The sequence below is a fragment of the Acomys minous genome (genome assembly GCF_964271855.1).
Source record: "Acomys minous genome assembly, chromosome: 4".
Taxonomy (NCBI): Eukaryota; Metazoa; Chordata; class Mammalia; order Rodentia; family Muridae; genus Acomys; species Acomys minous.
In genome coordinates this window covers 103,178,350-103,755,065 of record NC_140486.1, presented here as the reverse complement: position 1 = coordinate 103,755,065, position 576,716 = coordinate 103,178,350, and the positions used below count along the sequence as shown (strand labels likewise).

Genomic DNA, 576,716 nt, shown 5'->3' with positions numbered 1-576,716 from the left:
AAAGAATCCAATTTGCAACTCTATCACATTTTCCAAGATGTTGAGTCCTTTCGGAGACTATACCACACGGGTCTCCCATTCGTATTTGGATAACAAAGTGTTTTTCCAAAGATCACATGCATGATAAACCACAGAAGCACATTTTGAGTCCCTCCGAATCATAGACCATCTCCACTGTGTTTCTTTCCACTGTGAGCACGAGTGGAAACTTCGCTGCTACCTTGAGAACCACCCCCTGCCGCCGCTGGTCCACACAGTCTCTCCACAGAAGATTTCCTCTAGTTTTTAAACAAATGAGGCTTGTTAGAAACTAGTTGAATGCACAACATAAAACCAGGAAATAAATAATGATCTGAATTAAAAACAATCTTGCACCTTTCTGTTAGCAGCACGTTTCCTACGTCCATATGCATCTGCAGTGCGTGAATGTACTAGATTTCTACACTTTGATCAGAGGCTCAGGATCTGGGACCAAAACCATGACAGGGCATTTTTTTCTGAACATAGTAAGTTTAATTCCTATCTCAGTGATACCACATTCTGGCCATGTGACCTCTGGCTAGCGATTTTCTATCTCGGAGGCTCAATGTCATGAGGAGAAGAGCATGTGGCTTCTACAGATTATGGTAAAAAGCAATATGAGACACAGTCCAGCATAAAGTAAGCGCTCAATGGATGATCACCATATATTTCCATCAGTAAGTGAGCATTTCTATACTATGCTTCTGGGTGTGGTGATCAGATAAGGGCTTATCTATAGGTTCAGTAGCATGTTTGCCTCTCACAACACAGAACGAGCTAGTCCACCTATTTCATCCAGCTAACTAAACTTCAGGCTGAGTTCTTAGCATCTGCTAGACATAGCCTCATGCCTGTGCTGTAAAAAAATAACAGATATTCAGTTGTTGTCTTCAAGGGGCTGACAGGATAACACATACCTGATATAAGAGCTTGTGCATTTTAATTATCTCTATGAGAAAAAAAAAATCTCAGCACAGTTTTGCCAGCTGCAACATTCAATCTCAGTTCTTGGAGAAGAGGCAGGGGCAGGGAGAGAGGAGAGAGGAGAGAGAGAGAGATCAATTCACTGGGGATCAGTGTGTCTTCTCCATCTCTCAGCTTAGATCATAGAATGAGTAGCCAGTTGGTCACCTTTCCTCTCTTAAGCCACCACTCTCTATGAATTATTGGCCAGTTCCTCTTTCTTCTCCTTCTGCATTAAATGATTCCAATCATTCAACCTTTCTTCCTGGGGTCCTATCTGCCAACCTTCAGTTTAATCATTTTCACTACTGTCTTCTGGGGTTTCTCCAAGTCCTGTATATTTGAATGTGTTGCTTTGTCATTGAAATCAGCCTTCTGAGCAGTTTATCCCTTTATATAGACAAAGGAAAAATGAGAGCAACTTCCAAATAGGAGGATGGTAGGGAGAAGCAAGGACAATGCTCTAAATAAGGAACTCATGGGGAACAGTCACATGCTTAAAGAAAATTAGCACTCAGTGCCACCAGTATCGGGGAGAGGGCTAAAACCAGAACATTTTTTAAATAGTGCCCACCATTCTACCCATAATTATCTAAATTGCTTTTAAGTATATGACTTTTAACAGCAAACTTGAGACTCGCTATGGTTATATTTGAGAGTCTCAGAACAAGACCAACAAAATCCTTATAATACAAAAGTTAAGGAGATCAAACAAGAAGGCTGGTTCCTGCAAAATGCCACTGGCCATCAGGTAGACAGCTGAGCGCTTACAACATGGTTCACGGGCAATGGCTTTGGCCAGTCTTGGCACATGCAAAAGATCTTTCATTTGTGTTCAATCCATCAATATACTTAATATTTCTTGGGCTGAAAGTGCAGCAAATTCTAAATGACTCTCAAGAAGTGATGGATAGAGGTTAATCAAATGGATGCTGATCACAGCATGCCACCAAGACGGGCAACAAGAAGCAAAGACAAAACAGATCTAGCAAAGTATCCCTTCCAGACATAAACCGGTGACTAGCACGGAGTCTCTTTTCATACATCCTACCTGCTTTCTGTTACTGTGCTAATGAGTCTTTCCAGCATTCTGGGAGACAGAAGCACATCTCCATGAATATGTACACACACAGAGGGGGGGGAGGGAGGGAGGGAGGGAGGGAGGCAGGGTGGGTGTCAAATCTTTAAAGAAGCTGTGAGAATTCCTACTAGCTAATAGTCTGCTGTTGAATGCACATCTTTGTTTTGAAACCATGATTTGAATTGTTTCAATTGTTTCCTTCCCCTCCTGAAACAGTTAAAACACATACTTAGAGTAAAAGTCTTGGTTGGGCAGGGGAAGGGGGGATAGAAAGCATTAATCTTCTGGGCTGACCCCAGGCAGACAGAGTGGGCCAGCTCCAGTACTGCTTCTGAACGTACTTGGATCCTCACAAGACCCTGTGTGCCTGAAACTGGTTGGGCTGGCAGGTGTCTGTCAGCAGATAAGTCTAAGTACTAGGCATGAGAGAACAAGATACACACCATGGGACCCTGGTCCTGCCAAGTCCTTCAAAGAACCCTTTGTTCCGGGTTCAGAAGAAAGCCATGGTTTGGTGTTGGTTGTCCCCACAGTACTGTAGTCACACATGTAATCTAGTCTATCAACTAATGCCTTAAACCCTCAGATATACACAGCTAATATTGTGATTCTGAAGTAATCAGAAGCCGAAGACGCCCAAGGACTTATCAAAGAGCCAGAACAGGAAACAGCCTCCTGGATTTGTCTGGCAGTAGAGAAGAAGTCTTATCAACTCTGAACAATGGTTGAGAAAGTGAAGGAGGGTTTTGACAGTGACATGTTCCCAGAGTGCCATGAAGTTAGTGACTTCGGCAAGTAGCTACAACCAATGACTTAACAAATTGTCACTGGTCACAACCCAGCGCTCTCTTCTTTACCCAAATGTATTCTTCTGAGACTTAACGCCAAGTGGCTCCTAGAAGCCAATGATTTGTACCATCCCTCTGCAATCCACCATGCCATAGGAAGACATATTTTATATAGTTTCAACTATATAACTATGGGAAAAACTATGTGGAATAATATTAACATTCTTATATGAAGAGAGCTAAAAGAGAAAGAAACATGAGAAACCAAATAATTCAAAAAACAAAAACAAAACAAAAGATAGAGGGGAAAGAGACAAGACCTTTAAAAAACCTGAGATTGGTTCCTGGTTTATTAAACACAGAGGGGGTGGGGTGGGGGGGATGACACACAAACACATGTATCCATCAAAAGTGAGCAGGGGTCATGTGCTGTAAAGCTTTTTGGGACCTGAAAAAGTAAAATAAAATTCCTGCTGACTTTCAAAAGCCAACCATTTGGGTTATTCCTTTAAACAACAACAACAACAAAAAAAAAAAAAAAAGGGAAAAGGGAAAAAAAGATAGCCAGCAGATTAAAGGAACTCCATTTATAAAAATCAAATGAACCTCTAACAGAGCTTGTTTGGGGACATGAATAAATCATCCATCCATGAATTATTCATTGTTATCAAGAAACAAGTTGGGGATTCCAGGAACCAGGCAGAATCTGGGGAGTGAGCAAATTCCCTGTGTCTCACCCTCCACATGACATGGGTACTGTCATGTAAGGCCAACTGCCAACCACGCCTGTCCTCCATTTATAGTGTACTTCATTACCCTTATACCAAGGGGGAAAAATCAAACAGAGTTTAATCCATAATATGCTCAATAAACAGACAATAAACAAAGCAGAGGCCCCACCTGTCTTTCAGTGTGATATACATAATAAATGTGAGCTATGTGTTAAAGATCAGGGGGTGGAAAGCTTGACTCTGAAGAGGTTGACTAAACTCCTTGATGACAAGCTTTTGACACAGCCTGGCCTTCTCATTCCTGGTGTGTGGTGGGCTTGCTCCTGGGAAGGAACAAGAGAGAGAGGAGAGGGGAGGCTTCTGGATGTAATGCACTAACCAACACGCGCGTGTGTGTGTGTGTGTATTCCAGGTCCAAACTGCTTTGCAGGAACTACGATAATTCCAGCTGGCATTGAAGTGAAAGTGGACGACTGTAACATCTGTCATTGTCACAACGGGGACTGGTGGAAACCAGCTCAGTGTTCAAAGCGCGAATGCCAAGGGAAGCTGACCGTGTAGGACAAATCTCCAACTGGTTACAAGTTCTATGAGGGGATGCTATGGCTTCTACACTGCACACGTTTGACACCCGACAACATGAGCAAACAAGCTCCTGCCAACTACAACAGGGTCACCAGCAAAACCTTCTGGGGTTGACAAAAGTGAATATTTTACGAAGAGGAAACTGCTCTCTCTTTCTCTTGCTATATAAAATATCCATAGCATATAGCTATCTAAACCACTTTTGTATTTTCCAATGCTTGATGGTGACTTGACGAACAAGATTTCTGGGACAAGAAAGAAAGAAAACAGACTTGGACAGGCTCCTTCCCAGATGATGCCTCTGACCTGCCAGTCCGTGTCCCTTGACTTACTCCATTTTTACTCTGCTGTGCATCCTACATTTTTCTCGTGTGTTTTCTACCTTGGGACTCTAAAGGGGTCGGATCTGACTGCACAGTAAAATTTTGTGTTACATCAGAAGTGTTTGATAAAGAAACTTTGACGGGGGGTGGGGAGTATCCTCCCAGATAGGAAAAAAATGGAAGAGTGTCCAAGCCATGGCTCTCTTGGGGCAATTATGTTTGTAGGCCAAGACACAGGGAAGTAAACTGAGTCCTCTGTAGACCAAAGCCAGGAACAGATAGTTTGTCCGATCTGTTGGTGTTCACTGTTGATTCTTACCAACCACACATTTCATACGTAAAACTTTGAAACTGCCAATCAGAAACAAGTAGGTGAGTGAGGAACACCGTGAATTGACTCAAGAACCTGAAGAGACAGGCATTGAAAACTGTAGCGTTTCATCACCAGACTTCTTCATGACGCCAGCATTCAGTTTGGTTCATAATTAAACACACTGCAAAGCCCACCTTGTCACCGGGCAATATAAATACCAGAACCAGGGTGAACAGCCCCACTGTGAATCAATCTTTCTAAACACTTCTGACTTTCAAGATCCAATTTGGCTGAAAGCCAGGCCTATACACAGCAGTTTTTATGGTTCGGGACAGTGTTTGCCATGTTACAGTAACAACCACTCAGCCCTAACTCTAAAATCCAGATTCAGGACACTCTTTCCACCTTAAGTGCTGATGTAAATTAAAGATTAGGGTAGAGTGAGTCTTGCACAATACAATTTCCTTAGTTGAACATTTTTAATGTATATATTAGATACTAAACTATTAAAGAGAACTTTTGAAGAGTCTCAAGGTTGCCCTGGTAATGCTGCTAGTATAATAACGGGAAAAATAATAATAAAAGAAATACACAGGGTATCTGATACCACCTCCAACCAAGTGCAAAATTCACAGTTCTGAGACCACATGGCCTAGTCACTTACTCCACCATCCATCCTAAATCCCCTGGTGCAGATTTGACAGGGTCCTTAGGGAACTTCAAAGTTTTCTTCATCTCCATTCTCGTCCCCCCCCCCCCGCCGTTTTCTGCTCCCACCTCAATCTGGCTTTCAAGTGGCTTCTGTGGAGGACCACACTATACTGACCTTATCCTAATGTCAGTCTCTGACATGTGGGGCCAGATCGGTAGGGGCTCTTCTGCATATTCTTAGGATACTGAGTGGCATTCCTGGATTTAATCCGCAAGGTACCAGGAACAACCATCTAGTTATCTCAACCAAATGTCCCCAGACCTTGCCAAAAGTCCTCAAGGGGTATGGGTAGGGAACAGAACGTTACCTGGTTGAGAAGCTGTATGTATCGTTTCTGCCACATACCATGCTGGGCAGCTCCACTTGCACACACACATGGCTTTGTTGAGCCCCTGAGTCCTTTGGATCATACACAAACATGAACCTTCCCGGGGGAGGGGAGGGGTGTCAATCTCCTCCCTATTAAGTGATGTTTCTAACACCCACTCTCCGGACACCGGTTTTCTTTAGTCTCATAAATTAGTTTTCTCATTTAAAATTGTCAGCCTCCCTGGAAACACCACCTGTCATCAAAGAAAGAGTTGTCATTTCCAAAATTAATGTGCTGATGAGCCAGACCTGACACTTTTACACACACTACGCTTGTGTTATGATACAAATAACCATCCTGGTGCCATCCGAGGAAGAACATCCAGCCGCCTTCCTTTAGAACACCAATTTGCTGCGAGGCTGGTGCCTTTCAGTTGCCACTATGGATACATCATACAGACAGCCATGAATCATTCATGAGAAGTTCTGCATGATTCATGCCTGTACTCAAAAGCAAAGGCGCTCCACACTTCAGCCGTGTCTAGACAGACTTGTACTATACAGCTTTCTTTGCCCTGGGGTTGCCTATTGCCAGTTCCAAAACCCCATACTCTTGGAAAGAAATAATAATAATTACCATTGCTGTAACAAATGACAGGAAAAGTCTAAAACTGAAAAAAAAATCACTAATAGAGCCATGTACCATAGACCCTTATCTATTATTAAGGAGTTACTATGTCCTTATTAGAAATAGAGAGTGTGCAACTTGGAAGCCAAGCTACACAGGTTTTGCATCAAAGTCTGAGCCCGCTGACACTCACAGCAAGGGTTCCCCAGGATCCAGTGCAACAGTTGGCAGTTGGCAGCCGATCAATGCCCTTTGCTACAATTTGAGAAGAGGGAATTTTATCATTGTTTATGCTGGGTTTGGCCTTGCTTTCTTTGGTCTGTTTGTTACGTTTCACTACAGTGTTTCCTTTAATACCCATAAGTACCAGTGTTTTCCCACCTTTAGGGGGAGACCAACCTAATCTGTGACAGGATTTCGCATAAAGGAGTAAACATTTAACAACTTCCTCCTACCCAGGTCACTGAGAAATTCTTTCCAAGTTCTGAACATCAGAGTTCTTCTGGTCTCATCATTTTGTTGTTGTTGTTGTTGTTGTTGTTGTTTCTTTTGAAGGCTTTGATTGCCTCCACGCAATCACCTCTGTGTTACCATTTCTCCTCTGCCTTTGGCTCTGGGCTTTAAATCCAACTATGTTTAAACAAGGGATCAGCATCTGGTTTGTCAGCTGATGCTTGTTAAACTGATTCAGTTTCTAAAATCTTTGAAAAATGGTGTGCCTGAAAACTAGTGAAAGAGAGAGAGATTAAAAAAAAAAACACTAAATACTAAACTGTAAAAAAGGGATTCTAGCAACAATATTTGATGTGTAAAAGAATATATTATTAAAAAATTATTTTGTTAAATATAAAGTGTGTTAACCAATGAACATTGTTTGTGGTATGTTTTGCTTCCCAAGTTTCTCCTTTCTCCAATCCTTCTTGTTCAAAGATGAACTCATGATGGCATCTGTCATCCGACAGCACACAGATCACCACCGCTGTAACAAATTAGACTTAAGCTTTAATTCTAGTATCTGCCTGCGTGAATTTTTCATTTTTCAAACCTTCCTTTACTCTACACTTACTAGGCGCTAAGGTGCCCGAGTGGTCAGGCATGCCACACACAATGCTAGCCCTGGAGACAACAGCTGCATCTTCAGTCTCCACGGTACACCGATGAAGAAGGAATCCTGCCTCTCTTTTACTCTTTTACTACTGAGGACATCAGGATGCAAAGAGACTAATGCTTTCCCTGACCTCACGAGATGGGAAGTGGCCGTGCAGAAATGTATTGTAAAACATTGTAAGCCTTCAGTAAAATAGCATGAGGGTCCTTTGTTTCCTCCTTGTCCTGATCCAGTGGTTACACTAAGTTAACTTACTGTTTTCTATACGTGATATCACACATGTATCCATACACTCCTGAAATGAAATAATCACCTTTTCAAAAGGTGATATTTTCTACAAAATCATATTTGCTATCAAATCTAACAAAATTAGTAATCTTGGGACTGTCAAATATCCAGCCCATTTTCAAAGGATTATTTTGAATATGAGAAGCAAGTTTGATTTTACAATCCAAAATGGCCTTATTGGTGTGCCTTCTTAAACCTAAGGTATAGATTCGAATTTTGCCTACCACAGCTAAAGACTCTCATAAGACTCCTGCATGTGTTGTTATTTGAGAATGTATACTGAGAATATCATTCTCCTAATGCCCATGTTCAACTGTACCAATTGACTCCCAAGAAGCAGTGAAAAGTGGGCCCAGCACAAGCACCAATCCTGGCAACCAGTACCCAGACTACACGCCTGAGTCTTCTTTGTACACAAACTCTCCTTGAGGAGGAAGAATGAAATGTCTTTGCCATGCTCCTTGAGATGAACCCACTGCCTAATGCAAAGTTATGTGGACAATATTTTATAATTGCCGCCACTTTCTACATTACTAGAGAATGTAAAACATATATATATATATATATATATATATATATATATATATATATATATATATATATATATATCCACTAAGAAAACATCAACACGATGTCCCCAAGCACATAACGACACACCTGTATCCCACCTAGGCTTTCAGAAAAACAAAATTAGATTTTCTTGCACTTCAACTTCCCATGCATTACGTTTCTTACTCCCCAAGTCCTCAAAGTTTCATATGGCAGACACCTCAGAAGCACAGGAGCAAACACTGAACCAAGGCACAGATCTGATTTGTTGATGGCATTTGATGTTTCATGGTGAGAACAGTACTCTGCTAAAGAAAAATAACTTCATGACTTTCAAAGGCAATATGTTGTCTCTGAGTCACCAAACTCACCTGTGCTTTCTGACCATATTTTTTTTAGACACATGGGATTGACACCAAAATTGTCCTGTCTTGCTTAAACACTTGAGTCTCCCTGCTCACTTTTATGCACCAAGAAGGCAGACTATTCATGAAAGTTAAATGAATTGAGTTGGGGAATAGGGAGACAGCTCTGTGGGTAAAGTGTTTGCCACATAAGCAGGAGACCCAAGTTCATAACCCCCATCCCCTGGGCATGGTAGCCCTGTGGATAAGGAAGTGAAAACAGGAGCATCTCTGAAGCTTATAGACTGATCGTTCTAAACTGATGGTGAACAGGTGCAATAAAGAAGGGTGTGGGGCAAACAGTAAGGAAGACACCTGAGCCGACTTATGGTTGCAACCTACACAGGGACCTAAATACACCATGCACACACACCAACGCACACACATACACCTACAGCTCCCCTCCACAGGCAATGAATTCTTTTGAATTTCTACCACTGGATTTTAAGGGTTCCATGGCACGATTTTCATTTTGACTTGTCAGAAGGTTGAGCTCATCACTCTTTCCATTTTTGAATGCTAACCATCTCCCATGCTCCGCTACAAACAGGCTTTGAGTAAGCTTACTTTCAAACAGCTACACTGCTACAATTGATTTTAAGTCAAAAAGGTTTCCAATAAAAGACATTTTCTCCAAATAAATGATCACATATGGCAACAGGAGTGGGAGGAGCTGGAATATAAAACTCAGCTACCAGAACTTGAGTTTCTTGGTGTGCCCGACACTATCGGCTGCCACACATAAGACAATGACTTCAATCATCTTCACAGCCATAAAGAAATTATTGAATGGAATTGCCATTTTTCAGACTCTAACACAGAGGCCAGAGAACATTTTGGTCTTCCTAGTCTCACATGTCTAGGCAGAACTGTATTCATATCACAGAGTTGAAATAACGGAAGAGAAGAATAGCACAAAGTTTAAGTAAAATCTAGAAGGTCCTCTTGTAGATCTGCTGCCATTATTAACACTGGAAGAATTGAATCAGAGGTGGTAGTAATCCCAGCACTCTGGGGGGCGGGGGAGAGACAGGCGGATCTTCATGAGTTCAAGGATAGCCTGGCCTAGTTTACAAAGCGAGTGCAGGACAGCCAAGGCTACACAGAGAAACCCTGTCTCAAAAAACAAAACAAAACAAAACAAAACAAAAAGACTTGGAGGAATTAAAAAAGAGATGGATTGAGTGATACTAGATTTGAATATTATATCATAGGTCTTATTTGGGTATATATTTAGAGAAATGTTATTGTGAAACAGAAAAAATGATGCTGTATTTTAGAGGTGACAAGTGATCAGACATGATTCGATTATGAGACTACAGATGCAGACATATACTAAAAGATGCATCTGGGAAGAAAACCCAATTGTCAAGATCTGGAAAACCATACTAAGAACATTGCACTTGCTTTTTTATTGACACTTTGGAGTAATTATAATAATATAAAGAAGGTAGCATGGCTGTATTCGTATTTTATAGACCATGTCGCATGAGAGTGAAGAACGAATTGGAGGCTGGAGAGAGGTTGGGGACACTAATGGGAGACAATTTCAGAAGCCCAGGAAAGAAATGAGTATCTGGTCTAGTATGAGTGAGACTCAAACACAGCAGCTGGTACAACAGCACTTCATTGGGGATCAAATGGGATGTCTGGAATGAGAACAGTCATGTCATTGGCTCATGGGATTGGAAGGATATTGTTACCAATGACAGCAATCCGTGATGGGCATCCTATGCTTTACTTGGAGTGCACCTGATCTCACTCTAGGAAACTGTGCTAAAGTTCCTAATAACTATTAGAACTTCAGGGACCACACCTGTTTGCCAACCTACTTTTCATCTTGACTTGAACAATTGCAACTTGAATAGCCAAACTTCACCTCTGATGAGGTGGACTTTTATATACAGTATTCTTGAAAAGAAGAAAGCCTATATTTCAAAGGTATGAAAACAATTCTTTAATTAGTTTTATTGCAAATGTTAATCTCAAACTACAATACATCTGAATGCTGTGAGACAAAAGTACCTGCGGGCTTCTAGCACTTACCCTGGCATGTGCCCCTTTATAATACAAAAGATTGGCTTTGTTTTCTACATTGTTGTTCACTGAGATTCCTGAAATTCAAATAAATAAATAAATAAATAACCAGACAGACATACAGATAGATAAAAGAATTAGTTAGCTACCCACTGTAGCCATCTGGTTTTGTTTTCCCATGAAACATATAGGGCTAAATGGGTAGTTAGGTCCCAAGAAGACCTTTGAATGTGAGGCCTCCAAGATATCTAACTTTCTACAGGCACAGAGAAGTGTTCATGCATGTTAGTGGGTGTACATACATGCACATGCACACATACACACACACACACACACACACACACACACACACCACATGCACATGGGCTTTTTGTTGTTTCATTTCCTGTTAAATTAATCACAACACTGGGTCAGTGAGACCCATTAACTGCATTTCTCATTTATGGAGAGGCAGTTGCAGATGCAATTTAATTTGTTGACCCATGATCAATAGCAATTAATAGCATCTCTTTAATCTTGTTGAAAGGCCTATCTCCAGCTTCCGGTAGCCATCGTCTCAAGGGGCAGGTATCCACACATGGAAGTTAGCTAGCATCTAGTTTCTCCCAATCACCTACTGTTTGGTGATGGTGTCCCTTTCAGAAGTCACTGTTTACTACGTGTCTTCAACCATCACTCAAGAGTTCATCTAGGCTCTGTTTTAAGGTTCCTCCCCTGATATTCACTGATCCACATACTGCTGAGAAAAAATTATACTTTTTAATCCAGAAAAACTTACAGAACTTTTAAAATTGCACTATATTAATAAAACTGTTAATTACATTACTTAGGAATTTGTGTTAAAATGTGGCCAAGACAAATGCTGCAATTCAGTCTTTGTCTATTTGTCATAATTATTAAAGTTACTCCTTTGCTCCTAAGCAGCTCTTCAGCAGAAAATTAGTCACTGTGGTTGAGCTGAGTGGCAGATTCCTACTCTTAAGGAGCATGCGCTCTGACAAAACAAACCAGGCAAGTTTGTAGTAGCAGAGAGGGAAGTGCCACGCTCTAAGTGTGAACATCGATGACGGCAATATATAGACCAAAGCATGTGGGAAAGCTTCCTGGGACACATTACTTGCTTGAGCTTTAAAAGAAGAATGCACCCACAGATAAAGGATAGAGGGAGTGGGCAGTGTCCTCTTTCAACTTGTAAGGAGGAGTTTCTGCTGACAATGCTTGGGACATGTAACTACCCCATTTTGCTAATAATGAACTCTGTTCAAATCAGTTACCATGCGCCTGGCACAAAGCCAGGGTCTTGAAACAAATCAAAAGATGAAAAAAATGGATCATTTCTCTATTGTCCGAGAATCATTTGTCTTGTCACATCAGCTGTCTTTTTCCACAGCCCTTGACTGACCAGTGGAATTCTCTCTCTCCTCTGACTTCCTTGGGTACCGAGTGCACCGCATTTTCCCATAGTTTGCTTGAACATCTCTATAGCTTACAGTTCTTTTGTTTCAGTGGTATTTTCACTGTTGGTCTCATCAGCAAGTGTCCTATGCAGTATCAGGTTCACTTGTTGGATGGAAGAGATGAGTAGCCTGTTAAAGCCTTAGAAAGGAGTCAGGGTGGCTACCTGCTCTGTGAACTCACAGGATTAGTTTTAAAAATCAATGGTCAATGTATTTCTTGTGTGATAGGTTCGCAAGAAAATAATTTTTTAAATACGTTAGGCAGCATTTTATATATAACTGTTGAGGTTAAGTGGCTATGTAAATATGTGCTATATAATGTGTAAGCTCCAAGTATAAGATATCTTTTGCACATATGTGCATATATATATTTGTATCTGTATAAATAGTAAAAGCCTATATATAGAATTGTAAAAAGCTATGACTATTATGGTGCAGTGATGGTTCTGTCATTAAGGCCAAAAAAAAAAACCTTGGTGTTTCCATCCATCTCCTACAGTATTCTTTCTTTTTTGTGCCTAGCAATTGCAGGCTAGTCTAGCTAACAGTAATTCTTATCTCACCTTTACTTTGCTGTGGAGCATTTCATTAGTTCTGCTTGTTCATAGATTTAATTTCCCATCCCTAATCATTTGTGGCTCCTGTGGTCCATCGATCTCAGAAGGAGGCAGAGAACATGAGCAAAGGAGAGTTACAGAGTTGGGTAAAAGCCAAGCTGTTGGGGGTTGAGGGGGGGGGAGTCTAAAATCGCTGCAGTAACAATGAAATTTACGTATAAAAAAAGAATAAAAGGTGTTTCTTATTAAATGTGCAAACTGCTAAGCATATGGTTGAGAGATATTTTTTTTAATTTTTTTTTGCTTGTCAGTTGGGGTTGCCTTGCCTCCTCATTCAACCAAATAAATATTTGCCCTTGAGAGGGTTTCTTTCCCACTCACCTGTCCTATCTCCTAGTCTGGCGTGGCCTTGCAGGGTGCCATTCTCACAAGATGAGCATTTCCCTGGGCATCCAGATGTGCAGCAAGACTCTTTCACACAGCTGGAAGAGAATCCTCTCCAAGCCACTTGGTTTGTTTATGGAAGGCATTCTTGTATCCTGTTGGTTGGGCTGACAGTAGCTTTCAGATCTCCAGAGACCCCTGAAATGTTCCAGGAGTTTCTCAACACTCAATTGCATGTTTGTTCAGTGTGACGAGTATTCTGCTGTCAGGAATGTTAACTTTAATTGCTTGGTTTTGTCTTGGATCCCTACCTGCACCCTTGAGCTCATGAGTTACTGAGTACATAGCGTACTCTGGATTTACGTAGAAGGAAAAGAGGCCCTTGTGTTACTTGTAAGTGAGTAAAGAGCCACCCAGGGTCCCATTTCCCTCTCCCATTCCTCCAGCAAAATAACTTGTCATGGTAGTCAGACCACTGCCTACCTATACTCTGGAGTTAGAACTGTATGATATCTTTGGAATATCATGACCTGGTGTTCATTTTTCAAAAAACAGCTTGGATTCCAGTTGTCCTCCAAGGAACTGGAAGTCCAGGCTCACAGCAGCAGTGCTGCAAGATGACCAGTTGTAAAAACGTAACTTTAAAAATGGGACAGTGCAAAGAATTATGATATTTCACACCCACCAATGTAGCGTGCAATGATACATTTTCCTCTTTTCACCATACAAATAAAACCAGGGCACACATCTGTGATCGCATGTCCTGCCCCATTGATTTGATCTTTCGGAAGAAAAGCCAGTCATCAAAATCATATGCCTACTGAAACAACGTCAACTCAGAAAACCACTCTCTGTTTACCATGCAATCTACACTTCTGTGCATATAGGCTCAGAGCATTAGCATGTTGCCTAGGACCACACTGCTTATTTCACTGTATTCTAGAGACATGAAAGGACATCGTAGAATTGCATCATGTTTGCACTGATGTACAGTTAGAAAAAATGTTCTCTAGGATCTGGCAAGGTAGCACAGTGGTTAAGAGCAGTTGTTATGCAGCCATGAGGACTTGAGTTCAGATCCACAGTACAAAGGCGAGGGAGACATGGCTTCTCTTGTGCCTATAACCCCAGTGTGTGAAAAGTCAGAGACAGAACGGTCATTGAGCCCTGCTGCCGGCCAATCTAACCAAACAACGTGAGTTTCAAGGTCAGCGAGAGAAACTGCCTGAAAGGAATAAATGAAAAATAATAGGCACTCAGAGCAAGGATAGCAGGCTATCAAGAAGAGACTTGATACCCTATGAGCATATACAGGGGGAGGAAGTCCCCTTCAGTCACAGTCATAGGGGAGGGGAATAAGGGGAAAATGGGAGGGAGGGAAGAATGGGAGGTACAAGGGATGGGATAACCACTGAGATGTAACAAGAATAAATTAATAAAAAACAATAAAAATGTAATAGAAAGAAAAAATAATAGGCCACCCAGTGCCCTCCTCTGACAGCTGCACACTCTCATCCACATACATGCATACACCATACTCACTCACACAAGATTAGAAAAGCAGTTTTTTAACACATTTTTATTGAAAAATAAAATAATTCATATTACATCTCATTTTCTATCCCATCCCATGCATCCTCCGATTCCTCCCTCCCTCCCACTTTCACCCCAATCCCCCTTCCCTATGACTGTGACTGAGGGGGACCTCTTCCCCGTGAATATGGTGCTAGGGCATCAAGTCTCTTCTTGGTAGTCCGCTATCCTTTCTCTGAGTGCCATTGGGCCTCCCCAATAAAGGGACATGGCCAAATATGGGGCACCAGAGATCCTGTGAAAGTCAGTCCCCAGTCTCCACTTAACTGTAGAGAATGTTCTGTCCCTTGGCTAGATCTGGGTAGGGGTTTGATGATGACTGCATGTTTTGTCCTTGGTTGGTGCCTTAGATCAAGCAGAACCCCTGGGCTCAGATCCACCCATCATAATGTTCCTCTTGTAGGTTTCTAGGACCCTCTGGATCCACCTACTTCCCTATCCCCTATATTTTTCTCACCTACAGTCTCAATAGGATGTCCTCACCTCTATCCCATTTTCCTGGTAGGTGCAGACTTTTATGGGACCTGCCTATGGAATACTACTCAGCTATTAAAAACAAGGAATTCCCGAAATTTGTGGACAAATGGATTGAACTAGAAATGATCATAATGAGTGAGCTAACCCAGAAGCAGAGAGACTCAAATGGTATATACTCACTTATAACTAGAAAAGTAGTTTTAAGGGAAAAAAGAGGAAGGAGGAAAGAGAGGGAGAGAGGTACTTTAACCCTCTTCTCAGACACACAATGAAATACAAAGTTTGTAAATTGATTAATTCGAACAATTGTACATTTAATATCATAAGAACTGGGATTAAACTCAATAATCTGGTCAAAAGTAATCTGCATTGAGACACTCCATATTTTGCTTTTATGAGGTAGTTCCCTCTGTAGATACCTTATAAAAACAGGATCACGTGGTGTTATCTTGAGAGACCAGCTGCTTTCACTTAGACTTAGCACAGTGCCCTCAGGGTTCACTTCCACTAGCACATATTGACGCACAGCCTTCCTTTTTGAAAGCTGATTCTTAATCCATTTTATGCACATACCTTTTCTTTATTCATTTATCCACCAACCAACGGACACTTTAGATTGTCTTCCTTTGCCTATTGTATCTCATCCTATAATAAAAATGGGCACCAATGAGCACTTTTAAACTTTTAATTGAATAACATTAATGATACAGAAAACCAAACACTATAAAGCATAGTTATAATGTTGGACATATAATACTTATAATGTTGGACATATAATAGAATGAATGAGTCACAGGTACCCCACATGTCCTCATGTGCTCCTTATCAGTTATTATCATCACTACTATAACAGGCATCTCTACTAGGCATGGCTGAACTAACAGCAGAATGTGTTTTTTGCCTGGCCTGAAACCCTATGGAAATAGACACACACACACACACACACACACACACACACACACACACACACACACATCTTCCAAACTTAGCGTCTTTCATTAAACGTTTTGTTAAAATATCAACCTTATTCCTTTTTTCTCTCATGAGAAATGGGATTTGATTTTATTATCCCTTCATTTCCAAGGTGAAGTGTAATTATTAATATTTAAAAATTGAAATGTCATCCAAAGATCAGAAATTATGAAGAAATCAGGGAAACCTCTGCAACCTAATTCTTTTTCTTTCCAAGGGAATTTTAATGCATATGTTAATGCAGGCATCTGCAGGCCACCTGCCCTGGCAGGGCTCCTGAGCTAAGGTAAGTAAGCGTGGGCCTGCCGCTCTAGCTTTGGAGAGGGCTTATCCTTCACTGTAGTATTTTGAGCTGGATTTGTTCCACATCACTTTCTCAACTTTCTTCTTCAGTAAAGTCTTTTGCTGGCCTGGAAAGAGAAATGAGACTGCCTGACAATTGAGCTCAGAAAGGTCAGATCTGAAAGAGAGAGAGAGAGAGAGAGAGAGAGAGAGAGAGAGAGAGAGAGAGAGAGAGAGAGAGCATCATTACATCCACAGAAGTGTCACCGGAGCCTGAAGGGGTCCAAGAACAGCTTATCCTAGCAGCCAGTGTGAGCCTTGCAGTCTCTGCCTTACCTACCCTGTAGGCAACACCTCTGGCAAGGCCTCCCCAATGGCTCCCTTTTCTGTCCCTGGGTCCTAATTCCTCCGTGGAGAATACTAACCTCACGCCCAGATTGGACCAGATCCCTGCTGATGTTCCCCCACAGTTTTTCTGAACTGTTCTTGAAAAACACATGACACCATAAGAAATTACTCTCAAGGGATAAAAGAGCTCCCTTGCAAAGAACTACAGGTCGACAGGGCCCATAGCAAGGCCCTGGGCACACAGGAGACGGCCAAGAACTAGCTCTTGAATAAGCAGGTTAATGACGAGAAGGAAGTAGATAAATACCCTAGGCATCCTCAAAACACACAATTTTACCTCTGAATCTTTTGACTTTTTCCTTCCTGTTGTTCTTCATTCGGGAGAAATATGTAATTATTTCTAAACTAATCAAAAAAGAACTCTCCAGTGAGCATAAAATTACATTTGAATTTAATAAGCACAATAGATTTCTCATTTCTAGAAATGTGCAGGCTATAGTTTCCTTAAATTAAAGGTCCAGCTTAGTGCTGAGGGTCTGAAACCCAACAAATAAACGGAAGGTCTACAAGGCAGGCACATTTGATCAGAAAGATTTATATTAATACACCCCATGCAAATGAACCAAAGGAGTCTATCAAAATGACATTTTATAAAAATGTGCAGTGTGTGCACTCCCCCTCACATCAAGTACTAATAGGTCCACCTAGGACGAATCATTTGGCAGAGAGAGAGGAGATGAGACAGGTGGTTTTTCGTTTGTTACTTTTATGTTCACCTACTGTTTCTTCCAGGAAGTTAGACTATTTCTGGCTGCGCTTCAGAGAGTCTTAGAGTGATCAAGGGAGAACATTCATTCACAGCATTTTGGCTTTCTTCCTAAGTGACACTAATAGACGTATGATGAGTCCAGTGTTTGCAAATATAGAAGACCACTCAGCATTCTGCAGTCCTTGTTGTTTGTGTCTTTTCTATTCTCCCTCTCTCTCTCTCTCTCTCTCTCTCTCTCTCTCTCTCTCTCTCTCTGCCTCTCTCTGTCTCTGTCTCTGTCTCTGTCTCTGTCTCTCCCTCCCTCCCTCCCTCCCTCCCTTTCTCCCTCCCTCCCTCCCTTTCTCTTTCTCTCTCTCTCTCTCTCTCTCTCTCTGTGTGTGTGTGTGTGCGCGCGTGTGTGTGTGTTCTTTAACCAATGGTCAGTCTCCCCAGCCCAACACATTTTTCTTACAAAGTTTCCTTCTTATGTGAGAGATTCCAAAATTGAAATGGGGTTCACTCTGGAGTCTGTGAACGACTTGATCTGACAGTCATTAGTTATTGGCAATAATCTACACATAAATTTACATGTCTGATACATCAAACATGTTTATAAGTACTTATTACTATGTATGACATCAACAAAACATACGATCCTAGAATTTTACCTGGTTCCCAGAAACTGGTAGCCTCTATCTTGAAATTTTCACTTTGATTTTAGTGTGTCTCCATCAGGAATTTTTAACATGATGATTGTTCTTACTGCCTGTTTTTAATCTACAGTTGACATGGAGAGCATCTCATTAAGAATTCTCTCAAGGTTTTTCATTAATCTACTCAATTATACAAAACTCTCAGCCAAAGGAAAGGGAATGCCATGTAAAACTACTGAACGTATTAATTTAACTCTAAGACAATTTAGCATTCTTAATTATTAACCACATGGAAGGCATTTGGGTTTGATGCTGTAAATCCAAAGGTGAATACAAAATGGACTTTTTCTTTAAAATCTTGTAGTCCGGTGAAGGAGAGACAAAAATTGCCAATAAAATTTCAGTGCATAGAAGTTTGCATGCAATGTGTAAAAACATGAAAGAGCATTTACTATTTCAAATTAGGCTTGAAAGGGGGTTTTCTGGGAACATAAAAGGTGTTGAGTCTTGAAACAGGAGCAAAGGCTAACTTGATGAGGGGATACAGGTGAGAGCGCTTCATGAATAAAGATGTGAGGTGTGAGGCAACACTGCCATTTGTGAAAAGCTTGCAGCACAGACATAGTACCTCAGACTGAGAATGCAAGCGAAGGAGACAGCTGCAGACCAAGTCAGAAAGGACTTTGTGCACCTCTCCAGAAGCAGCGTTTCAGAGCGCAGGTGTTAAGAAATCATCCGGAGTTTTTAGATGGGAGCTATATAAAGAAACGTGTACCTCAGAGAAATTTCTGATCTTCCTCTGGAGATGGGAAAAGAGATACTAAACTAAGAGAGACTATGTGTCAGCTGTATAGGGGAGAAGTGGGGGAGGGAAAGAAAGAAGGGGAAGAGGGGGTATTTACAATAGAACATCATCATATAGGTAAAGTGGACCATTTGAGCTAAATCTCGGCAATGGCGTGAGGACTTGGAGGTTGCCTGAATAAGGCTGCCCTGTGGAAAATATCCTACCAGGAGTGACACCTGCACCATGGTAGTACAGTGAGCTTGGGTTTGTCAGAATACCAAGAGCTAAATGTTAGATAGGCTGGGTCGTGTATTACAAAAATACGTTTCCGCATCTCCCTCTAGTAGCCCACTGATTTATTAATTTTAGGTTCAAGGCTTCACTCAAAATAAGGATAGAGGTTAAAGTTCAGTATGTTAAGTTCACTAATAGATGTCTGAACTGTGAAGCAGGTGAGATCACATAAGAGAAGACTAGACATGCATTAATATTAATAGCGTACAGAAACAAGCCAAATGAAGATATGTTATAACTATGATTGGATGATCATAAATCCTGCATAGTCATCCATATTCCTACATTCTCCTCATGCTAAGACTCTTAGTGTTTCCAATCATAAAAATATTCATTAAATCTTGTACACCTATACTTAAGAGAAGCAAAGCCAAGAACTAATGACGGATTAATGGTGAGCAGAATTTAAGTGGCCTGAACGAAAATTGACTCTCGCTATTTTAGAAATATTCAGCATAATGTCTTTGTGCTATATATTGTAGACAGATACATATATTACTGGATAAAGGGCATATGAGCAGCATATCCTTACACAAATAATTCTTACCTATAGGTGCTGCAATGCTCATTTCTCACTCCATTAGGTTCAATTTAATGCATATAGAACATGTCTGGAATCAATAGGACTTTAAAGGTTCCATTTCCAGTTTTACTCAGATTGAAAAAATGTGTGTAGTGCTTTATATTTCTAGTCCTTGAGCAACTTGAGCAACAGGCCCCACAGGAAACATGACCTTGTAAGTCAAGATGCTATGATACCCAAAGAACCAGTTCTCATTGAATTTTGTGTCTCTCAAATTTGATTGGCACACCCGGAATGTGACAGCAGAAGTGGTACAGTGGGACTAATTTAGGTTGCAGATGTAGAACTCTTGCCATTAAATTTTCCTGAACGTTCACAAAGCCCAAGGTTGGTGTGCTAGCTTCTGAGTCATCTCATAATTTTGTATTGTTCACAAGAAACAAAAGTAAAGAACGTTATTCTTTTCAGGGCAAAAAGGTAACATATATGGGTGATGTGGGTCCCATTTCTACTGACATGGGGAGTACACTCTATGCTCTCTACCTGTGAATTCTGCATCTGTGGATTCGCCTAACAACAGATGGAAAAAAATGTAATGTTATCTATACTGAACATAGACAGAGTTTTATAAATGCCATCATTCCTTAAACAGCACAGTATATCAACTCCGCACCTGCCGTTTACATTGTTAAGCACTATAAGGAATCTAGAAATTACTTGTTCATATAAGTACGAAGGACAGGAATGGGTTATATGCAGGTAAGCGATTTTATGTAAGGAATATGATCAGCCACGCTTACTTATATCCAGGGGAGGTCCCAGAAAAATTCTTCACTAATACCAAAGTATGACTACACTTCCTGAAGAAGGAATAGCATGGATAAAAACACATTTCTTCATGACTACAGTAGTTGTCCACCTACAAAGGTAGCAGACACTGATGCTTTTGTCCAGGTGGCAGACCCCTACATTGATCTTTGTTAGTGATGGGTGTGCATATCCCATCTGTGCTCACCATCAATCTCATGCAACGATTTGCTAAATGTATCTTATGATCATACAATGGTTCACAATTGAAACATGTTTTTAAATATATTTTATTAATTTATTCATATTACATCTCAATGGTTATCCCATCCCTTGTATCCTCCCATTCCTCCCTCCCTCCCATTTTCCCCTTACTCCCCTCCCCTATGACTGTGACTGAGGGGGAATTCCTCCCCCTGTATATGCTCATAGGGAAGAAGAGACTTGAAACATGTTTTCAAATAGGATATTTAATTTATATTTAAGAACTACTGTCCTGGCAGAGCAGTATTATTATTGCATCAGCTTATTGAAGACAGTTTCAAGAGGTTAAGGAATTTGCACAAAATTGCATACTTAGTAAATTGCAGAACTCATCTCAAAGCTAATTGCTTTCTACCTTTTAAGCAAGTGCTAGACTCATCCTATGCTGTGTGTCTTATGAGAAAAACAGAAGCTATGGAGGTCATAAGCTGGGGTTGAGGTCATACTCAGACTAGTGCCTGGTGTTGTAGCAGAACAAATGTTGTCCCTGGTGCTTTACCATTCTCCCAGAACCCTTTGTCTCTCCACAACACTCCACGTCCCAGACTTGGACTCTGCATCCTCAAAATATATCAGTGTCCACTTGATTTTCATCTTCTCCTAGGGGTCAATTTTCTATCACTCTTTCAAGAGACTCAAATGTGACATGTTCGTTGAAGATTCCGCTTAATTTTCATGAACTCACTTATTATTCTCTCCACAAGCTATCAAGACACAGCCTTGTTCCCACACCTACACAGCACCTATTCCATCATGTTGCGGCACCTCATATTATATATCCTTCCTAGGGCAGTGAGCTTCCAAAGACAAGTAGTTGTTTTTCATCTTCGAATCATCTACAGTTTGAAGAAGAGACCGGCATACAATAGACAGCCATTAAATGTTGGGTGAGTAGGTGTGAAAACTCAGCTTATAGTGCTGTTGATAATCTACCCAGGACCAGCAGAGGACAGACGAATGTAGACGTTAGGGTACTTATCAAAGAGTGGCCAGTGCCAGCTGAATATCATTTATCCAAAATGCTCAAGGTTAGACGCATTAAGATTTGAGGTTTGATTGATTGATTGCTTTTGAAGTGTTTGTGTCTCAGGGTTTTATTGCTATGAAGAGACAGCATGACAACGGTTAACTCATATGAAGGAAAAGACTTAATTGGGGCTGGCTTACAGTTCAGAGGTTTAGCACATTATCACCATGGCAGGAAGCATGGCAGCACATAGGCAGAAATAGTGCTGGAGAAGGAGCTGAAAGTTCTACGTCTTGATCCACAGGCAGCAGGAGAGACTGCCACACTGGGCATTGCTTGGGCATCTGACATTTCAAAGCCCACCCCAGTGATCACTTGCTCCAACAATGCCACACCTCCTAATAGTGCCACTCACTACAGACATATGGGGGTCACTTTCAACCAACTACAGTTTGCATATAGAAGGAGAAAGTTTATGGGTGGAACCCAAGCCTAAACACGGAACTCATTTGTATCATACACAGGTCATGCACACAGCCTGAAGGCACTACAATTATACTCAGTTGTCTTGGTGAGTTTATATTTTGACTACACACTGTCCTTGAAGTATTGAATTTTCCAGTTGGAGATTGTGTGTTAGCATTCAACAAAGTTTGGATTTGGAAGAATTCTGCGTTTGGGTTTTTAGATTAAAAATGTTCAGCCTGTACTGACTATAAATTAGTGATTCTTTTACAATGCATAGTAGACAATGTGGTAGCCACGGAGGGAGGAAATCAGGGATGGCAATGTCCCCAGTATTACTTTTCTCACATCATATCACACAGACATCATCCAAAACCAAATCAAATTATTTCAAGAAAATAAATATTTACAGTGATTTACTTTTGGTATTTCAAGACAGGGTTTCCCTGTGTAGCCTTGGCTGTCCTAGACTCACTTTGTAGACAGGCTGGCCTCAAACTCACAGAGATCAGCCTCCCTCTGCCTCTTTGAGTGTTGGAATTACAGGTGTGCTTCACCACAACCAGCTAGTGGATTTAAAAAAAAAAACAAAACAAAACAGGGTCTTGCTAGGTAGTCCTGGATGGGCATAGAACTTACTTTGTAAAGCAGGCTGGCCATGAACTTACAACAATGCCACTGTCTCTGTCTCCTGAAGACTGAGACCACAGGTGCGTTCCACTACGCTGAACCATAGTATGCATTTTAAATACTACAAAGGAATACTTCTTGAGTCCTCTACATCGCCTTGAATTCACCATTTCAGAACATTTTACAATGACAGTTGGTCTCCAGAATCGTAGCCTACTAAAATTACCCATTCCCTTTCTATATCCAATCCATAAGTTTGCTGCTTTCAATTTTATATCAAGCCATATGTCTTATTTCATCACATATATTTTACGTACATATAAAAAAAAATCAGTTGTGAGTACTTGATGATCTATAACAAAGGCCATCTTGATGGTGTAAAATAAAGAAGCACAATGACACTGAGATGTCTTCATGAGAGAGCAGCAACAAATCAGGGCCAATTAGAGATCACTAGGGAAAACTCAGAAGAGCAGATGTGAAATCTGCAAATGGAAGAGTTTAATAGACACTGAGGGCCAGTTGCATATAAGACCCTGCATTGAGTGCTATGGAGAATTCAACATGCATAATTGTATCTGTTGTGGACATTCTAATTAATTAATTTACCACCTCTACCCTCATAATTATTATGTGGGGTGTCATTTTTATCTAGTAGAACTTCCTCAAGAAACACTTTAAAAGCTTTAAGTTAGCAGTCTACTTTGACTTAGCATAACCTTCCCTGACACTCTCATACATAGTGCTGACAGCCTTGATATTATAAAATGGCTAAAGATAAACTTAAACAAAACATCCACTATCTGGAAATAGAGTACTTTAAAAAAAAAGAGGTAAGTGGAGACATTAGACCCCGAATCAATAGACCCCAGAAATGCTCAGAGTATATTTATTCACGAGTGTGTGCTCGTAGTAAAATTTCCCCAGAAATCAGCTGGTGAAAGGCTTCCTACCAGGGCTCTCTCTTCTCCAGTGTCACCATGGGACAAGTGCATAAAGCCACAATGCAAAAGCTGACTCTTTCTAGGTAGGATAAATCATGTTCACAAGATTACGGGAGAAAAGGATGGTCGCAAAGGCACAAAAAGGAACTGCTGCTCAAGGTGAGCTTGCAAAGTGAAGTTTCCAGCATATTAACAATGGCAAAGCTAAGAAAAGAAAGAACAGCCACTGAAATGTCCAAAATAGAAAATTCCCATATCCTCAAAGAAATAAATATCTATAACATTAAAAATACGTAAGTAAAGCAGTCAAATATGAATAAAAATAGGACATGGAGGCAATTGACATTCTGGAAATTAAATTAGATACTAAAATAAAATTTAAAATACATAAATGTTCCACTTTATATAGCCAGAGACAAAATTAATTTTGAAAAAGATATGATATACTCACCCACAAAAAGCACAGAGAAATAAAGCAATAAAGCATAAAGTAGAAGGTACAATATATTCATAAGAATGATTAAAAGAACACATCAAACTTCTTTAGAAAAACTATATAATAAAAACAGAAATTAAAGTCAAGCTTCTAATGCACAAAAGGGAAAAGGGTAGAAAATTCTGTCTGACAAAATCATAACAAGGAATGGAGAGAATTTAAGAAAATAATCTGGTAAATGACTTTGATTAAGTTCTAATAAATCAATAATAAAGACAAAGGTAAGTAGATTAAAATTTTGTAAAAAAAAAAAAAGGCTATAAATATACCCAATACTTATAAAACATGTAAAAATAATAATGATGAAACTTCAACTAAGAAGCTTGAAGACTGTACACTAGGTCAAAATCATATAACACTATGCTTTTATCTGCCATTTTCATAGCACTGACATCCACAGCCAATAGTATTACAAAAACAGCGTTGAGTGGAAATTGCACCAGGAATCATTGACTTCCTCACACTATGTCAGATATAAACAAAGAAGGACACCAGTTAAACTGGTGATAACAGGTTCTATCTAGTAACTACAAAGACAGAATAGAGCTCTGCTAGTCCAACTGGGACAGAGGTAAAGGGAAGAGTGCCGAAGAAGAATGAGGGCACATTCCATGAAGTCAGAGAAAGGAACCACTGCAAAGGTGAGTGCAGCTGTGGCTAGGCTGAAAGTGGAAACTGGCTGTTAAGTTATCCCAATGAGGTCGCCACACTTCCACGGACACTGGGAGGCAGGGATTATCCCTCTTGGCTTCTGTGACTGTGTGGGATGCCCAGACCCTTACAAGAAACTCTTGAGAAGAGCAAGAACTGGAAGTTTACAACTGTGACCTATTCCACGTGTTAAGACAGGGTGTCTCATCAGGCACTCTGAGGAGTAATGGAACCATCCTGAGATGCTGTATTTTTCTGCTAAATGACTTGCTTTTGGACTAGTCTCTTAGTGCAAGAGTTTGCATAGAGTCATCCTGGGTAGATAGTTTTGCCATAATTGCTTACACCCTCACGAAAAATAACACCCACACATACTCCACCTAGCTGGCCTGAGGCGAGTTTGTTTACAAATTATCTTTGTGATATGGGATCATTAATTTCATTCCATCTCAAATCTTGAATATTTGTCTTTTTAATAGTGTGAGAAAATGGAGCCATGAACAAAGGCACTTTCTGCATATGTTGAAGCATTTGAGTTATCTGGAGGAAAAGCCATTGTTCAGGTGTTTAGATTGTGACATGAACTGCTATGCTAATCATGACAAACCATTTAGTCTCAAAAGAATGAGTTCTAGACAAACTCTAGTCATCAGTGTTTGGGTATTGGCGTACATTTTTCTGAAAAACAAATGTAGTAAGTCTGACATGTCGAAGAAAACAACTGACAACTAACAATATCTATTGCCAGTGAGGAAATTCAAGCTTTCAAGTGAAAATTAGAAAATTAGAATTTTGTAAAATTGGTATTCATCACCGTGATCTTGAAAGCTCTGCAATATTTTAAAATTGTTCTAAGAAGATCATGGTTGTATTAATAAATGTGGTTTTTGGCACTACATAATGAAAATTTTTTTCACTTGAAGGATCTGCATAATTCAGTGAACCAGTATTTTTCCAAATGCTTAGTGTTACAAAATCAAACAGAAGTAAAAAAAAAGAAAGTGCGAGAGCAGATGGAGACCATGACAGAAAACCACAACCAACCAAAACGCACGGTTCTAAAGCCAAGTGCAAATGGATAAATGTGATATGCAACACAATTCCTGCACTTATGACTCAGGGATTGTTGTAGAAGACAGGGCAGAAAGATTCTAAGAGTCAGAGGAGCAGGAAGTTTGCCATGAGATTGCATTTCCTAGAAATGTCTGAGAAGCTACACTCATCAAGAATGGATGCCATGGCCTGAACAGAGAGGACACCAATAGACATGCTAAAGTGGAAGAGGTAAATCTCAGGAGGCTCCAACCCTAGATGACAAACTACAAGCAATGAAGGAATTCTGAGGGGACAGGGGTGAGGAGAAACAGCCTTCTCCAGGGAAGAGCACATTAATCAGCTATCCAATATGGCCAGCTCTAAAGACAGATACATACAAGTAAAATTACAGATTTAGCATGTCATGTTTGGTCATATGTATATATTTAGGGAAACACACACATACACACACACACATACACACACATACCACTTGTAACAACTAGAGAATGGACTGTGAACGTGATGGAGAGCAAGAGAGGTTACATGGGAGGAGATAGAGAGAGGACAGGGAAGGAAGGAAATGGTGAATTATATTATAGTCTCAAAAGATGTTTTAAAATTATTTTTAAGAAGGCGCTGCAAGATAAACTATTGGTTTCAGTGTAATAAAGCAGCTGAAAGAGTTTACTGACTTGGTTTCATATGTACCTGGCCACTAACTATCCATAGAAAAACCATGTTTCATTACTCATGTGATTCAACATATCTTTGATATTCCTAGTCTGCATTAAAATGATGAAAAGAAATTATATATTAGCTATGCAAAAATTAAGGCACAACTGTTATGATTTGGCAATTATATGATTATTTACATGGAAAATTCAAGAGGAGAAGGTTCCTCAGTGGGTAAAATGCCTGCAGCATAGTCAAGGCAACTTGAATTCAGATCCCAGTACTCACATAAAAGACAGACACAGTGACCCTCAGCTGTACTCATAGTGCAGGGAGAGGAAATACTTGGATCAGTCTAGCCAACTGATGAGGTCAGTGAGAGACCCTGACTCAACATCCAGGCTATAGAGCAATTGAAGAAGACACCTGATGCCAACCACTAGCCTCCACTAAAACATGTGCACACACATGCATTCCTAGTCACATGCACACGTACATACATCGGCACAAACAGACAACTATGCTGTGCACATACCCACACAAGATACAAACACAAGAAAATGCAGAAGTTGGAAATTCAAGAAAATATCAAGCTGTAAAGATCTCACAAGATCATTCAATCATAAGGCTAGCACACAAAGCGCAGTGGATCATGTATGTGCCACTATGCATGGGTGAAAACTGCAGCCGAAATAAAGTTTCTCATTTATAATAGCAACAAAAAATACACAGTACCTAGGCACAGTGCTCGTGTCTTGAACAACATCCACCCAGGCCTACCACCAAGCCTGACAGCCTGAGTTCAATACTCAAGGCCCACATAGTGGAGGAAAAGAACCAAAGTCCTGCAAGCTGTCCTCTGACTTGGCTGCGTGTGCACATGTGCACACAAACTGCACATGCATCATAAATTAATTGATTGAATATTTAAAATATTCCAAACATATGAGAAATATATCTTGTGCATAAAAAAGAGCTCTTTCAGAAATTAATCTACAAAACTCAACAAGATATTTACCAAAGTGTCTTCAAAATATTATGAAATCTAAGTTGATCTTAAAGTTCATTACAACAAAATGCCCAAAATATTAAGATGCCATCTATAGTGACAAAAAAATAAAAAGGCATCTTATACAAGCTATGACAAAGGAGCTTTGTAAATATTATAAAGGAAAAAATTAATATATAAAGAAATATGATACTTACATGCAGAGGAAAACTTGATAAAGTATCCCCCAAACTAGCATAGAAATGTGATGAAATTCTAAGGTAAAGGTAGATATAGCAATAAGGAACCCTGATATGCTGATTCCAAATTTATTTGTGGAATAACAGGGAATACTAGCATTTTCTGCTAATTAAGCACTTTCATAAGAACTTTTGTTTTTATTTACGTTTAATTATCTTTTAATTCGGTGTCTGTGTATGGTGTGCACATGTGTAGCATAGGTGTTCATATACATATGTGAGAATGTATGTCCAAGTAGGTGCATGTGGAGGGCAGAGGCTGACATGATTGCTTTCCTCGATTTCATCTTCTAGAAACCTTTCTTTTCGTGCAGAGTCTCTCACTGAACCTGACCCTTGCCATTTCAGCTAGACTGGCTGGCCAGAGAGCCTCGACAATTCTTCTCTCTCCACCCACCAATGCTGGAGTCTCAGGCACGCACCAGGGTGCCTGGCTTTACTTGGGTCTTAGGCATCTAAAATTGTGTCTTTGTGCTTATGCAGAAAGCACATTACTGACTGAACCGTCTCCCTAGCTATCTAAGAACTCTAGCTGCATCCCTGCAATACCAACAATAGTCACCTCTCTAAGGTAGGTGAACTATCAGTCACCCCCATTTTATTCAGAGAAAACAGACCACACTACAGGCTAGGCAAATAGTAATAATTAAAAAAAAATCTTCCCCAATTTTCCTCCAGTGCCTATTGCCTCACCACTATACCATACTATTGTTTATGTAATTTATTTTTAATTTATATTTTCACTTTACCAACCTACCCCAACACATCAAGTCACATCAGGACTGACCTCATCTTCATCCACTGAGGCCAGGCAAGGCAGCCCCATTAGAGGGAAGTAATTGAAAAGCAGGTAACAGAGTCCATGTCACAGACACCACCTGCTATACTTACTAGGGGACCCACAGAAGGTCAAGCTGTGCATTGGTTACATACGTGTAGGGAGCCTAGGTCCAGTCCATTCATGCTCTTTGCTTGGTGCTTCTGTCTCTGTATGCCCCCATGGACTTAGTTTAGTTAACTCGTGGTGTTCTTGTCCCCTCTGGATCCTTCTCTTCCACAGGACTCCCTGAGCTCTGCCTAATGCTTGCCTGTGAATCTCAGCATACTAATACTATCTAAACTGCCCAAATTACATGGATTCATTGACCTTCTTCCTCCTCCTCCTCCTCCTCCTCACTGAGCATTTGTTCAAAGGCAGGTTGTGGCTTTGGAAGAAGTCCTTGGAACACTCAAGGACAAACAGGAAGTGTGCCACTCATGTGCATTAGTTCAGTGGTGGGTTCCAAGCATGCTTTGAAATCACCAGTCATTGCCTGAAGGAACCTCCATGGTTTGACCCTCCTCTTTGGCAAAGTGGTACATTTGAGATGTCTTGTGCTGACATTGAAGAGACTGAGTATGTCTTATATGTTGATGATATATGTCCAGTGTGGGGGATGAAGAATGTTCAGGAAGAAGGAATGGTAGTGTTTTTGTGAGGCATGAGGGATGTGTCTCTGAACTTAGAGCTGGACAGTGTTGGGTGGTATTCTGTCTGGCAGTGACAAACTAATTAAGGAATGAACTAATGAGAAGAATACAGAAAACACTATGGATGGCTCAGTTGGCAAGGAGCTGGTGAGTCCCATTCTAGATACCTCTGCCTATGCCATTAATGGAAGGGATTTACGTGGCCTGAAAATCCTGGAAATATTCCTTCATCTCCTGTGTGGGAATCTATTTGGGCTGGTGTCAAAGATGTGGACAGCTGGTTGCTGATTGATTGTGGCCAGTATAAGGTGATTATTGGTGGCAGATGGCCTGGGAAAACATCAATCACTACTGACACGATCATTATCCAGAAACATTTGAGTGATGGGGGCTGACTAAAAGGAGATGGACTGGATCTATGTTGCTATTGGCCAAAGTGATCCACCATGACCCAGTTGGTGAAGTGACTGTATTCCATGGAGAGCACCTCTTTGATACCAGCCATGGCTGCTGGGGCTGCTCTTCTGTACCAAAATCCTTAGTCTGGCTGTTCTATGGGAACTATTAAAGACACAGAGGCCAGCATGCTTGGATCATCTTTGACATCTTTGATGACTTTTCCAAGTAGACTGATGCAGAGGTATCTGTTGCTCTGGCAGTCCCCTAGAGGGGAAGCCTATCTTAGTTGATGTGTTCTGTTTGCAAGAATAACCAAGAGGAAGGATCCTTTTGGTGCAGTCTCTTTAACAGTTTATCAGCCATAGAAACACAGATTGGTGATGTGCTTATTTTCATTACAACAAACGTCATTATCATCACTGATGGACAGATTATAGAAACAGAATCATATTATCAAGGCATCTGCCTTGCCATTATTATTGGCTTGACCATGTCTTCTATCAAAACAGCTGCTAAAATCTGGGCTATGTAGTAGTGATAAGCATCCTGGGCTTATCATAGGAGCTACAGTTTGGATTTGATACTGACGCTGCCACTCAACAACTCTTGAGTGGTGGTGTGTGCCCGAACAGAAGACTTCCAAGGCTACTGGTAAATGAGTGGTTTATATCTATGTAAATCAGATTATCCTGGTGGGATCACAAAGTGAAGTATGTTTTCTTGTCTCCTTTATCAGCCAAAGCCAAGCCCCATAGGACAAAGTTGGGGACGTGAGAAGATATCAGAAGGGCTTCATGCAAATCTGGAAGAGATTGTAGCAAACTTCTTGGCTGCATTTGAAACATAAACAATGGCCTTGTTTCATAATGTCTTCTCCAGTAAAACTTGTTTCTTTGTGAAATAATTACTCCTTTGTTCTTGATGTACAGAACAGTGTTATGGATAAAAGGTCCACAGTGAATGGATAAAAGCAGAGAGAAAGTCAAATGATTCTGAAGAACAACGTGAGCTATAGGGAGGGGTATCTTTAAGCTGGTGTGATATTGATAAATAAATCATTAAACATGCCAATGAAGCCAGCTGAAAAACTTTTAAAGAACATTTGATTTATGAGATATATAACATTTTAGACCAATGCTAAGTGAATGGCATGGTAATACTACTGGCAGAACTGAAGCAAGAACTCTGTTTAGTTTTTGGTCAACTTGATATAAACTAGGGTCATCTGGGCAGAGAGATCCTCAATGGAGAAAATGCCTCCATTAGAATGGACTGTGAGTTCATACACACATGTGCACACACACACACACACACACACACACATCCACACATCGGATTTGTATACTAATCAGGAAATTGAATTTTACTAGTAATATGTCAGAAAGAAGTGGGTTCAATTAAGCTAAAGCCGACTGTATCTAGCTCTTTCCAGGTAAGCACGGTCACTCTCAATGATGTCACGCTTGTGGCATAAAAATATGTACAGTGGGAAGAGTGGTAACTTGAAATTGGCCACAGTGGAAAATTCACACCTCCAAAATGAGCAACTGCTGCAAAGCAGGGTCTTCTTTTGCCTGTGTATTTTCAAACACTGCATTCAATCAAGATAGTGCATACCTGTCGCATTCATGGGAGAGATTTACAAAATCGCAACAGCGGGGACTGGGAGAAGCTCCTTGGGTAAAGTGATTTTTGTACAAGCATAAGGACCTGAGATCAGATTCCCAGAACTCCGATAAAAGCCATATGCAGTGGCATGCGCCTATAAACCCAGTGCTGGAAGACGGAGAAAGGAGGATGCTGGTGGACTCTCTGTCAGGCCAAAACGGAAAGCAACTAAGAGACCCTGCACAAATACATGAATATGTAAATACGTAAATAAAATGGAGAAGCAACTAGGGATACACAGTGACATCCACCTCTGACCTCTAAAAGCAAATGTATGAACACACTCATATGTACAAATATACACATACTCCAATACACACACGTAGCATGCATACACATTTAAATTAACTATCTGAAAACAAAAGCACGGCAGTGAAAAAACGCTAAGCAAAATGTGATGCAATAAGAATTCTCACATCTCTTGATAAGATCACAAAATAATGCATCAGGAGATAATTTGGAAATATCTATGAAATTGACGGGATTGTTTGTCCTAGGACAGCAATTTGACACCACATAGAGAACCTTTCACATATGTGTACTAGGAGTCATGTATGCTCTCGTGACCACCAGGAACCACATAAATATCTATAAGAAAAGAGTATAGGGTCAAGAAAAGATAATTGTGGGGAGAACAAAAATAAGGAAGAATGGATAATCAAAATGAGCTATTTTTATATGGTTGAATATTACATAGCAGTGAAACCTACTAAATTATAACGATGATTATTTAAGTCGATGAACCTCATGGATACATTGAGAAAAGCAAGTTGCAATACAACTTATAAAGCATAATATAATTAGGATATAATATTACATGAAAAGTAATATTTTGTGGATGTAAATGTATATAAATACACGTTCTAAACATAATATCTATATGTATGTATATATGTGCACATATTTTTTTTTGAAGTACAAGAACAATTTTACATAGAGTTTAAAAAAATACTCAGGGAACAGAAGTTGTAAATCTTGTCAGGTGCCCAGGGAAGAAGGAAAAGAAAGAGAAAACGGCTATGCTGCTTGAGTTAAGCCAGCATGGAGGTTAGCCATATATTGGTAGGCAGCCACTTGATAGGATGAGAAGTTTAGAGAAAGAATAAGAAAGCCCAAAGTACCAGGACGGCCCAAAGTGTTAGGGAAGGCATTCTCAGAAAAGAGACAGAAAGAACAACAGGAAAAGTGACACTTTTCTGAGTAATTCCTAGAGCAGGCAGACTTAAGAGGATGCACAGCTGTGGCTCTGTCTGAGTACTCCAGGGAACAGGAATTTGGAGATGGGAAAGTGCATTTTGCATTAAAGAGATAATTATTCTATCTAACTCTTTAGAATGATTTAGGTCAACTTGCCTTCCTAGGAATGGACCTGTCTTCCTAGGACTGGTCCCACTTTCCTGAAGGGTGCTCCTGCAATGGTAGGTCAGAGATTTCATTCTTCTGACCAGGCGTTTTCCCATAATAGGCCTTTAATGCTGCTGTGGTATCCCCCACTCTAAAGACATAGCCCTAATATCATTGGGGGGGATGGGCTGAAGTTAAGGGATGGATATAACTCACTCTCAGCATTTAAAAATAAAAACAATCTGGAGACTGGCTGGCAGATCTGTCCACTGGGAGAGATTATTAATGTCTGAACTGAGCTGGTGTTCCAGCCTGTGGCCTCAGGTATCGCGGAGCATGGTGTTCATTTAGGAGACAGCAAGAAACCACAGCTCCCTTCCGGCTTCCTGGTTAGAAAACCACAGAATTTCAGCCCTGCTGCTGTCCAGGTCCCAGGCCCGATCTGGTGTTCAGCTTCATTTCCTGTTGTACTCACTCATCCCTTTAATGAGGTAAGTCTAACCACCATTAAAGCCACTGGGCCAGTGACAAATCTGGTTTTTCCACAATGAGTTGGAGTACCCCTTCAGTGAACCTATCTAAAAGATCCTCCCCCAAAAAATGCATTTTTAGTTCAATGTGTACAAAGGCATGGGAAGGCAAGGGAGTCCTGCACTGGTGCTTGGCTAGGGAATACACATAATTTTACATTAGACCCAAACCTTCAGATATGATGCTATTGTGCATAGGGAACCACTTATTCTCAAGTAAGCAATCACGCACCACCTGACAGTCAATTTGGTAACACATGATAGAAATATAGACGTCTCTCTCTGTGACCAACCAATCTGACTGCCAGACATATTAGCTTAAGACAAATGTGCATGCACACACAAAGGACAAGCTTACCAGTTCCCACTGTCATACTAGTTTCTGTCACTTTACTCTTACCGGAGGAGAAACATCACAGGATGTTATGGACCAGCAAACCTACTTCTATGTATGTTTATGTGGATATGCCATAAAAAGTTATAGATGACATGACGGTGGCACGTACTTTGCTCATCGAAAGTGACAAAATATCATATTACTCATGGATAAATGCCTACATGGTGATGATATTAAAATATGGACTGAATGGAAACCACATTAAAAGTAGTGCTTTCCTTTGGGGTGGAGGAGAGGAAGTTAGTTATCTGAGGAAGAGTAACTGGATTGTGTGTGATGACGCAATTCCCTTGAGAGAAAAAGATCTGAAGGAAATGTAACATTCATCAAAGTGGGTGGCAAGTACATGGGGCTTTACATCATTACCTTTTGTCTTTATTCCTAACAAGTTTATATTCCCTCTTTAAGAAAAGCGATATATCCCCCTTTCGCCTCTTGAACGCGTTCTGAAGAGAAGGAGAAAAAAAATACCTAACTAATTTGGTGTCAAGCTTTTCTGTTATCTAGCTGCACTGCCATGAACAGGTCTCCTGGGTTTTAAGTTAGACTCCAGCCATTAACCTGGGAAGGGAAGTCCTATATACGTGCCCTGAGTTTGCAAAGACTATCAAGGAATGCACCAGGAAGCAACAGAAATCTACCTCACAGTTCAGGAAGCTCAATCCAGGGCTCGTCCCTTTGGCGAGCAGAGGGAGACATGTGGTTCAGATCTTTCCCTTTGGCTTCCCGTGGCCTGTCTGCTCTCTGTCTCTTAAGATCACCACAACTGGATGCATGGCTCTGCCCCAATTTTCCCTTCTACTAATTACACCTGTGATGTCCATTTAAGGTTTGCCCTAAATGCCTCTTTGAATAACAAAGGTTTCATCTCCAATATATTGGCATTTGGAGGTGCCAGGAATTAGAATTTCAATTTTGGGGAGTGGGGGTGGGACACAATTCACAATCTATAACCTCACCCCTACAGAATAAAGTCAGTACTTAAAATATAAAGAAATAAAATCTCGCCTTTAAGAAAGGTAAGCTCACTCCCAACGAAGTATAATCTTAATTTATTAGACCTGATGAATTGATTAGCAGTCGAGAAGGGACTTGTGAGGATTGGCAGAATGGGGTTATGGATTTCAACTCCTTCCTTTTTAAAGACAATATGACACTTGCTTGTGTGAGTCCTGTGGCTAAAATAAGGCTGGACCTGCCAGCTTCCCACTTGTCACTCTGCATCCATTTTGTTCAGATGGATAGCAGGGGATGCCAGGGACTCTGAGATCCTGCACTCAAGTCCCACCTGAGCTAATTAGCTTCAATCAGCCCGCCAAGAAAAGCCAGTCTTAAGCAGTTGCCTGCTGACCCAGAGAAAAACCAAGGCCAGTCGGAAGCCAGGCACTGCAACCAGAGAGTAAGAGGCAAAGGGAGGCTAACTTCATCCTAGCTCAAAGGAGGCCCTTTTGCGATTCCATACCCCCATAACCAGGTGATTAATACAAAGCCAAATACGAAGTTCTAACTTGGGAAAAAAAAAACATCAACAAGAAACGAGAAAAGTTAGCTGTAAACTCAAATAAAAGACATGAAAATGGCTCAGCCTGTTAGCATAGAACCAGTTTTTCCCACCTAATTAAATATACCCCCACTTAAATGGTTTAATGGTTGCTGACAAATACTCTACCTTCACTTATAAATCTTCCTGGCTCCTTCTCTATAAATATCATTCTGCAGAAAAAAAGAGAGAGATTCTTAGAACTTGTAAGACTATTTCTGGTTTTTCTCTCTTCCTTCTGCTTGTTTTGCTCAAACCACAGTTGTCATTCACAGTGAGACAGGGGAAGAAAGCAGCGATTCTTCAAATCTCGTAGGAAAGCATCCTGAATTTCCAAGTTCTTTCCTCTCTGAAGTGTGCTCCCAGCTCCCTCTTTCCTCAGCGGCTCTTGGACTCTGTGGATAGGCCTTTGAAGAAATCATTAAAACCCACAACATACTGGACTCTGACCCACAGGAATTCAATCAGCAGAACCACTGCCTTTGTAATTTTATGCAAGGATGACAGGAAACTTGTGAGAGGGGACCTCTCTTCGCTACAAGTAACAGCGTCCAATTCAACCCAAGAATTGGAAGTTCCAATCCAGGAATCTGCCAGAGGTACAGCTCAAATCCAGGCATCTGCACTCCACCATCTCTCTGGTGTGTTTTCTGCAGATAACTGGCACACAGCCCAACAAGGACTCTCAAATTGCAACCTACCACATTCTCAAGACCAGAAAACTATAAAACGTAGCTTACCTACAATATGGAGCATGAATTATAGGATTCATCATGATGAGGATCTCACACACACACACACACACACACACACACACACACACACACACACACACACATGGTAGGCCTTCATCCACCAGGAAATGCTAGGAGATGCACCAAGTCTGGTCCATGTAGCTCACAGAGCATAAGAGAGGGATCCCGGATCAGCCATAGACAAATGAAATAGGGCTGCACAGCTTCTCCAGGGGTAATGGAAGAATGGTTATACAGAGATAAATGGGAGACAAAGGCAATAGCTAGGCATGATGGCCCAGACCTTTAATCCCAGCATACTCGAGGCAATCTGGGCTACATAGTGACATCCTGTCTGGAAAACACAAAGCACAACAACATAAGAACAAGGCCACAGACATAGCTCAGTCAGTAAAGTCTGTATTTTGCTCAAAAGCATAAAGACCTGATTCCTATGCCCAGTGCCCACATAAGCATGCTTGTCATCCTGACTCTGAGGAGGGCTAACAGATTGATCCCTGGGGTTTCTTTGCTAGCCAGGCTAGCCTAATTGATCAAATCCCAGGCAATGGCAGACCTTATCACAAAGGAGATAGTGCTCCTGAAAATTACAGCTGAAGTCATCCTGTACACACATAGCACATGTGCACATGAACACACAAAAATATTCACACACTCATGCACATGCATATGCATACACACACATGTACACATTTTTAAAAAGCAATAAACACCTATGGTTGAAAGGCCAGGCTCTCAGCTCAGACACTATTAGTCACAGAGAAAGTAGGTCTTGAAGGCATAGCAAACCCAGCACAAATTCAAATTCAGCCTCGTAGCTGGGAAAAGAAATTAAAAATCCATTTTCCGCTGCTATTGGCGCAGCACTGAATTTTCACATGGACACATAATTATAACAATCCACCATCAGCATTTGAGAGAGGCTCTGAAGGTGTTGAAAAACAGCAAATGAAGACGGACATTGAGAGGCTGTTTAGTTCATCCCTTGCTGCTGATAAAAATCACACCTAAGCCTTCAATTTCAGAAGGCCTACAGGAACGAGGTGCTATAATAATCATTCTATTATAATTAAATTACTAAGGAAAATGATATACTCTGCCTTTTCTAGCCTTCTCCATGCAAGGGAACAGTTCCTTCTGTACACGTAATTCATTAATTTGTTGTAACAATTAGTTTCAGTGCTCTGGTGAGACATGTTAATCTCTCACCAGGATAAAACTGCACACTTAGATCAAAATTGTGCTTTTGAACGGAGGTGTGACTTTCCAAACCTGATAATGACTTTTGGATCAAAGTATACTCGCTCGCCTCGAGGGCCATTCACACGGAGTTCAAAACACCGTGATAGGAAAAACACTCACCAGAGGCACCTGTCTGCTTCGACATTAGAGAAACCACCTGTTTGAAACTTGGCCTGGCTAGATTCCCTAGGCAGCAGGAGAGCCAGCCACCCTAAACCAGCATCTTTGTTCCCACAGGAAAACTCCTCTACTGCAATTAATAACAGTATCATGCTGAACTTAATGTAAATGAATTCTGTTTTTCCAAATGGCCCAGTGCCAGTTGTTTAAGTTTCATATGGAGATTTTTTTTAATGCATTAAATTAGAAGATAAAAAACAGTATTTCGCTGCAGAGAGTTTCCGGCTTTTGAAACCGAGAATTAAATAAATAAGGAGCTTGTCACATGTACAGCCTGGGACACTGCTTGCTGCATTTAACAGGGCCAGATGATCAAGTTTCATTATCTGATACATTTTCAGTTTTTGCAATAGAGTCATAAGGAATTGATGGGAGCAGCAAATTCGTTTTAAAACAGGTTTGTCGCCTCATCAGGTATTCATCTGGGCAGAATCGACAGTGTAACTGGATCTCGTTGGCCCTGTGTGACATGTTTTTCCAAATGGAATGGTAATAAGTACAGAGACATCGTAGTTAAAGCCTTTCCATCTCTACAAGGCACCCGGATATCCAAAGGAAGAAATTGCTTTCATTCTCAAACAGTTGCTCATCAAAGGATCAATGCCCAGCTGTTTTAAGGCCCATAAAGAGAAGCCCAGAGGTGCCATAATCCTTTTGGTTTTCAACAAAAGACATTAGGAAGAAACTATCATGAGAGATTTGGTTTCTGATGGGAAAAATAATAATACATTGAGCATTTTAAGAGTATTCTAGTATGTGGTCTTAGAGCTGCTAAGCCAGATAAAATAAGGAAATAATATGAAACAAAGAAGATGAAATTAAAATTTACAAACAATGTTGTTGATATTAAGCTATCCCACTTATCTAGAGTCTGGTAAGTCATGCACAGGATGCATTCACCAGTCTGTAATCCGTTTGTTCCCACTTCAAGCCATATATGAAGAGTTATATGCTGTGAGTTCTAGTAAAATGTTGCCTATTTAATGCATGGTGTCATAACCTCAGAATCTGCCTCCTCGAAAATATAAGGTTTGATTTTCCAAATGCATACTGATATTCCACTTTGAAAACAGAAAAACACAAATATTACGATTCTGTGCTAGAGGACTTCCTGCCACAAAGAATTCTTAGTCAACAGATTTTCTGGGTTATCACCCTAGAATGCCAGGACTTATACTGGAATGTCGTCACAACATACACTACATGAAATGTCTCCTTAGTTACTGATAATGCTATGTTGAAGGGCACAGCTTACAGATGCTACTTAAAAGTCAGTGATTCCTGAAGGTGTCCCACAGCCTACACCTCTCGAGCTTGACCTGTCCTATAGGTTAGAATCATCTGGAGATATTGTGACATATTCAGTGCCCTAGCCTGCTCAGACAAGGCTTTCCAAGGCACGAGTAATGTTCTAAAGTTCTTCCTGTGTTTTCTGTTGGGACAAACTTAGCACACTGGATCCCTAGGTATGGACCTACAAAAGTACCTCAGCATAGATTGTAAGCCTGGGTGGGGTACCATTTCTAATTCCAGTCCTAGAAAAGGAAGGTAGCTGGGAAGCCAAAGAGATTGTGAGGAGAAGGTACCAGCAGATACCCAGGGACACCCTTCCCCCTCCCCCCACCATACACACAGAGGCAGGTACACATAGAGAGTGTACATAGGACATGGAGGCAGGCACACACATACACACACACACACACACACACACACACACACACACACAGAGGCAGGTACACATAGAGAGTGGTACATAGGACATGGAGGCAGGCGCGCGCACACACACACACACACACACACACACAGGCAGGTACACATAGAGAGTGGTACATAGGACATGGAGGCAGGCGTACACACACACACACACACACAGAGGCAGGTACACATAGAGAGTAGTACATAGGACATGGAGGCAGGCGCACACATACACACACACACACACACACAGAGGCAGGTACACATAGAGAGTGGTACATAGGACACAGAGGCAGGCATTCAGGAACACTGACAGACACACATACACAGAGGTACAGAGGTTAAGGCCTCTGACCCCAAGGTCATATTTACACAAAACTCACAAAATGTCACATCCGTCCAAATATTGCCTAACAGATTACATCACTGTTTACTTTTGGGTTTCTCAGACATCTAATGCCAGCTACTATTAGCTGACTCGTGACACACTGGAGAGCCTGTGTCAGCCATGTTTTAGCTGACTCAGCACCGTGTTATCTAAGGTTAAACTGGCTTGAATGGGCCTCTGGCTTCTTATTCCCTGAGGGAGGTAAAGAGAAGAAGGACAGCACCTCTAGTGATTCGTGGGAGCCTGAGATGGAAGACAGCTGATGGCATGCTTAGAAGAGCCAGTGGGAAAAGCTAGACCGTGTGAGGGCAAACTCCCTGCACATCATCATTCATGGCTAGAGAGACCAAACAGAAGACCTGGGTGCGTAAAAATGGAGGGTTTGAAAAATATGCATTGGGTTGTTTTTTGTTTTTGTTTTTGTTTTTGTTTTTCAAGACAGGGTTTCTCTATGTTATCATGGCTGGCCTGGACTCACTGGGTAGACCAGGCTGGCCTCAAATTCACAGTAATCTTGCCTCTGCCTCCTGAGTGCTAGGACTAAAAGTGTGCGCCACCACGCATGACTAAAAAAAAAAATTCAATTTTAATAGTTTCCTTTTTAAGAAAAAAATAGTATCAATTAGGTATAAAAGAAAAACACCTATTTAGAGAAAATATAAAACCAAATTTAAAGTTCTTCAAGCTAGCAAATATCAAAAAGTACAAAGTAACATAATTGTATTAATCAGTTAACTGGAATACCTTTCTACTAATCTTTTCTTACATTTGTTTCACACAGAATACAATTTGTTTGACTTCTCATAAGCTAGAATTATTCCAGCATTTTTTCTAGAAAAAGAAATGATCATTGAACCTCACTTGACATGATGATTATTTTTTTTATGGACAGTTGAGGAAAGGTATCTACAGGGCTGTAGTTATCTTTATTTGTATATATATATATATATGGTACAAGATTTTAGCATATTCTAAGTATTTCATTGTAGCAATTAATCTTTTTCACTCTTTGAAGAGTCTCTGGCCAGGGCCTTGGAGATGTTCTGTGCAAATGAGAAGTCTTATGTTTTATTCACACCATGCTAAATCCACTTTGCATGAACTTTCAATAAATTAGCTTCTCCAATTGACCTATCAGCTCACCACCAACATAACTCATCCCACTTTGGTGAGAAAGAGATCGTGCACAGAGCCTGGAATGTTAGGAGAAAATTCTTTCCAACTCTTCTCAGTGGAAGACAAATGAAGAAATGAACTGTTCCCCTGCAGGAGGGGTGATCTCTCGTATCTACATATGATGTCATGACGTGGTGACCTGAGCTCATACAACCAGATTCCCTTCCTTCTTCTGACCTGAAACTACGATGGTTTGGCTTCAGAAAGGCCACCTGGTACTAACGTAATGGCAGGTTATAAGATTAGGTAAAGACAGGGATGGAGGCTGAATTCTAAAGCTTTCTCTCCATGTTTTTGGAACTTGATTGTTCAAACACAAAAGACTCAAGGTCCCCACTAGATATAGTCTGAATGAAGGTAATCATTTGGACACAGTTCATAGTGGGTTGGTAATGTGTTTTTCCCTTAAAGAATAAATTCAGTTAATACCAAGGACTAAGGTGAAATAAACACTGATACAGATGGCACCCCTCCTTGCCATGTCTGCTCTCACAAGTGCAGTGGGATTAGTGCCTTCTAAATCCCCAATCACAGCAGCAGCCAGATACATCTTTATAAATACAGTCCCTGGTTGTTAGAATTCCTAGAATTTTTCAAAAGAATGACATCAGTATACTGCAGATACCTGCACTCTCATGCTTATTATACAGTTATTTCTACCATGTGAAATATGTACTCCAAAATGTAGAATCACCCAATGACCAGAGTTTTAATATATAAAGACTATATAATACACACACATTACTATTTCAGCCATTTAAAAAAAATATAAAATCTTGCCTTCTTCTGCCACATAGGTAAACCTGGAGGACATATTAACTGAAATAAGCCAGAGCAAAACTGACAAACACTCCAACAGCCTTCTTTATTTGCAGAATCTAAAAATGTTGATCTCATGAAGCAACAAGTTGTGTAATTGCCAGACTACAAGAAGAAAAACAAGTTGGGATTGTAGAGATTCAATACCAGTCACAAAAGCACAGGCAAGCAGGAGGCATTCTAGTGTCCTCCTGTACAGAAGTGCTACGACAAAAAATAAAATAAAGTAAAACTTTAAAAGCATAAATACATAAATGTCTTGCCTGGTCAGTACTCAGGATAGCTCTGAACATGAACCATATAGATGACAGATAGATAGATAGATAGATAGATAGATAGATAGATAGATAGATATAGATACATATATACATACATGGATACACAAATATGGAGAGAGAGACACGTGTGTGTATGTGTGTGCATTATGAAATCAAGGTTTTTTCACTTTTGTTTACTCAAGAGTAGAGTTCTAGGACAGAGCAAGCACTCTATAAAGTATACAATGAGAGAAAGGATAAAGTTTCTATGTTGTGGAGAACTTGACAGAGTGTGGGAATATCATATAGTGACACAGAATTTAATAAACAGATGTGAAAATGAACATCTGCTGACAAGCCTTTTTAATCAGTATTTGCCTACTTAGTAACAAGCTGATATAGAAGTGGGGAGAGTCGCAGAAGGAGAGAGAAAAGAACAAGGGAGACATAAGCCTTATTTTGGGAACTCAAGAACAGCTGGACAACTAAATGACAAGTCTTTGTGCATCTTGAAGGATGGAATTTGACAGATAGCATATTGCTAGAAGGCACCCACATGGAACAAATCTCATTAGCAAAAGACGCAGAAGTAACAAAGCATGGGCGTGTTTGGAGAAAAGCAGTAATAATTACACCACAATGCAAAAGGGTTGGAGAAGAACTGGGACTGAAAGTTTCAGATTTGGTTTCGACTGAAAAGTATAATTTTTTTTTTTGGTAAGAATGGAGATGACACATACAGTCTGAGCGAGGAGGGGACATGATCAGGATACGCTTTGAGAAATCGAATCTACCAATCAGGATGTGACAAGGAGCAGACCAGAGGGTGACTGCGGATTGACAGGACAAGTTAGGATATTAAAACAATAACTCAAATACAGAAGATCAAATTGTAACTAAAATGGTAGCTCTGAAAATAGAAAGGAGAAGATGAATGGGAGGAACAAAACAAGGGGACATTCTGCCAAATGTCCCCATTGGAACAATGTGTGAACAGATGTAAGTAGGACAGAGAGTACACAGTGGCCAGAGCATCATTCAAGAAAGCTCTGAGCTTGAGATCTGGAATCATTATGGCAAACATGCTTGGACATAAGATTTTCAATCATTGCTTCTGGAGTTGTTGTGCCTAGCAATGTGATGGACACTGAAGAGCCACCCGAGACCAACCCTCAAGCCCCACATAGGGAGCGATGGTGTGGATGTTTTCCTCACCACTGGATACTCGGTGTATAATATAGTGCCTGCTGAGAGTGGTTATTTAAAGAATATTTGTTAGATAAAAGAATAAGAATTATAGTTGAATCAATGGGAAAGATGTAATGAGTATATAAATTTAGGAAATGGATCAAACACGGGACATGCAGTAACATTTATAAATTCGATTCTGCAAAGGGAAGAAAGTCATCTTAGAGCAGCAGGAGAGCTCCGGAAGCGTTGTGCTATAAATATAATAGCTCACGCCGCTTAGAGTTCACTGGAAACAGGAGAAAATTTATACCTACGGTGTCTGCGGATCTTGAGAACAAAAACCATAGCACTAAAATTCATGCTGGTATTTTCTTTTTACAAAGTTATGATTAGGAACTAGGTATGAGCGAGACTGAGTTTCCATGGTGCCTATTCTAAACAGTAACACTTCCTGATGACTCCAGAAGTCAGGATACACAGCCAGCATGATGTTGGAATGGTCTTTTCATTATGTAGGTCAAGACTTGTACTCCAGGCTAAAGACCTTCTTATTATAAGAGAGAAATCCAAGTTGTAACACTGCCCACATTGTCCTACGAAACTTGTCCTCTGCAAGTTTCTCCTGTCCATTTCACAGCCCAGCCTCTTGTAGCCAGGACACCTGAGACATGTCTACCATCTTTCTTTTCCTCAGACAAGCTTTTCAATGCTTAGAAGACCATCTTGGAGACACGCTTTCCCCACCTACACACTTTATTTAGTTAGCATGTGCTCAGTCAGAAGGCCGGCTCAAAGATCACACTTTGCCCACTCTTCACTTTAGTTTAAGTTAGATTTCTTTGTTGAGTTGGCAGAGTTCCACATTGCCTGAGTCACAATTTGTTTGTTTTGTTTTGTTTTGTTTTGTATTTTATAACTAGCCACTGTGCTGGTTTGAAAGAATATGGCCCTATAGGCTCATATACTTGAGTGTTTGCTGTCTGGCTTGTGAAAATGTTTGGGGGAAGGATTTGGAGGTGTGGTCTTGTTGGAGGATGTATGTCACTGAGAGGTGGGCTCTGTGACCTCAAAAGTCCATGCCAGGATCAGTCTCCTATCCGCCTGATGTCACGTCAGCTCTCAGCTTCTGCTCCAGTGCTATGCTTGCCTGCTGCCATGACTTCTGTCCTGGTGGTCTTGGCTCACCGTCTGAAACTGGAAGCAAGCTCCCAATTGGATATTTTCTTTTTTTATAGTTAATTACTATATATGTTGTCTTTATTTATTTAGATGGGGGTAGTGGAGAGATGAGAGCTGTACACAAGCTTTCCTAATATATGGCTTGGCTGAGCCCAGGGCATTTATTTTTCTTTAACATTTTTTATTTTTTACATATAGATTTATATTATTACACGTATATACAATAAACTACCTATAGCAAAAAGAACCATTACACAATCAGGAATTATATAAATGTTACATTCTTAGTGTTTTGGCTATTTGTATTTGAAAGCCTTGAAGAAAACATCTTCCTATCTTGGTGTGTCTAAAATTCTGAATGTAAATCAATCTTCACCACATCTTTTCATTATCAGCTTAAAACATCTATCTAGACCTAAAAACATCTTTCTCTTAAAAGTGGCCTTGGTTATAGTGTCTCTTCACAACAATAGAAAAGTACCTAAGACAGATGTGGCAGACACTAATTTGTCACTCTGCCAGTCTACCATCATCAACATGAGGGTACTTTCAGCTTTGGTTGACTTTTATATGCTGCACAATGAGCAGAGTAACAGGTGCATAATAGTTCTGTATGAGATGGTTTGCCAATATTAACAATAGCAAGGGAATGGCAACCTCCCTCATCTACAGTAAGCATACATTAAATTTTTTAATTACATACATGAGTTGAAGTCAGTGGACTGTAATGTAAACATGTATTTGAAAACTGACAGCCTAAGTTCAAATCTATGCTTTACCACTTATCAACTGTGCAAGCTTGGTAAAATTATTTAATTATCTGGGCCTGAACTTCCCCGTGAAGAAAATGGGAACTGGAGAGATGCCTCAGCAGTTGGGAGTATTTGCTACGCCATCATAAAGATCAGATTTCAGATCTCTGCAGCCATGTAAAAAGCCAGGTGCCTTGCACACACTTGGAGTCCCAGCTGTGAAGAGGATGGAGAAAGAGGAGTTGTTGAGATTCCAATAAAACATGAGCCCCCGGAGGAAATCCTGCCACTGAGAAGTAGGAAGACAGGGAGTAACAGAGGAACACCTGACATACTTGTCCTCTCCGGGAGTACTTAGGCATGCACACCTACTCAAGCACACATACATTTACACACAGAGACATATATGTATATGTTCATATAAACAAACAAGCATATACATAAAAAAAGATTTTTAAGTTACTAGGAGCCGGAAGATGGCTCAGCAGGTAAAGGCAATTGCCACCAAACTAGATAACTTGAGTTTGATCTGCAGAACCCACAAGGTAGAAGAAGAGAACGAAGTCCTGCAAGTGGTGCTCTGACCGCCACACATTTGCCATGGTACACACACACACACACACACACACACACACACACACACACACACACCACAAATAAACAGGTAAATAAATAAATATAAATTTTTTGAGCTACACTACAATGAAGATAGTGTGTGACTAGGTAACAACAAGCACCAGCGATCGCATTGCTGAAGAGGTGGCGGAAAGAATGTAAGAGCCAGAGCATGGCCGGGCGTGGTGGTGCACGCCTTTAATCCCAGCACTCGGGAGGCAGAGGCAGGTGGATCGCTGTGAGTTCCGGACCAGTGTGGTCTACAGAGTGAGTCCAGGACAGCCAGGGCTACACAGAGAGACCCTGTCTCGAAAAAACAAAAAAACAAAACCAAAAAAAAAACAACAAAAAAACAAAACAAAACAAAAAAAGAGTGCTGTGAGAGGCTGTTATGGTTACACACACAAGACTCACACAAAAGCAAAAACAAACAAAACAAAACAAAGAACAAAAAACCCAAGATCATTCAACATTAATGCACATATCACTAATAAACAAGTGTGTGAGTTTTTTTTTTTTATTAAAGGAGAAGACATGAAGATGGGAGGGAGAGAGAGAGAGATATTTAGAGGTGTCTGGAGGAGAGAGGGGGCAATAATTACAATGGGCAATTGGAAGTGATCTGATCAAGATCCATTGTATATATATATGAAATTGTCAGTGAATAAATATGACATATTAAAAACAAGAGCCATAGATTTATGAACCTGCCTGAGCTCCTAAAGTTATAAACAGCGGAGCTGGGAGCAAACATGAGGAACTTGTATCTATTATTAAGCACAAGCTCCCAGAAACTCCCAGAAGCTCCCAGAAGTCCCCTTTATGCTCCACCTGGCCCTTCCTTTTCTTCAAAGCAATAAGTAGTCACAAGGCCTAGACCCATAGGAAAACAGCCCAAGAAAGAAACTCACGCCAAGATAATTTTTACCATCAATGCACAGTATCAAAAATAGAAGAGAAAGACCAACAGTCATGGTGTCCTAGCATGTACGGTGACAATGCTGTCGAATCTGTGCCTTGCTTTCAAAGGGAATATCTCTCTAATAATCATTTCAAACACCGCGTCTCTGAACAAACAGACCAGTGTGCTTTATTTGTTATTTATTGCTTGGTAAACACATGAATGATTACTCAGTGATCCTTCCTAACAGAGCGTTAGTGACTTAGTCCTTTTCCAAACCTAAAGCTCTCTTGCTCCAGAAGCCGGGTGACATGGTGCCAGTTAAACAAATGAAGCACCTGTGCATAAAATTGATAAAGGAAGCTCTCCACGCAGGGATGCATTTGGAAAGAAGACAGGCCCACATAACCACGCCAGCCCTTTAGAAGGCAAAATTTCCATGAAACCTTGAGTCACCTGTGTCCTGACTTAGAAGACTCTTAGAAAGCATGCGGTCATCTCCCAGGAGACCAAGATAAGCCATGCCAATCAAAAAATAGAGATTAAAAGGTGTGGTAAAGCTGGGTAGAAGATGTTTTGAAATATCATCGAATTAGTTTCATGGGAAAGGCTGCTGCTGATCTCTAGACTAGGAAAGATCTGTCCTTGCACTCATTCTCCAGCAGCCTCTTCCGGTTTGTGAGGAGGTCCTGCACGCCCTTGTGTTACCAAGGCAGCTGAAGCAGCCTGCATGTGTTGAACAGCCACCGTCAATCATCATTATCAAGGGTACTATGTTGAACAGGCTGGGCCTCCTCTGTGCCTTCAGTAATTGCGGAGACAAGCCCGTGTCTCTGAAAACATGAAGCTCATGAGGACGTTCACTAATGCTCTCTGTATCCTGGAAACCATAGTAAGCCGTACTGCTGAGGCTCCGGAAGAGAAGCCTTTCAAAAGTACGTCTTTAATCTTCAAAACGGAATGATGTCGGGTTCAAATATTCCCCCATTTATGGGGTTTTTGAAGAACTGAGGCAACCATGTCTGCATGTACCCCACTCAGCGTCCTCAAGAAGAGGGAAATGAAGGATTTGGCGTACTTAAGTGCATGTAGTGCACTGAGTGTGGATTTGCTGCATGAGCCAGGAACAAAATGAGCACTTCTGGTTGTCGCGACGTAGAAGATGGAGAGGTGGATCTTTCCTCATCAAGTTCAAAACAGCGTGTAGTACGCACTCCGGGTGCCCACTGTGCGGTTTCTAGTCTCACTGCAAATCCAGTTGTAAGAATGACTTTCGCGGCGCCTGCGTTTTATGCCACCGCTGTGTGCTCAGTGAATTATGCATGTGGGTGTTTTGGTGGCTTCCCTTCGACACTGTCAGCCTCTATGTCTCATGCCATCCTGAAGATGAAAGTGAAAACTGAGGGTTGGCGCAAGAGGTTTCCTTTTCCAACCTGGGGACCAGCAAGCGTTCCTTTTCAACTTCCCACAGGTAGGGGTCCAAAACACTAACAGAGGAGTTTACATATTAAATTGATAGCACAAGTCTCTGGGAGATGAAAAGCCAGCCAAAAATGCACCCTTGGGGGGATTCTAAGGCATGGAGAAGAGGCTTGCTGCTGTCTAGCTGGAGTATTAATATTAATAGTGAGTTACGTGAGCTTCCTTGGGAAGCGCTCTTCTCCCCTGGGTGTTATCCTAGCACACTCTCAATCTCCCTTGTTCAGACTCTATTTCTCACTTGTAAGCCCAGACACTGGAATAGTAATGTTTTCTCGTAGATTTATTCTTTTCCTTATAGATACCAGATTCCTTCTTCATTTTCAAAAAAAATAAATATACAACTACTTATCTATTATTTAATGGCAACGATGCTGTGGCAAATGCCTTCTCAGCTGATTTCATCACTATTCCCACCTCCCAGGATGCAAATCAAGCTAGACAGTATAGCCTGCCACACATCTAAGCTGTATGTTCTATATTGATAAATATGTATGTCTGTGCTGTCCATACAGCCTATTCATATATGCAAAACATATCTACACATACACATGGCATATAGCATTGCTTCTAGTATCAAAATAAACAAAACAGCGTGAGAGTAAGCCAAACATAAGGGAAAATGAGTCAAGCAAGAGACACAGTTGTTGTGTAACAAGACTTTCTGGAAAGAAGCAACACAAATATCTTGTCACCCCGGATAGGGAGGCCACAGCAGGTCAAAATACAGATACCACCAAAGTCGAATTTGGTGAATCAATGAGTTTTATTGGCATGAATTACAGGGTGAGGGGTCTCCTACAGGAGCAGAAATGACTCAAAGACAGCTACATCACTGAAGCCCACCCCAGCATGGGTGACACGTCAAAAAACCTGGAAGCCTAGAGCACACTGTGCAGCCTGCGGGCGGCTCAGCAGATCAAAGAGTTTCCATTCCAAGTGACTCGGTTGCTCTAAAGCTCTTCCAGGCAGCTGGTCTGGTCTTCGAGTCTCCGTTGCAGCTTGGCTTATCTGAGAGTAACTCTCAGAAACCTTTACTGTTTACTCTAGGAGGGGCCTTATTAAATCTGGTCAATTTCTGGTCAATAGCTGAAGCTATTTTGAGATGTTCATCTTTTATCTTATTTCTGGGAGACAGAACATTTCAATCTAGGAGGAAACTGCTACACAACACTCCATCCCTATTCACACATCATTGAGCACACATAAAGTTAGATAATATAGCTTGCTGCACACCTAAGCTAAATGATATATATGTGTGTGCATATATATTATATATGTTATATATTATATACATATAAACATATTATATGCATATACATATCTATACATATATGTATATTTATATGTGTATATATGTGTGTATATATGTATATATTATATTTTATATGTGTGTTGTATCCAAAATATATGTATACACATATATGTGTATATGTATATACATATATTCAACATGCATGCTGTATACATGGTTTATAACATTGTTTCTAGTGTCATAATTAAACAGCTTGAGAGTAAATCAAGCACAAGATAAAAATGAGTCGATCAAGATACATGGTAAATAGGATACGCATGAGCTACAGCTTAACACTATATGCTGTTTCACAGCAAGCTGGTTTTGAGTAAGTGGGGTATCCTCTAAAATAAAGGGGAAAAAAAACCACAGTATACTAAATACATAAATGACTATTGGTGATTTTTTATTAATGCCAGGAGTTATGTCCTGTCCATAATTCTATGTTTGTGTGATTGTGGTTGAATTCTGCCCTCTGAGTGTGATGTGGCCTGGGCATTGTCTTGAAAACTGAGCAGCTGCAATTACACACACAGAAGACCCTCAAAAAAAATCACGGTCCCTAACATTAACCTCACTGAGGTGGAGGGGATCTCCTTAACCTCATGAGATAGTACATGAAGTGGCTCATTGTGTACAGGTGGTCCCTCTCCTCTCTGAGGGTATTTAAGCATATGACAATTGCTGGGGGGACAGACTCTTCTTCAGTGGTGTAAGCATACATAAGCCTTCGTGATCCCTCTAAATAACCTCTCACCCATGCCCTGCAAGCAACCCTAATTAAACTTGGTTCGGTAGGGTATATATGGGTAGAATTGCTTATTTTCTTGTTTTCTAAACATGATTTATTTATTTGTATTTTATGTGTGTAAACATCTTGCCTGCTTCCATGCCCGGTGCTGGCAGAGGCCATAAGAGAGTACCAGATCTCCAGGAAATGGACTTATACACAGGTGTAAAATGCCATATAAGTCTTCCAAATTGAGTGCAGATCCTCTCAATAGCTCTAAGTCTGAGGGCCGTCTCTCCAGCCCATAGAACTGTTTCTTTAATCTGTAGGCAATGTCTTCTTTGGGTTAAGTAGATCTTTGTTCATGTCTCTCTGGGAGGTCACACAATCCTGCAAACACACCTTTGGTTCCCCTGGAGCACAAGTGAAACAATGTTGAGTTTATAAGATGCTGTATTATAATGTATGGCTAATGGGACATGCGGCGAAGCGAAGCCTTCTAGGAGTTGATCCTGAGAGCCTATCTTTGCCAATGTGTGACACCTTTCTGTGGTAGCAGAATTGGGCTGCCTCTGCTATGTGTGACAACATGTACAACTGAGGCTGCTTCCTCTGAAGGTAGATGGTCCACAGCGGATAGAAATCTGCCTTCCTCTATGTGGTATAGAGTAGCATGTTTCCATGATAAATGACACCTCCATCCCTGTCCATCCCCCCACATACACACACACAAAAAGATGATGGAGCAGAGACCATACTGCAGTCTCTGAAAGTAGAATATGTAGGATGGGAAGACAGGATCACAATCAGACGGTGGCATTAATTGTGGCCTTTGCTGTAAGCGGTAAGACATTCAGCTGAGGCTCCATTGTCTGTCTGGAAAGAACTTGCCCATGTAATGGAGGAATTAAAATGAGAAAAAAAGGCACATAGGTATTATCTCCTAGAGTAGCTTCTGGACCGGCAGGAAGAGTAGGGGAGGGGGTGAGTGAAATAGAGGTGTTGGCTTCCCATTTTGTCATTGCTGGGGGGCAATAAGAGAAAGAGACATGTGCTAAATGGTTTCACATTCAATCAAAAACCTTGGGACTCAAGGGAAGACCTGGACAGTTAAGATGAAGAGAAAGAAAGGTAGAAATAATAGCAGATTGGGACCTTAATAATGGCCCAGTGCTAGCAATAGCCAGAAGTATTCCACATTTGAACTATGTAATTTAGGAAGGCCTTTTAAACAAGAAATGAAAGAGCCTCTCATAGCCAAGACGATGGCACATAGTGGGGGCAGGGGCATTAATCTGAGGGAGAAATTGAGTAATAAAACTCCACATCCCTCTTTGAAATAAATGCTGCATAACCTTAGGCAATATGAGGGAAATCGGTCCTGGTCTAGCTAGCTCAAGTGAGTCATTCAATGCTTGATTGTCGCTTGCTGATGCCTTTATGTGTATCAGAGATTAAAAGAAAGTATAGCACCATTGGGAGTTGCTAAAGAAAACAGGCGTGTGAGAGATGGGGCCTGGTGACCACTTCATTGAGGCTGATAGGATTGTGTTCACAGGCAAGATAACAAATTAATTCAGCAGTGACCTCAGACTTGGTTTGGAGCTCTTCTGGCCTGGATCAGCATCATGGTAGGACATTGACCTTTCTAATAAGACGACCAAGATGTTCCAACATCACAAAATTTAGGAACTTGGACCTTAGAAGACCACAGTGCTAGACATGGTCTGCTCTTGACTGCAACGTTGTCTTCACCATGTGAATGTGCTTAGCTCCACTTTAACTGAATGCGCTCCTTCCTTCTCCCCCCACCAGGAGTTCCCTCTACTCTTTCTGTTCCTGGCTTCATGTTTCAATGACCGTCTCTCAGAGCACACGTGGAACTTCTGTGAAACAACCCACTAGAAGAAAAACTTCACTCCATGATGGTAAGGATTTTCACCCTTATGGGAACAATGTCACATATTACCACTTGTGTTTATTTATGAAGATTCTCGGTGAGCAATTAAAATTATCCACATTTTGCACACTATGAACTTCATCCTAAAGAGCTATTCATATGTGAGTGTAGCCTCAAGCCCATTTGTGGTCATTTGAGGACTGTGAGTGATTGATTCTGTGGCTGAAGCTCTTATATATGGGAGGATAGCATCTGGGCCGAATAGGTGTAATAACTTTTTGTACAGAATAAGAGAACATGCTCACCTTCTCAAGCCTCACCACGGAGATGATTTTAAAAGACACTGGAGAGTCATCTCAATCTATATTCCTCTACCCCACCCCCACCTCTGTGTCTTGTATAGCTGTGCACAAATAAATAATTCACACTATTGGAAAAAGCATGTCTTGATCCACTTAAATCCTAATGCACTAAGAATATCAACCCTGAAGTTGTATTTTCAGGCTTACACTGTCTGATCATTTTTACAAATGGGGAGGAAGATCTTTCAAGAGTGGAGTCGTTTTATAAAAAGAAAAAAAAACACTAGTGCAGAATCAGAGCCCAGCATATAATTATTGAAGACTTGGACATTTAGAATATGATCATACCATTAAATACAATTCTTTGGGCCCATAGTTTTTAGTAAGCAAAGGTTTGTGATTATGAACTGATGGTAACAATGAAGATGGCAAGAAAAGAGAAAGCATAGAGGAGAAAAGCTTATAGAGGAGAGATTTATACAACACGAAGTAGGTGGGGAAGGATAGTTAATGGAACAAGACACAAGCAGACGGTGCTCTCAGTTTTAATACATGGGGAAAATGACAAGAGTCAACGCAATCCCAAAGTATCCAAAGAGAGACCCAGAGAGAAAACCTGCCTGTATGCAGCAAAGGCACAAACGGTTTTCAGGAAAGCTTCTAGACTAAAAGATGAATGGCGAATGGGGCGATTGAGAGCAGTGAGGACATGTGTTCATGTCAGGCAAGCCATGCAACAAGATAGAAAGGAAGCTGACTCACAATGTCGGGGAAAACAGTTGTCATTTTTATCACGAAGGAAAGGGTATACATGAGCATATCCTCAGCAGTCAGATCTCATTTGGAACTAGATATGCTAAAAACACTGGTGAGTGTGTACTGCACACAAATAACTGTTGCAGTTCTTCATGGAATGAGAACAGCCCTTTTTCTCAGAGGGAGTAAGCCTGTTGACAGCGACAAGCGCGTAGACATCGGATGGCATATAAGATACGGACTCTATTAATGCTGCCAGCACCTTCTCGGAGAGCTCAAAGAGAGAATGGCTACCCCACCTCTAGAATCCAAAAAGGATCCCATTAGACCGGAGCCTGGAAAGACAGAATGGGTTCTGAAAATTAAGAAAGCAGGAGAGACCGGGTCTGGGTGCTAGGACAGGGGACTTGTGCTAGGGATGGTGAACTTGGGTGGGAGAAGAAGGACCACTTAGGAGTTGGTGGTTGCCAAGGAAACTGTATTTCCCAGATCACTAAGAGCCTGGAATCCCAGAAGAAGGATGTAATCTATATTTTAAATGCAAAAACAGCATGGAGACATTGTATTTCTGTATTTTAAACCATTTTTTAATTGTTTTGCTTCCAATGAGATGCACTTGTTTTAAGGGATCAGTTCGACTACTCTTCACGAATGTACGTACTTGTGCAATCAGAGTTCTTTCCAAGACAGACGACTGCTACTACTGTTCCAGCCACTCCGGTCCCCATCCCCTCAACTGTCCAGTGGATTATATGATTATAAGTGAGTAGTGTATATTGTTGTTTGGGGCTTTGTTTTCTCAGCACCATGTTTTTGGTTTGGTGTCCTCTGGACTCGGATTTTGTTTTCTACACAGAGTTTGCCAGTTTTACAGCTCCTATACATCAGCCTCTGTCCTGGTGATGTGTTACCATGTAACAAATGACCACTTAATTCAACATTTTAAATATCAATAGAAACATTGTTCTTCTTCTCCTTACACATTTTGAGCAAGACTTGGTGGGAAGGGCTCATCTATGCCCCATACGACATTAGTAGTGCAGTTCACCTTGAGTGAGATATTTGCAAGCAGATGATCAGTGGTGTACAGGGCCAGTCAGTGTTGGCTTCTGTCTGAGACCTGGGCCAAGGGCATCTTTGCTGCCTATACAGGCCTCTCCATAAGGTTGTTTGGGCTTCCCTGTTGTCATGGCTTCTGGATTCTAGGAGCTATGATTCCAAGACACAGAAAGGGAAACCAGAAACCACTGTTTTCTCAGGTCTGGCTCCAGGCTTAGCATAACCTAATCTTGACTGCATTTCATTGGTTAAGAATAATGGTCCCTCACAGTTGAGTGGAGAGTGGGGTCTGACTTTCACATGAACTCTGGCGCCTCATATTTGACCATGTCCCCTGGATGGGGAGGCCTGGTGGCACTCGGAGGAAGGATAGCAGGCTAACAAGAAGAGACTTGATACCCTATGAGCATATACAGGGGGAAGAGGTCCCCCTCAGTGATAGTCATAGGGGAAGGGAATAAGGGGAAAATGATAATGGAGGGAGGAATGGGAGGATATAAGGGATGGGATAACAATTGAGATGTAATATGAATAAATTAATAAAAATATATTTTTTAAAAAAGAATAATGGGCCTTATCCAGGACCAAGAGTTAGAAGCTTGGACACATCCCATTGGAGGGAGAAAGGACCCAAGAATTTGTAGCCATTTAAAGTCTACCATACTTTCCATTCAGGAGAGAATTCTTCAAGGAGAGGTTTGCTTTGTGCTAAAGTAAACCTATACTAGTTACCCATAGAAACCAAGGTTCTCTTGTTGTCTAATATTTGTTGAAAAGTACAAAGAAAAGAATGACCAAAGTGGGTAAACACAATAGTGGCATAGGGGATAGAACATCTACCCATCACTTAAAATATTTTTTCATTCTAGATAAATTCTAATTAAGTAATATCTCCAAAGATAATAGAGAGGCTTATCTACACAGAATAAGCACTGGTTTCTATTTATCTTGAGGGGGGCAGGAGGAGGGAGGCTTGAGAACAATTAAAGTATCTGGAATATATATTTAATTTCCAAACTATAAAACTCACTAGAAAAATTCAATCTTAGAATGGATATGGCTGAAGACCAAGTTAGACATTTGAAAATAGCACAAAATAAATCAGTGTAAATTTAAAGCTTAAAACACAAAACAAGAAACCAGAGAAAAATGAAGGGACACAGAAACTGGATCCAGCAGGTACAACATGTCTATCAAGGATTCTATAAGGAGAATCGAGAGGAAAGAGAAACCCAAGAAAAAATCCCCATTACCCCCACACCCCAAAAAAACATTCTCAGATTGAAAAGCCACCAGTCCTGACAAAAGTAAATGAATGACCAAGTTTCCCATCGATTCACCTTCTCACAAAAAAATTTAAGCATTGAATCTATAAGGATAGCCGAAAGATTTGGGCAGGTTTGGGGAGACAGCTGACAATAAAATACAACCAGATGAGCATCGACTGCAGCATAAGGAATGTCATTTTTTTTTTAGTAAATGCACCAATGTTTCAAGTGACAGTTGGAAATGATTTACAATAATAATTTTATGATTAGCCAAACTGTGGAATGAATGTATTGACAAAGTAGATACTCTTTCTTTCTTTCTTTCTTTCTTTCTTTCTTTTATTTTTATTTTTATTTTTATTTTTTGGACAGATGAGGGAGTCAGGAAACTTATTCTCCCAAAACCCCCTTGGTCAGAAAAGCACTTAAAGTTATTCTAGTGCAGTGGGAAAAAAAAGTTCAAGAAAGAGAAATTAAGATTAAAGAAATGGTGGAACAGAGCCAGGAGTGCCACAAGACTGTCGTCCTGAGTTTCGACATCAAAGCAAGAAATCCAAAACCTTGTGGAGGGTGAGTCAATTACATTACTCAAAGGATGTGGAACAGCTTAATGAGAGTTCCGTAAGATATATTTAACTTCTCGGGGGTGGCAAAGAGCTATACAAGAAACTTATCATTCTGATATGATGCCAACTATCAAGTAAAATAATTTAAATCTCCCTTCATCTTAATATCGAGACATTCTCCTTCAAACGACCCAGGAGCACTGGCAGAGGCCTCTATGTCCTCTCTGTATTACGTCATGAGCATTCGGAATTAGTTCCCTAATGAACAAAGCTTACACAGTCATAATATATTGTGTGCTTTTAATTATTTCAGTTTTTTTTATAGTCAACCTATGGTAAGATCGTTAACAGTCAAGAGTAATGACAAGCTCTCATAAATAGGCATGTGTGGATATACATCAACAGCAATATAACAAAGAAAATAAGTATATGACATGCATGATGCACATAGACAAACACATATGCACACACTTTTTACATACACACATCTCTTCTGTAAAACCAGTGAGATAGTCCAGCAGAAGCGAGAAATAATAGTGGAGAAAATAGGTATATGCGTGTTCTGACTTTTATAGTTTGACGTAGCTTAAAGTGAACATTTGAGGGTGGGTCAGGAAGGAGAGGAGGGAGGGAGCTGCAATCAGGATGTAAAGTGAAATAATAAAAACATGAATAATAACAACAGCAACAACAATAATAATATGAACAGTTCAACACGCAAAGGTTTACATGTGTGATTTGCACTCCTAAAGTTCAAATTAGAAATAAAAAGAAAAATATCACAAATAATATCTAGGAGTGAGAGACAGCAGATAAATTCACATTCCTCCTGTTTGCTAGTGGATGGTATATGGTGCTGTATGAAGTTATTAAGTTCAGTGATGACTCTTGATGTGTTAGTAGTGAAAAAGAGGTCACAGAGACATCAGGTTGTCTCAGTAGGGGGATGTGACCTTTTTGATGTGAGCACTCTCATGTTAAACATGTCCAGGGAGCTTGGACACTGGTGTGCTGGGTTGTGGGGTGTGACACAGTGCCACACCCATTACCATGAATGGCTATCACTGTTCCCCATGCGTCTGAGCTTGTACATTGGGAAGATTCATATCTGGAGGTTGTGTATAGCTTCCCTGTGACTCACAGTAGTAGTGAGACAACTATATTTCACTGGTATGAAAGCTGCTTTTGGTTAGTATTTAAAATAACATGGAACTATTCTCAAATCATTCTGCCCATTAGAAATGTTATTTAATAGATGGTATAAAACTATGAAATGAAAATGCATTGGATGCAACTCTCGAAAACATGACGTAGTCCTCTTGTTTGCAAAAGGAGACTTTCCAAATACTTGGAAGGATCGTCTCTCCTAATTAGAAATTCAGTTAAATTTATCCCATTTCCACTCCATATCATAAAAAGATAATAGTCATATTCAAATGTCCCTTATTTGCCTTTTAAAGCTTAAAATATTTGTGACAATAACCTAATTTAAGTTCTTCATTCAAACCATTGTGCCATGTAACATTTAGGCTTTTTTATATTTTATTAATTTATTCATATTACATCTCAATGGTTATCCCATCCCTTGTATCCTCCCATTCCTCCCTCCCTCCCATTTTCCCCTTACTCCCCTCCCCTATGACTGTGACTGAGGGGGACCTCCTCCCCCTGTATATGCTCATAAGGTATCAAGTCTTCAGTCTAATTTTAAACTGTCTAGAACAAGTGTTTTTTAAGTTTATAATTTATGCTTCCATAACAATAAAAAACAGTTACTATAAAGGAAACTTTTAAGATGTATCAGGTACCATATTTACTACTTGCCCAGATAGCCCATCAACTGCCTTTATCATATGCTTATAAAAAATCAGCAACAAGAGAGCAATTAAACCATATGTTTCAGATTCATAGCTAAACGTCAAATCTGATTAGAACCCAGGTACTTGAGCCCTATGTCTGCACTCTTATTCACAGCTCCATATAAAGCTCACTAGCCTCTTGCTAAAATAACCTGCAATATCATGAGGCATTTGTCACATCTCCTTCCTTGTTTGAATTTAGCATATCTTGAATCTCTGACAATCTGCTGCTATATAATCAGACACTACTACAGAATAAACAAATAATAGAAAGAGGCACTTATATAAGGTATTTTATCAGAGAGATGAATGCAAGGAGCCAAGGAACCATTCCCATGTTTTTACCATGCTTGTATTTACTAACTAGAAAATCAAATATGGCCAGGCAAGTGATACACACCTACAATCCCAGAACTCAGGATGCTGAGGCAGGAGGATTGCAAGTTAGAAGCCAGATTAAGTATATACTCAGACCCCATCCAAAAAAGAAAAAGAAAAAGAAAAAAAAAAGGAAGGAAGGAAGGAAGTGAATTTCTGTCCGTTTCTTACCTGCTCTTTCTATATGCATATTTTCTCTCTGTAACACTGAAAACATTCCCATCTGCGTACAGGAGCAATGAGTGTTTCTTATATTATTAACCATCTTTACTAAATAGTGACTTCATGGTACTCTCGATATAATTTTAATAAGTGCATGTTAGCATATGGGTGAGCTATAAAGTATTTTTTATTAATCCCCAATTGTTGAATGTTTATACTGTTTGTATTTTTTTCTGTTACAAAACAGTATCTTAAGGTTTTCACTTACTCAACAAAAGAAAAGTATAAAAATACTCCCAAGTGGAATGCCTCTCTACATGCTGCACTCATCTTCAAAGGATGGCTTTCCAGCTCAGAGGGCATCGTTTCTCTCACAGTTGTACGAATTGACAATTTCTTTCTACTTTGCGTCTCTTCCCTAGGAACTGTATTAGTTTCTACATCATGACCCTGTATTGTTACTTGTTTATATTATGTGTGGTTCGTTATAAATATGACATTAAAGAATTTCCTAAGAGAGTAGTTCTTATTCTTTCTCATCATGTCTTCACCTTTTCTTTTCCAGTCAACATAGGAAGATACGTGAAGTATTAGTCTGCATCCGTTTGTCCCAGCTAAGGCTGGATTATCATCATCAAACACATTTCCAAGTATAGGTTTTAAAAATTCATGCAAAGTAAAAATGATATTAATGGCTTTGGTTATTTTCTTTCCCTCAGCGGAGGGAGGGAAATGGTTAAGTGATTTAACTTTTTATGTTTTCGCAAATTTAAAAATAAATATATAAATAAAAGTATCCACGGCGATAAATTATTCATTGTGTTGTTTTGTTATAAATCCTCATTGAATTTTTCCTATAATTTCCATATGTAATTTTTTTTCTGTCTCATAATACTTCAGATACCAGCTAATAAATATGTGTGCTTGTGTGTTGAACCCTGGGACTAATCGCATGAATATGTTTATCAAATCCAAGGGACTAATTACTATAAGCTTTCTATTGCATCGTGGAGAATTTTACTGGGAATTGAATATTAAAAACGCAAAAGATCTCTGCGCAAAACATAAACTGATTTCTTCTCATAAGAAAAGACAGTATAAGCTGAAAGAAAATTGGCATAAGGAAGAAAATATATATTCTAATTGGCTTCCTCGAATCCACTTTGACTTTTTCTTTTTAACTTTTTATTGATTCTGAGTTTCACAAGATGTACCTCAGGCCCATTCATCTCTCTGTCCCCTCCTATCTACCCTTCACCCTTGGAACCTCCCCACTCAAAAAACACACAAACAAACAAAAGAGAGAGAGAGAGAGAGAGAGAGAGAGAGAGAGAAGGGATAGAAAACATCTCATCGTTGAAACTGTACTATGTCCCAGTGAGCCCCACAGTATACCTCTCTGCCCACACATCGCTTGCAAATGTTCATTACAATGAGTCCATTGGTTTGGTTCATCAATACTGGATCCTCACTGGGACTCCTCTGGTTATCCTGTTGTTTCTCTGTGTCAGGGAGATCCTGCAGCTTTGCATCAGCCGGACTGGCCCTTTCAGAGAGTATGTAAATTTGGGCTTGAGCCAACTCAAAGCCCTTGGATCTGGGCCTGGGAAATAGCTGAGCTGATGAGCCTGCTGGCTCTCCTTTATCTGCACCACCAGGGCAAACTCTCCAGCATCGCTACAGCTAGGCCATCCATTGCTGCCATTAGCAGGGGGCAGGGTCAGCTCTCCCACAGCTCCCAAGCCCGCAGGCTGGCTGACTTGCACCAGGCCTCCAGAGCCAGCTCCACTGTGCTGCTCAGTCAAGGTGAGGGGCCCACTCTCTCAACTGCTGCAGAGAGTGAGAGCGCAGGGCTTGCTCTCTGAATTTTATGACTCCAGGCCAGCTTTCCTGTCAGAGATAGGGGGTGGGGTGCAGCTTTCCCAACTGCAGAGGTAGAGGGGGCAAGGGAGTGGGAGAGGGCATCACCTCCAATCCAGCATACTGACTAGGCTGACAGAATAGGCAGGGCCAGCTCTCCCACACTAATACCCTCAGGGCCAGTTCACTTGTGTCCCCAGAATCAAGGCCAGCTTCACTGTGTTGTCCTGGTAAGGTGCAGGGAGAAGTGGCATCAGTTCTCCAGTAAGTAGCAGGGCGGGTTCTGCCCAGTCCCTGGATGCCCACATGGTCCCTGGCAGCTGCCCAGACCAGAGACACAAGCACTAGCACCAAAACATAAATACAGATATATTTATGTATCCTTTTAGATTTATTTTTATTTATGTGTATACATGTGTTTGAACATGTATGCGAAGATGCCCACGGAGACCTGTTGCAGGATGTTTATTTGGTCAGACTGTGAACGCAGAGAACCCGTTTCTGGTTGTGGTGTGGCTCAGCCTTAGGACACACCTTTAACCCAAAGTTTTTCTGCTTGAATTAAATAAAATCAACCATAGGTCGAGAGGTAGAGCAAGCAAGCAGTTGACAGGGAGTGAATATAGAGGAAAAACCATAGAGAGTTGGGGGGAAGTCAGGAGGATGGATAGAGAGACACACAGGAAGTAGAAGAGAAGAACACTCAGTTTTGAGGGATTTTCAGACAGCATGAGAAAGGTTTCCTTTTTGCTTCTGGGATATCAGCTGAGGAAAAAGGTCAGCTGGCTGCTTTCTCTGCCTTTCTGAGCTAGCAGGCTTTTGCCCTGGTATCTGGCTCTTTATTGGAAAAATCAAACATTTGAGATTTTCCTTAAAAAACAACAGAGAGCAGAAGTGGCGATGGAGCTACAGGCAGTGTGAGCCATCTGATAAACGTTTTAAGAACTAATTGGGGTCCTCTGCAAGATCAACAAGAATTCTTAACTGCTGAGCCACCTCTTCTGTGTATCTATGTATCTTTTCTTACAGAGACCTTTCCAAAGATACTCATCGTGGCATTAGATGTCTACTTGCAGGGACAAAAACTGATGATAATTGAAAGCGTAAAGTATTATATAGAATTTAAGCCATGTAAATTGCATGTATATGCGTCACTGTATGTAATAAAGTGGCCACAAACAAGCTATGCTATCTATCATCTTGGTTCTTCATTTAAAAAAAAAATCATAATGATCAGCATCTATCTGCAAACTCGTCATGGAGGTTTTAAGTTAATATATGCAAAGCATCTAGAAAGTGCGGATGCTGTAAGCACTTTAAAAGTGTTTGCTCTTACTAGGATAAGTCTGAAAACAACATTGAATTAGAAAAGCAAGCAGCGGAAGCCACCAACCAAGTATAAGCTAGTCTGTCTGTGTTCTGGGCTTATATTTGTTGTCAGAGTTTGCGAACATGAAATTGAAATTCTCAGGAATACTTTTTCATTACTTATGTCCATAAAACCATTTCACATGTTTCCAAAGTACAACATTATGTAGCTACAAGGATAGTAGGTGAAACATTAAAAGTATCATGTCAAAAATTAATAAATATAGGGTTTGTGATTATTCTCCATATTTACTGTGACACAGACATGTTTAAATGGTTAAAACAACTATCTCAACCTGAAATAGCTATTCAATACTATAAAACCTTTTTGTTTTTACACTTATTCAGTGTGTGTGTGTGTGTGTGTGTGTGTGTGTGTGTGTGTGTGTCTGTATATTGGTATATATGTGCTATCATTGCCATGATATGTTTATGGAGATCAGAGGACAATTTTCAGAAGTCAGTTCTCTCCTTTGACAATATAGGCTCCAGGGGTTAAACTCAGGTCATCTACGTTGGCAGCAAGAGTCTTTACCTTCTGAGTCATCTCGTGAACCAACGACATTTTTTCAAAAGGTCATTTAACATAAGAACACCCCCACAAAGTCATTATTAAGTGTAATATAATAAATATCCCACACATAGACATTACTTTTGTTCTGTATCAACACCGACTGAAAAATTTAAAGATATATTTTTATTATGTTGGTGGGGAGCGTTATATGCATGTAAGTGTGGTGCTTGTGGAGGCCAGAAGAGGGCGCTGGATGCCCTGGACCTGGAGTTACAGGTAGTTAAGAACCATCCAACATGGGTGCTCAGAACCGAATTCAAGTCTTTTACAAGAGCATTATTCTCTCTCAGCCAGAATTGTCTGTCCAGCCATGACACTGGTTACATTTTCAAGAGTACAATTGACTTGGACATTGTTGGGTATGTTGTTAAATACAGACTAATTTCTTTTGTTAAAAAAAAAAAGGGAAAACATTTACAAAGCCTTTCTCTGAACAGTAATTTGTGAAACATTCAAATATTGGGAAAATGTCAGCAAATACCATTGAGCAGTGTTTAAATTATGTAGCATTTAAATCTCCTAGCAAGATTAACATCACTACACAGAGCCACATGACAAAACTGTCAATTTAAAAACTTTGCATCTGGTTGCGATTTCTTACCATGCCCCTCAAAAAAATTAGTCTATGCTACACTGTGTATATAAACTTATAAATACGTACTTGGAAATCAGTTAGAAGTGGCAACTGATATGACTGTGATTGTGCACTCAAAATGTAGTCCACAGGGGCAAGCAGGACTGATGAGACTATGGCCACCGCTCTCATACATGTGGCTTTGGTGGCACTGAAAGTGTCCACTTAACTTGCTGCTCAGCATTTTCTATTATCTTCTTGGTAATGGATTATTCCCAGCCAACAGAATTTCTATATTACTCATTGCATTTTAATCCCCATAAGAAAATCATACAGCTTCCCCCTCCCCGCCCCCACCATTTTCTCAATTTCTTACATAGTGTTTCTCAAGGTTTAAGATTTAAAAAAAAAATGTGTACATTTCTCAAGAAATACCCTAATGGAATTCACACATGGAAACCACAATCAACATTATGCAATGTGTGAACTACCGAGAGGCTTACTGTCCTGTGATTTTGCTAAGCAGAAACTACTTTACTTCAGGTCCGGAGTGGGAACAAGGAATCGCCGCCTTTCCTACCACTCCAGAGGACCCGGCAGAAGACGGCACAAAATGAAACCCAGGCAAATGTTAGGCAAATACAAGGAATAAAAGGGAATCTGGGGTCGTGACCAAATTGGGTTAGAAAAATCTCATCTAATATTAGCTCCTTTTCTCAGTGCTATGATAAAATATCTGACAGAAATCAAATTAAGGGATGAGGGGGTTCGTTTGGGCTCATTGGTTCAAGGATACAGTCCACAATGGCGAGAGAGTAGGGCAGCTGCTCCTGAGGCATCCCATAGTCCGGAGCTACGTCAGAGGGGCGTGAACACTGGTGCGCATCTCGCTTTCTTCTTTTCATCCGGCACTGGACGCCAGCCCGTGGAATGGTGCTAATCATATTTAGAGTGATTCACGTCACATCAATTAATGCCACCTTGAGACTCCCTTAGAAACCTTAGAAACCTTATGAAGAGGTCTGTGTCCTAGGCAAGTCTAGATTCTAGGTGCTGGCTGCCAATATTAACCACCACACACCCTAAGCCAAGGAAACGTGGTGCCATAGAAGACGAGTGCCTCTCTCCTGGCGATGTGTGGTTGGAAAGGCCTCCAGTTCTCAAGACAACGACCGTGTCGGTCACTCTCATGACTCGGGAAATAACATAGCTGGAGTGCTGGCTAGCCCTGACAACGATTAGCTAGTCTCAACTGAATGAAGATGGAGGGAAAGGCAAGAAAGAGTAGGCGATAAACATTGCACTGATGGGACAAAACATAAAGACTTTCCAAAGTTTGTCCTACATAAGGAAACCTCCAAGCCATACTCACTCACATTCTTCTTCCATCGTAAAATAAAAAAGCACTCTTCCGACATCATTGTATTGCTTTTGTTTGTTTGTTTGTTTCTCGATAGTTCCCTTTTATATATTTTTTAAATTATAATATTGTTACATCATTTCCTGTTTCCCATGGTTCTTTACTTCAGGTTCAGCCCCCTCAAGCATACCCATGGATAAGTGGAGCTAGCCATCACGCCTCATCAAAGTTACTTCTCTTTTCAATAGATGGAGGTCATCACAGAAAACCGCAACCGATCAAAATGCAGGGAACAAAAGATTGTGGGGGTATGAAGTCCCACCTGCTACAACCACAGCCCAGTTTCTGCACCCATGGCTCAGGGACCATTGTGAAAGACAGGGCAGAAGGACTGTAAGAGGCCAAGGAGCATGACGTTTGCTGCGAAGCTGTGCATCCTAGAAATGTCAGAAACACTACCCTTACGTCTCATCAACGTTGCTGTCTAGACAAAGCCTGTACAGTGAGGACACTGAGGGACAGTACTGTGCTTCTTCTAAAACCTATCCATAGCACTTACCATTTCCTAGTTGCTTTACAATCGCAGACCAAATAATAACTAAGTCATTAGTTTCAAATCTGCATTAAAAACCCATCATGTCAGCTTCTTTCGTTTGCTTTTTGAGTTAAAATTTTAAGATAGCGCATGCATTCACTCATACTTGAGAAATATTTATATTATGATAAATTGATGTATGTTTTATGATATCACTAAGCAGCAAGAAGAAAGCCTTAGGGCTTATGATGGTTAGAAAATCTCCAGATTCCTGAATTATAAGACTAAAATACACTCTTTCTAAAAAATTAAAATTAAAAAATCCAGAGTCCTGATTTAAACACACTCATGCATGTACACACATGTGCGTGCACACACACACACACACACACACACACACACACACACAGGGATGAGAGGTGGCAGACAGTCAAAGTGTGTGCTAAGATCTGGTGTCCTGTGTTCATGTTCTCAGAAAGACCCCGGTTTCTGAATACCATCTCTGACAATAGCCATTAGAAGATTGCTGAATAACCTAAGCTTCTAAAAATCTGATCTAAGGCTGAAATTTCCTTTTACCTCCTTCTGGCTTTTGACTTCTGATGACAAACTGCCAAGGACTTTCCTTCCCAAATGCAACTGACAAAGCTCACTGTCAACTTGACCCAAGGTGCACCACATGGAAACTATCTGAATATTTACCCAAATGCTGATGGGTAAGAGGAATATGATAAGTACAGGGCGTGGGGAAGTCTCAGGCCATAGCTCTGATTGTAGCCTTTGAGCAGGTAGCAACCTATTACCATGGCCTAATGAGACACATCAGCTACAGACACAGACTTTCATTTATAAAGTATAAATTGCTTATAAATTGCCCCCACGGCTTCTATTAGAGGATGGCAACACTAAAAACATTATTTTTTCCTGCTTCTCATTTTACAGGGCTTATAAACAAGACCTTTACCTAGCCCCCTCCCACAATCTGTGTGGCCTTACCCTGACTCTGAGGCAAGTAGACTGAGATACTGGCTGTGGTACCACACTGATGTTCAGCTTCATGAGGCTTCGGCAGCAGAAGTAAGGTAAGAAGAGTTACCAGTGTTCTTTGCTTGGTCCCTGACTTGAACATTCTAAAGTTGATGCTAACCAAGGCTTATTGAAAGGCAAACATGCTTCAACTGCATGTCACTACTGTTGGTGAGATAGATGAAACACTGGCTTCATGACCTTGCCCTCACCATCACCTTTGACTACGTTTGACAGATAACATAGTCTACAATGCAACATTGTAACAGCAGGTTCTGGTGAAGAAAGGGTGGGGCAAAGCCATGTACTGATAATAAATAGTCACTTGGAACCACATCTATTCACAAGAAATGTGCTACAGCGGGAGTGGAAGAAGAGGAAATGTTGATAAAAATTCATGTTAAAAACACTATTTGTTAATCAATTGGCATAGACATAGACTACTTAAGATTAATATTGTAGGTATCAGAGAGAGAGAGAGAGAGAGAGAGAGACTTTGGAGGACTTGGCCTTGAATAGGATGTCTTTATCACACTCCACCCCTCAAGGCTCAGGGATCTATGTAGAAGTGGAGGCAGAAGGAGAGAAGAGCCAGAGGTGGTGCATGGGTCCAAGGAAACAGTGCCATCCAGATACAATAGTCACAGTAGTACTGATGCACAAAACTCACAGAGATTGTGACACAAGACCTGAACAGGTTCCAAGTGGATGAATGCCAGCTCTAAGACGGAGAGGGTGATCGAATCATGGTCATGTCAATTACTAGTCTATTTATATTACAAGAACATACATCCTAGGTGTAACAGATAGATATGATTCTATAGATAGATAAGGTAAAATAGTTAGGTAAGGTCTTCAAAAACCTCAGAGACTTTCAGAATATGACATTTAAAGATGTTTTTACTATTTTAAAGATTCATTGACAAGGAGACAGGTTAACTCCTGGCAACACCCAGTTTACCTCAAAGAAGATGATAAGCATCAGTGAACCTCCTTATGGAGATGGCTTCAAATGTTGCAAACCAGCCACTGGACAAAATGTCCTCGTTTCTGCCACTGACAGAATTCTGCCTAAACATGGGAAAGCTTGCATGCAGGCAGAGTTAATAGCCAAATTCTGCCAAGACAGGGTAAGCAAGTCCTCAATAGTTCCTGCCTCACAAATATGTATGTCAGATATACTGGGCCAGAAGGCTGAAGATGATGCTCCAATTTTATAGAGAATTTGGGGTGACTGTTCAGGAAACAAACTGTCTCTGTCACTTTTTTTTTTTAATTTGGAAGCTGCTAACCTGCACTTCCTGTTTACTCAGGTAATTAATTTTATTCCTCCTCAATTCTCTGATGGCATTGAAGACCAGGTAGTTTAGTTTTACAATGGAGCTTAGTTGTTTAGGGGTTAAGATATATTTAGGTCTAGATAGATGTTTTAAGTTGATAGAGATGAGATATGATAGATATGGATTTACATTCAGAATTTTAGACTCACCAAGACAGGAAAGATGTTTTCTTCAAGGTTTCCAAATACAAATAGCCAAAACACTATGAATGTAACATTAATATAATTCCTGATTTTTTTGTGGTTCTTCTTGCTGTAGGTAGTTTATTTTACATATGTGTAAAAATATAAATGTATATATATAATATTTTTTTTAAAAAAAGAAGGGGAAGTGGATATAAAGTCACAGCCATTATCATCTATTTGCAAGTGATACCTTCTGCAAGGAAATAAGATTTCTGCAGTGGGTAACACTGAGTCTATCAGCCACACTGCAGGGCAAGCCCCATGCCCAGGAGTGACTGGACAATATAAATGTAACTTTAAATTTGTTGTTGCTGTTGCTGCTGCTGAGGGTTTTTGTTTGTTTGTTTCTGTTTTCTCCAGAGAAAGAAATAACATGAAGTTGGGTGATAGGCGGTAGGGAAGGATCTTCGGGGAGTTGGGAGAGAGGAAAGAATATGATCAAAATATATAAAATTCTAAATGACGGATATGGGAAAAGATGGTCTCATAAGGCAGAGTAAGCTGAATTATCATATCATAGTCATATAGATTAAACATCATGGGTGAAAGAGAGAATTTCTATTCTGAGGTACAGTCAGATCTAGCCTCAAAACACTTTGCAGCCCACTCGTTAATCTAGCCGTGTACATTGCATGTCTATAAAGATGTAGGGTTTTTTTTTTTCCAATCTGGAAATACAGACACAGAACAGTGACTGGCGGGCTCTCTGTTCTTACATGCTTAATTCTCCCAAATAAAAAATAACTAAGATGCAAAATACAACACGTCAGTGGGCCAGAGAGAAGTCAATGCAAAGTACTACAAGCATTCAGAGGGAGGAAGAGGAAAGTCTTTCAAAGGAAAGACTTAAGATTAGCTTCCTTGGAGTTAGAGGAGAGTTCTTCATTTTAAGTAAATGATGAGTCGGGGCATGGTACAAGAATGTTCTAGGCTAGGGCATAAACAGGAGCTGAGACAACATATGAGAGACAGAGAGAGAATCTGAGACATATGTCAGTGGAGGTGGGGTTGGCCCACAGGTGTGGAGGGCTTTGAATACTTAGCTAAAGAACCAAGACACTTGTATACTCGGAGAGGTGCCAATGAGTCTTGAACAGCAGACTGCGAATATCTAAGCTGTGCTTCAAGTACCAATAGAAAGCACATTGTAAGCTAGATTAGAAGGGATGATTCCAGGAAGTAATGAAAAAGGTTTATGGAAGTATTCATGGAAATGTACAGAAAGTTTGATTTAATATTGTGTTACATTTGATAGATGAAGCTGGGCATGGTGCCGCACACCTTTAATCCTAGCACTTGGGAGACAGAGGCAGGTGGATCGCTGTGAGTTTGAGGCTAGCCTGGTCTACAAAGTGAGTCCAGGACAGCAAAGGCTACACAGAGAAACCCTGTCTCAAAAACAAAAATGATAGATGAGGAACCAAAACACATGGAGGTTAATAACCAACTTCCATATAAGACTTGCCTTGCCACAGCAAAAAAATTTTGAAAACCATCTATTAGTCTATGCATAAAACGAATATGGTGTATACTTTAAACGGAACATCATTCAACCTTGAAGAGAAGAAGATTCTGCAATACTTAGTAACGTGGATGAATCTGGAAACCATGTTAAGAGAAGTAAGCTAGCCCCAGGGGAACAAAGACTCCATTTTTACAAGGAGCACTCGTAGGGACAGAGAGAAACTGTTCACACACATCACCACAACTTCAATGATACACAATGAAAATTTGTGCACAGCTGTAAAATACCTAGCATTGAGAACATTGTAATGTACATACAATGCACTTTTAAGAGAGCAGTTCTCCTCACAGCCTCATAAATTCAAGCTCAGCAACTTATGCAAAAATCATACAGCTTGGTAAGGACATAACAGTGACTCTCATCTGAGAAACAGAGTTCGGAGTCCATGCTCTTCTTCATGAAGATTTTAGATTAACAGACTGACCTATCCAGCTGTTCTGAAAGCTAATGGCATAGTGACTGCATGACCTTTAAGAAGCAAATATTTAGGCAAAAATGAAAAGAAAAATTACAGTGAGTCAAGCATGAGGCATCAATTTTGGAACATCCAAATACCATGGTCATTGACCTATTAAGAGGTAGGAAGGAGGCACTGGAAGGAGAAATGCGAGGCAGATATGATTGTGACAAATTGTGCACATGTGTAAGATTCTCAAATAATAAGTTTTAGTTTTTTACAAATTGCATCTAATGGAGTGTTTGATAGCATAGAAATGGTTTTATAATCCACTAATGAAAACATCAGATTCCCAAGCACATCTTTATGTGTATAAATGTAGGAATGGTTTATATTAAAATATTTATAGTTGTTCTGGGTTTTGCCATCTTAATTTTTCTGTATATTTTGATCTTAGTACTTGACTTCTCTAATAAAACCGTACAAATGTCTATTGCTTAGTGACTAATTTTCTCAGATTTTGGTTTCCTGTAGTCAGAAGCTCATGACTGATGGCTTCAAAGTTACCTTCTATTGCTCACCTCCAGTGCTGCTATTGTGAGTAAAACAAATAGAATCATGAACCTTTCCGCTTAGTGGAGAACAAATAGATTAAAATGTGGTCACTTTTATCAAATGGAAATTACAGATGTTATATACCCCCAAATAAAAGCTGGCTGTGAAAGAACTTTTAAGGTGAAAAGTAGGCATGGGAGCCTTGAGAGGATTCTGAAACCTTGGATTATTTTTTTTAAAAAACACAGAAATATTGTAAGAATATGTTTTCATTTTAATCCCAAGGGTGGGGCTACGGGGCTGCTTCAGACTATCTGCAGTAGCTAAATATGATGTGCTTCCTGCTCTGGGAGAGGTGTGGGTTTTGCCAGCTACAAATAGTTTTGCAATTGTATCACACTTGGCATTCTGGGAACTTTTCAGAGGGTATATAAATGCTAGAGCCCAAATAGGCATTGTTGGTGGTTGTTGGTCATTCGGGGGGGGGGCGGTCATTCAGGGGGGGTTGGCTGTAGTGTGTTCATAGTCATACTCAAAGAAGAAGCAAGCAGAAAGAAATTAGATTCAAGGATCTCTGTTTTCCTCCCACGCCCTCTCTTCTTTCTCTCCTATCTAGTGTTAGGGGGTGAAACGGGGGGTGGGGGGAGGAGGCAATAAAGGGTAGAAGAACCCACAAAGTAGCAAGGTCCAGCTACCAGGAAAGAAGAAACTAGATGCACAGATCTCTGTCTACCTCTCTCCCCCTCTGTTCTTCTTTCTTTCCTATCTAGTGATGGGGGAATAAAGGATGGGAAAAGGAATCCACAAAGTAATAAAGCCAGTTAGTTGCAGGGTCCAGTGCTAGGGTACAAAGATTTCAAGAAGAAGATTTATTATAGCTCAAGAACACGGAGTGTGGAAAGAGAGGAAAGAAAAAGGTGCGGGATGGCAGTGGGGATGAAGACGGGTGGAGAGGGTTCAAAGGCTTTCAAAGATGGCAGTAACTATGGACTTCATCCTGAAGGGGATGGCAGCTGCTGTCGCATGAAGAGACTGTACTGCCTGAGGTGAGACACATTACAAAGACATGGCTTAGGCTTTAATTTTTTTTTTTTTCTAGAAAGGAGGATGGCTCGAACCATAGTTAAGGAGAGGAGCAAACAGATCCAGAGTATGTGAAAGCTAAAATGAACAGGTCTTGATTGGGTGTGGCTGGTTAGGGGGGGAAGCCTGATGGGCTCCCGGTCTGCTTTGAGCCTCTGGAGAGAACCGATGTGAGACACTAGAAGTGGAGATGAGCAAAGACTGCGATTACTCTTCACCCCTAAAGTCGAAGTGAACTGAATGAAAATCTGAGATAGTTTCTGTCTCCCGGTGAAATCTTTGGCTGGTGTAATAGGCCGCTGCTCTAGAAAGTAATCGTAGAACTGAAAGTGAGCGATTAGCTCTCAGAGAGACAAATGGATCTCCTGACAGCTGGGATTTGAAAAGAAATGCAGGACCCTAACTCCTTAGATAAGCAATGTCCCCATGGAGAACTTGCTACAGAGTGTCACCCCAAAAAAAAAGCAGCAAGTGCCGCTTTCTGTGTTGGTTTTCACTGGAATCTACTTATCGGCTCAAGACAGTAACATGGTAAGCCCTTTGCTTCTCAGGACATGGCAACAGAGTTATTGCCTCAGTCTAGTGTCTTGTTTTTATTTTGTTGGTAGGAAGCTTTAAAGATGCTTTCAAGCCCTTTTCTAATACTCTTCTCAAAATAATCCACATCATGATATCATTGACTTAACGGTTATCCAATGATTGACACCTAGAGGTGTTTCAAGACTTCTGAACATTAAGACAGTAAATGAAAATGCACCCCTAAATGAACATGCTTATAGAAACAAAACATATATATGAATGACTGACATAAGCTAAATATAGGGTAGGGAAGAAACGCAACCACTTACAATGCAGGCATGGTGGTGAACGGTCTATGACAGCTTGCTTCATAGCTGGTAGGGTACTATAGGCTAGGGGAGACTGTAGCATCATGATGTTTAGAGCTTTATCCAATAGCAAAGTAGCTGCTGCCACAAAGAAAAATGGACTTCTGAGTTGACAACCCTTTTCTATGTTTAATCTCTTTCTATTTCATCTTGAAGTGTTATGGTCTCCTAATGTAAGCATATCATCTCAAAATCGTGAAAACCAAATCAAACTTATCACCAGTTGTCAACCTGAGATTACAACTGAAAAAAGAAAAAAAAACTTTGTCAATATTCTATAGCCATATTTCAATTAGGAAGACTGGCCCTCTCGGTTGTGGGTATATTTACTGGGTAAGTCACTCTTGCCCACTCTTGTCAGGAGGACAAGAGCTAAATGACCAGAACATGGAACATACAACACTTTCTAAAAGATTTTGAAATACTTTTGTTATTTTCCTTAATGGAAAATAATCCTTTAATGGGTGAAATCTATTTTATTTCCAAATTATACTTGTTGGGCAATAGCATAAGGCAAGGCAAAAAGACAACCATGGCTCTAGCCCCACAAGCATGCAGTCTGCACAAAGGAGACAAAACATTCTTAAATAAAAATGCCAGCAGGGGCAGAAGCACAGATAATAAAACAGTAGCAGGATTCCTGTCCTCACGCAGTAGCCCGTGTTTCTGATAGTTCAGCAGAATAGTGTCTTGTAGTGCGGGGGACAAACCTGGTATCACAGCTTCTGAGTGCTATGCAGAACTGAGGTGGTGACTAGATGTCCCCTATGCAGCAGCTGGCTGCACACAGCAAGTGAATCTAACTGATTTCCAGAACACAGCCATTGTCCTTCATGGCAGCCTTCTATACTCAGACAATCACCTTGTCCTTTATAGAAAATAAAGGCATTAAATTGCTTTATCTTGTCCAGCTTTGTCTCAATGTCATTTTCAAAAGGATTTTTACTAGTGCTGTTGGATATTCTTTTAAAGACTTTAGTAAAGGTCTAAGAAAAGTTGACAGGACCATGACATGACCGCAATTCTGTTTTTACAAAAATGTGTAGAGGAAACGCAAAAAGGCTGAAAAGAAATAAACCGTTGCGCACCGGCTGTCACCGGGTGGTTATAACATCAAGAAGACTGTTGTTATGGCAGAGATAAAAGCTGATCAAGCTAGAACCACATCTCCTAACCTCTAGGTAGGGAGATTTGGATGACAATGTGGGTGAAAGCAAAGCTATTAGGAAAGGGAATGTGGGGTCACTTTTAAAAAGATACAACAGTTCTAGAAGAGAAATGGATATAGAGTATGGAAAGAAATCAATTCCTAAGGCCTTCGTTCTGAATACTGTGGAGAACCCACCGCCAGGCTGTGGAGACTGGTCTAAGCCAGAAGAGACATCACAAGCAAATGAGTCAGGAGGTTTCTTGAGGAAGAATGTTAAGTTCCTGTAAATACATTCCATGAATTCACCATCCTCTGCTCCTCAGGGGAAATGTGTTAGAGTTTCCATGATTTTTTTCCTGACGCCTTGATAAAGGAGTTGTCTCTTTTCCAGCATAGTAAGGATGTCGGTCTAAGCTAGCAGTTGTACAGCTACAATCAGGACTAGTGTTAAAACTCTATGACCCCTTCCAATTCCAGTCTCTGGGCGTGAGGAGTAATGCCAGGGCCCACTCTAGATCTCAGCCGCAACATAGACCAGGTGACCGTCCAGCTGCTCCTTTCTCACCCTGAGTGTTTTGCTACTTGCTCGCTCTGAAGTGAGAGAAGCTTCTGCATGGTTGGTTGAATCTGACGCCGAAGAGCAGCAAAAGTATTCCTTGAATGTGTCACCTGTAGCTAGGTATTGATTTCTGAAATGAAAGTCCTGAGCCAACTGCTTTTTGGTCTTTTGTTTTGTTTTTTTGTTTTTTTGGGGGGCGGGGTTTTGGTTGTTTGGCTTGGTTTTTGTTTTTTGTTTGTTTTTGTTTTTGTTTTTTGTTTGTTTTTGTTTTTGTTTTGTTTTGTTTTGTTTTTTACAGAAAAGCTTTGAAAAGTGCTCTGAAATCCCTTTCTATATATCTCTGATCACTCCCCCTCAACCCTTTGTTTCAAAGTTCATAGCCTGATTTTGATTATGTTGCTATCTTACATACGATTCTGGACAAACCCTTTTATGATATAACCCAAAGTTGTCCCCTTCAGTGGGACAGATAGCAGCTCCATAAAAAACACATACCTCTGGACAGTTTCTCACCTCATGGTTTCTCATGAAGGACTCGAGTTTACCAAATCCCTTCTAGAACTCCTGTATCCTAGCTTTGCTTTCACCCACATAGTCATCCAAATCTATCTACCCAGCAGTTATGAGAAATGGTTCCAGTTTGATCAGCCTTTATTTCTGTCATAATAACAATCTTGATGTTATGACCACCCAGTGACAGCCAGTGCACAATGGTTTGTTTCTTTTCAGCCTTTTCGTGTTTGCTATACACATTCTTATTAAAAAAAAAAAAAAAAAAAACCAAAATGGCAGCTCCTTCAAGTAGACCTCCAAGAAACCCCTCACCTCACGCAAGTTTCCTATATTCTGCAGAGGATTGAGCACCCTGGGCTGGAAGTGTTAACTGGTTTCTTCACCTTTTGGTGCATGATGCATGTGTGGTCCATACTTGGCCTCAGCATGTGATGTATGATTCTTAGCCCTTACTGATTCTCTGGGCATTGATTAGCTATTGTAAGACACTGCTGTGTTGTTCCATTTTAGAAATTTTTTTCTGGCTTTTTTTTTTACATTTATTGAATTATTTCCATATCAGTGGGGCAGAATAAAGATGGATGCCTTCTTGTGGTGTTGGACATCAATCTCAGGGACATACATATAGCAAGCAAATTCTCTACCAATTAGTCCCTAAGAGTATCTAGTTCTAATTTTGTGGAAACAAGTCAGCTATAGCTGTATATATTTATTCAGCAAAGTGTTTAAGTTCTAGGTATTAGCTAAGTTGATGATGAGATAATTCCCTTGAAATTTGGAGCTATAAAATATCTACAAGGACTCAACGTTTGCCCTATGCACTATAGCAATTCATCTCCTCTTGCATATGCCCATGTGCAGGCCAATTGCTGTGGGCTGGAAAGATGGCTCAGTGGTTAAGAGCATGTTGCTCTCCCAGATTCCATTCCTAGCACCCACATGGTGACTCATGACCATCAGTCCCTGTAGTTCTAGAGGATCTGATGACCTCTTCTGGTCTCCATGGTCAACAAGCACATAGCTGATACACATACACACATGCATTAAAATACCAGTGCATATAAAATAAACAATAAAAATAAATAAATCTAGTTTAAAGAGTCACAGTAATAAGAGTAAAGATTTACTTAGGGAAGAGAAGGCTAAAAGACTGGACAGAAAAGATTTTCAAGAACAGCACATGCAGGCAAAGTAACCATTAGACAAAGACTTTAGTCTAGAAATGTGGTATTAGTGTAGCCAGCAGTTCTCAGAATGATAACTAGGCAATCTAATAAAATCAGCTAAAGGTGACATATTGTGGTGGTTTGAATAGGTGTGGCCCCCATAGGCTCATGTATTGGAATGCTTGGCGCACGGGGAGTGGCAGTAATAGGTGTGACCTTACGGGACTAGGTGTGGCCTTGTTGGAGAAAGTGTGTCACTGTGTGGGTGGGGCCTTGAGATCTCCTAGTGCTCAAGCTCCACCCTGTGTGTTTCACAGTCCCCTTCTGCTGCTTGAGGATCAAGATGTAAAACTCACAGCAGCTCCTCCAGGACCATGTCTGTCTGCATGCTGCCGTGCTTCTCGCCATGGTGATAATGGACTGAACCCCTGAAACTGTAACCCAGCAAATGTTTCCCTTCATAAGAGCTGCCTTGGTCACGTTGTCCCTTCACAGCAATGAAACCCTAACTAAGACACAGATAACAATATGAATGTTATGGGTCCAACCGAGTCTGAGATCACCACCTCGTTGTTCAAGAAGTGCTACTTTATGTTCTGTGTAAATTTAATGTCTAGCTTATGGCTGCTGAGTGGGAAATTTAATATTTGCCATTTTGTGATCGTCTGTTGGCTTGGGTTTTCCCTAATAGTCTCAGAGTAGCCACAAAGGGTAGGTTAGAATGGGTGACTTATATTCTGGTTAGAGCTGGCCAGTCTCCTGCTGTCCTTGATGAAATGGATCCGTAATTGGGGGGGAGGAAACTTACCTACCCATTCTCTGCAAGATCTCATTCATTTCCCTAAATACTACCTTATCTCCACTAATAGATATTGACAGTTTCCTCAGCTAAAACATTAAAATATAGCCCAACGCCAGCCAATGCAAACAAAATCCTCAGAGAGTTGGGGGGGGGGGGTTGACAGTGAAATATGATATAAGGTTCAATATTTATTCCATTGTCTAAAATTTCTAATGCCTTGGTGAACTGCTTTGCCATTTTCTGGCCTAGGGGACAGTCAGATGGATTTAGAGGTAGGGCAAAAAAATGGGGGCTTCCAAGTTCCCCCCAAAATAATATAGTTTTAATGATTAATGATGGCAACTCAGAGAAAATAACTGAGGCCAGTAGAGGCCCAATGAATGAATTATAACCGTTGTGGAAGTAAATAGTGCTTCTGTGGCCAGGGGAAGTTCTGTCTGTCTGTCTGTCTGTCTGTCTGTCTGTCTGTCTGTCTCCCCCCCCCCCTCATTAGGCATTGACCATTCAGCTACCCTAGTGGGATCTAGCCCAGAAACAGTACTGAATACCATTCTTTAACAACACATATTTAATATAAGCCTATAATAGAAAATACCAACTCACAACAGACAATGCATTCATGGCTGGGCACACAGAGATCACATCTACACCAAAATACATGGTAGAGCCAAGTAGTTACCCTAAAGAAAGATAGATAGACTGTTGTGGAATAGACATTCAAGAGGAAGAAATCGAGGAGGTAAGAGATGGGGATTTAGGATGCTTTCTTAGGGACCTGAGTGCTAGACCTCAAGGATCCAGGTGTGCGGAAGCAGGGTAAGGAGGCAGGCAAGGACCAGGCAGCACCAACGGCAAATAGAAAAGGAAGGGATTCAGGCTGGTGAACCAACAAAGAGGGTCTTGAAAATCCACCCAAACACTGTGGCCAAGCTTCCTTCCGTTCCTATCTATCCTTGTTTCCTCATCCTCAAAGGGGTGCAAATATCAGAAGCACACTCTAGAAAACAATGAGAGATAGGGTGGGTCAGGGAAAGGAAGTGGAGATCAGGAAAGATAAAGACTTTGTGGAAATGGTCCACGAAAGCCTGAGCTGGCCCTGTGCCATCTTCATCCTCTTCCTTGAGCACCCCCAGCACCCCCACTGCGGGAAATTCATGGGGTGGGGTGGGGTCAATGTTAGCAGAGAAAGGACAAAGTGACTGAAAAACCCAAAGCTGTAGTAGAGCAAAAGTCAAGGTCAGCTGATAGCTTAAGAGGTGAGAGAAGCATGGGAGAATGGGGAAATAGAAGGATCCAGAGGGTCCTGGAAACCTACAAGAGGAACTGTATGACAGGTGAATCTGGGTCCTGGGGTCCTCCTCAAAGTATGGCACCAGCCAAGGAAAATATAGGCAGTAAACTTCGAACCCCTACCCAGACCTAGCCGACAAAGAGGACATTCTCCACAATTGAGTGGAGAAGGAGATCTGACTTTCACATGAACTCTGGTGCCCCCTTTTCTGACCACGTCCCCTGGATGGGGAGGCCTGGTGGCACTCAGAGGAAGGACAGCAAGTTACCAAGAAGATGCTCGATACCCTAAGAGCATATATAGGGGGAGGAGGTCCCCCTCAGTCACAGACATAGGGGAAGGGAGTAGGGGGGAAGCGGCAGGGAGGGAGGAATGGGAGGATACAAGGGATGGGATAGCAATTGAGATGTAATATGAATAAATTAATAAAAAAATTTTAAAAAAGAGTTGGTGTCCAGGGTGACTAAAAGGGTGCTGTACTCAGAACTCTTTCTTGACCAGGGTCTCTCTGTGTTCTATTTCTCTGTCCCTCCTCCACCCTCCTCTGACCTCCTCACCCCAGTCATAGAATATATACAACAAAGTGGAACTATGATTTAAAAGATAATCTTCAAAGAAAATCACTTGATTACATTTTTCTAGATATAGAAAGTACCATTTACTCACCAAAGAGAAATAACTCAGTAACTTAAAAAAAAAAATCAGAGTTAGATATAACTCTAGAGGTGTACACATTTAACTGATATTAGCCTTTGCAGATAGACTTAGGTATTGCAATAAAAGTCACCAGACTAGTACATTTATTGATAAACTAATATGTATTGCTATATAAACTTTTTCCTTTTGAATGGGGATATAATTCATTAATTATCTGAAATAAATTACTTTCTATGCTTTTTGTGGATTTTTTTTTATGTTGTAATTTAACTACTGTGGCTTTTACATCTCTCAAAGTCATCTCAAGATTAAAATCTACAAAGAAACTAAAGAACTCTGTTTAGCTATCTCCTGGACCCATTATTGTCCCTGCTTTAATTAGCTATAATATGTATATAGGACAATCGCTGTGAGGGAGCTGGCAGCCCTCATCAAACTCCAGGAAGTAAATAGGATCCCCGTTAATCTCACTGCTCAGATTCATAAACGGAGGCATCCAGCAGTTCATAATGAGCCCAAGGTCACCTGGTGCACCTGAGAAGCAGGGCTGGAAATCAAAGCCAGGAGTTTTCAGCCTGAATCTTTTTCGCTGAGGATAGAAATATCTTCTAAAATGTTCAGTTTTGCAAATCTGGACCTGCAAGAGGATCCACTCGACCTCTTAGCCTTATGGGCACTGAATTTAAGGTCCTGAGTGGTTCTGTTTGCCTTCACTGGACAGTGACTAAAGATGATGTTCTATTGTTTGAAATCTAGGCAATATATGAAATTTCCCAAATAATGGCGGGAGGGGAGATGTTAAGGGAGATGTTTTCCTGAATTTTAAAAATGTTAATTAAAGACAAACCCATGGGCAGGAGGGATGGCTCAGAGGTTAAGGGCACTGACTGCTCTTCCAGAGGTCCTGAGTTCAATTCCCAGCACCCACATGGTGGCTCTCAAACATCTATAATGTGATCTAATGCTCTCTTCTATCATGGAGGCAGAGCACTGTATACATAATAAATAAATCTTTTAAAACAACAACAAAACACCGTATTAAGTCAGAAATTAGAGTGTATTGCAAATGAAGAAGTGATAGCTTAATTACTTTTGACTTGATGAAATTGATTTAAAAGTGAATTTCACTTTTTGAAACTCAGGTCTTTTGTCTCAATAAGTTTTTAAATTAAGTTATTAATTCAATGTGTGTTTTATGATTGTTAATTAACTTTACTTGTGACGCTCTGTGTCCAGCTTTAGTACACAGCTTCTATCTTCTATTTTTAAAAGTGGGGGAGGGGGGATTGCACTAGCGGGTGTTTGAAAGATCAAAATAGTAGCAATGTTAATTATCAAAGTATTAATATCAGGTTGCAGAATTTCAGATGGTTGTGTTAGCTTATTATTACCAAGGCTTACTTATTTGTCATTTAGTCTATAATAAATAAGCATTTCTTAGCCATGAAAAAAAAAAGCCTTTCCATCAAATCTGTGATTTTCCCAGTAGATGTGGGAAAATAATCATGTATTGCATTTTAAAAATTACTTCACTTAAGTTGGGCACAAATAAACAAATAAGTAAATAACCTAGCCTCAGGAGTTTGGTGCACTAGCACAAAACATGCTAGAACAGCCTGTTTCTCCAGCTTATCCAAAGACATAATAAACCATCCCATCCATAAAGGATCCCACCCTGCTGGGAACTGCCAGTAACATTTCTGCAGCCTACAAGTGAAAGCTAACTCAGTCACACTCAAAGTGTTCTGCACATCCTCCTTAGAACCCTCAATTTCCCCCCTTTTGTAATAGTGTTAATAGCTGCACACACACACACACACACACACACACACACACACACACACACACACAAAGCCATAAAAACACATGTCGAAAAGTAAAAGCCTGTCTTCACATTCCTCACTTTTCTTCCTTTACCTGAGAGGAACTCCCCATTTGTGGTTGTTTGATATCCTTCCAGATATGTTTACGCCTATCACGTTACATGCACAGAGCTCGGTATGGCTATGCATGCCTGGAGTCCAAGTGCTTAGGAGGACAAGACAAAGGAACTGCTATGAGCTCATGGCTAGCTGGGGTACAGATGTGGTGATGCCAGGGAGGCAGAGACAGGAGAGTCAGGAGTTCAAAATCATCTTTATCAACTCTGCAAGTTCAAAGCAGCCTGGGCTACATAAGATTCATTTTTTTCATTTCTACAGTAATAGTATGATACCATGCACACAAAAAATCTTCAATGTTTTTATATATTTTCATATTTACATGCACTCAACTGCATGGTTTTTTTCTAACTACTTTAATTTATGTCATACTGTGGAGAAACTAAACATATTTCAACATCTTCCCATCAGTGGGCAGATTCATAAATAATATAATAATGATTCATTATCATATATCTTTGTGTGTATCTTTTTAATATTTCTTGAGGTAGATTCTCAAATCTAAATGCAAAAGACTAAACAGTAACAGATTGCATTTAATAGTATTTTAAAAAAAATAATGACTGCTTTGCTTTTTACTGTGTCGCTGGTGCTCAGAATGGCATCTGCTGCATAGAGGATACTAAATAAATATGTGTGAAATGAATGCCAAATGAATGATTGAAAACAAGTCTAGGAAATGCATTAATGCAATTCACCACATGCTCAGATTAAGGCAAAAAAATAAATAGATACATATACAATGATCATTATGGATGTCCCCACTAATTAAGTAAAACCCTGCACCCATGCTTGGTATTTTAAGAAAAATTATGCAACACGAAATAGAAAAACATATATACTGTTATACTGATAAAAAAAAAAAGAGCTCAGCTGAGCTTACCAGCAGAACAGACTTCTAAATATTCATAAAAGAAAGGACACTTTCCACTTTCAAGGTCTCAAGAATGAATAAAAATAAAAGCACACACCTAAGGTAGGAAAGAAGGCAAGAATATTAAAATAAGGCATTAAATATTTAAAAAGACCTACTGTCTTCCACAAAAAAAAAATGTAAAGCCTAATGACACAGCAAAATTATCAGCCACAGAAGAGCAGTGAGGTGATTATGAAGTGCATCACATCAGGGTGGGCTTGGTGGTCCAACTTTAGTATTCTAAAATCCCCATGGTCAGACAAGGAAAGGCACTCTGCTGCCAATGGCTAGGGAAAGTTTGAGGCCACCTTGGTCTAGCGAGCGAGTCTAGGACAGCCAAAGCTACACAGAGAAGTCCTGTCTTAAACACATAAACAAACAAAGCATTAAACACATATTATCAGACACATGTTCATATATATATATATACATATATATACACTTTTTGATTTATTCGGATTACATCCTGATTGCTATGCTCTTGCTTGCATCATCCCTTTCCCACCCTGCCTCCCTCTTACACTCCCTTCCCCTCCCCTAGACCTCTGACAGAAGGGGACCTCGTCCCCCACCATGTGACCACAGTCTGTCAGGTCTAATCCAGCTGCTTCTCCTTCCTCTCTGTGCTGCCAGGTCTTCCCAGCAAGAGGAAGTTATCAAATCGGGAGTACCAGAGTTCATGTCAGAGGCAGTCCCTCCTCTCTCCACAATCGTGGAGAAGAGCTGTCCATTGGCTGGATCTGAACAGGGGGTCTAGGCTTACTGCATGAGTTGTCCTTGGTTGGTACAACAGTTTCTGCAGGCCCCCTGGGTCCACTTCTGCTGGCTTTGGTGGTCTCCTTGTGGGGCTCTGAACCCTCTGGCTCCTTCCGTTCCCCCTATTCTCCCACACCACTCCCAGCACTCCACCTGGGTACAGCAGTGAGTCCCAGCATCTGTCCCGATCCCCTGCTAGGTGGAGTCTCTCAGAGGACATCTATGTTGGGCTAATATTCAATTATAAGTGAGTATATACTATTTGTGTTTTTCCGGGTCTGGGTTATCTCACTCAGGATAATCATTTCTAGTTCCATCCATTTGCCTGAAATTTTCAAGATTTCTTTGTTTTTAATAGCTGAGTAGTGTTCCATTGTATAAATGTACCACAGCTTCTTTATCTATTCTTTGGTTGAGGGACATCTAGGTTGTTTCCAGATTCTGGCTATTACAAATAAAGATGTTTAATCAGATATATAATTTGCAAATATTTCTTTTTATGAATTCTCATGGCAATATATTATATAATGCCTTTTGAAGCAGAATATTTTAAATTTAAAGTAAAATTTATTGAGGCCGGAGAGATGGCTCAGTGGTTAAGAACACTAGTTGTTTTTCCAGAAGGTCTAGGTTCAATTCTTAGCACCCACATGGCAGCTCACAATTATCTGTAACTCCAATTCCAGGGAAGCTGACACAGACATACATGCACATAAAACAAAAATAAATCATTTTTTAAAAAGTAAAGCTTGTCAATCTTTGCTTTCATAACTTTTACTTTTGGTATCATTTCTATAAAACTCTTGTCTAACCCAGAGCATCTGTGTATACCTTTTAAAGCATATAGATACTCATAGAGGAATATGTGCCTTTTTCCTTAAAGAGTCACAGAAAAGTTTATAGCAAAGAACTTTTTAGTGAGAGACAAGGGATAAAAGGAAAAGAGAATAATACCTTCCATTTTATTCATATAGTTTGGATTTATTTTCCATCCATATGGATGATACTTCTATTTTAAAGAATATTTAAGTCTAGCTTAAATACTAATGAATAACTATTGATTGCTGGTCTTTGAGGGACACTAACAAATAGCAACATCTTTTGAGGGGCTGAATTCAGAGTAAAGTGAGATCAGATACAGGAATCAGGGACTGGAAGTCGTGATATCAATCTCTGAAAAGCCATTAGGAGGCAGAGAGAGACTTAGTGCAAGAGTCAAATGTAATTAAAGGCCTGATATGCCCTTTCCATCTGCACCTTGGAACAATCAATACAAGTCAAAGATTGTATATACATGTTCCCAAACTCAGTGCCTAGCACTGTTCTGGAAGAGAAGTCACCAGCAGGAGACAGGATCCTCGATGCCCAAGAACATCCACTGTACTGGTTCCGCCAAACAGAAAGTTGTGGGCCACTCCCATCTACCAGTTTATTGTAACCATTATTCATTCCACAAGAACTTCCAGTTGTGACAAGAAGGAAGGGACACAGCATGCTGGGGCAGGGGGCAGGGGACCTTAATCAACGAAAGAGACATAAGAAATGAGCATTTCTCCCTAACAACTATTATGAAACTTCAAAGACAAGGCAGCTAGATATGTGTGCCTAGATTTATTCTTGTATTTTGACCCTAATAATCCACTATAAAATTGGCACAAGCATACAATGAGAAAAGAACAGCAACTTGAGGCCTTGCCCACCTTAAAAACTCCAAGGCACCTAAACAAGTTACCGGCTTAGCTATATGCCCCCACTTAAACAAGAGATGATGGAGTCTTGTATGAACCAGTAAAAGAAAAAGAGCTTAAGATTTCATCTCACACTTCCATTAAAAAAAAAAATCAGAACAAAATTGGGGCAGGGTAATATATTTTTAAGCACCAGAGTGGAGATGGGAATGGAAGTCCTTCCAAGGGAAGGGTCATCAACAGAGAACCCTGTGTTGGTTTGAATGAAAGTGGTTGCCATAGGTTCATATAGTGAGATAGTTGGACCCCAGTTGGTAGAGATGCTTAGGAAGGATTCCAAGGTGTGGCCTTGCTGGAGTAGCTGTATCCCTAGGAGGTAGGCCTTGAGGTTTCAAAAGCTCAGATTATTCCCAATGTTTCTGTCTCTCACTTCTCTCTACTTCTCCCCTTCCCCCTCCCCTCCACCTCTGCTCTCCCCCTTCCTTCTCTCTGCCTCTTCCCCTTCCTTCCCTCTCTCTCCTTTCCTTCCCTCTCCCTCCCTTCCTCCCTCTCACTTGAAGATCAAGAGTATTTACTCAGCTCTCCTTGCTGCCACACCTTTGCTCCTCCACCGGGGACTCTAACCCTCAGAAACTGTAAGCTCTGGATTAAATGCTTTTGTTTTTACATGTTGCTTTGGCCATGGTGTTTTATCACAACAATAGAAGACCAATAAGACAAACACTTAGGAGCTATTCTCTTTTCACTACGGAGTCCAGCACTGAGTAAGGTCAGAGTTTCCTAAACAGTGCATCATACCTCCTGGTGTCCTTCAGATTCATGTTCTGAACCCTCAGGAAAGCTGCTTAGAATTTGGAACTGTGGGAATCAGCAGGATGTTCGTTTCCTGCCAGATCGGTCTTTTTTATTTCCATGCTGTGTCTCTTAAACATTAAGATTTGCAGCATTTACCTTGGCATGGACCATGTTGGAAAGCACGATGATGTTGATGAAGTAAAGATTAAGAGATGGTCAAGGCACTAATAATGATGCTGTGCTGTGCTGTGCTGTGCTGTGCTTGCAGATAGGAGCCTAGCATAGCTGCCCTGTGAGAGGCTCCATCCAGCAGCTGATTGGAACAGATACTGAGACTCACAGCCAAACATTAGGCAGAGCTTGGGGAGCCTTGTGGAAGAGTTGGGGTGGGAGAAGACAGAAGGACCCACAGGGGACAAGAAGAACTCCACAAGAAGACCAACAGAGTAACTAACCAGGGCCTGGGGGAACTTATGGAGACTGAAGCACCAACCAAGGACCATGTGTGGACTGGACCTAGGCCCCCTACACATATGTAGCCAATGGGCAACTTAGTCTCCATATAGGTCCCCTAGTAAGGGGAATGGGAGCTACCTGATATGGACTTTGTTGCCTGCTTTTGATCACTTCCCCTTGGCAGGGCTGACCTGCCCAGCATCAGTGGAAAAGGATTCTCTCAGTCCTGATGCGACTTGATGTCCTGAGATGAGTTCCGGAGGGTGGGAGCATCCTCCTTTCTGAGGAGTAGAGGGGGCTGAAGGAAGAGGGAGGAAGGATAGGACTGGGAGGAGAGGAGGGAGGGGGCTACAATTAGGATGTAAAGTGAACAACAAAAAGAGAGATGGTCAGGGATTTAGAAGGCTCACAGTTTGCTGAGATAAACAGGTGTATATGCACTAAAACTCAATGCAACATGTGCTGACGTGCTAATAAGCCCAGGGACACCTTTTCTAAGACACAACATAATAGTTTATCAATGTTGAGTAATTACTGAGTTAGAAGCCTACGGCAAGAGATATATATGCATCTCTATTGTACCTAAGAACTCTCATGGGTCAGGGCAGCTTCAATTCTCTTTTCCAGAGTAGAGGATTAAGAACAGAAGCAGGTTAGATAACTAGGTTAGGTAACTGAGCAGAGACAAGTCCAATAACCCAGTCCTGGCCAAGGGAGTTCTCAACTATGACACTCAGAAACACCTCTCAAATGTCCTCTCATCTAACGCTTGGGATATTTGTTTGAGGTTCGTGCTGCCTTAGCAACATCAGTATAAGTGAATACCTTTTAAGGTTCTATATAACCAATTTAAACATTCGAAGGGTCATATACAAGCCTTATTTCATCCCCATGAGGTCAAGGGAGATGTGGTGCATTTCCGGCATGGAATACTTGCCACAGTATCAAGTGCAGGTGAAGAATTGAATACGTGTTAGACAAATGAGATGAATACACATAATAAGAGGCAGATTAAATATTTTGCTCGATGTACAACTGTATATGTATACATATTTGCATTTGTATTTGTATATATATATATATATATGTGATAACTATTAGTTTTAAAAAGCAACTAATTTGAGAGAGAGCGGGAAAGGCTATATGTATATGAGAGGGGTAGGAGGGGGGAAAGGTAGAGGAGAATTGTTGAAGTTTACATTCTCAAAAATAAAAGCAATTTTTTTTTAAATGAGGGGAATGAGACATGGTGACATCCGCCCAGAAAAAAAAAAAGTCCATTTTCTATACTTACATGGCTGTCTAAATTAAAATTATGTTAAAAGACTTCTTTTCTTCTTAAGAAGTCATTTTTTGCCAGTTAGTAATGAAACTTAATTGCAAAAAAAAAATCAATGTTAATTTATGACAATGAAACAATAAAATATTGATGAAACAAAAATCCCTAGGCTTCGGTAAATGAGAACAGACATTTAAATCAATTCCACACGCTGGAAACAAAGCAATCTTTGCAAAAAATACTAACTGGTTTACATTTCTTGCTTTAAAAAACCTCTACTAGTTTTCTGCCATTTGTCAAAAAAAAAAGTCTAAATTAATTAGCAAGAGCAAATATATCCTTGATGGTTGTCTCTCGTTTATTGTTCATTTCCCATTATTTTATGCTATCAAAATAGGAAACCGTTCATGGATCCCAAGTCTGGGTATGGCATCTTATGCTTCTGGTTTCCATGGCTATCATTACAGAGGAATTTCCTAAAAGATCCAGGTCAGGTCTTGCCCATCCCAAGGACATTGTTCTACCATGACTTCCTCAGGCCCCATCGCCCTTCCTTTCTCCTCAGTTACTTCTGCATCTCAACGGTAGTACTACGTTTCTTTTTTACTTGGCTTACAGAACATGCTAAGTTTAATTTCCGGCCACCTAGACTACTCGGTAAATATCTATTAACTACACGACACAAGCATTATTACCCTTTCACACTGCAACAGTAGCCCAAATTCTATTACTTTCATGTTTTATTGCTCAAATTTGATCTTTCTGGTAACCTCACAAAGTGAACAAGATATTTTCATGGCAATAATATATGGCAGCCAATAACTATTAGACTCAGAACTCATGACTTCTCTACCCCTGAATGTTCAGTGATATAGACCATGATCCTCAACCTTCCTGATGCTGCCACCCTTTCATATAGCTCCTCACGCTTTGGTGACCAACCCCTCAACCATAAAAGTATTTTGTTGCTAGTTCATAACTGTAATTTTGCTACTGTTATGAATCATAATGTAAGTATCTTGCATACAGGGTATCTGATATGTGACTCCAAAGGGGTCGCGACCCACAGGTTGAGAACAGCTGGTCTAGACACATACTTGTTTTGATGGCAAACCAGTCACTCTCAGACACTCTTCTGACCAGGTAGCCTAAGACAGAGTCTCTGTGGTATAAATCTGCACAAAAACCATGCTGAGGGAATAGGGCCACACACTAAAGCGCACATCCTCTACAGTTCCATTCCTAGAAAGCTCTAGAATAGCACTTTTATAACTAGGACCAGATTTTCCTCTGAGGGAACATCCCTTCATGTCTGATAACATTCCTCGTTCCTAAAACAGAGGCAGAACTACTCACATCTAATGAATGGAGACAAAGGATGGTGATAAATCGCTGGCAATCGGCAGAACAAGAAATTATCTAGTTACCCAAAGTCAACAGGTTGGGAAGCTCTTCCCTAGAGCATGAAAACTAACCTTATGCTAAAACATGGCTATCAGGAGTTGGTTAGGGATGGAAGGCTGAGGAAGAAAAGGAAGGGAGGATGTTGAAAAGGCATATGGCAAAGTTCCAGTTCCCTTTGCCCATCAGAAGTTCTGATCAACCCAAGTTTACCACAGACTCTGAGAAAGTGATGGTGCCAGGATGGTGTCAACAAATGCAGTCCCTGGAGTTTTCTTATTATTCTTCCCGCAGCTATGTGACTCCATTGGCTGTTCAGAAAATAGCTCAGGGTCTTACATTTCCACTATCAATTACATGTTTATGGAAATTATCCACCATACTGGAAAAAAATACTAGATGACAAAGCTGAACTAGAAAAACAAATAGCTTTATATCTTTCTCATGACTTGTATGTCTTTTTGCCTGCATTTCATTCTTCATTACCTAATAGTATCCTTTCTTCATCACCTTTCTAAATGTTATTCTATACTGGCTTCAGGGTGGCCTTCATAAATGTATAGAAGCTCACCGAGACCTATAGCATTTGGGACTGGACAAGTGTTTAAGATGTTATCGCAATATAGTTGTATGACATGTTTATTTGTGACTCCGTTACAAAAAATAATTATATTAAATGAAAAATAAAAATGTTTATCTTCCAGTCTATCTAAGCAGCTAGTTATTCGACTTTAGTTAATCTTTGTTTTAGAGGAGAAAACTTTTCAACTCTTCCCTAGCATTGAATTTCAGGTACATCTGTCCTAAACCAAAACACTTTTAACTATACTAGGAACAGGGCTGAGTGTGAAGTATATTGTTGTTTTTGTCATCTTAATATGTGAAAGTTAATATATTTTATTTTACCTTGTTTTTAAATGTATACCTCAACTTTAAGTATCATTTTTAAATGACAACATGCAGAGAAGAAATTACACGCTCAGGGAAAATATTTCGTAAGTCATGTAGCTTGAAGTAATAGTCATTTCACTTTGCACCTCAAATCTGACTCAAAGTAAGACTAGTTTTGTTTTGCTTTGTTTTGTTTCATCAACAACTAAATGTTACATGTGTCTGTGGCTAAAAGAAAATAGCCCATGAATTCTTTCCTCCTTTTTCCTCATAGAGCCATCCGTCTCTTCCCATCACCAGGACGTGCTATGCTGTGTGGCCTTACTGCAAATCTGCAGACTCTCCAAGGATCTGGTCCTGGAATTTTTTCCTATCTCACAAACACTTATCAGTTCTGAACGCTTAGAGGTTGTTCTCTTAAAAAGGAACATTACAGAGTAAACAAGGTTGGGCAACCCTCTGGAGCTTGATAAGGAAGAAAAACACAATTGGCAATCAAAGCCTTGGGAAGCATCAAATTTCAGTGTCATACACAATGACCTTTCATTGCAAGGTGCTAAGAATTATTTCACGCCCAGATTCTCATGTGTCTATCAAGGATCTTTACATTATAAAATCTAAGCTTGTGCTTTGTTTTAATAATGTCTTTAGGCTTCCACTGGGAATTCGTTAATACACAAAGATGTTAATTAGCAAGAAGAAAAGGTATTTGGTGGACTTCATGACTCCCAATTATTCTTTGGTAAAGTTGAATTTTTTTCTTAACATATGAAAGAACACATGTGCCTTATCTTGCCAGTAATAACTGCACTGCTACAGCCTTGACTCTGTCAACGTGAGGCTATCGTGCATTTTTTTTTTTAAAGTGAACAAGTTTCTCTTAGTTAGGAGTGATGTCCTGAGACAGCTTAATTAGAAAATAAAAGCAAGACAAAAGCACTTCTCTGCTGAATGCCAGCAGCTAATTTAATGATTTACACAGTAGGTTAAAGAAATGAGAAGAAGAAACTATGAATCTGACGTTTCATTTGTGGAACTTTTTTTTCTTTTACATATACAAAAAAGCAAACATCTCAAGTTTTTCTAACCCAGTGACCAAAGAAGTGTAAGAATATAATTGCCTTTCTTTACAAAAAAAAGCAAAAACAAAAAACAAAAACAATAACCACATATATCACACTGAGACAGCTGAGAAGAGACAGGGTTGCTTACAAAACATGTTGTTTTGGGTAGGTAATTTTTGTGCCTAAAGTTTCTTGCTATAATAAAAACTGGAAAGATACAATTACTGTGCAGTATTAAAAGACCTTTGTGTTGAAAGTTCATTTGTTTATTATCTACTCTGCGATGTGTTTCTATAATTTCTTTGCCTAAAATGGATGATGAATTCATGGCACATGAACACACAGTGTATACAAAGCTCTTAATTGCACTCTTTTTATTGACAAATAACTGCAGAAAATAAACATCTATAAACAAGAAATATTTTAAATAAACTATAGTGTATCTATTCAATGAAATATTGGGCCACTGTTAAAATTATGTTGGTTTACGAATTTTTCATTAAAAATATAGAAAGATGCAGTTTAGTATATACATTACAATTATTAGTGAGACAAAGGGGAAGTAGCTACTTGCATGTAATTTGTATATGCTCAGGCCAACTAAACATAGCTCTGATTGTGAAAAAACTGATAAAGAGAGTAAGAACTTTTGTGGTGTTGTGTTGTCACTGTTTTTCTTTAAAATATTTGAGTGGCTCAGTGGCTAATAGTACTTGGTGTTCTTGCAGACGGCCCAGGTTTGATTCCTGGCATCCTCATGGTAGCTGATAATTGCCTGGAACTCTAGGTCTAGGGAATCCCAACACCCTCTTCTGGTCTCTGTGGACACCACACACACAGTGTGCCCATACATGTAAGAGGCAAACACTCATATGCGTACAATAAAATCTCAAAATAATCTATCAATGTTGATAACTTGGCATATGTATATAATGTTTTAATTTATTCTTAAATGCTGAGAGCTATTAGTTAATATTTGAAGTGTCTTAATCAAGCATGAACTTAATAGCTATTCATAACGAGTAGCACTTGAAAGCTGATCCTCCCATGAACACACAACAGCAGTGGCTATGTGCATAAGATCTGTGTAAAGCAAGGATGTGAAAGTACTGGAGTGTCTGGCTGGAAGGAAGAAGGAGGTCAGCATCAGTGGGAGAGGCAGGAGAGGCTAATGGGGATGAATAGGGTCACAGCACATTGTGGACAGGTGGGAAATGAACACAAAGCTGATCAGTGAGACACGGTGACACAAGACTGTAGTACCAATTACTTGGGTAGCTGAAGCAGGAAGATCTATTTGAAACCACAATGTTAAGACTATCCTGCGCAATATAATGAAACTGTGTGTCAAAAACAAAACAAAACAAAACAGAAAAACACACAACAACAAGGGAAATGCCAATTCAAGATCTACATCCAGGAGTGGAAAGTGGGGTCTAACTTTCACACAAACTCTGGTGCCTCATATTTGACCAAGTCCCCTGAATGGGGAGACCTGGTGGCACTCAGAGGAAGGATAGCAGGCTACCAAGAAGAGACTTGATCCCCTATGAGCATATACAGGGGGAGGAAGTCCCCCTCAGTCATAGTCATAGGGGAGGGGAGTAAGGGGGAAATGGGAGGGAGAGAGGAATGGGAGGATACAAGGGATGGGATAACAATTGAGATGTAACATGCATAAATTAAAATTAAAAAAGAAAAGAAAAGATCTACATCCAGAAGCACACTGATATAATCATATCACTAGGCTTTCTTTTGCATCAATAGCAAAGGTCAGGGTAGCTTTTTTTTTTTACATCAGTCATTTATCCATGTATTTAACAAATACTTAACACAAGATTTTTTTTAACCTTGTAGTAATGGTTTGTTTTAAGGTTTTTTATCTCAATAAGATTGTAATATATGACTTTTGCTTCTAGCCATTAAAGATTAAATAGTGCCTAACTTCCACCCAACACAAACCATGAGGAATGAATCATAATATAAATAAGAATTTGTAGACACCAAAATTTCAGGAATCCCAGAATGGTGTCAGGATGCTCACAAATAGCGTGAGCCAGTATGGTAAGCTCTGAAATGGCCCTAACTTTCTTCACAGAGCTCATTTCCAGAAGGCAGCACAGACAAGGAGAAAGCTGTAAAATACATCCTGAAGTCACTAGTGTATGTCACAGATACTCCCAAAGAGTCAGGCCTTAACATGGAACCAACCTAGGAACTAACATGAAACGAACAAGCCCAAAACAAATATGCCATCCCCATTGCCTGAAAACATAAAATTATAAATTCTAGAAAATTTAAAATTCTAATTCTTGATTATGTCTGGCATACCATTAAAAAAATCAAAGACATACAGAGAAGAAAGAAACTGCAATCAGCCACCAAGAAAACATTAATAAAAGGGGAAATTCATAGAAAGGAAAATATGAGAAAAATGAAGAAAGGCATGGAACTTACAGAAAGGACTAATTAGGAGTTCTGGAAATGAAAAGTGCAGTCTCAAGAATGCCAAATTCTCTGCACGTGTTTAGCATCAAATTACACACCATACAGTTGGGAAGATGTGGTAAAAAGAAGTCATCTCAACTGAATAAATAAGAAAAGGCTGAACAAAACAGACAGACACTTACTTATTGGGCAATGTCAAAATCTTTAGCATACATGGAAATAAAATACTGAAACTCATAAGTGTTGACCATAAATCTTCAAATGTAATAGGAACCACAAACCCGAAGATGCTCAAAATGCTCATGTACTCAGTGACATCATTAACATCAGTGCTTAAAAAAAATGAAAAAGCAATGCTTTCAATGAAAGCAAAATGGAAAATATAGCGACTTTCCACCTGAAATAATCCAAGCCAAAGCCAATAAAATGACAATGATATGTTTAAAGAACAAAACGTCAATCTTTGGGGCTGGAGAGTTGAGTCAGTGACTAAGAACACTTGCCCCTGCAAAAGACCTGGGTTCGATTCCCGGAACCTACTCGGAGTCAAAGCACTCATATGCACAAAATTAAGTAAATAACTCTGAAATTTTATATCCAACAGAAAACCTATTTCCAAAATTAAGGGAGAATAAAAACATTGACAAACAGAATGAGACACAGAAGGGTTGCTAGAGTTCTGTGCAAGTGTAAATGTTTAGTGAAGTTCATCCAGCTCACTTGAAAGACTGCCCCCAAAAGACCAGAACTTACCCCAAGAATGATGAGAGCTTGAAGCGATTATATGGATAATATACAACTTCTACTTTCTATTATCTTGGTTTATTAGATATTTTTAAATCATATGATAATATGATCTGAAAACAATTTAGGAAATATAGCATGAAGAAATAAAATAATCATAAAATACTATTCCTTTATAATAATGGCATGAAGGTTATAAGATATAAGTAGCTCTAATGATAGAAACAGCAAAAGAAACAGAAGAGACAAACAGACGTACATAGCTCTGGAGCTGTATACAAAGGCATGTGATATTTGAAGACTGGAAAACTCTACTGTAAAAACAATGGGCTGAAGAGATGCTTCAGTTTCAAAGCACTTGCTGATCCTGTAGAGGACCCAGGGTCAGTTCCCAGCACCCACAAGATAGCCTCAAAATTACCTCTAACTCCAGATCCAGAGGCTCCAACATCCACTCCTGCCTCTGTGGGCAATGCACACACTTGGAGCACATACATCTAGGCAGGCAAATCACTCATACACACACACACACACACACACACACACACACACACACACACACACAAATAAAAATAAATAAATCTGAAAATAGAATACCCAAAAAAAGGTTTTGAAAGTAAACTAATAAGTTGGATACTAGTGGCAGAGTGAAGCAGTAACAAGTAATTTATAATTTGTCATTACATGAGGAAATGAACAAAAAGTATCTCAGTAAAAGGGAGACTGAGGGGAAAAAAACCAACACACCAAACACTGACCGAAGTCTTATGCTAGTGTCTAGGTTTTTTGGTCGGATGCTATCTGTCAGCTCTGTGATGTGTAGCTTATTGTACTTTCTTTGCTCTTGCTAGATGCATATTCATTTTTGCTAGGTTTACACTCATCATCTTGTATTGCTTTTTTTTTTTACTAAAGACAGCACTCAGAATTATTTATGCTTTAAGTCTCACAAGACCTTTAGACAAGAAATCGCCTGAAGGCTTGTGAGGACTAAGACATGGCCCCTTGTCAAGCTTTCAGAGTATGCTGTGTGATTGTTTTCACGCCTTTTTGCTAATACAAATTTTATATTTGACAAAATGGGGTTTAAGATTGATTTCAATGCGCATGGTAGGAGACTGAAGGGGAGGAGACCAGAGCAGAGGAGCTACCACCACTGGCCCACCAAATTGAACAGGGAGCGACGTAATACACACAGAAAAGGGTGGTTCAAGCAAACTGAAGCAACCGTCTCTGTCCCTTCTCTAACGACAGGGCATTACAAAATAGAATGCAAAATAGGATTTGTTTATTATTTTTTTATTGATTCTTTGTGAATTTCACATCATGTACCCCAATTGCACTCAGCCCCTGTCACTTCATACTTCATATTCACCCTCTGCCCTTGAACCCCCCACAAGGAGAAAAACTTCTTTTTGGAAACTGTAGTGTGTCACAGTATGTCCCAAAGTATACCCTTTTGTCCACACTTCTTTATTTGCTTGCCTTGCGGCACCAAACTGGTTCAAAATAGGATTTTTAACAGAGGACATGGAATAGTAAAATTTATGTCTATGAATTACAGAAACATAGACATATACATGCATAGGATGTACATACATGTTTATATGTGCATATTCATATATACAAGTACATGAACAAAGTCTAATAGTTAAAGCTGTTATTATATGTGTGTGTTATCCATATATTTATAAAAAAAACTATTAGAAAGTATTTATACATGTATATGGGTATGCATATATATTGAATTTTTCAAAACTGAAAATAAAATGTACTAAAGTGGTAACGTCTACATTTTGGGTGCTCTTCCTACCTCAGTCAATCTAATATGGATAGTCCATCACAAACACAGCTAGACATTTGTTTCCATGGTGATTCTAAATTCGTTCAAGTTGTCAATTAAGATTAGCCATCACAGACAAATTGAGGGACTATGGGGTGTAAGCTTTGATCTTTTACAAGCCTGCTTTATTTGGGGTTCTTTAATGCCTATACCTCCCTTCCAACCCACCTACCCTAGACAGGAGAGAAAAGAGATTAACGGGGACAGGAGAAGTAGACCTTTTAGACTCAGATCCTTGGGGCAATTCTACCCTTCGTCATCAGGATTCCAGAAGACCCATTAAAATGCGGAGATTCAACAAAAGTGAATGCACCCTCAGCAGCTGGAACCCAGAACCTCTAAGCGTTCTCCCGAGTGCTTCTCTGTAGGAGCATCTCAAAGGAAAGCAATGAAGCAAAACGAACAAACAAACAAACAACAACAAACAAGCCTTTGGTTTGGGGCTCATACATATCCTCTCAAAATCCGTAAGACGATGTTTATCAGTTGGCAAAGACTCTGCCCTTGAATGAGGCACTTCCTCTTCTAGGGGACAAACATCACACACCCTCTCACAAGTCTGTTTCCAGGGGACAAACACAGCATGCCCTCACACAAGGAGTACATTCCACACTTGGGATCAAAACTAAAACATGTTCCACTACATGTTTTACATCCACTACAATGGATTTTTTTTTCTTCCTTATAGAATTCACTTCTCCGTTACTTGATGAGATGAGAAAACCAACAATCTCCATGATTTCTCAGTACCTGCTCAAGGTACAGGTGCGTGTAAAGGTATATGCTGAAAGAGTCCTGCACGAAGGAGGCACATTAAATGTTTCCGGTGTCTTCACTCAACCCTCAAACATCCGTTCTTGTATATAACAAATCTGAAAGGTATATATTTCTGGAACAATGAGAATTTCCCTTTATTGTCACCCAGAACACAATTCTCACTGCATTCTATTTTAGAATGGCTTCTTTAGAGCAGTATAGGACACCAAACATAAAAAAAAACAAGCAGAAATTTGACATGCTGATTATAATTTTGGGGTTTTCTTTTTCATTTTATTACTTTTATTTATTTGGGTCTTTTTTTCTTGTTGTTGTTTTGTTGTTGTTGTTCATTTTTCGCAAGATACGATGTCTCTGTGTAACAGCTCTGGCTGTCTTGGAATTTGCTTTGTAAACCAGGCTGGCCTTGAAGTCACAAGAAATCTGCCCACCTCTGCCTCTTGGATGTGGGATTAGAGGCTGTATGCCACCACTGCCCAGCTAATTTCATTACTTTTTAAATCTCAAACACAACTGACTCTCTATGCCTATTTCCAGCTTAGAAATCTACCAGGCACACATCCCCCACACAGTTGCCAGGGGCCTTTCATCAGAAGAGATTCTGGGCCCTTAGGTCAGCCAACATCCAAATTCAAGGTGACAGCAAGGCCATTAGGAGAAAATATAGACTAGGTGTGACTTCGCACTCCAGTGTCTTGTTGGTTTCTGGTCTGACAGGTGTAAACAACAGTGAAGGAAGATTCATAACAGAGAGGAGGCGAAACCTCCCTGGAACCCTGCCCATGATTCATTTAACACTTATACCAAAACAACGTTTAAAGCACAGAGCCTTCTGGCTGTGGGTATAAGGAAATATATAATTCAAAAATAGTTTTCTCTTAATGTTAGTCCAAAGATTTGTGTGATTTGGAGGAGAGGGCTTTAATAAAAAGGAGTATTGGATTAATTCCTGCCTTCCAATATTTCCTTGTCTGTGTCTACAAAATCTGAGTGTTGTCGTCATCCCAACTGTTGTCATCAAACCAATTTCAGGAGGATGTTTTCTGTGCATCAAGTGATGGCATAAGTGTGTGAAAGAGCATAGGGGATGCAAGCTGGTGGCCTGTTCTGCCGGTCACTTGGTCCAGGTGGCAGCTCAGCCACCTCCAGGAGGCCCTGTTTTCCTCACACCTCTGTCCCCTCTTTTCTCTCTCTCTTTCCCTTCATCTCTTTTATTTCAAGCACACAGAAATAAGTTAATGTGACAACCGCCTGTAGCCCATGCACTTGCTTTCATGCCATGATCCTTTCTCATCATTCTGTCCTTTCCTGTGCCCCCTCCATTACCTCTAGTCACCTTCAGAGATTTGTGAAATAGACCCCCATATGTAATCTTAAAAAAAATTAGGGGATGTATAAAGCTTTATGCACTCCATAATACTGGATTCAAGTCTCATTTTTAAGTTGTTTTGTGTTGTCTTTTTTAGCATAACATTGGTCTGTAGTCCTAGATGCATGACTGTTTTTCAGCGTACTTGGCCGATGCTGAGGCAGCAAAGCAGTACGTTCATAACGCAGCTTGAGTGCTGAATCTCCTAGAAGTAGTCATGTATCGCACACAAAATCCTCCCTCCAGTCCATCTCCTTGGAAGTCCATGACTGAGTTTCTCACACAGAATGAGATAGTCGTGTCTAAAAGTACATCCAGAATAAATGTCACTAGGCCTGGCATTGCATCTACTAAGAATCTATGTCTAAGTTTTTCATACAACGGAGTGGAGCCAGTGGGCTCTGAGAGTACAGCCTTATTATTGTCACTAAGTCCCCAGGATATTCCCCAGATGACTGCACTTCAGGATTCAGCCCTTCACTGCCTCCCGATCTGAACCGTGTGTGCCTGTTTTGTGACACCTGTACTTCACATTTCCTCTGCATGCTTCTGTACACATCCTTAGCTACGTGTTGCCCCCCCCTCTCTGAGTGACAACAGGTGACATCTTTGAGCGGTTTCCTATTCACTTCATTTCTCATGTGTTAATATGATATTTCCTCTGTAGTCCAGATGTTTAACGTCTTGTCATATACCTTAGTTATATCGCAAATATCTTCCTCTGGTCTCTTGCCACAGCTTTTTATTCCCAACATAATATTTTATTAACTATTTGGGTTAATCACACATCAAAAATCCTCACATACACACATACATACTCACGCTCGCCTCCCAGGCCTCCCATATCCTCTCATCCTGACTTGAGACTTTGCCCCCAGAAAGAAAAAAAAGAATGGGAGGGGCGGTGGTGGGGAGAAAAAAACAAGCCCATTTGTGTTGTCATTTACTCCCAGTGGAAGCTAAGTCCTTCTCCATTTCCTGTCCTGCCAGAAGCCACCAAATATGGCGAGCTATACCCGAGCGTCCCTATCAGATACTTTAAGAGTTCTCTTTGATGGCCACCTTTTTTAGGCTGTTACTTTTTTGTGTGGGTAGGGGTGGGGCTGGGGGTGGGGGTGGGGTGATCTGTTGGGATGAGGTAAGGTTTGTCACAGAAGCCTTCTATGTTCCTCTTTCTCAGCTGTGAGTCTGTAACCATCAATACGAGGAGCAGCTTCTGTACTATTTTACAACCAGTGGGAGCGTGGATTCTGGGTTTCAGCGTGGTTTCTGGCAACAGCACGGACCGTGAACATCTAATGTGATCTCTAGTATGACCACATGACAAGGACCCTGCATGTTTTCCAATGGCAGTATGGGCCGTAAATATCAATGTGGTCCTCTGCCGGCACACGGGCCGCAGGCCAGCATGGCCTCCCAGAGAAGCTCAGACCATGGAGGTTTTTTTAAGGAAGTCCAGTCCAGTAAACAGGCCATCCTTCATCTCAAAATCCTATCAAATGTTCAGAATCAAGTTAATCCCACAGCTGGGCAGCTTGTATCGGAGGTGGAGGCTGAGTCCGAGCAAGCTGCAGGTTGCCGCACACCATCCTGCTGTCCCTACTGTTCCTCCACCAACCACAGCCTTCTCTCACACCCATCACTGTTGTTGTGCCTCCAGCTCCGCAGCACACTCATCACTCCCTCCTCCATCTTTCCCATGCCTCCATCACATATTTGTTTATTGTAGAGGCTTTAGAAGCAGCAGTGTGTCACACAGTATCCCCTTCTGCCTGAACAACTTTACATATGAATGTTCATTGCAATGAGTCTTTGGTCTGGTTTGAGGTCTGTGGCTTCTGCCACACCATCAGTACTAGACCCTCTTGAGACTCCTCTCAGATATCCTGATGTTTGTCCTGAATCATGGAGATTCTGCAGTTCTGGTTCTACAGGAGCAGGCCCCTTCACATGCCCCAGCAGCTCATAAATGGAGTAGATAGCGGGATGGACCAACTCAATGCCCCGGATCAAGGTCTACATGGTAGCTGAGTTGGTCATCCCAGATCACCACCTGCCAGCAGGGCTGGTGAGGTCCAAGCACATCTTAAAACAGTTACGGGAAATTGTTAGGAAGAAAAAACCAAACAAACAAACAAACAGTCAAAAACAACAATGAAACAAACAAAAATACAGTGAAAGTCAGATGCATGAAGATTTTCCTGGTTGGTTTCTCTTGGGGGGCATTTAATTTTTCAGTCTTTCCACCATTCAAGGCCATAAAGAAACACTTTTCCTCTTTTATTTCACGTAGCTTTAAAATCTATCATTGGCATTTAAGACTTTGATTCACCTGTGGTTCATATAACTTTAAGTAAACATTCAACTGCATTTTTCCCCTTCACGAAGGGACAATTTCTCCAACATGTGTTAACCATCTACTCTATGATTTGTTATGCCATCTGCGGATTTGTAATGCCGTGCCTGTCATAGGCCAAATGGCAGGCATGTGACTTCATCCTTGGCCCTTCATGTTGGTCCGTTTCTGGCTCCTTTTCTCACCAGCATTATACTGGTTTTGCTTCTTTGTAATAAACCATAAGGGTTGATATGTCATGCCCTTCTGGAGTTTTCCTTTTTAAAGTCTGCATTTATTGGTAAAAGACTTGCTAATTATTTACCCATATGAGCTTTAGAAGGCCACACAAATATCATGAAAGAGTCTTTCAAGAATTCTAACTAGAATACAATTAAATTTAAAAATTACTTGGGAGATAATTAGTTTTTTTTTTCTTGTGTTAGGTGATCATGTTTTTTTTTTTAATTTAAGTTTATTTTCACATCATGTGTTTTGATTATATACCTTCCCTCCCTACTTCCTCCTCGATCCTCCCTCACCTCCCTACTCACTCTACTTCATGTTCTTTCTCTCCCTCTCTCAAAAGCAAAACGGAAAACAAGTTAAAAGAGAAAAATTACCCAAAAAGTACATACATACACAAAACCAGATACATAAATAAAATAAAAAAAAAGATATAATAAACATGGAGTCCATTGTGCTAGGCATGGGGCCTGCGCTGGAGTATGGTTGATATAACCATTGACATTCCACTGAAGAAAACTGATTTTCTTTTTCTCAGCTGGTATCAATTACAGCTAGAGTCTTGGTTAGGAGTAGAGTTTTGTCTTTAAAATACTTTATCTCTTGACTATTTATATCTTTGTTTCTCCTATATGGTAGTTTTACTACATATAGTAGTACCATAGTTTTATAAATATCTCTCTTTATGTTCTTACATGCTATGTTAAGTTTATTCCCAAACATTTTATATTTTCTATTGCTGTTGGAAAAGTAATTTGTTTTATTCTAGTTTCTACATTGCTACTAATGTGTAGGATGTCACTGATTTTGCATGCTGAGCTTACACTCACTGTTACTTATTTAAATGTTGTTATCTGCCCTTTAATGTTTGGGATTTTTTTTTCTCTCTCTCTTTCTGGGTTTCATACTAAAGAAACGTTGGCATTTCTACTTCTGCCCTTCAGATCTTTTTTGTTGTTGTTGTTCTGTTTTAAATCCATGTCTGGGCTTTCTCAGAGCAGCATTCCCTGACCTGCTGTCTACTTGCTAGTACTTGAACTCATTCTGCAACTCACCCACATATCCAGTTCTTACCCAAACCCAGACTTGATACCACAAGATAGAGGGCAGCCATCTTAGCAAGGTCAACCACAAGCCCTAACCCAAAAGACAGTGAGTTACAGCAAGCGTTCATCTTTAAAGCACCACTGAGTTCAATAGTTTGCTACACAACACCATCAGCAGATGGGGAGAGTGACGTTCCTACATTGAGACAGATGATACAAAACTCAGTTGTGGTTATAAGTAGGAAAATAAAACCAACCTAGAGCTTATTTAATGTAGGGCTATAGAATAAAATAAAAGACCCCTAGACTGACTCCAGTGGGACAACACTGGCTCTCATCACATGAAATTGTTTAGTCTTAACATACAGAAGTGTGATGCTTTCAGAGGAACCTCATCTGTGGGGGCCATTCTGCTGATAGTGCTTCAGCCTTTCTATTAGCTGAAGTAGCTAGCCTTATTATGAATACATCAAAATATGCTTGGGTTGGCTCTTTCTATCCTCAGAGTGATTTTTAAAACACCTTTTTGATATGCTAAGAGCCTCTAATGAGGGCAGAAAACATCAGTTTAAAAAAAAGGGGGGGGCTTCCATAAAGAACAGCTATCTCCATGGCTGTTAGTTAGCAGACTGTCCATAGGGATTGCAGAATGGATTTTTATTCAGCAGCCAACCTTACTAAGGAGGCAACAACTATGACCCTGGAGAACCCAAATATGCATTTGCCTTTAATTTTCCCTGATTTTAGAAAATTCAAATTCCAGGTATCTAAGAGACAGTGTTCAGTGATGGCGTAACAGAAAAGGGTGCTGAGTTTTGATCTGTCAAGTCAAATGGTGCTCCACAAAGGAGCAGAAGACCCATTGGGAAACTGTGGTTGCTTGTTGCTTGTTTCCTACTTAGCCCCAGTTTCCTCATCCATAAGAAGATATTTGCCATCTCTCAGGACCAATGTGAAAAACTGTTTCTAAGTCAGCTGACACAAAAGAACACAGAATAAACAGAACCTGTGAGGTCTACTCTTATCATTAAAAAATAGAGATGAATCTCAGTAATATAGAAAAGCTAAAACACAAGGACCATGAAAATAAAGTGCTGAGGGAGATCCATGATGGCAGCACCAATCACACACTGCATCTGATCAGCAGGAAGTCTATAACTGTGCAGCGACCTGAAGACCAAACTGAGAGCAAGAAAACACCAGTGCTACTGATTGCCAGGTGAAAGGGGTCCACACTGTGTGAAGCACACGTGGAGCTAACACTTGACCACCCAGCTAACCGACAGAAAAGTTCCTGGGGACAAAAGAATATAGCTTCTTTACAAACTTCATGGAACCTTCTCCAAAACTGATCATATACTTGGTCACAAAGCAAACCTCAACAGATACAAAAAAAATTGAAATAATCCCTTATCAGACCACCATGGATTAAAGCTGGAACTCAACAACAATGAAAACAACTAAAAGCCTAAAAACTCATGGAAACTGAAAAACTCCCTGATCAATGACCACTGGGTAAAGAACAAAATAAAAAGAGAAATTAGAAACTTCCAAGAAGCCAATGAAACTGAAGGCACAACATATTCAAGCTTATGGGACACAATGAAAACAATGCTAAAGGAAAGTTCATGGCACTAATTTGTAAAGAAATTGGAGAGATCCCATATCAGCAACTTAACAGCACACATAAAAGCTCTAGAATAAAAAGAAGCAGACACACCCAAGAGTAGACAGCTAGAAATCAGCAAACTCGGGGCTGAAATCAATAAATTAGAAACAAAGAGAACAGTTTAAAGAATCAACAAAACCAAGAGCTGGTTCTTTGGGAAAATCAACAAGATAGACAAACCCTTAGCCAAACTAACTAAAAGGAAGAGGGAGAGTACTCAAATCAACACAATCAGTAATGAAAAGGGACACATAATGACAGACACTGAGGAAATTGAAAGGATCATTAGGTCTAACTTCAAAAGCCTGTATGTCACAAATTTTGAAAACCTAAGAGAAACAGACAATTTTCTTGATCTCTACCAATTATCAAAACTGAATCAAGATCAGGTAAACAAATTGAATAGTTCTATATCCCCTAAGGAAATAGAGCCAATCATCAAAAGTCCCCCCCCCCAAAACAAAAACAAAAACAAAACAAACAAACAAACAAAAAAAACCCGGGCCAGATAGATTCAATGCAGAATTCTACCAGACGTTCAGAGAAGAGCTAATACCAGTTCTCTTCAAAGTATTCTGCAGAATAAAATCAGAATGAATATTGCCAAACTCATTCTATGAGGCCACAGTCACCTTGATACTTCAACCACAGAAAAACTCAAAAAGAGAGAATTTCAGACCAATTTCTTTTATGAACATTCATATGAAAATACTCAATAAAATACTTGCAAACCACATGCAAGAACACATCAAAAATAGCACTCACCATGACCAAGTAGACTTCATCCCAAGCATTCAAGGGTGGTTTAATATACGGAAATCCATCAATGTAATTCATATAAAGAAACTGAAAGAAAAAGTACATTATCATCTCCTTAGATGCCAAAAAAACATTTGACAAAAGTCCAACACCCATTCATGTTAAAAGTCCTGAAGGGAGCAGGGATACAAGGCACATACCTAAACAAAGCAAAGGCAGTATATAGCAAGCCTATAGCCAACATCAAACTAAATGGAGAGAAACTTAATTCAATTCCTCTGAAATCAGGGACAAGACAAGGCTGTCCACTCTCTGTGTATCTCTTCAATATAGTACTTGAAGTCCTAGCTATAGCAATAAGACAACTAAAGGAGATCAAGGGGATACAAATGAGAAAAGAAGTCAAACTATCACTATTTGTGGATGATATGATAGTACACAAAATAATATCCCAAAATATTATCAAGGAACTCCTACAGCTGATAAACACCTTCAGCAAAGTAGCTGGATACAAAATCAACTCAAAAGAATCAGTAGCCTTCCTGTACATAAATGACAAACTGGCTGAGAAAGAAGTTAGGGAAACTACACCATTCACAATAGCCACAAGTAATATAAAGTATCTTGGTGTAACTCTAACCAAGAAAGTGAATGACTTGTATGAAAAAACTTTCTAACTCAGAAAAAAGAAATTGAAAAATATTTCAGAAGATGGAAAGATCTCCCATGCTCATGGATCAGAAGAATCAACATAGTAAAAATGGTCATCTTGCCAAAAACAATCTACAGATTCAATGTAATTCTCGTCAAAATACCTACACAATTCTTTACCCACCTTGAGAGATTAATTTTCAACTTCATATGGAAAAACAAAACCCTAGAATAGCTAAGAAAATTCTATATAATAAAAGATCTTCCAGAGGAATCTCCATCCCAGATCTCAAGCTGTACTATAGAGCAGCAGTAATAAAAAACAGCATGGTACTGGCATAGAAATAGGCTGGTTGATCAGTGGAATTGAATCAAAGACCAAGAAATAAACCCACATACCTATGGACACTTGATTATTGACAAAGAAACCAAATCCATACAATGGAAAAAAGATAGCATCTTCAACAAATGCTGCTGGTCTAACTGGATGGCTACATGTAGAAAAATGCAAATAGATTCATATTTATCACTGTGGACAAAACTAAAGTCGAAGTAGATTAAAGACCTCAACATAAAACCAGACATACTAAATCTGTTAGAAGAAAAATGGGGGAAGAGCCTTGACCTCATTGGCACAAGAGACAACTTCCTAAACAGAACACTAACATCTCAGGCTCTAAGATCAACAATTAATAAATGGGACTGCACGAAACTGAAAAGGTTCTGTAAGGCAAAGGACACTGTCAACAGAACAAAACGACAGCCTACAGACTGGAAAAAGATCTTCACAAACCTTACATCTAGTCAAGCGCTTATATCCAAAATATATATAGAACCCAAGAAATTAAACACCATCAAACCAAATAACCCAATTTAAAAATGGGGTACAGAGCTAAACAGAGAATTATCAACAGAGGAATATCAAATGGCTGAGGAACACTTAAATAAATGCTCAACATCCCTGGTTATTTGGGAAATGCAAATCAAAACTACCCTGAGATTCCATCTTATACCTATCCGAATGGCTAAGATCAAAAACTCAAGAGACAGCACATGCTGGTGAGGATGTGTAGAAAGGGAAACACTCCTTCATTGCAAGTGGGAGTGCAAACTTGTACAGCCACTTTCAAAATCAATCTGGCACTTTCTCAGGAAATTAAGAATAATTCTATCTAAAGACCCAGCCATACCACTCCTGGGTGTATACCAAAAGATGTTCCAGCATACAATAAGGACATTTGCTCAACTATGCTTATAGTAGCTTTATTAGTAATATCCAGAATCGGGGAACAACCTAGACACTCCTCAACTGAAGAATGGATAAAGAAACGGCAGTACATTTACACAATGGAATACTACTCAGCTATTAAAAATAAGGAAATGTTGAAATTTGCAATCAAATGGATAGAACCAGAAAAGATTATCCTGAGTGAGGTAACCCAGACCCAGAAAGACATGAATGGTATATATTCACTCATACGCAGATATTAGCCACATAATGCAGAATAACCACACTACAGTACAGAGACTGATGCACTAACCAAGGACTATATATGATGTGGACATAGACCTTCTGCTTAGATGTAGTAGCTAAGCAGCACAACCTCCTTGGAGGTCTCACAATATAGGGAGTAAACATGGACTCTGGCCTTCCAATGTTGATCACTTCCCCCTGGCATGCAGCCTTACCAGACCACAGAGGAAGAAGACACAGGTAGTACAGATGAGACTTGATAGGCTGAGGTCAGACGTTAGGGGAGGAGGGCTCCTCTTTACGAGGACTAGGGGAGGGAGGGAGAGAGGATCAGGAGGCAAAGAGTGAGGGGGCTACAATTGGGATGTGAATAATTCAAACTGCAGAACAAGTAGGTAACTTATATTGCCAATCCCACTACATGGGAATACCTCTGAGACATGAATGTCAATGCATACACAATGCTTCTTGTTGGTTACAGAATCCCTGTGATTTATTATTAAATGTCATTCTTTATATGACATGAAGGAAGATTTACATATATCTTCCTTCTGCTCATACAAAGAGTGGAGAGCCAGCCTTAATTGTTGTGTGCATCACACATACCTTATTCATTCATAATTTTAGGAGTGTATAATGCTTCTGAGAAATTATGTGTTTTCAGAACAAAAGAGCTGAACACTGACACTGGATCAGACTTGACGTGATTCAATCCTCTCAGCATGCTGGACACTGACATCCTGTATGCTTCATATTCCACCACCAAGTGCTTTAGTTGCTGGTCCTCATCAGAACAGGGCAGCTTCAAAGAAAGCTTCAATTCCAAACTATCCAACATTTCAGACTGTCCCACACAGTCTGACTTTAATTAAGCCTGGAGTTTCTCAGCATTTAGAAACTAGACTACAAATGCTATTCCTAGCTTGTTTGACCATTTTCCCCAATTTTATGTGTGCCCTTACAAAGGGATTATTTATCCCAAATCAGCCACAAGAAACCTTAAGAGAATGATGCCCCATTTACCTTAAGGGTGGTTGGATAGAATGTTGGTTGCTTTCTTGAGCTATAGATGTTTATTTTCTTTGGGAGTTGATTATAAGTTACCATAGGTCTTAATTCAGAGAGAAAACAAGGTTGGACTCAGGCATGTATCTCTATTCCTTTATCTTTCTTTCTTAGGTTTGGAGATAGGGGTTGAAAAGAAAGAAGGGGGAATATAGAGATATATAATGATGATAGGACAAAAAGTAGATTATTGAATCTACTCCTCAACTGAATGCCTTAATTGTCACTCACAAGGTTATTTTTAGTCCAGTGGTATAGAATTTTGTATACTGATGCAAAATAAATTTAAATTTGATACATTGGTATAGAATTCAAATTTAAGATTATTCTTCACCATACATTATATATATATATATATACTCTAATATGAAGTATTGTACCCATACAACTCAATTATAATACAAGGTTTATTTCCAATGCCTAGGATAATTAAGTAATACACGTTACTTGTTAGTTGATCAAATCATGCTCATATCAATTACTAGTCTATTTTTATTACAAAAAAAATATACATCCTAGGGTTAACAAATGGATATGACTTTATAGAAAGATAACATAAAATAGTTAGATAAGGTCTTCAAAAACCTCAGAGTCCTACAGAATATGGCATTTGAAGTTATTTCTATTATTTTAAAGATTATTTGACAATAAGACAGGTTAACTCTTGGCAACACCCAGCCTACCTCAAAGAAGATGAATGAACATCAGTGAATGTCATCAAGAACCTCCTTATGGAGATGGCTTCAAATGTAGCAAAAAAGCCACTGGGGAAAATGTCCTCTTTTAAGCCACAGACAGAATTCTACCTAAATATGGGCAAGCTTGGATGCAGGCAGGATCAACAGCCAACTCTGCCAAGACAGGGTAAGCAAGTCCTCAATAGTTCCTGCCTCACAAATATGTATGTCGGATATATTGGGCCAGAAAGCTGAAGGTGATGCTCCAACATTATAGAGAGTTTTCAGTGACTGCTCAGGCAGCAAACTGTCATCTTCTCCTTTTGGAAGCTGCTAACCTGCACTTCCTGTTTACTCAGGTAATTAATTTTATTCCTTCTCAAGCCTCTGATGGTGTTGAATACCAGATAGTTTAGTTTTACAACTAAGCTTAGTTGTTTAGGGGCTAAGATGTTTTTAGGTCTAGATAAATGTTTTAAGTTGATAATGATGAGATATGATAGATATTGATTTACATTCAGAATTTTAGACTCACCAAATAGGAAAGATTTTTTTTTCAAGGTTGCCAAACACAAATAGCCAAAACACTATGAATGTAACACTTATATAATTCCTGATTGTTTCATGGTTCTTCTTGCTGTAGGTAGTTTATTGTATATATTTGTAATAATATGAGTGTGTATGTAAAAAAATAAAAAGAATAAAGAATAAATAAAAAGAAAGAAAAGAAAGGGCTTTGAAAAGATATCACCCCAAAACTAGCCATGAGAGCTTAATTAGAAAACACACACATACACACACACACACACACACACACAGAGAGAGAGAGAGAGAGAGAGAGAGAGAGAGAGAGAGAGAGAGAAACAAAGTCATGTGGGGCACAGATTATAATCAGTGGAAGCAAGCACTCCAAAGGAGTCAAGACTATGAAGAATTCATGCAGACAGGATGTCATGAACCGTGTTACCCATCCCTCTTGCTATACCATCTTTAAAGAGTAATGTGCCCTAATGTAACAATCAAAATAACAGGAAATGGAGAAATCTCTTGAGGGCATGAAATAGAAATGGCATGGTAGAATGAGGCGATGTCATCAAGAACCTCCTCCGGTGGGCCAATGAGGTGACTCAGCTTTATATAGACTCTTGCTACCCAAGAAACCCAAATAATTAAAGGAGCAAAACTGACTCCCACAAGTTGTTTTCTTACCTTAATTTGTGCTCTGTGGCACATGCACCAGTTGAATACTAAATAAACAAATAAATAGAACATAATAAATAAAAGCATCAATCAATTAAGTAATGTAAAATGCCCCATTAAAGTTTTCCTTGGAGAGGGCACTCAACCTTCAGGAAGAATACTTTGATAAATGAAGCCACACTGTCACTGCTGATGTACAAAACCCCCAGACTCCACACCCTGCGTCATTGAATTCCTGCACCTCAGACTCACCTTGTACTTTTTACTCTCTTTGAAGGACTGCTCTTAAGTGACTGGAACCCAAAACCTGTGCATAGAGAAAGTCTCAGGTATGTGTACCTATAACCCTTGGGCAGGCACTTTCTAGTGCAGAATACTGCAGAGCACACACAGCAGCTTTCTGTCTAGAGTCAGGTACAAACGGTGAGGACTCATTCACTGGATCTTGAAGGAGAGCTAAACCTGTTTTGTAGGATCCTGAACGGTCTTGTGAGAGAACAGGTGAGATTAACCCACTAGAAGACCAACCACTTCGTGCGGGAGCTTGATTGTTGCCAGCTGAAAAGATCCCGTGAACAGACTCTGGGAGGAGATATATAAATGAGCCCAGAACTGCAGGCAGGGCTTTTCAGAGACTTCGAATAATTTTGGCTGTTCATTGCTGCACTACAAGACACTCCTAGAGAGAACCCCTCGAGGGAAGGCTTCGGGGCTCCGGCTCCTGCTGAGGTTTTGGGTTCTGGTTACCCCAGGTTCCAGCAGAAGAAATCCTGCTGATTACGCCAAGAGAATCGTTCCTCGGAACTGATATCCTTACGGTTTTGTTATTGTGTTCCTTAATCCTCTTTTCCTATTGGTTTGGTTAGTTGGGTTATAAGTGACGTATGCTCTGTTAATAAGCTGTTAATAAAATATATTGGATAAGAAAATTGAGCCTACAGGATCTGGTACAGTTTAGTTCATTAGTATACCTCTGTTTGATTCTCCCATTATTCTGTGTTCTGCTTTCTTCATTCCTTTTGTAGTTTCTCATGGGGGTGCCTTAAATAAATCACCTATGTATGTAGGCACCCTCATCTCAGAGTTTCACCTGTGGACTCCTAACAGGACAATGAGCCACTGAAAGGATGAAGGGAAAAGTTCAAGTTCATCAGTCAACTTGACTCATAGAGCCAAGTTCATTAGCAGATTTTGGTTTGGGTGGGCTTAAGAAAGAAAATATAATAGTTACAGGGAAGGGCAAGGTTTTCTTTTGGGGGTGATCTATGTGATATATTAATCACACACACACACACACACACACACACACACACACACACACACAGCACATGCACAACCACATCATCCATAAAGAAGTAAGAATGCTTCTTCCACTGAGGTGCTCACACACCACATGGATTCTTCTAAGGAATTGGACCAAGTGCTGAGTTCTTCATTGGGATGGGCACAATGCATGATTGGAGACACTGGGCTCGTGGTCCGATACAGGAGCAGATCACTAGGACACACTTCACTCTGGGTGCACATAAAGACAAAAGTTCAGCTTGCCATCGATACAGCAGAGTGGGAAAGTGACAGAAATAATACTACCGTAATCTGAATCTATTTGCTCTCTGCTTCCATCATCCCTTTATACAAAATGTTTAAGCCGTTTGTGCCAAGCTCCGCATTCTGTTACACAGAATCTGACATGATTAAAACGTTTCCTTTTTTTTTTTTTTTCCTTTGTTCAGTGATCAGTGCCACCCTCTGTCATCCTGACTCCCTGGTTGCTTTTTTCCCCACCTTTCCTCACTCTCCTTCCTTTGGCTGTCCTCTCATCTTCTCATAAGTGAAGGCTGATGTCATCTGGAAGACACATGCACTGTCTATTTTCAGAGGCTCTGTCATCAACACAGCTGTCTGGCATCCTGTCATTGCCCATCGCTGTCAGTTAATCCAGGAGCACAAGCCTTCAGTGACATTATGCAAATGTGTAACCTTCCCTGGAGACTTTCTGCCTCGATGCCAATGTCTAAGTTGCCCTGAAATAGCGCATTGTCCATGTAGACAGCTGTAACCTACTCTAATGTGTGTCACAAAACAGGGGGGGAAATTATCTTGACCTCATTTGCTAAGGGAATCGGCAATTTCTAGACTGAAGGAGCATTCTGGAAACAAAGCTCTCGCAAGAACAGAAAGATGGCTTTAGAAGTCTATGCTCCATAGCCTTTAGAAGCAGCAGTCAGTAGAAGGAAAATTTCGATCCTGGTTGCTGGCATCTTCACCTCTGCTGCTTCAAAAGGCAGTGTAGGCTTTCCGCAATCCACCCCACACCCACCTGCAAGGACAAGCGGATGTCCCATTTGACCTGATCTGATCTAGTATTCCCCTCCTCTCCTCCCTACCATGTTCTTTCCTGTAGGCTCATCAAGCCAATCTAAGTCCTCCAGATACATTAAAATGCCAAGATGCCAAGTGTACTATGCTCACTACTGAAGCATCCCAGTAGACTTAGGTACACTTGCTCTCCGGGACCATTTTTAGTTTTCAATATCCCTACTGTTTCCTTATGTCCCAACTTTTTTCACTCAACATATGTTTTATACCTATTGACTTCACTCAATCACTTAATAAGTCCTAGGACAAACACAACTTTAACTCGCAAATAGCCTGTTTCTCGACAACCATGGGATCTATGCATGCATGCAGAATCAGTCAGAGACTCTGCATTATCTTGGTGACTAAACGTTTTCAAGAAAAAAGGCAACATTTCTAAGCAAATATGGAACTTGTAGTGATTTCTCTTAGTACAGTTATAACAGTTGTGGCTTAAAAATCTACAACATGTAATGCATTCAAGCTGTAAAGGCCAGAAGCCTAGAGTCTGTCTCAAGAACCATTGGTTCCTTCTGAACCCTTGTCTTCTGCAGTGCAGCCAGGCCCCTTGACGCTCTTAACCTTGTAATGATTTACACTCACATCACCATTTCCAAACCTGCTCTTCTGTCATAGAGAGACCAACTGGGTAATACAGAACAATATCCCCATCCAAGAATCCTTAACTAAATATTAACTACAAAAATCTCCTTTGCTATTTAACATAATCACAGGTTCCAATGTTTAGGGCACAGACATCTTTGGGGGTCAGGCATTATTCAGCCTCTCCACGGAAATATTGCACATGCAGGAAGTTTTCTGATTGAAGTCATGGAAACAAGTGTGTTGACCACTGGGGCATAGTGACAAGGATGCATGCAGGGGACATTGCCAACCTCCACGCCCACAATAGGACAAAACGTAGTAAGGGTGCTGAAAATGTTTAAAGACAAGTAGAAACAATCAAAAATGTAAAGTGAAGATCATTTTCAAATTTTAATACAGCAGTGATATATAGATTAATTTGCGATCAGTCTCACCTTTAAATCTCACAGAGCCCAATGGGTACCATCAAGGAATGCAGTGGTCCAGTGTAGAAAAAACCTGGTCATGGCAGCATAGCAGAAGTCACAAGAGCACTGACTCCATTCTGCTAGGCCAGTACTGGGCAGCCCTGCCCAGGGTGTGGCCACAATGATGTCATGAATCAGATTTCTCAAAGGAAGCTGGAAATGAGCATGTTCTATGCAGCCTAACTTGTAGATATCAATGGCTATTCAACTGAACAAAATAATTATAATATTTAAAAAGTGTACTTCTATGACTCACTAGCTGCCTGTGGCAATTTGTAGCCTCTGGCTTAGAGTATGGCAACCCCAATCAGCAACTTTATCTGTTGCTTTGGGCCAGCATCCGCTCACAGGCACAACTGAGATCAGAATACGCTTATAGATCCAGTCTTTAAGCAGCCTTTTTGTTGATTTCCCTCTGCCAAAATATTCGCCCACATATCATCCAGTTGGGGAAATAAGACAGAGGGAAAAGATAAGTGAGTCCAAACAGTCAGATGTACTCTGTCAGTAAATGTTATACCAACACTGCAGCAGGAACAAAATAGTTCGGCTAAGCTTGCCCGGGCTTCATTCTCCCATAGCCTTTAATTCCACAGATTTGAGTGGTCCACAGAATTTTCAATGCTGTATGGAATATTCTCTTCAGCATATTTGATTCTGTAAGACACTGTATCCATGTTACTGGAGGGAAGCTGGGCTTCTCCTCCATCAGAGTGAGAAATCATCTATATAAGTCTTCTATAGTACAAGCCAATGGTGGCAACTTTGTTCCCCTCCTCAGTGACTGAGTGCCTCATTTGCCTATAGGTTCAGCTCTAACCACTGAACTGTGAAGACAACTCTGTCATGGTGCCTCAGAAAAGTTCTCTGGGCTCTTGCAAAGGGGGAACCCTTTTCAGACACTGGAATTCGTTGTGTAACATCTGCAGTTTGCAGCAGCCACCCTGTGTCCGTGCCAGGGTGAACTGAGAGAAGAACCGACATGTTGAGCATGGTAAGGGCCAAAGGATGACATAAACCAAAAGCTACAGACAGGAGTGCTACAGAAGGCGACGCTTGCTTGACGGCTTCCTGCACAATAAGGAAAGAAATAGTCTGGCTTTTATTTTTCCAGAGAGAGAGAAAAAGAAGAGAGCAAGTAAGTCCAGGGGAGAGTGAAGGAGAGGATGAACGGACCTGACTGCACACATCTGGGGTAACAATCATTTCAGCATCAGTAAGCAGATACCAACCACAGCCGCACAGAAAAGGGTAAGCTACTTTGGTTTCAGAGCCCAGGGCACTCCTAAGAGTATACCCAGCCATGCAGCTCAGCTATCTGGAGGGGGGGCTAGTGCAAAGGAGATTTTTTTTTAAATAAAAGGAAGCACACACTAACTGCTTAGATGATGACTTTAAGCAGTGCCCTGTTGTAGATTAGTTACTCTTCTTGTCACGTACTTGTACTTCAAGAACAACTTGAAGGAAGAATAATTTGCTTTGTTTACAGTTCAAAGGTGTCAGTCTCTTTATATAAGTGAGTAGAGACAAACGGTATATACTCACTTATATCAAGACACTAGTCCAAGGGATATATCCCATTAAACACTTTACTTACCAGGAAGGTGGGTCAGAGGAGAGGACATCCTATTGAGACTTTAGGTGAGAGTAGCATAGAAGAATGGGGAAATAGTAAGATCCACAGCGTCCTGGAAACCTACAAGAAGAACTTTATGACAGGCGGATCTGCGTCCTGGGGTCCTCCTCAAACTAAGGCACCAGCCAAGGAGAATATAGGCAGTAAACTTTGAACCCCTACCAAGACCTAGCCGACGAACAGGATATTCTCCACCTGTGAGTGGAGAGTGAGATCTGACTCTCACACGAACTCTGGTGCCCCTCTTCTGACCACGTCCCCTGGATGGGGAGGCCTGGTGGCACTCAGAGGAAGGATAGCAAGTTACCAACAAGAGACTCAATACTCTAAGAGCACATATAGGGGGAGGAGGTCTCCCTCAATCACAGACATAGGGGAGGGGAGAAGAGGGGAATAGGAGGAAACAAGGGAAGGGCTAACAATTGAGATGTAATATGAATAAATTAATTTAAAAAACAGGGGGAAAAGGTGTCAGTCCATTGGTGGGGAACACTATGGCAGAGATGCACAGGTGCTAGTGGGCAGGAAGCAGACCACAGCCTCAAGAAGAGATCAAAGCAATTTATAGCCCCCAAAGACACAAGCCCAGCCATACCCCACCCTCCACAGTTCTCCTACCTCCCCATTCAAATTCGAAATCTTCAATGGATTAAGCCATTCATTAGGTCAGAGTCCCTGGTAACCATGGAGAAGGGATAGATGAAAGTGCTCTGACTGACCTTCTAGGTACTTGTCAATGCATAATGAAGTCCACCATCAAGACTGACCACTAAACAGTGAAACTCAGCTACTTGCCAGCAATATCTCGAGCTTATTGTGAATAGTCTAGATATTTCTATAACAACTTAAAATCTATCCACTCAAACTTTGAAATAACTATGATTACAGCTGCGACTAATGGCACATGCAGTGACAGATCAAATGGCCACTACAATGTGATGACGCAGGTGTGCTCAGGAGGTAAAAGGGCAAAGATAAGAAGAAGCCATAAAGGTGTTTTAAGAAAGGAACCCTGAGATTGTGGCACTGGTTAAAAAGAATAACTTAGGGGCTGGAGAAAAGGCTCAGAAGTTAAGAATTCTTGCTGCTCTTCCAGAGGCCCTGGATTGAATTCCCAACACCCATATTTGATAACTCACAACTGCTGGTAACTCCAGTTCTGGGGAACCCAGAGAGTGCCCTCTTTTGGCCTCCTCGAGTACCTACACATACACACACACACACACACACACACACACACACACACACACACACACACACTTTAAAAATAATAAGCAGCTATTGTTAGTAAAAATTTTATTGGAATATGCCTGATAGGTCAAGTTCAAATAGCTTAGTCAAACTGTGAAAAGCAAGGCCAAGTGAAGGTAACAAAAGATGCTTATTTGAAAGAGAATGTGAGTGCTCCAGCCACATAATTTTATGCTTGAATCTCAGAGGGAAATGTGGAGACGTTCCCCTCTACTATTTACTGGTAAACGGTTATATGTTGTGTTTTGTGTTTCTCCTGTATAGCGTATAGTTTCTGAATGTGCTGACACTGTCTGAGAGTTCAAGCCGGCTTTGGAAAGTTTCCTGTTTGGGGAAGTAAAGCCACAAACTACGCGCTACAGAAATTTCTTAAGCTTCAGACATAACAATACCACACACTCTGCCCATTTCACAGTGTCTTTTAGTTCTATTGCTACGAAGCGACTCCATGGCCACGGCAACGTTTATAAAAGAAAGCATTTAATTGGGTCTGGCTTACGTTCAGAGGTTTAGTCCATTATCATCATGGCCGGAAGCATGGAGGCAGGCAGGCAGATAAGTAGTGGTGGAGAGGTAGCTCAGATCAGCAGGCAGTAGGAAGAGAAAGACACTGAGGCAGCCTTGAAACCCCAAAGCCCACCCCCAGTGACACACTTCCGCCAATCCCTGTTTTGCATCACCATACCAACAAGCGTTCAAACCTATGAGCCTATGAGCGACACTGTTATTCAAGGCACCACACGCCTGTTAAGGTAGAGTCTGTTTTAATAACTTCCCCTGGCAGAGATCCGAGAATCCCTAAGATGCCTTAGAATCAATCCCTAAGATACCTTAGAGATCCCTAAGATACCTTCTTAGGGAACTTAACCAACATGGGATAACTATCATTGACCTAAACAATGTTTCAGGTGTCTCATAAAAGATAATCTTAAACATGTGTTAGAGTTCCCGAAAATATATTTAAAAAAATATTGCATTTGTATTCCTAGGCATGCATGGTCCCGTCTACGCTAGTGCCTCTTGTTTTGGCTGTAATATATGGAATACAGGATAGATTCCATTCACCTTACCATATTTGTACAGATTTTGCTGAACCCCACCCCACCCCAAAAATAAAAGAAGGAAAAAGAAACTAACTAGGACCTAACACAATTTTTAAATAGTCCCATGAGTGTAATGTAGAAGTAAGATGTATTTTCCTATTTACATGTTCTTTGTACTTAATTTCTTCCTTATTATGAATTTGCCCATTTGGTAAAATTAAGTAGTGAAAAATAATTAAACTTGCAACTTACAGGAATTTAAATGATTTGTAATCCCCGAGGAATTACCAACACATTAATAAGAGCTGCGTTCCAAGGAGAAGGCTTTGAATTATGTACAGCTTCCACCTTGCTAACTAATTACAAGTCAACTTTTTTTTCTCCTAGCTCAGAAAATTGGTGAGAGGGATCACTGGGTCCACCTTACTTTTCACAAAGGGGTAACTCGTTTTATGTATGTGTGTATATATATACATACATATACATATACACAGACACACACACACACACACACACACACATACATACGTCTAGTAGTTTTGTTAGGACTACAGCCTGTTCTTTGGTTTACAGCCTATTTCTTTGCACATATATGTATCGCTTAGTATCATTTTTAACAAGTACTGGCTTATTAAGTGCAAACTAATATGTGTCTACAAAATTAAAAAATTAATCTTATGTGTTTGTATCTACCTGTAAAGAAGTGTTCTGTGTAGTAATTCTGAGTCATTATAAACCATCAATTTGGGGACCGAGGTATATCAATATTTTTTTATTATTTCTTTTCTCCCAGAGTCACTGTGCTCATCCTCCCTGTGGATCGGATTAATGATAATATGAAATGTTATTACAGGGGAAACTGCGTACAAAAATTCATTTTTCATGTGGATCCACTACACACTTTGCTGAGCTCATTATAAAGATAAAAAGTAATTTCTAGGTTTTCTCGTGCCTGCCGACTCACAGTGCCGCCTGAGAAAGCCAGCCCGAGCTGCTGCGGGGAGAGGGAGTGTGCCTGAGGGTTTAGCCATGTCACTTGATGGGCGTCTCTGAGTGAGTCAGTAAGGGCAGGATGCAATCAAGGGAGCCTAAAATTATCTTCATTAGAAACGTTGCAGCCTCAGAGAATTCCCTGCCTTGCCGAAGGCGCGCTTAGATCAATGAATGGTTTGAGACCTCCCCTTCTTCAGTGGAGTGTGAGCTAACAGCAGTCAGACAAGAGTGTGTGAGATGCACGGGGTAGGAGGGTGGGGGGTGTCACACTAAGTGAAATAGAGCCGTCATAGAAGGACAAACTCGACGTGATTCCATTCATGTGGGCCTTGGGGGGGGGGGGGCGGGGTGGACGACAATGTCTTAGAGGCAGAAAGTAGGATGCTTTTGGCCAGAGACTAGGAAAAGAGGAAGTGGGGAGTTGTTTAACTGCTGTGGAGTTGCCCTTGTACAAGATGAAGAGAACCATGCAGGTTGTTCATATAAACAGCGTACTTAATGCTGATGGATGGTGGAAATAAGAAAGCATGGTAATTTTAGGTTATATGCATTTCACCACAATTTTTAAAGGTTTGAACAAACTTCTGAAGGAACTGAAGGTATTTCAATCAGTAGGAAAAGAGAAAAGGGGGAGGGGTCACCATCTGAAAGTAAACACTTTTATTTTGACTTTAAGGAAAACCTAGCAGTGGTCTGAATTAGCTGTTGAGCTACAGATTCCAGCTCAATACACAACAACAACAAAAAAAAAAGTATGTGGAGCGAAGGATGAATACCTGCGGCTCATGTCACTAATGACTCAGATCAAGGATTCTCCTGGACCCAGGCAGTAGCAAGGCGGGAGTTCCTGACAGGAAGTCACAAGTCTTAGATGCAAGTCATTCTTGTCACTTACCAGCCATGTCTGGGTCCAGGTTAATGTTTAACTTCTGCTTGCCAAGTCTACCCTAAAGAAAGTCGATTCTTTTGCCTGTTGCTTTAGCCATGCCCGTACTAGTATAGTACTTGAACTTCACAAGCAGGAAATGAGTAAGTCTAATTTAAAATCAAACAGGCATTTGAGTATTTTTATTTTAACTTCTGTGTGACTAGTATGTAGCCAACAGTCGGCACGAAAAAAATACATTAATATGCCAATACAGCCCTGGAATTTTCTGTTCTTTGAACTGCATCATAATTGTCAAAAATCATCACTTTTTTTTTTTAAAATAACACATTTTAAAGACACAACTTAGCACAACAAAGGTAAAGTTTGTCCTTATTGAGTGAACAGCTTGGTAAGTTCTAATTGTCCACATCATCGCCGTCATCTAACTTTAAAACCTTTCACCACCTTAAAACCTTGCTGTCTATTAACAGCCAGTTCCAGCCTAGCTCCTCCCTCTCCTGTTGTGACCGGTCTGAAGAAACGGCTTCTTACACTTAGCAGGATGCTTTCAAGTTTCTTCTGCATTACAGTATCTTCAGGGACTTCACTCCTTTCTATCGTGGGATGGTTTCCCCAGCGTGCAATATTATGTTTTGTTTTGGCTATTATTAATAACGCCACTATAAATATTTATGCAAAAGTTTTATGTAGGCATGTGCTATCATTTCTCTTGGATTTATACCCAAGAGTTGGGCAAGGGGATGGTAATATTATACTTAGTCATTTTAGGGACTGACTGCCTGGCTGTTTCCCACAGTGGTTGTAGCATGTTTCATTGTCAACAGCTGTGGATGAGGGTGCTCATTTCTCTGCGGCATTCAGAACTATTACCGTCACTTTTACATTCTAGGCATCGTTATAGGTCTGAAGTGGCATTCTGTTATGCTTTTGTGTTTCCCTAATAATTAATGATGCCAAGCACCATCCATTTCCTTACAGTCCACTTGTTTATCTTCTGTGGCGGAATGTCTATTCATTGCCTTTACACATTTTTATTTGGGTTATTCGTCTCTTTATTGTCTAGTTGTACAAGTTCTTTACCTGTCGTGGAGACAAGTTCTCTAACAGATACAATATTTCAGATTTTTCCCCCTTCTCTGAGCTGTTTTCCCACTTTTTTAGTGGCATCCTTTGATGTAAAACCTTTCTAATTTTGATGATATCTAATTCATCTGTTTTTTCTTCCACCCAATATGAATTTGGTATCATTATCTAAGAAACCACTGCTTACCCAAAAGTCATGGAAATTGACTATTTATATCTTTATAAGGTTTTCGTAGGCTTGGGTCTTACAGCTGAATCTATGACATTTGTTTTTGTTTTTTTGGGGGGGGGTTGTTTGTTGTTTGTTTGTTTGTTTGTTGGCTCAAGCCAGGTAGCCTACTTCATTTAGTTTGTTTGAGACAAGATCTTACTATTTTAACAGCTGGGAAGTGTCAGGGAAATCACCATATAATGGCCTGGCCTCTACCTTTCAATTCCCCTGTCTCTACATCCCAAGTACTAGGACTACAGGCATGTGCCTGCTGCTGTTTCAGCATTCTGTTGAGAAGACCATCTGCTTCCTATACTCTCTTATCCTTGACAATATCGATGAACTGCAATCTAATCATATATTCCTGGACTTCCAAATATATTTCTTCCTTAGTCTTTATATGAGTAGGAGGTGCCCCAAATCACACCTTGTTCTGAATTATTGAATTAGGTTTCCTTATGTTAGCCAAGCTGCTCTTAGCCACTGCCTCTCAAGTGCTGGGATTAAAGGTATGAGCCACAGCACCAGACTCCACTCAGATTTTAAACTTCCTTCTTGTATTGGTTTCTCGGGTTTATGTTATTTTAGGAATTTGTACATCTCATGTATGTTAGAAAATCTTAGTCAATACTTGTTCACACTGTTCATTTATCGTCTCTTTTTTTTTTTTGTATCCTCCTTAGTAATGCCTTTGTATTCATTCCTAATTTTAATAGTATACATCTCTTTTTTTCTTAGTCAAAGCAAAAGCTGCCTATTTTGTAAACCCTTTCAAAGAGTCAATTTTTATTTTCATTGTGTTTCTTTGTCATGGCTGTACTTTCTATGCCTCTTATACCGCCTGTGTTTCGTTGTTGCTTCTTTCCCTGCTTGTATTTGGCTATTTGCTTTTTTTTTTAACTCCTTATTTTATAACAGTACGTGGTTAGTATACTGAACCATTGTCTTTTCTTATACGTAGGAAATTATAGCTCTAACCTCTAAGCATTTGGTTTCTTTGTATTGTGCGTGTTTAGTACATTAAAATTTTCATTTTTATTAAAGTCATCATAATTTAATTTGTTTGTGATTTCTTCTTTGACTTGGTGGCTATTCAGAAACATACCTAGTACTGATGTTAAGTTTGTGGTAATAAGGAAAAACAAATGGTAAAAAAAAAATTACTAGTTTATAATAAGAGGTAATGTAAGAGAACACACCCACGTTCACTGTTGGGGGTTGGTCTGGTGCACTGTGTATTCAGATAATGACTTCTGTGGCCTGGGACCTGGGTACAGTGATGCCCGTTGTCATGATCATTGATCAATATTACATTGTAATTCCCTCCTAGTCTACAAAGCGAGTCCAGGACAGCCAAGGCTACACAGAGAAACCCAGTCTAGAAAAACAGAAACAAAAACAAAACAAAAAACATTGCTCCCCAATTACCGTTGATTGATTAATAGAGAGCCTGAGCAGCCTATAGCTGGGCAGAAAAAACAAGGAGGCTGGGCTTCCATTCCCGGTCTAGGGTTCTCAGGAAGGGATCACACGAGGTAGGGAGAAGGAGGAAGAAGAGGGAGAGGAAGGACATAGCCAGGAGGAGCTGGCCACGAGGCCTGCCCTAACAGAGCAGAAGCAGCCCAGGCAGAAACAATATGGCGTGTGGCTGGGAAGTAACCAGACCAGCATAGAGCGTTAGGATAGATGAGTATCTGCCCAGCTCTAGTGCTTTAAAGCTTGTTGAATGACTCTAATAGGTCTCTGTGTCATTATTTGGGTGCTAGCGTGGGTGATTAGAAAAGATCTCCAAATTATACCTTATTTATACGGTTCCCGTTCATCTTTTGCCAAGATTTCTATCATGTTTCCACTGCCTCAATGTTCTTTATTTTTCCTGACTGCTTAGCAACTGGTACAAAAACAGAACTTTTCTCCTTTTCCATACTGAGTGGACAAAGAAAGAAAAACAAAGCAATTCCATAGTTGGACAGTTTAAAATATTCACTTTCAGAATGAGAAAAGGCTCAACAGAGAACTCATAACTTAGTGAGTGAATTGTTTTCCCTGTGCCATTTTAATTAGCTTTAATAATACCGTGTGCTAATTTGTTCCCATTTTCCATATGAGATCCAGGAAAATTAAGTAAGTTTGTATTAAGTCACAATGACAAATGAAGTCCCTGGAGCCGGACTTTGTTCTGGGCAGCGCTGGAACCTGTAATCATTCCACTGACCTTTACTTCCTCAGAGGCCCAGGCCAGGCCCTGCACGACTACAGTTTGGAAGTTTTTATTAAACTTTAGAGATAGCCCAGCCATGCTGGTTGTGCAATATTCTTGACATTCCTAAAGCTCTCGCTGGCTTATTTTGCATTAAACTTTATTTAAATATCCTCCTCAAAGTAATGGGTGTTGAAATGCACTTCATCATCTTTACATGCAATTGTTTTCACTTTCTATTCATCTGTGTTACTACTTCCATGATTCAAATCTTGGAGTAAGTCCTGATAAGTCCTGCAGCATCCTGCTAAAATTCTGTCTCCACTTTGTTTCATACTATGTATGTCCAAGTGTAGCTTGAATGAGAATGGCCCCCATAGGCTCAATATATACACACACACATACATACATACATACATACATACATACACACACACATACATACATACATACATACATACACACACACATACATACATCTATTTCACCGTGTGTGTGTGTGTGTGTGTGTGTGTGTTGTTGTTGTTGTTGTTGTTGTTGTTGGTCTGCAGGTGGTGGAGCAGTTTAGGAAGGACTAGGAGGTGTTATCTTGTTGGAGAAGGTGTGTCACTAGGGGTGGGCTTTGAAGTTTCAAAAGCCCACACTAGTCCTAGTGTCTTCCTTCCTCCCTCCCTCCCTCCCTCCCTCCCTCCCTCCCTCCCTCCCTCCCACTCCCTTCCTCTCTGGCTCTCTCAGCCTGCTGCATCAGATCAGATATGAGCTCTCAGCCATTTCTTCAGCACCATGCCTACCTGCTTCCTGCCCTGATGACCACGAACTAGTCCTCTAAAGCTGTAAGAAAGCCAACTAAATGCTTTCTTTTATAAGAGTTGCCTTGGTCACGGTGTCTCTTCACAGCAATAGAATAGTAAGCAGGATGCCCAATATATTTGAAATTCTGATTATTGTCTCTATCATCTGACCGTGCTATTTTTCTATTCTTACTGTCTTTGCTATACCTGTTGGGCTCCCCAACCTTGTTATCACATGGCCATGTTCTCCGGTTCTGTCATCAGCTTACGGCTTCTGACTTTACTGATTTAGAGGATGGATTCGGAAGCCATAGAGTCAAATTCTTGTTCTGCCACTGAACCCAACTCTAAAGACATGGAAAGCTACTTCATCTGTTAAGCTTGACCTCATGTGGTTACTGTGAGATTCAGCAGTAGACTGTGGGATGCTTAGAAAGTTCTAGCACCAAGTATTCAGGAGCATTGACTATTATTTGTGTTAATATTATTCGTCAGCTATTGTTGATCCATGTATAGCTCATTATGTGTATGCATATTTATTTATGCACACTTTCAATGAATATCATCTGGAATCTAGTATCCTAAAACACACACACACACACACACACACACACACACACACTCACACACACACACACACACACACACACACACACAAATACACTTTTTAAATCTCTGTATATTTAGCCATTAGCTTCCCACAGTCTATTCATATTTTTACCGTTTGAAAACATTTTTAAAAAAATGTTTTTTTCTTCCAGGCATGTCATGGAGAAACTAATCTTTTGATTTGAGGAGGAGTTTTGTAAACTTGACAGGGCCTTATTCCTTAGCAAGCAAGCAATAATCCACCCAAAGATTCCAGTTATATTAACAGGCTTGTGCGTGTATGGTGCCAGGTAGACCCACTCCCGCACCTCTTTCCACTGGCCAACTCCTCAAAACACTTAGATTTTCTTCAAAACTTTTTTCTCAGTACTCTGCATATTCAGAATGTTCTTTGGCAGGGAGATCTTTGTCAGAAAAACAAAGTGTGCACTCTGCAGGACACTGGCTGTCTTCTATTCAGCCTGCAGGTAAAATGGAAGCTGTTTGTGCTCGCCCATGAATATAGCTTGTCTTAGATTGTACAGTGGAGGACTAGAAAAGAAACCTTTTGAAATGAACTCTAAGATTTTGGGGTTGACCCAGTTCACACTTTCTCCTTTGCAATCTTCCAAGAGGCAACAGCTTTCTTAAGCAATTGTACTAGAATTGTAAAATTTAATACCAGTGTCTGACTTTGGTCTCTAAATATCTACATTTAGGGTCATACATAAATACATGCATACATTCATCACCCAAGTTATACATGCTTTGTATCTCTCTTGATATCCTAATCATAAATATTTGACCTAGTGGGTTTAGTCTTCATTTTCAGGTGTCTATCTTGTGGAGATTTCCTTGCCTTATTTCCAACTTTTCTACTTTAAAGTTTTCTTGAAAAACATTAACTTGTAGCCATTTCCCCAATATTATAAATTCCTGTCCATGTATTATGCATGAAATATCTTTGAAATGGGTTCCATTTCAACTGGAGTCAATCTTCTCTCCTACCAGGGATCGAATGCAAGCCATCAGGCTTGGCAGCAGGCACCCATTAAAGCTATCTCCAGAGCCCTGTTAAGCATCTTCTTACAAAGAAGCTTTTACCTCCCTCCTCCTCCACACAGTTACAATTCCCACCCACCCCCCACCCACACACTGAATCATTTGAATGGGGAGTTATATAGAATTAGAGATTGATTTCAAATGCCATATGATCTTGAAATCATTTCTAATACAAAAGCTATTGTGGGCTGAACTAGGTCTTTCCCCATCGGTTCAATTGAAATATTAAAACCCTTATACCTTGTACCTGAGACTGTGACTCTTAGTTGGAAATACCACCTTTAAGGAGATAAAATATAAATTTATATGTATATAAAAGTAACTCATTGTTTTGAATTCTAACCTCAAAAATTAAGTAGAAAGTATTGATGCTTGGGGGAAAAATAGAAAGTTAAAATGTGGTTATTGGTGTTGGCCCCTTTCCAATGTGGTAGGTGTTCTTTAGCTCAAGACACAATTTACAAATATATTGCACAAAATAATAGGTTTCATTAGTACATTTTCACACATATCTATAACACACTTTGATCAAATGAGCCCTCACTTGTCCCCTTTTACAGATATTCCTCAGATGGCCTTGCTTTGACTTTGATGTATATGGGAGATTATGTGGTATTTGTTCTTATAGGAGGTTAGGATATAGGAATGCAAAGAGAAGACCATGTGATAGCATCAAAGATGACATCTGCAAGCCATGGAGAAAGGTCTGGAAGAAAGCAACCTTTACAACACTTTGATCTCAGACTTTTACCCTCAGGAGCTATAAGAAAATAATGTTTTGATGTGTACACTAGCTTCTGGGTGCTATTTTGTTATGAGAGCTCTAGCACACACATCATTAATTCATAAGCTAGCACATTAAGGTGTAACTAGCAACATGGCTGACAGGTGGCAATGGTGACTTACATTCAAGCTTGTGACTTCTGTCCAACACTCTTTTCTACTATGCGATGTCTGCTTTGCTAATGACTCCTTTCTAGAGATTGCATTATTCAAAGGCTCTCTAAGGATAGGCCTTAGGTGTCCATTGCTTACCCCACGCGTTCTGTCAAATTGTTCTGCTGTTGTTAATGCTCCATGGCTAACACTGATTGCTGCTAGTTTTCCTTGAACTCATAGAACAGTTATTTGCTTTCTTGAGGGAATCCTTTCTTCCTTTTTTCTCACAGGCACATTCTTGGATCCTTCCTTTGTTTCTCTAAGGTTTAAGTTCAGAGTGAAAACATGGATTATGAGGTGGCCCAGCACAGGTTAGACAGTTTCTTTACAATAATAAATGTTCAAAGTTAAAGTGGCTTATTGAGACAGAAGCTCACCTAGCCCACATAAAAGAAATCTCAGGGCTGGCAGCTAGAATCTGAGATGGGGATCTAATGTCATAGAAAATGACCTTCCATCTTGCCATTCCATATCTCGGCAGATTCTTGCCTGACAGTTTTCCACTTTGAAGAGGAACGTGAGGGAATAGAAAAAAAGGGCTCTTCCAGACTTGCTTTGAATGACCACTGGCATTTAATCACATCACTAATTGCCACAGACAGCGGGCAGTAGCATAGGCTAGCTCTGTTATGAGCTTATAAGTTCCAACTGGGGAAGGAAGAAATGGAAAATAAGAGGCAATATCTCGAACTCTCTGTTAACTGTGTGTGTAACAATCTCAAAGTTCCTACTGGTCCACAAAATGCAGATAAGCAATAAACAGGAAAAACACTCATGTCCTATCTGCAAACATTTCAAGTTTCAAGCTTTTTCTTCTATTTTTATGTGATGGTGTCAATGGCCTGGCAGCCTTTTTACATCTATATTTTATTTCAAAACTGTGTGACAGATCAAAAGATTTGTTTTAAACATTATGCAATGAGGGATGATGGTAGGAAAAGGCAAGTCATAAGTCCTGACACAATCTGACACAATTTACAGGAGGCTGTGACACTTTCTCACCAGGCATGGCACATCTCCTCCCTGTAGTTGGGTGACAATTGCTGTAAATTTTTGTGTCCTTCCTTCTGTTGAGATGAAACTCTATTTCCTCTCTTAACAACTTAACTGACTTTGTAGCATGGGCAACACCATGTAACCTCCAAGCCTAAGCCTAAAATTTACAGCTTCTTCCTATACTACTTGAAATATGTCTTTTTGAAACCTAGCTGTCATATCCTTAGAGGTCTAATCCAGAGGGAGAGGCCGTGTGGGAAAGAACCAAGATACAGAGAGGACGCATAGGCAATTGCTGGACTCTGCTGGACACAGCACAGTCAAAACTACAAATGTTTTATAATATTTGTTGTCATTTTAAAGCAATAATATTTAGTTGTATTAAGTCATCACAAAATACCAAATTCTCCTCTTGAATCATCTTTGAATTTTTGCTGCCTTGACTAGTAGTAGAACAAGTCATTACATAAATATTTATTGACTGACATGATGTTTTCAAGACATATACATTTATAATGCCAAGAGTAAGTAAGGTGCAAAGCAGGAAGGCTTTTGAATAAGCAGTATAAAAATTTCAATAAAATATTTATGCTTTTGGAAATTATTTTGAACATTTTAAGGGAATGACATTTACAGATAAAATGTTTTCCTTCAATGAAAAAAAAAGCAAGAAAGAGAAAAGCACTTTTGGTAATCTCTCATTTTGTTAGTCATATTGAATTGACCTTTGATTTCTGACTACTTTTCAAAACACATTTCCTGTACCATTGTGTGGTTTTTGCAGGTTTATAAGTTCAGAGCCAAATTTGGAGTCCAAATATTTTTACCACACTGAAAGCAAAACAAAATCCACCTCAGACTATAGACAGCTTGTATGTGTGGTTCTTTATATGTTTACTTTGTGAACTTAATAGTCTATGCCATTTAAAGTCTCTCCTCCTAACTTGTAAGATGACCAGGGACATATGCATGGCTAAACTCTAATGCAAAGATCAATTGTGATTGTAACTCAGGGTTCTCTTATACTCCTGAGAGTGTGATTATCAGGAAATATTGAAGAAAATATTCTCTACATTCCATGAAGGCAGAGTATATTACAAGATTTAAGATAAAGTGAATCTACATCCAAGTTTTTCCTTATTTAAGAATGTGAACAATTTCTCAAGAAACTAATTACTACCATGGAATCAGATGAAAGCATGAGGAACTGTAAATCTGAAGGTAATCAACCCAAGATACTTTGTATGTAACAAAAAATATTCCATAGCTTTTAACAGTTCAAGGAATGTATTAAAGATATTGAATTAACCAACATTTATGGAATACTTGTAACACAGCTTGTGAATATTCTGACAGTAACATTATGATTCTTACGAAGTTTCATATTGGCCTAGTGAGCTTCTAGAATGGCTATCTGCATCCAAGATGTCAGACACCAGAGCAGTGATGCCAAAATCTTTTCCCATTCTCTTAATAGCTGAGAATCGGTCTGCCTCCATCAGGTACCTCTGTCCACTATGGTTGGGTTTTTATGTGGTTTGCTTTGGTCAATTTAGTTAGAATAAGCCCTGAATTTATAATGGGCAGTATGTCAAATCCCTCCTACAGTAGTGGAGGAATCTGGTCATTTTCATGTATGTCATCTCACTTCACCAAAATAACCCTATGTGATTATTTAAAGACCACTAATTGTGAAGGGGGTGGAGAGAAAGAAGATAGGAAGGAATATTCTAGAATTTTTGGACATCAAAATGTAGGAGGGAGACAGCAAAGATGTAGAGGGGGGGAAAAGACCCAAAGGAGTACATCATCCTAGTTATAATACTTATTTTCTGATCACCTTCATCAGTGGAAACTTTAGGGGTACATCTCTGATGGTTTTCTGGGGTACTGGTAGGTAGGATGATTTCCTAATCATGATACTGTAGAAATTTCAGAATATTTCTACAGTAAATGTATATTAATAAGAAAATAATCAGAAAAGCAAGGTAATTTTGGACCGAGAAGATGGCTCAGTCATTAGTAGTTGCTGGGCCAGGATGAGGGTTTGAGTCTGAATTCCAACACAGACACAAAAAGCCAGGCATGGCAGGACCTGCCTATAAGCCCAGCACTGGGGACAGGGAGAGAGGAGGATCCCTTTGTTTGTTTTGTTTCGTTTGCTAAAGACAGGGTTTCTCTGTGTAGCCTTGGCTGTCCTGGACTTGCATTGTAGACTGGGCTGGCCTGGAACTCACAGTGAGCTGCCTGTTTCTGCCTCCCTGTGTGCTGGGATTACAGGCGTGCGCCACCGTATCCATCTGATCCCTTGTTTTTTCTGGTCAGTCAGCCTTGATAAATTGGCAAGTTTTGGGTTCAACAAGAGATGTTATCACAAAACTAGAGTCAGGCATGATAGCACAGGCCTTTCATCTCTACACATCTAATATTTAAATGTAAGTACAAGCAGACAGCTCTCCATGAGTTCCAGACCAACTTTGCTTCATATATATGGTGACCTCCACATATACACACAAACATGTAAGCACAAATACACCACACACACACACACACACACACACACACACACACACATCTTTGGTGAACTCCACATATACACACTATATATCTATATAAGCATGTAAACAAGTCTTTGAAAGGTCTGGCTGAGACCAGGGTGCCTCAGGCTAGAATCTCAAGACACTGGGTTTGAGTGGCTGCTGTGTTAACTCTGCTTCCAACCACACAACACACCTTAGCTTGATAGACTGATAGGAGAACCTGCAACTTCTGTCTTTAAAAGGGAAGTGTAAATTTATTTTATGTTGTATTAGAAAATTCAGAATATTGTAAAGGACAGGAACATAAAGTATGGTTATTGTCATAAAACACCTTTGTAAAACCTGTTTGGCAAGAGCATATATTTCTTTCCCATGTGTCCCGATTCATGTCTACTTAGTTTACTCAGAAAAATAAATATTTTACTACCACCTCCTCTGCTGAACTAATACTTCTACGAAAGGAAAAAAATGCATAATATTCTGCCTCATGAATCAACAATATCGCTGACTAAACTGATTTCTGAGTCAACATCATAGGCAGTGACACACAAGGCAAGAGGAAAACAAAACAATGTTTTCAATGCCGAGCTCTAAATATATAAAATAAATATAAATGTCAGGCAAAACGCAAAATTTGAACTGTCTTTCAGAAATGCTTGAATTTATTCTGATAGAGACAGAAGTGCTTGACATCTCAAAGCCTTGGATGTGGGAATGTGCTCTGAGATGAGTGGCAGTCACAGATCTCATTATCAGGAGACTGAGATTTAATTTAATATATCCTTGACTTTTATGTGGCAGAAATATGTAGCAAAGCTCCAAGAAATTGAGAAACATTGTATGGGCCCAATCATGCCTAGCAGTGATTTGAAATTAGGTAGAGCACAATCCGCCGTAGAGCGCACATCTACATAAATATCAGGGGCGCACGATCAGCTCTTACCTTTATAATGACAAAAACCCAGCAGCTAGAGCCTGCAGCACTCAATCACTGCCACAGGGAAAGGGGCTCCGCTCTGAATGGCAGGGCCCAAGTGTGCCTGTCTTCCTCCAAGGACAACAGCAACCAGAACCTGCCACCTTCAAGGCTTCAGCCTTTAAACTGCTCTCCGAATTTTTGAATGCTTTTTATTAGATGAAACAAATCTTGGACTCTTTTCTGCATTTCTTTACAAAATTTAAACAGGACAGAAAATGCTAATCTTAGAAAATGGCAAAAATAGACTTGAAGAACACACACACACACACACACACACACACACACACACACACACACAAATACATAAACATGCGCACACATTGGTACTAATCCTGAACTGCTGGAAGCATAGCTCGGTGGTGGAGTGTGTGCTTAGCCTTGATGTACCTTTTAGCATTACATACAAAAACCCCTAAAGATCATTGTCTTTTATTAAGATATGTGCCTTCCAAGTGCCAGGATGAATGTTGTGGACCACCACACCCAACTAAGGACTAGCACATTGAAGGTGTGTCATATCCATGTTTTAAAGAAAGGCACAGCCATAAGTTCCCTCTCACCCACCTGTTTCCCAGCATTATAAACTATTCACTGTACACAGTGAACTTGGCGAGCACCATGACATCAACCTTGGGTATCGTCCCACAGGTGATATCCACCTTGGTTTTTTGTTTCTTTGAGACAGAGTCACTCATTTGCCAGACACTCACTTCCGGGCTAAGCTGGCTGGCTAGGGCTGGCCATTTATTTTCACTGTCACTGTGTAGGAATTCCGGGCACGTGCTCCAACATCTCTCTTGACCAACAAAGCAACAGCATGGCTTTGGGGCACCAGACTCAGCTGCTTGTGCTCAAATGGCAAGAAGCTAGCTGGCTTTGAAAATCACTTGCCTGATCCCATCATTTTTATTATTAAATATTATACAATAGGATTCTTTTTCATGTAACTTTTTAAAAAATCATCTTTCTGTTTAGAATGGTCATTCCCTTATTTATCCTAGCCTTAGGAAATGGACTTGAAATAATATTGTATTTGTCTTCATATGAAGCCAACTTAGCCAAAAAAAAAAAAATGACACCAAAATGGTATCGAAATGCATCCAATCATTACACACACACACACACACACACACACACACACACACACACACACACACTGTTAAATTAACCTTAAATCATAGGCCTGGTTAGAACAATAGCGCCTGGACATTTGAAGTCCCAGATTCATTACAGATCAATCATTTGCAAAGCAAATGCCGAGCAAGCCATTAGATTATCTCAGTGTTAAAGGAGGCCTCAAAACAGTTGCTCCAGAAAGGATGCAGTCTGCTGTAGGGAAATGAGTTCCTTATCGTGGTTTCCACACGCCCTAAGCCAATGGCATGTGGCCTGTTATAAACTAGCCAAGAGGATAGCATCAACCACTTTCTAGGTAGTGAATATTCTATGGTTTGTGATTGCTTTTCCCTTACTTGTGGGGCTAGGCTGAGAAAAATTTTCATAAATTTCCATATTAGTTTAATCTAACTCATTTGTGTGGTTCATCCAGGTTAAAGAATTAGGTAATGGGTAATGAATCCCCGTGCAGTCCAACTTCAAGCCAGGCCTTTGCCCTATCCCTCCAACCAACTTAAGATGTGAATATGATGTTTTAATTCTTCCTATGCCATTGCTTTGAAAGGGTCAAGCTGCCATTATCTATCTTAGTTATGTTTATTGTATGTAGAGGATATCACTTCCCATTCCCTCTCCAACGTACTCTGCCTGAACTAATTAGCTGCTGCTGTTCAGGTTTGCTCCTGGCAGTGGGCAACTCTCTACTGCCACAGTGTGTGTGTGTGTGTGTGTGTGTGTGTGTGTGTGTGTGTGTGTGTGTTCTGCTGCTTCTTTGGGTAAATAATACACACGCTTAATCACCACGTACATACACCGCATATGCCGGCCTTTCTTCCCTGCGAATTTTGTCGTCAGTCAACACTTGGCAGATGGGGAGCTCATGTGACTTTCTGGGCAAGAAGACAAAACAACTGTTGGGAGTGGCTGTCAGAGCGCTTTTGCCCTCCTTCCCCCCAGTCAGTCTAAAATGCAGCAGTGATCATTCTGTTCCACTCCTGTACCAACGATGCCCAGTGGAAAGGGAAAACAGTGTGCCACAGCAGACCACCGTCCCACAGACTTCAAGTTACGTAAGAGAAAAAGGAAACCCCTCCACCCTTTAGGCTGTTATCCTCCAGAACACACGTGACCGCTTGACTCCTAACATAGACACCGTGTTATGTGTTGCCCTTTCTATGCCAAGTAAAGGGGTGGGGGTAGCAGGGTGAATCGAAGTCTCACAGAAACAAAAACAAGTAGCAGGCTACAGACCAGTCAGCCGGCCTTCTGTTCCATATGTAAGATGAGGACAGTGGCAGCATCACATGGGAGGGGAAGATCCCAAGAAGTACACCTAGGGACAAAAATTAGCAAGAACGATCTAAGAACAAGATGGAAGGGAAAGGAAAACCCAGGGTAATTCGCCACTTCCTTACACTCCACACCGGCTGGTGATCTCAGCAACAATGATCCCATCTCTTAAATTCCTTGTTCTGCTCCATGGATTCCATCAACAATTATTGTATGATTTTACAATATTCCTAGAGGTAACCACCTGAATGTTATTTCTGTGGGTTATTTATTACTCAAAACAGCTGAAGTGGTTTATTGTTCCTAACTCCCACAACATAGAGATATAATGAAATATAAATGGCTATATTTTCTTAAAGGAACTCACAAAAGCACACACATACACATGAGTAAAGCAAAGAGCTTATCTGATGAATTCCAAAAAATTAGAATCACATCACACAAAGCTATGCGCCCACTGCAGTTTGTCCCGCCGCCTCCTCTTTTGAGGATGAGTTGGCCCTCTGCTTGATGCTGACACTTCATCAGCCTTACCTTTGAGGCCCACCAAACAAATACCTTCCTTTCTTATGTCTTTTAAGTCCCCACCACACCCCTGCATCTGGATGGCATATAATAGCACTTTAGCAGAGCTCTTGTGAATGTGGGCCCCTGTAATTATAAGATTTATAAATCTTTGCATACTAGTACTACCTGAAGGCAAGTGCCTGCCAGGAAACATGAAACAGAAAGGCTTGCTGTTCCCAAGACTGCAAGATGCAGATGCTGGCATCTGTGTATGCAGAATACTTTCAGAGGGAATACCGGCCTTTTCTGGGCAGGAGATGACTTAAGACATTCCAACTCATGGCCTCACGTGTCATTTGGAAAAGAAAAGGTTTGCAAAGTTTTGCAGGCAAGGTGTCCCAAGACCCACGTGACCATTTTGCTTGTTTTTTGCAAATATTACTTTTAAAAGGCTAGGCTGTGCCACTATTCCTAAAGTGACAGTACACTAAAGCACCATTAAATATAGAGAGAAGATAACAATGTGGGGCTTACAGTAAAATGAGTATGGATACCAAAGGCACTGCTTGCTTCTCTAACTGGAAAAACAGATGGCACAATCAACACAGAATATGGCCCCTCAACATAACATACAATGGTTACCTGTTACTTATCTGAAGTGTTCCGCCATATCTGCCAATGGAACCAGCCAAGAAGTTGATTGGCTCATCCCACAAAGCTTCATGCAGAGGGAAGCAACTGCCCTGTGAACTTATTTGAAGCCCAACAGTCCGGCCGGGAGAGTAGAATGAAAATACAGTGCTCATACATGGAATTCTTAAAACATTTTTCTGCACACCAAATATTTACTGATCGCACTCTTTTCTGGTGAAGCTACTTAAGGATAAATCCCAACAAGATACAGATGTAAAGCAGATGGCAGGAAATCCAATAATGAAGAGAAGCAGTGGGCCACCAGGCTCAGGGAAGAGCACGCAGCCCGAAGCACAGGGGAGCACATGCTTTCACAGCAGTCTGCATGGGAGTGGGTCAGAAGGCTTCAGAAGAGACACTGCCAGGAAGAGCTGAATCTTGTATATTTTAGCAACAGGTTTGTCTTGGTGAAAATTTTATACTGTGGAGCTTCTTACAAAGAACTAAAAAATTATGTAAGATTTAGACCCAAGTTTTCTTTTTTCTTTTTAAGACTTATTTATTATTATGTATACAATGGTCTGTCTGCATGTACATCTGCAGGCCAGAAGAGGGCATCAGATCATATTATAGATGGTTTGTGAGCCACCATGTGGTTGTTGGCAATTGAACTCAGGACCTCTGGAAGAGCAGTCAGTGCTCTTAACCTCTGAGCCATCTCTCCAGCCCCTAGACCCAAGTTTTCAAATGTTTATTTTTTAAGTAAGAAAAGTTCAAGGGGCACACAAAAGTGTATCTCCCAAATGACACGCATTCGTTGCAAATAATCCAAAATATAAATGTTTCCATGGTGACCTTGTTAAAAACTCTGTAAAGAGTTAGGAATGACATGTTGGGAAGATGGCTAGAAGGAATCTGAGTTTTCAGACCTTTGTGTACCAGAATGGAAAATCAATGGCCCACTAAAACACAACTCCAGGACAGTCATCCCAGATGGGAAATAAACACCAAAGTAGTTCAGAATGACTGGTCCTGGACAGAGGCTGCAAGAACCCCTCCTTGGTCTAAATCTGTTAGCACCTTTGAACCAATTTCAATGTGCATAAAATAATTTTGCTACAAAAATAAATTCTTCAAATGCCAACATTCTATTAAAAAACACTTTCTGACACTAGAAAAAAGGTAGTCCTCCTCCCATCTGATAGCTATATTTGGATTCATAGAAAGTCAGAATGAATATTTAAAAGATGCAGCTTTAAAAGTTCAGATTCGGTGTATATGAACAGATCTCACTGTTCAAATTATCTTCAGATTAAATTCATTAACTTAGCAAATTAAGCATGGGTACCAAAAAAATTCAATTTATGGTTTCAGCAAATAGCATTTCTCATTTCTGACTTGAATTCCTCTTTAACAAAAGACTAAAACATCATTTCAACAACAACAATAACAACAACAACAATAATAATAATAATAAAAATAAACATTATGTTTCTCTGAATACTTGGACAACTTCTATGGACACAGCCTCCCAAAGCCTCACTGATGACCATTCGTTTGTTTCTAAGGTGCATCTTGGTTCTTTTCTTAAGAGAATCTGATAATGTCTATAGCAAGCACTGGTTAGTTCTTTTACCAATTAAGACACAGTCTGCAAGGGAGATTGTCCTAAGAGCACAATGGGTGTGGGTTTCCAAGGTGCTCCTCCTGCTTAGGACAAGGACCAATACCTAGGCGGTCATGTGGGTCCTCTGGCTCTTTATTAGAATACAAGGAACCCAGAGAAGACGGTGGCCATGACTTAACTTAATGCCTGACACCCAGTGGATGCTCAGTAAATATTCAGTGAATCAATGCATGGATTGTTCATTGAATTAGAGTCAGATTCTTGTATGATTTCCTTTTAAAATGTAAAACCGAGGTCTACATTTTTTGAGGGAAAGGATAAAATGCATATGTATAACCACACGGGAATCTCTGCATTAAGCAAAATCAGAGTACTTACTGAAAGTCAATTACTTGGCCTTCATGCTTTCTGTCATACACGGGCAATGGGCAACAGAAACACTTCTGCACTTTCCTTTCTAGAATCCTTTCAGTAGAAATTAAACAACACATGCTAATCGGCACTCCCATGGCTAGAGAAACAATCTGAATTTACTAGTAGGTTCAGGACTTCAGCAGGGAGAGAAGGGCGATGCTGCCACGAGAATCACAATGGCAGGGACATCAAAGCACAGCATTCTAGTCTACTGCATACTCCACAGAGCGTTGCAAAAGGTGCCTGAATGAAAAACGCAACTTCTAACCTGTGTATCGGGTTACAGGCATTTCCAAAAATAAATGGTGCTAAAGTGGCAACTTCCAACTGTGGAGACTATAGGCACAAATAACACCCGGGGATTTCTTTGTAAACATTCCTTCCCATTCTTTTTGGAAACATTTGGGGGTGTATGTGTGCACATGTGTAGACATTTACCCTGCTACCCCACTTTGAAGTGAGCGAGCCACTTAGAAGTGACTGGAGTCTTGCTTTTTCATTACTGTTATAGTTTTGTTTATTTGCTGCGTGTGTCCATACTTACCATGATGCACATCCAGTGGGAGGCAGGTCCGCTCCTTCCATCGTGTAGAATCTAGAGAGCAAACTCACGTCCTCTGGCTGGCATGACAAATGCTTTTCATCTCTCTAGCTGTTCTGTTGTTGCTTGTTTTGTTTCTGAGACAGGGTCTCAATATGCAAGCCTATCTGGCCTGGAATTTGTGACGTGAGCCTCTGGAACTCCAGAAAGCCACCTATTTCTGTACCCTTAGTGCTGGCATTAAAGGCATGGACCACAAATGGCAGTCAGTGTTTTTAAAGATTTGCTTTTTGTGCGGAGCTTCTGGGACAGGGTTTCTCTGTGTAGCCTTGGCTTTCCAGGACTTACTTTGTAGACCAGGCTGGCCTCAAACTCTGCCTCCCAGAGTACTGGGATTATAGGCGCACACCACCACACTCAGCTGGCATTCTGTTTTTTAAATTAATTTTTATTTCAATGTGAGGGAATCAACAAGCATATCAATGTAAATATGAGTATTTTTAATTATTTAAAAAAGTTTTTTATAGATTTATATGCTGTATGCTGACAATATTCAGCTAAACTACTTCAGTTGTATTGTTTAATTTTGTTTAACTTGGGTTAGCTTAGACCAGTGGTTCTCAACCTATGGGCTATGACGCTTATTGGGGTTGAACACCCTTTCACAGGGGTTGCGTATCAGATACTTACATTACCATTCACAATAGTACCAAAATTACAATTATGAAGTAGCAACAAAAATAATCTTATGGTTGGTTGGAGGATCACCACGACATGGGGACCTGCATTATAGGGCCATAGCGTTAGGAAGGTTGAGAGCCACTGGCTTAGATAAGGTCAAATTCCAGCTAATAAATCAGATGTCTAAAAGAAGAGCTGAGAGATTTTAATAGCAGCTTCGTCTCCACACTGAAGCATGGCGATTAACGCTTGCTGAAGTTACAGTGAACGTGGGATACCATTTCTGCTTCTCACTGCCCCAGCCCAGTCCATTCATCCACAGGAGCCTATCTCCGCCCAGACTCCTATAGCAAATGTGTTTTAATAGACAGCTGTGCAGACCCCGCTCTCAGTGAGTGGCATGGCTTTAGGCAAGCCTCTGGTGTTCCCCTGCTTGCATCCAACCCAAGTTCCACATGAGCAAGGTCACCTCAAATTAGTACCAAAGGCTGAACTCAGCCCCCACATCTGTACCCTGTAAAAGCTGTAATGTCCTGAACCTTCCACCCCAAGTCTAAGCAACTCCTAATGTAGCGATCAATGAGGCTCATTTTGTGCGATGTCCTCTGTAAAGACAATGACTTACTTTGACATACTGAAAACACTTTCTTCATAAGACTTGACCGTAAAATATTGTTAACTACTTTAAAGAAACAGTCCAGATAACCAATAACAGAGACCAGATTAAATAATGATACGGCCTATTGGTAGGGGGTTGTAACCATTTGAAATTATATATGCAATAGCAGAGGAAAAATTATAAAGGCTATTGTCAGTTTTCCATATTTGTGAGTTCTGCATCCACAACTTAACAGATCCAAAATACTTAGAAAAAAACATTCCATCTGCTTTATACATTTTTTTTTTATTCCCCTCCTGTCATTCTTCTCTAAACAGTATTTTCATGGTACTTGCACTATACTGGCATGACGGCTAGTCTGAAGACGATATAAAGCATAGAGGAGCATCCGCGGGCTATATGTAAACACCACATCACTTTCTATGATGCATTTGACCATCTGTAGATTTCAGTTTCTGATGGGGTTCTTGAAACAAATCCCCAAGGATAATGAGGGCAGACTATATGCATGTTTAAAGAAGAAAAAAAAAAAAAGCAGGAAGCAGGAGTGGCAATTGCTGCTCCCAAGGAATGGGTTTATTCATTTCTAAATGCCAACAAAAAGAATAAATAGTGGAGTGGCCAGGACTGTGGTGAGGGGACTATGTATGTGACTACGACGACAGTGACAGGCTATAAAAGCACTATAAAAAGTAACACAAAACAAGTTTATGAATCCTAGGTTTGGGACTTCTTTTTTTTTTTTCACTTAAATTTAATATTTTATTTATTTTCTTATAAATGTTTGCCTAAATATATATGCCTGTGTACCACATGAGCATTGTGTATGCAAGTGCCTGTGGAGAGCAGAAGGCACTGGATCCTGTGGAGTTGCAGTTATAGACAGTTGTAAGCCTCCATGTGGGTACTGGGAATTGTTCCCAGACCCTTTGCAAGAATAGCCAGGGATCTTAACCCATGAGCCATCTCTCCACCCCATCTCCCCTTTTTTTACTTTCAGAATTTCTACAGTAATGTATATTTATAAACAGAGTTTTTGAGAAACCTAAAGCTAAGTTAAAACAACCTTCAGACGCCACTCATAGCAAATCATGTAGGTCACATTATTTTAGCCAGCAGGGAAATGAGCACCCAACCCCCAATGTGTCTCACAAGGTATGAACTAAAGCTAGAGACACACCCCACTTGGGTTTCCTTCACTTATAGATGTATGAGGTGAAGGTAGCTGGGAGCTCAGGCTGAGAAGGCTGTTTGTGGTATCATGCCCAAAGTGGATAAGCCAGACCTTCCTAAGTCCTGCACTGCAGTTTGGATATCAACAATGCTAACATTCAGGGATCACAGTGCAACACAGATGGGAGTCCTTGGCCACTGTGGGTGGGATACAGTGGGACAGGAAGTAGCCAGACATGCTGGGTTCTTGTTGTTAAGCAGAGGACAGCTCGCAGTCAGACTGGGAGGGAAGGAACAGCTGTGTCCATGCCAGTCTGAGACAAGCTATGCTGCCAAAGCTACTTTTTCCTCAGCCGCTTTTAGAGAGAGGTCTCTGAGCCACAAGCTCACACAGGTCCTGAGAGGTGGCCTGAAACTAGCTGCATGCTCACAGCACGTGAGCACATGCAAAGTACAGTACACCTCAACTCTGCAACTGAGGGCTCAGGGAGGCTAGAAAACAAAGGAAAACCAGCCAGTCTAGCTTCCAAGTGTGTAAGGACCCCCCCTAAGGACCACATCTTAGTCAAGAATCCAGAATAATCCAGAGACCTCAATTCTCCCACATTACCATTCAAATGAACTTCCCAATACCCAAAGCTCCCTGTGATGGTTAACATTGCCAATCTGACAGGATCAGAACCATCTAGAAATGCCTCTATGCATGCTTGAGGGGGAGTGTCTACATGATCAACTGCAGTGGGAAGAGCGTTCTCGAATATGGGTGGCATCATTTCATGGGTTGAGGGTCTCAGCTGGAAATGGAGAGGGAGAGAGAGAGAGGGAAAGGGAGAAGGAGGAGGAAAGGGCAGAGGGGAGGAGACAGATAGGAAAGGGATGCTGAGCACCAGTATCCATCTGTTCCTGCTTCTGCCAATGGATGTACCAGATGGTTAAAGCTCTTGCCCCTCAGATTTCCCCACCAGGACGGACTGTGTAATCTCTCCTAAGTTGTCAGTCGGAGAAGAGTACATAGCACAGGCACCTTGTGCTTTACGAAGCCACACAGATGCCACAGCTGAAGACTTCTCCACAGTCATGTTGCGTCTCATTCTTCAATATGGAAATAAATCATTTTTAAAGAAGACACGGATACATGCACTAATAATTTTAATGATTTAGAAGTTTAAATCCACTAAGGGAAAATTAAAATTACAAGCATTTCTATAGAAGGAAGTACAATGTCAAGTGTTAAAGCTTAACGCAAACCAACCCCTGATACTACTTACTGATGGAGCAATGCATGGCTAATGCTGCCTGGAGAGTAATGGCCCCACAGTTACAGTCATGGCTCTACAGTTACGCAGCTACTTCAGAAGTGGATCTACTGCAGTCAGAGGCTCAAAGTCTCTGTACATGGGGAGAAGAGCTTGGGAACCTTGATGCCAATTCTCAGAAGCAAGAAGCAGAGTGGAGAGGAAGCAATACAGGAGCTACAGAAAACAAAAGCCAATAGCGCCAATCTTTGTAAAGGACACTAAGGAGTCATCCCTGGGCACTGAGTGGAAGTGGGTGGCTCAACTGTGCAACTTTAACCCTAAGTTCTACAAATAGGCATGTCTCTCACATGTGCTCAGTCCCCGCTTGAAGCAGCACCCCCCCCCCCCCCACACACAGTGAAGAAGCACCCTACGGACCGCATGACATCTGCGGACTCTTAATCCTACTCAGTAAAGCTATTCACATGACTGGATAAGAGTAACATTACGTTGTTTACGTTCTTTGGACCACACCTTTTTGTCTTTAGAGCTGGTCATTGCGATGGCTTGTTTCCTTTGGCTGTGCTCTCCCTGGCATTCAGAGAAGAGGAAGGGGGAGGGCAACCTGTGCTTTTGCTTATTATTCTGAGAATACATTTCTGTTTCAAACAATTTTTTAAATCAGCATTTAGAGCACTCTAATATAGTAATACTCATAGGATGGGGGCAAGGAGGAAGGGGGTGAAGAAAATGAAACATAAACATGAACCCCAAAGGCACTTTTAAAAACAGAAATTCATGCAAGGAAGAGATATAAACCCCACCGGGAATGAGACAACAGATGCCACAGGAAGTAAGTCAGGGTGGGAATTAAAATCCAACCAACCAGCCAAACAAACAAACAAATCCCCTACACCCCAACCGCCCAGATCTTAAATGGCTTAATCCAGATGTTACCACCGGCCTCCCGATTCACAAGGAATTGTGAGTCAAACACAGGTAAGACCTTAAGACTTTCAGAACTGTTGACTCTGGGGAGCCAGAGTGAGGAAAACATTCTGTTCACATAATATTCACGTTGACATGAAAAAACCTGTAGGTCAAGGGGGTATTTATGCAGTGTGTATTTTCACATGATCAGCAGAACCTTAAACTCTCCTAGTAAGCAGGTCTTGAGATGACTGGTGTTCTAAGCTGGGGCAATTCTACCCGGTGATTGTCAAGCCGCCCAGTTTGGTCCTCACGAGGCTGGTCTTACTGTCAACACCACCTTCTGCAAAGCGCAGTGCTGTAAACACCTCAGCCTCTCAGAAGATTCATCAAAGAACCCTCTTCTGTAAGACCATTTAAAAGTATAGATCCTGTCCACTCACAGTGAGAACCTGCAGAACAGAGTACACTGCTGGTGTGCGCATGCTCAGGTAGTGCCCTCCCTGCTTCTCTGCTTTGGCTATTTCCATAGTAGAAGAAAGTTCTTCTCACTCCTACCTCCAATTTCCTGTTGCGGGCTTTGTGTAGGATATGGTGAATGTTATAAATCTCCAATGTTTGCCTACCCACCAACCTAAAAACTTTATAAAGAAATTAAAACAGGGTGAGTTCAAAGCCAACCTGGCTAACTTAGCAAGACTGCTCCAAAATATATAAAGGTCATGTGCAAGGCCCCCACTTACACCGAGAGAGAGAGAGAGAGAGAGAGAGAGAGAGAGAGAGAGAGAGAGAGAGAGAGAGAGAGAGGTGGAGAGAGGGGGGATGGGAAGGATGGAGAAAGTGGGGGAAGGGAGGATGGAGAGACAGAGTGGGGGAAGGGAGGGAGAGAGGGGGTGGAGTAAGGGAGGGAGGGATGGAGAGAGTGAGAAGGAGGAAAGAGAGAGAGAGAGAGAGAGAGAGAGAGAGAGAGAGAGAGAGAGAGAGCGCAAATGGATTGAGGATATGGTTCTGTAGTAGGTAACTGTCTAGCATGCACAAAATCCCAACTTTCATACCCAGTATCACAAATAAAAAGGAGGTAAGTACAAAGAGGAAAGGATGAAAGAGAAAAAAAGGAATGGGGAGGGGATTAAAGCCTCACAGAGACTTAGTTTAACAATGCCCAGAAAGATTTACCACAAACAGATTGCTCCTGATCTAATGAATTGACATTTGGCAGTTTTGTGAGCTGACAAGGCCTTCTAAGAAATAGTGACACTAAAGTAAGTTACAGAGAACAGAGGTGTGCACGAACACACAGCAGGCAGACAGCATGTGAGCACTTTGAGAGTGTGCACACGAGCATACTGCTGACTTTGCCACTAACATCCAGTGGTTTAAGTCATGATTTCCTAAAGCATACCCCGGACTCTTAAAAAATGAATAAACATGAAGGAAGGCCAAGAAAACATAAGAAACTAAAATACAACATAAGGAAAAGATAACTCCAGATAGACCTTTTTGCCTACAGTGAACATTTATATAAATGCTCTATTGTAACAAAGGCAGAATAAATCATCTGCTCTTCTGTTTACTAAAGGATGCTAAATTAAAGGAAGGCCACGTGCAGACTTCACAAGTAGGTCTGATGCCATCTCACTTATTAATCTTTGACAGATGCTGATAAAACTGAAAAACATGATTGATCAAAAACCACAGGCCACTCATAAAATGAAAACCTCGTTGCAGCCCCCAGTGTGGAAGACTTCACGCATGGTTCAGGAAGATTCTACAACTAAGCTATACCCCACCCCCAAAAGAACAAGAAAAAAAAATCTTAAAAGCAGTTTAGGCATCTAAGTGAGTTCCTAAACCAGCATCAGTTGTTTTATTTTGCAATTTAAAGTGAGGAAATAGTAATGATTGTGCCTATCCATAGAAAGCAAAGGATGAAACGTATCACAATGGCTGTATTCTCACAAACCATGTGTGTTCAACTGAAAGCGTTCACCAGGTATGGCATTCAGCTAGTGTCAAGGGGGAGCAACTCGAAGGCCATCACACAGTTGATAAGCCAGGTAGAAGGAGCCATCCAGACTTTGCCCTGCCGAACCCTTTCTGGCCGACAATTAAACAGATCTTCATAGACAATGTACTGGGTACAGAAGCGCTGATCAGAGTCAGGCTTGGCATGGTAGGCAACTGTGTTGATGGTCTGAGTCACGTCACTGTCTGGCTTGGGCTTTCTCCTGAGGACCTTGCCGCCCGCTGCAGTGATGAGCTTAAGGAGGTCATCCTTTGGATGATGTTTGAAGTTTCCCGCCAAAAAGAAGTGGCATCCATCAAACAGCTTCGGTAACTGAAACAGCAAGGAAACAATTGTTAAAAGCTGACCAAAATATTTTAAACACTGTCTATGAATGAAGGACTTAAAAACAATAGTCGGGGGTCAGTAAGAAGCTTGCTAATGAGGTGCTGGCATAAACTGTACTGTAATCAAACTAACTGGGTCAGAAAGCATACTTATACAAATAAGAATTTTTAATTTTTTTCGTCTAAATTTCAGCCACTCCTCAATTCATTTTTACTGTCTTAAAGTTTCAGATGTGCTCTGTAGTGAAAAAACAAAACAAAAGCAATCTGTAGCCAGGCAGAGCAGTAGACAACTATAGTCCTAACACTTAGCCTGGGCAGGAAAGAGTACCTCAAGTTCGAGGTTAGCCTGAACTATACAGTGAGATCCTGTTCAAAAATTAAAGGAAAAAAAACAAACAAAACAAAACCACCAACACCAACCTCTTCATCAAATTCCCTCCATCTAGGTGCTTGTGCAAACGGGCAGGATTTAAATCTCCTAAGTTTTCAGGCATCTAAAGTAACCATCAGAGACACCGGGCTGGATGTAAACCAAAGAGTAGCATCCCCACAGACAGCTCAGCTCTGTTCCTCTACATTCGGATCCCTACATTGTCACCTAAGGTCTCCCTGGCAGCCATGGTAGGGGCGTGACCTCAGGGTTGCAGAGATGCATTACCAGTATGCAATAGGCAATGAAGTCATGGGTAGGGATCCCATTAGAAAACGCCTTTGTCATTTGTAGTACACTTATATATATCAACAGAATAGTGGAATATTGTCCATTAAAACTGCAGTATGCGGCAATAAGGACATATGGTAACTAAATCCGAGCAGCAGCTGTAAGTCTTCTTTCAAGCTACTTCCTGTATCTGAGACTTACTCCAGATTCTGAGAGCTTTATGGGAATGCTCAAGATGCCAAAAATCCATTAACAGTGTGAAATTATTACCTTCTGGATTTCACTGCACACTGTGATTGTCTTTCAGAATCAAGTGCTTGCAATAAGCACAATTAAAATCTTAGTCAGTCACCTGAACTGGACGGAGGGGCAGAGTTTTCCCGACACTGATAACAAGTGAAGCCATAAGAACAAGCAAGTAGTAGATAGAGAAAAGTACCAGCTGCTCTCGGTTGAGCCTGCTCCTCTGTGCACCTCCAGGGACTTCATACCTTTCTTCTGGTTCATGTGCTTTGCTCTGCAGACACGCTGTCACCCCTGATGAGAAATTAGAACCAATCAAATAAATAGCACATGAGCATAAAGGAAATCCACCTAGTCTCCTCTTTATGGATGCCCTTAGTGCCTCAAGTATTCTGAAATTAAAGCAAATTATACCAAAAGAAAATACAATAAATCCAGGGCTGGAGAGAGAGCTCAACAGGTAAACAGTGTGCTAAGTAAGCATCAGGAAGTGAGTTTGGATTCCCCAAAGGGTGTTGCAGCGAGTATCTGTAAGCTCAGTGCTAGGGTTTCAGACACCAAGCAGATCGCCCAGAGGTCCCTGGCTAGTCTAGCCTAAATCATCAGCTCCAGGGTCCAGGACAAACCCTGCCTCAAAAAAATACAGTGGAGGATGACAAGAGACCCATAGTCAGCCTCTGGCATCAACATAAGAACACACAGGTCAGCGGTACCTACAAATACACACACACATGCAGATACACACACACACACACACACACACACACACACACACACACATACACACACCCCAGTACACCTACAGGTACACACACACTTACAGGTCAGTGCACCTATTGGTACACACACAGTGATACTACATATACACAGGTCAGTTCATCTACAGGTACACATGCAGTGATATCACACACACAGGTAGGTCAGTGCATCTATAGGTTCACACAGTGATAACATACTGACAACATACATACACAGGTTGGTGCACCTACAGGCACACAGGCAGTAATTACACACACACACACACACACACACACACACACACACACACACACACACCCCACATTGGAAAGAGAAAGGAAATATGATAAAGATATCTTTCTAAACTTAAAAAAAAATGCAAGAAATCCTTCTTTCCTATAGAAGATTTTAAGCAATTAGTAAGTTCAGTCCACAGTCTGAACTGAGCATTTATTAAAGGCCTGCTTGTTTCGCAGCTTTATTTATGACTTCCTGTTAGACACCAATGATCCAGAGTTAGGAAAGTGCTCTTGTCTACACACCTCCCTCAGCCTGCCATACAACAGAAGCTCAGCAGGACCTGTTTAAATAATACTGAGTAGAGCCCGTGGCTTGACACCACTCCGGTAGAGAAGTTTGCTTGCTATTCCCTGGAGAAAGGATTCCTCCAATGGATTGGACAATTGTGCCCACAGTTTAAGAATAAAAAGAATGAGCTAGTGCTGTCTAGTGAGTAGGAAAGCCCTAAGCAGGGACATTAGCAGATAGTCACCACCAATGCCTGGCTGCAGTCTAGCTATAATATGCCCAAGACCAATCACACAGGATAAACCTAAGCAGCAACATCTTAGGAGGGAGATGGTGGTGGTGGTGGTGGTGGTGGGGTGTGTGTGTGTGTGTGTGTGTGTGTGTGTGTGTGTGTGTGTGTGTGTGTGTGTGTGTGTGTGTGTGTCACACTGCTAGGTTTATTGCATGCAACTAGATTTGAGATGAAGTCAAATGACTTCGGGCTTTGGTATAATGACATAAACTCATAAGGCTTAGTTTTGCTGCCTATGAAAGAAAACAAAATTAACAATATCACCTGTCTCACGGGTTTTAATGCAGAAAATAAAAAACAAAGTAACCCCAACCCAGAAAGACAAATGCCACAGGTTCTCTCCTGTGCAGTTCCTAGCCTCACCTCTTCAGATGTGAGGACACAGATGGTGTAACCACAGACACCGGGAAAGTGTAGAGACCTTAGGTAAGGGAGGCCCTTGGTCGAGAATAACAGGGTATAAGTGATAGAAGTGGAATATAGAATAATAAGGAGGGAAGTCAATACAGACGGAGGAGTAGGGATGAGGGACAAATAATGCCAAGCTTGTTTGATAAAGCCTCAAAGAGTCATATTATTTTATATTTACTTGAAATTATATAATAACACATATATGTATATGTATACATATATACATGTGTACAGATATAGAAATATATATAATGAAATTATATATATAAGGAAGTTAAGCCACTTGGGCTGATAATGTTCCCTTTGAAACTGAAATAGATGACCAAATCCCCTGTACCAGACACAACTCCTCAAAAGGAAACACCAGACTCTTTTTGAGGAGTTGGTCAGGGTAGTCCAAGTGTCTTCCAAAACAGTATAGATTATTACTGTAGCCCTTGGCTGCCTCTCAAGGGTTGGGCCTCTCCTGCTGAAAACATTGCAGTACAGCCTTCATGGTTCCAACAAATACCATGCAAGCTGCCAAGAGATATAAGCAATTAAACCGCCCTACCGAGCTGCAACACCTATGAACCAGGACAACTGCCAGCGTGGCAAGATATGCACAAAGGTGCCAATCATCAGATGTCTGATTGGACTTAAGGCCCAGGAGGAAAATCATGCCCAGATTGGAAACCTAGCCAGCATTCTGGGGCTAGTGAGGCCATGGGCCTTAGAAGAGAGAATCTTCTACCGCCACTTTGCTAGACCAGCATAATTCCTTAGCGCATCCTAAATTTTATCCTTATATGCACAGAGAGAAGTCTAACTACTATTCCTCCTTCAAATGAGCAAATGAGCAAGTGAGGACCATCACAGAAAAGCACAACTGGACACAACTGGACACAATGAAGAGATCAACAGATCATGGTGAGCCCGCCCACACATCTACAGCACAGCTCTTGCATCTGTGCCTCAGGGAGTATCACAAAAGAAGGGACAGCTGGAATACCACAAGTATGCTGTCAAACAGTCTCTCCTAGAAGCAGGGCAGAACAACAGTCCTATAATGGATATGTTAACATGGGAGAAGTCCCACCCTAAACAAAGAATTACAGCTACAGCCTGCTGGGAGGACTCAGCCCCTCCTAGACCAGCCTCCTTATGGGAAGGGTGGGCCTCAAAACCACATACACACAAACAACAGAAAATGACTCAGTATATACTTCCTTGTGCATGCACATACACGTGTGTATTTAACCAATATAAAAGCAAATGAGATTATTAACTTGAGAGTGGGGACACTGGACAGGTTTGGAGGAGGGTGACAAGGAGGGGCTAGAGAGAGAAAAGGGAGGAGAGGACTGAAATAATTATATTCTGATTAAAGACATTAAGCTGGGCATGATGGCACACACCTTTAATCCCAGCACTCAGGAGGCAGGGGCAGGTGGATGTCTGAGTTTGAGGCCAGCCTGGTCTACAAAGCAAGTTCCAGGACAGCCATGGCTGTTACACAGAGAAACCCTGTCTCAAAAAAACAAAACAAAACAAATCTCAAAATGGATCTTATAATAAGTTATCTTCACTATAAAAACAAAATCTCCAGACAATTTTCTATCTGTCTTTGAGATTATTTCACTTAATGACCTCAGTTTTATTAGAGAAAGCAAAAGGAAAGTAGGAACAATTACAAAAATCAAACTAGAGTTATAGTTCATATTCCTAGATATTTTAAAGCAGTTTTGGATACCAAACACGATATCCTCAATCACTGCTATCTAAAACTTATCCAGAAGAAACTCTTATCTATATAAACATATAGTGAGAATTAGATGGATATGCCAGAAATAAGTTAACATCCTAATAGGTGAAAAATTGCCACTGATTAGACTCCAATAAAGGGTGACACCTTGGTGTGTGACTCTGCAGAGAGCCACAAAAGGCTCATTTCTGAGCAGAATTGGCCCAGAACCAAGTTGTCAACCTGCTGCCAGCACCAGGACTGCCCCAAGTTGTGTTTGAAATAAAGAGAATCTAGTGAAGATGAGAAAAGACAAGCCATGTTGACAGAACAAAGCTGACAATGTAAGACAATCCGTACTTTCCAAGAGTGAGGGACAGCTCACTTCAGCCTGCCTAGATTTTGAGGTGACCATTTTTGAGCTTCTTTTATATTACTCCAAACTAGAATAATGGTAAAAAAACATCTGAGTTAACCTGAAAACATGAAGGAAAACACAAACAACAACAGTAGGATACCCTCCAGCCAGTCACATATGTCACATATGTCGGCAGTCTCTACCGTTGCTTGGCTAATTATGAAGCCCAATAGGATTTGCGTTTCTGTTACGGGATCAGTTGTGGAACTCAGGTCAAGGGGACCGTCGGACACCAGCAGATCCACGCTCTGAGATTCCCTTTTCCCTCTCTTCCAATCTGACTGCAAACCTTCAGAAGAGCAGGTTAGATCTGACCGACAGAGAGGCAATTTAAAGAAAAAAATTTTCATTACATTTTACATTTAGTTCAGATATACTAAAAGCAAAAATAATTGGACTTTTTTTTAAGCAAAAATGTTTGAATGCATACTTATTTCGACAACACAATTCTAGACCAATTTACCTTCATTTTTTTTTAAAATTGCTGCTGAAATATTCTAGAAGCATTAGTGGTTTGTGGTCGTGAAGTGAGATGCAAAATTTGAAGTGAGGTAGGAAATTGCGCACAGCTAGAATTTTAATTCTTTCATCTGTGGGACTAAATAAAAATGAAATATTAAATGTTGAGAGGAAAACTAGAATATCATTAGGGAAATATGAAAAAATGGACGTGCTTCTTGTTACTTGGGTGCAGATGAGTAGAGTATGGTTAGAAGGAATTTGCTGGTGTGCTGCTTCCTTCTTAACACCTGTACCTCTTTTCAAAACACCCTGTTCTCATTCATTTTCATTAGTGGAAAGCCATCACAGCAACATTACCTGATGAAATCTATGGATGCGGTGTAATCCAACAGCCATCCCAGGAGTGGAATGCATAAACGTTGTCTAATAATCTGAAAACATTAATTTCCCACTATTTAAATAATAAAATACTAATGAGCACAAGGCCTAACCAGAAAACGTTAAAAAGAATGTTTCGTGAGGAGATAAAACTATATACTAATGCTTTCTGATGAAACTGCAGGAAGACAAAACATTTGCAAGTATAATTTACTACATTTTTATTTTTAAAATAGCCCAACTTAAGTTTTTAAAATCATTTTAATTGCACATGCATGTGAAGGTCAGAGGACAACTTATAGGGGTTGGTTCTCTCCTACCACAATGGACCCAATGATCAAGCTCAGATCATCTGTCTTGATACCCACTGGGCCAATCCTGATGTCCCTCTAATTCTAACGACCCAGGATACTGGTGCTGTTCCAATGAAAGACCCTGACGATATTAGGGATTGCAGCCACTATCTGTGCTTTCCTGTATGTACCGTTCCCTGTACTTAGCAATGTGGTGGTGGTGGTGGTGGTGGTGGTGGTGGTGGTGGTGGTGGTGTGTGTGTGTGTGTGTGTGTGTGTGTGTGTGTGTGTGTGTGTGTGTGTGTGTTAGTTAGAGGCCCCTGGACTGCAGCCATCATGCTCGAGAAGGAAGCTGCAAACACTGGGTATGGGCTACTCGGGCTTCTGGCTTTGGGTCGAGCGTTTTTGTAAACTGAGGAACACACCCTGTTCTGTGTGTGTTTTCCATTGCCATGGTTCTTCCGCTACACTACTCACTAACAATCATTTCCTCAGTGGACGGCGTGCACCGTGGACTCAGCAGCACAGAGCCATGTGAGGAGCATGTCCTGCACCTCAGGCCCTAAGGGACCCCACATGTCTACAAGGCTTCTAAGTACTGTCTTGGGGATTACAGAATTTCAGCATGCAGAGCAAATTCAAAAATGGAGAATCCACAAACAATAGGATTGACTGTGCATTCTTTCCATTTCAGGAGGAGTGTAAAGCACAAAGTAGTCAGCTGGCTCCGAGCCGTTTAGCTGGGAAGTGTGGCAGAATGGGAATCTGAGCCCACGGCTGCTTAGCTTTCTAAAGCCTATGCATCTTACATACAAAAATACCTCGCTGGTATGCAAGCTAAACCGTGGACTCTAAAAGGCATGATTGTGAATATGTCATATGATTTTAAGCTGCTTTGAATATTCCAAGATGTTGCATATTATTAAAAAAGAAAATGTTAGCAACTGAATACCCCATTTCTCCCAAAGCTGAGTGCTGTCAAAGGACTTTTCCCTTCATTTAGGATCGCTAATGTGTACTCAATTGAACAAGAAGGGACTAGAGACGTTTCAGCAGTGACAGAGCTTGCTGTTCTTGCAGAGGATGAAAGTCAGATTCCACACCCACATCAAGAAGCTCACAACTGCCTGCACACCTGGAGGATCTAACATCCTCGTCCAGCCTCTGTGGACACCTGTGCACACATGCTCACACACACACATAAGTAAAAATAAAATATATTTTACAAATTCAACAGACAACACTTAAGAAATTTCCCATAATCCCCTATTCCTATGGTTATTAATTTGTTGATTTTGCCTTTATTTTGATGTTCAAGTATCCTTCCCCCGTTTATAATATTGTATAATTCGAGTTTGCTGAACCTAAAGTCCTAAATCTCATTGTTCTAACTTATAAATTATTGCTTGGCATGTATGTAATAAAGTATTTTAAATAGCATTATTTTAAACAACTGTTGTTTATGATGATATCTAATGTAGCTAATATCAAAATATTAACCTTGGCTGGGTATGATGGCTCACATCTGGAATTTCGGCACTGGGGAGGCTGAGGCAGAAGGACTGCTGTAAGTTTGAGGCCAGCCTGGATTGCAGAGTAAGTTCCAGCACAGCCTCTGGTGTAAGAATGAAACTAGGTTTCAAAAGAGAGGAGAGTGCATGCAGAATGAAGCTTACCCTATATTGAAAATGAGAGCCAACATCTGTGACTAAGTCAAATTACTATCCTAGCAACAACGCCCACTTATGCTGGCCATATAGTGTTTGTTAACAAATATGAACCTAAAAGGTACCATCAGTCTAGCCAAATCATCAACAAACTTATTCTTTTACACCTAAACTATTATTTTCATTTTCTATTACTTAGGCACACACACACCCACTCCTAATTCTACCTGCAGAGCAACACAGTCTTTAGGTGAACAACAGTATCACAATGCTGACTGTATCAGGAGCAGCCAGCACTGCTGCTACTTCATCTGCTTTATGGGCTTATTTGGACGATTACTTTAATGCCCACAGTGGTTACTTTGAACACTGCACCGCTGCCAATCAACAGAACACAGTCTGGATAGAGCAAAGTTGCTCAGCACAGCACTGGGAGACAGGAGTCACTAAACGCGGAGAGGGTAGCATGGTTCCTATCAGAAGGTGCTAGAACTTCTCTAGTGCTTACACCCCGTTCACAAAATCTTCAGCTTTGTAGTAGTTGATAAGTAAACCGAAGAGAATTTTTGCTTTTAAATTGGAAAACAGAAGCATTTACAAGTTGGACCGAACGCAGATCCTAATTTCCTGATGAGCAAAGTTGATGGTTGTGCTAAGTCCACAGGTACAGCCTATTGTGCTGGCTTCATATCAAAGTGTAAGGACAGAGTCCTCAGGTAAGAACTTCTTGTGACAGCCTGGCAATCATCTCAGTCTAGCACAATACACACACACACAACTAAACTAACATACTAAGGCAAGTCACGATGCCATGTCATTGTCATCCTGGGACTGAACCACATGGAAACTAAAGGACCCATCCTACAGCTAGGGCTGTTTTTCAAGTTCATCCTTCAACCATCTTTTTCTTTTGCACACCACCCTGAAGTAAACCAGATATTTATATTGTAAAACTGATGTGAAGGGTATCTGTAGGGCACAGATCACAAGGAATACGTGAGGCTTCTCTGATGCTCATTTTGCTCTAATAAAAACAGTAAATAACCCTTTCTCTTGCAAGAGGTAAGTAAAAGAATCATGTGACTGCTGCACGGGGGAAGGCAGTTCACAGTACGTCTTCATTGTGGCCACCATGTGCACAGAACGGTCCACTGCCTCTGCCCACCCCATCAGTGTGCTGCTTCTCAAGTTTGTCAGGATGTGAGTCAGTTCTGCTGGGCTGATGTAGCCATCCCATCCTTGTCACAGACTGAGAAAACAGAGCTTTCTTCTTGGCTATCTGTATTTTCTCCTTTTCTAGCCACATGGTCTAGTATTTTGGGAACTTATCCTACAGTTTGACCGTATCCTACAGTTCAGCTTCTACTGGGTTTTGACTTAGTGACCTCATGACAGCCCCAACTTCTTTGTTTCTGTCATGGCGTCACCATCTTCACCAGATAGAGGCAGCCGCCTTGAATTCAGCACTCTCTTCTTCATTTAGGTGATCAGCCTTACATGAGATACTCTCAAAGAACCTTTCAGTAACTAAATGACATAGTACTATCACCAATGAAACTGAAGCATCAACTAGTCAAATACCACTTACTTATTAAAGCCAAAATAATGGATATTTGAAAGTTTTATTTATTCCATAAAAAATGGGCAAATGGCAACAAGAATTCTTAACCTACTTTCCATTGGAGCTTTTTTTTTTTAACCTCTAAAATATGGTACCGTAAAAACATTCCTACTCAACACTCTTTGTGTGGGAGTTTCAATCAAATGTCCATTGTCTGATGATACATCCTTTTTGTCATGATTCCACGGATGTGTTTCAATCTTTCATTGCAGTAGTTGACACTCATATCTTAGTGATGATTCCCAAAGTGAGACAGAATAAATTATTTTGCTAACATCAAAAAACAAAACCGTCCCTATCCACTAATTCATATAAAGCATAATATATACATACCATAACCCGCAATCTCTGTACATACATCATTAGGTTAAGAGCTAGCCATTTACCAACCACCTAATGCTACCTCTTAGAATTTTTTTTTTTTTTAGTTTGTTTCTTTGTTTTGTTTTTTAAGGTGCGGTGGGGGGGTCATTTGCTTAGTTGTTTGCTTAGTTGTTTTATTGTTTTTCAAGACAGGGATTCTCTGTATAGTCCTGGCAGTCCTGGAACTCATTCTGTAGACCAGGCTGGCCTCAAACTCGGAGACTACTTGCTCTGCCAATTATTTTATATCTATCATAAATGCTTAATAAAGTCCATCATTATGCTACTAACAATTTGGCAGGAAGATATTCATAAATTTTCCATTTGAGGAAAAAGGAAACAAATTCAAAATCACAGTTCTGCTTGTGTTCTCTACCAGTCATTTTCAAGTGCATTAACTTGCTAATTACACATGTAGACAAGGACCTCCTCGGCCACCAGAAGTGCACATACTTTGTGTCAAGCCACTATTCTTATGTAAAGTATGCTTTCCTTTATCCTTGCTACCTTGAATGTACTCTCTTAAGATGTACCTGGAGCTATCACTCTGAGGGGATAAGAGTACAAGTCACCTGTGCAAAGATTTGTTTAGTCCAGATGAATTCCTGACCATGCCCCTTCTGTTTCATGCTGGGTTTCTTTTGGTCCAGAAACCATGTTATTTTTTTGTGTGCAGGAGAAACACAATTTCCAAAGTACCACTGAGCTCAAAGGCATTAATGTAAAGTCATTAGGGCCGCTCTGGACACTTTGGCAAGGCCAAAAACTTTTGCATCGACATGCACCTTGTAACTATCGGGGCTACATCAGGATTTAAAAAAGAAAGAAAGAAAGAAATTTATACTATGCAGAAAAGTATTCCTATATTCTAAGTTGTTAGCATCCATTCCTGTCTCTAGCTCATAAAAACATAATTTATAGATATCTCTTCGTCTTAGATGCATGAACCAGAGATATGATCATCAATTTATATTGAGCTGAGTCATTTTTCTGAAGTTCAAAAGAAAAGAATCAACAAATGAGATAGAGTAAAAAGAAGTACCCATGAACCCACAGCTATACAATATTATTAAAGAATACAAAAACATAAACAGAGCTTAAGGATAAAGCCCACAGGAAGAGAAGCTCTCTCTGTCTTACATGGGAAGCAAAAATAAAAACAAAAACAACCACCAAAACATGTCTTTACTCTCTTCAGAGGGTAGAGCAGCACATTGGTGTAGACTTTAACAAGCCGCCAGCCTTCGGGGGCTTATGGCTCCTCCTGACTGAAAGCGCACAGGATTAAATACCGCTCTCAGTCAACACATTTCTTTTAAGAACGTTAAAGCACAGGAGCATGTGCACCACTGCATGTCAAAACCCAGAGTCTGAATAGATAAGGCATTAGGAGTAAACTAGGAATTTATGTCACTCAGAATGACAATGAAGAGACATTCATGGAGTTCCCGTCTGGTTCTGTTCAAAATCCACACTCAGGCTGTAACACCAAAGGAATCTTTCTTTGCAAAAGCTTCTGTATCAGCTTTTAGTCCTATGGACTATGATTGCACTAAACTTAAAAAAAAAAAAATCACAGGAGGAGCCATTCTACACAGAGACAAAATGGAAAATAACAAAGTGCATTATCACCACACTTTCTCAAGGGTCAGGGGCAGTTAAGCAACAGAGATATGAGCTCACTGTATGAAATACCAAGAGTGAAGCAATAGTGAAATGAAGGCTGAAGGTAAAAAAGAAAACCAAATGTTCTTCATGCTGTCCTAGGCGGGTTTCTCTGTTGCTGTGTTCCTAAAGCCACACAGGAAGGAAAGGGCTTACTTGTCTTACATGTCCTGATCACAGTCCCTCCCCAAGGGATGCTAGGACACACATTTTGTGTGGTGCGGGGTGAGGGTTGGGGGTGGAGGGATGAAGGGATGACACAGACACTGACAGAGGCAGGAACTGAAGCCAACAATGGGGGGATGCTGCTCACTGGCTTACTCTCCCTGGCTTGCTCGGCTACCTTTCTTACATGGCCCTGGCCCTCCTACCAACAGGTGACACCGCCTACAATGAGGTGGGCTCTTCCATAATAATCCGTAATGAAGAAGATGCTCCACAGACTCACCCACACACTAATCTGATGAAGGCGTTTGGATTCGCAATGGAGACTTCCCCTTCCCAGATGACCCTAGCTTGTATCAGGTGACAAAAACTAACCAGCAATATGTCACCATACACATCCAGTTTGTAATACGACATAACACCCTGTCACAGGACAGGAGATTTTGTCATAAATATTGTGTTAGTATTCATTTACTTTTTTCTATAGTCAAGACAATGTTCTAGACATGAGCATATTTATACATGAATATATACTTGAAATATGCTTAATTTATAAATATGCTTAATATATTTAAAAAACCCCACCATAAAATGTATTAGTAGATCATAAAAATTTTAAACAAAACTTGAATATCAGTACTCACATTTATACTATGAATAATAATATTAATATTGTCTAATGTTTAAAGAATATATTGTCTAATGTCCAAAGATTCTCATGATAATTAGAAAACTTATGTGGTTTTTCAATCATTTCTATAACTGCAACACAAATCTATTATATTATTTGGGAAACAATTACAAATGCAGGTTTTATTTTCTCTTTTTATGATCAAAGCTTTGAGCTGTCCAACTAATCTTAGGAAAAGACAAAGAAAAACTATTTTCTAATTGGTATTAGAAATGTAAAGGTTTGAATTCATTGCTACAGGATGCCTATTGTATTAATAGGTAGATATCCTTTTGAAACTGTTAAAAATGAATTAGAATATGGGCACCTTGACTATAATCCCAGCATTTATACTCAAGGCACAGGCAGGAAAACCCAGGGCTTGAGGCCAGCCTGGACTATACAGGAAGCCCATTTAAAAATGAAAAACCATTCTCTTCGGTAGCCGGCCATGAATCTCTTCTGTGTACACTCACACACTGGCTGTTATTATGAGAAAAGAAACACTGTTTATCCGGGCCATTCTCCACTTCTTGCTACTATAACATTCCACTTGTAATACTGACTTCAAGTAAATTATCAGAAAAATCTGGCTGCTTGATGAAGCAATTTTCTTGATTCTTAGAGAATCTCTTGACGGGAGAGTTCTGTTTTGTTGTTTGTTAACTTGTTTTCGAGATTCTGTGTAGAGCAGCTGGCTGGGAACTCATTACACAGCCAAGTACGGCTCTGAATTCCTGCTCCTCGTGCCTCAGCCTTCCAAATGCTGGGGTTACAGGCCTGTGTTATATGCCCCACCCAATGAGGCACTGGACACACGCTTTCCTAATTACTCTTCCTTTACAGAAACAATTTACTATCTATTTTTATTTTATTAGTTGGCAAAGTTTATTGAGCAAAAGAGAAATTACCCTCATCTTTATAACTCTACAGCACTTTCAAAGGCCCATTTAATAAAGAAACTCTAATTAGGAAGAATGGCTGTTAAGCTGATCATAAGGTTACTTTAGGCCATCACTCAAATCAACCAGCCAATCAGAAAACAACACTGAAGAGTATGCTCCCTGCTTTTCCCCACTGAGTTCACAAACTAAAGTCCAGAGTAACCCTAGCTCAGTGAAGTGGAGAGTGGTCTGAGACACAGGCGGGTGTCCAGGTGGAGGTGAGCCAGTCCAGCCAGTCACTGAGGATACTGTCTCAGAGAGTAAGGAAGGTGGGAGGCTGTGCCTGATGTCAAGCTCTAACCTCCACACACAAGGACATGTACATGCATGATGAAAATTCCTCTGCAATTCATTTGGCTTATGGAAAATACCATAAAAAGTTAATATTAAAGTTTGTAAGTGGTCACTCCAATTAACAATTGTATTTACCAAGAAGTTAATGCTTACCCTCAAACACAAAAGTTTAGTAAGTCAGGCACCTTTGTAATTAAATTTGAAAATAGTGATCCCTTCATTTTTCTCTAATATATATGATTTCCAGATAGTTCTGAATTACTCTGAAATATTTTCCAATAAAATTGAAGTACCTGACACTAAACACAGACAGAGGGATTCTCTGATAGCAAAGAAAGACTCTGAGAGCATATGACTTATCTTTATAAACCCAATGGCCCAGGGCCTACTTAAATACTTGTTGCAAACTTTGAACTTATTTCTCTTCGGGCTCTATTAGAAAATATGAACATACAAACTCCAATAAGAGATCCTATCTCCAAGCTTGGTGTGGTAGCACACGTCTTTAATCCCAGAAAAAAAAAAAAAAAAAGAGATACTATCCCTCTTTTGGTTTTTGTTGTTGTTTTTTGTTTTGTTTTGCTTTGTTTTTTGTTTTTTGTTTTTTTTTTTTTCGAGACAGGGTTTCTCTGTGTAGCTTTGGCTGTCCTAGACTCACTTTGTAGACCAGGCTGGCCTCGAACTCACAGCGATCTGCATGCCTCAGCCTCCCAAGTGCCACCTCTTTTGTCTTAAAAGAACCCTTGGTATTAGAGGATGTTGTCACTACTGTGAGACTCACCAAACAACACACTATTAACTCAGCTTGAGTCCATCAGTGATTCTATAAAAATGACATAGTCAAGCCATTAAAGAGACAAAACTCACATTTCCGACAGAAGGTGGGTCTTATGGACCACAGCCTGTATGCATAATCAAACGTCAGTTTGGCAAATTCTTAACACACAGACAAGTTCAGAAGCATCAGATTATCCCACACTGCACATAGTCTCTTTATTAATAAGATTTTATAATTCTGAAAATCCACTAGTTCTAGCCTTTGGCGATGGTTCTCCCGAAAGAATCTACAATCTCTGGAGGCATTTGAAGCTTTAAACATTGAGACCCAGAAAGGCTTACTTAGACAGGAAATGTAAAATAAAATTCAAAAACAGCCATATTGCCAATGAATACAATTATCATGCTCCTCAAACTGGTTTTGACTGGGAGCAACTATTACTCGAGTGAGGAAAAGCGGGCAGGCGTGGCATCTCATCACAGAGTCACACTCCAGAGAACTACAAGGAGGAAGTGGAAGCTGAGTCTAAAAGGACATGAATACTGACACCTGACATCAAACCCTCTTCAGATCAACTTCAAACTCATGATCTTGATAATTACTGTACTGTAAGGCCTTCAAAGCACAAGGCTGATATTTTTAATTAATTTTAATATATGATGTGCTTCTTAACAATACACCCACTCTTCTGCTTTGGTATAATTATCATTATAGGAGACTGCAAATGTCCAATGTTAGCATTCAAGTCTAGCACAAGATCCTCACACCATCACAATACAGAGCACCTCTGTGTGCACAGCTGTGTGCGGCAGGTCTGGGTGACCGTGGCCTTCAGCACCTCCGTGTGCACAGCTGTGTGCGGCAGGTCTGGGAGACCGTGGCCTTCAATCATTCTTGAGCATAAGCAACATCAAGGTTCCCAACTACTGAGACTCCCTGTCAGCCCTTTGCGACCATACTTAATAATAGCTGGTGCATCTGCCATCGTGTTTTAGCTATCATACCCAAAAGTAGACGCATCAGGTACCAAGGGATAGAAAATAAATAGGAATGGGGAAAGAGATATGAGAGTGTTTGAAGGGAGAACAGGGAGGGGAGAAATGCGATTAAAATATAAACTGAAAAATAAGCAAAAAAGACAATAATTAGGAATATGCTTTTTAAAAAAATTCTAAGTGAATACTAGGTTAAGAAAAACACTGCAACAGTAGAATAGGTAGAAGGTAGCTCTGGGGGGATGGCATTTGACAGCCAACAGAGAGAAAGGGATACAGCTTCAGTGGAGGGTGAGGTAACAGCTGCTGCAATCACCCAGATCAGGTAGAGTGGAACAGTAAAGCCCCCAACAGCTGCCTAGAAACACTGAGTCAATCACAAGATTAAAAGATATTATATGGGTAATTCTGTAGGAATCTCCCCCCGCCCCAGACAAGGTTTCACTGTGTAGCCTTGGCTGGTTGGACTTGCTTTGTAAACCAGGCTGGCCTCGAACTCAGAGTGCTGGGATTAAAGGCGTGCGCCAACACGCCTGGCTTAAATGGAAAGCAATAAATTAATTTCACTTCATAGATACACCATGCAATAGATCTAAAAGGTGAGTATATTTTGTTATATGAATCATTTAACATTAATATGGCCTGTTTTAGACTTTAAAGTTAACATGCTTACATGCTTGGTGTTGTAGAATAAAACTACTTTAAAATCAGAGCATATTTATGCACATTTATTGTACACCAATGATATGTGAATCCTTTTCAAAACAGTGATTATCTCAAAGAAGAACATACTAACTAGTGCAGTAATCCTTCCAAATCCAGTACTTACAATCAAACTTCAGGACCCAGCATCCATTGAGAATCCCAAGCATACACTTCAATGTACTCTGAGCTTCCTCAGGAACAATGACATGAGTTACTAAGATACAAAGAAATCAGTAAGGAAAACAGAAACAGAAACAAAGCAGTTCTCTAAGTCTATTTTATTAAATTACATTTAAGTTTTCTTCAAAGGCAATTTTCACATTTAGTATGTTTCACTTATTTAATATTTTTTAATTTGGCCATTAACATGAAAAATCAGATCATAAAACACACCATAAAACAGTATTAACAAATACAAATCTTTCAGCTTTTTTCAAATAATTTATGATATTATAATGGGAGATTACAATTTCAAATAATTTATGATATTATAATTTGCTATTACAAACTCAAAAATGCATTCTTGTCACAGTGCTCTATCCCACAATACAATTAAGGCTTAACTTTACAGTCCTGTTGAGGATGTATTGGGTAGTAGTGCACTTCCATACTAGCACATGAACAGCCTGGGTTTTTCCCCCAGGACCACAAAAACAAAATAAACACTTTACATTTCTTCAGTATATTAAAACTGTGACGCATAGAAGCATCTTAGATTACCAGATGCAAAATAGATAAGCACAACTCAATGCTTAAAACATATACAAATTATCAGAGGTCATTCTTTAAATTAAGGAACTTAAAATTCTTTTCTACCAAACAAATTCCTCACCTGTACTGTCAAACTCAGCACATCTTTTAGCCTTAAGAACTGTCTCAAGTTTGCTGAGCATGTTCTGTTGTTGGGAAGAAAGCCCACTGCCTACAAGCATCAATGGCCCATTCTTTCGGTGCCCAGCATTCACCTGTTAGTGGAAAATGGAGAGGCACCATGGTAAAAACATGTAAGGAACAGAGAAGGCACACACTCACCTGACATGAGATCTGCTTTATTAATCACCTTATTCCAGTTAATAATACCCAGTAATTCTAGTGAATCAGCGCCTATCACCCTAATACTGAACGCACTTGAATAACTATTTTTCTGTTTAGTTTCCTCTCCAGTCAGTGTTAATTTGGGCAGCTCTCTCCACCCAAGCAAGCTTCTTTCCCTGATGCTGAACTGGATTCCTGTGGGGTTTCCTAATTTCATCTTGTCCACAGGAACCATTAAAATACAACGTTAAAATTCCCATTAAATATGACCATTTCATATCCCTCCTCCAAAGAGTTAAACCCAAACTTGGTCTATTTAGTTTAAGCTAAGATTATTTTGAAAACTCAGCACTAATGCTAAAGAAAGAAAATCAGCTTTTAACGTTGAAACAAAGAGATGAACATGGGCAAGAGAACTGAGGAAAGCAGCCGCGCAAAGGAGGGAGCCCTGCTGCTGCTCAGAAAGAAAGGCCGACTTACAGAGACTAGTGCTTTCGGCTTAACAACTGAACTCAGCCCTTACAGGAGGAGACAAACAGACAGCACTGGTGAGCAGCATGTGAGACGAGAAGGGACAATTCAGAGGAACAATGACACCGTGGAGCATCCGACACTGAACAAACAGAACTAGAATGAGAGTTAGACAAAGCGGCTGTTAAAGAGAAGGAATGATCCAGAGAGGAAAATGCAAACCCAGCAAGCACTATTGGACTAAGGACATGATGCCACACACAGCACAGGACGCTGGGTCTGTGCACGCAGGAGTGCAATGTGGACTGGAGGGCGGAGCTTTCTAACGCTCTGCAGAGAATGAAGCAAACAGCAAAGGCAGAGGCATCATCTCAGTTCAGCAACTAGACAAGAGGAGGCCAGGATTTAAACATTAACTTCACATGTCAGAATAGTGACAACTTATCAAGACTCCCTACACATATGACAGTTAAACAGTTGATTAAATCTATAAACAGTTGAACTCAATTCATTAGAAACAAATCAGATCTACTATATAGTAAGCATACCAAAATATCATGATAAGCTTTTCAAACAGCAATGCTTGGCCCTTATGTTCAGAAAGGTAAATTATTTACTTCCTTATGGTTCTGATAACAAAAGTTGGACTGGACAGATACACACACACACACACACACACACACACACACACACACACACACACACACACTGAGAGAGAGACATTATCACATTCCCATATAAATACATTGCTAGTCTCTGTAAGAAAACACATCCAAGTCAACTCCAAACAGTGTAAATACTCCATAATATAAAAATAGCTCATTATATTTTTAAATTGTTCAATTATAATGATATTAAAAATCAATTGTCAAAAATTCTTGTCCTTTAAGTAAGTGCCATCAAAATAGTTTTGCAGAACACATTACTTCTTGATTTACATGAGGCTGCTTTAAGCTAAATTAGTTCTTTGCATTAAATGCAAAAGTGAAACTCTATCATTTCTAAATATAGCATATAATACTATTAGTGCCAGCCAAGGGGAAGTATCAAAATGGGTCAAGCATTTTCCTATACAAACTGGTACTAATTTCTTATAGTTAAGGAATGTGAGGATAAAGCATAAACAACTGCAAAAGTCACATGTTGACCTGGGATTGCATATCACAGGTACTGAGGGTTTAATTCAAGTAAGGGGTCTCAAAGCCATGATGCTCAAAAAATCCAAAGGTACTACCCTCACATTCCTTGGCATTAAATAAACTCAATATTTAAATTCAATACAGTATTGTCCATAGATAAAATAATAATAATAATAATAATAATAATAATTATTATTATTATTATTATTATTATTATTATTATTATTAATAAATTTATCAGACTAGTGGGGCTAAAGCATCTGAAAAGAGGGCTGAAAAGATGTCTCGGGAGCTAGCAGCCAGGCCTAACAACCTGAGTCTGAGCCCTATCTAAGCAGCAGCAGGACAGAGTGATTCCTGCTGCCCAAGGTTTGGCCTCCACATGTGTACATAGTATGTGCACATCTAGGCACATGCACTCTCTCCCATAAACATAAGTAAAGACAAGAGAAAATCTTAAAGAATCAGGAAAGACTAGACAAGACAGACATGCTGCCCTAAGGGGCCATGGGCACAAGTCCCTAAGTGATCATGGCACAGAGTGAACAGAGTTAAGAGTGGAGGCTCTTTCTCAGCTAAAAGGCAGTGCCACCAAGTCTTACTCAAAACACAGTTCTGAATGAGACACGGATGGATTAAACTACTTCTGCTTATCATCCCGCCCTTCAGCACATCCCCTGAAGCAGCTCCTCAGTAGGGTTTGCAATAAAAACATTCTAGACTCCACTATCAAGCACATGTATGCCATGTGGGGACCAGAGTGCAACAAACCCACAGCTCTCAGGCTTGAAAACTTGCTCACACAGTACTCGCCACACTGTTCTCCATGCAAGGACCTGGCACAGTGAACAAGTCCCTGCCTCACGCAATTTATATTCTAATGAGGAAGAGAAAAATAAACTAGAAGGAGATCATGAGGCCATTGGAGCAACTAGACTGTAAAGGGGAACAAGGGGGTGGGTGAGGTGAGCAGACGTGGGAGACTGCTATTCTTAATAAATGGTACAGCGCTGGGGGTGTAGCTCAAGGGTGGACTGATTATCTGGAAAAGATAAGGTCCTAGTTTCAGTATAAGCAAATAGCTGACCGGTACAACCAGGTCTGGAGGAAACAGGAAGCAGAATATAGGTACTCTGGCTCCTCAAATCTGTTCTTGGTAGAGAAAACAGCTATAACATAGGACCTGAACGACAATATATTTGATAGACTAAAGACCCAGCATAACAGTCGGGTTGAGCAAATGAAGTCTGGTGGTGGCCGGGGCATCACATTCCAGACATCCTGACTGCATATAATCTACCATCTCCACTTACACAGACTTGTTCATTATCATCCGTTAGGTTCCTAAGCCTCTTATCAATCATTAAGAGAATTAGATTGGCCATAGTGTTGTATAACCTTATCCTTTGAGGCAGAAGCAGGTGAGCTGCAAGTTCCAGGCTATCCTGGGCTACATAAGGAAGGTCTATCTCAGCAAAAAGACGTAAGAATAAACTCTATGTCACATGACACACAGAGTGTGTCTTTTAGATTTCAAAATAAAAATCTTTTCCTGAAGGTGAGTACCATATTCAGACTCCCAGAATACCATAATGGTGTCTGTATTTCTGATTCATTTAAAATAATCCATGATGATAACTTAGATGACGATCTGGCAGGAGTTCAAGTACAAATGAGTTAAATGAGTACCAAGTTATAAAGTATGGTGGAACTGAATGAGGCCTGACCTAAGACTTAAGAAATCTGAGTTCTAACTGGTCCATTAAAAAAAAAAAAATAATGTCTGGTTAATAATCCTGGGCAAATCACAACCTTTCGAGGTCTCAGTTTTCCCACTTTTAAAAGCTAGAAATTAAAGTGCTGACTTTTAGGTCCTTTCAGTTCCCACACTGTCATTTGGAACGCATTCATCAGACTGTAGTCTAAAGCAAAAGATAAAGGGTTCTCGGGATATGAAGGTAACCACCCATGATAGCACCTGTGACTACACCAAATTATAACTGCGCCAGGCTAAAGCTGTAACTGAGCGATGGCATCAATCACTACGTCACTGCCCTTTCTGGGTGAGAGGGAGCTGCAGAACAGCTCTGGCTCAGCTCAGCCTGACGACCCAGCAAAGCAGCCTGGGTTGAGTGAGTGAAGTCTGGTAGTGGCTGGAGGTATCATATCCCAGACATGGCCCCTTAACAGTTGCAGCTGACCTACTAGTCCCACTAACACAGACTTGCTTATCACTCATTAGCTTCCCTAGCCGCGTGTCACTCATTCAAACAATAAAAATGCTTGCTCATCGTGTTGCATACCTTCTATCATCTGAACAAACATGAAAATACAGTGAGCTCACTGGGTCTCCCTTCTCTCCACCCTCATCTCATTGCCATCACCCATAATTTCAGACTGCACTAATCCTAGACATTACTGCAGCAGCCTGCACTTAGCCTGAGTTTTTTACTCCTAACTATCCTGCAGACCAGCTTGTTCTAGGTATAAACACACTGCTGATGCGCCATTAACTCTAATGGCGCTGGTCCATTAGATAGGCTGGTCCCAATCTAGCTTCTCACCCTGAAAGTACTTCAACATCCTCTACATGCTCCGCACACTAAACCCTACAGTTCTTTATGTTTCTGAGGGCTTCTTATGCCTCCTTTCCTTTAAGTAGCTGTAGCAATGGGCCATGCTGGATTTCCACACAAAACCCATTCGCCCCATTTTCTATACTAACAGATACTAGCTTCCCTTCAGGTAGCCACCCTACAAGGTCTGCCCATCTCTTTCCCTGAATACGTCAAAACCAATTTGTGGCAGGTTCTAACCAATTAAATAAAAGAAAGATCTCCATGGCTCTGGCTCTAAGATCTTCTTTTAGCTGGCCACTGTCACATCTGGAATTGTAGCAACCAACCTACAGGCACAAGGACACATTAACAACAGAGCTGCTAAATCAAGGACAGCAAGTTAAAGAAAAAACATGGGTTCTCTGTGCAATCACAACTGCCAACAGGATGATCTTTATAACAGTCAAATGTTTCAGAACTGGAGAGTTCTGTTATTTTCCACAGCAGCATTCACCAGTTCTTTCCCTCAGACACTCTGTCACCTTCTGTGAAGTTCTTCCCGACAGCTCCTGAAAGTGAGCTTGCTTCTGCTGCACACGTTATAGCTGCTGCACATTTCATTGCTTTTATTATATATTACAACTTATAATGGACTCTTTTTTTTTTTACATTTATATCTTCTACTTGGCTATGGGCTCCCAAGGAATGGGTCTTTTTTTCCACTGCCTCTAGCTTGCACTTCTCGTCTAATTCATAGGTTCCTGTAGCCAACTGCTATGTATCAGTTCCATCAGCAGATTTAAAACTGGAGCAGAAATGAAGGATTCCCCACCTCATGCCAGCAAACAGATTCACCATAGGAACCCCAAGAAAAAGTACTACTGGGAAAACATACATAAGCTTACTATTTCTTCCAGACCTTCAGTGCTATTCGCTTAGATGGAGTCACGTTGGCACTTGTCTCTCACAACCCTAAGTGTTTTTCTTCCACTCTTGCACAGACTCCCTTTCGTAAATCAAAAGAGCAAATGCTCAGAACAGAATAAAACACTGTCACTCCTGCACTCTGAAACCTTTCAATAGCTTCCACTCTCAGGCTCTCGCTGTCTTCAGCAATAACATAGTCTGCAATCTTCAAGCATGCCCCTTCTTCTAGTCGAGGGTCTCTATACAACGTCCTCTATGTGGCCACCTGGCTGCCTCCCCCTCACAATTCAAGTTGCAGTTCAAATTGGTTCTTAATAGGCCCTCACTAATGCAGTGTCCTTCAGTGCACCTCCACCCAGTTACACACTACAGACCATCCTGAAAGCACTTGTGTACCCACTTCTGAAACAACTGCTTTATCAATTTACATGTCCTCAGACCATCTTTTTTTCTCTACCTCTTACTGGAAAGCAAGTTCGCTGAAGTAAGAGTTGCTTCAGTCAAATTCACTGTTGTATGAACGCTGCCTAAAATACAAAGGGTTCAATAGTATTTCCTGATACATCTTTGAAGCCGTAGTTGTCAGTCTCCGGAAGTGCTTGATAATTGGTGAATGAAAGCTATCTGCTAACTGGAAGTTTTCATATTATGTTCCTTTCATAACCAAGTTCAATAAAAGACATAAATATTCCAAACCTAAATCCATACTTACCACTGAGCACTGGCTAGTTGAGACTGCTTCACTCTTCTCTGGCAGCAGCAATAACGATCTTATGTTTTCGTTGTCTGTATAATCCACAGGCCGCACGCCAAATATGTTACTGGTAAAATATGTGCAAAATGGGTTTAAGCAAATAAAATGTATACCTTTATTCTTAGCAAACAGCTCTGCTTCTAGAACTACTTTTATCATCCTTAGTAATACACAATTGTTAACTAAGGTGACTCAGCTCACCTTAGTCGTGAGAGTATACTATCAAGTGCTACTGAATTCAGAGAGGAAGAAAAGAAGGAAGCCACACCACGCCATTCTCTAGGGACTCGGCCTCTGGTGAGGACCCAGGTTCACCTTAGCTCTTCCCTGCAGCTGCTATACTCTTTCCTTACAGCCCATCTCCATCTCTCCGTGACACTGCTGACCCACAGAGAAGCACAGCCTCTATGCTAGGCTGGGACGAGGATAGGAAACCTTTATTCTCTTTCCTGCCCTCCATTAAAGTCTCTCCAGACTCCAGGCTGAGTGCCCCTGCAACCTGTCCACAGGACCCCTCCTCCCAGCCCACTTCCATCCCTTTAGGGCTTGGTCTCCTGGAACAGACCCAGGTTCCCCTAGCTCTTCCCTATGATGCCTTTCCGCCCTTCCTTCCAGCCCATCTCCACTGCTCTGCTCCTCCCCACCAAGCCACAGAACATCTCTCTTCCAGAGACCCTGAGACTAGGAGTCAGAATCACTCTCTGCCAGGGATCCCGGGGCCACCACACTTGTTTGGGACTCAGCTTCCTTCCAGCCCACCTCCATGCCTAGGGCTTAGTGTGGACCCAGGGTCTCCCTAGTTCTCCAGACAGTGGAAAGACAGCAGGAGATTAAAAAAGAAGAAGAAGAAGAAAGAAAAAAGAAAAAGGAAAAAGGAAAAAGTATCCTCACGGTCTCCTTTAGAAGTGTGACCCAAACACAGTAACACTGAAACTTCAATACTCCACTCTTGTCAATAGACAAATAAAAACTAATGTAGTTACATAACATCATAAATGAAATGGACTTAGCAGACAATTATAGAATATTCCACCCAGACATTAAAGAATATGCTTTCTTGGAACTTTCTCCCAAACTGATCACAGATTAGGATACAAAGCAAACCTCAACAGATTTTTAAAAATTGAAATAACGCCCTGTAGCCTATCTGATCCCAAGAGTTGAACCCGGATATCAACAGTAGAAACCACAGACAGTATACAAACTCCTGGAAGCTGAACAACTCACTATTGAATTGAAAAAAAAAAAAAAGTCAAGACAAAAACCAAGAAGGAAATTTACAACATTTTATAACTAAATGAAAATGAAAACAAAACATAGCCAAGCCAATGGGACAAAATAAAGGCATTTCTAAGAGGCAAGTCCATAGCACTAAGCATTTCCAGCAAAAGTAGAGAGAGTTCATATTAGAAACTCGGGGACACATGGGGAAGCCCTTGAACAACAAGAAAGGGCACCGTAATAGTAAGTAGAGGGCAAGGAAGGGCCGAGCTCAGGGCTGAAAGCAGCGAAACAGACAACAACAAATAAAAGGAATGGATGAAGTGAAACTGAGTGGACAGGGAGATGGGCGGAACCCAGGAGTTGGAAGGGGGGAATAATACTATCAAATACATTCTGAAAAAATATTTTAAATTAAAAAAGTAACCAACTTTTTTAAATGGAAATTTTCATTTTGATACCAGTCAAGGGAGTGTGTTAGCCAAACAGAACTCATATGTAAATTTTTCATAATTCTGTATTCTTTGTATTCATATTTTCATTTCCTAATGATTCTAAGTTATTAATCACCGTAAGTGAGATACTTTCATGTGCAAACACCAATCATTTAGTAGAGCTACCACCGGTGCTATTGCTTATATAAACAAATACAAATTTAGATTTATTAACAGAAAAGCCATATGGATCCACTATAAGGAAAATTACACAGAATAAACAACTAATAAAGCAATGAGGCACTTTTATGTGTGTGTATATGTGTGAGTGAGAGCATGTGTATCCATCCAATCATGGCCACTGTAAAGCAAACTACTGTGGTTCAGAGAACAGCCTGATGCAGACTTCAGAACGCATACTGCTTTACAAGTCACAGCATGTTGTACTGGAAGAGACTTCAGAGATCATAGTTTGACCTATTATTTCACAGACCATAAGACAGAGCAGCAGATTCCACTGATCTGTTCTGGTCACATCTGCCTTGTGTGCTCAGTTACACTCAACACTGCCCACACTGAATATGTCCATTGTAAATAATTTGCTAAAGGTACAAACAACACTTGGTCAACCATTCGTCCTCTTTACAACTTGAGAATGCTTTAAAATATATTTTAATATGCCATACTATGGTATTAAACTTTTAAAATTAAGTTATCCTTTATAATCTCTTATGATTTTTAAGAATACAGTTCCTTGCCTGTCAAACACGCACGGCACTCTAGATTTGATCCCAAGCACTAAAAACAAGTGAAAATATAGTGTGTTAAACGGGAAACAAAAACATCAACAAGCCACTATACCGATACTATGAACTGATCTAAGTGTGCAGAAAAGCATTTTAAAGGAAAAAGGATGAAACTCTAGGGGAAGAAGGCGAAGGCAAAGTGTCAACGTTGTTTGATGAGTCACAGAAGTCACACACATAAGTATCTAAGCCTCTCCAGAGTCAATGACCTTGGTGAAAGCTATTATAATAGCATCTTGGGAAAAGAGAGCTAGTGGATTAAGATAAGAAATGAGCCAGGGCAAATCTCTCATGACAGCTATTCATGACCACCAGGCTCAGCTGCTGTCTTCTTTGCAGTGCTGAATAAACAGTGACAAGTCTCCCTTCGCAGGCTCCTTCATGCCCAGGTCCGCACCATGTACCTTCCTTAGCAGCATTCTTTCTCCAGACAAAGTAAAAGGCATTTTAGGTTCCTGGTCACTAATGTGACAGAAGCTACTGTTTCCAGTTACAATGGACAATGTCAGAGCATTTCAAAAGCATCACATGCACTCTATTGGAGACTTCCCAATTTCATATTCTATCATAATCACATAGCAACTATACTGTTTCCTCATATACATGATATAAATGACTATCACAAAATAGAAGCCTGATTTGAAGAATAAATATCCTTAAACCAACTGCAAAATGGATAAACAAAGTCATAGTATGCTCTGTTTTATATGTATACACACAGAGAGCACATGAGGACTAAAAGGATATTTTACACCTCAATGAAAAGCTTAATCAAGTGAACTTTAATACATATTAACTAATGACATCAGCATAGTTATTTACATAAGCAGAAATAAAAGTTCCCTATGACAATATTATAAAGATGATAAATGAAAGTACTTTACAACAGATCACCATCAGGTAGGAAGGAAGCGGTCTGGGTCAAATACTTGCATTCAGAAGAATTTCTTTATAAACTGTCTAGCAGGATTTTTAAATAAGGTATTTATAACATCTTATTTAAATAAGATATATACAAATTACAGAATGACACATTTCAATACCACTGGTTCCAGGAAAGGTTAAGGCCAGGCCCGCTACATAGAAGGCATGGCCTACAGCACTCTGTCATAATTTTGTGTTTTGTTACCAGTTTCCAAAATATGGACAGACACAGGTTTACAAGCAGAAATTTAAACAGCAAGCAAAGATGAGGTATATTCCTGTCTTACTATGTGGACACACACAAAATGTCCTTTCTTCCCACGATATTTGAATGGATTAATACTTGGGTACAGGAATAGTGTGAAAATTAATTGAAAATTCAAATTGCTTATCACTTTTTTACAAAAGAGGCATCTGAAGGGAAAGTAACACGTTATTGCCCACACCAGTCACGATACTACTAGTTACAATAGTGGTAAACTTTCCCCATCATCATATAAGAAAGGTTCTTAAGATTACAAAATTAACTCAAAAGACATAATTTAGTATTTTATTAAAAAGGCCCACAAGAAAGTGCACAATGATTCTTTTCTGAGTATAAACGCAACATTCTCCATTTTCTGGTATGAAGTGTAATCCTTGACGCTCACATCAAGTATCTGTAAGACGTGTGTAGAACTTTTTTCCTTCTCCACAAACCACTAGAGTAAATACTAACTCAACAAATACATACAGAACTGATCAGGTATGTATCAAAGCAAAGTAATGGGGTAAAATGTAGGTAAAGTATATACACCGGGAAATTAAATGGCCCTGGGCCAAGACTGAAAGTTGGCATACGGTAGATAAATGTGAAGAGCCTGAGGAGGGCTAAGCAATATGGCTGCTGAAAGGCGGCCTCTACTTGCAGGGAGCTGAAGCCTCACTATCTGAGCATGTGTGACAGGTCCATATATCAGACATATGAAACCGAGCAGAGGAGGGAAGGAACACTACAGCTGTGAAAATGTACAATCAAGTGTGTCTGGATCAGTGCAATACCAACAATACTTACGGTATTTTCAGAATACAGGTTTATAAAATTATGTGTAGTTCTTGACAATATATTCATAACTTCCACCATGTATCACTCCCAACCATTCCTTTAATGCTTTGTATCAAGGAAAAATCCCTTAAAATTCAGTGAACTGAACTCCATATTACACAGAGATAATATTCTTCATGCCTTAGAAATTCTTCTAAAAATGCTGTTTTCCTGGTTACTGGAGCACATTCTATGATCACTAACCAAACTCTATCCTTTTATTAATTTTCTCTACTGATTTATAGGCCAGTATATTAGCAGGTTTTATTACTTAATACCTCTAGCATGTGCCTGTCCCTACTGCTTGCTCTGTGATTTTACTTTAAGTATGTGTGAGTGTTGGGGACCAGAGGACAGATCTTACATCAATCAGGCCTGGAGACAAGAGTCATTAGCCATTTCATTAGACCATTGTTTCCTATACTTTTGTTTGGTTGGGTTTTGCTTTTTGAGACAAGGTCTCACTATATAGCTTTGGCTGACCTTGAAGGTCGACCTGCCTCTGCTTCCTAAGCGCTAGGGTTAAAAGCGTGAGTGCATGCCTGTCTCTCTCTCTCTCTCTCTCTGATTTAAGCCACAATTTGGAAAATATCTTTCATCTAAAAATTTTAAAGACAAAATTAAGAATTTTACATTTCAAACCTTCAAAGAAAATCTGAGTGTTCCTAAGTTACCAAGTTTTGCTAATAGCTAGTTTTAAAAACTGGAAAATGCATACTACTGAAACATACTGACTAATAAACTATATGAATGAATAACACGTGTGTTTATAAGATGTACATATTATAAAATCAGAAATCATTTATGTCATTTACATACAAAGAATATATGTATAGACATATTGAGGATGTGATAACCACTGCTTTGTAATCAGTTTCAAAAATATTCATTTACTCAACAAGATGGCTTTTCCTTCTCTTTCAGGCACTATGGAACCAATGACACAAAGATAGTTGCCATCTTGTCAGAACTCAATGAGAGAAGCACACCAGAGGACTTTCAGTCTTGTGAAACTTTCCAGGGCTTGAAAGGGACACAGAGGCAGAAGAAGAATACTCCATGCAGAGGGAAAGATGTGAGGGCACTGTGTGACAGTCTAGGAAATCATCAATACTGACGAGGAGGAAAGGAGAGGAAACGGAAGGAAGAGGAGTGGGAGGCAGAGCACACCCGTACCACAGGAGACAGGGGTCTGGGAAGCAGGAGCTATGCCTGGCTATGAAAGCACAAAGGGACAGTGCTAAAGGGTAGATGGTTCTCCTACAGCAACAGGACCCTGCCCAGTTCTCTAGATGGCTTGAGGAGGAGGGATGGTATGCTAGCACACGACAGCCAGGTTAGAGAGGAACACTGCCCAAACGGAAGTTCTGGTTCTAGGACCAGTTGTGTGATCTTTGACACAGACTACTTCAACCTCTTGTGCCTGTTTCCTCATTTGTAAAATTGGGCTTGTAGAACTTATTTTCTAAGACTATTAGGAAGACGAAATCAATTAATACACTGAAAGTCCTTAGGACACTGCTTAGCAGGTAGTACCAGCTCAGTGACTGCTAACATTGCTGGATCTGCACTGCTGAGAGACAGATACAGAACAGAAATAAGAAAACATGGTAGATCACATTATGCCTGGAGTATTATAACTTCCCCCATTTAATTATGCTATTTCACACATATTGTTGTAATAATAGTTTCGATGGTCAATAAGACAAAATATACCAAAACATGATTTTTAAAAAAATATTAAAATAAGAAAATTTCATTTTCCTATATGGTACAATCTGAACATAAAGAATATGAGACAGGGAACTAAAAACTCTTTTCTTAGCCAGGACTCTTTCTTATCACTGACTGATTAAAGAGGTGCACTTCACTTACTGAAGGGCTAAGCTAAGGTGTTTAGTCCTTCAGCTATACCCAGAAGGCAGTGTTCAGATAACAATAAAATCCTTTAGTGTCCCCACCCATATAGGAGTAACATGGCAGACACCTACCTACAGCTGTGCCCTGACAGTTGTAGCAACAGGATAAAGTAAGGAGAGACGAGCAAACAAAAATGTTTGTCTGCATGTGTGGTTCACCCAACATTTAAAACCATAAGCTAGACATTTCTACTAAGCTAGCCCTAATGGGCACAGCAGCACATCAAAAGGATCAGTGAATGGAATCCTGTGTGGACAGCTATAAAACTGCAATCACAAAGACTTAATTTTTTATGGCACTTTGCTTGCTCTGAGCAGGTAAATCCATGATCTTTCAAAAGAGCAACATGTTTTTTAACGCCATAAAACAATTATCTTTGCTGTAGATGATTTGCGTTTTAAGAAATTTACTAGGACAGGAAAACAATTAATAGATTCAATGATCCACATAATATTTTTCTACTTGAAAATTCAATGTCCATCCAAGGAAAAGTTCTTAGCAGAAGACCAACCACCAGTTCCCTATGTGACAGTGACACAAACATTCCCTTTAATGCGGAAAGGTCTAGCAGACAGAGCTTAACTACACCAAGTCATTGGTGTCACTTTGCTAGGTCAGGCCACTTATTACCAGCTGGCCCCTGACCTCTGAGAGAGTACCTGTGAAGGCTGCCCCGTCCCCTGCCTCGTGCCCACTCCTGTGTATTAAAGAGCCCTCACAGTGCAGTGAAGAATCATGGTGTACAAACCACAAGACAGGCTCTGTGTTTTGGCTCATTAATCCTCACTATGCTCTCAAGATATAGGAAAGCAGCAGGCAGCACCATGTTTTATAGGTGAGGACACCAAAGCACAGAAATTAACCTGCCTGCGGCTATAAAGTCAATAATAGAGTCACAAATAAAAGCTGGGTTCCCTAACACGACCAGTGCTCCATTCATTAAAGCAGTCACGGCTGATTTAAGAACCTGAGGATGGAAACTACTCGGCTTCACCTGACCCAAGCAACCAGTTGCTCTATCAAATGGCTTGCTACACCCACAGGAGGGTCATATCTGTAAGGTCTTCACGTACTTATATATTACCTCTATGAGACTCCTGTATGCAAATACACAGAGATACAGAAAAGATCATGCATACACACACAGAGACACGTGTGTTGTTTGTTTATTTATTTATTTTCCCCACAGTTTGACCCAACTACCTTACAACTTGTGATGGGAAACTAAGAAGGGCTGATAAACTTACTGAAGCTAAAAGCACCAGGGTATATTACATTCTCCATTAGCAACTTGATTATCAGTTGTGCTGAGTGGCTACCCATGAAGACTTCTAAGACAGAAGACGTGCACGCTGTGGTTCTTACATCTCTCCCCACCAAGGCTAAGGCTTTTGTTGTGCTCATCTAAAGCCTGCAGAAGCAATGAGGGCACTGAGAAGCAATTCTTGCATTTTCATTTGAACTACCTAATTAACTGAAAAGAGTAAAGTAACATATAGGGAGACAGGAGCCAAGTTACAGATTAAAGATATAAAATCTGCATACGGCATTTGCTTGCGATCCTCTTGACAATAGCGATTTTAAGATGCAGCCGCCAGCATTCGCTAATGCTCCTCTGTGCCCTGACACTGCAAAACAATTTGCTCAGAGCCTCATTTGAATAATGTGAAAAATCTGGGAGATAATTCAACTGCACTTGCCCAGTATCTGAATTCTTACACACTTTAACTTTTGTTGGAATAATATGCAGAAAGCACTAACAGGATATTTAAAATGAGTCTGAAATACTAAGTACCACAAGAAATTAAATATCTAATTTTTATTAAGTATAAAAAAATTAAACATGTAATTTTTATTAAGTATGACTCAATCTACAGAATATAACCGCTAGGTGAATTTGTCTGCGAAATCCAAGTTTCGAAATGGATTTGAAATTGTTTCTGAAGAGAATATATCCCCTTCAAATGTGTGAGTTTTGAGGAAGAGAGCCTGAGCGTAGATTCGAACACGCAGCCTGATCATTACATCTAACTTTAGCTGTGGAATGCCAGCTTGGATGGTGACTGCTTCAGCACACTCCTTCATCAGGAGCACAAATCCACTTAGAAAACTGTAGCTTATACTCACACAGCATTCCTGGAGGCACCGTAGGACAGTAAGACCTTGACTACATCCAGGTGGCCACTCTTGGCCGCATCGTGGAGCGGCGAGTCATTCTGATAGCCAGTGGTGTTCACCAAAGCACTGTGCTGCAGCAGCAACTCGACTATCTTCAGGTGCCCATGGCTGCAGGCTTCATGCTGGTCAAAAGTAAGTTTTAAGGGGTGGGGAGAGGATGGAAGAAAACAGTGTATTAATAAATACACCTTAGAAAAATTAATGGGAACTTTGTCAAAACTTATTCTTATATAACTACTGTCTAGATGTTGACAGAGGCAAAGCCACGTATAGTAATTTTCATGGTAAAATATGCAATGATGAAAACGCATGTATTCATGGGAAAGGACAGCCTTGCATCACATGCTTTTCTTTAAAACATGTGCTTTAGAGCAACCACAGCTCCTAAATGTTTTACAGCATTAGAAAAACTCCTAAAGTATGTATACCAACCAGATCACACACAGATCTGGAGTTCGCCAAGGCTGAAGAGAGTTCAGTGCTTTGGGACAAACATGAAACTGTACACCACTGTTTACACATAACCACCCCTCGGAGTGACATCCTAGGAAATAGACACTGCTGGGTGTCTGGTGTCAGTTACGACAGAAGCCATAAGGCTGTGTGAGGCAGTCTTAACAATGTTAGCTAGCCTGTGGAACACAATAGACTGAATTCAGGCTAAGCCCTCTTGGCTTATAAATTTAGCAAGAAGGCATTGTACATGCACTACATATTTATTTTAACATATATAAATATCAGATATTTATATATTATACGTTTAAGCCATTTTTGCACCTGACCTAATGAGTCTCATTTCTGTGCTGAAATTCTAGTCTACAAGATAAAGGCCTATCTTTGTGGACATTTTTGGGCTGCATTCTAACCCAATGCTTACTACTATCTTCATTAACACATGATAAAATTGTCTCCAAGTGTGTTTTCCATTCTTTTTCCAGCATATTCTTCACATTGCAATTGATACTAACAGTAATGAACAGACTTTTTTTTTTTAAAGTATTTAAGATAAAGTCTTCTACAGCCATGGCTTCTACTTGTAAATGGACAGAAGAAGAGGCATGATCAGGCAGTCCCTGGCCATCACGCCACATCCTTCCGACTCATCTGTCCCAGGAAACCACAATCTGCCTGGTTCCAGTGGCATGCAATGCTGCACAATGAATGCAGCCTCACTGGCACATGAGCTAGCCTCCAACCATGCAGTGAAACTGGACTCCTATATCTCAAAGTACTCAAAGGTAGCCAATTACTTTCCTGTCACAACGGAAAAGCTAGATGAAAAATAACTTGCTTTTCATACTTGGTCAAAAACATAAATTCTTCAGACTAGAAAAGAGTGTAGGTTGCAGAGCATGATATATGAACAACCACAAAACCATAAACTAGAATCATAAGCATAAAACATATACACAGACATAGACATACAGACAGACACACACACACATAGACACAGATCCCCCCCACAGACACAGACCCCCCCACACACAGACACACACACAGACACACACACACACACAGACACACAACACTGCAGAGATATACAAAGGAAATCTACCAACGGTGTCCATCCAGCATGGTCTTTAACATTTGGGTCGCTTCCATTTTTCAAGAGGTATTCAACAGAAGATATATCACCCTGGTAGAATAACAAAAAGAAATTTAAGGACATTAAAATATATCATGAATGAAATAGGCTAGCGAGGCTTTGTTTAAAAGATTCTGCCTTCTTTGAGTCAAACAAACCTCCCCTTACAGCCTGACTTCTGCTTGTGAGCCAAGAAATATGATCTGTCTCTCAACCATGAGATGCCAAGTCATCTTGTCTGCGCTTGAGTGTAACTAGCTATCCATATTGAAAATGCAGTTCAAGATACAAAGCGAAGCCAGAGACCATCCTAAAATGCAAGTCATCATTTCATTTGCAAAAACGTCATTTTTGCAACATTTTTGAACATATACAAAAATAATTTCTGAGCATTAAAATAAACAAAGCTATTTACAGCCAATAAGCTAGTCAAGGAAACCAATGTTAAAACTCTTAAAAAAAAAAAAAGTACTGCTTTCTCGGCAGTTACTCTCTTTACCCCAAGTCACTAGTTTTGTTTATATTTACTGTATTTGCACCAAAGGTATCTTCATGGCAGAAGCAATTGCTGTTTAAAATGTCAGGAAAGGGATTGAAAGAACCAGTCAAACAACACACAAAATCAGCATTTAATTTTTATCCTCTGCTCTGAAACTAAAACCACTAGCCATTATCAACTAAGTGAATGGCAGGAAATGCAGCTCCCCTCAAACCCACACACATCCCTCTCACAGGCTGAAGAGTTGTCCATCTTTCTCTAGTGATCCGTGAAGGAACTTCTCAACAGTGGCTCACTGGCACAGGGGGTAGAAGGAAGAGAAAAAAAGATAAGGATGTGGTCACTTAGTCTAGGCTACACAGAGAAACCTGTCTTGAAATACCAAAAAAGAAAAAGAATGCAGTCACTTTGTTGTAGTATCAGAGCCCGTTTTCAAAGGAGGTGAACGAGATGGTGAGAACAAGTGAGTTAAGATGGGGTGAAGGACCGGGAGACAAGAGCCGGTCTCCCTTCAAGCTCAGATACTTTCAGTTATTAGAGGACATACAAATTAAGCCTCCTTCCAACTCTGAGCCTTCTGTGTCTTAGATCTCTCTACCTAACTTAAGCCTAACATAGGCGAGTAGGTTGCAGGAAGACAGTGAGGGTCCCCCTGTTGCTAGCCTTTGACAACAGTGACTCTTGGCAATGGGGCTAAGGCTGAGATTCAGGCCTGCATCGTCTCTCTTCTCCAAACTCCGTGCACGCTGCTCAGCATGCCCTCCACCGCCTTGCAACACCTAACCTTCCTTCCTCTCCCTTTCCCCAGAAACACAATCTCTAAACTACACAAGACAGGAGTCTCACTACCACATGCATCCCGCCCAACGTGTGTGGAAGGATCTGGCTGGTATCTACCTGCTACACTTGATTACCTATTTAATTAAAGTATTGGTTAACGCTTAAAGGCCTTTTAAAAAAAATCTCTAGCTATAAAAGATATCATCTCTCTTTAGAAGCGCCTGAAAGCTTTAGGAAAAGAGATAACATTTTTACAATTGGATAAAATTTGTAAAACTCTCTTAAAATTATTATCAGTCATGGCAAGCAACACAAAACCAACTCTTTAGAGTAACGAAAGAAAAAAATGGCATAAATTCATGGCAAAAAAAAAAAAGGCAAAATATGAGACCTAGCCTACTGGAAAATGCTGGGTAAATAAAACCTTACATGCAAGTAAAACTATAAATATGTTGAATTCAGTTAGTCTCATGAAATCCTTTTTGAGGAAGATAGCAATCTCTTAACCCCAGCCCCAGTACACTTTTACTTTTTAACTGAAACATGAAAACATTCAGAATCTTCTAGCTTTCTGAAATGTAAAATATATAGCATTATTATTATTATTATACCAATGATATGGATATCATTGGTGTATGCATCCTACTGAGGAACACTTACTGGAGCCTCTCATTCCTATCCAACTGAAACTCACACCATTTGCTTCTCAGAAATGACCTCTACTGGGATAATGGTGTAGAAGTGACTTAAGTATGTGATTAAAGGCGTGCACCACCACTGCTCAGACCTATGTTTTGTGTTTTAGAAAAACAATGGTTTTTGAGGCAGGATCTTATGTATTCCAGACTACCCTTGAACTCCCTATGCTGCCAAGGATGATCCTGAACTCCTGCCCCTCCTTGCATATGCAGTGCTGGGAATCCAGCAACCAGAGCCACCACACCTAGTTTCCAGCAATGCTGAGAGTCTAAGCCCTGCATACCCGACCAACTGATCTACATCTTCAGCCCCTAAAATTTGCTTTTCCTTTTTAAAAATAATTTACTTCTATTTTATGTGCATTGGTGTTCTGCTTGCATGTACGTCTGTATGAGCGTGTTGGATCCCCTGGAACCTGACTTGCAGACAGTTGGGAGCTGCCGCGTGGGTGCTGGAAACTGAACCTGCGTCCTCTGGGAGAGCAGCCAGTACTCTTAACCACTATTAACAACAAGCCGTCTCTCCAGCCCCTAAAATTTACTTTTCTATTTCCATACTTGGGGCTCCTTCTCAAATAGAGAATATCTTCAGATGGTAGCTTAAAGTCTTTTTTTTAAATCCATGTTGCTAGCACCCACATGGTGGCGGCTCACAGCCATCTCTAACTCCAACTCCAAGGGATTCAACAACATCCTCTTCTGGTCTGTGAGCACTACACATAGACATCCATACAGGAAACACCCACACACTTAAAAATAAACAGATGTTTAAAAAAAAGAAATCAATAATCCCAATAAATGAGCTATTAATAGAGAACACAAAAGATCAAGCACAAATGACCAATAAACAAAAACACTAGCCATCAGTGTTTAATTCAAACTTAAAAATTAAAATTCCATGCCATCCTAGTTAGAAAACAAGTAAAAAAATGCTGATAAGGATGCAAAGAAAGGGAATCCTTACATACTGCTGCTGGGAGCGCAGGTCAGTCCAGTGATGGAAATCAGTTACTGTCCTCAAACAAAAACCAGGCCTGTGAGATGAGTTAAAGGTGGTTAAAGGGCCACCAAGCCCTGACTTGAGTTTAACACTAGGAAACAACATGATGAAGGAGAGAATAAACTCTTGAAAGTCCTCTGATCCCCACCCACTTGCCCACCCACCTACTCACACAAATAAATAACATAAAAGCAAGAGAAAGAAAAACAAAGCAAACAAGATTAACCATTGTGGTGGTTTGAAAGAAAAGGTCCATATAAGATCATATAGTTGAATGTTTGGTCCCTAGTACAAATGTTTTGGGAGGGATTAGAAGGTGTGGCTTTTTAGACTAGGTGTTGCCACCAGGAGTGGGCTTTGAGGTTTAAAAGCCCACATCAAACCCAGTTCCCCAGCGCCACCCACCCTCCTCCCTGTCTCCAACTTTTGAGTTAAGATGTAAGCTCTCAGTTACTTCTTCAGTGGCATGCCTGCCTGTCTGCTGTCATACCGCCCACAACCACACCATGATGGCTATAGATTTAATCTCTAAAACTGTAAACAAGGCCCAAATTGAATGTTTTCTTTCGTAGTTTGCCTTTGTTAGAGTGTCTCCTCACGGTGTGTCATTACAGCTGGATCACACAGACCTAGATCTTTGGATGTGATCCCTTGAAAGAGCAGCCATATTGCTGCATAAAAATTCCTCTACATAAAGCCGAGCACAGTGGTACACACCTTTAATCCCAGCTCTCAGGGAGGCAGAGACAGGCAGACCTCTGTAAGTTCAGGGCAATCTGGTGACTCAACCAAGGTGAGTCTAGGACAGGCAAGGCGACATAGAGAAATCCTTTCAACACTGCCCCTAAAATTCCTCTACATATAAAGCCATGTATGAATATGACATGGAAGTGGAAGCAAAACTGCCTAGAGGAATAGAGAAGACTACTGGTAAGTGGCAAGGAGAAAGGGGGAAGGGAAGAATGGCCTGTGAGGCTTTATTGTCAATTTGACACAACCTGGAGCCACCGGAGAGGAGGGAACCTCAGCTGAAGAATAGCCTCAAACTGGCCTGAAGGAAGCTGTTTTGACTGATGACTGAGGTGGGAGGGCCCAGCTCAACAGGCAGGGAACAAACCACAGGCCTGGGCTATGTGAGAAATTAGTTCACATGAGTCAGAAAACAAGTGAGCCAGTAAGCACCACTCTTCCATAATTTCTACCTGAGTTCCTGGCTGGTCCTCAACCATGGACAGTGGCCTAGGGGTTAAGAAGAAATAAACTCTTTCCTCCTCTAAGCTGCTTTTGGTCTTGGTATCCACAGCAATAAGACAGAAACTAGAGCATGGAGAGATAGCTGAAGTATGTTAGATGCTATATGAAATGTTATTATGAAACTCAATACTATGTATAATGAATATATGAAGAAAAAACATCTGCCCAATTAGAACTTTACAATACTTGCCTCAAATCCCTAAGGTATAAATCCCTAAAGTATAAACTCCATATTTGCTTTACAAGTTATCACGATTTAGTAACTTTTGTTCTGTACTCAAGTTCCAAATGAATTCAGGAAACTCAACCAAGACACAAATTTGAACTCCTATTAAATGGCCCTGAATACTATATAGATGAATTGCCAGAACCATACACCTACCTGACCTTCAACATGAAAGCATCCACAAAAGTGTTCACACACATATTCACACACAAAATTCTTCCACTTTAATTCATTAACAAACAAAACTCAAGCAAACAGAATAACCTAAGAAGCCCAGAAAACACTAGAAACACAAGTGAGAAGCATAAGTCACACGTCAAAGCCTAACAGGAAGTGAGTGGCAGCCATAGAGATGCCGCAGACTGTTTCCTAGACTTCCTGCTTTGCTTTCATGTCACCTCAACAGTCCACCCCTAAAACATATCGCTGATTAGCAAACTGCTGGCTTTTTAGACCCAAGCTGCTTTCTCCTCCCTAATCCTTAAAGGTTTGTCTTATTTTCATCTTCCTACTTCATGTAAATTTAATGTCATGCACATAAATAAAATTATGATAATCAGGAAGGGTCCACAGTAACTAAGTTTGCACTGATATAAAGTTTGCAGGAAATAAATTAACTTTTGCTTCTTGTTGCTTTAAATTACTTTCTTCTCTAAAAGAATTTTTTTTAGTAGAAGCACTCTTTCATTCCTTACAACTTAAAAGAATAATTGAGATTTCCTTAAAGCCGTGCAAAAAAAAAAAAAAAAAAAAAGGAAAAGGAAAAAAAAGTCATCTAAGGAAACTATTTATGGAGACTTGTAAGAAATTCTAAATGCTTTTGGCATTTTCAAGAAATACTTTAAAGGCCCCCAAATAAAGGCGTGCATGCCCAAGTGAAGTGGTATATCTACAACTTTGTAGTAAAAAGACTCTTATACGGTCTCACATCCTGTGAACGCGTGCATATTCCAGCAACATAAAGTTACAAAAGCATACAAACAAAATTATTTTTCCCTATTAGAAGACTGGCTCTTCAAAAACACCACTAAAAAAAAAATCTATAGGACATTACAATTAAGCACAATAAAACTTATTTAACCATTATAGCTAAGCTTTTCCACTGAAACTGGTTGACCAGATAGTAACTTTGCCTGACTCAGGATTAGATGTTTTAGATGTTGCAATGGTTTTGAATAGATGTGGCCTCCATAGACTCTTGTGTTTGAACGGGCTTTGAAGTCTCCTATGCTCAGGCTATTCTCAGAAAGACACAGGAAACAAAAGACCATGACTTCACACACAGTCTAACAGGACTGCCAGGGAGTACGAGCGGCTAAGCCACACTCTGAAGCACAGCCTCTCAGTGACTGTCTCTCTCTACTCAGAATTAGAACTCATTGGCTTCTCCGCACCTTGTCTACAAGTTGCCATAGTAGTACTAGTAGGCTGCATTACATCATGAAATGCCAGGCCCTTCCACTACTGAGGGCTGAAGGACAAGCAGGCACTCTGTGTTGCTTGCTTCGGCAACACTGACTGAACATCTTCCAGAAACAACTTACAGGGAACAAAGTTTCATTCTGCTCATGGGGCTTTGGTCCATTGAGGCAGAGGGAGGCACTGTGGAACAAATCCATCATGGCAAGTAGGAGGCAAAGAGGAGCAAAAATAACAGAAAAAAAAAAGACTAGTGGAAGATATGCCTGTAAGGACACACTCTCAATGACCCGCTTCCTCTAAAGGTTGAATTACTCAATAGGCTGACCAGTCTTTAGGTCAGAGCCCTTACTATCTGTCTCACAGACACATGGGGGTGCTTAACTAATATCATAGGCACTTCTAAAACAGAAGTTGGCACCCAGGACTAGGGTATTGCTGTGACAGACCTGACCATGTTGTTTGGAGGAATATGGAAGACTTTGGGACTTTGGACCAGAACTTGGTTGAATGCTTTAAGCAGTGCTTAATGGACCAACTCAGTAGAGGCATAAACAATAGGGCTGAGGGTGAGGTGAAATGTGAGGGCCCAGGGTAAAAGATTTCAGAGGGGAAGGCTGGCTGGCCACACTGTTGTGATATATTGGCAAAGAATGTGGCTGCTTTTTGCCTGTGTGCTAAAAATTTGCCAGGGGCTAAACTGAAGAGTTTTGGATTAATGGCCCAGGCAGAGGAGATTTAAGATAGCCTTGTACTGACTCCTTGTGTGGTTATTAGTGGTCACTGTTATACAGATCTACAACCAAGAGGAGAAAATGATGAAACAACAAGAAATAGAAAACAAACAGTCTGAAAAGGAAAGAGCATCAGGAAATGTAATGTTGGAGCCCAAGTCTGGTGCTCAACAAGATAAAAAGTGTTTTTAAAAGCTTGATGCTAAATGGAAGAAAGAAGTAGTGACTTGAGGGCAAGACACCATCCAGCTTAATCCTGCAGCCTGTCAAAGGAATAAACCTAGGGGGGGTTTCCTCAGCCTAGAAACCATCGACAAGCCAAAGACGATGCAAATGTAAGTCATCAAGAGGTTACATGTCAGTCTAAGAGAGTGGCAGAACTTGACAGCTATGGCCACGTGGTCCTAGCTCTAGGGTCAAGGGGTTAGGGTTGTGGAATCTTCCTCCTCTGTTAGGGAGAGCCTTTGATGCTAGCCATGAGCAGGCGGAGGCCATGGCATGACCCTGTAAAGGTAAAGTCTAGATTGTGCTGGAGACCCCAAGATTTGGGAGGTGTAAGGCTATACCTGTCAAGGAGAGCCAGAGATTGGGTGTGGCGCCAGGCCAGGAGAGAGGAGTGTGTTACAGTCACCAAAGCTGAAAGGAGTAGATCTGAAGAGTGCCTTGCCATCGGACATGGAGATGCAGAATGTGGGGTCTGGCCTGCTGGGATTCAGTGTTGCTTTGGTGCGGTATTTCCTCACTGTGCCCCCTTTCCTCTTTCTTGAAATGATAATACATATTCTGTGCCACCGTATGTTAGAAGTATGTGACCTAGTTTTTAAAGTTGATTTTACAGGGGATTACAGTTCATAGATTGCCTAGAGTCTCAGAAAAGACTCAGGACTTTTAAACAGAAAGACTATGGAGAGGTTTGAAGTTAGATTAAATAAACTTTACATTATGATGTGGCTACAAGCCTATGGGTGCCAGGGGGTGAAATGTGTAGTGGTTGAATTAAAATTACCCCCACTGCTCATATTCTGTCTGTCTGTCTGTCTGTGTCTCTGTCTCTCTCTCTCTCAAGCTACTGCTCTGGCACCATGCGTGTCTGCGTCCCGCCATGATGATTATACACTAACCTCTGAAACTGTAAGAAAGCCCCCAAATAAATGCTTTCTTTTCTAAGAATTGCCTTGCTCTGGGATCTCTTTACAGCAAAGAACAGTGACTAAGAGAGAACCTGGTACCCGAAGTGGGGTGATGAGGGGTTGTTTGTTGTGTACCCTGGCTAGCCTTTAACTAGCTACATAATCCAAGTTGTCCTTGAATTCACAGTCATACCCCTGCCTCAGCTTCCTGAATGATAAGGTTGCAGGTATGAGCCACTGGACCCAGCTCCAAGAAGTCTGACAACCAAGATTAACCAGCACAAGTACTTGCACTTGGCCACTGCAAATCCACCTGTGTGCTGTACAGCTGCAGCCTGGGCAAACCTGACTCCTTGACGTGCATGAACTCCTACTTCCTCTTCTTTGCTTTGGTTACCTTAAAGGTCACCAAATCTGAATTCGCTGTGCAAAATAAACTCCTGTCTTCCTGCTCCCTGCTCCATTTTATGGATAGCTTTAACATTAAGGCCCATGCAAATCTTTTTCTGAAGTAGGTGGACATGTAGCTAAAATAAGACTGTAGAATTATAGTATTTGGTTTCCTCGTGTATCTAGATAATTAATTCTTCCTAGAAATAAGAAAATTAAGGTGAGAATTAAATGAAAACTATTTCTAAATAAAAAATAATGTTGATAAACCCACTGGTATCTTTTTTCCCTCCCAAACCACATCTGTCAAGTTCAAACACAGATGTTGAAAGCACGGCTCCTTGGTAACGTGCTTGAGTAAGGCCTGTGTTTGTTTCCCAGAATTATAAAAGAGCAAACAAAAATCAAACAGGTGGGAGTACACATTCAGCTCATAATAAAATTTTAAAAGAACACGATTGTTAATTAATGGTATAAAAAACAATATAAATCAATGTGTGTTTAAGTGTAGTAAATAAGAATAAGTCAAGCAATAACAGTAACAACAGAAGATAATTAGCTTCAAGAAAACAAAACAGGCAACTTTGATTTGGACAAGGTTTTTCAAGTAGATGGCCAATTGAGAAGGCAATTATGAGAACATCAATGAAGAAAAGTCACCAGGCACTATCAGGCCATTATTTTTTCCTATCTGTTCTGGTATGTATGGCTTTTTCCATGGCTAGGACACAGAATATAATCTATAGTTTGTGGGTTCATGTTGAGTTTTAATTGGTTTACTTGCTGTCTATAGCTCTAGAGTAATATCTGGCCCCCTTAGAAAGAGTTTATTAAGGCCTGGCCTAGACACTAGGCTCTGGAGATTCTCATAAATAAAAGTAAATTTTTCTTGTAGTTGGAATAGCATTCTCTACCAAACTAAGTAAACGCTTGGCTTGTGGTCTGAAAATTCTCAGAAAGCAAGACATAAAAACTATATCAGCTTATATCCTTACTACTAGAAAAATGAATATAATTATAACTACGTATGTCTACAAAGCATTACCAACATTACAATAGTTTATGTGTGCATATATATTTTATACATATGACAAGGATAACTAAAAAATATTAATTTTCTAAGTCAGGCCTAACAGAAATCAATTGCCACATAACTGGCAGTAACTCCAAAACGTTGAGTTGTTTAAAGAGTCTCTTATCCCTAGAGTGGAACTACTGCCACGGTTCCCTCACCACAACCTTTCACCTCCATCTTCTACATGAAGAGAGAATGGGGCCCTCGTTCCCTCTCCTGCTCCTCAGTGACGAGGGGAACAGCTTTGTTCCACAACACACATCTCCTAAGACAAGTGCAAAGCAACAGAACCTACTGGGCATGGACTAAAACTTGCAACACTATGAGACTAAACTTAATCTTTGCTCTTATTATCTCCAGTATCTGTTATAGTAACAGCAAACTAATATGGTCTCGCTCCAAGAGTTGGCTCAGAGCAGGCGACCTACCTTAATAGAAGCGATATGAAGCAAAGTCTCTCCTCTGTGATTTCTTTTCCCGGCCGTGACACAGGGTGACAGCTTCACCGTGGAGGGGCTTGACGTTATTTGACTGTGACTTGAAATAGTCAGTGGAGGTGGGGGTGTGCCTGATGAAAGGCTAAGGCAGTCATTGGATACATAACTATTTTTCCTGAGTGTGGCATCAACTTGAAGTTGGCCTGAAGGCAGTGAAGAAGAGCCGGCCAATAGGACGTTTTCTGCAAGCACGGTGGGCTCACCCAGAGCTCTGCTGGTGCTCGGAACAGTGCTCCCACTGTTCTGAGAAGTAGAGCTGGGAAGCCTGCCGCAGCCTTTATGGTTCCCTTTACGCCCTACTGAGCGGAGATCTTTCACACAGGCCTTCTTCTCAGGAGTCTCCTCAGTCTTGCTCACAGTGTCTGGTGATACTGTATGCTCAGCCAATGGTAAAGAGAACCCAGCCAAGCTTCCAGAGCATTCGGATTCTACAACAGAGCCACTTGCTAACAAGTCTATCTCACCGTTTACCTGTGGACTCTCCATAACTGGGGATTGGCTACAGGAGACAACCCTCTCCTTCAGTTCCTCTTTAGAATCAAATCTACTATCTTTTGTTTCTGGCCTTAAATTCCCCACCTGGTTGATCACAGCTATAGATTTCTTCTTCTGCCTTTTTGCAGATGTTCTAGAAGCAGTTTTTGCTCTCTTAGAAACAACTTCAGGAGAACTTGAGGAAACAAATTCATACATTGAGTCTTCTTGGGCTTTGTCAGCCTTTGCCTTTTGAGGCTGGGTTCGTGCTGACACTTTATTCACAACATATCTAACCCTCTTACGTCGAGGACTGAACCACATTTTTATTGATTTCTTCTTCCTTTCTGCATTGACAAATGAACTTGCCCTAGATGTGTCGTCCTCTGGATCTGACAGGAAAAAAAGGAAAAGAAAGATGCTTTGAGAATGAATTTCTCCATCTTGAGCTACTGAAGAATTCGACTTCTCTTTCTCCTAAGGACTGCTACTTCTATTTCTCTAGTGTTAGCCCACCAATTCTTAAGAGCCTAGAACTGCTTCCTTTGCCTATGCTTTCACCTCTCATCTTACAAACACATCTACCAGGTTTAAAAAAAAAAAAAAGCACCGTAGGTAGGTAAGAAGAAATAGAAAATAGTTTTAATAAATAAGTAGTTTTTAGCCCTGCAGGAATGTCACCCAGACTGTGCCTTACAATAACAGTACTTAGACTATAGACTATGCTCTAAAGAAGCCACCACTCCCCTTCCTGGTGACATGGGAATTGAGTGCAATGACGACAGTAAACAAAGAAGGCTGGCTACAGGAAGAGCAATGTTATGAAATGACGGCTGCTCTCCCAAAGCCATTGAAAAGCATTTGCTGAGCTATAAATGGTCTGCACAGTGTTACTGACACAGAATCTTAGGAATCCAAACGATGAGAATGAGGCATCCGTTCACAGAGAGGCCAGACATCTAAGTCAACAAGATCTTCTCTGCAATGATAAGTAGGTTTTAAAACCAGGCCACTTCTGATACAATCTTGAGTCTAGAGAAAGGTCAAAATGAAATGTTAGCAGGGATTACTTCTTAAGAAGGCCTCAGGATTAAAAGACTTAAAGGCTAATCCGCAAGAAGTCTGAAAAGTTGTATTTGGTTTTCATTTATTATTTTAAACGCAGATGATTACATTTTCAACTAAAAATAAGTCAAGTCTTGATTTATCAAGGTTGATAGTACTAATAAAAAGCAGAGCTGGGCAGCTAACAGGAAATTAAGGTACGTGAACAATGACAACACATTCAATGGACTAAAAATCTCAAATCTAAATAAGATAACAAATTTCAGTCTTGGCAGCATGCTGCTAACTTATAAGACAGCAAATGAAGACTTTACAGCTGTGTGATTTACATGCACAGTCATTTTAGTGACGATTGTGCACTGACACCTTTGCTCAGAGATTTTAATCACCTCACTTGGTCTAACTAAGCAAGGATAACCACAAACAATAACTATAAATTCTGGATTTTATGCAGCATACCCAGGATACAGCTGAAAAGCAAAACAACTCAGTTGCTAGAACATAAATCATATTATTAACAGCTACAACCGTTTTATGGGTGAATGCTTCTAAGCTTGATAAATTATCATATTCATTTCATGAAGAAAAACATTGGTCCTGCCGCTGCATAACAAATTTCTTAATGATGACATTTGAAAAAAAAATCTTACTCTCTGAATTTAAATATTTCAGAATATACTGTGAATTTCAAGAAGCAGAGACACATGTGTTACTAAGGAGCTGCTGAGCCAAGTTTTTTTTTCTTAAATTTTAATAATAAGCATAGAAAAGAGAAGCAATTAGAAAATGTGATTTTTGCAATCATTAATCTACATCAAAGGATTATAATGATGTACATTGTGCTTTCCAAATTAGTCTCCATTGTAAGTAACAGAACAGAAGTTGAGAAATGTGACTAGCTAGTTCCTTATTTCAAAAAAAAAAAAAAGGCAAAGGCAGGTCTTCTGTATACCATCTGTAGAACATTAACACCTTCACTGAAGAGTAATTATTGTGTAAATGAAGATGTATTTAGCTCTACTCAAAATAACAACAGCAACATGGCTATCTGAATTCTCCTCTTCATCCAGCATAAAAACTTACAACATATATGAAACACTGTGCAATCACTTCAGAATGACCAGCATCTTTCCCAAAACTAGAAAGGAGAAAAGCAAATTGCGATCCTATGAAAGCATAATCAACGTTCTTTATTTTAATGTCATCAGCACCAACATGTTCCAACAAAACTTGACCAGCACCTGCAAGGGCTGATTTAATATGATGGGTTTAAGGGGAACATTGAAACTTTAAATTTAACTCTATTAGTGGAAAACAGATTGTTATAAAGAATAAGGTAAATTTATCCATAAATGGGCATCAGAAAAATGACAACCTCTTCTCTTTGAAGTACACTGAACCGAGAAAAATATGTGGAACTGCTTAGCAGCTCATCTTAGCACATCTCCCATAAATCAGGCTTCATTTCCAGTAGACCACATACCATGTCCATGAGCTGACAGGCTCTCCTAATTACCCACCTTAATTATAGTAATTATATAGTTTAGAGTAAATGCAAGTAACCAGGGTCATTCGGAAGATAAATTATGAACTGTAAGTTTTTGTTTAAAGACAGAGAAAATGTGAGAGCTCATTTAGTATATCTTTTCAGCATGTGACCATTTAGCAGCTACGTCATTTTGGGCGGAGGTAAGGCTTCAGAAATCACTCAGTCCCATATCATTTCTTAAGGTGAGATCATTTTCTTACAAGGAAGAGTAATTCTCACTTGTTGTTCCCAATCACTGGTTCCTTCTACCTATAAAACATTTCACCTTCTACCATTTAAATTTAGTTTTAGAAATACCTTCTAAATAAATTAGCACACACCCTCACTACATGTACAAACAAAGGGATCTACTCCAGGGGGAAAAAAACCCCAAATAATCAAAACTCAAAACTGAAAAGCCAAATACCTTTCAAAGCTGGCTTGTTTTGAGACTTTTAGAGGAAATCAGACAGTAATATGACTTAAAATAGAAAGAAAAATGTACCATGAAAATACACGTATCTCAGTAGATATATTCAATAAATTTCTTTAACATTTCTGTGATTTCCTATTAAGGTAGCAAAACTCACTGACGAGAGAGAGAGAGAGAGAGAGAGAGAGAGAGAGAGAGAGAGAGAAATCCTCATGCATGAAGGTCAGAGGAGGAGGCTGTTAGCTCTCTAGGAGCTGGAGTCATAGGTCTGTGCAGCATGTTTAGCTTTTGGTGTAGGTGGGACTGAGCTGAGTCCCACAATGCCAATTTCTATACAACGTAATTCAACAAACTTAAAACATACCAAACAACAATTAGGAAAACATTCTAAAAAGGCTCAGGCTCCACCCTGAACCTTGTTTGAAACTCAATTTTTCCATCTACAAAATACAAAAACTTTATTTATGATTCAGACACCCTCTGTTCACTACAGCCAATGTCTAGTCTACCTTTTTGTACCCTAAGGCACCTCAGAGCCTAGTGAGCCATTATGATGGCAATCAGCTTACAAAGGTTACTCCACCCTCCTCCCATTCTAGCCCATTAAAAAAGTTAAATTATTTGTTTATACATTAAACTGTTAATTTCCTTCTACTCCCTAAATTCATATGCTGAGGCCGTAACTAACACCTGACACCGCAAGTGTCACCTTATTTAAAGTCTAAGTTAGACAGACTCATGCAGAATGAAGCTGTACTGTGCGGGCACTCCAGCGCGGTGTGAGGACATGAGGGCAAAGCGAGCACAGGCCAAGCGTCTCAGAGAGGACACTGCTGAAGCTCAAACTCCAAGCCTCCAGAACTGAGACCTTTTCTTTTACTTGAGCTGCCTGGTTTGTCACTCTTTGTTCCAGCATCTGCAGTAACTTAGCACACTATTACAGAGTAACTGGAGAAGAGTCAAGTTAAAATATTAGGACAATCTCACAAGTAGAACCCCACCTTTCAGTGTTTGGCCAATTATCTTAGCTAGCATTCAGATATACCTGTAAGACTCAGATGAAAGCAACTTTCAGAGATGTACTGTTCATACTGTACAAGTAATTAAAGTGACTCATTGATTCTTCGCCATTCCTCTGGATGTGGCGGTGTAAAAAGCACCAACTACCTGACCTGAGTGCTAGGAAATGGAACTCAGGTTCTCTAAAGGGCACTGAGTGTGCTTAACTCTGCGTTATCTCTCTAGCCCCCTCAATACATTATTTTTATAATCCTTAAAAAATTTATGATTTTTTTTTTGAAATTATAATTACATCATTTACTCCTTTCTCTCTCTGATCTCTCCTAAATTATCCTCCCACCTTGCTTTCTCTCAAATTGATGGCCTTTTCTTTATTGTTACACACACAGAGACTTGTCATACATATATATTATATATACACATACATGCATGTGTGTGTGTATATATGTGTCATAGCTGCCTAACCAATGACACCAACAGACATACTACAACAGAAGGAAAAAAGCTCAGGAGCCTGAACTACAGGAAACTAAGGAATGCTAGGAGCTAGAGAAGTGTCTCCTAAGTAGTTATCCAATACCAATAGTTGTGAAATCAATGTGTTCTTGAGACTAACAACCACAATATTTTTAAAGCAATTCCTTTACAAAATATATATACAGACCTATATCCCATAAGTCACAATACTACTATAAGATATTTTATCATTTGAAAATGGAGCCGTACACAATGATCAGATAGTGAGATGTAAACATGGGTTAACTATGACTTCCATTCTTTTTATTTTATTTTATGTATGTGAGTGTTCTATCTGCATGTACACCTGCATGTCAGAAGAAGGCATTATGCCAGTACAGATGGTTGTGAGCCACCATGTGGTTGTTGGGAACTGAACTCAGAACCTCTGGAAGAGCAGACAGTGATCTTAACCTCTGAGCCATCTCTCCAGCCCATGACTTCCATTCTTAAAAAGACAACCTGTGTCAATAATACTTGAAAGCATTTGCCTTATTTAATTTTATTCAGTCAACTTTACTAGTAGCTGACAGCTATAACATTGCATCAGAATTCAAAGAATAAAAGACTTAAAAACACAAAGGCAACAATTTTATGTTACCATTATCAATCTTTCATGGCATCCTGCCAGACAGGTTCACCTATAAACAATGCATTTTAGATATGATTTGGTCAGTGAAAAGACAACTCCAGCATCCAATTATGAAAATTCAAAACACTTTACTTTCTTTTCACAGCCAATTAGTTCTCAGCAGAGAGCACAATGGGAAGATATATAGTTAATATGCAGAGTCTAAGAACAATTTGAAAAACATTAACCCCTAATTTAAATAGAAAAGAAAGTGTTACATTTCTGCTCTTTCAAAATGTATATACCTAATTAATTCAGTCTAGAAAGTGATCCTTGCTAGCCTATTTTGTATTCTATGTTGTAGTGGTGTACTTAAGTGACTTAGGCACTATAATAAATAAAATCACCCCAACTGTAGAAGGCAGCCCATGTGGGGTGCTGAGACTTCGGGACTGACGTCAGGAAATGAGCTCCATTTCTTTTGCTTCCCGTATTAACTATACATGTGACTGCAGGCAAGAGTATTTAACTTCTCTGGACCTTGGTACCTCATCTATAAAGTTTAGACTTAATTAACTCATTTCTCAAAATGACTGAAAAAAATCCTACTAATCTCAAAATCTGAACTACATCATTCAGAATTCCTTGTCCATTTTCCTTCTTCGTGAGCTCATTATTACTAATTTGTCCACACTTTAAACGGAGCAATGAAGAAATATTACTCACCTGAAAGTTTATGGCCATGGAGCAAATGTTGAAGCTTCCTATAAAGCTGAATCATACTGGCCAATTGTCTGTTTATCTGGAGGTCTAGGACCCAGGCTGGGGTGGAACACACTGGACATCCTGAGCCAACACAGTCACTTATACAATCACTTTAAAAAAGGAAAAGAAAACTCTGAAGAATCTGAACTGCAAACACTGAAGAGTATCAACAGAAAAACAAGAATCAGGTTCTTATGCATACCATGGTAAAAGAGTGTGCTTTGCAAATACGCTATCTCTGATCAATTTATGAGACATTATTTAGCATGACCGTCTGCCTAATTCTTCCCAAACAAGTCTCTGTCTCCTAAAACAGTAAGGAACTAAAGATGTGAACGAATATAGTCTCAATATAAAGGACTATGGACCAGAAACCTCTAAATCTGTGACCCAAAATAAGCCCTTGTCCCTGTCATATATGCTAGGAATCTCAAATAGGTGCTTTAGAGACATACAATGTCACAGGTGTCCCTGACTACCTCACTGTTGAGGTGATATCTGGGGAGGAGATGGAATTCTAGGAGATGGGGCCTAGCTAGAGTCACCACAGTACGCCTGTAAAGGTTCTGCCTAGCGCCAGATCCCTAGTTTCTGTTTCATATATGCATGACAAAACATCTACCTCTACCACCACCATGGTGTCCTCCCTCCCTCTCCCCTCCCCCTCTCTCTGTCCCCCCCCCCAATCTCCTCTTCTCTCTCCCTCCCCCTCCCCCCTCACGAACACTTCCTGCACTTGACTAGTACACTAACCCCAAGAAGCAAAACTAGTGTTCAAGCATCGACTTTACTAAAGTCAACCACTGTAACTGAACCTGTGAAACTCTTGAGCTCAAATGAACCTTTCCTCAGATAATTTATGTCAGGTATTCTGTCACAGTGATTGATTTTATATATATATATATATATATATATATATATATATATATATATATATATATATATATGCCCATCAACTGTTTAAATCAGACATTGTCACGCAATGGAAAACCTAACAGCTTACAAGATTCTCTCTCACAGCTTTCAGAGGGCATAAACTCTACCAACATAGGTCAAAACTTGACCTTCTGGCCTCCTGATCTACAATAATAAATAATAAATAATAATCTAATGCTTTAAGTTACCCCCTACTTGGATATTTGAGAATTAGACTGAAGTAATTTTTGAAAGGATATTAGCAAATTCAATTTTGTATAATTTTTTAATTCTAAAATTGTATTTCCCACCAATTTTCTAGAATGTCTAAGAATGTCAAAGGTACTGTTGCTTTTCCAAAACCTTAGCAGGGCTACTTACTAAGCTTTGGAACTCCAGACATTACCCTCTGAGCTTTGTTTTTTATTTATAAATGAAAGCAGGTATACAACCAACTCAAGATAATGTGCAGACATCACAATTACATCACCGTGTACGTCAAGCTCTCACTGCTCACCTACAGAAGATGTGTTCACAGCCTCCTAGGCACACAGGCTCCTTCAGGATCTCGGCACTGATTGAAGAAAGGAAGAGCCAAGCATAAGGCCTTGTTAGATAGCCATTTCATGCCCAGGATTTTACAAACCCAAGACCCAATGTTACGTTTTCTCTCTTTATCAAACCAGAAAACGGTAAGGATACATTTATTCCAAAGGCTTTGATTCTGCTGGTCAGGTACCTGACAGACATACTTGCTGAATTCAAACAGCAACTGTCAATCTCTGGACACGTTTTAGTATTGTTTAGAATGGATTTGTTGAGAGAGTAGAGAGGGGAGAAGCTCAGTGCTCAAGAACCTCCAAACTTCTTCCACCGTCTAAGGTACACCCTCCCTGACTGATGTGAAGTGAAACCCTTAGATCTCAGAGTGGGGCCTACCATCCACATGAGAGCATTCCTCTGAGTTAAGAGGGGGGACAGAATGTTGAGACAAGGGATACAAACCAGGACTGTCCCAGAAAAGTAGGGCCTCGGATTATCCTGACCCTAATAATCCATGGGTTCCCATTTAAAAACAACAAACAAACCACATTATTTCTTGCTATTAAGCAAGCCATTTGCCTTTCTACAGAAGTTTTGACCAAATATGAGTATTCGGTACAGAGCTAACTGGCTGTTTTGTTCTCTAAAGCATTACAGATACGAATCAAGCTGGCAGTATGCAGAATAAAGGAGAGTCAATGCACTGACAGAAGAAGGGCAGAAACAAAATCTCCCCAGTGCTGCCTCTGGAAGGCCTGTGAAAGCGGGGTGCTCTTACTAATATATATGCGTTAAGCCCTGACACTTAGTGAGGGCACTGCATCAAGAGCACAGCACACAACTAAAGACTTCAGGGGACAGACACTTCCTACACTTGACTTACTAAACTAGCCCAAGACCTATAGGTGTTTCCACCATTATCATGCAGTGACCTTGCACACAAACCATGTTATCAGTAAATCACAGTTCTCTGCATTTCTGGAAAGATCAAAAGTTTCATCTGGCACATTTTAATAGATATGAGCATTAAAATGAAATTGAGCTCTCAATAAGAGGGCTAAGAGAGAGTGCACACAGCCTCGCTATTCTCAAGCTGCTGAAAATGCTGCTCACTGACATAAAATCCATTACTTTCAAAAAAAATCACAAAACCTTTTTTGGCCATACCACATGGGGTAGGTTGATATGAGTTTGGTGACTGTGGCGATAAGATGATTGTAAACAGTATTCATGTGGCTCCGATAATTTTTATTATATGAACTACCAAGCCTAACTACCTCTTTCATAATTCTACTTGGTCCTCTACAACACGGACTTCCTACACCTTTTCTGTGTATCTGCTGTTGCAACATCCTGGCCAACCCAACAGTTCTCCATCTACAGTGAATTCTGACCATCCTTGTAGCTCCTTGGATTCCCTATTCAGTCCAGACCACAAGGTCTAATGACTCAGAGCCACGTTTACTGCTGACCTCAGAAGACACTCATGAGTGCAGGTTCATAATGCTACAGTCCCCAGGGCTCCCTGCCCTGCTTGTTCAGGCTCTGGATACCACAGTAAAGACAGAAGGACAGCTGGCATGGTGGTGTCCACCTATCTTCCCTACAGTCAGGACACAGAAGCAGGAGGCTCCTGAGTTTAAGGACAGCTGGCGCTACATGAGTTCCAGGCTACCTCACCTAAAAAAATTAAGACTCTATCCAAACTAAGAGAGGGAGAAAAAGAAACAAATGTCTTTAAAAAGCAGTGTTTATTCACCTTTGTACCTCTACAGTGGTGAAATAAGACACTAACAGTGGCTACATGGTTATTCAAGGCTACCTGTGTCTGCCTCAGCTGCTCTTCCTTCCTTAGATGCTGCTGTCAAGCCTCCACACCCTCCCTGTGTAAAGTCTGTGAGACTCAACATCTGGATCACCTCCCTTTCACTCACATTTAAGCACAGCACTAACAGGTAGCCCCTCCTTTAACCTGAAGAAGAAAAAAAAAACAACAAAATGCTGCACTTGCCCCACTCTGTTCCACCATCTCCCCCAACTGAACTAAGTGCTCTCTAGTAAGTTCCATCCTTGCCATCTTACAATTGGCTGGCACCTCAGCAAACCTCCCCTGAGTGCTTTCTTCTTTCTCCTCCCTGACCTCTCCATGGAGTTACACTGCGCTCATCTTCCGGAAGCCTCCTTTCCACTGAGTCTAATTTTCCTACAACACATCCAGCTGGTGATTTCAGCACTGCCTTGGCTGCGTCCCTTTACTATCCGTGTCAGCAGATCTCCATGATGCAGTCAGTCCAAGGCTACTGGCTTTCTCTGGTACTGCTGAAGTGAATGTCTGCATTCTGTTTCTAACACTCATATTTCCTTCCTAAGATATATAAGTTATCCTAAGATAGCTCTGAACCTTTTTTATAGGGCTTGCCCTTCACCCTAGCAATATGTTAGCATGCTGACTGCTAATTAGCAGGGGCAAACCATCGATGGAGGTCTATGGTGGCAAGTGCAGTAGGTTTTTTTTTTTCTTTTCTTTTCTTTTTTTCAGTAAAACTAGTCTAATAGTGGACTAGACTGGATCTTTTGAGGTAGTTAACAAAGGAGAAAAGAGGCGGGAAATGTGAGTGAGTTCTGTGAGGGTTCTGGGGTAAGGGGCAGTGAGGGGAATGTGATGATGGCCCAAATAGGAGAAGTAAAGGCAGACACTGTAGGGGCGGAGTTCATCTATTTCAAAGACAGGCTTCAGGGATGGCCAGCCCTCAGTTAAGAAGACACCAAGAAAGAATTTTATCTTACAACTAAGAGATACTAACCAAGATCTTAAATGCACCACACTTTAACTCAATTATTCGAGCTGCAGGAATTTCTGTTGGGTATAATAGATGCTTATAAATAATGAAACTTCAAAACGCCAGCATCATCTAGGTAAGCTTTGAAGAGCTTCCAGAGATTAAGAAATACACTGAACCCACACAGGATCAAGACAGCCAAGACACAGATGAGGCAGATGACCTCCTTACTAAGGAGGCTCTACAGAAGATTGGACAGACACAGATTCATTTGCCGGTGTGGCCTCCGGTCTGTCTCCCATGCTGCACTAGATGACAGGGCACAGGGCAGCACTAATGGGGCTTAGTGTTTCAAAAAAAACCCAAAAAACAAACAAAAACACAAACAAACAAATTCTAACCCTATTTTCTATGACATACAAATATGCTACCAAAAATTGCAGCGAAGACACTTGCTTGGCAAGGGTGTTTAAAAACTCCATACCTTTAAAAAGTCAGGATTACAACTCTCTTTCAACTACACTCACACTTCTCCAACCATGTGTAGCAGATTTGCAAAGATCAGTGCATTATAACTTAAGAGACAGACTAAAACAGTGAGAACAGGCAATTCTAAAACAATCCTACTGTCTTAAGGTTTCTATTGCTGCAATGAAACACTATGACCAAAAGCAGCAAGTTGGGGAGGAAAGGGATTATTCAACTGCGTCCATGTTGCAGTTTATCACCAAAGGGAAGTCAGGACAGGAATTCAAACAGGGCCAGATCCTGGTGGCAGGAGCTGATGCAGAGGCCACAGAGAGTGCTGCTTACTGGCTTGCTTCCCATGCTTGCTCTGGGAACTGCGAGCTCTCACAGAACTCAGGACCACCTGCCCAGAGGCAGAACCATCCATAATGGGCTCGGCCCTCCCCTATCAATCACTAATTAAGAAAATGCCTTACAGACAGATCTTACAGAGGCATTCCCTCAATTAAGGTTCTCCCCTTTCAGATAACTCTAGCTTGTGTGTCAAGTTGACATAAGACCAGCCAGCACACCTACTGATAAAATTTTCTTTGCAAAGGAAAACTGAATTCAATTGAGATTATACTAATGGAGCAGAACTGTTTAACTGAATGGCTCCCCTAAACTCCCATGAGGTACCAACTGCTAGTTAATATTAGATAGAACAAGGACTCCAGTGCTCTTACATGTTAGGGTATCCTGGAGGTATTTTTAAGTTACAGATCAGTGTGTTTAACATGATTGTACAACCTTCCCAAGCTAATTAAGCAATGTGTAACACTTCCCTTTAAGAGAGCAAGAGAGAAAGTAAATGAGAACTACTGAATGCATTTGGCTTAGGCTATGTGTTTGTCTGAGACACTCTTGCTGACTAGTTCAGACAACCTCAACTCACAACGCTCCTGCTTCTGCCAAATGCTGTGACCACGGACATGAACCGTCACGCCCAAATAAGCATGCTACTCCTTGTGGCTGTTCTTCCCTTTCATTGAAGATTCTTTTCTCACACATATCCTGATGATGGTTTCTGCTCCCTCTACTCCTCCCAGGTCCTTCCCACCTCCCTTCTCATCCAGATCCACCCCCTTTCTGTCTCTCATTAGAGAGTAACAAGCTTCTGAGGGATGATAGTAAAATAAGATAAACCAAAACCAAGGCAGAATAGGACAAAACCAGCCAACAGAAGGCAAAGAGGCCAGGAGAAGGCACAAGAAACCTACTCATTCACATACTCGGGATTTCTATAAAACCACTAAACGATGCCATAGAGGATCTGGTATGGACCGGTGCAGGGCCTGTGCATGCTGCCTCAATTGCGTCCTTGGTGTCCTCCATCCCCCTGGCTCTTACACTCTTTCTGCCTCCTCTCCCTCAGGGTTCCCTGAGCTCTGAGAAAAGGGGTCTGATGGAGACATCCCATTTAGGGCTGAGTGGTCCACAGTCTCTACTCTCTGCGTCTTGTCTGGCTGTGGTTCTGGGCATTTGTTCCCACCTGCTTCTCTGATGATGGCTGAGCAAGGCACTCATCCGCTTCCCTGGCTGGAGAGTCTCTTTGTGACTATTTTATATGTCAGATTCAGGTAAAGCACATGGGGAAACTTTACATTTGGATTTAATTGCTTAGTGTCAGCAAATGTTGAATGAATGAGACAGTTATCCCAAAAGTAAATGCACAGCAGAATTCTAGTAATGACTAATTATAGTAGATCCTATCCTAGGAGAATCCGCTGTGCAAGCCCCAGTGGCTATCCTGTAGGCCCGACCAAACAGTGTTGAGTCTGTCTTCTGGTCCCTTCCCGCCCAAGCTCAACAACGTCTAAGCAACCGCTGCTCTTGGCTGTCTTTGAAAGCTTCGTCCCTTTCATCTGCTATCCGAATGCAGTGTTTCAAGGCTCACATCTAGCCATCCCCTTCTTCCCTTCTCCTTTTCTAGAAATAGAGTTCAGTCACATGCCCTCTCATCTGTCCACTGTCATTGTCTAACGACTCGTCTGAGCCCAGCCTGCTTACCGGTGATACCTCCGCTTGTGGTACAAAGGAGAGAATAAAAGCATCCAGCCGCACTCGGTAGCATGCGCCAGCAATCCTATCAGTAGGGAGGCTGAGGACTGAGACTCGGGGAGTGTGAGACCAACCTGAGCAACATAACGAGACCTTGTCTTAAAATTAAATAAAGGAAAAGGTGCCCCATATGTCTGATAAATTTCTCTAGAAGTCACAAGCCCTATATAACACCAGCTGGGCCTTCTCCCATAATGGAACTGCATGTATGGTAGTTTTTCCTCTCCAAATCTCAGAAGTCAGACTGACCTACTCGTACATGTGCCTTGAGGCCACATCACTGTTCAGTATCAGTAATTAACACTAGAAACCAATGGAGGATCCTCTTGTGCTCTTGGGGAATTTTAAGTAGGTCATCTGGTATTGCCACTTTGAAACAGGGACTTACTTTCCCTAATTTTTTTCATTCATTACTTTAACACTAACTAAGAAACATTATATCTGGCACCATGGCTAAAAATGTGAGCCTGTCTTTATGAGAAATATATCATAATTGAAGGAGGCAGACACCAAGCAAGTGACACATAAATAAATTCTAGACTGGAGGATATGGTGCAAGCTGGGCACTAACAATCTGTACCCCATTTACATATATGGTACATTTTTATTAAGAGCTTTAAACAATGCTAATAATTATTAAGTCTGTAAACTGTAGACAGCTGTAAAAGTCAATTCAATGCTGGGCACAGTGGCGCGCCACCCATAATCCCAGCAGTCGGGGAGGCAGAGGCAGAGTCAAGTGGATCTCTGTGAGTCCAAGCCAGCCTGGTCTACAAAGTGAGTCCAGGTCAGCCAAGGCTGCACACAGAAACCCTGTCTTGAAAAACAAACAAAGAAACAAAGCCAATTCCTTTATGCTGATCATTTGCTAGTTAAGGACACAGAACTCCAGGAAGGCCACATGAATTGCCTTCCTTAGGAAGTTAACTGTGCTGGTTTTTCTCTTTAATTGTCAATTAGATACAACCTAGAGTTACTTGGGTCAAGGAAACATCAATTGAAAAGCTGCCTTACCAGATTGGCTACTGAGCTGATTGACACCATCCCTAGGCAGTTGGGCCTGGGTTGGATAAGTAAGGCAGCTGAGCTCAGGTTAGAGAGCAGGCAGTACCCCATAGTTTCTACCAGACCGACTTCTGGCTTTCGGTCTTGTGTTCCTGCCCTGGTCTCCCTCACTGACAGACCCTTTCCTAGAAGTGTAAACTAATGTAAATCCCTTCATCCCCAAATTGCTTTTGGTCATGGTGTTTAATCACCACTCTTAGCATACAGTCATTGGCTAGTATTTCCACAACCGCCACCATCACCACTGTGACCAATGGCCCTAATGACACAAACCTACCCACATCTCAAAGACACAACTGCAAATAAAGCCCAGCAGCTCTCCTCCGCCACACGGACCTAAACAATCCTCCACATCTCCTGGGCCTTCATAACATACCCTGAACTGTATATCCTTTGTATGCCTTAAAAGTGAGCACATATGCCTTATGGGCAGAAAATGCATTGCCGCTACTACGCCTGGGTGATTTTTTTGTTCTAATGAATAACCAACCAGTGCCACAGCAAACCAAAGGGAGCAATCATCCTACTTAAGGACCACTGGCCTATAGGAATCACTCTTCACTCTCAAGATTCAAAACTCCTAAAGAGAGGCAAAAGCTGAATGCTGGAGTCAGGACATCTGTGCTTTATTTTGAGGACATTCACATAGAGCATGTACATCACAGGCAATCTTAATAGGAAGAAAACGACGTGAACAAAGAGTGATGACACTGACCCAGGCTCTGAAGCTGGGCTGGGCTGGAGGCAGGTGTCTATCCGTCTTCTTTCATTTGTATGTGTACTAGCAAGCATGGTGTACATGTGTGGATTCGAATGTGTAGGTGCATACCTAGGCCAGCCTCAATCATTTTACCTCATCTTTTGAGACAATCTTTTACTTAGCCTGGAGAAAACCATTTCAGCCATACTGCTGACCAGCAAGCCCCTGAGACCCACCTGTCTCCCCAAGCCCACCCCCACCAGCACATTAGGGTTACAGAAGTGCACAGCCAGCCTCACTGGTACACAGAAGCTGAGGATTTGAATTCGAGTGCTCGTGCACAAACGCTTTAACCACTGAGCAGCCTTCCCAGGCCCTAGAATCCATGTATAGTGAGTGCTATGGTCCCAGCTCTCTCAAGGCTGAGGCTGGACGATGATCCTAAATGTAAAGCCAGCATGGACTACATAGCAAGATCCTATACCTGAACCCTCCCCCAAAAAAGACAAAAGAAAGCCAGGTGCACACCTATAATCACTCTATTTGGGTGGCTAAGGCAGGAGGCTTACTATGCGTTTGAGGCCACCCTGAGCTTCACAGTTGAGTACCAGGACAGTCTGAACTACACAGTGAGACTACACCTGTGTGGGCGTACACATATATAAGATATATAAATATCTTATATATTCCTTTTAGGGATAACTTGAAAAAAGAAACCAACTATCTTCAAAGTTATGATTACTTTTTAAGCTCCCCTAAAGTGATATTTTTTTAAAAAACACAAATACAACTGGCATAAAAAGCCCAACCCTCCCCACACAAAAATATCCCTAGAAGTACCTAATTCATTTTCATTCACAAAGCAGCATCTCAGGACACCTGGAGCTCAGACAGGGCGGTTCCTATATGCATTTCCTGTGTCCTTAGGAGCACATTAGTACTCTGCTTTCTGCCAGCCTCTCAAATAATAAGGTCTTCCTGCTTCCTTTCCCCCAATCTTTAAATAGCTTCTATTTGGCTGTGAAGCTTGGCCCTAACACAAATGTCACATCTGGCCTCTTGAACACTTTCACCAGCCTCACCTTGAAGCCAGTCATGTTAAAGGTCAGGAAAGGATGCCCTGTAACGTAGCCAGTCCACTCCAAGAACAAGCCATGCTTGCTACAAAACAGAGCCAATGTGCTGCGCAAGACAGGTGACAGCTGGGAACACCAGATAGATGACAGCTGCAGGCTGAGTGTGAGGGTAATCGGGGTAATCACCAGCCTACTGAGGAGAACTCTGAAGCTCTGTATAAGGACATACACAACTTCAACTAACGTGACACTCTGGGTGATGGTGAGCTGAGGCGAGCAGCAGACCGTCCAGGGTTGTTCCTTTCGAGCAGTAGGAGGGGAGAGGAAGAGAAAGCTTGAGAAACAGGGAAAAAAGGAAAAAGAAGCACTCCTAATGTGATAGAAATCATTTCCTGTGGAATGCAAAACCATATGCTCAAAGGGTCTTTAAACTTAAGTTTCCTTTGTCAAAACTGAGATGGAAGCTGGACACGGTGGCATACATCTGTCACCCTAGTGCTAAGGAGGCTACAGCAGGAGATAATTTAACTGAAAGATAGCACAGGCACATAATATGTTCCAGGCAAGCCTAGGCTACATAGCAAGTCACTGAATCAACAGAAAAAGGAACAATACAAAACTGAGGCGTTGCCTCTGGGCCAAATCAAGCCAACAACCTGCTTTACTACAGCCCTCAAAAAAAGAACGTTTTTCTACTTTGGGTTTGGTTTGGTTTTTGAGACAGAGTCTCACTATGTAGTCCTGGCTGGCCTGGAACTCAATGTAGACACTAGAAACTCAGAGAGGCAACCATCTGATTGTAACTGCCTCCTGCCCCCTGAGATTAAAGGCATAAGCCACCCACTCCCAGCCTATTTTAACCTTTTAAAAGAAAGAAAAGAGAGACAATTTGTGGCTACAAAAAGCCTAAGTAACATTTGTTGACACTTCATAGAAAAAGTTTCAAAGTCTTATATGAAATTATATCCTCTAACAGTTAAATTTAGTTCATCTAATATGCTAATAAAAAGAAAAAACACAGAAATCCCATATTCTCTGGTCAACTGGATAAGATACATTAAAGTCTGGGCCTAATTACTGCTGTCTACCTTCAGGACCTTAACTCTTATGGAAAGCTCACTTAGGTAAGAAGAGTTGGCAATTGATAATGAGGAAAAATAATGTTTAATTTTAGAACAATCTATAGATTATGAATGTATATTACCTAGTCAGTCTCTTCCAAATGATTTCACAAGCAGACAAAAACATTTTTTTCATCACACCTTTCTGTTACCATTTTCGGTAATCACCACAGGGCACAATTTACATGTATTTACTTTTTTCCCCCTCTTCCAAAGAATAGAATCTTTGGGACCCTGAGGCAAAGTAACAAGAACACTGGGATATTTGTCTGTTTTGCTTACTGACGAGTTCTCCAGACTCAGAACACTGTCTGGCATGTCTGAAGTGTCCAATAAATGTTAACTATCAAATTGTATTGTTAAGAAAATAACACAGCCCAGGTGGTGGCACATGCCTGTAATCCCAGTACTCAGGGAGGCAGAGGCAGGCAGATTTCTGTGAGTTCGTGGCCAGCCTGGTCTACAAATCGAGTCCAGGACAGCCAAGACTACATACACACAGAGAAACTTTTGACTCCAAATCAAACACACAGAAGTAAGTAAAATAACACATGCATAAACAAGTCATTTTTTACTGAGGTACAGAGAGGACCAAAGATTTGACTGGAACCTGCACTCAGGTGGTCAGATGGAAAGGCTGTCTCCATGTGAGTGTCTAACTTTGGTTCAACTATTTAGAGTAGGGGTTCTCAACCCTCCCTAATACTGCAACCTTTTAATATAGTTCCCTGTGGTGTGGTGACACCCCCCCCCAACCATAAAACTATTTTGCTGCTACTTCATGACTTTAATTTTGCTACTGAGCAGTGTCTCAGTTCCTAAGATCATCAGAAATGTGTTCTCCAACGGTGGCGGCGCCCCACAGGTGGAGAACCGTTGATTTCAAAGGTGAGCCATCACTGGCTTCTGCTGTTCCAACTACAAGTTCAGTTTCTACGCCCGGAAGGATGATCCACATGCTTTAGGAAAACATCTGCACAGCTCGAAAATGTCTTCACACTACCAGAACTGTCACTCTTCTAAGAAGTATAATGCCATTCTTTCAGATATTAAAATTTTGTAAATAATAATACTGAAAAATTTGGTGGCAGTTAACTAAAAGGAAAAAAAAAGTGTAGCACCTTAACACTGCAGTAACTGAGTGCTAGAGGCTGAAGGATCACCATCTACTACTGCCAAAGAGAAAAAAGGAAAAGGAAGGGCATTTCCTGGGTCCTATTCGACAAACAGCTATGGGTAAGAAAATACCACTCACTAGAGAGTATTTCGGACAGAATAAAATCCATGAGAGGGAATGTAAGAGATAATCTTTCCATCGAAGTTGGATGTCTATCATACCGCTGTCGTCCAACTACCCCAAACAGGTCCCTAGACCCTCCCGCCCCCCACCCTCTATACCGAGGCTCCTACTAGTAAAAAGGACCAAAAGGTCAGCCTCAAAGAGGCTGTTCTGGCCCGCCTTAGCCCCGCCCAGCTCCGAGAGTCACCTTCGGGGAAGGGCCTGTGAACAGTTTTAGCCACGCCCCCAAAGCAGCTCTCCCGCGAAAATTCGAAAAGTGCCGTTTGAATCCAGTTTGCTGCAAGTGACTGTAAAGGTCACTCAGAAAGCACAGGGACAGGGACAGGGAGAGGCAGGCGACACCGGGTCGCTAGGCCGGTGCTTACCAGCGCGAGCAGCGCAGCAGCTTCTCCAGGCGGATAAGCGCCGCGCGGCTGTGGGCCCAGGGCCCGTCGGCAGCCGGCTCTCCAGCGGGCACCGGAGGAGGCTTGTTGCCGGAGCAGACCCTCGGACGCCGGCGCGACATTCCCTCGGAGGGGGCAGCGGAGGTCAGGTCTGCTGGAGCGCCGCACCCGCTGGTCACCGCCGTATCCCGCCGCGCGCAGAGTTCCAGAGCCGGTGGGACGCCAGTGGCGGGGCTGCCGAAACGCGGTAAAATTCCCGGGGATGAAGGGGCGCGGCTTGAGGCCACGCCTCAGGGGTGGGGGGCGGAGTTTCAAGAGTGCGGTCAGTGTCTCGGAAGTGGAAGGGCGGGGCTTGAGGCCACGCCCTCAGGAGTCCTGGGCGGGACTGTGGAAATGGAGGTTCCCTGGGCACCCCGCTGAGGAGGTAAAGGTCAAGGACCTCAAGCCCTGGGAGGCGGAACATAACGCGCTCAAACTTCCTGGGCGCGAAACCGAGCGGCCACGCCTCCAGCGCCTTGGCGGAGCTCCCCTTGGATTTCAACCCCAGCAGGGCCTGTTTACCTACCCGGAAGTCGGATTCTGGAGCCCCCCACCCCCACCCCCGCCCCCGACAGCCTCAGAAATTCATCGCTGAAGCTATAGGAAAGTGTGATTATTTTCTCTGTTGAACTTGGGAAAGCTTTTCCAGTGACAACAGAAATACTACCTTTTATATGAGAAAGTCTTATTTTTTTTTCTCCTTGCAGTCTAATTTTAACTAGCTGTAAATATCCGGTCAAGGGCATGTCTTAGAAGTTCCGGTTTGCTTTTAAAATAGGAAAAAATTGCCAGCCGGGTGCGGTGGCACATGCCTGTAATCCCAGCACTCGGGGAGGCAGAGGCAGGCAGATCTCTGTGGTCTACAAAGAGAGTCCAGGACAGCCAGGCTACACAGAGAAACATTTATATATAAGAATAAGCTAATGATAGATTAGAGGTACCAGATATTATGTTGTAGAGTTTATTAAATGAGCATGGGGGGGAGGGAGAAGGGAAAAGGGAGGGACACCCCAGAGAGGGACAGAGACAGAGGAAGAGAAGGGAGAGAGAAGAAGAGTAAGATGGAGTAGAAACAGTAAGAGGAAGTAGAAAGAGGGTCACGTGAACAGTTTGTCTTTTTATGTGGCCCTGGGCAAGACCACGCCTCCGTGGCAGGTAAGGAATGACATTGCAGGTAGGTGGGCTGAAGCAGAATCCTAACAGAAACCCTGTCTTGAAAAACCAGAAATAAAGCATAAAGGCAGACCGCTGTGAGTTCAAGGCCAGCCTGGTCTACAAAGCAAGTCCAGGACAGCCAAGACTAACACAGAGAGACCCTGTCTCGAGAAAAAAAAAAAGAAAAGCATAAAATGTTCTGTTTGCTTAACATCCCCAGATGCCTCTGTTTCCCCAATATTGTTGCTACAACCTTCCTACTGGAATCCATACATCTACCTAGGCCTCTCTAAAGCCATCTAAAACATTCCCAAACACAAAATTAATCTTGACACTACCCTGATTAAACTCTAAACGTCGCCTGAGTTGGGCGCGCCTTTAATCCTAGCGCAGGGGAAGGGGTAGTGGGCAGGGCAGATGGATCTCTGAGTTCAAGGCCAGACTGGTCTACAGAGTTCCAAAACAGCCAAGGCCACACAGAGAAGCCCTGTTTGAAGAAACCAAAATAAATAAATAAATAAAACTCTAGATGTGGTAAGGTGCCCTGCCATTGTTCTCCCATGGGGTTTTTCTTCATAAAAGCCTCTGTTTTGCTGCCTCTGGGCTTTTACACAAAGGCTCGCTTGGAACCTGCAATTTCTTAAGCAGGAATCCTTCAGATCTCAGCTCAAACGTAAGTGGGTGAAAGGTTTCCCCGATCCTCCACTTAGATTCTTCTAGGTACTTTTTACCTCACAGTTCATAGCATGTAGCTTTATGGGCGTGTTTGCTCCTGTAGCCCCAAATCCCAAAAGACCAGAGAGCCACTACATCTGGCCTCTTTCTTAGCATCGGGCCAGCATCATGAAGCTCCAATAGAGCTGAGGATGTGGATTCCTGCACTGTACGAGCCTGGTCTATTATTTATTTATATCTGCTTCAAGCCTCATCTGACACACTACATACAACTTGAGACTGAAGACCACATGGGACCGAATCACTGTGTCTGCCCCACATTCATGAACGGAAGCCCTAGCTACTGAAGAGTTAGCATTTGGAAGCAGTGCCCTGTGGAAGCACCTAGGTTAAAGTGAGACTTTGAGGGTGGGGCTGATGACCTAGCCTGCCTCCATCTTAGGCTTGAAAGCTATCTTAGAGTAAAAACAAACCAGGTACATTCCTGTTCATCATCAAACTTTTTTTTCTCAAGGATTGGGCTATGCCCAGCCTGTAAGGTTAATTACAAATGGTTCCCTACTGGCTGTTCCAGAAATCAGCAACCATAGTTTGTTTCCAAAAGTTGTAGCCATCTTGCAACCCGACCTCTGTTTCAAAAGGTTGTAATGACTTCCTGTGCTATGGGGACCTTATGACCACCTCGCAGTCATTTCTTTGTCTCAGGAGGTCTTTATGCTTATGCTCTGCTCCTGTAACCTCACCTATTTTTCCCACCAAATCTCCCTGAGCTGTAAAAGCTTCATCGTCCCCACATCCAATGCTGACCTCTTAAACCTCTCTTTGGGGGTGGGGGTGGGGGGGTGGGAACGCAGCTCATGTACATGAATAAAAGAGTTGGCTTTAATTAACTTGGCCATAGTGATTTGGGTCGGTGGTCTGTCTCCTCCCATCTCTGGGATTAACAGAAGCACCATAGTCTTCAGTGGAGGAAGAATTGACTCACTTTTTTTACCATGTGAGAGCACAGAACGTAGGGAAGCTCCTCATCAGAGACTGGCCATGCTGACGGTGACCAGGGAATGGCTGTCTTCCAGGCTGTCGTAAGTTCTTGATGTTTTGTCACCAGAATATGATTTTGTAATAGCGGCCCAGCCAAGAGAGGATGCTTGAATCTCACTCAGAAGAGCCAATAAAATAGACAGTAGATAGCTGAAGTAGATGGTGCGGGGGTGGGGGGTGGGGGGAGGTGGGAAGGGTAACAGGGATGGGGATCAGGAAGAGGGGAAGAGATGGGGAGAAAGAACAGAACTTGGTTGGAAGGGCTTCTCTGGGACAGGGGAGGCCCCCAGGAGTCTATGGGGATGACTCTAGCTGAGACTCGAAGCATTGGGGTATATGAAGCCTGAAGTTGCCATCCCCTGTAGCCAGGTGGGACTTCCAATGGAGGGAGGGGGACACCAAGCCACCCATAGAACCTTCAACCCAGTTTGTCCTGCTCACAAGAAGTGTAGGGATTAAGGTGGACCAGAGATTGAGGGAATGACACACCAACGACTGGCCACTTGAGACCCATCCCATGGGAGAGAGCCAACTCCTGTCAGTATTAATGGTACTCTGCTATGCCGACAGACAGGAGCCTAAAATAACTGTCTTCTGAGAGGCTTCATGTAACAGCTGATGGAAACAGATGTAGAGTCCCACAGCCAAACAATAGGCTGAGCTCCAGGAGTTTTGTGGAAGAGTGGGAGGAAGGATTGAAGGAGCCAAAGAGGTCAAAAATACCACAAGAAGACCTATAGAGTCAACTACCCTGGGCCCATCGGGGCTCACAGAGACTGAACCACTAACCAAAGAACATGCATGGGCTGGACCTAGACCCCCTACACTTATGTAGGAGATGTGCAGCTTGGTCATCATGTGGATCCCTTAACAATGGGAGTAGGGGCTGTCCCTGACTCTGTTACCTGTCTTTGGATACCTTTCCTCTACCTGGGCTGCCGTGTCTGGCCCCAGTGAGAGAGGATGTGCTTAGTCCTGCTGTGACTTGTTGTTCCGGAGTGAGTTAGTATCCATGAGGAGCCTCTGTCCTTTAAGTATAAAGGGATGGAGGAATGGGAGAGGAAGGCTGTCAGGGTGGAACTGGAAGGAGAGGAGTGAGGGGGCAGGATCAGGCTGAAAATTGAAATAAAAAAATAAAATGGGATTGGGATAGATGTGAGGACATCTTACTGAGACTCTAGGTAAGAGAGATATAGGAGATGGGGAAATAGAAGGACCCAGAGGGTCCTAGAAACCTACAAGAAGAACATCATGATGAGTGGATCGGGGCCCAGGGAGGGGGGGTCTGTTCAAACTATTGCACTAACCAAGGACAATACAATAGTAAACATCGAACCCCTACTCTGATCTACACAATGGACAGGTCATTCTCCACAGTTATGTGGAGAATGGGGACTGACTTTGACTTGAACTCCGGTGCTCCATATTTGACCACCTCCCCTTGGTGAGGAGGCCTGGTGGCACTCAAAGAAAGAATAAGCAGGATACCAAGATGAGACTTGATAGCCTATGACCATATAGTGGGGGAGGAGGTCCCCCCTCGGTCATAGACCTAGGGGAGAGGAATAAGGTGAAAGCGGGAGGGAGGGAGGGAGGAATGGGAGGATACAAGTAATGGGATAACAATTGAGTTGTAATCTAAATAAATTAATAAAATTTAAAAAATAAAATAAAATGAAGTAATGCAAAAAAAAAATAAATAAGTAAGTAAATAAAATGGGGGGAAGCATTTAGGGTGTGTCTCAGATGTTTGTTGTGAGGCAGGTGTTTTTCTTTCCAGTCCTCCTTTCCCCCCTCAACTTCAGTAGTCCTCTACAAAGGCCCCACAAGTTTCAGTGACTTAACCAAAATTGGACATTTGAGTAGGAGAAGGAGATGAGCAAAACAGAAATCCCACCCCTAATCCCACCTGTCAAGTGATGCTAAGCAGGTACTCTGCCACTGAGCCACATCCCAAGCTCTCCTGTTGGGTCTCATAAAGTAATTAATGAGATGTTAGGACAAGTAAACTAACCATATAGTTTTCTCTAAAACTCAGAGGCACTTGAAAAGTTAGTCCTCAGTCAAGCCATGGCTTACTCTTTGCTAAGCCTTAGCTTAGCTTCAAATGTTAAAACTTAGAAAGCCACTGAAACACTCATGAAATAAATGGATAATATTAGGCCTTAGTCCTACAACAGCCGCACACAGATGTGTTTTTGAGATAGGTTTTGCTATGTAGCCCAAGATGACTTGAACCTTCCAACCTCCTCCCTCGTCCTCTTGAATGCTAGGATCACAGGTTGAGGTCAAATCTTCAGGTCTCTGAACATTAATCGTATCTGAGAAATGGAGAAAATCAGTCATGTAGATTCTTTATCTTATCACTTGAGCATAAGCATGAGTCAGCTATATCGAGAACCATCCAAGAAGTGGTAGCAGCGAGGACAGCCACATACTTCCTGAAGAACAGGGAACACATTTATCAAGTGCCTTTTTAATTATGGCACTACTTAACTGTGATCAGAGTAAATGAAAAGTTTACATTTTGTAAAATACTTTTGGGAGCAGATGACTGCAATTGGCCCATTTCCTCAATATTGTTGAAGCAATTGTGAGGCAAGCGAAGTGAGTTCTTAGTTTCCTGTTTTCTTCCACTCTGCCAAGGCCCGGGCACCTCTCTCTGGGGCTCACATCATTCTCAGCGGCTGTTTAATGGTGACGATAGTAGGCTTAGTAGACAGATAATAGACTGCGAGCATGTGTGTAACATAGCCTTTGTAGGATAAGGTGACCAATAATGGCGGAAATACTAGAATTCCTGGGCGGTAGCAGAGCACTGCACAAGATCTGTTCCACCCCCAAAATAGTGGAGGGCGGTAAGTGACTACTAGAGTTATTCTCTCAGAGGGGGAAAAAAATCTGTACATAAATCTGGTCCATCAGTAATGTGTTACTAAAGCCTTAGTGTATAGCACTTCTCACTTTAAAGGGGTTAAGTGGTTTCCTATTCCCTTTTGGGGTTTTTTTTTTTTTTTTGTTCATAAGAACCAACTGTGTGTACAGAAATTTAGGCTTGTTGCTCCACTTCACTCTGCATGTGCTCCCCAACTAAGCAGTACTCCAAAGTTCCTGAGACTCTCAAAACTAATCATCCTCCCCAAAACTAACACTGTAATCCTAGGAGGATTCTGAGGCATACAAATTGCTCCCTTTAACCTATTTGCCTATCCTACGCTCCCACACTCTTGCACAGCTTCCCCACAGGCCTTCAGTTATCCTCTGGAGAACTTCTGGGTACAAAGGCATCTCAGTCCGGGCCTCTTTCCTGAACTTCACGTTCAATGTCAGGTTAAGGTTTGTTGAAAATTGTCACAACACTAGTACTTTCCTTTACTTGTGTTGTGAAGGATTTTTTTACAAGCAGTAATGCTTTTCTCACGGAGCACAGGTAACAAGAGAAGTGGACATATGGGGTGTCAGACCCTACAGACTTCTCTCCCTCGGAAGGTGAAGACATTTCACCCATCCCTGCCCCCACACTAATTGCTCCCTGGCTTTTCATTCTGGAGTCATGCAGTGGGGTCAACCTCTTTGACATTTTGGGAGTATATTCTCTTTGCCAGATCCAAATGTTATTTGGAAAGATTTTTATGGCCGCAGTGCTGGGATGCAGAGGCAGGTAGATCTTTCAGATGAGGGAGGGCTAGCCTGGTCTTCAGAGTAAGCTCCAGGACAGCCAGGGCTACACAGAGAAACTCTTTCAAAAACAAAACAAGACAAAACCAGAAGAAGGAGGAGGAGGAGGAGGGAAGACTTTTATCAAATTCATGCTGAAGAGGAGGAAGAGGAAGAGAAGGAGGAAGAATAAGAAGAAAAACAAAGTTTGAAAGCAGTTGATTGAAAGCAATCAAGTATGTTAATTAGTGAAAAGAAAAAAAATTCTCACAGAATTTAGAATCATGGTATCTTCTGTGGGCCTCTGAGCTAGCCTTCCTGTGTGAAAAGACTATTAAAATAAGCTAAAGTAATATGCTGTGTGCTGCCATTTCTCCCCCTGGAATCCAGTGTGGCAAATGACTAAGTACACAGTGCTTGGCGTCGAGCAAGCTGCGTCATAGGCCAAGCCCTGCCGTTTTCTAAGACTGTCTCCTTGGACCCATTGTTTTGCCTATTGTAAGATTTCTCTTCATCTTTTGTAAATTTAGAGTTCATTTATGGCAGTCTCTGGGGCAGCTGTAGAGTTCAGTGGAGAAGTACCAACTTCACAAATAGGAAGTCCCACTTCCTGTGGTGAGGGGTTGGGGACACTTAAGGACAGAGAGAAGAGGAGGAGCTGGAGGAGAGGGAGAGATGACAAAAAGAACAGAGGACAAAGAAGTACTGAAGTCACACTCATAGTGTTGTTGAAAGGAGTCACAGACCATGAGTGTGTGGAGCCCCTATCACGATGGACCATACGGAGTTAAACACATAAAGTTAAAACATAATGCAAAGTACACACTCAGTATATGTCCCCACATTTAGAGCTGGTTGTACTATTGCCGAATTTAGCTATGCCAAGCATATATACCTATAAATTCTTTTCTGAATAAATATTCTATGCAAGATTCAATTCATTCTATTAGGCTACTCTTCCCCCCACCCCCACCCCCATGTAGCTTTGGTGTCGTGGTCCAGCTTTGTAGACCAGGCTGACCTTGAACTCACAGCCTGCCTCTGTTGGGCTTAAAAATGTGCACCAGCACACCCAGCTGAAACATTCTTTCTGTAGCAATTCTTTTGCAAATTGGTGCAGTCGCCATGAAAGCAAGCTGAAATCCTATTTAGTGATCAAAGTGCCTTTAGTATCATCCTAAATAAAGCCACTACTGGATCCCTAAGATTCCTTGGCTTGTCATAAGGACGTGATAATAAGAATCTTTATGACTGAGTTTAATTAACTTGGACATCTTTTGTTTATATCACTGTGTGGCTCCTTCATGAGGAAAACATCCTCAGCAATTAATGCTATTTTTCCCCTGTGTACAACAGACAGATTTTATGAAGAAAACACACCAGTAGGATGAAAATTAGTCAATATCTACCACCCATGGATATCATAATGATTAATGTGAATCTCCTCTTGATCCATTCGGTTGTGCCTGTATATATTGATCAAGATATCAGCTGCAGGGGACTGTTTGCATAACTGAATGCTTTCGACAGGCTGCCATCTCTTTGACTTGCACATACAGATTTGGTCTCAATGTCATGTAGACCTTGGCATTCAGTGAAAGATTACCCATGGCTATCGAAGCATCCAATTGATGTTTCGAAACAGTTTATAGCAGGCTGTAAACAGCATTTTTTTTTTGTGGGCACTCCCACATTTCTGTCATAGGATCAAAAGCAGCTAGTCTAAGGGCATAACTACAACAATAGGCCCTTCTAGAAATTGCTTTTGAAAGGCTTGTGTATACCTTAAGCACTTTCTAGTCACTTGTCAAATTCCATCTGACAAAGATAACTCATTGGTCATTGCTTTTTGTTCAACAGATGTCAGAGTTCAGCCCATTGCACTGCGTTTTATTACTTGCTATTTTTAAGGAGATACCTCAGGAGAACCCCCCACCCCACCCCTTTTTGGTACAGTGTAATTACTGAAGCGCATAAAAACAGTTAGAGCGGGAATTTATCACTTTCAGGTGGAAACACTCCCAGCCAAATAAAAGATAGAGTAGCAATGCCAGAAGCAATTTATAACAGGCTCGCTGACATTTTGTGTTGAGAAGCCCACCACTGAATAAGCATTAAGTCGTAAATCTCCGTAAACGTGATTAAGGCAAGCAAGTTATTCTTTGAAGGGATACTGTAATAAAAGAGTGCCATGATGCAAAGCCGAAAAATTTTGTTGACAAAAATCACCAAAAGCAGCTGTCAGTAAAATTTAAAAACAGCTTGTTTAAAATTCTGCTGGAGTCCAGCAGCTGTTTGTTTGCACATAAAATGTTCATTTAGGAAATGAGCACTGGCCCTGCTTGGGGTTCTATTGTGCGTCAAAATTCTGTAACCAATGTAATCCAATTCATGCAATGATTCAAATTTCTTTCAAAAGACAAGTGAGAAGTAACCAATGTATTTGAATATACCTCATAAACAATGTGTGTTCAATAAATACAGGATGAAATGGACAAATGACTATATACCATTAACATAAAAGTTGTGATCAGTTATAAAAAGTGCATTTCAGCTTTATTATTATATACACTATTTGGGGAATTATGCTCTGTTTGTGTTAAATTCATGTCATTAGCATTGGTAGAACCCTTTTAAAGGCCATTAGGCAATGCACTTATTAGGAAGGCTGAGTTAAGATTTACTTACCTAAATCTCATGATTTTGTGTGAGATTCTTAAATCTCATGCTGACTTTATTGTGTATGCTTTTATTTAGTAACTCACTACCTCAAAAGATGTCTTACATATTTTTTCATATGAAATAAGAGTAATAGAAAATGTCTCATCCCTAGTATATGGGTTAAAAAGCTCCTAAATACAAGGGGGGTGCTCGCATTATAACGTTATTGGTACATCCCAGCACTTAGATTCAAGAAAGCCTAGATTCAAGAATTATAAATAACAAATCCATTATTTTGTATGAAATGTTAAAAATTACTTTTAAAAATAAGTAATAAAAGGCAGCCATTGTGTTAGTGCTCCCCTCTGGTCCCAGCTACTCCAGAGGATAAGAATGAAAACCCAGAGTTTAAGATCAACCTGGAGCAGGTAGAATATTCTGGGCCAGCCTGGGCTACACAGCAAGGTCCTGCTTCAAAAACAAACTAAAACAAAGTAGACTGGATGGCATACATCCTTAATCCCAGCACTGAGGAAGAGGAGTGAGAAGGATCACATGTTTGAGAACAGCCTGTGCTATAGTGAAACCCTGTTTCAAACATATAAATACACATACACACACGCACACAATGCACACATGCACAAAACACACATATACAAAGTCTACTGGTTTTAATCCCTAGAAAAGGCTCTGTATAATCTCAATTCATTATGTAATACATCACTTCATAGTGTAGGTACCGTTATCATCCATCTTGACTGAAGGGGAAACAGGGTCCTTATGTTTCAGTGAGTTTCATAGTGATACACAGCTTACAAGCAAGACAGTGCAGAAATAGACTCAGACGTCCCTGACTTCAAAGCCCAGACTTTCAGAACCTATGTAACCTAGTGTGAGTTCGGTTCAACTTCAAAGGATGATGATTAAGGCCAAACCTATTGAAATACCAAGAGTGCACACTAATTCCTAGACAATTGTGTGTTGTGCATTACAGAACTTTTACGTTGTAGTCTCTACTCACAGAAAACAGGCTGCCTAGTCATTGACAAGGCTAATAATAAAAGAAACAGGAGATAGTGCGTGACATAATAAACTGGCTGTGTGTATGATAACATAAGTATCACCAAAGGTAAAATTAAAGACTTTAAAATTGCTTTAAGAAGATCTGTACACCTGTAATCCCAGCACTCAGAGAAGCAGAGGCAGGCAAATCTCTGTGAGTTCAAGGCCAGCCTGGTCTACAGAGTGAGTCCAGGATAGTCAAGGCCACACAGAGAAACCCTGTTTGGGGGGAGGAGGGGAGGGAGACTGGTGTGACTGTGGTTAGCTGTGTGGGAGAGAGGAAAGCGAAACTTGAAGCCTGGAAAATAGTAGAAGAAACAGTAGAAGGAAGAAAGATTATTTCAGATGGGCAAAATTGTGAGCACACACATGCACACAAAGGACAGGGAAACATAGCATCCATTTTTCTGAAGAGCTCAGATACTGAATTGAAGTGCAGAACGCTTTTTCTACAGTCAAAAAAAAGCCAGACAGTAGCAACCCATTTAGCTCAGCCTAATTCCTATTAAATAAAAGAAGTGACTGTCACAAGTAAACATCTGGATGCATTGAGGGTGAGGGACTGCCAGAATTTCGGAAGAAACCAGTGGAAAAAAATCACCTTTACAGAAGGAGGCTCCCAGGAGTCAGCAACTAATGGCTAAGACTTTTGTCTGCTCATGTGTCACCCTCAGAGACAGCTGGTAATGTGGTGCTTAGATGTTCAGAGAAAAACTCCTAGTCAAATCGAAGGAAGGAGAGTAACGTGGGAGAACTAAAACAGCTCAGGGCTATTGGAGATGGGCAGAAAGCATTGCTATATTACAAATAATCATTATTTATTCACATGTGGTCTGGGTTTCTGTTCTTGCAGTTTTAGATAGCACCAAAATACAGTCCTAGCTGACCTGGAACTCACTGGCCCAAAAGTTGCTGCAGCCCTCCCAAGATTCTAGCCCCACAGTGCCAAGGCCCAGCCCCATCTACAATTATCTGACTTTGGCATCCTCCATGGCAGGTGGTACCTGGTGTATGTAGGCTTACATTGATTAAAATCTTTCATAGATTTTACAAGCTGTTTCTTTAAAATAACTATAATTTAAAAATCACTTGTAAATATAAAATTCACAATGGATTACTATTTTTTATTTTTATTTTCTGAGATGATTCTCTTGTAGTCCAGGCTGGCCTCAAACTCAGGATGTGGTTGAGGATGGCCTGGAGTTGCTGGCCCTCCTGCTTCTACCCCCAGAGTGTTGGGGATGCCGTGTTATATAAAACTACTCCCAGCTTTAAACAGATTACTGGTTTTTTTTTTAATGTAATAAATATTGAAAACTTACCACTTCCCAAATATGTTTAGATATTTTCTTTATCTATCCATCTGATATTATTTACATTTTTATCTTTATCACTAAATACTGTAGCACTTAAAGGGATGTTTTTGTACATCTCTTGCCAGCCCTGGGTTCAGTGACATCACCCTGGTAGGTTGGAATTAGCCACGCTGAAGGCATTTGCACCTAACATGCACAAGGGCGTGGGTATGCATGTGTGTGGCTGTTATGTTCCGAATAGCCACCCCATAAAAGTCAGCCATATTTCCTTGCAGTGTGCGAAACAGAATCAGAGAGAAGGGGGGGAAAAAACCACATCATAGACAAAAAACATTGACTGATTTTTTTTTTCTCACTAAATTAACATGACTATCAACCAAGGTATATGTTGAAACTACATTCAGAAAAGTCCCTGTCCGGTATGACATCTGGTGTCTTCACTGACTACCACGCTATAGAAGTTCAGTCTGTTCTAGAAGGTTCCTCCTAAGTACAGTACTGCCAGGATAATGCGGTGGAGTTGCAACATATTGTGATAGTTGTTGTATTCAACAAGCTCTCCAATGCGACTCAGTTCCTCAAGCTCCTTAGCTTATCTTCGCTCTACCACCTCCTCCCACACCATCGTCTCTCCAAACATAAAGCTGCAATTAGGACAATTTACAGTGTAACCTAAGTATCTGGAGAAAATAAATGGGACAGGTAAATGGGATCAGGATAGGGACACAAGAAAGGGATAGCTGCAGGTCTCTAACCAGAGATTCTGGTATTGAGCCACAGCTCAGCACCCAAAATACCTTTAAAAAATACATTTCTAAAAGTTTTTATGGGTGGACGTGGCACTGGAGGACTGTAGTCCCAGGACTCTAGAGTTGAGGCGGGAAAATCAAGAGTTAGAGGCCAGCCTGAGCTACCTAGAGAGTTCAAGGTCATCCTGGGCTATAAAAGGACACTGCACATCAAAGAACAAGCAATATATTTTCTTAATAGTTCAGATAGAATTTCTATAAATTCTATATTTAGTATGTATAATATATGTAATCTAATAAATATATAATTTAATAAATATATAATATATCTAACTATCAAGTATTTCCTTGAGGAACTACTTAATAAGATGGTTGGCTAAGTGGGTAAATATTACAAAAATCAAAGCAACAGTAGGAAATGTTTAACCTATTTCTTATGAAACCAGGAGAGAAAAGTCAGTTTGGTGGGCATGAGAAGGGAGAATAGAAGAAAATGGAGTAAGAGAGGAATCACTCAAGGAGAAAAAACACTGTGCTACATGTTCAGGAGTGAAGGCGGGCTTGGTGTTGCATGCCTATAATCCCAGCACTCAGGGAAGCAGAGGCAGGGTGATCTCTGTGAGTTCAAGGCCAGCCTGGTCTACAAAGCAAGTCCAGGACAGCTAGGGCTACACAGAGAAACCCTGTCTCAAAAAACAAGAGTTCAGGATTTAGACAGCTGAGCATGGTGAAAACAAGATGCGTCAACTATATAATGCACTTTTCAATGCATAAAAATACTCTATGGAAAAAAATCTGAAATATATAGATTTGTGAGATCTGTCTCCGTGGAAAATGCCAAATAAACTGTAGAACTGAGTATAAGGGTGATGAAATTTCATATTCTAATAGGTCCTTTTGTGTAAGCAAAATTAACTGTAAGCATTGTATAAATAATTAAGAAGGAAGGAGGGAGACAGGGAGGAAAGAAGGAAAAAGGGAAGGAAGAAAATGAGAGAAAAAGAAATGGAGGAAGAGAAAGGAAGCGAGGAGGGGAAATCCTATTTTGAAACCCAACCCTTTATTTTAGTAGAACTGGGCAAGAAAGGTCTCTTTTTGTTGTTCTGTAAATAGGTATTTTCTTTGGTTTTCACTGTGTAGGCCTTGCTGAGCTGAAATTTGAGATGTAGACCAGGCTTTAACTCACAAAGTTCCTCAGGGCTAGGTTTATAGGCATGTGCCGGCCACAATCAGCCGTTTCTCTGTCGCTCCTGCTGTTATGACTGTGATTCATCCCATCCCCCACCCCACCCCCATTCCTGTCCCCACTGGAAACATCCTGCTTCCAGAACAAGATGGACAAAGGCTCCACAGCCAGTTATCTAGGCTTCTGTCATCTCAGGACTCTCCCACCATGGCAAACACCACCCTGCCAGAGGCAAGAAGTGACAGCCCTGTAGGCAACGGATAGGATCTGATTGTTTTTCAGATTGTGTTATCCTTTATTTTCACACTCAGTGACTTCATGCCAATGACTGTCACAACTTTCTGCCTTAGTGCTATAGGCAACTGTGGATGTGTGATAATAATCCTCAAAGCCACGAACGGTCAGCAGAAAGGGAAAATGCACTGTGTTTTCCAAGTATCTTTTAGTGGTGAAGAGGATTTATAGCTAAAATGAAAGATATATTTTTAAGCATTTAATAAAAAAAAAAGTCACGAGTGTCAGTTACAGGGGCAATAAATAGCTACTGTAGAACAGGAGAAGACTATGGCAGTGCTCTTGGAGCTACAAGATATATACTCATACCCTGACTGTATGCTCGATTTATTGCCCTGGTGAAGCTAGTTAATGTTCAATCTTTCCAACCAGTCTCATGCCCCAAATGATTTTTGGAGTGTTTATCATTTGCCAGTCCCTGTGTGTGATGGTTCACATCTACTGTCACATTGATGACATCTATAGTCGTCTGGAGAAGACAACTTCATTAGGTTAACTGAAGTAATGCCTGCCCACTGTGGGTGGCACCATTCCCTGGGCTGCGGTCCTGGAGAAAAATGAGCCAATCTCTGCCTCTTGACCGCAGGTGCCCTGTGACCAGCCACCACTCTTGCTATCGCAGCTTCCCCACCATGATGACTTATCTCCCCTTGAACTGTGAACCAAAAGAAATCCACTAAGTTGCTTCTGTGCGCATATTTGATCACAGCAATGGGAAAAGCAAAACAGTCAGGTGCTAGAAGGACAGAGATGAGAGACAGAGTTGGCTCCATCCTCAGAGTTTACTAACACTGCTTTTCCTTTCATTAAATCTAATCTAAGGAAAATAATAATTGCCTTCTCATCGTGATGCTGGGAAGATCACCCGGAAATGCCTTATATAAAAGCAGTTTGGAAACCATCCGTGTCAGAGGTGATTATTATACTGCTCTTTGTTCAAACTTAAAATAAGAAGGTGCTCAGCCATCCCAACCTTTGTTAAGTTAAAACAAAATTATTAACTTCAATTGTCAGTGCACAATTGCCCTTAGGAAAAAATACCTTCCTTTAAAAACCTCTGAAGGTTTTGTGCAACTCCCATTGTGATCAATAGATAATGCAGCTTGCTTTGAAATTTCTATATTTCATTTCCAAGTAGGAATTAAATTTCCTTTCTTGAATTATAGGGTGCCAGAACAAACAGTGAAGCAGTGAGCAAGAGTTAAAAAAAAAAATCTAACTATTTCTACCTTGGTAGGTAACTGTAGACAAAAAAGCCCTGTAATTTAAACAGAAATATCCTCAGACTTTAGGTAATTTTTTATTATACAACATTCATATAAGATAGTGAAAAACCCATCCCTAAAAATAAGTTTTAAAAATATTGAATTAAAATAGTTATTTTATCTGCTTATTTGGGGAATAAATTTAGTATTGAATCAAACAGAGCTACAGCTTAATTAATGTCCTCTCCTGTTATTTATATGCTATGTCTCATTAAATAAAATTAGGGCTTGAGCATGCTCCAAGATCACTGCAATCTTGATGTGCTCAGTTCTGTTGAGTGCTTTATAATTATTCAAAAAAAAAAAAGGTTAAGCATTGCTTAAGATGAGTATGTCTAACTTTCAAGTATTACTTGGTTCAAAGCGTATGAGTTTGAAATAGTGCGATAACAGTAGATATTTGAGGAAATTGGCCTGATCCTGCCTCCGTTCTTTTAACCCTTGGCATTGTCTAAATGATTGGAGCAGTTAAGGATCTTTTGTTAAAATACTGGTCTTAAACAGTTCTTGAAGAACTTCTGAGATGAGAGACAGTTCTTTTACTATTTCATAAGCCCCTTTCATCCACACCTGAGCTTATTGTAAATGAGGTCATTTTTGAAGATCCCCTGAAACCACAGACTTGGGGGGAACCAACCAAGCTCCCACATCTCCCTCAAGCTCTAGAGAAAGGAGACGGACGGAGGCTGATGGTTAAGTGGATCGCTGGTGGAAATGAGTTGATCACTGTTCTTGCATCGTGCAACCTGCATCAAAACCCAACGCAGCAGCCAGGATTGGTGGCTCACACCTTTGATCCCAGCACTTGGGAGGCAGAGGCAGGCGGATCATTGTGAGTTCAAGGCCAACCTGGTCTACAGAGCTAGTCCAGGACAGCCAAGGCTACACAGAGAAACCCTGTCTTGAAAAACTAGAAAAAGAAAAGAAAAAAACAAAACAAAACCCCAAAGCAGCAGGGTTGAGCGGGCAGATAACGCAACGCCTGGAGACTCCTGGACAGCAGGAAAGCCGTGCCTCTCTTCTTGCATACCTTACCTAAAGCATCTCTTTTCCTCACCCTCTCTAACATCCATTATAATAAGTGAATAAATGTGCATAAATATTTTTCTGAATTCAGTGAGCCTCTATCCTATTGATTGGAATCATGGTAGGAGCTTGCAGTTGGCTACTTAAGTGATGGGGAGGGTGTGCACAACCTTGTAGGATGAAGTCCTCCACCTGGTGATCCAAGTACCTCAAGGTACCTCCAGGTAGATTGAACTGAATTGGCAAACCATGGCAGTTGGCTACTACAGAACTGATTGATTGGTTACTGGAAATGCTCCTACACATTTCATGATGGCTGAAAATCACAGAAGTCATCTGCTGGGTGAGAGAACTGAAGACGTCTCTTTCTCCCCTCAAGTTGCCTTTGTCGTGCTCTGTTATCATAGCAACAGGAAAAGTAACTAAGACACCATGTTGGGTACCAGACGTACAAAGGAGAATGAGTGACCCAAACAAGTTCTCACAGAGTTTACAACCTGTGTTTTCCTTTCACTAGCTCTAACACAAGGAAGAAGAAGAATTCCCTTCCATAGTGTTGCTATAAAGAACAAATGAGAATATTTTGTTCCTCTATTTTCAGAAGTAGTGGTACTTGTCTCATTGATCACTGTCAACATTAGAAAAAGAAGGGTACCAACATAGACCTCTTAGAACAGTACCGTAGATATTGCATCATCCTCATTCTAGTTGTTAAGTACACATCTGGATGCATTTCTCCATTGTTCTCTAGTTGACTTCGTAATCATAGAACAGAAGTGCTCTACTACATAAAGGTATAATGCATATGAACATTACAGCACAGAATCCAGATGTCTCCCTACAGATGTGTCACTTGATTCGTTGTTATTCAATAAGAGTAACGAGGAACAGAATCTAGTAATATGGGAGGCATTTTTCTCTACTCAGTAAATTACTGCAGACAGTCAGACATGCCTAAAGTATAAACCATGTGCCCATTCAAGCGGGAAGGAAAAAAAGAATCCAGACCACTAAGTAAGATTTACATGGTATTTAAGCATGAACAATACATTCTTGGCCTTTATAGAGCATGGATATGTTTTATTGTTGTTGTTGTTTTGTTTTGTTTTGTTTTGTTTTTGACCTGAATATATGTCTATGTAAGAGTGTCTAAGCTTAGAGTTACAGACAGTGGTGAGCTGCCCTGTGGGTGCTGAAATTTGAACCCAGGTTCTCTGGAAGAACAGTCAATGCCTTTAACCTTTGCACCATCCTCCAGCCTCATAACATAGGTTTCTTAAAGTCAATTTATAATATGACATAAAATCTGGTGAAACAGCTTCAAGTAGTGTTAGGATATTTTACAGTGCTTTCATTCTATGCAAACATGGATCAGGAACTCTGTGTCTTATCACAGCAACAAAAACCCTGCCCTGGCTAAGGAAACAATATGAATTCCAAGCAAAGGAAAAGTGAAATATGGCAATACTCTTTTGGGGAGAGTGAAAATAACCATATTCCAGGTAGGTTTTACTCAAGGTATGGCATTTTGTTCCACATTTTATTTCTCATGAAGTACTTCTTGGCTTGTTTGTTAAACACTGTCTAGAAGAAATGTGGAACAAAAACCATTGTACTCATTCTTTTATGAGGTTTAATATAATTTTTAATACAGTAAACCCTAAAAAAGTTTGAGGAAAAATAAGTATTTTAGCTCAAAAAAACTGAATAAAAGAGAATATTTAAATTGTGAATTATTTTCCACTTTCTAATTCCTTTCCAATAGGACTTTAATGAGGCATAATATTCTTTCTTCAAAAACATGTTGAATATGTGTGAAACTTAAAATATCATAAAATATTTGATAAAGAATTAATCACAGCTGGGTGTGGTGGCGCACACCTATAATCCCAGCACTCTGTGAGGCAGAGGCAGGTAGATCTCTGTGAGTTCAAGGCCAGCCTGGTCTACAAAGCCAGTCCAGGACATCCAAGGCTACATAGAAAAACCCTGTCTCAAGCACAACAAAACAAAATAATAACAATGATCACAACTAGTTGTCTATACTTCACTTATAACTGTTCAAGTGAAATGTAATGAAATCCTTTCTAAAACATGTTTCTATGAAGAGTAATCATTTTACATGTCATATGTGAAGCTTTACTACCAGTCACAACAGTCTATTAAGATCAGACACAGGTATCTGAAAATACGCTTTAAAATATAGATACCTGTCTAAGACTAGACCTCCACCTAACTGTGTGCTCATCACTGACTTCTGTTATAAACCAGAACATGGAGTACCTGAGTAATCAAGTACGCATTACCCAGAGTTCATTAGAATGTACCAGGAACAAATGCATCAATGTGGCTTGTTCCTCCTTACGTGGATGGCCTTGGCTGAATCATAATAAACAAGCTCTTCAGACATATGCCCTTTTCAATTACTCAGTACAGGAAGAGATCAAAATTTATTCAAGCAGTGGGAGACTGCTGATACTTAGAATTTTTTTAAAAGTACATTGGATAGGGAAGAGATTAAGTTTCAAATCCAGAGCGGAGATTTGTTTTTACATAGTTGAAAATAATAGTACAATAGGGGCCTCCTGAGGTTTTGTGTGTTCGCCTAGGCTTGCTTAGAAAATGAATTTTGTTTGTTTGGTTCAGAGAGTATTTTAAAGGACTCCTGAAGTGTCCATTTTTACCAAGTGATATGTAAACCGAGCATGGTGGCCTGTGCTTGTAATCCCAACACCAGATGAGGGCAAGGATTGCTATGACCTTGGGACTCACCTGGGGTACAGAGTGATGCTTTCTCAGAAAAAAAAAATTATACACTAATATCCATACATAAATCTGTTTCAAAACATGTTCCTTGATTTACGTGGTGTTTCAGAAGAAAGTTCTTTGGTTGGTAGGATGGTTCAGCAGTTAGGTTGTGGCGCTTGCCTGAAGCCCTGATGACAGGAGCCCAATCCATGGATACCACAAGATGTCAGGAGAGAAATGGTTCTTAAGAGTCTTCCTCTGGCAATGGGGTGGTGTCCCCCTCCCTTCACCGGAAGTCCTGTGTGGCTGGGAGGTGGCCTCTTCAGTCCCCATGACCCCTTCTACTAGGAGTCTAACTAGAGGCCCCCTATACAGATGTAACCGATGGGCAGCTTGATCTTCATGTGGGTCCCCTAGTAAGGGAAGCAGCAGCTGTCTCTGATATGGACTCTGTTTCCTGCCTTCTGATCAAGACCCCCTGGTGGGGCTGCCTTGCCCTGCCTCAGTGGAAGAGGATGCACTCAGTCTTGACGCAACTTCATGTGCTGGGGTCAGTTGGTGTCAGGTGGGGGGGGTGCTGTTCCCCTTTTCTGAGTAGTAGGGGAGGGGTATGGGGGTGGAAGAGAGAGAGGGAGGGTCATACCGGGTGGAGAGGAGGGAGGTAGTTATGATTGATCAGGATGTAAAGTTACTAAATAGTTGTCCTCTGAGCTCTTCAGGCACATTAACACATTTGGAGAATATGCTCCTCGTCTTTGTAAGTCAGTCACTCGTCTCAAAATTTAACCTCAAATTATACAGTAGAGAAGAGTAATTGCGTGTCTATTAAACATGACTGCAATCTCTCAGCAAATGAAAGATTTTTTTTATTTCCATAAATTTTCTTTATGATAATTTAAATTTGTAAAACGTGGGTAGATCAGTGGCAGAGTATTTGTTCAGTCTCCAGCAGAGCTAAGAAATGAATCTATAAAAAACATTAGTTTCTTAATATTGTTCTTTGTTAAATTGTATACACATATATATGTAATTATATATATAATGTATTAAGACTGTATAGGACAATATAATAATATAAATGTTATTTTTTGCATATATAATTATTTGTACTATAACACATATATTTATATGTTATATGTTATAGATATAATTATATATGTTTGGGGGAAATAATTATAAATTGTGACAATTTGAAATGCAATTCTAATTTTATGGTTATCTGAGGCTAGCATATGCCACCCTAACAAAATATACCTATGGCATGATTTTAGTCTGAAAGCAGTTATGAAAATCACTTCTCCTTTGTAAAGATAAGGAATGACTTCTTCCATCTCTACTAAAAAGTACAAGTGCTGATCACTGCAGGTAATTATTTTTATTAACTTACTTTTGTTTTTGATACAAGGTCTCCCAAATATAACTAAACTCCTAAACTGCTAGGACTATCAACCTGCATTGCACATGCCTGGCCCTAACAAATTTAGACTCTATTCATCTGGAAAGGACACCATGGGTGTCATTGTGACTGTATTAGCTACTTTTCTGTGGCTGTGAGAAAGCACCATAACCACAGCATCTTATACAAAGATTTATTTGGGCGTATGGTCTTCAAGGGATGAGTGTCCACCATGGTGGAGAGGTGCATCAGCAACATCAGGAACCATGACTAGAGCAGAATGCTGGGAGTTCACAAGCATGAAGGAGAAAGAACAAAGTAAAGTAGGTGAGGGCTTTTACTCTCAAAGTCCTCCAGCCTCAACCCCCACTCAGTGACATACTTCCTCTAGCAAGGTCACACTTCCTTAGCCTCTCCAACACCAATAGCACCAACATCTGGTGACCAAATGTTCAAATGTCTAAGACTGTGGCGGAGATTCTCATTTAAATCACCATTATGACAAGCTTTTATCTCTTATTTCTTCACATTTCCACAATTTGCCGCCCTTAAGAGACTCAAACTAGCTCTCTGACTCACCACTACTCTAAGTGTTTACTGCTCTTTATTGCTTTGTTTGTTTGTTGGTTTGTTTTTTGTTTTGTTTTGGTTTGGTTTTTTTTGAGACAGGGTTTCTCTGTGTAGCCTGGGTTGTCCTGGACTTGCATTGTAGACCAGGCTGGCCTCAAACTCACAGAGATCCCCCTGCCTCTGGGGTTCACCACCACGCCGGGCTTATTGCAGATATTCTATATACCTTATTTTAAAAACATCTCTGAGAACTGTTCATTCCCTGAGTGTTTCCATGTAAATATGAATAATAACTATATATTAGATTCCATACAGTATATTTTATATGGTATGTAATTTGCATATTATAGAATATTTCACACACGTACACACACACTTATGACAATGCTTCTTGTTTTGATCCTGTTTATGGCTTTTGTTATACAAGTTTGTGTCAACCAAGAACTTACAAGAAGAGAAGCAACATTGTTTTTCTTTCCTTATGTGATAAAACTCATTCTTCCTGTCAGACAGCTGTAATATTAGTATGAAACTTGCTGCTAGAAGGCAAATTTTTGATGCATCATAATTTGAAGTTCTTGTTTCTGAAGCGTTCTATCAATGGCATGTATTGATTCACTCTGGAAGTTTATAATCAAACAATGAATTATCAAGATAAAGTGTGAATTCTAGATCTTTTCTATGCTTTCCAAAATATAATTAAGAGTGGTTTGTTAGAACTTAAGCTGTCACTCACAAATAAGTTATCACTAAATGAATAAACAGGCTTGCTGAGTGATATCATTAATGCTTATGTATGCTAAGGCTTGAGCCATATTGTGAGGATTTTTGGAATATTGTGTTTTAGTTATTTTTTTCTTTTAGATATCTGAGGATGTATTTCTATTTATTTGCTTTGAATAAAGGAGACATTCTTTAAAATGTACCATTTTTATGCTTTACTATTTTATTATTATCTGCCACATCTATGTTATAGCAATATCAGTTGGCTATGAGAGTTTTGACATTTGTTTCCATAAAGGACAAAATGTCCTGTGTTCTTTCCCCCCAACTAATGAACATGAAAATAGTATCATTATAGAGGATAGGGCAAGGGTTTGACATTACTAACAAGGCCGCCTTAAAATGATTCTCAATTATCATTACTCTTGCTCTGTAGTAAATCAATAAGCTCAGCTACATGCCAGGGTTAGTTCATGCATATCAAAAATTTGTAAGTTCCTAGAAACTTAGCAGGACATAAAAACTATCAAATGATTAAAAAGAGATTCTAAACAGGCTTTAAATTTTATGTGTGACCCTGAAAAGAGTATGAAAAACAAATAGCGGAAGTGAGAGACCGTGGAAACCCCCATGTCTCTCCTCTTAATGGTCTTTGTAAGCACTGAGAACATCATCTCTCATTCCATTCCGTGTCTCCATCGCACTGAAGTCCATGGCAGCATAAATGGCGGACATCAACTGCAGTGGAGGGGAGTCTGAATGACAGGTGTAGATCCTGGGGGTTTACATATAGCGCCCACTTCCTAGGGAAGTCTGAATGCCTATAAATTCCATTTCCATTGCATTTCCTCCCTGCTGTGTTTCAACTTAATTTGTCTGCTGAACTGATCTTTCCTGCACCGTTCTCTCTCTTTTACCTGATTGTATGTCAAGTCCAAATCCCCATCCTTATAAAGGGAAGAAACTTATTCAAGAAAACCAGTGAAGGCCTAAGAACTCTCGGGTCACTTCTGTAGATCCAACCCACCTTCCTCTTCTTCCCAAGCAGCCAGCAATCCTTTTAACCTTGTCTATATCGGAGCATTCTCCTCTGGATTCTTCACAACATTCATAATTAAGTAATTAATGACCCTGATGATTCCACAGACTCAGAATCATATAGACCCATTCTGCATATACTGAAGAGATTATGCAATTAAACTGGCAAGTAGACTGTGCTCCTCTGAGAACCACTTACCCTGCCAAGAACCTTCTGAAAGGCATTTCTGTATCAAGTCCTTCATGGATAACTGGACCCATGGATGCTTCTCTGTAACTTGTATGAAAGCCTGGTGATAGTGTGATCCTTTGAAGACTCAACTGAAATGAGTATGCACGGCTCACTGAAATGGTAAACATATGCTTAGTCTGAGTCACACAGTACCGCCCTGTCTCTGTGTCGTGTTCACATCTTATATCCTGAGTTAAAGGAAACAAAGTCAGTATTGCTCTCTCTGTAATAGAACTTTCAGAAATCCTTTGAAATAACTGATGAACATACAAACACGCTGGCCTCAAAAGTCCTTTACTACAGCAGCCAATGCTATAGATCTGTTCCAGGGAGATTGTGGCTTCCAAACGATACTCACCCAGACCCTCACCTCAGAGGTGAGTATCACTTTACGTACGAGAGCATTTTGACTGTGTGGTTATATTAAAATGTGGAGAAGATGTCGCCATCTTGGTTGCTTGAAGTGAGCCCTGAAAACAACCACAAGTGTCCATATAAGAGGGAAATGGGAATTTGTTCACAAACACAGGAGAGTAGACACGATGAGGTGAGAAGGGATAGAAAGATGCTACAGTGCCGGCTTTGAAGATGTAGCAAGGGGTCAGAAGCCAAGCAATGCAAGGAATGCTGTTCTAGAACCTGAACAGACAAGGAAAGATGTTGTTCCCTACAACTTCCTAAAGAGTGTGACCCTATCAGTACTTTAAATTCAACACAGAAAAACTGATTTTGTGCTACTGACCCCCCCCCCCCCAAATTGAGAGAGAACAAAAATGAAGTATTTTACCTCACCAAGTTGACAGTCAGGGATGACTCTGGGGAACTTTTGATCAAGCATGAGGGTTTTGTTTTGTCTTCAACTAATAACCAAATTCTTGCAATTACATATGAGTGTGAATGGTATGTTCTGTGTCAGTTTTATTGAGGTCATAGCACAAATGTGAAATCCGGCTGTCTATATCCTCCTAATCCATTGTATAGCTTTAACAACTGGTAACACACTGTTCTAACGTTCCATTCATTGTATCCTTTATAATTTATTCACAAATATATCTGTATATATATTTTAATTATGTTTATTCTTATATTTGTGCTTATTTAAATCAACACTGAAGTATAAAACCTGCATTTTTCAAAGTTATTTTAAAGCTAGTAGACTGAGAAACATTCAAAGTTTTTGTGAGATTTACCTCGACAGTTTTATGTTACTCTATGCTTTTCTTTTCTTTTCTTTCTTTCTTTCCTTTTGTGTGTGTGTGTGTGTGTGTGTGTGTGTGTGTGTGTGTGTGTGTGTGTGTTTGTTTTTTTGTTTTTTGGGGGGGTTGCTGTTGTTGGTTGGTTTTTGTTTATTTGGTTGTTTTTTGTTGTTGTTTTGTTTGTTTTTCAAGATAGGGTTTCTTTGTGTGATAATCCTGGCTGTCCTAGATTCACTCTGTAGACCAGGCTAGCCTTAAACTCACAGTGATCCTCCTGCTTCTGCCTCCCCAGTGCTGGGATTAAAGGCGCGCACCACCACGCCTGGCTTCTTCTATGCTTTTCAATGTATCTTTCCTCCACAATGTGTTAGTCAGCTTTCCATCACTGTACCAAAACACCTAAGACAGTTAACTTAAGAGGGGCAAAAAGGTTCATGTTGCTGTCGTTGTTGTTGTTGTTGATAGTTCAGAAACTTCGTTCCATGGCCTCTTGACCCTGCTTCTTAGAATGTATAGTAGCACAATATATCACAAAAAGGAAGAATGTGAGATAGGAGACCTGTTTACCTCAAGGTGACAAGAAAGCAAGAGAAACAGGAATAAGCCAGCTTCCTAATATTCTCTTCAAAGGCATCACCCTAATGGCCTGTCTTCTCTGTAAGTCTCATCTCTTCAAGTTTCCACCACCACCTAGTAAGCCACCGTGACCCAGGGACACAGAATCCAAAGTGTCCACATTGGCCGTGACTCCAGAATATAAAACATGTTAAGAGGGAAAACTAGTGGCCTGCATTAACCGGATCTTTATCATGGAAGCTAGAAGGGGCAGGGCCCATTTGGGGTAGGCTGGCTGGGGTCATGGGTACACATGAAGACTGTTTAGCAGTTGTGTATGGAACTCGTGGGTTGCCTTGCCCTTATTTCTAGCTGTTCTATATCGGCAAAGGAGAATGAACAGGCCCCACAGGCAGCAGTGCTCCAGGAGGGACTGAATAGTATTCATTCTCAGATGCTTCCTCACTTGGTGCCTGCTGTTCCTGCAGCAGGAGGCAAAGCTGTGCTACTAAACTAGCAAAACAACAAGAGCTCGCCCATGGATGGAAAGAGGGACAAATGTTGCCAGTGTGGAAAAAGGAACAATAGGGCCATGGTTTAAAAAAAAAAAAAAAGCCAACTGAAAAACAAAAACAAAACAGAAAACACAGGGTATGCTGCAGAAAGAGTTCCTGGTTGAAAGGAAAAACTCCAGGTGCTGAAAAGTGAATGAAGCGTTCAGAGAGATCTGTTTCTTCAGCATGCGGCCCCAACCCCAGCCTGAGTGAAGACTCACAAAAGCTTCCTCCTACTTAACTCTGTGACTCCACTCACCACAGAGTTTCCTGTCTTTCACTAATTGTTCACTGCCATGGGGAGGGGCTTGGCACTTTCATGACTTGTACAAGCCTTGTAATTTTCATGTACTTCCTGAGTCTGGTAAATATCCCTCCTTCCAGAAGGGACTATTTCTATCCAGACATATAGTTACAAAACAAAATTTACAACCGCTCATAGATTCTTCTGTGCTCAAAATAACTAACCCTGGCTGATATTTTAGAGGCAAATTTTCCTTGCCTTTAAATAGAAATCTGGTATTTGATAGAAGAATTGGTATTTGATCTTAACCAAGTGATTGTTATAAAAATATATTGACTCCATGCTTTGTCCTAAACAGTCTAATAAAACTTGAAAGTAGGGCCGGGCATGGTGGCGCACGCCTTTAATCCCAGCACTTGGGAGGCAGAGGCAGGCGGATCACTGAGTTCGAGGCCAGCCTGGTCTACAAAGTGAGTCCAGGACAGCCAAGGCTAACACAGAGAGACTCTGTCTCGAAAAACAAAAAACAAAAAACAACAACAACAAAAAAAAACCTTGAAAGTATAAAATTGTAACCTTTAAATTATTCTACGTAAGTACATGCGTGTTTTTGTGCATGTGTGCAGGCATGTGTGAATGAGACAGAAAGACAGAGACAGAGACAAAGAAGGACAAGGCAGAATTGTTTTTTCAAGTGAGTGGATATTTTCCCAGGCTCTATGCCACACTATTTTAGTTTATCTATATTCTACATATTATTTTAGAAGGAAGATGCCAATGGAGCTGGGTATGGAGCGGGGACGACATCTCAGTTGGAAAAACACTTGCCTTACAGCGTGAGGACTTGAGCCTGAACCCCAGAACCCACTAAAAATGCTGAGTGTGGGTAGCACGTGCTTGTAATCCCACCTTCAGGGATGGATAAAAATTTAAGAAATAATAAATAATAGATTATTCACAGATGGCACTGATGCGGAACATAAACATCAGGTGTAAAGATATGGCTCAGGGACAGAGTGCATGCTCTAGTATATGCCAGACCTTGCCTTCCATTCCTAGCATCCATCTCACAAGAAAAAACAAAACAAAAAACAAAACAAAACAAAACAAAAATCGATATAAGCATCCTAAGTCTATCCTCCAGAAAGCCTTCCTGGACCCAGGTCCTCTCACGGGCACGGATTCCCTCTTCGTACTCTCATGTCACTTGTCCTTGCTATGTTGTTTCTTCACTGAGCAGTGAGGAGAGAAGAGAGGCAAGTGTTTGCTTTTTAAAAGCCCACTCTCACTGTCTCTACTGACTTAAACACGAGAACTTCTTTTTCCCCATGCTTGTATTGCCTCAGATATGGTAGGCACTCACTGTTAGCTGAAATGAGGCTAGCTCCGAGGAGTGCACTTTTAATAAGAGGCACTTTCTCAGGGGCTACTCGGCAAATGTCAAGCCTTTTAAACTGCTGCCTAGAAAAAAATCTGACACTGGCAACATTAACCTTTAGAAGCCGTATTAGCATTTACTTGAAGGCTGTGTTTTGCAGTGAATAACAGGCTGTATCCGAAGCCCAATAACTTCCACTCCAACAACATGGGTTTAATAAAAGTGTAAGATAGGTCGGTAAACTATCAGAAACCCTAAGCTCCTACCTTACTACTCTATATTGAAGATTGTATTCCTTCTTTAATCTACAGCTCCCAGCCATCTGTTTTCACCTCATCGTCCCTAGAATCCACTCAATCCCTTGTACCATGAGCTCTTACAGCTCCCCAAAAGGAACATCTTCCATCTCTCTATGTCCTTAGGGTCCCTTATAGTCCCAGCTCTCACAGCATCACCAGGTGGAAACTTACTATAAAAATGACATTTCTGATGGGTCATTTACCCTATCTGGAGAGAAAAATAATAATAATCTGGAAAACTAAGAAGCTTTGAATGAGAAGCAGGTCTATCAAACTTAATCTGTGTGCACCAAGCCGTTCTCCATCTTCACTTCATTAGGTGACATGGAGCTTATAAAAGAGGGACACGGCACCAAGTTTCATGTAGCACCACGGCACGGTCACGTTGTGGAGCAGTGGCTTTACAGAGCACAGTGTGATCAAGGGTCAGAACAACATGCAGTCAGCGAAGGTTTCCGAAATTCTGCTGAAAGAGAAAGAAATCAGCGAAGGCCTAAGAAAGCCAGCCCAGCATGTATCTGTGGCCTAGATTGCTGCCACCAGACAACACACTTAGGTAATGGACAACCGTGATGGGCTGTGACAGAAGAGGTCACATGGAGCAGTTAGGAGGGTTAAAAGAATACCCATGGAAAAAAATAACAGAGGAAGACAGAGGTGTGAGGACCTTAGAGACATACTGTTCTCTGGTTCAGTTATTCTCATTCTTTAATTTGGAACAGAATTATGTGAATAGGTCTCTATTACGTGTATTGCAATTTACTATCATTTCTTATTCATTTATTCACTTATTTATTGCTTAGCTAATTTTGGATGGTCTGACTACAGAAAAAAAAATGAAAGCAATAAAACAAAAACAATAAGTGAAATGAAAAGGCTATAATTTAATAAAATAGAGGAAATAAAATACATGATCAGTGCCAGGAAGAAAAATCAAACTGAAAAGTAGATATTTAAATTTTTAAATTATTTATTATAATTAAGCACCAGACTTTCAACTGAAATTCCTGGGAATTAGAAAAAAGATAGGCATTATTATATTTTAACTTTGTGTTTAAGCAAGGGAGTCTTGGACTCAGTTCTTATAGTTATTCAAAGTTTATTAGAAACTTTAAGAGAGTCCACGAGCACACTGAAATTTTATCCCAAATATTACCGCTGAGGTGATTTAAAGAAAGCGTTCATACTTACAGACTTTTAACGGGCCCTTAATCTAAAATGTTACAAGCCGCTCAAAATGTAGCGTTTACTTTGCATACTAATATCACCAATGCATTTATACAATTGAAGGCCCAGAAGGAGTAAATTCTAAACCAAAATTAGGAATCTAAGAGCCAGGGGAGGGCGTGGTGGTGCACTTCTGTAATACCAGCTCTCGGGAGCCAGAGGAAGGCGGATTGCCAGGACTTCAAGGCCAGCCTGGTCTATAAATCGAGTCCAGGACAGCCAAGGCTACATGAACAAAAACATGAACAAAAAACAAAAACAAAAACAAAACAAACAAAAAGAATACAAGAGCCAGACTCCAATCAATACGTTTATTTGTCCCATTAAGTATTTGTTTAAGATAAACAAACAAAACCCCTCTGGATTTAGTAATGCTTAAAAGATACTTTTTTTTCCTGTCCTGAAAAATGGAAAATGTTGTCATAATAGGATTCTTCATCTCATGGTAGCAATTGTCTATGAAAACTGAGAGCAACCTGCCCTTTGGGACCAAGCAAGTGGTGTCTGCTTTGTTCTCTGTTGGCCATTCCCAGTATACATTAAGCATCCCTGATCTGGAACTCTCCGAATTCTGACAATTTTGAGTTCTGATGAAGCCATCACAAGTAGGAAATGCCACATCTAACCTCATATAAGAGGCGCAGTCAAAATGCAGTTCACATTATTTTTTTAAGGTATGAACATCAGGTACATATAGAACCAATGAATATCTATGTTTGGACTTGGATCCCACCCCCAAGACATCTCATGTACTTGAAGTATTTCAAAATCTGAAGAAAAACAAAAACCCAAAACGTAATCTGACGTACGTCTAGTTCCAAACAGTTTTGGTAATGATAAGGGGCAGAGAAGGGCACTTGTACATGGTAAGAACACATTTGCACTTCATATTGAAGAAGGGACTTTCTACACACACCACGTAAGTAGCTCAGCTTGCACCCACTGCTATAGGGTTGTTCCGGGTGAACCCAAGTGACCCTACTGAAGGAACAGGGGCCTCAGTGGCTCTAGTATGCTACCCCAGCTGCACAAGAACTGATGATAATGAGGCCAAAGTGAACAGATGCAAATAATAAGAAAAGATCCCATACTGTGAATCTCAGAGACAGGGGGACAACCAGGACCAGAGAGGCAAGAATAAGCTCTGGGGTAATTGACATTCTTTGTTCTCATCCCCTATAAAGTTTGCTAGTAGGAGATGTGACTCAGGGCAGACTTATAAGATGCTAATCTGTTGTCTCCTCAGATCTCTGGCTTTCTGAGTACAGAACAGCATAAAAACTTAATCCCTGTCCTTGACCATCAGGCTTTGTGGTGATAGGTAGTGTCTTAGATAGGGTTTCTATTGCTGCAGCATAAACACCAGGACCAAAAAGCAAGTTGGGGAGGAAAGGGTTTATTTGACTTACACTTCCAGATCCTAGTCCATCACTGGAGGAAGTCAGGACACAGACTCAAGCAGAGCAGGAACCTGGAGGCTGGAGCTGATGTAGAGGCCATGGAGAGTGTTGTTTATTTACTTGCTTGCTCAGCCTGCTTTCTTATAGAACTAACAGCCCAGGGGTGGCATCACCCACAATGGGCTGGGCCCTTCCCCATTGGACACTAATTGAGAAAACAGCCTGAAGCTGGATCTCCTGGAGGTGTTTCCTCAACCAAGGCTCCTTCCTCTCTGATGACTCTAGCTAGTGCCCAGTTGACAGGCAAAACCAGCCAGACCAGGCAGCAAAAGCTGTAGAATTCTTAGGCCAGTTAAGAGATACGGAGTCTACACTTCCTGTTCCTTTCCTCACTTACTTCTTGCCCAGTTCCTGTAGATAGTTGTGCTTGAGTCCCAAGTGAAATAATTTACACAAATTAAATCTAGGTTCTGCTCCAGTTCAGAATGGAACCATCTGACAATCAAGATAGATGATAACATCTATAAGTAGTTGGCTACGCTTAAAACTTACCTTTTTCATGAGCACATGTACTTATAGTTACTTTATATTTTTCACAGATGTGCATTAATTCATTGAATATTTCTAGAGTATAAAGTATATGCAAAGTTCTTTCCAGTTCTCTGAGTATACACACACACACATATGTGTGTGTGCATGTGTATATATTTTTCTACTAGGAAAATATTTCCAAACTAATAAGATGAAATTAAACGTACTATTTTATACTAGTCTGTTAAATGCCTACACATCTATTTTCTTTTGTGCTTTAGCACAATCACTGAGCTCGCAATCCTACAGTTTATTAAGTTATTTATCCTTATGTATTAATCTCCTATGCATAAGACAACTTTGACAGAGGGACTAGAGAAATGGCTCAGTGGTTGAGAGTACTTGCTGCTCTTGCAGAAGACCTGGGCTCAGTTCCCAGCTCCTACACATGGCCTCACAACTGTCCATAACACCAGTTCTAGGGGAACCCACACTTTCTTCAGCCAGTGTGGACACCCGGCACCCACGTGGTCTCATATGCATAAAACATACTCGTGCAATACATATATGCCAACAAACACTCTTGCACATAAAATAAGTCTTTAAAAGGATAACTTTGAATGACCCATGTTTCTTTCTGGCTGAACTGTACTTCAGCGATGCTGGCTGATATGCTGATACATCTCATTCTCCAGTCTGACACCTGTAGGATCATAGTATATTACTTTTCTGGCTGGGACTAATTTAAGGGCAACCAGATTCCGTTAGTTTGCAGTTTCATACCCTTCCATCTTCCATAGCTGCCTTTCTTGCTCTAAGTAAAACTTAACGTTTACTTGTTCTTCACAAGCTTTCTGACTTACCCTACTTCTGCCACCCTCTTCGGGTCCATCATACTGGCCCCTGCTCACCAAAGAGCGGCAACACTGGCGTTGTACTCAGACCACACCCCCCTAGTTCTTTATTTGGCCAGCTCCCTCTTTTTCTTGAGGTATTACTTTCCTGTCCTCAAAGAGGCACTTTCTCTTGTCCTTTGACAATCAGTCTCCCATGTGACCCTGCTTCTAGATGACTCCCCTATATCGTTGTTCACTGTCTTCCTCTTGAGTGCATTATCCACAGAGGCAGGGATCTTCTCTCTGACCCACCTAAATGGGTACCTAGTACATGGTTAGCCAAAATGGTTCTGAACAAATGTGGCAAAGAACAGATAAACGAAAACAATGCTTAACGACCTGAATATGTTGATTAACAGCTAGCCATGGTGCCCGTGCCTGAAATCGCAGCACTTGAGAGGTGGAAGCTGGACGATCAGAGGTTCAAGGCCACCCTCAGTTCCATGAGACAGGTGCTGTCTAAATGAATAAATAAACGGACGTGTGCCATGCTGTTCTGCGTCCTGACATGCAGAGCTGTGGGGTATACTCATAGCCCCCTAAGGTAGGTTGGTTGAATTTGAAGAATGACTAACTGGTTGTAAGTGCATCGATAAGGCTCAGGGGGTTACCTAGGAGTCACATCAAAGCAGAAATGCTCTTACATAGTACGTATCATTTTAGTACAGATAGAACCTGGGTGTAGCTCAGCTGCAGAGCCCTTGCTAGTATAGCAGGACCAAGGTTTGCTTGATCTTTAGAATGGCCAAAGCACATAAGATAAAATAAATAAAAAAGATAAAATAAATGATAGGTCTTTGTATTGTTTTTTTTATATGTAAGATAATTAATTGCCTACTTAAAAGTATTTCTGGCTCCAAGGAAAAACATATCCATAAGGAGACTAATAGGAAAAGTTAAACTGCTTGGAGATCTTTAAACCTCCAATGTGACTAAGCAATGATTTTCTTTTAATGATACAAATTCATAATATTTGATGAAAGGAGAAATATAGTGCCTTAGTGGCAGGCAGGAAATGAAGTACATGCTAATGTTTGAACTACACATATTTGATATGCCACAAAAATGTATTTTTTAAAGATAAGTCTCTACAGATCTATGTAATTTAACTAGAAGAAGGAATACATAAAATCTTTCTCTCTAGAGGAGCTAATCGATTTTTACTGAAAATGAAGAAATGACTTATTTTTAATAAATAATCAAAATTCAGTTTATGAGTCTGACAGAAAGAATATTTCAACTTATGTGGGAAGATAAATATTCTCTAGGGAAAATGTAAGTGAGGCTCAGAAGATACCCACTGAGACCAAGAAGAAAATTCAACAAGATTATGAAAAAATCATTATGAGCCCTTTGTATTGTTTTCAGGAAGAAATAAATGTTTTCCTGCTTTCTGAAACTAGTCTGAACCTGTCCTTCTATCTACATGGAATTACAGCTGCTACCGAATGCAGATGAGAAGAATGCGACGTAAAGACCTGGGAGTTATGAGTACAAAATCTTCAGATTGGCCGAGAATGCCGATGGATTTTAAACTCACACAGCTTGCTAAGAATAGGCTCGGCCCTCGTGTAACCCTTTATTCTTATGGACACTTTCAGATACATTATCTCATTTGGTTTCCAAAATAACCCTCGGGAACGTCAGAGTACATTCAGCAGTATCTTGCTGATAGAGAGAGGTTAGGGCAGGCTCAAAGTCACTTAGAGCTGAGCTGAAATAAGGAAAACCTGTCTCTCTACAGTTTAACTCCACTTTACTGGTGAATAAAGTCTCTGTCTCTGTAGAGAACCTCCTTTAGTCTGCAATTGCCCTGGGAGGTCCAATACACTTTACTAAGAGTTTGGAAAGAAAAGCTTATTCCTGGAAAGGGTCACACCCTTTACAGGAAGAGATCCCTGGAAGGAAGGAGGATCTCACCCACAGGTCACCAAGAGTCTGCCTTGTCCTCACTCTGATAGGAGACATCAGATAGGAGGAAGTCTGTGTTCCTGAAATTGCTGATCTTTGACTTTCAGAAAGAATTAAAATAACCACGCCATAGTCTAATGCTGCTAATGAAAATTAAATTAAGATATGGAATAGGTAGGATTTAGCTAGCGAGAAAAGAGGTTAAGTACACGGAACAGACGAAGGACAGAGACGAGAAAAGGTCTAGCGTATTTCATTGCTATATGTCAGATGCATCGATGAAGATGCTAATTTGTGTTTTGTGTGCACTTCCATAGATGGATCAGCAACATAAGTGGTTTTTTAAAAGTGTTTTCTCAAGTGACGCTCTTTGCTCATCAAAGCTTCAAAGTGAGTGGAGACCCGAGATTTGCTGTGCAGAGTTAAAATGTTTCATAAAAGAAGATAGGCCAAGAATGGGGATGGGCAGTAGCAACTATGAATTCAGAAACAAGATGCGGCAGAAGTTTAATGAAGCTCCCAGACCCGGACGTGTCTGTGGTTAGGAATTCTGCAAGTAGCACCACCTGCTCCTCGTGACATCCAGGGAGGTAGCAGAACCTGCCAGGAGAAAGCCTGGACCCAATTATCCAAGTCTGAAGCCTCCACAGAGATCCCAGCACACAACTGAAGCCAAACTTTACCTCTACTTATATTCTTCAGCTGAGACCCTTGTTAAGGGAAAATTGCAGAAAGTCATTGTTTTGGACTAAAGCCACATCACTAGATCCTACAGATTAGACTTAAAATCAAAGTGGTGTAACTGCTAAAATTTCACAGAACAAGACCCCCTACGCTTCGCCTAATGTTTGGCTGTGAGAGGAGAGAAGGGCTATGATCGGGATGTGAATACATAGATAAATTTATATTTCACATAACTGAAATACAAGTGCATTATCATCTGACCTTCTGAGAAACAAGGACAGCTGAGACATAAATTTCTGGACAGACCAGTGTTTGCATGACAGGAAGCTTCTCTCTTGCATTAATTCTTACCAAAATAAAAGCAAAATAAAATAAAATAAAATAAATCCAACTCTACACCACACAAGTAACCATAGAACTAAAAACAACAACAAATGGTTACCAGAAGCACTCTGCTGTTGGTCCATCTGCTGCGTTTCTATCTCCTGGTTCCTTCATAAGGAGGGCACCATCAGAATGACCAGTCTTTTTGCTCTTTGTTTCTGCTTTCATCAGCCTTTGGGGGTGGGGCGGGGGCGGGAGCTGTAAAGCCAGCCTGTCTGCTTAGCACAGCCGAGCACTTACTGTAGTTTATAGAATGAAGTGTTGCTCCATTCTAGAATTGCAAATAAAACCAGCTAATATCCTTAAACTAAACTGTCACAACTTTTCATTTTGATATACTTCAACAACAACAATAAAGGAAATAACCAAAAAATAAAAATAAGGTTCAAAAGCACATATGCACAAAATGGAAGAAACAGTGAATTGTGCCTTAGAGTTAGTGACTTATAAATAGCATCAGTAAAGAATAACACATTTTAGAAAAGGACAGGGAAAGGTACTGTGTAGGAACTTCCTCAAATTCAAACTGCGTATCTCAGAGGGATACTCTTAATATTCAAGGAATTTGGGGGCCAGAGATAAAAAGAGTGGAAGAGCACTTACTGCTCTTCCAAAGGATAAGAGTTGTTTCCAGCCCCTATATTAGGTATCTCACAACTACTGGTAAGTCCAATTCTAGGGGATCTGTCATCCTCTTTGCCCGCCCCCCACAGGCCTTGTACACATGTGACAGACACACAGATACTTATAATACACGTGAGTAAAAAATAAATAGAAAAGACTCAGAACGTTCTAAAGGAAAGCTAATTAAGACTCAACAAGTAAACAACTCAGAAGTCTCAGGGAGTTCCTGAAACTGACCAAATTTATAAGGTCCCTCCATACCTAAAGTTATACAAGCAGTGAGCTCTGCTGAGAAGACATTCCTTTATCTGTTGCCTGCAGGTGCTGCAGAGACCTTCAGGGTTCCAGGTTTTGTGAGTTGTCACTTGTGATGGGGTGGATTTTTGGTGATATAGTTGCCTTTCAGTCATCCATGTAAGTAACCACTAACCCATATGCCTATAACTAACCCCAAGAAAACTCTTTGGTTCATCAAGTGGGCTTTGATGATATCTTTGCTTTGTTCTGTTGTCAGTTCCTCATTTGATGTAGGTAGATGTTTGTTTACATTTCCAAGGAATGGTGTTGTACAACAAAGGGGAAAACAGTTTTTAGGTTCCATATGGGGACAGAATGTGGGAAAATGAATGTTTGGAGAAATGAGTAGAATAAGATTTTTCTGGAGGTTCCTGTGATGACTCCTGCTAAGAGACTTTACCTCCTACTTCTAGGCAGGTAAAAGGAGAGTGAAAAGATTTCTTGCATTTGCTACTCTTTCTTCCTTCCTTCCTTCCTTTCTTTCCTTTGGATTTTATTTTATTTTAAAATGTGAATGCATGTAATCATTGGATCCTTGTCAAAAGCCAGATTTGATACCAGGGTAAGTTGAGGTGGGATGTAGAGTCAAGGAAAGAAGCCAGGATAGCTTCTGGCTTCTTGCACCAGCACCTTTGTGACTGGCAGAAAGCTCTAAACTCTTTTAACTCTTCAAGGCCAGTACTTTGTAACTGGGGACTCTGGGCCCGAAGCTGGTAGATTCTGGAGAGAAACTGTGTACTTTCTTTAACTCTTTAAAGTCAACATTACTTGAATTAAATCCGGATTTCTACAAAATCATTATCAGGAATTGTAAAATCACCAGTTCTTCTAAACAGCATTACTTCATGAAAGTACATCTTCATGTTGATCCACAGGAAGTTTGCCCAACAGAGTGGCAAACAGAGTGACACAGGAAGCAATCACACCAGAGCATAAGCAGTGAGGACTTCCTCATTTCCAGCCACATCATGCCAGATATATGAGGGACACAGCAATGGCAAGCCTGGAAAGGCACATCAGCAGCAAGAAGCAATCCAGAGACGAAGCCTTTGGACCATGCCTCTCCAAGGTCCACCCATGGGAGGCATGAAGCATGCTTGGCCATCTCCAGGAAGCCCACTTGCTCCCTGCAGTTCCCCTTTCATGGCCTCTGCCAGGTCTTCCTGGAATTATAGGCAGATGTGAGCCTCTCTAGATGGGTCCTATGAGTCAATAGCATAGGCGTTTTTATCTTGAGTATGCTTACTATTAAGAGAATGGAGGGAGAAAGAAGGCTGTGTTTTCCACCAGGAAAGAAGAAAACTAAACAGTGATTAAAGTCAGCATAAGACAATTCCTATATCCAAATCAAATACTGTCATCAAAAAGCAAAAACTATTGCATCACAGTTACAACTGGACCCAGCACAAGTTCGTGTTCAGATAATATAATGCATGAAATGATTTCTATGGACTTACTTTGCCCCTTGTTCTGGGGAAGTTGTGTTGGTTGCTTGCCATATATACCTTTTAGGGAATTAGGATTTATCTTCTCATTGAACAATTAGTGCTCACTGGCTTCCCCGTGTTACTGTCAAGTGGCAGTACCAACCTGAATCATTTCCAGGGCACCTAAGGGGCTTCCCGTTGACTGTAAGAAGCCCAGACCACTTTGAAATTGGAAAAATTTCGGTACTGTTGTTCAGTTTGAACTACTATCCAATTTATATAACAGCAAAATCTATCACAAAAAGCATTCAGTAAATTAATATGGCCTGACTGCTAGGAGAGTTCTAGTGTTAGTGTATTTTCTCCCCTAGGGCACCAAGGCCGGCTGTTCAACTGCTGTTCATATTAAAGTGTTTATCGCCAACACCACGACTGGCTTTAAGCAAATTGGAAAATAGCTATAGTTCATCCTCAAAGTCCTACCTTCTGTTCATGTACATTTCCCCGCCTCTTTGAGAAAGTCTCAGCCCCAGGAATTCTCACATACCCACTGAACCTCAGTACACCCCAGCAGTGATTCCTTATGATATAATTGGACACCATGCCATCTGCCATCAGGCTTGAAATGACCTTGGCACTGCTCAATCCACTCAGAAGTGACCAGCTCTTATTTGGGCTGACTTAGCAGCAACGTTGGAGACAGCCTTTTCCTCTACTTTAATTCTCATCATTTTATCACCCCCTGGCCTCCTAGACAAGTTCCTGGGCTTTCTTCCATCCTGATGCCAGCTTTTTGATCTCCTTTATCTCTGTTTCCTGTTCTTTCATGCTTTTAGCATCCTTGGTCTCCAATGGCCAGGCTTCCCACCTCTTCTCTTTATGAAGGTATCTACTGTAATGTACTCATCCACTCTCATTATTTGAAATAGCATCCATTTACCAGCGACCTCGCATTTGTATCTCTTATGTAGGCTTTTCTCCTGAATTCTAAATGTATGTATCAAACTTCCCCCTTGAAAGCTTTCTGAATGTTAACTAGATATCTACAACTTAAGCTAACTGAAATGGAATGTTTTCCAGAAAAAAAAAAATCTACTTTTCCTGAAGTCCTGTCCATCTCACCTGAAAGACATTTAATCATCCCAGCTAACCCAGGCAAAACTTTTTCAGGCACCTTAGAATCCTTCTTCCTCCCATCACTCATGTAACATCAAAATACATCCAAAACACAACTACTCCTGGCTTTATTAAACTGTCTTGTGTAGTAAAGGGTAGCTTGGCACATTACATTTTTAATTAACTCATCTGATCAAAAAAGTGTGTCATGAATTACACAGCTGCAGATGGCTAACACTGTTCAGGATTCCATTAAAAAGGCAAGAAGGGAAGACTTTTGTAAAGTAAATGAGGAAGCAAAGTAAAGAAAAATTTGATTGGCTACTTTGGCCTAGTCAGGTATTAGTTGGTAATTTCGAATTGCACAATTATACTTGCAGAAAGTCTTTAACCAGAACTTAGCTGATAATGCCTGATTGGTAAAGACCATTACAATGGCTTGTTTCAGTTGCATTACTTCAGAAGCCAAGACTCTGCATCTTCCTCATCCTGGTGGTCTCCCAATGAACTACCCTAAAGAATGCTACCTACCACCTTAATCGAACTACCTCATTTCCTGTGTGACATATTACCATAACCCTGCAACTGTACTTTTTTTTTCTACCTTTATCTACTGTCTTGGCTTAGGTTCCTTAGCAAGGATATTGGTACAGTGTACTGAAGTACTTGCCCAGGAAGTGGTGTAGAGAGTGATGCAGAGAGGTGGGAAGGGAGAAAAAAAACAACTGACTTAGAGATTTAACATTCATGAGTTGATTGCTGTTGTGGATAACTGGAGAGCAGTCTTGGTGGCAATCCTTTGGTGAACATGGAATTATATCTCTGAATTGTACCATACAAAGAACAAGAAATTTAAGGCAATGAACCTAAATGATCAGGTATTTCCAAAATTCAAAGATCAAAAGGATTCTATAAGACTTTCTTTCTTTCTTTCTTTCTTTTTTTTTTAGTCAAAGATACATGGCATAACAATTGGTTCTTTACACAGAAGAGATGTATGGGAATGTGTAGAGTCTTTGAACCATAGAAATGTTGCTGACATACCCTGAAATTTTCTAGGGTTATCTCTTTTCCATTATGACTGACCAGACCATCTGAGTATTTGCTACCAAAAACACTTGAAATGCAAAAGACTTGAGGCTCTTTGGATAAAAGGTTTATGAAATATTTATTACTTAATAGGGCGATGCAAGGTCTTTTTTTGAATTAACACGGTTTCTTAAGCAGAGAGCCCTAAATCTGAGAACTTATTTAATCTAGACATCATCATGATTTTCTATGGAAGTGGCTGGGAATAGCTATTTTCTGTCTAGCTTTTAAATGTTTTGGTCATAATATCAAGAATTAACTGCTATTGGTGGCTTATTAATCTAACTCAAAAATACACATTTGGGAAGGAAAATTACCAACCAACAGATTAGACTTCATGTAAAGATTGTTGAGCTTCTAAATCTTAACTAAAATAATATTTTCTTAGTTTACCTTAGAAAATAATTGGCTTTATTATAACATTTTCGTATGTATGTGTCATTATACTTTGTGCTCATTTGTTTCCCTTCCCTACTTTTCCAACTCACCAGCATTACATTTTCCCGTTGACCAAGTTTCCTTGGTTACTATATGCCCTGTGTCTGTTATATTAATTATGTCAACCTCATCGCTAATTATAAGGTGATGACACCTGGGTTCTGTTATTCTAAAATTGTATTATTTCATTATAACTAGGACATTCAATTTTATAGCTGTCTCTTTTAGTGTAAATCCTGGTTAAAAAAAAAAAAAACTTCTGCTTTCACCATTTGTTTTGTGCTCATGCCGTTACTTTCTTATTGGCATAGTATTTTTTAAAATTTTACTGAAGAATATATTCCTTTGTTTCCCAAGTAACAGAACCAGCTGGAATGTTTCTGATCTCACATAATGAACACATCTCTTTAAGCCTCAGGACCCTTTCCTCAGAACTCTGACAATACAGTGCTGGTTTCTTCACTACAGACTATCTTTATCTTCAAATGTCAGTGATTCATTCAAGCAGCATATGAAGATTACTCCCAGGTACCCTTGTGTTCTTCTCTGAGCCAAGAACAGGGATGACTAGCAATACCTTCTTCCCACCAAGCTTACCCCCACATGTATACATGCACATACAGTATTGCTGGGACAACATTATTCACTCAGTATATAGACACCAATGCCAATCTCTCTGCAAAGTATCTTCACAGACACAATCGAAATAGTTTGTTCGAATCCTTTAGCCCAGTGAACTTGACACAAAAAAAAATTAATCACCACATAAGATAGTGCAAATATCTGGCAGATAATTCATTACTTGGGTTACACACACACACACACACACACACACACACACACACACTGCTATGAAGATATTAATTACACTTAGTTTTGTAATAGGACTGGGGCAATTCACTCTACAAGTCATTTAGCTGATGGCTTAATAATTTCTCTTTTTGCTAGTGTCTGATAAGCCAGACAAATAAGTTGCCCTCTTCACCCTGAAAACTTGTATCTTTGAGGTCCCATGCCTATCTTCTGTTTACAAGTTAGTGTTTTTCCCGTCAATAAAATTTTGAGGACTCTGTTATGAGTAGAATTTCCCCTCAACCAATCTGCACATTTTCCTACAAAGGAATTCTCCTGAACTAGCTGCTGGGAAAAGAACATTTTCTCTAAGTACTTTATATTCCCCTGAGAAAATATTTGTCATCTTAACAAATCATTTATCAACTTGATTCCTTTAGGCTGAATGAATGGAAGGAAAACACGAGGTTTATAAGTGGTTCTCAAGTTTCATTCATCTCGGGACTCATCCAATCACTCCAGGGTGAGCAAGTGTCTGGATACAGGAAATATTTCCTACTTCTTCCCCTTGGCGTCTTGCTCACCCTCCCTCACCTCCCAGTCTAGACTTTTTTTTCCTGTAGTTTTGCAAAGTGGATAATCTGAATTTGTATTAGCTCGTGACAAGCACCTGGGGACATAAAGCTGCTTGTTAGAATAGGTTCAAGGTCTCAATTACTCCAAAGCCAGACCCTTCTTCTCTGTGCTATTTCCCTTCCCTTCCCTACCTCCTACCGTCTTTGCAGCTACACTTTGGCATGCCAGTCTCTATCTCAGGCGCTTTGTAAGTAACGGGAAAGACTGGAAAGACTGTTTGACCTAGCAAGTCAAATCTCTCTTATGGCTTTCCTCTTCTCTTATTTCCTGGTCTCAGATTCTGGGGACGTAGGAGCTTCTGCCGCATAGCTACACTCAGAGTAGTGAATCTGCTTCTCATTCTCAAAGAGAATTCTGCACTCGGCTTTCCTTGGAATGCCAAGTATTATAGACTGAATGTCGTGTCCCCCAGAACTCATACGTTGAAATCCCTGTCCCCAGTGAGGTGGCGTTGAGAGATGGGGACCTTGGGAAGTGGTTAGTCTTGACAGTGGATAGTATTGTTATAAGAAAGACCTTCAGAGCTTGGGGGTCACTCTCTACTTTCCAGCAGTGACATCGTTATAGTGAGAAGATAGTCATTTGCAAGCTGGAAATAGGCCTATCATGATTGGAGCTCTTGGGTCTTTGATCTTGGACTTCCTGGATTCCAAAACTATGAAAAAATAAGTGTTTATGGTTTAATACTCCTCTTCTATGATCAGCCATTAGAGTATCAGGAGCTATTTCAGTCAGACACCATGGGATTAATTTTCAGGTGGATTACCTATTCTGTTACCTACAGATTGGCTTTGGACCACTTATACATTAGTGAATGCATCCTTTTGAGGTTTATCAGTCTTCTCTTTGAGAAATATTATCGTGGGGAGATGAACAGAGGCTAGGGGACTTGATGGTGATAAGCATCTCTGGCTGCCCAAGGTTGAACCACAGCTTTCCTGCTCCAACTACATTCTAGGCTGTGTACTCTAAGAATAGCCAAATCTCTTTCCTTCCAAGTTTCTTTTATTCATACCATAATTTTGTAAACTTTCTTTCTCATACCTCTTCTGTCTCATAGGAAACCTGGCTGCTTCTTCAAAAACAAAAGCTGACTGTGAATTCTTCATATAATGCATAGCAGCTGGGATTCTTTTTCTGACTTTGTCTGAAACCATGTTAGCGCAATCGCTATTCCTAGCACACAGGAAGAGACCTTGTTTCCTTATAATTAAATACTCAGAATTGAAAGACTAGGGCTTGGAAACCCTGGTATTCTTTGGAATCTGTATACCTAGATACTTGTTTGAGGTGGCAAAGGACATGGGAGGCATAAGACTTTGGATAATTCTGAATGAGTACATCTCCAGAAACAAAACAAAACCAAAACATTTACAAACAGAACAGAATCTCGCTGAGCAACCCATACTAGCTATGGACTCATGACTCTCCTGCCTTACCTTCTTGAGGTCTGACACAAGGTAGGCATGTGCTACCGTGCCAAGTCTAATGTATCTTTAAAGATTTATTGATTTTTATTGTATGGGTATAAGTGTGCTACCTACACACATGCATCAACACCACTTGGGTGCTCACAGAGGCCAGAAGAGAGCATCAGGTTCCTGGGTTCTTAACTTCTTTTGTTGTTGTTGTTTGGTTGGTTGGTTTTCAAGACAGAGTTTCTCTGTGTACCCTCAGCTGTCCTAGTCTCACTTTGTAGACCCGGCTGACCTTGAACTCACAGAGATCTATCTGGCTCTGCCTCCTTGAGTGCTGGGCTCCTAACTTCTAAGCCATCTCTCCAACCCATAATGCTAATATTTTAATTTTAAGTGATACTAGCTTCCCTTCCAGACCCTGGTACCGATATCTTTTTTTTTTTAATCTTTTATTTAATTTAATTTATGTGCATTGATGTGGGGGTGTCAGATCTTGGAGTTACAGACAGCTATGAGCTGCCATGTGGGTGCTGGGAATTGAACCCAAGTCCTTTGGAAGAGCAGGCAGTGCTCTTAACCACTGAGCCATCTCTCCAGCCCCCCGCCCCCCCCCCCGATATCTTAAAAGAGCTTACACTTTATAGTAATGTGTCACTTACTGGAGTCTTTCTGCAAATTCCCCTTTCACGTTCTGACGGGCCAATCTATCCTAAGTCTGGCTAGCTTTAAATCTCATGGATGAGCTTCGCCCTCATCAAAATTCTTCATTAGAGAAAAACTGAAGACCAGGTCATCCACCAGTTTCTGCTTCTCTGGGTCCTTTCTCAGGCTTCCTCAACTTTGGCCAATGTTCTTGACACTGCATTTGTCTGACCCTTACTTGGGTTAATTTATTCTCGGGTTCTTCTTCGTTCATCTAAAGGCTACAATACTAATTTCATCACGCTAGTCAAACTCTCCTGTGGAATTTGAAGAATTCACAATGGCTGTGGACTCTTCAATGCAGAGGATGACGATCTGCCCTTGCTTCATTTCTGTGAATGTATCAGGAGCCATGACATAGAGAAGAAAATAATCCTCTCCCAGAAACAGGAAACTTCTTGCCTTAGTTGGATCACTGATTAAATGGATAACTAAACCAAGATTATTTGAGGCCTCCTTTTAGTCATGTATCAGAAAAAAAATAATAAATAGATTTGCTGTAAGACAAAACTTAATCAGGGAACAGGCCTTTGAAATATATAAAACTGTACCATCATGAGGTAATTTTATTATTAAGTAACCTAAGTTGCTTTGGTTTTCCAATTTCAGTTGAAATTAAACAATTGAAGATGAAGCATCAATCTCATAGAGGGAATGTGGCAGAATGCATAGTAAGGACAGATAAATTTAATTTAGGCTTCATATTTTCTTATGTAAAATCACTTTAGAAAGAGATGACTCTTTACTCATAACTTTGTATAAGAAAGGAAGACTATTGAAGCAATTTTCAAAAATTGACCCACTAATTTTATTGGATTTTTGACATCACTTAAATGTGCCTCAAGAAAGTTGTATTTATTTCACACTAGAAAAATGATTAAAAGCAACTACAGAACAAAGCCAAATAAGCAGACCACGAAAATTTCTACCCTATAAGCAAAACTGAGGCAAGTTTCCTTGTTTCCTCTCTCTTTTTTATTTACCCTTTGATAATTTCATATGTGTATATACTGGATTTGATTAAGCCACCTCCCCTTCCACCTTCTCTTGGAAAGTGCCCTTTTTTCTTTACTTTTCTTGTTTTGTTTGGGTTTGGATTTTTTTTTTTTAAAGACAGGGTTTCTCTCTGTAGCCTTGGCTGTCCTGGAACTCGCTTTGTAGACCAGCCTGGCCTCGAAGTCACAGTGATCCACCTGTTTCTGTCTCCTGAGTACTGAGACTAAAGGTGTGCATGACCACTGTCATTCAGAAAGTCCTCTCTTAAAAGACAGCAACACTGCTTTAAAAAAAAATCTTATGAATTATGTCCGTGATCTGCTACAAATCCCAAGACCAGGAAGTAATACTTTCTGCATTTCATAATGCATTATAATAAAGAGTCTAAAATTCATGTTCATGTCTTTTTTTTCCCCCTTTTTAATTTGAATTGAGCCTTCAATCTTTTCCCCCTTCTGTTTGTCCCTGCAAGTTTGCACAGCTATAGTCAAGGTGGTCCACCAGCTCCTCTGGGTGCTTAAGGTGATTTGAATTCCATTCACAGTCACCAGGGTGAACAATCGTAATATAAAGAAATCCCAGAACAATCTTGTTTTCAGGCTGCCTTTCCATCTTAATGCCTTGGATCGCCGGGATCAGAGCACTGCCTTGGAGCAGACTGGGTGCCTGCCGATACACCAGGGTTTTTCTATCAGCCAGGTTATGGAAATGGATTTGTTTATCCAAGCAAAATTTACAGTTGTTTCAAAATCTGGTGTCTATAGCACTGGCCTCTAAGTGAAGTCAGTAAGAACACAGTAGAATATTCGTGGCTATTTTTCCTCCTAAAAAAATAGGGAAGCAATCTAAGCTTCATTAGTAAGAAAATAGCATTTGATACTGGTATCCTTATATAATAATCAATCTAATAGATTATGTAGATCATTTCCAAACTAGAAACACGTATATGCAAAGGGGCAGGGACTGATCACGTGTTTTTGTTTTGTTTTTTATGGATAAGACCATGCTATTCACATATTATGATTTTGTCGGGGAATTGTTTTAATTCGAGGAACTGCATGATCCATGTTGCTTGTAGGAAGAATATGCTGTTATTTGCATGCAAAGAGCGAATTAGCAGAGGGCAAACCTGATGTGTAGATCGAATAATCGAGATCTAGTAAGAGCTTCGACAGTGAAGAGGAGGAGATAAACTATCCAGATCCTTGTATTGCTTGGAAGAATTTATCTTCTAGACTCCTGGGAATGCAAGTGACAGGCGAGTCTCAGTTCTCAGATCCCAGCCCTCTGCAGAATCGCGTCAGCTGCACAAATCAATCTTTCCCAAGGTCACTCTACATACTCAAGACAGCATATGTCTGATATATTATTGATGTAAGGAGATAAAAGCCCCTTTCCCTTGAAACAGGAAGAATCCTAAGACTACCTTGAAGACCCCTGAACATTATACCTACTTCCTCTCAATTATTCAACTAAACATCAATGTGAATGTTACTGTGAAGGAATTTTGCAGATTTAATTAATGTTTTAAATCTATTCCTTTTTAAAATTAATTAATTTATTTATTATTATTATTAGTTTATTTATTTGGTTTTTCGATACAAGGTTTCTTGGTGTAACCTTGCATGTCCTGGACCCGCTTTGTAGACCAGGCTGGCCTCGAACTCACATCGATCTGCCTGCCTCTGCCTCCTGAGTACTGACATTAAAGGTGTGCACCACCATGCCCGGCCTATTCTTCTTTTTTTTTTAATTTTTTATTGAAAAATAAAATCATTCATATTACATCTCAATTGCTATCCCATCCTATGCATCCTCCTTTCCTCCCTCCCTCCCGCTTTCACCCCATTCCCCTTCCCTATGACTGTGACTGATGGGGACCTCCTCCCCCTGAATATGATGCTAGGTTATCAAATTTTTTCTTGGTAGTCTGCTATCCTTCCTCTGAGTGCCATGGGGCCTCCCCATCAAGGGGACATGGCCAAATAAGGGGCACCAGAGTTCGTGTGAAAGTCAGTCCCCAGTCTCCACTTAACTGTGAGAATATTCTGTCCCTTGGCTAGGTCCAGGTAGGGGTTTGATGATGACTGCACATATTGTCCTTGGTTGGTGCCCGGCCTATTCTTAATATATATAATTTTTCTGGATAAATTTGACCTATAGCAGTAAATTTTCATTTTATTTTAATTTTTTCATTTTTAAAACTTACTATGTAACTAACCCAACCTGGTTGTGAGCGCACAGCCATCCCGCCTCAGTGCACTAAGAGCCGACATTATAGACATGGGATTCCATACCTGGCTTCTAGATGACCCTGTGAAAACAAAGCTTTCCGGTGTCTCAGGCCTGGACTCTAAGCTACTTGGGGAGGTTGATGCAGGCAAATGGAGAGTCGAAAGCCTCTCTCTCTGCTTCCTCTAGAAATGCAATGTGACCAACTGCTTCGGGCCTCTTTTCACTCTCATGCCCCCCCCCCACACACACACACACAATGCAAGTGTACCCTGAACTTCAAGTCAAAAGTAGCCCTTCCTTAAGTTGCTTTTGTTGGGTGTCTATGAGAGCAATGCAAAAAGCAATGCTACAGAAAACTGGTCCTGAGACGTGGGGCTGTTCTGTGATGACTCTCACCACACGGCTTTTAGACCTTGGAAACTGGCTTGTGGGAGCAGTGTGGAAGAGTTTGGAATCATGGGCTAGAAGAACCCCTTGAACACTGTGAGTAGAGCTTTGTGGGTCCTTCTGACGGGAGCTTGGGAGTGGGAGATAATGCTGGAAGGGGGCGCCGTGGAAGCCTTCCGAGGGAAACCAGGACTGCATTAACAACAGGCTTTTCTCAAACAGAATCTGGCTTTCTCCTGCCCGTGCCAGGGGAACTTGAGTGAGACTGAGTTCAGAAGAGATGGACTCATTTGTTCAGCTGAGGAAATTTTAAGACAGCATAGCACGCAGGTCCTGACACTGATCCAGCCCGCTGCTTTTATGGGGTGGGAGAGGAAGAAGAGGGGGAGGGGAGGGGAGGGGAGGGGAGGAGAAAGCAGAACACTATAAAAATTGTACAGATGGGAACAGAAAGGAGCACGAACCAGTTAAAGGATGCAAACAAAGCAAATGTGAAGAAAGCAGCTGTAATTAAAAAAAAAAAAAAAAGCCAGTACCACTCAAGGAAGGCCTCTTGTTCCCCACTGGGACAATGAGAAAACTGCTCTCAGAGCAGGACCTCAGCCACCAAAGTCCAATTTGTGAAGATGTACTTTCATTACAAAGGAGAGTGTGTAAATCAAAGACATGGGACTACCCTGCTCCAAAAGGGCCACCTAGGCACTTGTTTCTCCAGGGTTATCCTTAAAGGCACACAGAGATTGCTGCGTTTCTCCAGGGTTATCCTTAAAGGCACACAGAGGTTGCTGCAACCGTGGTCTAGGGGCGTCAGGTTACAAGATGTTTGGGTTGGTATCAGAATTTGGCTAAATCACCCCGTGGTGCAGGCTTTGTAAGCATTGAATGGCATAAGACGGAGTGGGTCATGCAAGCTTGCAACAAGTTCCCAGAAAGCTGCTGAGGCCAGAAATCTGTGACAAGGTTGAATTTACTGCAAGGCCTGCCGGGGGGTGGGGGGCGGAGTTGGGGGGGCAGTGGGATCTGAGAAATTATTGCTTGAAGGTGTAAAGGTGAAGCCTAAATTGGGCCATAGACCACCCCCAAATGTTGATGACGTCAAGACCATTGGATGTCTGCTGAGAAAGAGATGCTCATGAGACATACCACACATCTTATAGGCCCCAGAACTGCATCGCGAGGAAGCCTGTCCAAGGCCATTAAAGCCCTGATGGTTTCATTGCAAACCCCAAATACTAGACACGGAGCCGCAGGCTTTAGTGTTCGCCCTTCTTTTCTGTGATATGTTCTCGCTACACTCCTATTCCTCGTGTTTGGAATGACACTATTACCCTGTACCATTGTATATTAGAAGTATGTACGTTGCACTTTTGATTTTACAAGGGTTGACAGTTAAGAGATTGCCTGGAGTCTCAGAAGGAACTCCGCGCTTGTCCTTTTGAACAATGAACTGTGAAGACTTTAGAAACTTTTAGAGATGAACTAAATGCATCTTGCTGTATGCAGTGAACTTGCGAGTTTAAGAGTCTAAGGCAGAATGTGCTGACTAGAAGTGATGTGTTTGGGTATCAAGTTGAAAAGAGGTTGACTTTTGGCAGGTAGTCTTTATCGCCAGTTTAATGGGATTTAAAATCACCTAAGAGAGAAACCTCTGGGCGTATCCGTAAGGGTGCCTCTAGGGAAGTTTTTAACCAAGGTAAGAAGACACATTCCATGGTCTGGGGTCCCAGACTGAATTAAACGGAAAACGTGAGTGGAACACTAGTGTTCATCTGTCTCACATTCACAACTGCCAATGAAATATGACTTAGTGGATTCCTGTTCCTGCTGCCAGGCCTGTAGTTGCTCATGGCTGTAGTTGCTCTCACCAGCACCCCTGCTCAACCTTGACAAATGTGAGCTAAAATCAGATGGACTGTACCCTCACCTGTGAGACAGAATAAATTCTTCCTTCCCCCAGTTGCATGTGAGACAGATACTTAGTCAAAACAACGAGAAGAGGAACTTCCATATCCTGTCTCACGAGAAATGGCTAGAAATGGAAGGAAGAGAGAGAGCACTACGCTAGCCCGAGGAAGAATCCAAGTGGTCTTCGGGACCACAAAAAGGAAAAAAAAATATATGTTTCTCCAATTGATAGGGAAGTAGTAAGTTCATGATTTGAACCAAGAGAGAAATGAAATACCCAGTGTACTGGCTTGAAAAGCTCAGTGGGCCACAGGTCTACAGATGCCAACGATTTCTAGCTACTAAGAGAGACTGCTGTCCGGGCAGCAGCGAGAAAATGGTGACCTCGGTCTTCCACCTTCAAGAAATAAACTTTGTCACTAGGAGGTAATGAACTTGGAAGCAAATTTTCCCCAGAGTGTCTAGATGAGTCTCACTTGGCAGTCACGTGGTCTTTAGACTTCTTGAGTCCCGAGGAGACTCAAGGAGATAGCCCAGCTGTGCTGCTTTCCAGCAAATAGAAAACAAACAGGTCCCATAAACTGCTGAAGGATTTAGCCAAAATACACGGGCAGGAACTGGGGCGTGCACATGGGAATGGATTTATAGAGCACTGGGTTAGAAAAGGCAAGTACGAGGTTGTTTGATAGATCTCTCTACTATATAGAATTTAACAGTTGGAAAAGACCTCACAGTATGATTGTTTTCTAGAAGCATGGAAGAAAATAATGACCCATAATAACTGAGATATTCAGTACCTCAGCTGCCATAACCGACAGTGCAAGTTTAAAAGACGTAGAGAACTGGAGATGTTCTAGCACTATTCCCCTCTTCAGCCAAAAAAGCAAATCGAAACCAATATTGCAACCCAAAGAAATGGCAGAAGTTAAGTGTGAGCCCTTAAGGTCTGAATGATGTGAGAGCAGGGTTCCTTTTGTGTCTCTCTTTAATGCACCAGCCTTACCTCCTCAAAATCTAGCCAGATCTGGAGGTTCAAAGCTGTCTGTCTCAAAGTTCAGCCAACAAGTATCTCCAGTTTTAGCTGCTATGTCAATATGGGCTTGCTTATTTATTTTTTACTTATTTTTGATCTACTGGGCTTGAAGCCGGCGTCTTACACATGCTAGACAGGTGTTCTAACACTGAGCTATCCGCCCACCTTTAGTAGGGTGGAAATTATGAGTGGGAAGCTGGAATAATCTCATTCTATCACTATGGTTGAGGGCTTGAGAAGGTTTTTCTGTTTTTCTCAACTCTTAGATTCATGAATTCAGAGGGATCCTGGTTCTCAGAGGGAGAACTCTACCTCAAAAACTACCTAAGAGTCCATTACAGCTGTTGCTTAGAAACCTTAAGTTCTTTATAACCAGGAAACATCAGGGAAGGCATGGAGTCATCCTGTTCACAAGAGTAATTGACCCTAATAGTCAGGAAGATTGAGAGTATATCTGGCATCTGGATGAACATTTGAATATCTCTTGGTAAACTCTTCACCAATTTTGTTGTTAAAGGATGGACAACTACAGCACTTGAGATCTGAGGAAAGCAGGGCTACGAGGCCCTGACCTCATAATCAACCCCAGGGAGGATAAAGGAGCAGCTGAGGGGGAGGGGATTATCTGGGTGGAACAGTAGAGAAGGACACTAAGGAGCAGCTGTAGCCTAGATATTCCCTTAGAACTGGAGAGCTTAATTTCCCATCTCAGAACAGCTACCACATGACTTACAAGCTTGGCAGTAGAAAACAGCAGTTCCCCTAGTCCTTTCCCAGGCTGCCTTTAATGGCTTGTTGATGCTGAGGTTTCATCCCTTTGTCCCAACTTGGCATTATTCAGAACGGCCACTTCAGCTTACGGACATCTTGAGTCAGTGCTGCAGTTTTACTTGGGGTACCATACCCCAACTTGCCCCTTGTCTCTATCCTGCTTCCATCAAAACAGACTGCAAGTTCAAGAACACTCTCAGATAAATCGCCTGTATACAATCTTATTTTTGTCTCCTTCTTTTGGGGACCCCATCCACAACAAATTACATCTGAGCCCAGGAAGTGACAGTAACAATGTAGCCAGAAAAGAATTTTTAAAAAGCCATTATATGTTAAGGAGAAACAGGTCATTAGTCATCCGATGTAAGGCTAAAGCTCAATTATGACTGAGCTACAAGCACCTGTCCAACTTGGAGGGCCAGGCTGCCAATGGGGCATCCAGTAAGGCGAGAAATACAGGAATATGAGCATAGCTTGAGGAAGAAAAATGACCAGATTCTTTTAAAATATTTTCATTATGTACACAGAGAAAAATACAACAGCATAATATATGCAAAGTTATTTAGCTAAATCATATGAAATTGCCATTTTATAGGTCAAAATGGTTAAATATTTGCAAATTCAAAAGAATTGGCCTAATAATTAAATATTGGCTTCTACATGGGAAAATTTACTATTTTTATTAAGACATATATAGGCCATATAAGATTTTAGCAGGGTAATATCTGTCAGACCCAAAAGATAGTCTTTTGGCTAATGATATATCATTTATATTTAAGCTTCTGAAGCAAGAGCATAAGTCACACATTATTGCTTTAAGACACATTAGGGGATCTTGATGAGATTGGGGACTTTGATTTACATCAATTTTCTTGTAGAAGTTGAGACGTAATTGCCCTAAGTAGAGCGTGGAAAGGTCACAGACAGCTTAATTTCTATGCCAAAGCTTTCTAAAATATGCCATTATCTGTCATAGGAAAAATCTGAGGACAAATTCAGTTTCCTGGTGGGACTTGTTGTCTATCAACAGGCTCATTTGCAGAACTCAAAATGTCTGTTTGCAGATCTTAGGTGTCTCACCAGAGAACAGTGAGAACAGTTGGTGTGTATCCTGACTCAACTTTACCAGGAATAGAATGTATACCTGGCATAGCAGGTTGGCACTTATCCTGACTGCTCTAGGCACGCAAACTTGGATCCAAAGTTTCATTTGAAGGACTAGTGCTAGAAATAACTGGGTTTTGTTTGGTTAGTTGGTTCATTGGTTTTTTGAGACAGGGTTTCTCTGGGTAGCCCTGGCTGTCCTGGGGACTTTCTTTGTAGACCAAGCTGGCCTCCTCGAACTCACAGAGATCTGCCCGCCTCTACCTCCTGAGTGCTGGAATTAAAGGCATGCACCACCACACCCGACTGAAATAACTGTTCTGAGCCTAGGAATTTTGTTTCTATTCTATTAGAAAGTTACAGTTACTAGACATGTATTTGTGTAATCGAAGTAAGATAAATAGTCACAACTGATAATATGTCAAATTACTGACATGGAAAGATAGAGCATTATGATAAATACATGCCACATGAAAAACAGCACCACAGTCTTTGAAGGGTACTGTAGGTCTCAGAGCAGAGGCTGGGACATCATCCTTCAGAGATGTGGAGACAACTATTAATTCAGGAGGCAGCTGGAAAGAACTAAGAGATCCTGAAGTAGTAACAACAGCAATAACAAAAACAAACAAACAAACAAACCAGCCCACAAAAGCCTTCTGGGCTTAAATCCACAAAGTTGCAATTCACGTTATAGGTCCATTGTGCCAAGACCAGGCTCTGCTCCCTAATGTGCTCAGGCCAGGATCCAAAATGAAAGCCCCCAGCCAGTCAGTTGAAGAGAGTAGACAGCGTGATGAGTCATACTCTTGACCTCTTAGGTGGAAGTCCACAGTAACAGCCATCCCTGTTGCTCCACCTACTCAGGCTTATCTGATGCAAATTAAAGGCCATGGCTAACTCTAAGAGGGATGAGAAAGCACACACACACACAATGTACCCAGAGTAGGGCAAGTGGGAACGGAAATGTTTGGTGAGAGACACTAGCGACAAATCGGCTTCCTGTTTCCTAATCTGTACCGAGAGAGAAGAATGGCAGTGTTGGAAGAGGCAGCTGCAGAAACAATAGCCACCTGGCAGAGTGCACCTGGAACAGAGTGACCTTAGCCAGGTGAAGAGGAGTGGTAAGGAGCTCAAGTTTCAGGTGCACAACAGATTTTTTTTTCTTCTGGAAATTGAGAGAAACCATTTTCTAGCATAGAAGGATATATACCTGTGCTATATGCCTAATCTATTAAAAAGTTACCTCAACTGTATTCTAATGGCAAGGACCACTGACACATCGTTAAGGAGAAAATAAACCAGTATAGGATGAAAATTACATCAGCGCCTTCGCAGACAATGGTTCGTCAAATCATTGATCCTTGATCATGTTGAGGAACTCCCAAGATTTTCACTCATCTCCAGTGAGCCTCGTTCGACTAACTTACTGACAAAAACTGCCCCACTGATTAAGACAGAATTTTAAAACATACAAAAATGTATTTGTGTTTCAAGCCTTGTTAAAAGTTCTGCCTTTGTATCAGTTTTATATTTCTGTTGGCTTTTTCTAGAGTTTTTACACTCTAGAAAAGGTGGGTTATCAAAACAACCATACAGCCAATTTCCAGGCACATTAGTTTGTATGGATTGCTTATATAAGGATGACAACTGACATAAAGAAACAGGCGTGGGGGCTGGAGAGATGGCTCAGTGGTTAAGAGCGCCGCCTGCTCTTCCAAAGGTCCTGAGTTCAATTCCCAGCAACCACATGGTGGCTCACAACCATCTATAATGTGATCTGATGCCCTCTTCTGCAGCTAGAGCATTCATATACAATAAATAAATAATTTTTTTTTAAAAAAAGGAAACAGGTGTGGAAGCAGTGGATAGAATGTAGGTACTGGTGAGCATGCTGTGTGTGTGTCGGGGGCGGTGATCACTGTGCAGGTTGCTATTAAAAAATTGTCACTAAACAGAGAAGGCATTTTCTGTTTTCTTCAGCTGTATACTTCATTTATGGATAAGATATAATTATTAAATATTAGAGCGCTACATTTAGGTGCATTTGTAAAACAGATTGTTAAAAATTTAGTTGCTAAAGTTCAGATGAAAACCACGTCAAAGAAGACTACTAGGAAACCAAATCTGATATTTAAATTATTTTGTTTAGTTTTGTTGTTTTTCAAGACAAGTTTTCTCTGTGTAGCCTTGGCTGTCCTTGGACTTGCTTTGTAGACCAGGCTGGCCTCAAACTCACAGAGATCAGCCTGCCTCTGCCTCTGCCTCCTGAGTGCCACCATGCCCAGCTGTGAAATTTGTTAATAAAAGACAGGAAGGGATCCTGGTGATAGGGAGGAAGAAAGAATATTTTACCATCTGAATTATTCCAGTATTTAAAACACCATGTTGTACATATTTAGTCCTGAGTACTTGTCAGAAGGAATTTAGCTTAGAGCTAATGACTATATAGAAACTGTGTATTATAATATATTACATTTCTTTTACTTTATTTTAATTGAAAAAAATTAAACTGGGCAGCTTAAGCTTCTTTTGGAAAAAAAGACATTTCTGTTGTGTATTTTATTTTATTTCCGTATTTCCGTGAGTGTGAGTGTGTGTGTGTGTGTGTGTGTGTGTGTGTGTGTATTTTCTGGGCAGACCTGGATTATATCGGGCACATACAGAATACAGGCAGGCACCAGCTCTACAGATATGCTTCACTGTCATTGCATTAAAGTATTTTCAAGCTTTTCTTGCTCCTTCTACAACTCATAGAATGTTTGGAAGGATGCTATTTAGCTTCACAATATGTGAAGATTTTTCAGATACATTTTTGCTTTTGATTTCTAATTTGATTCTATTATACTCAGGGAACAATAGTTCTATTTGATTTTAATGCTTAATTTAATAAGAATTGTTTAATGGATCCATCTGTGGTCCTTCTTGGTAAATGTTCAAATTTGTGCTTGAAAAGAATGTTTACTGTACTATTGCTAAATGAATTGTTATACAAATGCCTTGGACCTAGTGGAGAGTATTATTCAATGTCTTCTTGGTTTTATGTCTTCTGTGACCTGGGCAGAGTTACAGAAGGCCTAAATGTACAGGCTCATGGTCCCATCATTTCTTCATTAAATTCACTATTTTGGCTCCTAGAAAACATGGATCTCAGTAGATTAAAGTAGATTAGTATAAACACAACCAAACAGTCCAAGTAGTGGCAAAAAATTCCACTTGTTGGGGCTGGAGAGATGCCTCGGCAGGTAAGAGCCCTTGCTGCTTTTTCAGAGGATCTGGATTCAATTCCCAGAACCCATATGGCTGTCCATGACTATAACTTCAGTTCTAGGGGATCTCATACCATCTTCTGGCTTCCATAGGCATTAGGTCATAGTAATCAGAAGAGCCCAGTGGCCTGCCTTCAGGGACCTAGCAGAAGCCCATGTCATCACCAGGTTCTCCAGCTGTGCTAGGTGCGATGCTTAAAGGGACCCCAGCCACCTCAGAGCTCTCTCTCCTGTGCTCTCCTTCCCTTCTCTCCTTCCCTCCCTTCTCCCCTACCCGCCTCTCATCTCTCTTGTCTCTCAGTCACTCTCTCTAGTTCTCTCTCCTTCTCTCTCTTGTTCTCTTTCTGTCTCCCTGTCTGCCTCTATCTCTCCCTCACATCCCCACTCTGAGCTGGTCTTTCGCTTTCCCTTCCCCTAATAAACCTCTTGTACTAGATCTGTTGCACAGCATGATTTCTCAGGGGCACACCTTGGCACAAGCCACCAAGGTACCCCCCACCCCTTGCTTGCATTTTATCCTATCACCAGGCATGCGTGTGGTACCCAGCCTTACATAGAGGCAAAACACCCATACATGTAAAAACAAAATAGAATTGTAGTTATTATTCCCGATCTTTATTAGAGTATACTAATATACTCCAGGCGGGTGGAATAAAGTCTGATCTGGAGAATGTATCCCTTTAAAATCTCTATCAGAAGATGAGTGTGGAGCCAGGTGTGCATGCCTGCAATCTGAGGAGGCAGAGGCAGAGGCAGGTGATCACTGGGAATTGGAAGCCAGCCTGGTCTACTTAGGGAGTCCAGGACAACCAGGGCTGTTGCACAGAGAAACCCTGTCTCAAAACACAGAACCAAAGAGCAGTTGAGTGTAGGGGCACGAGCCTTTAATCCCAGTAGTTGGGAAGCAGACGGATCACTATGAGTTTGAGCCCAACCTGCTCTACATAGCAAGCTCCAGGACAGCCAGGACACCATAGAGAAACCATGTTTCAAAATCCAACCAAACAAATAAAAATATCTCTCAGAAAGGAGGATTGGAAACAGTTTGTATTCATATTCAATATGCTTCTGTGGTTCATTCCATTTCTAGGTTAATATTTTGTTTTTCTTTGGGGGAGGTACTAAGGAGCAAATACAGGGCATGGTGTATCCTACGCCAATGCCCTTTGTATCAAATTCTACCCACAGCTACTAGGTCAACTTTTATATGTCCTAGCACACCTTCTAGACACACATGGGCAAATGGATACACCAAAACATCACATTAGAGCACTACATTTCTCGCATCATGTTATATTAGCCAGACAGTTCAAAAGTGACAAAGTAAATATACTAGGAGTATAAGAGGTAGGTCACAAGCTTAGTATTTGCAAGACCACTGCTTCAATTACCAGCGCGCGCATGCGCGCGCGCACACACACACACACACACACACACACACACACACACACACACATGAGAAACATGTTCTAGATGCCAGATTCTTTTGAACATTTTATTTTTCGATAGTTTTTCCTATCATCGTTCTTTTGGCATACAGAGTGTTAATGTGTCTTTAGATTATATAATATTAGAATGCTTGACTTCAAAAATTGCTATTTGAGTTGTTAAAGTTTCATTTAAACATCTTTAAGGGTTAGAGAGATGGTTCAGACATTAAGAGCTCTATAGAGGACCCAGGTTTCGTTCCCAACACCCACCTGGAGGCTTACAGCCATCTGTAATAACAGTTCCAGGGTATCTGGTGCTTTTTTCTGGCCTCTGAGGACACTAGGTATATATGCATTACACACACATGTAGACAAAACACTTAAACACACAAAGTTCTTTTTTTTTTTTTTACAAAATATTAAATGAATTCTGGATTGAGATTAGAAAAGAATTTTCAACAACATCTGAGATCCTATATTTCTTCCATTTCGTACTACATATTTGTGAGAAGTGTTCTCAGTGTTGAGCATTATAAAATCAAGCATTATAAAATCAAAACACCAATTCAGAAAAACCCTGAAGATGCTCTATGTCCTAAAGTATAAAATATTAAGCCAAAATTAATTCTTTATGTAAAAATAAACAAGAACATCAACCTCATAAAAGTTGTTCTTGTCTTTAATAAATGGTAAAATTGTATGTATGTCAAAGAATTAACTTAAAATAGAATTCTTTATGTTTTATCTTCAGTAAGTATTTGTATATATATTTTATATGCCTATATTTTTGGAGTCACCAGTAGAGAACTCTTAGGAAGCCCTACTGGAGGACCAAGAAAGAGGTCAGAGGACAAACTGCAGAAGTCGACTTTCTCCTCTATCATACAGGCAACGTTAGGTCCTCAGGCTTGGGTTGCTAGGTGCCTTTGCCAGGTGAGCAATCTCAGTGGCTGTCAAAAACCTTTAAAGAGCTTGAGAATGTGTTCCCAGGATCCTGTTATGAAATGAGACACCTCTAGGAAGCTTAATACGTACATAAGTTTCAGGCTTTCAATAGGAACCCTGAATTGAGTAAAGATCTTTTACAAAGAACCTCATTAGACAAGGTGTGACCTTGTTAGACTGTCCCAGTCCATGGGACATATATGGTTTATATAGCAAGGACGCCACAAACTCTATTACAATCTTACTTCCCCCAGCCCCCAGGCAAGAATACAAGCCTCTGAGTAGTTCCCTGTAAGAACTTCCTTATTCCTCTCAAAGGTAAACAATCCAAAGATAACCTAAACAGATCTCCTTCAGCAAAGGTCAACAACTTGAACGGCACAGCATGCAGCCTGAGCACAGGATTTCTAACATGGCTGAATTTAGCATGGCTCCCCACATTAGACAAGGTATGGAAATACCAGGAGATTCCCAGAGTATCCATGGAATTTTCAAGAAACCATGTCAGCGTAAAAGTATTGCCACAGGTATGATGTCACATACCTGTGTTCCCAGATTTTGATCCTAAAGGCAAGAGGATCAGCAATTTCAAGTCCTCCCTGGCTACACAATGAGTTTGTGGCCATCCTGCATGAGACTGTGTCTTAAAAACAAAGAAGAAGCTGGCGGTAGTGGTGGTGCACACCTTTAATGCCAGCACTTGGGGCAGAGGCAGGCAGATTGCTCTGAGTTTGAGGCCAGCCTGGTCTACAAAGCAAGTCCAGGACAGCCAGGGCTACACAGAGAAACCCTGTCTCAAAACAAAACAAAACAAAACAAAACACAAACAAAGAAACAAAACAAAACAAAAACAAAGGAGAAGTCAGTGAGATGGTTCAGTAAACAAAGGGGCTTGTTACCAAGCCAGATAGCTTGAATTCATTCCTTGAACCAACGCACACAATTCAAGGAGAGACACTACTCCCCAAAGTTGCCCTCTGACCTCCTCCATACATGTGCCATGGCATGTGCACGCCCTCCCACACACACAATAAATATAATAAAAATTAAAACAAATGATGAGCAAACCAACTAATCAACCAACCACAGGAAACACCAAATTAAAATTACATTACTGCCAGGTGGCACATGCCTGTAATCCCAGCACTTGAGAGGCAGAGGCAGGAGGATTGCTGTGACTTCGAGGCCAGCTTGGTCTACAAAGTGAGTCTAGGACAGCCAAGGCTACACAAAGAAACCCTGTCTCAAAAAACCAGAGAGAGAGAGAGAGAGAGAGACAGAGACAGAGAGAGAGAGAGAGAGAGAGAGAGAGAGAGAGAGAGAGAGAGAGAAATTACATTACCAACAAGGTTAGAAATAGACAAGAGATCAGTATAAAATGCATCTTGTCCCAGATACTTTCCTTTTGAAATGTGAATATTTATTCCTGATACATTATGCCTACTTTGTTACTGTTTTCAAGGTGTACAGGGATTGTACAGGGATGAGGCAGACAGCCTTTTCAGGGCTTTACAAACTCACAGACACAGAAAAACAGTATTCCTGCAAATGTTCCCAAGAAACTACAGTCACAGAATCAAGACAGCTCATCTGCATTTGGATACAAAGCGAGGAGATACTTGGCTGTAAGCTGACGCTGTAACTGATGTGTTTTAGAACACAAGATGTGCTGAGTATATGGTTTAGGTTTAAGAACTGAGAATTATTGAAGGTCAGCAGGCTGCTTTTGATAACACAGTCTGCCATCTATCCTAGTTTTTTCTTTGTTTTGTTTTAATTTTAACAGTGATCTTCTGTATCAGCCAAAAGGCCACAGAATAGGTTCCAGAAGGTTCACCCAAAAGTGTAGTCTGGTTATGTGGCTGTGTGATCTATGCTGTACTCAGAAGCTTCCCATGTGGTGGTCTGAGCTGCACCGCCAACTTGAAATTCCTAATTATTTTTGCCCCAGCATTTTCATTTTCTACACAATATCACAAATTGTCTGGATAGTTCCACACTTAAGGGACCATGCAATACCCCTTCATGGGAGTATTATTTCTTCCAAATTAGATGAATATTATTTTTGAAGCTATGTAGCTTATAATAATGCTATCTGCAAATATAATGTTAGTAGATGCTGACAGTAAAATGTTCTCGAAGAAAAAAGCTGTCAGCATATAAATTTGATCAAGTATAATATCAGAATAACTTAAAATACATATACTGTATAATTTTTATAAGCTAATTGTTGTGGTTCAGGAATAGCCCCATGATGACCACTCAGATACTAGACTCAGAATGATGATAGTTTATTGAATATTAACAAACTCTGACTGGTCAGGGGTACAGAGTGGACTTGGGAGCCAAACTGTAATGCCAGTCTGTTTCTAAGGCTGGATTTTTATAAGGAAAAATGGTAACCAAGTAGCAAACAATAACCAGGTGTAGAAAACAAGGGGAGGGCAACATTACATCATTTTGACCAGTTAAACTAAGCATTTCTAAGCACGTTGTATCTAGGTAGCTAGACAAAGCATTTTAAGCTGATTGGCTTGGGGACTTTGCAGCTCCCCTTTGGTCCAGGAGAAAGGAACATAGCAGGGCATTGTGGTTTTATTTAAGTAGAACATACATCATTAATTCAAGCAGAGTGTTCAACAAGTACTGAATTGTAAATAAAAGGCTGTTCAAGCTCCCAAGTAGGCAGAGCCCGAGAACCTGAACTTAAGTTCACCTTATGATCAAAATGGAGACTTAAAAACAAAATGGTGGGCTGGAGAGATGGCACAGAGGTTAAGAGCACTGATTGCTCCTCCATAGGTCCTGAGTTCAATTCCCAGCACCCACGTGGTGGTTCACAGCCATCTATAATGTGATCTGAGGCCCTCTTCTGGCCTGAGGTGTACATGCATGCAGGGCACTGTATACATAATCATAAATAAATAAATTAAACTAACTAACTAAATAAAAGCAAAATGGTGATTTATAAACAAAATGGCCTCTGTTAGACTAAAGACAAAAGCTATTGTTAGCTGAGGAACTGTAGGTCTCAACAGAGGGGCTATAGTTATGCAGAAAAGTTTAAACAGGTTTCAAAATTCCCCCTTTTGAGTTTTGTCCTAGAGTCAAGTTGTTGACTCTAAGTCATCTCTTGCATTTAGAGATTTGTCTTTAGAGGCTGTTAAAAGGTTAGTCTCTTTTAGCCCAAGGGGATTAGACAACATTACCTGATGCGTGTTAGGAGCTTGATGTATGTAACGGATATTTCTGAGACTCAAAACAAGTTCCATTTTTTCTGTAAGCTCCCCAAAACTAGAAGTGAATCCTATGGGCAAGAGGCTGGGTCATTAAGAAGAACTAGCTGAAGGTGAAGGCACTGGACGGTTTTTGGGTCTATCCAGACAAAGCCAGCAGTCCTTAGTCATGTTAGGTCTAGTGTCATTAGGAAACTTAGGTAGCCATTTGTCCTTTATACCAAAGAGCCCCTTTTGACATAGCATTTCAGCCTGTTAGGTGGGACAATGAACAACAAATTATTTTCTCTAACTACTCCAAACTAACATTAGTCAAAGGCTGGGCAATGGGGTGATTATCAGAAGAAGCAGCTGACTAGTTGACCCAGCTGAAAGACAGGGAGCAATCACATCAGCTGGGCTGGTTTACATCAGCTTTCAGCAAGTCCAGAGCTCAGCAGCTTGCAGTCCACAGGTCATTCCTGGACAGAGTCTGTGAGCCAGGTGAAAATCTGCTGAGACAAATATAGACTAGGGACAGAATTAAAATTCCTAGTAATTGGGGAAGGTGGATTATCCCAAGACTAGAGGAAAATTCATCTTTTCGAGAACAGGCGGGTGTACTTATCTGGAGTCCATCTGACCTGTGGCAGGTGGATCCAAGTTATTATTTAAAGCTTATAAGAATTTTATTTTTAGGTTGACAAAAGGAGAGAGGTTGGCTTGGAAAACAATTTAAAATTTGATTAATGTTAAAACTCTGAACAATCTTAATACAATAGTATTTTAAAATCATTTATCATCATTGAAGTTTTTCTAACTTTTAACCTTTATAACTTGCATTTATTAACATTAAGATATCTGCCCAGGGGGCTGGAGAGATGGCTCAGAGGTTGAGAGCACTGACTGTTCCCCCAGAGGTCCTGAGTTCAATTCTCAGCAACCACATGGTGGGTCACCACCATCTATAATGTGCGCTGATGCCCTCTTCTATCATTCAGGCCTACATGTAGGCAGAGCATTGTATACATAATAAATGAATAAATCTTAAAAAAAGATATCTTCCCAGACTCTCATATATATATACATACCTATACATACACACACACATACATATACATATATTAGTCTCAGATTTTATATCAATTATCAATTTTATTATTTATTATGAGACACAGGTGGTTGATTATCAGGAGCAGTAAAGTGAATTTCTTTTAAATAAAGGACTAGCAAATTAAATGTTACTTTTTTTTTTACTAGTCTAGTCCTCAGACACATCAGAGACCTGGGAAGAATAACTTATAGCATGAAGTATAATACAAACAGCCTATGAACCAATTAAAATGACAGAGGCTGACCTATTACCCAGATGGCCATTCCATTAGGCTCCTGTGATGTTGGTGACTTCATTAGGGTCACAGGTCCCAGTGCAATATCAGTCTTCAGCTGGCAGGCTCAGAAAATGCGAGGGAGCTTTCTGTGGAGGACGAACATTGGGAGAGATAGATCTCACTTTGTCTTAGGCAACATTGGACAGTTAACTCTCCAGATGTCCTTTTTGTCCATAGTTGAGACTGGGCTCTAGCAGCGGGTGACACTTTGGGGCAGGCTTTCCCAGTGATTAGCATGCCACAATCCAAGTGGTGTCATTGGTATCCCATCTATCTTCTTGGAGATCTTAAGATCGCTGCTAGGAGCTGGGGTCTCTGTCATAGTAAGCTTTTTTTCCTCATTAAATATTTAAATGCCATACTCTGCAGATTTCTGACTTCTTTATAAACAAAACAAAACAAAACAATATCTTCTTCTCAGCACCTCATGGAAAATTCTCCAAAACTGATCATATACTCAGACACAAAGCAAGTCTCAACAGGTACAAGAAAATTGAACTAACTCCCTGCATCCTATGTGACCTCCATGTTTTAAAGAAGCACATCATCAACAACAGAAATAACACAAAGCTTATGAAGTCATGGAAACTGAACTACTGGATGAAAAATGGGTCCAGAAAGAAATTAAAGACTTTCTGGGAATGGATGAAATGAATGCACAACAGACCTAAACTTATGGGACAAAATGAAGGCAGTTCTAACAGGTAAGTGCTAAGTGCCTACATTAAAAAACAAAAAACAAAACGGAGATGTCTCATACTTGTAATCTGAAAGCTCTAGAACATAAAGAGGAAATCACACCGAAAAGAGTAGATAGAAAGAAATAATCAAACTCAGGACTGAAATTAATAAAATATAAACAAACAAACAAAAGTACCAATGAATATACAAATTTAAAAAATTAGAAATGAGAAAGACAGACACAAAGGGAATCTAGAAAATTAAAGACATACTTTAAAAACCTGTATTCCACCAAATTGGAAAATCTTAAATAAACAGATAATCTTCTCCATATGTACCACTTATGAAAGTCAGGCCAGGATCAGGCAAGTGATTTAAACAGACCTATGACCGTCAGTGAATTAAAAGCAATCATTAAAATCTCTCAACAACAACAACAACAACAAAATCAGGGCCACATGGTAATTAGCTCAGCATTCTATTAGACTTCCAAAGAAGAGTTAATGCCAATACTCTTCAAATTATTTCACAAAATACAAACAGAAAGAATAATGCCCAATTCATTTTATGAGGCCACAGTTACCCTGATACCCAAACCACACAAAGGGCCAACAAAGAGAATTACTGACAAATATCCCTCATAAACACAGATGCAAAAATTCTCAATACAATATTTACAAACAGAATAAGAACACATCAAAAAGATCCTCCACCATGATCAAATAGGCTTCATCCCAGAGATGCAGGGATGGTTCAACATAAGTAAATTACTAAATGTAATCCAATCCACAATATGAACAAGCCGAAAGAAAAAAACTCTACAAAACCCCGAGTGACCATTTCACTAGACTGACAAAATGCAACACCGTTTCATGATAAAAGTCCTGGAGAGATTAGAGATATTAGGGACATATCTCAACAGAATAAAGGCAGTTTACAGCAATCGCACAGCCAAGATCAACTTAAAAGGAGAGAAACTCAAAACAGTTCCATTGAAAACCAGAGATAAGACGAGGTTTCCCATTCTCTCCATATCAATTCAATATAGTACTTGAGGACTTAGCTAGAGCAGTAAGACAGCTAAAGACCAAGGAGATACAAGTAGGAAAGGAAGAAATTCAAATATTTTCATTTGCAGATGATATGATAGGATATATAAATGGCCCTACAAATTCCACTGGGAAACCCCCACGGCTGATAAACACTTCCAGCAAAGTGGCTGCATACAGAATTAACCCACAAAAATCAGTAGCCCTCCCATATACAGATGACAAATGGACGGAGAAAGTAACCATGAGAACAATGCCTTTCACAGTGCCTCAAAGAATATAAAATACCTTGGTGTAATCTAGCCAAGCAAGTGAAAGACTTGTGTGATAAAAACTTCAAAACACTGAAGAAGATGCTAGAAGATGGAAAGATCTCCCATGCTTATGGATCACTAGGACTTATATAGTAAAAATGGCCATGCTACCAAACGCAATCTACAGATTCAATGCAGTCACCATCAGAATGCCACCAGAGTGTGAAAGGACAAATTTCAGTGCCATAGGGACACACACACACACACACACACACACACACACACACACACACACACTCAAAAACAAAATAAAACAAAACAAACAGACAAAGGCAAAAACCCAGTCTTGCTAAACAAACAAACAAACAAAACAAAACAAAACAAAACAAAAACCCCACCCTGAATAATAAGAGAGCTGCTGGAAGTATCACCATCTCTGATTTCAAGTTGTATTACAAAGCTGTAGTGACTAAAACAGTATGATATTGGCACAAAAAGAGACATTCAGTTGAATTGGAGACTCAGACATAAGTCCACACCTATGGACAACTGCTTTGTTTTGTTTTGTTTTGTTTTGTTTATAAAGAAGCCAGAAACACACATCGGAAAAAGATAGCATTGGAAAAAGGTGTAGAAGGAATCTCTTGTGTAGTGTATGGATGCAACACCTGTCAGTTAAAAAAAAAACCTATGGCTTATAGCTTAGGCAGGAAATCTAACCAGAGTTAGAACATCTGGTAGGCAGAAGGATTCTGGGAGGGAGTCAGGTGCGAGGGATTCATCCAGCAAGATGTGAGGGAGATGGATGCCTGGTGCCTGAGCTCAGGTAACCAGCAACACGACAGAACGTAGGTTAATGTAGTATAATTTGTTATTTTACATTATGAGCTAGTCAGAGAAGAGGCTAGCTATATGGTCTAGGTATTTGTATAATAGTTAATGGATCTCATGAGTCTTTATTCCAGGAGCTAGGGGGCACAGAGGGAAAAAAAAACCTCCTATAACAAAAAGGTTCTGGCCCATCTGCATGGTTGCATTTAGAAGAATGCAAATAGATTCATATTTATCACCCTGCATAAACCACAGCTCCAAAGGGATCAAAGATCTCAGCCTAAAACCAGGGCATAGGGAAAAAAAAAAAAGAAGGCAATCTAAATGAACTAGCCAAATACTGGAGGTGGGCAGGGAGAAAATGACAGAGCCCCAACTAGAGATATTGTCACCAAATGAAACTTCCAGTGTTGTGATTGGGTTATATTTCATTGCATTGTTGACCAAATGGGTCCCATGGGAACCCCCAAACAGCCTGACTTGTTTCTAAGACCATAGGCTGGTCTTCACAAACTGACAGGAAGGCCCAATGCTGAAGACAAGACCTATACAACTCACTGGCCATGGAGAAGTTGAACTGCTGCCTACATAGAGCCTTCACCCCTATGTGCTAGGGTCTTTGGTACGAGGAGGTATTCTGTAATCTACCAAAGGGAAAACATTAAACGCAAACCCACTAAATGATCTACAATGATGCCCTGCCTGTAAGATATTCTAGTGCAATGGTGGCTTGTGGGAGTAGCCAATCAATATCTGATTTGATTTTAGGTCCACTCCATGAGAACCTGAGCTAGATAGTCCAAGAACCTGTGGTAAAATCAAATACTACTTTTCTAAAATAAAACTAAAATGGAAAAAAAAGTAGCTGTAACATGACTCCTAATGACATTTTGCTATACTCATAGATGGGTGCCTTTCTCAGCCATCATCAGGAAAACTCACTCCTATAGCAGTTTGTGGACAAATAGAGAGACCCATAGCCGGACATGATGCAGAGAGCAAGACACTGGGGGGACTCAGCACCAAATCAGATACCTCCATCATATCTCTTCCCTCAAGGCAGAAAGAGTGTAAGAGCCAAACAGGATGGAGGATACCAAGAAAATAAGGCCCTCTAAATCAACATGGACAAAGATTACATGAACTGACAGACCGAGGCAGCACACAGGGGCCCTGCATGGGTAGGCCTCAAATGGGGCTCCAGAGCTTAAAGAAGTGGACACATGCTCTCATCTGTAACCCGGAAGCAATCTCCAATTGATAACTACTTGCCAGGGAGTCTCACTAGGGAAACCAACCTCTTAAGGATAGGTTGTATGCCCAGCAGAGGATGACCTACAAGAAATGAACCCAATGGCATCTTCGAAGGTTCCTTGTTTCATAATGCTGTGTCAAGGTTTTTACTGCATATTCTTATTTTATTATGTATGTGTGTATACTACATGTATAATACACACATTTATATATATTTCTCCCCCTTATACCCTACAGGTCCTTTGTATGCTTATTTGTAGCTTCCAGTTTAGTGTTTTTATTGGATTCCTGAGTGTGCAAACAAGTGGGTTTCTGTTTCTTGTGCCTTCCCATGGCTTCTTTTCTCTCTGTTTGTTTGTTTTGTGCAATTCTGGTGTGTTAGTTTTTGTTTTATCTTATTATATTTTATTTTACTATAATTGTGTTTTTTTACTGTCCCTTAGAAGCCTTTTTGTTTTCTAATAAGATAACAATGAGGGTTGTATCTGGACGGGAGTCAAGGTCAGGAGGACCTGGGAGGAGCGGAGGGAAGGAAACTGCATTCAGGATATATTGTGTGAGAAACACTATTTTCAATAAAAGGGAAAATCTCTCTTTCATAATAGGCTTCTGAAGTGGTTTGTGAGCTACACAGGAAAACCAGGTGGATAACCCTGTCCCTCACCTCATTTATGAAACCAAACAGTATAATCCAATTCAACCAACTACTTTATTCACTAGTCTTGACTTTTGGCAAACTCTTAGGAAAGAAAAAAATCAAATCTCCTGTCAAAGGATGGAGATTTGTCACTATTGAAGATAGGCAAAGAAATTAGCTTCGGGCTCGGAAAGCAATTTCAGGAGGACTTCTCAAACTACTTTAAGCAATGTCTGTACTGCTGGAATAAATGTGTCTCCTGTCAGGGCAGCTACTTGTAAAAGATATGGCAATTTGGGTCTGTAATTTCTGCTTTGTTTCTTGAACACTGGAAGTGCATTATACATCAAGTATGAAGGAAATGATAGCCATCTATTCTGCAAACAACCATAACAATAAAAAGTTAAACAGTTTTAGTCAGTGCCTCAGTCTTTGCACAACAATCGACACGTAAGACTTTTAATGTGGTCTGTACAGTCTCTGTTAATGGCTATGTCAGTTGTGGTGGTCTGAGTAGCTGTGGTCCCCACAGACTCCTGTGTGTAAGGGTTTGACCCATAGGGAGCAGCACTATTAGGAGGCGTGGCCTTGTTGGAGGAAGTGTGTCACTGTGGGGGCGGGTTTTGAGGTCTCCTATGCTCAAGCTCCGCCCAATGTGATACATATCCTCCTTCTGTTGCCTGTGGATCAAGATGTACAACTTTCAGCTCCTTTTCTAGCACCATGCCTGCCTGCATACCAGCATGTCTCCTGCAATGATCATAATAGACTAAGCCTCTGAAACTTAAAGCCAGCCACAATGAAATGTTCTCCTTTATAAGAGTTGCCATACTCATGGTGTCTCTTCACAGCAATAGAAACCCTAAGACATCATACTATCTTACCCTTACCAACAGTCCCCTTGGTAGCTATCAATTTCTTTAACAGCATACTTCAATATCATAGTATACACAGAATTAGACTCGTAGTTATGTAGACCAGCATCTTTCCAACCCAATCATTAAATCGTTCCATGCATTTCAACTTTTCTCCACATTCATGCACCTTAATTTATACTTCCAACGTAACCATTGAGTTTTATAGAATTGATCCTGAAATTTCAATAAAATTTAAAGGCCTGGTGCGGTGGCTGATACCTTTAATCCCAGCATTCAAGAGGCAGAGGCAGGCAGATCTCTTTGAGTTTGAGGTGAGCATGGTTTATCTAGCAAGTTCCAGGACAGCTGGGACTACGTAGAGAGAGCCTGCCTCAAGAAGCCAACAGCAAAACCACTTCACTGTCTTGTTCACTTTGTCCAGTCCTTTGTGGCTACCTGTGACACAAATCTTGAGGTAGATTTGGTGATTACATCTGAGGTCAGTGAGAATGAATCCCACAATGTTCTATGATGTCATGATCAAAGAATACAGGGAACACATTAAATGTGAAGTCTGGGGGTTCTTTCATTTTTATCACTGCTTTGGTTTTTATCATAATACAAATTCCCGCAGGGTGGATAATGATTATCATTTTTATCTATGGAAATAAAGGCTTTCCACATGGTAAGGGGACAAAGCACAGATGGCTGAGTTTACATTAGAGGTGGGACAGGTCACCAGCGGAGAAAATGAAGCAGAGTTATGGTGAAAACGGACAGGAGCTCCAGCGGTCTCAGTTTTACCCTGACTCAGCCCTAATTGCTTTCAACTGTTTCTTCAGGTTGATGTCATTCTCTCTGCTCAGTGTAATGAACATTCCCCAAACTGAAACATCCCTTTTTTGCTGGGGGTGATGGTGGTGGTGACGGTGATGTTCTTTGGATACTGGTTCCATTGTGTTAAAACAAGCTGTTTCCTGAAGTTGTCATTTGCCTGAGGTGAAGGGGCACTTGGATCAGGGTCATAGTACGTGACAGACACCCCCGGTAGAAGGATTGTTGTGGTACTGCCGGATTCTGACTTGGGAGGCAGTACTGTATCTGCTCACAGCTGGGTTCCATCACTGACCCTCCCCTGTATAGGATGCAGACACTGGGCGCTGGGCGTGTCATCCTTCTATCTGCAGTCTTCCCTGTGCACAAGGAAGTGAACAGGGAGGAGCGAACACTAAACCTGGAGTCAGCTCATAGCACTCTAGGTTGACTCTTCTTCCTCCTGTTCACCCTTACCCCGTTCCTTAAAATGGTTCCTCTCTCTCTGCGAGCCTTCCCTTGCTGTTCCTTTCTTTGTCTTGTTTTTCTGCACCACTTTGATGTAGTCGTTCAGAACTAAATAGAGTGCCAACCTCTGAACTAATCTATAGTATATTGCTGTGACCTGAATCCTATTTTCTCAGTTACCAATAAATTGAAAATTCATTCCTCACAGCTTCCTGACATAACCTCTGACTGGTTCGTACTGAATCTTTTCTGTATCCCAGAAATATAACCTGATTTAGACTCTGGCTCACTTTCATGTTAATTCAGTATGCCTCTCTAGGAGGAGATATCCAAGGTGGCATTATTTAAAGCTTTCTTAAAGTTTAAGACACTATTCCAAAAATCATTTGAAAAACACAAAAATATGCAAATTTTCACAATTTGAGCCTTTGCTGTGGTGTGTTTATTCCTTTATGAGCCCTTTCTCTGAGAAGTAATTGGATGTGAACATAAGATGAGTCACAGTTCAAACCAGCCACTGTGAACATACCGACTGACTTAAAAATGCAACTAGTGGCTTACTCTTATAGTCTCAAAAATAAGTTTGGAAAACTGAGGTAGAGAAAACATCGAAACTGTCCATGTCACTGCTTATTCAGCGTGTCAGTTTCTTTTTTGAGTCTGACTCGATTGAGTATTTATCAGCAGTACAGCCCAGCTGCACTTCATATAGTAGTTGGGAGACTTGACACTCTAATAAAGCATTGCTTCATGTCATGGTCATCACTGGCCACTGCCAATGGGGTCAGCGTTTCCTTTCACAAATAGAACACTTGCTCTTAATTTATATGTAACAATCTTAGTCACAAGGGTTGTTGAAGCTCTCAGGTAGGAGATAGGTTATAAATTATGTGGGTTGAGAACGGACGACAAAGACCTGTGCGCCCAGCTCATCTCCACATGATTCTGGGTTAAAGTAACAAACTGATATTCATACACATAGCCGTGTCTTCAATAATGTGGGACTTCCCTATGCATGTGCAGAGGGCTTGGTAGCCCTGTCCAAAACTCTCTGTTGGCTCTGTTTTCTTAACAATTAAACTTTATTATACACCCCAACTAGCTTACACAAGAGGGAAAAAAGGTTAAAAAGAAACAAGAGTGAACCTTCTGGTATCCATTCCACAGCACTGGTCCCTAGGTGTCTCTGGCCTGTGCGCTGGTCCCGCTGGTTTGCTGATCTTCCCCCTCCCCCCTCTTCCCCCTTACCCCCCCCCCCCATCCACGTGCACTTGAGCTTGGTGTGAACTTGCTGCCCCTCTCATCCTGTCTGTCTGTCTATCTGTCTCTTACATGCAAGGGCCGGTCTCCACCTCCCATCGAGGGTCGATTAGAAACACAGTAATCCAGGTGGAGGTCCCATCTTCTTCCTGAATTCCAGGCCCAGGACGGCTCCACCCAGTCTATCTCAAGGTTAATAATCTCAGGTAGTATCCATGGTGCGTCCAAGGGCAAAGCCCGCCAAGATTGCTTTCACCTGTGACAAAGCTTACAATCCTTCCCACAATTCTCCTTTGTTAGCCAGCTGTCTCTTTTAAGGGGTTCTGCTAGTGCACCTTTTCAGATAGTTGCTTGGTTAGGAAAAGCTTAGAGAACTTCCACTCAGAGAGGACCAGTGTGCTTTAAAGTGAAGGAGAAAATAAACACTGAAAAATTGAAGAGAGCACCTAGAGCGCAGAGGGCGCCTTTCTCTAAGCAAGATGGTCAAGGAAAGAGATGGAATGAGTTAGAACTTTGTGGGATAAGTTAAAACAAAGCAGCTGTAGAGGCAGGATTAAAATCACACCCCAGACCACTGGTTCTCAACCTTCCTAATACTGTGACCCTTTGATAGAGATCCTCGTGTTGTGGTGACCCTACTCCCCACCATAATTATTTTCGTTGCTACTTCATAACTGTAATTTTGCTACTGTTATGAATCATAATGTGAATGTCTGTGTTTTCTGATCATCTTAGGTGACCACTGTGACCCTTAGGTTGAGAACTAGGGCTCAGGAGCTTCCTCGCAATGTCCAGTTAAATTCATGATGGCTTTCTTACCAATGTTTAACATCTTTCCCTGGGAACTAGTGGATTTTCAGTTATTTCCATACTAGGAATCTCCTTTTTGGAAATAAGTGCTGAGTATTTGACCCAAGAGAGCACAAGTCGCATCTCCAGCTCTCCGTCATCAGGTAGCTGTCTGTTTTTCTATCATCAAATAAGCCATAAGGAGGCCTTAATTGGATTTTATTAATCCCAAATATTTTGATGCTGTGGTTTATGTGCCAAAAATCCCCTAAAGTTCACACACAAGAATCTTGGTCTTCGGAGTATTGGGGATGGGAAATGTTGTGTACCTTTAAGAGGAGGAGTCTGGTGGAAAGTCCTCAGGTCATTAAGGTGTTCCCTGAGAGAGACTCCTCCCCTCCTTCCTTCTCTTCCTCCTCCTCTCCCTGTTCCTGTTCCTGATCATTTCATCCTGCACACATTTTCTGTTTTTTGCTGTTTCAATTTTTTCCATTTGGTGACAAAATAATTTATGAATTTGACCATTTTTTAAATCCTTCTTGTTTGATTATTTTTTTAATTTTTTGTTTGATTGTTTTTAATGTGGATTTTCTTAAGTTATATTTTACTTTTTATGCAGAACAGCTCAGGATAGATACAACCAATATCTTGCTTTTCTCACACTGTATATTTAAGATATGGTTCAATATCACATATGAATCTCCCCCTTCTCTCTAGATGGTAATCAAAGATTTGTTGTCATTGTTGTTGCTGTTTTATTAATATTTAAGTTAGCACACAAAATAAAGGATTTCACTGTAACACTTTTTCATGGATATCAGTGTATCTTGCTCATTTCTAGGAGCCTCAATACCTTCTGCCATTCCAATTTTAATAAATAAGCTTATGTATGGTAAAAGCATTATCATTTACACAGCCTGAGTCATGAAGAACTTGAAAATAAAAATTACTGCCTATGCACTTTAGATCAGTCTATCATTTCTCATGTCTCTAACTGAGATATTTTTAAAATGTGTATGAAATGGGATTGTAAACAGTCACCACAAGGCCATTTCTTTCTCTTTCTCTTACAAGTGTTGTTATGTAAGGATTTTATTAACTCCTAAGCTAATCACTCAGTGCTGCTGGAATGCAGCCACCAGTCGCTCTCTGCATCATATTTCCTGATTGTCCTTTTGCCTCACCCTCTTTAAAAACAAACAGGGCGGGCTGGAGAGATGGCTCAGAGGTTAAGAGCACTGCCTGCTCTTCCAAAGGTCCCGGGTTCAGTTCCCAGCAACCACATGGTGACTCACAACCATCTGTGATGAGATCTGCTGCTCTCTTCTGGTGTACATAAAACAAACAAACAAACAAACAAACAACAACAACAAACAAGCAAACAGGGCTAGGAAGGTTGTTCAGCGATAGAGTACTTCCCTAGCTGGGGCATGGACCTCGATTTCATCTTAGCATTACATGAAGCAGTAACAACAAACATTACAGGAATAAACCTTCATGTTTTATTCTTAGTGTGCCTTGAACATATTTGTCCCAGAACTTTGTTTTATTTTTCTTAAAGAGGACTCTCAAGTTATAAAACTTTCAGGACCATATGGTTTCTGTGAGTTAATCAACTGGGATCCCAGGGTCCTATTGCCTACTGAGGATTCTTGGCTGGGAAGTCATCATGATAGAAATGGCTTAAAAGCCTGCTTTTAGGTGCTGGAGAGATGGCTCAGCCATTAAGAGCACCATCTCTTCTTCCAGTGGACCCTGGTTCAATTCCCAGCACCCGCATAGCAGCTCAAAACTGTCTGTAATTGCAGTTTCAAGGGATCCAACACCCTCAAACAGACATACATTCAGGCAAAACACCCATGCACATGAAATAAAAATAAATAAATTATAAAATAAGCCTACTTATAGTTAGATGACTGAAAACATCTTTGTTATCGTATAGACATATACTGAGGTTGCAACTGATCAAGAATAAAGAGTAATGACTTCCTTTTCCATACAGGTATAATTAAGCTCCTAAAATTACTTTCTAGCCTAGGGGAAGGGCCTCAAAGACTGAGAGATCTGGGAACTCAGTAGCACACCAGTGTAAAATAATGACTACTAGGAGAGGTTGGAGCAATGGGAAGGAAGACTTAACGCAGTATTGAGTAACATCACAGACTGAAATAATTTTGCAGGCATTTGAACACTTGACTAATCAAAGATTATTTAACCGTAAGATACTTAATAAATTACTTTCAATATAAAAGCACAAATGAAGGACCCTAGGCCAACACAGTATTGCTAAGACAGGGTAGGATGGCTCAGTAGGTCAAAGTGCTTGCCTCTTAAGCTTGATGACCTCCATTTGATACCTGGGACTCAGGCAAAGTGGAAAAGAAAAAAGAAAAAAAGACTCAGTAAAATTGTCTTCTGACTTCCACACATAACACTTTAGTATGTCCCGGTGCATTATATAACACATATACACACAATGATAATTATAATAATTCTTAAAAGTTAAAATGATGGGATAAAAGGAGGCAGATTCAGAAGTAATGGGATGAAGGTCATATCTCATGAAGGTCTTTAAAACTTTGGAGAGAAGAGAAACTGGCAAGCACTACACTCTCCACATCACGGAGAGGGCTGTAGGAATTAATCATAACCAGAATCTCTCTGAGGAACAAATGGGAGTCAATATTAAAGGCTGGTGTAATTAGTATTCATATGGAATCTCTGGAGCAAGAAGGAAGCTAAATGTTACTCAGTGTGGTTATGGCGCTGGGGAAGTACCAAGGTATCTTGGCAATTACGACTGCTACAGTCGCTGCCTAACTTAGTGTTGTCTTTCGGAGGAAGTATTTTTCAATTTCACAATGGTGTTAAAGCAATACATGCTCAGAAGAAACTGTATATGTATTTTAATTTAACTTGAAATTTGTCTTTTGGTCTCTTTCTTGAGGGAGAGATGTATGTGTGGTACTTGCTCTCTTGTGACGAGCCTGGCCAGTGGCGACACGCCACAGCTCCCAGGCATGTGATCATGTGAGTAAATTACTGTGATTTACAGTGCATGCGGTTGCTAAGCTATTCTGTGGGTTAGGTGTCAGTTTTTGTAGTAGTCCTGAGGAGATGGAAAAAAACATCTATTCGTGAACAAGTAAAAGAAGCAATTCTGATCAAGTCTAGCCTGTTGAACCTGGGAGGTTACTGGGTTACCCAAAGGAACATGGTGATGAGGAGGTCTCCTTGTCAACAGGCAGTTATCCATCCACAGCATGAATAACTCATCAAAAATGGCAGGTACCTCTAGAGTCCCCTTGGCAACTAACGGTCGTTTCCATCACTGTTCCTGCCCTAGGAAGACTCATGATTCCGGTAGACCTCCCTCATTGCCCCATCAGGAAATCTTAGCATCTTGTGAGGATGATCACAGCTGCTGACCAAAGATGTTGTAACCCAGGAGAACAGTCATAAAACTGATGTATCAAGTACCTTTCTTTTCTTTTACATCTTTAAAAATAAACTTTTAATTTGTTATAATTTATTTGGATTACATCCCCTCACTTGGATCTTCCCTTTCCCAGCCTCCCTCCCTCTTTCACCCTATTCCTCTCCTCTAAACCTCTGACGGAAGGGAGCCTCTTCCCCAACTATATCCCTAGCACTATTGAAGAGAAGGCTTTTCTAGTAGTCATTTTGCCTTATGATAACCAGTTCCAAAGCTGAAAGCCATATAATAAGCCTGTTTGTATTATATGGCACCTCTGCAGGGATGCTGGATGGTTGAGGGCTGAGGGCTGGGGCAGACAAGCATGTATGTGTCTCTCACACAGGTCTTGTAGGCTTTTTTGAGTGCTCTCCTCACAGAGTCTGCCAGCAACAGGCAGACGTCCTCTAGGACGTCAAGATTTTTACACAGAAGCTATGAGTGTAAGAGTGAGCACAAAGCATCTTATATCCCCGCCTTAGGAATTCTGCAATGTCATTTCTGCCACATCCTCTTACTTAATAAGTCTCTAAGGCCAGTGTGCTTTGAACAGTAGAGGCATTAATTTATGGCTCTCAGTGAGAGAGGTGGCAAAGCATTTGTAGATATTTGCGACCCTTCACTACGACCTTATAAGCTTCCTGGGTGCACCATGACACAGATTTCAGGACTTAGCTGGCATTTCAGAAGGGTAGTGCCCCACAAAGTTGGAAACTAACAGGGATGATCCACAGCATGACACTCTGAAGGGAAAGCATTCAACAGAGACAGCAAGAACAGACTTCAAACTTTCCTAAAAGGGAAAAACATGCTGCCATTGTGCTGGGGAAGGGAGGGAGGCCGGTACAGTTTGGGGAGACTGTTGAATGGAAAGCAGGGAATGCATTGAAAGAGTGTCAGCATCGCGCTGCATTGACAACTCTTAATTGGCTCTCTCCGACATATGGCACAACACTGAAAACAGCTGACGTAATTTCAGCACAGCCAAAATAGCAGTATAAGGTCTACACATTCAACCTTATCTACATATTCATGAGAGAGCCAGCCTGGCCTGTCTCAGAGCCCATTTTCTTATACCTGACACACCATTAGAACATACTCAGCCTGTGGTATTTCAGCGGATAATCCATTTAATAATAAACTCCCAGAAATGTGAGATGCTGCTAGAGTGAGGTCCTGACAATACTAATAAGTCAGCTGTTAAGCCAAACAGCTCGCAGACCCTATTATTAGCTTTCTCCCCTTTCCCACAATCTATTATTCCTCACCATGCAAATCCCTGGAGCCAGCTGGCATTTCATTCTGCCATCTCAGCATCACTCCCAATTCTTAGGTCGATAGAAACGCTCGCAAAAACCACCTTCAGATACTCAACATGTGCCATCGGTGCAGTGGATCCGAGGCTGACTTTTTTCTTGTAATTACACGGGATCTTCTCTTTCCTGAGCCCTTCCTCCAACTTTTCTTATCCCTCTGCCTTGATTGCATGCTAGACTTCTGCTGTTAGGGGCTTTTTGTTTTGTTTTGGTTTTTGGTTTTTGGTTTTTTCATGACAGGGTCTCTCTGTGTTAGCCTTGGCTGTCCTGGACTTACTTTGTAGACCAAACTGGCCTCGAACTCACAGCGATCCGCCCACCTCTGCCTCCCAAGTGCTGGGATTAAAGGCGTGCGCCACCACGCCCGGCTCTAGGGGCTTTTTTTTTTAATGACACCTTATATCTAAATCCCTCATAGAGTCCAGGGTAGCACCCAGTAGTTGGATACAGTCCATGAATCTGCTGACTCTGTGCCCCACTTCTTGTTCCATCATTTCCAATGTCAGCTTCCCAGCTTCTAGACTACTAATCCAAGCTATTGTAAGTTTCTCCTCATGCCAGGATGACCAGCTCCTTCAGGGTTAAACTACACTGCCAATTATCTGAACCTTACTAGAATACTCTGAGGCTGGCCACTTCTTGATCCTATGCTTGCCATTGTGTCAACTTCTTGTGTCAGTACTTCTGGGTGGTTTGGCTTATCTGTCTCTTCTTAGTAGTAGGGCCTATGTTTGATGGCAAAGGTCACATTCCTTTTCCTGCTTGCCCATCTTGCATTAAATAACTAGCTAGTGTCTATGTCCTGTCAATGCCCAAGATATGACCTTCAGAATCTCCAGATGAGAGGTGAAAGAAAATAAAATGTCTATGGAACAAATACAAAATCAAAGGAGAGGACTTTTGTTAGTAATAATAAAAGCAACATTTTAACGTACATTTCCAAACATTTTACATGTATAAACTCATTTCGCCCAATATCAACTTAGCCATCTGGCTTATTCTGTGGCTAAGGATGTTGTGTTAGTCCAACATTCCACTGCTCTAGCATATACCTGAGTTAATAAGCTTGAAAAGTAGGAAGGCCATTTTTGGCTCACAGCTTCATAGGTTCTGGTCTGTGAGTTGACTTTGGAGGTACAGTGAGGGAACACATCATGACAGGAGGGTCTGCTAAAACAGCTCCCTCACCTCATGGCAGCAGGAAAGCCAAGAAAGACAGAGGAGAGGCTGGAATCCATACCTACTTTAAAGTTACCCCCCCCCCGCCCCAGTGACCTGATTTTCCTTTATCTGGCCCCAACTTCTAAAGATGCTACCATTTCACCTTAGTGCTATGAGCCGGGGACCAAGCCTTCAACACGTGAGTTACTGGGGCTGAACAGGTGGGTAAGCAGAAGACTAAATTGTGAATAGGGCAGTTTTGTCCAAGAGTCCGCCATCAAACTGATTCTCAGAGGCTTTTTCAGGTGTTAGTGTCCTTAGGGCACCACAGCAGTGCACTTCTCTTTTACTGACACAGCTATTGATGTTTTCACTATCTTGGTTTAACATCTGAATCTTAGCTGTCTTAGTTACTTTTCAACTGCTGTGATAAGATATCACTACTGCAGCTTGTAGAAGAGTTTATTGGGGTTTACAGTTTCCTGGTGTGAGTCCATAAACATCACGGCAAGCAACGCGGCAGCAGACAGACAGGCATGGCAATAAGCAGTAGCTGAGAGATTATATTTTATCTGTAAGTAGGGAGCAGAGAACAAGACCCTGGGAATGGCACTGGAGTTTGAAACTTCAAAGCCCACCCCTAGTGGCATACCTCCTCCGACAAGACCATACCTTCTAATCCTTTCCAAACAGTTCCACCCACTGGGAACCAAGCAAGTACTCAAATACATGAGCCTATAGGGGGAAAATTCTCTTTCAAACCACCACAACGACACATCTTTGATTTCAACATAAGTCTTTTCAAGGGATAAGAACATACATTAATGTTTCTCACATATTAATAGGAACACTTTAATTCAAGAATTAATGCATTTTGTACTGTGTACACCTTTTCAAAGTTACAATCAAGAATTGTCACAAACAGTGCATTTGGTCCATATTTAAACTACAATAAACTTCCAAAGGGAAGTAATGTGTACATTTTCCCCTTAAAATAGATATAGCACTTAGATGTAATTAGTGATTCCATTTAATAAAAGTTAGTCCAGGTGACTAAATAAACTCTGTTTCCCATCTCATATTTCTTTAAAAAAAATGAGTTTCAATTACCTTGCAATTAAGGCACAGTTAGCTTGTTACAGGTCATGATTTAATTGCATCAGTCTGGAGTTTATTGCCAAATTATCTTGTTACCATTCAGAGCCTTTAGGCCACTGCAAGTCTAACTAAACAAAACATGTTGTCATAAATCTTTACTGAGAAGGGACAGACAAGGGTATTAAAGCCACATAAAAATAAAGAAGGAACCAAGACTTTCAAACTGTTTCTTCTTAACAAATACTCAGTATTTGCCAGCCATGGTTGTATGCACTTGCAGTTTTAACATATAGAAGACTGGGAAAGGTAGATCTCTATGAGTTTGGGACCAGTATGGGCCTTATAGTTATGTAGTAGGTTATCTAAAGACAAACAAATGAAAACAAATTAAAACCAGGAGTTTTTTTTAGCATAGCTGCTATTTCAAAGGAGCTCACTTTGATTCTCAGCACCCAAATGACAGTTCACAACCCTCTGTTAACTCCAGTTCCAGGGAATATGATGCCCTCTTTTGGCCTCTGCAGGAACTGCAGGTACACAGTACCCATACACACATGCAGACAAAGCACTATTACATACAAAACAAATATTTTTAAAAAGGTTAATTTTTTAAACAAAAGGAATCCTTGACACTGCCAATGCTAAAAAGGCAATGAAATATGTGGGAGGCATTTCTCTGCCACAGAACGAGCTGAGAATTATAGCCAGACCTTCTGACAAACCCTAAGACTCTGTGCTTAGATGATGCTTAGGGAGTCAGTCTTAGGCCTATAAACATTTAAAACTTTCCCAGAATATTTAGTTGTGCAGAACATTGCAAAGGCGATCTAAGGCAGATACTGGCCTACTTTGCTGATGACCTGACCACTTTGCAGATGAAGGGTCCCTCTGCCCCACGTTTATTGAAAAGGTAAATTTTTTCTCACATATGTTGAATATGGTTTCCTCTCCTTCCACTCCTCCCATTTCCTCCCCCACCCCCTTCCTGCCTCTCATTAGAAGACAACCAAACTTCTAGGGGGTAATAATATAATAAGACAAAAACTAACACATCAGAATTGAACAGGGAAAACAGGAAGAAGAGTGCCCAAAAGAAGGCACAAGAATCAGAGACACACTCATGCATACTCTCATGCATCCCATAAAAACACTAAACTGGAAGCCATATACACAAAGGACCTGTAGAGTTAAAAAAAAAAAAGAGAGAGAAGAAAAATATACAAACAAAAAATAGTAAGATAAAAATTTAAAAAGGAAGGGAAAGCCCCAATACAGCACTGTAAGTCAAGGAACATCCAAAGATCCCACTGAGTTCGTTTTCTGTAGGCCATCTGCTGGTGGGCGCGCAGCCTACCATTAAGAGTAGTCTGTTTCCCCAATGCAGCTCTCATAGAGGAAAGTAAATTTTCATTCGCAAGTAGTTATCATTTGGAGATAGCTTCTGGGTTAGGGATGTGGGTGTGTTAGTTAGGGTTTCTCTTGCTACAACAAAAATACCATGACTAAAAAGCAAGCTGGGAACAAAAAGAGCTTGTTAACCTTACACTTCTAGGTCATAGTCCATCATTGGACAAAGTCAAGACAAGAACTAAAGCAGGCCTGGACCCTGGAGGCAGGAGCTGATGAAGAGGCCATGGGGGGGGGAATGCTGCTTACCGGCCTGTTTCACATGGCTTGCTCAGCCTGCTTTCTTACAGAAAGAACCCTGGGCCAGGGATGGAACTAATAATGGGCTGGGCCCTGTCCTGTTGATCACTAATTGAGAACATGCCTTGCAGCTGGATCTCATGGCAGAATTTCCTCAACTGAGGTTCCTTCCTCTCTGATGACTCAAGCTTGTTTCAAGTTGACACACAACACCAGCCAGTCCAGGGGGCGTATGTCCAGCTCCAGGGCCCCATCTGATGCAGGCCCGTACACATAGGCCCTATGTATGCCCCCTTTGTGAGCTCACGTGTACACTGATCTTTTGATTGACAGGGTCTTGTTTTCTTTGTATTCATCCACAGGCTCCTATACTCTTTTCAACTCCTTCTGTGGGGTTTCCTAAGCCCACAGGGAGGGCTTTGATGGACACATTCCATTTAGAGATGAGTGTTACAGGTCTCTCATACTGCCTAATGTCTGGCTGTGGGTCTCTGTATTTGCTCCGATCTGCTGCAGGAGGAAGCTTCTTTGATGCTAGCCGAGAAAGGCACAATCTATGCATGAGAATAGCAGAATGTCATTAAGAGCAATTTACTGATACCTTTTTGTTTGTTTTCTTAGAACTGTAGTATTTGGCTTTGTCCTAGGTCTCCAGGCTCTCTAGTCTCAGGCTATTGGTCACTCAAGCTGTGTTCGGTATGGGTTCCATCTCATGGAGTGGACCTTAAGTCAAATCAGACATTGGTCGTTTACTTCCACAGGCTATGGGCCACCATTGCCCTAAGTTTGTGGCTGCGTTGGTGTTTACGTTTCTCCTTTGGTGGTGTGCAGAGTACCTTTCTGTACCAAAGATGCTAGCACATAGTGGTAAAGTAAGGCACCACTCTACTTCTCCATGTATAGTTGTGTACATGTCTCTGGCAGTGTGGCCCTGCCATCAGTTTATGGAGAGAAATCTTGGAAATAGCTTGCATTGTTTGGGGATTCCCACTTGGGAATTTCCTTTGCCCAACTCACTTAGGTATTACCCAATTCCAGTACTGGAAACTTTATTTGGGTGACAAGAGATGCCCAGGGGGGTGCTCTGTCTCCCCCATTATTTGGCATTTTTATTTAGATCACCTTCATATGTGTACATATATGTATGTGTATGTATATACATATATGTACCTATATACATATATATGAAGCTTTTACTCTATTAGGTTTCCATACTACACTTCAAAAGGCCCTAATTTTAGCTGTCTCTCCTCATATCCCCTCTCTTTCCTCCCCATCTCTACTTGATCCTCCCCAGAATCCATCCATAACTATCTATTCCATTTCTCGTTCCTAAGGAGATCGATCTATCCCAGCACTCTCCCCTCCCCAGCTCCTTACTGTCCTGGCTAGTCTTGTGTCAACTTGACATACAAACTAGAGTTGTTTGAAAGCTGGAAACCTTAACTGAGAAAATGCCTCCATAATATCCAGCTGTAAGGCATTTTCTTAATTAGTAGTTGAGTGGAGAGGACCCAACCTACTCTGGGTGGTGCTACCCCTGGGCTGGTGGCCCTGGGTTCTATAAGTAAGCAGGCTGAGCAAACCATAGGAAGCTAGTCAGTAAATAGCACCCCTCCATGGCCTCTGCATCAGCTCCCGTGCCAGGTTCTTGCCCTGTTTGAATTCCATCCTGACTTCACTGATAGACAGTGATATGGACAACTGTAAGCAGAATCAACACTTTCATCTCCAACTTGCTTTTTGGTCATGGTATTTCATCTCAGCAATTGAAACTCTAACTAGGACATGCACTCTCTATCTAACCTCTGTGGTTCTATGGATTGTATCTTGGGTATCATTGGCTTAACAGCTAATATTCACATATAAGCAAATACATGCTTTCTGGATCTGGGGTAGCTCACTCAGGATAATTTTTTTCCAGTTCTACCCATTTACCTGAAAATTTCTTCTCCTTCTTCTTCTTCTTCTTCTTCTTCTTCTTCTTCTTCTTCTTCTTCTTCTCCTCTTCATCCTCCTCCTTCTGACAAAGCAGTACTCCATTTTGTAAAAATCTATTCATCTGTTGGGGGACATCTAGGTTGTTTTCAATTTCTGGCTATTATATTAGAGCAACAAAGAACGTGGTTGAGCAAGTGCGGTATGGTGAAGTGTCCTTTGTGTATGCGCCCAAGAATGGTACAGCTGGATCTGGAGGTAGATGGGTTCCCATCTTCCTGAGGAACTGCCATGCTGAGTTCCACAGTGACCGTGCAGCAATGGATGGATGACCATTTATTCCACATCTTCACCAGCAGGAACTGTAGATCTTTAGATTTGCCCACAACTGGTGGTCTCTGTGGAAGCCAGTCATACATCCACGGCTTCCAGAAGCTCGGACAACACTGACTAGCAGACAAAGCTCTGATGCACTTTGAGGATTTGGCTCTCAGCATAGGATAGAGAACAAAAGTGTCTCAACAAGCCATGAGAGCCTTAGCACCGAACATCACCTACTTCTACCAGCCTTTTGCGTGACGTCTACTACCGCCATTTGATCTGTGTTCTTTGTGTCTAATGCATTTACCGACATCTATGCATTACTTTGTTACAATAGGAAATTTCCCTCTGCACTCCAGGACCAAGACCATACATGTCCCATTGCAAAGTAAAAATATGCCACTCTCTGTTCAGAAGGAATGGAAAATTCCATTTAAGGTAATGAAATAGAAAGTGTTTTCCTAATGTAATCTCTTTCAACTTAGCTCAGTGCTTTTATTTGCCATTATGTTTCAAATGGAGAACATTAACTATTTTTTAATTATTAGGGCAAATGGTACTATCCATTTTTATATTGGGAAACACCAGCTTTAAATGTAAATTTTAAATTGCAGAATGGCCAAAATTATGTGCTATGTATTTTATGGCCCATACCTGCACGAATGCTACATAAAACCAGATCAGCTGTCTGTGTTTCAAGTCTTGGTATGAATACACATTGTGAACACTATAGAGGGTAGACTAGTCCCCCCCTCTCTCTCTGCCATCCTGAAACATAATTTATGAAAGTAACATAACTAAGAAGGGGCAAATTTGAGCTCCTCTGGTATTCTTCTCTTTTCTTTTTTTTTTTTAATTCACTATACAGCCTGATCGCAGCCCTCTCCCTCCTCTCCTCTCAGTCCCATCCCCATGCCCCTCCCCCATTACTCCATCCCCTTATTCTTAGAGAAAGGAGCCGCCCCATGGATACTAACCCACCCTGGTACAAATCACAGCAGGACTAGACACATCCTCTCACCGAGGCCAGACAAGGCAGCTCAGCTAGGGGAAAGGGATCCAGCAGCAGGCAACAGAGTCAGAGAGAGGCCCTACTCCCATTGTTAGGGGACCCACATGAAGAACAAGCCACGCATCTGCTACATATGTGTAGGGGGCCTAGGTCCAGCCCATGCATGCTCCTTGGTTCATGTTTCAGTTTCTGTGATCCCCCATGGGCCCAGGGTAGTTTACTCTAGGTTTTCTTGTGATGTCCTTGACCCCTCCCACTCCCTCAATTTCTCCTCCTACTCTTCCACAAGACTCTCGGAGCTCTGCCTATTGTTTGGCTGTGGGTCTCTGCATCTGTTGCCATCAGCTGCTGAATGAAGCTTCTCCGAAGACAGTTAAGTTAGGGTTTTGTCTGCAAGCAGAGTGTTACTAACAGTCAGACCTTATTTTCTTAAGACATCAGGGCCTACCTTTCCCAGCCAGTGAGGGCCGTCGCATGTATAGAAATGACATACTTCGTGTGTGCTCTGAGTTATGTTGAACTCCAGTGTGACTTGAGTTAACTAGAGTTCTGTGCTCCAGGGGCATCATGAGTGCTGTATGTACACAGTCCAGCAGACACACAGACTCTACAGTGTTTGAGCGTGGCTCTCTCTCAGTGAGCATATGCTTCTGAGAGTCACACATACTGTACATATCAGAGGTCCAAATCTTGTTCCTCCTGAGTAGGATTCCATTATACGGGCATGCCCAATCTGTTGAGTCCGTCCAGGAGACGCAGGATTGTTGGTTCTGGTTGTCTGCAGTTTGGGGCTATTTTAAATATGTCCTGTGAAGAGAGCTGTCCCCCAGCCTTCATATCAGCATGCTTTCACTTCCTTGGACAGTTAGTGAAATGGGGGAGTCATGTTGTATGTTAATGTCTAATTTTGAGATAAACTTCCAAGTGGTTTTTCCCACGAGATTTTCTATTTCACCTGAGTTCCCAGGAGCTAATAACTGTTCCACGGCTTTATATTTTGCATTTTTAATTACCTTAGCCACTCTAGTAGTCTGAAAGATGATTCTTTATGTTTTCCTAATGACCAATGATAGTATGTTTATTTGGTATGTTTATTTTTTTCAAAAATACTTTCAAGGTTTTGTAGAATACACACTTTCCTATAGATCCCTTAATAGCAGATACTGTGTCTTTCTTTTTTCTCTCTCTTTTGTTCTGGACCACTATTATATTTGTCATTTTATTTAACAAATACCTTAATGAAATATGTCAAAAAATGAGTAACTAAAAAATGAGTAACAAACTCTCGGGAACTAACTATTCATGTGTAACAAATTCATTAAAAAACAACAACAACAACAACAACAACAACAACAACAACAACAAAAAACCACCCCTATTTCATCTCTTACTATCTCCTAAATCCACCCCGACACTCACACTGGCTAATTTGATTTCATTCTTGTTTTGTTTTGTTTTACATTTGGTTTTGTGAGACAGGATCTGGCTCGAGCTGAAGTCAAACTTGCAATCCTCCTGCTTCAGCCTCCATGTGCCATCATATTAAAGCACGTACAAGACTGTATCTCTCTTATTCACACTCCAGTGTTCAGAGAAATGTCTAAAATGTGAGGCATACTCAAGATTTAGGGAACGACCAAGTATTTTATTTATATGTAAATTATTCTCTTTTATGTTCTTATGGCTAAGAAAAGCCAGTGCTATGAGTGACCTGTAAATGCATTTCAGTTTGGCGGTCAATTTAAATATGAATATCATAAGCCATTTCCAAAGCTATCAACTTGTCATCTCTGTCTGTTGTCAGAGGGATAGGAGAAGCTCAGAAACATTAAAGCCTTTATTTTTTCCTCTACCTGAATAACCCCCTTGATTAGTTGCTGGGATTCTTTGGGTGTGAAGCAACACCTCTGGATATCAGCCATGAGAATGCCCTTCAACTATGGTAAATCTCTGACCCTTAGAATCTGTTTGCTAACGTCTGTATTAGGCTGTATACTGAAAGTCCGTCATACCCACAATGGGTCCAAAACAGAATTGTGTGACTCTGGTTTGATGCTACTTTAATACATGAGTCATAAAACTGCCTGTCAAGATGGAATAAACAGCCAGAGTAGCATGTAGCAGAAAAAAGACTCACGGGCTGGTGACTGGGAGAAAGGAAAGCAGATGTGAGTCAAATTCCTGGAGTCTGAGTCCTTCTAAGGCACAAACCAAATTGGAGATATCCTCAAAGAAACTAGTTCTCCTCGGAGGTAACAGACGATTATGGCTGTCCGAGAAGCCAGGCAGGTAAATACGCCTCCCACCACATCTATCCACCTGGTTCCTACAGTTAATTTGGAAACTAAAATGATTCTGGATCTTCTAGGGAGCTTTGTTAGACTAAATTCATGAAGGAAGGACATGTTTGAAAAAAACAAACAAAAAAAAAAACATACAATCGTTGTACGATGGTCACAGCTTTGTCTTCCTCAAGAGTAGCAACCGCATGACTCCAGAAACTTGATTAAAGAGGTGACATGAATGCGTGACTTCTGAGTTTCCCCGCCAAGGTGATTCAGCCAGTGACTGTTGCATGCATCTTCTGACACAATTCTCTCACACAGCTGGCTTTTCATATACCACACAACGGTATTGCATTTTTAAAAAACAGCAGTTTAACAGTTTTGGTTAATCCTTATGTTGTGGTTAGATGACAAACCTCCATGAAGGCTACAGTTTAAAATAGCAATTATTTTAAAGTATATCTCTTTTGTATACCACAAGTAAATTGGATTATGTTTTCTGAGCCTCCAAGGAGCATTAGCCAAAGCTTTGCCTGTATTATAAATCATCTTTATAGGCTCACAGATATTTTATAATAAAGGTCGGGATTTCCCTAATCTTTTTAATGTGAAATTCATGTTTCCATCTCTCCATTAATCCTTATGCCATTTCTCTGACTTCACTCACACATTCAATTTATCTAGGCTATCAGCCAAAGTGGAACCTTTGTTTACTTCCTTCCTAAAGCCGATCTCTTCATCCAAATTACCCAGGGTAGAGTAGACCTGTATCCTGACCTTGCTGCAACAAAGCCAGGTACCTCCATTATTGTGGGTCCTCAGGCGATCGGCTTTGTAGCCATCATCTGCAAGGATTGTTCATATAAGCTAAAGATTTTTTCCCCCAGAAGCACACATTAAAGAGAAGTAATGTAAGGATTCTTTTCATGTACCTGAACTGAGCCAGAGTGTAACATTAGATAGCACTGGATAAAGAACTTAATCACCTGGCAGTCTGCAGTTTATACTATTGGATTTATGCCTACCCTATTGCATACTATATTAATTAAACCACTGCTGGATGGTAGGGGATTTAAATGCAAAGCTCTACTTGGCATGGCAGTATGCCCTCTCTCCCTACCCACCTTTCTCCCCGGTAACAACAGAATCCAAGTAAATGACCAAAATCCACTCTACAGGGAGCAAAAATGTCATTAGAATCTGAATCTATTTAAATATGATTCTTCATATAAAATTAGAAAAATAACTGTCATTTCAGAAGTTCATTTTAGTTTAAGTAATAAAAAATGTACTAGTCTCCATTCAAATTCATGTAACTTACAATTTTAAGTCAGTTGTTTGATAAGGAAATAGCTCAGTGCTGCCTAAATGTAATCAAATTGTCTATCAGTTAATGTGGAGATTTTTTTTTCTATTATTTTCTTTTGGGTAAAAGTAATAGAAGACCCAAGTTAAATGACTCAGCGAAAGCATTGCCTCATCCCAAAGGAAGCCTTAAGGGTATGTTCTCAGGATTTGCTCAAAGGATATCGTGGAGGGTTAGAGTCTGTCTGTACTTCATCTCTCAACTCTTAGAGTCTTGATTCTTAGCTTTATTTAATCTCCTGGTTCTAAGTGTACAGTTGTAGCTTAGACATGGCACATAGAGATGACATCATCTGCCGTGAAGGATGGATAGTTTTCTGCTACATACCTTTGCAGAAAATAAAACTTTTCTCAGAAGCTTCCTAGCAGACTCTCCTGTGGGTCTCTTTTGCTAGAATTGGGTCATGTGCCTTTGGTCTATCTGCAAGGAAAGTTAAGCAAACGTTGTGTGACATTTTGTCAGTTTCTAGCAGAATGATATCTAGGCCAAGAGGAAAGATTTGGTTAAAAAAAAAAAAAGACAGTTGAGGACAATGACTGCTGTCTGTCAATAATTTATAATATATTTTTAAAAGATTTTATTTTATTTTTAGATTTTGTATAAATGTGTATGTCTGAGTGTGAGCTTGTGCATGTGAGTACTTTGCTCAAGTAAACCAGGAGAGGGCGTTGGATTTCCTGTTGCTGAAGTTATAGACAGTTGTAGGCTTCCTAAGGTGAGTCCTGGGAACCAAATTCAGGCCTTTTGCAAGAACAGTATTCACTCTCCACCTCTGCATCTTGCCAGCCCCTTATATCAGGGGATTTTTGTTTGTTTGTTCATTTGTTTGGGTTTTTTGTTTTTTCATTTGTTTTTGGTTGTTGTTGTTGTTTGTTTGTATTTTGGTGTGTGTTAGTCAGCTGTCATGAAAACAAACACCAGAGATAATAAATTACAAAGAGGAAAATAAGAATTATTTGGGCTCTTAGTTTTAGAGATTATAGTACGTGATGAGTTGGTGTAATTCTTTGGGTCCAGTTGTTAATGGATCACATCTGAAGAGGATTGCAGAATAGAGTAAAACCGTTTAGTGCATGGCCAGAGAGATATAGAGATAGATTTATTGATGAATAGATGATAGATAGATAGATAGATAGATAGATAGATAGATAGATAGATGATAGATAGATATAGATGATACATGCATAAATACATACATATGTGCATACACACATGCATATATATACACATACATACATACATACATACATACATACATGCATAAGAGGTTAAGATTGATTAGTGCCTGTTTTCTCCTTCAAGGGCATGCCCCCCAGGGGACTTCTAGTCTCTGCCTCCTAGTAGCAACACCAGGCAGAGACACTGTCTCCTAGAATACATTGCATATACAAACTATAGCAAAGTAAGAAAAAGTTACTTACAATGAAGTATAATTTTGTTTAAAATAAACTTTTGCTTGGTTTTGGAAAGCAATTTGAATCATTAAGTGACAGATATGTTTTGTGGGAGATTCATAGTTTAATTCTAATTAAACCTTTTGAATTTCTCTAAAATGTTAGATTCCCTTTAAACATTTTTAGACAAAGAACCCATATTGTGATGTTACAATTCCAAATAATAAAAACAATAAGATGTGATGAATTGAAAAACTGAATCACATACTTTCAATGGGACATGGCAAAGACCAAATGACTAGTAAAATGATTAGAAAACAAGACCCCAGCGCAGACAAAGGCACCATGGAAACCAATCAGATGGAAGAGACAATCAATGCCGTAATTATATTCCTCAGCAGATGCTGAACTGAAAACATCAGTGCACCTGTTTTGCACAAGCCAGAGCTAGATTTGATGGACACAGTTGGAGAGGCAAAGGGCAACAATAAAGACACTTTCTTCATTTGCCTTGATTCACTCAAGAGGCAAGTTAGATTTTCCCAGAGTGAGACAACTCCATTCAGGAAAAAGTGACAGCAAAAAGCGAATCAAATAGTAACCAAACAGAGAAATGTACCCTCTTCTTAATCTTCCCATACTGAAAATTTCTGAAAGCTTATTTCTTTGGTCACAGGCTTCTAGTTTTTTTCCCCTAAAAGAATACAGTTCTTCTATGCAAACAAACACACCTTAAGGTAAAATGTCAGGCAAGAACATGGTGTCCATGTCAAAGGGCCACCTTCATGATTTCTTATTTTGTTGTTTACATCTATTTGACCACAAAGAAAAGGGTTCTGAGAGTTGGGAAGGGACTTCATATAGCTTAGAAAACTCCCCACCTAAAGGGACAGAAAGCTAAACCCTTCTATATTTTCATCAAAGACAGGTCATCATTTCTCTTAGGCTCCCCTGAAATAACCGCAATCCCAGCTGCATTTAATTGAGGATTAGTATCGAGCACAGGAATGCATGTAGGAAGCCGGAGCTGTTCCATCTACTGAAAGAAAAGATGCTTCCCCCCAGAACTAGCACAGGACATCAAAATTTATTTTAAAAAGCAAAACCATCCTAATGAATGTAGAGAAATGCCATTTTAATAATCTATTAATTTTTCAAGAATAAAGGCTCCTAACGTTCTTCATTATCTTAAAAGTCAAAATCTCCATTTCAATGGAGTCCTTTTAAAGGGAGATGGAGGGAAATTCTAATGAATATTTATGCCTAAATCCACCTAGATTTGCCTGGCGCCAGGACACAGAGCCTTTTTTATACGTTTTAAAAATGTGTGGAGCCCAACGTGTTAAACCAAGATGGGAATCATGTTCAAGTGACCAGAGCTGGATGCATCCCAACAGGGCATTCCAAAGCTCTTAAGACAATCACTGGTTATCAAAAGGACAAATGCTATCCCTCCAGGACACAATATAATAAATCCAGGAGTTATTACACTGTAGCATAATTGAGCTGAATATACTTGTTTTAAGCCTTTGAAGCATTGGGGTCAGCACGAGCCATGAAGAGTACAGCCATTGATCGCTCCATCTGTTAGCCAGGCAGTCAGCAAGTGTCTATTGAACACCTACTGTATACTCATGGATACTGGAGCACCAGCAACCAACTGATTGGAATATCTGTTCTCAGCCTCCAGTCTCCTTTCTCTCTTTTATCATCTTCTTTAGGGTCCAGGGGAATCTGAAACTTGTTTTGGGAGGGAGTCTCCAGTGACACTAATAGGCTGAGAAAAAGATAAAGGCCACAAAGATGGGCACTGCCTCATCCAGTTTCTTTCCAAGTATGACTTCCCAAAAATTCTTCTCTCCTACATTACATCCCCACTGCAATTTCCCCTCTTTTCCTGGTCTTCCCCACACCTCCTCTCTTTCCCAGACTCACTCCTCCTCCATTTCCCTTAAAAAAAAAAAAAAGAGCAGGCCTCTCAGGGACAGCCAATGAACTCTATCTATGCAGAGCTTATTTGGAGCATCCAACATCACTTACTTTAGTCAAATTCTATTTAACTCTTACGGATTCTGATATTTAAAATATTTACCACCTCATTAAGTCCTTGATCCACTTTGAACTGACTAAGGGCTCCTAATCTCCCTTCTGTTCTAGATCATTTTAAGGCCGATCTGATAAACTAGCATAGCCCAATATGTTTAAGGCCAACACTGGCTCTGTATCCTACAGAGGTGATATTTATAATCTAGCTGGTCATTTTCAGAAATATGGGACAGAGAAATCACCAAGAGAGAGAGAAAGAGAGAGAGAGAGAGAGAGAGAGAGAGAGAGAGAGAGAGAGAGAGAGAGAGAGAGAGACCTGACTCTCACTCATAAAAGTTGTGACTGTAGGATTCCACCACTTTCCTCCTAGGAATACTCAGTAATACATTGTTCGGATTACTTAGGGACCTTATTATGGGATGCTCAATAGAAGTATTTATGAATATATTCATTTCTCAATTATAGTTCTTCTCTGGCTGAAATGGAAATAAATGGAAAGAAAGAATGTGCAAGTTGTAGATACTGGTTCTTCGAATTAATAAGGGAATAGTCTGGTCTATAGGTATTGTTTAATTGCTTTAGAAATTAATTTAAACACATGCTTTGTGGGGAGAAGTAGACAATAATTGGTGGTGGGTAGGCAGGCTCCTTTGTAAGTGGAAAAGCATTTCTCCATCATGTCTCTATCTGACTTTACATCTCAACGTGAATGCCAAACTTTGCCTATGATTCTTGGGGGAGCCATGCACATGTGTTAATGCCTTGCTTTTCCTAAGAGAGTTTCTGTTCCATCCCTGAAGCCTAGAGCATCATATTTTTTTACAGACAAGAACTAGAATGTTTGTACAATTAAGAACGTTTTCATTATGCTATTTTGAAAATAATCAGATGATAGTTTCTGCAACATTTGACAAAGTTTTATTTTCCTTTTAAGTGTGAGACATTTTAATCCTCAAATACTGATGAAAATGCGTTCTATTATAAAACATGTTAAACACTGGAATAGTTTAGAGTTACCTAAAAAGAGTCAGGTAAAATCTACCCAGGATAAACTCTTGGGCTAAGGAGCTGGTTCCGGATTTAAAGATGCTTGCCTCCAGGCATGACCACCTGAGTTCAATCCCTAGCATCCACAAAACAAAAGTTGTCCTCTGACTTCCACTCATGAACAGAGTGACATGTATCACGTGTGTTCATATACCATACGTTCACATACACACACAAAATAAAAAAAAATTAGAGTAAAACTAATTACACTTTTAGGGTTTATGCCTTATGGTTTTTTGTTTGCTTGCTTGCTTGCTTTTTTTTTTTTTTTTTTTTTAAAGAAACAAGGTCTTATTGGCAAAAAGAAATATCCCTCATAGAACAACACTTCAACCAGGTGTGATGGCCATGGGAAAAGGCCATCGGATCATTTCTTGGTTCTAAAATCAGTATGACAAGGCTGGTGATGGAGGTAAGAAATGAAGCATCCCATGTGGTAATATGAACTTATGGTGTGGACCAGCTCGCTTTCAATTAAGTACCAGAGCATCTACTATGAGACATAAACTGACCTCAGCAGCTCTTGGTCCCCCACCCCCACCCCCTCTTCCCCCCTCCTGCTTCTCCCTCTCACTCCGTCCGTCCCACTCCCCCTTGGTATTCTGTGGTCAATCCTCTGGGCAGGAGAGGAGAAAATCATTTTAGTCACCTAGTTATATCCTAGATCCAAACCATTTAGAAATTACCTGTGCTACGTCTCTTTTTTCGTTTGGAAGTCTTAGTGAATGGTATGCCCTCTGAAGAGGATGAAGCACATAATATTGATTCTGGGAGGAAAAGTACTTTCTGCGTAGACTTTCTTTTCTCAGAAACTGGAGGAAACTGTTAGTTCTTGAACGATGACATTTGACCTCTCCCTTAAATGTCTATTTGGAGACCTAATAAGCCACAAGCTGTTCTTTCCCCAAAATGAGCTTGTTCTGGGTTGGATTCGAGCTGGGGGAGGGATTTGGGCAAACCATTTGGACAGACTGGGGCCCCGGAGAGTGTAGACTTGAGCGCCAGGGGTGCAGTTGCTGAGCACGTTTGGGTCTTGCTAGGAAAGCAGGTTTTAAGGACCTGCTTTGATTTTAGTCTGGCCGCTGAGAGTATAGCTTGATTTCCCTTTAGTGGCTTAAAGTAAATAAGCAAACGGTGTAAGAAGATGGCTCAGCTGGCAAAGATGTTTTCTGCCAGAGCTAATAACTTAAGTTTGGTCCCAGACCCGCAATCGTGGAAGGAGAGAACCAACTTCCACACACTGTCTTCTGACTTCCACATGTAAGCTGTGACATGGGGGCACCCCTGTCCCCCTGACACACACTAAAGGTAACCCTTAAAAAAGAAGACAAGCAATCTAGGGGAATTCTCCACTTAGCTTTAGTTTCTTGGGTATGCTTTTTCTGTGAGCTTAGAAAACATCTTTTAACTCATATCCAAACCATAAAATGTGTCATTTCCAAGTCACTGTTATCCAGTTCATTTCTAGCGTATATCCTTCACCATAAACTAAAACTCAGTCTACGGCTTCAATTAATATTTCCCATCTACTGTTTAAAACATGGCACAGAGGGAATTCTGTTTTCTTTGTTCTGTATACCTTATAGCAGCAATACACTTTTCTCCTGGTGACATATTCCTGTCAACTTCAAGCCATCTGTCCTGTCCCTATCAAAGAAACACTAACACTGCATTTAGCACTCACCTGGCCGTCAGTTATAAGCTATTGAGAATGATCTACTTTCCGACAACAGAGTTCAAAAGTAAGGTACATTTCATGGGGGTATGCTTGATAATATTAATGCTTCATGACATATCTTATTGCCTTTTCAGCAGTGTAAACACAATCTACAATGCTTGAGGTAAATTATTTAACATTTTACGCCATCTTCTATGGTCTTGCCACTAAATGACTGATCGCGTATCATTAAGACCATTGTTATCCACTACTGAACTTGGTCCCGGATGTGAACAAAATTGTTCCGTGCACCCCAGGAAGCACACTCTCCTTGCCTCTGAAGCACTTGCTCAATATGAAGAGCGAAGGCTCCTGAGCCAATCAAACCACTTCCCTTTATCGCTCTAGGCTATGTAGAGTTCAAACAAATAACAATAGTCACTGTCCCCTTTCTAAAGAAGAGGAGCCCCATGTAGTGAAAGTTCTTAAAACAATCCTCCAGTATGCACATACCTGCCAAAGTAGGGGACCACTGAAGTAATGACTTGCTAATCCAGATTTCTGATAAGAAAAGTTCACTCTCAAAGTCAAATATGCTAGTTAACCCACATATCCTATATCAAACCTTCTAGTCAGTAAAACGGAAAGGTAAAGATTTTTTAGTGCAGTGAGGGAGACTCAACAAATATTTGCTAAGTGAATGGGGAAAAAAAAAAGACAGCTCATATGTGACAAGTATTAACTCTCAAGCTGAAAAGAAAAGTCGGTTATGGTGGTACATACCTTTAATCCCATCTCTTGGAAGGCAGAGCCAGAATGACCTTCGGTCTACTTACTGAGTTCCACACCAGCCAGAGCTACACAATGAGACCTTGTCTCAAGAACATTAAAAAAAAAAAAGCCTGGCATGGTGACTAGCCTGGTCTACAAATCAAGTCCAGGACAGTCAGGGCTACACAGAGAAACCCTGTCTCTCAAATCGAAAAACAAAAAATAACAACAAAAAGAACATAAAAAGCAAACAAAAACCACTAAAAATAAGATAAGTGGCAGGAATCCTTGCAGAGCAATGTGGCAAGTCACAGTTTCAAGTGTTTCTTGTGTCTATGCCTGTGAGTAGTTTGTGTTGTGTTTGACTGAAGCCGTTTGCCCTTGGGCAAGCCAATGTTTACCTTTCAGAGATGGTGACTCAGTAATGTCAGATTCTGTCATTTTTCCAGAACCAAAAATTTGAATTTCAAATAAAATATTAAAATATAATATGTTGACATTTTATTCTTTTCTATAACACCGTATAAATTAGTTAAAACTCATCTTAGTGTAGAGTCCTTTTTCGTGATTTTGGTCTAACTATAGTTTTATTAATTGAAAATATTTCTCAGTATACTAGTCCAGGTTTTTTGCATGTAATGTAGAAATATTAACACTCTCCTTCAGAGATAGTATCTTTTATTGATAAGAACCCCTTTACCTATCAGCTTCATAAACTAGGAGACCTCCCTAATGGTGAGACAAATAGGGATTGGTCTAGCATGTATGAATTTGAGAATGAATTTTTAAAAGTAACTTTCTTCTGTAGGTGACAAAATTATTATTTGAGTGTATACAGTATATGTGTGTAGCATAGAGGCACATGCACATGAGTGCACACAGAAGACAAAGGACTGGTCAATCACTGTCCACAATGCACCCTTGAGACAGGATTTCTCATTGAGCTTGGCACTGGGCTGGCTGCCAGCAAGCCTCAGTAGTTCTCTATCTCCATGACTGCTGGGTTTATACACACACATGCTATCCTGCCTGACATTTTACATGGTAGCCAGAGATTTGAACTCATGGCTTCATGCTTACACCATAAAGCTGAGCCATCTCCCTATGCCCACAAAATTATTTTTAATAACAATGATTAGTAGTTAAGGGAGTGTGTTTTTATTAGCATGTATGAGAGCCAAGCTTTGATCCCTCAAGAATACAAAAAAAAAAATAAATCATGAAATAAATTTGCTAAAATAGTTATAAAGCAATAGCAACACTACAGGTTTCTTTTTTTTTTAATTAAATGTCATAGTTATATCTGTTAAAATTAAATTTTTAAATATTAAATATCATTAATAAAGAAGAAAGCAGCATTCTTTAATTACCTTTATGTATTTGTTGTTTTTTAAAGATAGGGTTTCTCTGTGTCACAGTCCTGATTGTCCTGGAACTCACTTTGCAGGTCAGTCTGGCCTCCAACTCAAGAGAGATCTGCCTGCCTCTGTCTCCCGGGGACTGGGCTTAAAGGTGTGCACCACCACGCCCAGATTCTTTCATGCATTCTTTAAAAAGAAATTCAACATCTAGATATTGTCTGTTACTCAGAGAACCACATCAAATAGTCTCCACATTCAAGTCTTTTGGAAATTTATCAACGACTATCATTTTTGCATACTTAAGTTCATTAGCATGCAAAGGACAATCGCTTATGCTATCTTCACTCTTAGTTGATCCAAGAACATGTTTTATTAATTTTAATTTCAAAACATTTCTCTGACACAAAGCAACCATTACACAAGTAATAGGAACAGTCTTAGAAGTAAGTTTAACTGAGGTTTATAATCCTGCCTCACAGTGCGGGCAGTGGGCACCACTACTATGAACAAATATGTGATGGGAAATGGGAAATATAGAAAAAACAAACAGTGTGGCACATGCACTGTGAAGAGAGACAGAACTGAAGATGCGATCGTGGTGAGGATGACCAGGCTGATTAGAGAGGCCTGGCCTGCCACTTGAGGCCATGCTGGTGTCTGGATCCATGATTCCACTGAAGGCCCTGTCTGAGTCTCAGCCGGAAGCCCTGTTGATGTCCATGGGCATGCTGCTGCCGGGGGCCATATTGATGTGAGCAGCCTGCCCTGCCACCTGAGGCCATGGTGATGTCTGTGGTCCTCCTTGCCTCCAAGGGCCTTGTCTGTTCCGTGGTCCTATTACAGCCAGGCTGTGCTCCCGCAGACTGTAAAGAGCAAGGAAGCGACTTGGGCAGCGATGTCGGTGACTGCATGTCAGTGACTGCAGACTCATAGTTGAGAAAGAGGGACGTGAAAGACTTCTGTGACAAATCCTACTCCTCATAACACCCCAGCCCCAAGTAACAGCCCAAACAGGAAGCCATCAAAGAGAAGTCTTCAAACCTGTGATAAGGATGCTGAAGTGTAGCTCTTCACAGCTGATGGCTTCTGATGGGATGCAGGAGGGGAATGCCTCAGTTCTATCTCAGGAGCAGGCCACTGGGAGTTTGACCATGCTCCAGTGAGTATATAACATATATATAACACAATTTGGACTTGTATTATTATTATTATTATTATTATTATTATTATTATTATTATTATAAATTTTAGAGGAGAATGTCACAAAGCTGGTGGGGTGGACATGAAAGGAACGGGAAATGAATGTGATTGGTGTGGATGATGTGATATTCCTAAAGAGTCGACATGCCAGGGACCAAAAGGCCTGAGGCCGACCTCCACCCATTCAGTATTTGCAGCCAACATCCTGCTGGGCCACTCATTAGGTATGCAAGGCATCCGGCTTAGTCCTGAGAAGACAGCGATCTGATATTCACAGAGACATCCTGCTTTGTCTCACCTGAAAGACCCCTCCCCTTGCTAATGTTCCCGGGGCTCAACCCAGAAGATTTTGTACTTTTCCACTACTCTCCTTGCGTACCCCCGCCCTCACTAAAGCAGGTTTTAAAAAGCCTGCCCTTACCTTTAATAAACGAGCTCTTGACAAGCAATTGTTCGCTTGAGCTACTGTCTCTCTCCCGCCCATGTCTTTAAATACAGGTTGCGACCCCCCTCGGCCCCCCAATAACTGACCAGCTGGACTGGTCGGTGGACTAGTTATCGTTACATGGATTAATTTCATCTGGCGCCCGACGTGGGACTCGAGGTGCGGGTTTCTTCCCGAACGGATTAAGGGACCGGTCCACAGGAGTTTTCATGACCAGCCGAGTTCGCCCGGCCGGCTTCGTCATTAGGTGAGTCATCCGTTCGCATATCTCAAGAATGGGCCATTCGCTGTCCAAGGAAGCAAAGTTCATAAGAGGCTTAAAGGACGTACTCAGAGAGAGGGGTATTAGGGTAAAAAAGAAACATTTGATTGAGTTTTTTGTTTTTATTGACCAGACCTGTCCCTGGTTCATGATTGATGGACCTACTATTCATTCTGAAAAGTGGCAAAAGGTGGGGCGTGAGCTTAATGCACTTATTAAAAAAGATGGTAATACAGCGGTGTCGAACAGTATTTTTTCTTATTGGGGCCTTATACGGGACATAATTGAGTCCAGCGAAAACGAAAGCGGACAGAGGCAGCTCCTCTCCGTGGCTGAACTCTGCCTGCGCGAATCTCTCCCTCCTTCTCGTGTTCCTTCCTGTTCCTCTCTGCAGGGTTCCTCTCTTACGCTCATTGACATGCCCCCCGATTCTGTTCCTCCTACATCCTCGGAGCCCTTAAAAAATCTTTCCCCTACACCTGCGTCCAAGGCTTCCCCTTCCCCCCGCCGTCTTTATCCGTCGCTTCCTCCCACCTATGAGGACCCCATTTCCGCTATGGAACGTGGGTGTTCACCACTTTGTGCCCCTGTTTTTCCCCCAAAAAGGGCACCCTCTGTCCGGTCCAGTCTGCCAGCCTCTCCTGTTCCCCCTCCGTCAGTCGCGCCTTCACGCGCCTCCCGCCATTCCGCCATTTTCCTTTCTCAGGCCCCAGATGAGCCCTTGGATCCGGATGCTGCTGCCACCCTTGAGGAGGAGGCTGCTCGATATCATTCTGATGATGGCCTCCTCCGCGCGGCGCCAACCTTTCCCTCCTCTACCTTGCTCACTCTTCCCCCTCCCCTTACTAAGCCCTACCCTGCCTCCCGGCTCCCGCCACCTTGCTCCCTCCCAAACTGCTTTTGCCAGACGGAGGCTCATCTCCAACACCAGATCTCCCATGCGACGAAGATTCTTCAGCTTCAACAACGGCTTTCGCTTTTAACAACGCGCATTTCCTCCACAGCTCCGTTTATTTTCCCTGTCACCCGTTCCCAGAGCCAGCCCGCCCTGAGCGGGGCGAAAACTGAGGCCATTGATTCAGGCGCTGCTTTGGGAGACCCACCTGCCCCTACACCCTCCCAGTCGTCCGCGGCCCTTGTAGATTCTGATAGTGAGCATGATTCCTCAGGTTCGGAGGGAGAACAGAAAGGTGGTGGAACGGCTCCTGACCCTACCCCCACTGCTTATCATAAACTCAAATTTAAAAAGCTAGAAAAACTTAACACGGCTGTCCGTAGTTACGGACCTAATGCGCCGTTCACACTCTCCCTCCTTGATGATTTGGCAGATGGAGGTCATCTAACGCCCAACGAGTGGATCACCACTGCACAGACTGTCCTCACTCGAGGACAGTTCCTTTCTTGGAGGGCGGACTGGGCTGATCGTTGCCGTGACCTTATCCGAAAAAACGTACAGCAGGGACATCGCGAGACCCGTGAATGGTCTCTTGACAAACTCCTTGGCCAGGGCAAATATGCCACTGACGAAAAACAGCGTGCACTCCCCTTTTCCTTACTTTCACATTCTAGTTCTGCCGCTCTCGCTGCTTGGAGAACTATTGCTTCCACGGGCTCCGCCCTGTCCCCTATTACCAAGATTCTTCAGGGACCTCAGGAGCCCTTCAGCGACTTCGCTGCGCGCCTCCTGGAGGCTTCAGAAAGATCCCTTGGTCCTGGCCAGACAGACAGTAAATTTCTTACACAATTGGCCTTTGAAAATGCCAACTCAGCCTGTAAGGCAGTTCTTAGACACAAATATAAGGGCAGGGATCTTGATGAGATGATTCAGCTTTGCCGAGAGGTTGATCCCCTAACTGATAAGTTTACCAAGGCCATTATGGCCGTCGGAGCCCTCCCTAGCGGGGCCTCCTGTTACCGGTGCGGCCAACCGGGACATTTTGCCCGCGCCTGCCCAAATGAGCGTAACCGCCCACCCTCACAGGCTGGACAGCCGCCGGTCGTTCCGCCACCCACTGGATCCCGGGGACCTGTGGCCCGGCCCCCCCCTACTACGCTCTGCCCTCGTTGCCGTAGAGGTCGTCATTGGGCGAACACCTGCCGTTCCACTGTTGATGCCATGGGTAACCCTCTCCCCCCGCGTTCGGGAAACTCCTCTGGGGGCCAGTCCCGGGCCCCTCACCCTATCCAATTCCAGCCTGCGTCGGGACCGGTGTCACAGGCTCCCCCCAATTTACAGACCCGCTTCCATCCACAGACCTCCTACCCCACCTCCCAAACCCAACCTCCTCCCATTCCAGCGGCGGCCCCTTGCCCTCCCCCACAGGATTGGACTTCCGTGCCACCACCTCTACAATACTGACGCCCGAGGATGGAACCTTGTCCTTGCCTGTCGCCCTCTTTGGAAACCCTCCCCCTCTTCCCCTCCTGGTCCTCGGCCGTGCCTCTTCTGCCCTTATCGGGCTACTCATCTATCCCCTCGTTTTAAAACACCCGCTCCCTTCTCCTACGCTCCTCCTTGCCGCCGCTACCCAGGGCCCTCTCTCCATCTCTCCTGGTCAGATTCTGGCCTGGGCCCTTCCGTTAACCCTGGCTGACTCTGTTGTCTCTCCTCCCGCCACCCCGACTCCCTCCCTGCCCCCCTCCGCTTTTTGGGTCCAACGCTTAACTTCTGATAGACCCCATCTTACACTAAGGCTTGATGGCCGCCCCTTTGAAGGCATCATTGATTCCGGGGCAGATTCGACGGTCCTGTCCCAATCTTCTTGGCCCTCGTCTTGGCCCTGTCAGCCCTCCCTTACTCACCTTCAGGGTATCGGAATATCTACCAATACCCTTCAAAGTTCTAAGGTCCTTCGCTGGACTGACCCTGATGGCCAGACAGGGACGGTGCAACCGTTCATTGTCCCAGGGTTACCCGTTAATCTGTGGGGCCGGGACATACTCTCTCAGATGGGGGTCTTTATCTATAGCCCCTCCTCTCCTGTCACGCATCAGCTTTTGGATCAAGGCTATTTGCCAGGCCAGGGCCTCGGCAAGCTGGGACAGGGGCGTCTCGAGCCCATTGTCCCTATGCCTAGGATTAGTCGCCAAGGGCTGGGATATGAACAAAATTTTTTATAAGGGCCACTTCTCCCCCTGCACTCCAGGCCGATAAAATTACTTGGAGAACTGATTCTCCTGTCTGGATCGATCAGTGGCCCCTTCCTTCCCGTAAACTGGCCGCAGCCTCAAGGCTGGTGCAGGAGCAACTTGATGCAGGCCATGTTGAGCCCTCTACTTCCCCCTGGAACACCCCCATTTTTGTCATCCAAAAAAAGAATGGTGCCTGGCGACTCCTCCAGGACCTCAGGGAAATTAACAAGACCATGATGCCCATGGGAGCTCTGCAGCCTGGTCTCCCCTCTCCTGTAGCTATCCCTAAAGGATTTCATAAACTTGTTCTCGACCTTAAAGATTGCTTCTTTTGCATTCCCCTACACCCTGACGATTCCAAACGTTTTGCCTTTAGCCTCCCTGTTGTTAATCATGTTGGGCCCTCACCCAGATTTCAATGGCGGGTACTTCCTCAGGGCATGGCCAACAGTCCCACTCTTTGTCAAAAATATGTAGCCCAGGCCATCGACCCGCTACGCCTTAGGTACCCACATTTATATATTATTCATTATATGGATGACATCTTACTTGCTGGCCCTAACACGGCTGAGCTCTCTCTCGTCACCCAGGAACTTGTTAAGAGTTTGGGTCATCTGGGACTTAAAATTGCCCCAGACAAAATACAACTACACCCCCCTTTTCTTTTTCTGGGCTATGAACTTGGGACCTCTTCAGTCAGGACCCAAAAGGTCCAGCTCCGCCGAGACACCCTTAAAACACTTCATGACTTCCAGCAGCTTTTGGGGGACATAAACTGGCTGCGCCCCTACCTTAAGCTCACTACTGGAGAGCTTAAACCCCTTTTTGATATTTTAAAAGGCAACTCTGACCCTTCTTCACCACGCAGTCTCACTGCTGAAGCTTCAGTGGCCCTACAAAAGGTCGAAGACGCCATCTTCCACCAGTCCATCTCCTATTATGACCCTACCCAGCCTTTCGCGCTCATAATTTTTCCTTCCCTCTTTGCCCCCACAGGACTGCTCTGGCAACGGACCCCTCTCTTTTGGCTCCATCTCCCCTCCTCCTCCACTAAGGTCCTTCCTACCTATCCTACTCTGGTTGCGTCTCTCATTCGACAGGGGCGGGAAGCGGCCACCAGGCTTTTCGGAAGGGACCCTCACTCTATTATCACGCCTTACTCGGCCACACAAATAAGGTGGCTTTTTCAAAATTCAGATGATTGGGCGGTCTCCTGTATTTCTTTTTGCGGCCTATTAGATAATCATTATCCCCCAGATAAACTAATTCAATTCCTGCAGCGACAACCTGTCATCTTCCCGAGAGTCACCCGCTCCAGACCCCTCCCCCAAGCTTCCCTGGTTTTTACTGATGGCTCCTCTACCGGGGTTGCTGCCCTTTCTGTGGACGGAGCTATCCTGCAAAAACAAACCCCCCATACCTCTGCTCAGCTTGTTGAGCTGGAAGCTGTTGCACACGCCTTTACATTGCTTCCCCATACTCCCTTTAATCTATATACTGATAGTGCCTATGTAGCATCCTCTGTTCCACTCCTCGAGACGGTTCCTCGTATTAAGCCTGCTACTAATGCCTCTCCTCTCTTCTCCCGTATCCAACAGCTTATTCTTTTGCGCTCTCAGCCTTTTTTCGTTGGTCATATTCGCGCTCACTCTACCCTGCCAGGGCCTCTGACTACACTTAATGCCCAGGTGGACTCAGCCACGCGCCCCCTGCTTTCAGGGCTGGCCGTTCCATCCGCCAGTGACCCCGTTGTTATGGCCAGGGAGGCTCACGCCCTCCACCACCTTAATTCCCAAAGCCTCCGCCACATGTTCTCCATCACTCGGGAACAAGCCCGGGCTATTGTTAAAGAATGCCAGGCATGTGTCACCTTTCTTCCCGAGCCACATACGGGAGTCAACCCTCGTGGCCTCATGCCTGGACAGGTCTGGCAAATGGATGTTACTCATTTCTCCTCTTTTAAGAAACTTAAGTATATTCATGTGTCTATAGATACTTTTAGTGGATTTATTTGCGCCTCTCCGCACGCTGGAGAGGCTACTAGAGATGTTATTGATCATGTTTTATATTGCCTTACTGTTGCCCCCAAACCCTATACCTTAAAGACTGATAACGGCCCTGGGTATACAAGCTCTGCCTTCAAGTCCTTCTGTGCCCAACTACAGATTAAACATGTTACGGGGATACCTTACAATCCCCAAGGACAAGGAATTGTCGAGAGGGCCCACCAGACACTTAAAACAATGCTTAATAAATTACAGTTTTCCAAAGGAATCCTATATCCCTCTACAGCAGGGCCTCGCCTGCTTCTCAATCATGCATTGTTCATCCTAAATTTTCTACAAAAGGATGATCTTGGCCATTCGGCGGCCGATCGCCTTTGGCACTCCTCCACCTCCTCCACCTATGCCAAGGCTCTGTGGAAGGATCCACTGACCCACCGATGGCATGGACCCGACCCAGTCCTTATTTGGGGCAAAGGTCATGCCTGCATTTATGATCAGAAAGAACAAAATGCGCGCTGGTTACCTGAGCGCCTAGTCAAACCTTTTAACCCCCCTCTCCCAGGGAACTCCCCTGAGGAAAAGATGTAATTGTGCTCTTTTTTAGGATAAAAAAGATACCGCCGATGCATCACGTTGCTACTCACCACGTCGCTCCTTTGCCTCTGCCTCCCTGAAGTGATTCTCGCCGCATTTCTGCGCCAACCTCAGCCTTATACAATCTATAATTTTATCTGGGTCATTATTAACCAAGCGGGAGATATTGTTAGTTCCTCCTCCTCTCAGGGCATTAATCCCCAGTGGCTCGATTTACAGGTTGACCTCTGTGCCCTGGCCCTGGGAGGCCCCTCTTCTTAGGGCGTGGAAGACATTTTTTTTTCTCTCGCTCGGTTGGTGGTCCCAGTCCCGGCTGCTGTAATGACCTGGAGCGCATCATGCTCCACAAAACCTTACACCAAGATGGGATTGCTTGGGCCGGAGGGCTCTATGTTTTCCCGGGACCCTCTCATCGCTGTGGTGGGGCCCAAGATTTTTACTGTGCCTCTTGGGGGTGTGAGACCACTGGCGACACGTACTGGAAGCCATCCTCTTCTTGGGACCCTTAAAGACCTTTGCAATGTAGCTCGTTCAGTCACCAATGGCTGGTGCAACCCCCTGACCATTCGCTTCACTGAGCCCGGTAAACGTGCCATTTGGACGGGTCGTGGATTTAAATGGGGCCTCCGTGTTTATAAATCAGAGTACGATTTTGGACTTACGTTTTGGTTACACCTCCTGAAAAAGGTACCCAGTAAGGGCGCTGCAGTGGTTGGGCCTAATCATATTTTCCATCATCCTGTTCCCGTTCCTGCTCCTGACCCGCCCCCCCCCCCCCCCCGCCTAAACCCGCCACCCCCATGCCTCCCTCCCCTCCCACCCCCTCCCTTCCGACCTACCCTCCCCCTGGCCCCCCCCCCCCAGTTCGGCTGATGTCATTCCCCAGTTGACAAATGCCTCCATATGGGCCTTAAAAAAAAAAAAAAAAAAAAAAAAAAAAAAATGAATGACTCCTCCTTGTCATTTCCTGAATGTTGGATGTGTTTCTCCCCCTCCCCGCCCTTTTACGAGGGTATTGCTCTTCTTTCCACCTTGCTCTTTACTAATGTTACCCCACCCTCACCGGCTTAGCTCCCGACAATCGCATTACCCTCCAGCCTGTTTCCGGCATAGGTACTTGCCTCCTGGGTCCCCATATGCTCCCTCCCCCAACCTCTTCCCCTCAGCGACGTTCGCGCCCAGACTGTCATCCCGACCTCTCCCTCCCCTACATTCTCGCGCCAAATAACACCCATTTTGCTTGTTCCTCTGGTTTAACCTCGATCGTCTATGCCCCTACCTTCCTTTCCTCCAAAGACTGGTGTGTCCTTGTTATTCTTCTTCCCCGTTTTACTATTCATGACCCCGACTCATTTTTAAATTTTCTGGAAGGGGGAATTTCCCCAACCCTAACCTTGCCTCCCCCTGGCTTACTACTCTTCTCCCCACCCTGCTCGGGCCCCTCGTTGGTGTTCTCCTTCTATTATCCTTTGGCCCATGGACTTTAAACCGTCTTACAGGGTTTGTTAAAAGTCAGGTTGAAGCTGCCACCAAGAATATCCAGGTTCACTACCGCAGCCTGGAGACTGAGGACTCAAATGAGACTTCTATTTCCATCCAGGAGATTTCACCTACGCCTCAGTCGGTTAACTACGGGCGGCCTTTGCAGTTCCTATGGGCGGCCTTTGCAGTTCCCGAGGATGCAGAATGCTGAATGGTGAGCCTGGTTGTGCCCTCGGTGCCTTTGGTAAACCTGTGCAAGCCCTCCCCTATATCTTTTGGCCTGAGCCCACCTTGACCTGACCCGCGATAGTGCCTGGTAAGTCAGAGACGGAGCGATCGAATAAGTCTCGGTTATCAGACGTTGGTCGGTCCTTGGTGGGAGGACAGACCATAGGCGTGGTAAGATTGAGCATCGATCCTCTAGCAGGCTCAGGCCATCGCGAGGCCCCCTCTCCTTGGGAATTTGGCCGGTCCAGAATAACTGTTGTCCTGAAACATTGGACATTAGTGATTCTTAAATATACCGCCATCCTGTAACAATGACTGGTGACCTCCTAAAGGTCATTCGCTGGGCTGTAAGGTCTCCCTCAGGCCAAAGTAAACAAAAGGGGTGAAACTGCCAGGGACCAAAAGGCCTGAGGCCGACCTCCACCCATTCAGTATTTGCAGCCAACATCCTGCTGGGCCACTCATTAGGTATGCAAGGCATCCGGCTTAGTCCTGAGAAGACAGCGATCTGATATTCACAGAGACATCCTGCTTTGTCTCACCTGAAAGACCCCTCCCCTTGCTAATGTTCCCGGGGCTCAACCCAGAAGATTTTGTACTTTTCCACTACTCTCCTTGCGTACCCCCGCCCTCACTAAAGCAGGTTTTAAAAAGCCTGCCCTTACCTTTAATAAACGAGCTCTTGACAAGCAATTGTTCGCTTGAGCTACTGTCTCTCTCCCGCCCATGTCTTTAAATACAGGTTGCGACCCCCCTCGGCCCCCCAATAACTGACCAGCTGGACTGGTCGGTGGACTAGTTATCGTTACATGGACTAGTTTATCGACAGAAATATAATGTTGAAGAAAATCTCATTTCACAGTAAATTCTAGATATCACAATATTCTCCATTTGTTTCTCTTTTTAGGACTAATGGTAGCAACTTTCAAATGGCCTTGCAGTCAAAAAATGTTAAACACAGAATGCCTCATTAAAGTGCATGAGGTCATGGATTCTACCACCAACATCCTAACCATAATATTTGGGCGCTGAAATAGTAACTCAGTGGCACTGTGCCAGGTTTAGTATGCTGGAGGCCTTGTGTTTAGTCCCCAGGACTAGGTAGGTAGGGAGGTAAATAGATAGATAGATATTTAGATAGATAGATAGATAGATAGATAGATAGATAGATAGATAGATAGACAGATGGATGATAGATAGAAAATTTAGATTACAATCTAAACCCAGAATTAATTTGGAATTTATGAATGGCGGGCCTTGTTGGCTTCTTTTTCATTTTCAATATGACTTACTTTTATAATGAATATGTTGTAAGGGATATTATATTTAATATTATATGTAATATATGCATATTATGTTTAATATAATATATTTTTTCTGAAGAGCATATTTTGGTGCGGACAAGGTAGCAGGTTGTCTTGCAATAGACTGGGTTATTTAAAGAATGTGTGTACAGCATTTTTGGAAAGGAGGGAGAACAGGAACAAAGAAAAGACAGGGGGTAAAGACGGGGTGAGGAGTGAGATGGCCCTGTGGGCTGCAGACAGGGTGGAATGTTCTGCTCCAGTGAAGAGTGTAGCTCTCATCAGGACAGCAACAAGATTCAGCAATGCACACAGGGTCAAAAGTCCGCTTAGGGGTAGATGTGGCTAAAGTTGGATCCCTTGCATGTTCTTGGCCTGAGTTTTGGGGCACCTCTATTGTTTTTACCCATCTGACTTTCGTTTTTCCAAACATATACAAGTATATTAGTAAAGCCCTGTAGTAGCCACGTCAACTATTGAGAATTCAGCCCTGTGAAAGATTGCATTCTTGCTAACATGGATCCTGACCAAGGATTTTGTTTGGAGTCGAAGGCATATGATTAAAATAAAAATAGCATTTAATTGGCCTTATTACTATTTTTAGATTTTCTACAAATATTGGGTCCTGATTTTGCTTACACTGCAGTGGCAGATCACGCTGCCGGACTGATTTTGTATTTTTTTTTTAAATCAGTATACATTAATTATACAAAATAATAAGTTTCATTATGCTATTTTCCTAGTACACATAATATATTCACAACATACACACACACACACACACACACACACACACTCTTTATATACCATGTACATAAACACACACACACACACACACACATTCACACACACCTTGAACAATCAAAGAAAGGCATAGAGAGGAAGAGAAAACACAGGTGAAGGAGGACTGTCCTGAGCACACCTGAACTTCCCACTACACTGTTCCTGTGGGGACATGAACAAATGTCTACTAAGAGCAGATAGGGAGCCAGTGAGAGAGCAAATTATGGCCACTGGTTCAACTTGGTGAACCTGTGAGTTTTACTGGTCACTTAGAGGAGTTTGGACGAGTCTCTTGAAAAGACAGTTTCATTTACTTGGCGTACCCCAGATGATTGACAGCCCATGAAAGCTGGCCACCTGAAGCGTCCTGTACAGCCTACAAGCAGCTCAACAGGCTGTAGTCTGTCTCTTTCAAGAAGCTCAGGTGGTCTGACCACTTCTAGTCATGTAAAGAGGGAGTGTGGCTGGTCTGCGTGCCACTCAGTAGTCTTTACTGCTTATGCAAGCTCCGGGGAGGGAAAGGCCTAAAATAGCTGGTCAGTTTCAGGGATTTCCTGAAACCTTTGAGTTGTTTGCTTCTTGGGCTTAATAAGGTTCTTTTCTACAGGGTATTGTGTCTCGCTTCCCTTTATAATACTTCATGTCTTAATGAGCTTCCCTCCAAGATGAAGGGTTTTATCTCAAAGGAAACCATTACCTGCCACACATCAGCCAACATCTTATTTCATGGGAGATCTTGGCCAACTATCAGATTTCCCCTACTTGATCTGACTTTCTGCATCTGCTAAGGAAAATGGTTGTAACTAAAGAAAGGAAGACTCACCAAAGACACTGCACTAACTGAGCCTGGTTCCCCTCATCCATTTGAGTTCAGTTTAGTCCCCTTTACTTCCTGGAAATTATGTTACTTTCCCAAACTGTGGTCTCTTAGAAGCAGAATTTCAGCTGTGCTTCTTCTGTGTGGGACTGTTTGTGTTATTGTAGAGTCCAGGTATGGTTAGATTTTGACTTTTTGTCGTTATTGTTTTTATAGTAAAGATGGGTCCAAAAAAGCTTGGATGTAGAGTCAGCACTGTGCTCTTTCTTTTTGCACATGCCTGTGAAATACATGTGTAAGTTAATTTAAAACCCTTTTAAAATTTTTTGTTATTTTTATTAATTACATATGTGTCTGAATAAAATCCAAAAGAGGATTTTGGATACCCTCAAGCTGGAGTTAAGGCAGTTTTCGGCTGCTTAATGTGGGTGCTGGGAATTGAACTCAGGTACTCAGGAAGAGAGATATATGCTCTTAACCACTGAGCCATCTTTTCAGCCTCTAATTCAAAGCTCTTAAGTTCAGTCCTCGAAAGCCATGATGGTGGTCATGCCTGGGAGGCGATGAGGGAGCCCAAAGGAGTGGGTGCAAAAATCAACTTAATGTTATTTGAAACATGTTAAGTTTTAAGGGTGATTGAGTTGCAAATCATTGAATATTATACAATTATATCTCAATGAAATAAAGCATAATGTAAATCTTTTAAATACCTCCTGTTTTACTCTCTTTTTAGCATATTTTTTGGCTTAGCTACATGATTTTGTCTCTATTAAGTCTTACTCCATCAATTTATGAGATATTTCTATAAGGGTGCTTTCATGTATACTTAATATAAGTATTATTATACTTATATAAGTACAATATAAGTATTATTATCATCTGCTTTAATCAAAAGACAAACTTTAAAAAATTGATGAGTCATTCAAGGCATTGCTTGATTAAATGCAGCAGAGGACCCTCAGTGTCTCTGTTTCTGACAACCACAGGAAGAGGCATGTATGTCTGTGTTGCCATTTTGCTTAAATCCACCAAGTTATTAAGAACATGCTCTCTGTGCGGTAGTTCCCGCCCACTGATATATCACATAATGCCTTAATGGCTTAATTGGATTGTTAGGCAGGATTTAGATGCCTCATAACACATGACACTGAGACACAGGTGCTTCCCCAAGAACAGGGCGACACGGTTCATGTTCTATGTTATATTTTTAAAAAACAGGAAAGAATATATCAACTACTGCAAAGCAGATGGGAGAAATACTTGGGAAGCTGTTTAGGTCCCTCGAAGTATTGCAGAACCACCTGGTTTTAAAAAAAATCTCAGAGTGTGAGAGCTTATCATGATAGCGTTATGTATCATAGCTCGCCAGGAGCAGGGAGTGAAAATAATAACTGTGAGTGAATTCACCCATTTTTGTTGTCTTGTAATTGTCAGCTGAGCAGAGGTCTGCTTTTCAGTATTAGTTTTTAAATATGGTTACAAATATTAAGGCTAGAGAATAACTTGCTTTTCACATCATTTAGAGTCATGATTTGATTTCTCTAAAAGTTCTTCTTTCCAACTGCAATTGTCTGAATGGTTGTAATACAAGTTTTCATGGGATCTGTAATGGAGGCAACACAGTTTATAACTCGATGGTTGAAACCAAAGTCCAATAAATGTAATAAGGCTCTGGAGTGTCATATTGTTTTTGAACTAGTATTTTCAGTAAGATATCACTTATTTTTTAGGAATGAGAGCCATGTATTTCAGCCTTGGCTACTTACTAAAAACACCCAGAGAACGTTAAAAGTCCCTGTGTTCATGCCGCATTGTTAGTAATTATTTTTTTTATTAAAGAATGAAACCCTCAAATCAGTATAACTTCCCCAAGTAATTTCAATGTGCATCCAAAATTCTGATCTAGAAAATGCTATCAATGGGGACGAGAGATGTGGCTCAGCAGGTAAGAGCAGGTTTTTCTCTTTCAGAAGACCAGGGTTTAGTTTCCAGTCTTCAGCATCCACATTTGTGAGCTCCTAGCCACCTGCCACTCCAGCTCTGTGGCCTTGGGTACTCTCTTCTGGCCCTCAAGAGCACCTGCATGGAGGTTCACACACACATATACACATAGAGAAGCATGAATGAACAACAAAATAAATCCTGTTTTTAAAAAATAAAATGATAGGCAGAAGAAAGTGTGCCTGAAATAAAGCTCTTCCCTTTATAAGATATAAATATAAAATATACCATTGTGAGGTGCAGTCTCAGATTGTTTTGAAAAGAAGGTAGGATGGAAGTCTTAGGAACTGCTTTGTTTATTCTACATTTACCCATCATTTATGCAGAAGTTTACTGAGGTTCAAGTGTGTCCCACATTAGTAGGTTTGTTTATTTATTTGTTCATGTTTTTGTTTCGCCACAGTGCTCTCAGTATAGCCTGTCTTTGTGGTGTCACAGGTGTAACGAATACTCCCAATGACAGCTTGTGTTACCTGATTGGCTCACTGGTTGGTAACTATTTCAGTCAATAAGTGCATCCACAAATCCTTTACAAATTCCAGTAACACTGGTGGGTTTCATGAAGGCCTCCTCTGGAATAATGTACCATCTGCCAGCCACATGTCAGTCTACATTTTAAGCACTTACACTTGGTTGAAGTTTGGTTTGGTAGAATGCTTGTCTAGCAAGCACAAAACCCCAAGTCTTATCACCAGCACCATAGAAAACCAAATGTGGTGCTATATACTTGTAATCCCAGCACTCAGGACACGGATGCAGGAGGAACAGAGCTTGAGGGACAGCCTCAGCTAGAGCGCCTTAACTGCCATCCTGGACTATGTAACCCTGTTTCGAAATACAAACACAAATGTAACTCTGTTTCAAAATTACAAGCACAAACAGCGTACAGTGAAGTTAGGTGAAATTTAAAATACCATTTTTCATTCTGCGTGTCCATATTACAAGTGCTAAGAAGCTCCTTGTGGTTAGTGGCAGTTATGCTGAACAGCGCACAGATGGAGAACACGTCTCTCAATGCAGAAGAACCGCATAGGAGAGCGCTGTTGAAAGATGACCAACGTGTATGCTCCGGAAGCACCTAGACTAAGTTTATACCTTTGAAGCAAGAGACATAGGGAATAGCTGAGCAATCTGGGCCTCCGCTTGATTTGGATTAGACACACCCATGTTCTAAAAATGCACTTGTCAGTTTGGGATTCTTACTTGTGTGGACTGTTTACCCGTACCTCTCTGAGAACAACACGCCCAACCACTTATTAGCAACCCGGGACCCCTACCTCCATCGAGCTACATGCATACCCCACATCAAACAGTGGGCTGTATTTCCCCCCTTAATGAACAACAAACACAGGTAGTTTCTATTTGAGCACACTTAAGTTATATCTGGGTATGAAGGCAGAAGGCTGATCTAGCCTACACGGGATTGGGGCACATGTGCAATCTGTCCTTGAAGTGAGGCTTTTTAAAAGTATGTGTGTGAGAGAGGGAGAGGGAGAGAGAGACAGACAGACAGACAGACAGAGACAGACACAGAGAGGAGATTGCGGGTGCCTTTGGAGTCCAGAAGAGGGTGTCAGATCTCCCAGAGCTAGAGTTTCAGGCTAATTTAAGTCACCTGAAGTAGGTTGCATACTACACACTCAGGTCCACTGCAAGAGCAGCACCAGGCGTTTCTAATTGCAGAGTCGTGGCTTCAGCGCCCTAAATGAACTTTTATGGTGACTCCCCTATTTTCCATCTTATTTGTGACTTGTAATCGGGCATTCACACGGTTACTGTTGGACACATCACAGGAAAGGACCCGAGTAGTAAGCAAAGACTTGTGTGACCCGAGACTGCCAATGAAAACACAAAAACTTTTAAAACAAATTCCTCATTCTCTTGAACCCCATAAAGGGAAGTTCCAAAACAGTCAGGGTCCTTGAATACTGTCATTCATGTGGTCTGTCGTCACTCCAAACAGTGTATTCTCTTGCAGATTTGCCCTGTTATTTGGCTTTGAATAAGGCTTCCTTGCTACTTTATAACCTATGTGGGCATTTGTTTCTTTTCGTTCTTTCTTTCTTTCTTTCTTTCTTTCTTTTTAATAAGAGGCCAAGAGCCTGGAAACACTCAACCAGCCCCCAACCTCTGGTAACAAGCTTAAATTGTAGAAAATATCTTTTTGATACTGTAAATTTGACTGTTACTTTTAAGAAGAACCTGAAGAGATAAAGCAAAGTAAAAATAATAATAATAATAATAGTGATTGGGATTCAGAATAAAGTGGAAACAATTTTTTTCAACTAGAAGCCTTAGGCCCTGACTGTCCTATGAAAGCTGAAAATTTGAGGGGATTCCTGCAATCAGTACAATGCAAGCTCACCATCTGCTTTATGTTAAGCAAAAATAGTCACCCTGTCTATCACAGAAAATTTTGGCTTCTGGAGTCTTCTTTTGTCAAATTTTAATTGTATTATTATTTTATTACTATTTGTGTGTGCAGACACATGGTAGGCAAGCACCACGGCACGACAGATGGAGTCAGAGGAGTTAGTTTTCTCCTTTCACCATGGGCTCTGGTGGTAGAACTCAGGTGACCAGGCTTGTGTGACAAACACTGGTTTAGTGGTTGCACCCTCTCACCAGTTCAGGTTTTTTCTTTTGGAAAACACTGAGCAATGGTGATATTAGTTTGGCATCCATTATTAGCAAGCTCAAACCAAACCGTGTCACAACAAGGTCAAAGACAGCTATGAATCATTATGCAGGATTGCCCCATAGGGCCTCACTTAAGCACTTTTAGCATTCATCCAATCCTCTTTTTGAAAATAAATCCCATGAGAGAGATATTAGCATTTATTCTCATTCTAAAAACAAAGAAACTGGTTACACTGGCATTGAGGAAGGTGTCCGAAGTCACTTTGATAGGGAACTGGCTGTGAACTTGGACACTGGAAGCTGCAGCAGAGGCACCAGTTCAAAGACCACCCCTCAGCTGCGCTTCCTACAGCTGGTCTGAGGAGGCAGCGACTTTGACACGCCTGGGCATTTGTTGGAGATGCAGAAGCCTGGGCTCTATCCCAGACTTAAGATCAATATCTTCATTTTAATAAGGTTTCTAGGTGAATTATGTGTACACTCATTTGAGAAGCAATTCTCTAAACCCCTGCTTTATAATGCCCCTTGGATGAGAAATAATCAATGTTATGAGTGCTTCCGAAAGCGTAGTTGAAGTGGGTGTGCATGTGGGGGATACGTGTTGGCCGTGATGGGACGCTCAGTCGTCAGGCACAGACACAAGGCACATATGATCACTCTGTAAACAAGTCTTCTCAAATCCCCCTGAAGACAGAAACTCTTAGATGCTTGCCAAGAATGCAACTTGTTCCCTAATCACCGACTAAGTTGGTAGTTGCATTTTATTTATTTTATATATATATATATATATATTTTTTTTTTTTTTTAAGAAAGGGCCTTAAATGATTTCTATGACAAGGGAAGATTGGAAACACTGCACAGAGTTAAGCCTTACACTCAATAAGTAACAGAGACAGAAAATCACTACACCTGAAAAACTGTATCTTAATTCAAAGTGCTATATTATCATGCTTCAAGAAATAAGAGTCCATCAAAAGGAGGGTTTTTGGTTTTTGGTTTTTGGTTTTTGGCTAAAGAGGCAGGGAAAGAGTTTCTGTGTACAAAGGATGGCAGACCTCGAGGTCCACACATCGGCAATGACCAAGGCTACATCTTTTGAAGCTGTAACCTACCATAGAGATGCGTGCTTCAGGGTTAGGAAGCCCGATGACATTAAACACTATGATCACATAATTAACTTAACTTGCCTCAAGACTTTGCTCAGCAAGCAACCTTCTGATTAAAGCTCGAATTCCTGTGTAGCACACTTTCAGGTGGAGAAAATTTGTTGGCTGTGGGATTCGCCGTGTTTAATTGGGGTTTTTGTTGTAAATCAATAAGCTAGCAGTCACATGTCATCCATCAGTGTTCTGAAGTTTAAGCGGGTTCACCCATGGCAGAAGAGAGTTAACCCCTTGGTGCTGTTAAACAAGGAGCTAGGGTCTGGTGACAGGTTTCCTAACCGTTTTGGGTAGGAAAGGTCTATCTGAGTAGAAGTACCATGGCCTATTTCCTTTAATGCTGTTGTCAGATTAGGATGCTGTAGACTCTAGAGTCCAAAGGAGGAGCAGATAAAATGAGTACCTCTCACGATGGGATTTGTTAGACTGGATTAAACAACATGGTCTAGGTGGCCCACCAATGGCTGTCTGTCAACACTGGAGAGACTGAGACCCCAGTAGTTGTCCATTCCAGGATGCTGGATATGGTAGTTCCAGTACGGTACCAAAGACATGGAGGATTCCTTGGTCTACATTGGAAGGCCAAAGAAACTAGACTCTTCTGTAAAGGATGGCATCAGCAGCAATAGAGTAGATGCACTTGCTAGCAAGACATTAAGGCCAGCCTGCATAAAGTGACTGCTTTTCTTTTCTACCTCTTTGTATCTGAGCTGCTACAGGAAGGGAATGCCTACTCTGTGAGGAGAGCCTTTCTCCTCCAGTTATTTCTCCCAGGAGACACCCTCACAGATCCATTCAGAGGCATGGCTCTTAGCTGATTGTAGATCCAGGCGAATGGCCAACAAGATTAACCATCACAGGTGTGTAGCTGTCTCTTCTAATTGAAACAGTCTCCTCTGGAGGAAGGATGGAGGCTACCAGGCTAAAGAAGCCTACCGCACTCACAAGTCCCCTTCGTGATCTTGTTTAAACAATCGCTGTGAGTAGGGCCTCTTTGGAATGCAGGTGTCTACAGCACAAAGAACTTTCATGAGCAGTCACTCTGCTAGACTGGGCTTCTGGTGACGTAAGTTGCACAAGCCATTCATACTCTTAAGTAGCCTTAATAAACAAACTCCTTAATTCACCAATCTGGGCTTGGGCAGGGCCATGCTTTTAGTTTGCTGGTGTGCTATCTGGGTGAATTGTCACCTCTCACATCCCATCAGGAAATGTAATACTTTTGCTCATCCGTTTTTCTAATTATGTAGTCCAAGACATTTATCCCTGGTGGGTAAGAGTCAGTAAACAATGGAGGAAGAAGTTAGGTAATTAGAAAATTTCCAGAAAAAAAAGTATAGAGGAAACCACAAAGGCAATGAATATTCTGCTTATGACAAGCAAAATTAAGAGCACGCATCAGGGAAATAATTATGAAGGCTGAGGTACTGGCTGAAGCATTTCGCTGAGGCTCTAGAGAGATGGCTCAGTGGTCTGAGCTCAAGCTGCATTTGCAGAGGACCTAAGTTCAGCTCCAAGCACCCACATAAGGCAGCTCATAACTGCCTGTACCTCCAGCTCCTGGATCTAATCTTTCTCTTCTATCTTCCACAGGTACCCCCCTCTCTCTCATGTGTGCAAGCAGAAGCACACACTCACATACATGTACACATTCATACATGCAAGCACCTAGGTACACACACACACACACACATACTGTGTGCACACACATCTACATATAATTTTTTCAAAGAGTTGATTTGAAATTTTTGACAGTGAATTTTGTCTTTTTCTGTGCACCCCCTTGTAGTAAATTAATTGTCTAGCCCAGGACACTAAAAGAATGAATTCAAGATTCTTAAATGTATGTAGTCTTGAGCTTTAGAAAACATTCTTCAAATATCTGGTTTCCTTTTTCCCCATTCACAAATTCTCCTAAAACATGAAATAGCTTTCCATCTTAAAATTTACCTTTTCTTTGCAAAAGGAGGTAAAATGCAGAGAAACCCTCTGTTTTCAATCCTAGGAGTAGCTAAGAGAGAAGAGGTGGACACAGCGCTACTGTCTATGCTGGGAACTTTGTGGTGGAAGTATGTGTTCAGGTATGTTAAGAATGTGTCAAAGGAGTTTACTGTAAAAGGTGAGCTACTGTGAGGTACTCTAAGGTATGCCACATAAAAACAAATCAGACTGCACAAAATGGAGCAAGAAAGGAGCTGCAGCCAAGCTGGCTGCGGTTGAGTATAGCATGGTCACTGACTTACAAGGAGGGATCTGTCACAGTACTCTTTCTGACAGAATTAGGTGACCACTGAGATAAGTAGGAGCCACCATGAGCAGGGGAGACGTATAACATGTAACACCCAACAGAGTGCTAGAGTCAGCTGGGAAGAAGCTAAAAAAGAGAACAAATTATTAATTATGTCAGTTCAGTCTTTAGCCATTCATAGAAAGGAAGACAGAAACTAGGCAAAAGGGGTGCTGTTCACTCCCAAAGTAATCATAGACAGAGGATATGTCTAGAAAACATGTTCTTTTTCTTACCCCACTAGAGCAGGTAAAATCCCTCTTCCATTATCCCGGCAACCACCCAGAAATTGCTGTCTGTGTCTCTACCCACTCCTCATTGAAGAAGGGGCCTATACTCCACCCCCTCCCCACACTTCTGCCCTAATTTTTATTAAATTTATTCCTGACCCTTTCTTCTTATGATTACATAGAAAAGTCTCTTGCCAAGGTTACACATGACTGTGTCAAACCCAATGGTCAATTTTCAGCCTTTATTTCAATCTCACAAGCAGCAGTCTAGACAAGGTCAGCCCCTCCCACCCTTTTAGAAGCAATTTCTTTCCTTGGCTTATATCTTATACATAATTTCTGGACGTCCCTTCTCCACCCCCAGAAAGACTCTCTCTGGCCTCTCCCTTTCAACTGTTTCTCTGCTGTGGTCGTGCTTGACTTCCTAAGTGATTTCATTTAGAATGTGCCTTTTATTCTATGTTTTCTTCAGCAGAGAACTTTGCTAAAATTCTAAAGACACCGATCATCAGTGTTTGAAACCCAATGAACCTTGAGCCCAGCCCTTGATCTATCTTTGTGTCTTCAGTATTCCCATTCTCCAATACACGGCATTATCTTTTATCAAACGGTTCAAGTCTCAGTTTTTGCGTTCCGTCTTCTTCTTTTTCTTAAAGGTTTTTCGAGACAGGGTTTCTCTGTGTAACTTGGATTCAGTCTTCTTTACCCCTCACTTATACCTTCCTCACTAATTTGGCTGCAAATTCCATTCGCTTTAGCCTCACGAAATATACCCAGAATTTGACCACTCTCTAGCAAATCCCCAGCTGCCACCTTCTGCCACACTGGCTTCCTAGATTTCCATGACTTCTACAGGTCCCCAACTCTCTGCCTTCCTGTGCTACTAGAGAGGTCCTACAGGCCTGGTGGATTCTTTGGTCACAGAACAAAGACAACCACAAGGACCTAGTCTACTGGTCTATCGATTTTGATTCTTTCTGCTTGGCTTTCTTCAGAGTGCAAGCTCTTTCTGTGATCTTGAAGAGATGGCAGCCGGGAGCTCTAGATTTCTTCTCCCCTAGATTAGCAGTTTGTAATGGAAGTTTTGGTTTCTTTGTAAACTCAGTTGTGTTATATAAATATGTTTTTTGCTCTAATCTCAAGTGTGGGATTTTAGTCTGAGCATTAGGTTGTCCACATCTGTTAATTGTCTCATGAGGGGCAGTTTTGCCAGCTGGTAACTGCCTTCCTTGAGCAGCATGGAGAGCAGCGTGTCGTAGGGCTCTCAGTATATAAATAAGAACACAGAGTGTAATGTGGTGTGAGGTGTTGGCACATGTGGCATGTAGCAGTTGGAAGAGCCCAGAGATGTTGCAGTTTGGAGCAGACAGAGAGAAATGCTTTGAGGAGCAGTGGCTTGGAGCAGACTGCTGGATGGCCTACTGTTGGCAGAGGTGAGCATAGCCCCAAAGATCCCAGTTGACCTTAAACAGCCAGCAAAAGTAAATGGGTCCCTTCTCCCCACTAACCTTCTCTCTTCTATGTAGGGTTGGGAGGTTGGAAGGGAGGTTGAGGCCTAAACACACCAAGGAAAGTAGAGTTTAAAAGAAAGAGTGCTACAGCAATTCCAGATGGAAAGTCTCTTCTGAAATTTAATATTACTTTGGAGATGAATGGCTAACTTTGTGTGTGTTAATCTTTAAACTAGTTAAAGTGGTCAGGAAATAGGACACTATTACTATGGTGGATCAGATGGCTAGCCCAGTTCCTGGGATGGGGAGAGGCCACCATGATTGACAGTGTCATCAAGACAGCCTTTCACAGGAATAAGGGGACTCCAGACATCAAAAGGGAGAGACCAGGAAATGACTTGGAGCAGATGAAAAATATGATCATTATAATTTAACATATTTTATTTATTTTTCAGTTATTTAATCTCTTTGTTCCCATTTCCCTTTTTAGGGATAATATTCTAGAGCATTAAGATGAGGCTAACGTGATTTTGTGTGCATATGCATTCTTTGAAAAGTTAATTCACTATATCTCCTATTAAATGAATGCTGTCTATTGTAAAATATAGATTTTTCCTTTAGTAGTAGATGATGAAATATGGACAGATACCAAGTGTATTTTGTATAATTTAACAGTGAGGGTATTGGTAACAGTCAACCAAAGATGACCTGAATATGCATTCAACATATTACTGGAAATTCTAGTTGAAGAAATAGACAAGAAAGAAAAATAGCGTACAAATTTTAAAAAGAAAGGAGTAAAATGGTCTTTGTTTAGAGAATTTTAAAAAAAATAAATGTAGGAATCCTAGATATTCTGTGAGAAGACTGTTGGAATTCATAAATGAATTCACTAACACAAAAATACAAATTGTTATTTTATACATTAACAATGAAACACTCTAAAGAGAAAATGGAACAATTGTATTTAGAACAGAACCTGCCGTGGGTAGAATCCCAAGCGTGGGGCAAGCACCTCACAAGTGTTTACACCATGAGAGCAAAGCCCTTGAGAATCAGGGTGTTGGGTCAGAGTGCTTGTAGGAGAGAGCCAAGTAAGTGTTTCCTTCCGTCCCGCAAGTCTTGTTCATTCCTGAAAGATGTACTGCACAGAACTGTGGAACTCAGAGCACAGCCAGTATGAACAGCTCCAGAGATTTCCACTCCAATAAGAGACACCATTACCGCTCACCACTAAATTATGCAGAAATTACATGCACCCAGATGCATGTATTCAACAATAAATAATTTTAATATTTTAATAAATACAAAACATTTAACCCAGTATTTCACATGTAGCAAATCACTAGTAAGTGGCTGATATAGTTGTTTTAATTATAACTCTGTTTTACTTTAGATTTTCTTCATTTCCACTTGTGCAAATGGGGAAACAGTTAAACTGTCTTTCTGAAAGTGTTTTGTTTCAAATGGAATCTTTGTTTTTAATGAATGTAATCATAGGCAACACTATCCAAAAGTGGCTGCATATTCAATGCTTGGCACTTTAATGAAATGCCTTTTATACAGAATAAACATTTTAATGTAAAGTTGTTAGCTGTCTATACTGTCTCCCTCTGCCCCCCACTCAGCAATTAGTAGTCTCCTAAAACTGAAAATGCAAAACTGTGAAAACAGAAATTACAATGTATAATTTATATATGTAAACTTCTAAATTGAAAGGCACATCTTTGGTCTCTTAGAGACTGCTTATTTACTTATTTAGCGATTCCGGGGACTGAAGCCAGGGCTGTGTAAATGCTAGACAAGAGCTCGGTTACTGTGGTATACCTCAACCCCCTGGGAAGATTTAGTGAGCAACAACAACCTGTTAATGATATTCTGGATATGGGAACACAGTGAGAGTAAATAGGCTGGCCAGTCAGTACTCGGGGGAAATGGTGTGTGGTGAGAAGAGAGACATACAGAAATGATTTATGAGGCAGTATGGAAATGCCTCAGTAGAGGCGTGTGCAAAAAAAAAAATGCTTTTGCAACAAAGAATAGAACAATCCAGTCAGCCTGTGCCTCTGGGAAGGAAGAGCTCTGAGAAGTTCTGAAGAGGAAGAGGGGGAATGCTAGAAACCTGAGGAAGAGGAGATGAAGATTCTAAGATGAAGGAGTAGTATGAGAAAAGTCCCATTGAGCACCCCCCCCAAATGATCGGATATACATTGAAAACAGAAAAAGCTCATGTGGTCACAGCAAAGATACCATGGTAAAGAGGGATGCAAGCTGTAGAACCAGCTTAGAAGCCATGTCGGGTTCAGTGGAAGAGTCTGCATCTTTACAGATGATGGAGGATCAATGTGGATTTGTAAGCAAGGAGCCAGTAGATCAACCGTAACAAATGATACCAAAGAAAAAACACTATTCACTGGGTGCAGTGGCACACTTCTATAATCCCTGCCCTCAGGGAGGCAGAGGCAGGCAGATTGCTATGAGTTCAAAGCCAGCCTGGTCTACAAAGCGAGTCCAGGACAGCCAAGGCTACACAGAGAAACCTTGTCTCAAAAAACAACAAAACAAAACCAGAAGATACCATTCACCTTTAGTTTTTGTTCTTGTTTGGCTTGCTGTGTTATGTTGAAGCTTTGGTTAATGATGCAAGCACACCCCTGAGTTCAGGCGGGGTTAAAAGGACAGCAACTTGCTCTATCTCTGCCACCTTCATTCGTGCCTAGGTCACACTCACCCATGTGCTGGGCAATGAATAAGAAACCAGGTAGAGGCAGTCCTCTCTCTCCCCACAACCATGAAGAATGTGCTGTCCATTGGCTAGCTATGAATATGAGGTCTAGGTTTACTGCATGCATTGCCCTTGGTGCCCCCTATTTGACCACTTCCCCTTGGTGGGGAGGCCTGGTGGCATTCAGAGGGAGGGGAAGAAGGCTATCCAGATGAGACCTGATAGGCTGTAATCATACAGTGGGGGAGGAGGTCCCCTTCTGTCACAGGCCTAGGGAAGGGGAATAGGGAGAAAGAGGAGGAGTGGGAAGACACAAGTGAAGGGATAACAATCGGGATATAATCTGAATAAATTATTAAAAAAATAAAAATGAAAAAAAACTTACAGAATGAAAGATTTAAAAAAAGAGACCAGGTAGAGGACATTTTGGAAAAAAATGTGTGTATATATCATCTTTCCATATTTTTCTCACTTTGTATTCAATGTTTTACTATCATGAAAATTCATTTTTGTAGAGGAAGTGGAAATTGCCACACTCCTCAGAGGTAATTCAAATAACTCATGTAAAGATGGTAGATTCTGTACATGTTATCAAGAGTGGAGAGGCCTCAGAGAATAAGGAATTCTCAAAACACTTCCTCCACTGTGGAGAGGCCCAAAGGAATACAGGCTCAAATAGTGTTTCATGTGCGCTCCTTACTTTGATGTGAAAAGGGACCATGAAGCCCTTATGCGGCATACCCCAACAAGTGCCAAGACAAAGAAGAGATAAGTGTTCAGAAATCTATGAAAACACAGCGCTAGAATTCTGACTCCAAAGATGTTATCAAAACCCTCCTATCCCTGCAGATTCACTGTAATGTGGCATCAAACATCGTTCTTTCTCCTTTTGTCTGAGTAAGCTACCTCATGGGAAACTGCATTTCAGAAATTTGAACAGGATCAGGATGTGTGGTTTCCATGCCAACCACGCCAGCTTCTCTTTTGTTTCTTATTCATTTATTTATTCACTCCATCTCACCAGCACAGAGACACTGAGCACCATGAATGTTTCTTGTCTGTGCAGGCGGTGAGAGGGTTCGGAAGGTCAAACAGATGCTGTCCTTTTTGAGTACCAAGACCAGGAGAGAGACAAGTACCAAGCCCTTAAGTCAGCGTGCAGCCAGAGAAGGTAAGGCCAGCTAAAACTTTCCGGTCCACCAGGGGGTAAATTAAATTGGCTGGAACCACTGACCCAGTGGTTAGAAACTCTGGTTGGCACTTGTCCTCATGCCTCCCTGTCTTGTATTTGTGTTTAGGCTATTCATTCTCTCTGATGGAGCAGTCAGCAGTGCACACCTCCTCAAAGGTGTTGACATATCTATTCCTTAGCCTTCCACACTCATTCACATAAAGCCTTATGAGTGTGCCTACCTTTAATGAAGATACAACGTTAATGGGACCAGTCTACAGAAGAAGATGCCCAGTGAATGATTGTGACAAAGCAATTAAGAGTACTCTTGTTTCTCACGAGTCTATTAAAACCATTGGTTCCTTCCTCACCATTGCCCGGAAGCAATGAATCAAGCAAATAACCAACCACAACAAAGGCAATTTCCAGTAGTCAAATCTCTTTTATTCTCTTATGGAGTCTGGTCAGGGGCTTCTGAAGACTCTCATGCCCTCAGAGTCACATTTTTCTATTCTAAGAGGATATATATGCATATATGTTTATATATTATATGTAAATACATATAACTATATATAATTTATATAATATAAAATAGTAATACATTATATATTGTCTAAATAATAATGTATCAGCTGGGCAGTGGTGGCACACACCTTTACTCCCAGCACTTGGGAGGCAGAGGCAGAGGGAGGATCGCTGTGAGTTCGAGGCCAGCCTGGTCTACAAAGCAAGTCCAGGACAGTCAAGGCTACACAGAGAAACTCTGTCTTGAAAAACAAAAAAAAAACAAAAAAATACTGAATAATATCTAATATTTATATATTGCGCGCGTACACACACAGACACACACACACACACACACACATATATAAAATCAAAGATATTTTCTTACAATATGGACTATATCCAGTTACTTTTACACACTGAGCACTTGCTTGTTCTAGTACTGAGATAATTCCTTGGTAACTGTTTCTGAGACAAGGACTAACTACATAGAGGATGCTGGCCTTTAACTCACAAGGTAGCCCCAGTTGCCCTCGAACTCATGATCACCCTACCTCCACCTTCTGAGTCCTGGGTTCACAAGCACGCCTGGCTCCTACAGACATTTTTATACCCCCTCCCCAAAGTTGTGTTTACCGTCTGTTAAAATATATATTTAAAGTCTAGATACATGACAAATTGTGGTGCAAGGTCTCCCACAAAAGTGAGGAGACAATGTAGTATTAGAATGGAGGGGCATCAGATTTAAGCTAAAAAAAAAAAATCAAGGCAGCAAAGCTTTTCTGGGAAACTAACATTTCTCAAGACTGTCAGACGGGCACAGTGAGTGAGGAGCGAGAATTCACACTATGAGAGCATCAGGTGAAAAACCTCAGAGATGGGAAGGAGTTTAGGGTACCATGGAAACCGCAATAGGTCAACAGGACTAGATCCTAAAGGAGAAGGGGAGTGGGTGCTGGTGACAGTGGCCGAGTAAGCAGGGGACATATCACCTAGAACCTCATGGGTCATGTGACCCCGAATTTTAGGTTCATGGCTCTTCCCTATCAAACAAAATGACATCATTAGTATCTTTTTCTAAACATAGAGTTTATTAGTCATTGAAACAGAAACAGCTGTGTCAAAGCAGGTACACTTGTACACACACACACACACACACACACACACACACACACACACACCACTATCTCTATGTCAAAGACTACATAATGCACTTCTTCCATGGGCATGTAACTTGGTGCTATCAAATCATCTATCCTCTAATCGTAGGTATGATCAGCCAGGTAATAAGCTGAAAAAATATTTTCATATTAACTTTTATTTCACAGAAACGTTTCCTGTGGAGAAACTAGGATTGTGAGGGTTTCTGGAAAAGCTTTACAAGGGATGCCTGCCAGCAGTACATGAGTTCTCCACACCCTTTTTTCAGGATCTGCCCAGCTGACATACCTGCTTCTTCTCAATGAGCAAGAAGCTTCAGATCTAAGTTGGTTTACCACCAGGGTAAACTGTTGTCTCATCGTATTCTTATCATAAGGCACTTGGGGGGGACTCACTATGTCCCCATGCATCTACAGGCAATGAAAGATACACACACACACACACACACACACACACACACACATACACACACACACACACACACACACACCTTCTGTAGACACCGTTCTCACTCCTTCCTGTCATTGTTAATCCAGCCTTAGCATGTCACACAACACATATTATTTTCTAGAAATAAGGTACCTTGTTTGATCACCTGTCTCTCCACCCCCCCACCCCCCCAATCCACCTTATTTTTCTTCTCTGACTTTTCAAATACTAATACCCATGCCTTTAAAGCTGTCCTTTTATTGAAAGTAATAAGTTAAGACATTCATCGTGAGGTGGGCGGTTCACCTTTTTCCTAAGGGTCGCTGGCACATACATTGCATGCTCACTGTGTCGAATGCAGCAGAATCACTTCGGGAGCAATTCCATTCATTGACATCCATTTTAATTTGTCAGTCTTGTGCTGTACACTTGCCGTGCGGTATAACACTTTATAAGGAAGAGATGTTTAGGAGCGATGTCTTCTCCGGAAAAGCATCCCTCAGTCGTTTGCCGAAAGCGAATCTGCTGCAGGTGCTAAGAATCCAGCCGGTCTTCCTGTGAGTCCTCACTGATGGTGGAACCTTGGCTACTGGTGTCAACATTTTCATAGGATTTTTGGTCTTTGGCAAAGTTGATGAAAACCTGAGTTTTTTCCCCAAGAAAATAAAAGACATTAGTGCCAGGTTTACACCGGAAGAAATAAGGTTTCATTCTCCCCACTTCTCCCTCCCCCTCCCTGCCTCCCTCTTTGTTCTCTCTCTTTCTCTAACTCCTTTTCTTGCTCTCTCACACACTCCCATATGTTTGTCAGGTCATACTCACATGCTTGTGCAATCCTCTCTAAAGTCTTTTTACACAGCCAGCTTCAACTGGACTTTGAAAATAATGCACGTTTCTATGATTATGACTATATATTTTGCCATAGTCTAAATTTAAAGATATAGTTAAGGACCTATTAGCTATATCTGTAATCCATATGATCCACATTGTTATCTTTGTCACATGTGGATAAGGAGCCCAGCCTGATGACTCTATTAAATGTTGACATAGAAATGCTGAGAGAGAAGTCACTAGTTTCAGGAAGTAGTACACTGAAATAGAATTTGTGTCCAAAACTCACATTATGTTAAGTTTGCCAATTATATAGCAGGCAGATCTTTTTACATGCTTAAAGTCATTAAGTGTATTAGTTGTAGGCTTATCCCAATGTCGCCGAGAGTCTAGTGTTTTAATGCATGATGCTTAATGCTGGTCAAGTAAACCTAAGCCTAACTCTTCCGTGTGGGCAAAGCCATACTTGTCTTAAGTCCTTATAAAAATATTAATCCATAAAGAACAGCAAATCAATTGGCTTACTTTCAGACCCACTTCAAATTCAAGCTTAGAGTTGGTTTTTGTAGGTCTTGTCAGTTGAGGTATATAAAACTTAGTACAGAGATGATGGATGCCCTAAGAAGCTGCTAGCATTGAGTGGGAAAGTCATTAAGATGTATAAGAGAAAGAAATTCCACATTTGCTATATTAAGTGTGTAAATTTAATAAACCTCAGGGTCTGTACATTCTCTGTCACTCACCCCACACACCCTAACTCAGGAAGCTGACTAATGAAAACCTTCATTATGAAACCTACCAAAAAGAAAGTAGAGGAAGCAATAATAGCTCATTATTTTGTAGGTGACAGTGGTTTTCCGTTTTCCATGTACACGTAAACATTCATGGAAGTAGATGCCATATACAGTGGGAAGAAATACCTTCATTTCTCTACCAAAAATAGTTAATGCCTTTCATAATCTATTTTTTTTAATGTCTCAGATGCAGTTAGAAATAAATTAGGCTCTTTGCTAAGGTTTTCAGGTGCAAGAGTAGATACTGATTTAATTACAAGTAAATTAAATGCCATTAAAAAGAAATAAGCAGCATGCATAATGAGTAATGTGTGGCACTGCGCCATGGATCATGGCATGCATCTTACCTCTTCCAGCGTGGTCTGGCTCACGAGGAAATTTGTGATATTTAAAGCAGTCTTGTTGGTTTCCAGAAGGTCAAAAATGTTTGCTACTCCTCCTGCTGTGACTGGCACGTGGTACTCTAGCATGCTAAGATGCTGATCCTGCAGGAACCAAAGGGAAGGACTTATCTTTACAATGGCAAGGTAACATCAACTTGACCAGATTTCACTTTATGGGGAGCTGGGGAGAATGCTGGAAGTTGTCCCACTGGGGGTGTGGGGGTGCCCATAATGAGCATGTTTTGAAACTAGTTAGCTTGTAGAGATGAGATGAAAAGTTTCATGACCATCAGGGAGGAAACAAATTAAAGAGTTAATGAAAAATTTGAAAGCATACTGAACTCATGGGCATTTAGGAAGTTACGTTCTCAGCTATAGTGGGGAAAACCTGCAGGATGCATCTCACACATCAGTGTGTGCTCAGCTTGTTGGTCAGGTTTAGTAGATTTGCTGTTAGGTTGGTCTGAAATCCCAGGACTTGGTTGTTCAGCTGATAAGAGCCAAAAATGCTAGATATCAGTAGTGTTGTCTAGAAGCTTTTTTTCACCCCTGATCGATGTTGCTTGCTTTTCCTGATTCCCCTTAAAAGGCTTTTCAACTTTTCAACTTCCACTAGTAGGATCAGCTACTTCATAATCTATTGCTACTGCCTTGGAGTGTCTCTAACAACCGCTGCTCTGAATCGTTCATCTTTTACCATCTGATTTTTTAAAGGGGTTGTTTGTTTTTCTTTAAGGCATCTCTCCAGCTTGACCTTTCCTCTCTCTTTTCCTGATTTGCTGGTTCTCGCTCCACATATGAGTTATTGCAAAAGCCTCCTTGGAAGCCTAAAAACTAGGTATGCTGATTTATTCTGGCACAAAGCAGCGAGGGAATAGGTTCTGAATACGTCAGATCAGATGCTGTATCCCTTGGGAATCTGCTCTTGTGGTGTTGCAGATCCCACCCAGATGGTCCTTTTCAGTCTTATGGTCAACACTTCTTCTTTCTCTCTTCCTTGTCTCCTTGTGCCCATCCCTGTAATCTAGCCTTCTTTCATATTTAATTCTCAAGTCATCATTCCAGATATTTTCATGTAGAGATGGGGACACTACTGCAGAAGTGTAAGGAAAACTCCCTCGAGGAGAAATCACCTTTTACCATCAGTTCCTTTTGTGGCTCTAAGTATGTGCCCAGAAGGCACACACCAGGAAAAGAGTAATCTCCGCTCAGTAAATAAACATTTCAACCAAGCAACTGACTGAATGAGTGTGACCAACATGGTTTCTAGAAGAAAGGTGTCTTTTAATATTCAGTTCTGATGATGAAAAAGGAAAAAGAAAAGGGCCTTTGATAAGAATCTTGAATAATTGGATAATTTCCTACAGAAATTATCCAAAGTTTGGGGATACCGAGGCAAAACAATTTATGAAGATAAAAATAGTTATTTTAAAAATGCATTCTTATGCTGTCTGATATCACTTCGCATTAATATTATGCCCTATAGTTTGTGAAGATACCAGGCATTTTCACACTGTTTTATAAGGCAGATGTTTATTCCTGCTTACTAATAAAAGAAACAGAGTTTGGAGACTTTGGGTGTCTCCTCTGCACAGCCAGGCTCAAGCCACAGGTTTCTAATTTTTTTTTTCACTATTCTACTTTGATTCCCTTTTAACAACAAGTGTGTGTCATCCTCAAGTTGTACAAATTACCTGTCTATCAAAAATGTTATACTGATGTTTTTCTCCGCCTACTACGTTAGGTAGGTGCTGTGTGAGATTTAAATATGCATATTCCTGTGTGTCCATCTGTTTGGCTTTGCTGGATGAGAAGCGAACTCTGTGATATTGCAGTCACTTTGGGACCTGAGGATTGCTCAGACCTTCATGGGTTTATTTTTCAAAGGAGGGGAACAAAGCAGATCCAAATCTCTCAGGTGCTGAATTCTGAGCTCACTTTTCCCCCTAAGGAATGCTGTTGGTCATACAATGCCTGTTGTTCCTGGGTCCCCTAATGTATTTATGTAATTATTAAACTGGCAATGTATACAACTTGAAAACAAATCCATGTATTATCAGAAAGACTTTTCAAGGAGGAAATTAATATGCATATGTGAAATAACTAGATTAATTTAAAATACCTACCAAGACATATAATATAACCTGGGGATTTTACTTGTTTGTATAAAGTTCAAATCTTAAACTAATGGATTAGGATGAATAACAAAGCTGTGATCCTCTAGGAAATAGCAAACATCCAAGTTGTTATCACTGGAAAAGTCAGTCAAGGTCAAAAGGTGTAAATATCACTTTCTCTCTCTCTCTCTCTCTCTCTCTCTCTCTCTCTCTCTCTCTCTCTCTCTCTCACCCTCTCCTTTCCTTTCTCTTATTTTTTTGGTTTGTTTGTTTGTTTTGATATAGAGTTTCTCTGTGTACACTTGCCTGTTCTGGACTCACTTTGTAGACCAGGCTGGCCTTGAACTCACAGAGATCTGCCTGCCTCTGCCTCCCCAAATACTGAGATTATAGGTGTGTACCACCAGCCCAGCCGACATCACTTACTTTTAAGTATGTTTTTGGAAAGTGCAGCTGCATAAACCTCGTGAGGCTTTCCATGTTCACTTTGTTATTTTTCAAGTGAACCTTGACAGTAAATCCACGTCCGAACCTAAAAGTACAAAATACAGTATGAGTTACATTTTGCCAAAATAGCTCCCCAGGAATTCGAGATAATGAAATAGGTCCCAAGCCAGCCATTATGGCTCCTTTTCTTATATAAAGACTGTCATTTTGCCATAAAAGTTCAGAGCATGTTGCAAACTGGAAATAGTTCAATGCCATGTTTTGATTTTGCTGTTTGTTTGAGTTTCATTTCTACCTCTACACTGTGTCAGAATCTTTGGGTAAAAAACAACACCGGAATGAAAACACACAATTTTGGCTTTCTTTGACAATCATCCATTGGCAATAATAGATGTCAATTTTGGGAGTTAAATTCTTACTAAGTTAAAGCAAAGTCTTGAGAGGCAAACCATTGGTGATTTGATGTCAACCATGAAGATGTTTTTTTCTTTTTGGTTTTTCCAGACAGGGTTTCTCTGTGTAACCTTGGCTGTCCTGGACTTGCTTTGTAGACCAAGCTGGCCTCGAACTCACAACAATCTGCCTGACTCTGCCTCTTGAGTACTGAGATTAAAGGTGTATGCCACCACATCGGGAAACCATGGTGATTAAAGACAGGACCAGGTGTGGTGGTGCACGATTTTAATCCCAGCACTCTGGAGGCAGAGGCAGGTGGATCGCTGTGGGTTTGAGGCCAGCCTCTAAAGCAAGTCTAGGACAGCTAGAACTACAAGAGAAACCCTGTCTTGAACCTCCCCCACAAAAAGACACTGGGATTCCAACACTAAGAGTGAGATCAAGATGCTGGTGTTAAGTACAGTAAGATCAGAGTTCATAAACAGATTATGACACCCTACTAGCTATGCGAGGTTTCTATCATAATTTTATCTTTAATTCATATAACAATTTTGATAAGACAATTAAACTGCTTTATGAAAAGGTGTAAAGTATCCTGTAGCTTGGAGAGTCACACACATATATATATATGCATATACTTGGGAATACAAACTAATAATTTAATTCTAATGTGATGCTAATATGATATTTATGCATCTTTCCCCAATGCATTCTTGATTAAAGGGTTTTCAATGTGGTGAAAATGTTAAATAGCTTACAGAAAGCTTGTGCAAATGGCAAACAAATGTGGTAGATTAGAAAATCTATGCCTTTATGTACTTGTCAAGTCTAATTTGTTATTGGGTATGTTCTTGAAACTACTTCTTGAGAGTATTTTAGTTGTAAATAATTTACTATCAAGACTATTAAGAGCTTCAAACCTTCTAAGACTTGGGGATTTTTTAAAACTAAAAGCCACAATAAACCTTTAAAAAATAATTTAAATTTATAGTCTGTCAATGATCACTTCCAAGGAGGAGGGTCTTCATCTCTGTTTTTCTGTACATTGTATAGTGGCTGCTGGGCACAGCACCTGTTAGAGCTGCACTATGTGCAAACAGCACATTTGTAGGTTACCTGCTCTTTATATGCTGCAGAGATCCAATGCACTGGAACCTTCCATTCACCATAATGGCCAGCCGGGTACAAAGCGCTTCACATTCTTCCATGCTGAAAGAGGAAGCAGATTCCTATCAACAGCCAAGGCACAGAAAATTGGGTTGAAGTTCATAAGCACAGGTTTAATTAGTTCTTTATAGCACTATAGCAATCTTCCTTCAGGGCTCTCTTGGGATGGCTTGGCTAGGCTCACAAACAAACAAACAAATCTCTTGAGAAAGAACAAAAAAAATCTTAAAATATAAGTGAAACATATTCAGATGGGGGTATATTAGTGTTCTCCTCTACTTGAGGCCATCTCTCTAGTCCGGACCACCACTACTGCCCAACCCGACAGTCCTTTCAAGCTCACTCAAGCTTTGACTCGAAACCTACGTTTCCTGTGAAGTGTTTCAAAAATGACCCAGTGCACCTTTCATTCTATCTCATCTTCCAGTTGATTTTGTCTGGGGGTTTATAACTAGCTAACTTGTACTTGGTTACAAGCGCTCTCTCATTTCGTGGACGACGGTACCTAGCGAGAGCCCCAGTTATCACTCTGTTCACCCCTCAAAAAAGTACATGGTGATGAAACGGTTAGCCTCAGGGTGATGGGCTCAGAGCTGGGATACAAACAAGTCTCTTGGTAATAAACAGACCTAATTAGTCTCTGCCGTGTGATCACTACAACGAAAGGTGAACTTAGCCCAAATTATAATGAAAGCCCAGTGTCCAAGAGAGGCATAGATAGAATGCTCCAAGGTCTCTCATACTCGGGGGATTAGGAGGGCTGGTTTGTGGAAGAAAGCTACCTGGATGGGTTCTAGGGGAACTGGTAAGAGGAGAGCTTACAGGGGATTCGTGGCGATTTCTTCAAGAAGAGAGCACACATGAAGAAGTAGATGGAGACAGAAAGCGCAGTGTGTGGGCATGGAGCCGAGAGTCATTTACCCTCTAACAGGTGGGAGTATTATGTAGGGGAAAAACTAAGGATTCTGAGACCTTTTTGAAAGGCGGTAGGGGGCGATCAATGAGAACAAGCAGGTCTCAAGTCATGAGAACTTCATGGTAAAAATGTCTGCGCTCTGTCCTACCACAGCATCCTCACCCTGAAAGCCCCAGTATTGACCTACTACAAATATGCAATACTCTAAATGGGCTAGTGAGAGGGCTCCATGGGTAAAGGCACTCACTTCCAAGCTTGACTATCTACGTCTGGTCTCTCAGACCCACATGGTGGAAGGAGAAAACTGACCCCTGACCTCTACATGTGCGCACACATGCACACACATGCACACACACACACACACACACACACACACACACACACACATACAAGAGAGAGAGAGAGAGAGAGAGAGAGAGAGAGAAAGAGAAACAGAGAGAGAGAGAGGTGTATATGCGTTCACACACAATGCAATAAAAATAAAAATAAAAACAAAATACTCCAGACAATGGAAAGTGCTCATGTGTTGCACAGGACTCCCTTGGGACCTGACTCAGTTTACCTGTGAGATGTGAGGATGACAGAGCATTTGTTCTGCACCTCTTCTGAAATGATCCTCCAGAGGTGTCGTTTTGACTTGGGATCCATCCCAGAGCTCGGCTCATCCTTAATAGAGAATTACCAGAAAATTTCATCAAATTAATTAATTTTTGATGAGGCTTTTTATAAGAATCACTGCATCTCAACTCCTGGGAGCAGAAATCACTTTTTAAGATCCTGTGACTAACTTGTTTTATACATAATAGGCTTTTTTTCCTGCTGCTGTCAAAAGCTCAAAATTAAGTATTTTTAAATTGTCAGTCTGTTTAAAGAAGTGGTTCAGTGAAGCTGACACTGTGTTACTTTACATCCGTCTCTTATGTTTCCTTGGGAAAAAAAATCTCCTTCAATTACTGCGAGTGCAGAGTTTTCATATTTAATTCTACACTCTCACATATATAGTTGAAGCTCCATCAACAAGATTGCCATCTTTCTACTGAAAGTGGGACTGTGCCTGTGAGCGAGAATGTGCCATATGAAGCAGAAGGAAACACAACTTGACATTTCGGTGAATATGGTCCACATGTATTTTTACCGTTTTGTTATTAATTGAAATTTAAGACTCTGTGGGAAAATAAAAATAAGATTTGTCGAAGGCGCCAAATTGGAAAAAAAATTCACAATATTTTTCAAAGCAAATGAGGCTTTGAAAGATTCAGAGAGGAGGTATTTTTAAAAAGCAACACAACAATAGATAATGTAAACAAGCAATAATGGATCACAACAGGTGTTAAATAAAAACAAATTATAGGTCAAGATTATAGAAAAAGATTTCAAAATGTACGTGCGATGGAAAGAATTGGGCCATCAGATGTTCACTTTGCATGTAGTATGCTAATTTAAATAGAGCGATGGCCATTACTTTGGGAAAATGGTAAAGGAGGTATTGTCACCGCTTCTATGTTTTTTTTTTTCCTTTCAGAAAATGGACTATGCAGTAAATATGCACAGAAGGGCATCATCTTCCTCTTGTAGCCTGTATTTCCTAGACTCATTACTACATAACATTTACACAGTGCTTTTACATGCACACGGCTTTGCGTCCTTTATCTCACAGGGGTGCCCCGGGATTGTTTTGTTCAATTTAAAGGATGCTTACACAATAGGTTCCATTATAAACGTTGGCTGGTAGCGATGTAATGCATTCTGGGCTTCCGGTATTCTGTCTCGGCAGTCTAAATGATTGGATCCACTGTGTGACTTAATCCCTGGCATAATGTGGTGATTTATAACTGGATTTTACTGCTTGCAGTTAAGGTCCTTTTAAAATTTGGAGGTCCTTGAATGAAGGCAATCTTCCAAAAATAAGGACATGTTTATTTCTCTGAAATAAAGGCCCTTTTGCTTTGTTGGGCCTGGGGAGCATACTGCTATATCACTAATGTGTGCAGTTTATATTTTCAGGTAATCAATTAAAGTATGAAGCTCTTAACAAAGTGTAAACGTGGGATGCATTTCTTGATCGCCTCCCAGGTTCACATAAAACAACACAGTGTATTTTCCATCACTTCACAAGCTAAATAACTCATATTTTTAAGCTACAAAGGAATATGATTTTGGCAAAATGCTTTGTTCCAAAAAATGTGCATTTCTTCCTCAGTAAAAAAAAAAAATGGAAACTGTTAGTTTGCTTGATCAGTACCTCACAGAAATATGATTTCATCAATAAGTGGGAATTAAATTTGAACTCATCCTGTAACTGATTTGAACCCCCCCCCCCCCCCCCGAGTTGGTTGCAGCTATTCTCTGTTCACATGCTGAGTGTTTTCTCTGAAGCCTTCCGAGTCATTGCTTCAGACGCAAAATATTTCCCGAGGACACTGCCACGATAATAAATTATTTGCTAATACAAATTCTCTTAATGTGCCAGTATATGTACTTTAGCAGTAACTGGCACACAGTGAGACTTCAGTGGATGCTGACAGTGCTGCTGATGGGACGGTCATACATGCGTCTGGGCACACTGTTCTAATGACACAGCAGATGCTTTCCTCTGACTGTCTCTTACCAGCAGGAGGATGGATGGTTTCCCTATCAAGGCCAGGGCAGTGGACAGCTTCCTTTTTGTACCATAACTGCACATGGAGGTAGACCTGTCCTTGTAGGGCATCAAGTGAAGTCTTCTAAGGAGTTTATGAACAGTCTGTGGATAATAAGAAGAGGAATCAGGCAACCCACCCCTCGTTCAAACTCTTAAGGCACCAAGTGGAACAAAACATGCCTGTGAATAGACATGCTTCCCATGGATAATATAAGTCTGGAAGAAATTTTTTTAAAAAATTAAATTCCACATAGATTTTATTTTCATCTTTCAAAGACTGCTTCTAAATTAACACTTCATTTAAGGGAAGAAAAACAATTTCCTAGAGGTATGTTTTCAAATGGGAAACACTCCAACTCTCCCCCGTCCCCGCCCCCCCCACCCCCCCCCCGCCCCCCAACAAGTGGGCCTGCGTTTACAGTTGCAGATGGTACCTTATGCTGCTACCACAGGATTCTCCCGTGAAAGTTTAATAGCTGCAGAGAACTAAAGCAGAATTCAAAGGCGTGTTTGGATTGTCCCCTGCTTCATCCTTCGTCTCGCTGAGCCGTGAGTTGTCAGAAAAGACATTAAGTCTATTTAAAACTGACCCTGCTATCAAAACTGCCGTGCCTGGGTTCTTGCGGTTATTTCTGGAGTTAGGTAAACTAGCAAATGATGAGATCCTGGTTGGATGCTCCTTTCAGGCCTCCCGAGTTTGAAGAACAAAAGGGTGTGCCCCAATAGTTTAGTCATTCCATTGCAAAAGTAAATTGTCACAGTGGTATATAGAGTTACAGACTAAAAGTCAAAATCAAGACTGGTAATGTCACTTAGTGGTAGGATACAGGCTTAGCATCTGTGAAGCCCTGGGTTCAATCCCCTGCACTAATTTAAAAAAAATTTTTTAAGTGAAGGAAAAACAAAAGAAGTAGAAGTTGGGCATTTTGCCCAGAATCACAGGGATCTATTTTATTTGCACAGTTAAAAATCACAAGCATCACCAATCAAAGTTCGACCTGGAGCCCAGCACAATGTGAATATCTGTTTAAGGGAACTGAACAAACTCAGGCCAAGGAGCTTCTACAGCTGAGCTTGCAGGCAAGTGGGGCAGACTACAGAATCAAGCCAAGTTGGGTCAGTGGTCAGAGGGGCACTTTATGGTTCCCCATGTGGCGCCATGGCTTTGCCAGGGGTATCATGCGAGGAGAAGCAGAAACAGCAGTGGTCTTCAAATTCAGCAATTTCTGATTCAAACACACACACAGACACACACAGACACACACACACACACACATGCACGCACACGCACACACACACACACACACACACACACACACACACACACACACACACACACACACACTCACTTCTTTAATGTCTTTCTCTGGAATCCCATGCACTCTGGCATAGAAGTATAAGTGCTCCTCCACAGTTACCAGGTCGTCTAAGGCATCTTCCTGAGGGCAGTAGCCAACCAATGAGCTGTGAGAATCCACATGACCGAGGGATCTAAATGGAAAAGATTGGAACCTGTGAATTTCTAAATGTAGGTCTCTGAGTATTGGCTCAGCGGTTTTGTCTTGCTTAATTCTGATAAAAGGGGGGAAAATAATCTTACTATCACAGTCATAGTGAAGCTTAAAAATTAAAAACAAAACAAAAACAAAAACAAAACCTCCAGTCATTTCCATGATCCCTTCCTTAGGCTACGAAGATTTAATAACACAATCGTGAAACTGCACAAAAGCCCATTTAAATTATGTTGTGTTCAGTAGGCAGAAGCATTGGTTTGTACCCGCTCTTGTTTCTGATCAGAATGTTCCCACCAGAAGGGATTATGTCTCCAGTCAGCATCTTAAATATGGTGGTTTTCCCGGCTCCGTTCACACCAAGGAGACCAAAGCACTGCGATGGGGGAGAGAAGGGAAAAAGATGTAAGCTACAGAGACATGTTACTATTGTGATTCCTCCCTCCTCTCTGGGTGAGGCATCTTCCCAGGAAGGATAAATCACTAGAATTATTTCTGGATAGTATATTGCTTTGCTGGCATTTGGTAAGACTTTCTCTTTTTAAAACAAATGAATATTATGGGCTCTTTTCCCTCTAAGCGTCTGAACATCTGTATAGAGAGAGGGTCTGGCTTTACATATGCTATAGTGCCCCTTTACGTGACATGATAAACTACCCCTCAAGTAAGATGTGCTAACTCAAAGAGGTAATTACAGTTATAGATTACACATAATTTATACAAAATCACAACTTTACTGAAAAAGCTACCGGTGCAATAATTTACATCACTGAATGAATTTGATGCATGCCGTCTCCAGCTCTGCCCAGAAAACTAAAGGGAAATAGCCACGTTCTTTTTCTTCTTTCAAAGCTACCTCAATCTTGTGTCTCTAAGAACCGTAAGAACAGAAGTGAATGCATGCTAAGATGTACCCTCTGAAAATGGCTGCCTTTCTGGCAGGTTTTGAATAGGCCTAGGGATGAGAGATGCCAGAAAGCATTCTGAACAAGCTTCCTGCTGATAGTACAGCCCAGAGACAGCAACAGTGGGGGTGGGCTCAGAACCTGCTGTGTGCTGAGGAGGAACCCTCCCTGGAGACAGCAGAGACTCATTTGGCAAACACACACAGACACAGACAGACACACAGACACACACAGACACACACACAGACACACACACAGACACACAGACACACACACACACACACACACACACACACACACACACACACACACACACACACACACACACACACACCACCATCCCACGAAAATACTCAGGGCTTGCATTTTTTATTTCCAGCAGAAGATAAAACAAAACCAAAGCACGGGCCCCGTACCTCTCCAGCAGGTATGCCAAGGCTGATGTTGTTGACGGCTATAATCTTTTTGTGGATAAGTTGGTATGTCTTTGTGAGACGATGGAGTTGGACCAGGTCAAACTCAGCTGCACCGCTCTCGACTCTTAATCTCTCGGCCCTCACATCTTCGTCTTCGTCTACTGTCTCCATGGTAGGAGAAGATGTAAATTTTCTGAAGAAGAGCCTAAAAAAACAAAACAAAACAAAACAAAACAAAAACCCCCAGAGCCAGTGATTTTATGTGACAGGTTCTGAAATGACACTACCCGGTCCGGGCCCTTTTCTCTCACTTCTCTGGAGGCACACATACTACCTACCCACTATTAGGCTACTTTTACATTTGCCATGTTATCCTGTTTAAGTGACTTACACAGTAATCACTATAGTCTTCCCATGTTGGCTACAGTGCTTGTAAATAGTGTTTGCTTTCCTCGTGTGACGTGTCTACAGATATCCACGGTTAAAATTCAGAATCCTAATTTCAGTGACAACCAGATCTGTCCTTGAAAGTTAGCTTCCGACAGGGAGTTCAGAGTCATTATTACAACTCAGCACTTAGGAGCCCAGATCATCCATCGTCTTATCAGTGTGAGAACTGTCTTCTCCACCGTCTCCTCCCCTCCTCCTCTTTCCCCCTTCTTCCCCCCCCCCTGCCCCCCCCCCGCCCCACTCCTCTTGCTCCTTTTCTTTCTCCATCTCTTCTTCCTATTTACTGTGGTAAGTCTAAAATGAGATATATTCTCTTAACAATATTCTCTTTCTCTCATTTTTCCCCCCAGGGGAGGGAGATCGAAGCCAGCATGGCGGTGCTGGCAGCTAGCAGGTCTCTCCTCTGAAATTATCTGTAATATGAGCAGCATTTATTCTGCATTCTATTTACAACTCATCTAAGAGTCAGGAAATAATTTAGGATTACCAGACTTGCAGACTCACTAGGTCCCAGCCCCACCACCGTATCTTGCCCAACCCAAAAAAAAAAACAAAAACAAACAAACAAACAAAAAACCAAAAGAAAAACAAACATTTCAGGTCTGGCCTGAAACCTCTGCTTCTTTTAAACATAGTCCCAGGATTCCAGACCATGCTGTTTTCTCTGTATCTTCTCTGATCTAAAAGCCCACTCATGCAATCAGTCTTCAAACACTGAAAATGCCTGGGAGCCCTCAGCCATGGACCACCTTTTCTATCTCTAATACAAGCTTCGGTCTTACCAGCATTTCTCAGTAACCTCACACTGGCCCCGTGACTCTGACTCTTGCATCCCAATCTGCACTGGTTCTCCAAAGATAACACCTGCTAAGGCATCATGTGGTCCCTGTGCTCTCTGTTCATTAGCCTTTAATAGACTGCCATTAGTTTGTCAAATAAAGTCCAAACCAGATCTTTATTAAACATTCAAGAGACCCCACAACCTTCCAGCCTAAATGACCTACTATTTCATAACATTTATTATATCTTCGAATCAAACTGTATAATTTTTTACTTAAGTAGTCTACAATATTTTCTTCTTTCTTCTTCCTTCCTTTTGTTATTACTTAATTAAAATTTTTACATTTTACTAGGTAACACAGGTACATATTAGAGTTCAAATGTTACTGGATAATAGAATGTGAAAAGTAATCATTCTTCAAGCAGCACTGATAATAAAATAATCTATTATAGGAAGGTAAATTTCTTTTTAACTCACACGGTAATATATAGTACTCATTTCTTAACCTTTCACTTTTATATAATATTATGGAGATAATTGGATAATTCTCTCTGTGTGTATGTGTAAGTTGTGTGTGTGTGTGTGTGTGTGTGTGTGTGTGTGTGTGTGTGTGTGTGTGTTTGATTATATATGTGTAAGAATTCTTGACCAGGCACATTCATACATGGATATAGGGTGCCTTGCTCTACTATATTCCTTGGAGACAGTATCTCCTTGAGCCTAGGGCTTGCAGTTTTGCTTAGACAGGCTGACCAGCAGTCCCCAGGGATCTGTCTGTCTCGCCGTACATCCAACAGTGCTGAGGTTAGAGGCATTTGCTGTGATGTGCTGGGCTTTTCATACAGGTGGTGAGCATCTGAATCCAGCAAGCATTCTTCTCCACTGAGCCACCCCGCCCCCCCAACCTCCTGGATTGTTCTTTGTAATGGTTCAATCATGTTACACTTATGAGTACTTGCGCATAATCAAGCAACTCCTACATAAAGGAAGGCTGGCTGTTTCCCCTCTTTTGCTATTGGAAATGACTAGTAAGGTGAATAACTCTATGCATATGTAAGTGTGAGCTTTGCAGTGTTAACTGTAGGAACACTTCCTTGTAAGGCAGTGCTGGTTCAGGGTACATATACACTCGGCTGTGTCCCGCTTTTCATGTTGGATGCTCTCCCTGTTTCATTTCAGCACTCTTTTCCAAGACTCACTGTCCACATTGCACACTCAAACTTCTTTCTCACTTGTGCCCATGAAGTCTTTATTAACTTGCTCAACTCTACCTTTTTGTTTATTAAAATATATTTTTTCTCCATCACTGACTTCTAAATCTCTTTTAGGCTAACAACTGCACTTACTTAATTTTTGTCCCATACTCCACGTCAACACTTGCAAACACACAGACAGGCTAGACAACATTTTCCCAGAGTTAAACGAATGATAATTTATGCTGCCTTGTTTGGAAAGGTTTGAGGGTAGACACCTAGGTTATTGCTGATGCCTGAATATTCTGATTTAAGTATCATGGAGGGCAGACACTGCTTTAATGTGGCTTACCTGAGCTTCTTTATCAACCACTCATTGATTAGGAGTCGCAGCAAGAAAAACATGGTACCCTGAGAAACCAAAGCCACAAACATTGCGCCTAGCTTGTCCATTTCAAAGGTTTCACTTGGATAGTTCACGCCATATGCTTTTAAGAAATCGAGGACTGCCTGTTGCTGCGAGAGTTCAATCAAACCATAGCCAAAACAGAATTGAGGGAAGATCAGGAAAATTTGCTTGAGGGTTTCAGAAATAAGTTCCAGACTCTGAAACAAGAAAAAAAAAATGACAAGATTTAAATTTAGTATTCCAACTACATGACAAAAATTTAAAAACTACACGAAGATATATGGAGAAGCCTGTGCAGATTGGCAATTATTTCACATGTATGCCGCAATCACATATTGTATTTTGCTACACAAATGACAGAAAAATATCATTGAAATACAAGTAAAAACATGTGTTTCTCAAAGTGGCCCAAGGTATCCGGCCCAGTCCTGGAGGCTAAATTGCTTCTAGACCTGGCTTAGATTCAGGTGGAGAGGTAAGCCTGACTAGAGTGTTGGGATCCAAAATAGTATCAGTGTGTTCCCGAGTGAAAGAAGGCTCAGTGGAGCTTCTGGCCTTAGGGAATCTCAACCTGGGGAAGGGATGATGTGGTGAAATGAGATGGAAGGAGAGACAACAGATATCAAAGAGGTACAAATGGCTCATTTCCACGTTATTCATACTTAAGGCCAGCTCCTTCCACCTCATGATTTCCCGTCCTCCTCCTGGGGTGTTCTCGTCTGTTCCTCGCCTCATTTCATTTCCTCTCTATTCTTTCCCATTCAATTGCCTGGGCTGTGAGTGCTTCTCTTTCACTAATCATAATTGTTGGCTCTGAATGGAGAGTGATGCTTACAATGTAGTAGATTCCAATACATGATTGAAAGGGAACGAATTAGGTTTTTTTCCCCCCTCTGTGAGTGCTCAAATGAATCCTAACCCACAAGCCATGTAACTAAGCCATCCTTGTCATCACTGTACCTTCGGGATTTGTTAATGAGTAAAATGTTTAGCCATTGGTGCCATACACCCTGACTTTGTATCCATCACTTTACTAAGGACCCAGACAAAGTCAGTGAATACAATAAGAAGCATTAGCCTAGATGGAGCATAATTTAAAAAAAAAATAAAGCTATACTCTTTCCTTTTCTAAATTTAATAAAATCACATGATAGTCTTTTCTATTTAAATACAGAGTAAAGAAAATCTTTCCACACAGAACATGTTAAGGTTTCTGGTTCATTTGCTGAAGTTTAACTGATGAATAAAGGACCTTACCGGGTCATTGGGCTTTTCCTTGGAAAGGAAGTATACCACTGACAGGGAAACAATGGAATTGATGCCAAAAAACAGGTTGATACACACATAAGTGATGAAGGCCATTCCTGTCTCATGGAAGAGGCCAGCCAGCAAGTACATCCAAGAAAATGTCGCGTAGCTGTAAGATAATAATACTAAAAATTAAAATTATGCCTTTGCTCTTCTAGTCTACAAAACAATAAAATAAAAGTTGGATGGGTTTCCGAAGGAAAAGTAAAAACGAGCGATGAGTGGCCAAGCCCTGAAGCTAAGTCTATATTCCATCCTTCATTTTGACAAAAGACCCTCAAAGGATATTGTTAAAAGGACAGCGTGAAACTGCTCTTTTAAGAAACCCTCTGATAGTTTCCAGGCATCACAGCTACAGATTAACCCCCTGCAGGGCACAGTGTTAACCCTGTCCAGACAAGATTTCTGTTGCTCAGAAATAGGAGTTCCAGCTGACTAACACTGATCATTTAAAAGTGAGGAAAGATAAGGACATTATTATAAGTAGCTGAGCAGACAAGTTCTGGTCAGAAGACAGGTGGCCTAGGATGAGCAAAGATGAGCAACTTTAATTTTAAATAGGTCTGGAGACAGAAAGACCTCAATTTGTAACCAAGAGACACTACCCATGCCTTTGGAAAAGAATCAGTTTTCACACTGGACATCAATTACATTATGCAGCCTGTATTATTCCAGCACAGAAACAACAGTAATGATTCCCTTACACATCTCTAAAAGATATATATATATATGTGCCTTATAAAGTCATACATTCGTTGATACAGATATCACACATGCTCATACTTTCCTGGTCCTTCTAAAATATCCATTTTATATAATTTAGATTATGTGTGTAAACTGGTAGACTATGTGATATCCAGCAAGCGCCTGTTATTGATAACATTAATTTTCAGAAGTATGGTACTTACAGAGCGTGGATTAGCAAGTGTAATATATTGTTAGTCATCACTCATGTTAAATGACCCCAAGACAATTGTAAATTAGCTAATGAGACTAAGGTCCTATTTGTGTCTAGGAGTGCTTAATTTTGCTAATTCTTTTTTTCATTGCTTAATCAGCAGCTTACCCAAACAGCAAAAGTAGGAGTGATACAGCTCCTAGGTTGCTTTCACTGTAGAAGGCAGGTAACTTGAAAATCGCTATGACACCAATTGAAAATGCTACAGGGACCAAGTAGAAGACCTACGGATGTGGACAAAACAATGTTTAATATATGATGAGCATTCCTTTTAAATCAATAACCCATCTTATTTAATGCTGCAATAAATTGACCTAGAAACATTCTGAGGGAATGAATTTTTATTTATCTTCCTGTTGCTTATAACAGTCATCTAACTTTACACTGATTTCACTTTCGAATTTGTCTTCTCCAATATGAGGTCAAGGCAGTTTCAATCTAGATAGATATACAAGAAGTCCCTAGAGTTCCTCCCTCAAGGCTTAAAACTTGGGATCATTCAGTGACAGAGGTTCTGGGAGAAAGATAAGAAAGCCAGGTTTCTTAGTATTAGAGTCAGTCCTCAAAGTATTGATTTCATTTTGGATGCTGCCTCTCTCTCTCTCTCTCTCTCTCACATGGCTGCTTTCTGAGGCTTGGTTATCAGTGCTAGGCATTCCGTGCAAAACAGCAGGACAACAGTTCTCACACGTTCTTGAAATCACAGGTATCTGAGCAAAAACCCTCAGAATTCTGTTGACAAGTAAAAATATTAAAGGCTTGAAGGGTTTGCAGTTAGATGCACACAGTGAGGGTGGAGGCGGTTCAGTCTCAGGTGGTGGTCAAGGGGAGGGGGAAATCTCATGAACCACAATGAGCATCCTGACGATGGGCTGTTGGTAGTGAGTGCTCAGCAGCCCTCCACAGAAGTACACACGGAAGCTTCCTTAAACGCTTAAGCTACGGTGAGTTCAGAGCAGTCGTTACCGTCCTTTTAGACTTGGCTTCTGCAGCAAGCACATTTCAGACCTCACTGGATGCATTAACAAAATGGATCTGTGGTTAATTACTCTCCAACTCTTCAAGCCAATGATCGCGGTGACAACTCAGACAAGTGCCGCAATCATGGGCAGATGCGTACGCATCTGGGCGCTCGGCCAGCGCTGGTGCATTCGGAGTCAAGAATGATCATCTGAACTTGGGGAGCACTTTATGTAAAGGGGACAGCTATCAATGACGTACATCCTTCCTTGCCCCCTGCTAATCTCCTCTAGTGTGTCATTCAGCGGAAGCTACTGCTTTGGATTTTCCGCTATTAGTTGATTAAATTTTTATAAGCTTGATTATTTGGCACAACGGGGCAATGCTGTTAAGCTTCTATTTTGCCACACTAGTAGTTCTCAGACTTCCATGTGCTTAAAGATCACCTGGGGGAGCTTGTCTGAGATGCATACTTTCCACACTCCATTTCCCAAGATACAGATTTAATGGACCTGGAGAGGGCCCGGGAATCTGTATGTTAATGCGCACTCTGGGAATCTGATATTTCAGAGATAGGGGAAAGTAGGTGTCTTTCCTCTCCAACTATCAGAGGAATATAAGCCAGATTCAACCGATTTTTCTTAATTTGCTGTCCTTGCAGTGGTAATTTGAATAATCAAAGCAAATAGCTCTTGAACACACAACCGATAGACTTCTACTCAAATGGATCCTGTCTTTCTTGCAATGAAAAAAATTACTCACCATGTCATAGATGAAATTTGTCACCCAGTAGCATGTCACACCAATGCCGGAAATGTGTTGCAACTGCTTGGCTTTGGTCTGATGCTCCCTGACAATGTAGGTGACAAAGCTGGCAGTGGTGACAGAGTAGCCCATCAGGATGGACAGCGCCACTAAAATATCGATTAAACTGCTGATTCTATCATGAGCAATAGGGAGAGGAAAGTACACATAAGTTTTTGGAACTCTTTTCCTTTCAGGAAGATTCATGACTAAAACCATCAGCAAAACAGTACAAGAGCTGCCTGTGACACAAATAAGGCTTCCTGCAAGGCAGACAGCTACTATCTTCAACATGACTCTGCTGTGACCCTGGAAGAAATGTAGCACGAGTGCATCTGAATTGGCTACGCATATGTGATAGAAAAGCCTCGGTCTCCAAGGGATACAGAGTGTATGCAAGGGATATATAGATCTTGATCGCAGAAACAGTACTTAAATGCCATGTGGGGAAGTGGAAATGATGAAGCACTTGTGCACTTGACTCACAAAAGCAGCCGACTTAGTGAATCTGCAGTCAACAAGCTCTACTTGGCAGCCCTTCTCCATGTCCTTCCAGAAACTTCCTATCCCAGACAGTGACTTATATTACCAAAGCTCCTAGATTGATATTCATTCATATTCTGCCATAATTTCCCAGTTACTGCGTGTTCTCCAGAAACTCAGCCATGCCAAAGAGAAAGTAGTGAGGTCAAAAAAAAGAGATTTGCTTACGTGGCTTGCTCCTGGTCTTGCACCCCTGGATAAGGGTGGCTATACATGACAATTGCTGGAAGAGAAGAGAGTTATGCTATTAGACAGTGTTTACTTAACCAGGAGTACCAATTTTATGCGAATAATACACAATGCTTTGTTTCCTACCGGATGGATCAAAGAATTGCACTTCAAAGATTCTTATTTTAAGGAAAACACTTTCTCTAACTTTACTCTCATCAAATTCCTGTAAGTACTGATATTCTCTTAATAAGAAGAGAAACACTGTCTACTTGTGTGTGGAGCCTTCCGGAAGGAGGCAGTAGCATACATTTCTTATATAGCATTGTCATACTCTAGAGCACATTCAAATGATTGCTCCTAACTTTCTTTTATCTGGTCATGGCTATTTGCATTTCAGCTGTACTTCAGAAATGGCGTACATTTAAGTAAGCAACTCTAATGGGCATCAATTATATGAGCCTCACTGAAGACCAGACACCAGCCCAACCCTCCTTTCTAATCTAATGACAATGGTCAGGAAAAACGGTCATGTAAGAGGATGGCCCCGTCTCTTTTACCACTTCTGAGATGCTTATTGTTTGAAAGTCCTACCAGAGTAGGGATTGGGAACCTCAATGTTACATATCCACAAAAGACCCAAGAAGCCCAAGAGTGTCTAGTTGCCTCTAGACTTAGTTAGAGGCACACCACAACCACAAATGACTAGGTTCTCAAAGAGTTGGCTATACATTGAGTAGGAAGCAAGGTTCTTTCCTCTCCTTTCTTAAAGGATCTTCAATAGCCAGAGTCAAAAGCTGACAGGCACATTTTCCAAACACTACTGTAATGTGTGGGCAGAACACATAATGTCCAGATAACTGTGGAAAAGAATGGTAGGGCGCGAGACTGAGGATATCCTCTTCCCCTAGGAAGCTCTAAACTGAGCAAGAACTTTTGGAGTTATTGCTTGTACAGGAGATGTTAGGACACTTGGTGCAATATTTCTACATGTTCTTTAGGTAACTTAAATTTGTAGCTTTTATTAAGAAGAGCATGACACTTTTGGTTGAGTTCCTCAACAGCAACAATATGCTAGAGAGTCATATGTCAACTTGACACAAGCTGGAGTCTTCAGAAAGGAGCCTCAGTGGAGGAAATAATGTCAGCTGTCAGGCATTTTATCAATTAGTGATCAATGGGGAAGGGCCCAGCCTATGGTGGGTGGTGCCATCCTGGGCTTGTGGTCCTAGGTGCTATAAGAAAGCAGGGGGGAGCAAGACATGAGGAGCAAGGCAGTAAGCAACACCCCTCCATGGCCTCTGCATCAGCTCCTGCTTGCAGGTTCCTGTAATGTTTCTTCTATGATGGACAGTGATAGGACAGCATAATGCAAACACACCCTTTCTTCTACAATGTCATTGTGTTTCATCACAGCAATAGTAACTCTAACTTAGACGAACAGAATGTTGAAGAAAATACAGTTAAAAAAAAAGAAAACAACAAAAAGCCACTTTGACCTCTGATGTGAATCATATCCTAGTGGAATTTACTTTTATGAAGATTCCATTTTGTTTTATTTTTATTTTTTTTAAACAGGATCTTGCTGGTCTGGAACTTGCTATTGAGACCAGGTTTTGAACTTACAGAGATGCACTTGCCTCTGCTTCTCTCTGGAGCACTGGGATTAAAGATGTTGACCACCATGTCCTGTAGCTTTTCTTTTTGTTTTATTTCATTTTAACCAAGCGTTTATTTTTCTCTTGGCTCTTCTTAAAGTCTGTTAAGTTATAATATATACAGGGGGGATGCTTGTCTTTCATTTAAATGTTATATTTCGGGAATCAAGAAATATTTTTGTTTAACTGGAAGAATCTTTGCAAATATGGTTTTGCCTATTTGGCAAAATGCTGTGGAATCGGGTGTTCTCATGGGTAGCCACTGAAAGATGAAGTGAGGTCTCAGGACTAGACTCTGTATTATAAGCCTCCCCGCAGTCTGTAGAGCATCCAACACAATGTCTTAAGTACATGACTGGTCAGTGGATGTTTTGTAAAGCAAATCAGACATTAAATTTTCAACCGGTATCTTCCTTCTATGCAACCTACATCAAAAGGAGGCATTTCCTGTGGTCCCTATATATGCCGAGCTAAAATGAGATGCTTCCTGTTGGCCATTGCTGCTAAGACAACGAAGCATAAGACTGAAGGGTAGGACGGGAGGCACGCAAAGATGCATAACACTTGTCAGAGGAAACAGCAGAAGCCAATATCCTTCGGGGAAGAAAACACATTTTTGACATGCATTAACCACTAGAGGGAACCACATGAATATAACAGGTATTGACGTTGCCAATGAAGGCTAATTAAAATATGTTGTTAGCATGTTAAGCACCAGAGAAAATGAATTTTTACCGCTAAAGTAGAAGCCCAGTTCACTCGGGATCCAACAAATTGGCCTCCAAACATGAGAAGGATCATAAGGAAGAGACAGTGAGAGACAAGAGGCTGAATTTTACAGACAAGTTCTCTTGTCGTGGGAGACCCCCACCCATGCATTGTGAAGCAACACGAAATTTTAAGAGTGACATAGATTTCTTCTTCTAAAGGGATCAAAAAGTCTCACCGAGAGGGCAGAATGCTGCTGCTTTTCCTAAGTCTGAATAAGAGAAATTAATGAGGAATAAAAGATATACTACTTTTAACTCATGTATAACTTCATTTAACTATATTTTTAAGTTGAAAAAGAAATTTCGCTTCAGGGTCAGCATAAGTTTTATGCTGTTAGGCCCTTTTATGCTCTGAAACTTGAAACACAATGACACGGCCCACAATGAGCCCACTGGAGTCTGGGGTGGCTCTAGTTACATTAGTCTAAGTAATGAAGGCTAATTATAAAGGAAACCGGGACCCAGGTTTCCGGAAGCCTGCCCTTTGGGTGAGGTGGCATTTTTCTGTTCTCTGTACCTTTGCTGCGTCGCCCTGGCTATTTGTAAAGCTTCTCTGCTTTCATTCTCTGTTCCAACAATACATGTCTTTTGCTCTGAATAAAACACCCCACATAAGGTTTTCCAATGGTATTTCAGCCCAAGTTACCCTCCCCTGGCTCTAGTCACCATTTCATTTAACTTATCACTTTTGACTTTGTCCTTTGTCAATGTGCTAGGCCTAAGGACTATCTATCTTGTTACTTTCTTTAAAGCTCTTCCTGCTAAGCAGGAAAAAACAAAACAAAACAAAAACAAAAAAAATAAAATAAAGGACCAAAACAGTTGGGTGAAAACACTGTCTTCTCTGAAAGGAAGATTCCTGAAGACTCTGATGTAGGAATGAGCATCTGACACTATACTTTACTCCCACAATTATCAGCACATTAGCAGATATTAGACTGCATGAGAGTGGGGTGATGAAAGAAAAAGGGGGGACCAGCTTTTATAAAAGATAGTTCGTGTCATTTATCCTTCCTAATGGGCTGTTTATTGGGCTGGGTCCTGGCCAGCAAATGTATTACTTCATTTTTCTCCCTCCTTATTATTATTATTATTATTTTAGGATCATGTGGGAAAAAATAATTTGAGCAAGGCTCAAGGAGATGAAATGGTCTGATGAACAGTAATTGAATTAGAGAAAAATAAATCAGCACCTTTTAAATGCCAGTCCTGTTTAAAAATGATGTGGAGGGCTATGGGGAAATAACCAAAGCTGACCTGCCTGAGTCTGGAGCATTAGCGAAAGGAACAGGCAGGCCTCAGAGGGCCCCAGGTTCGAATCTCACTTTAGCACCTCAGGGAAAAGATGGGAGCAAATGGTTAATGTTAACCCCACAAGGAGCAGAAAGTCCCAGCAATATTTTGCGCAACATACTTGTCATATGTTGTGTAATATATGCTCAGTGTGTGGCAGCACTCTGGGTGCAGTGTAGAACTTTCGTGCTTTAAAAGTTTTGTCTTCATAACTCTGTGTGGCGGTGTACACCTTTAAGCCCAGGAGGCAGAGGCAAGTGGATCTCTTGTTTTAGTTTCAGGCTAGCCAGGGCTACAGGATGAGAACTGAAAACTTGTCATTAATTTCTCGTTTTCGTATATAGATCTGTGAACAATAGTTATGAATATTAGTCCGTTTTTGTCTGCGGACATACAAATAGTTCTGAAATATTTTCCACGAGACAGAACTGCCAGCTGTGAGAGCAAAGAGAGTATACTGTCGCAACTTGATAAACGGGGAAACTAAATTAATCTGAAGTTAAGGGGCATTATCCAGAATGTTCCATCTGGAAGGAGTTACTATTTCCACTCTTTCTTAAGATCTGTAATTGAGATGTCGCAAAACACCCTCAACAGGGGGAAGCAGACACAGAGAGCATGCTTACACAGAAGGCTATAGAAACGATCGAAATTACAGATGCCCCTTGCTCAGTGACCCTACCGTGTCGGGCAGCATCGTACTCGGACATGTTAGCCCTGAGGAGGAAGTTGTTGAGGCTGTTGAGGTAAGCTGGGAGGGAGTGGTAGCCTTCTGGATCATACCACACCTGTCGAAGGTCAAAAGGAGACATGATCAGGATTGTATTCGAGTAAAATAGGCTTTTAAACATCTGATGGGATATTTCTTTTAAAGGAGAGCGTCAATTTCCCAGTGACTCCTTCCATCTAGGAAGGCAATAAGATACCCCTGGAGTGTTGATCATAGATGGATCTGCGGGTTTTCAATTTACAGGTGGGCAGATTGGGGAGTCCAGTTATTCTAAGTAACAGGACAAACGTAGCAGTTGCTCTAGATTCTTCTACAGGCAAAGCCTGAAACGAACTGGAGAAGCCATTGTTATCTCTGCAGCAGACCCATGATGATTCTGAGGCTAGATTGAAGACTCTCAATGGCAGTAATAAAAACAGATAGTGGTGGAGCCGAAAAAGGAATTTAAAAAATAATGCATGCCTTGGGTTCTTAACAACGAAATTGATAGTTTCAACCGCTTCCCTCCCACCACCACTAATTTTCTGTGTCTACTTATAACCAACAGGATGTGAATTACTTTACCCTTTACATCAAAAGCAATGTGTCTAAAATACTAGTGTGCCTTTTAAATGGTCTTAATTTAAAACTGTATTCTGATTTAGGGAGGCATTATTTAATATTAGAAACTCCCTTGATTATGAAAGGACATTTAGTCTGTGTGTGGAGAGAGAAAAGGAAGAAGAAGACACTGAAGACCCCAGGATTCTTATTTTCCACACAGCTTTGTGATAATCTGCCCCAACAGTGTCTATCCAGTATGGATGTTGTAAGAAAGAAATTAAATGTTTTTGTCTAAAAGGTGAAACTGCTGCTCGGCACAGGACGGCCATGAACTACATGAATATTAGTTGTTCGACTTTCTCTTTGTATGTATCTCTCACTACCCAATGAGAAGTGTTCGGAGCATATTAAAAATTCCTATGACTAAAAATAAGTAAACAAATAAAACCCTTATAACTGCTGTTTATCATCTGGGTAGTCCTAAATGTCAGACTCCATGACTAGCTTGTCTCAAAGCATTGGTGCTGTCTGGAAGAAGAAGGGAATCAATGGGATTGTTTATCACCAGTAGATTCGTTACTGCTCCAGGCTCAGTGAGAAACCAGGCTAGAAACCCACACTTCCCTTCTCTAAAAGGTCGTGATACTTAAATGGAGAAAAGTGCATGAAAGATAAAGGCACAGCCAGACCAAAAAAAAAAAAAAATCATAAGGATTACACGCGTTAATCCACCACCCGCTGAAGCAATCAGTTCCTGCTCTCTGTCCTTCCAGATCACAGCACAGCCCCTTTCCTTGAATGATATGGATGAGTTTTCCCCACCCTTTAAGTTTACAAAAGGCAACCACAGTCCATGTACTTCTGACTCTCTCTTTTTCCTTATAAATGATGCACAGGAGATGTTCTCCATTACTGAAAGTTCTACTGAATAAATGAATGGGTGGATGAATGAATGAGTGAGTGAGTAAGTGAATGAATATGAACTGATTATTTATTCTACTGCAGATGGGTGCTTGGAGCTGTATTTTTGGCTACCATGAGAAGCACCACTGTACACAGTGTTTACACATCTTCTGGCCCTTGTGTATATGTGCCTCCTTAGAGTACGTATGTGCGTCACACAGAAATGCTCTTATAGGTTTTGTGTTTCTCACATGTAAGTGCTTAGATGTATCAATTTCACATCCCTATCTATATGAACTCCCAGGAAGAAAGGCACAAATTTACCTTAGCAAGAGTTCTGTTGAGAGGAACTGCTGTCACGTCAAACCGAAGGTCGTTGGTCAATTTCAGCCCAAAGCTCCAACCTCCATATCTACATAGAGCAATGAAATATGTATTATTTTTACTAACTTTACTAATCTTCCGAAGTTCATCTAAAATATTTAAGAAGGAGTTTAATTTTTCCTTTCCATTCAAATTACAAAATGAAATAAATACAATAAATACACCCAGAATGAAACAATTACAACCTGATAAATATTTTCTATTGATCTTTTAAAAATCATATTTTGACTCAAGTGTACATCATAACTAAGGGTAAGAGATTCATGTGCACTGTCTGGGGTGGTGGCTTCCACCCATGATTCCAACACTTGGGAACTGAGGCAGGAGAGCTGCTTGTGAGCTCCAAGGCAGCCTGAGTTATGATGTGAGGTCCTGCCTAAGTAAAAAGTCCAAAGAAACACTACATTAAACAACGGTATATATGCAATGAGTTGAAAAGGAATGATATAGTGTAATTTTTGCATTTTCCATCTCAAAACTCAACATTATAGTACTTATAAATTCTTTTTAGACAATCAATACCAGAATGATATAATTTATAATCATTTTTCAAATTACTTAATTTCTATTCTAAACTTCTTTACCTTTTGGCTCTTTCTCCTGTTTTTAATTTTCTCTAAGATGCCTGAATGTGAGTTTGACATGTCAGTTTATGGTCTTTTAAAAACTGACTTTAAAATCCAAGTAATAATTTCCAGTATAGGCCAATTTGGATACTCACCAAATTAGATTCAAGTTAAAAAATAAAGAAGTGTAATTCACACCAAAATAGCCTTATATAGATGTGATGGTGTAGGGATATAATTTTAACATGCAAATGATACCATAACTTGTTTTTAATTGTAGATTTTTCATAATAAAGCATTTTATTTATAATAAATTTACTACATGATAAAATATTTGACTATATAAAACACTTGACATACCTGAGTATAGGAAATATTTGTTTCTACCTAAACCCATGTCTATGAAAAAATATTTACTTATATATCTGTGGTTAGAAATTTCAGGAAAGTAAACTACCAAAATATTATTATTAGTTATATATAGATAGAAAAACATGCTTCTTTTCTTCTTTTGCTTATCTATAACTTAGTATTTTGCAGTGAGTGTGAAGAATTTATATACATTGAAAGAGGAAGGTGAGGTGGAGGGAGAGTTAGGACGGTAAGCTCAGGGGCATTAGTCACGGCAAATGTGCGGGGGACCGAGGGAAATGACCTTGCCACATACAGGACACTTTGTCCACTCACAGACCCAATCTGCATTTTGAGAAATTATTATTGAAATTCAGGCTGACTGCCATAAAAAGTCATGCTTTGAAACACCAAGTGAGTCCAGTCCAGTCAATAACTCCTTCATTGCTTTGAGAAAAAATAAGCACAGATTCAACAATGTGTTTTAAGACCTTTAAAAAAAAAACAGTGATTTTTAATTTGCTCAAATGAATCTTAATTTAGCATCATTGGTTAAATTTCAATACCTAAGGCTATGTACACAAAAGTATCGGAGGTCAGATTGATCATCAATCAACCAAAGCAAAGCAATGATCAATTTAACTATATAAAGAATTTGCAACTGCTATCTCTACCTATTTCAGAATTACAAGTCTGTTACCATAGAACTTAGAAATCAATTAACTATGTTATAAACAGAATATTTTACCTTTTCTGCACAAAATGATTTGCAGTTGATATAAGATAATTTTCCATGTGTTTCCCAGTAAGGTTATAAATAACATGGGAAGAATAAGTTCTTCTATGAGGTGGGGAATAGTCAAATTTCGGGCATTCCTGGAAAATAAAAATTATCAAATTAAGTTCTTCTTGCCTGTGCTGCAAGTTAAACAGACAATGTCAGTGTCCCCTGCTTTGTCCATTACTATAAGGGTTGAGATGGGATCAAACTGCTCTGGGACTCCTAAACACATCTGGATGCTCTACATAAGTAAAGCCAGATGTGGCTTTAGGACTCACCTAAAGCCAAAGGTAGTACAAGTCAACCAATCCATGATCTTAGATTGTACTGATAAGGTAAGCTTTTTGGAGGAGAATATTAGGAAATGGAAATATTTCAAACATCTCAAGAATTTACATGGAATGAAAAGGGGAGAAAAGAAAAGAAATAAAAAGAAAAGAGGATCTGCCTCCCAGCACTAAGGGAGGCAGAGGCAGGCAAATCTCTTTGAGTTCAAGGCTAGTCTGCTCACAAAATGAGTCCAGGACAGCCAGGACTCTGTGTAACAGAGAAACCTGTCTCAACCCCTCCCCACCCCAAAGAAAGCACACAATGCATTAGTTCTGGCTACCTAACCTAGGAGTAAGAAATAAATATATTGGCATATATACTACATATTAGTTATATGTATATGCATATTTATTATTAATTTTAGGCTTACAGAAAAGTAACAAATGTAGTAAATGAGAATTTTTGCATCTCTCTGGACCACTCAGAACATCTTAACCTAGAGCTTACGTTTCATTTTATTTATTGACTTATTTAGAATTTGAAGACTGGCCTCAAACTTAGTATGTAGCTGAGGATTCCACTGAATTTCTGATCCTCTTGCTTCCAACTCCCAAGGACAAAGATTACAGGTGTGTCCCACTCTGCCCAGCTTTGGAGCTTACGTTTACACACTTATTTTTCACACTTAGCTTTCTACACTTCCTAATGGCATGGCTTTCACTTGGCTCCTAGAGTGCGTCACCATGGTGGTCCATCTGGAGAAAGTCTAGCCCAGTGCAAGTTTTCCTTTTATCACTCACATCAGGACCCAGAGCCAGAGGCCCACGGCAAACCTGAGCTGTATGGAGTTGCAGATTACTCTGAAATGCCAAGACGGAATATCTCTGTACAACTAACTGAATTTACCTAAAGATTAAATTTCAGAGTGGCATTGGCTTCCCAGTTCATCAGAGGTTGTCTCCGTGTAGCCAGTACAGCTCTGAAGCTTTCTCATCAAATTGTATTACACATACAAAACCCCATATGTATTATAAAGGCGCTACTTGATGCATTTCGACAAATGGGACACACCCAGGTAATTAAAGAAGACAGAGCCCCATCAGTTCAGGAGCCTCCTTCTCACACTCCCTGCGAAACGCTTCCATCCCCAAAAGAACACAGGTGAGGTTCTAGCCATTTATTGGTTTATTTAGCTAGCACACAAAATAAGTTTTGCTGTTGTTGCTGTTGTAGTTAAATTAGACAAGAGAGTAAAAACTTTAAATGGTAGGTGAGACTAACATTAAAAATTGAAGGATTGCAAAGATCTTTGTTGGACCCTAGTTTGTTGTTGTTTGTTTGTTTGTTTTGTTTTTATTGCTGTTGTTGTTGTTAGTAACAACCTTGCATGGGAATACCAAAACGGGCTGTGCTTACTGGAAATGTTTTCATTATATAATAGTGAGCTAAGATCACGGTACAACCCTATGACACCCGAAGAAATCATTGCTAGACCCCTCCCTCATGAGAGAAGAAGTCAGTGATATCATGATCCTTAGAAACCAATAGTGACTTTTCTTCAATACAAATGCTATTTACATTTTTTCTCCTCTCGGATGCTTGTTTTGATGCGTCGTATGTGTGTGATACATATATAGTGATTCAAACAGAAATCTTGACCTTGCCTAGTTAGCTTTGTTCTCATAAGTGTCTAGTGAGCTGATAGCTTACACAATGAAGATCTATATTCATAAAATAAAGATCAAGTGATCATGGGATAAATTTTGATACGTTCAGAAAATTAACTTTGATGCCAAAACCTCTCCAGGTATTGCTTGGGAACACATGGAATTCCTTTCTGGACTCATAGGTGACCAGCTTCCCAGCTGACTTGCCAGGGTGGAATGCTCACTGTATTGTCACACACAGCAGTTAAGGGCACCCTTTGGGCTGTCGAACTGAGCTTTCCAGCCAGAGCAGAATTGAAACCTAAGATTCATTTTCAGTTACGTTCTGCAAAGACCATCTTCTACCTCTGGAAATCTGTCTTCAGTCAGATTTAAAACAGTGACCCGAAGTTCAAAGTCAATATTTTTTGAGCTGCTCAGGCCCATATCTTTTGAGCTATTACCTTTCATAAAATAAAATTATACTGGCTCTTTGGCAACCTGGATAGATCTTTCAAGTTCTGCTATTTATTCTCTTCTTCTTCTTCTTCTTTCCTACTTTACTGAAACCCAATTCTCTTTTACCTGGACATTGTCTGAACAGGAGCAGACGCCGAAGTTGTCAATGGCTTCTCCACTTGTATTCCATTTTCCAAGCTCAGCTCTTTTTAAACATTGCCTGTAAATAAAAATGATACTGAAGTGAGGTATGTACGCGTGTGTGTGCACATACATGTTCGCATGCTTCTGTGGGAGCGTATAAATAAATCACTGGTGTTAAACTCAGGTGCATAGACCCGGCCATAGTTGACTGACATTTCACAAGCTGATTTTGTGCTGCACTAGTGGTTTTGATTGGGCGTTTAGTGGAGGGTGGGAATTGCAGGACAGTATCAGTTGACTAAGCAAAGTTGAATCAAAGCTGTGTGAATTTTCTCATTGTAGCAGGAGAGGGCTTACTGTTCCTTTGCTCGTTTTTTTGTGTTTTTCATCCTCTCTGCTGATGCACTAAAGTCGGGTTAATATATGTTATGTGCTATCTTGAAAGTTTAAATAAGCTACTACTGCTACTACTACAACACACACACACACACACACACACATACACACACACATGTGAAAATGACAGAAGTAGAGAAGCCTTAGGCTTCAGGTTACCTACACATCATACAATCCAGACTTCCTTAGACAAATACCTTAGTCCCTACGGCCCCTAGCTTCTTTGTCTGTAAGGAGATTAATGAGGCTAGAGATGGCTCATGGTTAAGAGAACTTGCTGCTCTTGCCAGTGACCTGGATTTGGTTCTCAGCAACCACATCAGTGCTTCATAACCACTTGTAACTCTAGTTCCAAGGAGTCCAACACCCTCTTCTGGCTTTTGTGGACACACGGTGTACATGTGGTGCCCAGAAGTACATGAAGGCACTCACATATACACATAAAATAAAAAAACAAATAAGTCCTTAAGTCAATAAAATGGAATTAACAAAATAATTCTAACGTAGTGAGTGTGAAATATAGCTATTAATACAGGAGGAGAAAAAATTTAAGGAATAAAATGTTTATTATTGTGGCATAGAATTGTTGAGGAATGAATAAAGGGAAAGAGATTAAGAACTGTTAGATACAGACTTTCTATCAAGATATTATTATTTTCTAGTAAAATCACACACATACGTACCACGCATGCCCACACGTGCTCACGCACGCTAGAGTGCTGGAGAGAAGAAAGGAGAAGAAGAACTTACAAGTCACCAGTGGTATTCAAACACGCGTTGTCAATGCCAGGGAAATTCCAGAGAGCCGAGACCAGGGCGTCTGTGCTGGGATCAAAATTCCTGCGGTATCAAGCAACATGGGTTCATCAGCAAACTCATGTTCACTGAAGTCTGTAAAGCATGAATTATACTAGCTACAAGACTGCTTTGTCATTCTCTTTCTACTTCTCTGCCTCCCCAACTCTCCTCTTCTCTTCCATTGGGGTGTCAACCTAAAGCCGACATATAGACAAGTGCTTCAGCACTGATGTACATCCACCCTATAGGTGGGAAAAAAATCTACAGAAGACACAGGCTCTGCTATCCTGATGTTCTCCTACGACGTGAATTTAGCCATCACATATGATTAAATTCCAGCCACTGAAAGAGGACATCGCTCTGACTTTATTTGTAGAGGCACGTAAGTCCTCTTAGGAAGTTATTTGTTAGGCACAGAAGCAGCCCATTTCCTTAGCAAGATTCAGTGCTGTGGCTCCCAGTCTCTTTTCTTCACAGACTCTGGGATCACCGTGGAGACAGTCCTATCGGAAAGTAACTCACGCGTAGAAGGCTGTCTGATCGGAGGTCCCGTAGATGGACGGAGAGATCAAGATCTCAGGGTAGCTGTTACTGGAATCTCTCAGTGTGCCGAGGCCCATGGCAGTGGCTACAAACACGATGGGGAGGATGACCTGCGCAATGAGGCCTTTCCAGTTCCTGCGGGTGTGGTGGAACCTCTTGATGAGAATAGCCATTATCTTCTTCAACAGCATTCCAAAGCCATGGAGCTTCTCACTTCTTGTCAGGACCTTGTCTGAGGAAGGACAAGAGAGTCTATGATGTTCCAGGAAATCTCTATAAATCACGTCGTGCAACAACCTCACAAGCCACAGGCGAATGGTATCGTGTTTTATGATGGCAGAAGCTTCTGTCTTCAATATTTGGGCAGAAGGTTCAGCAATCCATGTCTACAACTACCCTAAATCAGGGACTACAATTTATGTGTCATGTACAGCCAAATAGAAGAGCTTTGAAAATTATGTCACTAGCACCAGTTATAATACACATTATGGTAATTTTGCAGGGTAGAGTTAAAGATTCAGAATTTTAAAAAAAAGGGGGGGCCCTGTTCCCTACGTCAAAATCTCCATGCAGACCCGGTGTGTAATTACTAATTTTGAATATATAGGAAATAGTCTCATCAAGATTGAGTTCTAATAATAAAAACAAAACATCAGTCTAGTGTAAGAACTGGTTCCTACTGTAGCAGATGCTGTTTGGTTGTTTCCATTTCTAAAATGAAGTCCAATGAACTTACTCTAAGGGTAAGAAAAGGAACCCTTCTTAAAGATGTAATTCTAATTCAGCCACATACTCATTCCACTCTCTTTAGGAATTAGGAATGATTAAGGCCTTTCAAGATGCCACTTTCAGCACTAGAGTCTCCGTAAAGAAACCACCGAAAACCTATCTACTGCCCAACCCACCCTCACTGTGAAATGCTCCCCAAGGCTTCAGAAAATCTCTGTTGCCTTGGAGAGCCATGGAGGCCATGGCTCCTCGGGCTAACCATTTCAGCAGCTTATCCCCAAAGTGGACTCAAATGTAGCATCACACATCTTCACGTGTGATAAGACAACGGTACCCGCCAACTCGGCGGAATGTTTAAAATTCCCCATCACAAATCATGCAGTACAAAAATCATGATCTCCATTTAGCTGATAAGGAAAAAATACAAAGCTGCTTAATTTAAAATGAATTCCAATTAAACCGAGAGAACAAGTTTAAATGTGAGCTCCTATCTCTGCAAAGGGGAATGGTACAAGGAGCTGAATATTTCGACTTAATTAGTATGCTTTTTTTTTCTGTTTCTTGAGAAATTACATGTGGATGACTTACAGGTGTGTCAAAACGGAGTAAATGTGTTTCCTCAAAGATAATGTCAATGAGGGGGAAATTCCAAATGAAGAATAATTTCAAATTATGAGAAAAAGAAAAGGCAGAGGCAAATACAAAGAAACAGATGACGACTCTCCAATCAAAGCCCTCAATTCCTCAGACTCCACAGTTCTGCTCCCCAACAGCTGATAAAGGAGAAGCACAGTGGAGGACAGATGAGACTCAAATTCCAGAATTATACAAATATCAGAGATGATCTTTCCTGAGTTGTAGAGACAGGCAAATGTTTAATTAAAAGTTCTGCTCCTAGAGATGTTCCCACTTTAAGCAAACTGTTGAAATGACTACTCCATAATTCATGTATCATTTTCCTACATTCTTCCTTAAGTAAATCATGTGTGCAGGGTCTAAATTAACTGTCAGAAAAGAGACAAAGTGACAATAAAAGCTGTTTTTAAAAGAACTTAACCCCTTGAGGTTGTGTCCAAAAATGTGATATTTCCCCCCAAACATATCCTGTGTGAAGAGTTGAAGGCAAAGCATTTTAATACAGATTCTAACCTTCAGGTCTGGCTTAATCACCTCACAGTCTTTGTCCAAAAGAAAGCATTTTCTTGCTCCCTGAGTGAATCGGAGTTGAGGGAAGCTAAAAGCTAGACACCTCTCCCCGCAAGGAACGATAAAAAAAAAAAACAACAACTTTATTTTGGATGATTTTGCTGTCTCGTGCACCTAATGATAGAGTGCTCCTGACAAGACAACCACGGTCATCCCTGCACATCCCTGATTGCAGGAAGAATTCTAACGTGTGAAGCACACCTCTGAGATTACAAAGGGCTACATCCAGAGAATCATCTCTCATGACTGGAGAACAACCCCCCACCCCCATCACCTGCCAAAGGTATTTGCCACATTCACCTCACTGTCTTGGCCAGTTCACTCTTGAAAGGGAGAATTTGATTGCTGTAATTTGCATATCGGAGGATGCTTTTATGCATTAGGATTGTTAATTTTAAAAGAAACCTTAAAGTTGAATTCTAAAAAAAAAAAAAAGACTAGAAATCTGTGCCTCTATTTTCCCAATTATGCCCTCTATGAAAATTAAGCAAAATATGCACGTCGGGGCTGTACCGTCTCTGTCGGTGAAATTGCTGCTGCTCACAGACAGGTCATCGGGAGTTGCGGTGCCATTGGCACTAGGGTTCCCAACTTTTCTCTGTGTCAAGTGCTCCAGACTCATAGCACCACTTTTTGGGGAATCTTTCATCAAGTTGAGGAAGACCTAGAAAGAGAGGCCAGATCACTTTGTTAACATAAAAGATATATATCTCTTAGGTCCTCGACTTTGACTTTCAATTATTATCATATTTATTAAGACAACTATTTCCAACTGACATTAAGGGAACATCTTTACATATAAAAGATGGTCATTCTCATCTTTTGGATGAAAAGTATTGAAAAAAACCCACAACATTTTCTTCTCAGAAATCAATCTATTGTTAGAATGGTACTGAAAATTTTAAGCTTTTCTGATGTTGTGACAAGATTACTTAAAAATACTTTCCCCTTTAATTAGAAAAAAAGAAACTTCACATATTTTTCTAAGGACGGAGAAAGTCATATGAGCACCAACAATTAAAGTAGTGGCTGTGGGTGGGGATAGGGAGAGAGCTCAGCCAGTGTAGCATCATGAGGGCCAGAGTTCCATTCCTAGAACCCACATACAAAAGACAGATTCACAGTGTGTGCTTGTAATTTCAGCAGTAGGAAGGTAGGCAGATCCTGGAAGCTCGCTGGTTGGCCAGTCGAGGCTGAGGTCCAGGCCAATTTGTGACCTTGTTTCAAAGAGCAAAATGGTCAGTTCTAGAGAAATAATCCTAGGCCTTGTACTACTGCAGGCAGGTGGATAAGAGTGCATGCGAACTCCCGCAGCTTCACACCACAACACACACACACACACACACACACACACACACACACACACACCGATATAAACAGGAATGTGGCACAGATAAACTCCAGAGGTACAACGCTCCCCTGTGTTCACAGCACTGGGTTTAATTTCTAGCACTTTAAGTTAAAAAATTAATAGATAAATAAATAATGAATGAATGAGTAAATAAGTAGATGAGTAAATAGGACAAGCAGTAAGCAGATGGCCGCGTACCTCTTCAACAGTGGTGTCTGAAATGCCGTAGCAGCCGATGTTGAGTTTACCCATGCCCTTGTCCAGCGCTCTCAGGAGTGACAGGTACGCTCCTGACACCTTAGTGTTGAACGGAGGGAGCACGTACACAAGCTCCCCCCCAATGTCCTCCTTGAGGTAGGCTTCGGGGAGGTGTGACTGGATCATGGCTGTCACTGTCACCGTGTCACAGATTGCGTTTGTGTCTAAAGTCTGGCTCTGGGGACAAAAAGCAAAGTTACGTGAACTCTCCTGGGTTGGACCACACACCATCCCTCTGGCCATCCTTAATCTCACAGAGGGACTTAAAAGCCAAGCTCCTGCCCACTGCCCACCCACCACCCACCATCCTCTCCCTTGCCTTAAAGGGGTGGCAGCCCTGCCTTATTTATATCTACATTTATAGAAATAAATGTTCTATGTGATTTATGTAATTTATCATTTACTCATTGAAAGCATGTTAAATAATCTACACATTAAGTATAACCTCTGAAACTTTCCCCTTCCATCCAGCACAAAGTTTATGAAGCCAGAATATGGAGTTCATATTAGGAATTCACTGATGCAGCCCTAGAGCCTAGAATAATGTTTGGGTACACTGATAAACTAATTTTATGGGTTTTTGTTTGGTTTGGTTTTGGTTTTGAAGCTCAAGAATAATTTTGTTAGAGTTTAAAAGAAAATATGGTATAGATTAGATGAAAGTGTCTGCAGCCATTGGGAGGGGGATGTGGAAAAATCATGCCTTTTTCAGTTAGGCCTGCGGTAGAAGCAGACAGTTTATCAAGGAGCTTTTATGAAAATGACTCCTAATGATTTGTTGCTATGTCCATAAAACAGTGCACATCACAAGGCTCATCTGAGAAGGTCCTTGGAGCAGATGATAATTAACTCAGAGACCCTCACCTGATCAACCTGCAGAGAATGAGAGACTATGATGCGTTCAGCATACATGGAACATATATATCATACCTCTCCCCTAAAAGGCTCGGGGAACTTCAAAGAAGAGAGGCAGAAAGCTTGTAAGAAACAGACATAGTTGATGACTCTGAGAAAACAGCTTTTTCTGGACACAACAAGGCAGTTGCACAAATGGACTCACAATGATTGTGAGAGCACGCACAAGACCCATTCTAGCTCCAGCCGGACACACCCAGCATGGAGCTGGGAAGATGGGCACAGCATCCCTTCACTAGCTGGGAAGAGCAAATCCCATGTGCCGCTGGGAGAGAGAGAGAGTCAGTTTTGCTTAATGACGTGACCGCTATTAGGTTGACCGCACTCGGGGCAGGTTCCCTGCTCCTGAAAGTAGGTGGGCACGCAAACTGCATGTGGAGAGGGGGAAACAAAGCTAAAGCAGGGTGGGTAAGAAGGGAGAGATAGAGAGAGTTACTATGGGAGGACTTTGGGTGCAAATGTGGTCAAACTACATGGTATGAAATTTTCTAGGAATTCATAAAAATATTATTTACAAAAATAGGAAATAGGACTCCTAAGAGTGGAAGTAGGCAAGGGGTCTAAGGAAAGAGCCTTCCCAGGAGCCTGAATTATTGAGTGTACCTTGGAAGTTATGCCAGGATGACTTTGATAAAGAACCATTCAAAAGATGATGAGTCGGTTTTCACTCTGCAGTTAACACTTGCTATCACCTAGTGAAGACGTGACTTCCTATTTGCTGTTCATTGGCTTTCTCTGAGCTAGAAATTTTAAATTCCTCAGCAGAGGCTAAATGTTTCGGAAACAAAAAGAGCTGGCGGGCCATCAGTGACGTTTAGAAGGACGTCAGTTTGCACAGTGCCCAGGAGCATTGGTAGCACGTAGGAAATTACCAGAACGTTGGGAAATTCCGGAGGTCTAACGTGGACCTACTACTGTATCAGAGACTCTTAAGAAGGGAGCAGAACTCTGGGGGTTTTTAACCAACATACTCGCTGACATTTAAGAACCACATAAGGTGGCGCAGTGATGGGTTTTAGCAATGAGTTGGACAGACTTTGTCTCCTCTCATTCCCCTGCGATGGAGCGCACGCTCTCATACACACCTTCTTCTTGGTGAGGGTGAGGTGGTAGCCGTCGCCGAAAGCCTCCTTAAGGTAAAATGGAGATCCGCAGCATCGGAGCCCACCCTGCTCCAGGAACGCAATGCGGTCGCTGAGCACTTCAGCCTCGTCCAAGTGGTGTGTCGACAGAATGATTGTTCTGGCTTAAAAAATGCAGTCGGGAACAACAGAGAATGAAAAATGAGGATACAAGGCCCCACGGAACAGAATTAGCAAAAGTAAATCCTGGGATTTCGGAGGACAAGAGTGGTGTTAATTGAGGTGAGTGAACCTCCACAATGATCAAAGGGAAATTCAGAAGCCCGCTATTAAGTGTATAGGAGGGTGTCCTGGACGTGTTTCGGCATCTGGCAGGCGCTTGTTAAGCTTTACAGCCAATGTCCCTCATGCACTGTGGGCAGAAGCCACTTTTGTCAGAGTTTTGCCACCACTGTTTCAGTGTGCACTTCCTCCCTCTATCGTTCTTGCTCTCTCTCTTTCCTTCACTATGAAACAAACAAACAAACAAACAAAAAAAAAACAGCATGAAAGTCTTCACTTATCAAGAAAGTGGGACAGAGGGGAGGACATCCTATTGGGACTTTAGGTGAGAGAAGCATGGGAGAATGGGGAAATAGAAGGATCCAGAGGGTTCCGGAAACCTACAAGAAGAACATTATGACGGACGGATCTGGGCCCAGGGGTCCTGCTCAAACTATGGCACCAGCCAAGGACAATATGTGCAGTGAACATCGAACCCCTGCCCAGATCTAGCCAATGGACAGGACATTCTCCACAATTGATTGGAGAGTGGGGTCTGACTTTCACATGAACTCTGGTGTCCCATATTTGACCACGTCCCCTGGATGGGGAGACCTGGTCGCACTCAGAGGAAGGATAGCAGGCTACCAAGAAGAGACTTGATACCCTATGAGCATATACAGGGGGAGGAAATCCCCCTCAGTCACAGCCATAGGGGAGGGGAGTAAGGGGAAAGCAGAAGGGAGGGAGGAATGGGAGGATACAAGGGATGGGATAACTATTGAGATGTAATATGAATTAATTAATAAAAAATAAAAAGAAAAAGAAAAAAGAAAAAAACAGCAATTTAAAAGACTCTTAGAATATTCCTTTCTGATTAATACACTACAGCCTGATTGCTTCTCTGCATCACATCCTGTTAGCACTTATTTAGTCTGTTTTCACTTTATTTTCATTTGTGTATGTTCGGTGTCTCTAATTAGATTCTATGCTTCTCTAGGCAGACTTTGCAACTGCTGTTGGATGTACATACGGTCACAAAGGCCTGTTGAGTTCAACTCACGGTGAGTGCTGGAAAGGTATTAATTAATTGACCCAGAAATTTCGTCAAGAAATCTTAGGAAAGAAAGGGCCCATCTCGGACATTTAGAGGGTTTTATATTATACACAGAAAAGCTTCAGTTTGATTTTATGGAACCCCAAGGGTAGAGTTATAACTGTCTCATGGAGAACTTATGAAAAATATACACATACCGGTTTTGTTCTTGGATATGACATCCCATATGCTTCGACGAGAACACGGATCTACTCCTGTGGACGGTTCATCCAGAATCACGACCCTTGACCCACCAATGAGAGCTATGGATATGGACAATTTCCGCTTCATTCCTCCTGACAGTGTTCCAACTCTTTTATGGCGATGACTATACAGTCCAGTGTCTTTCAAAGTCCTTCAAAGATAATGAATGGTACCATTGTGTTCACTAATCAGTTTGTCTTCAATGAGGTGCAATGCACTACTGATAACATGTAATGGTTCATATTCATTTATCATCTAACTATTGCCATAAAATAATTACTAAGAAAAAAACACAAGAGAATATACAGTCCCCTTATTTGACAAATGGTTAGAACATTGGACCCTTTTGTGCCAGATTATGACATAGAGAAAAGCAATGAACAGACCAAAAAAACCAAAAAAAAAACAAAAACAAAACAACCAAATAAACCCTTCTTCCATAAAGCAATTGTATGTACATGCGTCCAGAATGTGAAGAAGAGCCAATAGATAAGCATAATCTCAGGAAAGTTTATAACATACCATGTTAATCAATTATAACACACAATTAATAAATTAATAAAATAGAAAGAGAGATGAGCAAAGACATATTCATTTGGCCAGGAGTAAAACAAATGGCTCTCAGGAAGGGTGTGGTAAGTTAGGTTAAGAACAAAGAGAATGGCTTGTACTGGGCATCGGCTGTGTCTCGTCAAGTGTGTGAGTAGGCTTGTGTTCGCAGAGCCGAGTATATGGAGAGTGTGAAACAAAGTAGCCAGATGTGAGGAGGAGGACAGGTCATGCTGGATCTGGTAGGCCTTGGTAAATGACATTATGGGATGTCATACTAAGAGCTGCAAAAGCCACCTAAAGTGATGATGCGAGAACGACGTGGTCTGATTTATAGCTGGCAATGCTCATTCTGACAGCTCTTTGATACAAAAAGACGGAATGGGGGCAGGTAGTATCTGGAAGGTCAGTTAAAAGGCTTTGGGGGGCAGTATCCATGCAGATATGAAACAAAGGATTTGGGCCGACATAGAAAGGCACCAAGAAAGAGATGAACAATGCAAGTATAACCATCTGGAGAGGATAAAGTTGTTAAACATATATGTTATCACAGAAGTAGAAAGCAAAGCAAAAATGTCTGCAAGAGAACATATTCTATTGTTATTGCTCCCAGAGCCTGACCAACAAGGTACGTGCCCTTGGGCGAGGTTAATGAGTCCGGTACTTGTTTCTGGCTTAACTCACCTTTTAACCTCCTCATGGAGCTGCTTTTTGGTCCAGTGAGGGACTTTGATGGAGCCATATAAGAGCAAGTGCTCCTTGGTGGTGAGGTAACTGAACAAGACGTCATGCTGCATGCAGACTCCCATGTTCTTCCGAACAGTGTTCAGGTCTGTCTTGATATCTTTTCCATATACAAAAATAGTACCTGCTGAGGCACCAAAGAGCCCAGTCAGCATGGAGCTGGAAATGAAGATGTGATAAGTTAGGTATGGACCATTCACTCGAGGTAGATAGTGAGACTAAATACAACTCATATGTTAGAAAAAAAAAACTGGAGGGGGGTGAGAGGTTGCAGTTCCTCTTTTAGTGAAGTCAAGCTGTCAAATAAAAAAAAATAAGTGGAAATAAAAAGATGAAGCTGACTTTTAAGTTTTTAGTTATTTATGGTGTTATGTAAATATACACGATAGTGGTGGTACTTTTAACACTAAGGGTGCTTTTTTTGATTGAGAGCACACTCTCTCCTTGAACATACTGTGTTTCCTTGGAATCCTTTTTATAGACTGGCAAATCTCCAATTTATATCTGAATTAGATCCTATCACTTACTCCCAAGATTGGTCAATGAATCCAAGATGATGTTGCATCTTCACGAGATTCCTTACAAGGTCCATAAGCTAAGTATGATCTTGTCCACAATATTATATCTTTTTGCCTCTTTCATTTAGTGACAAATTCATACACTGTTTGCACAAAACTGTATTTATTCTTTCTTTGTTTCTTTCTTTCTTGTGGAAAGGCTTCAGAAATACTTTTTTCTTTTTGAAATAGAGTTCAAAAATTAACATGCTACTTTAATATACCAGATCCATTTAAAAGCAGTGGTAAGCCATAATGGCATATGCCTCTAGCCCAGCTCCTTGGGAGACAGAATTGTATTTCAGAAATCATGTTTGCATCTTCTTTGTCTCTTGGTTGCCTAACTCTACCACTATTTGCTACTGTCAGGGGGCAGCAGCTATCATCAGAGGCCTGATTTTTGATGCCCCTACCTCTTCATAAATCCTCTTGGTCATCTTCAGTCCCAATCTCTGTATTATGGCCAAAGTATTTCCACATAGAAAACCCCAATACCTTTCAAGTGATTAGTAAGTTGAGAACTTATTTAGTAATCATCTCCTCCCTCCATTATAACATTACAAAGGTCTAGAGAAGCATCCGATTTCTCACCCATCCATCATAGTACTAAATAATGAATCAAGGTAATATGTAATCTCTCTGTGACATCCACTGAAGCACAAATAACATGCTTCCTTTTGCTATTTAAGGGTTTATATCTGGATCAACAAAATAGGGCATTCTCAGCTAAAATTATAGGCTCAGCAAACATCTTCTCTATCTCTTTTCCCTCCTGGCTTCTTATTTCTTACTGGAAATGTAGCTTTATAAGTGTTGTATTCTAGAATGCCAACCCGGGCTTTAAACAGGTCATACGAATAAGAGGCTGCATGTTTACTCTTATCACAGCCTTCATTTAATCTCCAGTTATTTAGAAAAGAACGAATTGATGCCATCATTTGAGCAGGCATTGAAGTTACTAAAGATGATTAAAAATAGAACGTGGAACAAGCCAGACACTTTCTTAAGGGACTGAGTCCAATTGCATCTTAGCCTTGATGTCAGATATGCACAGGTGGTGCCCTGAAGGCTCATTGTCAAAGCAAACATGCAAGTGATAAAAATAACATAAGAATCCTGGGATTCCCAATCATCCCTGTATCTTGACATAGGACAGTCAGCAGAGAGAAACAACAGCCCATGTGCTGCTCTTGACCTTGGCATGTGTATGATGCTGGTGGTTCTGTTTCTTCATGAAGCAAGGCAAGCAAAGATTTCTGTGATCAAGCAGATGGTGCGCTGTATTCATGCTAGGATGTGCAATCTCAGACTAACACCTAGCCTGGTTAGAAATCCAAAAGAAGGGACAGACTGACAGATGTAATAGTACAGATCCCAGGCCAGAGATGGAACAGAGAACACACTTGGTTTGAACAGAGCGGCTAGAGCGAACCTTTCCCACAGCCCCTGTCTCAGCCTGTGTGTACACACGGTGTTGCAGGAGTCCTCCACTCTCTGAGACAGTGGTTCTCAACCTGCGGGTCGTGACCTCTATGGGGGTCACATGTGAGACGGCCTGCATATCAGATATTTACATCATGATTCACAACAGTAGCAAAACTGCAGTTATGAAGTAGCAACAAAATAATTTTATAGTTGGAGGTCACCATAACATGAGGAACTGCACCAAAGGGTCACAGCGTTAGGAAGGTGGAGAACCACTGCTCTAAGACACGCCAAGAGTACGTACTGGTATTTCGAGTTTATACTGAATTAAACATTTTAAGACACACGGGGTGGGCCAGGACTAAGTGGAGCAAATAAGCCTATCCCATGCCGGCCTAGGATAGACTTAGAGGTCACAGTCTGGAATCCCTCACTTAGGTCCCACTTTACCAAGGGCAAGTTGAGCCTTCCAGAAGATGTACTAGCTCTGTTTTCTTCTTTGTGTAAGTTCTTAGTTTATTAAAAAAAAAAAAAAAAGCTATCATTAATAATATCCTTCTTTGACATTTAGTCGAAAAATAACATACATTGTTGTGGTCTTGCCGGCTCCATTTGGCCCCAGCAATGATGTAATGTGCCCTTCGTAAAAGTTCAGATTGAGGTTATCAACAGCTGTTTTTGAGCCATAGATCTTTGTGACCCCATGAAGGGCAACTCCAACTTCGAGATCTTTAGGTTCAGGTTCAATGTTGGAGGGAAATGCGGAGTCAGGACCTGGAGAGGAGCCAAGAGAACAGTAGTAAGTCCATAAGTAATTAATAGAGCTGGGTTACGCTTTCCTCTAAAAAACGGCCGGTTATATAAATATGATCTTTAAATTTCAACTCAGCTCAGAAGCAACTGATTTACTGTCCTCTCCAGCTCCCTTCTGACCTGCTTACAGAATGAGCAAGACTCCAAAACCACATTCTCTGGGGCTTATTATGTCACCCTTCTCTGTCGGAAAAAGCAGTTCCCGAATACAGCGTCATAATTTTACTCACTCACTCACTCTCTCTGTCTCTCTCTCTGTCTCTCTCTCTGTCTCTCTCTCTGTCTCTCTCTCTCTCTCTCTCTCTCTCTCTCTCTCTCTCTCTCTCTCTTTCCCAACAGATCTTAAATATTCAAAAGATAACCCCAAAGGTTTGTTCTCTGATTGGGAAGGATGTTATCAACTTATGAAAGAAATGTTCGCACGTTGTGCTTTTACAGTAACAAGGTTTTCTCGGATCTGTGGCTCACAGAATCCAGCTGGCTTTCTCATCCCTTCCTTCTTCAGGCAGCGCCACCACACCACCGGCACATGGTATCCTCACTTCACAGAGACGGTAGCACTCACCCCGTGTCAGTAGAGCATGAGCTTTGCACTATTTTTCTCACATCAGCAGTGGGTTATGCTACATTAACCATTTTTGTTTCTTGGTTACTCCTATGACTGGCAGCAGATGGCTAGAGAAAGGGATGCAGACTGCAGGCGAGGAGCACAGTTTTTCTCTGTGTGAGTGTAACTGGACCACAAAGGAATCCACAGTCTTGGCTTAATTAGCAACATATGCTAACCAACTGAGCTAATGAGCCCAGAAGAAGGCACAGTTCAGTCCCCGTAAGAGTGTAAACACATATGTGGAGGCATACTCATCCATGACTAAAGGGATGATAATTTTACCATTTAGAAAAGTGTAATTAAACCCACTAGTTATGTCATTTTTTAAATGCCATTTCTCTTAAGGCGACACATGCTATTGACCTACTTGTCTTATTGGCAGAAGGGTTGGTGTTCTGCATCATGATATTGGTAAACATCAGGCCATTGCTTTTCTCATGCTTCACCTCTGCGCATCCAAATCGCTCTTTCCAATAGGAAGGAAGGACTGGAAAATACCAGGGAGCTGCCATGCCATATGTCCCTGTAATGAGAGCGCATGAGGAAGAGTGATTACTAACTAAACAAGGAAACACTGTGAACGGCTCAGGAAACAGCTTCTTTTTGTAGAATACTGTGAACTCAAAGGCTAAGCTCAGTAGACAAAGCAAAGCCAGAAAGGTCATCTTTTTTTTAAAAGCAATGTCAGTGAAGTACAGTTATTATAAGTTTGCCCATTTGTTCACCTACAAATGCAAACGTCACGACAGTCCACTGTTAAAGCAGTTCTATGACCCCACAGAGTTCTCACGGGGCTCATTTGCATATTCTCTGGTCCTACCCTATGCCCCAAACCAGTACTGATACGCTTTCAGTTCTCAAGACAGTCATCGTTTGTAAGCATTTTGTGCAAACGAAAGCACCCAATTTTATTTTCCCATCCACCAGAAATGTACACATATCAGTAACAGTTAGTGGGGGAAACACCTGAACTTGTTAGAAAGGCTAACTACTTGAGATCCAAGGTGCAATTCCAGTCTGTATTCTAGAATGTAATTCATTCTCCATAAAATTAAGAAACACGGCTCTTGCGTTTTTGCTGTATCACGCTTCTATTTTGAAATACTGGTGGGACCTGATACACCATCACGTGATTTTCAATTTGCCTATCTTTAAAAGGACTGGGGGAGAAGGAACACAGCAACACATTTAACCTGAAAATGTGGGCTAATTTGGGGGTTTAGTATACTTTTTCGATTGCACACAGCAAGCTAACTGTTGGTATATATGTACTAGCTGACTGACAGTGATGACAGCCACAAGAAGCATCTGCGCAGGTGCCTACCTGGGAAAACGTTCCTGACGTACCAAGCAATAAAGAAATAAATGAAAGAGTCTGCCAGGATCAGACAGCACAGCCAGCCAAATGAGGTAGTGTCGCCCTGAACAGGGGATCTGTACATGTTTTCCCATTGAAGACCTGGAAATTGAACATGGGTGTTTATTCTTCCTGGCCACACATCGCAGCTAGAGATAAAACGCAGGTGTAAAAAAAAAATTGAACATACCAACACCTTGCTCTTCATATCGGGCAATATATTGGCTTGCATAGCTGAATGCTGTTGGGGACAGCAGGCTCTGGGAGGAAAATGAACAACAGTGATAGTTCCAGTAGATCTCACCGAGAGAGTCTCAACATGCTTAAAATGTTAGACGTATAGACAAAATAGATGCTCACTCTCCAAGTCTATTTTAAAATACTGAAGTCCCTTGTGAAAAATGTTACAGAGAGAGAGAAAGACAGAGACAGAGAGACAGAGAGACAGAGACGGACAGAGACAGAGAAAGAGGTAATTAACTTGGAGAATGTCTTTTAAGAATCCAAAATATATGTTTAAGCTTATTAAATGTTGCTCAGAGATTTATAAGGTAGGAAATTACAGAGTAATAGAGTGTGAAGACTCAAATTAAATGATATCGGGGCCAGAAAAATGTTTCTAAATTTATTTCAGGTAATAGAATTATGAATGAGAATATACTAAAATATTTATTGGTTGAATATTGATAATCACTACAAATCATAAATTTAAGTTTTGTTTAAAACTAGAGCAGTCAGTGTTGAATTAAAGTTATTCATCAAGATCTATGCCTGTGGACAGTAAAGCCTTAATATGATGGGAAGTGCTCTGCTTTCTGAATTTTAAACGCAGTCCTCTTAGTACTCAATTTAGTGCTTCTGAGTGAGGAAAAGGCAGAAAAGAATCCACATTTGAGCACTGCTATATTTGGGTGTACACTGTCAATGCCTCCATCACTTTTCCCACAGGTATGTGTAACTCGTGAAAACCACAAGTACTTCTTATACATGAGAATGGTTATAGCACAAGAGGTTCTGAAATATGTAAAGATCTGAACCAGGGAAGTCAAAATTCTGGATGATCTCCAAAACACAGCAGGTAATATATTAGCTGTTCGAGAACCATAGCTCAATAGCATCACTAATGGTTCTAGAAACTATGGGGGAGGGGAGAGGGGAATCTTTCCTTTCAGAGTAGACAGCACACTCTATTACTAGAAGAGTTAAGCTTATTTTTCTATCACTTCATTTCTAATTATACAAGTGAACTTTCAACTTGAGACTCTGTTCAGGAACGAAGGGAGGGTGGCGGTATTTATAGCACACAAGAGTGCACTCCAACAGCTGACTTACCATGAAAACTTTTATAACGTAGCTCAACTCATCCTCAATCGTAACGAGGACTATAAATGGGAAAAAGGCAATGACGTAGATGAGACTTCCAATCAGAGCCGCAATGTTGGTGTTGTTGAAGAAAACACTGATGAGGTAGCTCATGGCAATCACTGAGAAGCTGTAGTCCGAAAAGTACAGGAACAGAATGAAGCCATTTGTCTTGGGAAGAATATTGCCAAACTTGAGTATAACGATGAGGATCGCGATGGTGACCAGTAAAAACCCGACGCTCTCTATAATCCAGGCAAAGAAATGGCTGCAGGAGTTCACACCCATCATCTTCATGTACTGGAGGAAGAAGAAAGAAACCCAAGTTACTTCTGTACTGTGACAAAATGTCCAAGAGTTTCCACTCATGCAGAACTATGCGTTCAAACAATGCATGTGGATCCTCTCTGATTGCTAAGACTTTTTGTGCTAGCTCCTCTCAGAGTTTATGCTCTTAGAGTGGCATCCCAATATAAACAATGATTCCGTTGGAGAAGACCTTTCTTCCATGTAAAAACACACGTTTCTAGGACTAGTGCGATAGCTCAGTAGATAGAGGCACTAATTTGCAGACCTGATGACCTGCAATCAGTCTAAGAGCTTAGAAAATGGTCAAGACTGACTCCTGAAGGTTGTCTTCTGACCTCCAATACATGCATTATGGCATAGTGTACCTGCCTGCCTGGTCTCTCTCTGTCTCTCTGCCTCTGTTTCTCTGTCTCTCTGTCTCTCTTTCTCTCTCTGTCTCTGTCTCCTCTCTCTGTCTATGTCTCTGTCTCACTCTGCCTCTGTCTCTCTCTGTTGCTGTCTGTCTGTCTGTCTCTCTCTCTCTCTCTCTCTCTCTCTCTCTCTCTCTCTGTTTGTATGTGTGTGTGCTTCTATGTCTGTCTGTCTGCCTCTCTTTCTCTCTCCCTTCTAGAAAATAAATAAGTATATGGCACTTGCTTAGCTGCAGAAGTCTTGAGTTCAATTCTTAGACACACACACACACACACACACACACACACACACACACACACATCTCTATGTGCATTACAGTTCTAATTTTGAAACTTGAATCTGGCTGACTTCTCTAGTTTAAAATGATTTCGAATATGACATGAAATATATGGTGTCTCCTCTATTATTTTACTGCATGGAGTTGACATGCGCTTAGGTATAAATATATCAGTCTGGGAAAAAGCCACACGTAGTGTAACTTCAATTTCAATACAGGGATTGAAATAATAAAAGTCTCTATATTTAAAAAAAAAACCTTAATGAACAACACAGCTATGGCTTCTATTTTATGAGAGAATCAGAATAGATGTAGAATCTTATTACTCAAAGCCTGTCAGTTTGAAGGATGGCCTTCTGCCTTTTATGATGACCTCCTCATCTCTTACATCAATGGACAGTCTGGGTCAGTCTTGACATCTTCTTTTACAAAAAGACATTCACACACTTAGGTATCTGAGATGCTCCAGGTCAGCTTCTCAGCTAATACATTTTTCTGACTCAGTGATATCCCCAGGGCTGAAACATGCCATCAGACTATCTGGTCCCACTTGTTCAGGAAGGCAAAAAGAGTCTGATGACCACAACCCCTCTTCAACCCCCATTGTCTTAAATTTGGCACAAGTGGAACAACGGGGGAACCTGGCTAGTCTAATTTCCAGTTTTAACAATTTATGATTAATATTAAGTTTATAAATCTAATGTCCCATTTTTAAGATAATAAAAATGTCCACTAACAGCTTTACAGTCTAGTATTTTTTATAGAATAAATCCTTTTATAACCCATCTCTCTCTTAATCCTGTATAGAAAAATAACAACAACAACAATATTGCACTAGGTATCTTATTCTACAAGCCAATACAGCAAATTTTGCCTTCTGTTTTTTTCCCCCAACTTATCACATTTGATAACTCTGCTTGCTCTTGTTGTTACCATGGAGACAGATACCTGCCTGCCAACAGTCTAAGCAGCAGGCCTTAAGCTAATCACCACAGAGAAAAAGCCAGTGACTTCTCCTCTTAACTTTGTCCTGTCCCTCACCTTCTCCTCTCCCTCCTCCTTGGCCTCATCCCTTCTGCAGTGAAGACTCATCAATGTTTCCATAGGAATAAGAGGGGAGGAGTCAAAGTGAGGAAACTGCCTTGAGCAAAGGGTCACCCTAGGAAGTGTCCCCTAATTGCAAGGCTTATTGTTTTTAAATTGAAAACAGAATTACATTTTAATTTTTTTTTAAAGAAGCAAAACCCACTGATTTTACTCCAGATATTTTCTTGGTACTTCTCACTAGGTTTAAGGTATCATTTTGTCAGTTTTGATGGCTGTACGTCAGAGATTCTTGTCAATCCCAGAGGGATTCTGAGTGCAGACTCTTTCTTATCTGCCCCAGTGTTATTTACATTTTGAGATGTAATTTCTTATGGGTGCTTGAACATAACCAACTGGTCCACTCATAACTAAACTATTTAATCATAATGTGGCCTATAAAACAACAACAGTAAGCCGGGCGTGGTGGCGCATGCCTTTAATCCCAGCACTCGGGAGGCAGAGGCAGGCGGATCGCTGTGAGTTCGAGGCCAGCCTGGTCTACAAAGTGAGTCCAGGATGGCCAAAGCTACACAGAGAAACCCTGTCTCGAAAAAACCAAAAAATAAACCAAAAAAAAAACAAAAACCCAACAGTAATTTAGAAAACCCTTTAAATGCAATGCATATGAAAAGACACAATGCTGGTATGTTTTCTAAGGTAAAAAAATCACATATCTAAAGCCATGACGAGGCTATGAAATGAAGTGCACACCGTGTATTCATGCATGCTTCTTTCCCCCTGATTACCAGCATCCCCAGTTTAAAATCTTCATGTTTCTAGAAAATTCTTCACCCATAGACTTATTAGAAGACAATTGGCAAGCCTCACACCTGACAGTGAAGGTGATTATCATGGTAATTAGGAACCTTTTAAACCCATGATGGGATTCTTCTTGCTAAAAGCTGATAAAACTTTGAGACTGGTCATTTCATTTTTCACTGAAACAGGCTGAGCTCGGTTCTCCCTGAAGTAGTCACAGCCGAACACTCTAGCATGAAAGTTTGGTGCAAAACTTAAGGATTGTATGCCACGAGGACAGTTGTATTCATAGCGAGAAAGGGCCCGGCGAGCACACAAGTCATCCATAAATCATCTAGAATTGCTGCCAACTTCATGATAACAAAGAAGACCAATGTCGTGGCTGGAAGATGGCCCACAGAGGAGGGCTGGCTGCACTTTCATGATGCCATTGGTCCCTCCTCAAAGTGGCAGATGTCAGGTGCCGGCTTTGTAATCAAAGAGTCACTCGTCCCAAGCCTCCCTCACCTGCCAGTGCAATTCATCAATATCTGATAACCGGCAAAGCCTTGGTACACAGTGGTCAAAGCTGGCTCAGTTTACAGCAGTCACTAAGAAAGAGATTCCAGAAGAATTTGTAGGAACATGTCGATACAGTCCTAGAGGGCTTCTGCTCAGAGGCTAACGCTGACACAGGAAGAGAAGCCACAAATATTCGTGTGTTTGCTTGTCAGCAGTGTCATCCAGTTCAACTGGAGGCCAATGACATCTTTCATTTCGATTTTTAAAATGTACTTTCTTAACAATAGTTTATGTATGTATGTATGTATGTATGTATGTATATAAATTTTGTAAGTTTAAAAAAGATGGTGTGATTATTAATAGGAATGTTCCAAATTCCTGCTGGGAAAGGACGGTGTGTGGTACAAAAGCACATAAAAGGTGTTTACTATGAAGTGCCTGGGACTGAAGACTCTTGTGCTCGTACTAACTCATGGATAACTTAGATTGTCTGTCTGAAATGGCAGGAAAACTCCAAAACTTGTCTCCAGCTGAATATAAAGTTCCTGCAATAGAGTCTTTGAGGACCCACATGCAACTAGCTCAGAAACACACACACACACACACACACACACACACACACACACACACACACACCCCACACACACATACACGCACACGCACATGCACACAAAAACACATACATGCACATGCACACACAAACAAAAACACACACAGGCACAAACACACACACTCATGCACACACACACACACACACACACATTCATACAGAGATGCACAAACACACACAGACACACACACAAACACACACATATACAAACACACACATACACCTCATTTAAAAATATGATTTTTTAAAAGCCAGGCATGGTGGTGGACACCTTTAATCCCAGCACTCAGGAGGCAGAGGTAGGCAGATACATTACTTTGAGGCCAGCCTCGTCTACAAAGTAAGTTCCAGGACAGCCACAGCTACACAAAGAAACCCCATCTCAAAGAAAAAAAAAGATTTTTTTTGTTATAAAATTGATGTTTTTATATCTGTAATATTTTAATTATTAAAAGCACAGAATGTAGAACAAAATTCATGAAGGGCATTTAAAAGAATATTTTAAGGCTTAATTTCAAAAATAGACTTATTGGTTATTAATATTTGTGCTATTTTCAAAGGTAAGGAGGTTTCTTAGTGACACATCATAACAGGGTCAAATATTAATGACTTCAATGAGATACAGCTAAATAGGTTTTCTTGCCCCAATTTAAAAATAATTATAGAAAGCAAGAAATAAAATGCTGTTTTTATAACCTTTATGTTTTAATTTGAATGAAAAAGAAGCAGGATATGGGTGGGCACTTTCATACTTTAAGTGAATATAAAATGATGGCATTAAAATGTAATTTCAAGTTTCTGGTAACCAAAGAGACTGACTCTCATCATTCTTGAAATATCTTACAATTCTGTGCTATTAAAGGAAAACCAGTCTGGTTTAGACCATGGCTGGATGGAAGTCAAGACACCCCTGTTGAAGACCATAGCAACTAAGTAGGTTCATCGCCTTCAGCAGGTCACCTCTCACTTCCTGGGCACACACAGCCTCCTTGTCTGTGAACCTAAGGGCGTAGCTGTGAACTGAGTGCAGAAGGGAAGCCAAGCTGCAGATGCTGGGGCTATCCCCTTCAGGACACACCTTTCCTAATTCATGTCACAGCTAGGCTATATTCCTTTGAGTTTAAGAAACCATTGCATTAAAGATATGACATTATTTTGTTCGATATTAAAATAGTGTCATATCTTTAAAGCAACATTCTATTGGGACTCTAGATGAGAGAAGCATGGGAGAATGGCAAAGTAGAAGGATCCAGAGGGTCCTAGAAGCCTACAAGTAGAACATTATGATAGGCAGATTTGGGCACAGGGGTCCCGCTCAAACTAAGGCACCAGCCAAGGACAATACAGGCGGTAAGCCTTAAACCCCTACCCAGATCTAGACAATGGACAGAACACTCTCCACAGTAGAGTGGAGAGTGGGATATTACTTTCTCACATACTCTGGTGCCTCACCTTTGACCATGTCCCCTGGAGGGGGAGACCTGGTGGCACTCAGAGGAAGGACAGCAGGTTACCAAGAAGAGACTTGATACCCTATGAGCATATACAGGGGGAGGTAATCCCCCTCAGGAACAGTCATAGGGGAGGGGAATAAGGGGAAAATGGGAGGGAGGGAAGAATGGGAGGATACAAGGAATGGGATAACCATTGAGATGTAACAAGAATAAATTAATAAAGGAGAAAAAAAGATATGACACTAATCTGCATACCACTGAAAACGAAAAATTAATAAGTCATGACACTGTATCCTATGCACTCTGATTTCAGAGGCTTTTTTAAAAAGGGAGTCAATATCTTAGAACTGGTAAGAAAGAGATAAGTAACATAGGTAACTGAGCATCTCCATTCTGTAAATACTATACTGAGTGAAGTCCAGGAAAGAGAGAGAAACTGAGGTTAGGGATGAGGGTCAAGCAAAGATGACTGGCAGAACCGGAAGATGCAAAACCTCCGGCGCTGATTTCAAGTCCAATAATGTTTTATCACTAGGTAACTTTGACCCTGTGGTCATGTAGTTAGAACTTGAAAGTGGATGCCTACTAAGTGAAGACACAGAGCTAGCACACAGAAATGGCTCACTGTTAAAAATATGTCTTTCATCTCTTCTGCTGAGAACGACTGCATTATGCTCTGGTAACACAGATGACGCCAAGCAGCATTATGTACTAACACAAAACAAAGTGACTAGTGAAATATACATACGTATACACGAGTATATATAGACACAATACACAAATATGTTTGCTGCTTTAATCATGAGTGACATACTTGAGGTCGGTATCTGTTTTGAAGTAGAAAACATCTCTGCATCTACCACAGTTTTCCACTTCAAAGTCACCCTTTAGTCTTTAAAGACCTGCCTTTGAGGCTCAGGAGCCTGAGACATACAAGCTAGAAAAGACCGCGCAACCCAATTAAGGTTGGAGGTGTGAATTCAAGCTTTCAGATTGTCATTAGAAAACCATGGCAGACTGTCTGAAAGACAGCAGGGCTTAAATCAGTTTATGAGACATTTAGCAAATCGTAACTGAAAGATAAATCCAAGAGACGAGGTATACTGGAAAGGGAACTTGTTTTCGAAAAATCAAAATGATCCTCATGCCTGCATTGGTTGCTGTGTCAGCCATCTTTCTTCCTTGACAGCATCAGTAGTATTTAAACACCGTTAGAGCCTACATCCCATAGGTAATTATCCTGGAAAATATTACTGTCCGGGTCATAATTATATTCTTATTTTATTCAATGTTATTCTGATTTTGTCCTCTCAGATGTACTCATTAAACGTCTTTTGTGTCACTTTTTGAGAAAACAAAATAAAAACTGCCTTTGTGCTCTGTAAAAATGTTTGTCTTTTTCCCTAATTCTCAAGGTGTGGGCTGTGCTGGCTGAGTCTGAAGGCGGATGACAAGAGTCACAGTAATTAGCTGTTCTGTGACTCGGACGCACTCACAACGAGAGTAGTTCTTAACATACCTCATGGAGCCGAAGGTCCTTCTCATAAACAAGCTTCTTCACAAAGGCAGCAATAAATACCACCCAGGCGACCATGAGCACAATCGGCAGGGAATAGGAGACACTGGTGAGGAAGCTGTGGACCAAAACAGAAGATGCAGTCACCAAAAGAAACGCTGCCCTACGGACTGCAGCATGCGAGAAGTCCACACCCTCATGTGTGGCAATCACACTCCCATTAGGCAGCTCAGATTAACTGTTAGTGCAGCCCCACTATTTATGAAGTGGAAAGCTGACTTAACAGTGGGCTCTCGTTTTTGTTTTGTTTTGTTTTGTTTTTACCGTGGTGGTACAAGAATGAAAGCACAGCTCCAGGTGGTTAGAGAAAATTGTCATATTCTTTAAATTGTGTTTAAATATGTCCTACTTGGGGAAATCATTATATGGCTGTAATTGCAAAGCTCAAAACTTTTCTTATTTAAATGGCAGATTCAAAATTAGATGATGATTAGCACGCCAATCTAAAAGTGTCAGTGTCCAGAATGACTCTACTAACTTTTAAGGAAGTTCATAATTATTATTAAACACAATTCTGCTAAATTACATAAAACTAAATCCAGAACATTGTATTTAAAATGCAAAAAAAAAAAAAAAGAGACATGAATTCTTCAAAGACATTTCATAAGCGGTGTAGACAGGCCTCTTTTAGCAATATGTTGACTAGAGGGCCCTTGGAGAGCCCCACCTGCCCTACATACATTTCTGAGAGGCTGAGCACAATGCCAAGGGTCTTCTTTGGTGTTTCTCCAACTTGACCATAGAGCAGAAACGCCCTAAACCATATAAAGTTTCAGAGTCCTGGTTCCAACCTGAAACCTACTCATTTATTGTGTATGAACAGGACAGGAATTTGCTTCTGACCAATTTCCCAGAAGCTGCTGGTGGTGGTACCCAGGAAGTCATGGCCTTGACAATCACAGCCCTTTGATGGGCAGAGGCAAAGGCAGTGTTCTCAGGGAAGTTCGGCAACAATATGTTTTGCATCTTGGGCTGGCCAGAAGCCTTCGTTGAGAGAAAGGCCCCAAGACCATTATTACACACATGAGAAAAGTGCAAGTATTAATGGACCACAAGGCCACTATCACTTGTTATCACATTAGTGTGCAGAAGCACATTACTACTGGAGAGATACGTGCTTATCAGGGGAAAGAAAATATCTGATTTGCTTCCTGGGGTGGATGTTTGTAACAGAACATTTGTTGGATGCATTTTATCTTGGACCGGGTCCATTCTTGATACAGTTTCTGGATGTAGAATTAGTAACCAGGTAAGGACTCCCATTGGTTAATAACAACTCTCTTGTAATATTTCTTCCAAAACACAGTGTGTTTCAGGTCTAGTACTGAGAAAATGGAGGTATTGTCATCAGTTGGCTGTGTATCTTAGTCAACTGACTCAGAGCCCTTTGGATTTCATTCTGCAAACTGTGAACAATGATACAGCTCCCATTTAACCAACAAGGGGCAAAGGCAGAACAAATAAAATAGCATATGGGGAAGAATTCAGTGTGTTACGAAGAGTTTACATTTATACACAAGGCAGCCTTACTCTCACAAAGCATGCAAGGTCTTGGTGTCCTCACTCTTTAAAGAAACACCCAGGCATGCTCTTCTTTAGGTCCTAACCATATGGTAAAGACCTGGTGAACGGCTTCCCTTTGTTTGAGATGTTAAGGCAGAAGGGAGTTCTCAAAACCCTGTTTGACCACCAGCCAGGCTACTTACTTGTCTTTCATGAAGCAAGGGTAGGGAACTGCTTGAACCTGGACGGCGACTTCCTGTGAGTTCCTTCCTGTTTGTAATTCAATGATTGCTCTTTCAATGCTATCCTGCAGATAAATGAAAGCCCGGCCATAGATCTGGTTGTGTGATGGAGAATTGTGCGGTCCTGGGGCCCAGATCTTGGTTCTTATGCTCCTGGTGGTCTGCGCCGTCTTTAGGCTCATGCGGATAGTATATTTTACGATAGGAGGGAGAGAGACATATGTGGAGTCATCGCCTCTGTATGAGCCTCTGTTAGGTGGAAGCTTAAAAATGACACCTAAAAATAAAACAGCAACAGCAGCACAAAAGTTACTTTATGGGCAGCATTACTCACTGGTCAGAGGGTGTATGTAAGAGAGCAGCCGGAGAATTGAGTTAGTAATGAAACCGCGGGTTCAGGCTTTGATTTAGAAGGATGGTTTCTTTTTAAAAAAGGTGTCAACCTTAAGGGCTCAAAGCTGGAGTGAAGAGTATAATCACAAAGTAAGTGATGGATTAAATATATCACTGTAAGCCACTTAATTAAATTACAAAAAAAAAATGTTTAAATGGATGATCTCCACTGATAATGAAGCTGGGCTTAGCTACACCCTTTAACTACATGATGCTTTTCATTCTTAATATTTTTTTTGCACTGAAACTGGATACTTGTTGAAGGCTTCTCATGCTGAGACAGTGTGGCTGTTGACTAAACGAAGTCTTTGTTTATACTGACATCAGAACGGGCAGCCACCTTCAGGGTTTGTTTGTTTGTTTGTTTGTTTTGTTTGTTTGTTTGTTTTTGAGTTCTGGATGAAAGAAAGAAGAAACAAACTTGCCCCATTTTAGTACAGAGAGCCACTCTCATCCTAATGGGAGAGCACTTACTTCCAAAGAGCTCGTTTTGTTTGTAGAGCTGCTGGGCTAGCATCTCCATTTCCTCTACAGTGTCTGCTGCCTGAATGCGGTCATAGAGCACACAGGAAGAAATGTTCACCGTCAGGGAAGACAGCGTGTTAAGCTGATCAATGATGTCAATGTTGTTCACTAATTTCAGCCTGAGAACATCTAAAGAAGTAAGGAGAGAGAGAGCGAGGGAGGGAGGGAAAGAGGGAGGGAGGGAAGGAAGGAGAGAGGGAGAGAGGGAGGGGGAGGGAGGGAAAAAGAGGGAGGGGGAGGGAGGGAGAGAAAGAGATTGATTAACACCTTTATTCCAAAAGTAGCAAAGCAAAATACTGATGGTTTTGGCAAATGGTAAACATTAAAGTAAATTGTAGCAATGAGGTGATGTGTAGTATTTCACACTGGAAAAAAAAATGTGTGCAGTTCTGAAGAGATTCATTGAGGAGAATGTTAAGCCAGTTACGAATACAATTAACCCAGGCTCAAATAGATGCAAGATGATGTAACCATATACTCTGCTATAATTTAAATAACAAAGTACTAAGAGCGAACAAATCTTAAAAATTATACATACAGTGGCTGTGGAGATGGTTCAGTAGGTTAAAAAAAAATACTTGGCAAAGAAGCAAAGGTACCTGCGTTTGGATGCTTGGCACATATGTAAAAGCCAGGCATGGCAGTGCCTGCATTGGCAAGTGTTGAGGTTGGGACAGAAGCAAGCAAATCCCTGGGGCTTGCTGGCCAGCCGGTCTAGCTGAAATGGCAAGCTCCAAGTTCATTAAGAGGTGATGACTCAAAAAAAAAAAAATAGGATGGTAGAGATACTGAAGAACACATCCAATATCTATTCCTGATCTTCATATGCACACATATATAAATATGTTACGTGCACATACTATACACACAAAATAAACATATATGTAATAACTATGAGCTAGCTATGACAATTTTAAATAAACTAAACAAAACAAAAAATGCTTCCTTAGGAAAAAAATTGTTTACAATTTAAAAAAAAGAGAGAGAGAGTCTATGGAGGATATAGGCTGTGCTGCAGAGGGGCTGAAAATCTGGCTCAGCACTTGCAAACCCAAGTTTAGTTTCCAGCACCCACATTAGGTCATTCACAGCCACATTCTACTCCAGCTCCTGAGGGTGTCACGCCCTCCTTTGGATAACGTGGGAACATGAACTCTAGTCCACATTCTCTCACAGAGGCATGCAGGTATCCATGTAATTTAAAACAAAACAAAAATCTTTAAAATAAAACCTTTAAAACAAAAGGCTGGCCCACAGAAACACTTAAGGTACCTAAGGATGTGTATTATATACTTGCAACTTTCTTCTCTTTTCAATAGACAGTCTTAGGAGTTCAGTTGCACGGGGACAGCTCCTGTTGAGCATGCGCAAAGTCCAGGATTTGATTCCTAGTGCCACCATCATAAATAAGCAATAAAGTCTTATGTGATTCATCTCTATTCATATCTAAATTAACCTAGACAGTATGACCAAGATATAATTTTAAGTAATTACTCTGGGAGAAAGAGGATTTAATTGTTCCTCAATTGCAAGGTGCCTTGTGAGGAAAGCAGCAGGGACCATAGGTAAATATAAAATCACAAACTAACGGATCATTTGACCAATTAAGCTTTTATTAACTTGATCATCATGAACACTGAACTGTGACTATCATAAATGCTTCTAAACAGGTCCCCTACCTTATCCACAATGAGTCCTTGTTCCTCATAGAAGGCAACTCCCTAAATACATTTCTCGGTATATTCGGAAGTAAAAGGCCTTACTTGATGGAGATGCTGCTGAAAGAAGGCTATGTTGTTGTTGAAGACGGTGGCCTCCAGCAAACACCAGAATGAAGGAGGGAGGCTCCAGAATGTTGGTATATGGACTCAAGGAAAGGCTCTGGAGAGGCAGCAGCACCCCCAAGTTCTAACTGAATACCCTCTTACATGTGTAATTATAATACAAGCCTCATTGACAAACATATATATGGATACCTCTCTCTCTCTCTCTCTCTCTCTCTCTCTCTCTCTCTGTGTGTGTGTGTGTGTGTGTGTGTGTGTGTGTGTGTGTGTATGTGTGTGTGTGATCAATTTTGAGCATCAACTAGGCCTTCAAGTGTGCTAGGATCACTGTTACACTTACTTACTTTAATCTGATTATAAATTCTAAGCCTTAGCTCCTATTTTAAAAGTTGGGGATGATAAAAAAATTTACTTAAGAACTTTATATTTTATCCATGATATTTTTATCAAATGGTGCCTCACCATTTTCTTTTGGAAAACAAACCCCCTAATACCTTTCTTTAACCAGAGGGTTGACAATTGTCAAATGCATGCAATTACACACCACACAGCTACATACAAATGTCAACGCAATTCCTCTCCACTGGCTTGCTACCTAAGTCATTTGGGTCCCGGAGGTGCGAGGGAGGAGGAGGGCATTTGCTCTGCTGCTGCCAAATTGTGATGCTCTCAATCCCTTCCTCATCCTTGTGGTTGCATAGCAACAGTGAATCAGACACAGTCTGAATTAGATGTCTTGCATCCTTTAGGTTGAAGGTGGGGACTTGGCAGAGGGAATATGTAAGTTGAGACAGCTGCCTTTGATTCTCTGCAGCTTGTTCCTTTTAAACGACCCTGAGAATAAGACCCACACTTGAATACTGATTTAGCCTTATTTTCTTTTGAATCTCCACGTTTGCCTTTGTTAACTCTATCGCCTTTTCTAGTCACATTCCAGTGATATCGAGACCAGTGGAGATCAAATGTTAAATGCTGCCAGAAATCATCTCACCTTCTCACACTTGGGAGAACTGATTTCTCATTGAGTCATCAAGGAAGGGGGAAAAATGTGCCACCTTACTTATGCCTCCTATGATTGGAGCAAAAGTTGCATCTGCACCGTGCATGTTGCTGTAAATTATTGACACTAGCCATGAGCGTTACATATCACTACTTCCAATTAATAGAAGACATGGGTAGCTATATCTAGGGTCCCACTTTCTCTCTAATGACTAATTAAAAAGCTAAATGCAGAAGAAAAGGGAAGTTCTCTCACAGGCACAGAGCACTGGTCCCCCCCCCTCCCCAAATTCTGGTGTGCAGAGCGAATGACAGCACACTGTGTGGCAGGCTCACCAAGGTCTTCTATCTGTTTCAGGAGTTCAACAGCATCAAGTCCCACAGAGAACTTCACAAAGACTTGCACAAAGGGGTTCCTTAGAGTATTCTAAAAATTCAAAATATGAACTGGTTTCATTATGAGAAGAAAACATGTTTAATCATTGTCACTCTTAACACAACCTTGGAACAATGAAGCAGCCACCACTGGCTGTTACTAATGTACCTGCTGTGGGCTCACACACAATGAGTTGAAAGAACGAACTTTTGTCTTTCACACAAATTGCTCAGATTTCTAAAAAAATGCCCTGGGGGGGGGACCATAATTATTTTTTTTAACATCAGAGAATTACATTCAATTTAATAAAATTTTTCTCAGTGCTAATAATTTATTTCCTTTTAAACATATATCATAAATAATTGCTTTGGGGTATATTTCATTCTCCTTAGATTAAAAAAAAAAGTGGGGTGGAGGGGGTCAGACTTCTGCCATTCACAAGGTCTGCATGACATTTGACCTCCAGCATTTTTTTTGGATTTTAGTTACTGATTCCCAGCTGTGAGGCTCTTATTTCTGGTTCCAAGTTATAGTTCTGTGAAGTAGGGGGTAAATGACTCCGCATTAGAAACGTCAGTGTCCATTATTACAATACGGTTCGATATTGAACAAGAACCACTATATGGCCATGGAGAAACACATCAGTATGACCAACCCAACTCGCAGAAACACTGATAGTTTAAATTATTACTTATTTAAAACATTAAGGCTTCTGTGGCTATTTTCCAATCTAAGAGACATGGCTCTGCAGTTGCCATTAGCTCTTTTCACTGTGAGCTAGGCACTACTGTGCAGATTTTTTTTATCACACCTCAGAGTCAGTACTATTATTACCATCTTTCCTCTTTTCCTCTCTCTCTCTCTCTCTCTCTCTCTCTCTCTCTCTCTCTCTCTCTCTCTCTGTCTCTCTCTCTGTCTCTATCTGTCTCTGTCTCTCTCTCTCTGTCTCTGTCTCTCTCTCTGTCTCTCTCTGTCTGTCTCTGTCTCTGTCTCTGTCTCTCTCTCTCTGTGTGTGTGTGTGTGTGTGTGTGTGTGTGTGTGTGTGGTTAAACCCAGAGCTCAGAGCTTTAGTACTGTGGAGCAAGTCCTGTATAGCAATCCGTGTCTTCTGCTGATGCTTCAAATGTCAGACTTCCTACGCAGTTACAGGACTAAGTTTTGCCTTGAGAATTGAGAGTAGCAATGTCTCCTCCTCTGGAGTAAAGATATTTCTGTTAGCTGCTATTCCCACTGTGAAGATGGCCACGGAGGTTCTAATAAATTCTGCACTTTGGAACTATTGTTATGTATAGTGCATGTCCTTTGGTAATTCAGCACTTTAGCCAACAAAATTTTCCCTAATAAGATAATATGTGTGAGCAGGATCCCCATCCCCTCCATAGATAAAAAAGTTTATAGGAGAAAAAAAAATCAGTCTTCCACTTAGGAGAATACTTAGGGAAATAAAATTCTATTCAAGAAACTGTTATCTGAGACTCATCTGAAAAGATCCAATAAGCATGTCTTAGAATAGTTACAGTGAATAGTACATCATGGGGACTGTGTCTGGTGAGAAATGTCCTTCATTTTGCAGTTGTTAAATGTGTTAGTGTTTTTATGTTTGTTTTCTAACCCACACTATAAGTGTAGCTATGCATTGATTGTTGTTAGTCAAAACAAGTGGAAGAAAGCAACATCCAGGTACAACTTTCCTGACAAGCGTGCATGCATGGAACAAACCTCTCATTCTGGGTCTATTCTAATCTATTGACTATGGTTGTTGCTAACTTGCCGTCTTCACAGAATTAAGGATATTAAAATATCAAAGAATTGTAATTCCCATCTGCGTGCATGGCAGCGCAATCAGTACCTGGAGCATTGGGATGGTCTGGTTCAGCAGGTGGAAGGAGTTCATGAAGATTGGTGATTTGTCCATCCACTCCTGAGACTTCTCTCTTAATTCGGCCAGCTGTCTCAGAGTTACATTGGACTGAACAACAAAGACACAAGAACGATCTGGTCAATTGGTATTTTTTCATGTATTTCAGTATGACATAAGACTTTCGATATTTTAAAAAGCATTAAAGGTGGGGTTGGGAAAAAAGAAAAAAAAAACATCGCCAGACATTTTCTATGTGTTCAAAAGCTTCAAGTGATATATCTTATAAGGATCATTTATAAAAATTCTGGGAAATGTAGGGCTTGCTTCATGTCCAGCATGAATTTATAATCAAAATAAGGAAGGCTTCCTAGAGTTCTCACAAGTTTTCATTGTCACTAAGGTTAATTTCACTTTACTATTAAGTGGCATGAAGTTCACACACATAGGAAGGATATTCTTTTTAAAGTAAATGTTCTAAGTCAGAAAACAAAGTAAGAGAGATGTTCCTGACTCCTATTCCTGGGAACATGTACACCACAGCCACTTAGGATACCAATCTGACTAGGGCTATTCAGATAAACTACAGCCAAGCATAGCGGTACATATCAATAATCCCAGCACATGCAGGCTGAGGCAGGAAGACCCTGAACTCTAAACAATTGCACAAGCTACATAACAAGACCCTATCTCAATGAAATGAAATAAAGCAATAAAATATCCTTCAACCCTTCAATCCTAGACATTAATCTTACTGAAATAAAATAATTATACATCAAAATGTATGCACATATATTCTGTTGGCCACAGTGTTTACATTAGCACAAAGTAAAAATGTATACCGGAAATAAAATGAATAACCAGCAACTGGGAATTAAATAAATGTATTTCATGTTATTAAAACATTCTTTTAAAGCAATCATTAAAAAGCAGAGAATTTTGCCAGCTTTATTGAGTTGAAGGAATTGTTACCATATAAAAGAAAGATGAGCTTCAAACATAAAAAGGGGACTCTGCACTGGGACAATGAGAGTGAATCATTTATATAAAATTATGTAGTGTATATGGCCAGGAAACAAATAAGATATTAAATCACAAACATTCAAAAAATAGCACTTAGTAGCAACCTCCTGTTCGTTCTACATAGCCCCAAAAGTACTATTAGACTCATGTCAAGTGTAATTTAATGATCAGGTAATATTAAGGCATACTTTTTATACATTTGCTCTTTAGTTTTTAAAAGAATAGGTATATAATTCAAATCATTACAGTCATTTCTCTTTTGCGGGCAGTGTTGCCAACATTCAAAGCCTCTTGTCTTGGCCTGCAAGGCACTGGGGTTATAGGTGTGTTTCACAAGTCTGTCTTCAAGCCAACCACCGATTCTTTCTTTTCCTTTCAGCTGCAAATTGAACCGAGGGCCTTAGGCATGTCAGGCAAGGACTCTACCATGGAGCACCGTGCCCACCCTTAAAGCCAACTTAAAAGCGAGGGGATGTTACTATGGTTAAATGAGGCAGGTGGCAAGGACAGGTCCTGAAAATATTGTCTTTCTCAAGGTGTGTCCTTGATATAAAGTAAGAAATATTAAACTGTTCAACCAACCGTGAAGTAAAAAGTCTATACTTTAAGAGCTATTTTTAATTTGAATAAGTGATATAATCACTCCTCTTTTTTTTCTAGTATGATATTTATATGTGTACACTTCGAACACTTAACATTCATTGAAAACTTTTTGGCTTCCTTAGATATATTGAGAAGCCTGATTTTATAACCTAATTTTATAACCAAATGTCAAGACGGTTCATTCCGCCAAGAGCTCCCACCTGTCATAACCTATGCCCAATCCCATGCAACCCATCTAGGGCCAAGGGAAGGAGTTACCACAAGCTTCCAAACACAAGGGAATGACAGTGGTAGAGAAGACATAAGCAGGAGTCACACAAACTAATTCTAGAAGGTGACAACTTTAGAACAGAAACAGTTCCCCACATAGAAACACTGAGTTTGACAGCCAAACCTTTTCCATAATAGCCTTTGTAGTTGGGTTATATGGTGCATATAAAATCTTTCCCAACAACATTGGTTTCAAGAAGGCCCAAATCACAGGTCCAGCAGGCATGTTAATGATGTCTTTGTAAAGGGAGAAGCAAAATGGTGCTGGAAATAAAAAGAAAGGCAAAATAATCCATCTTTCAGTTAATATACATCAATCATTATAATTTAGAAGAAAGCCAACAATCATTTGCAGGTACATGGCAAATCTACTTATTTATAGAGAACTGGTACACACTATAAAGTCTGAAATTTACATCCTAGCACTTTCTACATTGGTAATAGATACGAGGCATCTAGTATTGAAGTAAGGCAGCAAAGTAACAATTGCTTTTTAGGAAAGTTTATGCTGATAAGCAAGCCAAGAATAAATGATGGTATTTTGCCAAGAAAAAAATAGAAAGATTTCAAAACATATTTCAGAATTGCTTCAAACATATCCATTTTACTAGCACTTAATTTTCTAAAAATACACAAAATCCTACTCCCAGAATGGTACCAGACACATAAGAGCCATTTCTAGGTTTCTGTTGAGTGAATAAAAAGATGAATGAATGAGTCAACACAATGCTATGCTAAACATCCATATATCACCCGGAAGAGTTCCTCAGATCACATTTTGCATCTCAAAGTTTATAGATCAAGTAAATGGCTTTGACATGCCACTACGCAGCTATGCTCGGCTGCACACACACGGCTCTACCATATGCCATATAAACGTCTAATGCTAGAAAGTTAGGGGAAAATATCGACACTAGCAAACTTAAAACAAGCCTTTTGCATTATCTACTGGCAAGACTTCATAGTGATGACCTACAGCTGCTAACTACAGAGCTGTGCAGGACAACAGCAATGTGGTCAGTGATGAGTTGGGTATATGATGGAATCCTAAACAATAGCATCACACACTCATGTTGTGGCTGGCACTCATGAGGTTCCCACAATGACCAAGCCACCTAATGACACGTTTCTCAGAGCATGTGTCTATTACTAAAGTCATCTATGATGTCATTCTATCATTCAGAGAACCCAATAGCTCCAAGGCCTCCAATTTCCGTGACCTTGGACAGGTTATTAAGTATCTTTGGGCCTCAGTCATTTTCACTAAGATGCAACAGGATAGACATTACCTCACGGGGCTGCTATGATGAGGGCATGAGTTAGCAGGCAGAACACGCAGCAAGTACCGCACAAGTGTTTTCTATTTTTGTTCTGAGATTAAAATTAATACTTCATTTACCATGAAAAGTGGTGACAGAACATGTAATGCTCTTGTCATTAAGGATAATTATCATACTTGTTTTGAGGTGCACTTACTGGCATTTAAGGGAATTCCGTATTTTGAAGCAATGTCTTCTTTAGTTAATTTATAAGTTAGAAAGTCCTTGGTGTGGTTGCCTTTTGGCTTGTGGGAAGAAGGCAGTATGGAGGTCAAGTACTCAGTGGTGATCCCTTGGGAGCACAGTGCTTGGGAGATGGTGCTGAAAGATCCAGCTGGTGAACTCATCCTGGTGCTTCTGTACATGGCCTGGGAGACAATGCCCAAAGTTACTAATGTTATCTGAGCTACACGTGCCCTAGAAGACAGCATAGAAAGAGAAAGTGGTAGAGCTCAGAGTTTCCATAACTTCTTTAAAGTGTGAACTGCAAACCTAAATAGAGAACGAGAAAGCTCACTGGCTGAAGTGCCAGACATGGCTAAAGTGGGAGCAGTTTCTTCTAGGGAGCTTTTGTCTTCCGTGTGCTAGATCGGTTGCTGGATTTATTGTACCCAGTCTTAAATAAAAGCCAGAATGACATGAAGACTTTCTCAGGAAGAACATCACCCAGTGACTCCTCTACCTGTGTTAATGGACCACTCCTGGGCAGATGCATTTGTCTCAGGGATCTCATTTTGTCTAACAGTGGATGCGTGCCGGAAGCCAGTTGATTGAGAATCTCTCTCAGCTTTATGAAAATCTCCATCATCCTTTCCACTGGCTTTTGATCTTTCCTTGGGAAAAACACCTGATAGAAAGAGAAGGAAAATGAATGATTTATACGGAGGTACTGGAACAACATGGGTGGCTGGTAAGATTGTAAAACAGAACAGCCTCTTTGTAAAATATTTCTGAAAGTCTACTGAAAAGCTAAGTGGAGATTTACCAAATATGCCAACCATTCCATCCACAGAGATTCACCCAAGCAAAGGGAAGACCATAAACACACATGAAGGCTGGTATGTGAACATTTATAGGGACTTTGCTTACAACAGGCAGGGCGAGGGAGACAATTTACCTGAATGGATAAACAGAATGCGTCTCTAAAATGTAGTATATATAATATGAACATACAAAAAAGAAACCCAGCGCTGATACATGTTACAACATATACAAAATTTGAAAATACTATCTTAATTAGAAGAATCCAAATTCACAGACCAGATGCAGTGTGATTGAGTCAATTGATACAAAAGGCAGAGGCATGGTTTGAGACTGCAAAAACTGCAAATGGACACTTGAGCTCTTGAAGGGAGGAGAGAAACATTAGCCGCTAGGAGGGTAGTACATGGGCTTAACTGCTGAGCTATCCTTCGCGCCCTCACGCAAGCTATTGCCAAAATCAGAAATTAAATGTCCATTGCCCAATGCCTGGCACATGTGCACACTATTACTCTAAAAACTGTGTTCCTAACTACACATATACGAGTAGATAAATGTAAGAACTAGATTAGTTAAGCAATATAAGAATAAAAAGAATAAGGAGGTTCTAGGCAGGAGAGAAAAGATGTGTGAGATATCTGAGGATGAAAAGCTCTTTGGAGTGTCCAAGGTCATCAAGGTCACCATGACCCATATCCATGACTCCGCTGTTGAGCTGGCCCTGTGCGCATGCCTCTCTGCTAAGATCTCAGCAATGAGCATGCGCATGTGTGCCAGGCAGTGCTCTCCGTATCCTAAGTGTTACAGTGAGCAATCCATAGGCTGAAAACAGAAAGTAAATTAAAAGGCAACAATCAAATAAAATATACACAGCACTTGAAGAGTAACTAAAAACAGACAGCGAGGAAAGGGGTGAGTGGTCAAGGCGAAGAGCCTGCTCTTCAGACCCTGTGACCTGTGCTTTGTGGAGATACTACACTACTACACAGGAGCCATGAGCCTACAGACGGACGGGCATATGATTATCACAAGTGGAGAGCGTGTGCAGGTCAAAAGGCCCTGGCCTAGAATTGGGAGGCTTTCCTAGAAAAACTAGAAATTGAGGACCACTGGAAGATTGTAGGTAAAGTGGTGACATAAGGTGACCTGCTTTCAAAGGGTCACTCTGCTGCTTGTGTGGTTTGGGATGGGATGCAGGAGTGCTATGGGGGCTATGGCAGGGGCAAGCGTGAAATGGCACAGGGGCTCGGAACGTGGTGCACTGTAACTAAACCTACAGCATTTTTATCCCTGCAGCCTCTGGATTTTCTAATATTTAAGGCGGGGGGGGGGGAAGCAATTTTCTCTGCTTTCAAGAATATGTATGCAATTTTGCCCCAAGTTTAGACTTTGGTGGAGAAATGTGTTTAATTTTCCACTTTGTACTTTTCTCTCCATTATACAAGGGAGTGGCTACTTCCCGAGCAGCCGCCCATTGTGGTGGAGTTTTGTTCCCCTCACTCCAGGCCAACAATGGCCATAAGCAATGGCTGCTTCTCACTAAATTGAGGAAGGAAATACAAACATTGTCATTTTGAAAACACCCCAGAAAATTGCACATGTTTTTTCATTTAAAAGTCCTTTCCCTGTGTGTGATTTTTTTTTTAATTTGCAATTTTCTAACAATGTTTCTGGAAAAAAAATTAACCTTTCTTTTACTCTTTACTTTTTCAGTCTTAATTTTTTGTGTGTACATAGGTGTTTTGCCTGCAAGTATGTCTTTTTGCAGTATGCAGTGCCTGCAGAAGCCAGAAGAAGGCACCAGAGCCCCTGGGATTGGAATTACCGAGGATTATGAGCTGCCTTGGAGGAGGTGGGAATTGAACCCAGGTCCTCTGAAAGAGCAGCCATTATTCTTAACCACCGAACCACCCTCTACAGCTCCTAATCTTTGATTTTATCGTATTTAATTAATCCTTATTCACTGTAAGAAATAATAATAGAGTTTATATTATGATAGTAATACATTAATTTTTATCTTTGTTCTTAGATACACAAAGTAAACCGATGAACCTGGGCATTAGTTTTCCACAATGCCTACATTTGCAATACATGCTCCCTGGTACAGGTCTTATTTGGCTCTAATAATGTGATGATTTCAGAAGCTGTGAAGAGGAGCCTTGTCTCTATGGTATTGACAAACACCTGTGAACATTTATTTTACACTAAGCTAACATAGAAACCTATTCACCAGGGGCAACTTGCCTTGTATGTGAAATTGTAAATGTCCAAGTAGTGCAGGAGGGTGAGTCCAATGAGGTAGGACTGGTGTGACCTCTCCATGAGGGGGAGCTTGCAGAATTCCTTCATGGCATCTTCCAGTTTGGGGTTTGTGACATTGGCATCACATGAATGCAGCCAGAATACATGAGAAATTATCTGTGAGTGGAAGGAAAAAACAAACTTTTTAAACTGTGAATCATTTGGGTATCCTCTGTTTAGTTTAAGGAAGTGTGTGTGTATGTGTGTGTGTGTGTGTGTGTGTGTGTGTGTGTGTGTGTGTGTTGTGCGTGCTCTGTTTTAAAATATGACAGATTGTCCCTAGGAATGGAATAAATTTTAAAGCATCAATCATTATACTTTCCCCTTTATCCATTTTCATGTTTGTGTGTGTGTTGTGTGTATGCCTGTGGGATACGTATCTTCATATGTGTGTTGACACACATCTGTAAAGGTGAGCATGCACACAGGTGCACATGTATATAGGGACCCAAGAATGCCAGGAATCATCCTGTATCCTTCTTCCACCTTATTCAGTAAGGCAATGTCTCTCAATCAAAACCAGACCTCATTAATTAAATATGGCTCTTCTTGCTAGCCAGCTTGCCTTTAGGCCTTCAGGCTCCGCCTTCTGATAGTGGAACTCTAGGTAACACACTGTGCCTTTGCCGTGCATTTAAATGGTTCTGGGGAATCGAATCCAGTTCTCAACTTTGTCCCACAAACACTCAATTACTCATACGTCTCCCCAGGTGTATAAGGCACTGATTACCATTAATTAAACTACATAGCACACATAGCTCGCTAGAAAGCACAGGAAATGTGATGGGGGAAAAGAGTCAGGTAGAAATTCACAAAGAAAACTAGAACTTTTCCTGTACAATTGGGTACAAAGCAGCAAAAACAAAAACAAAACAAAACAAAACAAAACCAAAAGCAAGCCCCCCAAAGCAAAAAACAAACAAAACTGGGAGTCAGTCTGGGGAGATGACTAGCTTCAGACTCACGTTGATTTTAAATACTTACTCTTCCTCAATTAGAGTTACATTTCTTTTTGATGATTGCTTACTCTATAGCTTCAGAGATGAAGAACAAAGCAATGGAAGGAGAGGAGGAAGAGGAAAAGGAAGGAGGAGGAGGAGGAGGAGGAGGAGGAGGAGGAGGAGGAGGAGGTGGCAGCCCAGCATTACAAACTAACGAGAAGCTGCAGATCCTAGACAGAAATGCATCTACACTGAAGTGTGAGGGGGAAGGCAGACCGATGAACCGGAAGCTGTCATCTCTATTGAAACCACATTGGAACAAAGAGGAAAGCAGACGACAGTTGAGGTTGCAGAATATTTTCTCCTTCTTTAAGATAGCAACCGGGGCTGTGTGCTCTCCATTTATGCTCCGTCCACTAAGAGGGGCCTGCTCTTCAGAAGCCAAGCACCTGGTTACAAAGATGATGGCTTTGAATCAAATGAGCAAACACTGAGATCAAAAGAAACAGGTGGGTGGGTACGGCTTGTTAGCAGGAGAGGAAGAAAAGACAAGGCAAACAGTTTTACATTTCGTATAGGGAACGAATCACAGTGACTCCAGCAAGTTAAATATTGTCCAGGAGGAACCTTCCATGAACTTTATCTAGTTTTGGGTAATAACTGAGCTGCTCTTAGAAATGACACACTCTGTCGCATGAGTCCCTAAGCTCTGGCAGCTCTTTCGGAAAATTGTTATGACACTTCCAGACAGTGGCCTTGGAAGTGGGATAAAAGACAAGACGTTTTGAGTGGAAAACTATATTATCATCTAAGAAGAAAATAACATTATTTATTTTCACAGCAAAAAAAAAATGTTTGCTATAACCACAAACTTTTCCATAGTTCCACCGACAACATCTACTGTATATATGATGCCTCCTCCTAGGGCTTTAAGAAAGGAGAAATGAATATTCAGTTTTCTAGTTTTATTGTAACAAAGAGTGAATGTCTCCACACTTTACCCGAACTTGGTTATTGAAGTTTGACCTTGTAGGATATCAAGTAATGTTATTATAATAGTGGATATAATTACTGCTGGTTTAGGAAAACATTCTGGGGGGAGGAAAAGTGGGGAACAAAAATAACGAGGCAACCATAAATACTAATCAGTGAATGGAAAACATATGACATTGCTTCTGAATTTCTCTGAAGGCTGGGAAGACAGCTAGGTCCAATATCCAGTAACACACACACACACACACACACAGAGCACATGTGCACACACATGCATATACATACATGCACATACACATGCACACACATACACACACATACATGCACACACATGTGCACACACCCATGCAGAATACTTCAATCTTCACTTAAGATTTAGACTTCCAACACCATTTGCATAGAAAATTGATTATTATCACATGTAACTTTCTGGAGTCTTGCTGATAAGCATTTAAAATATTAAGTTGCTACATACATTTCTACAAACTGCCTTAGCCCAACCAAGGGCCCTTACCTCAGCTCTATTGTCTGGGATGGGAACAGCCAGCAGCTTGTCAATACTCCTGTTGGACATCCCTATTGCCTTCAGCTCTTCTTTCAGCTCGTCTATGTTTTTAAACATTTGTATTAATTGACCTGTAAGGAAACACACATCAGTTTTAATGCCGCTGTTTTTCAGGTACACTGCCATAACTTCTAGACTAAAAATGTATTGAATGCACATGCCTCACCAGAAACAGATGTCTTCCAGGTTTGGCAAGCTTTGCATCTTTAAGATCTATCTCTGTCTGATTTAGCCTTGTTCTTATTATGCTATTAGCTTGAGTTAACAGATTGCTCTAGGTTGTAAATTTTCTTGAGGTGTCTGCAGCCCAAGGTTGATCCAAGGAAAACAGGGTTTCCTCACAGACTCTGATTACACAATCCACTGAATAAACATGTCTCCATTTGATTTAAGGCATCATGTAAATTAAAAATGCTTTTTAACCTAGGATCATATGATGATGTCAATTGAGAATAGATTTGATGCATCGACTGCAAGATAGTTCCCTTTAATTTTTCCCAGAACTCTATCATTTATAAATGGGTTTTACAATCTGACATTACTTGTAAGTTGAGCCTGTGTATCTGCAAGATCTTTTAGGATGGCAATGATAAATATTCCACATTTGGGCCAGTTAAGACATAGTAAACAATACTCTTTTTTTTTTTTTTAGAAGATTGTAGTCTCTGTTCTGGATACATCTTTTTGGTTTTTGTTTCTTTGTTTGCTGTGCTTAAAGCATTTGATTTAGGATTTATCTTTATTCTCTGTGTATAGGTGTTTTGCATGCATGTTTGTCTGTGCATCATGTTAGTGTAGTGCCCATAGTGTCCAGAAGAGTGCATCAGATCCCTTGGGACTTAAGTTATAAATAAATGGTTGTGAGATGTCATGTGGGTTCTGGAAACTGAACCCGTGTCCTCTGCAAGGACCTCTGAGCCATCTCTAGCCCTGATTTCTTATACTAACCCACATATAATTTTAATTTTATGTACATTGGTGCTCTGCCTGCATGCATATCTATGTGGGGGCATGCGAGAGGGTGTCAGATCCCTTGGAACTGGATTACAGACAGTTGTGAGCGGCCATGTAGGTGCTGGGAATTGACCCTGGGTCCTTTGGAAGTGTAGCCAGTGCTGAGCCATCTCTCCAACCCCACACCTTCTTTACTTTTAGACTTAACGACCTCCAATTTTGTGCCTGACTGTTGTCTAAAAGTCAGATCGTCCTTGTTTTTAATATTTAGGTGTTATGTCAAGAAGAAGTATATTGCATGGTGTTTCGTGCTTTGAATACCAATGCAGAGCTCTGAATTGAAATTTCTGCACACAGTTGTGCATTCTTTTTAGCGTTTTTTTAAAAAATCAAATTATTCTCACAGAAGGAAGCACGTTGCATCCTTCTTCATGCAGCCAACTCTCTAATGCATGTTACTATATCTAGAAACAAAGGCAAATGGTTTAACTTGCTCAAATTTGGAAATCGTGTTGCCATAACATTGTTTTGGGTTTCAGCCCCACCTGGCTTAATGTGTCTGCTTTAGACAAGTGGCCACATTGGAAAGTGTCAGGCTCCTCACTGTCAGGGCAGACAGGAAAACAGGTATGGCTGGGAACTGTGAAAAAGCCTTTCTAAAAACTGCATCCTAATAAGTCTTTACAAATTGCAGGCAGGGAAGCACCTGGTTGTTCTGAAGCGTCCGCGCTGGTGTTGACATGCAGCATGGCCTCTACACTCGGTATTAACTGTGTGATATTTTCCAAGTAGGTCATTTGCAGTGCCTGTTCCAGGAACCTGGGACAGAACAGAAGAACACATTCACGTAGGTGCACCAGTGTTTGGAGACAGGGTTTCACCAAGGGAGAAGACCACGGGAAAACTAACCAGTCCATATCCAGATCAATTTTGCTGGGATCTCCAGCAAGCAGATTCCTAAGCTTTGCAGATACGATATTGTCGTGGTACAGCAAGCCAGTGGCAATGTCAGCGCCCAGCTGTGCTGCTTCAATCAGTTGCACATGAAAGGCGTGGTCTTCACACATCCTCTTGAAGCTCATGTCAGAGAAATGGCAGGATTTCTCTATCGAACTGAAGGTCTCTGATTCACAGAGAAGCTCTGTCAAGTTTTGGAGTTGAGACAGCTTCCCAGAGAGGAGAAAGAAAAGAAAATAGATTAGTCACATTATTTGGTATATTTAGTAGTTGAAAATAAGTAACCAAATTTGATTCCGTAAAAGATGTTTCTGTCGATGCATTAGTTAATTGGCATTGGGGTTAGCTTTATAACAAATACAGTGCCCTTTGCTGTTTGGGTATCCTGCTCTCTCCTAAGAAACTTGTAAAACCTTGGCACATAGTAGGCTTGCTTTTCCCAGTGGTATAGGTCTGCAGGTTTTTAAAATGTAGTTTTAAACATTAAGGGGGATAGTCAGATTGCTCAGTGGATAAGAGAGCTTGCTACACAATTTTGAAGGCTGCAGTTCATATCCAAGTACCCATGTAACAAGCCAGCTGTCCTGCAAACTCCAGCTCCAAGATATCAGACCCTCTTTTGGCTTTTGTAGGCATGAGATGTACACACCCACACAGGCATGTGCCCCTCCATCACACACACACACACACACACACACACACACACACACACACACACACACACATGAAAGAAGGAAAGGAAGAAAGAAACAAAGAAAGAAAGGCCAAAATAAATCTTTAAATTCTGAGAAAAGGTAGTTTTTAAAAATACAGTTGGAATCACAATCACTTCCACAAATTTTCTTTAATTTATATTTTATATCATGTGTAAGGGCAGACGGAAGGCAGATTTGGCTTGAACTTTTTAAAAAGCCTTTTCTTCCTCACATCCATCATAATGGCTATGATATATAACAAAAAAGAACCAGAAAATAACAAGATTTGTGAGGGTGTACAGGCATTATGACCTTTGTGTATTGTTGGTAGGAGGGTGAGATGGTGGAGTCTGTATGGAAAACAGTATTGCACTTCCTCACAGCTCACAAATAAAGTTGGCATATGAGCCCAGACTCCATTTCTGGGTCTATGCTTCAGGGAATTGAAAGTAGAGCTTAGAGGGAATATTTGTATGCCAGTGTCCCTTAGAGACAACTAAAAGGGATGAATGGACAGTCAGAGTATATAGAAATGAAACAATGTCTAATGTCTACATATATGTATGTATGCACACACATATACTGACATACACACATGTACATGCATATATGTATATACATATATGTGTATGGATATTTGTCCTTGAATAGGAAAGGACATGCTGTCGCAACATGAATGAACCTTGAGGAAACTATGATAATGGAATCAGCCACTTGCAAATACTATATAACTCCAATTCAGCAGAGACCCAGAGGAGTGCAGTTCACACCACAGAAAGTCAAGGAGGGACTATGAATTCCCAGAGGCTGAGAGGAAAGAGAAATGAGGAGTTCGCTAATAGAAAAGGTTTCAATTTGACAGGATGAAAGGGATTCTGGAGACTGGTTACCCAACAATGTGAATGCAATTAACCTGACTGAACCCTACAGCTAAAAATGGTTATGATCTACATATTATGGTATGGTATCTTATGACAATTAAATTTTAATAGAAAGTTTTTAAAGTTTTTAAGCTATAGCATGCATTAGCAGCCCCATGGCAATAGACCTGGTTTTTAGGAATCTGCCTTGTTATTCATATTGTCTTCTGCCTTTTGATGTCTTTAGAAAAACTAAGTGGCTTTGTCCTACGGAAATAGTCAAACAGACTTAAACTCCCAAACCCACAAGAAAGCACACAGTAACCCTCACGATCTATGCTCTCTCATGCACTTTTGAACACCGTTCACTGTGCCCCATGTATCCTCCAGACAGGCTCCTAATTAATACATCCTGAGGGAGAAAATAATTTGCCTCTGGGAGCTCCAGTTCAGTTGTGTGTGGAAGCTGCCATTGCAGCTCAGTTTGCACTAAGAAGTTATATTTTGAAAGAAATGAACCACTTCCCAATAGGAGCATAGGTTTGCCAGCATTTTTCTCCACACATGGCTGAGGAAAGAAAGATGATATGCCTTTAGCAACAGGTTTACAGTAAGCTCATGGACTGACTCAGAAGCCAGTCATTGGCCATCCTGAAAAAAAATATCATTTTTCACAGTATTGAATAATGTAATTGACTTCTGGGTTTGACATTCTGACATGACTTCATATTATATGGAAATTCTACTCACTGCTATAAGAAATTTTCCATTCTGAAATAGACTCAATCATTTTGCATAGTGTAACTGCAGGTTTGTCTATTCTTGACTTTGATTCTCCAAATACTAGATATGTTTAAACCTCTAATTGGTGGAGGCAGATTTCTACACATCCCTACTGCCTACCCTTTGATGCCTTCCCAAATGTAAAATTTTGGTTTATTTGCTAATTAAAAATGTTATGTGTTCATATTTTACATGTATATATGTATGTACATATGTATGTATTATGTATATATGTGCATCATATGTGTGCCTGGTGCCCTATAAGGCCAGGAGAGGGTGTAAGATCCCCTGAAACTGGAGTAATGAAGGTTTGTGAACTGCCATGTGGGTGCTAGAAACTTAACGTGTTAAGAGCCAGTGCTCTTAACCACTGAGCCATCTCTTTGGACTCTTTTTGATGCACGCTGAAATAAAGGGATAAATAATGTTGGGTCAATACGTTTTTAGTTGCGTTTGAGATGTAGCAACCTTTAGTGACTTGTACTGAGTAGAAATCTGTTTTGTAGTTGCAAGGTCAGCATCCCTAAATGGGAAACCAGCACAAGTCCATATAGTATAGTCGAGGTGGATGAGATAAAGGTTATAGGAAGAGAAGTTGGGTATTTAGCTACATTGCAGAAGTTTGGATTGGCTCTCTGAAACAAGAACGTAAATCAGTGTAGATAATATGGAGGGTATTGAGAAGTGTACAGACACCAAGGAGGAACCTTTGTCACAAGTGTCCTAAGATTCACACTCGGAGCATTATTCTCGGAGCAATGCAGGCATTGGCCGTGCACTTTTAGAATCTTTGGGAAGCATTAACAATAAACATCAACCCAGTGACTACAGTTCTCTTAGACAATATTTGTTAGTGTTGCTATGATAACGGCCCAGTGGGTGAGATTGCTTGGTCTGCATGAGGATCTGAGATTGAATCCCCAGCACTCACTGGCTACCCATGCCTGGAGTCCCAGCAGTGGGAGGGGAGACCCCTAGATCTTTGCTTTCAGCTTTCAGCTGCCTTGCTTTCAGCTCACTGAGAGACCCTGAGTCAAGGCCGTGAGCTGGAGGGCAGCAGAAGAAGACGCCACACACATCCTGCTTTGGCTTCTTCATGCGTGCACGCGAGTGCACGAGGACACAAACTCATATGTCTGCAACTCACATACACCTACACAGTATTTGTTAGTAAAACCAGATGTGGTGGTGTACACCTGTAATCTCAGCACCAGGAGGCAGAGCCAAGAGGACTAAGAGTTTAAGTCCATCATGGGATACATAGGGAATTCAGACTATCTATAGCTATAAAGTGAGACGTTGTCTTAAACAAAGTATGTGCTAGTTTTAGACTATAGATTCGCCAAAGGCTCATGTAGAGGCTCTGTCTCCTTTATCACAGGCAACACCTCAGGCCTATAATTGGACAACTATTCATTCCTAACTCTATTTTCCAGCTATGATGGGCTTCCCCATTGCCCAGTAGCTCCTAAATGAAGGAGAATTTTAATTAACATGATCATGAATACTCTATACTACTATGGACATAAATCAATAAATCCTCAATGCTCCTGAGTCCCTGGCCAGTAAATAAAGGTCTATGTGTGTGTGCATGGAGGAGGAGAGGTCTATTTCAAAATGTAAAAGCATCACAATAAACATAATATTATCTGCATTCCTGCCCAATATGACTTTTTATTTTGTGCACCTGGGAAGTCACCTTCTCTCCCAAAGGGACCAGGGGGAGGCAAGGGGGGGTGGGGGGGTGGGGGGGTGGGGGAGAAGGGGGCACAATGAATTGGAGATAAAATAGACAATTAGGAAAGAAAGAACACAGACAGTCAACAACGGACTGTGTAGGCTAGAGCAGAAGGGAATGCTGTCAGTGTGTAGACAGTTGGTGCTTTGGGGGTTCTAGCCTGCTGAAGGGAACTCTGTGAATAAAATTTGGGGGCCTATGGACTCCAAATGACTGCCACGTTGCAAGAAACAATAGCCACCCAACTTATAAAAAACGATAGGAGCCCAGCTTCATTCTTTCATGGACATGTACCGCGTAGAAGCTCAGAGAACACAGGGCTACTGTTGGCCTTCTGCCTTAATAACCTCATTCATACCGTCATGAATCATACCTTTACTATTAGGGATGTGTGGTTTCAAGATGAAGAAGGCTGAATTCATTAGCGTTTCTGCTCTAGGGAAATGTTATACACACACACACACACACACACACACACACACACACACACACACACCGTACTACAAAGCTAAGCAATGCATTCCAAAGGCCAGAAGTCTCAGTGCTGAGAGCTCCCGCTTCCTCTGCCTCTCCTCAGTTTGACCTCCTGAACCACACTTGAAACTCTCTCTTACTTCTGTTCCCTGTACTGGCTCCACACAGGCTGTGTTCTTTGTTTGTTTGTTTGTTTGTTTGTTTGTTTCGATTATTTCAGACGTGGCCCACGTAACTTTCTTCCATTCTAATCTCTTTCTAGAGCGCAGAATTTGCCGCCTTCATATTGGATACTTTGAAGACCAAACTCAAACTCCTTGACTAATACAACAGTTTTTAGGGCCTGGGTGTGGTCTTTCTCCAGAGCCCCTTTCTTTCCTTTCCCATGAGTACCTTCACCTTCTGTGACCCCAAGTAGCCTCCACTTGTCTTTGAGGCTCATGCCTCTGGCTTCTGACAAACACAAGATTCCATGTCTGGAATGTCTGAGTGTGACCTAATCATCCACAGCCTTCAAGACACAGAGGAAGTATTATATTCTCAGCGAAGCTCACTCCTTTCATCTCTGTACCCCATACATAAAGCTGAGTTAGATAGCATATCTTTACACAGTCAGCCCAGTTGGTTACACATGCCACATCACTTATCTCACTGTGTTGCAACTGTGACTCTGCCTTCTGTTTTCTCCTCTGGCTGGATTATAAGAATTCAGGGGATGGAGATTATATCTTATAAATAGAAGAGGAAATTGTCCTCATAGGAGCCATTTTGAAGAAAGGATTTTTTCTATAAGCGAATTGTGGACTGCAGGAGTCTTACGTTGTCTGCAGAGAAGGGAATGAGAACGGCTTCGTGTGAATCACAAGGTTACGTGGGCACATGTCTGAAAGAGACTTTACCCTGACTTATCAGCAAGGAGCTTTGTTAGGATGATAGCACCATTCAATATAAATGTAAAATAAATTAAGGAGGCACAGATGTCTGGGAAACAAGGGAAAGGTGACAGTCTAGTGCTGCAGGAGTGACATTTACACTGACTCTTGAAAGATGGATAAGAGCTTCCTGGGTGAATGCATGACTTCTTTCTCATTTGCATAAATTAAGATAATGCTAAATTAAGTACATTAGAAACTTTGATTCATGTAGAAGACTGGGGCTAAAAGGTAGGTAGTCTAATGAGCACATTTATCTGTAATATACATGGACATAATGTTTTGCGTGCCTGCTTAATTACAGCTTGTTTACCACACAGCAAATCACTTGCTTTCCCTAAATAAACCACTTCTAATTTAACTTTATTCCAGGCTACATAAATCCAATTAAACTGCAGTTCTTACTAGGAAAACAGTTTCAAAACTTAATAGAGTTGCTTTAAAAATGGATCTTGTGATAATCGGTACACGGCGTGAACAAAAGACACATGAGCGGGGCAGATTCAAGCTTAAGAGATCTACATTTTTGGGGTTCCCTCCCTTCCCCCTCCCCCCACCGTGCTTTCCCTCTTCAGGGTCACACATCTTAATATGACTTCTTAGTTTCTAATCTGATGACAGGAAAAACAGATAAGTTAACATTTGAGATCTCTGAGAACCATGAAGGCTGGATATTAGATTCTGAAATCTACTTTTATGGATTTAAAAAGCTAAAGACAGGTCAAGTTTATAAAAAGTGATACAACAAACCCCCAAATTATGAAGCCTAACAAGATAAGCATATTGTGGCATGTCCATGGATGTTCGTGAGCACAGTGGATGGACTCTGACAGATCAGTTTATGCTGAGGCCGATTTTGAGAACCGTTATTTGAAAGCAAACACCTTTGTCACTGTTTGAACAGAACAGAGCTGTGGGTGAAGCAAAGGCACCTGGGATAATCAGATATGTTAACGTAATCTTCTTCACGTGTCACCAAAAGTGTTGCTATTCCTATATTTATTAATTCCATTCATAGCTTACCTTGGACTTCAGGACTTTGGGAAATAAAGGGAAGCTGTCCTCATAGGAGCCATTTTGAAGAAAAGAGTCTCCAAAGCGAATTGTGGATTGCAGAAGTTTTAGATTATCTGCAGAGGAGGGAGGGGGAATTACTTTGTGAGAATCACAAGATATGGTTGGAAAGCATATCTCAAAGAGACTTTTATCCTGACTTATCAGCAAGGATTTTAAGGATAATATTGTAGTGCAATATAAATATAAAATGAGTGAAAATTAACCCTCTTTGAGCCACGTGGACTGCAGAGTTCATTATTTTTAAAATAATCACAGATAGGCTGCTTAGAGATTAAAAAAAAAAGTTTCTAGTAAAGATACCCACACAGCTTTGGCTCTTTGTGAATTAAATAATGTTTTTATTTCTGACTCTGGGATACCCTAGGTTGGAATATGTCAGGGGGCTAGACTGTATAGTCCTGAGAACTTCCTTTCAGCCATAACTGATTTATGCCTGGGAAACTGTGGGCTTAGGTATGTGTTGTACTGTTTGCTTGATACTGTGTTTCATAAACTATTTGGGTGTAGAAAAAAGGGGAATGTGTGTGAGAACAGCGGGGAACATTTGATTTGACTGCAGTCTTTTATGGTTGCTTAAATGGATTAGAAAATGGAAAATTAAATATGTGAAGGCTGAGAGTATCTGTTTGTGTAATATGTGAGAACTCTGGAACCCTTGGCTGTTAGTCCTAGTCTTTCAACACGGTAAGAACACTAAGGGCACAGAGAATGTCAGGTTGCATGGGCTCCGAAGGACTCTGGGTTCTTGGGCAATTTGTCCAAGGTTGCCTTTGTCACATCTAGTACGAAACCATTCTACTAATATTTGTTCAGGTAAGCATGGAGTGCAAGAAGCAGCAAGAGGACAGCATAGTAATATTATAAATTCCCTTTTAATAGGAAGCCACTTAGCAACAACCGAAGTATAAATATGAAAAATCATATTTTTAAAACTCCCCCTTTAATAAGCGAATGTCTTAACCAATTAGAAGCTGAAACCATGGCAGAGTTGAGAATATCACCTGGGGATCCCTTGGCCAAGCCATCCGTCATGTTTCTTATACATGCCAAATAAGGAAAATATGGACTATTGGATGAAATATTCAAGATGGCATCTTCAAAATTTTCCAAGATCAGGAGCCTGTAAATTAGATAAGAACGTATGATTAGGCCATATAAAACGGAAGCAAAGTCATTTAAAGTATGATTTGTTGGCATGGATACCAAGACTCCTGTGAAATTGGGTCCACTTGTTCACCAAAGCCTGTACAGCTCTGAATGCATGCTCGTGTGTGTGTGTGTGTGTGTGTGTGTGTGTGTGTGTGTGTGTGTTGTATGTTCCCCTGTCACCCCAGCCATAAGGCTGTATTTTTGTCCTGTGGCTTCTTCTTCCATTATTGTCTACTTTTATGTGACAAAGAATGGATAAATGTTAATGCCTCTTTGGGAGACATACGCCTTGAGTTATGCTGAACAATTGGCAAAGTAACTAATAACAAGTTCTGTCAGATATTAACTTATATTTTCTCAGAATGCTAGTGGGTGAGACATCTCCTAACACATCTAGTAATAAAGGAGAGGCAGTAATATTAAAGAATGTGAGCTAACAACAGTGGGTCCCAAAGGAACATTCAAAAGAACTAAGCCAATGCTAGAAAAAGTCTCCCTCTTATCTTGTGCCACGACTGCCATGGGGTGATTATTTTAAAATGGAAATGGAGAGAAAGTCGAAAGGAACTCCTTAATTTCATCAATCACAAGACCCGTCTCACAGGTATTGGATTCCTTCTAATAAACTGACAGCAGCTGCTGAGAAATTTACAAGACAGGTGTGCTGAGTCTGTCAATGCTATGCATGCCTATAGCCTGTGATGGGGGATCCCAAGCCTCAGCAATGAGCATCCACTGTGTCAACTTATAGAGTATTTAAAAGTTATTAATATTATTATTATTATTATTATTATTATTATTATTATTATTATTATATGATAGCTATCTAGGAAGATATCAAAAGGTCCAGGTATCTGATATTGACAGCCTAGCTAAAGTGAGACTGTCCAGGAATTCTCTGAGATAAGTGCCTGGACCAGCCAGCACAGATGAGGGGAGTGGAGGCAAGAAAAACCAGAAGCGGATTTTGCTCAGAACTGAACTGTAATTAGTGTAATTAGTGACCTTTCCATTAAATTCTATCTTAGAAAAAAAAAGAATGCTTAAAATAAGTGTTGTTTTTGTTAGCTTAGTTAGTTTTAGATGCTGTGTAAAGGCAAAAAGTATGCACATTTATGAGATACAATACAGTGTTTCAGTATTTACACACTACTCTTGTTTAAACGATTTTATGTATATCGTCTCAAACATTTATTATTTCTCTATGGCAAAAGCATTCAAAAAGCCTTTTTTCTAGCTTTAAAAAATATTTTACTAACGCCTGATGTGATTGTGCCCACTTTTCATCCCAGCACTCTGGAGATGCCGACTGGCCAGTCTCTGTGAGTTCAAGACCAACTTGGTCTAAACAGTGAGCTACAAGCCAGTCAAGGCTACATAAGGAGACTGGTCTCATTTTTTTTTAAATTTATTTTATGTGCATGGCTGTTTGCTTGCATATATACCACATGTGTGTAGTTCTTGTGGCAGCCAGAAGAAGACATTGGATCCCCTGGGATTGGAGATACAGATGCCTGTGAGCTGCCAGGTGGGTTCTGGGAAGGGAACCCGGGTCCTCTGAAAGAGCAGCCAGTGTTCTCCACTGATGAGCTGTCTCTTCGGCCCCTCCCTAGCTTTTTGAAATGGACAGCACTTCGCTGTTGTCTCCAGCCACCTTACTATGCAGCCGCACTCTGGAACTTCCTAGCTCTTCTCTATGTTTCAGTACCATTGATCTATCCTCCCCTTGTCCTTTTAACTCTTAGACTTTATTTGTGCCAATTTGCAGTTGAGCAAAGATGTATTCAGGGTGACCAAATGCTGAGAACTGTAAATAGCATGCTTTATCAAGCTAAAGCAACCTTTGCCTACAAGATGAACTAGTCTCTAAATTTACCTTGAGCTACACTTATTCACCTAAGTCTGATACCACAGGGAACTGCTTGCAGTCCCTATTCTAATTATGAGTTCCTCAAAAATCTGCTCACATCTGTGGTCTTTAGACACTGTGGTGACTGCTGTCACTTCCTGGGGAAGTCCAAAATTAAATGATTTAGAATCTTTTCCCCCTATGTGAACATTACTGAAAGCAGAAACAATTTGCATTATCTTGATTATGCTTTGAGATATTATGACTCTTTAAAACTCAAAAAAAAAAAAAAAAAAGAAAAGAAAAAGAAAAAAAGAAAGAAAGAAAGAAAATAGCAATGCAAAAAAAAAAAAGTCTGGATGTAGCTATGGTCTGAATGTGTTGAATTTTATATATTGACATTTTAAGTGCGAGAGTGATGATGAACTTAGAATGTGAAGTCTTTGGGGACAGAACTCTTGTGAGAGGGACTGGTGGTCTATAAAAACAGCTTTGGAAGGAAGGTGTCCTTCATGATCCAGGGAGTAGGCTCTTCTTAGATACCAAATCTGTTCCCACCTTGACCCTGGGTTTATGCAGAACTGTGAAAAAGAACCTGCCATCATTTTTCAGCCGCCTTGTCTATGGTATTTTCCTATGGGAACTGAATAGGCTAAGGTAGATGCTTAACACTCAAAAAAAAAAAAAAAAAAGACCTCACGAATCTGGAAATAAGTTCCTACACATCTCTCCTCCCAGGGAGAGAATAACTACTCCAGACACGGCAGACCACCTCAGCTGTCCAGGCTCAGAATTAAAAAAGAGTTCCTCATTCAGTGTTATCAAAGGTAAACTGCATCATCTGCCCAAATCAGTTTCCCCTTCACGCCAGTTTGACATTGACCTTTAACTCTGCTGTTGCATGGTTTTCCAAGATGATGGGGTTTATGAACGATTTTGCTTATTTGGATGGTTAACCTGGAAACACAACTTACTGTGCAGCCAGACTGCTTGGGGACAGTGTCTCATCTTCACCATCATCACTCCACACATGCGTTGAATTGTCACCTACAGCAATAATATATAGGGTCAAAACAGAACATTTTTGTTCAAGGACACTTTACTCCTCACCTCTCTCCCTCTCCCCCTGCCCCCCCCCGCCCCGCAAAATCATCGTAAGTCAGATTAATAGTGGAAAATGCAAAATTTTAAAAAGATTTATGTTTTATGTATACAGCGCTCTGCCTGCATGTACACCTGCAGGCCAGGAGAGGGCATCAGATCACATTATAGATGGCTGTGAGCCACCATGTGCTTACTGGAAATTGAACTCAGGACCTTGGGAAGACCAGTTAGTGCTCTTAACCTCTAAGCAATCTCTCCAGCCCCAAATGCAAAATTTTTTTTTACAAACAATATTCATGTTCTTTTTGTTGTAAATGCTTAAGGCATCTGTAGGGAACTGTACCCATTAATTAAAATAATCCTGACTTAAATGATTTCTAACAGTTACTAGAGAATTTCTAACAACCTTTTTTTAATTCACACATCAGATCACCACATTAGTTTGTCCTAAGACCTTCTTTCATAGGTGACTTTCAAACAACATAATGAAGCAATTTGTTAATCAAAGGAAACTACTTTCAGTGTAATGTGTCCCTGGATTGTTTTGTTTGTCACCCTGACCTGACCCCAGCTTGGGTACTTCCGATGTAGACCTAGGAAGCATTTGCCATCTCTAATCTGTACTTTCTTGCAAAAAGCAGGCAGCAGTCACGGAATGCACATATGGGCGAGCATTGGTCAATGGAAGCAAGATTGTGCCTTGTCTCAAACAAGGTGCCACAGAGGGTGGGAGAAAACTACCAGGCTGGATGCTATGAAAACCTAACCACAAAGCGTTCTTCCTCCAAAGTTAAAAAAAGCCAACAGCTCTGCTTGTTCTCCAAGTTGAGTTATAAGGAGAATGAAGGCGTAGAAATGTGAAAACCTGGGAATGGAAGGTTCCTTAACCAGCCACGGCATAAATGAAAACACTAAAGCCAGGGCTTTAAGCCACCTCACTTAGGAAGAGTGTCAGCCTCATCTTCAGATGCTGCTTACAGTGGGCCGGGGTGCTTGGATGCTGTCGTCTTTTTTTTTTTTTTTTAACAGTGGCCTCGCTGTTTTCAAAAGGATATTAGATTAGCTGCCTTAATGCTTTTTCCATTGTTCCTAGGTCATGTGTCCCATAATCTTCTGAAAAGGTCCCCATGCAAAGTTATGCAGACACCCATACTTTTTTTTTCATGTTTTCTATTTTCTTGAAATTAATATACACATAAAAGAATATCCCCGAATTTAATATCTCCCTTCTGTATCTTTCGTGTCTGAGTTGGCTTGGCCTCTAGTAACTGTCAGAATGACCTTTTCAGTTTTCCTGCTCAGTGGAGTGCAATTTTCTGAGATTCATCCAAAAGGAAATCGAATATTATTGCCCTCCTTATAGAACATGTATAGTCATGTTGAAAGAGGAGCAACAAAGACACTCAGAAATACACCTCAGCAACAGTAATACTCACTACTGTACCATTGCTCATTGATATCCGTATATTAAAAAAATTTAAGGACAGAAATCTATTGAGTTTTCTGGGTTTTCCCCCAATGGGAAGATATGTAAAACCATTTTTTTTCCTCAATGCCTATCTTGCTCACTTTGAAATTTTCTTAATTTCATTGTTCTTAACAGCTGAAAGTTTCATCATGTACAGGAGATTTATTCTCTTTATCTATTCTTGTGTTGGTAGACACCTAGCTTGTTTGCATATCGTGAGTCTTATGAATAACATAAGAATAAACACAGATATGCGAAGTCATCTGTGCTATGCTGGCTATAAGCCAGGAAGCATCGCTTTGCTTTAATAATCAATTTTTAATTATTGATTTATTGTTGCACATGTGTCTAGTTTGTGCATGAATGTTGGTGCAGATGTGCCACAACACACAGAGGGAAGTCTTTGGGTTTTCAAGGAAAGTGCTTCCCCTCCTAAGCAATCTTGCCCACCCTGTCTTCTATATTAAAATATTATTTCACTGGATTTATGATTTTGCAGAAAAGCTCATGCCCATGAGTCACAAAAATGACCTCTGTTCCTGAAGCTCAATCTTTGTAGAAAGAACCACTCGATATTGGGGATCCAGGGACCCCAGGTGGGGCAAAGTACAGAATTAGACACCTTAAGACAAAGAGAGGAGACGAGAGCGTCCCCATGTTTTCATGACTGGTGTGGTTGCTTCAGAGGGTACCCCAAGTGTGTTTTAATTCAGGCTGGATTAGAGGCATATCATAGGAAGCAGGAAGTGTGGAGGTACAGGGTGTGTAGGATCCTGAGGCACGGCTATGAAACTTGTCATGTGTGGAGAAGTGTGGTGTGACACATCACACTCCCTCAGTGGCTGGAGAGGAGTGGTTCTGAAGCCTGATGGCAGTTTACTGGCATATTCCACTATGTGCCCCAGTGAGTCTGAAAGGATGCAAGAGAGAGGTTATCTATAAAAGAGCTTAAGGGACCTGGCTTTGAGAATAGGGTCTTTTCTCAGACTGGCCTCTTGCTGGTAGAATAGCAAGTGTAAAGCCAGTGCCTTTGGCCGTGCAATGGGATGATGTCTCAGAATTGTTTTGATCTTAAGATCACGTAGTGTTGACACAGAAAGTATGATTATGCTCTTCATTTGAAAGAGTGCTGCTGTGAGAGCTGCAGGAGCCGAGCAGCTCTGCTAGGAGTCACCAAATCTCTCTGCCCTAAGTGAATGCAAAGCCTGGAGAGGAAGCCTGCTCCCTGTGACACGCCTACATTAAGGTCAAATATACGGCTAAAAGCCCTGAAGACTAAGCATGTGCTGACCTGGCCACGGTGGCAAGTGTCTGCGCTTGTGGTCAGAGACTCCTGTGTAGATAAATTAGCATTACTGGTTGGAATCTGAGTTTCCTAAAGAATTCCCAGAAATACCCATGGAAACTTTCTTTTTTTTCTTTTTTTAAATTTTTATTTCATGAACATTGGTGTGAGGGTATCAGATCCCTTGGAACTTGAATTACAGACAGTTGTGAGCTGTCATGTAGGTGTTGGGAATTGAACCCGTGTCCTTTAGAAGAACAGACAGTGCTCTTAACCACTGAGCCATCTCGCCAGTCCCCCCCCCCCCCCCATGGAAACTTTCAATGGCCATGACATTTCTGTTCAAGCAAGTAGGGGCCTGGAATAAATGACTAGGGAAGTAGACTTGAGTGTATCATTTGCACTGCTGCCCCCAGACTGGTGATCTCATAAGTGCTTAGGCTTAATGACAAAGAGGAGATAAACATCCAATTTTACAGATTAAAAATACCTTTTCTGATAGCATTTTCTTGCGACCTTGACCATCCATTGGCATGCTTTAATACTTTCTAAGGTCATTAGCATAGTCATAGATATAACTCTTGACCATTGTTAAATATGGAAATATAGAAAACAGAATTACGCCATTCGCCAGGAAAGGGCTTTACTGTCACATTAGTAAAAAAGAAGTGTTTACTTCCGGCTTCTAAGGCATGGATAAGCTTTTGTCTTTGGGGAAGAAAATCTTTAAGTTAATCACTTTGCTTTATGTTACTTATATTATTGTTATTAATTATATTGTTTTTACTATTAATAATTTAGTCTGAAGATGAAAGGAGAGAATGAGCAGAGAAATATAAAGTTCTCAAGTCTTTAAAATGCAAATGTTAAAAAAAAATCAGGAAATAATTAAGCGGACTGTTTGGTTCTCTGGCCTAGACTTTTAAGAGAGTAAACTTCTTCTGGTTTTCATAAAAACACTAACATTAGAAACAATCAACCTTGCAAATGAGTCATTACTTCTGTAACTGAAGGTAAAATCGTCTCTTTACCAGCAGAAGCTGGTATCTAAGTATGTCAGGCTCTGCACTGAGAATTCTTCCTGGGCTTCCACAGCCTGCTTTCCAAAGGGCAACTGTGAAGTCATGATGAACAGTCATCTTTTTGTCTGGTGCTTGCAGGATGCTTGCTTGGAATCCAAGAGCAGAAGGCTATGTGTTTGAAAACTGGCAAACACAGACAAGGAAGCCTAACTCTGTGTTCATTCAGAAGAGGTACGTGCTAACCTATGTTTGCTTGCCCAGGTGGGGATTTGCTCCTCACAGCTCTAAACCTTCATGTGTGCCCGTATGTGTCCACCCGACAGTCTCCATGTGGTTACTGGGTAATGACATTATATATATATTCAAGGCTGACGCTTATGACCCATACGCCACATGCTACAGTAAGTTTCCCTGGAGGTGATTGTTTTCCTGACAGGTTGTTTATGCTCTGATGTATACCACACATTTTCAGGAGGTTGCCAGAGTGTATGTGTGTGTGTGTGTGTGTGTGTGTGTGTGTGTGTGTGTGTGTGTGAGTGTGTGTGTGTGTTTGTTTTTTTTTTTTTTTTACCATTGGAGCATTCTTTCTGAAAGCTTTTTAAAAATTCAAGTTCAGAAACGAAGATGCATGCTGGGAGTGGTGGCGCACGCCTTTAAACGCAGCATGTTGAAGGTAGAGGCAGGCAGATCTCTGTGAGTTCAAGGCCAGCCTGGTCTACGTGGTGATTTCCAGGACAGCCAGAGATACATAGTGAGACCTTGTCTCAAAAGGGGGGTGGGGGCACAATCTTATAATTCAGTTTTTTGTTCCAAAAAAAATGATAATATAAGTCTATTTGTCTAGGTTTACCATCTGACACTCCTTTTCTATTCTATAACTTCTCAAGGTAAGAAGAAAACTTCTGGAAATTCGTCCTCCTTGGGGGCCATGGCTTCCTTACTTCACATGTCAACTCAGGCATGGGTTTATGGGTAGCATTTATCCTCATCTAGGAAGTTTGCTGTGTAGATACGTGATTGTGTCAGTTGTACTGTGCTTCAGTTTCCCGGTGGGCGTTTGTGATGCTGCATTTAGTACAGCAAGATGGAAATGCAGTACCTTGTGCTGGGGAGTTCAGAGTGTTGAGCAGATGCTTAACAGACTTCTGGAGGGTGCTGAATCCCGCGTCGGTTTGAACACGTGGGTAAACCTTCTGCACCGCCAGCAGCACCCTAACGAGGGGAGAAACAGAGCAAGCCAGATTGCATTTCAGGGCTCACAGACAGAAACAAATGGTTATTCAAGGAGACAATGGCTACGGTATAGAAAATGATTCCTATAAAAGTCAAGAGTCGGCTTCTGTAATTTAATTACTTCATTGTCTATTCATGCACAAAATCCCCCAACGTTGTTCTTGAACCAGAACAGAGAACTTGATGTTTCCAGAATTGTAAAGACTTGTACTCAAGGACCCTGAAGGAAGAGAGCAAAGGTCCTGTCAGATGTTTTGTTTATGTTTTTCCTGCTAAGAATGACGAACAGGAGCGTTCAGTAGCCCACACTGAAGTGAAACCTTCTCTTTTTTAATTAAAGGAAAAAATTAACTACAAGAAACTATTTTTGTTAAAAGTCAAGCCTAGGTCCCGTTCCAGGAGTAATTATTACATAAGCATGTCATGTCATACATATGAATATCTTGGTATGGAAATTATTTTTTTTAAAGCAGAGCTCATGCTAATTAAAGACCATATTCTGTCCCCTAAGTGGCCCACAGGCACTACTCCAAACGCAGCTCAAATTTAATCTCCAAACCCTCTGAACTGGCTTTTTGTGAGTTATGTAACCAATAAGACAGGCAGTCCACACTGGGGACACACAAGTGCCAATTCACTTTAGCTTGAGCTTCTTCCATGTCTCCAAGTAGCAACTGAATATTCAAGAACTGCCCCTTTCGTCCCTTTATGGTCACTAGTGCATTTCTAAAAGAGATGCGGCTGCTGCATGAGGACGTCTGAATCTCACAAACATAGTGCTTTGTACCAACAACCAGAGCTGAGTCAGCAGTTTAACTTGCGTGCCAGGGACCCTGGGCCATCTTGCTGGTTCCCGGCGCTCTGAGGACAAAAGACTACTGCCAATCATTTGCCACTACAGAGTTGATACAGCATGACTGAGCCACTAGCTTCTTTCTATCAAGTTCTTTATCAGCCAGCTGAAAGTCTTCTCTAGCACTGGATCCAGTATGTAAATACAAAGGTCCGGAGCATTCTACAGTATCTTTGGAATCTTTTAACATTTTCTTCTAATTAATTTATTCAGATTACAACTCAATTGTTATCCCATCACTTGTATCCTCCCGCTCCTCCTTCCCTCCCACCCCAACCCTAGGTCCATGGCTGAGGGGGGTGGTCTCCTCCCCCACTTTATGGTCACAGGCTAATCAAGTCTTATCTTGATAGCCTGCCTATTCTTTCTTTGAGTGCCACCAGGGCTCTCCACCAAGTGAGGTCATCAAATATGGGGTATCAGAGTTCATGTCAGAGTTAGTCCCTGCTCTCCACATAACTGTGGAGAATGTCCTGTCCATTGGCTAGATCAGAGTAGGGGTGATTGCTTACTACTTGTATTGTCCTTGGTTAGTGCAATAGTTTGAGCAGACACCCCTGGGCCCTGATCCATCCGTTACGATGTTCTTCTTGTAGGTTTCTAGGACCCTCTTGATCCTTCTATTTCCCCATCCCCTATATTTTAACTAAGATCAGTTTAGTCTTGTGAATGAAAGCTAAATTGTAAGTATCTCCTAGGTAATTTCTAGCATAATGTGCACACATGCATATAAATTGGTATGCATGCTTTCTTAATATACATAATATAAATATACATAAATTATGTATGCAGGTATTTAAATTTTTTGGGTCCCCAGTGTTTCCATGAAGCTGATTTGATTTGATTTTGCAGATGAGTACAGTTTAAAAAGCTAAATAACCTACCAAGGTTATCTGGTTAGTAATCAGCAGAGCTGGCCTGGCTAATTTCAGTCTACATGTGATCTCTAGCATAGAAACTGCACCAACACGGCCGGGAGGAGGAACGTAGAACGCAGACTTATTGCCCAGGTCTGCCTACAATGCTCTGTCACAGGAGTGCGCCTGTATTTGGTTCTCTTCTGCTTTCTCTGTAGAATGGTCGACATTTGGACTGCTTCATATTTGCTCCAAGAACCTTCAGTAGTATAATTCTAGTCTGCTGAGTATCTCCTGGTTCCTAATCTTGTCTCTGAACTCTGGTAACCATGAACACAGCTAAACGAGCTTCATGTTAAAGATTCCAAGACTCACCACTTGGTCTAATACATCTGATCTATTGTTTCAAACTGAATGACTGAACACTCAGCAATCTCACGGCAATAGACAGCATCATTGTTACTGATATTATTAATAAGCTGTCAGCAGACTGAATTTATTTGCAGCAAACTGAAACACCAGAGATGCTGGCTCTCGTCCTCTGAAATAATTTGAACCATGGATCAAGATACATTTCGTTCTCTTCATACATTTTTTTTACCCATTATTTAATCATGTAAAATGGAAATTATTCAAAACAGGTCACTTTCATCATAGAAAGATTTTTTTAAAGTTTCATGACTCATATCCCAGTATGATCTTCTCCTCATAAAAGATGAGACTCATGTATGATCCTTCATAGACCCTTTTGATAGTGCTCATTTCTGCTAATTATTGTTGGAATCTTAACAGCATAATCTGATTTCAAAGATTATTAATACACAGATTATAAAAAACAGGATGAAATAAGGAAACAAAACTTCTAGGAGGCCACTTGCCCCTTTAATTTGTGCAACAAAGGGCCAAAGAAGGCAACAAGACAATAACTTGATGAAAATTTGAGGAAATGTGGCTCTTAATGCCATGTCAAGTAAGCTATAATAATAAGGATATTACTTCAGAATGGTGTTCTAATAAAAATAATCTGACCTATATTTAATTTAAAAATTTCTGAGGTGGAGCCATTAAAAGCTAGGCTCACAACCAAAATTAAATTTTCTAATAGTCACATTTGAAAAAGCTAGGAAAAGCAAAATTAATTTTAATACAGACTTCTATTTAACAGGAAACATAAAATATCATCATTTGTTGTTTAGTATTCAATATAGAAGTTACCAGAACATTTAAAACCTTTTATTGCTCTGTATCTTCAAACCTCTCCTGTGTTTTATATTGACACAGGAAGAGTCTCAGTACAGATTCATGAGTAACATAAATCTTCACGTTATATTCTCTCTCTTTTTTTTTCACTTTCAAGTGAAAGTAATTATTTTGTAAAATCAGATAATGGTTGAAATCCAAGTATATTGTTCTTAGAAGATATTGGTTCAGTATAGAATAATTGTGTGTGTGGTATGGTGTGTGCGAGAGGGACAAAGTGAGGGGACCCATGAGTTTGCAGTTGCACGTATCCAGGCACACAGTGATGAGGACCAGAGGAGGATTGCAGGATGCCTTCCTCCATCACCTCTACCTTACTGCATCGAAGCAAGATCCCTTAGTGAGCTGAATTCAGTCAGGCTGACTCCTGGAACCAACTGATCTCCTCCCCCAGTGATGTGGCTACAGGTATGCTCAGCCATGCCCACATATCTATGTTAGGGGCTTCAAGTCAGGTCTTTACTCATGTGTAGCAAGTGTTCTTTCCCATTGAGGCATCTCCCTAGACTTGAAAATAATCATTTTCCAGGGAATAATTTAGCCTAGGGATGAATCAAAAGTTCTCCAATACAACTGAAGTATGATCAGTTCCAGGATGCTATCCACTGGCCACATACGGTTGTTAAAGCTTAAAGTATTGGTATTCACTTATTAAAAAGTTATGTGTGTCAATGTGTGACAGTGTGAACATTAGCAAAGTTGTCCCTGGGAACCAGAGGAAGGTGTTGGATCTACTGCAATTGGAGTTATAGTAGTTGTGAACTGCCTGGTTGGGTTTTGGGACTTGAACTCAGGTCCTCTGTAAAAGTACTAGTTACTTTTAACCTCCGATCCATCACTCCTGACCCAACCTATTGGCATTCTTAATTGAGATGCTTTGCACCATGTTTAAATTTCATTAAACTCACAGACTTTTGTAGAAGTAAAGTCACACATTCAAGATGTTCGAAGCTCATTTCAAAGTTTTTGAGTGACTAAGTTAACTACAGGTTTTAAATTTTTTAAATTAAGGCTGAGTTGTCTGTTCCCCTGTCACCCTAGCACATGCCAAATATCTAAAACTCACACTTATCGTGATATCATATCAGGTATAGTAAACACAGGACTCAACAGAAATTTACTAGATCACTTAGAAAGCAGTGTTGCTTAATTGGATTTAAAAAAAAAAGTCAAATGACACTGTCTTGTAAAAGCAACAGACAAAATGGAAAAAAAAAATTTACAAGCCATATATTTACAAGCCATAAGTAAAAATTTAAATCCACATAGCCATATATACCAAACAATGCCGTCCTCATCTATGCTGGTTACTCTTACGACAACTTTGCTAGCATCATCTGAAAGGAGGGAACCCCAACTGAGAAACTGTCTCCATAGGATCCTGTTGTAAGGCATCTTCCTAGTGATGGATGGGAGAGGGCCCAGCCCATTGTGGTTGTTACCATTTCTGGGCTGATGGTCCTGAGATCTATAAAAGAGCAGGCTGAGCTAGCCCTGGGGAGCAAGTCAGTAAGCAGCATCTCTGCATAGCCTGTGCATCCTGCCTCCAGGTTCCTGTCCTCTTTAAGTTCCTGTTTAAGTTCCTCCTAAATGGGAAGGCAATCTCATTTAGCAAACTAGAGTCAACTTTATCCAACAGGGATGTTTTATATTGAGTGGTACAAAGCAAACCCCTACTGAGACATTTTATTCTTACTTAGCTCGGTGACATAGCTCGGGGGTTGTCCCCGAAGGATCCTGTGGAACTGATCCATGCTGGCTTGGCTCAGCTCTATGCCTCCTTCTCAGAAAACACCAGGCCACAGAATGATATGAAATTCTGGAGTGAGCATTCCTCTTACCTCCTCACGGATGCCTGCTGACCTCGATGATCCAACACAACATGTCTTTCTACTTCACTCAACTGACAGACTCAACCACCCTTGCTAACGTCTGCAGCAGGATGCCAAGGACCACTTCCCCGGTGTTTAAATGACCCATCTGACAGTCATTCTCGCAGGGACTATTTTTCTTTAAAGACTTCTTCATGAGCAATTGTATTCTATTTAACATCCCATTTACTTACCTGTTTGCCTTTTGAAGAACGCCAAATAGACTGCTCAGTGAGGTGTCATTCTGGAACACGTCCGGAAGACTTGACAGAAGCTGCCAAACTTCTCTTTGCTGCTGCACTTGGGAGAAAAAGGAAAGCGCCTGGACAAGCCCCTGGAACACCCTCTTCTGGTTGTCAGGGTCACTGGACATCTTCAAAAGCCAAACCGCAGAGAAGGGAGGAAAATGATATTTTAACATTTGTAATCGCATGGTTTACTCTCTTCAAAAAAGATTTTTCCTTAAGAAACTGAGTTTTTCCACATTCGCAGTGTTTTCAAATCCTCACTCAATTTGAAGCCATCTCTCCCTTGGAAAAACTGTGAACATCTCTCAACATCAATTGGATTTTTTTTTTCTCCTTCAAGTTTCAAGTATTAGCACATTTAAAGTTTGATTAACAAAATAGCATTGATATAAAATGTTTTAGATTAGATATTCAGAAATAAAAGGTAACTTTCTAAGACCAAGTTATTTCCTAAATGTTCTTCTTTTTAAAATATTTTATTAGTCCCTTGGGAATTTAATGCACTGTGTTTTGATCATAACCATCTAATACCTTCCATATCCACTACCCCTTCCAGACCTAACCAACTTTGTGTCTTTTTTTAAAAAATCGACCCATCAAATCCTATTTGTGTTGTGCATATATTCTCAGATGTGTGGCCTGATTCTCCCTTTCTGGGCATCTATCAGCTGTCATGCCTCTTTGACAAAGACATCATGTCTACCTCTCCCCTCTGGGGTGGGCTTTGGTCTGGCTTGAGCTCACACAGGTTATTTGCACGCTCCCACAGTCACTGTGCGTTCATATGCCCAGCTTCCCTTCTGTGTCCAGACGATCCTGAGTGATGTTTTGTTTTGCTTTTCTTAATACATTCCGTGGGAACTGTAGGCACATTGTCCCCCATATCTTTTACTAACTAGGATGCCTATTTTTAGTGGAGAGCCCTCAAAAATCAACATGTGTGTAAAAAATGCAGGAAATATAGATAGACTTATGGCACATGTAGAAATACATTCACCAACGTGTTTACTATACACGTTCTTATACATAGTAGAATAAAGTGTTTCCGGATTCTGTGACAACATTGTGCACACTAGTCACAATGAACAGGTAACTGTGCATGAATCTACCTAGGCTCTGTACTATCAACAAACCAGCGAAAGCATGGCTTTTGAATCACATGATCTAGCTGGTGCCTTCAGAAGTATTTCTTCATCATGTTCTCACCCAATGCAATTCTCCCTGTAACCCCTTTCATGCCAGCCGAGACGAACCTTCCATCTGTCTTAGTCTGACTGATTTTGAATGGCATATCTTGGGACACGTAGGCTACTCTACCTGACTGAATTTAAGTGACGAAGATTTTTTGTTTGTTTGTTTTAGGACTGGAGGCTTGAGGCCAGCATTCGGCAACCGAGCTCCATCTCCAACCCTCTTATAAATCCAAAGACGGTGAGAGCTTTGTATTATATTTGAGCTGTTACAACGGTGCCCTTAACCTGGCTCTTTTGGAAATCAGACTACTAAAAGATACATTTTAAGTAAAATTAAAAGTTGCTTTTGCAGTATAATTTAGAGAATCGAGGGGGAAAGGAGAAACCTTTCCTCACATGTAGGTTGCACTGAGCTTAGACTAGGTCTCTTGTTTTTGCCATCATCACTTAAGACTAGCACTTTTAACAGGATAGCACTAGCTCCCAAGGTGTGATGCTTGAGCAACAGGGATAAACACTTTCATCAAAAGTCACCAAATAAAGTTTGCTCTCAAGACCTTACTCGTTTTTATAACTTCTGACAAGAATATATTACAGTTTAATATTATATTATAGTTTAAATATTAAACTTGCATTCTATCCTGTGTAATCATACTCCCAGGTCTCAGGGAATGCATTCCTTATTCATCACGCAGGCAAGCCATATTTTATCTGAGGTATACTACATTAGCCATGTGTAATATTTCAAATTCAGCATCAAATCATTTCAGTCTTGCATGTTTTAATGATAAATAACCGGTACTTAACATTAAACACTGTGTGTAAATGTTTGTGTGGGAGCAAACTATGCTGAAGTTCTCCAAATACTCTAGGCATTATTTCCCCATCCAAGTGGGCTACAGACTTGCTTAATAATTAGTTCACAGTGAGTCAGCCTGAGGACCCCAGAATGGAAGCATAACCCTTCTAATTGTGCCTAAGATACATAAGCTGCACTCACCTGAGAGACCAGATATTTCAGTTCCTGGAGAGAAGACTCTAAAAGTGTTATGTTCGAAAGGCAAAATTTGTTAAAAACATTTTTTCCTAGAGTAAGCCAAGAGAAGGCATAGTCTGCAGTGTACCCTGGGTAGCTCTCACACAGCTCTCTGCGTATGTCTTCTGCAGTGGAATTTTGCTTCAGTAGCTAAAATCATGAGGGAGAATAGAGAAGTGACATTAGAAAATACAAACAGGAAGAGATTTTCATCTTCAAGGCCACTGGCCTATCTTTATAACGCCTATTTTTAAAGTTCTTGTTTTCAAAACGATAATTAATAATAAAATACACAAGTTGGCCTACATGGAGGAACAGTGCTCATGTAGGTATAAATTCTTGCCATGGTCTTGATTTAAATGGTTCACATTTGATTTGTATAACCAAGCCCATTTCTTACCTCTAAGCAAAGAACCTGAAAGTACCAAATGTTTCCTGACAAAAATATTTGTGAATAAAAGTCATATTAATCTTTCCTGAGATTTGAGCTGGATAAACTGAAGAGCCTTAAGTCTATGTTTCCTGTAAAATTGCTCATAGCCTTTGGAAAAATCTCAAAAAAAATGCTTCAATATCTACTCTTAGGACTAATTGTGCTTATTTACAAAAGTGGGAACATGGATTGTGCTTCCATCCAGGAAAAAATATAAAAATGTTTTTAAAATATATAAGTCAAGATAATCACAACAAACAATAATGGGAAATAATTTTCACAATGGAATCCTTGTAATTGGCTAATGTATTCCATAGTACAAAAGAACTGCAGGTGGAACCCTCCTTCACCCGTGATATTGATCACGGTAACAGTTTATGTATTTACGATGTTAACTACATTTAACTGTAGTACTCGAGGGATTCCTTCCGGGAGCTAGCTCATATATATAACCTATGAGGTAAAGGCCAACTCCATTCTCCCCTGAAGTTTACATCACAAAATGTATACTCTGCTTTCCAGCAACTCAGCCTCTAAGTGTAATGGAAGCAGACAGGATCCACTTATCTGGGAGGCCCTGTAGGTGCTGGGTTTGCTGGACATTTATCCACAGCTCTGATCTAACATTACACATCAACTTGCCCTGAAGTGATTTCTCTACTCATTCCTGCAAGGGTTGCAGAAAGCAGCAAAGAGAAAGGAAAGAATCAGAGAGATTGCTGACACAGGCATCAATATGTCAGCCTCATTCTTACATCCCTGCCTTGTTCCAACTCTGCTAAAAATATAGATCCATCCATACAAAACTCACATGGGGCTCCCATCTCTGGAATACGTGGTTTGTCCTGTATTACAGAATTCTAAAATCCAGTTTCCTACGAAGAAGAGAACTTGGGAGATCAAGTACAGTAAAGCAGTAATTTTGAGAACAGTATCTATTGCATTAAAGAAATTGCCCGATCCAATGCAAACCCTTTCTGGGAAGCAAGACAAGAGCAGAACAGAATAGTGTAGGTTTTCCGTGTGTGCACACAGATCCAGTGAGGGGAGGACTTAACTGGGAATGCTGAGGAACTTCCTGGTCACCGAGATAGCCTTAGCAACCTCAAATGTGATAGAATATCAACTTCCAATGTCTAGAATATAGAGAGTAAGCAAATCTTCTGTCACAGTCAGCACAGGGAGCATTGGCATTACTGCCTTGCCTACTGTAGTGTCTTTTTGTGCCATGGTTTTATTTACTTATATGGCTTGGTTTGGTAAGACATGACTCTTGGGTCTGTAAGATGCCTCTGTTGCACACAATGGTTACCTGAGGGTCAGGAGCAAACTCACAGGAGGCAGTAATGGCTAGGGTTACTGGAATGAGCATGCTTGTCAGAGGCATGTCTTATGATTCAGAAATGTCTGCTACATAGATAAAGTGGGTGAGAGAGAAACAGGGGGAGAAGAGGAGATGAGAGGGGAAGAGAAAAGCAAGATGGGGGAGTCAGCAATATTTATACCATGATAGTGTGAACAGGGTGGCTGAAAGATAGCAAGGAATGGAGACTGTAGCTAACTGCATATCTTTAAAAATATTCAAATCTAATTTCTTCACAAATACACACACACACACACACACAGAAAGAGAGGGGGGGAGGGAGAGAGAGAGAGACTGACTATAGGCTACCAGCTCACACCTCTTATAAAAATGTGTTTATTATCTTTCAATCTGAGGAATCATAAAGTAGATGATCTCTGTGAAGCAGAAAACTCCATAGGTAAACTCTCTAAACTACGTTAAGGAAAGCTTTTTTCCTTCTTAGGGGAGAGATTTCCATAGCTCTAACTTATCCAAAGTATTAGTGTGGATGCGGCATCAAATGCGAGAGTGTTACAGCTTCATCTTTTTTTTTTATCTCCTCGCTTCATAAAACTGAAAGATCACATAAAATACTACATTATTTCTTAGTAATTGAAAAACATAAGTTTAATTAAGGGACTTAGAGGGAAGTAAATAAATGCCCAAGACCTTAAGGAATTTACAGTGTCTTAAAATTAAACTATGATTGAAGAGTGCCCCAGAAACAACCTGCCTGAGATAGCATTTAAACTGGAAAACTACTGCAAACCCCTGACTGCTCAGAAGCCCCTTCTATCAATGCGAAATATATTTGTTCAAGTCCATTGCAAAACTAAATGATGTTTACCTTTTCCAAATCAAGGATGCGTGTGAGCACTTGACTACCATTGAAAATTTCTGTGCCTGTCCCCTCCAAATCATAGCTTGGTCTAGGAGGTTCTGTGGCTGTGGTAGAAGGAAAAGCACATTAGAATTTTAAACACACACACGCACACACACTTGCAAATGGGCACAATCACATAAGATTGCATAGATAGTTCTGTAATCTCACGTGACCTACAGCAAGAATGTACTCATATATGACTTTCCGATTAGCATTTCTTGCTGGCAAAATGGCAGGTTTTGTTGGCTTTTCTTTCCCCCACATAAAATTCCCATGGTTTTAGTCTGCTTTTTCTTTTTTCTTCCCAATCATTTGGATGTCATTTGCATTCACTCCAGGTTCTGCCACTAAACTTCATCACCAGTATTATTACCCAATAAACAAAATCATTTCTGTGTGAGCTTGGAGGATGGAGGTGCCCTGACCAACTCCATAGATCCATCATCTCCAACATCTGCTCAAAGGATCAACCAATGCACATCTGGTAATAACGGTCTTTCTTTTTAATTATACAATCGGGATGCTGAAATCTGCTTAGGATCATGAATCCCACTTCCCTCAAAGTGGTTTCTGAGAGATATTTTAGATCAAATAAATGGGATGAAGCAATTAGTTGAAACTACAATGTATTCTAATGAAAAAGTTTCCAAACTGTCTTTGTTTAGTACTAGTTATAGCGTAGCATAGTTTTCTGAGTGTAGGGTATTAATTAACTAGAAACATAGATTCATATCTATGCCTTAAATGTATAGAAAGCAATTATGTTTTTATAAATATTGGGCACAAGATACCAGTAATGTGTTTCAGTAGGGCCTTTCTTTTAGTGCCTACGGGGCTGAGGAATTTACCATCTGATTTCTTTAGACTTAAGCAATCTATTTATGAGATAACCATCCACAAAGAGAAGCAAAATCTATAGCTACTGAGCATAGCAGAGTTTACTGGACTATGAGAATGAACACATTTCTGCTGTGCCTTAACCTACTCGATCAGATAGCTACAGATCACCCATAAAAACATTACCTCCTGGGAACAGCGTGACATCACATGACAGTGTCAGGATTGTCAGCATGCAGTTCTTCATTCCGTTAACAACTTTTATTGAATTGTTACTTACTAACATAGTTTTAACTAATATGTTCCTTCTTTTCCCCAAAGGAGCAATCAAATTCCAACATGCTAGGAACTTTATTCTGTCCCTTCGTACATACTCAGTCCCTACCTGCAAGATAACGTGCACCTAATCCACATTTGCAAAGTAAATCTAGCACCGTCCTCTGGTTTGAGGGTTTGGGATTCTAAGCAGTGTTTTTTTTTTCAAGGCACCAGGATCACTTATGTACAAACTTAGAAATGTGCATTTTTAATGAAGCAACTGAAGATGTTTGAGGCCCACACAAATTTGAGGGGTTCTGGCTTTTTGAGAAGCATGGTCAAGCTGAAGGCTTTGAAACCAGACGTTGAGAGGGAAAAAGAAGCACACAGCTCAAAGATGATGACTGGACAGCGTCGTCAAGTGCCTATTGCTCTTATGGCCTAGTGTTTAAGCCCACTGGGCTATATAATCTTCACCTGTTAAGATGAAAGTTTGGGCAAATCTCTGAAGTATTTGCCAATAGGTTTTGTTACTGGAAATTCTGTTCCCCGCCTCCAGTTCCATTTACTTTTTCAGGTATAGTCCAGACTAAATTCTGGGACTTGGTGCAATTCTCACCCACAAGATGTTTCTTCCTATAGAGCATTTCAGTAAGAACCTAATTTCTAATCATTCTGAAGAACTTGGCATAGGTGTACTGCTACACGCAGGCAGCCATGGGGAGGCTTGGCGTCCCTGAGGGGCAATCTAAGCACTCCATCTTAATTTGAAAATCTGAAGTATGAATCTTTCCAAGATTATCCCTTTTGCTGACTGTTCCAATGGTCTATTCTAAGCCCTATAGGAGAGAGCTGGCTTACCCAGTGATGTGTGACTCCTGTCTGGAACTTGGGTCCTCTGGGGTGATAAATTGCTGTCCCTCTTCAGGTTGGATGGCTTTTTCAGAGTTTCACTAGAAAAGGAAAAGCAAGAACTCTCTAAATTTGTCCACATTAATTTTAGTTAACTAAAGCAATGTGTTATGCAGAAAGTTCAGAGGCTCCAAAGGCTTGCAAAGTTTCCACCTATTTTCTAGGGTATTATAAGATGAAGTCACTTAGCCAATGCACTAATGAACACACAAGTTTTCCTGCCTAGTAAAGTTTTGTTCTGTTAGAATATACTAGATGAGACTTTTAAGTCAGTCACTATTATTTTATCCTTATAAAAATAACTTACTTGAATAAAGAAAGCATTACAGGAAAACACCAAAAACATTTATGGCATTCTTGTTCTATTCGAAAGATGACAGTTTCCAAATACAGGAGTTGTGTTTTGAAGGCAGAAACAAGGCCTGCTTGTTTGTCAGGTTAAAAAAAAAATTTTTTTTACAGCATTTAATTATGGATGGCTTTTTTATTCAAAGGGGACTAGTACTTGCAGATGGATTCAAGGAAAAAGAACAGAATAAACATTTAATAAGTATCCTGTATGTGCCAAGAATATACCGGTATTGATGCCATTACAGGTGGCACCAGGTATAACATTAAGCCTCATCCCTAATTCCTCCAAACATGTCAATGTGGTGACAACAGCATTATGAAGGCAGGTATCATCATACTATATAACCACATTAGCTTTTGGAAGAAAAAATTATTGAATTTTCTCATATTTAGTAACCTTCAATTTAGGGATGCATTCCCTATATTTATGACTAGTACTAAAATACAAAAAAAAAGGTATTTTATTCCATTTTTTTTCAGTAGTGAGGATTGAACTACTGAACTAGGCTTTTTGTACTCCAGGCCAGAACTTGACAAGTGAGCTATAGCCCCATTCCCTAGAGGAGAAATAATTTGTATCTTCAAAATTAGATACAACCTCCCCCAAAAAAGCACCTAAAATAGATTTGTCTATTCCACAAACAGACTACCTGGATTGAAATAGTTTTTGGAATTATGGGAAGCTGATGAACTTGTGTGATTGTTTACAAAAAGCGTAATTAAGATACATAGAGATGGCAACAAATTCTACTTATAATTGTGTTTTAGCCAGACTCCAGTTCTAGAAAGCAGATCTAAGCCATTAATAATTGGGAAAGTTAGGCTGGGTGTGGTGGCGCATGCCTTTAATCCCAGCACTTGGGAGGCAGAGGCAGGCGGATCGCTGTGAGTTCGAGGCCAGCCTGGTCTACAAAGTGAGTCCAGGATGGCCAAGGTTACACAGAGAAACCCTGTCTCGAAAAATGAAAAAAAATAATAATAATTGGGAAAGTTCATTCAGTGGTGGTTTTTGTTTTGGTGGCGTATTTTATTATTATTTATAAAAAGGGTAAGAAGAGGTAACATTTGTTTCTATTCCCCAGTGTTTTTCCAATATTCTCCTTAAAATGTACTGGTTGCTCCAAAAGTCCTGCATTCTTAATGTACATTTGAATTATTCATGGCCATGACTGTATTCCCCTAAATCTTTTTACATTCCTATGCTGACTATTTGGATGGAAAAGCCATTCAGATGAAAATAAGAACTGACCTGAACCTGTTCCCTTCTCTTAAAAAAAAAAAAAGTGTTAGAAAGTTGGAGAAAGTTAGGCTTGCTTTTTTTCCTTGACATTTTTTTCCAGTCCAGCTTGTAACTTTATAAGGAAGACCACTGAATACCAACACATTTTTAAAATAAAAGAAAAACACCTGCCTTCATAAAAATGTTAAGGGCCAGGGACATGGAAAAGAATCTGAGGAGAATGACGAAGATCAGAATAGCTATGACGAGGGAAGAGACTATAAGCTGAATACTAAGGAAGAGGGAAACAGGAGGAGGCAGTGGGCAGTTAAGACTTGTGGTCTTAAACTGGCTGTGGTGGCACACGCCTTTAATCCCAGCAATCGGGAGGCAGAGGCAGCTGGATCACTGTGTGTTTGAGGCCAGCCTGGTCTACAAACCGAATCTAGGATAGCCAAGGCTACACAGTGAAATCATGTCTCTTATATTTTTGGTTGTGAGCCTAGCCTTTAACGGCTGAGCCAACTCTTCAGCCTGAGAAACCATGTCTCAAAAAAAAAAAAAAAAAAGATTTGTGGTCTTAGGGAAACAAGGCTACTTCTGCCACACAAAGCCAGGCTACTCAGCTTCTCTTGTCAGTTAACAGCCCTGGTAGTACTCCTGCCAAGAGGGGCAGTCCCTTCCCTTCCCTTCCCAGCCATCAACAAAGTGATGGTTCCAGAAAAGAGGCTATGGAGGTTCTGGTTCTTGGAGGATCCTCCTTAGACCAGGAAGTGACACACCCTGCCTACTTCCTTTTGTGAGGCTGTGCTGTGGGAGTGAGGATTTAGAATATTGTATGAACTTTGCCATTCATCCTCCGGAAAAGATTTCCTCAATTTTATTTCATATGGAGACTATAAGTTGAAACACAACTTCTGTCAAACAAAGATAATTTTATTACCCCTCTAACAACCCACTAAAGGGGGGAAAATGAAGCTAGTCTTCCTGCACTTCCTAACTTGCAGGAAGTAACAGAAGTGACAGGAAGTGACAGGAGTGACAGGAGAGGAACAGTACCCTTCCTGTTCTGTCACATAATTTATTATTTTATTTTTTTAGAATATATTTTTTATTAATTTATTCATATCAGATCTCAATGGTTATCCCATCCCTTGTATCCTCCCATTCCTCCCTCTCTCCCATTTTCCCCTTACTCCCCTCCCCTATAACTGTGACTGGAGGGGACCTCCTCCCCCTGTATATGCTCATAGGGTATCAAGTCTCTTCTTGGTAGCCTGCTATCCTTCCCCTGAGTGTCACCAGGCCTCCCCATCCAGGGAACATGGTCAAATATTCACATAATTTATTCGTGCATATTTATATGTTGTAAGTCCGTGGATAGCAAGGAGCAAGCACCATGACTCATTCACCTCTACAGTCTAAGAGCTAAGGCAATCTACCTAGTCCTGGACTATTGGACCTAATGGCTCATTAAACGAACAGACAGTGCTACTGGGACGTGAACATAGCATACTGGAGTTAGAGGAAACTTGAAATTTCAGTTCTGTTTCTTCCTAAAAGACCGTAGATACTGTGTCCTGCATTTGTATGTTAGGGCTGTGAACTAACTTGAAATAAGTGAACTCAGTATCTGTGGGGGACCCCTCATCAGAGGCATGTCCAAGTCTTTAGGCATCATTGCAGAAGGAAACACCCATAGGTGGCATCACAGACATTAACACATAGTGGCACCCCTCCCTAGCTGTGTTCATCATTAGCTCACCAACATTTATTAAATTTCTCCTCTGTCTAATTATAGTGGACAAATCAAATAGGAAAATCAAGAGTTTCAACATATTCATGGGAAGAGCTAAGCAAGAACACACACAGAGGATGATAAGAAAATACGTCAGAGCTACTAAATTGGAGCAATCGTTGGTCATGTTGGTACAGCCATGGCCCTTAGATTCACAACCTTAACCTGAGCCCTCGGTACTCGATTTTTCCTTCATTGTTCCACTACCCCATCGGCTCTTATCTAAGAAGAATACCTTTGCTTGCCTCCCTCAGACGGTATTTGACAAATATGGCGTCTGGAGACATAGTCATTTGTCACAACTGCAGACAGAATGCACTTGGTACATAGTAGGCAGAGGTTAGTGACAGTGCTAAACACCCTCCAACACACAGCACAACAACGACTTATCCATCCCAAGGATCAGCTGTGCGGAAGCGGAAACACGCAGCAGGAGCCTGTGACAACCGCGTATGATTACTCGTGAGTGAGTCATTCCCGATTACATTCCCCCCCCCCCCACAACCAACTTAGGAGACTTGAAGCTCCAATGCATAGGCTCTGAAGAGCTCTAATGAACTCATCTCAAATCTACCTCATATTGGATATCTCTGGGAGTACGGGACAGCATTGTGAAATATGCAGGTGGCCTCTGGATTTGACAAATAGGGCCATCTGATTCGAGAAAATTTACCTTTGGAAGCAAGCCAACAATGTCTGACTCACACCAGCAAGCGGCCTGTAGCATTATTTAATGGGCCTTCATTGGTCCGTCAGAACTGTGTGTACAAGCACTACAGCGTTGGTCGAGGACCTTTCTTCTAGCATACCGGAGATGAGGACTTTGCCCGGGTGGCATTTATGAAGATCTCTTTGGAGCAGAACTCAATAAGAGAGATGTTTTGTATTAAAATTTCTACTCAGTTCTGATGAGAACTTAACCCAGAATAGATTTGACTTCCCAGACATGTCTACCAACAGCTACATTTGGGAAATGTCACATTTATCTATATATGTCATCATAATAGGATTTCTGCACTTGTACCGGGTGTCAGCGTTTCCTGTGAGAGGGAACAGCTACCTGGATAGGTAATGTCTCTGTGCCCTGGTGGAGTCTGTCTATATAAAGCAGCCTTACTATGAAAGAGACAGATGGCCTATCCTGGAAAGAAGATTATGATATTCTTTTTTTTTTTTTTATCTCTAAGGGTTAGTTAAAATTTTATAAGCATTTTTCATCTTTTCCTCAGAATCATAGTCGTATGTAGGTGACATCTGGAAGAAAAAACGTGCTGTAAGCTCGCATCTGATCCCAGCTGCACCTGCCTTAACTCCATCACCAACCTAACTCCAGATACGGACTCCGGATGCTGTACTGTGGCCATGGCATCAGTCACACTTACTTGATGCAGTTGCCCTTCCTGACTATCCCTGAGCTGAAGCCATTCACAGAAAAAAGAATTAATTGCTTTAATTATCTCTCTGGTTTCAGTCTGACCTTCGTCTGTCAAGGGTCAACCACATTTCAGATATAATCCCTGCCTGTTACGTTCAAAACCTTTCTCTTCTAGGTCACCTAGTTATGATCAAGAGCTATAAATTCCTTAATATGTTGACCTATCCTAGGGTTTTAATATTCATTGGAAGGACTTTGGATTTATAATATGTAATTAGAGCAAGTAAGAGTTTTTAAGGTCCTGCATTGAGTGGATGAGGAAACAGAGACAGACAAGTGTTGGAAACATGGCAAATAGAGAGGAGGAAGAAACTGCACCAGTGGCTTTTTCAATGACAATACACAGTGGTGTTCTACACAGACACAAAATAGATGCAGCAACACTGTGAGAAAATTCATGAAAATCACAGTTAAAAGAAAAGCCATTTTCCTGTCTCTCCACGTTAATCCATGCCTCTGTCTGGTTTTTTTTTTTTCCTCCACTGAGTTCTAAGATTCTTTCTTTCTCCGTGCTTTATCCTAAACACATTTACTATTCTATCTAACACAAACACATCTTCTATGCTTAATGACAGAACCATTACCATTGCAACATCATATGCATGTGCATGTGTGTGTGTGCATTATTAAGGCTTTAGCCAAGGGCCTTGGCACATACTAGGCAAGAGCTGAGCTGTGTCCCCAGCCCTCAAGTGCCCTGGGAGAACTCTCCTGGCATCTCCCTACCCAAAACTACTTCCACTCTAATGATACGTCCAACAGCAAAAATCCACAGTGTTTTAAGGAAGCTGTGTGACGAGGCGCCATTTATGTAGAATGTTCTGGGCGTAGTGAGAGCTGAGAACAAATATTCATCACATTTACCATATTATGTGATCATTTGACTGTTATTTTGTCTCTCTGCCTCTTTCCTCCTAGCTTCTAAATTCTTGCTGAGCATAAAATGTGCATAATTCATCTCTGCATCTGCAGCAACTTAAATCGTCTGTAGCACATTTTGTGTAGTCAGTGCATTCAATCTGGATGAATAATTGGCCTGTGTGATAGCTAATGCATCCTTACAGTTTGTTCTTAGAGAAATAAATTTCAACCTTTATTTTAACACCAATTCCACTTAAAATGGATATAGTTTGAAATTAAAACAGCATAAGAACTACACATCCTATTTCATCTATACAGGCAAACTGTTCTAACCTCTTTATTTTATGTTTCTAGTGTTTTCAGATTCATTTCAAAATCACTTATATTTTAAAACATACACACACACACACACACACACACACACACACACACACACGGTGCGCGTGCCCTGAATAAATCACATTAGAATTTTCCCAGTTCTGCAGGAGCCTCCCAAAAGGACCAAGGACTTAAATTCACAAGCTGTGGGTCATGGGAAAGTGTGATCAGGAACAGAGGTGGAGTCCATACAGGCAGACTCCCCCCCCCAGTGTCCCCAGGAATGCTCAATCACTTCTCCAAATAATGACCCTGTGAGCTCAGAGGCCGTGATCGCTGCCCTTCGCCGACTGTGTGAGCAATGGCACGGGCCAGGGCTTCCCACAGTGATGTATTCTTAGACACTGCATGGGGAAGAAATATAAGGGTAAGATCTGTGATGTCAAACTAGCCACCGTGCTAGGGAGCAGGAAAGCCACAAACGCAACCATCTCTTTTGCCAGACCACTGGTTACAGCTGACACTGAGTTCAGCACCTTTGCTGTTGTTGGTGGTGGGTTTTTTTTTTCTTTCATTGTGAAGCTAATGCCTGGAGGAGTATGAATTTAACAATAGAAGACTAATGCCAAAATCAAAATCACATGAAAACACTAGGCCACTGGCCAGGCAGCATCGGCTGCAGTACGATCTTTCAGAAGAACATCTATTAAAAGCAGCACCGCCAGCCTCTTTTGATGCTACCAAAGGCGTCGTTTCTTTCCTCACTCCAAGACCAGAAGAGGGAGACTGTTTGGTGTTTTAATGAGGCTCTGCTGGTGAATCTTCCTTTACCAAAGAGAAGCAATTTAGGATTTTACCCAGTAGCCAGGTGCCAGTTTCATTGCACTGCAGTATTAAGCATGAATGTTAATAACATGCTGGGAAAATATCATTAATACAGTGTTATTTTTGTACATACTTTCTAAATTAAGCTCCAATTAGCGCAGAGAATATGGATGTGTAGCAATATGCAACAAACTAGACAAATAATCTGGCAGTTAGGACGCTGTTTTAAAGCAGCTGACACGGCCAAGTGTTGTGTCACTCGATCCTATGCAGTTGGCTCTATGCTAGGACACAGGAACACTCTTCTTTGAGGAAAAAGTGTATTATTTCCATGAGGCCCCTGCTATGGGTAGGAAATGCCACAAAGATGAAAGTCGAAATAAATAAACAAGCAGACGATAGACAGACAAATAAGTAAGTAAAATATTCCAAGTGGAGTTAATTCAGTGTGTAAATCATGGATATTTTCTGTGTCTTCTCTAATGCCTAGGTTGCAAAACATCCGCCCTGAGTAACCATCCCTCACAGGGTTCCCTTTCTATCAAGTATGAAGTTGCTTTTCTTCTTTAAGCATGGGAGGAGGTATTGCTTAAGTATCCTCTGGCATTTTCAAGGAACAGAAGAATTTTGTCTTCTTTATCTCTGTGTCACTTAGAATGGTGTCTGGCCTTTGGCATCATCATCACCATCATTTTCTGAATAATAAATTAATAAGCAAGTGAGGAGATTAGAGTTATTTTGAGTTAACCAACCCTGATTGACTAACTAAAGCAACCAAACCAGTGAGAGTTATCAACCAGGCGCAACAACCATAAAATCCATGTTGCTTCTTATGACAGTTCTTGAGGTGTTTATAGTTTCTGCTAAAATGATTGCAGTTGATCTTTCTAAAATTACCAGTCATCTTAAACAATGGCCAAAGTCATTAAAGGAGAAACTGTGCTACACGCGGAGGAATCGAACATTTTAAGTTTAAGTAACCAACTATCTCTAATCTTTTCTTCGGTGAACCATTTTTTTAAAAACCTGTAACAGAAGTAGCTCACAGTTGACTCAAATTATAATATTCTTTGTAGTTCTATTGACAGGTGGGCTCCTGGGCATCTCTTTAATATTAGAGTCCCAGGAAGAATAGCTGAGGCTGTAAATGATAATACTGTAACGGTCTCTGTTGTCTATTGTCATTTTCCAGCTGTTTCTCACATCATAAAACGGAACATAAGTTAACCCCATTTAAAGGTGACTGTTTAATATTTTTTGTTTGTTTCTTTGTTTGCTTCTCTGTGTTTCCCTGGCTGTCCTAGAACTAAAACTAGCTTTGTAGAGCAGGCTGGCCTCGAACTCACAGAGATCTGCCTGCCCCTGGTTCCTGAGTGCTGGGATCAAAGGCGTGTGCAAGCACTGCCTATCTAATTAGTGTACTTTCAACATTGTTTATTACTTGGCATTTTGAGATCTTCAATTTTTTTATTTGCATATCCTGGTTCTCATTATGACTGAAACGACCACATAAGGTAATATAAATGTCATTCTTCCGGGAGATGAGTTTTCTGCTGTTTACTTTATACCTGTGATTGACTCAGGACAGTGTGTCATAGACAAGGTAAGGAGGGAAAAAAAATCTTTGGGGGAGGAAAGTAGACCTGCCTCATCCATTCATCTTACAAAGGAAAATTTGGGTATCCAACTGACTCAAAATAAATAGTTGTGCTCAATCTTTCATAAAGATGAGACTTCAACTTACACTCACTTTGCTCTCTCGCCATCACATCCACTCACGTGTGTCTAGGGTGGATACACTGGTTATTTCATGAGGAAAGAAAACTGACCTTTCAGACAAACTCACACACTTAGGAAGTCCTTGTACCTGTCTTTAAATAGTGTTTCATCAATCCCCTTTCTACGGAGCAGGTCTCGAGGCCCATAGGGTGTGTCTTTGCATTTAGAGTCTGTGTCACAGAGGAGGGTTTGTAGGAATGGGAAGAATCCAGCACTTGGAAGGTTTCTAGGTGCGAGGTAACCTGAAATTAAAAAAATAATAATAATAATGTGACTATGACAGACATAACTGGGAGGGAAATAAAAATATTAACAGTTGCATTTTATAAAATTATACTTTGGGTAAGACTGTCTGGGACCTTGAACTTAGTCCCACCTTGGCAAATAGCACTGAACTAGAAAATTTTTTTATTTAACTTGATTTTTTTCTAGACTTCTTAAAAAGACTTCAAGATGCTTGTTGCCCCATGGGCTCTTCTACCTAGAGTTCATTCTAAAGAACACTTAAAAATTTTATCCTATTATTTTTGATTATGTGTATGTATGTTCCTGTGCGTGGGAATGTGCATAAGAGTGCAGATAACTGCAGCAGCCAGAAGAGGGCATCAGGAGCTGGAGTTCCAGGAAGTTATGAGCCACCTAACGCTAGGAACCCAACTCAGGTCCTCTCAAAGAACAGCAAGTATTGTTAACCCCCGAGTCACTCTACCCCCTTTAAAAGTATGCTTACAAGCAATTCAGGGTTTTTTTGTTTTGTTTTCTTTTTTTCAGGATAGCCTTGGCTATCCTGGATTCATTTTGTAGATCAGGCTGTCCTCAAATGCACAGGGATTCACCTGCCTCTGCCTCCCGGGTACTGGAATTATGGGCCTGACACTTAAAAGCAGCCTTAAGAATACTTGCTAGAGTGGTTTAAAAATACATCTGTATATCCATGTGATAAAGGATTATGTAACTATTGAGCACACCACTGCATGTAGGGAAAGTTATAAAGTATGCCAGAGGGAACAGATAAGAAAACTATATTAGTATACACAGAATATTCCAAATCCTTTAAAATGCATAATCATATTTGTATTAAAAAACTGAAAGACTAGACAAAAAATTATGGTCATTTAAATTTGGATGATACATTTCATGTGAATTTTCTTTCTCCTTTCTGACTGTATATTAGCTTTCCCCACAATATATAAATCTAATTTTATAATAAAATGAATATAGATACAACCAACTTTGCAGAGGCTAAGAAATATTTTAGACTCCTCAAATTTAGTCATTTTAATTATCACAGATAATGTTCTTTTGCTCCTTGTTTAAAAACTCAAAAGTAAAATTATCAGCAGAGTTAAATGACAGCTTACAGAGGGGAGAAAAGTCTTTGCCAACTACACTACAGAAAAGGGGGTTGATATATAGGAGATAGAAAGAATCGCAAAAATTACACACCAAAACCACAAAATTGCCAGTCAACAAATCGCTAATGAAATGAAAAGAGAGCTCTTTAAAAATCCCACAAATAGCTAGCATATATATGCTATATATATGTATATGTATATGTGTATATATATTCAATATCCTTTAACTATCAAAGACTGCAGATTAAAAGCCCTTTGTAATCATCTATTCTCTAAGTCAGAGTGGTTACAGCCAAGAAAACAAATAACAACAAGTGCTGGTGAATAAGAGGAGAAAGAAGAACCATATACTACTGGTGGAAGTGTAAAATAGTATAAACTCTATAGAGATCAGTACAGAGAGTCCTCAAAACAATTAAAAATAGGACTACAATATTACCCGGCCGTACCTCCCCTGGGTATACACTCAAAGGACTCTGTATCCTACCACAGAGACACTTGTGCATCCATGGTTATTGTTGCCTTATGCAAATAACGAGGATATGGAGCCAGCCTGGGTGTCCATCAACAGAAGACTAGATAATTAGAATGTAGTTTATATATGCAAAATAGTTTTACTCAGCTGTCAATAAAAATTAAATTCGCAGGAAAGTGGGTGGAAGTGGAAAATCTTATATTAAGCGATATTTCTCCATCTCAGAAAGACAAAACCCACGTTTTCTTTTATATGTGGATCCTAACTTTGAATGCTTGTATGCATGTAAATGAGAGGTTATACAACCATGAAACTAAATAGAAGACCGTGAGAGTGGACCAGATTTGTTGAGAGGGAAGGGCAAAAGACATATGTAACCTGAAAGCAAAAGGAAAGCCACTGGGGTGGGGTACAAGGGAGGGAGACGGGAGGGGGATAAAGGGAATAGAAACAAATTTTGTTTGAGAAATGTCAAAATATGACCTCATTCTTGGTAAAGTAATTAAAACAATAGTGATCGATGTGAATGAATATGCAGATTCCCCACCCCCGAAATTAGTCATGAACTACAATGGAGAAGAGCTGACTTTAACAACTGCTTTATGAAATGTGCTGGCTGGCGCGGCAGTTGGCCAGCTGTAGACTACGAGTTTTTCCACAGTCAGGCTTGATATTAAAACACTAGATTCCTCCTGTGGGAAAAGACGGGAGACAATGAACTTCAAAAAAGAGACAGATTTTTTATAACTATAAGGGAAATTCCAAACCGGAGACTCAAAAACAAAACCTTAATTTCCTCATGAATCTGTTTTAAAGGGAGTCAGTGAACGTCTGTATTCATCCGAGGAGAGAGAAATGAGCTTAGTGGTGAGCCCGCCATGGCCGTGCATTACTGTGAGGGCCGAGAAGGTGATGGGAAGCAATGTGGTCTAACTGACCCAAAGACGGAGCAGTGGAAAGAATGAACTGGAAACAAAGGAAAGGGGGCAGAGACATGTTAGCCAGAAGAAAAGCAAGAAGCTAAAAAGAAAGAGATTTTAGGGATGCTGACCTTGAAGATAAAGAGTGGAGCCATAGTTCAGGAGTGAGCTGCCTTGGAAGATAGAAAGGGCCGGAAATCCAATTCTTCCACAGAAAGCCCAAGGGACGCAAAGTCCTGCTCACACTTCAATCTTGAGTACACCGAGGTTCAGTTTTTGAACTTCTGATCTCCACAAAGGTAAAGTAATATATTTCTATTATTTTCCAGCAGCTCAGTTTATAATAATTTATTATAGCATTTATAAAGAAATAATGCAGAAACAAACACTAATAGTTTTCAAAACTAATACCTGTAGTCTTGAAAGTATTGACACTCAGAGGAGCTTCAAGATAACTTAAGCCCACTCAACTACCCTACTAGCACCATGTAAGCAGGCCCAGGTGCTGACAGATCCCATCCATGAAACCCAAGTGTAAACTAAAGCGAAGCGACAATTCCAATGTGTGTCTTCCTCAGGGAGCTAGCTATAAGGGAACAATCAAGTTAGCTCTTATTCTTTCTAACCACGCCCTCTACAGGAGACTTCTGCCTCAGGGAACTTCATGCAGGACCTTCACATATCTACAGTCGCAAGTTCACTATCAAGGGTCATCTGCTTTGTTACGTAGATCTCAGCTATAGCTGCTCACTCAGTATGATTCTGCCAATGGGATTATTCCTACTTTATCTCAAGCACACATAAAACTGATTTGAGTGGGGAGCTGGGGACTGGGGAGATGGCTCAGTGGTTCAGAGCATTAGCTTGCTCTTCCAGAGGATCTGAGAGCAACTACCAGCGTCCACATGACAACCCTCAAGTGTCTACAACTCCAGTTCTTGGTGGATCCATTGGCCTCTATAAGCCTCCATGGGCACTGCACACATGTGGTGCACCCACATAAGCATGCAGGCAAACATATAATAAATTTTGCAAAAGAAACGGAGAGGGGAAGTAAATGAAGGGTTGTAGAGTCATGAGCAGACGGCTCCATGGCTCTATACCACTTCTCAGCGTGATGACATGGGTGAGAGGGACAGTGCTATAATAAACAGAAGTATACAAAAAGCCATGAAGAGAGAGAACAGGAGGAAAGGTGTCATGGGGAGAAAGGAGCTTTGCATGCAATTTTACCTTTCCTGGAACTTATTTTAACTTGCAAATGACTTGAGAGGAATTTGAAGGAATCTAACTCCCAACAGCCTTCAATGTCATAGAAAAAGGATGCTCCTCCATTACAGGAAAACCCATTGCAGACTTTCTCTAAAAACAAGGTCCCAGAGTATCAGATGTAGAGGTGACAGGACTGTGCCTAGATTTTTTTAATAAGTGATATTTAATCTCTTGCAATGGGACCATGCAAATGAATAATTGGTTCCCTTTTACCCAAGTGCCTCACAGGGTGTGCAGTACACACGTGACCTCCATCTTTGAACTGAGGTCAAGGTGAAGGGGCCCGCTGCAGGAGCATCTCCTGTGCCCTGTGTACTCTGCTAGGCATGCAATAATGCCATTTGCCACTCATCCTTTCCCCTTACATACCAACTTTAAACAAAACATGGAAATTCTCTGAAGCTGACAAATAAGAATCAAGTAGAATTAAACTCTCGTGTCTTTCTTGCTAAGGAAAAATGGATTTTTCTGTCTTCTTCCCATCTCTGTTATCAGTTCAAGGAAGTCACTACTCGGTGCAACACATCACTGAACAACACAAGTTCTAAAGAGTGGCTAATTTTAACTTGAACTTATTCTGCTCTGAAAGGTGTCTCCATGGTGTTCAGATTCTAAAATCATGTTTCCCTTTATATCGCTAGATTCCAGGGTAAAGGAAAAAGAGAAATAGCTTCCTATCTTCCACAGAACTTTTAAGCTGCATGCAGAGTTTATTCTCATAATGGATTGACCGTGTTAGAAACCAGGGCTCAGGTTTAAGGAAACAAATAGAGGAAGGCCATGGTTGTGCAAACCAAACCACATCAGATCTCAGGGTCTCAGGATGCCAGGCAGCATAAAATCCGTGGTATCATGATACCCAAAGATTCCATCCACACTCAGGAAAACACCCATGTCCTGTCACTGGGAGAAAAGCTCCTGGGGATTAAATTTGCCCCTACTCCAGTCTGGAAGTAGAGAAAGGAGGATAGTAATGAAGATTCCAAGTGACAGGTGCCTCGATTTCCCAGTAGCACCAGGCAAAGATAGTGAGTGAGCAGCCGTGAATGGAGAAGTTATTTCCTTAGACCGGAAAAATCTACATTGTTGGCATGGTCCCATTATAACTTCAAATCATCTCAAAGTTGTCTTGGGGAGTTGAATCAAACCCAACTATAGGCCATCTTCAGAAATGAATCTAAACTAAGTCAAATTCAGCAGAACTAGCCTTACAGAAAGATTCCCATCTGAGAGTTTGTAAGAGCACATACTTTGTGGAGTGATGTCAGCCCACACATCCATGTTCAGTGACAGGAAAGACTGGGCTTTCTTTTCCTTTCTCAGTACACACAAATCCTTATTTAGAGCACTATTCCTGAGACATGGCGTAAAGACTAAAGCAGTGTGTGGGGCATAGCTTCTGAAACGGACATCTCAGAGATGGGGCATGCAACTAGGTGATGGACACCTGCTTTGTATGCATAAGGCACCCTGGGTTCAGCTCCCACCAAGGAAAGGAGAGAGTGTTAGCCCTGTTCCCAACTCGGAAGTCCTTCTTAGGGTTTATTAGGACACTAGGGGCAGGGCTCAGCAATCTGCGCTTAAAACCATTTTAGGTAATTCTGACACACTTTTCAACATAAAATTAGATGGTAGACCTTTACATAAGAGTCAGATAGGAAACGTTTTAGCTTCGTAGATTGTATCAGCAGCATCACAATTACATAACTAAACAACTTTTATTTTGAAAGAATGAAAGAAGCTGCAGACCATGTGTGGGCTTCCTGTCTTCCACTCACGAAGCTAGGCGGTCGGCTGGCTGTGGCCTGTGGAATGTAGTTTGCTGTGCTTTGGGTGGGTGAGCCTCTCTCTCTCTCTCTCTCTCTCTCTCTCTCTCTCTCTCTCTCTCTCTCTCTCTCTCTCTCATTTTCTCTTTCATCTCAATTTCCTTCATATCCCCTTTCCCCTGCTTCTGAATCTTTCTTCTTTCCTTTCCACAAGTCTGTTTCTTCCATTTCCCTCCCCCATCTTCCCCTTTACAATCTCTTGGCTCATCTTTGTGTCCTAGAATATGGCAGTGTTCTCCCAGCATGCTCCTTTTCTACTTCACTTTTCCTTTAGTAGGATTTTTTTTTGTCAACTTCCGTAGCAAATTCAGGAGCATGTTGCTCACTGGTCCAGTCTAGACAATCACTTTTTTCTACTTATTATATTGCTGAAAACAGAAATGTCAGTCTTTATTGTAATGAAGCTCCCTCCATTTGACACTGTGCGGCCAGGAGGCTGGCTTGGTGACATGTATAGATATTCTACGAGTGGTACAATTAAAAAACGTCTACTGTGTTACTTCGTGTTTGTCTCAAAGCAGGTCAGAACCCAACCTATGTGATAGTTTTATATTTCCAGGTAAAAAGAAATTAATCTTTATTACAACGAGGAGATGAATTAAATCTGAGAAAGAAAAATGGGACTAGAAACTAGTTCATTAAGGATATTACATTTTTCTTAATTTTTTTTGGACAGAGGGGCCTATTGTCAGAATAATAGAAGAAACTTCAGGCCATGAGTAAATAAGCCAAGCAGATCTGAAGTCATTATCTGCAATCATTTAACTATTCAAATATGAATAAAACAATACAGGCAGGGAAATGGGTCTCAAAAGTATATTTGTAATCATTTGTTAAGGTAAGTTTTTACTCTGGTAGTTTTCAAGAAAATTCTGTTCTTAATTACATTTTTGAAGACATAATTAAAATTGTGAAGGATATAAAGCTGCCCTTTCAGATCATTTCATAAACATCGTCTAAGAGGCCCAGAGGACCAGCTCTGCTTCTCTTCACTGGAATTTCCCTCCAGGTTGCACCAGACAGGAAGGCCTGCTGCCTTGCCACCCTCCAGTGGGTAAAGGCAAAGGCATTTGCTCCTCTTTATTCCAGACCCTCTGAGTAAGGGCTTCAGTATCTATGAGGCCCAGTGTGACAACTTTGGGTAAAACGTGATAGAATTTTGAACATGCCAATAGAAAAAAAATCAGTAAAAGTGCATTCTTTAAGATATTGGATAAATATTAACCTATTTGAAAAAAGGAAATTCCTGGTAAATGTGTTAGCACAGTACTCAATACTCGCAATCAACCATAAAATATATTTGATTTAATAATTGGTTAAAACTCCCAAGGTCACAGAAACACTGCATGATGTAGGACTTCAGTGTAATTCTGACCTTCATGTTATTACCACACCAAAGTGTTAGCTTTTTTCCCTGTATTAAAGTCAACATAATAGATAGTGTACCTTCAATAGATAGTAGTGTATTGTATTCTTGGGTCATAAAAATGGGTAGTCATAAAAATGGGCGGTGAGGGCATACATCTTTAATCCCAGCATGTGGGAGGCAGAGGCAGGTGGATCTCTGTGAATTCAAGGCCAGCCTGGTCTACAGACAGAGTTCCAAGACAGCCAGGGCTACACAGAGAAATTCTGTCTCAAAAAAAACAAAAAAAAAACCAAAAACAAAAAAACAAACAAACCAAAAACCCATAAGTAAATAAATAAATAGCTTCAGCCTCAGTTTTTTCAAGAACAACCAATGATGCATATTCTTGTAGGTTCCATAAGTATTGGTGCTTCTGGAAATCTAACTAATACATGCAATCCATAATACCAACCACAGAGTGAAGCCCTCCATCCTCTACTCGAGAAATATTGACTAAAATATTTTGTGCTTGGCACCAAATAGAGGATTAAGCAAGGTTTGTTCTTATATTAAAAAATAAAAATAAAAACTCTATTTTTAAACATAAAAAGTTACTATGGGGTTAGGAATTGGGAGGGGTTATAAGGTGTGAAACAATGGGTATAAACTTGCCTTATTTTCAAGTTCATCACAAGTTTATTAAATAAAATGCATCATCTTGACCCAAGATAGAGTTATTGGGGTAGGTAGGGCTCAATTAAGAAAGTGCCTCAATCAGATTGGCCTATGGGGTATTTATTATTATCATTATTATTATTATTATTATTATTATTATTATTATTATTAATGATTGGTATGGGAGGGCCCAGCTTACTGTAGGTGGTACCATTCCTGAGCAAATGGTCCTGAGTAGGATAAGAAAGCCAATCAAGAAAGCTGTGAGGAGCAAGGCAGTAGGCAGCATTCCCCCGTGACCTCTGCTTCAATTCCTACCCAGTTTGAGCTCCTGTTTTGTGGTGGACAGTGATCAGGACAGATAAGCCAAATGAGAGCCCTTTCCTCTCCAAGCTGCTTCTGTCCACACTCAAGCTAAGACAGTGCCATAACTTTAAAAGACATCGAATGTATCTCATTTCCCATGAGCCATGTGGCAATCCTAAAAGGACAGGCTGGTCAGGTCTGACATCCATTTGGCAGCTCAAGCAAGGTTTAGCTCAGATGAACAGCAACACCGGCAAAATGCAGCCATAGAATTCTTGACAATGAAAACATTTTGTTCAGCTACGTTTTAGTATCTTGGGGCGAGCAGCCCTGGGTTTCGGAAAAGCGGGGACATTTCCAGGTTTTGTTGTTGAATTCTTAAACTGTGGGGAGTAGGAGGGGTAAATGATCCTCTCTAAACCTATTTCCACATCTATAAAATTGAGGATAATGGGCCTTGCTGCCTCACAGGGCTCAAGGAAGGTTAATTAGAGGAAGCTTATGAAAGACATTACAAGCACTGAGCAGGCGGTCCCATAGAAACACGGGCTGCCTCGCTCATCAATCTGCCGTTGCACCCCCTTTTTTTTTTCTACCATTCAGTGGCTGCACTTTTGCTGCTCAGTCCTGTCTTCCATCTTTGTGCCCTGAGCCAATGAATAGTTAGGAGTATTGCATGATGTTTCTTCCTACCTAGTAATTCATAATATATACTTGCATCAACTGGAATAGTGTTTCAATTACTGCGTGCTCACTGGGTGTGGTGCCGTGACACATCCTGCCTAATTCTTGCCAGGCAAGTGTTGCTCCATAAGTTCATTGGCAAGTTGTGTGGCACATCTGACCGTGAGAGCTCAGGTATGATGTCAAATTCTTACAGCAATGGGTGGTGAGGTCCCACATCCAACTGCTTGGCATCTGAGGAATACTGCTCAGTTGTAGAGCATCTGCCGAGAATGTAAGACCCTGGGTTTAATCTTTATCATGTTAAAGGCAAAACAACAGCCCACTTAGCATCTGCCTAGCCCAGTGGCTGATGTTACCAAGAATAAGAACAGACCTTAAGCCATTTAGGCTGGAGCCAGGATTGTTAAACACACGCCTACGTCCCTCAAGGTTGCTACCGAGTACACAGACACGGATTCTGAAAGGTGCAAAAACTGCCCCTTCAGAGACATATTTGAAAACTGGATACAAACAAAGCCAAGTAGGAAAAGATCCCTGCGTCTTGGTGATTTTGCTGTAGTGAAGGAAAATTGTTTGTTTTAAGTGTGCAGGTGAGACTCCAGGCCTTGCTCTTCCTCCGGCTGATGTTTCTTTGACCCTCAACCGTACAATTGAGTTGATGTTCAGCCCAAGAGAATCCCATCTCACTGAGTGTCCATTACAGAATGTGCCTTCCTCCTCTCTGAATGTTACCTAGAGCCTGCTGGGTGGGGAGTTCCCACATCCATGTCTTTATCTACTTAAATTCTCTCTGTGTGTGTGTGTGTGTGTGTGTGTGTGTGTGTGTGTGTGTGTGTATAGTCTTGATATAATATATATATATATATATCATGTCTTGATTTATGACATATATGATATGATTTATATCATATAGAAATCAAGACATATATATATATGTCTTGATTTAAGGCTGGGAGACAGAACAGAAACAGGTACATAGAAGTTAAGAAACTCCCATGTGGATTGCATCTGGGGAAATTTAAAAGTAAGAATCTCAGGCACACTATCCAAAATATTCCAACTGGGCAAACATGTTGAGGTCTATGGCATGTCATAGCGGCTCTGTGGATCTTTCTAGATAAGCACAGAAGTACCTAACAGGCTTGCTTTTCCAAAACTTCCCTTTTAGTGACAAAGCCTCCATTTCATTTTTGAAAAATCTCTCTGCTTTCACCATCTGTAAACAGAACCTTAAGTAACTATTTTTCCTCTCTACAGTGAATTAGATTCTTAAGGAGAGAAAAAAAAGAAGCCTAGATTCTTTCTTCCCTTCATTGTGAGCGGTTCTCTTGCTATAAGTCCCTTGATTCTCTTGGACCTGCTCAGCTAGGAACCTTCCCCTGGCCTGTGGGAGAGGCTGAATTAAGCTGGCTGTATGTCTACTGTGTACACTGTGCTGCTGAGAAATATCAAAGAGCCCTCATGCCTGGGTTGGGAGTTTCTGCCATGAGCCCTGCAGTGATAGTCACTTGGCAGAGCCCTCTCCTGAGCCCCTGTCCCCTCTATGGATCCAGCAATCGCAGATAACCTCATCAAAGAAAGGGCGTGCTACAGAGGGAGTCTTCCTACAGCGCCAGGGCATCTGCTGTGCACAGGGAGAAAATGCTGCGTGAATGGTTATGCGCTCTGTAGCTCACCCAGGGCTGTAGGCAGGAGAGGCACCAGGCTGGCACTGGGAGGGGATGAATGGAGGATTTAATGCCTCTCTGCTACTCTGATCTCAGATGTGATGTTGAGTTTAGGCGAGTGGAGAGTGGAGGAGCATCAGAGATTTCCATAATCCAGGCTCTTGGGCCCAAAGAGTTTAAGAAACTCAAGGCTGGCTCCCATTCTGGGAAACACAGACTATATTTGCATATTACAGACTTTAAAAGTTTTGCAGATGAACACACACACACACACACACACACACACACACACACACACACACACATCATGAATAACTACCTTTAGCTAATTCCATAATTATACATGAATGATCATAGGATTTTGGTTATTTTTCCCCTTTTCCCTCCTTCACTTGTGGTACTGAAAAATGTCCTACAAGTGAATATTCCACGGAGCATATTGATATAATGCTTAATCCCTAATCTTACACACTCTTGCTGCAATGGGGAGTGTTTTACATGAGAAAACAGCTTGCCTGGGAGCTGCCACCCCAGCGATATGGCTTAGCTTTGCTGAGTCAGGAAGCATTTCAGAAATGTGCATTGCTCTCTGTGGCGGTTCCTCCATAAAACCCACCTGAGACGTTACTCACAGATGGGGAATTTCATTGCAGAGGGATTTGAGGTGGCTTCTAAAACTCCACACTCCATAATGAGGAAGAACAATAAAGTAATGAGGAAGTCAGAAGAGCAAGAGCAAGGGTCAGAAAAACAAAGCCTGCCCACAAGTGATGTCATAGGTCTATGCATGCTGGTCAAGGTGTGATGTCACAGGTCTACTCTATGCATGCTGGTCAAGGTGTGATGTCACAGGTCTACTCTATGCATGCTGGTCAAGATGTGATGTCACAGGTCTATGCATGCTGGTCAAGGTGTGATGTCACAGGTCTATGCATGCTGGTCAAGGCGTGATGTCATAGGTCTAGGCATGCTGGTTGAGGCACTGTAGACTTGGATCTAGATGTGCTAGACAGGTCAAGGAGCTAGAGAAATATGATTCAGTTTTTTAAAAATCCATAAAATAAAAATAAAAATGAATAAAATGTTAGGAATGTGGGTGGCCTTTCCTGTACAGGAAGAATCCTACCATCAGGTATCAAGTGGTACCTGGCTGATTCCAGGGCCTCCTGGTGAATTTATCCTCAGACCAGCACAGGGACATCACTAAAAGCACCTCAATATCTGTAATGGGGATGAAATCCTGAAAGTGCTCGCTACCCCACTCAAAGACGTGCTGGGGAGATGGCTTATTCAGTAAATTGCTTGCCATGTAAGGGTGGAGACCTAGACTCAGTCTTCAGCAGCCATGTCAAGAGCCAGCTGCACTAATGGCAGTGCGAGCGAGTGAGGGACAGGAGGGTCTGAGGGGCCAGAGGACCCCTGAAGCTTGCCCATAAGCCAGTCCAGCCAACTTGGGAAACTGAGGGTTTAGGGTGAGAGGTGATACTGCCTCCAAAAAATGGCACGTGTGACTGAGGAAGACACCCAGTGTTGACCACTGGCCTACACATATGCACATGTGTATGCGCACACACAAAGAGTATGAATGCACATGTATTTGCACACACACACACACACACACACACACACACACACACGGGGAGAGAGAAAAACAACAATGTTATTCTCCCATCACCACTCAGAAGGGAAATGAAGTCAGGTGGAACCAGTATCTTAACAGCAATAGTCAGAATTCAGATCAGGACAGTGAAATAACTTTCCAAGTTGATAAGGTATATTCAGAAAAAAAGTGTCCACTCCAACTTTTCCCCCAAACCTTTTCCCTTTGGATAAACTGAGTTCTGGGTTGTTACCCAGAACTACATTGTTACAAACAACAACAAAAGCAAACTACTCCAATGAATGAAATACCAGGTAGGGATAGGAGTTAGAAAACATCGTTCAAGTGCTATCTCTGCAAATGAGTTATTATTCAACAATCACCCTCTGTCTCATGTCCATCTCCTTACAAGAAGAAAAAAAAATCTGGGCTTCCCGTCATCTGTCATAAGGATACAAAAGTTAAAGAATTTCCTATAAAATGAGATCAGCATGTTGAAGTGCCACGTACTTAAGATGAAAATTATGTTTGGAAAGTAAAGTGGGATTTCTCTAAGCCGTTAGCAATAATGATATGGAGGAAAGAGTTATCCCCTATAGATGTGTGTTCTTGACGGTGACTTTTTCGTTTGGAAATGTGAGTCAGTTGTTAACTATCACAGGAAATCTTTGTGTCATCTACTGCAAAATAAGAGCTGAGGACACACACTGCTGTCATCCTTGTACAGAGAGAAAAAGGCCCACACAGGCACAAGCTTAGTACTCTTCTAATCAACAGATGGTCTCATCACTGGGGACGCTTACACTTTGGTTAGAGGTCCCATCTCTCCTCATCAGCCAGGGAAATATGTAGGTCTTTGATATTCAGATATCGTCTGTTTACAAATGATACATGTGACAACCTGCCAGGGGAAAATGTGTGTCATGACCTTTTCTTTCAAGTGGCACTGTTGGCAGGTAGCAAGCCCATCTTCTTGTCAGACTCAGCTCTTGTGCTAAACCAAAGAGCCCCTTACCAAGACCCCTGCCAATCGGAAGAGACAATGTATGTGACCCGTGGCTTGCTTTGTAACCCTCAACAGATCACTGGCCATCTCCCTAGCTCTGCCAGAACTACTTTTCATCAAATTCCCTCTCTCATTAAGGAGGAAAACACAAAGTGAAATTCTCTGCTGGTAATTTTGCAAGTTGTACAGTTCAAACACATCAACTTTAAAATTAACAGACCAATGAATGCTTTCTATATTTTCCTAAGAAATATTGTTGATGAAAAGGAAAGACTTTAGAGAAATCAAAACCATTTTATAGCAACCATCTTGGATGAGAGTAATCTGATGTCACTACGGATTAGAGAATAAATGGAGCTATGGGAACTCTGATGCCACAGTGGGAAGAAGTAAATTGGCAAAGTTACTATAAAAGACATTTGGCTACCCTCAACAATGAGAGAGCTATGCCTAATTCTAAAGCCAGATTCTGGTAAAATAAGAGACACATGAGAGAATGCCCATCACGTGGTCATTGACAATAAATTGAAGAGAATGTAAGTACTCATCTAAAGGCTACAGATAGCTTGTGATATATTTGGGTAGGGAATGTGGATAAATATCAACAGAGACGAGTCTATAAAATATAGTGCCAAGCAAAGCATGATGTTGAGCCTAAAATGAACAAAGAAAGTGGATGTATAAGTGGAATCCCCTTTCTATGAAGTTTATAAAACTGAAACAAAACAAGACAGCAACAGAAAATACTGTGCATCATAGCCAGGTATGAGAAGATTGTTGGTCACAGTTTTTCTTGTTATGAAAGGATGGAACAGGGAAAGAAGGAAGGGAGAAAATGAGACCTGAAAGGTTTACACAGGAGCTTCAACGATCAAGTTCAATTTCTGTTAAACATTAACAAAAATAAGTATTGAGTCCAATATAGCATGAATATGTAAGGGTTTGATAAGGTTGCATTATGGGTACATTTTGATATCTTTATGCTTGCCAATGTGCTCTGAATATCACATCTTTCTTAATGATGCTTTGTTAGAACTGCACCAGACCATAATGAGAAGGCTTCGGTTACAGAAGAACCCGAGAAGGCTCATTAGAAGGCAGTCTTACCTATACGCCTGTCCAAGGAGAGCTTTATTGCAATGCTCTCTAAGTTAATAAACTCCATCCCCCTTGCACAAATGTTGTGGAAAACTCATTGACCTAGGTACCTTGTTTTTGTTTTCCCGCCATTTTCCTCGCCCTGTTTATTATAATATTAGCTAGGATCTCTGTTCCTAAGAGAGATGGCTAATTCAGAACTCATTAAATGCAGGACTCCAAACTGTTCATTATACATTGCCTCCATCTTGTCCCCACTGAGCATCCTGTGCGATTGTGTTTACCCCATTACCAAGCTTAATTAAGTCCTTTAAGAGTTTCTCCTAATCCTTCAAACTTTGAGCTGTTGGTAAATATGTACCATTCATTTGCATTGCTTCTGAAATATTAATGAATATATTTTCACTTGTTTCTAAAATCCAACTCACTGTTCAATCCGAATGCCTTTGTCAACTGGCTTTTTGAAAGTCTCCTGATATTAGAACTTTCATTTACTATTTAAAAATATCCTAGGTTACTCAGTGCTCTGTCACAGTATTATGGGACAATAACAAAAAAGGGGACAACAACCAGCTTTTTTTAGCTCCAAATATTCAATTAACTTTTACGAAGAATTTCAGCCAGCTAGAAAGACACAATTTAATTCATCACAGCTGACCCATGTGGGCTACCTAGCTAGTCACTGCTCTCTCTCCTGGTAAAGGAAGAATGCTCAGTCCTCAGGGGAGTTCCCAGGATCTCGCTTTCTCTTACCACATTTTAATCAACAGATGCACCATTTTCCAACTAGAAGCTCCTCCAAGCTACTCTTATAAATAATGATAAGTGACTTGGATTTGTCAGTGCTTTGGTTTTAAGTCGCTACTCTCCATCATTCCATGGAGAAGTGTAATGCAGGACCTCGCAGTATCATTTGACCTCTGTCCTCCTACACTGTCTATTTGAAGGGATTCGGACATCATACACTCACGTGATTTTATCATGTGAGTGACATCATTGATTTCTTGTTGTGATAATGGGTAAGTCTGCCTTCAAATCCTTTCAGACTTTACAAAAAAAATTCTGGATTTTATGAAGTCTTTGTTATCTTCTCCTAGCTGGTATTGTCCCCATTCCTGGGTCTACATCATAGACATGGCATCACTATGCAGTTATCCTTTCAATCAATGCATTTATCCATGACATGGAGCTATCTGGAAAAAAAGAATTCTAAGGAGACAGCAAAGCAAATCCTACCCGTCAACTTTTATTTGGGGCCACGACTATTTAAGAGTTATACCTAATGTAGCCCAACGGCCTTTCCTTTTCTTATTTTAGACCTTCCCTTCTAGGGTTAGACTTCTGTAAAGCATCAATCAAATGAAACCCTGTTCCCGAGTAGAGAACATGAGAGAAGCCACTAGTGGATTGGTAAGTGACCTAGGTGAGACAGGCAGGTACTGTCCTTCCTTCTTGCCCTCTTGGTGTCTACTCAGTGGACTTTGTGGCTTAAAGTCTCAGGCAGTCAGGTGCTGTTTTTCTCTGAGCCTAAGGATGTGAGGAGGAACAGAAGGATGAGAAGGTATCTCCCAATGGCCCATCTTCCGAGATATTAGACATTAAAATTGCTCCCTATACCATCTTCTCCTCTCAACTCAATATTGGTGATGTTTTTTTTTTTTAAAGCAGAGAACTATGCTATAACACAGGAGGAAACCTTGGGATGGTCTCTTCAAAAAAAAAAAAGTGACATGCTCCATGAAACTAAAGAATTAGAACCTGGAAATCAATATGCTTTCTTTCTGGCTCTGGGAGAATAAGTAGATCACTGGCTGAAAGAGCTTACTAAATAGTCAATACTCAATATCAGATCCCCAGGGTCAGCCCTGGAAGATGTTGATAAATAATAGAAACAACACAGGGAAGATATTTCAACCTGTTCTCCAGCTTTCAAACATCACAATGGGAGTAACTTCATCACTGCTACCTCAGGATGCTTAAAGGCAGGGTGAAGTCAGAGTAAAGCCATTAAAGTCGCCCAGTTCTTCCATTTCCTCTTTCCCCTTCCACTACCCTTCTTGGTTTTTATCATTTTATCAACAAAATGACCTGCCAACTTTTGCCTATTGTTCCTAAAAACGCCACACGTTTCTCAATGAGCATTGGACTGTTTTTATTATTTCCTTTGTTGAGACTGTACAGTTCTTAATATTCTGCTAATGCTCAGGAGAAATGAGCAAAAGCTTTAAGTTCAAGGCAAGTGACTTCCAGCATTAAAATATGCTGATAGAATTTGGGACACAGGAAGTTGAAAAAGTTATACACAGCAGTAGGAGTAATACCAAAATGCTGATCATAGGTAGATATAATAATCTTAGTACTTCTTGTATTCTTAATACATATCCCTATAGGTGACATATGTCTTTCATTTATGTGACAGCTTTGCTAGGTGTGTTTTCTTTCTGCTGTTTATGGTAATTAGGAGAATCTGGCATGTATTTGAAAGGTCCATTTTACATTTTCTATTCGACATTATTTCCTTGCTTCTTCACATGAAAATAGAGTTATGAATAGTTATTCATTCTTCAATATAGTTATTTAAATTCCTTTAAAAATATAAAAGAGATACTTCCTTTAAGAAGCAATCTAAGCTAGAAATTTATAAGAACTTAATCTTGGGATGCACAGGTACTCTTAGCAATGTTCTAAAACTCTTTAAATGCATAGGCTTATACATCCAAGAAATAATTGCCCTCATATGTTTAAGAAAGAAAAATTACTTATTTTCACACTGTAGATTAGATAAGTAAAGGCTTCTGGTTGCTCATAGGAGTAAGTGGTATGCAGGGGGCAGGCCAAACAGTGGCCACAGTGACAGCCATTTATCCTTGCCTGCACTGCACTGAAAAGCGGGCTTGCGTCGTAACTGTGCTATTCCCACCCTATTTTCCCACTTATTTTCTTCTTGCTTAAGTAATGGTGGTTTTGTATGAACAATACTGAAAGAGTCTGGCAACCCATGAAATGAGTCTAAGTCAAGGCCTTTTTTTTTTTCTTTTGCTAATCCTCAGAACAACAATATTTTCCATCTTTTCTGGACCCATGCCTGGGAACTCCTCTGTTGGTTGATTGGAGTTGGGAATCACATGGTCTACACGAATCTTTGTTTCCTGAGTTAAGCCTGATTTTATGACACCAACTTCTGCCTAGGAGAATAGCTATCAATTACCCTAAGTTTTATGTTGTGCATATTTGTATTCCAAAGCCCCAGTTAAAGTTTATCTTAAGTCTACTTGCTTTCACCTCTCAGCAAAACAAATGAACAAATGAAGCACAAAGCAGGACTTAAACTTTGTTTTCTTTCTAAATAACATTGCTTTTGAGTGCTGAGATGTGCTGATACACAACACCTATCTTATGGCTTACCATAGAAGGAGAATAAATTGCACATGCGTCTTTAGAAATCCCATGAGCTTGCAAGAGAAGGTTCTGGGTCAAAGAAGAAAAGAGGGTCCTAGAAATCAAGGATCACAGTGGGATTTTGTATTTCATATAAATATATAATTTTTGGATTTGAGGGTTGTAACACAAAGCCAATATGAGAACAGCATTGGATGGTTTCTTGTCCTTAGACTGCTGGAAATACCCTTGCTAACAGTGCCACATAGCTTATCGACAGTGTTGTATAAAGTAGCACACTGGCATAACTTATTAAGAGTGGTATCCAAAGCTGCAGAGGAAAGCACACTTCTCACATCACAACCCATATGCAGTTGTATCTAGCATAGGCATCACAATGAAACTGCTCAATTCCGCCTAGCACATTAGTTCACTGTTTCTAAAGCTGCTCTCCCACACGAGGACATAATCAAAGCTTAGGGCTGAGCAAGAGTCCTGCCACGCTCCATCCCTCAACTATTGTCCAACCACAGGATGCCTCTCCCTACCCAAGATGAATCATCTTGTTTGTAAAATAGTACTTTTATAATTGTGCCACAGCACTTACAGGAGCTTAGGCTCTGGACAATCAATATTCCTCATTCAAGTAGTTACCTATTTTCCACACTACTTCCAGCCTGAAAGCTTTAAGGCTGGGCTGATGTGAAAGAGCCCATAGGTGTCATCAAAGAGGCTGTTACATCAGTGTTCAAGTGTGTGACCCATTCACTGTTCCACACGTGTGGCTAATCCCAATCTCCTTGATGTATCTCTGAAAGAGCTTGATCAAGGCATCTCTTCCACTTTCTAGAATTGCTCTCATCTATGTGTAACTATAGTGTGTCTTGATGCTTTTTAGGTATCTTCACAAATAGCATTGTATTTGGTCTCATTCACGTAACCATGGGAAATGAGCGCTGTTTCCTTGTTCAAGGTTTAGGAAATAAAAGCTCAGTGGTATTTGTCAGTAATAGTATTGGAACTTTACGTTTTTGTTTAATTTCGTTTATGTGTGTGTGTGTGTGTGTGTGTGTGTGTGTGTGTGTGTGTGTGCCTGCCTGTCTGTGCATCACATATGTACAATGTCCTCAGAGGCCAGAAGATGGCACCGGACCCCCTGGAACTGGGGTTACAGATGGTTGTAAGCTGCCATGTGGGTGCAAGGAACCGAATCTTTGTTGTCTCCAATGTTGACAAATGTTCTTAACCACTGAGCCGTCTCTCCAGGTCCTCAGTGGAACTTTAAACAGGACCTATGCTCTCCAGCCTCACACTGTCCCTACTGCATCATTGTGTGTGACTGGGTGTTTTGAAAGCTGATGTGGAGTTATTTGCAATTAAAATTCCCTCCCTAATTTGACCATGTGACAGCCATTACTGTTAGCAATAACACTGTGGAGAACTGTGCACTTAAATCATAATAATAGAAGTCTAAGGTACTGGATAACCAATGTATCCATAGAGAATACTGCTGTTACTCATAACACCTAGGCTCTCTGAATAAAAGAGAATTTAGCACTAGATTGTGGAATGTCAAAGTTGGAGTAGGAAAGTAGAAACTGATCACAAGGCTTCTTCCTTTTTTTTTTTTTTCAGAATAAATGAAGTCTTGAAGAGAAAAGGTGACAAGCCGGGAGCATTTCATGGTCTGAAAGCCTTGGTTGCATTTGACCTCATAGAGATTTTATGACAATATTCCTTTATGATGAACAATAAGGAAAGAATTTGTCAGAACAGGAAAATATCGAATCTCATTCAATTGTCACTGCAATGAGCATAATCCTGTTTTTTACCCTCTGTCTAAACATCCTGAGCACTTCATCATCATGGTATCCTATTGAGGTCAATGGGGTCAAAGCCATGGCTCCCCTGTGGCAGAGTAACCCACATGAAATTTTTTTAAAAATTGTCTTTAATTATGAATATTCAGCCCAGTGACAAAGGTTCAGCTGTGACGTATTGAACTAATTGCTTTCTATCTCCATGACAAAACTCTATGACCAGGGAAACTTATGAAAGAAAGCATTTAGTGTGCAGAGATCACAGCCCCAGGGAATTACAGTCTGTAATTATTCTGTGATGAACGTGCAAACAGGTAAAGAGACATGGTGTTGAGCAGTAGCTGAGAGCCTACGTGTTGAAACAATCACAAAGCAGAAAGAGAGCCAACTGGGATGGTGTGGGCTTTTGAAGCCTCAAAGACCACCCCTAGTGACACACCTACTCCAACAAGGTCACACCTCTTAAACCTTCACAAACAGTTCCACCAACTAGGGACCAAGTACTCAAAAATATGAGTCTGTGGCACTGAGGAGTGGAGGTGGGCATTTCTCTTCCAAACCGCCATACATACTGAGTTTCTTATCTTTAATTCTTAGGCATAGTTTTCCTTAAGCACCTACAGCAAAATGGAAACTTGGTTGATGTGGTTTGCCTTTGTGATGTCCATGTTTGCCATTGTGAAGTGTCTACCCTTTATCTTTTGTACAAAGCACATTTTTGATCTGCACCCCAGATGGCAATCTTTACCCAAGGACCATACTTTGTTATATCAGAATTCATAAGCACAATGACCCTTTGTTTATTGAGTGCCAACCTGAGTCACAGCAGTTTGAGAGCATCATGTGATACAAGTTAAACAAAACAGCTGCAATTGTTCTCCTACAACTCTTTAAAAACAAGAATGGAGAAAGACTTAGAGGCGCTAAGGTCGAAGACAGCGTTGAGTTCCCTTGAGATGCTATAGACTGAAACTTCTCAGCTATCAGGACCACACAGACACCTCAGTGGGCTGAAGAGGGAGCATTGCTGGGAGCACATCATCACTATTAATCTCCTGCTGCATAAAGATTGATGAGCTCACTTCACCCCCAGGAACCTACGGAAAGCTACGGCTCCCCGTGAAGGTCAATTTGCCTTTCTCACAAGGCCTTTTATGCCTACCGTGCCACGTATAGAGCTGTCAGAATATGATTGGAGAAAGAACTCGGGAAGTTACAGTGGGGCAGCCAAACGAACAAATGCATGAGTGGCTTGGTGCTAAGCGCCCATCTAAGAAGCCTGCGCTATAAAATTCAGATCTCAATCACAATGTGTTTCCCATAACTTGAGTGTACTGGACAGTCACTGCTTTAGAGACAAATTGAAATTAAGTGAACCGGATAAAGATTTCAAAATGCTTTTGGCAGTGGGTTATAATGGAGACATGTATGTTGTTATCCCAGACCTGGACTCTAAGCCTGCTTCAGCTTTACCATTGAATGACCTTGCCCTGATGCTGTTGAAAGGAGAGGAAGGACAGATTCCCATAGGAATATTTTGGAAATCAAATGGAATGGTGTTTGTGAAAGATTTACCATACTTATTTACAGTAGTTAGTCTTGGACCTCAAAACTGTTCATTCTTGAAGCAATTTTTCTATAATTATATTCATTACAGCAAGTCCTGCCCAAATCTGTTTGTTTGTATATGTAATAACCTGTCTTCTTCATTTTAGGTTTATATACATGAGACTAAATTCTCCCATTGGTAACTTGGATGGTCCTGTGTTCACAATAGATGTTTTAAGCTCATTATATTTACAAGTAACTATTTCATAACTATTTTGTAATTACAGGTACAAGCTAGTGGGCAGAGAGGGGAAGGAAGAAGAAACATGAAAGAAAAGGAATGTTCCATAAAGCCCCCCATCTACTTCCAGAAGGACATCAAACACATAAATACTAGGGAAGGCAAGTATTATTCTTAATTGCCAGACCCCAAATGTAAGGGTAAGACCAGAACGTGGTACTTACGTAAAGCATAAAAGGCAGCAAACAGTGATAAAAGATGGAAGGCACAACCATGGACGTGAGATCCTATCAAGGTGACCCCTAGGAGAGGATGAGGATTGGGAAATACTAACTGGCTTTAAGCCAGAGATGTTCACCTAGTCCAACATCTGGGCCAGCATCCTGTGCTGTCAGCAGCAGTTTCAGCAGTTCACCCTGAGAGGGGAGCTGGCAAGTACCCATCAGACCTCGCCGGAGGCATCAAGATATCGGTAACTTATTTGAAAATGCATCCTATGCAGTGAGAGAGGGGAGTTATTAATTTAAATCTACAACCCAGCAACTATTAGGGAACTTTCTAGTTAATTACAGCCTAAAATCCACAGGGAATGTTTGAAGCTCCCAAATCAGGGAGAAAGGCATGCTGGGATAGTTAAGGCTAAATGCAAGTGAGCCAAGGGTGGCACTTTGCAAGAAAATGCTTCTCCAGCCTGAACTTCAGTCAGCCCTACACTGTGTTCAAATGCATGCAGGGGAGAGAAGTAAGTCTTCATCACTGAAATAAGTGGTATATAAGCCAACGCTGTAAAGGCCTTTCCACCATTGCACAGAAAGGGTCTAAGAAGAAAAGGCAAGCCCAGGGATCTAGAATACTTTAGAACTCGTGTAGCATGGGGAAATCCTGACACTAAGGATCTCTGCTGCCAGGAGCCTGCTGTATAGGCCTCTGCTGCACTGTGCCATCAATGTCTTTGTTGACCGCCTAAAAGGCATAGTAGACAAGACTTCATTCAACTTCAAGAAGAGTGTCATGTGACCGCCTTTGTGCATACTGGTTAATAAATGTCTTCATGATGTGGCAAACTGAAGGTTCTTTCCACTGTAAATATGCAGACTGCCAGCAAAACCATTGGGGGGAGAAGCTCATGTAGCTCACCTTTCTTTAATTAGCAGCTAATTATTAATGCTGCCTATGGAGAAGAGTACACTGATCAATCATGAATGGCCAAATTGGCTTGGCTCGTGCTAAGTAGGCTAGAAGGCACTGCCAAACGCGTGCTTTCGTGGTTTACTATACACAGAGCTTCCATTTCCATGTAGATCGCCAACTTCTACACACGTACAAGCAGGTTAGGTTGTGCAATGGTTGTGGTGGGGCTCAGGTGCAAGGATGTATGCAGACTATTACTACTGATATAATGTATGTGTGATGGTAGAGTTGTGCCCATGGTACATACAATATGAAATCGGAGCTTGATACCCTTTGGTGTGACAGAATAGGGTGGTCTGGAGGAGGGTATTAGAGAAATCAATGCCTGATGTACAAGTTAGAAATAGCTGAGTAATGGCAATGAAGGGGAAAATAATATATACAGAGGCATGAATGTAAAAAACAAAAAACCCGGAGGAGCTTGAAGTACAGGGAAACCCCATGGTAATACACTAACTTGAATTCAGATGTAAAGCAATTGGCTCACCTGGTCATTTCATTATCCTTGCAAAATATGCTACTGTGTTGCACATGACTGGATAGTCTAGATCCCGTTTATGGTGCCAGGGCTACCTTTCCTTTATTTGGTTGACTAATGTGACACGTGCAGCTACGTCAAGGTGGGGATTGTGAGAAGAGATGGTCCATTCATGGAAGGTAGAAAGTGTTCTACAACGGCACCTAATGGTCATGTTCATTCAGAAGGCTACTAATCAGGGAAACGGTGTTATAGATTTGGGTCTAGGAACATGATTGGTATTGGTATAAAAGGTCGACAGAGGAAGCCTCAGTTGAGGCATGGAAACCAGGCATAATGCCACTATCCCATGACAGGGGGACAGGATAAAGATGTGAACAGAGGCAGTGGCAGCAGAAATGGAGGAAAAGTTTCAAGTGACATTTGGAAGGATTAAACTGCCAGTTGTGGTGACTGAAGGATGTAGGGGTGGAGAAATGCCTGGATGCCATTTTTTCTGTTTAGGGTGACTTATGTGTTGTGGGGCTGTCCCCTACTCATTCAGTGGCCATCTGACAGTAAAGGAAGATAAAGGAGCTATTATTAGGTGTGTTGAGCATTTGTAACAAACCCATATACCCTTAATTATTTTTTTGTTTAGAATCGCAAAGAAATTAGTCTGCCATAGTGGAAAGCCATTAGGTCACAGTAGCTGGATGTAAGTGGGATCTTCTTCGATTCATTTTTTATGAGTTGACTGGAAGAGTGGAAATGAAGCTGTCAGAGCCTTGTCTTGGAGTTATTTGTCATCAGCTCAAATCAGGATTTTAATAAATGGGAAGAGGCAAAATCGATTTGATTAAGGAAAGGAAAATGAGGATGGAGGCAGCCATTTTGTGGAGAACAGACTGTCCAGTCTTAGTATGATCCTGCATCCATCATAATTTCACTGAATAAAGGGATACGACGCATGGCTCCTCAAATGAGCTTTGGTGGTGAAAGAGAAGCTGGAATTTGTTTTTAAACTCCACTGTCACGTTGACTTCAACATTCTATAAAATATTCATATGTTTGACTGTCCATCTCTCTATTTGTCTATCCAATTATTCAACAAATATTTATTGAGTATCTGCTAAAGAATAGGAAAGCCTGAGAATTGAAAAAAAAAGAGCATTGAATCATGGTCCAGACACCAAAAGAAAACTTTGATACTTCAAATCTCTACTTTCAAATACAGAACTTGGGACAGAAGGCAGGAATAAGCAAAGCAGATTAACACCCTGCTCTCAAATCGATTCATTGTAGCTGTGGTTCAGGTTTACTCCTTCCAGCATTACTAAATTAGAATCAAGAGAGTTCTTCTTCAGGATTCTTGGCACAATCGCACATATATCATTTGGTATATAAGTTTAGAAATCAAAGAACAAGTTGTTTCCTTTCTAAAATCTTAGGATAATTCGGATTGGTGGACTTAAAGTAAGAAACCATTTCTTTTTTCTTTAAACACCAGATCAATGATAGTTTTATAGAATGGTTCGCAAGAATAAATAAGTTTTAAGATAGGGTGGAGAGCCGTTGGGTAATAAACAATCCTCCCAATTCTTTATTCCTGTGACATTGTCCTATCGGAGCAGCGTGCCATATACAATGAATGCATCCAAAGAATTGGATCCAAAGCAGAAAGCTGTTACCTGTCAAATTTAGAACAAGTTATCTGCTACTCGTGCTAGTTATTTATTGAGCATTTACTATATGCACAGATAGATCATAGGCATCCTTTTTTTGTTTAATAGAATGAATTACCATATTAGATGCTGTTCCATTGGTTGCAATTCCTTATTTAACTACCCCCTGCAATGCCTGAGGAAGGTAGTCTGGTTATCTCCAAAGTGATTGTCCCAGGCCACAAACATTGACTGTTAGTTGACTTGAGTGCTGTGACCAGGCACTCATGGGTTTCCCAAGTCCCCTATACTTTCTTCTTCAAGAATCCTGACTTGTGCAGAACAATGGAAACTACGATAATGAATCTCTCAGGATTGTTACAGGAACAGAAAGACAATACTACACAAGATCATTGCTACAATTTTTCTGTTTTGTTTTCTCACACTCTTGGGTCAAAACCCAGGAGATATTTTCATTTCTTTTAATCCTTTTGTCCTCAACACTCAACCTCTACCATCTCCTATTACTTCTCTCTTTCCCATAATTTAGGTATTATCCATGTTTGTAATTTTTTTAATCTCCTAGTTTATATTAGTGAGAGTGGCCACTGATTTTTATAGTTCAAATAAATGCATAGTTATGTTTTTTCTCTGACCTCTAGAACACCATATTTTATTGCCATGACCTCATTTTCATTGTCAGATAAAGGCATCCTAACATCTTCACTCTAGCAATTAGGATTCCAGACCACTTGGTCATTGTGTGTGTGTGTGTGTGTGTGTGTGTGTGTGTGTGTGTGTGTTCCCTTCTGGTATCTACTGCAACGAGGCTTCATTTATTGGTGTACTGATTGGACTGTGGTATGCTAATAAATGCTTCCAATGTAATGTGGTAAGAAAGATCCTTTGGCATAGATTGTGTTTAGGAGAAACCAGAGAGACACATTAAACAAATTCCACACATATTCAGTTTGTTACAGCTGCATGGAGAGGGATGTAGAAAGAGTAAAGAAGTCGAGCCTAGGTTTAAAGACACAACTCTACTAACTCTACACCCTCACCATCCTGATCTGGGTTCATCTTCCTTCCTTCCTTCCTTCCTTGAAAAGCCATATTCTTCTCCATAAGAACACAACTATTGCTGTTTCTCAACTCTCATTCAGAATATTAAGCTTTACATAACTTCTTTAGCATCAAAGATCTCATTGTTGTATTAAATCTTAGTGAATTTCGGGTCCTTTGTTCCTGCTGTCAGAGTTGATGATATAATAGATTGTGGGTTTTAGATTTAGTCTGAGCTGATTATGGACATTTTCATCTAAGAACTCCATGCTCCCCTTCAGATCCCTCATAGTGCACAATATAAGAACAATTGTTTCATTATGAGTGGCAGAGTGGGGACAATAGAGATGGCACAGAGTACTTGCTGCTCTTCCAGAGGACCCCAGTTCAGACCCAATACCCACATCAAATTCTCATAGCTGCATCTCCAGGAGATCTAATGTCTTTTTCTTGCCTCCATAGCTACGGACACATATAATGTACACACACACACACACACACACACACACACACACACACACACATACACACACACACATGAGTTGCTGAATATTCAGCACATCCGCATTAGCGTATGTGGAAACCTATGTAACAGAACAAGGATTGAAACTGTAGCTCTAATACTTTAAGCATCCTTCCGGTGCCTGAGATGAGCCTAATCCCATTCTTGTTCATTTGCTTTAGGCTTTAGTTGAGCTAAAGTTTAAAGCCCATTTCAGAAATTTGATGGCTGCATCTTCGGGCTACATTAGCAAAGCTAACATGGCTTTGATAATAATGGCAAGTAGGCTGCGTGTGCACTGCACTTGTTCCTGTGGCTTTCCTTCTGGATTATACACCTATAAAAGATTTCCACATGAAACTAAAGATAAATCAACAAAATAATGACATTAATCAGCAGCTTTTGGTTTGTCCGTGCGAGGAATATAATCCAGGTCACAAAATCTTTTTACCCCCTCAGTTTTTGAACTCTACTTAAAAATTAAGCCTAGACACAGCATATTAAAGCAAGCATGATTCACAGAGGGAGAGGACCATTTTCACAGTAGCTAGGCTTGATTTTAGTACAATTTTTCTATAATAATTCATGTCAAAGTTCCATAGAGAGGTATATGAGAGCCACATATAGAATCTGTTCCCCTTGTGAACTAAATGTCAATGAATACAACTTTTCAAAAGGAATTCCAGGAGCGCGCGCGCGCGCGTACACACACACACACACACACACACACACACACACACACACACACACACCACATCTACTCTTGAAAGGAAGGCATCTTTAGTGCACCACTCAGAAAGCAGAGGAAGGTGAATTTCTATGAGTTCAAGGCCAACCTGGTTTATATAGCAAAGTCCAAGACAGCTCAAGCTACATAGTGAAACCCTGTCTCAAATTGATGATGATGATGATGATGATGATGATGATGATGATGATGATGAACTGTGTCTAAAGCAAAGCAAAACTGTTATGATACGAAGTTCATTTGCCACACAGTGCTTACTTGAAGTCATCATAAAACTTCTCAAAAATGTAGGGGATCCTTATCATTTGTACTTTTAGCACGTAAATGATAAACTTGGAACATGATGTCCTTTCAATGAGTGTGACAGAATGATCCCTTAAACAAAAAGGACGTGGACACAGCTGCATGTTATATTTTCCCATTGACTTGAGAGTTCATTCGAACAGACATCTATATACTTCTAGCCTCGGTTATTGTGGCACCAAACTCATCCATTTGCTCAATAAATATTTGGCAAGTGACTACTGAGTGTCAAGCAGTATTCCAGAGAGTAGTTCTGTTAGCTGTACCAACAGCAAGGTGAGCTTATCTAATAGTCTTGAGTGATTCTGTCTGAGAGATCACATAGTGAGTGGAAAGCAGATGTGCACAGGAAAACTGAACGAAATCTTGGCTTCGACACTTGGTGAGGTCTGTCAGTAACATATCTAAAAAGATAAATGTCTTCATCTATGAAATAGTTACATTTCAAAAATTATATAATAAAGCCTCATTATGTAGGCACTGTGCTGCACATTGGGCAATCAGATAAGAGTTCTGTTGTGGCAGGCCATGCATCTCAAGCACATGAGGTTTGTGCGTGTTCTTACTGCAGCATTGAACCTGATTGCTGTGCGTCTGCAAAATCTGTTCCTGGGGATCTTTGGAACTTTTTCTGCAAAAAACAGAGCCTTGTAACCTTGCCCCTGATAAACATTGGAATTGGCAGCTTGCCTCTAAAGTGAGAGGAGGTGGCAGAAGTGAGGCTTGTAAAGCAAAGTCATAAAAATCCAAGCCTCTAAAGCTGGAGAAATGAGATAGCTCAATGTTAAGAGGAATTGCTGTTCTTGCAGAAGACCCAAGTTGGGTTCCTGACACTCACACAGTAGCTTACAGCTATCTGTAGCTCCAGTCCCTGGAAATATGACACCCTCCTTTGGCCTCTGAGGGTACCAGACAGCCACGTGGTGCACATATATAAATGCAAGAACATCCTCACATACAAAAAAATACTTTTTTAAAATAAAAGAAAATGCCAACTTTCTTCCTGGGTCACTTGTTATGTGGAAACCAGCTGCCAAGTATGAGAACACTTGAGCAAGCCATAGTGAGGACTCTGTTGGGGAGAAACCAAGGCCACCCACCAGCAACTAATAACAGCATGTCAGTCATGGCAGCAATCTGCCTCCGAGACAGATCTGGTGTCTGTTAAGTCTTGAGATCACAGCGGCCCTCGCCAAAATCTTGCATCAAGATTATGAGAAACTCTGAACCCCACCCACAGCAAAGTCACTCCCTAATTTTTAATCCGTGGGAACCAGTGGGCAAATTCATTGCTGCTGCCTTGAATTTTGGGGTGGGGGTGAGAATGGGAGTGCTGTTGTAGAGTAACAAGCAGTCCACACAGTTAATGATATTAATAGATCATTATTATCCAGATATTAGTTAATAATGTTAATATATCATTATGTATCTAGATAATATAAACAATTCTAGCAGAAAAAAATCCTCTCTAGTTTCCTTTAGTTTATTGGCCAATTGAGAAATTAAAAATTAGGTAACTGCCTACAGACCTGTGCCCATTACTATAGGATAAAATGCACACTTCCACATCTAGTATTCCTTACACTATAAGATCTACCTCCACCCTGGTTGTCCCAGCTCCTTTACAGTGAGTCACCATAGTTGGGCCAGGTGAGTCTTCTTTCATTAGCCAGGTGCTTGTAGAGCTCATGTCTCCAAAACTTTTAACTATTCTTGTTGTATATATATGCTTTTCCTTCCAAACAGAATTTACTTTTATCCTAACTCTAAGCAAGGCTGGTTTTTTTTCCTTTTTTACTTCCAGTAGACTTCACTGTTAACACTTGCTTGATCAATACCTGAGTGTTGATATTTACATACTAGCCATCAGTACCTGAGTACTGATACTTAACACCCATCAGTACCTGAGTACTGATACCTACTGTCCATCAGTACCTGAGCACTGATACTTCCTACTCACGTGTTTACACTTTACTGCCTAGTCCTATAATCAATGAACAGAGATTTGAGTGGCTAGCATGTGCACAGGGCTATACCAAATACTGTTGTTCAATTGTACTTAGCTTTTTTATTTTCAATCTATCATGGTAGGCAATCTATCATGGTAGGAGATAAGACTCTCCAGAGGCACCTTTGTACTAGGCCCAGACAGGGCAGCCATTTCAAAAGAGCCAGGAGATGTTGTAGTTTGTCCTTGTTCCCAATGAGCAGCATCATGTTACCTGCCTGTGTGTGAGGCCCTTTGTCATGTGACACTGGGTTCCCCTGAGCATGCAACTTAACTACAAAATCATTTTGGAGGAACACCTGCCCCAAAAGTTGTATACATTTATATCCTTTGTCACCAATCTAGCAGGACCCTTTCAGAGAAAAGAAAACAGAACAGAAAAATACTCAGAGCTATGACTCCTGCCTTCCTTTCTCTTTAGTTAGTGTTGTTTCCATTTCCTGCATCTGTCTTAGATTGTATCAATCTCATTTGGACAGTCAGAAGCTAGAAGGCAGGGCTAACTTAGTATTGATTTTGTATTGAAAGCTTTTAGGTTATTAATAATTCTCTGACTTTTAAAAATATGGAGAATAAAGGATGGAAGAAAGGGGTGTTAAGGGAAAGGCCGGAGAAGTAACTGTGATGTAGAAGTCTACAGACATTGCAGACCTCTAACATGTCCAATAAAGAGGGTTTGAAGGAGATTCCAAACTAGATCCCCATTCGCAACTGGGTCACTTGTGCCCACTCTTTTGAGACACGTCTCAACTAGGCATCTGAGCCTAGTTGTCTGAAGTTGGCTGTGTGTGTATGCATGCGTGAGAGTGTGCAAATGCGTGTGAGAGTGTGTATATGCAGGTGTGAGAGTGTGTGGGCACGTTGTCAGAAACTGTATAGTGAATTAATAACAATGCTTCTCTTTAGGTAACTCAGGATTTCCGTGTTTTACCATGCAAATATGATTATTCTGTTTATCAATAGCCTTGGACAGAAAAATGCACAGATGGTATAAAATGAAATAGATTCAGTAAATGATCCACTGGCTTCTCATCCCCTTCAAAATAAAGATGAATACCTTTAGTTCCATCACCTACACTTTTAATAAGCACCCTCCTTAGACAACTGAATTCCTGCCCTGTGTCCCCACCCATGACAGCTGGTGTCTGTAAGGAATGTAAAGATGCTTCTTGTTGACCTCACAAGACCCTACAGCCCCTCAAGACACAGCTCAACAAAGCTTTTCTGCGTATTCTAAGTTTAGCCATATGGAAGCCACAATTACAAACTTTGGCCAAAGAGAAATCGGGAACAGGGGTTCTTGCATTAACTTCTAAAATAATTTAATTAAAATAGAATTGATCTTGAATCCTAAGCTCTTTGCCAAATGCGTGAATTTGAGCTGTTTCTGTCCTGCTGCGCCTCCCCCAGGCCAGGTCCCAGGCAGTCACCAATTTTGTCTCATTTGGTTCCTTTGCTCCCGGATCTACCTGCACTGTAAGACGAGCATTGCTACTTTAGCATTTCTAATGTGCTTATTATGCTTGTTTAGACATGATTCTGTGAGTGCTGCAGCTACCTAACAGATACCCTTCAAATATGGCATGGTGGCACAAATATGTGTTGGGAAATTTCAATCACCTCTTCCTCATCGTTCAACAATGACTAGACACTAGAATGTCTTGTGGTGTTCAATAGCTGATGGCACGGCTCCTATATATAATATTATAGAAAGAATAATATCCATAACTAAAGCAGCTATACCTCAGGACCAAGCACTTAAGTATTTAGGAGTTATTAGCTTGTTTAGTTGACACACGAACTCCATAAACTATATGCCATTGTCTAATACCAGATACCACAGCTCAGAGCATCCCATGGACTTGTGCAAGGTGTGTTTAAACAGGCAACCTCAACTGAATGTGATTTCAACCTCTGCGTTGCCTTTCATAATGATGGCGATTTTATTCCGATTATAATTATGTAAGTACGTAGCCAAAACAAGTGTAAATCTCGTATTTCAAAATGTGAAAATGTTAAAGGGCATTTCTTCTATTAATCCACAATGGAATTCCAACTGAGCAGAGAGAAAGAGAATAGTATGTGCTGTGGCATTTCTTCCACATGGGCTATTTCACTCTGAAAAGTACACTGGTTCATTTATCAAAGACAAAGGACATGATGTGACCTAATCGGAAACAGTGGAAAACTTAAACAGCAAGAGTAGCACGGATGACTCAAGTTTGGTAGGTTAGGTTTCCTGTGTGATGCTTGGAAGAAAGTTTTAATAAAAGTCCCTTGGGAAGATATGGTGAGCTGGCTGTGTCACGGAGCCCTCACTCATGAGCCAGTCTGGACTATCTGCTCCCTAGGAAGTGAAAGGGAATTAGCTAGGATGAGGCCCTTCACTCTGGATCTTGGCTTTAAGTGGATATTAGAGAAAGCAACTGAGATCGGTGTCCTCAGGAAGAGATGTTATTATTCTTATAAGAACATTTAAAATAATTACTCAGTTGTTTTTGCCTACAGATGTGGACATTTCGTGTTCCCTGTGTTAGAGTAACAGGAGGTCCTCAGCTTATTTCGAAGGGAGAGGAAGAGAAAGGAGTGAAAAAGATGAGATGTGGGTGGTTTCCACACCAAACTTCTGGGGAAGTTTATCAGGCAAAGCTCTCAAAGTGGGGGTGCTGGAACAGAAAATAAGAAAAGCCCCTTAAGGCAATCAACAGCCATTCGTTATCCTAATTCTCTGCTAGATAAATCAAGTTCTCGTGTACTTTAGAGGCATTTCTGGTTATCTGATGTAACTCTGTGTACTTATCTCAAGACAACAACAGTTGAGAAATCTTTTCATCACGGTGTCTGGCATTAGGGCGTGCCCATCTGCACTGCAAGAGACTCGGGGCTGGAACTAGGGAAATGAGCAGCTGACTGCAAGGGCTGCAGCCTGCTGTGTAGGTGTGGGGCAGCGCTGGGCTCACATTAACCTCCTCCTGCTTACTTCAAATAGCTCTGAGAAGGGAAACAGGGCCCAACGTAACCTCCATCTTGCTTCTGTGTAGGTCCCAGAATTCATCTTCATGTTGTCATGTAAAGTGTCAGAACTGTTTTCAAAATGGCCGCTAATTGTTGAGAGGCACTGGGTATGAAATTTAGAAACTATTGTAGAATTTTCTAAAATTTCTTAAGTAACATATAGTTTGTTAAATCTCCTACATAAAAAATGTTAATGTCTGCTATGAATTTAGAGCTTGTAAATATTTGTGGTGGAAATCTCAATTAGGACCTAGCTTGAGGTGAGTAATGGAACTTTATTTTCCATTTTTAATATAAGCATTATAGGCCTTGTTGGCATTTTAATTTTTTCTTCATCGCTTCTCCTTTCTCTCATCTTAATTTTTAAAAATGAAGACATAATTTCCCCCTGCCAATCCTTCCTATGTCCCTCCCCTTTTTCTGATATCATAGTCATATTCACCAATATCTAAGGAGTGAAAAATCAAAGCCAACAAAGCCGTTGGCCACTTACTCACTACACATCCACACAGAGATTTTTTGTTTTGTTTGTTCTGTTGTTGTTGCTGCTGTTGTTTACCATCACTTGAGAATGGCTTTGCAATTCAGTATCCCATTAACAATCTTGTTAATTATAGCATCTTCTGACTTGCTGGATTCCTATTTGTTATCACATTAGGAGTTGAGCTGGGTCTGGTATGACTAGGGGTGCCATGGTCCCTGTTGTCAATGTACTTCCTGTGTCGGAAGTCAGCTGAGGTTGTCATCATTCATGCAAATGCAAATATAAGTCGATATGTCAGTGACAGGTGCAGCGATTAGAATTTAAGTAATCAGAAAATGTTAAAGGCTAAGATGTGAATTTATGCTCCAATTAGGCCTTGAGGATGTGAAAGAAACAACCAAGTAAGAAAGAGCACGGATTTCTAGATCTAGCCAATGGACAGGACATTTTCCACAATTGAGTGGAGAGTGGGGTCTGACTTTCACACGAACTCTGGTGCCCCATATTTGACCATTTCCCCTGGATGGGGAGGCCTAGTGGCACTCAGAGGAAGGATAGCAGGCTACCAAGAAGAGACTTGATACCCTATGAGCATATACAGGGGGAGGAGGTCCCCCTCAGTCACAGTCATAAGGGAGGGGAGTAAGGGGAAAATGGGAAGGAGGGAGGAATGGGAGGATACAAGGGATGGGATAACCATTGAGATGTAATATGAATAAATTAATAAAAAAAAAGGAACATGGAATGACAAAGACATTCAGACACCTTCTCTTTAAGCTCAAGCATCCTACCTCAGAATGCCAAGATGGTAAAGCTGAGACAATTCTGACTATGAAGGTTTGAATGGAGACTATTTTAGGATACATAGCAAAAGATAGGAATAGGGTACAGCCCCACTCCACCCCACCCCACCTCCACCCCACCCCCAGCCATAGAATCTATCCAAGCATGAGACGATGTGACGCTGATGTCAGAGTGAAACAGGAAGAATGGAAAGGTACAGGGAACTCAGGGATACATTTCATAAGACACAGTCTGACTGAGAGCAATTGGCTTTGGGAGGTGACAAAAGGGAGAAGTCAACAGTGACTCAAGTGTTTCTAAGCTGAGAGGTTGACTTAGACCGGACCAGATGAGAATGGAGAAATCAGGTGGGGCAATGGCCAACGAACGATGAATAATGATGAATCCTGATCTTCCCAGCGCAAAATCCTTCATCGTGGGTGCAACAATCTGCATGGATTCTCCCCAAACCCCCAAGTGACCAATAATTTCAACCTTCCTTCTCATCTCTCCTAGACCCACTAACAGAGACAGATCAAGTTCACCATCGTGGCCCAGTTCAATCAACACATTTTAAGCCAATCAAAATAGTAAGCAAAATGACCAACTCTGAGTCCCTCACCAGATCCGCTGACTTGTGTGACCGCTGGAGAGTAAACGCGCCTTGGAACCCTGCGCACACACATTCACCTTCCCTTGTGTGAAAGCATCCCAGGCAAAAATCAACAACAAAAACAACAAAATGTCTCCTCTCCCTGGCTCTCTTAACTCTCACTTGAGAGACGCTTTCAGCATAAGAGGACTCAATTGCGCTTCGTAACAATCTAGGCATTAGGCTAAAACAACCTGCCTGGATCCCACAGACTGCCGTTGATCAATAATTTCAATCTTCCTCAAAACATTGTTTCCCAGACCTGCTGATAGGTAGAAAAACCAACTGGGGTCACTTTTCAATCTATGGAAACAGTGATAGGGGAAGGGCAGAAGAAATCCAAGACTGAGGCAAGCCTCAGGGTCTTGATGGTTGGCGCTATAAAACTAGACAAACGCACAGTGTGTAGGTGAAATCTGGGTAAAATCCAGGCTTGTACTGTGAGCATTGGTGAATTCTTAACATTGTGTGCTTTCAATTTTTTTTAACTTTCAAAGTTAAAAAAAAAAAAAAGAGCTGAGCTACTATGAACACAGGATTCAATATAAATGTCTGCCACATAGTAGTATCTAGTTAATGTTTCCTGTTGCTACTTTCATGTGTCTTTAAATACAAAAGCTATGCTTTGCTGGTCAAAACACATGCTAGAAAGGTTGGCTGAGTTTGTATTCATCCAAACTAGGAAGTAACATCTAGATAGATAGAATTTAGTATAACCTTATGCTATCATAGACTGGTGTAGTTCAGCTGACCCCTTCCCCGTACCTGCTCCTAAGGTATGTTAAGAAATGGCAGCTTTAACGTATTTGAGTTTTGGTTCAGTATGTCGTAATTTTTATAGGGTACACTTTTCACTATGCTTTTAGCCATATTTTCAATCACTTGAAAATATTAATTAAAAGTAGACACAAGAAAATGTGATGGCCTTGTTATTCAAGGCTGTACTCTCTGGTATCGACTGGTCTCAGTAAGACAGAATCTCACTGCTCTTAGTAAACAAGTCAGCAGCAGCCAGCTGCCCTGCACCTTTTAGGTATATATATATATATATATATATATATATATGAGAAAATAAGAAAACCCCATGGTATGCTATAGCTGAGCTTAGTCTGAGCATGTGCTGGAGAGGTTCACTTTGCTGCTAAGTGTGGCATCTGCACTTTGAAGTTCATCTCTTGACAAGTTCCCGCATGTGGAGATTGCAAGTGGTTGGACCGACTACAAAGTTGGTGCCACGGCCCCTTTCTATTGGAATGAAGGAGACGCATCAGGGCCTGTCTACCAGGCTTGGGAGGTTTTCTTTCCCGGAGATTTGCAATATGCAAGAGCTGTTTGTTGCAACATGAAAAAGTGAGAGAAGGAGGCAGATGATAGCAGGAATAAGTCGGCACAGGCTCCCACGCATCAGAGACGACATCGGCTTCCTCATTCACCCCAAATCCAGACTTCTTCAGGTGCCCAACCATCAAATACTACAGAGAGAGTCTTTGGAGGCACTTGTTGGTTTATGGAGTCCTACAGGCCTGCTAAGCTATTCTGAGAGCAGAGTGTGGCCGTGGGATTACAGATGTCATTCACCTCCTGACCAAGTTCCAGCAAAGGGTGTAGTCTAACGCCTCATCTTACTGTGCTATTGCCCAACCAGTAGCGTAGCCCAGAAAGGGTTTCACCTCTCTAAAACAGGACCTGATTTCTGTGGTATTACAGCTTCAGTGACGCACTGTGAGTCAGAGCATGCTACACTGAATACTAATGCCAACGAAGACGCCGCCAAGATGGCGTCACAGCGCCTTTCTCTATATTCTTGATTTTTTTTTTATGACAGAAACGTTTATATTTTTAACCCCTGATGTTTAGTCCTCTTTTACTGATATAAATGATGCAACATGAAAACAAAGCACCGGCTCCTAGATATAAGAATTATGAGTTTTAGCTGGGCAGTGATGGCGCACGCCTTTAATCCCAACACTCTGGGAAACAGAGGCAGGCATATGTCTGTGAGTCCAAGGCCAGCCCGGTCTACAGAGTGAGTTCCAGGATATTCAGGGATACACGGGGAAACTCTGACTTGAAAAACCAGGAAGGAAGGAAGGAAGGAAGGAAGGAAGGAAGGAAGGAAGGAAAGAAGGAAAGCAGGCAGGTAGGCAGGTTTTCAGTAGCTTAATATCAGTCTAGACCAGACAGCCCAGGTCAGACACTACCATTCATTACTGTGAAATCTTAGTTATTTTTCAGCTTCTGTGTGATCAATCTTCTCAGTTATAAAATGAATAATCCAGTGTCTGCCACACAGTATGAGATCAATAACTACTTAATATTATTTTCTTATTAGCCAGTTTTGATTTTTTTTCAATATTATAAATCAATGTGAGATCTAAACCAAGGACAATTAAAACAACAACATGAAAATACTAAAATTCAGGGTTGGAGAGATGGCTCAGTGGTTAAGAGCACTGGCTGGTCTTCCAAGGGACCTGGGTTCAATTCCCAGCCCCCACATGACAGCTCACAATTGTCAAGAGACCAATGTACATAAAACGAAAATAAATAGTGTTTTTAAAGTGCCTAAATCCAAACTGTCATGAGGAGTTATACTTTTCACTATCAGGGCATGAGGGTGGAGGTAGGAGGGGCAGCCCCTTCTATACTAGTCTCGGATGCTCTGATTTGCTCACTGAACAGCACTTTGAATGGCATAATTGTGTTTTGTAGTCTATCAATCGTCAGTTGAAATCTTGAACATAATTTTCTTTGACTCTTGTTTATGAAGAGCAGACAGGATTAAGCAATCTTTAAGAGACTTAATCTAGGCTCCAGATCTCCAGAACGGAGAACATACACAGGCAACCAGTTTCCAATACCTTTCTCCGTATTCACATGGCTGAATTTTGGCAAACAGCAACCTCTCTGGGCTCTGGGAGTCTCATGTAAAACATGAACTGGTTGGTTCCTTCCAGTCCTGATAACAAACCAATTGGCTACTTTTTTGTTTTGTTTTGTTTTGACAAGGCTTAGGTGGTCTCAGTGGCTACCGAACACATATTCAATGTTTGAACTGTCCTGTAATATTTTTCTCCACCTCCAGACATGGCAACTTTATATCGAATTACTACTACAGTGTGTGATAGCTACACCTTACCACCTTACAATGGTTTCTCACCTCATCTCTGACACTATGTTTCTTTCAGAACCTTGCAGATTAGGCCTGGAGGCACTGCTCACTCTTCCCTTGTTACTTGCTACCTCATGGGATGCTGAGACCTCTGCATCGTCTCCTCCACGACTCTCTAATTCCTATGAGGCAGCACCAGTTAGTTTAAGACCACCCAACCCCAAACCTTTACATTTCTCTCCTGACATTTCTCTCCTGAAAGTCTCACAAGAGAATTTTAGGTAACTGGGGCAGTGGGTGCGTGGGGGGGAGGGTCTGTCCTTAAAAATAACAACTTGAAAAAAAATAACAACTTGGTGAAAATGGGTTGAAAGGCTCTAGTAAACTCCTTCACTATCAGTGAATCAACTCCTAACATCTTTAGGTAGGGCATCTCAAGTTCCGTTGTCCCACTTTCACGCTGATGCTGTTGTTGCTATAGTCCAGGGTTATATACTGAAGATATAAAGAACATACAATAAGTGTGTTACAAAGAGCTAATGCACACACACAATGCAGAAAGTCAAACTATGCTGTTTTAGTAACAGCTTAATAAGTTCTCTTTGACCACTTTATATAACGATATGGGGAAAGTCCTTCAGGAAAAAGAGGGAGGGGTGGTGTTATTCAGATTTAAGAAATTACTATTCTAGCACCAGGAGTTTAAATGTATCACACTAACTGAATTGATATTTTCTGAATTTTCCAACTATGCACAGCTGAAGTAGATTCCGTATAGTTTTCATCCTATTTATCATGAACCAGTGACTGAAAATCACTGTATTTTAAAGTCAATATAGCATATTACTGTTGCTCAAGAAATAATACAGCATTTTAGTCGGTACACCGCCAATTGTCATAGTTATTTGATGTGGGTTTTGTAAAGATGTTTTATAAGGCTCTTTTGAGAAAATTGCTGCTTTGAAATATCTGAGTAGTCTTTACTCCCAAACTAAGAAAAATAATCCCCCCAAAATTATCAATAGTAATATACCAAAAGTAGCACCAGTCAAATGGTTGGGGCTCAGAGCTCTCCCTCTGATGCTCAGAACTTCCTGAGTCCTTCCTGCATCTCTATGCCAGGTCCAAAAGAAAATAATGGACTAAATTAGGCAGGCTGCCCACTTTATAACTGGGCAGTGACTTTATAGATGTGAAACAGCCCTAAATGGGAAACAACCTCCTTTCAAATGAAATACTTCGACACATTTACACTGCTCAGCTCTCCACGTGAAGAACAAAAGTGCTTACAGACCGGCATTTTGTTTGTTCAGTTGATCAAATACAAGTCTGTGTTTTCTACTACAAGAGTAAAGAACGGCAGCGCCCACAGTCGCACCTTGTGTTGTGCCATGGCGAGACTCGTGGTATAGATAAATCAGGAGGGTTTTACACCCATTCTGTGCTACACGTGCTCCGTGTTTGTCTAGATAACTATTATAGATACAGAACTGTAGTGTTGTTTTTCTCCCTTGAGATAATGTCTTGTGGTGAAGCCCAGGTTGACATCTAACTCAAAATTCTCCCATCTTAGTCTCTCAAGTGCTGGGATTATAAACACGTATCGCCACATCTGGCTCACGTTCAACATTTTTACAGTTTCAGAATTTCAAACTTGTATACAATGTCTTTTTATCACCTTCCCATTCCCACCTCTCCAATTTCTCCTCCATCCCCCTGTCTGTAAAACTTTTTCCTCCCAACTTCTTGGCTTCCTTCCCCCTCCTCCCCCCCCATCCCCCCCCCATCCCCTACTCCCTACCCCAGAGTCCACTTTCTGATTTAGAGAACTGGGAGGAGAAACCACACAAACTGTTTAGGTAGCTACTGCCAAGAGGAAATATTATTTAAAAGAAATAAAGTGTAGAATGGAGCACTAACATGGCACTAAAATAAATAGTAAAATAAGTACAAACATTAGAGAAACAATCAGTTATTTACTTACAAGTTGGTTTTGCTATCGGTGGGAATTTGGTCCGAGTAATAGCCAGAATTATGAAAATAATGACTGGCCATAAGATCAAGACAAGTGTCCAAAGCTGCAAAGCAACAATAGAAAAGTGTTAGAGTAATGACAGTAAATTAAAGAAAAATATGTATACTCAAACAAAAAAAAACTACTGAATACAAAAAGGCCAAACTATACTATTCCTACACAGGCCAGATATTTGACTACACGTATATGAACAGGAAAAGAATGAGAGAATTTCATAAATGCAAACAAAATTTTTTATTAATTCATTCCTATTATATCTCAATAGTTATCTCATCCCTTGTATCCTCCCATTCCTCCCTCCCTCCCGCTTTCTCCTACTCCCCTCCTCTATGACTGTGACTGAGAGGGACTTCCTCCTCCTGTATATGCTTATAAGGTACCAAGTCTCTCTTGGTAGCCTGCTATCCTTCCTCTGAGTGCTACCAGGCCTCCCCATCAAGGGGACATGGTGAAATATGGGCACCAGAGTTTGCGTGAAAGTCAGTCCCCACTCTCCACTCAACTGTGGAGAATGTCCTGTCCATTGGCTAGATCTGAGACAAGGTTTGATGTTTACTGCACGTATTGTCCTTGGCTGGTGCCATAGTTTGAGCAGGACCCCTGGGCCCAGATCTTCCCATTATAATGTTCTTCTTGTAGGTTTCTAGGATCCTCTGGATCCTTCTATTTCCCCATTCTCCATGCTTCTCTCACCTAGAATCCCAGTAGGAAGTCTTCCCCTCTATCCCATTTTCCTGGTAAATGAAGGCTTTCATGGGACATGCCCCTTGGGCTAGTGTCCAGATCTAAGTGAGTATATACCATTTGACTCTTTCTGCTTTTGGGTTAACTCACTCATTATGATCATTTTTAGTTCAATCCATTTGTCCACAAATTTCAGAAATTCCTTTTTTAAAAAAATAGCTGAGTAGTATTCCATAGTGTAAATGTACCACAGTTTCTTTATCCATTCTTCTACTGAGGGACACTTAGGCTGTTTTCATATTCTGGCTATTATGAATAAGGCTGCTATGAACATGGTTGAGCATATGTCCCTATCATGTGCTGGGGCTTTTTCTGGGTATATTCCAATGAGTGGAATAGCTGGGTCTTGAGGAAGTCCTATTCCCAGTTTTCTGAGATAGCACCAGATAGATATCCAAAGTGGTTGTACTAGTTTGAAATGCAGACAAATTTATAAAAATGAGTTCCAGATCTAGTCTTCAAATGTTTACCGGAGGGTCCCTCTCTGGTTGCCAATTATGACTGTCCTCAAACCTCAAGTCAGATCAGTAACCTCCAGAAAAGTATTTTAGTACTTTTTCCACTTGTCCAATGGGTAAGACTCAATGTCCCAAAGTACGGCATATGAAATGCAATATAATTTCAACCTGGAAGCATCTGACGATTTCCAGTGTCAGCATTCTGTACTCAGCCACAAAGACTAGCGTGTGGCCTGGAATAACGGCCCAATAAATATTGCTGAACAAAGCAGTGAATAAAGGAGCCAACAAAATGAACAGTTGAGTCAGAGAGTGAACTGTAGCTCTTTGCCACTGCAGCGTAGCACCCTGTGTGCTTCCATTGTAGAGCCCAATTTATTGTTATAGTTGTCTGGTTCCCAGGAAAAAAACCCAACAGCTCATTTATGCCAAAGACAATGTTGTATTCATTCCTTACTTTTCACTACCTGGTGTAAAATAGGCTCCCAAGGAATGCACACTGCATTGAAACTTCTATCAGAGAGTTTCACTGTCAGGCACAGTAATAGATGCTTTTCCTCCATATTTAGATACAGCCAGACGCTAGGGAGGAAGACCAACCTCAGTGGGTAAAAATCTTGCCGTGTAAGGCTAATGATCTGATCTCCATACCCCAAACACATATAAAGGAGCAGAAGAGAATGACTCCACAGAGTCGTGCTCTGATCTCCACACACGTACTGTGTGATACACGCACTCACACACGCACATCACACATACACACACACAATGACAATGATAATAATAGAAGTAATAGTAAACACTTTAGAAGTCACGGTTGGGACTGGTTGCCCAGGCCTTTCATTGCAGCTGCCCCAAAGGCTCATGCAGAAGGAATGTACGTTCAAATCCTATCTGGGCCACTGAATGAGTTCAACTTGATTGTGGGCAATTTAGTGAGACTTTGTCTCAGAATAAAAAATAGAAAGAAGGTTCTTCTAGAAGGTTGTGTAAGACCCTGGATTCAATCCTTGGCACTGAGAGAAAAAAATTAACTCACTATCCACCTAATATTTCTCAGGCCTAGGATGCTGGCTCCACAGAAGTAGAAACCACATACTCACAAAAGCATCAACTGAGATGTGCTCCAAGCAGAGCACGGAGCACAAACTTTGCTTGTATTCAGTCCCGTTGAGTGTGGGACCCTCCTTTTGGTCTGGCTACACAGATTTCTATCATTGCCCTCTCGTTCTTCAAAGCAAATCTCAATTCTTTCTCCCAGTGGCTCGTCGGTGTTTCAAACCAACCCAAAGCCAATCGGTTATTGATCCCTCAGTAACTCCCACCTCAAGGGCTCCACTCAAATCTATTCGGATGCTCTTAGGGCACAGTCCTTCTCGTTGAAAGGTGGACTTTGAGTATGAGGGCAATCTTTTTTTTTTTTTTTAAAGACTCTCTTTTAGCTCTCAGACATCTGATGTTGCTCGGTTTGACATGTACCCAGACAGGTGGAACTGCTTAATGTAAAATGACACTTCTCAGACAGTGATGGGTACGCTGAGCCACCTGGGGACCTCACAAACACTCAGGTGTGAGTTTGGTCGATTTGAAGGGAGTCCTGAGGGTCTGCATGTCCAAGGCTTCCAGGTAGGAGGTATTGATAGTCCATAGACTACGCTCTGTGCAGACGAGAGCCAGATGTGCAGAAGGACTGTCTATCAGATCTTACAGTATCTTTGCTGGAAAGTCTCTTTGGGATCATTTGATGGATAGGTTTCTGAGGGAGGGGCATTTCAAAGCTTAAATACTAAGAAACATTATGTTTCTATTCTGTGTAGCTTGTAATTAAAATTTCCACTCATCGTGCTTGTATGCGAGGAACCCGGATGCCACTAGGCCTATGGCCTTGTCAGCATCAGAACTCGTGGGTATTTAAAAATCACATTTCAATTGTTGCAGATACCCCAAATGCTAGTCTACTTACTAGTATGTTAAAATGACCGTGGTGCTATGGAGTTGCTTCTAGACCTTTTGTCTAATGCTATAGTTTTTTGTAAAGTCCCACATTTGATCATATCAAAAATTCTCTTTTGACACTTTAATAATAATTTTGATATAGCTGGCTTTGTTTACAATTCTATTTATTCAGTTTCTTCCTGTTTTATGAATTTGAAAACATCAGTATTAGGAGAGCCACAGACCAGCCCAGACTGCCAAACCCAACAAAAGCATCAAAGACGTGAAAGACTCAATCTGATATAGCTCCCTTATGTCTTCTGTTTACCAAATGCTAGCACAACTTGTCCGAAGTCACGCACCCGATGGGTAAACAGGTCGTGGGCATGGGTGTGAATCTCAAAATAGTCAGAGTAGGACCTTTTAATATAATCATTATGCTGTTTTGAGGATTGAAGAAGAAAACATTGGAGAAAGCAGATTGAAAAAAATATCAGTGCCACAGAATCATAAATGGTGTTGCTATTCTTGCCTAGTTCTTACGTAGTAGACAATTGGAGTCTGTTTTTCCAAACATCCTAAATACAAAATACCTATTATACTTTATGTGACTCATTTGAAATGTGTACTGTAGGGAATTGGGTTTAAAAAAAAAAATGAATGATTGTGGATTTAACCATTTGGTATGGGAGACCAGTTACTCTTTAAAGTGAATTTTTTTTCTGAAATAGGAGGTGTGGCATCCATTAGTGGCCTTTAGAAGCACCTATTTGTTTTCTTCAGTAGCCTCAAGAGATCAGCAACTGAGACAACTATTTCAGACACCCACCTTCAAATGAGGGATACTCTATGGCATTTCTTGACGTTGCTTTCTTTCTTTTCTTTCTTTTTTTTTTTTCGTTGATATAATTGGATGATTTTCTTTTTCATGAGGGTGTTTTGGTAAAACTTGAAATTAATTTTAGAGCTATTTTGAATCCAGACAAAAATACAGTCTGAGTCAGAGAAATTTAAAGCAAAAAATTGTAAGGCAATTAAGGAAAACAAAAACAAAAACAAAATGAAATACCTATCACAAAACCTGTAAACAAATGTATTATCACAGGCTTTTGCTGGAATTTTAGTTCACAAGTTTGAGAACTTCTTTGCAGCTCAGCGGGATGATAAATACAAAAGTCCTCTACACTGTGGTGTTGGGGTTGTTGGAGTTGACAAATTAATCACAAGCCCAATAAATAAAGTTTACATTTCCATAGCAGCAGGGTTGCTTTCAGTTATATGGTAAATACTATCATAAGCAACCTGAAAGCAAAGGCAGTGTCAAGGATCCAAATGCTAAACCGATGAGCCGTGACTGTTGTTTGTTTGGCAAAAGGCTAACATATTGATTTTGCACTTATAGACGTAGGTGTTACTTAACCATTTAAGGGAAGCCACCTCTGAAGGTTTCGCATTCTTGCTGATATTTTAATTGTCTCAGTCAACCTCTGTAACTCATCTGTATTTCAATACCCCGTGCTCTTGACATTTAAAGACACAAGGACACTAAGTTATAAATTCCTTGGCAGGAGATGATGTTTGTGTTCTTCAAGTCATTCAGGGTTTACTTTTTATCTGAAACGCCCTGCTCTGTTAATCCCCTCACCATTCATTCCTGAACAATCCATCTAAAAGTAAAAAAGATCCTGGAGTAAAATCCACCCACACTATGCCTGGAGAAGTCACAGTGGCACAGTGAGAGAAGTAGATTTCTTTCTCTTTTTTTAAAAAATAAAATACAATAATGTTTTTTTTAATGTGATTAAATTTAAGTTGTGAAGGCCTCAAACATTTACACATAGGAATGTCAAATATCCAAAGTACCCTTAGTACTAAATTACCAATATTACTTCTTTTACAGGGTACTGGGAGCATAGGGTACTAGATTTACAGTAAACATGCAGGCACAGTGAACTCTGGTGAGGCCTTCTAGCATATTAACATGTTATAGAGTTTACTTTATTTGTGAGGATTAGCATCTTGCCATGCATAATACAAATTGGATTTTATGGCATATCTATAGAAGAACACACTAAAATATCAGGGTGTTGAGGCATTAGCCTCAAACAGTGGTGGACTTTTGTACCATCTTGTTGACTTTTCTTTTAATTTGCAATCATTTCAAAACAAACAAACAAAACAAACAAACAAAAACAAAAAGCCTAGAAATTATTTTAAAGAGCTCTATGTCTCTTCTTGAAAAGGTCCAGGCCCAATGTGAAAACACAAGCCTGGAGATGAAGCACTAGGAAAGGAGATTTAAAAAAGAAAGAAAGAAAGAAAGAAAGAAAGAAAGAAAGAAAGAAAGAAAGAAAGAAAGAAACAGTCTTCACAGGCAGAAATCCTATCTACCCAGGCACCAGGGCAAATGCCTTCTCTGCACACACAAACAATGGAAGCAGAGGGACCAACATGACCCAGGAGCAGGTTAATCAGCGGAACCCATTTGAGTGGTCCCTTCTGATGCATAACAGATGCAAGCTCTCTCAATGGACTGTCACAGTGACCTGGGCCTTCCTTCCAAGGGCAATGGTTGGTATTTAGACCATTCACATGAAGTAGAGAGGAAAAGTGAATAGAATTGGGGGCAGTGATTGGGAGGGAGGGAGGGGTGCTGAATGTTTTTTTATATAGGACCCTGTGAATGTGAGGGCAGGATGCTTGTGTCTCATGTTTCATTGCCTAACACATGCTAAGCAAGCATTGTACCACTGAGCCATCCTAGCCCCATGGTGTTTGTTTTTGTGTGTTTTGCTTTTAATTGGTTCTCAGTTAGTGTACAAAACAATGGACTTCATTATGACATGTTCACACACATATCTTGATGTACTTTGTGTTTATTCACCCCCTGGTTGGGGGAGTTCATGGAGATACTAGGCCACTTTCCCATTAACTACTCTCAGCAAAGTCATCCACACACACTGACATCAATCAAATGTAAACTCACCCCAAAATTTCCCCCGGACGTTGATCTGTAGTACTCAGCAACCGGAGTGAATTATGTGGTCACATGTACATCTGTAAGAACTATTGCTTCAAATCTTTGAGAAATCTCACAAAACTGGTTTTCTTTTAAAAAAAAAAAAAAAGCTCATCATTTTAACTGTAGCTTGTCATGTCAGCTCCACTACCTTTTCAGAAGTTTTCATTCTAACTCTTGCTCATCTGTCTGCCTCTCTTTATCTTTAACATCACTACTATTTTCTAATTATTTTACTACCGGGTAGGTTCTAAAAAAAAATAGTTAAATTAAGTTTTACTACCTATTATAAAACTTGATAAAAATGACTTTAAAAATATCACTTGGAGATTTTTTTACCCCAGAGCTGAAACTGTCTGGGGGTAGGTGGGCTAAGTTAGACTCAGGGAGGGGTTGTATTCATTGCACATAGATTGACGTTAATGGGGTTCGAATGCCTTAGAGCACGTGACCTCGGCTTCATCGTAGCTGTTCCACTCCCCCCTGTTTCGTTCTTTGTGCATTTCACACAGTCACGTTGTTGCCTTGGCCTTACAGATACTAGCACATCCTGCTCGACAGTGATGTGAAACTGGTTATGTCATAAATGAACAATATTGGGCATCAGTACTTTAGTTAAGGATGTTTTGCCTAAATAAAACCAGAATGCGTAGCATGCACAGTCTATTCTACATCATAGTCTTGGAGACACTTAAGGACACTTAGAGTTGAACATACAAAACAGAATTTGCTTACAAAAGATTGGTGTGCTCATTCATACAACAAAATTTGTTGAGCACCTACTGCATACCATGCCATAAGGATAAGTAAATAAATTTTCAGTCTTTTGAGAAGAGGAAACGTTAAAAAAAAAATACCAAGTGAACGTAATGGGCAATGCTATGGTGTAGGAAAAATAGCGTGTGAATGGAAGATAATTCAAGGAAAGATAATTAGAAATATCTTAAAGATGGTGAAAGGCCAGACAGAAGAAAAGACGTGTCCATTTCATGGAGTGGGAAGAGGAGGTAGAAATCTTTCAAGCAAAGGAAACATTTGAGTAACATTCGTGGGTGGCTATCCCAGGATCACACAAATGATCCATCAACACTTAGAGAGAGCATCCCTGCCATGTGGCTGTTCAGCCTCATTCTGAATGCTTCTACTGGCAGGAACCCCACTGCCCTGTGAGTTGGCATTATTGGACAATGAATTTTGTCTGTCCTTTTTGCTTATGTTGTCATAAAATTCTTTCTTCCTTTGCTTGCCACTCACTTATTTTAGTTTGGCCTATCTGCCCGTGAGAATTATTTTAGTTTGGTCTGTCTGCTCATGAGAATTCTGCAAATATATAAAGAAAGAAAATATCTTTTCCCTCTCAGGAGCCCTTCAACAACTCTCTACCAAACCTTGTTCCAAACTATATTTCCCTGAATTTCAAGATGGCTCAGTGGATAGAAAGAAGCCTTCCCTCCATGCTTGACAACCTGAGTGTGATCCCTAGACCCCACATGATGGAAAGAGAAAACTGTCTCTTGCAAATTGCCCTCTGACTGCCACACATGTATCGTTGTGCATGCACATACACCCATGCAAATAAATTATATGTGTGTTATGTATAAAATCTTTCCCAGAATGAAATATTATGGTCGTGTTGTCTTTTTATAATTAATGTCTGAATGTTTATAGGATTCTGAAGGATGACAGCTAATATGTGTTGACTGCCTAGAACATGCACTTAGCTTGTGTACCTCACTGAACACAACAAGTTGGTTCCCTCCTGTAGATGGGAAAACATAAGAAGACTAAATAAGCCTTTCCAGAAGCCACAAAGCCATTAGAAGTGATGTTTGAATCTAGAATCTGGCTTCAGCACACAGTGCAATTATCCACTAAGCTATATAGATTAAATACTACAGAACAGAACTCTGGCTCACTTTTATCTGAATATTATGTTTTTATTAGTTCATCCTTGAGACTAATAAAAGAGTTTTTATTATTTCAAAGCTAGAGAGCATTGAAAGTCATTTAGAGGTCTTCCTATAATCTAGAATCATAACTTTTTATTACAAACTTGAAAATAAAAGTTGTCCAACCTTTCATAACATAAAATACTCTGAATGCGCTGCTTCTTCCTCCTCTGTCCCTTTCATTTTGCATTTCCCTATCAGACAAGAAGGATCCCAAGAATCGCATTCAAAATAAGAGCTCAGTATCTTAAATCTGGAACAAATCTTAGTTCTGCCTTCAAAATAAGGCAGTATAGATGCTGTGGACACCTTAGTTGGCTGGGCTTTTGGAGATTGGTAAATACTTTGTGATGTAGATAGAAATAACATACTCTGTCGAGTTGGTAATAAAAGTTGTTTTTTTCTTTTAATTAATCTATAAAGCTAGCACACACAGTCATGTATTTCATGGTAGAGTTTTCTTACATCCACGTCATACTGTAAAATGGCATATCATTGCTGGGCATTAAGCAAACATCTTCATTGCTCCAATTTCTAAAGCACCTTCATCTCATTTACTTTGTATTTGTTGACTGAATTTTTAGAATGCATGTCTGCTGTGTATCGGGTGCCATAATCAACAAATGAAAAGAAAAACTTGAACAATGACAAGGAATTAAGGGATTGAGTGCCCCGCCCATCTCCATGAGGTGAAAGGACTAGCAGGCTCGATCACACAGCAGAGTGAACTGTACAGGACCTACTTATATTAAGCTGATGTAGAAAGAAACCTTGAGAGCAGGACAATCCCAACTGGGTCTAATCTAGAACTTATTGAAATGACAGATCAATCATGTGACGGCTTCCCCTTTCTTCCTGTAGTCAGTCTGCAGGGAAGACGGACAAAAAGGGCAGACAGGGAGGGAGGGGTGTTCAACCTTGATTCAAAAATGTCATTTTGCCAAATGTGGCAATGTCCATAGGAGCTACTTCTGTCACCAACTGGGCGTAAGTATGGCTCCCTAGCCAAGCACTTAGAATAGAGAGTAGTCAAGCGGCATTAATGTTTCTTCTTCAGGTCAGAAGTTTGACATTAGAATCCCCTTCTGAAAAGACTTGAAGCCCCTGTTTAGGACCCATCTTCTTAATGGAAGATAGGCCCTTATGGTGTATAAGCCTATCTTCTGGCCATAGCTCTCTGCTGTCCCATGTCTGTTTCCTGTCAAATTAAGTAGTATCTCATTGGGTGAGCCTCCCTGTTTCTGTGCCTCTCTTCTGGAATTCTTCTTTACTTCCCCATTATTTGTAAATTGCAAGCTCAGTGGGGTAACAACTGCCTTTAATTGACTTTCTCTACTGCCTCCTATTTCTGCTGGTAGGTAACACGTTCCCCTCCTCCTGTAGAATACATTTCCCAACATAACTGGGAAGTATATCACCAGCATTTGTCTAAATAAATAGCAGACATCTATGACCTGCATGGTAGATATGGACTCTTTTTTGGTGGGCTGAACTCAGAGCAAAGATCAGCAAAAATGGGGTAAATAAAATCACAGAAGAAAGAAAGACATAGCAACACAGATAACAGATTGTGACTGGGGGAAATCTGACACTGAAGTCATGGTGCAACCTTGGATAAGTTCTTGAACTCTCTGGAATTCTGTAAAATTGAAAGCTGCATAACTAAATATTTCAAAATTCTCATCTTTGGTTTTCTAATTAAAAGTGAAATTTATTTTGATTGCACTTTTAAGAGAGGTTGACCCCCCTCCCCAAAATTATACTTCAGACGAATATTTAGATTATATCTTATTCTCGTGTTTGTTTCTCAAATCATATAATTGTCTGTAATTCTTGTGACATTTTCTATCCCAGCATATGCATTTATATTTCCTCAAGAGTGCTCAGTCTGCCTTAACAAGATATGTCTTTCTTTTCCTTTCCTGTATCGTTGCTTCTACAGAGATAATGGAATGCATAGATTCCATTATCTTTCTTTAAAGGCTTTCCTTCCCTCCATTTTGTTTTATGATGAAGCCTCTTTTAAGGAAAGCTGACATAGTGGCAAGACAGGCATTGTCCTTGGCATTCAGTAAGAACAGTCCATTTCCAGCATCACACACCTTAATTTGAATTTTCTAGAATATGAAAGTCTGTTTTTGAAATACCATTTTCAGAATACACAGATTAAGATACTTGCATTCTAAAGGGTTGATTAGGGAAAAATATATTCACTTGAGATCTCGGTGTGTGTTTTTGGGGGGGGGCTGAGGGGTTAATGATTGAATTTTTAGAAACTGCAAGGAAACATGCAAACTTAGCATTGATTTGATCAACAATATACCAGTTTTGATTTCCTTTTTGGTTTTTGTTTCTGACTACTGAATATATAAATTTATATAATTTTTCTTCTCTTTCATATTTTGTTCCTATGGATTTCCTTCCATCATTAATTTGATTAAAATAAGACACCCATGTTACTCAAATCCCTTAGCAGTTCATACTCATTAGAAAGCAGCTGGGTATTTAGGTCCACATTAATATCTTTGCGCACTGTAGAATAGATCTGGCAGACCTTGTGCCCATTTCATAAGTGGGAAAACCAGTGCTCAAGTGACAGATGCTGCATCATCATGGGAGGAGCCGGACTCATCCTTGGCACCTCCACACACCCAGGACTGTGTCTCCCTGAACGACACCCAGATTCACCCACGTGGGAAGGATGAGGGACTTTTTATTTTTTTTTTCTGTGCTGTTTTAACAGTTAACAAACAACAGCAACAAAAAGTCAGTAATTTCATCATTTTATGTCCATCACATCCAAGTTATCCCATGACGCTTTACGATTTAAAATCCTGTCCATCAAATTCCCTAAGGTTAGCAACCACATAACTAATTCTTTTTTTTTTTTTAATACATACATTAGAATGCTGGGATTCCAGGCTCCGCAAGCCAGTGTGGAGTGAGATAAGGAGCCTGGGTTAAGCGTTGGGCTTTATGATGCATTGGGTTTGCATTTCTGGTTACCCAGCTGAGGCTGGAGTGACTGCTCTTAAGTGGAGTGGCTTCAGGGTGCTTCGTAATTCTAATTCTCACACACGCTTCTGAATACATTCCTCACAGGCTGTTCCTTCTTCAGCCCTTCTGACGCTACCCAGTGGGGTTCTGAGTAACTCAGCTTTGTAATTTAAAAAGCTAACAATAATGTAAGAGTGACAAAAGGATGTGAAAAGAACAGCAAAGTGACTCAGTAATACTCTTAAAAACAGATCTCTCCCTCTCTCTCTCTCTCTCTCTCTCTCTCTCTCTCTCTCTCTCTCTCTCTGTAAATGATTTTTAGATACTTAATTCCTTTGGAAGCTTTTCCATATAGCAGCCTTCAATCTCCTATCTTACTTTTTCAACCAAGTTCTTACCACTTTTCACTTTCTGGAGCATCCCTCTCCATCCCAAACGCGTTCAGGCTGTCCTTTCATTCATCCCATTAGAAATCCACCCCATTGCTAATGTCATTAAAAGAAATTCTGAAAGCACATTGGCTTGAACCCAGACTTCCACACCAGTACCAGTTCATCCAGTCACAAAGTGCGTCCTTTGGTTTGCCCAGGGACTGTCCCAATTTACTCTAATTTACTCAAATCAAAAGGCTGCCATGGGGGCATGTTAAGGCGTGCAGATCAGCTAAAAGACGGATGGAGGCAAGAATCCTCAGTATCGTATTTCTCCTTCGAAAAATGCCTTTAAGCTATTCGCTGTCTGCCTCTTATTAACATCACATCTGGTTTCTCCACACTCCCACCTTAAACAATGATAAAACAAAACTCCTCACCGGCTGCCTTTTGACACCTAGCCAGTTTTTCCACACCAGGATCCGAAGCTGATGAATCTGGGAAGCCATCCTTCAGACACCCTGCACAAGAAAATTCCTGTCTCTTCCACCAGGCCTGAAGAGAAATGGTGTCCCGTCCGACTTGCTGCGTGCGTGCCAATGAGTCGGGAACCTTTTCAAGGCATAGCTTCGTAGGGCCTGGGGCAAGAGAGCCACAGCTCTTCTCTTCCCGATGGATTTGTTTTTCCTGTCAGTAAATCCTTAACCAAGATGCTGTTCTCAACCAGTGTCTTCAGAAATGAGGAGCCGGCTCCGTGTTGCTCAGTGGCGTGCGCTTACTGTAAAATAGTGCCCAGTTGCTGCCTCGTGTGCGAAGTCCACACTCCAGGGAGAATGAGTATCATTCAGATAAATGCCCCACTGTAAAACAAACAAAAGGCGAGCCCACACCTCCTACTCTCCAGAAATTAACTGCCTCTCCACACCTTAGAGGACATGTCACCTGCACTAGGCGCGTCATAGGAATTAGGCGGGACCCTGGAAGGGCCAGTAGGACTAGTCCTACATCCCTTTGCCTCCTTCCCTACGTATAGTGCCTGCTGCGGCAGGGAGAGGGCACTGGGGATTTTACAGGCTCCTTAGGACAGAACTCAGACAGTGGCCCCCCCCCCCCCGGGAGGATTTTGAATGTCACCAAGCTGCTTTAAATCAGGTAGAGAGCTGAAATCTCCTCAGCCCATGGTTGCATGGTAGACTATGGAAGCTCCAAACTGGAGCCTTAGATGTAATGTTCTGATTCGGGGCACATGACTCTGCTGGCTGCGCTCCAGCTCCTATTACAGTTTACAACGTTAAGCACGGTGCCAAAATCTGGTGGTCAGCTGAAGGTAACAGAAAGGCCATGCTGTTGTGGTTAGCGATAGCTTAAAGGGGACACAAAGTGACCCAGAATATTTCTGCTACACTCTCTGCCTAAGATACTGTCCTCCTCATGAAGGGCTCCACCTCTAAGAACCGACTCCGCGGTGACATCTTCTTCCACAAGACCTTTTAAATGGCCTCATCAGGTATAGCGCTCTCTCTTTATATTCCATCACAATTCTTTGCTTTCCCCTCCCCCCCCCTCTCTCTCTCTCTCTCTCACCAATATTTTATATTTTTGCCTTATTGCTATTTTAAATATCTCACTTAGATTAAAAATTCTATGAGAGTATGCATGGTTTTATATATATGTTATATATGTACATATATACATATGTGTGTACATATAGCACTGTGTGTATACATGTATATATGTATACACACAGTGCTATATGTGTGAGTGGTGCTGGATAATCACTACTGATAAAACAAATACACCATCTAGGTCAATCAAATTCATCTTTGATTCTTACTTCCTGACCTGATTGGTTGAGATTCAACTTGCCAAATCAGTTGCAGCATTGTTTGAATTCTCCCTTTAAGCCAAAAGTAAATGGTCGTTTAATTGCCTGGTCTCCACGCCAACCATGGGAGCTTGGTGGCAGGCAGCCTGGGGCGGACTGTAACCATGATAGAGCATGCCTATTACCTCAGCTTTAGCTCACCTTACTGGGAAGTGTCTCCAAACACGACCCACCAGGCAGTCTTGAATATCTAGAATGTGGCCCTTAAGTTTTTTTCTAGACAAAATTGCAAAGTATTCTTTGAGTGACAGAAAACCTCTGAAATAGTGTTCCCCTTCAACTTTTAGAGGGTACAGAGCTAAGATTTAGCTGACTACCACAGTTTCTGAGACTGACTACAGTTTCTATTTTCTTGCTCTTTTTCTCTGCTACCACAACCCACAAGTCAGTAATGGTTTAAAAAGAAACACCGCTTATTTGGGAAGCCAGAGTGGGGTCCAGGATGTGATCCTGAGCACTGAGGGCTACTGCACAAACTAGTGGCTTTACTAAGTCAGGTAAAACCCTAGGTCAAATAGACCCGAGTCATCACATGACTGATACAAGGAGGAGAGAGGTGGGCTGAAGATGTACCAGCTGACTTCCAAAAAAGCTGTTGGTTGGTTCTAGAGTATCATCCCAGGATGGTGCTGCTTAGTGGCCTCTGAGGCTGTCCTACTGATTGGAAGCCTGCATCTACTACCTCTACTTTTCAATGAAGAGAATGCATCATATTAGAACCCATCACTTCCAGGGAGATGAGTAATTTCCTGGATATACATAAGATGGCCCGTATGTATAAGACAGTCCTTTGCATGGGAAGGGATGGTGTAATTGGTCCAAATATCGCATGTATTATGTATTTCCTTAGAGGATGAGCAATATGAATAATACATATATGTGTGTGTGTATTCATATATGTGTGTGTGTGTGTGTGTGTGTGTGTGTGTGTGTGTAATTTACAGTAGTTTAATTAAGCTGGAAGACATTGACAATAAAGGTTTCAAACTTTGCCTACTTCTGAATATCTTGACCTCAGCATCTATGTAGATTGTATCCGCTTCTAGTATTTTTCTTTAACTTTGTAAATTTCTTCTAAAGGGAGATTTCCAAAGATGATTTTTTTTTAAAAAAAAAAAAGTCTAACTTTAAAAAGACTAACGTTAGTCTTGGAAGCTACGGCCTAAATAAACTAAGGGTCATGAACTTCACACAGACAAAAATCCAAAGTGAGTATTAGGACAAACAAAAAGGCACAGGAGAAATAATGTTCTACGGGGTTAGAGGTAGTTCTCTTACTGGGGAGAACACAGCATTGTACCCCAGCCCCCTGAATATAGGTTAAGGTGCTGGGACAGAGAGTTTAAGATTTTTCTTGAAGGAAAAATTTTAATAGTTAATAAAAAATAATCTGGACCCCCCAAAAACAGCTACTAAAAAACATTTCTAAGCAAAAAGGATAAAGCAAAGAGCAAATAAACAGAGATAAAGTTAGAATAATATAAGGAAAATGAAAAGTAACTTTGTTTAGACTGGCAAGGTTATGCCTGTCTGTACTTCCAGCATTCCATTGTGAGTTCAAGGTCAACCTGGGCTCTGTATCAGGTTCCAGGAGAGTTAGGACTACAGAGTGAGGACCTGTCTTGAAGGGGGGGAAAAAAGAACATTAAAAAACCAAACGAAGACAAACAGAAGCAAAACCTTGTTAACCAGTCAACTCCTGCAAACAATACACTTAGGGTTGTTTTAAAGTTAGCATCATGCTGCTTTGAGCACCTGCCATGTGCTTCCGTCATGCCATTGTTCACATTAGAGGCCACCAGACCCAAGCTGTCTTCGAGCTTGATTTCTGATCATATCTACCTGTACTCCCTTTATCTTCTGGTGATGCCTCTATTCCCCCGAGATCAAGAGGTTCCTTTATCAAGCAAAGAACCATTCCATCTACTTCACTTTCAGCAATATGTGTTTTCACATGCTTACTTCCCCAGCAGGAAAATATGATGATTTTATCACAGGATATGAGGATCTGGAGTTCTTTCCTAAGATCTCATGACTGCAAGTTTCAGGAGAAGCCCAGCCAAGCCAGAGTTGACTAATCTAAGTCCCAAACTCATTTTGGGAGGGTATGGCCATCTTTCTGAGATTGCTCATACCTAAGCCCTCCAGACCCACCTCTGTCTACAGCATATAGGCTGAACGATGAGGCTACCAAGGCTGGATGATGGCATGAATTCAGGACCTGCAGGAACACTGCACATGACAGCTCTTGTTAGTCAACCAGTCCTGTAGCACGCTTCACAGCTGAACAAAAGAGAGAGAGAGAGAGAGAGAGAGAGAGAGAGAGAGAGAGAGAGAGAGAGAGAGAATGGATTCAACCCTATATACAGGGCATTCACATGTCTAGAACACATTTTGTTTTAACAGTATTTATTGAAGCTATCCCTTGTATAATAATGGTAGTGATAAAAAAATGAATAAATCAGCAGATTACCAAGCCCTAGTCTGTGTGGTTTGTTACCATGTAATAAGAGTCAAGCACAGGTGCCGCTCCACAGTAAATGGTTAATTATTGCTTAAGAAATGATGAATAGCAAGCACCTACTAAGCAATTACTGAATCACAGAAGGGGCCATCCTGTACTGACTATCCTCCTTTTTAAAGAAGAAAGTGACACTTGGAGATGTCATAGCGTATATTAGCAGACCTGGCTGGAAGCAGGGCTAGTGAGAACAGTAGGCAGGAAGTGATGCTGTATGTTCATACATTTAGTCTTTACACTGCTCTGCCTCAAATACCACAGGCTGGACTTGAGAGGAAAGGCCATAATTAATTAATTAATTAAATTTTTAAAAAAATATAAAAAGCAACAGAGGGTTTTCTGGTTCACTTACGGATCTGGAAAACACTTTAGAGATTGTTTTAGAAGTACATACAGGGGAAAAAAAATAATTTCCCAAATACATTCACAAGAACCGAAGAAGGCTCAGCTTTCAGGCTTCTTGGTTGAGCACCAAAAGCATTTCACAGCCGGCTCCTGCCAGTTCCATCAGAACTGTATCTGCAGCCATCCCCTGCCATCTGCCGTGGTGCCACAGAGGACTGCTCACTTTTGGACTTCATCATCCTGTTTCCTCTGCCCAAGACTTGTGTTCATTCTTAAAAGGCTGACTCAAGTGTTACTTCCTCACCGAGGCCTTTCCCAGCCCTTCCCCCACCCCCCACGCTACTCCCAGCTGAAGAGAGAGCCAGCCCCTCACTACCCTGTATTATACAGTCAGCCGGGTTCCATCTACACGCTGATCGCCTGGGCTACAATAGGCAGGATGCCTTAGGGGATACGAGGGATTGCCAATGCATCCTGTACACCAGAGTATATGAAGAACTGTGGCTCTAACACGTGAAAGTGCCGGCTTAAAGTAGAAGACAAAGATGGTGGGCTGGGGATCTAGTACCGAAGAACAGTTAGATGGTGGCGAACTTAGCATGTAGAAAGTGAAGCTCCTGGTGACTCTTCCGCGAATAGTGGAGTGGAATCGATGCCGTGGGAATGAGGTGGGCCTCAAGGTTGAGATCCTAAAACTCCTCATTTCAAACCCACAAAATGTGCACTTGACAATGAAACGGAAATGATAAGAACAACAGTTTTACACTTTTGCTACCAAGCTGGGTTTTTGGACCGGTTAGCATCAATGATGAGTTCCTGGTTTGTTTCGTTTTAGGATAATGACTGTATGTCCGTGGCATGCTAATCTCACACAGGAGCTAATCTATATGATAAACACAGGAGCTCAATAGTAGTCTTGCCACTGCATAAATGAGGAAGTACAGGGCAAGATTCTTTTCCGGGTCACACAGTTAATGGTCCTCAGAGTAGTGCTTTGAACCCAGGTCCTCGTGTCTACAAGGCCTATTTCCTAACTTCCCCCCTCGTAAAGCAACCCCGAGTAAGAAAATGCTCAAGTGTGTGCATTAAACCAAGGTAGAAAGACGCCATAAATTGGGAAACTGAAGCCAACTCAGAGCAAAAATAACAACAGCTCCCTTCTTTTGCAAGGAGGAGAGACACCACCCTAGGATTAGGATAATGAGGATTGCTAATACCTCCTTACCTAAGAGCAGCCTGCAGCACAAGGAGCTGATAGCCAATGCTATGGATCAGATAGGTATGAGAAGCTATTCAGAGTAAAGGTTATCAGCTGTCCTGACCCCACTGAGATATTGCACTCGAAATGTAGACAGAACAGCTGGCTCAAAAAGAAACCAAGCTGGTCTACAAAGTCACAAAGAAATACATGACTTCAGAAGTGGAACCAGACTCGCTCTAAGATGTGTGGTCCTCAAAGATGTTGGCAACCATGCAGACTTCCCCATCACAGATGACACAGTCGTGTCACGAAAGCCAATTTGATAAGACAGCTGATTATCCCAGCGCGTGAGTATGGGAATTTCAAGGTAATTTACAGTCTTGCAAAGACCTGCTCACCCACTCACTCAGAGTGAGTAATAACCAAGTTGGTCAGACGGGTAAAGTGTATCGAATTAGCAAGTTTTACTGAATGCATTGCAGCGATCCTGAGAAAGGAAGTAATAAAGGCTTTAAAAGTTGGTATCCCCTCCAAGCTGGGGAAAAATTCTCAAGAATGAAAAACACAAAAGATTTAAGATAAGTTTTCAAGAAAGATGATGCTTCCTTTTTATAGTGTAAGTTTGAACCAATTTTTTTTATTTTTAAAGGCAAAAGAAAATTAAAGTGAAAATGAAAAACACTGTTTTCCTCTCAATTTAAGTTTTAATTCCCTAACATTTAAAAATTAATCTATTTATATTCATATAAATATATACTATATAAATATAATATAACATTAAATATAAGATAACATAAAAATAAAAGCTAATTATTACATATAAATACTTATAAACTATATAAAATATAAAAAATTAGTAGGATAACAAACAATATTAAAATAATATAATATATAATATAAAAAATAAATGTTTCCTTTTTATATAATAAATATATAAATCTCTTCTTTCTTTATGAAAGTGATCGAACAGACAAATTTCTGGTTTAGTCTCCTCAATGAACAACTGAAAATAAAAAGAAATTCACAGATATTGAAGAAATTCAGATTTAATTAGAATCATAGACTTTACTGACCACAACAAGAACTGTCTTGGAAAAGAGAGCTCTGGCCTAGGAAATTACCCTTTCTGTGATTTTAACATTCCAACTTTCAGTATAGAAAAAACATTGCCTTCTTATCCAACCACTAAATCTGGAGCAACATACTTTTTTTTTTTTTTTAACATTTTCTACATGCAGATACTACTTGGAAAAATAAGTCTAGAATATAGTGGCCAGCCAATGATTTCGATTCCAACTAGTAAAAACATATTCTGGTCAAAGAGTCAAGCAGTAATTGTCCAGTACATAGAGAATTAAGATCTGTTTTAATGTTTCTATGTGTGCCTCATTAAATAGAACCTCTTTTATATCAAGTCCTTGACAAGCAATATTTTTGAAAGCAGAAGAGAAGAGTCAGGGAGAGACATGAAATGACTAAGTGAGTGATCGTCATTGTACCCAGGTATCTGATCATTTGGTTTCTAAGCAAGAGAAAGTACTTTCTAATTAAGATATAATAAATGCACACAGCCACACTCAAAATATTCATTTTATACGGGCTTCTAGCAATATAAATGTATACCTGTATAAACTTCTTTACATAAATATAGGGAGAACAGTCACAAAATTTTAGTCACCACGTAACTATGCGAAGAAAATAGAATGCAATAAAAATAAAACATCTGGCTCTCTGGATATGCATTTTTACGAGTATTTTAATGATGGTGTGAGAAAAACACAACATATGGCCATCACATCGATGAAGTTTGTTACAGAGAACTGAGGAACATATTTTGAACCAAACTTTGCAACAGATAGATTTAACTGCAGGATTTTTCTAAACACGCTAATTCAAACTATCTTAATTAAGTAACTGCACACTCATTAATTTTTTGTTATGACTATGAACCTTGGGTTTCTATCTTATCCCTTTGTCAACAGGGATGCACTTGTGTGTAAAACAAAATGAAAATAATTCAACTGAGAGTAATTCGAACAACAGGAATGAAGCTGTCCTGTCCATTGTGTTATCACCTTCGCTTGCTTTCTGGATCATGGGATTGTTTAGAAAGCTGGTTGTGATCTATATATATGTGGACTATAATTTTTAAAAAACGAAATCTGTCCCAAGGTCTCTGAAAAGCCTGCAAGAACTTTTCTACCCCCGAGGCTCCTCTTCTGGGAAACATAATCTGTTTCTCACCTGCAGTTTGATCCTGAACTCTTCTGCCTCCCGCAATAATGAAAGTTCACTGCTAAGAGCAAACATCAAGTCTTCACAAGGAGCACAAGGAGTCCATGCAGTGAGTTCTGTTGACATGATGGCCCCTCGGCCTCCAGAGGTCACTGGCAAGATGCCACTTTGTTATAGCAAAGTCATTCCCTAAACCAGAGGTCACATGAGAAATGTCAACTCATGTTGAAAGAGAAGAAGGCACTAATTTACCGAAAACACTGGAGTGCAACCAGGGCTTATTTGAAGAGCTGCCTTGACAAAGAAGCTGAGAATGGGGAAAAACTGAGCAGAGACCTCAGTGATAATATATAGAGAGTTTGGGGTGGGTCTCTCCATCACTTCCTGTCAGGCTGGTTTATAAGACTCAGTTGCTTTCTCTAGAAAAATGCAGCAATCGTTCTTAGTCCACAGACATGTTGTTAATCTAAAAGATCAAACAAATCTGGATAACCCAAAGTGACCCAAAGCCTCTCTGTCCCTGATTTCATGTGTCCATGCATCTACAGATACAATCACAGTGTTTTTCTACACACAAATTCAAGCCACCCCTTACTACAGACCTGTACACTCATATATTCTTCTAATAATTCAGAATATCAGGTTGCTATATTGACCCTTTTTTCATGGCAGAAACACTTTGTAAGTCCAAAATGAAAATGCCTTTCAAAATTTCAAAATGAAATTGCCCACATGGGAACTCAACACATTGGCAGTACATATAAAATGAAAACAAAGCAGAAAACCTAAATCAGAGGCTAAGTACTTGGCAGGTTTAGTACCCTGACTGGAGACTGGTAGGTCTCACTACTGCTCAGCTCTATGGCTTTCCTGTCTGTCTTCCAGCTCTTACTTGTTTTCACTCCATTATTCTTTTCTTCTGGGAACTAAATCCCCCCTTCTTTCCTGTTAAGTATTCCTGTGACCCCTTGGTGTCTGCTCACCTAGGCTCCAGAGAGGACCTGACTGCACACATTTCAGAGAAGAGCTTTAACACCCTAATTTCTTAGTCACACACACACACACACACACACACACACACACACACACACACACACACACACAAACACACACACACAGAGAAAAAGAAAAGAAAGAAAAAGAAAAAGAAATGTTCTAATTTTCCTCTCTGATAGAATCTGCTTGTGGGTTCAATTTTTTTAACTAATATTTTTTATTACAACTTATCAACTGAGCGTACGTCACTTATAACTCGACTAACCAAAATAGTAAAAGAGGATTAACGAACACAATAACAAAACCGTAAGGATATCAGTTCCGGGGAACAATTCTCCTGGCGTAATCAGCAGGATTTCTTCTGCTGGAACCTGGAGTAACCAGAACCCGGAACTTCAGCAGGAGCAGGAGCCCCGAAGCCTTCCCTAGAGCAGTTCTCTCTAGGAGCGTCTCAAAGTGGAGCCATGAACAGTCAAATCCATCCCAAGTTTCTAAAAAGCCCCGCCTCCGATTCTGGGTTCATTTATATATCTCTTCCCAGAGTCTGTTCACGGGATCTTTTCAGCTGGCAACAATCAAGCTCCCGCACGAGGTGGTTGGTCTTCTAGTGGATTAACATCACCTGTTCTCTCACAAGACCGTTCAGAGCCCACTCTTGGGATCCTAAAAAACAGGTTTGTCTCTCCTTCATCTGCTAGTGGTTCATAAAGGGGTAAAATGTCCATACGGCTAACCACTATTAACTCGAGTAATGCTTCCTCACTTGGAGCCTCCAGGCAATGGGGATCAAGAAAAATAATGAGATTAATATTACATCAAACATTTCAAACTCAAAGCCATGTGCAGCTCTACATCAGAACACGTAAAATAGGCTCACTTCCTATTTTTTTTCTTATACTCTAGGCAGTTAGAGTAAACCCCTCTGGGTATCTGTGGCATAATCTCAGGGCTCTGCCAACTCCCTTTGAAGATTTAATATTTTGGTGTTTTTATTTCTGTAATATCCTTTGATGTTTATGTTAACCTCTGGTATTTATATTTATGATACCATTGGACAACCTATGATATTTCTGGATACCATTTGGTAACATTCATATTTATGGTATCTCTTGATATATATGTCCTGTGATGCCATCATATTTATAGCACCCTTTATAACTTTAACTTTGATGCCCTATAATATCCTTTGATATGCCCTGGTTATCTTTAATGTTTATGATACCCTTTGAAAAATTAAGGAAGCCAATTTCACTTTCTCCAGATATTTTAGATGAACAATTAAGCAGGAAGTGATCCCATATGATAAAAATGTTTAACCTTTCGGTGAATGAACATTACCTAGTTTCTTATATTCTGATATAAAACTGACAGCAATTGACTTACATCTGCTATTACAACTGAAATGCAAAAAAATTGTGAGGGTTCTTTACAAGTTCTAAAAAGTACTACTTCTCTTAGCAATAAGACATAACTGGATTTTTCCTTGGCTTTCTATACATATATAAATGTATACTTATATAAAGGTAAGCATAGGTGTATATTTACATATACATGTAAGAAAGCAATTCAGGACATTCTTATTAAAGAACTGTACATTCATTAATATCTTTTATAATTGAGACTATCAGGATATGCCTTTTCCCCAGTGTTTCTGAAGCTAAAAGTACTTGTCCTTAGTAATGCTTTAAATGGACTCTATGGATCATAATTCAAACAATTACTGGAAACTTTAGGTAATAAACAATAAAGAGGCTGTAATGGAAAGAATTTTATAAATAGATGGCCTTGGCGAAGGGCTATTAATCATAGGTATCAAGGCCCAAGCCAAGAGACAGAACTGTCTTAGAAATGGTAACTTTTATGTAGAAACCAGATTTGACACTATAGAGGATGCCAGTAAAGAATCAGGATGACTTTGGATCTTTGGATTTTCCTGTTTCATGAATCTGACAGATCCCCTTGACCTCTTCACAACCATAGAGGTACCCATAATCATGTGATCCTAAAGAGGATGGTGAGTGTGAGATGGAGTGTAAAATATCAAGTACTTATCTCAAAGAAACACTAGGCAACCACAGACAAGTTATTTTATATTACTGGATAAATTACACACATGCACACATGTACACATGCACACACACACACGCACACACACACACAAACCAATCACCACCCCGCATCTCCGTCAGTCTGAAACATCATCAGATGCACAGTTGCAGGAAGAGTCCAGTAGATAGGAAACTGACAGGCGGCAGCTATGAACAGTTATCAGGAAAAATCCAAAAATATTAACTCAGGTTTTTAGAGTCCATCAGGGACCTTGGCATAAAGCACTGAGCAGAGTGGTCAGGAAAAGGAAATGAAAGAAAGGAGCCTGCCATGGGCACCAGGCAAGGCCAAAGCTTATGCAGGGTCCCTGCACACAGGGGTCACGCCAACCAGACACCAGAAAAGAGACCCATTGTAACATTTCTTTAACTTTCTAGGAGTTTGGCAAAGGGAAGCCACCTGAGGGACAATTTTCAGTTAAGCCTCTTGGCTTCAAAAGTGAATGACCCTCCATTTTTATAATTCCAAACTTCACCGCACACCCCTACCCACTCACGCACACACTCTCACTCTCCCTACCCTTTCTGTCCCTCTGTATCTGTCCCTCTCTGTCTGTCTGTCTGTCTGTCTGTCTGTCTGCCCTTGATTTATTGTTTTTCCAGGGACTAGGGTTTCATTTTCTGGGAAATTGAAACTCAGGCCTGGTCAGCCTGAGCCTGAATGTGAAGGCTGTCATGGTGTCAGGCTGGCTTCTAAAAATCTGTCCTCCTCAAAAGCCGTACTCGGTCCTTAAGGCTGGGTACCTCAACAGTCGGAGTTGTCCTCCAATAGCTGTCCAGCACTAAGGGTAATGACTAGTAGTCACTCCATCCACAAGGCAGGGTACCTCAGTAGACCAACCAGGCACAGGGAGCTATGGAAGCTCCTGAAGAGCCACTGGTCTGTGTTCCATGATAAATGTTTGGAAGGTCTTGTCCTACTCTCGGTGAAGGACACAACAGAGGCAGGAACGATGGGGAAATCAACTTGTAACAAGAGGGGAGGCTGAGGGGACAAAAATGCAAGAATAAACTTCCTTCCAAAATCCTCTTTTTATCTGGACTGCTTCTAGAAAGTGTTTCCCACAGTCGGCGTGCACCTCGCTGTGTTAATCAAGGCAATCAGGAGTGCTCTTCAGGAAAGGCTCCTTAATGAAGTGATTCTAATTTGTGGCAACTTGACATTAAAGCCGACCATAATAGACAACAAAATCTAATCACGAATGTAATGTAAATTGGGCTTCTCTTCAGTTCATGGACAAGACATTTATGTAAAAAAAAAAAAAGAAGAAGAAGAAGAAGAAGAAGAAGAAGAAGAAGAAGAAGAAGAAGAAGAAGAAGAAGCCAGTGGCTCCAGTGATGGTTCCAAAGAGGCAACCTACCCACTAGTCACTGAGAGCCAGAAGAAGCCAGAGGCCACTCACTCAGAGGAAGGGATATTAGGGATGGGAAGAGCAAGTAGAGTGCAGAGTGCGGCTCCTCCAAAGACTTTCAACCCAATGAGGAAGACGGAAGAGTTCACATAGCAATCAGCCCTCTCTCGTTTTAACTTTTTTGGACCCCAGACAGACAAACAGCTGTCATTCTCCCTAGAGAATGAACTCCAGAAAACAGCCCCAGGGAATGAAAAGTCACACTTTGTTGTGTATGGAAAACAACATATTAACCGATGTATTTTTTTCCAGTTAGAAGAACTGTCTTAAATGATAATTTAGTGACTATAACTGGAGTCTAAATTTTTTTTTAAGTTTGAATGTAATTCTTTTATTTTTTAATTTTATTTTATTAATTTATTCTTATTACATCTCAATGGTTATCCTATCCCTTGTATCCTCCCATTCCTCCCTCCCTCCCATTTTCCCCTTACTCCCCTCCCCTATGACTGTGACTGAGGGGGACCTCCTCCACCTGTATATGCTCATAGGGTATCAAGTCTCTTCTTGGTAACCTGCTATCCTTCCTCTGAGTGCCACCAGGTCTCCCCATCTAGGGGACATGGTCAAATATGAGGCACCAGAGTTTGTGTGAAAGTCAGACCCCACTCTCCACTCAATGGTGGAGAATGTCCTGTTCATTGGCTAGATCTGGGTAGGGGTTCAAAGTTTACGGCCTGTATTGTTCTTGGCTGGTGCCATAGTTTGAGCGGGACCCCTGGGCCCAAATCTGCCTATCATGATGTTCTTCTTGTAGGTTTCTAGGACACTCCTTCATTGCTAGTGGGAATACAAACTAATACAGCCACTTTGGAAATCTATCTGGTGCTATCTCAGAAAACTGGGAATAGGGCTTCCTCAAGACCCAGCTATTCCACTCCTTGGAATATACCCAGAAAAAGCTCCAGGACACAACAGGGACATATGCTCAACCATGTTCATAGCAGCCTTATTCATAATAGCCAGAACATGGAAACAGCCTAAGTGTCCCTCAGTAGAAGATTGGATAAAGAAACTGTGGTACATATACACTATGGAATACTACTCAGCTATTAAAAACAAGGAATTCCCGAAATTTGTGGACAAATGGATTGAACTACAAATGATCATAGTGAGTTAACCCAGAAGCAGAAAGAATCAAATGGTATATACTCACTTATATCTGCAATGTATTATTTTTTATACTTTTTCATTGAATTGTTTTATTCTTTTCTTTGTCTCAGTTTGGTTCTGCTCAGCCTGGTCTATATTTACTATGGTCACTATAACCTCTGTGGCCTCTTCCCAAACACATTTATGCTTATTCCTGACTTCCTTTTTCTGTTTTATTTCCTTTCCATGTACAAATGATGAATATTTTAATATTAATGCTTCTTGGAATCCTAGCTTGTCATCTTAGTATCTTATGGAATCCATTCATTTTTTAACCTTATCAGTAAATGTGAGTTGACTATCCCGTTGCTTTCTACTTCACTTCAAACTAGTCTGTCATGAGCTGAAGAGATGGCTCAGCCATTAAAGGCTAGGCTCACAACCAAAGCTAGTCTATCATCAAATCATTGTTTTTGCTACAGGTATGTACTCTGTCCCCTCTGAAAATTAATGGCAAAGATAAGCCAAAGAGGAGACTGTCCACATAAAACAAATATAAGTAAATAAACAAATGACAAGAAGATAGGTGAAGGAAAGGTCTATCACAAAATATGCACAAACCACAGCACAGAAACACAAGAACATGACAAAATAGTCCCACTGTTGCCTCTTTTGAATTTCACCAACTCTCTACAACTAAAACTGAAGATTGTGATGTGATTAAAGTCCTGGATGAAGAGTTCAAAAGCCTGATTTTTGAAAGGACTAGTGATTTTGAAGAAGATTCAAATGAACAGGTAAGTGAGTGTATACAGTGGGAAGTGGGCTAAGTCAAGGAGAAGAAAGAATATTGAGGTTTGAGAACAACATCAAGAAAATACCACATTAAGACAGAAATAAAGAAAGAAAGCATGACCATAATAACATTGGGACATAAACAATGGGCCAATCCTAAGAATTCAAGAGGTAAATGGATGAAGGAACTGATTTGTGGGCTAAAGCATAGAAAACTTGATGACCTTAGAGCAGAAAATTCCAAAATCTGGGAAAATGTATAAATATTTGCATACTAGAAAAGGCATTTACAACTCCTAATATGATCTGAAGCCTTCCCTCATGACATTATAATTTAAAATGCATAGACTGCAAAACAAAGAAACTTTATTGAAAGCTACATAAAAAAATCAAACTTACTTACAATGCAAGTAACTTACTTAGAAGAACAACAGTTGACCTTTCTCTTTCAGATAAAACACTTAGAGCAACATAAACATGGAGTGATGTTATGTCAGCCCTGAAAACTAATAGCTTTCAACTAGTGTGACTGTGTTATCACTCTGAGAAACTTCAGAGCTAAGTTGCTTCATCCAAGAAATGGACTCATCAGGCATCTATAGAATATTCTATGCAACAACTGTGGAATATATCTTTTCTAGCCAGCCAGGAAATATTATCCAAATAGATGACATTCTATGAAGTACAGCAGGTCTTATCAAATAAGGATTAACATAATTTTTGTGTGTTTTGTGATATAAATTAGAAGCAACAGAAAAAACTTATTAAAACCACATAAATACATAGTAATAGGATAATCAGTGTGTCATTAAATAACTCAGGAAAGAAGTTAAAAAAATCTTAAAAGTCTAGTAAAAATGAAAATGCAACTATTAGAATAAGTTGGATATGTAAAGGTAGTTCGAAGAGAGACATACATATAAAAAATAATAATTTAGTAATACTTTGAATAATATATAATAAAAACACACCAACAAAAGAAAGACATTAAAAAGAAATAAGATAGACTGCTGCTTATATCCAAAAATTAGAAGACAAACGAGTCACCTAGTGACCTTAAGGTCTTAGAGAAACAGGAACCCAGGGTCAAACCCAAAGTCCCTAGATAGAAAGAAATAATAAAGATCAGGGCACAATGAATGAAATGCAGTCTCAATGAGCCATGCCAGGACCAATGAGAGTGGTTTTTTTTTTTCAAAGAAAAACAAAATTGACAAACAAAATTAGCTAAATTAACCCAAAGATAGAGGGCATCCAAATAAATAAAATCAGAAATGAAATGGACACGTTGCAACAAATAATCAATGAAATCCAGGAGATTCTGAGAGAATACTTAGAAAATATATTCCATAGTGGAATTTATCAGGAATGTCTCTCTATTCTTAACATAATACTGAAAAGTTTAGCTAGAGTGATAAGGAAAGAGAAAGAACTTAAAGGGATACAGATAGAAAAGGAAAAACTCAAAAGGAAAATCCACAGGGGATACTATCTTATACATAAAAGACAAAGAACAAAACAAACAAAAATCTGATCTGATAAATCCTTTCAGTAAAACATAGGCTACAACAATGTATGGATGCCAGTATCTATATATCAATAACAGAGATGCTGAGAAATAGATCAGCAGAGTAGTCTACTTTCCACAGTCTTTAAAAATACCTGAGAACAAACCTAACCAAAGTGGGGACAGACATCTATCCAAACAAGCTTTGAAATAGCAAACAAAGAAATTGAAGACACTAGAAGTTGGAAAGGCATCTGCTCATGGACAAGAAAAATAATGCAGCTTAACTCAGAATTCACTCAGGGCTCTATGTAGTTGAAATGTCTTGAAATTTGGCCTCATTACTTGACCCAAATCTGTCCAATGGCTTCAGCCATTGAGAGATGAGTTAAATACCAAAGTGAATAATATTTCAGACGCCCTGACCCCATATGTGATTAATGATTATGTCATCATGCATAATAACATGATCCTTAAACAGAATTTCATTGTGGGTGATGTGAATAAGCCAAGTTCTAGGAATTTGTTACAATTAATTGGATTGTTCTTTTTAAAATATTGGTAAAAACTCAAGATAAACTGAAATAAACACCTGTTTCTATACTTGTGCTCAAATTGTACGATACTTAAACATAAAGCTGTATTTTTGACAGCAATAAATTATCACTAAAATGGTAAGCCTTGAACTCTGTTAATTTAGTGAGCAAGAGCAATTATTAATAGTTTTTAAATGTCTAAGAAAATGGGAAACTATGTTGATAATTAGTGTGAATTTTAAGTGAAAATATATGATCTTAAGACTTAAGAAGGCAATTGTAGTTCTAATAAAACAACTCATTAGTAATTACTATGAATGTTAAGTGGGAAAACGTGACCTTGGTACCTATGCTGGGGCAAGCCTCGAAGGCAGCCATGTTCCTCATCGCCTACACTCATGCCCTTCTAACATGCTTTACCACACTGGAGAGACCGGAGAAGAGTAAGTGCGTTCATAACCGTGTCTGGGGAGGAAAGGGTTTATTTGGCTTATAAGGTAGAGTCCTTCGTTGAGGAGAGCTAAGGTAGGAACTGCAACAGAGACCGTGGGAGAACACTGCTTACTTACTAGCTTGCTTTCTATGGCTTGCTCAGCTAGCTCTTATAGAGCCTAGGCCGGGGGCCTGAGTGAGTTGGGCCCTCCCTACACCAGTCATGAATGAAGAAAGTGTGCTGCAGCCCTCCCATGGGGCACGTCCTTCCTGGTTGACTCCAGTTTGTGTCAAGTTGATAGAATAAAATAAGCACAGAAATTTTAAGTTCCCAAGCCACAAAAACTTTGGGGATGGCAAATGTTTACTGTTGGTTTTTTTTTTTTTAAACATTAGTAGGTTAAAGAGACTGCTCAATGGTTAAGAGCCCTGATGCCCAATCATGAAGACCAAAGTTCTGATCCCTGGACCCATTTAATAATCTAGGCATTCTACAGAAATCTGTAACTCCAGTTCCAAGGGACTGAATTCTCTGTTTTGGCCTCCGCACATACACAAATACATAAACCCACACCAAAAAATACAAAAACACTCATACACACAAACACGCACACGCACAAACACACACACACACACACACACACACACACACACAGAGAGAGAGAGAGAGAGAGAGAGAGAGAGAGAGAGAGAGAGAGAGAGAGAAAGTAAACTTAAAAAATCAAGTTTTGATGCAACTTCTGATACAGCCATCTACCACTATTATAAATATAATAGTTTCAACTCTTACACAAGTACAAATATATATTGAATGCGGTCAGATCATCACAAGGGTTATTTAGAACTACTTAATGTGCTATGCTTATTAAATAATATAAATTTTAAAAACTGTACTTTCATTATTTAGTTGCACTTAGTCCTTGAATAATTAAAAAAAACAAAATCTTAGTTTGGAATAATTTGTATTCTGAGCATAGGAGATAAAATCAAGGCACAAGCTCATCTTCTTCCGACCTGCAGCGGAAGAAAAGCTTCTCAAATTGTGTCTAAAAATATCCATGATGAATTATCCTTGATCCAGCACAATGAAAGCTGTGAAAAAGAGAACATATTAAAGAAAAATGAGATACCCAACACATTTCACTGTCATTAATCAAACTGGAGGACAATAGGATTTATAAAGACTTTGAACAAAAACTTCCCTCTCTTCCAAAGACTAAAACGTAAACAAACAGCTCTAGACCAGTGCGCGCTTACTTACTTACTTAGAGGAAAATAACTGAGATTTGGCAAACGGAGCCCTTAGAACAAAGCTTGTTTATAGAAAACATGCTGCTGAATTAGATCATCTCATTAGCTACATAATAAACCCCTCCGGGCTATAATTTTAGTTTTACAAAGACTAGAGGACTTAATCTATTAGTGTTGTAGTCTATTGCCCGGTGTATATTAGAAATTAATCAGCGCAGCCTAAAACAGCAAGACCACAGGTCATAAAGCTAGAGTTCCCGGGGACACACAAGAGGTAATATCATACACACACTGCATTGCATTGCCACTTTTTTTTTTTCAAATGATGTTCAAGCAAAAGAAAGTGCACATACACCTGAGAGCAGTGCAGGTAGATGGGAGCACTGCCTGGGCTTCTAGCATATGGCCCAGGATGGCTCTGGTCACTACCTAAGCTCAGAAGAGGAGTTGTTAGGGAGTGCTAGGGAGCTATTCCGGGAGACTGGCCCTTGTTTTATTGAAAGAGGACATGTGCAGCTTAATGCAGTAGAGGGTCCCAAGTGACTAAACTATTCTTGCAAGCATCCTGCCTCAAGCCCACATGTTTTCTGAATCTTAACTTTTCTTTCCCTTCCTTCTGCCACTCCCCTGCAGACATTGGCCAAACTTGGAAGTCAGTTTGCCCTAACACTCAACCCTCGCTCTCTCTTTCCCTTCGTCCCTCCTCCGCAGTACAGCTGTTCTCGGACTCTCACAGCTGAGCCTGCCCACTTTCTAGATGAGGTTGGCTTTCTCTTTCTAAGGATGCTTGTTTTTTTTTTCTCTCTCTCTCTCAAATTGCAAACTGATAAAAAAAAAAAACATTATCCTCCATCTTCCTTCTTTTATCGATGTGACTAAGATCCCACAAAAGGGCCCCCAGTGTGTCCTGCTAACAACATAGGAGGGATGCATGAAGCCAAGGTATCGGGGGAGCCCTTACTGAAAGTGGTATCTGGCAGTTTCTCCATTGTCAGAAAGCTGGTCTTGAGCAGCTACTTTGAGATTCATGTACCATGTTTCTTCTATGGGCTTTTGTAGTGGTAATTCTGAAATTCTGGTTTCTTTTAAAAACACAGAAATATTAACAATAATTTGCTTTCATTTTAATGCCAGGTGTGGTGCTACTTAGGGCTGTCTGCAGCAGCTGACTATTAGCTGCCTCCTGCTCTTAACAGCTGTGTGGCTTTGCCAGCTGCAGATAGTTTCTGTGAGTGTGTGGCATTTGGAATTCTGGGAACTTTTCAAAGGGTATATAAATACCAGAGCTTGAGACGTGGGGTGGGTTGGTTGTTGGTCATTTAGTTGGAGTTGCGGTTTTTAGTAGTTGTGCTCAAAGAAGAAAGAAGAAAAAAATTAGATTCCAAGGTCCCCGCCCCTATCTTTCTTTCTCTTCTACCTAGTGATAAGGAGAGAGAACGGTTGGGGGGGTTGTTAGGGTAGGGAAAAGATCCCACAAAGTATCAAAGACCAGCTACAGACTTTCTTTGCTAATTGCCTGAAGCAATTATTACCGCTGTATTGGAATGGTTCTATATTTACCACTTTCCTTCCGTAATTACTAATTGCAATTTTTCTACAAGAGAGTGCTATACCCCTTTTCTTCCACTGCATTCTTATTCAGTGATTCTTTCATGTCAACAGAGATACTCACCCTGTTCTTCCTTTGTGCTTTCATCTATTTTTTATTTTTTGTTTTTATATAACAGGAGCAGTTCTGCTTTTTTTTTTTTTTAACTCCCCAAATACTCCGTGTTTGCCTGTCCCTCCCCTCCCGCCCTACAGTCCCTGGCAAACGGTGATCTTGGGGTCTCCACAGCGTGGCCATTACTAGGACATTCATATAGTTGGAAGTGCTCAGCTGTAATTTTTTTCAGATCCACTTCTTCCGCATTCACTTGACATAATTCCATCTTGTTTCATAGTTCATCCGTAATGGACACTGAATATTTTATTGGCTGGACAAGCCGCAGCTATTTGTTCAGTCACCATGGGCACATTGGTCCTCTCTAAAATCTCACCTTTATGACTAAAACAGCTATGGCTTTTTCTTCTAGACATCCCTCAGCCATCTTGAGATATAACCTTGACCTGGCAGCCAAGACGATGAGACAAGGGAAACACTACAGACATATCTAGGTCTAGAGTGATAAGAACAGAACTGTGAACACTCCATAGTGCAAGGAGGGGGGGGTGTCACTGGACCCCCACCTGCCTCACCTGGGATTCCAGCCGTTATTTCCTCTTGCTACTCATCCAGCTGCAAGTGATCGTGGAAAAGGGTACAAATGATGTGGAAAGCTCACTGAAAATGAGACTATGACATAACTTTCTGGGGGCGGTCATCCACGACGAGGTGAGATTTACAGTGATACAGCTGGTCTTGAGTCATGTCTGCTCCTGTCAGTGTGCTTGTAAGTCCAATAAACTCACAGGTTTGCTAAGCTGGGCTTTGATGGAATATGTCATTAACGTTTTTATACACCAAGTGAAAAGAAGTTTATTCTTCTCTCCCCAAGAAAAGTTAACGACTGCTATAAATAGCTGTGGGCAGAGGTTTGTACAGATAAAAAAAAATTTAAGGTCCTCTGGGCTTGGGTCCTCTACATAGATGTAGCCGATGGGCAGCTCAGGCTTCATGTGTGTCCTCTAGTAAGAAGAGAGGGGGGCTGTCTCTGACACGGACTCTGTTGCCTGCTTTTCGATCACTTGCCCCTGGGGGGACTGCCTTGCCAGGCCACAGGGAAAGAAGGCAAGCTCAGGTCTGATGCATCTTGATGAGCTGGGCTGGGTGGGTGGTAGGGGGCTCCCCTTTTCCAAGGAACAGGGAAGGGGGGATGGGAAAGGATGCATGGGAGGAGAGGAGGGAGGGGCCTATGATCGGGATGTAAAAGGAACAAATAAACTAATTAATTAAAATTTAAAAATAACATTTTAAAATGTAAGGTCCTTTGAGTAAATACTAAATCATAAACTGAATACATTTAATTCCAAAAGACAACTGCCAAACTACCTTCCAAAATGACTGTAACACTGCATTGCCTTCAGTGGCGGATGGGAATCTCTGTGACTCCAAATTGTCACCAACAGTTATGTCATTGTTCGAGGCTGTAGACATCAGTTTAGTTTACTCATGTCATTGCTATTTTCATTTGCTTTTCCCTAATGACAAATCAGGTCGAACATTTCTTTATTTTCATTCATTTTTATTTGGTGAGCTGTTTATTTCGCTTTCATTCTGTGTTTGAAGGAAATTATTTCATCACTGTTGTGTTTTAAGAATTACTTGCAGCCTTTTAATAACAGTACTTTATCAAAGATAAGTTTTACAAATGTTTTCTCTCAACTGGTGGCTTCTCTTGACCAGGCTTTTAGCAGAGCAGGGTATTCTGATTTTAATGAAGCTCAGCTTGTCCACTCTTTCTTTCACAAATCTTGTCTTTGCTCTTGTCTAAAAACATATTACTAAATCTAACATCATCTAAATTTTTGTTATTCTATTATCTTCTAGGACCCTTATTGGTTTTGATTTTACATTTACATCCATAAATCATTTTTATCTCATTTTTGTGAACAATGACCAGCAAGCATAGTACAGAAACTCTAAGGATACAACAGTGGCATGCATACCTCAGCGGAAACCAACAGCTCTCTAAGTGGTCCTAAGTCCTACTCAGCAAGAAGGAAAACACACTTGGTACAACCTAACTAGGCAATTACCTGAAGCTGGTGAAATCATGGACCTTGGAGAAGAACCTACAACATTACTAATTTCTAACTACAGTCTAAATATTTATCTTTATACCCACAGATAACTGTAATCCTCATCTGTCATCAAAGAAACATTGCTTTGCAACAGATTGAGACCATTACAGAAAACTGCAGCTGATCAAAATGCAGAGAACAAGGGACAGTGTGGCAGCAAGTCCCAAATGGTAGTCACATTTCCTACACTTAAAGCTCAGAGGTCACTGAGAAAGAGGAAGCAGAAAGATTGTAAGAGCCGGAGGAACAGAAAGTTTGCTATGAGATTTTTGTCTCATAGAAATGCCAGAGAAAGAGGCTACATCCATGAAGTCTTATCAAAATAGCTGCTTAAGCAAAGAGCCGGACAGTGATGACACCAGTGGCCATGCTAACTGGAAGGAAGGAAGTTCATGGGGTGCCGACCCTAGATAAAGAACGACAGGCAACTGGAAAAGGCTGAGAGCAGGAGAAACAATCTTCACCCAAAAAGAAACTCCCAGCTGGTTATACAATATTAACTTATTAGCCCTGAGATTGTATATGTACAGGTAACATTATACATACTGAGCAGGTCGCATGTATTTAGGAGTGTGTATGTGTGTGTATGACAATAGGGTATGGATATAGGAGGGAAGGGAAGGAACAGAAATGATGTAATAATATTATAATTTTATAAAAAACTAAAAAATATTGCTCTTACTGAATGACACTGTGTGAATACTTAAATATAAATCCTGATACCCGCTGTGATCCCAATCACATAATGGCATTCTTTTTGGACTATCTTGTTTAAAAAATTGTGTGTGTGTGTGTGTGTATGTGTGTGTGTGTGTGTGTGTGTGTGTGTGTGCATTTTCTATATAGACTTGCTTTCTGATGGTCAGTAAGTGTCAAATGAATTAACAATTGCTCAGCTCTGAATACTTATTAAGTAGACAAGACATAATAGTAACGATGTCAAGTAAAGATTATGCCCCTGCCAATAAGCGTTATGGAAACTGCATTTATCAGGCTTTTATTCCGCTCCAAGTAAATATGAGCAAAAAGCTTGTCATTTCTCTCTAGGATACAATGTTAATATCATCATCTTATTATCAGCTCAAGATGTTATTCTTTGTTGTTATTTCTGTTTGTGTGTATGTGTATCTTCACATATGTGTACAGCTGCATGCATTTGTGTGTGTAGGAAGACCAAACGAGAATGTTGGATCTCAAGGGAATGAAGTTACAGATATTAGCATAATTCTTGGCATATTATGTCTGTATTAGGACCAAACTTGCATCCTCATGATTATGCAAGTGCTCTTAACCACTACGTCAACTCTCCACACCTTCAATATTAGTCTTTTTTTGTTTTTTGTTTTGTTTTGTTTTGTTTTTGTTTTGTTTTTGTTTTGTTCTTTTTTTTTTTTTTTTTTTTGTTTTTGTTTTTGTTTTTCAAGGCAGGATTTCTGTGTGTAGTCTTGGCTGTCCTGGACTCGCTTTGTAGACCAGGCTGGCCTTGAACTCACAGTGATCCACCTGCCTCTGCCTCCTGATTGCTGGGATTAAAGGAGTGCGCCACCATGCCTGGCCCAATATTAGTCTTGAGCCCCTGCTTAAATTGTCCTTTTTTTCAAAGGAAAAATGATTATTTGGGTAGATACTACACAGACATTCTCTCTGTCTTTAAGCTTGTGCCCATAATACTACCCACTATGTCAGACCTATAAGAATAATAGCACAATCCACTTTGGGTTCATAATAGCAAAACTGGAAGTATGTGTAGAAAAAGAGAGGTACATAATAATATGTCTATAGATTCAATAACATGCTAAATTTCTTTCTGTTGCTTTGATGTTTTAGTTAAAACTAATGGCCGGGCATGGGGGCTACTCAAATTCAAGGCCAACCTGAGCTACAGGATGAGTTCAATGCTAGCCTAGCCAGTGTAATAAACTATTAAAACTATTTTTTTATTTAAATTTTGAGAATTTTATACCTGAGCACTATATATGCACCACACTTTCTCTCTCTTCACCCACTCATTTATGAGTTTGTAGACATGGGGTATCATTATGTAGACAAGCCTGGCCTTGAGTTCATGATGCTCCCATTTCATTCTTCCAGGACTAAAGGCATCCGATACTATGCCTACCTAAGTGTCTTAGTTATTATCCCATCGTGGTGAGGAGATACCATAAGCAGGGCAACTTATAAAAGGAGTTCTTTAATTGGGGGGGGGCTTGCTTACAGTTTTGGAGGATCAGTCCATGGTCATCATGGCAGGAAGCAGACAGTTATGGGGCTGGAGCAATAGCTAAGAGCTTTACGTCCCTATCCACAGGCAGCAGGTAGAGAGAGAGAGAGACATTGTGCCTGGGGTCAGCTTTTGAAATCTCAAAGCCCACTCCCATCAACATACCTCCTCCATGGAAGCCACACCTCCTAATCCTTCTCAAACAGTCTATAAACTGGGGACCAAGCATGCAAGTACATGAGCCTATAAGGGCCATTCTCATTCAAAGCACCACGCTAGGCTTTAGCAATTTTAAAACATCAAACCCTTTTAAAGCATTTTTGAGGCTCAAGAAAATGGTTAGTCAATATTACAAAGAGAAGTTAAACAAGTGATGCTGGTTACCATCAGCATCTACGACAGGATAGCACTGTTACCACGAATTCTTTAAACAATGTATGAACGTCAATTTTATCATCTGAGGAAACCTTTTCAAGGGAAGGTTCACACAATCACTTCCCATAGGATGAAGACATATCAGCTCTGAAGAGCCTACAGGTTCATCATGGAAGACTTACAAATTTCGGCGGAATCAGTCTGAGGGTATGGCTAAAAGTTGAATAAACCCATCTCTGCTCATGATCTGCTCTAAAAAAAAAAAAAAGCTGCTTTGGGGGTAAATAAGCAGCATAGAGGAGTCAGTGGAGTTAAGCTTAATAAAAATATGCATTTTAAGTGTAAAGCATGAGGTCAAGAATATAGCTTTATGCTTAGAATAACATCAGGAGATGTTCAGTAAGAGACTTCTAGGAACTTAACCTTTACTTTTGATCCTAGTTTTAAGTTCTGCAAGACATTTCTGGGTGATACTGAGAACTAAAAACGGGAGAACAACGTGAACATGCACCACTGGCTTGCAATTTTGTCATGTCCTCGGACAAGTCACTAGGTCTCCCTGCATCTAAATTCTTAAACTCCACATCTGCAAAGCTGAAATGATGCCAACTTATCTCTCTGTGCGGTGCTGGATGTTCTCTCTGCCAAGAGTGATGGCCTCTTACAATTCTCAGTAGGCTCCTCGGTAATAAAGTCAAACCTCAGGGTCTGTTCCCAGGAGATATGGTGGATTTTTCTCTTCTGGGAGCTTTATGAAGTCATTTGTCTGAGAAATTTCAGCACTTTCTGATCTGAGAGGGGAACATTTGATTGCGTTTCTTGACATTCTGTTCAGGTGTACTCTCTCTTATATTAAATGCTGCTCTCAGGTACCAGTGATGTGGAAGTCAGGACTTCAGCTGTGTCTGCTCTTGCCTTTCTAAAATTTTCTCTATGTTACAGCAAAATGATTTTCTTCTTCTTCTTCTTCTTCTTCTTCTTCTTCTTCTTCTCCTCCTCCTCCTCCTCCTCCTCCTCCTCCTCTTCCTCCTCCTTCTCTTCCTCCTCCTCCCCTTCCTTTTTCTGCTTCTTCTTCTTTTTCATCTTCTCCTCCTCAGACAGGCTCTCCAAATGCAGCCAAGGCTGGCTGCAAAGTCAGCATCCTCCTGCCTTAGCTGAGACAAAACTGTCTTTTGAAAGCACTAGTCTCAATATACCACCTGTTTTTCTGGCCTTGAATTTCTCCTTGTGTTAGGAACAAAACCAGAGCTGCTTGAGAGCCCACAGAGCCTTCCCTGGTATGACCCTGCCTGCACGCTTGGGAAAGCTCTCTTCCACTCTTCTTTCAGCGTCTCCTCTTGCACATGCGCCCCTCCTACTTTCTCCAAGTTCTTTATCACATACATTTTTCTGGGGGTCACTTTCTTTAAAATGTCCATCTTACCATTAACAGCATTGTACTTATCCTCTTCTCTCTCTTTTTTTTTAAAAGATTTATTTATTTATGTATACAGTACTCGGCCTGCATGTGTACCTGCCCACCAGAAGAGGACACCAGATCTCATTACAGATGCTTAGGAGCCACCATGTGGCTGCTGGGAATTGAACTTGGGACCTCTGGAAGAGCAGACAGTGCTCTTAGCCTCTGAGCCATCTCTCCAGCCCCTTATCTTCTTGATAGTCATCACTCCTAGTTGTGTGACAGTTCACTGTCATCTGTCTCCATCTACCAGGCTTTAAACATTGAAATCTTTAACAAATTGGGATTGCACTGTGTCTCCAAGCCCTACACTGTGTCTGACACATCGGAGATCCTCTGTAAATTTTTGCTAAATGAGTAGTATTTGTTTAATTATTTTTCATGGTGGGTAAAGATACCATATGACCATGGGCATGAAGAAGGCCCCCTTTTATATTATCAGTATTCACATAAATATACATGGGTAATAACTAGGCAAGAATTTTTTTTTCAGAAAGTTACTTTAGAAAAACACTAACCTCTCTTTTGAGCTAGGCGTCTCTTTTGATAATACAAACTGTCCTGTTCTCAAAAACACAAACATAGGGAATATTAACAGCCATTGTCAAAATGCATTAGCAGGTCTCGGGGCTGCCCTTCAACACACAAGAGTCCACCCCAGGACAAGATTAGCCTCATTCCCATCTTGTGAGACTGTGTGCCTGTGCTTCCCTCTACCCCCATTCATCCCAGAGGGGGACACTGGTCGCTTTTATTTCCTATTGGTAGACTCCTCTGGGCAGCTGCTTTCTTCAGGGCAACAGAAAACTGCTGAAATGCTCATCAGAGAACTACTGGGTGGCATCTGCTTCCTGTTTCTGTGAGAATAAAACCCATCCTTCAACATTAGCACCTCCTTAAACATATAAACCTACTGCCCAGGAAGCAATGCGTGAGATCTCTCCCCTCAGGGGAACTGCATGAAAAGACTTCAAATCAGCTTGCTGAAGCAGGGCAAGAACAAAGCTGGGAGGTGCATTAGAGCTCTAGCACTGGACGTCAGGGATGCTGGAGTCTCTTTTAGCCCAAAAAAAAGATGTTTATTCTGCCCTTGGGCAAAGAAGCTTCCTTTAATCTCTGTTATTGTCTTGGCTAACATAAGCATCATTCTCCATTTTATCTTGTATTCCCCTCTCCCCAGTAAATTCAATTTATCAGTTCTTTGTGTATCTCTTGTTAAATATGAGCTCCTTAAAAATAGGGTCTTATTCAAGGCAAATACTTCTTAGCAAGGTACAAAGATTAATATATCCATAAAGTGATGGCAAGTCATTGATATTTGTAGTAATATTCACTATGAGGAACTAGCTAAAGTGCTTTTGTCATGTGCTAAGTACTTTACCTTCTAACTTGTAGCTGCAGGCTCAGCACTATGCTTCCTGCAACAAAATACAGGCCCCTGCTCTTATTAAGCCTGGTACAACGTACTAATATGATAAATACCCCAGCCATGCTACCCACCTCTTCCTAGCACAGAGGGCAAAACACCTAGTTCAGTGTTACAAGAAACACTAGGCACATTCTCTTTTAACTCTCCTGGACTGATGAAATCCATTGCTTCACTCCGTGATCCCTTCACTGGCATCTTTTCGCTGCTGGACTTCCCCAAGTACTTGCAGTCAATCCTATGTCCTCAGGCAGGAGAACAGAGAGTTTCTTCCCAAAAGGACAAAGAATCCATCCAAAAGATTTTCTGTGAGCAGTACCCTAACGAGAAAGCTAAATCCTCCTTCTGTGTTCTTCGTGGCAAAGCCCACAAATTGGTAAACTGTGCCGGAAAACACAACTGAGGGAGGCGCGGGGGTGTGGGTGGGGGAATGAGAGAGAGAACGGGGATTTTCTTTCTAAATGAGCAACTGGAGATAACCAGGCGACTGAGGGCCAGTTCTTTAACATGGAACAGAGTCCACACAAGCCGGAAACAGGAACACAGAGAGCATAAGTGTAAGTGAAGGGTGTGAAAGAACCATGGAAGACGTGTAAATTGATGTCACTTAGAAGGGAAGCTCACATGCTGCAGACTCCAGAAAGATGGGGTGTGCTGAAAGGGAAAGGATTCGGCACTGACTCTTTTTTGTAAAGCAATAGGAACCAAAGGAGGTCTTGAAAAGCAAGAGAATAAGAAATACTCCAATCCCCAGCACCCACATGGCAGCTCACATCTGTCTGTAACTCCAGTTCCAGAGGACGTGACACGCTCACATCAATGCACATGAAATAAAAAAATTTTTTAAAATATATATTATAAAAGAAATACGTATTTCAACAGATGCTTGGGAAAACAAAATAGAAGTAAATTACAAAGCCACTGAAAATTGAGGGGGAATTTTATTTATTTACTTAATCCAGAAAGTCCAACTTCTAAATGATAATAATGCCAGAAACAGGGAGCAGAGAAAACAAATGAGACTAGCCAAGAATAAAACAAGACTATTTGCTAGAATAAAATCCATTTCTGGGTGTAAAGGGGACTGACTCAGTATAGATCTACACCAGACATAGCGTCAAAAAATTTATGAATAATAGAGGCTGCAGATAGATTTTTAAAAGTTATCTCCATGTTTAAAGAAGCTTCACACTGATGCAAAAAGCTTAACGATCAGTATGAGCGTGTCACTCAATAAAGTTGTTAATGAAGAAAGAAAAATAATCCCAGTATCAAACGTCCCTATTGCAAAACCAGTAGCTGGCCACAATGGAGAACACATTTGAAGAAGAAGTCATTTCTATTCTGGGCGATGAACTGGACAAGCTAATAAGTATGAAATCAGAATAAAGAGACTTTTGGATATAAAAATGAAAGTATCACCCATAAATCTTTCCCCAGAAAACTGCCACGGATAATGCTTTCTTATAATAGGAGAGGACATCGGGAAAGACAAAGATACACAGTATGGAGATCAGAGAGTCCCCAAACCAAGAGAAGTCGATAGGCTTAGCACAGTGGCTCTTAACCTTTCTGTTGCCGCAACCCCTTAATATGGTTCCTCACATTGTAGTGAGCTCCCAACCATAAAATTATTTTTGTTGCTACTTCATAGCTGTAAATTTGCTACTGTAATGAAACATAATATAAATATCTATTAAACAGGATTCTCTGAAATGGGACCGCCAAGGGGGTTGTGACCCACAGATTGGGAACCACTGCACTAAGAAGAGTTCTGGGGTAGCAGCTCTGTCCCCAGCCTCAGAGCGGCCGGTCCTGTGAAAGTAGGCCAAAGCTTCAGGAGGCCCATCTCCAAGAAGAATATGCAAATGATGGAATTTTAATATGCTTTAAATTCGGAAGAGAAGGCTAGGGAAACATCAGAAACTAAAATGCAGTAACTGCAGAAGTAACTCAGGCCAGCAATTAGCAATAAACTTTTGTCCTTGAGGGACAGAGCCATGTGCAAAAGAGGCTGGGAGCCCTGGATCCCTGCTCACAGAAAGGCTGAGAGATGACAGGACCAGGGTAGAAGCTTCAGAAAGGAGACCTTGTAGGCTATAAACTAAGTTTTGAAATGGGCCTGGGTAGCCAACATTGTACAATGGCCTCAGATGTCTGCTTAGTAGAAGTGGTTGTTAAGATTTGAGCACCTTGACACTTGTCATCCAGCGTGGCTTTATGGTGTAATGGACCAACTTAGAAAAGTTATACAAAAAAAGTACCATAATAATACTCATTAGTAATGCCCTGACTATGAGCAATGTGTATATACAAATACTATAATGTTCAATTATTACAAATATAAATTGTGGTATAACTTATGCAAGGCAGTGTAGAAGGAGCTGTGTATTAACAGCATTATATGTATTAATTAATATGGAGAGGTTGACAAAGTCCTTTTCATCTATAGTCTGAAAATTTTTTTTAAAAATCTCTAAAACTTTAAAAAGACATAATTGTCCTCAGGCTAACCAACCGGTAAGAGGTCAACCCTGAACACATATGAGCAACATCAAATGATCTCAGTGGGTTATATTTAAATCCTTATATGCATATGTATAACAATTATAATTAAGGAATAAGCAACCATAGATTTGGGAAGAAGTAGGAAGGACATGGGAGAATCAGAGGGCAGAGAAGGAGGTGGAGTGATATACTTCATAGATATTATCAAAAAACTCATTTAAAATAAGGAAATCAAGACCAGATGTATCCAACTCATAAACACCAATACCAAAATAAATAAATAGATAAATATAGAGTTGAAAATGGTTGCCTCTGAATAGCAGGAATTGTGAAGTTTGCATAATAAATCAAACGATACTTTTATTTTTAAATTACATCTCATTTTAACTCAGTGGTTACAAGGAAAAAAATTAACAAATAGACAGGAGTAGAATAATCTGAAAAGAGATTATTAGTTTCTACTCTGGCCTCTGGGTGCCACTCCTGCGCTTGCTGTATTTATAACCTTCCGCGGTTACCATGCTCTTGGTAGGCCCAAAACTTAATTTTACTCATACACACACGCACATCTTTCTTAGGAGAGGCAAGGGAAGCTGCATTAATTTTACCTATGAGGAGAATTAGCTTAGGGGGAGACGTCACGCTAGCAACTGACAGCATTTCCATGTGTGCATCAGTGATGCGTTGTTTCCCATGGAGAAGGCAGGGCCATGACGGTTGTGATTTACATAAGAGCTGGCTGAGAGGATCCTGAGGCCTGTGCTGCTCAAAAAATCTCCCTGTAGTACCTGGGAGCCTAAGTAATTGTAATTAGAGGCCGACTTGGAACCGAAACAAAAGGAAGTCGATAAAGTGAACGTTTGATGGCCTAGTCCCGGACTGTTCCAGCAATTCAGCCAGAAGGTATCCCTCTCTGATGCCTTGGTCTTCAGAATATCCTCTCCTGGGAATAAAAGTCTGAGGCTCAGAAATGCAGAACAATTCATTCAAAGTCACACTTTAACAGGGACTCAAATGATTTGGTCTCATCATCATGTTTCTGCCCTGACATACTAACTTTCAAAATATACACGAGGAAAGGAGATCCGAGCACTAAGTTTACTTTGTGAAGCATTTTTTTTCCTTCTCTTTTCCAATGATCAGACTTCTAACAAACTCATCTTCCAAATACACAGTATTAAAAATGAACAAAGGGGGGTACTTAATATTTAATGAACGCCTATCATACAGGGCTTTGTGGTAGCAATTTTTCAAATTCCTGCCTGCCTCGTTTTGCATAGCTAATTAGGTGCATTCACAAGTCATTATCTCATTTTTATATGCTGTTGCTTACTAGGTGGAATCAGCCATTATTTTCCATTATTAACCAGATCTGAAAATTTGTCTTGCCAATTTGGGGGGACTTTGTTGGAGTTTTCCCTCGTAAAACTTGATTGTGTAAAAACATGCCCAAAAGGTCTAATGCATCTCCGATGAGTAATGCCATGGTCATTTCAGAAAATGAAAATTGAAGTAATAGCATCATATTCTATTACTACCATTGCTCTACAGCCAGATTTTAATGAGTCCAGCCCTGTAATCTTCTGGAACATTTATAGACCTCAGGAGGGGCAACCTCACTCTGCAGCTCCCGGCTAGAAAAAGAGAGCAGTACGGATGTGGCTGCTCAGTGGCCAGGCTCATCATGCATGCCCGTCACAGAGGGCAGTGCCTAGGGCTGGTCTAGTGTGCCACTAGACATTAGAAAGCAAATAAAAACCATCCAGTTTCCTCCACCTCATTGTGAAGAATCAGAAAAGAATACAACAATCAGCTACCCTACAGTCAGATGGGGAAGCTATATTAACAACAACGATGACATTCCCGCCCTCCAGAAATTCACCTGTGTACCTGGGGGAGGTGGAGAAAATAGTGGTAAAGGCCAAGAATAAGCATCATCAAGAAGATGCCAAGAAGCCCACACCTGCTACGCCTCGCAGTCTGCTGAGTGTGCGCCCACCATGCCTGAGAGCGGGAGACATGAGCCCAGGCTCTCCGCTTGGCTCAGTTCCTCCTCGCCTCTCCTGTATGAGAGTCAGACGGCCTAACCAGAATCCTGGCACTCGGATGCTGAAGATGGTTCTCTTACCACATGGCCCTGACATGCAAGCCAACTCCTTCATCTGTGGCTCGATGGAAGAAAAAGCCACTTGTTCCAAAGCAAGGAAGGAACTGGCAGAGCCGGATTTAGTGGCAAGATGCTATGGCGGCCTCCAACTTGGCACCAGCCCAAAGGAATCTGGGAACTATGACAGCTAGTTTTCCTTTTATACCGATGAGAAATTAACCATCCTTTAAAATATAACCCAACCATCGCCAGTTTTGAACAGGTCTGAGATAGGAAAACCAAAGTGCAAAGGGTGTGAGAGGCCAAGACGCCATGAAGAGAGACACCACAGAAAGGACGTCAGCCAGCGTTTCTCTTTGTGGTCGTGGCCGTCCTGGAACCACCTCTGTAGACCAGGCTGGCCTTGAACTCAGGGATCTACCAGCCTCTCCCTCCCAAGCGCTGGTATTAAAGTCATGAGCATCACCACCTGTCGACATCAGCTCTTCTACTGGAGGGCCAGGTTGCCATAAAGCTGATACTCAAAACCAGGAGTTACAGGCAGAAGTGATGACACATGATTGCAATCCCATCACTGGTAGACGACGCAGAAAGACTAAAGTTTGAGCTTGCCTGGGCTACATAGTGGCCAAACAAAATAAAACAAAACATCAAGAGTTCCATTCATTCAGGAAACAGCGAAAAAGAAGAAAACTCCAAGAAAAGATTCAAATTTATTTCTTAAGAACAGGACCAAAGGTGTTGGCAGACCTATAATGCGAATAGCCTCTTCTTGTTTTAAATATTCTGAGTTGCATAGTGGCAAGTCTAAGGGACTTTGTTACTTCTGAATACTTGTTAGTGGGTTACAGTGCAAGGGAACTGATTTAAATCTACACCTTTTCTTCCTTTTGTTCCAGATGTCTAGTTTGCCATTTGCAGGTCTTGTCTTGGATCTGAATTGCATCTCCTTTATCCATCCTTTTGGCCAACATGATGTAAGTAAATGATTACTCTACCTGGGCTGCTCTGGGCGCTGGCAACTTAATTCAAACACAAATGCATGAGAGCGCAATGCTGAATGTTAAAATGTAAATAATGTCTGTACTTCTTTCTTGTCATACTTACTTATTTCTTTATGTGCATGCATGTAGGTGTACTTTTAAAATCTATTTTTATTTTGGGTTCCTTAACTCTCTTCCTCCCTACTCCGCTCCAATCCCTTCCAACACCCCAACAGCAGGTGGAGGAGAAAGTTAGTGGGGAAAGGGGGTGTAGTTGTCCTCAGTTGCTTCCTGCTGTTTAAGGTCGCTGGGCAAGTCCAGTCCTCACCTCAGGTATCTCTGGCTTCTTGTCACACTGTATCAGCAGCAACCAGGAGCATCAGGGAGGAAACACCAGCATCCTTCTTCTTTCTCAGAGCCCTCAGTCGCTCTATGGGTATTTTTTTTTTAATTCCCTGGCAAAGACCACGGCCCTGCAGGAAGTAGTTCACAGCTGACAAGCATCACTCACCCTCTCAGGAGGCAACTATCAGCTGTGGACTAACTGGAGCAGCCCCCATATCCCACACCTGGGATTAAAACAAAAACATGTTTACATATAAACCAAAACACCCACAACCCAGACAGGCACCAAGGGAACAGGTTGACAAAGTCACTTCTCTCCTTCCTTCATGCAGGTAAATTCAAAGGATCTGACTACTCAAGTTGTCAGTCTCGGGGGCAGGTGCCTTCAACCATCTGAGCCATCTCATTAGCCTTGTTTTCTGTTTTCTTTTATAGGGTTCCATCTCAGTACTCACCTGTCATTGCACATAGAGGGGAGAGGGAACAAAACCTGACTGTGTGAATCATTGTCTGAGGAGTTTCTGCCTTTCCCATGCATTCCTAGTGGACACGACACTCAGTGAAACAGTGAGCATTCTCCAGGAAAATAAATCACAAAAGTACCATATGACCCAGCAACTCCACTCTTAAGCATTTGCCTATCAGAAATAAAAACTGATATCCATACAAACACGTTAACATAAATGTTTAAGGCAGCATTATTCATAATTTCCGGAAGCTGGAAAAAAACCAGATATTTTCCAACGAGTGAGTGAAGAGCTAAAGCATCCACATGGTAGAAAAATAGTCTGTAACAAAAAGAAACAAATAAATGGAACATGTGTGGAAATAAATGAGTCTCAAGTACATCAAGTAAAGAAAGCAGGCTGATGCTGTATGTACTGCTTTGGTTATATAGTCTTCCTGCAAATGCAATGCCTAAGGGTCAGCATGCAAACAAGTAACTGACAAAGGTGTGGCCAAGGCCGAGGGATGTTTGACTACAAAAGGAATTTAAATGTAGCACCTAGCGGTGGTGCCAGTTGTATGATGTTTGTCAAACTTACCTATCGGTATACCAATTTTTTTTTTAAAAAGCTGACTATAAACGATTTCAGCTGGACATGGTGCCCACCTATAATCCTACTACTAGGAAGGTTGAGGAAAGCAGATTTGAGTTTGCAGTGTAGGCTACAGAGTGCGACCCAGTCTTTTTGTCTCTGTCTCTCTGTCTTTGTCTCTGTCTCTGTCCCTGTCCCCCCGCCCTCTCTCTCTGAGACCCAGTCTCAAAATAAAATAACAAACAGGTGAACAGTACACAGCACCACAAAAACGCTGGTGTAAAATGAGGCAATTAGCCAAATCTCCTAATAAATGGATTTTAAGAGAAAGACTAAAGGAATCAGAAGTCCAAAACCAGCAGCTAAGAAATACAGTGGCAGGAAGAGCCCAGGGGAAGGATAACAACAGAATCCTCTGAGAGGATCTAAGTCTCATGGGGTAGACCTCACAGAAGCTTTAGGAAAAGCATCGTTACTGTATTTAAAAATCAGCTTCAAGTTACAATAAAATAAAATAGACAGCAAAAATGTTGTTCATTAATTTCTGATGTAGAAACTCGTCATGTAACAAATGTAAGGAGGCAGTGAGCAAAGCAAGCACGTGCAGAATTGCTTTTAAAGGACCTTCACATTTTCTTCAGTATCCCATATAATTCTCCTATGTAAAAATAATTGTAATAAAAATAGAATTCAAACATAAAATTAAAAACTCAAAATAATTTTGATGTCCTCCTCCCTTTAACTTCTTTGGTTATTTCTACAACTCATTGGCAGACAACTGGTCTACCCAATACAAACAGGACAAAGGAGAAGTGGGTTTTAGATCACGGACAGGGTCTGAGAGTACAGTGACACAGACTGAATCACACAGATTGGTTATACAAGTAAAGACTTTTGCTAGCAGGGCAACATTGAGCTTCTTTCATCTCAAAGATGAGAAACAACGTGGCTGAGAAATGTGTGTAACACCTTTCCCAAGGCCAGTTATTAAATTCTACAATCTATAATTCTGCCATATAGCCCACTACAGTATTTTTTAAGTACAGTTTTCTGCTATTTTTTTTTTTAAAAAGCAACAATACAGATCTAAATGCATAGCTTAAATAATATGTGACAAAATAGGGGGAAAATCTATACATTTCAGGTATTTTATTAAAATTATAAAAATAAAATCCTTCTTAAACAGAGGTCAGCTACTAATGGCTACAACTTTATATTTCAGAACTCACTCAAGTGGAAAAAAATAATTGAGTCTCTTTCTCTCACCTCCAGTAACAAGAATGTCACACCACTACCAAGGAAACCAGAGGCATGGGCACCGTGTCGTATTTGCAGATATTTCAATGGGTTCTAAGGTTTGAACTCTAAGCAGTGGCCTGTTCGATTAACCATGTCATCAAATCTCCATTCTTGGTATCATGCACTCACTGCTTCGCACAGATATTCCTGCAAAACAGTACAAAATAGAGGCGAGTCCCCAAAACTAAAGTAAAGGATCAAGGTCACAGAGAACTCTGGCCCTGTGGATACTAACCTTCTTGCCTTCAACTTGTCATTCTTAAAGAATCTGGAATGACATATTAAAGTTGGGGGGAAAATGGAAGAGATGACGGACTCAGTCCACCTAAAAACCAATATGGATCCTTTTCATTCAGCTGAGTATTGGAAACCACAGCACACTGTTTTAAAAGGTTTGTAATATATAATTTTGGTCTGTTGCCCAAATGAATGTATTGTGGATCAATACAAACACTTATTTGTGAGCTTTCATGCATGTTTCTTACTTTCTAGAAACCTATAAGAACAGTGTATGATGAAAGAACTTAATGTCTACCTGAAAAATGAATGTTGTCTTTCCAGAATTATCTGGCAACTGTCCTTCAGTGATCACAGAAAATTCAACTTATTGGGTACTTACAAAGATCAGCACTAGGAGGCTGGGGAGATGGTGCAGTCAGGACAGTGCTTACAGTGCAAGCATGTGGTCTTGGGTTTGAATCCCCCAATACCCACATGAAAGCCAGCTGTGGCTGTTAGGCAATTGTAATCCTGGCCCTAGGCAGGAGGGTCACTGGGGCTTATTGGCCAGCTGGTCTAGCCAAAGTGGCAAGCTTCAGGCACATGCACATAGTCATCTACACAGAGAGAGAGACACACACATACACATACACACAGACACAGAGACACATAGAGACACAGACGCACACATGAGCACGCACATGTGCACGCATGCGCACATGAAAAATTTCTCTGCATCCCTTTTGTTTCCTTCTAACTCCACGTATTTTTAAAATAATGTTTCTACAAAATTTGTTGAAATTTTCATATATTGTATTTCGATCCTATTCATCCCCCTCTTACCTGGCTCCTCCAAGATCAATCTCCCCCTTGCCGTCTGCCCAACTTCATGTTCCCTCTTTTTAAAAAAAAAAAGTGTTACCCAAAAACTTTTGGATATGGGGCATAGCAAAGCTACCAGGAGTCAGATCTTAAGGGAAAAGCGACTCTCCCTTTTCCAAGAGCTAGCAATACCAATAACGCCTCAGCCATGGGAAAGATAACTACCACAAAGGGCCTTTTGAAACACCTAGTAGAGTGGAAGCTTCTTAAAACATATATGTATAAAAATTCACACATTTCTGTTAGGAATTTACAGGTGCTGCTCCATTGAATAAGGCAGTAATAAAGTGAGAGACAACACTGATAAGATGAATCACCTCTGGTGGACCTGCTGACTGCAGGGAGGGACTGAAGCTCAGTAGTGGAGATGCTTCTGCACATCTGTCTTCTCACAGTAGAATGTAAGCCACACAGACAGCATCCTAGCATCCTTGTCTATCTCTTTCACTGCCATGTATTTCCAGGCTCTACCTCTTGTGAACTGAAACACCTCCCCTAGCCCACCCCTATACACACACACACACACACACACACACACACACACACTCTTGTGCTAAGCATCCCACAATGCTTATTGGCCTATTAGAACTTCTGTAATTGTGGGAACCTGAAATGTTACAGGTTGGGGGCCAAGTTATACTGAACTAGCTATAGCCCTCCCGAAATTGCCATTTATTACCCGCTTGTGTGGGTAATGACATCATTCTGGTGAGATCTAGCATCTTCATGACTGTTAGATACGTCTTTTTGCAATATACAAACAAGATCCCCGGCTTCCACCAACACAAAGTCCAAGAATGTCATCAGAGAGTATCAGAGGTGCAGCTCTCCCACTTGGCTCTCACCCACCTCACTGATGCTTCCACAAATAGATTTCAGAAGTGTCTTGGTGACAGTTTTCTCTGTCCTGTTACTATAAAAACCTTCATGAAACTGTTAGCATCTGGGAACACAGATTTGTAGTGACCTGAATCTGGGGCCATGGCCACTCATATTTGGTTCCAGAATAAACACATATTCACACTGGGCAGACAGAAAGCTAAGCTGTGTTCTTGCGTCAACAGAGTAGTGGTCTTTCTGGGTAGAAAATATATTAATCATTAAGGGCAAAAGAAATACAGATGTCTATTGGATTTCTAGTTTTCAAAATGCAAAAACATTAAAATATTTATCACAATAGCCAAATGAAAGGTTTTGTTATGTCGCTGCAGGTTAAACATACCTTTGGGATACACTGTCCATACCCCACTGGCTTTAAGACACTTACAAGCACTATCTCTACCAATAGTTGTAAGAATCATTACTCTTTTTTTTTTTTTAGGTATTAATAGTTTTTAAATACAAAGCTTTATCACATTCTGACAGAAGACCACCATCAAATGTGTACACATTACACATGCGAACAGACCTGAATCGGCAGCAGCTGTAAAGAAGGCATGAGGAGGGCAAGACCATAATTCCTCCCAGTTTATCATTTAATACTTTGGGGAAGCGCACTGCTGGAAGACTTGTAATGCTCTTTTTAGTATTCAATCATAGAACTGTCTGAAGAGGATGTTGTGATTTGGATAATAATTTTCTCAAACACATTTACATCCCTAATTTCTTTTTGAGTTGAGTCAATCAACATGCCATTTGCAATGCACCTGGAGGCAACTTGCTGAAGGTTTTTTTTTTTTTCTTTCTTTCTTCCTTTCTTCCCTTTACTTTCTTTCCAGAAAGTAAGAATTACTCCACATCCATTTTCACTTGAACTGCCTGTAAATACCTCCCTGAATCCCCAGGCTCTACAGAGGAAGAATAAAGGAAAAGCCGTTTTTCAGCCTGTGCTCTGTGCTCTCTGTATTCTGCAGGCTGGAGAACAGAGCAGAGAGTCGCTCAGCTCTCCCTGGGGCTCTCTCCAGAATAGACAGAAGAGATTTTTTTTTCACATGCGCAGATTCAAGGAGCCCCAGCAGCCATGGTTCAATGACTTTGCCTCGTGGATGGCCCCTTAGTCATTCCCTCGTGTGGCGATTGAAAAAAAAAAAATGGAGCGATTCTTTTACTTGTTGATGACTCATTAAGCATTTGGCCTTCAAATTCTCCTGTTGAGTTTTGTTTCCTCTCCTGGACTCCTAGACCTTCCTCTCAGTTCTCACGGCAAGACGTCATATGCAAAAGCTGTTATGAAAGCACAGACAGGAAGCAATTCTTGATGGAGTAAAAGAAGGTAGTTCCCGGAAAGGGGGCGGGGAGGATAAGAGCAATACACGGTGCCTGTTTTCATCCATTTTCTATGGTCCAGACACAACACCACAGACTGGGTAAGTTTTAAGAAAGCATAATTATTTTGACTTGGGGTTCTAAATGTCGGGGGTGGTGACCCAATGTTTACATCGGGTCAATGACACAATGTAAAAAGTCTCAAGAGGGGTTGCCTACATCAGGTTGGCTGTCAGCATCTCTGTGGGGGACTGTCTTGAGTTAATTGATGGGGAAAGGCCCAGCCTAAGAGTGGCCTTAGTGCCCTGAGCAGTGTAAGAGTAGAGAAACCCAGCTAGGCACTGAGCATGCTCACAGGCATGCATTTCTCTCTGTCCTTGACTGTGGGCACGACTAGGTGTTACAAGTCCCTTCTGTCTTGATTCCTCTAGAGTGATAAACGGTATCCTAGAATTGCGAACTAAAATAAACCCTTTCCCTTCCAAATGGCTTCTCTCTGTTGGGGATTTTACCAGAGTAATGGAAATGAAACAAGGAAACAGTTAAATGTTTTGCTGTTGTTTTTAATTAATTCTATTAATTTATACAGATTACATCTCAATTGTTATCCCCTCACTTTTATCTTCCCATTCCTCCCTCCCTCCCTCTTTCACCCTTTTCCCCTCCCCTAAGTCTGTGACTGACAGAAGGGGGCCTTTTTCCCCCACCATAAGGTCACAGCCTATCAAGTCTTATCTTGGTAGCCTGCTTATCCTTTCTCTGAGTGCCACCAGCCCTCCCCACCAAGGGGAAGTGGTCAAATATGGGGCACCAGAGTTCATGTCAGAGTCAGCCCCTGCTCTCCCGCAACTTTGGAGAATGTTCTGTCCATTGGATAGATCTGAATAGGGTTCAATGTTTACTGCATGCATTGTCCTTTGTTGGTGCAGTAGGTTGAGCAGACCCCCCTGGGTCCAGATCCGCCCATCATGATGTTTTTCTTGTGGGTTTCTATGACCTTCTGGATCCTTCTATTTCCTCATTCTCCCTCACCTAGAGTCCTAGTAAAAAGTCCCCACATCTATCCCTATCTCCTGGTAAGTGAAGACTTTCATTGGACATCCCTTTTGGGCTAGTGTCCAATTATAAGTGGACCACTCCCCCTTGGTGGGGAGGGCTGGTGGCACTCAGAGAAAGGATAAGCAGGCTACCAAGATGAGATTTGATAGTCTGTGACCTTATGGTAGGGAAAAAGGCCCCCTTCTGTCACACAGACTTAGAGGAGGAGAAAAGGGTGAGAGAGGGAGGGAGGGAGGAACAGGAAGATAAAAGTGAGGGGATAACAATTGAGATGTAATCTGAATAAATCAATAAAAGTAATTAAAAACAACAACAACAAAACATTTAACTGTATATACCATGTGAGTCTTTCTGCTTCTGGGTTAACTCACTCAGGATGATCATTTCTAGTTCCATCCATTTGTCCATAAATTTCAGGATTTCCTTGTTTTTAATAGCGGAGTGGTATTTCATAGTGTAAAGGAAACAGTTAACTGTTAAGAGGCTACCTCTAGTTATAGCCCTCTTACTACAAGGTCCAGAGAGAGTATTGGGTACCACATGGTACCAACCATCCACGTCCTCTAGTCCTTCATATTTGACAATCATGACAACCTTACCTGATCCTTAATGACCTACAAAGGCCCCACTGCCAAGCATAGTAAGTTTCTAACCCAACAGAACTTTTTGAAGGAGACATAGCCATGCCAAAGCTGTTAGGATATCCACGATCGTTTATATTTCCGCTCACGCATCTCTGTGATGTAGCACTACCTATCTTTCTGTCTTCAACACAGACGTGAATTTTGATGTCTAATGATTCTACCTTATTTCTATGCTAGGACTGTGCTCTTCATTCCCCTCAGCCCTGCACCTTGACTCATGTTCATTCCTCCCCTTGCTCTCTCAGCCTATTTCAATCTTGTCCATACTTAACAAGCAATCTCAAATCAATAACATATTAGCCTTTTGCTTCTGACTCCCACCTGAAAAAAAAGCAAGATGAAACTTCAATTAATTATCAGAGTTATCCAAGAAAACACTGGGCTTAATTCCTTAGGATGGAAGGTGATGACCTGGAGATTTGAGCTTGGGAAATAATGAAATGAAAGTGGTTTTACTCTCCCCTGGAAAGGGGAGAAAAAGACTTAGAGGAAGGAGGCTGTGGATACAGGCCCTACATGGGACCAGCCACCATACCTTGTGGTGTGTAGCCAAAAGATAATCAACAATGGAGAAACTACAAGCCTTCGAGATGCCTCAGTATTTGCTATGAAAGCCTGACAACTTGAGGGTATGCCATAAAAGACACGTAAAGGTAAAAGGAGAAAAGCTGACCCTACAAAGTTGTCCTCTGGTCACTTTGTATGCCATGGCGCATGCACATGTGCCACACATACATATACTGTACACACACACACACACACACACACACACACACACACACACAAATCTTAAATCTTATTTGTTGTAACTTAAGATTAACTGTTTATATGACAGTTGTTGTTAGTTCCAAAGATGGGAGGAGAAAGACCACCAACCCAAATCATCATGGCCAATTAATCAAAGCAAGCAATTAATTAAAGCAAACGATTGATTAAAACAAGTTTTGTGTGTGTGTGTGTGTGTGTGTGTGTGTGTGTGCCCTTGGGCTGCCTCGCCCTAAGGCAAGGTTCTAGAGGTCAGCATTGTATGTGAAGAAGACCAGGCTCAGGTGTAGGGATTTTCCAAATGGGAGATTTGGCTGGCAAAGTAGTGAGGATTACAGGAGCAGAACCCCATAACATATTAATTCTAAAGGTATCCTGAACCAAAGACATGGTGTCAAGGTGGGCACAGCAAGGTAGTCATAACAAAGTAGTCATAGGTGGTCATGTAACTTTTTAAAACAAAGGTAGGGTTGCAAGATGGTTATAAACAACTTTTTAAAACAAAGACATGATTGCTCTTCCTGGAACAGGCAGTTTAAAATCATTTGTGGTTAAGGTGACAGGTGGGGCATAGCCTGACCCTTGAATAAAGCTGGTTTGCCTTTACTATAAGGTGGCTTTCAAGGCTAAGATGGAAGCTAGCTGTTCTTCAGTTGTGTCACATCAAGTAGTCTCCAGTCACTTAAACAAATACTAATTTAAATGTTGCTATGATGAACTGTGTAAATGTGTATAATGTCTACAACTAATGGGCTTTATGTATAGGAGGTTGACTTTATTACTGTGGCTATGCCTCAACCAAGTAAGTCAAGGCACTCCTAAAGATGAGAGTTTCTTAGAGAAGAAATCCTATCAGAACAGTGTGACAGGAGGAACGCATGTGGAGAGAACCAGGGAGCACCAGGAGGAATGAGCCAGACCTAGGATACGGGTAAAAACTCAAACATAATGGTACATGTTTGAAATCCCAGCACTTGGAAACTGGGGACAGGAGAATCAGGAGCTCATTTCCAAACTGGGTAATATGACATCTTATGAGAGTGGAAAGAAGAGAAAGAGGAGGAGGAGGAGGAGGAGGAGGAGGAGGAGGAGGAGGAAGAAGAAGAAGAAGAAGAAGAAGAAGAAGAAGAAGAAGAAGAAGAAGAAGAAGAAGAAGAAGAAGAAGAAGTATTCGAAACTATAAACGAGGCTTTCAGGAGTCTCATGGTTTTCAGGATAAAACATATTAAACATAAGAAAGCCATTCTGTAGGACAGCAATGTGTGGCTAACATGCATCACAGGATGAACCACATGCTTTACCATCTCCAGGACTCCTTTGGTGATCCCTCAGAGTGTGGAGGCTCTTCACTGGCTGCTGGATGAATCCAAAAAATCTTCCCCAGGGAACATTGTTGCCGCTTCTTCTGTGTCCTGGGCTACATCACACTGAATTCACTGGTGGCTCCAGTGATGTGGCTCTCTGTTGCTTTGCTTAATGGAGCATTTTATGAATGTGTTATGAGTGGGACAAGAAACGCAAGGCTCCTGGAGTTGATTTGGGAGGGCAAGCCCAAAAAGTGCTCCGAAGAACTGCACAAAATCTCCTTCAGCGAAAGTAGCATGGCACCCATAGACAGTAAGGTGGTGTCCCTGCAAGCCCAATCTCAGATTCTAGGATGGTGCCTGATTTGTTCAGCATCCTTCTTCTCTCTTCTGACCACTTGTTATGCACACTGCAGATCTAAAGTCAGTGCCACCATCTCAGTCAGGTATAGGTCCTTGGCAATGAGAGTTCTCAAACCATCAGTGGACAAAGATAGACAAGTGACAGAGACAAACCAGGGGTAGTGTTTGAATCTGAGTGTATTTTGCAGACAAGCAAGCTAGGTTTTTATACACATTTTTTGAAACGGGGAGTGTTTTTCATGGTTACATTTTTTCATACAATTCAAAATACAGGGTGCAGAGTAATAATGTTGTCATCAATCTTGAATCATCATTCTTAAGTGAATAGATTGGTATCAGTGTATGTTCCCTCTTTATCAAAGATCAATGTTCTCTCATTATGCCAAATATCTGTGAGTCAGGACAGTTTTTTCTTAGCTCTCCTGTCACTATCTGGAACTTTCTTAGACACTTCATTTGTAATAAACTATGTATAAACTATGATTAATCCTTAGTTATGTTTTTATTAACAAGTGGAGCGGAACTTGGTGGTAAAACTCTGAATTGCCCTTGGCTGCAGTCCCAAGTTAGGGGTCTCCTAGCAACACAGTTACGTTTGAAAAGTTCTGATAAGGAAGCAGGTCCGAAAGAGAAAACAGTCAGAATGTTCCAAAACAAGAAAGCTGTAATCAGTTGCTCCTGGCAGGAACATCAGGCCCATTCCAGGAGGCTGTCCTTGAGTAGAGGTCGTCACCCCAGGCTGTGTAGCATCATTTGTCACACAGACTCCACTGGAGGGGTCGTGACAAGTCAGCTATCTGCAGCTGAGTTCTTGGAAGACACACACAGAGGGAGAAGGAACAGTTGGAAAACAAACTCCTAGAATGTGCCAACAAGCTGAGTGAGAGGAACCTCAAATGCTTTTTGTGAAAACAAGAGTCCAGATCCCTCTTTTACTACCTGGGAGGCTACATCTGAACTGCATTCATTCCAACAAGACCGGGAGCACTACAGCACCCTTCACAAGGTGGTCGGTGACAGTCTGGAGCAAACTGCCGAAGAAGAAGAGATAGCAATGTTCTTTGTGGGTACCGCCCAGAGTCTGTAAGTTATCCACCATCACTGGCTCAGGGGTCCAGTGGTACACCCATTCAGGGAGTCTCTTGCTGTCCACAAAACAACCTGTATCTCTGCATTTTCTCAGCATCACAGCTGCTTTGGAAGACAATAGCACAGTCAGAAACTGTTCTGAAGCCTCATGGGGCTATGTCTACAAGTGCTCAAATCGATGCTGAGTGATGACCAAGACACTTTGAGTCAGTGGAGGGCTGGGTCCAGTAGGTCCAGTACTTGCTTCAAGCTCTAAGACTCTATGACTCAGCCTTCAGAGTCAAAATGGCCAACACTCCTTGGAAGTATCTGCCATAGTACCGGGAAAAGGATCTGTGCACTGTGGCAACTGCAGAGTGCCCAGCTGGAACCCTTTCAAAAATACATCCAACACCTTTCAGGAGGGGTGGAATTGTACCATTTAGCTAGCATCCCTTTCTACAGAATACCTCCATTCTCCAGCGTCACTGACTTAATGAATATATCGTCTGCAAATTCTGAAAGCCTGCTCCTAGAGCCAGGGCCGCCTCATGCCTGCTGTGAGTGGGAGGCCCTTATGTCTCCAAAGGTCAGTCTCTACATTCAGAAGACAACCACAAAAGACACACAAACAAGACTGCACTGATATAAAGAGAAACACCTTGTTTATTAAAACATTTTTCTCCATTAAAAAAACTGTGGTATTAATTCCTGATTGAGTTCTTAACACACACACATACACACACACACACACACACACACACACACGCACACACACACATATATATACACACACACATATAGATATATATATACACACACATATAGATATATATATATACACACACACATATATATGTATATATATATACACACACACACGCATGTGTGCACGCACATAAGTATGTACAGATGTATAACAAACTCATTTAACCAACCTTCACTAGTCACAGACTCCATGTTCTCTAATTTGTCTACTTGTTAAATTTACCTGTAAAACCAAAATCACTGCAGTGGTTTTTGGTGGTCTGTGGACAAGTGAGAACGTGAAGTTACACCCTGCCTTCTCCCACTCCCCAGGAGAATGAGAAGTCAGGAACAGTGGCATTTTCAGATCAAGTTCCCCTTTTCTGTCATTGGCTATAGCCCTCCTGGGAACATAAGTGACCATGAAGTTGCTGCTTCTAGCAGTGGCGTTAGGAGCCCAAGCATTAGCCTCCAAGGAAGAATGCAAAGACACAAATACAGGAGTGAGCAGACAAAACCTAGGAGTCCTGAGAAGTGACTAATTGATATGAAGAAGGTAGCAGAAAGAGGACTCACCCTTTATCTCTGTGAGCCTCACCCGGGCATCTAGCCAAGGGCTTGGTGTGTAGCGAGTGCAGCAGATATATGGGAGAAGATGTGAGTCATCCTGTGGCATACCCAGGGAGAGGGCATCAACCCTGTGTACTTCCCCCTTGATGCCTCTCTATACGACACCTGTTTCAAAGTACTTGTGAAAGGGAAGAGTTTTGAAAATGTTTTTTACATTTTCTCGAGAGGCAATTCCTTTTCTGGGACCACAGGGAAAATGTAAATACTTGGTCATTTGCTAGAAATCGGAGATATTATTCTAAGAGTAAGATGGGAAATTTCATATTTGGCTTAAACAACTTCAAGAAAAATTAAATGTACATTGACGAATTGGGACTTTACCAATCTTTTTCTGTCTCTATTCTCACCACCTATCTATCTCTGTATCTCTTTGACTCTGTCTCTGTCTTTCTCTCAATTTTTCTTTCCCCTTATAAATAAATGGATGCCTGTATACACACACTTACTCTTTTCATCAGAAAATAATTCTATAGTCACCACAAAATTCTAACATGAGCAAATAAATACCCGGCTGTCAGGAAGCCCTAAGCTATACTTTTGCTTTCCCAGATTTTGTTTTTTATTTCATTTTATTACTTTATTTTTTTTTTGCTGGGGGTGGGGGGGGTGGGGGGGGGGAGGCATGCTCTGACTGAATTGTCTACACTGTCCTCAAACCTGCCAACTGGAATTACTAGCCCATACTACAGCTGTAAACTACAGCTTTAAGTCTTTTTTCCCACAAGTTGTCCATTAAATAAGGAAAAATACTTAAATGTAAAATACAAAAAAGGGCATTTGTAGAGCTAAAGTTTAGAATGGTACCTGCCTTCCAGAACAATTATGCCAACCCTATGCAACTTCCAGAGCACGAAATACTTGGTGTTTTCTTAAAACTCTGTGACTACAGTTTGGGGGCACCCAGGAAAGGCTGGGTTACTCCATCAGGCACTTGAAGAATTGCTTAACTTGAAGGAGTAGTCCCCATCAGCACAGGATCAAGCCTGGGCTCCTTCCCAGAGCTCTTTCACCAGTGCCCTCAACCTGTCTCTCCAGCCCTATTTCCTGCCCCTCCCCCTCGGTGGCTTCATTGGTGCCACCCAGATTATTCATGCTTCCCTCAATGGACTGGGCCATGCTCTGACTTGCTGGAATATCTTTCCACTTCCTGCTTCTTCACCTAGGCCTATTGCTGGGCCCTTATGGCCAAACACTTATTCTTCAGGAAGCAACTCAGATGGGCTGTGAAAAAACGTCTGATCTTCTTGCCCAAAGCAAATAAATCAAACTGATTCTTGTGGTCATAAAGTTCTTGCACATTCCATTTGCTAGAACTTTCTTCAGGCTTTATTGCAATTGGGCAATGTGTGAGCTGCTCAAGGACAGAAATGCATCCTATTTACATGCAAGTTCTCAAATGATGATCATGTGGCCTTTCTTTTTTAATGTTTATTTATTCTTATGTGTATGGGTGTTTTGCCTGCATCTATGTTTGTGCGCCATATTCATTCCTAGTGCCTGCTGAGGTCGGAAGAGGGCATTGCACCCCCTAGGACTGGAGTTATAGATGGTTGTGAGCCTGAGAGCATATGGGTCCTGGGAATTGAACCTGGGTCCTCTGGAAGAGCAGCCAGCGCTCTTAACTGCTGAGCTGTCTCTCCTGCCCCTTACCTTTCTTTCTACTTCAGGAATGATAGTAGAGTTATTTATTATTCTAAAGTGACTTAAGAGCATTTAAAACATATGAACAAAAGAGATCTTTCCTCAAAGGGGTTAGGGATTATAAAGCTAACACACACACACACACCCACACACACACACACACACACACACACACACACACCCAAATGAAAGTAAGATATATATGCTGCTGTATCATAATCTCTTAAATATGCTAAAGTTTTTCAAAATAGAAGCTCTACATGAAAGCTTTTCTTGGTAGTTGGAGATGAAAATTACTTCCTAGACTTGAAGTAGTACCATTGTAGAAAAATAGAAAGAAATGTGATTTAAACTGTGATATATCTAGGCAAATGTGGGTCTGTGGAAGAAACTGAGTCAACACTTTTTTCAACACAATGTTCAGTATGAGACGGAAGGCAGGGGTTACAGCAAACAGGTGGCACTGGAAAATGTCTACAAGGAGGCTGTACTCAGAGGTCAAGGCAGGCAAGCAGCCAACAGGCATCAGCAGGCTCTAGAAACAGGAACAGAGTGACAAACCCAAGGCTATAGTCACAAGTAGGAATCTGGAAGACTGACAAGGTAGCTTTAGTGGATGAGAACTTCCAAATGAACTGTCAAAACAGAAACCCAGGGGTTAGTGGTTCCCAGCACCACTTTTTTGTTTTAAACAGACAAATATATATATATATATATATATTTTAAGGGTCAGAACATAAAGTCTGGGATTTGGGTACACAATGAAATATTTACTTAACAGGGCTCAAAACTAAACAGTCTTACCATCGAAAGGCACAGTGCCAACGTAAAACTGGCAGGAGAATTGAAGACAGCCAGGGCGATTGGAGCCTGTGGCTGAGAACGCCTGGAATTGTCCCAGCTGGAGCTAAGTGTGTAGTGAGGGTAGACAGGCAGAGTGACGGAGATCAGTGTCAAAGGCAGAGCGTAGGATGTTCACAGAGAGGGCTGGGCACTCCTACACATGCTGTCGAGTCTCTGACCTTTGCAAATGTCCTAAGGTTAGTGACTCATAGTAGGGACTGAAGGACAGGAAAGATCGGAGCAACCTGATGACGTGGATGTCCTGCAGGGGAAAGGCACTTTGAGTCACTGAAAAGTGGGACAAAGGCAGAAAGACTTCAAAGATTAGCTGATTCATGGGTGAGCTGCCGTGACACTGCACCTCAAAGACTAAAAGGGAATACATGGGAGAAGAGAAGAGGAAAACTGTGGCAGGACTTTTAGGTAGGAAAGGAGCTGAGGATATCACAGTGTAGTCTGTCCCAACAGCACCCTAGGCTGCAGAAAATATTTCCATCCTGGTTAAACATTGAGAGTGTTTTCTGGTTTTCCTTGTCAACAGTGCTTGGATCAGCAAGGCTGACATTCTAGACTTCCTATAAGAAGTGTGGCAAATGCTTTCCCCAAAGCATAGGAAAGACTCAGGGAAAGTGGTGTGAGGGCAGGAAGAAGGTGATGCCCAGAGTGACGTGAGTCACTTCTCTAGAGAGGGGCTAAACTTAACGAAAACAATAGTGCTTTTGTGAAGAGGAGACGGCTGGGCATGAAGGGAAGACAGGTTAGGGAAGGCTTCATGACCAGAGTGGAGCTTTGATCTGCCCACTGTGAAGACAATAAAATCCTCAAGCTGTGCTCACTTATTTGGTTGCAGTTTGGAAGTGAATAAACTTAGATACATCGATAGAATTCTCCTTGAGAAATATGAGCTCTATGCTTTAAAAAAAAATTCATTTTGGACTTTATTCCATTAAGTTAATTTGACTCTTTGATCAATTTTCTATACAGTGCGTTTCATCTTTTTTCTATTTTTATCTGTAATGTAACTAATAATTACTTCTATCGAGATTGATTCTTTCCAACTTAAACATTACGCTGAAGCTATGATTATTCTATTGGGTTTCTTTAGAACATCATATTTTTCCAATTATAGCTTCTGAAGTTGTGATTTTTTTCCCCCTCTGGTAGCTCTTACTTATAATAAGCCTGCTTTCTTGTCTTCAAATTCAACATATCTAGACTCCATCAAAAAAGATCGGATACTGACTCTGGGCTTATGTTACTGAGAAACCAGAACAGAAAAGATTGCCATTTTGTGTTACTTTATGCTGTTTCTAGCAACTCCCGTGTCCTGTAGTCTTTTCCAGTGTGTTTCTTCCATATGTTTTAACCTTTTAGTGTGTTTGATGTACATATGTTTATATGTGTGGGGTGCACATGTGTGCATGTACATGTAAAGGCCAGATGTCAATAGCAAATCTTTTCCTATATTGCTCTCTGCATTATGAAAATAAAACAAAAATTTAGATGTTTATTTTATGTATGTGAGTGTTTTGCCTGTATGTATGCCTGTATGTGTGTCTCTCTAGAAAAGACAGGGGGTGGAGGTGGCTCACTGAATAAAGGTTCTTATCCCAAGTTTGATAAGTGGATGATGAAAAGAGGGAAGTGACCTCCTGCATGCTTTCCTCTGGTGTCTCAGGTGTGCCTTGCATGTGTGCCTCCTCACTGTTGAGAATTAGGCAACGGAGCTATGCAACGGTTACACAAATCACGCCATACGGCAGATCCACATGCGATGGCAGGTCCACGGGAGAGGATTTATTAGAGAGATGGAATTACAGAGACTGTCTCTGGGGAGAAAAAGAGGAAGAGAGAGAACAGCGAGGTGATGCACAGAAAGAGCGCACATGTCGCCTGGGGGACATAACATCCTGGCGGATGGCAATGACCTGTCCCGCTGTTGCTGAATTTCTGAGCTGGCCTCAGAGATGCCTGTTGTCCCGTTGTCAAGTCCCCTGCAGCTGTCTGCAGAGATGCCTGATTGCTAACACCCAGGCTAATAGTAAATATAAAAAGAAGGGAGGAGGGAGGGAGGGAGGGAGGAAGAAAGAAATCTCTCTAGGAAATGCTGTTATTGTATGTGTGGAGTACAAAGCATATTTAGCATGTCATATATAATTTATATAATGAGTACATAAGGCTACATGAAAATGGAAATATATACAATAAACACACCAAGAAGGAAACTTTTACAGAAACAAACATGGGGAAATGATCCAGAAACACAAGAACAATGGTCGTATATATGAACACACAGCGAGATGTCTCCGAACACACATTTAATGCACTTTTCTCTTTTAAACCATATATGAAATGAATTAAGTATGAAAACCTGAACTCCAAAATTGAATCATGAATAGATGAATCTAATAAGTGACCTCATGGGGAAAACTTCACACATTTTGATTTAATTCTGTTAATTCCCTAGAAAGTTAAGAGCAGTTCCCTTAGATGTCTCACAAATAGTGAATTCAATTGCACACATCTACTATTTTGTGGACTCTCTGCTAGTCGCTCGTGTTGTTTGTGGAAAAGTAGAAGATCTTGGGGTTCTTCAGTGATGAGCATTTTGGGTCAGAAAATGGTCAAGACAAAAAAAACCAAAAATCTCAAAATGCAGAGAAAATCTACTCCAAGGAGTTCCCCAAACAAATGAGTACACAGCAAAATGACTTGGTGAAGATTTAACAGATACCCACAAAGGAAAGGTCTTCACTTTCCTAGGAGTTCAAGGATATCTCTGTGTTGATCTTCAAGACAGTACACTAAACCAATGGTATGATCATAGGGCTGTGTGTCACAAGTTTATATCCCAATACTTGGGAGTAGGGGTGGGAGGAAGGGGGGAAGGAGAGGGGAGGGATGGGGAAAGGTTCTGAGTTCAAAGCAAGTATGGGCTACTTAGTAAGGCTATTTCTCAGTAAACAAAAAATGAGAGCAAACAAGCAAAACCCCTCATTAATTAAACTGTTGGGAATCTTCATACACGCACACACACACATACACACACACACACACTGAAGCTAAATTAATGAAAAAAAAGTCACTAACCTCAACAGTACATGCTTTATGGAGCCTCCTCATGGCAGTTCAAGGAAAGAGGAATGGCAGTGCCTAGGAAGGGGTTCTCAGGCGTTCTGTTCTGGCAGGCTGTATAACCCTTGCAAGTGCACCTGACCTAACAGGAGAGCAATTTCCTTGGTGGAGAGAGAGGGAACAAACCAGTAATTCTGTTAGTCTTGGAATGGTCCCTAGGAAAGCAACTCTTACTTCTTACCAGCTGGTACCTATGAAAATTTTGCTCTCAGAAATTTCTGTGATTTTGCTTTGCAAAATAGAATTCCTATCTATTTTAAAAGGGCAAAGGGTGAAGGTTACTTAAGGGAACTATTGTGTGATTTCTTTACATGGCTTTCTTTACATACATTCATGTTTACATATTAGCCTTTATTGTAGATCTCTTTAGAAATAGTGCAAGCCTTGATATTTCAGGCATTTTTTTTTTTTGCAAGACATTTATAGTATTGCCAATATTCTCATGCCATGGCCCTCTCGCGAACCTCACTTGTATAGATTTTCAATGTATTGCATAACATATCACCTAAGCATAGAGGATTAACTACAGTAGTCTTTTGGTTTTGATAAGAACAATTGTGTAACTAGAGCTTCGCTTCTGGTGAAATGTAGATTCCTGCTTTCTTCTGAAGTTTTATACAATAATGGATCTGAACACTCTTTCAATAGCTCATTACTCCTGGTCTTTTCTCCCTAGAGCCTCTTTCATCCTTTCTCTCTCTCTCTCTCTCTCTCTCTCTCTCTCTCTCTCTCTCTCTCTCCCTCCCTCCCTCCCTCCCTCCCTCCCCCCCCTCCCTCTCTCTCTCACACACACATACACACACACTCTCTATCTCTCTCTCACACACACATACACACTCGTTGGTTGGCTAGTCCTATTCAAGCCTTAAAATTTGATTTGAAAGTTCCTATTGGACCTATCTATATCAAACTGCCAGGATGGAAAATTTCTTGGATGGTCTGAAATATCTAAGAGCCTTTATTAGCCTGGGGATATTTTTCAATGCACAGTTTTCTCTAAAGGGACTTCTAAATCTTTTTTTTTTTAAATACCTTTCTAAACAGGGACTTTTATTTGTTTTGTTTTTATATTCTTTGTTTTGATATAGGGCCTTGCTATGTAGGCCAAGCTGACCTTGAGCTTCTGGTTCTCCCGCTTCCGCCACCAGCGTGCTAGGACTACAGGCCTGTGCCAGCATCCTCGGTGGGAGTTTCTGTGTAATGGCAGATTTAACATGAATAGGCTACCCGAGCACATTCTCTTCATGCTTTACCTTTACAACAGAATCTCAAATCAGTAGAACAGTATTGGTCTCCTATCAAATTTTATAAAAAGAAGCATCTTTACTTTTTAATCACAGTCTCCTTAACAAATACAAATCTGAGAAATTTTGGAAATGAAAGCAATATTATCCGGCACGAGTGTCACAGAGCCAGCACAGTGTTTTGTGGGTGTCTAAGTGTTTCCTTAAGCAAGCTCCACTATATGGTACTTTAAGAATAAATGGCCAGGCTGGCCTTGACATTCACCCTTCTGAATCTTTATGGATTCATATGCCGTGCCCTACACTCAGGACAGAGGCAGGCTGGTCAGCAAGCCTATTTAAGGGGTAAGGTAGGATCGCTCCAGGCTTTGTTTCCCTGTGAGTCGCGGGCATATCTTATACAAACAAACCCCCAAACCACCATATTTGAAGGCCTGGAATTCTAGGAAGGGATGCCGCTCTGCCTAACTTCACCAGCTACTTTTCTTGGAACAAATTCTTTAGAAGAAGCCATTCCTTCCCACCCCGTCATGGTTATAACATCGTAGTTCATCTTCCAAATGGCTTGTTTCCTGTGGTTTCCTTTTGGTACCCAGAACGGGAGAATTCTCTCCTGACCTGGACAAAGACGGACTGGAGGCTGAGGCCGGCAGGCGGGAGCAGTCTGACAAACCAACAGACAATCAAATGCAGTTCTAGGTCCGAAGGTTAATGTGAGGAAGAAGGAAAACTCCTTTCTCTCTGTCCTTGCTTACGTGAAAACCTGGGATCTTTGGCTAACAACCTGACCTCTTCAGCTCTCGATCTTCTGTCTCCATTTTCTTCCTGTGGAGATTTCCAATGTGCCGCAGGGTTGGCCTAAAGCTATGCAAGCTGGTGGAAATACACAGATTCATAAGAGGTGGATTTGACAAGAGGAACAGTAAAGTGGGGACGTCCAAGAGTAGCTAGCGCTTGGCTTCTGGACAAAGCCATTGGGAATGGCTAGGTAATAAACAGAAAGCAGAAGGCTTTCAGGACAAGTCAGACAAACATATTGGGTATGATCATTTTCATTTTAAAATTCCTTTCCCCCGTAGTATCTCCTTACTTAAAACTTATTTTTTTTAAAAAGTAGAGAGAAGTAAAACTATAGGAATTAAGGTAAATATCTAATTTTTATCCAATTATTGGTATGTGGCACTTAGTGACATCTCTTTCATCTTTATTAACAATCTCCCTTTTTTCCAAAAAAGTGGGGCAAAGGATCTAGCCCCTCTATCTACACACTGAATATTCTTTTCTGCATGAACCATGTATTACTCATTTCTGAGTTCTGGGCTTGAGGGTTTCTCCTTCCTTTTCCCAGGAAAAGGCTTCAGGAAGACAATGGGGAGAAGCGGCAGAGGAGGGAGGCTCTGCCTGGCCAGTCACATTTCCCAGCCATCAATGAGGTGATGAGTGGAGGTGGCTGCCCATCTTATAGATAAGATTCTCTTTCATCTGTATTAGTGAAAGAGCACGTCTGATGGCTTTTCTCCCCAGACTACCATACAGTTACAGACAGTGCTGGACAGGGAAAGCAGACAGGACATGTTTTAAATAGTCCCTAAGATACTTAAAAACTCAAAGATCCTCAGGACTGGGTGCTAGGAAATTATAATCTTTGAAAGTTCTATTTAATAGAAATATGTCAAGTAGGTAGGTAGACTGTGGCAAGAAGGTGAGTTACTACAAAACTCGTCAAAATTTGGGTCCGTGGTTCACCTAAAGATCAGATAAGTAGCTTTTTTAGGAAGAAAGGGATTGCCTTCAGGGAGAAGGCAGTCTTTGGACAGAGGGCAGCTAGGTGTTGCCTGATAAGAATGAGGCTGGGAAGGTTAGGGGAGTTTATTCTGAGGTTACAAAAGGAGCCAGCATGCTGGAGATTGATGCTTTGCAGGATGTGGCTGAGAACTGCACTGGAGTTGAGGACTGGAGAGAAAGCTGGGGTGCCGTGGAGACCTTGTGTGTTTCCTCACAGTGAGCTTGGTGAGGGGGTGCGTGCTTGCAGTCTGCTTGTCCTTCTCTTAGGAGAACTGCCTTGTGGGTTCCCTGTGGCTGAGCAGGCAGAGGAGGAAGGCGGCTGGCTGCAGAAGAGAAGAATATCACTGTGAGAGATTGTACTTCAGTGGATTGGTAAAGAAGGAAGGGTGGCCTCTCTTGTCCTCAAAGACGACTTGCATGTTAAATCCCTCCCAAGATCAGCTTGTAGCCCCACCCTGGAATCCCAGGGCTCTCTACTCTCAAGTCCCACCCCTCTTCTAGAAGAAAATGGCTACATTCCTTGCATTTGCCAGAACTAGAGTTATCGTCTTCAACCAAATGCTAAAGATCTTTCTCTGCTTGGAATTTTCAGGCCCTGCAGAGGGGTGTGTGGTCTCCTGAGGCAGCCAAGAGTTGATCCAGTACATACTATGGTTGGCTTCCACTCAAGTTGCTGAAGGCAAACATCTCACTACAGAAAACATAAATTTTCTTCTACACACACACACACACACACACACACACACACACACTTTAACCTTCTATGAGGAAACTATCTCTCTCTCTCTAGCATGGCTTAGATTGACCAATGTGGGACTATGACAGAAGCATGTGACTTATTTCCTGTAGCTGCCTAAATATAAGAGCCAGAATTTTATATCATAATAGTCCAAGTGGAGAAAGTCCCCAAACTTTCCTGATAAGTAAGAGTAATTAATTAATTCTTGAAGCTTTAAGTAAGGGAAGAAAAAAGAAATAAAATAGTTGATTTTAAACATGAAAAGGAGGCTCTGTCATATATTTGCTTTGGGATGAATCTCAGAATAACAATAGGATAATTTAAAATAATGATGATGAAGGAAGTGGGATAACCAATCAAAAAATGATCTTTAGCCCACTACACTTTAAAATCCAAAATCTTACTCAAAATGACTTCAGCTGAGATTGCCAAAGCAGTGACTAAGGAGGGAGATGGCTTGAGTGGGGCAGTGTCTCCTTAGTGGGGATATAGGATCAGTTCAGTGTGTTGGCCCTGGGGTGTAAACAAACAAGACGTTTCAGAATCGCTGGCACACACCCACAAGCTGCAACACCAAGATGTTTGCTTCTGTGCTAACAGAAGATGGCCAAAGTTCCTCAAAGTTAGAAGTTCCAATACTCGCTTAAGAGTAAGTGCAGACCAAGCAATTTGCATAAGATTTATAAATATTCTAAAAGGGGCCTTTCATTCATCCAACTTTTAATGAGTACAGAACTCAAGAAAAATTAATAGAAGGCTTGGTAGATTCTAGACAGATACTTAAATTTGGCTCAGCACTTTCTACTTCAACCCCATCCTCTGAAACAGTGATACCCACTTGCAAGGTGTTGCAATAATCAAAGACTGCAATGTGTTTAAAATGCCCAGGGACCTAACTATATTAAATATAGCTTCTAATATTAGTTAACATTGTTATTATTGCTAAATTAATACAATGGCTATTGTATACGTGTTTAATAAATGTAAATCTTTACTGCCATGTGTCAGGTACAATCACAGATGTGTAAAGCACAGTCTAACTAAAAATGACAAATATCTCCATTCCCAAGTGGCTCACAATATTACTGAAAAATGCATAATAAGAGAGAGCACATAAAGTTGGTTCAAAAGTTTGCAAATTAAAAAATTCCACTATAGGACACGTCACAAATTTTTGTTCTGAAATATGCAAACTTCCTAAAGTTGAACTTAACCTAGCATTCATACAATGCCCACACTCTAATGAAATGCAATTTCATATACAAAATAATCAATTTGTATTTACCAACATTCAATAAACATCCCCACAAAGGTCCTGTTTAATTAAAACACTGCTAAAGAATGGCACTTGCCCCATATTTGACCACGTTCCCTGGATGGGGAGGCCTGGCAGAACTCAGAGGAAGGATAGCAGGCTACCAAGAAGAGACCTGATACCCTATGAGCATATACAGGGGGAGGAGGTCCCCCTCAGTCACAGTCATAGGGAAGGGGAGTAAGGGGATAATGGCACTTGCTCGTGGGTGGGACAAGGAAAGGGACTGCTTGCAATGTGCAGGTCAGCTAGCTGGTACTCACTTGAGCTTCAGAGGTTCTTCTGTCTTCATCTACCATCTCACTGTAGTAGAGCTCGGATTACAAATTCAAAGTCCCACACCCACCCTTACGTGGGCTCTAGGGGCTGAACTCTGCTCCATCTGTTTGTGCAGCCATCTTCCCCAGCTTCCTTGGAAGCCAATTCTTCTGTGAAGTTCCCTCCACTCACAAGTTTGTCTATGTATGGTATTTGATGTATACCTAGCATACACATGTATGTACATACAACACTCCTATTTTTGCGTGTTTGAGCATAGCCAAAATTTTACTAGTTATGTAAACACTTCTTCAGTCTTTTTTTTTTTTTAAACAAAACTGCCTTGTTTACAACAAAAGCTACTGTGTATAATACTTAATATCTGTTAGACATATTTTATATCTATTCCGCTCTCACTTTGGATCCATGAAGAAGGTCTTAACCAGTGCCCATCTTTCACAGCTAGGAAAACTAAAGCAAAGTGGAGCCCGAAGCTATGTGACTGGTAATAGGTAAAATTAAGATGCAAGCCCAGAGAACCCAGCTATAGTGCCATAGTCTTAACTATTTAGCTTTTACTGCCTTTTGGAATCAGCCCTGAACTTCCAAGAAGTGCCAAGTAAGGGGAATAGAGAGATGGCTCTGTATTTAAAACCACTGGATGCTCTTGCAGAGGATCCCAGTTCCCAGGACCCACTTGGTGTCTCACAACCATCTGTAATTCCAGTGCCAGGGGATATAATGCCCTCTTCTGTCCTTTGCAAGTACTGCACACATGTGCTGTAGCACATATTTAGCCAAAACATTCAAACACTTAAAATAAGTTCTCCAACAATTGAGTTGCTAACTAGACACTTAAATGTCTAGAGTGTCCAGATGCTAAAGTCTCACATTAGATTGAATTGCTGGAACCTGATCCAGGTTGGTGTCTGATCACAGTAGTTAACTCCAAATATTATTAAAAAAAAAAGAAAGCTGCCATCTCTGATAAAGACAGGTTAGACAAAGTAGGCCAGAAGAACTCTTGCCCACTGGGAACATAAGCTGAGCCAAGCAAACCTCTTCACTGTTTCTAGTTTTCCTTAGTAATTGAGCTAAGGTCTTGGGGAATGTTGAAGTGCTAGACAGGCATTTGGAAAAGTAATGGATTTGCTCATAGGCTGGAAGATACTACTGTTAGTGGATAAATTGGGAATGTTTTTATATTCCAAAAACTCCTTTGTGAACACGAAGGAAGTAGAACTCTTAGCTCCCGATTGAATCGGTTTATAAGAAATGCAGTTGTGTCTGTGGTCACCTTGTTCGCTGAAATGCAGGGGAGAGTGCTTGGGTACCATTAACACGGCAGGCTGTCCAGTGTCCTCTTCTTTGGTTTCTCTTCAGGCAAAAATGATGACTTCTAGGTTCCATGGAGCTAGATCACCATGGAGGATCCTACATCACTCTGTTCAACACATCAGCTCAGAGAGGTATTTCAACCCTCTTTTATTTTTATTTTTTATTTTTGTTCCAGAGTTCATATCAGAGGCTCTCCCCTCTCCTTCTCCATGTGGAGAATGAGCTGTCCATCAGCTACATCTGAACAGAGGGTCTAGGTTCTCTGCTTGCAATGCCCTTGGTTGGCGCATCAGTTTGTGTAACCCCCTGGCCGGGATCTGCCAGCCTTGATAGGCTCCTTGTGGAGCTTCTGACACCCCACCACCCACCCACACCTACACCCCACACCCCGTCCTCTATCCTCCATCTCTTCCATACAGCCTACAGCTCTTAACCAAGAGTCTGGCTTTGAGTCTCAGTATCTGTCCCGGTCCCCCGCTGGGTGGAGACTCTCAGAGGACATCTATGTTGAGCTAATATCCATTTATAAACGACGTCTTTCTGTGTCTGGGTTACCTCACTCAGGATGATCTTCTCTAGTTCCATCCATTTGCCTGCAAATTTCAAGATTTCCTTGTTTTTTGATAGCTGAAGAGTATGCCATTGTGTAAATGTACCAACAGCTCGGGCTTTAAGGTCAACAATTAATAAATGGGACCTCATGAAACTGAAAGGCTTCTATGAAGGCAAAGGACACTGTCAACAGAACAAAACAACAAACAGCCTACAGACTGGGAAAAGATTCACCAACCCTGCGTCTGACAAAAGGGCTATTATCCAATATATATAAAGAACTCAAGAAATTAAACTCAACTCTCTTATAATGGCCATATAATTCATTGCGTGCCATTGTCTTTCCTGCCAAGCGAAACTTACATGATCTGGAAATGAGCCAATGAGATTGCTGTGTGCCTGGTGGACTTCTCGGAATGACTGGGCTTGGGTGGATGTGCACCTTTGACTCTTAATATCACCTAGACTGCTTTACAACCCTTTAGAGTAGTGGCTCCCAACCTTCCTGAAACTGTGACTCTGTAGTTCCTCATAACTTTGCCACTGTTGTGAATGCAATGTAAATATGTGATACGTAGGATATCTGATATGCAACCTCTGTGGGGGTGCAGAACCCACAGATTGAGAACTGCTGCTCTAGAGAATGTAGAAGACGGATAGTGATATATATAGCTCTTATCCAAAGCAACACAAAGAGATTTTGCCAACAAAAAAAAAATTCATTTTTGCCTTGTGAAAACATTGGTAATAAACACAAAAGGTTACCATATCATATCAGTCAGCAAATTAATTCATTTAAGCATTCTATATTTCACAGCTGCTTTTGAAATTCTCACTTGAACTGGTCTGAATATCATACAAATTTCTGTACTCATTTAATGAGTTGCATAAACTGTTGGACCTGAGTTTTCATGAAGGACACATTGTTAACTTAAAAAATACTGTAATGTTCTGAACATTTGCAAAATGGAGGATATTTATGTAAAAGAACCACGAGAGATAGATAGATAGATAGATAGATAGATAGATAGATAGATGGTAGCTGAGACATCTACACACATATGTGCATATATTTGTCTTGTCTGCTTCTCCATAAGGACTTAAAAATTATCTACTAAATATTTTCCTTTTGGAATGTAGGTATTGTGGCTCAGACCTTTAACCCCATAATCATACATACTTGGGAAGCCGAGACAGGTAATAAAGAATTCAAGACCAGCCTAGGCTATAGAGTGAGACCCTGTCCCCAAGAGAGAGACACAGAGAGAATTTTCCTCCTTAAAATGAATAAAAGATTTTAATGTTGTCTTTGTTTCTCTTGGGTCTTGGTAAGGAACACTGTAACATATGGGAAAAGAAAATAAACCAGCGTGATTTTTATTGATAAACTAAGGCTCAGCTATCTGTGTATACCCAACAACTACTTTATTAATTTAATTCATTGTTAGAGATAATGTGCTTTCTCTGCCATCCATGAGAGTTAGACTTTAACTAGAAAATTTCAAATTAAGCATTAAAATCAAGTTGTTTCAGTCCCATTAAATCTTTTGTAAAAAGATAAAGAGAAAACTTTCATCAGATTAGGCACAAATTAAATATTGTATCTATAGTGTTACATATATTAGTCATAAATTAGTTCTTTGGTAGTGAGAAAGTGGTGGTGTGTGCCTGGCACAGGAAAATCTCACATTGAAAGTCAGCCTGGGCTAAGTGCTTGAGTTCTAGGGCAGGTTGGGCTACCCAGTGAGTCTGTCTTTAAAACCAAACACAAAACCACAAAACAAATGAGTATCAAATAAAAAGAAGTCTGAGGTGTTTTCCAAAGGAATAAAATGTTCATAAATGTGGTTAGCAGGAAGATGTGTAACTTCAGCTTGGAATTTACCATAAAGAGTCATTGAAAGCAGCAAGGTTACAATACCACTGGGGGGTGAGGGGGTGGGAGAGTGTGTCTAAATAAAGAGAGTTTCTAAATTTGTCTTAAATATAGTTTCTTTAGGAAAGCAAAACTTGTTTTCAGGTTAATGAAGAAACTACAAATAGTGGTGATAACTTTTAAAGGAACTTCTAGAAATTTCCAGCAGCTTTAAGAAAGGATGATATGGGGTGTGCTCCAGGTGGTGTGACCACAAACATTGTGGAAAGAATATCAGGAAAGCACAGCTAGTTAAAATAAGCTCAGTGAAGGTGACGGATAGAAATGACCACTGTCCGTGCAATGCACAGCTCTACCTGGCTTGCCCTTTTACTTTTAGCTTCAGTGAAACCAGTTTTGACCAGTCATATCCAAGTGGGTGGCACACATTTTTCCTCTTCTCTTTTATTTTTCCTGTTTACCCTCACATATATGATAGGGTCTTCAATTTTATTCTATGTTCTCATATCTCTCCTATTTTCCCAGAAACAGATTATTCTGTTGGTTTGGAGTGAGGATTGAACCCCAGCCTTACGCAGGCTAAGCATGTGCTGCCACTGAGTGGCACCCTAGCCAAGGGATCTTTGTTTCTGTTTCCTGATATGTCCATACCACCTACAAAAATGCCTCTCACGAAGCAGATCTTCAAGAGACTGTTTCAGCACAGTGAGAGCAGTACCACACAATGCAAAACAGAGTGAACGCTGCACCCCACAATGCAAAACAGAGTGAACGCTGCACCCCACAAAGCAAAACAGGGTGAGAAACTGTAGCCCACAAGGCAAAACAGAGCAAACACTACACCCCACAATGGCAAAACAGAGTGAACACTGCACCCCACAAAGCAAAACACAGCAAGCACTGCACCCTACAATGGCAAAACAGAGCAAACACTGCACCCCACAATGCAAAACAGAGCAAACATTGCACCCCACAATGCAAAACAGAGTGAACACTGCACACCACAATGCAAAACAGAGTGAACACTGCACACCACGCGGCAAAACAGACTTTTTTTGGTTTTGTTTTGGTTTTGTTTGTTTTGGTTTGGTTTGGTTTTCGAGACAGGGTTTCTCTGTGTAGCCTTGGCTGTCCTGGACTCCCTTTGTAGACCAGGCTGGCCTAGAACTCACAGCAACCCACCTGCCTCTGCCTCCTGAGTGCTGGGATTAAAGGCGTCTGCCACCACTGCCTGGCCAGAATTTTTTTGTTGTTTGTTTTACTTTGTATTTCAGACAGGGTTTTAGCCAGTTTGGCCTCCAAGTCACATCCTCTTGCTTCGGCCCCACCAAGTGCTAAGATTACAGATGTACACCACCACATCCGGCTAAAGCATCGTTTGTAAGCAGACATAACAATTATATGAAATTAACCACAGGCTAGGCTTCAAACGTACCCTCCAGAAATGTAAATATATTAAATGTCACATTGACACAGTAGGATTAAGTTAAAATGACTAACCAAAATGAGACAGCACACACACATGAGCATAGAGAAAAGACAGACACACACACACACACACACATAGAGAAAGAGAGAGAGAGAGAGAGAGAGAGAGAGAGAGGGAGAGAGAGAGAGAGAGAGATCTCAGCCCCCCTCCCTTTCCTGACTTCACTGAGGAGGCTCAATAAGAGCCAATGGAGTCCAACAGAAGTCACCCACATGACAAGCCACCTGGCCATGCAGGCCACCATGCTAGAGGGGCAAGGAGTCTGTAAAGAGCTTTCTGGCACAAAAAAAAAACTGTGTCTTTGAACAAAGCAAGACTCAAACAAGAGCCCACAGTACTCAGTGATAAATCACTGCGATATTTCCCTCTCAATCTGGAGTGAAACAAAAACCTAGCTGTCATCATGTTTATTTGAAATTCTACTTGAGGTCTTTGCCAAGAAAGTACAATAAGGAAATGGGGAAAAAAGTATAAAAGTCAAACATGAAGAACAATATCATTATTTATGGATGATATGCTATTGTCTGTGTAAAACTCAAATGAGTTACTGATTAAATATCAGAACTGAAAGAAGCTCTAGAGAGGTTATATACATAAAAACAAATATTTTTAAAATATATTGCATTTTCCCATAATAAATCAGCAGCACATATATTGAATCATAAATAAATTCAACAAGATGGAAAGACGTCTAAGAAAAATTATGGAGCACATTAAGACATGTTGAAGTGTAACCTAAATAAAATAGAAGGGCATAACACTTCCTAGGTAGGAAGTCTTCTGTACTAAATAAACCACTCTTCACAAATCCATCAAGGGTTTTGATGCAACTTGGATTAATATTTCCAAAGGTTATTTTGAGGAAACGGTTAAATTCAACTCTAAAACTTTATATTGAAGTACTTAGGACCAAGACCAAGATAGGACTTAAGAAAAGAGAGTTGACAAAAGTTGCCCCTACCGATTTCAAGGCTTATTGTAAAGCTATGTAATTAACACCGTATATATTATCTCAGGGATGGACAAACAGACTGTTGGAACAGAACAGATATCCGGAAACATGCCCACGCAGATTCTACAACAAGGTTGGCCCTGCAGAAGTGGACAAGAGGCTGTCCACATACAGGAAATAATCCTGAAATGACTACATTCATGTGGAAAAAAAATTAACTTCAACTTCTACCTCAAATCATACAAAACCTGAGTGGCAAAAATTAAAGGCTGGTCAAACCAAGTACTGACAAATGAAAAAAAAAAAAAAAAAAAAAAAGCTTCCAGGAATCCTGTAACGGCTAGGCAGAAAATTGAAAAAACACCGAAGGCTTTTATACAATAAAATAATATTATACAAACAATATCCCCACTCCTGACTTTGTAGAGTGGTATATTTCCATCTGTGAATTGTGATACCCTTATTTAAGTATTAAATAAAGTTACATAAACTCCTCCCCTCAAGGCTCAGGGATCAGCGTGGAAGGGGAGGCAGAACGATGGGAAGAGCCAGGGCTGGTGGCTGAGTTGAAGGAAACTCGCAGACACCGTGAGAGCATGCGCACGACCTGCGCGGGTTCAGAGCAGACAAAACACTCAGCCCTGAGAAGGAAAGTCAACACAAAATCCTACTCCTAACACAAAGCTACTGATGCCTGATGGGAAAGGAAAAATCAGGTCTCTGCAGTTGAGTACCACTAAGCATAAAAACCACATTCCAGGGCCGGGGCCACACCCAGGAGGAATTGACCAACATAAAATGGGTTCCGTGGCTTTTGTGCACTTTTTGTCTTGTTTCAATGTTTTTGTCATATTGGTTTGATTTAGTTTGCTTCTTTTTCATTTTTCTTTTCTTTCTTTCTTTCTTTTTTTTTTTTTTAAAGAGAGAACAGAAGTTGCGTGGATGGGAAAGTAGAGAGGATCTGGGAGGAGTTGGGGGCGATGAAAAACTACGATTAAGATATATTGTATAAAATTTTTATTGAAACTAGTTTTTGAAAGATTCAAGTAAAAATATTAGAATATGGGACCGGAGAGGTAGTTCAGCAATTAAGAGCAATTGCTGCTCCTTGTGGAGGACCTAAGTTTGGTCCCCAGTAACTACATGACAGTTTACAGCCATCGTAACTCCAGTTCTAGGGAATCTGACATCTTCTTTTGGCCTCCATGGGCACTGTACACACATGGTATATGCATAAACATATGAGCACACACATATACACATAAAATAAAAAATAAATCATTAGAAAGTTTGTCAACTCAGCACAATTTGTAAAAGTATGATTATTTTATAAAACAGTTTACCCATACATGTATGTGTGTATATGTATATCAACTAATATATAAAGATAAAGAGTTTTCTTTACCCAGATGTGGTGCAAAATGCCAATAATCCCAATATTTGAAAAGCTGATACAGGTGATTGTGAGTTTGAGAAGTGTGTGTGTATGTGTGTGTGTATGTGTGTGTGTGTGTGTGTGTGTGTACATATATGCTTCTAAGGCAAAAATGCATTTGAATGTCATAGTCTACTCAAAATCTTAAGTATCTATCCAGAAGACAAGAAGAAAAATGTTTATCTCAGCATTATTACATTAGGTAATGATAGCATAAACCTGATAGTCATGCAGATATACATCACAGTAAAGAGATGTAAGCAAACCACAGTGGATATATATATATATCTGTGACCTAATACATTAGCAATATTATCAGTTGGCTACAACACTAGCAAGAATGAATCTCAGTATCCAAATCAGGAACAAGAAACAAGTATGCACCCTGTGTGATTTCATTTATATGTAACTAAAAAATAGGGGGGGCGCGGTGAACCATTGTTTTAAAGTGCATACTTAAGAAACAAAACTATAAATAGAACCACAAAAATCATTAATGAAAAATTTAGTAAAGTGACAACATCTGCCACATCCTCAGTCAGAAGACACAATCCAGGCAGCACTACAAGTCTCCTGACTTGGGTAGTGAGAACCGTACGTGCCCATGTTATTACATCACATGTATTTCACATACACAGTACACACAGCTGTGCATGCATGATATGTCACAGGTAAAACGAGGGACATTAGCTCCTGATGTTCTGTGTACCTTTGTACCTCATCCCAAAGTTTAACATTAGAAGAAAACTTGGCTTTGTCATCGATACACATGAGGCTTAGATGAATAAATAATTAGCCATAAAAGCATTTCAGAAGTTAACAAAAATACTTATCTGTCCTAAAGCCAGCAAATATCCTTTGTCCTCTACCAATTCAAACAGTGGCTCAGAACTCAGGAATGAGAGGAAAGCAAGTGGACTGTCAAATGTAATCAACAGCAAGTTGTTGGAATCCAGGCCCACCATCACAAAGCTATTCACCGGGAAGTCTGGGAAACTTAAGAAAATCAGTCAAATGGGTAATTAAAAAAAAAATAGGAAGAAAATGGAGCAAGAGGACAATCTCATTAAAGAATTGTATATGTAAATGATTATGCCTATAATATTGAAAACCTCCAGATAAGGACTGGTGAGATTGTTCAGCAAGCAAAATTGGTAGTGCCCAAGACTGAAGACCTATGCTTGATTTCCAGAACCCATGTTATGAGAGAACCAGCTCCTTCAAATTTTACTCTGACCTCCACATGCAATACACACACACACACACACACACACACACACACACACACACTCACACACACACACTTCTAGTGCTGCTGCTGCTGCTGCTGCTGCTGCTGCTGCTGCTGCTGATGATATTTTAAAAAGTAAAACTCCACAATCACCAAAAAGAATTGGGTAATATATGTGACCATGAAATGATGTCTCCAATTTTGTTAAAGTTTACTAGTTTCATATGTCATTATACCATTTTTTAGTTTCCTTGATGATATTCATTAACATATATAGGTAAATGTATGAAAAAATACTGGATTGCAATTGTCAGATAAAATAGAGACTATTGTCTTCTATTTTACACATTTCCTAACTGTTTGAACTCTGTACTTAATGAGCCTTACCATTTTATAATTATATATTATGCACAAGATTTAAGTAATCCAGTGTAAAGGATGTCAATATGCAATTACTCAGTATCTCATTCTAAACACTCAGAAAATGAAATGGTAGCAGAAGGCTTCAGTTCTGATCATAGCAACAGTCACATCTGTCAATGATTTTTCTACATCCAAGAGCCAACGCTAGGAAGATAGAGGATAAAGGTGCATGCCACCAAGCCCGAAGACCTGAGTTCTATTCTGAGGACCCACATGATGGAAGGAGAGAAGTAACTCACTCAAGTTGTCCTCTGACTGTCCACCTCCACACACACACATATATGTACACACATGCACACATGAATAAATAGATGCAATAAAATGTCTTAAATGACCAGTCCTCCCCTATGAAGAAAGAGCTGTTTGTTTTGCTAACTTTGTAAGCACTGACCCAAATAGTTTCAAAAAACAGAATGAAGGACACTACTTACCATCTTGGAATTTCTTATTGGTGGATGACGCTGGTCCCTCCCTCTCGCCCACACAATGGCTCTTCTTACATTATGTTGATTCATGAATGAACTCTTTGGCTTGCTGCAGTTGCCTCTGGGTGAAGTTAGATCCCTAGGTATGAAAAAGAAAAATAGTGTCACCCATTTCTATTTTTACTTTCAATTTATCCCATATTCTACTACAAAATATTTGAATATAAGGTGCAGCAAAATAGAAATTTTAAGATATAAATGCAGCTTTAGGAACCAAAAGTTTCAGGTAAAATTGACTCTTTGAATACGCGTATTGTAGAGTTGAAACACAAGGAAGGAAAAGGAAGGAAGGAAGGAAGGAAGGAAGGAAGACAGAAAGAAAGAAAGAAAGAAAGAAAGAAAGAAAGAAAGAAAAAAGAAAGAAAATTCCTCCAAGTAAAATTTTTGATGACTAGGCCAGAAAGCCAAGTCAGTCAAGAGTGTGTTTACAATTAGAAGTCTGTCTTTCTCTGAAGACCAGATTTCCAAAACGTATAGTCTTTCAAGGACATAATTGTGTCTTCTCTACTCTTTTGTGATGGAGAGTTGAAAGTTTAAAAGTTACTTTGGATGCCTATTGTTATGCTCCTAAATCTAAGCAAGGACACATGTGACATGTGAAGAATTTTCCGTGTGTGTGTGTGTGTGTGTGTGTGTGTGTGTGTGTAAAACAGTACTGTGCCTCACCCTAGGGCAGGCAAGAAGACAGAAGACTGACATCAACTACACCATTAGAGAGATACCTGCTAGTATTTTTCCACATTGTGCAATAGCATTTCTTCTCTATGCTGTTTAGACAAACACAGCTCAGGAAAATGCGTACTGTTTCCACCCTACTGAAATCTGTTCCTGGACTATTGGGATCCCTGGAGCTGTGAGTAACAGCCTTGTGTGTAAGAAGGCTACCACATCTCCATCTATGCACTGCTGGGTCAAGCAGACTCTACCTAAGGTTTCCCTGTGTTCTACCCACACCTTGCAGCCTATGCAAATTTATTTTTCAGAGATCGAGCATAACACTGGGAAGACTAATAATTTAGTCTGCATAGTGTCCATAGTCCTATGAGCTCACATCCTGTGACTCTGAGGCTAGGACGTGAGCTCATAGAGCCTGGGGTTGGGGGGGACGACACTAGAGCAGACTATTAATTTATCAAGACTGCCAGGAAGGTAAAACAGTGGCTTGGGGATGTCTTCTTTACATGTTCTCCCATAGGTGCTGAAACCTATTCAGACCCAGATCTTAGTAACAAGGGCTGGAAACTGATAGATCTATCTACTAAACCGCTGGGATAGCATCAGCAAACACTCTTAATCTCACACACTAGCCTAGGAAAGCAGTGTAAACTAAGTGCACTCCAAAAACACAAGTCAATCTTCACTTCTGCCCGTAAACCCGGTAGTTAAAATATCTTTCCCTCTAATGCCATTCTCAGTGTAAACTGCATCTCGATGACCTGTGACAAGATATGCTAAGCAGATCTCAAATTACTCCAGCTTTGTATTCCCTGTTTAAATGTATCAGTCACATTCATTTTTATCAGCTTTTTTTTTTCCGGTTATAAAAGACCAGGACGTGCTGGTTTGACTGACAGCTGTCCTTGGTGCCCGGTTTCCTCTTGGCTGTTGAATATGCACCACACTGCTTAAAACATGGTGCTGAAGATTCCCAGGACACGGCAGTCAGCAAGTTAGAGATAAATTTCATCATTAGCCAACTGTTTGGAAGGTTTAGCCAGATGTTGGAGGGAAGGGGCCATTAGGATTGAACTCAACTTTTTGAGAGACTGAAGCATCACATAGTTTACGGTGTAGCTTGCTTTAGAGTGTGTGGCAGAAAGAATCAACATAGAGTGGACACATGTGCAACATCTACAAGTTTAACCGTAATTAAACAACTTCTTTCAAATGTGTTATTACTGAAAATAAGGTGTGGAGAAGCATTTCTCCTAAGGACAAATGCAAACTAAAAATGCAGTTTACGGATTCTCTTGCGTGGGGGAGACAGAGGTCAATGGCAGGTGTCTTCCTATACTTCTCTCCACATTATTTATTTATTTTATTTTTTTCAGACAGGGTCTCTATGCTGAACCTGGAAATTACCGTATCACCTAGAATAGCTGGTCATCAACCTCCGGGGATCTTCCTGTCTCTGCCCCCAAGTGCAGGCATTGCAGAGCAGCTGCTTGCCTGGATTTTATGAAGGTGGTTTCTCCTTCCTTGGGGCATTTTAATTCTATTTTTGCCCATTTCTAAGATGCTGTGGCTTTGTCTAAACTCAGGCCCTCATGTATATGCAACAGACACATTACTGACTGAGCCATCTCCCTAACCACTAAAAAGCAACTTTTTAAATTTTTCCCAATAAATTGCTTAACTATTATACAACTATCTCTTTTTAATTTAAGTGGACAATTCATTAAGCTGTTCAACAGAGAAAGTCTCATTTTCTGCCATGAAAAGATTCTACTTAAGTATACCCGTTAAAACATTTGCCAATAGTGCAAAATGATGTCTTAAAATTCACACCAAAAAATGACATTTGTATCTTCTAACCTTGTTTCCCATATGAAACAGGTGTTTTATTTATCTTTATTTGGTTAAAATTAGGAAAGTTTAAAGGTATTAAGTCAATGACATTACCCATAAAATAGTTCACTATTTCTCTTAGTTGGCTTTAAGCATTGCTTAATAATTCTAATAGTACATATGTATGCTCATAGGGGCATGTATGCATATATATTCATTTATTTTTATTATATAAATAACTTTATATATATATATGGATATTTGAGACATAGTTTCTCTGTGTAGCCCTGGCTGTCCTGGACCTCCATCTGTAAACCAGGCTGGCCTTGAACTCAGAGATCCGCCTGCCTCTGCCTCTCTAGCACTGGGATTAAAGGCATGTGCCACCACCGCCCTCTTACATCTCCTTAGATGCTTTTGAATTTAGGTTAAAACTATAAAGACTTCTCAAGATACTATTTATTGACATAAGTAAGTGATCAAATTCTTCATAGTCTTGTGTTTGAAACTCACTGAAGGCCAACTACATGCTGTAGAAAACAATCCAACCATCTCCTTTATATCGATTTCCCAAGTGAGGATTCTCCAGTGCTTTTTTTCTACTACCCACATCAACTATGTCTGCCTAAGGCTCAGAGAGATGCATTCCTTCTCAATATAAGTCTATAAGTCGGCTCCCTAGGTAAAAGCATTTAACCTCCAAGCCTGAAGACTGACTCAGTTTGATCCAAGGTCCCACAGGATGGAGGAGAATGCTTGAAGAACCACTCTGCCTCCATCTTAGCCTTAAAAGGCATCTTACAGTAAAGACAAACTAGGTTCAATTCCATTTATGATTAAACCTCCATTTCTCAAGGATTGAGATTTGCTCCACCTGAAACCTTAACAAAAATGGTTCTGTACCATAATTTCTTTGTTTCAAAAAGCTATTTATAACCATCTTACAAGCCTACCTTTGTTTTAAAAGGATTGTTATGGCTACTTTGTTCTGACTACCTCTTATTATGACCACCTTGCAATCATGTCTTAGTTTCAAGAGGTTGTTATAATTAAGTTGTTATGCTTATTTCTACTCCCAAAACTCCTTCTATTTTGCCCATAAAATCTCCTATTTGGAAACCTCCTACCTCTGAGATATAAAAACTTTCTCTTCCTCATGCCCAAAGCTAACTTCTCAAATGCTGCTTGAGGGGGAGGCAGCCATGGGCACAAATAAAAACAGCTTGCTTTATTTAATTGCTTGCTTTAATTTATTTAACCATGGTGAGTTGGATCAAAGGTCTTTCTCCTCCCATCTTTTGGATTTACAAACTAACAATCAAAAGTCATTCTCTTAGCTCTACAAGACACCATGGCACATGCATGGCCCTGACATACACCAAATGTAACAACAACAACACAACAACAACTGTAGACTCAGTTTTCTTAACCAAAATATTTTATTAGCAACTTATTGACCGAGCCTACGTCAATTATAACCTGATTAACCAAAACAGTAGGAAATGAAGATTAATTGACACAACAACAAAACCTTAAGGATATCAGTCCCAAAGAACAATTCTCCGATCAGGAGCTGTAGGATTTCTTCCACTGGAACTGGGGGTAACAAGATCTCAGCAGGAGCCAGAGCTCTGAAGCCTTCCTTCAAGCGGTTTTCTCTAGGAGCGTCTTGAAGGGCAGTAATGAACAGCCAAATCTATCCCAAGTCTCCAATCTGCCCCGCCACCAGTTCTGGGCTCATTTATATATCTCCTCCCAGAGTCTGTTCACGGGGTCTTTCCAGAAGGCAACAATTAAGCTCCTTCATGAGGTGGTTGCTCTTCTAGAGAATTAACATCACCTGTTTTCTCAAGAGGACGTTCCGATCCCACACTTGGGATCCTAAAGAGCAGGTTTCTCTCCTTCAAACAACAACAACAACCTTTAAATAATTAAAAATAAATTACTTTCTTATAACTCCTATAGCTGCTTGGTAGGCACTGTTCATTAAGCTTCTACTACTGGTCTTTTTTCATTCAATAAAGTTAAATTAATTTTGTCTTTAAAAACTTTGGTATTGTCCAAAAATAGCGTTCTGTATTAAAGTGTTTTTTCCTATAAAATAATAGTGAGAGTGGACAGTGATGATCCTTTTCTCTTATCTTCTTTGGATATAAATTGAATTCAAGGTCCGAGAAACATGGCAGGGTCACCTTTCTCATTCTTTGAAGAGTCTTTATTGTATTGTTGCCTTTTTCTGAGATGCTGTGGCTTTGACTACGCCTCCACACTGGCGCGTGCACAGTCACCTTTACTTTCATGTCTCTGTGATGTCTGGCATTGGCACCCCACATCACAGACACACCTCCCTGCATGCTAATGGACTCGGCTTAACTCCTGTCATAATACCACTGTGACACTGTTTAACCGAAGATGAAATCTCAGGAACTGTAGCAGCCTGTCTTGTAGACGGCAGGTCACGACCATTGCCTTTTAATGATTTCTCCTTTTAACCTTGAAAATTAAGTTTCCAGTTGCACTGATGGCCATAGCCCGTGCTGTGGCTCACATCTGCAGCCATCCTCCCTGCACTGTATAGGCTACTTTGGGCTAGCCAAGGGGAAACACTGTGTCCCTCCTTTGTCCCTAAGATTATTGAGACAAAGGGTTAGACCTGAAAGAATGAGAATTCCCCAAGAATCTCAGGCAGGGAGAAGAAAAGGGCCTGGGCCTGAAGTCATCCAGATGAGGAGCTTATCTCCTCAAAAGAGACTTTGCATGGTGCTGACAATCTGCATGATGTAACGGGAACTAGAAGCCTAAGGAAAGAGGTATGTCAGTCGTGATCAGAACCATGCCTCACTCAGGACTGCTTGGCTATGCACACCATTTAGCCTCTATTTAATCTTAAGCCTTATATCAGGAACCCTAAGATGAGCTTGGGGAGCAGGGGGCGGGAGGGCTCTGCTGGTCCTTTTTATTTGTTCCTCTTCCCAGTGTAGCCACACTGAGTAGGTCTTTCTCTACTTCTCACTCTTCTTCGCTTCTTTAATCGCACTATTGAGAAAAGGTGGCCCATCCTGCCTTGTTAGCAATTCCTGGGCTCAGGCTCTGACTGTAAACACTGGTTAAAAAAAAAAAACCTTCAAGATAAGCTCACCCTTTCTTGTTCTGAGCTCTCGATTGGGTTGGCTCAAACTCCTCTCCTAGTTGACTTGTCAATCTGGCTTCTCTCTTGGCCTCTGAATTACTCTGCTTGGCCTCACACTAACTCCACCAGTCTTTTCTAATCTTCTGGCTCCTTCTCGTTCTCTGGCTTGTTTGGCTTCACCTACATTCTCTCTGCAACCTGTCTCTCTATTGCTGTCCTGGTAAAAACTACCTCCTCTCTCATTCTCTGTGTTGCTCTCTTAAGTAGCTTCCCTTTCCTCTCTGTTCTCATAAGAGTTGGGTATATACTATTCTTTCTCAGGGCATGTCAAATCTTTCTCTGATTTGTCACTTTTTCTGACACTCAATTAAACATCATTTTCAAACATGGGTGCTTCCGTCTACAAACTAACTTTACCTTCATTGTTTGTGATTAAAGGCATGTACCACAATGCCTGGACCTAAGCTTTTCTTTACCTGATACTTGCTCTATACCAGGCTTGCCTTGAGCTTGCCTCAGATCTTCTTGCATCTGTCTTCTAGATTAAAGGTGTGTTTGTATTCCAGCTGGATTACACAGACCTAGAAGGTCTTTGTGTGTGATCTCTTGCCAGAGTGGCCATATTCTGAATTAAAATTCCTCTACAGGGGTCCTTCTAATTCTATTAATTTTTACTTTTTGTAGTTGGTTGGTTGGTTGGTTTGATTTGGCCTATTTTTGTTTCTTGCCAGTTTGGAAAAGCTTTCACCACCACTGACCATTCATTTATTCTAGGGGAAAAAAAAAACTTCTCTTTTGAGAGGCCTCCTCCTTTTCCAACTATTCATTAATTATCTAGGGGTTCTGTTCATGCTATTTGGACATTGAATGTTGAAAGGCCAAAATTACAATCATAAAGTTTGTGTTTCCCAATCTGTATGTTTTTCCTGTGCTGGGATTGGAAAACTGCATGCTAAACAGGTGTGTGTGTTTTGTGTGTGAATGCTCACCCATTCATTCACATGATTACATGTGTGCATGTGTGCTGAGGACAACAAACTTAGTGCATGCTATACTGTAAATATAGGCAGACACATTTTTGTCTTTACATAATGTCAGAAGTTACTGAATAACAATAAATTCATATGCTGAGTTGATTTTGTTGGCTACAATTTACCACGTACCCTGACTTCCCTTGATATCTGGCATTGACAAATGCATGTTCTTTTATTCCAATCTTATTGGGACCAATATTAGTATATGACTCTCAAAAAAACATGTTACCTTTCACATGATACATACAGGCTTTCATGGAGCCCCACTTTTCAATTCTTGGAGCTGTTTCCTATGCTGTTGACGTCTGTGCAGAAAGTTCTTTCCTACAGACATTTTCTTGAAATGTTTTATTAAGCAGAAGCCATCATCTTAACAGCATTGAGCTTTCCAACCATGAATGGCAAATATCTCCTTCCGTTCATATTTTTAATTTTCTTTTCCAAACTGTAATAGTTTTTAGTATATAGTTTCTACACATCTATACCAATAGTTGTAGGGTGTTGGAATAAAGTGATTCCCCTGCGCTGACTTGACTATCAGGCATCATGGAGCAGAGACTTTAGCCCAGTAGATATGGACGTTTGTGATCTTGAGAGGCTCTGTAAGCTATGAGAGGCAGAAAGCTAAAGCTGAGAATCCAGGATGTAGTTTCCTTTAAGTCATCACTCATAATGAGTGGAACTTTGCAGTGATGCAACTCTTTTTGTGTTAGCCATGTTCCTAGAAGTCTGCTGACACCTTTGCTCCTGTATAAGCAAGCCCCGGCCCAAGCTCCACTAAGCAAGCCTTGTGGGGAGAGGCTGAAATGCTGGTAAAAGTGTATTGTTGACATGGGCCAGGCCTTGTCAAGGACCCCAGCACTTCAGGCCCCTGGGAATGGTCAAGGAATGATGTTACCATTGAGTGCAGAAATTATCAACCACAAGCTTCCTCCTCCTGAAGGACTGCACCCTAAGACTTTTCCATTACAGAGGCCTCCTAGTGTGACTGTTAGCTAGCCTGTCTCTTCATTCAGCAGGATATAATAAACATGCTGAGTTACCAGATGCTAATGAATCTTCATCAGAGCTTATGGCCCATCCAATCCCAGATTTTCTGTACATATGTCTACCTTGTCTTCATTCCCCAACACCCAAGTCAGGTCAATCTCAAAGCTGTGCTGGTCCCAGCAAAGCCTTCAGACATGCTCCTGTAAACTAGCCCCTCCCATGTTCCTCTAAGCCCCATAAAATTCCTGGTTCACCAAGTTGAACTTGGGCAGAAATCTTAGTTTGGTCTGTTCTCACTTCCCAATCTGGGGATCCGTTCACACCTCAAGAAAAGCAACCCAACATAGGGATTATTCAGCTTTTCTGTTTCTTCTTGGGTCTGTTTGGGCAATGACCGTTCTTTTTAAAAGAACATTTTTATGTTGAAGATGATTTTGTCCTGTGAAACCTTCTAAGTATCAAGATATATATATATAAACAAATATACTTTGATAACACTTTGTTATAATAGTACAAACAGGCATGAGTATAATAAATATTTGTTAGGTACATACTATTTTATTTCCTGCAATTTACAGGGAAACTTCAGCATATAAATCCCAGAGAACAGAGTGACATCAAATACTTAACTGTTTACCAAGTAGACATTTTAAGCCACCGTTTCCTCAAGCTTAAGAGTAGAAATCTATTCAACTGTCGGGAACAAGCAAGAGGAACTTCTCATATCTGTTTTTGTCCAGCTTTTTAAAACTATATAGAATCATATTTGTCTCCTCTGAATGTCTTATCTCAGGGTAGAAAGAGGGTGAAGGGCAATGGCTGGAAATGCAGCATTTATTTGAATAAATGTTGCCTGGCTGTCACCTATTCTAGAAGACTTCAGCAGACGTGACTTTTAAGAGATGCCAAATGACCGCAGGCCGACGTCCATATGACGGAGGAACACCACGAATTAAGTCAAAGGTTAATGAGTGATTAGTGGAGAAGTCTGAGCCTGGAAGAAATCATCGATTTTTCTCTTTCAGAAAGACATATGTCTGCATCCTTGTTCATTTATAGGAGTTTTATTCTGTGATTTTTAACTCTTTCCTGAGGAAGAAAATAATGGACTTCAATTATTCTTAAAGCATATTCTCAAAGCATAAAGTCATTAGGTTATGCTTTGGAACAAGAAGTTATTTTCCAATACCATAAAAACCATGACTAGTTCAATAAAAAATGTGAAATCTTAAGAAATTGTTTTTTTAAACACGTTACCTTTAACAAGAATAAGCAAGGCTGAGCCTATTGGCATGGCCTGTAATCCCAGCTATTTCAAGGGCTGAGGTAAGAAAATCTCAAGTTCAAGGCCAGCCTGGGCAAAGAGTGAATCCAGGCCAGCTTGATATTGGTTAGACTCTGTCCGAAACAAGCAACCAAAAAAAAAAAATGTTTTGAAAGGATGGGAGCAGAGCTCAGTGTTAAAGCAGAGGTTCCCAGCTCAGTCTCCAGAACAACAGAAACACACAAGCAAACATGAGTAGGCAGGACTCTTGGGTCATTTTGTCCCATGCTAGTAATAGGTTTTCTCTCATTTCCTGCTCTGTTACTCTTGACATACGTCAAAGATGAAGCAAAGACTCAGAGGGAAATGCAGTATTGTGTTTGAGCCCTGTTTATATTGGAGTAAGTACAGGGCAAGTGCTAAAGGACAGACTGTTGCTGTCTTACATTAATCACCAAAGTATGGCATTCCTGTGGGGGAAATGACAACTAGCGATGAGGCAACTTGTGAGGTCTTAGCATAGCAATAGGACACCAACAGTTGTGTGATGGCTGGCACAGGCTTCACATATTTAATTCCCTTTATTCTGGATAACTGAAAATTTCAATTCAACTTTAATTGCCAATGAATAATAGACAGGAGGGTCCTGGTGATGGCTCAGCCAGTAAACTAGCTGCCTTGGAGTCAGTCACAAGGATCTGAATTCCATCTCCAGAATCCACATAAAAGTCAGGTGCAGTGGCTCACATCTGTAATCCCAGCAGCACTGGAGAAGCAGAGACCGTGAATCCCTTGGGCTCACTGACCGGCCAGCCTAGCTGACAGGGCAAATTCCAGTAAGAGAGTGTCTCAGAGGAGAGGGAGACAGTGCTACTGAGGAGTGACATCTGTGGCTGTCATCTGGATTTTACACACACTCACACACACACACACACACACACACACACACACACACACACACACGAAATGAGGTATAAGCAGATGAGGAGGGAGTTTTACATTACCTCTGAAGAAATGAGATGTAAATGACCAACAGTATATTTAAAAACACACACTAAGAAAAACAAGTGCAGATGACACAAGGCAACCCAAGGAGCAGAGACCATTTTGTGCTTATTTCTCTCAAGGTACTCACGACTTCTGTGTCAGCATCACTTGTTTACAGGTTGGCTTCCTAAGGTGACTATGGACTTCTTAAAGTTAAAAACTTGTTGTATTCATTGTCCTTTCTCTAGTGATGAACAGAAGGTCTGGGGCTGTCAACAAATGATTTTAAGTGAATACACGGTTATACAGACTTAGTCAATTAGGACATGAAAAGATGATTAGTAGGACTAGTTGTTAGAGAAATGCAAATCAAATCCACAGGTGCAATATCATCGAGTGGTGGCAGCTTCAAAAAGTGAAACAGAGTCTGGGGAGATGGCTTCGTTGATTAAACATCTACAAATATAAGCATGAGGATCTGGGATTGGCTCCCCAGCACCCATGTATAAAGTGAGGCCCCATTGCACCTCTCTGTAACCCCAGTACTAGAGAGTGGACCTTAAAACACACAGGCCAATCAGCCTAGCCTTTGATGAGCTCCAAGTTCAGTGAGAGACCCCAACTCATAGCATAACATAAAGAACAATGGAGAAAGAACCTGACATAGACCTCATGTGTGTACACATACATGCACATGCACCTGTGCACACATGCACACATGTGCACATGAACATACACATACCAGACACAAACACACACAGAAAAGCAGCAGAAAATAGCAAGTGTGAGTGGAGATGTCAAGATATTGGGATGTGTGTGTGCTCTTGGAGGAACTGGAAAATGTGTAGTTATTACAGCATATACACTCTGTACTATGATAAGTCCTCAAAGCATTAGAATTTTTCTAAGATTGAGCAATTCCACTTTTAGGTTTGTATCAAAAAAAGAACTGAAAACAGGCTGGGCAAGATGGCACTTACCTGTAATCCCAGCATTTGGGAGGCAAAGGCAAGATCAGACTTTCTAGGTCATTCTCAGCTATAGAGCAAGTTTGAGGCTAGCCTGGGCTACCTAAAACATGTCTCCTAAAAGAACAATAGCAAGGAAAATGAAAGCAGGATCATCAAAAAAAATCTGCAAGGTCATGTTCATAATATCACTACCAAGCTGTGGTATATTCACCAGGAGATGACTTACTTAGCATGTGTGAAGCCCTAGGCTACATCCTCAGCAACACATACACACGCAAACACGCATATACACACACAAACACACATATACACACACACACCACACCACAATACCCAAAAGCTTGAATAGAGAAGTGTTTTTAAAGCTGAATGGATAAACAAAATGTAGCTAGGCTGTGAATGCAATGGAATATTACTCAATTATAAAAAAAATAGATTTTGGCACTAGTTATTCGTGGATGGAAATTGTGCTAAGTGAAATGGGTCAGTTGCAAGAAGGCAAATACCATATGGTCCCACTCATCTAAGGAACATGAAGTAATCTATTCAAGGAAACAGACAGTAGAGTGATAGTTTCCATGGGCTAGTGAGAGAGAAAACAAGGATTTATTGCACATGAAGGGTTTCTGGAGATGAGCTTTACAATAACATAGATAGTTAACACTGCAGAGCTGCATACTTAAAAACAAGTAAAAGAATAAATTCCATGTTATGCATTTCATATGTTATATCATAGTGAAAGCTTTAGTGAATGAATAGTTAGATGAATACAGGGTTAAATAAATTATTAGTGAGTAAGCAACATAAGGAAAATAGAAAATTGGCAAATTATGATGTATTGTGCTTTGATATATTAATTAAAAATCTAGGGTGCTATCCTGTAAAACAGTTGCAAGGGAGAGCATGCTGTAAGCGTATAGATGCCATGGGCACCTAGTATTTGTTCAGCTCTTCAGAAAATTGTATCGTATTTGTACTTGACAGTTCTAAGAACTGTGAACAAAAGAAAAGAAAGAAAAAAACTACTGAAAGGTAAGAAGACCAAAGGTAAAAAGAAAGCATGTAAAGAATTAATTATTTCAAAGATGAGGAGGCTAGTGTCTTTGAATAATAAGCTTCATATTCAGGAAGGATTATTACAGCTCACAAATTCTAATTTCACAAGTGAGGTGCGTTTACATTGCAATAAAAGAGAGCTAAGAAAAAAACTAAACTACAAAAGATGCCAGTGAATTTCTGGGTACTCTACAGATTGAAGAATAGAATCTAAAAGATTTGATGGCATTTTTGAGATAACTATAACTTTGAATTAATATGACAAATTGTCCAAAATTTAGAAGTGAAATAAAGATGCTTCGTGGCCTTGAAATATAACATGAACCTGTGAATAACCGGCCAAAGATTAGTCAAATCCCTAGGAAGCCTGTTTTGGTGGCACATACCTTTAGTCCCAGCACTAGGGAGGCAGAGGCAGGCAGATCTCTGTGAGTTCGAGGTCAGCCTCTACATAATGATATAGGCCAACTAGAGCTACACAATGAAACCCTGTCTCAAAAAAAATAATCTCTAGGAAACATAGGCTTGTTTAATTTTCTGTCTTCAAATAGACAATGCCCAGCCTTAGTGACAGTTTTATGTGGCTGTGGGCATACAGAAGTAACTAGCATAGGCATACAAACCAAACATTTACTGATAATCAATTATAAAAAAAAACACAAAACTTATTTTAAAGCAATTACTTGCTATACACATAACTTTACCACTATTACAAAATGAAAGCAAATTTGCATAGTAATGAGACGGATGTGTTCAGTTATTCATACATAAAGAACTATATCTTGGCTGAGTATTTGATACAATCCGACATATAGCATCTTCGGCATTTTTCAGAGTTGAGTAATAGTTGGCTTATAATCCTCAATGCTGAAAACAAACCCTGCTGAATAAATACATAGGAAAAAAAATAGCAGAGCGACTCTTCAGACCATCTCAGAAAGCGTTGGGAAGCTTGGCCTCATCCCAGACCAAAGTTAATTTAATGATTTTTTTTAATGAAACTCATGTCCACAACTCAAATGTCAATTTTAAAATCAAACAGAATAACACAGCAAAGTCCAAAAGTATATGCTAACTTGAATGCTGAGGAGCCATGATGGGAAAATATTACAACTCTTCATTTTCCATAATTAAAACCCTATGTTTCCATAAGAGCAGAATACTTTATATGTGCAACAAAAACATACAGTGGTCTCTAGTCTGAGCAAAAGTGCTACCACTGTGTTCCCTGGTGCTGTGTAGCATGACTAAACGTGCAATGCAAAGCATGGGTGCTGTGCACTCAGAACCAAGGTTAAGGTTGGTTAAGTCACACAGTAGAACACAGAGGAGAGTGGTAGCCAGAAATACTCCAGGTTCATTTTATTTGATTCTGAATTATTATTTAGCTGTTGCCCATTCAGAAGTCTTTTACTGGAGCGAGTGAAGTGGTTCAGTGGGTAAAGGTGTCTGGTGCCAAGGTTGGCAACCTAAATTTGGTTGCCAGGGGTCACGGGGTGGAAGTAAAGAAATGGCTCCCGAAAGTTGTCCTATGGCCGTTACACATACCAAGTGCCACACATAACCCCACACATACACACTCAAGCATAATAGACATTCATTGCGATGGCTAATTTTAACTGTCCAATTGAGGCAACCTAGAATCATCTAGAAAGAGTCTTACTGAGGCATCCACTAGATCTGGTTGGCCTTGGGGGTATGTTGTCAGGTGATTTCTTGATTGTTACATGATGTTGGAAGACCCAGCCCATTGTGGGTAGCACCATTCCCTAAGTGAAGAGTTCTGAACAGTGTAAGAGGGGGAAAGCTAGTGCCCAGCAAGCAATCAAGTCTGCATGCATTTGTTTCTCTCTGCTCTTGACGGTGCATGGGCTGTAACCAGCTGCTTGGGGCCCTGCCTTGACACCCTTCGAGATGCTTCTAGAGAGAGGCGTTCCAAGGAATGCTTCTAGGTTCAGGCTGCTGCTCCTTTTCCAGTGGCTGCGGTTGCAGTCACCTTCACTGAATTGCTGGCTTGCTGTTTAACGGGGCTGCTGAAATCCTGCCCTCTAAACCAGTAGAATCGCTCCAAGGAACTGAGCCTTAAAAACTCTATTTCTCTTGTTTCCATTAACATCTTTTCTCTTCTATCTGAGGTAGGTGGGTTGCAATTGAGGTATAAATATTAAAGAATCCCAAATAAATTAGGTTTTAAAAAGTTCAAAGCCTACACACTTCCTACGTGTTTAAAGAAATGTGACTGCCTGGACATCCAGGGCTACACAGAGAAATCCTGACTCAAAACACACACACACACACACAAAGGGTGGGATGGGGTGGGGTGGGGTTGGGGGAGATCTGTCTGGAAAAGCACTGAAAGTTTTTCTTGAATCATCTTCAAATAGTATTAATAATGCTTCAACCCTGCTAGTGTGCGTTATGAGACCCTTTCTGGTAGAGGGCTACCTCAGACACTGCTGTGTTCTACACATGCATCTCAAAACCAAAACCAAAACCAAAAAAAAAAAAAAGCAAACAAACAAACAAACAAAACCCTAAAAAAAAAAAGTCTTTTAGTTTATCTGTGATTCATCAAGAACGCTCAGGGGGTGGGGATGGGGGCAGGAATAATAACAATATAGAGCAAAGTGACTCTTAAATCCCAAGGATGAATACCAAAGATGAATGTCACAGGCTACTGCTGCTAAAAACTGAACAACTATTTGACGATATACAGGTCCCCTCTTTACCTCTGTAAACACAGTATGGCAACCATGAAGCATGACCACAAGACTTGCATGTTTGATCTACCGTTCTGTCACAGCAAAACAGTTTTCTAAATGTTGCTGGGTTTGGAGATTTTAAGGAAAGGGGGGGTCTCTCGATGGCGACCTTGGGAACGAAGGAACTTTGATGGGTTGATGGATGCCCTCCTTCTGCATAATAAGATCCTGGAATTTCCTTGCAGCCGAGTCAGCTTGAGTTCTGAGGTGCATTGTCAGTCCGTGCATCCTAAGTGGCTTCCAGCCATGGCGACTGAGGGGTGAAGAGGAGACATAAAGGTAAAGACTGTGAGATCTAGAGACAAAAAAAAAAGCACTTGTCCATCCCAACAGAAGCTCCTTCCCCAGATCCGAAACATCATTCCCACCAGACAAGGATAAAGCACTTCAGCAGGCAAGGGCTCACTGGTACTTACACTTTCACGTGGGTTCCGTATGCAACTTATAAATTATTCAACATGGCCGGCGTGAAGCCTTGAAGCTCTCTCTGTTCTTCCCCAAACTGACAAAAGCAATGACTTAAATCTGTGGACAGTCGATTCTTAAAAAAAAAAAAAAAAAAAAAAAAAGAGTGCGATTGATCGAAAACAAAAAGAGAGATTTGCTGAGATACCAAAAAGCAATTCCTCTGGTCACTCCACTAATCAAACAAAAAGTTACTCTCACCCAGGAAGTTGCATCTTTTAGCAAAAGGCACTTTCTTGTTTGAAAAACACGTGTTTGTTTGATTTTTAAAATATAAGCACTATTTACGTTAATTCTAAGAAAAGAATTGGCCGCCTCATTATGATATTGATGTTTTCTTTGTCTAATTGCGTAGGTCAAGGCACTAATTTGATTCACAGCTGTGGCATGTTTTTATAAACCTTGGTGAACTTTAATTGCTTATAAATATTGGATTATAAGACCTTGAGTCTTCGATAGAATACTGCTTGGTTCCATATGCTCTTAAACTTGACAATATGTTGTGCATTTCCTGAGAATCTTTCATTCTAAATGGCCCTGAGGGTAAGAAAGAAAGGAATAACACATATGGCTTGCATAGCTAAAATCCATTAAAATTTTTGCTGTTGACAGCAGCTAATGAGTTATTGTCAGGAAAAAAATATTGTCAATGAGCCCTTTCTTCCTTAAGAGTAAGACTGCAATACAAAGACAGCACTGCTCAATGCCCCCTTAGTCTTCTTATAAACATTAAATTATATTTAAATAGTGTCCCTGATTCCACAGCCAGCCCTACAGTGAATGCAAATCGAAGCCGTGAGAGACTGGGGTGGAGAGAAGGCTGGAGCTGGTGAAGTCTCCAGGACACAAAAGCAGAAGACCAAAATGGCTTCAGGCAGAGGCTGGCCACCGCCTTGTAACTAGGCAACCACTCCCAGAACTGCGTTCTGCACTCCCAGTGTGTGCAAATGGAAGCTGTCACCTCCACTGCTTCTGTGCAACCCCCAAATGAGTGCTGTTCAGCCACAATGGCCCAGGAGAAACCATGAAAGGTGACTCACAGCAGAGAGGAGAACCGTGCCTCTGCTACAGAGAGAGAATGTGGCTTTCCGCAAGCCATCGGTGTTCCTCATCTCAGTGCCCTCAGATCTCCCCAAAGACAGCCACCAGATTCCCTCATCCTGCTCTGAGCAGTGCAACATACAGAGCTAGTGCAGAATGTAGCCTGAATCAGGGCAGACAGACTGTTTTCTTCTTGGTGTTAAGGCTTTGACTCGAACACACAAAGTCCTACATGGCACTCAGAGAGTATATATTCTCTAATAACAGAAACACATTCAAACCCTAACTCCGCTGTTTCATACTAGCAGTTGGGTGTAAATTTTAATTTTATTAAAACCAGGGAGGCACATAGATTTACAAGTTTTTTGTTTTGCTGTTTTGTTTTCTTGTGTGGTTTTTTTTCTTTTGCTTGTTTATTTTGTTGTTGTTGTTGTTTATTTTTCTTCTTTTTCAAGAAAGGGTTTCTGGCTGTCCTGGGACTGGCTTTGTAGACCAGGCTGGCCTTGAACTTACAGCGATCCACTTGCTTCTGCCTCCCAAGTGCTGGGATTAAGGGTGTGTGCTATTTGTTTGCTTCTTCCTGAGGTAACCTAGTAGTGATATTTGAACAACTTGGTATCAATATTTTTTTTACCTATCAATTCCTCCTTTTCAGTGCCTCATACATTTAGATATTACATTAAATCTCCTTTTTGTTATGCTCTGGATTGAGCAAGGGTAGCCCAGGCTGCCTCTGCCTTCAGACTGCCTGGATTATAGGTGGACACCACCATGCCTGGCACACACGTTAATGTTTCCTGGTAACCACCTACTGTATAGAACTGAGCAAGCAGGGATACAGAAGGCCATTAAACTACCGAGAGCATGCAGAAAACAGATGGCCAAGACCTGGAGGAGATTGGTGTCAAGAGTGGGCAGAACAGCGCAATCCGTGGTTGGGAACCATTTGGTTTCGTTCCAAGCAAAATTTCCACAGCACAAGGCCACGACAGGTTGTCTGGCTTGGAGAGAGCATGGGGGTCTCAGTGCTCAGTGACAGAGCTCGTGAGCAAATGAGGCATCTTTTACCTCTTCCCTTCCTTTCCTTCCCGGACACTTGGCAGCTGAGTGTCCTGCTAGACCATCTTGTTTTTCTTTCCTGATCTTTCCCTGGTGCCACTGTTTAAGCTAGTCCTGGTACTATGGGTTTGGCGAGGCACAGGCAGTCAGGGATGGCCGATCTTTTGCCTACATCCTGATAACTCCTGCCCAACGTCTCTCCTGAATCCCAAATGCCCACATCCACTTCAGTGTCAAAGAACTCCTAAAGCTAATGCATTCAAACACCCTCCTGCTATAACCTTGAGCGTACCCCGTTGTTGTGCTCTGAAGCTGCCCCTCAATCTTCCTGATGGCCACCCTGCCTAGACTCAGACTCCGGGAGGCATGCTTACCTCCTCTGTCACACAAAGCATTGGATCCATCAAGAAATCATGTTGGGTTAAGGCATGATAAAAATTCTTGCCTACCATGTATGAGTGAGCCTGAGTTTGATCCTTGGTTTTAAAAAACAAATAAATAAATACAGTGGGCTATATCAAGAGCGCTCTCTCTCTCTCTCTCTCTCTCTCTCTCTCTCTCTCTCTCTCTCTCCCTCTCTCTCTCTCTTCCTCTCTCCCTCTCTCTCTTTCTCTGACACACATACATACACACAGACTCAATAAATAAATGATAGATGATGATTGATAAATAGATAGATAGATATAGATAGATGATAGACAGATGATAGAAGATAGAAAGACAGATGATCAGTAGATAATCGATACTCATAAAAGATAGATAGATGATAGATACATACGTACATACATACATACATACATATGTACGTACACACATAATCTTTTTAAGACAAAGTCTTACTGAGTACCCCTGGCTGACCCAATACTTACTATGTAGATCTCAAACTCACAGAGATCTACCAGCCTCTGCCTCTCCTTCCTGAGTACTAGAATTAAAGGTTTATGCCACCACTCTATAAACAAATTTCTAAAAATATCTTAAAGAAAATAACTACAGTGTCAGAAGAAAAGACGTTCAAACAAAATTAAGAAAGTCAGTTAAACAATAGAGTTTCTTTTCAAGACCTCATAGTATAGTGAAGGCATCAGAAGCAAAGGTTCTCTCCTTGGTCCATCTCCTGTACTTTCGCCTCTGCCCCTGCACCCTCAGCGCAGGCCAAGAAAACTAGGACTGCACTTCCCCAAGAGGGGGTCATGGAAAAGAGAACCTCTTTCCCCTTAATGTTGTGCTGCCATGGCTGTCTTGCTGCTGTAGATCCTACCACCCTGCTGCACAGGTGGAAAGAAGGCAGGGCCACACAGAGCCCAAGCAGAAGCTGGGCTGACAGCCTTGCTCAGCTTTCTCCCTAGTCTGTCACCACTCAGTCTCATCGTTTTTGCTTAGTCACATTTCTAAACAGTTGTCCTTGCTTTCTCAGGCCTACAGATAAAACCGGGCAGTTTGTATCACGTAATCTAATGATACCATTCCTGGAATTATACCCGAGGGAAGCAAAGGCCGCACAACAGAGATCCCAGCACGCCTGGGTTTGCTAGGCACAATAAACAAGTCATGGGATCAGCTTCGGCGCTCATCGGCGGATGTGTAACTAGAGGGTTCACGGCCTACGTGCACAGTGGAGGATGGCTCAGCTGAAGAGCAAAACCTGAGCAACACACTGCCAAAATAAGCTGAGCTCAGAGAGATAAATAACACATGTTTTCTCTCCATGTGAAGTCTAGATTTCTTTCTAAGACATGAAAAAGAAAACGGTGACTATTTGAGAAATGCAAGAGACCTAAAGAGAGGCAGACACACACACACACACACACACACACACACACACACACACACAGAGTGGGGGGCGTGACAAGGGGACAAGCTGCTGGGGATGGATATTAGCAAAGCAAATTAGATAAATGTGCAAAAACGTCGGAAACCCATTACTTTGTACAATTAACATACAATATTTTAAAGCACATAATTCACTTTGCCTCTTCTGTCTTGGGAGACCCCTGTATCAGACCAAGTTTACTCAATTTCTAATGTTTTTCTCTTGGTATGGGGGGTCCACTGTGACCCTTTATGATGGGCAGGAAGGGGTTCACAGACTCTACAATGTCAAAAATAAAGAGGAAACTTACTAAAATTAGTAAGGGAAACAGTGAAGAAGTTGAGTGTAAAACCCTTCATATAATAAAAACATCAGAGACACCATCCCCCAGCCCCCACCCGACCCCACCCCCGCTAGAGGTCTGTAGTCCGCCTTGTCACTGACAACGGTACCTAGAGACAGTCAAGGTCATTGACAGTCCACAGTGTGCGGTGCTGCAGAATCACGGGGTCTCCAGTCCATAGTTGGGAAAGCTATACGTTAAGTTCCGCGTATCCCGGGGTCATTGTCAGACCCCCGGGCGGACACTCCTTGTGAATTGTGAAGCGCTTTACAGACATGAGTGATTTCAATGTGGTGATGTTAGAATACTGCTTTACATTGGCCTTTTGTGGCTCTTAATTGGCAATTAACATGTAAAAAACCCTTGAGTAGTTCAAGGAAAATTGATTCTTCCTTCCTCAGCTGGCCACCTACAGACACAGGCGAGCAGCAGGGGAATGGAAAAGGTCCCACGAAATAGCTGCTCTCTGCCAGATGCCCAGCAGCTTTCAGGACACAAAATGCCCACAAGCGATCTTCTTCAGTGACAGGAAATACTCTCCAATAGTGCATGCAGACCAAATTACTTAATTGGCAAGGTTAAACTCAGACTTAAACGAAGATGTAGTCTTTGTCTGTCTACGTGAACTCTGAAATCCAATATTTTTATTAGTAAATATATCAACTAACTGGCCAACGACTGATGTCTTAAAACTTCCATGACTAGAAAAGTAGCCAGAATCCAGCTGCGTGTGCCTCCCTCGTTTAAGTCCCTCTTTCTGCGTGCTTTGCATGTACTTTATGAAACTGGTAGCGTTAAAGCTTGAACATGAAAGTTTTGAAACATTAGAAGCTCGACGCAAGACTCCGTAAACAAAAAATAAATAAATATGTGAAAATCGTGCAAGCGGCTCCTCCAACATGTACAATATATATGCCTCAAAAAGAAAAAACAAAACAAAACAAAACAAAAAAAGCTGCCTTGTGTTTTTAGTTGTGGTGATGCCCTCTAGCGATCAGAATGGTGTCTGCAACTTTATTAAATCTCAGAGATCATTACACCTTCTTCCTCCGCGCCGAAAATGAGAAATCGGACTAGCAAAAGGATTAGACTTGTGTTTTACAACGCTGCGTCGAGAGAGCAAACCATATAAAACAAATAAAAGACAATAAACCATGCATTGTAGCTTGAAAAGATGGTTTAGTGGAATTTCAACGTGTTGAAGGACAAGCGCATTGATTTCGAATCAGATTTCTGATGCTTTTCTCCCGTTACCCTACCTTGGTGTGGGAGTGTCAGCTGTGGCCTTTTCTATGGCCGAGAAGAGTGTATCCTCTTTTGTGAGCCTACAGCAGTAAAGAAAAAGGCGTTCAAAGAAAGCAACAGTGCAAGTCAGATCAAAAGCGGAATTTGGCAATTTTATGAACACTACAGACCTTTTTTCTCCAAATAAAAAATGTGCACACAGCCAGGCACGGTGGCGCACGCCTTTAATCCCAGCAGTCAGGAGGCAGAGGCAGGCGGATCGCTGTGAGTTCGAGGCTAGCCTGGTCTACTGAGCGAGTCCAGGACAGCCAAGGCTACACAGAGAAACCCTGTTTAAAAAAAAAAAAGTGCACGCACCCCTAAACATTTGTCTAGCAGCAACCCGCACCTGCCTGTAATTCTGAAATTAAAGATAAAACTGGAAAGTGACATGGCAGTACACAAAATAAGACTGGAGGTTCTATATACGCATAGTAAAATATGCAAATCGTGGAATGAGGAACACTAAATTTATGACAGCCATTTCCTCTGAAGGAAGGGGAGGCGATTGAGTTAGGGCAAAGCCAAAGACCGCCGCTCTGACTCATCCATGTCATCGGTGCCTCAGCAACGGTTCAAGTGGATATGGTGTAATATCATTTTTAATTCAGCTTGATAGCATATGTTTAAAAATTTTGATTATCGTTTTGTAGTTTTCGTTTTTGTTTATATATTTGACGTACTTCTTTTTAAAATTAATAAAACTTTAAATTATGAAATTTAGATAATATCTGATATGGTTTTATTAGCATTGTAAAAAGTATTACTTTTCCAAAACATACAAGTAGTTTTTAAATAGAGTATTTAATTCTGTATTGTACAAACTCATCAAGCAATAATTTAAATAAGCTAAAATATTAATCTTGAACAGACTATTGTTCTCTTCACAGAGTCCTTAAGAAGAAAGCTTTTCTTTTTATGGTTATAATTTGATTTCACGATAGAAAAAAGGAGAAATTCTTCTGAAATTAATGTTATATTAGAACAAAATTTATTATCGATCCATAGTCATTGTACTATAAAATATAATGAAAGTTTAGATAAGGTATTATTCTCTTTGGGGATCTCATATATAATAAAGTCAGCGTGAAACCAACTATGTCATTGCCTGAGAGCCTGAACCGAAGAGCTGCTTAATTGATTCCCGGTTGTGGCTGCTGCGGCAGAGCCTCCCTGAGCACTGCGGGCTGACTCTCAGCCCAGCCCATTGATGCAAAGTAGCTGTGTTGAACTGGAACCCTCGGGAGGGGGGAGGGGGAGGGAGGGGGTGGATGGTGCAGCACAGGGCACTGGAAGGAAGGTCGAGGCATCAGGAGGTGGAGACCGGCTTCCAGCTCACCTGGGGGAGGTGGAGGACCAGACTAGGAAGTCGATGACCTCAGCACTAGGATGACCTTGTGCACTTTATGCTCCTGTTGTCAGATCAAAGGTCCGGCCTGTCTGAGCTCCACTCCTCAGGAGAAATGTTCTTCTGTGAGGACCTTGTTAGCTCAGCCTTGGACAAAGGATGAGAGGAGACAGGTCCTGTTTTTCTCCACCCGTAGTCTCCAGCAGGACTGGGTTTCTCAGGGTTACTTTTTGGCTTGTTCCATGAAAATGACTCTTTAGGACAATGTAGTAAAATAAACATGGTGACATCTTACATGCCCTTCCCATCTTATGTGCACATGGTAGTTCGGACACACCTGTTATGTGTTTCAGCATGTACGCCTTCTTTACTTCTCAGCTACCTCCCAAAGTAAGTCTTTTTTTTTTTTCCCAATGTCTCTTGTATCCCCAACTGGCCTCAGACTCGGAACACAGCTAAGGATGACCTTGAACTCCTGATCCTCCTCCTCCTTCCATACCGGAAGTGGTAATATTTCAGGAGAGTGCCTCCGGTCCTGCTTTATTCTCAGGGCTTTGGGCATACTAAGACGCAAACCAGGCTCTACCTCCAGCCCCACAAGGCATATTCTATTCATACTGAATGACTTGTCCTCAAGCCAACCCTGATTTAAAACGAGCCGTCACAGTCTACCCCTGCAAAAGCCTAGGGCGGGAAGTTGAGGCTGGAACCTAGAAGTGGTAACTGAAGCAGAAACCATGGAAAACGGTTACTCTCCCTCGCTTGCTTGACCTCACTGTCTTACACAACCTAGGCCCACCTACCCAGGGGTGGCACCACCCACAGTGGGCTAGACTGCCCTATACCAATCATTAATCAAGAAAATGGGCGAGTGTTCCTGCCAGGAGACATAACAACTCTTCTGTTGAACAGGAAACTCAGACTTCCTCCCTGGTCACTTTGGGCTTCTGATTTGCTTAAGGCAACAGACTAAGAAAGGAACAACAGTGTCCAAAGAGGTGACTGGTTCTGATTACCAAGGGGAACTTGAACTGCTTCTCCACAGCAGAGACAAGGAAAATTACATCTGGAGTACAGGCGCTCTAGCCTTAAGATCCTCTTTTGCTACCTCGTTCTGTGATTCAAGTCAGTAGGAAACTACAGCAACCGCCACAAGGCCCTAGCCGGAATTAAAGACTTCTGGAATTCTCCTTACAGAAATCCAATGGTTTATAGCACTGAACTTAGCAAAGCATAATATTTTATTTTGGAGAGATAGTCAGTTTTAATAGGTTTCTGTTCTTTAAATGCAGGTAAGTTTGCACTAGAATCCCAGCTTACTTAGAGCCTGCCTGGCACCTAGCAGTCACTCAGCAAAAATTGGTTTCCTTGGAAACAACTTCAGATGGGTTTCCTGTTGTAGCTATAACAAATTACCTTAAGCTTTGTGGCTTAAAACAAAAGAAACGTTTTGTCTTGCAGTTCTGGTGGTCCTAAACTCAGGATGACGCAAGATTGTGTTTATTGTGGATGCTTTAAGAGAGAAGCAGTTTCTCTCAAGAGGCCATTGCTTGATTATTATGGAATACTGGATACCAGGTAATAAGAAAAGTCCACTAAGGTCCTTGTGGTCACACTGTCATCTCTGTGAACCCTCACAAAGTGGCCTTGATATAAGCAGCATCAGGATAAATAACTAGGATGTCATCATCTGCATTCATGTCCCTCCCTGCAAGGGTAACCACTCTCCTGATTTCCAGACATTGCACATTACTTTCATCAGAGATAGATTTATGGGTGCTTCCATGTTTCCTGGCATGAGTAACCACGTGATCGTCATACCCTAACTTTAGGGAGACACAACCAGGGGATTTAGGGGATGTAAAAGATGTCAAGGAGTGGTTTGCAGTTATGTCCACACTGTCCCCTCCCTTCTCTGTGAAGAGGAGATTGTAGAGGAATCTTAGTTCAGAACATGGCGGCTCTAGCAAGAGACCACATCCAAAGACCTTCTAGGTCTGTATGATCCATCTGGAACACAAACACACCTTTAATCCAGGAGACAGAGTCGAGCAGACCTCAGTTCAAGGCCAGCCTGATATAGAGGAAGCATCAGGTAGAGAAAAACTTAGGGCCAAGAGTGGTGGTACATGCCTTTAATACCAAAAAAGAAAAGAAAAGAAAGAAAGAAAGTAAAGCTAGTTTGTAGAAGGAAGCACCCATGTTTGAAAGTGATGTCTAATTGAGTGGCAGAAAAAGTGATGAACCAGAAAATATTTAACTGAATAGGATACGACCAACTCTCACAAGAAAAGAGAGGAAAGGGAAGCTACTTAAGGGGCAATGCAGGGAGAGAGAGAGAGAGAGAGAGAGAGAGAGAGAGAGAGAGAGAGAGAGAGAGAGAGAGAGAAGCAGTTTTACTGGGAGTTTTACAGAGAGAGGTTGAATGAGAGAACAAGCTAGACTCAGGTGAAGACCAAAAACAATCGAGAGAATGAAAAGGAGCCAGAAGATTAGAAAAGATTGCTGGACTTAGTTTGAGGCCAAGCAGAGTAATTCAGAGGCAGAGAGAGAAAAGCCAGATTAGGTCACATATCAGATACCCTCCACATCAGATACTGACATTGGATTCATAACAGTAGCAAAATTGCTCCACCCCCACCCACCCAACACCCCCCCCTCCCCGCTGACTATGTCAAGCAGCCCGGCAGCCAGTGTTTCCCACCACTGCTCGAAAAGACCCAGAGGGGAAGCCAATCCCTGTCTCAAATCCCAGGGCTGCAGACTGCATCCATTCCTTGGGGTGTTAGAATCAACTGGTGAGAAACAAGCTTCAAAATGGAGTCTGAATAAATGTTGAGTGAATCCCACATCTGAACTAGCCTGAAGGATTGCTGTTTGAAAACTGTGAGAAAATAAAATGAACGAGCTGGCCGCCACCCCGTTGTTAGCAGGGGGCAGCTAAATCCTGAAAATTGTTTGCGCCCTCTCTGTTGTGACCACGAGCACCTCATGGAGTACCACCACACTGCCACACTGGGTGCCACACTGGGTACCACACGGTCTCATCCAGGAGTTCCCTCTACCTGCTGGGTAATTTCTTCATGCGATCCCCTGCCGTTCATCCACTAATGTAATCATGTAACAAGCAAGGCCACATGCTTCAGTGCTTATCAACAGTGATTGCATCAGGACTCCACAGGCAGCCCTTTCCCACACAGGTGTAATTATACAGCCCTCTCCAAAGAGAGGTGCAGGCAAGGTCAATGAACTCAGGCGCATTCCACTCCCTAATCAGACTCCTAGGCCCCGGGCCAAGCGCAGCAGCAGAGGACTTAAAGACAGAGGGATCCACGCTATCAATGAGCGTCAACACATGGGTGTGGGTCTCAGAATGGTTTATTAGTTGCTCAGGGGGAAAATAAGGATGGGAATCTGAGCACGCAGGAGAAGGCCTGTAATCCCAGCTACTTGGGAGATTGAGACAGGAGGGTCACAAGTTCAAGACCTGCTTGGGACTGAGAGTGATTTTTAAAGGCCAGTCTGAGCAATTCAGTGCTACCCTGTCTCAAAGCAAAACAAAAATAAAAACAAAAGGGCCTGTGGACAGGGCCTGTGGCAGGGCACTTACCTAGCATTTGCGAGGCTCTATATTCAATCTTGGGGGTGGGGGGTTGGAGATGCACAGGGCAGGAGCTACACGAAGTGACAGCATGTAGGTAAGATGACTTTACCATGTTTAGAAAAGCTTGACGACAGTTGTACATCTTTTGAAGGCAGTGTTTTTAAATTTTTTTCTTTCCAGGTCTTCTTTTCATTTCCTCACCACTTTAGGCATTCAATTTTACTGCATTCCATAAAAGTGCTGGCCTACAACAAACCGAGAAGCAAGCCCATCGCCAGGAGCCATTTATTAAAGAGTTGATCTAGTTGGCTTACATCTAGATGGCCAGATGGCTCTTAGGTCTGCTGATGGAAATGTGATAACTATTTTTTTTTCTAGGTAAAAGTATTGATAGTGAATAAATATCATCCTTTAAGAACATTTCCTCTGATTTTATTCCTTTTAGTAAAGCTCATACATCCAAATAGAAGGCCTAGATTCATATTTGACAACTTTGGGGCCTACTACCCA

General features: G+C 40.9%; 3 protein-coding genes, 2 long non-coding RNA genes and 1 pseudogene across 8 annotated transcripts in view; 4 read left to right on the top strand and 2 right to left on the bottom strand.

The window, feature by feature from the left end:
• The window catches only part of VWC2L (von Willebrand factor C domain containing 2 like), a 153,641-nt gene extending 146,319 nt beyond the window's left edge, over nucleotides 1-7,322 (top strand). Inside the window, exon 4 of the mRNA XM_084779874.1 lies at nucleotides 3,997-7,322. Within this exon, the coding sequence (XP_084636000.1) occupies nucleotides 3,997-4,145 (149 nt within the window). The 3' untranslated portion in view covers nucleotides 4,146-7,322. The remainder of the gene's footprint in view (nucleotides 1-3,996) is intronic.
• Nucleotides 7,323-137,609: 130,287 nt separating this feature from the next.
• Nucleotides 137,610-203,101, bottom strand: BARD1 (BRCA1 associated RING domain 1). 3 transcript variants are annotated; one of them, XM_084779843.1, is made up of 11 exons: nucleotides 202,558-203,101; nucleotides 191,557-191,613; nucleotides 190,086-190,234; nucleotides 183,684-184,618; nucleotides 174,021-174,101; nucleotides 172,415-172,587; nucleotides 163,857-163,965; nucleotides 157,847-157,979; nucleotides 157,139-157,228; nucleotides 142,101-142,198; nucleotides 137,610-140,983 (listed from the first exon to the last, which is right to left on the bottom strand). In XM_084779843.1, exons 1-11 carry the CDS (start codon nucleotides 202,695-202,697, stop codon nucleotides 140,648-140,650), a joined length of 2,301 nt encoding a protein of 766 aa, XP_084635969.1. In that variant the 5' UTR covers nucleotides 202,698-203,101; the 3' UTR covers nucleotides 137,610-140,647. The 3 variants fall into 3 exon arrangements, with proteins under 3 accessions (XP_084635969.1, XP_084635971.1, XP_084635970.1); XM_084779845.1 differs by lacking the exons at nucleotides 190,086-190,234; nucleotides 191,557-191,613; nucleotides 202,558-203,101 and adding exons at nucleotides 185,125-185,258; nucleotides 186,375-186,976; XM_084779844.1 differs by lacking the exons at nucleotides 190,086-190,234; nucleotides 191,557-191,613; nucleotides 202,558-203,101 and adding an exon at nucleotides 185,125-185,576.
• On the top strand, nucleotides 202,695-424,694 carry LOC311596431. Its single transcript, XR_014778834.1, has 7 exons — nucleotides 202,695-202,822; nucleotides 322,489-322,593; nucleotides 381,195-381,322; nucleotides 411,684-411,776; nucleotides 419,230-419,298; nucleotides 423,096-423,241; nucleotides 424,080-424,694. It is a non-coding gene; the product is annotated as an uncharacterized lncRNA (long non-coding RNA).
• ABCA12 (ATP binding cassette subfamily A member 12) lies at nucleotides 324,926-485,005 on the bottom strand. Its single transcript, XM_084779830.1, has 53 exons — nucleotides 484,499-485,005; nucleotides 472,535-472,628; nucleotides 433,439-433,592; nucleotides 424,714-424,805; nucleotides 422,722-422,819; nucleotides 420,061-420,246; nucleotides 417,814-417,992; nucleotides 412,645-412,757; nucleotides 407,641-407,713; nucleotides 404,670-404,788; nucleotides 403,615-403,721; nucleotides 397,062-397,318; nucleotides 396,859-396,971; nucleotides 395,148-395,269; nucleotides 392,643-392,816; nucleotides 390,100-390,264; nucleotides 389,575-389,785; nucleotides 388,223-388,362; nucleotides 386,194-386,313; nucleotides 384,305-384,395; nucleotides 381,135-381,314; nucleotides 380,229-380,544; nucleotides 378,466-378,580; nucleotides 371,510-371,839; nucleotides 370,368-370,437; nucleotides 370,145-370,279; nucleotides 369,188-369,343; nucleotides 367,985-368,171; nucleotides 365,356-365,574; nucleotides 364,077-364,273; nucleotides 362,565-362,725; nucleotides 360,505-360,741; nucleotides 359,469-359,619; nucleotides 357,000-357,252; nucleotides 356,430-356,519; nucleotides 355,266-355,359; nucleotides 352,732-352,859; nucleotides 351,007-351,094; nucleotides 349,189-349,294; nucleotides 344,786-344,840; nucleotides 344,033-344,210; nucleotides 342,419-342,534; nucleotides 341,302-341,461; nucleotides 339,988-340,241; nucleotides 337,212-337,416; nucleotides 336,157-336,266; nucleotides 335,729-335,870; nucleotides 334,347-334,481; nucleotides 332,301-332,404; nucleotides 330,772-330,864; nucleotides 329,239-329,344; nucleotides 326,660-326,797; nucleotides 324,926-325,329 (listed from the first exon to the last, which is right to left on the bottom strand). The coding sequence occupies exons 1-53, from the start codon at nucleotides 484,565-484,567 to the stop codon at nucleotides 325,222-325,224; spliced, it is 7,794 nt and encodes a 2,597-aa protein (XP_084635956.1). The 5' UTR covers nucleotides 484,568-485,005; the 3' UTR covers nucleotides 324,926-325,221.
• Nucleotides 362,711-370,194, top strand: LOC311596434. Its single transcript, XR_014778838.1, has 3 exons — nucleotides 362,711-362,843; nucleotides 363,823-363,886; nucleotides 370,096-370,194. It is a non-coding gene; the product is annotated as an uncharacterized lncRNA (long non-coding RNA).
• A 41,567-nt stretch (nucleotides 485,006-526,572) lies between the features above and the next one.
• Nucleotides 526,573-528,448, top strand: LOC311596296 (calcium homeostasis modulator protein 5-like; annotated as a pseudogene). Its single transcript has 3 exons — nucleotides 526,573-526,625; nucleotides 527,027-527,444; nucleotides 528,155-528,448. The product of its transcript is annotated as a calcium homeostasis modulator protein 5-like (transcript).
• The last annotated feature ends 48,268 nt before the right edge of the window (nucleotides 528,449-576,716 follow it).

Excerpts from the sequence above, each read along its gene's own strand:
- BARD1 (XM_084779843.1), bottom strand. The coding sequence starts at position 202,697 with ATGTCGCGCCGGCGTCCGAGGGTCTGCTCCGGCAACAAGCCTCCTCCG. Across the intron at positions 190,235-191,556 it reads TGTGAACACATCTTCTGTAG|TGATTGTATAAGTGACTGTG; the intron begins GTGAGCAGTGAG and ends CCTTTTTTAAAG. Across the intron at positions 172,588-174,020 it reads ATGCTGGATGGACACCGTTG|CATGAAGCCTGCAGCCATGG; the intron begins GTAGATTTCCTT and ends ACTTTTGACCAG.
- ABCA12 (XM_084779830.1), bottom strand. The coding sequence starts at position 484,567 with ATGGCTTCCCAGATTCATCAGCTTCGGATCCTGGTGTGGAAAAACTGG. Across the intron at positions 359,620-360,504 it reads CAGACACCACTGTTGAAGAG|GTCTTCCTCAACTTGATGAA; the intron begins GTACGCGGCCAT and ends CTCTCTTTCTAG. Across the intron at positions 335,871-336,156 it reads CTGATCAGAAACAAGAGCGG|ATCCCTCGGTCATGTGGATT; the intron begins GTACAAACCAAT and ends TTTTCCATTTAG.